At 42.3% G+C, this 541,961-nt stretch overlaps 10 protein-coding genes, 2 long non-coding RNA genes and 1 other non-coding gene across 52 annotated transcripts; 7 read left to right on the top strand and 6 right to left on the bottom strand.

Annotated features, from left to right (window-relative positions):
- The first annotated feature begins 2,845 nt into the window (after positions 1 to 2,845).
- Positions 2,846 to 7,056, top strand: LOC119877077. The gene is made up of 3 exons (XR_005371076.1): positions 2,846 to 2,938; positions 3,088 to 3,189; positions 6,836 to 7,056. It is a non-coding gene; the product is annotated as an uncharacterized LOC119877077 (long non-coding RNA).
- A 124,494-nt stretch (positions 7,057 to 131,550) lies between these two features.
- FGFR1 (fibroblast growth factor receptor 1) lies at positions 131,551 to 182,186 on the top strand. 10 transcript variants are annotated; one of them, XM_038560058.1, is made up of 18 exons: positions 131,551 to 131,639; positions 139,488 to 139,666; positions 164,097 to 164,363; positions 165,757 to 165,846; positions 166,118 to 166,290; positions 169,260 to 169,383; positions 170,099 to 170,289; positions 172,248 to 172,392; positions 174,336 to 174,538; positions 175,575 to 175,720; positions 175,912 to 176,033; positions 176,484 to 176,594; positions 177,116 to 177,306; positions 178,338 to 178,460; positions 178,676 to 178,746; positions 179,266 to 179,403; positions 179,539 to 179,644; positions 179,748 to 182,186. In XM_038560058.1, the coding sequence occupies exons 2-18, from the start codon at positions 139,576 to 139,578 to the stop codon at positions 179,922 to 179,924; spliced, it is 2,469 nt and encodes an 822-aa protein (XP_038415986.1). In that variant the 5' UTR covers positions 131,551 to 131,639; positions 139,488 to 139,575; the 3' UTR covers positions 179,925 to 182,186. The 10 variants fall into 10 exon arrangements, with proteins under 10 accessions (XP_038415986.1, XP_038415987.1, XP_038415984.1 ...); XM_038560059.1 differs by having other exon boundaries at positions 165,757 to 165,840; XM_038560056.1 differs by having other exon boundaries at positions 131,563 to 131,639; positions 174,336 to 174,532.
- Positions 182,187 to 184,884: 2,698 nt separating this feature from the next.
- On the bottom strand, positions 184,885 to 203,825 carry LETM2 (leucine zipper and EF-hand containing transmembrane protein 2). Of its 9 annotated transcripts, none has more exons than XM_038560065.1 (11): positions 203,327 to 203,825; positions 202,177 to 202,255; positions 200,423 to 200,876; positions 199,674 to 199,817; positions 194,155 to 194,292; positions 193,338 to 193,538; positions 192,129 to 192,248; positions 188,556 to 188,669; positions 186,313 to 186,405; positions 185,901 to 185,999; positions 184,885 to 185,155 (listed from the first exon to the last, which is right to left on the bottom strand). In XM_038560065.1, the coding sequence occupies exons 2-11, from the start codon at positions 202,227 to 202,229 to the stop codon at positions 185,093 to 185,095; spliced, it is 1,479 nt and encodes a 492-aa protein (XP_038415993.1). In that variant the 5' UTR covers positions 202,230 to 202,255; positions 203,327 to 203,825; the 3' UTR covers positions 184,885 to 185,092. The 9 variants fall into 9 exon arrangements, 8 of the variants coding, with proteins under 8 accessions (XP_038415993.1, XP_038415992.1, XP_038415994.1 ...); XM_038560064.1 differs by lacking the exon at positions 203,327 to 203,825 and adding an exon at positions 202,929 to 203,235; XM_038560066.1 differs by lacking the exon at positions 203,327 to 203,825 and adding an exon at positions 202,856 to 203,235 and having other exon boundaries at positions 184,885 to 185,146.
- On the bottom strand, positions 201,109 to 201,220 carry LOC119869663. The gene has a single exon (XR_005371755.1). It is a non-coding gene; the product is annotated as a U6 spliceosomal RNA (small nuclear RNA).
- Positions 203,526 to 327,498, top strand: NSD3 (nuclear receptor binding SET domain protein 3). 6 transcript variants are annotated; one of them, XM_038560049.1, is made up of 25 exons: positions 208,016 to 208,493; positions 253,112 to 253,830; positions 262,887 to 262,958; positions 263,833 to 263,995; positions 271,136 to 271,290; positions 272,827 to 273,342; positions 275,812 to 275,935; positions 279,494 to 279,594; positions 281,731 to 281,776; positions 284,679 to 284,809; positions 285,190 to 285,318; positions 286,919 to 287,045; positions 296,215 to 296,412; positions 296,900 to 297,073; positions 302,016 to 302,162; positions 305,541 to 305,697; positions 309,029 to 309,231; positions 309,929 to 310,041; positions 310,602 to 310,871; positions 317,234 to 317,350; positions 318,839 to 318,980; positions 320,251 to 320,357; positions 320,941 to 321,145; positions 321,566 to 321,814; positions 324,636 to 327,498. In XM_038560049.1, exons 2-24 carry the CDS (start codon positions 253,156 to 253,158, stop codon positions 321,805 to 321,807), a joined length of 4,314 nt encoding a protein of 1,437 aa, XP_038415977.1. In that variant the 5' UTR covers positions 208,016 to 208,493; positions 253,112 to 253,155; the 3' UTR covers positions 321,808 to 321,814; positions 324,636 to 327,498. The 6 variants fall into 6 exon arrangements, with proteins under 6 accessions (XP_038415976.1, XP_038415977.1, XP_038415975.1 ...); XM_038560048.1 differs by lacking the exon at positions 208,016 to 208,493 and adding an exon at positions 203,526 to 203,676 and having other exon boundaries at positions 321,566 to 327,498; XM_038560047.1 differs by having other exon boundaries at positions 321,566 to 327,498.
- A 532-nt stretch (positions 327,499 to 328,030) lies between these two features.
- PLPP5 (phospholipid phosphatase 5) lies at positions 328,031 to 334,012 on the top strand. Of its 4 annotated transcripts, none has more exons than XM_038560077.1 (8): positions 328,031 to 328,176; positions 328,315 to 328,519; positions 328,865 to 328,955; positions 329,293 to 329,356; positions 329,850 to 329,974; positions 330,835 to 331,005; positions 332,905 to 333,071; positions 333,741 to 334,012. In XM_038560077.1, exons 1-7 carry the CDS (start codon positions 328,109 to 328,111, stop codon positions 333,063 to 333,065), a joined length of 885 nt encoding a protein of 294 aa, XP_038416005.1. In that variant the 5' UTR covers positions 328,031 to 328,108; the 3' UTR covers positions 333,066 to 333,071; positions 333,741 to 334,012. The 4 variants fall into 4 exon arrangements, with proteins under 4 accessions (XP_038416005.1, XP_038416006.1, XP_038416004.1 ...); XM_038560078.1 differs by having other exon boundaries at positions 332,905 to 332,956; XM_038560076.1 differs by having other exon boundaries at positions 332,905 to 334,012.
- A 348-nt stretch (positions 334,013 to 334,360) lies between these two features.
- DDHD2 (DDHD domain containing 2) lies at positions 334,361 to 360,983 on the bottom strand. 6 transcript variants are annotated; one of them, XR_005371458.1, is made up of 19 exons: positions 360,724 to 360,982; positions 359,278 to 359,505; positions 358,370 to 358,560; positions 357,253 to 357,342; positions 356,400 to 356,520; positions 354,520 to 354,609; positions 353,241 to 353,376; positions 350,314 to 350,522; positions 349,971 to 350,038; positions 349,007 to 349,129; positions 347,548 to 347,643; positions 346,327 to 346,455; positions 346,060 to 346,215; positions 345,484 to 345,586; positions 344,965 to 345,135; positions 344,125 to 344,287; positions 338,298 to 338,419; positions 337,008 to 337,115; positions 334,361 to 336,579 (listed from the first exon to the last, which is right to left on the bottom strand). XR_005371458.1 is itself a non-coding variant. In XM_038560072.1 (19 exons), exons 3-18 carry the CDS (start codon positions 359,495 to 359,497, stop codon positions 337,034 to 337,036), a joined length of 2,148 nt encoding a protein of 715 aa, XP_038416000.1. In that variant the 5' UTR covers positions 359,498 to 359,505; positions 360,378 to 360,476; positions 360,724 to 360,980; the 3' UTR covers positions 334,361 to 336,579; positions 337,008 to 337,033. The 6 variants fall into 6 exon arrangements, 5 of the variants coding, with proteins under 5 accessions (XP_038416000.1, XP_038416001.1, XP_038415999.1 ...); XM_038560072.1 differs by lacking the exon at positions 338,298 to 338,419 and adding an exon at positions 360,378 to 360,476 and having other exon boundaries at positions 360,724 to 360,980; XM_038560073.1 differs by lacking the exon at positions 338,298 to 338,419 and having other exon boundaries at positions 359,278 to 359,527; positions 360,724 to 360,980.
- Positions 360,984 to 368,836: 7,853 nt separating this feature from the next.
- On the bottom strand, positions 368,837 to 406,891 carry BAG4 (BAG cochaperone 4). Of its 3 annotated transcripts, none has more exons than XM_038560080.1 (5): positions 405,439 to 406,891; positions 385,147 to 385,254; positions 377,948 to 378,202; positions 377,149 to 377,403; positions 368,837 to 376,243 (listed from the first exon to the last, which is right to left on the bottom strand). In XM_038560080.1, the coding sequence occupies exons 1-5, from the start codon at positions 405,706 to 405,708 to the stop codon at positions 375,758 to 375,760; spliced, it is 1,374 nt and encodes a 457-aa protein (XP_038416008.1). In that variant the 5' UTR covers positions 405,709 to 406,891; the 3' UTR covers positions 368,837 to 375,757. The 3 variants fall into 3 exon arrangements, with proteins under 3 accessions (XP_038416008.1, XP_038416010.1, XP_038416009.1); XM_038560082.1 differs by having other exon boundaries at positions 405,972 to 406,830; XM_038560081.1 differs by lacking the exon at positions 405,439 to 406,891 and adding an exon at positions 399,826 to 399,846.
- On the top strand, positions 405,884 to 417,333 carry LSM1 (LSM1 homolog, mRNA degradation associated). Its single transcript, XM_038560083.1, has 4 exons — positions 405,884 to 406,312; positions 411,363 to 411,431; positions 412,834 to 412,949; positions 416,824 to 417,333. Exons 1-4 carry the CDS (start codon positions 406,267 to 406,269, stop codon positions 416,992 to 416,994), a joined length of 402 nt encoding a protein of 133 aa, XP_038416011.1. The 5' UTR covers positions 405,884 to 406,266; the 3' UTR covers positions 416,995 to 417,333.
- An 11,130-nt stretch (positions 417,334 to 428,463) lies between these two features.
- STAR (steroidogenic acute regulatory protein) lies at positions 428,464 to 433,133 on the top strand. The gene is given in 7 exon segments (NM_001097542.1): positions 428,464 to 428,596; positions 429,682 to 429,795; positions 430,117 to 430,244; positions 431,325 to 431,483; positions 431,624 to 431,808; positions 432,418 to 432,511; positions 432,993 to 433,133. Coding segments are annotated over 7 exon segments (858 nt in total). The 5' UTR covers positions 428,464 to 428,532; the 3' UTR covers positions 433,107 to 433,133.
- Positions 433,134 to 436,526: 3,393 nt separating this feature from the next.
- Positions 436,527 to 468,781, bottom strand: ASH2L (ASH2 like, histone lysine methyltransferase complex subunit). Of its 8 annotated transcripts, none has more exons than XM_038560084.1 (17): positions 468,558 to 468,781; positions 467,830 to 467,896; positions 467,564 to 467,715; positions 463,577 to 463,665; positions 463,214 to 463,308; positions 459,199 to 459,294; positions 458,470 to 458,565; positions 456,418 to 456,493; positions 455,662 to 455,679; positions 454,121 to 454,214; positions 453,173 to 453,390; positions 443,738 to 443,905; positions 443,312 to 443,505; positions 439,674 to 439,766; positions 438,126 to 438,224; positions 437,354 to 437,413; positions 436,527 to 437,260 (listed from the first exon to the last, which is right to left on the bottom strand). In XM_038560084.1, the coding sequence occupies exons 1-17, from the start codon at positions 468,743 to 468,745 to the stop codon at positions 437,153 to 437,155; spliced, it is 1,911 nt and encodes a 636-aa protein (XP_038416012.1). In that variant the 5' UTR covers positions 468,746 to 468,781; the 3' UTR covers positions 436,527 to 437,152. The 8 variants fall into 8 exon arrangements, with proteins under 8 accessions (XP_038416012.1, XP_038416013.1, XP_038416017.1 ...); XM_038560085.1 differs by having other exon boundaries at positions 467,564 to 467,709; positions 468,558 to 468,780; XM_038560089.1 differs by lacking the exon at positions 468,558 to 468,781 and adding an exon at positions 468,330 to 468,460 and having other exon boundaries at positions 467,564 to 467,709.
- A 22,919-nt stretch (positions 468,782 to 491,700) lies between these two features.
- EIF4EBP1 (eukaryotic translation initiation factor 4E binding protein 1) lies at positions 491,701 to 512,014 on the bottom strand. Its single transcript, XM_038560092.1, has 3 exons — positions 511,821 to 512,014; positions 494,090 to 494,269; positions 491,701 to 492,166 (listed from the first exon to the last, which is right to left on the bottom strand). The coding sequence occupies exons 1-3, from the start codon at positions 511,963 to 511,965 to the stop codon at positions 492,135 to 492,137; spliced, it is 357 nt and encodes a 118-aa protein (XP_038416020.1). The 5' UTR covers positions 511,966 to 512,014; the 3' UTR covers positions 491,701 to 492,134.
- LOC119869511 lies at positions 505,599 to 509,284 on the top strand. Its single transcript, XR_005371459.1, has 3 exons — positions 505,599 to 508,088; positions 508,196 to 508,330; positions 508,432 to 509,284. It is a non-coding gene; the product is annotated as an uncharacterized LOC119869511 (long non-coding RNA).
- Positions 512,015 to 541,961: the final 29,947 nt, after the last annotated feature.

The following is a 541,961-nucleotide window of genomic DNA, read 5'->3' on the forward strand; positions in this document are numbered from 1 at the left end:
AATCCACATTGGGCTCCACACTCAGTATGGAGCCTTTTATTAAAAAAAAAAAAAAGATTAATTTCCTTATATTGACCTTATATCCTGAGATCTTGCTAAATTTATGTGTTAGTTCTAGTAGCTCTTCTGTAGAATCTTTGGGATTTTCCTCATATACAATTATGTTACCTTCAAAGAAAGACAGTTTCACTTCTTCTTGTCCAATATACATGCATTTTATTTCTTTTCATTGACATATTTTACACTGGCTACAACCTCTGGGACAATGCTGAATACTAGTGGTGAGAGAAGTTATCTTTGCCTTTAAGGGAGAAATCACCAAGCTTTCCACCTTGGAGTAAAATGTAGGTTTTAAAAGATCTCTTCAATTAGGTTGAAAAAGTTCCCTCCTATTCCTAATTTGCTGAATGTTTTGTGTGTGTGTGTGTGTTATTTATGGAAGGGTATCCAACTCGACAAAAGCTTTTCTGCATCTATTGAAATGATCATATTGTTTTCCTTCTTTATTCTGTTAATTTGTTGAGTTACACTGATTGATTTTGAAATGTTAAGCCCATCTTGCATTCCTGGAATAAATTCCACTTGGTCATGATGTATTACCTTTTTTTATATGTCACTGGTTTTATTTGCTAATATTTTATAAAGGATTTTTATGCTTCTATTCATGAGGGATGTTGGTCTATAGTTCTTTTTTTGTAATGTCTTTATCTGGTTTTGGAATCAGGGTTATACCAGCCTCATAAAATAAGTTGGGAAGTGTTCCCTCCTCCTCTATTTTCTTAAAGAATTTTTGTGGGCCTACTATGATTTTTTTTCTTTAAATGTTTCATAGAATTCACCAGTGAAGCCATCTGGACTTGAAGTTATCTTTGTAGATGAAGTTTTAACTATGAATTCAATTTCTGTATTTTATATAGGCCTATTAAAGTTTTCTGCTTCTTTCTAAATCACTTTTGGCAATTTTGGTCTTTCAAGGAATGTGTCCATTTCATCTAGGTAGTTACATCTACCGACTTAAAGTTGTCCTCAATATATCCTTATTATTCTTTTCATGACTACACAGTCTATAGTAATATTTTTTCTTTCATTCCTCATATTGTTAATTTGTATCTTATCTCTTTTTGTCTTGATCAGTCTGATGATAGTCCCACAGATTTTATTGATAATTTCAAAGAACCAGCTTTTTTATTTTTACTTTCTCATTGTTCATTTTCTATTTCACTGAGTTCTGGTCTTTATTATTTCCTTCCTTCTATTTACTTTGGGTTTAATTTCTCATTTGCTAACATCTAAAGTGATGAAGTTAGATAAGTAATTTTAGGGTATTTTTTTCCTGATATGAGCATTAGGCCTATAAATCTCCCTTTCCACATTGCTCTAGGTCCATCCCATAATTTTTTGAATAAATTACTAATTTTAGAATATTTTTAGACTTAAAGAAAAGTTGCAAACATAGTACAGAGTTTCCATATACCCCTCACCCTGTTGCCTCTACTATTTACATTTCACATTGCTATGGTAGATGTCACAACTAAGGTATCAACATGAGTGTATCACTATTAAGTGAATCAACACTTTCTTTGGATTTCACAAATTTTTCCCTAAGATCCTTTCATTTTCCAGAATCCCATCCAGGATATTCCATTATATTTAGTCATCCTCCTGACTTAGCTTCTCAGATTCTTTGCTTTTGATGACCTTGACTGTTTTGAGGAATACCAGTAAGATATATTGTAGACTGTCTCTCAGCTTGTCTTTTTCAGGCAAGAGTGGTTGTTATGGATTTTGAGGAGAAAGATCACAAAGGTAAAGTGCCATTCTCATCACGTCATATCAAGGGTTTTTATCAGCATGGCTTATCAATGACAATGTTAATCTTGATCAGTTATCTGGGGTTGTGATTGTCAGGTTTTTCCACTAAAGTTACACCCCATCTCCCTCTCTTCCAATCCCTTTCCATACTTTATTCGACAGCTCATACTCAAGAGGCTGGGAGTAGCATTCATATAATTTATCCGGAATTCTTCTGTACAGAAGACTTGTCTCTTCTCCCACATTTATTTATTCAGTCATTGATTTATATCAACACAGATTCATGGATATTTATTTTATATTTTGGGCCATAATCCAATACTGCATTACTGGTTTTGTAGCTCAGATTGTCCCAGCTTTGGACATGGGAGCTTTTTTAGTTTGTTCCTGTATCCCTTCCACCTGCCCCTATCCTGATTTTTGAGCATTTCCTTACTCTCTAGTGAAAGATGTTCTAGGTTCATCTTGTATATCCCCTGTTCCAGTCCTACAATCAGCACTGCTTTAGTAGCATCCCACAAATTTCAATGTGTTACATTTCCATTATCATTTAATTCAAAATGTCTTCTAATTTCTACTATGACTTCTCTAATTATTGGATTATTTAGAACTGTGGTACTCAATTGCCAAATATATGGAGTTTTCCTAATTATCTTGATGATTTTTTTAAAGATTTTATTTATTTGACAGAAAGAGAGAGAGAGAGAGAACAAGCAGGGGGAGCAGGAGAGGGAGAAAGAGAAGCAAGACCCTGGGATTGTGACCTGAGCCAAAGGCAGACACTTAACTGACTGAGCCACCTAGGCTCTATTGATTTCTAATTTAATTTCACCGTAATCAGAGAACATATTCTCTATGATGTTAATCTTTTTGTTGTTGTTGTTGTTGTTGTTGTTGTTGTTGTCAAATGATCCTTTATTGAAATATTTTCCTTTGTAGTTCTTAACTAACTGGGCATTCCACTGCACCACTACTGATGTCATCTGTGATGTCATGAGGACAGCAACCAACAACACTACAGCCCACAGCCTGGGCAGTCCTCAGAATGTTTTTAATGGTTCCAGAGAGTTCTCTGGCTAAAGATCAGTGCCACATCTGTCAGACAATGTTGACGATCTCATCAAAAGTGAGATTTCCACCGTGCTTAATGTTTTTCTGCTTCCTTCTGTCTTTTGGTGATTCCTTGAGGGCTTTATTAATCAGGGTGGAGACAGAAGGTACCACTTCAATCTGGGCCTATCTGTTCTTAATGGTCAGTTTCACTGTAATCCTCAGACCCTTCCAATGTCATCACCAAACTTTTGGATATAGACCCAAGGGACTTATCTTGGAGACCAGAGTAGACATGGCACTGACTTCCTCACCAGTGCACCTCAGGTATATGATTTTAATATGGTTGGTATTGAATTTAGGTGACATGGTGGAGGTGGCTGGTGTTAGATGAACCCAGACTTGGGAGCACTAAAGACAGTTGCACTTTCACCCCCTCCCAGCTGAAAGCCAAAAGGCTATGATGTCAACCTTTTTAAATTTAAAATTTGCTTTATGACCCAACTTATGATCTGTCCTGGCAAACACACCACGTACCCTTGAAAGGAATATATATTCTGTCATCATTCAGTGTAATATTCTATAAATATCAATGCAACCACAGTGATTGACATTGTTGTCCAAATCAGTTTTTTATTGATTTCTTGATCTCATTTTATCAATTGCTGGGGAGAGATGATAAAATTACCAATGACTGTGGAATTTTCTATTTCTCTCTTTAATTCCATCTATTTTGTTGCATCTATATTGAAGCTTTGTTATAGGCATATATATATTTGCAAGTAAAGTCATAGTGAAATGACCCTTCTTATCATTGTGAAATGTTTCCCTTTGGCTCTAGTAATACCCTTTGTCTCGAATTCTCCTTTTTCTGATATTAATGTAGCCACTTAAGCTTTCCATCTTAGTGTTCACATTGTATTTTTTTCATCCATTTACTTTCAACATATCTGTCTTTAGAGTGTGTGTCTCTTATAGACAACATATAATTGGATCCTATTTTCTTCAATATGATAATCTATATCTTTTAAATGGAGTATTTTAGTACATTAATATTTAATATAATTATTGGTAGGGTTGGATTTGGAGCTACCATTTAGATTGTTTTTTTATATTTTTCCTCTGGTTTTTGTTTTGTTTTCTTTTGTTCTACTGTTCCTCCAATCCTATTTTTTTATTTTTTCAACTTTTTTTAAGATTTAATTTTAATTTTCCTGTCACATTAGCTTTTATTCTTTGCATTACTTTTAGTGGTTGCCATAGGAATTATAATACACATCCCTAATTTTTTTACAAAATGGGTTAGCTTACAGTTAATATGGTTCTATTTCACACAAATTATTTAAACCTTGCAAGGGGCACCCGGGTGGCTCAGCCAATTAGGCAACCAACTCTTGGTTTCAGCTTAGGTCATGGTCCTGGGTTCTAGGGTCAGGCTTCAGACTTGGCATAGAGTCTGCTTGGGTTTATCTCCCTCTCCCTCTACACCCTCCGTGCTCATTACCTTGATAACCTGGCCAGCTTGATGGGCCACACACAGCTTGTGTCCATTATGGCTGCTTGGCAGCATTTGTTTGGAGAGCTAACTTTAATTCTTGTAGGATATTTTCACTGAAGTGAATTCTGTGTCAACAGTTTTCTTTCCTTCTCTACTTGAAAGATATTCTACTCTTCCAACTTCCATGTTTTTTAGTGGGAAATGAAACTTAAATGGAATTGTTCCCTTTATGCAATGTATCATTTTTCTTTTGCTGTCTTCAAGATTTACTTTTTATTTTTGACTTTCCACAATTTTGCTATAATGCATTTTTAAATTTGTTTATTTTTTTATTTATTTATGCCCTGTTCTTCACTTTGGATAATTTCAATTGCTCCATTTTCAAGTTCACTTACTATTTCCTTTGTTATCTCCACTGATGTTAAGTCCATTCATCCTTGATATTGTATTTTTCAGTACTAAAGTTTCCACTTAGATTTTTTTCTTTTGCTAACTACTTAGGTTTTTTATTTATTTATTTATTTATTTATTTATTTATTTATTTAAAGATTTATTTAAAGATTTATTTATTTATTTGTTCATGATAGACATATTGAGAGAGAGAGAGAGATGCAGAGACACAGGTAGAGGAAGAAGCTGGGAGCCCGACGCAGGACTCGATTCTGGGACTCCAGGATCGCGCCCTGGGCCAAAGGCAGGCGCCAAACCGCTGAGCCACCAAGGGATCCCCTACTTAGGTTTTTTAAAAAATCATTTTTCTTTCTCTGTTGAGACATCCTATCTTTTCATTCATCATGAGCATATTTTCTTTTACTTCATTGAGGATAGTTATAGTGCCATTTTAAAATCCTGTGTGCTAGTTCCAATATCTGGGTCATCTCAGGGTTGTTTTCAGATTTTCTTTTTTCTCAAGAATATGTTCCAAATTCCTGGCTTTTTGTATGTCAGATAAATTTGAGTTGTATACTGATCGTTGTAAATATTTATGGAAAGTTATGGAAATTTGTGATTCTGTGTTTTCTTCCCTCTGATAAGAACCACTAACTCTCTTTCTTGGGTAACAGTCCCTGTGTCCTGTGTCTGTTCAAGTATTTTTTTCTTTAACTGAATCACTGTCAGTCTATTTTGTAAATGTATGGTATGAGGGATCATTGAGAAATATGGGTAATCAGAATTTGGGATCCTCTTTGGCTCTTTCCCTCCCATGATTCCTCCACTCTCTTTAGCAGCCACAATTTCTCTGGCTTCAATTTCCTAGTTTCCTAGCCCAGAGAGACTCCCGTTTTTACACAAGCACTCTGCCATCTCCAGCATCATATCACTACACTTGTTTTCATGGGAAAAGCCACAAAAACGAGAACTTACTTTAGAAAAAAAAAAAAATCCCCTCCTCTGAGAGCATACTTCCATAAAAAGTCTATCTGTTCCTGTTGATTTTCTACTGCTTCGTGTATGCTTCGTGTAGCTGCACTTTTTTAACTACTTGTCCAGATTTTTAGTTGATTTTTACAGGCGAGACAGTCTGGTAAGACCTTTCTCTGTCATTACTAGGAGCAGAAACCACTGGATATTTTAAAGAACAAATATCATATCACTCCTATGCTGAAATCTCAGAAACATCTTATCATTGACCCTAGAACTAAGTCCAAAGTCCTTAGTGTGACCTTTAGTTAAGCTCCTGAGCAGAAAATAGGAGGCACCTTCAACTGGAATTTAAAGACAATTTAATAAAGAGACTATTTATAGAAGTTAAAGGAGCAAAAAGGGAGATTAAGGCACTTGGGACTAGGAAAAAGTAGGAAGTCATTGTGACTGCTAGGCTTTAATGAGCAGAATGAACAAAGGGTGTTACCAAAACCAATAAAACTAGGTCCATTGAAGTGGGGCCACTCAACAGGAAATGTTGTTATAAGATACAGTTATTGCCAGAACCTCAGCACCCAAGCAGGGTGAGAGTAGGAGAAGAAATGCCATGCCTTCTTTGCCCCATATTCTCTGATCTCCTACTCATGCTTCTGTTGCCCAGACCCAACTGGAAGTCAGAGGTCTATGTAGCCCAGGTGATGTAATTTTTAGTTTTGAGCCTCTGGGGGCTGCAGAGCATGGCAGAAAAGGACCTACTCTAGCTCATTCTTACCCCTATTGTTTCCTTCAACACAGCCATATGAGACATCTTGCAGTTCCTCAAATAACTCTTCTCCAGCCTCTGTCACATGATGTTCCCTCTATGAATGTTCTTCCCCACCTCTCTCTCCCTCTCTCTCTCTGCCAACTTCACTGCTATTCAGCTCCTGTTGTCAGCTTACACCTAAATTCCTCAGGGAGATCTTTTATGACTCCCTAGACTACATAATAACTCCTTTTTGTATATTCCTAAAGCTCCCTGTACTTCTCTGTTACAACACCATGCTCATTAGTGACTAATTAGTCTTGTGTTATAATTTAATTATTTCTCTAACATCTGCCTTCTTTAAGAAACTGTGGGCTCAAGGAGTGACTTCAGAAGGACAGGAGTGATTTCTGTTTTGCTCACCAATCTACCTGCAGTGCTAGCGCAAGATCTGGCACACATAGTGTTCAATCAGCATACGTGGATTGAGGAATCAACATGTCTATCTCTTGCTGGAATATGGGTGAGATGACTGTGTACTATTAATTTCTGAATCCCCATCTCTTAGCATGGTGCCTACCATAATATGTCCTCAAAAAATGTGATTGTATATATTCATAAACAAATAAATAAATAAAACCATTTATATTTTAAACCTATACCACACTTGAAAGTAATGAGTCCTATTAACTGAATACTCACTGTGAAAAGAAGCCCTGTCCTTCATTTGTCCTAAAATTGCCTCTTTCAAGCTTTAGAGGCTGTCCTTCTGCTCCCCAGTTTTCAGATTTTCAGATTAGTTTGTGTCTACCCCCAACCATGGTTTTGCAGGCTTTACTTCCCTTACCTTACACACGTTTGACTTTCCAGATTAAAAAAAAAAAGCCTCATCTCTATAGTCTCTTTACATTTGGTCAGACTTTAGCCCCGAGAATACTTTATTCCTTTCTTCTAGAATTTCTCAAACTCTGTCACATATTATTAATCAGGGAAGATCAGAAATGCCCATAGCACTGTGTTCAAATGCCAGGTTCTTGCATCAAAAAGGATAAGACTTTCTCTTTCTTTCCAGTCTTTGTCATGATAAGCAAGTCAATCAAATCCTTGGAGAGTTGGTTTCTTCATCTATGACATAGGAGCAATACTGTCTGTGTCAATTATACATTGTTGAGTAACAAACCACACAAAAGTTTAGTGGATTTAAACAACCATTTTATTTGCTCATGATTCTGTGAGTCCAGTATTGGGTTGGGTTCAGGTGACTGTTCCTCTACTGTTCTTCCTGGGGTCACTCACTTAGCTACAATCAGCTGGCAGATCAGCTGGAGGCTGGTTGGGGTAGGGCCTCAACTGAGACAACCTGTCACAGTGATAGGAAGTCCCTGTCCATAGACAGGTCCTGGCTTCTTCACCTGATAGCAAAAGAGTTCCCAACAACAAGAGTAGGCAAAAGCCCAATATATAAACACTTTAGTAGCCTATGTTTGCATCATATTTACTAATTTTCCATGGGCCAAAGCAAGTCATAAGGCTAAAGCCAGAACCATTGTCAAAAAAGCTACACAAATAGATATAGGAAGAATGGTTAATTGAGGACCATTACTATAACAATCTACCATACTTGTTTACCTCAGAGAACTAAGTAAGGATCAGATGAGATGGTACTGGCACACCACAATGTACAATGCAAATTATTATTTTATCAGTGAATGTAATTCAATCATTTTAATTTTATTTGTTTATCTAGGGGTCTTTCAATGACCCCAATGAAATTCAAGTCCTTTTGGAATGGCGTTAAGGGTTAAATTGTATTCCCCAAAAAAGATATGTTGAAATTCTAACCCCCCAGTACCTCAGAATGGGACCTTATTTGGAATTGGGTCACTGCAGATGTAATTAGTTAAGATAAGATCACATTGGAGTAAAGTAGGCTCTTATACAGTGTCTTATGACAAGATGGACATGTAAAGACACAGAAATAAATACACAAGGAGAGCACCAGGTAAAAACAAAGGTAGGGATTAGAGTTATGATGCCACAAGCCAAAGAACATCTTGGGCTACCAGAAACTGGAAGAGGCAGGGATGAACCCTCCCCCTAGAGGGTTCAGAGAGAGCATGGCCCCCTCAGCACCTTGATTTTGGACTTCTAGCCTCCAGAACCCCGAGACAAAAAAATTTCTATTGTTTTAAGCCACTCAGTTTGTGGTACTTTGTTACTGCTCCCCTGGGAAACTAATATAGATGGTAAATATCTTTAACCCCCATCAGCTTCATCTAAAGAAGAGTGAGCTAGAATGAACCAAGAGTATCTGATTGAGAGTCAGAAGTGCAGGCCACTCATCATCTACCAAACTTGAACAAGTGACTAAACCTCTCTGGGCCTTAGTTTCCATATGAATGTTCACAATGAATGTGCAGGAAGAGGGTTGCAGTCAATCCATGTTTGTAAAAGTATGGTGTGCATATACTATGGTAAGGTACTTGGGATAGTTTTACATGGGTACAAGGGGAAACATTTTTTTAAAGAAATCTGGGTTTTTATTAAGATTTATTTATTTATTTTAGAGACAGAGAGTGGGAGGGGAAATGGGCAACGGGAGGAGAGAGAGAATCCCAAGCAGACTGAGTGTGGAACCTGACACAGGGCTCAATCTCACGACCCTGAGATCATGATCTGAGCTGAAATCAAGAGTGAGTATTTAATTGACTGAGCCACCCAGGTGCCCTAAGGGGAAACATTTTTAAATTTTAATGATTAATGTTAATTATCGTTATCTTGAATACGCGCAAGCAAGGCTGGTTTTCCATTTATTCTGGTAATATAAAAACATGCAGCTTTTTAAAGTCTCAACTGAAATAAAGTTATGAGTAAATAATAGAACAGTTGGCATATGTATTTGTCAAAAACTGTGAAAGTGGTGTGTGAAAGACTGACATTTGGGGAAACACTGAATTATACATTCTCAAGGATCCTTCCAGATGGAATTATACATTCTCAAGGATCTTTCCAGATGGATTTTGTGCTTCCATAAAGATGTCCACTAGAGAAGAACACAGGTAAGACTCTAGAGGAAGACAGGTAGGCAGTTAATGGAGGGATGAGGGAGGCATAGACATTTCTGAAAGAACCCAAGAGGGGCAGCAGACCACTTGGTACTCTTGGGAAGCATCTTCTGATTCAGGAACTGTTTACTCCATATCCATCATATATCCTTCCCCAAAGCCACCATCTCACTAGGTGTCTTTGCCAGGCTATCTAACCCTTTTTAAGTTTCCATGACTGGAAGCCCCAGGCCCTGAGACACAAGCCACCTCCTCACTCAAGAGGTAAATAGTAACAACTATCAAGTCGGGAATCTGGAGAACCTTATAAGTTGGACTTGGCTCTGTGCTGTGTTCTGGTTTTCTACTCAGATATAATATGGGGTCACATTTGATTATACGTGGCTGTTGACAGTTGAAGAAAGGGCAAGGAGCATAAAGAGGCCTGAGTCAGAGCCTTGTAGGAGACTCTCAGTGCTGGAAGAAACCTTGGAAGTCATCTAGCCTCCTCTAGTGTATCCCCATCAGATGTCACCCAGCTCCTGCTGAACACAATCATTGTCACGATACCCCTTCCGTTGTCAAATGGCACTTAGCATTAGAAATATCTTTTTCTGTGACAGGGTGCAGTCTCCCTCCTCATAATTTAGATTTTTGAGTCTGAGGGACCCTCAAGCAATCATCTGTTTAGTCCCTGCCTTTTATCAGGGCAGGTGTTATTATCTACACTTTTTTGCAGGAGACAATGGAGACCCAGAGAGGTTAATGGCAGAGAGGAGGCTCCCCATTTCCTGTGCAGTGATGTCCCATTATGCCACAGTGTTTCATTTACCTTCTGACTGAGCTCTTACAGCTGACTAGACCAAAAAGCCATCGATTCTTCTTTTCTGTCAATGCAGACATCTCTTACTCAGCATATTTGATATCTGACAATTTTTATTATCTTCCCACCACCCACTGTGCTAGCTTTACCCTCCACCAATCCTAGGAGAAACTCTAAAGCCTACTTTTAAATATACCTGTCTCATTTCTATTCCATTTTTGGCACTGATTTGGTTTGGGGATTCTCACCTATTGGTCTTTGGTCTGCATTTCGTATCTCCACACAATAAGCCCTTCTTCCAGCCAGCAACTCTCCACATACTTGACATGATCCTACTCACAGTCATATAAATCTTTTCTTCTGTAGATTAAGTATGCTCAGTTCCCCAAGCTGTTCCCTGAGGACATAGCTCCCAAATCTCTGAATACCTTTGCTGGGTCTTCTAGAGTGCTCCAATATGTGGTGCTCAGAACTGAACACAATATTATAGCATAGCTGTAATGTCACCGCTATTATCTGGCCACTGCACTTCTGTTAATGCAGCAGTAACTTCTTGAGCAGCCACAGGATACTCAGGACTCTTGATGAACTTGCAGTCAACTAGATCCCTAAATTATGAATCACTGTTAAACTAGACTTTCCATACCTTTACTTGTAAAATGGATACTTTTTTTAAAAATTTTTTTTTTAATTTTTATTTATTTATGATAGTTACAGAGAGAGAGAGAGGCAGAGACACAGGCAGAGGGAGAAGCAGGCTCCACGCACCGGGAGCCCGACGTGGGATTCGATCCCGGGTCTCCAGAATCGCGCCCTGGGCCAAAGGCAGGCGCCAAACCGCTGCGCCACCCAGGGATCCCAAAATGGATACTTTTTAACCTAATTTTAGAAGTCTCAGGTATTCATGTGGATTACATGTTCAGGTCTTTAATTAAATATTATCTTCTTGGTGAGGTCTTCTGGACAAGCCCAAGGAGGTCAGGTGTCTGCCTAAACACACTTCTCTAGAATTCCCTCATCCACTTCTCTGCTTAGTTTTTCTCTATAGCATTTACCAACATTGACACACTATTTAATGCAGTTATTTATTCTTTTGTTAAATCTGTCTTCCTTCATTAGAATGTAAACTCCATGAAAAGAGGGCTTTTCATCGTTTTGTCCATTACTAACACCCTCATAGAGATAATATTTTGTGGCACACAGTAAGCATTCAATAAATCCTGATTGTATCAATAAGTGAATAAAATATAGGTGGATGAGTCCTAACAAATACCATAGGCCAGGTAACTTAAACAACAGACATTTATTTTTTCACAGTTCTGGAAGCTAAAAATCAAAGATCAAGGGCCAACAGCAGTCAACTTCTGGTAAGGGCTCTCCTCCTGCAGACAGCTGCCTTCTCACTATTTCCTCACACCGTGGCCTTTATTTGGGGTGTGTGTGTGTGTGTGTGTGTGTGTGTGTATAGATTTTTTTTTCTCTCTCTTTATAAGACTACCAATCCTATCAGAGTAGGACCTCATCGTTATGACCTCACTGAAACTTAATTACCTCCCAAAAACCCATCTCCAAAGACAGTCACATTGGGGGTTGGGGCTTCATCATGACTTTTGGGCGGACACAATTTAGTTCATGGCAGTAAGACATTGGAGATAACCTAATCAAACCATTTATACAGATAAGGAAACTGTGGCCTTAAAATGCTGGGCAAAAACATCTTGCCCACTCACCTCCTGATAAGCTCTCACATAAGGGCAGCCAGTACCACCCTGGAATCAAGCTGAGCTCCAACCAATAAGCATATATACATCTAGCAGCTCAATTCTTTCTGCTGGAGACTCATCTCTAAATTTCAAGACCAAGGACCCTTCTTCCATTTACTGTGTGGTCTGGTAGGCCCTGGAAAATGGCCACAGGGGCCATATATATTGAAAGAACTTGCCATCTTTCCAAGAACCCATCCATCAATTCTGTACTTACTGAGCCCATCTCAGGATACAACCGAGCTGTGCTCTCTAAGTGATGACAACAAGCTGGTAAGAGCTAATTTTCATGAAACTATTAGAGAAAAATTAAGTGCTAACAGTGCGTGTGGGACTAACTCCAGATGTCAAGAGTTCCCAGAAGTGAGGAATCAGGGAGTGGGAGAAGGCTTCATAGAAGTCATGGGACTCCGGTCAGGTCTAGAAGGATTCGTGGAATCTAGACAAGCAGAGGAGAGGAAGGACACACTGCCAGTGGCAGTAAGGGTAGGCAGTGACAGTGAGTTATGAACAAAGGACTGAATCCAGGTCAACCCCAGGGATGGGATTGGGAGGGTGATGAAGGGTTTAGCTTTGGTGCTGAGGATGGGTGAGAAAAGCACTAGGAGAGACCATCTCTTTTGCCAGGTTAAATTCTTTTGTTCTTTCCTCCCTCTCCCAAGTCCCCCATCAGCCTGGGCAAAAAGACACAGAGCTTCCCTAACAGGAGGCTTCCCAAGAATGTCTATCAACAGCAGACCTTTTATTTTTCCATTAGACCAGGCAGCTCCTCAGATTCCCTTACTATCCTTACCCAGGTTTTTCCTCTACCAGTAGCCAATTTGGGGGTGGGAGGAAGGAGCTCCAGCTTACTAACTTGAGCAGAGCCCAAGTTCTTGGGGTCTGAGGTGCAGTGGGGTAAAGGGTTTGGCCAGTAGGTCTTTCCTTCTTGGACTTGACAAGAAATGGGCAGGTCATAGGCAGCTGTGCTGAGTATTTATGTTACGCAAAAGGCCGAGTCAGCCCTCCTTCCTGCCAAGGTCAGCAAGTCACATTCCCCGTGGTTTGGGTGTGTGGGTGTCTTCTGGACCAGCAGGAAAGTCAGCCAGGAGCCCAGGCCCCAGCTTCATCGTCCCACAGAGGCTGAGAAGCTTCTGTTTCCCAAAGGCAGCACCAGGTACCCCTCAGATCTTTTCTTTCACCCCTGACCTTCCACCCTCCTTGCACCAAGCATTTGGTTCACCAGTGAACAAGACTCAGTGGAGGGCATGGAAATGGGGTCCCAGTCCTGAGCTCGGTTATAGGATGAGGGGCATCGTAAAGAGGACAGGAGGCCCTGGGAGGCAGACTGACGATAGTGATACATTTGCTGCCAGAACTGCATCAAAGCTCCGGGGGGATGTTGCCTCCCCACCCTCCTTCCATGGACTTCATCAGCCACGTGCACATTCTCATGTTATACCTCTGAAGTCAGACGAAAATGGACATCACTGAAACATGTAGTGACAGGACGATCCGATTGCTGAACATGGAAAAGGAAAAGAGTTGCTCTAGCTGTTCCCTTTAGGAATTAGCAGAATGGGGTAAGTTTGGGAATCAAGGGTTTCTAATTTGCAGATAAACCTCTCATTTTATTTAAAATGTGCAAGGCAGCTATTTCCTTGTGCCTTTGGGCTTCCTTTCTTTTTTTTTCAGGGGGGAGCTTCCTTTCTGCCTCCACAAATCCTACCAATCCCTCAGGATTCAGTTCCGAGTCCAGCTTCTCTGGCATCCATGCCTCATGAGCCAGGGGCCTTGGTGCTATGGTCTGCCTGGTACTCACTTGGGTTTCTTTAAATGAACCCTCCCCCCATTGGTTCCTTTGGAGAAGTCCAGATGGAGGGGATTCTACTACCCTGAATTTCCCTGGATCCCTGAATACCTCAAACCACCCAATTCATCATGAAGAAAAAAGATGGATGTAACAAATACAAAAGAGTGGCATGGATAGCAAGAAGAGTAGTAAGAGAAGGACCAGAATGATCCAAGAGGCCATCAAATGTTTTTCTCTAAAGATCTGTTAGAATCAAAGCTCAAGGCCTGCCCCAAAGATCAACTTGGCTCAGGTCCTCTGTGGCCCACTGCGAAGGCAAGCCAAGAATCCCTGAGCTGGGTGTCCCTGCAGGTGGTATTCAAAAGTGTGACCAGCCGGTAGGGCCTGAAAGGCAGAGTCTGGTGCTGAGCTTTTTGTAAGTGAGACTCAGAAGTCCCAGTTTAATTAGAATTCCTGCCTAGGATAAAGGCTGATGGCTGCAAGCCCAGGCCTTGAGCCATTGGTCATGGCCCATAAAGGCCACACACGAGTCATGGAGCCAGGGCAGAGCCTGCTTCCCTGGTGGGGGAGCTTTAGAAGTTTCCATGATCCCCACCTGCAACTCTGGACTCCCCAGGACTCCATCAAAAGGCTCTTCTCTGCAGACCACATGTGTAATGACACCTGATGAGGACCTGGACCTCTATCCTCCACTCAGTGGGGTCTCTGTTCTCTCCCCACATCTTTCAAGAGGCCATTCCTGTTGCCAGCATGCCCTCACCCCTGCCTTTGATCCCAGCTGCAGGGACTGCCATTCAAAGTCCCATGTGTTCCAGGACGGCTGCAGGGTGGGCATGAGGACCAAGCCAACCTGCTCCATGACGGTGAGTAGTTTGAGAAGACTGACATCAGACACACACTTTTAAAACTGTGAAATATGCTATAAACTTCATACCAGGTTTTCTAACAATGGAGTTGGTGGTGGCTGACAGCTGCTCTACTCTGCAGTGCTCCCCAGTGGCTCCCGCGGAGACCATGAACACAAGCCTTCAGCCAGGGCAGGGGCAAGACTGAGGCTCTGTGCAGCTCTAGCCTCTTGGTGGCTCTGCCCCCAAATGACAAAGCACTTACCTGCCCTCCAGTCTGCAAAGCGTGACCCTGAAGCCATCAAATACCCACCCATAGCAAACATTCCAAACGTTGCTTCAGATTCCATCTTGAAAGCTTCATCCTTTCATTTTGACATTCTAGATCTTACTAAAATGTTTCCCAGACAGGGGTAGTCCTTTAACAGATTCTCAGTCATTTACACTTTAGTGTGAATGAGGGATCTGGGACCAGATTAATTTAGGAAATTTGAAGGCAAGAGCCTAGGGTATCAGGGTTCTGAGGAGGAGGATAGTAGTGAACTGAGCCCAAAACACACTAAATCATTTTAAGTCAGGGCAGTTTCTACTTCCTCATCAATGGCACCATGGTTGGGGGCAAGTCATTGAGGCCAGTCTGCTGAGGTTTGATGCCTAGAATTGCCACTTACTAGCCACTAATGAGCTTTGGCAAGTCCCTTAACTACTGTGTGGCTCAGTTGCCTCAACTTTAAAAGAAGAAAACTCTTAGCACCATCCTCCCATGTTGTTACAAGGAATAAGTAAGTCAATGTATTTGTAAAGCATTTTGAGAACAGAGTCAGGCACAGAAACTGTAAGCAAGCAACATATAAGTGTTGTGATTATTATCTACAAAACAAGGGAGGAAGAAGGAAGGTCTTGGCATTCTGTTGGTAAAGTGCTTTGAGAATGGTCTCCTGCTTGGAAAGTGAGTACCTCTTTGCTCCCTCAACAAAGGCTTCTGGAGTGGGTGAGCAGGTTAAAGTTCAAAGAAATCCTCAGACAGGCAATCCCAGTGGCCCTGAACTCTCCATCCTTCTGCCTACAAAACCCCACTCTGGATTATTACGAACTTTCTGTCTTGCATGCAAATATGCTGCTGTGCTAATAAATCAATTTCCAACCATTAAGAGCCTATAATAATCCTTTTCACTCAACCTGTTCCAGCCTGTTTTACTCAGCACCTAATTAACTAATAGCCGAGATTTGGAGCTCTTTTTCTCCTGGGAACCTCCTCATTGAATCCCTTTCCCCAGAGTGCTTCCTTGTTGCTCTTGGTTGTCCTGTTGATAGAACCTGTGTCACAAGGTGGATTGGCCCAGCCAGGAGATGGTCAAGCGACTGGAATGTGGGACTATGGGACCACTATGTGAGGAGATGAGGGATAAATAAATACATTTAATTTAATTAATTAAACAATCAATCATGGCTCAAAACATAAGGTCCTCCCAGAAGGTCTGATTTTAATGTTCCTATTAAGAAAGGTCAATAAATTATAATGTTAATCTATAAGGGAGGCTCTCAGCTCACTTCCTCTCCTCACTTACATATTTTCAAGACTCATATTCCTCAAGACCCAGCCCTAACTCATTTGTTAATCATCTTTTCCATAAAATTGTTTACTGAACACCTACTGCATGCTGGGCCCTGATCTAGGCATGGGGGGCACAAATATGAACATAGAGCAGTGGTCTCCAAAAACAGTACACACTCCCTGGAGGGGACACCAGGTGAGTTAGGGGTCAGTACAAAAATATTACAAGTTCTATTTGTACTTAAATTTTAAGTTTCTTTCTGTTGATAAAAGTCTTTATGATGACTACATAATAACAGAAGTATAGGTGTACGATTTTGTTTGTTTGTTTTTTAAGATTTATTTATTTATTTATGATAGACATAGAGAAAGAGAGGCAGAGACACAGGAGGAGGGAGAAGCAGGCTCCACGCTGGGAGCCCGACGTGGACTCGATCCCAGGACTCCAGGATCGCACCCTGGGCCAAAGGCAGGCGCTAAACCGCTGAGCCACCCAGGGATTCCCTTCTTTTTTTTTTTTTTTTTAAGATTTATTTATTTATTTATTTATTTATTTATTTATGATAGACATAGAGAGAGAAAGAGAGGCAGAGACACAGGAGGAGGGAGAAGCAGGCTCCACGCTGGGAGCCCGATGACGATTTTGGAATAAATAGCCAAATGTCCAGGATACTACTTAAAATTTTTCATCCATGGCATGCCTGATCAAAAAAGTTTAGAGACGACAGTTTAGCTGAGTCGTCCTCAGGAAGATCCGAAGGGAGTGGGAAAAAGAAGCAGAATGCCCTGGAGAGAAGCTTTTCAAAAGACATTTCTCTATCTTCCTGTCTGGGACCATCACAATTTCAGGAGAAGATGAGCTGGAAACCTGTTATAATTTTTAAACCTCCGGGTATTTCTGATACTGATCCTACCCCCTCCCCGAGTCCCAGATGAGAAGGGCCCATTCTTTGGCTTCCTCCAGGAAGCTTTCTTTACCCCCCTTCCCCAGCCTACACTGCAATGTCCAGGGTGTCCAGGTCTCAGCATAGGCTTGGTGTCACACTCACCACTGCTGGTTCTTTCCTCCTGCTGCCTCTTTTCAGAAGGGTGGGACAAGGGGTTGGGGCACTGGAGCCAGGACAAAGAGAAGATGGGAGTGCTGGCTTCCACACGGCACTCCTGGTAGACTGCCGTGAGTTATTCACCTCCCGGGCATGAGTGGAAGGGGCATTCCAGGGACTTTGTTACCTTGAAAGTGCCTGTGGTCCCGCCTTTCCAGGCAGGACAAAAAGAGCGAGGTTGGTCACCACAGGGGCCTCACCACCCTTTCTGTAGAGCTTTCTCATCCTGTCCAGGACTCTCCTCCCACCACCACCCACTGTTCTCTCGTTGCCTCTCTTGTCCCCCAAGGAACTTAACACTGAGAAATTACAGCCTTAGCCTAACCAAAGGGCTGATTTAGGATGAGAAAGAGAAGTTAGGGAGATGATAGATAGATAGATGATAGATAGGTAGATGATAGATAGATGATAGATAGATAGATAGATAGATAGATAAATAGATGATAGCTATGAAATAAGTGCTTAAGTTAAATGTGTCATCTACAAGCTGCCCAGCCCGCCCTGGCCTATTAGCTGTGTCTGCGTGCCTCTCTCAGGGAGTGAAGCTCAGCTGCTCTTTGTCCAGGACTAGCCTATGATGGGACCAGAATTGGGCACCTGACCCCAGGGCATCCCACCCACAGGCTGGCTGGCAATTCCGGAGGCAGCCTGAAGTAAAGAATTTGGAATCAGGACAACTTCCTTCATATATGATGTAGACAAAAGGGGAAGGTTGGGAAGCTAGTCAGAGATGAGGCCCACCATGAAAAAGGAGCACACCAACAAAGGGAGACCATGCAGACCAGGCCGAGGAAACTCTGAGGGGAGGCACTTCCTAGAGCCACTGGGGCATCCCCAGCTCTCTGGTTCTAAGGAAGCAGGAGCCAGGTGCCAGGTGGCTCTCTAGGTGGTCCCTTGCAAACTATAAAGCCAACCAAAGCCAAACCTGAGCTTAACTGACTTCTTTCCAGATGGGCCTCCAGGTATGGAATGGGGGACAGATATGTGGACAAGGCCACCCCACATCCCATCACCTCAGAGTAGACAACTTGTCCTGCTCTGGCCCCCACAGGACATCAGTACCTCCATGGTCTTCAGGGAGACCCAGACAAGAGAAAAGCCCAAGGCTCAGCAAGCAATTAGTTCCACTCTGTGGAAAGCAGGCAGCCCCTCAAAGATGAATCTGGGGAAGGCATGGATAGAAAACTGATTCCACTGGTAACATTTCCTTTCCTCATCTGCTAGAACTAAGGCAAGGCTTGAGGCCTGGCTCTCCTCATCTCCACACCTGTCTCAGGCTTTACCCTGGATTGTGACCCCTTCTACTTTCAGTTCTGCCCTGAATAGTCATAGTAGTGGCATTTTCTCACTAAAAAAAAAGTATTGATCCAGGAGATTCTCATTTCCCCTCAGAGATGGTCTGAGACCCAGCTCTCCCGAAGGTCGCCTAGGGAAGCATCATTCTGTGGGAACCTAGATTCTAGGAACTTGTCTCCACCTTCACACACTTCCTTCTTAGAAAGACATCTGCTCTCTCACCCTAGAGAACTAGAAGCAGTCAGTCTCACATCCTAGCCTGCTTAGACTCCTTTGACAAAGCGTAAGGTCTGCTCTAAATAAATGAAAGAACAAGATACTGAATGGGGCTCTTCCAATTTTCCAGGATTACAGCCAGGACCCAACATGAGAGCAAGAAAGGCAAACTACAGTTAGGACCTCATATTCAATGTACAAGGAGACCAATCAGGTCACATAGGACAGGCTGAGAGGAGCCAAAACCAGCCTGCCTACCACCAAACTAGTCCATATAAGAAAGGTCCAAGGACAAGAAGCAGGGTCACTGGACTTCAGAGTCCTGCAGTCATAATGCATTCATTATGAATGTCCTGGCTGTGCCAAACAAGGAGTGAGGGAGACTCCAAGAAAACCACTCATAAAGGTTAGAGATGTCTGAAAGAAGGAAAGACTATCATCTAATCCCTCCTACTAGATAATGGCTGAGTGGCAGAGCCCATAGGATTGCAGAGTGATGAGAAACTCTTCAGAGAACACTCTGGAAGCCTAGCAGCATGATGCAATGGCATTTTGGTTCCCTTCCACCTACAGAGACCAAAAGAGGGTGCTTGGTATTCCTTTACATTTGGAAACACTTGTGAGCAAATACTCTGTTTCGTAGGTCTGCCATGACAAAGAACGAAGAGAGTGGCTTACAACAGCAGATATTTGTTGTCTTGCAGTTCTGGAGATCAGAAGCTCAGAATCAGGGTGTTGGCAGGGCCGTGCTGTCTCTGAAACCTGTAGGGGAGAATCATTCCTTGACTCTCCCTGTCTTCTGGTGGTTTGTCAGCACTCCTTGGTCTTCCTTGGCTTGTTGCTACTTGTAGCTCCTACAGTTTCTTCCTCTGTCACCTATGGCTCTCTCACTGTATTATGTGCCTTCAATCGGTTATCTTTAAGGACATAGGTCTCATTAGAGTAGGGGTCCACACTACTCGTTATGACTTCATTTTAACTAATTACAGCTGCAATGGCCCTATTTCCAAATAAGGTGGCATTCTGAGGTACTGGAGGTTAGGATTCAACATGGCCTTTTGGGGGATTGGATGAGGACACAATTCAACCCATAACAGATACTGTCATGTACTGTTTTTGGACCAGAGATTTCTGAAAGTAGGAAAGTAGGAGGCTCACTGGGCTGGGCAGTGTCAGCCTGACTTGAAGGGACTGTAACCTAGAGTGTCTAAAAGGAAGGTGGGTAACTCCCATCTATTCTAGTGCTATATGGCTTCCAGAGGATATGAAGGAAACCCAAGGATTCCTGTGGTTGTGCATGAAGGAACATGTGGTTAGTGGGGAGACAGGAACCAGGGGCTCCAAGGCAGCCACAGAGCTGAATAATAGGACATCGAAACCAGAAGTGGGGCATGCTTCACTGGAGTGCCCAGAGGGAAACCCTGCTGCTTTCCTGAAAAATATTCTTCACCTTGAAGGGGGCCACAGGCCTGAGACATGCCCCTCCCCATGTTGAAATGGGGCTGCTAAGGTAAGGAAACCTCCGCTTCCTCTACCCCTCCTTCCTGCTCCCTAATCTCTTCAAGCAGAAAGAAAAGAAGGAAAAGTCTCAAAAACAGACTACACACCCTCCCCTGCTCTCTAAGCAGCTGGGAGCCAACAGTCTGGCCAGCCCAGCAGCAGGGAGGAGATAAGCATTGCATTGTGCTTAAGATTGAAGTTTTGAAAAGTAAACAGGATTGAATCTTAAATACTGGAATCAGACTGCAAATGACTCAAAGTGACAGGAAAGACAGCACCTACCCAAGGAGTCGTTAAGGGATGTGCTAACCAGCAGGACATAAGGGCTACGCTGTATAAATAAGAGCAGTGATGGGGTAAAAACCGTGCTATTTCAAGACAACACTTCAGCAAACTGAGATTCCTCCATCTACCAGCTACAGTGAGTTTCTCTGAACCTGATTTGTAAAAGTGTCGCATACAGTCTGCTGCCCCCACCAGATAGACTGTGCCCTTCATTATGCACTTAGGACCTGAGTTCAAGCAGCCGCCTTCTCGCAACAGAGATGTGCCAAAATGAGAGCAGGCCCCAGCCCTCATCACTCCAAAGCCAGACACTGGAGTGTCTGTGACACTGGAGCAGCACAAGAGGTCTTTGTCAGCGTCCATCCTCAGAGGATCTCAATACTCCTTTCCTCAGATTGCAAGTGTCAGAAATCAAGAAACTTTATCCAAGGACGCATAGCTATGTAAGGCCTGCCGGGCTACCAAGGAGTCAGCTCCACCATGTATTCTGTAAAACCAAGCCTTTCTTTTTTTTTTCTTGTATTTTAGAGTAGGCTCCATGCCTAATGTGGGGCTCAAACTCAGGACCCTGAGATCAAGAGTTAATGCTCCACTGATTGAGCCAGCCAGGCACCCCCAGAACCAAGCTTTTTAGAATGACATGAATGACATAGACCAGGGAGGAAAAAATGCTCTGGGCAAATGACTTCTTCTTGAGCTTGTTACTCCAGGGCAGGTATGAAGAAGGCAGCATGATAGATGCTGCACTAAGGAAATATGTTGGGAGAAGGAGTAGGAGGAACTTGCTTACTGCCAACAGTCAGCAACAGCAAAATAAAAATTGAAGGAGTATGTGGTCAAATGATTCAATTAGAATCAGCTCATCAAATATTTCTCAAGAACCCAATGGTGTAAGGCATAATGTTTGGCACAGGTGAGAATACAAAGATGAGTAGAGCAGGGTCTTTGTTCTCAAGCTTGAAATCCAGAAGAAGAATCTAGAAAAAGTCTGTAAGTGACTAAAAAACAAGGCAGAGTATAATATGTGTCTAAAAGATAAAATAATGGAATGGAATTTTCAAGGGAAGGAGAAATCTGTTGGGAGAATCAGGAAATGCTTAAGGGAGGAGGTAGTATTTGAATGGGTAACAAGGTTTTTTTTTCATTCAAGATACATTTACTGAGTGCCTACTGTTAACAGATGCTGAGCTAAGCACTGGGCATTCAGAAATAAAACATGATTCTTGTTCTTGTAAAGAGCATTCTATTTTGAGATGTTTAAAACAATGATTCTTCAATTCCCATAAATCATTCTCATTTAATGGCTTTTCATTTTTGAAAGAAGTCAGAGATTTATTTTTTTAATTGATGATGCAGGCATTTTTTTTAATTCCAAAAGAATAATCTTTAATGGTGAGAAATTCTAAATTTTCCCTCTAAGATCAGGTAAAAGGCATGGATGTCCCCGTCACCACTCCTTTTCAACAGTGTAATGGAAGTTCTAGCTAATGCAATGAGGTAAGAAAAGGAAACAAAAGGTATATACATTGGGAAGGAAGAAATAAAATGGTCTTTGTTCACAGATAACATGATCGTCTATTAGAAAATCTGAAAGAGGGACGCCTGGGTGGCTCAGTGGTTGAGCGTCTGTCTTTGGTTCAGGGCATGATCCCAGGAGTTCCAGGATCGAACCTATATTGGGCTCCCTGTGAGGAGCCTGCTTCTCCCTCTGCCTATGTCTCTGCCTCTCTCTCTGTCTCTCATGAATAAATAAATAAAATCTTTTTTAAAAAAATACAGTATCAAGACAGTGTAGTGTCCAAAGGAGAATAGATAAATAAATCAAGGGAAAAGAATGGAGAGCTAAAAATAGACCCACATAAATATAGTCAACTGATCTTTGACAAAAGAGCAAAGGCAATACAATAGAGCAAGGATAGTCTTCCCAATAAATGGTGCTGGAACAACTGGACATTCACCTGTGGGGAAAAAAACAATCTAGACACACAGCCTCTACCCCTCACAAAATTAACTCAAAATAGATTGCAGACCTAAACATAAAACACAAAACTATAAAACATATAGAAAACAATATCAGAGGAAATCTAGATGACCTTGGGTGTGGAGGTGACTTTTTGAAACAACACTAAAGACACAATCCATAAAAGAAAAGTTAATAAGCTGGACTCATTAAAATTAAATTTTTCTGCTATGCAAAAGACACTGTCAAGAGCATGAGAAGACAAGACACAGACTGGGAGAAAATATTTGCAAAAGACACATCTAATAAAGGACTGTTATCTAAAATATCTGAAGAAACTAAAAAAAATAAAAATTAAAAAAATAAAAATAAATAAAAATTGAAAAATAAAAAAATTTCTGAAGAAACTTAATAAAAAAAACCCGCAAGAAAAAAAAAAAAAAAAAACCCGCAAGGAACCCAATTTAAAAAATTGAGCCAAAGACCTTAAGAGACACCTCCCCAAAGAAGACATACATATGGCAAACAAGCATTTGGTAAGATGCTCCACATTGTATATCATCAAGGAAATGCAAACTGAAAAGCAATGAGATCAACAACAGCAACAAGATACCACTACACGTCTAGTAGAAGGGCCAAAATCTGGAACGCTGACAAAGATGTGAAGCAATAGGAACTCTCAAACATTGTTGGTGGGAACGCAAAATGGTACAGCCACTTTGGAAGACAATTTGGCAGATTTTTACAAAACTAAACATACCCTTACCATACAATCCAGAAATCATACTCCTTGGTATTTCCCCAAAGGAGTTGAAAATTTATGTCCACACAAAAACTCACATATGGATGGGTGCTTATAGCATCTTTATTCATAATTTCCAGATCTTGGAAGCAACCAAGATGCCCCATATTAGGTAAGTGGATAAACTATGGTACATCCAGACAATGGAATAATATTCAACATAAAAAAAGAAATAAGGTGGAACCTTATTACTAACTGAAAGAGGCCAATCTGGAAAGTCTACATACTGTATCAGTCCAGCTATATAGAACATTCTGACATTCAGGAAAAGTTAAAACTATGGAAACAATTAAAAAATCAGTGGTTGCTAGTGATTGGGGGCAGGGGGATGAATGGGCAGAGCACAGAGGATTTGGGGGGCAGTGAAAATACTCGGGATGATACTATAAAGATGGACACATGTTATTATCCATCTGTTCAAACTCATAGAACATACAACACCAAGAGTGAACCATAAGGTAAACCATGGACACATGCATCCATGTAGTTTCATCAGTAGCAACAAAATGTTCTACTCTGGTGGGGGATGTTGATAATGGGGAGGCTATGAATGTATGGAGGCAGGAGGTATATAGAAACCTCTATACCTTCCCTTCAATTTTGCTGTGAATTTAAAACTGCTTGAAAAAAACTAAGTCTTTTTAAAATTCTGAAGAACAAAGGTCAAAGTGGAAAAGACAAAACTGTAGTGACTGAGAACAAAGCAGTGGTTACCAGAGGTTAGGGTTGGGAGTAGGATAGAAATGTAAAAGAATAGCACAAGGGAGTTTTGGGGGGATGCTGAAAATGTTCTATATTTTAATTACAGTGGTGGTTATACAAATTTTATATGTGTTAAAATGGGAATTATGAATACTATACACCAAAAAGAAAAAAGTAAATTTTATAGTATAATAATTTTGAAAATTAAAGAAAAAAATTTAATATGAAGGAGTACAGGTTGAACCGTAACTTCCTTCCACCCATGACCCCAACCTCCAAATTACCCTTGCTTGAGGGCACCACTTCTATATCCTTCCACAGATTTATGCATATTACAAACAAAACTGTGTATGTCCATTTTGAAATACTTACAAAAAATACTATACTATAAAGGCAGTTCTGCTTTTCTCATGTAACACTAAATCTTGAAGAACTTTTTATCTCAATATACACGGAGTTGCCTTATTCTTTTAAAAGACTGTATAGATTCCACTGTATGGCTGTTTCCTCGTTTTGTTTTGTTTTAACTAGACTCTATTTGATGGATATTTGTGTTTGTTTTAGATGCAAAATGGCTATAATTCTTTATTCCTCCCTACATCCATGCCCCTTGGCAATGTGATTTGAGTTCCTCAAATTAAGAGGTATCATCTTTACCCCACGTCTTAATTATGGGCTGACCATGTGGCTTGTTTTGGCCAGTGGACTACAGAAGAAATGACACTGTATAGTTTTAAGACTAGAACTCAAGAGGCCATACACATTTGTGCTTATTCTTTTGGAACCCTGCTATCATCATGTGAACAAAACTGGGCCAGCCTGTGAGGTGGTGAGAAATACATGCCTAGTCATCCTTGGCACCCCAGCAAGCAGCTCACCAATCCCCAAAAGCAGAGGTTCCTGATCTGTAGCTGACCATAGTTGTTCAAGAGAACCCAGGTGACACAAAAGAACTACCCACCTGATCCCTTGGCCTAAAAGCAATAATTAATGATTTTTAAAAGTCATTGAACTTGGAATGGTTTGTTACAAAGTGGTAGGTAATTAATACATTTCTTGTTTCATGTTTTGTCATTACAAACAATGCTGCAATTGATGTTCTTGCACGTATACCTTACCATGCATGAGCTAGTATCTTTATAGGATATGTTCGCAAGAAGAAATATTGCTGGATTGAAAAGTATGTACTATTTTGATAGATATTGTCAATTGTGTTCCATAGAGCTCATACCAATTTATACTCTCACCAACATTATATTAGAGTATCTACTCCTTTACACCTTTTCTAAAACCAAAAGTCAAACTTATGGATCTTTGCTAGTCTCACATGTGAGAAATAATATCTCAATGGACTTTGCATTTCTTTTACAAGTACCATTGAGTATTTTCTCATATGATTTAAAAAGCTACGTAAATGTCCTTTTCTGTGAATTTTCAGTGCATTTCCTTTACCTGTGTCCTGGTCTCTTGATTTGTAGAAGCTTCACATATATTGAGGAAACTAGCCCTTTGTCTGTTGTTTATGATGTAAATATCTTTGCCTGTTTGCCGGTTGCATTTTGACTTGATGGATGATAGTTTGGGCTGCTAGAAAGTGTTAGCCTGTATGTCATTGCATTTTTCAATCTTTTCTGTCTTCCAGACTTTGTATCATGCTTAGAATGGTCTTTCCCATTAGATGACTATTATAATTGACAGGTGAAGAAGGGGTAGGGAGAGTGGTCCGGGAAAAAGCACACAAAAAAACAAAGATGTGGAAGTAGGAAAGAATGAGGCACCATCGAGAATGGGAAGTAAACATAATGCATGTGAGGAAGTACAGCAGTTGGAAGGTGAGACTGGAAAGGTAAATTGAATTACACTATCAGAAGAAATAGGCTAATTAAAGACCTGACGTGCCCACATGTCTGTGGATGAAATTCATTCCATAAAAAAGGAATCTGCAATTTAAGTCAAAAGGACCATAGGGGTAGGACCCTGATTTGTAGCATCACAAAAGAGGAACACACACCTGTTCAAAAGAAATAGATCTTTTTGGTGTGTCTGGGTGGCTCCATCAGTTAACCGTTTGCCTTCCACTCAGGTCATGATCCTGGAGTTCTGGGATCCACCCCCGTGTTGGGCTCCCTGTTTGGTGGGGAGGCTGCTTCTCCCTCTGCCCCTATTCTTGCTGGTGCTCTCTCTCACTCACTCACTCTCTGTCTCTCCAATAAATAAATAAAATCTTTTTTAAAAAATAGATCTTTTTATAATACAAGAGCAGTTAACCATTTTTGCATCAAGAAAGGCTGTATCTATTTTGGAAATCCATGATTCTAGGATAAAAGCAAAGTGATAGAAGTGATAGTAACTAAAGAAACAACTGATAAGAGTATTAACAGCCCAGTGAGAAAATATATTCCAGGACTCTTTGTCAGGCAGTTAGGTGCCAGTGGAATACATAGTATGGAATTTGGAAGAATATATCTCAGAAATTGGATTTTCTCCTTGATAAGTTCCAACATCCATTCTGTCACTTGATTTCCACCGATGAGACTGGCTTCTCAGCCCTCCTGGAAGATATTCTTGACTTCCCTTACAACATCCTGATTTAGCTGGTCTCTTTCAGCTGGAAGGAACAGAAACTTAACTCTGACTACATCAAGTAATGAAGGGTTATAGAAAGTTTAGAGGAGTCATGTAAGGGAGATAAATTCTAAAAAAAAATCCAGCAAGAGTTCATGGATCTCCCCCTCAAGATCTGTGTCAATAATAAAATTCGATTACTCTTCACATGCTTATTTCTCCCTCAGTATACGTGATCTACCTCCTGATACTAGCTGATTTCCTCACCTCCTATACAAGTATTTACCAGTTTTTGGAAAGATTTTATGGGTGTTCAAAAAGAAAGTATTTTGTTGGGTGCAGGTCTCCATATATATGTCCAATAGATCGAGCTTTAAAATTGTATTACCTGGGGCAGCCTGGGTGGCTCAGCGGTTTAGCGCCACCTTCAGCCAAGGGTGTGGTCCTGGAGACCTGGGATAGAGTCCCACATGGGGCTCCCTGCATGGAGCCTGCTTCTCCCTCTGCATGTGTCTGTCTCTGCCTCTCTCTCTCTCTCTCTCTCTCCTTCTGTCTCTCTCTCTCTCTCTCTGTCTCTCTCATGAATAGATAAATAAAATTTTTTTAAAAATTATATTACCTAAATCTTCTATGCTGTTATTTTTTTGTCTAATTAATCTCTTATCAAGAGAGAAATGTAAAAAGCTACCACTGCCATTATAAAATTACCATTTTCTTACACCAGTCCATTTTCATTTATATATTTTGAGGCTAGATTATTGATGCATATATGTTCAGAATTGATGTTTTTCTAAGAATTTGTACCTTATTGTTATGTATCTTTACCTGATCTTTTTTTTTTGCCTTGAATCCTATTTTGTCAATTTTCAATAAGCTCCATCAGTTCTCCTTAGCTGATGTCCTTTACATTCAACTTTTCCTGTCGATTAATATTTTAGGTGTGTTTATTATGAGCATATCATTGGATTTGGGTTTTTTTTTCCCTTAAAACCATCTGTATTTTAATTTGCAAGTGAATTCAATTATAGTTAATATGATTATTGATGTATTTAGATTTATTTCTACCATGTAAAATATGCTTCTAGTTCACTGATTTTTTTTCTCCATACCAATTGAATGTTCTTCCTCTCTACTATTTTATTTTTTTTTTAATTTTTTTTAAACTTTTATTTATTTATGATAGGCACACAGTGAGAGAGAGAGAGAGGCAGAGACACAGGCAGAGGGAGAAGCAGGCTCCATGCACCGGGAGCCCGACGTGGGATTTGATCCCAGGTCTCCAGGACCGCGCCCTGGGCCAAAGGCAGGCGCCAAACCGCTGCGCCACCCAGGGATCCCATCTCTCTACTATTTTAGAAGTTATATTGTTTATTCCTACTTTTTGAGTGGTTCTCTAAAATTTTTAATGTGTCACAAGTTTGGGCTCTCCAGGAAATGCTGAGATGGAACTAGATGTACAACAGGATGTGGGAAATGTACCAGTGTGAAAGAGAAGAGGAAGAAGCAGAACTAAGCAAGGAGGAGACTTAGGATTGTAAAGCAGCTTTGACAAAGTCTTCACCAGTCCACCATGATGCTGGGGAGCCCCAGAACAGACAGAAATAGCCAGGCTCTTGTTCTAGTACCTTACCTACTTTCCCTTTGCTCAGTCATTGGCCAGAGGCTGCTCTGAGAATAGGATAACTCTGGTTTGACAGCTGAGGTGGATCCTAAGAGGGCTAGAACAAAAGCTATCAGATATTCTAGCAGCTGGGCAGCAAGTCTTTTTCTAGAAGGAAGTGTTAGGCTGTATATTTCCATGTCTGCCATGGCATATATATTTGCCTTCCTCAATATTTCTATCCCCTTCCTAAATAATATTAGGATTTTAGCATTCTAACACCAGTAATTTTTGCCCACCTTTTATGTAAGTGTCTAGTAATTATCCTTTTTTTCACTCTCCAAATGAATCATTATTATTGTTTTATACCATCAATGCTTCTTTAGACTTTTTATATACATTTAATATCATCTTTGTCCATCATTTTTTCTTCTTGCACCTTAATTCTTCTCTTTTTTATTTTACTTTCTGAAGTACATCTAAGTCTTTCAGTGAAAGTGTGTTATTGTCTCTCAGTCTTTGTCTAAAAAATGTTTTTATTTTGCCCTCATTCCTGAATGATAGGTTAGTCAGGTATAAACATTTTTACCAGCTTTCTGAAATTTCACTGCACAATTTGCAGGCTTCTGTTATAACTGTTGTGAAATCTGGTAATAGTCTAATTGTTCTTCTTTTGTGGATTGCTCTGGTGGCTTTTAATACTTCCTTTTAACCTCCATTTTTACTAGAATGTGTCTAGTTGTGGAGTTAGTTTAATTTATTCTGCCTGGAGCTCATGTGGTTTAAGAATCTATGATTCATATCTATCATCAACTCTGGAAAATTATCAGTCATTGCTCCATTACATATTGACTCTCCTTCATTCTTTTGGGTTTTTTTCCTGGAACTTTTGTTCAGTATACATTGAAATTTTTTAGTCTATCCTCCATGTCCCTCAACATCTTTTTGATATTTTATATCTCTTTCACACTTTGCAATGAATTCTGGACAAATTTTTTATCTGTAGCTTTCAATGTATTTATTCTTTTGTATAAATCTGCTGTTTCATATAATTACAAAGTTTTCATTTCAGTGCCTATATTTTTCTTTTCTTGAATTTTTTATTACTTTATTTATGTCTTTAGTCATTTTAAGCACACATTTTTAAGAATTTCTAATAGTTACTTTTTCCAACATTCTTAGTCATGTCCACTGACACACATTCATGATGGATTGTTTCCTTGTGAGTTTTTAATTTTGAGCCCACATTCAGAAGAACTCCATCTGTGGAAATCCTGTAAAGCTTGGGATTGAGGTGTGTCCTTCCAGTGGGATTTTATGTTTGCTTTTGCCAGTGTCCCCAGAGGTATCATCAGCCTTGGGCCACTTGAGTGTTAATGTCTTAACTTGAGGATTCCTGGACCACCCAGATAGGATAAATTAGAACCAAATTCAGTCAAGGTACAGGCTGTGACTACAAATTCACAAGGGCTACTTTTTCCCATCCAGACCCAAGCCAAGGCAGACAAGTGTCTTTACTGGCTCCTTCTGATAATGAGTGGACATCTTTTGGTTCATTATTTTGCTAAACATGTAGCCTGCAAATGATCCCAGCTTTGAGCACCAGCCCCACTTGCAAGCCCTGTGTGTGATACAGCCTCCAGGCTTCATCTCCTAAGAGATTCAGATCCAACCTGGCACCATTTCCAGGTTTGACAATAGGCCATCCTTCTCCCTGTGCTGCCATGGTACTTGATCATATACTTACCAGTCTGGTTTTCAGTTTGCTCTTCGGTCTTGGCTCTGTGGGTTTCTTCCACTTTTTTATAAGCTCAGTTATGTGCTTAAAAGGATGTTTTGTAGTAAAAGCATTCCCAAATCATTCTAGTCCACGATATTGACAAATTAAAGTCTAATCCTCCCTGTTGTTTGTTTATCCAGATACTTTATAACCTCTTTCAATACTTTTATTGTCTCTCTGGGCAATATGTCAGCTTCAGCTCCTCCTGCTAAATATCTGACCTCTCTACCGTTCTTTATTTAAACCCCAGAAATTGGTCCCTGACTGACCAGCTCACCCTGTGGAAGCAGAACTCTTCACTCCAAGACTCACACAGACCACGAGCAGCCCATGAATTGGTTGCTTCTGAGCCAGGTCCAATGGGACTCCACTGGAGGGGGAGTGGGGTTTCATGATATAAAATACTGTTGCCTTCTGCCTCAAGGAGGATAATTTCCTTGGAGGGGCCAGTAGAAACAGTGGGCACTGCCACGGATGTTTCTTTTTTTTTTTTTTTTTTTCCTTTAAGGATTTTATTTATTATTTATTTGAGAGAAAGAGAAAGAGAGTGAGAGAGAGAGATCACATGCATGGGGGAAAGGCAGAGGGAGAAGCACATTCCCTACTGTGCAGGAAGCCCAATGTGGGACTCGATCCCAGGACCCTGAAGGAAACACCTAACTGACTGAGCCACCCAGGAACCCATGCCGCAGATGTTTCTAACACACCTCCTTCCGGCACATCCAGAACAAGATACCATCATCACTGAATAGCTTTTTATCCATAAACAAATGAATAAATGGACAAATAGCTAGTTTCAGAGCTCATAATCAATTGTGATGGTTAATAGAGTTTCAGTTTGCAAGGCTGTGTCTAATGAGCTGCTGGTCAACATTTTTGTCAGCATTTTAGAAATACAGATCAAAGTCAGTTTATAAATTCAATGCATGACACAAAGTTGAAAGAGACAGATAACACATTCCAGAAACGATGTTCAAATGGTTTCAGCTGATTAGAATAAACAAGATTAGATTTAATAAGGATTAGGTAAAGCCCTGAAGTTAGGTCCAAAATACCAATTGTGAAGCACAGGATTGCTGTGCCCTGGCTTGGCAGCAATCCATGGACAAAGAACCTGGGGCTTTTAGTAACCGTAATTTCAACCTGACCCCAGCTGGTCCTGCTCAACTTCTACCCACACCCTCCTGGCTTTGAGAAGACACACAGAGGCCACAGAAAAAGAACTCCCCAGTGGTCTCCTAGCACCCATGGGCTCCATCCTAAATTACTTTGCCTCATTAGTCCCACATTTACTCTGATCTCTGTCCATTCTTTCCTATACTCCAAACTAATCCCTCTCGTTTTATGCACAGTTTGGTTGCCTGGTCCATCCCTTCACAGCTCTGCTCCTTAATCATTTTGCTTGTAGTCTTTTGGGTCTCCAAAAACTGCTTCATGCTAGGAACTTCAGAAGGAACAAAGGAAACATTTCAGGAAACGTTTCCTCCAGAAGAGACTATGGAAGCATAATAGGCTTGTCTAAAGGAAAGAGGGAGCCCCCATGTCCTCTGTAGCTCCAGGCAGCCATATTAGAACTAGAGCAGGAGCTTCTCGAGGATCAGATGTTGGTTCGATATAAAGCATCAGTGTTTCAATTCATATGTATTAACACTTATATGCAAGGGAATAGTTGCTTTGAGACATCCCAAAGAAAGACTTTCCAACAGATACAAATAATTCCATCCCATTGTAGTTTTGGAGGGGGATCCCCGACCTCTTATCCGGAATACAGCAGGGTTGATTCCTACACTGGGGAAAGGCACTGGACTCTGACCTATAAGGCCCTATCCGATGGCAAAGTTCTGGTTCTGTAATACTATGTTCAAAGCAGGCCAATTCTTCAGAAAAGCAAGACCTAATTCTCTGGAATGCAGAAAAGGGGACAGACCACAACTTATCCCTCCAAAGCCATCTGAATGACCCACAAGAACACCTGCAAAGCCTTCTCTACCTCCCTACTCCTCTTCTGGCCCTTTAATTTGGCCCACTCCATCCCCAGGCTGCACCTGCAGGAGATAAAGACCAGTTGGAAATAGCCATGGGTGTTCCCAGTCAGTTCCCAGAACCTCCATTCTCTGATTTGGCTCAGATTCCATCCTACCCTCCTCCAGTCTCTTGGCTCTGACTTCACCTCAGTTATTTGAACCTTGGCTTTACTGTTCCCAAAGACCAGAGAGGTTTTCAAATCTTTGCAAGCAGCAGAATTGCCAAAAGGACTTGTTAAAATGGATTGCTGGTCTCTATCCCCAGAATTTTGAATTAAATATTTCTGGGTGGTCTCCAAGGATTCGCATTTCTATCCAGTTCCACTGCTGCTGGCCCAGGGACCACACGCTGAGAACCACTGTTCTAAGCTGTGTCACAGCTCTCCCCTTTGCAAGAACTCCAGTCTAACTCAACCACATGAAATCCTAATTCTGTCTAAGCTACTTCAGGCCCAGCCAGCCCTCCAGACCATTGGCAGTATCCTCCTGATACTACAAGGGAGGGATGCCTAAAATTCCCTAGCATGGCATTACTGAACCCAGGCTTTCTTGATCTATTACAATGCAAATACCTCAGAAGGTATTTTGCCACAATTTTGTAGAGATAATTAATAAATAAATCCTGTGGGAATGGTGTTCTTTACTTGAGAGTGAGCATGATAAAAACAACAAGAGGCGCAGCCCAGGTGGCTCAGCGGTTTAGCGCCGCCTTCAGCCCAGGGCCTGATCCTGGAGATGAGGGATCAAGTCCCACATCGGGCTCCCTGCGTGGAGCCTGCTTCTCCCTCTGCCGGTGTCTCTGCCTCTCTCTCTCTCTCTCTCTCTCTCTCTCTCATGAATAAATAAAGAAAATCTTAAAAAAAAAAAAAAAAACTCCCACTTGATGGGATGAACACTGGGTGTTATACTTTAAGTTGGCAAATTGAATTTAAATAAAATATTTCAAAGACACACACACACACAAACTGAACTCCCCCAAATCTTCCTAAGTTGGGTGAAATCCAGCTGGTGGCCTAATACTGGAGTACCTGAGCAAATAGCTAAAAGTAAACAGTAGGGGCCAAATATTAATAACTAACATGATGCTTATCTTCTGCCAGGCTATGTCATAAGCATTTTGCATATATTTCTTATTTCTTTCCCTATAACAAACCTATAAGGAAGATATTATTATCCTCATTTCACTGATGAGAAAACTGAAGCATAGAAAGTTTAGGTAACCTACTTTAGGTCACAGAACTAGAATGTGACAGAGCCTGGCTCGACCCCTAGGGTGACTGAGTCTGACCCCTGGCTCCAGAGTCTGCACTCCCTACCACACTGTGTGGCGTGGGCTGACTTGCACAGACTCTGAATCAGTGTTCTTGGTTCAACCTCCTTTTATTACTGAAATTTTACTCCCAGTTGGGTGCCAATTTTCAGCTCTTCCACTTCCTCCTCACCACCTGCATTCACCTTGAGACTTGTTCCCTGGCCTAAGAACATAATCTCAGCCTTCAGAAGCACAGAGATTTCAGAGAACCAAGGGGGAGGACCCACGACCATTCCAGGCACACCCAGCTGACCATGACCTTGAATGTATACCTGACTTTGACTGGGACCTTGACTTCTTGACTATTTCTCAAGGACTTAGTTGAGGTGGGAAAGCTAGGAGCACAGGGTTCTCAAGGGCTGTCTCCTAGATGGTAGGCCTTTCTGGAAGGCAGGGTAGGTCTGGGCTGCTTTGAGGTTTTGAAGATATCTCAAAAGAGGAGCTTATCATAAATGTTGACATTAAGCAAACAAACACATTTTTTTAAAGAACTATATTTTTTAAGATTTTTATTTATTTATTCATGAGAAACACAGAGGGAGAGAGAGAGAGAGAGAGAGAGAGAGAAAGGCAGAGACACAGGCAGAGGGAGAAGCAGGCTCCACGCAGGGAGCCCGATGTGAGACTCGATCCCAGGTCTCCAGGATCACACCCTAGGCCGAAGGCAGATGCTCAACCGCTGAGCCACCCAGGCATCCCCAAATACATTTAATGCCCAAATAAAGATATACTTCAATATCATTGTGAAATTCACAAGATGATAGATTACAGGATTTATTTTTTTCTTTTTTTTTTTTTAAGGTTTATTTATTTATTTATTCAGAGAGAGCGAGAGAGAGGCAGAGACACAGGCAGAGGGAGAAGCAGGCTCCGTGCAGGGAGCCTGACGTGGGACTCAATCCCGGATCTCCAGGATCACACCCCAGGCTTCAGGCGGCACTAAACTGCTGCGCCACAGGGGCTGCCCAGATTACAGGATTTAATAAAACTCTGGTGAATTTAGTGTGCTCCAACTGAGTGGTGGGGTAATGGTCTGCCATCTAAGGGTTGAGGACCATGCCTGTCTGGTGGCTTGGTGCCTGTATATGAAACCTCATCTGTGGAGAACATCCATCAGTCCAATGCTGGGACTCTACCTCTGGCTCAAATGACCATCCCTCCTATCTGTGACAGTCCTTGGTGGAGGTCCCAGCTCCTTGGAGATGCTGACCAAGGCTCCAGATGCAGAGGGCTTCATCTCCAGTTTTTCCCATAGCCTGGGCCTCCTGCCCCAACACCTTCTGTCTGGCACCCATCTTCTCTAGACCTTCTCCCTTCTAATCCCCACTGTACTTCTCCCAGCCCCATTCACTGCTGCCCTAAAACCGAAAAGTCATAATGTTCTGGCCCAATGACCAATATTTTAACTGCCATCTAAAGGTTCTTTTATTTCTAAAGATCCCTCACCAGAGAAATCCAGGAATACATCTCTTAATCTCTACGGTATTTCTACCTCTAGTTGTGAAATTTGACCAAATAGACAGAGTCCTTGACCTGCCTCTTCTTTAGTAATAAAAGGGGCACTATTTTGTTTGAATTTTCTAACCGTTCAAAGGTGTTACACTTCCATGCAGACCCTGCTCTTACCTAGTCTCTGCATATAAGAAAACAATAATAGCAACATTTGGTTGCTTGGACTCCATTTGAATGCAGCCCAACAGCTCAACTTTTGCAGGAGAGGGTGCATCTCAACATACTGAGAGGGTTGGCAGATTGAAATACAGGATGCCCAGTTGAACTTGAACTTCACATAAACAATGAATACATTTTTAGTAATAAGTTTATCCCATGCAATATTGAAAACTTACTTATATTTTTAAAGTACTGATTGTTTATCTGAAACCCACATTTTTTTTTTTTAGGATTTTATTTACTTACTTGAGAGAGAGTGAGTAAGAGCGAGCACCGAGAGCACATGTGGGGGGAGGGGCAGAGGGAGAAACAGACTCCCCCACTGAGCCTGGCTCCCCCTGGGAGCCAGACAATGTGGGGCTCCATCCCAGGACCCTGGGATCATGACCTGAGCCCAAGGCAGACACTTAACCTATTGAACTACCCAGGCACCCCTGAAATTCACATGTTTTTGAATGTGTTGTATTTTTATTTACTAACCTTGGCAAAGCTAAGAAGATATCAAATAGTCCGGTTAAATAAGAGTTCTATGAAAATACTAAAATGTTACCCAGAAGTACAAGCATCTAGCTGACCTAGCAAAGCTCATGCACTTGCCCCTGGCTTAGGGTCAGGCAGGCATCTGATTAACCATTACAAGGGATCCAGCAGAGGAGAGCTTATTTTCCAAAAAGACATTGCAGTGCTACTCAAATTTTCAGAAAGAAAAAGATAAAATGGAAACTACTCCTAAGTGGACAGTTAACAAGTTCTACCAATTACCAAACATCTTAAGGATGGGATGGGGTGGGTGAGAACAATAATTTTGGAACAAGGAAGATGAGGTTGATAAAGATAAATCTCTCTTGCATCACAATTTTCCCAAAGGTACTTTCTTAAGAAAAGCCAGGGAGATTCTCTGCTCTGGGACTGACCCTGCACAACGTAGGCAAAGCCCACTACAGCGAACTCTACCCATCCTGAGCCTCGATTTCATCCCAGACACAAAACTCAAGTTTCTCCCAGATACAGAAATCATCTCAAGAAGGTCCTCTGCAGGAAAGGCGTGGGATATAGTCAACGTAGCATTCTGCCATTTAAATAAGCAGTGACGGTGAGGTAACTCTGCCCCCCCACCCCCCGGCAAAAGAAGAGGGTAGAAAATTGCCTCATTAGAAAACATCTTTTCAATTAAAAAAATGTTATCATGTTATCAGAAACATTCACAGAAGGATTTTAGTCAAATGACGCAATAATTTTAAGGCAATACTAACCATACTTTTGGGACCCAGTGCTGATTACCAGGTGTATTAAAAGTGGCCTTGGGGGAAATCTCTGTGCAAATATTTCTTTTTTAGTTTAATTCCAAAGACTACTTAAAAGGAAAAATGGAGGATGTCTGAAGTAGTAAAGTAGCAATCACTTGCACCTGGACAGCCTATGTTTCATCCCAGAATCTGGAGCATTCTGTGCCCAGATGAGAGAGCCTGTGTGTGCACAGGGAGCTCTGGGGGCTGGGAAGGGCATGGTAGGGAGAAAAGGTGCCTCTGCCAAGGTCACATGAAACACAGGTGGATTTGAGAATGCCGCTCCCACCTGATTATAATCATGCAGCCTCTCTGCTCTGAAGAGAGTCATGCCATGGGACGTCCCTTATAGCTTCCAGATCACATCCTCTGTGGCTAAAGATAAGCCAGTGAGGCTACGACTGAGTTTCCTGAGCCCCTGCTATGTGCACAGCACCATTAAGCATGGTCGAGGAGGAAGAGGGTAGATAGGACCCAGGTCCACCAACAAGCATGAGGCTAAGTCACAAGATTCTGCAAAGAGATGGCATCTGTCCGCAAGGGTATGAGGGAGTTTATCCTTCCCCTGGGTCTCCAAGGGTAAAAGGGATTTAGATCAAAAACACGGAGCATTTCATAATGTGTCTGGACACTTCATATTCTATCCAACTTCTTTCTTGATCTGAGAACTAGAGAATTCCTGCCTTTCCCCCACAAAACGCTAAGTAAGCTTACAACTTGCCTCTAAGCTGTTTGCTAAAAACCAGACACTCGCGGTCTCCTCCAAGAAGTTCAGAGAGATTTTGGTTAGTGTTTTCCCATTCTGTTTGTGTTTTGCTGGCTTCTCACCCCACCCAGCTCTTTTTCCAACCCCTCTTTTCTTTTTTTCCTTCCCACAGAAGAAAAACTTATGATTAGACACCAAGACAAGAGCAGAGAAGCTCCTGGATTCTCACGCATTTCACTGAACTCTTAGGGCAACAATGGCTCACATTAGGGCTGAGCTAGAGCCTGTTCAAGGAGGAGGATCTGACTGACCAGGGTAGGACTCCAGGCAGGCACCTCCCCAATCCTCTAGAGGCTTACTAAACAAAGGATCAGACAAAGGTCGGCTGGTGGCCATCACCAGGGGGACCTGTCATCACTCACTACCACCGTGACAGCCACCAGGCAGCCTGGATTTTCTAGGACAGTTCCAGGTGAAAATGTCATGGTGACCCCATAAAAAAATCCACAGCCTGGAAATTATAACATTTTCATGTCCAAACCTCAGTTTCTAAACTGCCTCCTCAAACTTGGAATTGGTACAAAGTGTTTATCAACCCAAATGTCCTGGCAGGGTTTCAGAAACTATGATCATTGGAGTTTAGAGGCTGATTGGAAAGAAGGGGTGGTTGGTCTTCATAATGTCCCCCTGCCCCTTTCCAGAAACTTGCTGCTGCTTGCTATCCACCCCACTCCGTCCTCTCTCTGCCCCAGTTAGGACCCAGCAAGCACTCCCAGAAGCTAAATGGCTGAAGAGGATGTCAGGCTATTTGCATTTTCACAAGAGGTAAAATCCTAATAAGGAATTGATGGGTTTAGCAAATTCTAAGAGAATATGGGGGAAAGGAGATAAGGGCTCTGTGGAGCCTCTTGGAGCCTAATGGCCACTACCTGCTGTATCTATTTGCCACACTAAGCCTCCTGCCTCTTAAAGGGGGCCGGGGCATGGCTGCAGTTGCCACAGTCAAAGGAAAGAATAGGGATCAAGTAGGTATGAGCATCTTTCAATAAGTGGCCAAAGTAAGACACTCTGCCTGGTGGCTGCATGCTACCTCGATGACCTGGCCCAAAGACTACCAGGCGCTGGCTACAAATCCAAAGGTGGGTCCTTCATGTTTTTTTGCACTTCTATGCGAGGGATAATATGAAGCCTGCCCTCCAGAAAACTGCACAATGGCTGATATCAGAGGAAGTACTCAGCCTACTGGGGCACCAAGCTACCTACTTTTTTTGAAGGTTTTTAAAATTTTGTTTATTCATGAGAGACACGAGAGAGAGAGAGAGAGAGAGAGAGAGAGAGATTCAGAGACATAGGCAGAGGGAGAAGCAGGCCCCCCATAGGGAGCCTGATGCAGAACTCAATCCCAGGACCCCAAGATCACACCCTGAGCCAAAGGCAGACACTCAACCACAAAGCCAACCAGGTGTCCCACCAAGCTACCTACTGGTAATGATCTCCAGGTCATAAGAGTCACAGCTTCTGGAGCCTTGGGTCACATCTCAGCCTGAAACTGTGGAAGCAGACATCTACTATGGCTCATCTGTAGAATGTGACTCCTGAACCCTGCCCAGACCATAGTCTCACCCCGCAGGTGAGTCTTGCTAGGACCCACTGACCCACAGGCATACTCTTCACTGCCCAGTGTTGGCAGTTGAATCATGAGCAGCCCACCTCCCCTTTGCTCACTTCTAACTCTGCTTGCTCACTGATGATAGTTGTCTCGCTTCTATACCTCCAACACCCAGCTAGGGCCCGGCTGGTGCCTTCCTAGTCTCATGTTTTGATTCCATTCTCTTGGCTTCCTTGATCCTTGCCTATTACCATGCTACTTCCATGGAGAGATCTAATGGTCAAGACCTGCACCTTTTGCAAGCCCTAGGATACCTTGTCCTTATGTAGAGTCCCCACAGGGAGGTGTGTGGGGTGAGCCAGAGGAGAAACAAACAAACAAACAAATATATATATATATACTTCTTTCCACCACAAAGCGGAATTCAACCTTTTCCAACTCATACACTGTACAAGAGAATGCATGACAATCTTTGAAGAAAATCACCACAGAAATCTGTCTTACCCTCAATTTTTTCTCTGGCTTCTCCTCCAATGCCTAAGATATGTCCACCATTAGAAATTAATTTGTTTGCCTTTTTCCTATTAAAATACTAAGAAGCAGGGAGAAGGTAACAGCAGTAATTTGTGTTTCAGAACAAGTGTACTTATTCTGAGAACACACTTTGATAGAGAAAGAATTGAAGAGAAATAATCCGAGAATAAGGAAGGTAGGAATAGTTAAGAGAAGCCTCAAAGAAGGAGAAACAATTGCAGAATAGAAAAATGGATGGGGGACCAAGCCACACTTCCCCTGTCCCAGAGTTTTGCACAAGCCAAGTGAATCTGAGCCAAGTCTCAAATCAGCAAAAGGGGAAAGGGGAGGGATATACTAGAGCAAGTCCAGGCCTTGAACTCAAAGGCCTCCTTGAGTCTACGGCCATACCACCCTGAACGCGCCCGATCTCATCAAAGGCCTCCTTGAGTCCACAGACTACGTAGGCACCAAGGATGCAAAGACCTGCCCGCCCCCCCGCCCCAAACCCCCACCCTCAAGGAGCTCACAGTCTAGTTGGGAGAAATGCAAGGATATCAGTGTTCATGATACAGGGCTTCACACAGAAGGGCATGGCGGGGTGGGGGAACCTGATGCAGCCTGGGGAAGGGGGAGGATTGGTCACATAGACTGATCATTTAAGAAACAAGTAAGGAGTCTAGCAGGACATGGAAAGGGAATAGCCTATGCTAAGGCTCATGAGAAAGCAAAGTTCTCCGTAGCTGGAGTATAGGGTCCTTAAGGTGATGTGTTGGGGGATGATTCTGGAAGGCACCTAGCAGTCAGAGCACCGAATATCATGCCAGGATGTTTAAGCTTTATTAAGAGAGCAACAAGGAGCTACTGGAGAATCTTAAGCCAGGAACTACATGTGTATCTGGATCCTTTGCTCTGAAGGCAGGCAGATGATGGAGCAGAGGTAATGAGGCCAGGGATGGGGAGGCCAGTGAGGAGGTGACAGTAATAGGTGAGAGATGAAGGGCTGACCCAAAGGAGGGGCAGAGGACACAGAGAAAGACTGGGAGGCATCCGTGAGACCTGAGGACCAATGTAGGGGCTGAGTGATTGTAAGAGGACGAAGACAATGCCTGGATTTCCTGCAGGGTCACTGGTGAATGATTAACTATCTACTAATAAAGAGAATGCAGGGAAGCCTTGCAGGGCTTAGGCTTCAAAATCTGGAGGTAAGTAGAATCTCATTGGGTCAACATTCTGTTTGAAAATCCCTTAGATGGCCCATAAAGTCCAGTTGCTTTGGTTGAACTAGAGGACGTTCCAGGGCTTTGTTATACATGATCTTTAAACCCCAGAACCGCCTGATGAGAATTGTCTTTTAAATGCAATACTTGGCCTGCCGGCTTCCTGCTAGTCCCATGCAATAACCGGCTGCCCCTGACCACACTTGTGTCCTGCGGTGACCTCAGTGACCTCCCAGGAGACAGCTCTCCCAGCTCCCTCCAGCATCAAGCACCCAGGGGCGGGGCAGTCCTGGCTGGAGCCTGGGCTGGGGGGAGGAAGGGGGTGCGGCAGTGACGGAGGTACTGAGGAGCCACCCCACCCTGCTCCCCAAGCCCTCTAGCCCTCGCACGCCCTTTCCACGCAATAAACAACAGCCTTGGCAGCCAGCCAGAACACACACACACATACACACAGAATCACACTCAGCATGGAGATCTGCTCATTGCATGAGAAACACAAGGAACCAAGCCCCCTGCAGGAATAGAAGAGTCCTGCCCTCCATCTCCTTGTCACTCCAGGGTGAAATTTCAGTTGGAGGTAGAAAAACGCCCGGGCCATTTAGGTTAGAGGTCCTCAGCCTAGCGTGGACGATGGAACCACCTGCGGGAGAGATAACAGATGCCTGGGTCCCACCCCCAGAGTTTTGGATTTAACCCTCTGCTGTGCAGCCTGTGCAACTGGATTACTCAAAGCTCCTCTGAGATGCCAAAGTGCAGACAAGGTCTTGAAACTCTGCTTTAAGTCTCTTTCCTTCCCAATGCATCACTTGAATTCCTATGAGTCAAAGAGTTCAGTTTGGGGCTCTGGGTGACTGTCGGAGGTTCAAGCGGAGACACCCTCTGCCCCCTGCTAATGATCCCTCCAGATCTTATAAATGTTTACCCCGGCAGCCCTAGGTCCTACAGTGCTCCTGATTGCTGGGTACACTGGCTGGGATGGGGAAGAGGCTCTTCCAGACAGTAGTTCCAGACAGCTTGGCTCTGAAACACAAACAAACAGAAAATAGTCACTCTGCCTCCCAACCTGTTCAGCACTGGGGAGGTGGCGGGGTGGGGGTCAGGGGAAGATTTCAAACAAGAGCAACATTTACTAGGCTTTTCCAACCTGTGCAAGAATAGTTATTACCGTAAATAGCCGTTTTGGCTGCTACGAGTCTGTAATTTCAACCTCTGAAGTAACATGTTCTCAGAGGTTCTGGTATCTTATTTTGTTGATGCAATGAGGAAAATCCAGGGACAGGACTTAGGCAAGTTCTCAGCCCACAGCTGCTGGTGCCCTAGTAATGACCAAGCTCTTAAGAATCAAGCTCCAAGATTTTATAAGGAGGATGCTTCAGAGCCCAAGTTAGGGCTTCATTATTCTTTTTCTTGGCATACTTGTGATCTGCACATCCTCCCTTTTCAGTGCTCATTGTTTCTCCGGGCACCTTCCTCAGAGCATCTTTGAAACTCAAACCTATTGAATCCTGACCCCTAAGAGGCAATGAAAACTGAATCAGTTTATCTATGAGTCCATAGGATGGCCTTCTAGCTTAGCAACCAGAACAGAAGGGCCACACTTGTCCAGAGTGGGGACCTCCAAGCACAGCAGTGACCCCATCCGCAGGTCCATTCTGTCCTGACCCCTTGGATATCAGTAGGGCCTCCTCCCCTGGGGGAAGTTAAGGTGCACACCAGTCTCAGCCTTTTGGGGGAAAAAGAGTATATACCAACCCCAGCCATATGTCCATTCAAATCCAATCAGTGTTCATCAAGCCGGGGTGGGGGTGGGGAACCAGACACACCAAAAACCCAAACTCCACCCCAAGGGGAGCCCCAGGGGTTGGCCCTGACTTCTTAGAGGCACAGCTTTTCCCATTATGATGGCAGCTCTTTTGTGGAAGCCTGGCCCAGCCAGCCTACCAGTGACCCAGGGCAGGAGCTCTCTCCTATCATGAGCAGGTCAGCCCCAGGCACACAGCCAGCTGGTTTCTGTGTTCCTTTGCTGCGTTGCTTGAGTAACCTCCACCCTACTGACAGCAGGTAACACTGAGACAAATATCTTCTAATTCAAGAATGAGGAGCAAGGATTCTCATCTTTATATTTTGGGTTCCCCAGATCTCCAATGACTTCTGTGGGTGGCTGTGAAACTCCCAAGACAAAAACAATTTGAATTAATTTTCATTTAAAAATATTAATGCAAATTATAGAATATTTGGGGGAAGTAAAATAAAGGGAAAATGTCACAGAATTGACAGTCATATAATTCATTCATTCAACAAACACCCAGGACACATGGGTGGCTCAGTGGTTGAGCATCTGTCTTTGGCTCAGATCCTGATCCCAGGGTCCTGGGACTGAGCCCTGCATTGGAAGGAAGTCTGCTTCTCCCTCTCCCTCTCTCCCTCACTGCCCCCATGCTCTCTCTCTCATTCTCTGAAATAAATAAATAAGATCTTTTAAAAATAATGAGTTAAAAACTAAAAATTAAAAAAAAAGAAAAAGAATGAACTCCCCACAGGCTGGGACTTCAACCTGCATGTCCAGCCAGGCAAACCACAGAATGCTTGTGCTGTGCCTGGTCCAGAACAAGGCCCCTTCCTGGCACTATCCTACTGAAGTCTCTTCTTCACGGCACAGTATGTCTGTGTGCATATGTCTGATAAATGTGGATCCAGTTTATGTGGCCTTCAAAGTCACATACGTCATCCTATGCAGACTGCTAAAAATAACTTACCCATCTGCCGCCTGCCATCTCACCTGCCCGGTCGGAAGTCAGCCAGGTGTGCCCTGTCAGAGCGCAGGAGCTGGCAGAGGAGGAGGCTGGCAGCTTTGTGGTTTGAGTAACCATCCACTGGTTTCCAAGCATAGCAGCAGGTGAGAGTTCTGCTACATAAAGACTCCGGCCTCAGAGCATCGTCAAAATGGGAGAAGAGTGAGTGCGTACACAGTGTCCACTCTCAGGCAGGCCATCGGTCACTTGCTTCACAAATGTTACTGTTAACTCCATTTGTTTGTTTTTAAGATTTTATTTATTTATTCATGAGAGACACACAGAGAGACAGAGACAGAGGCAGAGGGAGAAGCAGGCTCCATGCAGGGAGCCCAATGCGGGACTTGATCCCAGGACTCCAGGATCACACCCTGGGCCAAAGGGAGATGCTCAACCGCTGAGCCACCCAGGCGTCCCATGTTAACTCCATTTAAAAAGGAAACTGAGGGACACCTGGGTAGCTCAGCGGTTGAGCGTTTGCCTTCAGCTCAGGGCATGATCCCCAGGCCCAGAATTGAGTCCCACATCGGGCTCCCTGTGTGGAGCCTGCTTCTCCCTCCGCCTCTATCTCTCTGTGTCTCTTATGAATGAATAAATAAAATCTTAAAATAAAAAAATAAAATCTTAAATAAAAGGATAAATAAAATATTTTAAAAAAATAAAGAGGAAACTGAGGCTCACAGTCCCGCAGGCACTAAGCCGACATCAGCCCCGAGCCCACACAGGGCCTGCACCACCCGCCCTTCCTGCACCTCCCTGCAGACAGGCAGCCCCCCTCCAGCCGAACCAAGGGCTCAGCTGCTTCTCCCCAGTGGGTGTGGGGGGCCCTCCTTCCCGCACTGTGATCTTTCCCTTCCGCACAACAGCTCTGGCAGGGAGTTGTCAGCACCAGTACAGGCAGGCCAGTTTCGGAGCAGGTGTTTGCAAACTTCCTGAACACTCTTCCTTTAATGAAAATAATCTACGGATCCTTGAACAGGCAGCACATTTGTGTGTTGTCTTCCTAAAGAGGCTCCTTGCTCGCACGACATCAGAGAAAACGAATATGGGACAGAAGACACAGAAGAAAAAGGAAAAAGCCAGGTTTGGGAATGAAATCCTTACAAGTTTAAAAAGTGAAAATAATAAATGCCCACACGGTCTCTCCCTAGCCAAGGCAATAGGAAGCTCTTCAGACTGGTTCTCCAGGTTCGTGCCCCAATTCTCCTGAACCTTCCATCCCAGAGACGTCATTGTTCTCTGCTTTTGAGTCGCTGCTGCTCCTGAGTCACCTCTCCCTTCCCACTCCTCCTTCCCCAACTTCTCCTGACTCTTCTCTCTAGGCTTGGAATGATGCCCCATCAAGGACATTAGAGTTCAGTCTTGTCTCTCACGCATGTGAAGGAGGGGGAATGAGCCATGTGTGTGTGGTTCCATGCAGAGGGCAGAGGGGTAGGTGGGACAGCCAGGAGGGCTAGACGAGTCTGGGTGGGTGTAAGGAGGAGGCCGATATGGAGGGAAGAGCCTAAGCTTTTGGAGCTAGACCTCACTTTTCCCCCTAAGCTTCAACTTCCCCTTCTATAAATTGGGTATGATCATACACAATCGGAAAAGCTAGTAAAAAATCTAGCTTTATGCATAGTACTTGACTTATATGACCTCACATTATTATTCCTTTTTATCCCCTCACTAAGTGAAGAAATTTGAGTTTAAAGATTCAGTAACTTGGGCAGCCTGGGTGGCTCAGCGGTTTAGCGCTGCCTTCAGCCCAGTGCGTGATCCTGGAGACCTGGGATCGAGTCCACGTCGGGCTCCCTGCATGGAGCCTGCTTCTCCCTCTGCCTGTGTCTCTGCCTCTCTCTCTTTCTCTCTGTGCTCTCAGGAATAAATAAATAAAATCTTAAAAAAAATAAAAATAAAGATTAAGTAACTTGCTCAAAGCCACACAGTAACAGAAGAGCCAGCTTCCAAGAAACCCAAGTTGGTCCTGCTTTTGGTTAACCACCATACGGTGCTGCTCCCATCACTTTACCTCAGACATTCTCACTCTTAGGGGAACACATCTCACCTGAGAAATCACAGCTGCTGCCTCTCAGGCAGCCAGTATCCACATCCCAATCTTCAACATCTCCAGGATAGACATCCTCGCTCACAAGGCTCACCTTGATCCCTTAATGTACAGGTTGGTCAACAACCTGCTAGGTGAGATGCTCCTCTAATATTGCCAACTCTTGCTGATGCCCTCAAAGGGGGCAATTACAGGCTCTTTGAGGCAAGAACCCTTTTTTCTCTTCAGATCCAACTCCTCAGCTCATTGGGGCAGGTACTAAGGTCCCAATTAAATACTTACCTGTTGAATGATAAATGGTCAAGGCAAGAACTGGCAAAGGATGGAAGTAACCACATGTCTCATGAACCTCCTCAGTTCCCTGTGGAATCCTGCCCTCTTGAAATGTGTCACCAGCAGACAGGGCCACTGACCACCACCCAAGTCCCAGATCCCATTCAACCCCTACTTCACAAGGGCCCCTGGGAGCCTGAGGCTGACAGAGGGAGGAGTAACATATACCATCCTTGTAACATGCATGTGAATTTTAAGTATTTCGCTTTAATCATAACTTGTCAATTTGATAGAAATCATCTCTAAAAATAACTTACAGGGATGCCTGGGTGTGCTCAGGGGTTGAGCAACTGCCTTCGGCTCAGGGCGTGATCCAGGGGTCCTGGGATCGAGTCCTGCATCGGGCTCCCTTCGAGGAACATGCCTCTCCCTCTGCCTATGTCTTTGCCTCTCTCTGTGTGTCTCTCATGAATAAATAAATAAAATCTTAAAAAAAAAAAAAAAGTAACTTACAAGGCGCCTGGATGGCTCAGTCAGTTAAGCATCTGCCTTCAGCTCAGGTCATGATTCCGGGGTCCTGAGATTGAGCTCCACATCAGGCTTCCTGTTCAGCAGGGAGTCGGTTTCTGCTTCTCCCTGTCCTTCTGCCTGCTGCTTCCCCTGCTTGTGCTCTCTGTCTCTCTCTGTGTGTCAAATAAATAAATAAAATCTTTTTTAAAATAAATAAAAGTAACTTGCAGTGAACATATTTTTTTTATAATCGATTTGAATTCTGCCAACCCTTGAGACATCTCTTCTACTGCAGCTTGGTGACATTGTTTACTCTCAAATCAACTACTTCAAGACATTTACTAATTTTCTCCCCTTTCAAGCCCCTATAAAAGGCACAAATATTTTTTTTCTTCAAACCTGAATGTTTTTCTTATGACAAAAACGAATAATGGCTACAAATTCATATAATGTAGAAATATTACAGCAAACACCAAACATCTACTCATAATCCCTTTCCCAAAGATTATCACTATAATAGGTTGGTTTATAGCTTTCCTAAGTTTTAATGCATATATAAATACAAATATAATTTGTATAAACTTGATCATCCAAATATACTCTTCTGAAACCTGCTTTTTTCTTTAAGTTCTATCATAGATAGCTTTCAATAACCAAACACACTGATGAACAACATAATTTTTAATAACTGCTTAATATTCTACTGAAGAGATAACTCCCCAGTTTTATTAGCCAACAGCATGTTAATGGATATTTAAGCTGTTTTCATGTTTTTGCTATTCGAAACAAGACTATGACAGACATTCCTTGAGATAAATTCCCAGGAAGAGAAGAAATGTCGTACCAAAGGACTTGTGCATTTTATATTTTGATGTATATTCCCAAGTCACTTCCAGGAAGGAAGCTAATTATGAAGATCCTTTGTGAAGAAGCATTTTCCCTGTTTATGTATCAAGAGCCAGAGAAATGGCAAAGGGTTCCACTGGGCTGTCCAGTCACTTCCCACCAGGATACAAAATGGACCATCACATCGTTGCACATTTTCTTGTGTCTTAGTACAGGTGGAAACCAGGCAAATTCCTGAATAACTATTTTTTTAAATTCCAAGATTCCAAGGGCTTCTCCTTTCAATTTTTTTTTAAGATTTTATTTATTTATTTATTTATTTATTCATTCATTCATTCATTCATGAGAGACACAGAGAGAGAGAGGCAGAGACATAGGCAGAGGGATAAGCAGGCTCCATGCAGGAAGCCCAATGTGGGACTCGATCATGGATCCTGGGATCACGTCCTGAGCTGAAGCCACCCAGGAGTCCCCTTCCCCTTTCAATTTCTAGCAACCTCTTTGCTGATACAGTCCAAAGACTTTGTGGTTCTTTTCACATTTAGACAAAATTCAAAAGCCTGAAAACAATTGGAAGACAGGGTATAATACTCACAGAGAGAGCATGGCGTGCGAGTATCAATGTGAGATTGACCTGGTAGAGCCAACAAGAGCAAAAGGAATAACTCTCCAAGATTCTAAAAGGCCACTTACTTTTTTTGTTTTCTTCTACTCCAAGAAATGCTCGTTTTCTGAACCTGGCATTGAACACTCTACAGAATCTAGCTCCATCGTAAGATGTAAAGCCTTCTATCCCCTAAACAAACCCTTTTTGTCTCTCCTGAAACAGAAGTAGTTGCCTCTCTCACTCAAACATGTTGTGTTTTCCTGCTTTGTGTCTTCATAGTTAATATTATAAAGTTGTCAGGGCTCCTGAGTGGCTCAGTGGGCTGCCTTTGGCTCAGATCATAATCCCAGAGTCCTGCTCAGCCAGTCTTCTTGATGTCTACTTACCCTTCCCCACCTCCCCACCACTCATGCTCCCCCACCTGGCAGCTCATGTTCTCTCTCGCTCTCTCTCATTCTAATAACTAAATAAAATATAGTTTTTTTTTTAAGTTGCCACCATTTCTTAAGCTTCTATTATATGCCAAGCATCCTAAGTGTTTTTGGTGAGATATTTTGGACAATCCTTAAGCAGCAAAGTGGTGAGGTAGGTACTATTTCTGACCATCGTACATATGAAAGAACAAAGCTCAGAAAGGTGGGCTGAGCTTTAGGGAGGACTTGGTGGCCCTGGGGCAGAGGCGGAGCAAGAGCATCAGGGACAAATCTAAAGAGAACTGCATTTCAGTCAGTGTCTGTTAAGACTACAATTGCCACTTGGTGATGGTCCAAAATGTCTTCTGGTGACTCAGCAAATTTTTTAAAAAGAAAGGTTAAATGATTTACCCAAAGCCATATAGCTGTTCAAAGATGAGCCAGGATTGGAAATCATGTCATCCTAATTCCAGTGCTCCTGCTCTCGACCTCTGCCCTGTGTCTGACACCCCCACTCTCTCCAGCCCCCAACATTCTGAATCCATCCAGATACAGCTCCAGTCCCATATCTTCTGGCAGCTTCCCATCTTCAGGCAAGCAGAAGTCATCTTACATCATTCTGAATCCTTATTGTCTGAACTTTGGAGAGCTTATTGTCCTTGCTATAGTTGGCAGCCACTTTTCAATTTCATTCATTCATTCATTCATTCATTCAGCCTGCCTTTCTCCAGCACCTTCCACAGGCCAGGATCTGCCAGATGCCCAATCCCCAGCCCCAGTCCTCAAAGAGGGTACTCCAGTGTTGTGTCTCCAACTAGGCTGTGAACTTATTGGAGGCAGGAACATAATGAACACCTTTCTGGGGTTCCCCCAACCCCCAACCCCTCACTGTCAACCCAGGAGGCCTATAGCAAATATTTCTGGATTAACTGCTAAGTTGCATGGTTGACAGGGAGGGATGCTTTTCTCCCCCAGAATCAGTGCCACTGATTCTTTGCCTGTACCCTGTGACCCGCCTGTTCTGTAAATTCATCTTCCTGCTCTGAGGCATTTCTCTTCCCACCAGGAAGGCAGCCCTGCCAGGAAATTTATCTCTATGTCCTGTCTTCTTAGGAGAGGGACGTGCAGCACAGCAGGTGCCTGGTAACAAGCCCATTAAACCTCCATCTCTGCTCTCAGCACGAGCTCCCAGGCACTCTTCAGTGTTTGTCTTCCCTACCTAGCAGCTGCATGCATGACAAGGGTCCACACCCCAGCACAGGGAAAACAGGATGCTGTACCCGGAGCCCCAGGTCACCCTAACAACAGGGACTATACCTAGTGCCGTGACCCCCTCCCAAGGAACAGAGTTGGGCAAAGGTTCATAGAAAACCAAACCCCAATTCTATGCAGCCATTCCTTTGTCAGATTGCTCCCCTTTCTCCAACACACCCCCCAACACACCCACACCCCCTTACATATAGGTAACCCCCTCCTTCCCGGGTCCCCTGGCATGAAAACTCAGAACACAAGTGTAAGGAAAAACCAAAGAAATGGGTGGTGCCTGGTCCCTGTGGTGCAATTTGGGACTATGAGCAGGACCAGCTCCTCTGCCATCTGTCACCAGGGCCTGAGACTTCTCATTTAGAGTTGTTTTCTGAGATGACCCAAAAATCTCCCTTTGAGAAGCAAATATTGGACAGCCAGGACTGGAGTTTTGGCACTCACGAGGGCACCGCACCTGGTTTAATGCTCTGCTATTGCCATCTTGAGATTCTTCATAATTTTTTAATGAGAGGCCCTGTGTTTTCATCATGTGTTGGGCCCTGCAATGAGGTGGTCCTGGGGATCGTGACGAGCAAGCTTCTTCAGGGACAAGATGCAGGACAGGACAGGCCCTTGATGGGGTAGGGTCGCATGTGGCTCTAAGGGCTGACAGGGTTGTCCCTGAGAAAGGACTAGCTTCACAGGCCTCACTCAGGCTGTGGACCACAAGACACAGCAGCTCAGGGAAAGTTCTGGAGGCCACTAGCCTTTTCCAAGTCACCAAGGCTGGAGCACCGAGCTGAGTTTCTGAGTCTCATTATGTCCCTGGGAGGACGTCAGAGAGTGTCCCTCCCCAGCAGTGCTGGGTGGGCACAGGGAGTGCCCTAGAAGATCAGGCCTGAGTTAACATGATTCTGTCCATCCAGCAGGCCTGGGCTAGGCCCCCAGCTGCAGATCCTGTACACTCACCTGAGCCCTAATAAAACCAACACTAAGGAAACCGCTGCTGTTGGCTGGGTGCCTACAGCCACAGCAAACTCGGACTGGGACCCCAGTTTCCCAGCCCACCCCAGAGGGAACCCACATAAGGCTCCGTGTGATCCAGGGAAATGACTGCCAACCTCATTCCCAGCAGAAGCCTTGTTCTCCTCTGGGAACACCAGCCCTTTATTAAAGCAGGGAGTCTGGCGTGGAGTGAGAGCCAGGGCTTCTTAAAGGTAAGAGCCAGGTCTTAGACTGCTTTGCATCCCAATGTTAAGCTCGGGGCCCCTCCCAAAGTAAACCCTAAAAGGCAGGAGGGAGTGGGGGAGGAAGGAGAGAGACCCTCTTCTCTTTTCATCTCCTCCAAACAATCGGTCAGATTCCACCAATATTATTTCATTTCTAAAGAGCTCTAATAAAATCCAAAGATCCCTGGAAATGGTAATTCTGTGAGCTTTCTTCTGGGGAGATCAAGGGTGGTGCTTGGGGCCTGGTGAAGGCAGAAGGAAGGAGGAGGAGGGAGGCAGCAAAGTAGCCACAGTGGGGAGAGCCCCGTGGGGTCGCTGAAGCCGCGTCCTGTGGCTGCGGAGCAGATGGAGCTGCTGCAGGTGCGGCTTGCCCCGCTCTGCTTGTCTGCAACACCTTCCCGGGCCCTGAATCACCCCTCCCTGCCCGTGCAAAGAGCAGGGCCCCCGCTGAAGGAGCGGAGAAACCCAAATTCACAGTGGGTGGGCGGGGATAAAGGACAGTACTGGTGCAGAATGCCAGAGCCCAGCCCTGCAGCCTCTCCTCCCAGCACCCAGCCAGGCGGCTGTGCTGTCCTCCTACTGCAGAAGGGGGTGGGGGAGGGGGCACCTGCAGGGAGGGAGGGGCTCTCCAACTCTCACTGGAAATCCCAACCCACTGCACAGAATGAGACCTCATTAAGAGGACCTGCTGGAAAGAGGATTAAGCATCTCAGTGAGTTCCCATCATGTGGTTGTTATTCTCAGTGGTGTTCATCATAATTCAGAACTTGTAGTTCGGAACCAGTGCCCTCTTGCAGGCTGCAGCTGCCCTGGGATCAGCTGATCAGTGTCAGGCTGCCCCCCTACCCAACCCCCCACCCCGACCTATCTTCCCGCTTGGAGAATCTTGGAGCTTATAGATTCCAGTGCTCAGGACTCAGGACCTGCCTAAAGGAGCGATGGAGGGATGTCTGGGTGGCTCAGAGGCTGAGCATCTGCCTTTGGCTCAGGTCATGATCCTGGAGCCCCAGGATTGAGTCCCACATCAGGCTCCCTGCATGGAAACTGCTTCTCCCTCTGCCTGTGTCTCTGCCCCCTCTCTCTCTCTCTGTGTCTCTCATGAATAAATGAATAAAATATTAAAAAAAAATAAAGGAGGGATGGAGACTCCCCTCCCCCAGAAGGTGGGATCAGGTACTGGTGGTTCTGGAAGACCTCAAGAGGGAGGTGGCCAGAGCCAGGCCTGGTAAAATGAGGGCAGGGGCACTTGAATGAGGTGGGGGGGCAAAGCAGCAAAAGCAACCAGAGACTCTCTTACCCACCTCAAATATGTAACTCTCTGCTCCCCTGCCTGGTATTCCCCAGTAGCCTACAAGTTTCTCTGTATCTGCCTCAAAAGCAGCAAAAAGGACTTTCCTGGGACTTCTGGAGATCAAAGTGGTCTTAATTGCCCCTAGAATTCCCCCCTAGACCTGGGGGTGAGGCTAACGCATCTCCATTCCTCTTCACACCTGCTGCCACCTGTCAGATGGCTGACCTCCAGGGTCCTCCACCCTCTTCCTCCTATTCCAGCCTGGAATAGTCTCCAGTGATGACCTAAGCATGGGGGACAAATCAACCTCAGGGTGCCCCTCAGGAGGAGAGGCCACTGGAGAAGCTTATCTCAGAGCTGAATGGGACTGTTGTCCTCACAAATGAGGACAGCGCTGCTGTCGCTGCAGGCAAGGGGCTCCTTGGGCAAAGTTCCAAGGCCCAAGTCCCTAGCCCACTCACTCATTCACTGGTTCCTTTATTGACTTTCTGGACATCTACTGAGCCCTTACTAAAGGCCAAGTGCTTGCTGGCCTTTAGACACATCCATCTTCACTTTGCTCATGGCCAGAGGTGGGAGATAAAGAGCAGGCATTGGGACATAAGTAATCTGTTGTGTGTGAGGCACTGTAGAAAGGGCTGGGAGTCCATGTCCTAGACCTCAAGGAGCTTACAGCCCCAAAGCTGGCCAGCGTGACCAGGCTGGAAGAGGGGTCCCATGGAAGTTTCCTGGACACGGAAGCGAACAGGCAGAGGGACCTAAGCCTGAAGATCAGGAAAGGAGAGTGGGGAGGGTGAGAGCTAGACAGAGGAAGAGCCAGGGACAAAGGGCCAGGAGACCCAGAACCTTCCAGAAGATAGAAACATCTAGAACAGTGATGGTTCTGGAAGCTGGACCTTAGGTGGGAAAGGAGAAGACAGAGCACAGGCATGGTTGGGCTTACATTTTAGACAGTGGCCAGAGTTGGAGGACCCTGCCTGGGTCTAGAGAGAGGTGATGGACAGCTGGGGTACAGCCATGGAGGTGAGGATAGGATGGATGGGCCAGGCTGGTTGGACCTCAGGAGGGAGAATGGACAGGACGCTGTGACTGAGCAGATGTGAGGGTATGCGAGAAGGGAGATGATCCCTAGCTTCTGGCTTGGGCAGCAGGGAGATAGTTGAGCTGTTAACAAAGGTAAGAAAGGCAGATGAGGAACAGGATTGTGGGGAATGATGAAAAGCTCTGTGGTGAACCTGTTGAGTTTGAAATATTTGTGGGACAAGTAAGAAATTCTGGAACCTGTTAGATAGTCCTGCCAGGACTTCAGGTGTGAGAGGTTCGGAAGACAAGGGCAAAGGCAGTCATACCTGTAACTGAGGTCATCCAGTTTATAAAGGATAACAAGGATAAAATCCCCAGGAACAACATCATATAATAGGAAAAGGAAGAGAAGCCTAATTAAAATCAGGGGGAAAAGATGAATGTGTTATGACTTTTCTGAAGGCAACCAAAAAAGCCAATTCAAACTGGCCTAATAATAAAAGCAATTTAAAGGTACACATCGTGGCACCTGGGTGACCCAGTTGGTTGAGCATCAGACTCTTCGTTTCCACTCACGTTGTAATCTCAGGGCCATGAGATCAAGCCCTGTGTCAGGCTCCACACTCAGCATGGAGTCTGCTTGGGATTCTCTCTCCCTCTCCTTCTGTCCCTCCTGCTTGTGCTCACTCTCTCTCATCTAAAATAAATAAGTAAATCTTAAAAAAGAAAATGTACATGTATAGTGGCTTCAAGTTCCATTGTATTCAGCTGCTCAACAGACTTCAAGGATCCAGCGTCTTTCAGCCTGTGGGCTCTCTGCAAAATTAGCTCTCTTCCAATGCATGCTACCCAGACTCCTAGGTTTCATACTGTCCCTTCCAAGTCCAGGGCAAAGAGACCAACACACTCGAAGATCTCCCAAAGAGCAAGGAAACTTCTTACCCAGAAACAACCAACAAAATTTTCCCAAGTTCATTGATTATTGACTTGAATTTGGTCACATCCCCACTCCTGAACCAATTTCTGTGGCTCTGACCAGCTTATGCCAAAATCATTTTCCCCAGACTCAGAGCACAGGACAGACCTGATTTTCCACAAAACACCTAGACAGAAGAGTAGATTCCTTAAATAAAAAACTGAGTTGGGGCTCCTGGCTGGCTCAGTCAGTAGAGCATGTGATTCTTGATATCAGGGTTGTAAGTTCAAGCCCCACAATGGGTATAGAGATTACTTAAAAAAAAATTTTTTTAGGGACACCTGGGTGGCTCAGGGTTAAGTGCCTGCCTTCTGCTCAAGGCATGATCCTGGAGTCCCCAGATGGGGTCCCACATCGGGCTCCCTGCATGGAGCCTGCTTCTCCCTCTGCCTGTGTCTCTGCCTCTCTCTCTCTCTCTCTCTGTGTGTGTGTGTGTGTGTGTGTGTGTGTGTGTGTGTGTCTCATAGATAAATAAATAAAATCTTTTTAAAAAATAAATTAAATTTAAAAAAATATTTAAAAAAACAGGGTAATTACCGTATTACCAAAACGAGAAAGAATAGATGTTAGGGGGGCAATCACAATGGCAAGCATTACAGATGAGAGTTTCCAAGAAGGAAGAAGTGGCCAACAGCAGCAAAAAAATAAAATAGAATAAAATAAAATAAAATAAAATAAAATAAAATAAAATAAAATAAAATAAAATAACCCAGAGAGATCAAGGGACACCTAAACCAAATGGGTGTGTTTTGTATAAGGTGGGATGGTGGTGGCTAAGGGGCTGGGGGTCCATCTGGAGATCCTGAAAATTGTAGTCCCGTAAGGGAGGCAAACCATGCACAGGTGTTGGAGAGTATGTGTATGCACAAACGTGCGTGCATGTACATAGGCCATCACACGTTCACACAGCACACACGCTGGGAAGCAGGGGTCTGCCTGGTAGAGGGAGGGTCTCAGAAAGAGATCCAGAGGCAAGGCTCCAACGGGAAAAAGCAGGAAGCCAGTGAGTGGAGTGGAGGGGGCAAGAGATGGAGAGGTGTAGCTGAGGCCAAATCCTGGCAGAAAGGCGGCACTGAGCCACTTGGACATCATCATGAGGACCGTGGGAAGAACCCTTGGAGGCCTCCAAGCCCGGGTTTGCTGGGCCACACTGAAGTGTAGAAAACACACTCTGGCCTTGGCCTGGGATGGAGTGAAGGAGCAAGAGAGCAGTCTGCCAGAGCTGGGGCAAGGCTTTGCAGACATCAGGGGTGGGGGGGCCCCCCAGGCCAAGGGTGTGGTGGCAGGGGTGCAGAGATAAAAGGTGAGCAACACTCAAGAGGACAAGAGAGCAGCAGGACTGGGATGGATGGAGGTGGAGGGTGAGGAGGGGGGCATCCTGGATGCAAGGGCAGAGCTGGACAGCCCCGGCCACCACCTAGCACGAGGGCCCTGCCAGAACTCCCCTCCCCTGCCCTGCCCTGCCCATCCATCCTTTGCTGAGATGCCCATGATGTCAGCACGCACCGCCACCATCAGCATGACTGACTCTTTTTGGCCGAGAGGACATTGAACGTGCACATGTGGGAAATGCTTCAGGCTCCAGCTGGCCCTGCAGGTGTGGTGGGGAGGGCGGGAGGGTGAGAGCCAAGAGGAAGAGACGAAAGAAAAGAGATGTTCCCAATGCGATGGAGATTTTATATATATAAATGCAAGTGCAAGAGAATTTTGCCCCAAGGAGTAGCTGGTGCAGAACAGGATCCTGAGTCTTCATTCAGATGCAACTCCCTGCGTGGCTGGTCATTTTTCTTCTTGAAGGTGCGCTAGCAGTCCCTGCTCCAAGAGCTTGAACCCTACATTCTATTTCTTGTCGACCTTGGCTGTCGTCAAATGAGAGATGCTAAAATCACCTGCACCAGAGACCAGACCACGCTGCACTCTTGGCCTCACTTCCTTGGCCCTGGCCTCAGTTGAAGGCAGGGGGAGGACAGGGCCGTGGGACGGAGAACACACAGGAGGAATGGACAGCCCTTCCCAACAGCCCCTGGAAGGAGAGACAGGAAGGGGAGCCCTGGCAAAACACCCAATCCTCTGCCTCTGCTTTCCTGCTCAGCATCCTCAGGCCTGAGGTTCCCAGCCTCTCCGGACCGGAGGGGAAGAGGGAGAGTTAAGGAAGGAGCTCCAGATGGACCATGCTTCTGAGAGCATGGCCAAAACACAGGCCACCAAACTGGAAAACACAAGCCCCTGGCTGACCACAGCCACACCTGCCTCTGCCTACAGAGGATTGGTGACAACATTTGTCTCTCCGAGGTACTGTCCACGTTCAAGAGACAAAGAGTGGGGAGTTGGAGTTAGCCAGAGAATTGCAATGTCCAATGTTCTGGACTTCCTTCCGCCTCAAAGTAGCACTAGAGTCTGGAAAGAGTCAAACTAAAGATCTTGGTCACTATTTTCAGAAAATGCTCTAAGAAATCTCTTCTTCAATCTAAAAACCTCTCCACCCAATCACCAGGAAGGCCATGAGGTCAAAAGGGACCTTTTTGCTCATACCCCGCCCCTTCTTCCCCCTCACTGAGTACCAAGAATAATTTCCTGCTGGGGGGTGAGGATGAGTAAAAAAAGATTTAATTACAGTTTCTGTTTCTGACCTCGCTCCGCCACCCCCGAGGGCCACCAAGTTGCCCTGCCTGGCTGTGGTGTCAGTGAAAGGGCCCTGCGTGGCTGACACTACCACAGGCCAAGGTCCCACCTCAAGAGGCTTGGGGCTGCAGGGGGGGGCATCTGTACTGCGAGGCTTCCTCTTCCCCATAGCAACTCCCAGGCAATCTCTGGCAATACCAGAAAATTCAGTTTGAGGGTACCTTCTTAAGAATTCTAAGGCCAGGGATGCCTGGGTGACTCAGTGGTTGAGCATCTGCCTTTGGCTCAGGTCGCAATTCCGGGGTCCTGGGATGGAGTCCCACATCGAGGTCCCCGCAGGGAGCCTGCTTCTCCCTCTGCCTGTGTCTCTGCCTTTCTCTGTGTGTTTCTCATGAATAAATAAATAAAATATTAAAAAAAAAAAAAAGAATTCTAAGGCCCAATAGAAGAGGATTGTAAGTCTTTGGAAGAAAGGGTAATTTCAACCCCTGAAATCTCCAGACCAGCCTTATCCCCTCCTCCAAATTCCAAATCTCACCCTCTATCCCCACCCGCACCTGGTTCTTAATGCTCTGTGGCTGGCTATCCCCAGGATCGCTTCATGCTGAGTGCTGTCACTATACAGTTTTCATCAGCGTCAGATGGGCCTGCCCTTCACAGTTGATAAGCCTGGGGCACACAGCCTCTCTGGGCTCACCACCATTCTGACCCACCCACCCTCACTGCCATCTTCCAGAGGAAGATTTTTAAAAATCTAGTATTCAGGCACCTGGGTGGCTCAGTGGGTTAAGCATCTGCCTTTGGTTCAGGTCATGATCCTGGGGTCTGGGATTGAGCCCCCCATCTGGCTCCCTGCTCAGGGGGGAGCCTGCTTCTCCCTCTCCCTCCCCATCCCCCTGCTTGTGCTCTCTCTGGCTCACTCTCTCTCTCAAGTAAATAATAAAAATAAAATAAGTCCTGTATTCACCAAACAAACCTTCTGCAAGCCCATCTCTGCCCTCAGCCAGCCCTCACTTAATCTCTGATAAGTAGATGAGGAGGGCCCTTCTCCCCCACAAAGCCCCCTAAACTCCTCAGAGACGTCTTTTAATCTGGCCATCAGATGTTTCTAAAACCAGTGCTGAGCCAGGAGGGTCATCTATGGAGCTACATGGAAACTATTTTTCTGATTTGGGACCTCACCTACCGAGATTCCGTTAGCTGTCTTTGTTGTCCAAGAATTTGAGTTAGGAATCCCCCCAGGATGTAGGAGGGGTGATTAAAATGAAGAAGAGAATAAAAAGCTTTCAGACATGGTCCATCCATGCCAAGAACAGCTTGGGAGGCTTACAAGTGCTCACAGGACCATCAAAGGGAAGCCGGCGCCGATAACTCTGTTTGTTGACTCTGCGAAATACTTCATCTTGGGGTTATTGCCATTGAAAACATCTCCTCTATCTGGAATCTTTTCTGCACCAAGTGTACAATTGCTTCATTCATGTCTTCGAAGGGATCTGTCACCAAATCCATAAGCTGCCTCCTCCGCCAGCAGGCGGGGCAGGATACCAACTTGCCCAGCCTCCGCCCGCTTGGATGAGCCAAGGATGCGGTTCCTGTGCTAATAAAGCCCCAGATGGTCTCCTCCCCTGTGGGCAGCACCGTCCTCCCTCCCCCCAGCCTTATCCCAGCCCACCCTCACCCTCATGAAGAACCAAAGGAAGGAGACAGAGATGGACGCGGAAACTTCCATCTCAATCAATGTTCAGGGAGATTCACATAAACATAAAATGCGCTCCTGTGCCCGAGACAGGAAAACCAGCCTTATGATGTGTGCCTTCTATGCACCAGACAAATATTATGTCACACGTTCGATCTTTACAAAAACCCAGCAAGGCTGGTCTTTTATGGAAGAGAAAACAACCCAAGATCACAGTAGAAAGAGCAAGACATGAAAGCAAGTCCCTCAGCTGGTGACCAGATGTGGGCAAAGCACCAGGAACTTTGTATCACCTTTGTATCACCTGTCTCTGTCTTAGGAGTAGGAAGGGCACCTTCCCAAGCCACCTCCCAGGCCTGTGAAGGAAGCCAAATGCATCTGAGAGTCTAAATGCTTTGTAATCTGGAAATCAACACCCAAACATTAATGGGCTGTGACTTCCTCAAGGGCTCAAGGGCAGGGAGACCTTCTACTTTACCTCTGAGGTCCCAGCACCTAGATCAGGCCAAATGTAACCTGTGCTCTCTCAACGTTGGAGTAGAATAAAGCTGTACCCATACCATGTTCCCTGGAGAGCCGGGGGGCGGGGGGTTCCCTCTTGTCTGTGGGGTTGGGAGGAGTGGCAGGGAAGCCAGCACCATGTGGAAGACCACCCTGGCCAGAGAACCAGTACCCAGTTCTGGGAATGGGAAGGAGACAAGGAGATGCCCTCTTCCTCAACCAAAGCTAATCAGTTAGATCAGCCAAATCCATCGAAGTCTTGTAGGAAGACCCTCTCGCAAGATATGAGTTGAGTGAATGCCCACAGCACTCCTCACTTTACAGGCAGCACTGAGCCCACGTGTGTTGGGAGTAGGACAGGCAGGGGGTGATGCCTGTCTGGTGTCGGCCTTGAAGAAACCCCGAGGCTCCTGACAGAAGCCCAGACCCTGACACCTGGGTTTGACTAATCTAAGAATAAAAAGGAGCAGGTGTTCTGAGCAGGTTTTGGTTGGGGGTGGGGTTTAGAGAGAAAACAGGGAAGAAAGTTCTAGATCTGGAGTCCCTCAGGAAATCCCCACAGACCCACATCAGCCTTATAGGGAGGGAATCTCCTGGCCCAGGCGCAAACACAGCTGTCACCTCCCAGGGAAGCCTCCTCTGGCCCTAGCTGGGGACAGAGAGCTTTGAATCCCCAGAGCTCTTATCCAGAGCAGGTTTTGTGGCCCTAACTACATTCTGCTTTTTGTTGCAAGCACTTCTGTTCCTGTCTCATCTTCCTTAAGGCATTAAGAGTGGGGCATTATTGTTGTTGTTGTTGTTATTATTATTATTATTCTGTGTCCTCAGTAGCTACCACAGTGCTCAGTGCCTGGCAGAGAAATGAAGTCAGGTCCAAGCAAGGAAGAGGTAGAGGGGACAGAGGAAGGGCCTGCTGAGCCAACTGCCTCCTGCCTGGCCCACCCATGACAACCCCGAGACCCATCACGGTCCACTGGGGTACCGGACGCACTTGGGAGCTGGAGGTGGACAGTGTTTGGGGCAAGGCGGAGGCTCCCTCCCATCGAGGTCGGAGGTCCGAGGTCCGGCCTCCCCTGGCCCTCCCCGCCCAGGCAGGAAGCACTCCTGCCGGCACCGCATCTGCACAGCCATAATTGAGCCTCCCTCTCCAGAGTGATTTGTGTGTCAAAAATACGCCAGGGCTGTAAATCAGGTGGTAGGAAGCTCTGTCTCCCGTTTTCCTGCTCAACCAGGGGAGACGGAATATACCACCACAGGCTCCCAAATCTGGAAAACCGCCTCTGATTTAAGAGGAGATTTTTAACAGGCATTACCGTGGGCCAGTGCCCGGGGAGCAGAGCTCCCGACTCTCCCTCCTGCCCAGCTGGGGGCTCTGCTGGTGGAAGGCTCTGCTGAAAGCCAGGGGCCTACCAGGTCCTGGTCCTAGCCGCTACTTAGGGCTCTTCCTGGGAGGCTCCAGAGGGGGGGCTTTCTACTGCCGGGTTTGATTGAGCCCTGGCCTGCCGTGTGGCTGCCTTGACCACTCCGGTGGAGAGCAGGAGGGCGGGAGCCCACACAGAGGCCTCCATCCCATGGGGCTTCTCTGGCCTGGAGGTGTGTGTGTGGAGGGGGGGCAGCTTTTGTTTACTTTCATGGTGCCCCCTCACTATTCCCTGAGCCGGGGTCTGCCTCCAGGTGCCCCGGGTGGGGAGCAGGCCTCTGTTTAGGTAGGAGGAAGGGGATCAGGGCCCCAGTCGCAGAGAGCAGGACAGAAGCCAGCGAGCAAGCGAGTCGCCTCCCTGGGCTCTGTCCCTCTCTTTCTCAGGATGTCTGAGAGATGCCCAGTGTGGGTGAGTGCTCCCTCCCTCCTTCCCTGCCTCTGCTTCTCCTCCGCCTCCCTGAAACCAAACCACCATGCCCCCTACCAGCCCCACCAACCCTGAGTAGCTGATGCCCTGGGTTCTGTTTTCATTCCAGGCTGTGGATCCGGTCGTGGGAAGCAGGTAGGAAACCATGATTCTGGGGGTTAAATGAAGAATTATATTTAGTGCTCACAGAAAGCCAAATATTGGGTTAGCAGCCAGGAATGGAGAGGGAAAAAACCCAAAGCAAACAGCAGAGGAAAGAAATTCCTACCAAACAAGGTCCCTATTCATTCTTGCAATCCCAGGTGCAGGGGCCTACAGGGGTAAGACCCACTGAATATAAGCAGCCCGTCCTGTGTTCGTGGCTGCAGCGAATTGCGAGGACCCCAGACTTTGAAGAGATCTCAAACTCAGATCCTACACTGCCCGTCCCCATGGGACCAAGGAGCTCTCAGCCCTCCCCACAAAGGCTGTCAACATCTCTCCTGGCAAGAGCAAAGCCACCACAGAGCTCACTCTGTTGGCCCTAAAGCACTCTGGGAGCCAATAGTAGAGTGGGGAGGAGGGCAAAGTGAAATGTTCCTGGTTTGACCTTGAACAAATGATTTAACCTTCCTGAGCCTCGTGTATGCAGTGCAGGGGTTGGATTATGACTTCACAGTTCCTAACATCCTATGATTCTGTTTCTGTCAAAAATAAATGATGAGAATAAGAATGCGAGCAAGACTATGACAGCCCGATCCATCTGTTTCTATAAGAGCTCAGCGTGGGGCCTGGAGAGATAAAGGATGTGTTCCAGCTTATTCCCCACTCAGCCTTCTGGGCCGTAGCCCTCCACAGGGGAAACTTCCAGAGTCTCAGCTGACTCTGGGAGCTCCAGACTCCAGTGACGTGCTTCTGGAACAGGCTCAGACTGCTAGAAAGTCAGATAACAGTCTGGGCAGGGGGAGGACTGCCACACCCAGCCTGGCTAACGAAAAGGGAAAGCTGGAGAGGACTGGGAGTTCAGGGAGAGGCTGAGGGTAGGGAGAGACAGAGAAGGGGTAGGAGGGGGCGGCATTGTAGACCTCCCAAATGTCCTCTGCAGGGTCACGGAGGAGGCAAAAGTTGCCCTCCCAACTCCAAGACTCTTTTGTATCCAGCCACTGAATTATCCAATTATCCACCCCTCCTGAGGATCTCTCTGTGGGGGAGATCTACAGTGGGAGGCTGGATTCCAGGTAATAAAGAGGCTTTAAGAGCAAACGTTTCTAGTCAGAGGGTAAAGGACTAAATTCTGACTAACCAGAAGAAAGGAAAGACCGAAATTCCTTGCCCCTGGGTCTGTCTTTCTCTGTGTCTGTATTTATTTCTCATACACTTGACTGTCTTTGCTTCCCACCTCCTAGTTTTCTCAAAGGGGCCCAAGCTTTGGTAGGATCTAGGCATCCACACACCCTCCGAGCAGGAAACACTAACCTGTGGACTGGCATTCCCCAATCCCCAAAGAATGCCTGCTCTAAAGAGCAACCCCCCCCCCCGCCCCCCGCCCCCCCACCCCCAGGGCAGCACCATCTACTACTCATCCTTCTCTCCCCAGGCTCCAGCCTTTACCAGCAGGGACTCCAATACATTTATCTGTCAAGTGAACCATGGGCCAAAACCTTGGGATGGGACAAGCAGAGCCAGCCATCAACAAAATTGTGAAATGTTTCATTTTTTAAAATTTTATTTATTTAACAGATCAAGAGAGAGCATAAGCAGGGGGAGCGGCAGGCAGAGGGAGAGGGAGAAACAGACTTGCTGCTGAGCACAGAGCAGGCTACAGGGCTCCATCCCAGGACCCTGGGGTCATGACCTGAGCTGAAAGCAGATGCTTCACTAACTGAGCCACCCAGGCACCCCCAAAATTGTGAAATAAGGTGAATTTCTACAAACTTCTCCTTCCCTTGCATTCCATGAGCTCAACAAACTGCAAGACCTTCTGCCAATTCTCCAGAAACCGAAAGTCGTCTTTGACATCCATCCAATTGACCGTCTCCTATTTATCTACCAAATGTGTCTCTACAATCTCACCACCTTTGCCACCACTGCCTTCATGGGCTCTTGGGCATGTCTCACCCACATTACTGGAATTCCCTCTCACCTGGTAACCCTGGCTTTGTGTGGCTCTTCTTCATCCCATCTTCTCTAGTGTAGCCAGAGACGTATTTCTACACTGCATATGTATAAAATCACTTCACTTGCCTACATGTTGTTTTCCATCATCCATCCACTATTTAGATCACAAAGTCTGAGTTTTTGAGTGAACAGGCAAAGCTCTCCATCTGCTCAACCCAGTCTGTCTACTACCATTTCCCTGGTCCCCAGCCAGTACTGAGTCCCCTCAACAGGTCCTGTTGAACTTCAAATCAAAATGGAATGGTGAAATTGGCACAGCCACAGTGGAAAATGGTACAGGGTTCCCTTAAAAAATTCGAAATAGAGCTACCATACAATCAATCCCACAGCTCTACATCTGGGTACTTATCTGAAGGAAATGAAAGCGCTAACTGGAAAAGACATGCACCCCCATGATCATTATTCACAGTAGCCAAGACATGGAAGCAACTAAGTTTCATCAAAGAAGTCGTGCTACGTATTCAATGGAATATATTCAGCTATAACAAAGAAGGAATTCCTGCCATTTGTGACAACACGGACGGACCATGAGGGCAGTATGCTAAGTGAAGTAAATCACACAGAGAAATGCAAGTGCTATATGATCTCACTTACACGCAGATTCTGAAAAAAACCAAACTCATAGACGACAGACTGGCGGCTGCCAGAGGCAGGGGTGAAAGAAATGAGTGAAGGAAGTCCAAAGGTGCAGAATGCTGGTTATAAGACAAATAAGTCCTGGAGGTGTAATGTATGGCATGATGACTATAGTTCACAATACCGTGTTGTGTATGTGAAAGTTGCTAAGGGAATAAATCCTAAAAGTTCTCATCACAAGAAAAAAATATTTGTAACTACACATGGTGATGAATGTTAAGTAAACTTATCATGATCATTTCACAATATGTACTAATATTGAATCATTATGTTGCATGCCTGAAACTAATGTAATGTTAGTCAATTATATCTCGATTTTTTAAAAAATGGAGTGGTGAGTTCTCTGTTCCAGCCACAAAGCCATGATGAATAAAACATTTTTTAAAATAACCCAACACACATACACACAAAAATAACCCAACACACACAAAACTTGACTCAAACACAAGACAACTATTGCTGTGAAGCAGCACAAGGACAGAAGTCACTGGTGCTATGACAAGGGGCATTGCTGGGCTCTGGGTCCCAGTGGTAGCCACAAGCTAGTCTCCTCTGAGGTCCTGGAGACTAAAAGTTCTCTTTCATTCTTGTGAAACTCAGATGTGCGGTCACCTTTCTTCGAAAGGGTAGTGACTGGCAAGAGCACCAGAGGACTTCTGGAGGCTGGTAACATTCTCTTTCTTGATCTGGGTCCTTGTGATACAGGGACCTTCACTTGTGAAAATATATCCAGCTGCTCACTTGCGATTAGAGTGCCTTTCTGTACGTACATTACACTTCAATTAAAAAGTTTTAAAAAATGTTTTCCTGGGAGGCACCTGGGGAGCTCAGTCGTTTGAGCATCTGACTCTTGCTTTCTGCTCAGATCTTGATCTCAGGGTTGTGAGTTCAAGCCCCCCTGCACTGTGCTCCACATTGGGCAGGGGAGGAAAAAGATTTTTTAAATGTTTTCCTGGCACACAGGGAACCAGAGCAAGATTCATGGCTTGAAATCAAGGGCCTGATTGCGGCTTTTCTGTGTATGAAAAAAAGGCTGAATAAAGTGTGGAGCTGACGGTCAGCTAATGGGGCTTCTGCTTCCAGATGCTCTGGACCAAGGTAGGGTGAAGTATGAGGGTTGGAACAGAGAACAATCTTGCCATGAGGAACCAAACCAAACTGCCCACTAGCTCTGCATCTTCATTGGCATTGTTCTAGCACAGGGGCAGGAGCCATGAAAACAACATGTAAGATTTTGCCCTGAAAGTGGGGCTTAGGAGATTTGGTGGAGGCAACTACAAAACTATAAACTGCACACTCAGGATGAAGAGGGGGAAAAAAGACAAAAAACAAATCAAGAAGGGGGAAAGCTGGCATTCAAAATGGATCTGCAAATCAAAATTCCAAAACATATTTTTAAAAATGGAGATGGTAAATCAGTAAGTAACATGAATCAATTTCACTTGATATTCATTTATAGAGTAATATGGAAAGAGCTGTCAAGTGTTTTTACATTGCTCAAAGAAATCATGAAGGCATAATGTCTATTAAAAATAAGAAGTATTAGATGAAAACAGGTAGAAATGAAACAAGAACAAGTGGGTGTAGAAAAGAACCAATCTGGGGTGCCTGGGGTGGCTCATTCAGTTGAATGACCAACTCTTGATTTTGGTCAGGTCAGATCTCAGGGTCATGAGATCGAGCCCCACAAGGGCTAAGTCTGCTTGAGATGCCCTCCCTCTGCCTCTCTATCCGGCCCCTCTCTAAATTAAATAAATCTAAAAAGGAAGGAAGGAAGGAAGGAAGGAAGGAAGGAAGGAAGGAAGGAAGGAAGGAAGGAAAGAAAGAAAGAAAGAAAGAAAGAAAGAAAGAAAGAAAGAGAGAGAGAGAGAGAGAGAGAGAGAGAAAGAAAGAAAGAAAGAGAAAGAAAGAAAGAAAGGAAGAGAAAGAGAAAGTAAAAAAACCAATTGGGGGAGTGGGGAAACAACCAATTAGAAATCTTAGATAGAAAAACAATAGTCATTGTATTTTTTCAAAGCCTCAATATTCAGGTTAACTCAAGACTGAGTAGTATGGTCAGAGGGAAAAAATGTGAATTGGAGGATCAAAAAGAAAATCATCCAGGGATCCCTGGGTGGCGCAGCGGTTTGGCGCCTGCCTTTGGCCCAGGGCGCGATCCTGGAGACCCGGGATCGAATCCCACATCAGGCTCCCGGTGCATGGAGCCTGCTTCTCCCTCTGCCTATGTCTCTGCCTCTCTCTCTCTCTGTGACTATCATAAATAAATAAAAATTAAAAAAAAAAATTTAAAAAAAAAAAAAAAAAAAAAAAAAAAAAAAGAAAATCATCCAAAAATGCAGTATAAAGAGGCAAAGAGGGAAAAGTAATGAAAGACAAGTCAAGACATGAAGTATACTATAAGACTCTATCGAAGGGAGATCTACAAGAAATAGAATGGAAAAAAATGGTCATAAGGTTGTTTTTTTCAAGTAGGCTCCACTCCCAGCATTGAGCCAGCATGGGGCTTGAACTGACCATCCTAAGATCAAGACCTGAGCTGAGATCAACAGTCAGATGCTTAACTGACTGAGCCAGCCCCAGGGCTATTTTTGTTTGTTTTCTTTTCCTTTCTTTTTTTGTAAAAGATATGTATGTATGTATGTATGTATGTATGTATGTATGTATTTGAGAGGGAGAGCACACACGAGTGGGGTGCGGGGCAGAGGGAGAGGGACAAGCATAGCCCACCCCCCCAACCCCACCCCCTACCCCACACCCGCTGAGCAGGGAGCCTGACAGTGTCTCTGTCCCAGAATCCCAGGATCATGACCTGAGTGGAAGGCAGATGCTTAACCGACTGAGCCACCCAGGTATCCCAGGGCTATTATTGTTCATTTCTATCAGTATTCTTACTACCCTCTTCTAAACTCTTCTTGTACCAAACAAAGATTCAGAAGGCAGATTCAAGCCTGAAGTCATTTTCTTCCTCCAGCTAAGGCAGCAGGTGCCTGGGCTTGGTCAGACATAGTTTATGCAGAGTCTGGCTGGATGGACTCCATTCCCCTGCAATCATCACACTTGTCCCAGGGCTGCAGGACGAGAGTGATGTCAGCAGAGAGTTCTGTAGTTCCCTGACATCTGGATGGCAACAGCAATTTCTTTACTGTCGGGGCCACAGCTATGGTGGTGACTCCAAAAGCTAGGCACACTCTCTGATTTTCCCGCCAGAGCTTTCATCTGCACCCAATTCCCTACAGGAACACTTTTTACCTGTAGCACCCAGAGTGGTTTCCGTGTTTCTGACTGATAAAGGTCTATTGGCTATGTTTGGACATACACTACTTTTTCCCATAAAGTAGACCAAAAAGAATTAAAAAGTTATAAAATAGTAGAGAAAAATTGGAGAACTAGACAACAAGTCCAGAAAGTCCAACATTCAAATAATAGGAGTTCTAGAAACAGAACTCTGGGGAAACTGAAGGAAAGAAATCATTCTAGCAATGATTCTTGGAGCTGAAGAGTACAAGTTTGCAAACTGAAATAGACCACCTACTGCACCACACAGGGGATAAAAACAGACCCATAGCAAGGCACATCATAATAAAAATTTAAAACATTAGGTATAAAGAAAAACTCAGACAGGGGCACCTGGGTGGTTCAGTTGGTAAAGTGTCCAACTCTTGGTTTCTACTCAGGTCATGTTCTTGAGGTCCTGGGCTTGAGCCCTGCAGCAGGCTCCACGCTCAGCATGAAGTCTCCTCCCCATCCCTGCCTCTCCTCCTGTTCATGTGCTCTCTCTCTCTCTCTCTCTCTAAAATAAATAAATAGGGGATCCCTGGGTGGCACAGCGGTTTAGCGCCTGCCTTTGGCCCAGGGCGTGATCCTGGAGACCCGGGATCGAATCCCACGTCGGGCTCCCTGCATGGAGGCTGCTTCTCCCTCTGCCTATGTCTCTGCCTCTCTCTCTCTCTCTCTGTGACTATCATAAATAAAAAAATTAAAAAATTAAAAAAAATTAAAATAAATAAATAAAATCTTCAACCAACCAACCAACAAACAAACCTTCCACAAGCTTCCAGAGAGAGAGAGAATAAAACTAGTCACACACACAGCATCAAGAATCAGAATGAAGGGGATCCCTGGGTAGCTCAGCGGTTAAGCGTCTGCCTTCAGCCCAGGGCCTGATCCTGGAGACCCGGGATCGAGTCCCATGTCAGGCTCCCTGCATGGAGCCTGCTTCTCCCTCTGCCTGTGTCTCTGCCTCTCTCTCTCTCTCTCTCTCTCTCTGTCTCTCATGAATAAATAAATAAAATATATTTTAAAAAAAAAAGAATCAGAATGAATAAACTTCTCAAAAGCAAAAATGAAGGCGTGCCTCGGTGGGTCATTTAGTTTAATGGCCGCCTTGGGTTCAGGTCATAGTCTTGGGGTCCTGAGATCAAGCCCCGAATTGGGAGACTTGAGCAGGGAGTCTGCTTCTCCCTCCCCTTGCCCTTCCCACCTCCACCTCTGCTGGTGCTCTTTCTTTCAAATAAATAAATAAACAAACAAACAACTTACTTTTTTATTTTTTTTTATTTTTTATTTTTTTAGATTTTACTTATTCATGAGAGACAGAGATTGAGAGAGAGGGGCAGACATAGGCAGAAGGAGAAGCAGGCTCCATGCAGGGAGGCCGACGTGGGACTCGATCTGGGAACCCCAAGATCATGCCCTGAGCGGAAGGCAGACGCTCAACCGCTGAGCCACCCAGGTGTCCCACAACTTACTTTTTTAAAAAGCAAAAATGGAATCTAGAAGATAATGCAGCAATGCTCTCAAAATCCTAAAGAAAAGATGATTTCTACCATAAAACTCTACACTCAGCCAAAGTAACAATCAGGGGCACCTGGGTGGCTCAGTGGTTGAGTGTCTGCCTTTGGCTCAGGGTGTGATCTCAGGGTCCTCGGATCCAGTCCCACATCGAGCTTCCTGCATGGAGCCTCCTTCTCCCTCTGCCTCTGTCTCTGCCTCTCCCTCTCTTGTCTCTCATCAATAAATAAATTAAAATAGAATCTTTAAAAAAAAAAAAGATAAAACTAAAAAAAGAAGAGTAGAAATGAATGGAACAAAAAACAAACAACTAGTAAGGATCAATATATAATTCTTGTCCTTGGGGAGAAAATTATTAACCAGACAAATCTCCAGCCAGTCTGACCATTAAAAGAGGAAAGATCCACCAACAAATAAGAAGAAGAATAAAAAGAATGCAGTCTCTACTTACACAGAAAATTTTAAAATACTTCAAACAGCTTTATAATATTTGAAAACTCAGATAAAATGGATACTTTTCTAGATATAAATAAATTACCAAAATTGGTGCAAAAAATAACTAGAGAGTCTAAATAAACTGTTAAAAATTTTTGAATTGATAATCCAAGGCCTCTCACCGTAAAAGATATCTGGTCCAGATGATATTAGAAACTCATTTTCTGAGACTATGTAAGGGCGGGAGCCGGGCCGCCGGGCGCCAGCCTGTCCCCGCGGCGGAGCCTGCTCGGGGGCAGCCCAGACAATGAGCTCCTCTTCGGAAAACGACGCTGCTTTTGCGGGCGGCACCGCCAGGCCGTTTCTCTCCGTGCACGCGGTGGGCCCTCCGCGTACCCGAGTCCCTGGTACCAGAACCTCCCCGGTAATCCGTTCTGTGTTCGGGGGCAGGTTTCAGAAACGGAAGTCTGTATTTTCCGTATTCGGTGGTACTCAGTAGCTGTGAGAGGTGGAAAACCAAGGTACCTTACAAAGTTTCAAACAGATTCGAGGCAGATGCTGTAAAGTTTAGGAAATAGCAGGAAACAGATTGCTGCGTTCCGGGTATATAGAAGAGCTAAATAAGTGGTGCATCATCATGATGGTTTAGGTTCGAATTAAGAAAGCGATCATACCAACAAAAAGAAAACGTGACATTATAAAGCCTTTGGAATTAAGTAAAACAGCAAATAAACTTAAAAAAAAAAAAAGAAAGAAACTCATTTTCTTGAACATTAAAGGCACAAATAAACTCTTTTTTTATTAAAGTAGTTTCTATAGAAACACCTGAGTGGTGCAGCTGGTTAAGCATCTGATCCTTGGTTTTGGCTCAGGTTGTGATCTCAGGGTTGTGAGATCGAGCCCCATGTCAAGACCCCAACGGGCTCCGCCTAGAGTCTGCTTAGGATTGTCTCTCCTTCTCCCTCTGCACCGCCCCCCTTTCAGCTCTCATTCTCTCTCTCTCTCAAATAAATAAATAAATAAATCTTAAAAAAAAAAAAAGAAAGAAGAAAGAAAGAAAGAAAGAAAGAAAGAAAGAAAGAAAGAAAGAAAGGAGAAAGAAAGAAAGAAATCTTTATATCAAAAGTGGCACTCAAACTCACAACCCTGAGATCAAGAGTCACATGCTCTTCCAATTGAGCCAGCCAGGCACCCCACAAATAAAGTCTCTTAAACAAGTGTTTTCAGTTCCTGTGGCAGTTATCTCCTAAATCCTTTTTCTGATAAGACTTTTTGCAAGGCATAGGATTGCCCATCTATAGGCTACATTTCTCTATCTTTTTTTTAAAAAAAGATTTTATTTATTTACTCATGAGAGACACAGAAGAGGGGCAGAGACACAGGCAGAGGGAGAAGCTGACTCCATGCAAGGAGTCCCACGTGAGACTCAATCCCAGGTCTCTAGGATTAAGCCCACTAAACTGCTGAGCCACCGGGGCTGCCCTCTATCTATCTATTCTCACTTAGTTGTGAGTACAAGTGGTGTGCTATTTCTCCATCACTCACTGTATTAGTTCCCTAGGGCTGCTGTAACAAACTACTGCAAACTGTGTGGCTTGAAAAACAGAAATGTATTCTTTCACACTGGAAGGAGAATAGAAGTCCAAGATCAAGGTGTCATCAGGGTTGGTTCTTTCTGAAAGCTACATGAGAAAAATACCTGTTTTATCCCTCTCTCCTAGGTCCTATACTTAGCTGGAAATCTGCGGTATTCCACCACCAATCTTTGTCTTCACGTTCACCTGGCATTTTCCCTTTGGTGTGTCTGTGTCTAAATTTCCCCTTTTTATAAGGACCCTTGTTGTATTACATTAGAGGCCCCCTCTACTCTTGTATTACTTCATCTTAACTAATCTATTTCCAAATAAAGTCACATTCTGAAATATAGGGGTTAGGACTTCAACATATGAATTTGAGGGGGATAATACTCACTAAAAGGAAATAGTTTGCCCTCCACTTTATTTTTCCCTTGCCTTTCTATGGCTAGAACACAGACAATGCAGAGACACCTTTGGCCATGTAGATGAAGACAAGGACCTTGGGAGAAAACAGAGACATGAATTGAAATAACCTTGGGAATCCAAATGACTACATGGAGCAGAACTTCCCCACCAGCCTGGACCATTCGCTTCCAGACGATAATGAGAAATGTACTTTCATCTTATTAAACAACTGTATTTGAATGGTGTTTTGATTATAGGAACTTTGCTTTTACCCTAACAAATACAGCTTCCAACTCACTTTATAAGAATCTAAACTTTAATACTCAAACTCAATAAGCACAGAATAAACAAAAATATTATATAGTAATATCATATGTGACCATAGATGGAGAGCCTCTAAATAAAGCACTAGCAAATTAAATTCAGGGATATATATACATTTATATATACATATATACATATGAATTTTATTTATATATAGAAATTTATTTATTTATATATTTATTTATTATTTATACATATAAATAAGTATAAAAATAAATAAAGCATTGGGATCCCTGGGTGGCGCAGCAGTTTGGCGCCTGCCTTTGGCCCAGGGCGCAATCCTGGAGACCCAGGATCGAGTCCCACATCGGGCTCCCAGTGCACGGAGCCTGCTTCTCCCTCTGCCTGTGTCTCTGCCTCTCTCTCTCTCTCTCTCTCTGTGACTATCATAAATAAATAAAAATTTAAAAAAATAATAAATAAATAAAGCATAACCTAGTTATGTGTATCTTAGTAATTGAAGAATAGAATGATTCAACATAAGAAAATCAATGAAAGTACACTACTTTAACAGATTAAAGGAGAAAAACTTAACACAATAAATTCAGAAAAAAATATTTACTAAAATCCAATACTCATATAACTAGATATGTAAACATGGAGTATGCAATTAAAAATGTGAAGGAATTATTGTTAAATTTGTTTTATCATGGTACTATAGTCTTTTTTAAAGAACGATTATCTTTTAGGGATTCAGATTGAAATATTTACAGATAACATGATATAATGTCTAGCATTTGTTTTAAATGACACAGAATGGGGAAAAGGTAGCAAAGGCACTGATAAAATAAGACTGACCATTTGCTAGCAGTTATTGAGGCTGTGTAATGGTCAGACAAAAGTTTATTATACTAGTCTGACTACTTTTGTATGTGTTTTAATTTTCCTAATGAAGAGTTAAGGATATTCAAACCCATTCATGACTTTAAAAGAAAATAAGGACAGACGTCTATGTTTTTAACCTGACAAAATCATCTATCAATCTTAGTGTTCAAATTACTTCTGTAGTAAAACTTAAAAGCATTGCCATTAAAGTCAGGAATGAGATGAAGATGCCCATGCTTCTACTAAATACTGTCCTGAAGGTGCTAACCTATAAAATAAATAAGGGAAAAAAAGAAGAGGTATGGGAATAGAGGGTTGAAGAAACAAAACTCTGCTTATTTGCAGGTCAATATGGTACTATATAGAAAATCAAAAAAAGCCTGATAAACTATTATAATTAATAGTAAAGCTTGGCAAGGAAATCTAATAGAAAAAAACATATTATTGAGACACTCAGTTGGCTCAGTTGGTAGAGTACATGACTTTTGATCTCAGAGTTGTAAGTTAGAGCCCTGTGTTAGGTGTAGAGATTACTTAAAAATAAAATCTTAAAAAAAGGAAGGAAGGAAGGAAGGAAGGAAGGAAGGAAGGAAGGAAGGAAGGAAAGAGAAAAGAGAAAAGAGAAAAGAGAAGAGAAAAGAAAAGAGAAGAGAAAAGAAAAAAAGAAAAGAAAGAAAAGAAAAGGAAAGGAAAGGAAAGGAAAGGAAAGGAAAGGAAAGGAAAGGAAAGGAAAGGAAAGGAAAGGAAAGGAAAGGAAAAGAAAAGGTATACTATTTACAACAAAAATGACCCAATATCCAGGGATAAATTTAATGAAAGATCTGATTTCTGAAGAAAATTACAAAACATTATTAAAGGACCTTGGAAAAGACTTGAATAAATGGATATATATATACCATGTTTACAGACAGAAAGTTCAATCTTATAAAGGTATTAATTATACCAATATTAATACATTGATTCAATGCAATTTTAACTAAAATCCCAACTAGTTTTTTCCTTGTAATTTAACAAGCTCATCCCAAAATTCACATAAAAGATCACATGTCACTTTTTCTTTTTTAGATATTTGTTTATTTAATGATTTGTTTGTTTATATTCATTAGAGAGAGAGAGCACGAACATGATCCCAGAACTGTGGGATCATGACCTGAGCCAAAGGCCGACACTTAGCCATCTGAGCCACCCAGGTGCCCCTCATTTATTTAGAGCGAGAGAGAAAGATAGAGACAGCACATGCATGGGAGAGGGTGGGAGGAGGGACAGAGGGAGAGGAGAGAATCCCAAGTGGACTCCATACTGAGCACGCAGCCAGATGGAAGAGGGTGCTTAATCTCACAACCCTGAGATCATATCCCTAGCCGAAATCATGAGTTAGGCATTTAATCAACTGAGCCACCCAGGTGCCCTGGGTCAATACACTTTTGACAAGAGTGTCAAGACCATTTAATGGGGAAGAATAGTCTTCAACAAATGCTATGGAACAACTAGATAACCAGATGCTAAAAAATGAAATTGAGACTTTACATCATACCATATACAAAAATCAACTCAAAAGGATGAAAGATCGAAATATAAGACCTAAAATAATAAATCTCTTACAATAAAACATATGTGTAAATCTCTCTGATCTTAGCTATGATAATGGAGTCTTAAAGATTACACAAAAAAACATAAGCAACAAAATAAAAAATACCTAAATTAGATTTTATCAACATTCGAAATTTTGTACATTAAAGACACTATCAAGGGACATCTGGCTGGCTCAATCTGTAGAGCATGTGACTCTTAATCTCAAGGTCATGAATTCAAGCCCCATATTGGGTATAGAGCTTACCTATAAATAAATAAATAAATAAATAAATAAATAAATAAATAAATAAATTTTTTTTTTCCCAAAATAAAAGACACTGGGACACCTGGGCACCTGAGTCCATTAAACGTTTGCCTTCAGCTCAGATCATGATCCCAGGGTTCTGGGATCAAATCATATGTTGTGCTCCCTGCTCAGCAGGGAGCCTGCTTCTCTGTCTCTGCCACTCCCCTACTTGTGCTCACCTGTTCTCTCTCTCTCTGTCAAATACATAAAATATTTTAAATAAATAAATAAATAAATAAATAAATAAATAAATAACACTATCAACCAAATGAAAAGACAACCTGCAGAACAGGAGAAAATATTTATATATTATATAACTAGTATCTAAAACACAAAAAGAACTCTTACAACTCAACAAAAAAACAACCCAATTCAAAGTGGGTGAATGCTTTGAATAGATATTTTTCTTTTTTTTAAAGATTTTTATTTATTTATTCATGAGAGATACAGAGAGAGAGAGACAGGCAGAGACATAGGCAGAGGCAGAAGCAGGCTCCAACATGCAGGGAGTCCGATGTGGGACTTGATCCCAGCACCCTGGGATCACACCCTGAGCTGAAGGCTGTTGCTCAACTGCCTGAGCCATCCAGGGGTCCCTAAATAGATATTTCTCCAAAGAAGGTTTACAAGTGTCCAGAAAGCACATGAAAAGATGATCAATATCATTAGTTAGTAGGAAAATACATATTTTAAAAACCAATAAAATTCTGCTTCATACCCATTAGGATGACTAAAATAAAATAAAATAAACAGAAAATAACAAGTGTTGGTAAGGATGTGGAAGAATTGGAACCTCCTACATTGCTGATAGGAATGTAAAAAGGTGCAGCCACTGTGAAAAACAGTTTAGCAGTTCTTCAAAAAAGTTAAACATAGAATTACGCATGACCTAGCAATTGCATTCCTAGTTATATATCCAAGAGAATTGAAAACAGGTGTTCAAACAAAAACTTGTACATGAATGACATGAACATTCTTAGCATTATTCATGACAGCCCCAAAGTGAAAACAACCCAAATGTCTGTCAAGTGATGAATGGATAAACAAAATGTGATATATCCATACAATGGAACATTATTCAGTAATGGAAAAGAATGAAGTACTGATACACGGTACAATGTGGATAAACCTTCAAAACATAAGGCTAACTGAAGGAAGTCAAACATAAAAGGTCACATATTATATGATTCCATTTATATGAAATGTCCAGAATAGGCAAATCTACAGAGATAGAGAGCAGACTAGTGGTTGCCAAGGACTGAGGGGAGGAAGAAATGGGAGTAACTGCTTAACAGGTATGAAGTTTCTTTTGGGGGTGATGTAAATACTCTGCAATTAGATAGTAGTAATGGTTGCACATAATGAATGCATGAAAAGCCACTGAACTGTACACTTTAAAATGATTAAAAGGGAGGGACGCCTGGGTGGCTCAGCAGTTGAGCATCTGCCTTTGGCTCAGAGCATGATCCTGGAGTCCTGGGTTCGAGTTCCACATCAGGCTTCCTGCATAGAGCCTACTTCTCTCTCTGCCTATGTCTCTGCCTCTCTGTCTGTGTCTCTCATGAATAAATAAAATCTTAACAAAAATAAGATAAACAAGGTAATTTTAAAAATAAATGATTAAAATGGAGATTACATATTATATTAATTTAACCTTAATTTTAAAAAAGAATTCCATATCCAGTGAAAATATTCTTTAAAAATGAGTAAAATAAAGACATTCTAAAATAAAAGAAAACTAAGGGAACTTGTCATCAGCAGACTTGTTCTACAAAAATGCTAAAGAAAGTTTTTCAGATGGAAGAAAAATGATACCTAAAAGAAACTTAGGACATCAGGAATGAAGAAAGAGAAACAAAAATGATAAAAATATGGTTAAATATAATAGATTATTCTTAAGTTCTTTAAACTGTGCATGACAATTGAAAATGAAATGATAACAAGGTGCAATAAATTTTTGGTATATGTATATGTAATGCATATAACAACTGCAAGATGAAGGCGGTAGGGTAAAGGGACCTATATGATGGTAAGTTTTCTACATTCTACATGAAGTAATCAAATATTAATTTTTAGACTGTAAAATATTAACTATATTATAATCCCTGGAGCAACCACTGTGGGTTTTTTTTTTTTAAGATTTTATTTATTTATTTGAGAAAGAGAGAGAAAGAGCATGAGCAGGGAAGAGGGGCAAAGGAAAAGGGAGAAGAAATGAGTGGAGAGCTCAATGTGGGGCTTGATCCCAGAACTCCAGGATCATGGCTGGAGCAGAAGGCAGACATTTAACTCACTGAGCCACCCAGGCACACCACAACCACTGTGTTTTTTTAAAACTATGCAGAGATATAGTTTAAAACTCAATAGATAAATTAAAATGGGGTATATAGAGGGGGGTACTTGGCGGGATGAGCACTGGGTGTTATGCTAAAAGTTGGCAAATTGAACTCCAATTTAAAAAAAATTTTAATGGGGTATACAATTAAAAATATAGACCTAATTTTATTTTTTTTTAAGATTTTTTATTTATTTATTCATGATAGTCACAGAGAGAGAGAGAGAGAGAGAGGCAGAGACACAGGCAGAGGGAGAAGCAGGCTCCATGCACCGGGAGCCCGACGTGGGATTCGATCCCGGGTCTCCAGGATCGCGCCCTGGGCCAAAGGCAGGCGCCAAACCGCTGCGCCACCCAGGGATGCCTAGACCTAATTTTAAATGTATCAATATTTATATGAAATGAAAGTTGTCTAAAAGACAGGTATTGTCAGGTTAAAAAACAAACAACAAAATCCAACTATTCGCTATCTATAATTTTATAATATCAGTAGGTTAGAAGTAAAAGAATGGAAAAAGATATACCATGTAAACACTAATCAAAAGAAAGCTAAAGTGGCTATATTAATATTAAAGAAAAGAGACTGCATAGCACAGATAAGTTCCAGGAACAAACAGGGCAATATTTAATAACAAAAGTCAATTCACCAAGAAGACAATAATTTTAAATGTGCATGTTCCTAACAAAAGAGCTTTAAAATATATGCAGCAACACTGATAGAACTGAAAGAATTCGACAAATCTACAGTTATAATTGAAGATAGTTCAACACTCCTCCTTCAGCACTTGATAGACTAAGCCAACAGAAAATCAGTAAATATATAGAAGAACTGAACTATTCTATCTACCAACTGTATCAGATTGATATTTATACAACACTCCACACAACAGGAATAGAATATACATTCTTCTCTATGCACACAGAACATTCACTATGATAGATTTTATCCAGAGTCATAAAACAAACCTTAATAAATTTAATAGACTTGAAATCATACAAAGTATATTCTCTGACCATAATGGAATTAAACTAGCAATCAATAACAGAAAGATAATTGGAAAACCTCCAAATACTTGGGAATTAAACAACATGGGGTACCTGGGTGGCTCAGTGGTTGAGCATCATCTGCCTTTGGCTCAGGGCATTATCCCAGGATCCTGGGATTGAGTCCTACTTTGGGCTCTCTACAGGGAGCCTGCTTCTTCCTCTGCCTATGTCTCTGCCTCTCTATGTGTGTTCTCTCATGAATAAATAAATACAAATTTAAAAAAAAAAGAAAAAATAAATTAAACAACATAATGATCTGTAAGTCAAAGAGGAAGTCTTAAAGGAAATTAGAAAATAGTTGGAAATGAATAAAAATACAACATATCAGCATTTGTGGAATGCAGCTAAAGCAATGCTTTAGAGGGAAATGTATACTATTAAACGCTTATATTTGAAACAAAGAAAGACCTCAAGTCAATATTCTAAGCTCCTACCTTAAGAAATTAGAAAAAGAAAAGCAAACTCAAAACCACCAAAAAGAAGGAAAGAATAAAGACCAGAAAGAAAGTAATAAAATTAAAAACAAGAACAATAGAGAGCATCAATGATGAAACTAAAAGCGATTCTTTAAAAATTTCAATAAAATTGATAAATCTCCAGCTAGACTAACAAAAAACAGAGGAGGGTGGTGGGAGAGAGGACACAGATTACCAATATCTGGAAAAAAAGAAAGGTTCTCACTATAGACCCCACAGACATTGAAGGAATAAGAAGAGAATACAATGAACAACTCTACACAGAACAACTCTAAACAAACAAATTTGACAACTTAGATAGATTGAAAGCCAAAAATTCCTTGAAAGCCAATTCCTTGAAAGCAAAAAATTACCCAAGCTTACTGAAGAAAAGATAGATAACCCAAATAGTCCTATACATAACAAATAAATTAAATCATCATTTAAAATATTCTGATAATTTCTTGGGGTAATGAAACTGTTCTGTATCCCTATTGTTCTGATGGTTATAATCTATATATGTGTTAAAACTCAGAACTGCAAACCCTCTCCAAAAGGTCAATTTTACTCTGTCAATTCTTAAAATTAAAAAAAAAAAAATCAATTCAGAAAAAGCCAAATGAATAAATATCAAAGTAGATAAATGTAAATAGGAAATTCACAGAAGAAACAAACAAAAACTGAACTGATGTCCATTTTCCCTACTAGTCCAAGAATGAAATTAAAATAACCAAAAAAGTCATTTGTTTGACCATTTTTTATCATATTGGGAGGATGCAATAGACTCTCACCTACTGTAGGAATATAGCTGACCAATTTCTTTGGAGTGAAATTTCACAAGATGAAGCTAAAAATTGTCCGCCCCCCCCCCCCATGCTCCCATAAGACAAAAAAAAAAAAAGATATATCCAAGAAAGTTCATTGCAGCATTGTCTTAACAGTAAAATATTTTTAAATGCCAGAGAATTAATAATGATGTATTATTCATACAATGGAAATGGAATACTATACATTATTTTAAGTGGTATTTCATGATATGCTATTTAAAAATAAATGAACTTAGAACTAGTGGAATTGACATAGATAAAATATCAAAGATAGAATGAAGAATTCGGGGGACCCTGGCTGCTTCAGTCAGTAGAGTGTGCAATTCTTTTTTTTTTTTTAAGATTTTATGTATTTATTAATGAGAGATACAGAGAGAGGCAGAGACACAGGCAGAGGGAGAAGCAGGCTCCTCACAGGGAGCCCAAAGGGACTTGATCCCTGGGTCCAGCATCACACCCTAAGCTGAAGGCAGATGCTCAACTGCTGAGCCATTCAGGTGTCCCAGAGTGTGAATTCTTGATCTCAGCATTGTGAGTTCAAACCCCACACTGGGTGTAGAAATTACTTAAAAATAAAATCTTAAAAAAAAAAAAAAAAAAAGAATATGGGATGTAAAAGCCAGTTGTAAAATGACACCATTAATACAAAGTTTGAAAACATGCAAAACAATGTTTATGTATCGTTAACAGATATATACCATGTCTTAATAGCATGAAAAGCATGCCTGGGAAACAGAAACACAAATTCAAGATAGGTACTACCTAAGGGTTTGGAGAGGAATGTAGGAATGTGTCCAGGGTAGAGTACCCAAGGGGACTTCAACTGTATTTGTAATCTTTTCATTCTTTTTTTCAAATGAAAAACTAAGCAAGCAAGGCAAAATATTAGAATCCAATGGATATGGATGGTAGGTTCATGGGATTTCATTCTGTTATTCCTTGTGTTTTTCTAGATATTTGAAGTCCTTCATAAGCAAAATAATTACCACTGCACATATAATACCTCCTAGTGGTTAGGGCCCTTGCCAGGAGCACTGCCTGGGCTCTGATTTCAGTTCTGCTGCTCTCCAACTGTGAGACCTGAAGAAATTACTTAACTTCTACGAACCTCAGTCTCCTCACCTATAAAGTAAGGATGGTAGTAGGACTTTCCTTATAGCGTTTTTGTGAGGGTTACGTGAGTATAAAATGTGAGATGCTTAGTATAGTGTTGGGCACATAACAAATATATTGCTGTTAGATTGTTAAATTATTATTATTCCTCAACCTTTGAAACTCAACAGTCAGCTCTATGAAAGCTTCCCAACACCTTCCCTATGTCTAATCCATAAGCCTTGAGCCAAGGAGAATCAGGAACCCCACCCTGACTTTTCACTTTGCTTAGTTGTGTAACTTTACCATCTGTCTTCCTGACTATACCATTTTTTAAAAAAGATTTTATTTATTTATTCATGAGAGACACAAGGAGAGGCAGAGACAGAGGCAATGGGAGATGCAGTATCCCTGCGGGGGGACCTGATGCAGGACTGGATTCCAGGACCCCGGGTTCACACCCTGGGGTGTGAATCGAAGGCAGCTGCTCAACCACTAAGCCACCCAGGTGTCCCCTGACTATACTATATTCTTAATTATCTTTGTATCCTAAATGTCCACCAATAGTAGGACTATAAGAATCATTGTAGATGACTGAAAAAAACAGACAAATGAACAAGTGACTATCCCTCTGGTCTCTAATAAACTCACTTGTGTTTTCCCCCTTCTTCTTTCCCAAGGGCCGTGGACTTTCACAGACTGGTTTAATCGTGGAATAAATACTTAATGAAAAGTCATTTCTCTGAACAAACACTCTTCGTGGGTCATAGAAGAACCCAAGTGTAAAAGACAGCTTAAAACAAAGGGAAGAGTCTCTAAATAGTAGAATTTCAAACCCAAAGGCACAAGCATGCACTCTCTCTCTCTCTCTCTCTCTCTCTCTCTCTCTCTCTCACACACACACACACACACACACACACACACACACAGGCCATCTATCTCTGCCCAGAAAGGGACCACCTCAACAAAGTGAGAAATAGTGGGAGATAACATGGGCAACAGAGCTCTCAGAAAAAGTTGTGAGTGTTCTCTTGAAAAGTTGTGTGTGAGTCACAATGTTTTAAAGCACAAATCATACTCTTGGTGAATAGAAGAATGTTTTTAATTTACTGGAGAAGCTGGCTAGTTAAATCTTATTGTGAATTCTTTATTAAAGACTGAAGTCAGGAATTCTTTTGTTAAGTAAATATTCAGGCCTTTCCTTGCCAAAGAGCTTTTGAAACTTTGCTGTAATTATGCTGATGTTTTCTGTGTTTATATGTTAAATGCCTAGAGCTTAATTGTTAATGGGTAAATAAGAAAAGCCGCAGGGCCCTTGCCAAAAGAGGCCCTAGAGCTGAGGCTGGGAGAACAATGACTCCACAGGACTCCCCTGGAGCGGGTAGAAGGCAGTTAGGGAAAGAGCCCTGGCTTCTCTCTTCACTCTAGAAGTAGAGCCCGGGGGAAAAGACAGACACAGGCCTGAACACATGCGCCTGGCAGAGTTCTGGCCTACCTTCCATTCCTCCTCACTGCCAACAAGTCAAGAATTCCTGCTGCCCTCAAGAAAACCAGCCAGAGAATTATGACCCTCATAGTAGCTGTCAACCCACCAGTGGACCAAGAGTGAGGGTCACGGCTACTTTCCCAAGGCAGGTGGCTGGGTTGGAATTCCATGCCCACCACTCATGAGTTGTGCAGACTATGTAAGCTCTTTCCTAGGGTCCTTGTCAACAAAATGAGGATAAATGTACCTATCTTAAAAGGGTATTGCCAAAATTAAATAAATTAATATTGTAGAAAAGTGCTTAGAACTGTGCTGGGCACATAGTAAGTGCTACGTAAGTTAAATATTTAACTGAGAGTTCAATAAACATCATGTTAGGTTCCATATATCAAATTTATCTGGAAAAGAGATGCAAACAACATGTCATGCTGTGGATCATTTGCTGGGTTACAGGAAATTGGTCCTCCTTCACATCAATGCATATTTAAATATAGGGTAGTCTTTCTAGTGTCTGCAGTACATCCTCCAGAAGATTATACCCAAAGCATTAAGAATTTGTGAGGAAATTTTTAGATACTTCTATTGAAAATCCAACATGGCACATTGATCAATTCTGTCTTTGTCTTCATCTTAGAGCTTCTCCCCTTTAGGGTTTGGGGTCCTGGCAGAAGTAGACTGGGACCTGCTGAACCTGCCAGGGTATCTCCAAGATACTCTTAGCTCTTCTAGGCAAAGTAACTTTAAATCTAAAGTTACTTTAAATCAAAGTAACTTTAAATCTAAAGTCACCTGGGTGCTTGGGTGGCTCAGTTAATTGCCTGGGGCTCAGGTCATGATGCCCAGGATCACGTAGATATTAAAGGCTTGAATAAGTGCCTGAGCACCCTGATCCTGGCCTGTGCTGTTCACTAGACTCTGCTATACCCCCTCTCATTTTTGAAGGACCCACCAGGGAAAAGAGTACTCTACTCCTTCCGCAAGCCCCAGGACCTGTTCCCCTGTGCTCCTGTGGCCAGCAGCCACATTCAGGTAAAGGTGGGCCAGTGACAACTATGCACAGACCTTGGTGCTCAGCCAGCCCCTCTGTCCTCTGCAGTCTCTCCTCAGTCCTCGCTTGTGCCCAGTCTGGGGTAGGCACTTGGAAGAGCCAAGGCCTATAGTGCATTATCTGCTTTTGGATGTGCAGGATCTTCTTTTCTCTGTTCCTGCTTAACTCCTAGAGCTAGGTTCTCTGGACGTCCCAACACTTCCCTTTGCCTGGACTGCTGGGAAGGGAAAGCATGCTCTCAGAGATGCAAAGATCACACTCCAGAAGGTGCCGGCATGTTCTGTCATGTAACCACCCCTAGGTTCCCCTCATCTAGGAAAGGGGGCAGGCTCAAATGGCACAGATACTGGAGACCCTCCAAACAAGACTCTCTGAGGAAGCCAGGAAGAGATGCCCAGGTCATGGAGGGGAGGAGATCTCATGGGGAAAGGACTCCTCACTGCTCAGGAGTTATCAGAAACAAAGAGCCCCAGCCTTGGAAAAGACCTTTGGAGATTGTGGGGTTCAGTCCAGGGAACTGCCCTTGGATCGTTGGAACAAGACCCCCAAAGCGGACAAGTGGGGGGCAGAAGGGAAGGAAAGGGTTGAACCGTGAACAGTAAGACAAAGAATAGGCAGTTCCAAGGAGCCAAGAACATAAATCATTTGCAGACGCTGGTGTGATAGTCAACCCAGGCTCCTGTGGGAGTGACTGTCACTATGGCTCAGGCACATCCACACGTCACAGTGAGTGTGAGCCTGTGTGTGTAAACGTCCCTGATGAATCATCCCATGTGTGTAATGCTCCTGTCAGTTCATGAGTCACTGAGTGTGTGTCAGAGCTGGTGTGTGTGTGTGTGTGTGTGTGTGTGTGTGTGTGTTCCAGTGCACAAGCCCGCCTGCCAGGGCTGATCATGCCCAGAGTGACGCTGGAATGTGAATGAAAGCCAGACAGCGCAGCAGAGTGCAGAGCACTCCCAGGGTGAAGCTGTGTTTAAAGGGCACCACGCTTCATTCACACCGTACATCACACACCACATTTCTGAACCCATTCCAGAGAAACCCATCTGTCCCCCCTTCCTGCTGAAACCCCCCTATGGAGCGACAGTGTTAAATTCTTCAGGCTTTATGGGGTTGTTTCCAGAGTCAGAAATGGCCCAACCTTAGAATCCTACATTTCAAGCCCTTCATTTTAAAGAGAAAGGAACTGTGGCCAAGAAAGAAGCCACCAAGGTCTCAGAGTTACACAGTGAGCTTGTGGCAAAGCCAGGTGCTGAATAAGGTGCTGTGACCACCACCACCACCACCACCTCTCTCTGCCCAGGCCTCCAGTGCCCTCCACACACTGTGTGCTTTTTCCATTTTTCTTAGGGATGTGATGAGATCACTCCTTTTCACTAAAATGCACTTAGAGCCTCCTATGGAAAGAAACACCAATGTCCATCCTAAAGGCTGACATCCATGACCAACCTCAAAAGCAAAGCTGGGGCATGTCTAGCTAGATGGCCGTAGACTGAAAGTCATTTTATCTCTCCTCCTAGAGCCTGACTTTCACCTCACCCAGGTCAGAGCAGCCCCTGGGTGCTGGCATACCCAGGTCTCTGCATTCATCACTGACCAGGCCCTTTGGCAGACTTGACACTTTGTGATTCAGAAGTCACCTATGAGACATCTATGAATGTCTCACTCCAAACTCTGATTCTTTCTCCTTTCACATTCCTGATGGTCATTTCACTCACCTCACAAAAATGAAAACATAAATATAGGAAGGGATTTATTTTAGCAGTTCTCAGGAAAGGTGTAATAAGTAAAGAGCCTGAACATGTTAAGAGGAGCTATGGGATTATCTACGAGTTTCAGCTATCCATTCCGTTCATTCTTCTCAGATGGCTCAGAGTTGACCTGAACTTCAAAGGGATTACTTCCACCACCGGATTTATTGTTCTTATTGCATATTAATTAAGTACTTACTGTATATACAGCACCATGAAGGCATTCAGAAGGCACACATTCCACCCTGCACCCCTGGAGAGCAGAGATTGATTATCTCATTTATCTGGACTTCAAAGCCTTTTGACTCCAATAGTATTTTGTCACTGGCTGGAGGTGGCCAGGATGCTGAGGGCACAACAGTGCAGGGCAAAGGAAAGGAACAGAGAAATCACTGCTCCAGGTCATGTCTCAAGGAAGACTGGTCGTACATGGGAGTCCAGGTTCTGTACTAACAGAATGGTGTTTTTCAAATAGTGCTCTGCTAAGCACACTGCCTTGGGAAAGGGAGTAGAGGATATTGCCTTGTGTGGTGGACAGACGGACAAGCTGAGTAAATGTTGATACAGTAAGTCTCCCTCACTTGTATAGCACATGGGCCAAAGGTTCACAGCCAAATGTTTCTTTGAATACAAATAAATATATTTACAAAGGTATTTATTTCAGCATTATATATAATAGCAAAAAGTCAATAATCTGAAAAATCTATTAATAGATTAGTTAAGGGACGCCTGGGTGGCTCAGTGGTTGAGTATCTGCCTTTGGCTCAGGGTGTGATACTGGTCCAGGGATTGAGTTCCCACATTGGGCTCCCTATGGGGAGCCTGCTTCTCTCTCTGCCTAGGTTTCTTCCTCTCTCTGTGTCTCTCATGAATAAAAAAAAAATAGATCAGTTTAAAAAATCATAGTACATCCATACAGTAGAAAACAATGCAACCATACTATGGGTATTTACCCAAAGTAAAATGTAGTGATCCAAAGGGCACCTGTACCCCAGTGTTTATAGCAGTGATGTCCACAATAGCCAAACTGTGGAAAGAGCCCAGATGTCCATCAACAGATGAATGGATAAAGAAGATGTGATATATACACAATGGAATATTACTCAGCCATCAGAAAGGATGATATCTTACCATTTACATCGACATAGATAGAATTGGAGGGTATTATTCTAAGTGAAATAAGTCAATCAGAGAAAGACAATTATCATGTGATCTCACTCATATGTGAAATTTAAGAAACAAAACAGAGAGTCATAGGGGAAGGGAAGGAAAAATAAAACAGATGAAATCAGAGAGGGAGACAAACCATAAGAGACTCTTAATCATAGGAAACAAACTGAGGGTCAATGGAGGGGAGGAGAGTGGGGAGATGGGGTCACTGGGTGATGGGCATTAAGAAGGGCATGTGATGTAATGAGCACTGGGTGTTATATATAACTGATGGATCACGAATCTCTACCTCTGAAACTAATAATATGCTATTTGTTAATTAATTGAATTTAAATAAAACTGAGCCCAGGTGGCTCAGCAGTTTAGCGCCACCTTTGGCCCAGGGCGTGATCCTGGAGGCCCTGATCGAGTCCCATGTCGGGCTCCCTGCATGGAACCTGCTTCTCCCTCTGCCTGTGTCTCTGCCTCTCTCTCTCTATGTCTCTCATGAATAAATAAATAAAATCTTTTTTTAAAAAATAAAATAAATAAAAAGGAAAACAACACAATTGTGAGGAACCATGGGTTGTAGCTACATACATTGACTTGGAAAGAGATCTGTTATTATTAAGTTAAAAAAACAAGTTACAGAATATGATTTTACCCTGTACTTAAAAATTAAAAAGGGTAGCCTTTAAGTATATATATATATATATATGTTTATACATGTTTGTATACGTAGAAAACTGAGTATGGAAAATACATGGTAGGATACACATGAATCTGCATGCATTGTTTACTTCAGAAAATAGGGGTTAAGAGTACTTTTTTATGCACTCTATTGTTTGACTTGTAAGTACGAATTGCTTTATGACTTTAATAAAGAAAAATAAAATGTATTGTAAAAACTGAAGAGACTAAAAAACAGGCTCGGAGATGCTTACTGGCCATACTCAACACTGGAGCTCTCCCCCATGTGAAATGCCTCACCTATTATGACACTTGGAGAGCTGGCAGCCATCACTTGAGAAAACATGGCACATTTGGCCTCTGCTGCAGCATCACGGAACAAAACAAGGACTTCAGCTGTCAGCTCAAAAGAAAAACACTGATTTGCATAAACATATGTGACATAGATTTGGTCGATGACTTTGAGGTATCTCACTCTAAACAGATAAAATTAATTAAAACTAGTGCAACTTTCTGGCAACTGTGCTCCAACTCCCCATTATTTATCGAGGACATTGAAAATTGGAATACATCATAGATTCTTAAATCACATCCTGAATCTGGAGAAGGGATGGGAAAGGGAATGAGGGCTTGCGGTAAGTGCCAGGCACTGAGCTGGGCACTGCGCCAACATCATCCCATTTGATCCTTATGATAATCCAGCAAGGTAGGGGAGAAGGGGACATGCACACGCACACACACAAGCAGGTGCCAGAAACTCCAGAGCAAGGCAAGAGGAGAAGAAAAACAGAGTGAAAGCCTAAGCCTCAGGGAAGCAATACCCCTATAGCTTCACAGTGGGTACCAGGCAGGCTTCTCGTCCTGTCAGGAGAGTAGTGTTTCTGGGGTCCCTGGACCATGGCCAGGAGATGCTGCCTGGGTCCACTTCATCCCCTTGAGGGCCTGAAGCTCCGGGGATGGGGGTCTAAGCACGAAAGGAAACTCACTTTCATTTGTAATGTGACTGACACCTCACTGAAATCAGCTTAGGCAAAACACTGACTTATTTGGCTCTCAACTAAAAATATCTATGAGTAGACGGCTCGGCGGGATTGGGACTCAACTGATGTCAATCAGCACGCATTCTGTCCTGTATTTCTCAGCTCTGCTTTCCAATTCCCATGTCAGCTTCATTTTTCAGGCAGCTTCTTTTGACGAGGCAGCAAAGTTGGTCCCAGAAAGTCTACATTACTTCATTTTCTGCCACTACCTATTCCCATGGAAAGAAAGCCCTTGTTTCCCAATAGTTTTAGCCAAAGCGCCAGGAATGACTGTTGGGGGGCCCCAGCTGGGGTCACCAGCCCATTACATAATTACTTACCATGATGACCTGATCGGCTAGTCCCAGATCACATGGGCTAGGACTAGTCTCTCCCCACCAAAATTGTAGGGATAGTGCCAAAGGAAGAAGGCAGGGATGCTGGGCAAGCAGACCACAGATATCCAACACGTCACACAGAAACCTACCGGTAAGGTGTAGTTACTTGCTACTGTCATCTCTTGGCAACCATAAAGCCCTGGGAAACTGCTCAACAAGATGATGGGAGTTCTGCAGATAATAAGGACCCTCTTCTCCCATGGCCAAGGTTAAGCGTTTGGGGAAATGCCCAAGAAATCTCTGAGAACTCTCATCAGTGACCCTGGAGCCATCAGTTCCTGATGTCCTCCCTGCCCAGGCTGTGGGTAATTCCAGTGGCCTGAAGGGCTGTGATGACAGAAGGTCCTTGATAACAAAGAGACTGGAAATGTCCTGGGAAAAGCCCTGGAATAAGAACCAGATATGTAGGTTCCAGTTCAAGCTCTGCCTCTAACAAGCCATATGCCCTGGAACAAATACTCTAAGTTCTCTGAAGTCAAAGTTCTCATGTGTAAAATAAAGAGACCAAGGCAAAGCAAAATGACCTGGAAAGCTATCTTCAGTTCTAAATTTTTTATTTTAGGTCAGAAAAAAATAGCAAGTTTACAAGCTGGAAAAAGCTTATGGTTGTCTCTGTGAATAAATCAGTGAGATAGTAGGCTGAAGAACCATACCACACCCATTTGTCAAATCTGGGACAACCTGAACAACCAAATAAGTGATGATAGTAATGGAAAATAACCCATGACTGAAATAAGAATCCATGAATTCATATTAATGTCCATCCATCCATCCATCCATGAGAAGGAAAAAGAAAAGTTCTTCCTTACAGTAAAATGTCAGCTAGAAGGAATAATGAAGTTGGAAAACCATCAATGAATGCTAAAACTAGTGGGTGAAAGTTTGATGAGAAGCTGGATATTTACAAAGTCTCAAGATATCTCCCTGTAGATTACTTATTAATTGCAAAGGGGGAAAATAGCAACTTTATAGCAATGAAATTTGGAAGCCACCACCTTACCCAGTGATCAAAGGTGACATCACCTATATTGGCAGAAACCACCCTCATGTATTGAGGGATACATGCCCTTGTTTCCCAATAGTTTTAGCCAAAGCGCCAGGATACAGTGCACAAGATGGCCACAGCATCCTCTCTGCATCTTTCAGCCCAAAACGCATAACCTAAATCTAATTAGGAGAAAGTGTCAGAAAAACGATGAGATGAGCACTGGGGGTTATTCTATATGCTGGCAAATTGCATTTAAATTTTAAAAAAAGAAAGAAAGAAAAAGGAAAACCAAATTGAAAGAAATTTTATTCCACGATTGACCTATACTACTTAAAATGGGAAAGTCTAATTTGAACTCCTTTTTTTTTTTTAATTTTTTATTTATTTATGATAGTCACAGAGAGAGAGAGAGGCAGAGACACAGGCAGAGGGAGAAGCAGGCTCCATGCACCAGGAGCCCGACGTGGGATTCAATTCCAGGTCTCCAGGATCGCGACCTGGGCCAAAGGCAGGCGCTAAACTGCTACGCCACCCAGGGTTCCCTTGAACTCTTTAAAAAAAAAAAAAAAAAAGTCGACGTCAGAAAATACGAAGAAAGGCTAAGGTAATACCCAGTTTAAAAGAGACTAAAGAGGAGCACCTGGGTGGCTCAGGTCATGATCCTGGAATCAGCAGGCCAAGCCCCACCTGGAGTTCCCTGATCAGTGGCGAGGCTGCTTCTCCCTCTCCCATTCGCGCGCTCTCTCTTCTCTCTCTCAAATAAGTAAAAATCTTTTTAAAAACATAGTAACAGACTAGAGAGGAGATGCCAATGAAATGCAATTAAATGGGTGATCTTGGATCGGATTCTAAATGAGAAAAGAAATAGTCACAAAGGGCCTTATCGGGATAGTTGATGAAACTGAACACGGACGACGGTGCGCGCATGCACGGCAACCCGGCTGGAGCCCCCGGCGCGTGATCCAGGATGAGACGTCCAAGTGCCAGCCGAGGAGCCTCGGTCCGAGGCGCTGACCTCAGATGCTTCGGGGCCCCCAGGGTTTCTTCCGCGTCCTGCTCTCCCTCTTTTATTTTATTTTATTTATGATAGTCACAGAGAGAGAGAGAGAGAGAGAGAGAGAGAGAGAGAGAGAGAGAGAGGCAGAGACATAGGCAGAGGGAGAAGCAGGCTCCATGCACCGGGAGCCCGATGTGGGATTCGATCCCGGGTCTCCAGGATCGCGCCCTGGGCCAAAGGCAGGCGCCAAACCGCTGGGCCACCCAGGGATCCCTCCTGCTCTCCCTCTTGCAGCTCTCGGATTGGTTCCCTGGAACAGTCCGGGGCAGAAGCCCACCGGAACCTCCGGAAGGGTCCCCACAGTCCTGCGCCCTCACTTCTGTTGACTGCAGCCCCAGTTCTTGCAGTTTTCACAGAGGGGATCTGCCCTGGACCTGGAGGCCGGCACCTGACTCCCAGGGCCAGTTCCCTTCCCACCGGCGCCCAGGGGACCCTCAACTGCGGAATCACTTAGACACGAATAACCTCTGGAAGGCACCACCCCCCCCTCCAGCGCCCCCATCCCTGGCTCGGCGCCCCTCTAGCGGGGGTGTTCTCTCCTGATTGGACACACCAGCCCCCAGGACCGGGAGTGGAGAGCATCAGCCTCGCCCTCTCTGCACCCCACGTGGCGGGGCGCTTGAGAACCCAGCCGCAGCCTGGGCATCAGCCTGGGCATCGCCAGGGCAGCGAAGGCCCTCCGGGCCACCGGCCGGGTGAGAGCTCTCATTTTAACGATAACCAGTCACCCAGGAGCAGCAGTGTGCGGCGCCCCGCGCTGGAAGTCTCACACCTACACATTTTCCTTGGTCCTAACTCGGCCCGTGTTATCACCGAGGACACCGAGACGCAGAGGGATGGAGAGGCTTCTCCACACTTCATATTATGTTTAAAAGTCAAATCCAAGTGGATTAGCGATTTAAATGTATTTTTAAAATAAGAATTGTTGACTATTCTATAACCTCAGGACATTGGAGATTTGCCTAGGCCCACCTCTACTAGAAGACCTACGGGAAAGGGAGATTTAAGCGATGCCTGGCTCTCTCTGAAGAGCATGTGACTCTTGATCTTGGGATCTCCGAGCCCCATATTGGGAGTAGAGATTACTCAACTAAATAAAACTTAAAAAAAAAAAAAAAAAAAAAAAGTAGATTTGATTACATTAAAATTTACAATATGGTAAAAGATACCTTCAGTAAAATTAGAAGATAAAAGACTGAAAGAAAATAGTTAAACAGGGGCAGCCCAGGTGGCTCAGCAGTTTAGCGCTGCCTTCAGTCCAGGGCCTGATCCTGGAGACTCGGGATCCAGTCCCACATCAGGCTCCCTGCATGGAGCTTGCTTCTCCCTCTGCCTGTGTCTCTGCCTCTCTCTCTCTCTGCCTCTCATGAATAAATAAATAAAATCTTAAAAAAAATAGTTAAACACATAGAACACAAGAATTAATAGCCCTAATATACAAAGACTGCCCACCAATTGATTAGAAAAAAACAAAGGAGAAAGGATATAAAGGCAATCTGTCAAACAGGAAATGCAAGTGGATCCCTATTGTATGGAAACACAATTAACTTGCCCTGTTGACTGCCCTTTGAGAAATGCAAAATGCAATACAAAACAATGATGAGATATAATTATTTAACACATTAGATGAGCAACATAGCAAAAAGGTGGAGACTTTGCAGGTGCTGGTTAGGATGTGGGAGAAGAAGCCTTTATATACAAGACCAGTAGAAATGTGAAGTACTAAAACATTTTTGGAGTATTATCTGGAAAAATCTATTAAATTAAAGATATGCTGGGGCGCCTGGGTGGCTCAGTTGGTTGTGTCAGCCTTCAGCCCAGATCATGATCCTGGAGTCCTGGGATCCAGCTGTGAGTGGGGCTCTGCGCTCAGCAGGAAGCCTGCTTCTCCCTATCTCTCTGCCCTTCCCCCTGCTCCTGAACACTCTCTCTGTCTCTCTCTCTCATTGTCTCTCAAATAAATAAAAGTCTTTATAAAAATTAAATTAAATTAAGGATATACATACACATTGACTCAATAATCCAACTTTAAGGAATTTAAGTTATAGATATGAGTACCAGTGCATGATGAAATATGTAAAAATGCTTACTATAGCATGGGTTGCACTTTTGTTTTTTAAGTAGGTTCTAGACCCAGCATAGAGCCCAATGTGGGGCTTGAACTCATGACCCTGAGAGCAAGACCTGAGCTGAGATCAAGTGTCCAATGCATAACTGACTGAGCTACTCAGGCTCCCCTGCAGCATTGTTCGAAACAGCCAAAAAAAAAAAAAAAAATTTTTCAGTGTTCATAAACCGAGAAAAAATTGAATAAATTATGATACAACTACACTATGGAATATCATAAATCAGGATTTCCATGATATCTTCTTAACTTAAAAAAATGTATCGGGGCATCTGGGTGGCTTCAGTGATTGAGTGTCTGTCTTCAGCTCAGGTCATGATCCTGGGGTCCTATGATCAAGTCCTACATCAGGCTCTCTGCAGGGAGCCTGCTTCTCCCTCTGCCTTGGTCTCTGCCCCTCTCTCTCTGTGTCTATCATGAATAAATATATAAAATCTTTTAAAAAATGTATCAATAGTATGATTCCATTTTGTTAAAACACTTATTTAGGGCAGCCTAGGTGGCTCAGCGGTTTAGCGCCGCCTTCAGCCCAGTGCGTGATCCTGGAGACCCGGGATCGAGTCCCATGTCAGGCTCCCTGCATGGAGCCTGCTTCTCCCTCTGCCTCTCTCTCTCTCTCTGTGTCTCTCATGAATAAATAAAATATTTTAAATAAAAAAAAAAGATTTTATTTATTTATTCATGAGAGAGAGAGAGAGAGAGAGAGAGAGAGAGGCAGAGACACAGGCAGAGGGAGAAGCAAGCTCCATGCAGGGAGCCTGACGTAGGACTCGATCCCGGGTCTCCAGGATGAGGCCCTGGGCTGAAGGCGGCGCTAAACCGCTGGGCCACCCGGGCTGCCCAATAAATAAAATCTTTAAAAAAAAACACTTATTTAAAAGAAATGAACCATATATATATATATAGAGAGAGAGAGAGAGAGAGAGAGAGAGAGAGAGTGTGTCTGTGTGTATTTGCTTGTATTTCCCTTAGCATTCACAAAGTGCTGGAAATACGCAAGCAAACAACACTAGAGACTCAATAGTCAAAGGAAGAGAAGCAAAGAATAGAAGAGAGTGATTGTTCAACTTGTTCTTCTTTTATATGTTTAGTTTGTTATAAAAGAGCAATGTCACTTTTGTAACTTTACAAATAAAAAAGAATTAAGGAGCTTCCTCAAGTTCAAGGGGGCACTGTATACCCTTAAGCAGAATGAGCCCTGTACCAGGATCTGATAGCAGGGAGGTATTCACACTGCAGATATGAGGAGGTGAAGGGAAGGTGGAGACACTGCCCCCCAAGTCCTGAAGCTGCAGGAGAGAGTCCTCTCCTACTTAAAACCCACAGCCACACACTGGAACTTGCACACATTCCAAAGGGCATGCCCATACATCATGGGCACACTCTTATATGCATCACTGTGCCTGTTCCAGCCATACCTCAGGTGTCCCCTAAAGTTAAATCTCCTGCTGGCTCTCCAATCTTTGTCACCTGATCCATAACCATCCCTACCTTGAATGTGGTACAACTCCTTTACTTGTGGGAAGATGAGGGTGGATACAGAAGTATGGCTCCCAGGGGCATGCATGTCACTGGGGGTGTGGGGAAGGCAGGGAGCATGAGCAACTAAGGGTGTGGACATACATGTGTCCTTTGGACTGCTGAGGTAAGGAAAGCTCTCTGTAGGGCTGCCTTCTACACTTGCTCAAGCTATGCAGTAATATACCAAAGTCAACCAAATTTTACTTGAGGGCAGGGTACCTTTCTCTAATCTGCACAGAGATACCATACCGGCAAAGCAGAAGCCCTGCTACTAGGTGTCAGAGACAGAATGCAATCCAAGTCCCAAGCCATTACCAGCTATATGACTTTAAGGATAAAAATATGATCATGGGATGCCTGGGTGGCTCAGTGGTTGAGCATCTGCCTTTGGCTCAGGTCATGATCCTGAAGTCCCAGGATCCAGTCCTGCATCGGGGTCCCTGCAAGGAGCCTGCCTTTTCCTCTGCCTTTGCCTCTGCCTCTCTGTATGTCTCTCATGAATACATAAATAAAACCTTAAAAAAATATATGATTGTGGATGTTACAGCATGTTTTGAAAAGTCATAAATGAACAATTCTCCAGTTTTCTAGCCAACAGGGGGCTGGAGGTTATCTAATCTGTTCCCAGTCTCATGGCATATAAGAACACAGGCCACTGGGAAAGGATGACGTCTGTGGTTCCCCGAAAACAACACACCCACAGCAACCTCTCATTTTTCCATTTATGTTACATTTAGGGCTGTATTCTATATTTATATGTTAATGTGTTTTATTATGTTAATGATCTCTGAGTGGATGTGGGGAGTGTGTGTGTACTAGCAGGTATGTAGGTGTCCATCTTCAATAAGATTTGAAACTCCTAGAGGACAGACATTGTCTTTCTTTGCATCTCCCACAACCAACTGTTTTCCCTTGGTCACTGTGTTAAGACTTAAACAAATAAAAACACTTCTCATAAAGATGAAATTAAATAACATGTAAATGATGCCTACAGTACTTGGTCTGTGAAAGATGCTTATACCTATTTCTTTCCCCTGAGTCCTCTTCTGATACAGAAAGAATAAGAGCATTCATTCAATCATATTAATTTCAGGTCATTTGTTAAGTGCCAGGCATAGTGCTGGGTATTGGGGATACTATGACACATAAGAAATCATCTCTTCTCCTTAAGTTCTGTGGTCCATCTGGCTAGGAAAATATCCTTTTTTGTAATCTATCACATGTAATATGGAATTGTGAATGAGGCACTCTTGGATGGAAGACAATAGGAGGGTAATTTGATGGTCTTAATAATTTTGATAGTTGGAAGAGAAGCTGGAGATGCCACTTTAGAAGGTGATGTTTGAATAGGGTCTTGAAGGATGAGGAGGAGTTCACAGAGCCAAAAAAGGTATATATTTAAAAAGGCAGCAAAAGTGTTACACACAGAGGACACAGAATAAGAGAAGCCACTTTCAATATTAAAAGTTAGCTTGCAAACAGGGGCATCTGCGTGACTCGGTCAGTTGTGCATCTGCCTTTTGCTCAGGTCATGATCTCAGGGTCCTGGGATCCAGCCCCGCATTGGGCTCTCTGCTCAGTGGGGAGTGTGTTTCTCCCTCTCCCTCTGTGCACTCTCTCTCTCTCTCTCTCAAACAAATAAAATCTTTGAAAAAAAAAAGTTAGCTTGAAAACAATCACTTTCTTGAGCAGAACTATGATCCATTGCCAGGGAAAGGACCCCAAATCAAAAGCAGTTAATTGGAAGAAAGAACAGTGCTTCGGAGCTTGGGCACTTCATCAATCATCTCACACTTAGAGATCTCCAGGGCCCTGGCACTAGCCTTTACATACTTTTAGTTTAAGGATGTTTGGAGCTTTTTAAATTATGCATGTTGTTATTTTCCATTATCTAGAAAGGAACTGTTTTTAAAGCCAAAGACCAAAAGCTACAACCCCCAGGAATTTATTTTAAACCTGGGAATTTCCCTGAGGCCTGGAATTTAGTGTCTGGGTTCCAGATTTGGGGGTAATTGTTGGGCTCCCTTCTAGACCCCGCCTACATGTGTGTCTACTGCCTCCCCCACCCCACCCCCATCTGCACCATCTGTTCAGCAGGGCACAGCTTTCCAGAGCCCTGGGTCAGCCCTCTCCTGGTAACTCTACCTGGGGAAAAAAGCAGCTCTATGATCCACCAGATCAAAGATAAAGCCCAAAGTGTTTACAGTATCAACTTTCCTCCCCAGAGAGGACTGTATCTTTTTCTATGGCTGCAAAACCCAACTGTAGCTTTTTGAATGCCTGGCCCTGTTGGCACCTCCAGGCCTGGGAGCCCAGCTGCTGCCCTACCCCAGCTCAGGGAAGGAGGGAGGGAGGCTGCTGACAAGACACCCATCCTAAGAACAAAGCTATCAGCTTCATCTTTGCAGGGTACCAGTCTTGCCCTCACACCTGCCAGGCGGGGCCTTCTCTCTCTCTCTCTCTCTCTCTCTCTCTCTCTCGACTCTCTCGATAAACTTCTTTGTCCGCTTACTTGAGCACTGGGCACATGAGAGACTCTCAACTAGGGTTTGTGGTTTAATAGCAGCTGGCTTTGTGACAAGACCTCAAGATCTGGAATCCAGAGATGTAGGTTGATACTTCTCTTCCAACTGGACCAATATCCTGCCTGAGCCTTGGTTTCCGCATCTTTAAAATGGCAATAGTAGGGCACCACTGGATGGCTCAGTTGGTTAAGCGTCTGCCTTCAGCTCAGGTCATGATCTCAGGGTCCTAGGATCGAGCCCCACATCTGGCTCCCTGCTCAGTAGGGTGTCTGCTTCTCCTTCTCTCCCTCTGCCTCTCTCCCTGGCTTGTGTTCACTCTTGCTCTCTGTACATACTCTCTCTCTCAAATGAATACATAAGATCTTTTTAAAAATAGCAATAATAGGATCCCTGGGTGGTGCAGCGGTTTAGCGCCTGCCTTTGGCCCAGGGCGCGATCCTGGAGACCCGGGATCGAGTCCCACGTCGGGCTCCCGGTGCATGGAGCCTGCTTCTCCCTCTGCCTATGTCTCTGCCTCTCTCTGTGTGTGTGACTATCATAAATAAATTAAAAAAAAATAGCAATAATAATTATGCTTGATCTAGCTGTTTCTCCAGGTTGTATGCCCATTACAAGGATGACAACATAGAGTAGAAGAGGCAGTGTGGGGTAGAGTCCAAAGGCTCAGCTCCTGCATTATGCTGTCTGGATTTACATACTAGTCGATTTCCTAGTTATGTCTGTTATAACCCTGGGCAAGTTAAACTTCTCTGATGCCTCAGTCTTCCTTAGCCGCAAAGTGAGATTATAAAAGTTCATTAGGACTATGGCTTCATATGGTCATTGGGTACTTGGTGCTGTGGAAAGTGCTGGGGTTCTAGAGCTCAGTGACATAGAGCTCACAGTGTGATTAAGTGAAGCAAATCAGGTTGTTTACTCTTCCCGCACACCTCACTTCAAAAATCTCTTGTGTGTATGAATGTGTGTGTGTATGTGTGTTTGTGTGCATCCTCAGTGTATGGTGCGGCCCCTGGGAATCTCTCCAGTCCTCTATCTATTACCCTGCAGCCATGCCAAACTCCCTTCTAGTCCTCAAAACCGTCAAGCTCTTTCCTGCCTCAAGGCCTTTGCTGTCTGTCCCTTCTGCCTCCAGCAGTGATTCCTGGACTGGAAGCCACAGCATCTTCTGGGAACTTGCTGGAAAGGCACATTCTCCAGCCCTACCCCATCCTTCCTGAATCAGAACCTCTGGGGTGAGCCCAGGTATCTGCACACTAATACATACTAAAGTTTAAGAGCCACGGGCCCAGAACATTCTTCCCTCTGTTCTTCTTTGAGCTGGACCCTGCCCCAGGAAGCAATTCTCCCTTCCTTCTCCCAGAAGAGCACCTGCAGCCAAAAGTGGTGGTAAGGTGGCCTGTGTTTTCTCCATTGATTTATCATTTTGTCTAGGAGAAATTAGAAAGCTCTTTAAGAAGCTGCTTTGGAACCCCAGGGGAACAGTTCTGGATGGATGAAGTCACAGGAGCTAGGAGCAGGCATAGTGACACACATAGATTTCCTGCCCATGAGGCCATTTCAGAAAAAGGAAGAAGAAAGTGCAGAGGCCTGGAGCAGGTAAACTGGCTTACATGGAGAGAAACCCAGTCACAGGGGGCCATTTAGCACCTGGCATAAAAGCAGAAATGCTAAGGAGGTAATTAACACCCATATTCTAATCTCAGTAGCAGCAAAACACAGACTTAAAAATAAGCTTGGAAAAAAACCAAAATAGCCCCAGGAGGACAAAAGAAAATCTAGAAAGATTAACTAAAAATAGTTAAGTTAGTGATACCTGGAAATCGGGGTGGGGATGCCTGAGTGGCTCAGCATCTGCCTTAGGCTCAGAGTGTGATCCCGGGGTACTGGGATTCGGTCCTGCATTAGGTTCCCCGCAGGGAGTCTACTTCTCCTTCTGCCTATGTCTCATGGATAAGTAAATAAGATCTTTAAAAAAAAGAAAGGAAGAAAGATAGAAATTGGAGTGCCTTTTTTTTCTTTTAACATACAGTCTCATTGTAGTTTATCAAAAAATCCAAGTTCACCAATTTATGGCTGTTGTATAAATATCTGTAAATGCATAGATGAGGATATTCTTGGCACACCCTGGGTCTGCCTCACCCAAGGAGACACCCCCATACTCACCTGACAAATAGCAGCTTCCTCACAATGAAAGCAGAGAGAGAGAGAGAGAGAGAGCCTGGAAGGGACAGGAGAGGCTGCCCAAGGTGCCAGGTTAGCCCCAAGAATGAGCGAGGTCAGGGAGCAGGGGAGCTGCACAGGCTGGCGGCCCTGGAGGAGGGCCTGAGCTGCTGATGTGCATGAACAGACCTCCTCATCCGGTGACTTCTGAAGAAATAATGCAATTGTGAGGGGCCAGGGAAGCTACAAATAGAACAAAGAGAGGAAAGGAAAAATCAATAGGCAGTAAAGAGGAAGAAGGGAGCCAGGCCTGATGTCTGCATTGTGCTGGCCAGATAGGGAAAGCCACAGTGGTCCGGGGCGGTGCCCCTCTCGTGTCACTGGGCCTGGGCATGGACAGTGTTCCCAATCACTGATGGGACAGTCTGCACAAATCCCTTCTGGGACTGTCACTACTATTCACCTTCCACCTATGGGGGATGGAGTCAGGAAGATTACATAACTGGCTTCAATTCCCAGTATAATAAAAGCCCTGAGATTGGAACTGAGGGTCCCCACCCCTAGGCCCAAGATCTTTCTGGGCCACCACAGCTGTATGGTCCCTGAGGGCGCGTGCAGAATATAAACTGAAGGGGTCTGGAAGGGGAGAGGACTGCTTTACCTGTGTTTATGGAGTTGTCTTCCCAAGGCTGGTTCACCTGGGAAACAGCCTCTGGGGAAACTTGATTCCCTCTCCTCTCTCCCCTCCTACCCTGCACTGCCCACCGCGCCCCCCCCCCCCCCCACCAAACTGATGTGTATCTCTGAAAGCCCTCAGTGAGACCAGCAAGTGGCCTTCACCAGGGCCTCACAAGAGGCACGCTTTGCTCCTGGGGATTTGCTCATTTGCCCTCTTCCTGGAGGGCGTGCAAGAGAGAGATGGACACTCAGGGAAGCAGGACCTGGCAGTGCGGGGCTCCCCGACTCTGCACTCACCACTGGGGTCTGTCTCCCAGGAGGGAATCAGGGACTCCCCTTCATCCATGTACACCCTGAGCCACCGGAGACCCGACATCACCCCCTCCCTCCCTCCCACTCTGCAGCATTTTAGTTGGAGAGTAAGACAGAGCTCGCTAAATCAAAGTGGTTTCCCCAGCAACAGTGGGAGAAACGGGTTTACTTACGCCAGGTAAATAATGCATGAGCTTGGACTGAGAAATACGGCAACCAAGTTCATGTTACTAACGGGTTCACTGAACCTCGTGGCTTGGCTCCTGAGCCGGAGTCCCAGGGGATAAGGTTGCAATTCACCTCCTGCCCCTCCACTCCTAAGGAATCCTTTCTGTATTCAAGTTGTGTTTTTGGTTTTCTTTTTTCTTTTTTTTTTGTCCTGGCTATTTCGTACTCCCTAAAATCAAACGGCCTTCCTCTTCAAGAGCCAAGGGAATAGGAATCGGTCCTCCACGCGGCTTCCCGCATCTTTAAAAAGAGGGTTCTGGTTTCCCAGCTCTGCAAATTCGGACAAGGCAACACCGACCTGCACCACTCTAGCCAGTCTGCCAGAAGATGGTTTGTTTCCAAAATCCAGTCTGTATACCTGACAGGTCAGCCAGGCCAGGTCCCCAGGCTCCAAGGTGCAGACACGCTATGCCAAGAAGAAATGTAAGCAGAACCAAATTGTGAACGAACAGCTAGTGATAAAGACCGTGTGCTCCTCCTGCCCCCTGAGAATCACTGATACCCTATCTGCAGCTCTCTACCCTCCCAGAAGATGTGGTACTTCCTCTGATTTGTATTCTGAAAGTACTTCTTTTTTTTTTTAATTTCATAAATATGAAATTATAGAATAATGTAGAAAAGCTTTTTCAAATTACACAGTATCATTCCAATTGGATGCCCCTCCCCCCCACTCCAAAGAGATCACTCCTGTAGATGATGGAAAATTCAGTATAGGGAGAAATTTTAAACCATCAATCAAAATAAACTGGAAGCTTTTATTAGGGGGAAGATTTAGTCCCTTCACAAAAAGACTTGCAACTTTTTGGGGTCCCCTATGAGGGTACTTCAATCTCCAAAGTTGTGTAAGAGGGAGTGCTTACAACAGATGGGTACAGCATCCGACCTGTTTCTTGTCCATCTGCCCCAGCAGATGTGAAGAGAGTGGCTGGGCCTTTGTTTCCCTGGTACCCCTGGTACTTGGCACATTGCCATCATGCAGTAGATACCATCCAGATGAATAAAAAAGTAAAGCTGATGGAAGCTTCTAGTTCCCATGGAAAAACAAAACTAAGAACTTCCCTCAACACAAGCAATGAGATTTAGGCAATGATTGCCACTTGTGTGTCTGTTTGAACACATCCACGGTATTATAAAACAGTCTGACGCAGACATTGTATAGAACTTCACAGTGTTAATGAGTAACTATCTGTGGAAATGCTCCTATTGAAAGCCTCCCTATGTCTCAGGTGGAAAGGAAGTAATTCACACTGACAATAGATACTGCTCCATGATCACAAAATGAGGCAAGTCTTCAGTGAGTATCATAGCAACCTAGTTGGTCTGTGAAAATTATGGCAGTTTTGCATTAAAACCTAAAAGCCGAAAAGCCAAATCGGTTAGAAAAAAATTGTTTTTTTTTTTTTAAATTGGTTTTTAAGAAATATTTTATTTATTTATTCATGAGAGACACAGAGAGAAGCAGAGACACAGGCAGAGGGAGAAGCTGGCTCCCTGTGGGGAGCCTGATGCAGGACTCGATCTTAGGACCCCAAGATCACTCCCCGAGCCAGACGTTCAACCACTGAGCCACTTAGGTACCCCCCAAAATTGTTTTTTTAGAGAAGAAATTCTGACATATGATACAACATGGGTAAACCTTGAGGAGATCATGCCAAGTGAAATAAGCCAGCCACAAAAAAGACAAATACTATATGATTCCACTGACAGGAAGAACATAGAATCGTCAAAATCACAGAGACAAAAAAGTAGAATGGTGGTTGCCAGAGGCTAGGAACAGTTACATGAAGAGTCATTGTTTAATGGGTTTAGAGTTTCAGTCTTACTAGATGAAAAGAGTTCTGGACATGGATGGTGGTGACGGTTGCACAACATTACGAATGTTTTGTTTAAGATTTTATTTATTTATTCATGAGAGACAGAGAGAGAGAGAGGCAGAGACATAGGCGGAGGGAGAAGCAGGCTCCATGCAGGGAGCCCAATGTGAGACTCGATCCCAGGACTCCACGATCATGCCCTGAGCCGAAGGCAGATGCTTAACCGCTGAGCCACCCAGGCGTCCCCATTATAAATGTATTTAACACCATTGACTTGTATACTTAAAAATAGGTAAGATGGGGGCACCTGGGTGGCTCAGTGGTCGTGGTCCCAGGGCCTTGGGATGGAGTCCCACATTGGGCCCCCCGCAGGGAGCCTGCTTCTCCCTCTACCTGTGTCTCTGCCTCTCTCTGTGTGTCTCATGAATAAACAAATAAAATCTTTTAAAAAGTAGATAAGATGGTAAATTTTGGGTTATGTGTATTTTACCATGATAGAAAGATGAGGGTGGGGAGAAAACTCTGACAAATATAAACCAGACAACTAAAAAACCTTCAGATATCTATTGAAGTAGCTTAGGCAAAAATCATATGGTTTGAAGTGCCTGGATGGTGCAGTCAATTAAACGTCCCACTCTTGGTTTTGGCCCAGGTCATGATCCTGGGATGGAGCCCTGCCTCAGGCTCCCTGCTCAGCAGGGAGTCTGCTTGAGATTCTCTCTTCTCTCCCACTCGTGCTCTCTCTCTCTTTCTAAAACAAGTAAATAAATCTTTTTTAGGGATCCCTGGGTGGCGCAGCGGTTTGGCGCCTGCCTTTGGCCCAGGGCGCGATCTTGGAGTCCCGGGATCGAATCCCACGTCGGGCTCCCGGTGCATGGAGCCTGCTTCTCCCTCTGCCTGTGTCTCTGCCTCTCTCTCTCTCTCTGTGACTATCATAAACAAATAAAATTTAAAAAAAAATAAAAAATCTTAAATCTTTTTTAAAAAGTCATATGGAGGGCAGCCCGGGTGGCACAGCGGTTTAGCGCCGTCTGCAGCCCAGGGCGTGATCCTAGAGATCGGGGATCGAGTCCCACGTCAGGCTCCCTGCATGGAGCCTGCTTTTCCCTCTGCCTGTGTCTCTGCCTCTCTCTCTCCTGCTCTGTATCTCTCATGAGTAAATAAAATAAAATCTTAAAAAAAAAAAAAGTCATATGGAGGTGCACCTGGGTGGCTCAGTCGGTTAAGCATCTGCCTTCAGCTCAGGTCATGATCCTGGAGTCCTGGGATGGAGCTCCACATTGGGCTCCCTGCTTAACGGGGAGTCTGCTTCCCCCTCTCTCTCTGCCCCTCCCCCTCCTGCTTGTACACATTCTCTTGCTCACTCTCTCTCAAATAAATAAAATCTCTTTTTAAAAAAAGAGCATATGGATAAAGCAATATCTGACTTATGGCCAAAATAAAGCGAGGTGTTTTGTCTGGATTGAAAGTGTATTTAGTTGATTTGGGATTGTGCATTCACCACTAAACATTATGACAGGCACATAGGAATTGAGAACTTGCTCCATAACAACCAGCTGAGGAAATGATGGAAGGTATAATTGGAGGGCATGCGTCCTGTCTGCCACAGATCATGCAACAGGCATATAATGATTACACAGCGGCAGTCAGCCCTCAAATGTGGGCTGATAAATGGATAGTGCAATCCGATAGCACACACTGAAGAATGCTTTGGAAAATAACCACCACAAAATGTACTGGGATTGAGCTGTAACAGCACATCAACAAATCCTGTCCAACTGAGCAAACAGTCTGTCTGTTGGAGAAAATGAATAATTACTGTGGAAGTTATTGACAGAAGCACAAAAGTCTTGGTAGAAACATCACAAAACCTATTTAGAAGAATTAAACAATGTATGCCCCTGGCAGAATGGCTCTAGAGTAGCTATGGAACCTGAGAAACTTGTGTGGTAAAATCTGCTACCCTCTGGAAACTGGAGCAGTACCCAGACACTCATTGCCCATCATTCAGGTATCAGAGTCTAACATGTTTTGGCATCGGTTCAAAAAGCAGTACATCGAGACGATTGCCATATCAGTATGACATTCCTGTCCCAACAACAGATTATTTTCACGTTCTTGGCTAATACAGCAGAGACTGTTCTAATAAGTTATATAAACACAGTAATGTTATACTTGAACATTTTACAGCATATATAGTACTTTTAAAGCACTATTGGGCTTTTTTATCACATGTATAATTTTGTTTCTATACCTTTATTTCTATTTTGTTTTTCCCTTTTTACTCTCCCAAAAAAGCTATGAGGTAGCATTCTATAGGAGAGAAAACTGAAGCCCAGCTGGGCCTTCCAGGGCCTTCCAGGTCTGTCTTTGTGACCTGGTCTGTCACTGTAGCTATACTGGGACATTCATCCTTTCATGGACAGGTACCTATAGATCAGAGTATATTATCCAAATGATATCCTCCAACTCTTTGCATGCTTTCCCCTGAGTTACACAAATAATTGAGAAGAAGAAACAGGAATGTTTGGGACTCTAAGTTCCTAGACAATTGCCAAATCTCTGCCTCACTTGGTGTCTGAGAGAGAGATCTGTATGGGTCTGAGAGCTAATAGAATAGACATTTCCTACCCAGTGCCCTGCCTTGCCACATCACCAGTGGCACACACATCCCTCCAGGATGACCTTGCCCTGGGCTCTGACTCACCTAATCACAGCCCTCTGCCTCTCAGAGAACTACAGGGAGTAATTTAGGAGTTTGGGCCTATGGAGTGTCAATCAACCTGGCCACAGGGAGGGAAGGCCCCACAGAACTGCTGAGGCCTCAGGTCAGGGCAGCAGTGAGCTGCAGAGCAGAAGAGGAGAGGCCAGTGGCCAGCTAAGAAGAGAGCCAAGCTAGTATCTGGCAGTGGTCACAGAAAGGCTCTGTCCTAGAGCATAGGACCCTTGCCCACAGCACATGCCTGTCACAGTTAAGAACCAGGGGAGATCTCTTTGGAGGGTGGTGGAGATGGCCTGTATTCCAGGCCTCTGCTGTATTTTGAGGGGTCTGGGGAGTCCCCCAGGGACTGTCAGAAAGAATTAGCCACTCTGTCTATGGCCACAGAGCTTGGGCCTTCCTCTCCTGGGCCAGATTTCACCCCACCCACCTCCAAGCCTGGTTCCTGCCCCAGTTTTTCTGCTCTTAAAATATCAAGAACCCCAGCTTAACTTCACTGACCCCCTCATCTTCCCCCAAAGGAAAACCAAACTACATTCTCAGATTGAGCCCCCACCTTTTAGACACCAGTGCCTTGTGCCTAACGTGCCACCACCCCCACTCCCAGCCTTCAAAAGTTTGAGGGCTGATAGAAAGTGGAGGAATCAGGAAACGGATTTCTGGGCTCCAGGACCAGGATCTATATTCCACCTTCCCCTACCCTGCCCACACCAACACATAGGCTCACAGTAGCTCCACCTCCCGCCCCACAACAGGCAAGGCCCAGAGAGCACCCCTAGTACTGGGCACAGTAAAGTCGCAAGTGTGCTTGCCCACATTCACAAAAATCCTTCACAGCAGGTAACGTTATCTCTTCCACAAGCAAGGAAACTGAGGCTCAGTGGGGGGTAAGGGCTGCAGGTACAAAAGTGGTCGTTGGAGCAGTGAATGGAAGCGCCTATTCATAGGTCTGCAACTCACAGCTCCCTGCCACATCATCCCACCTCTCCCTGCTCCTCTCACCGCCCCTGCAGTGAGTACCCAACCCTTGCCAAGAGGACACTGCTCTTTTCAAGCCTCCTTTACCTCTTTGGAAACTGAGGCACATCTTATGTTCCTCCATATTCTTGAACTGCAATGGAACAGTGAGTCTAAATCACAGCAGTGCCAGGAAAACGGACTGTCTTTGGATCTCGTTTGTAAAGAACAGGTGGAGGAGATGCAGAAGAACATGGAGGAGATGCAGAAGAAGAAGAGCTGCCCCGAGTCAGGCGGGGGGACAGCACCCAGAGGCGTGTGGGAGAGCACAGCCCTCCCGTGATGTCAGGTTCTGCTGTGGTCACCATGTCCCCAGCAGGTCCTGCCTCTGCTGGTGCAGGCCCCCTCTGCTCTGCGTTCCTTCCCAAGGAGGGCTTGGGCTGCACTGCCAGGCCTCTGAGACTTTAGCGGCTAATAGGATGCAAATTGGAATGTGCTCCCATAAAGATGTATTATGCATGGACTTTCTATTAGATTTCACTTGGAAACTCATCATCAATCACCCCAGCGGGGCCTGTACAACCTCAGGCCTGTGTCAGCAGTTTCTTGTCATCTGGGGTCTGATGCCAAATTCATCTCCCTCACTGGGGGGCCCGGGGACTCTAGAGGTTTGGACCACGGCCTGGCTGGATGGGGAAGCCACCTCCTGGCATCCTATGAGGTTGTCCTGCTCCTGCTATAAGAGGGCAGGGCAGGCTGGGAAGGAAGGCACTGAGTGCACAGTGGGAACCAACCGTCTGCAATGGGGGCTGAACTGGCTCGGCCACTTTAAAGATGCCCCAGTGACCACTGAGGCACAGGTGATTCATGGAAAAGGCTTGTGCTGGGAAGGGAAGAAGTCAAGGCCCTGCCCAAGGGCCCAGACTTCAGTCAGGGATGTGCAGAGCCACACAGACTTTACCCCATGGGAGAAGTGATGTCCTGAGTCTTCTTTTTTTTTTTTTTTTTTAATTTTTTATTTATTTATGTTAGTCACAGAGAGAGAGAGAGAGGCAGAGACACAGGCAGAGGGAGAAGCAGGCTCCATGCACCGGGAGCCCGACGTGGGATTCGATCCTGGGTCTCCAGGATCGCGCCCTGGGCCAAAGGCAGGCGCTAAACCACTGTGCCACCCAGAGATCCCTGTCCTGAGTCTTCTAATAGGATTAGTCTGAAGGACTCTTCCTCCCTTACATACACCCCCACACATGCACATATACCCCATCTCGCTATATTGCCATCCCCACAAACCCCACACATGCACACATACAACACAGCCATACCCCCACACACAACACACTTGCACTCTCATCACTCACATACATACAATACACACACACAGCATACCATGCCTGTACGCATCCCTGATCACACATCCCCGTTTGCCCCTGCACGCTCACACCCCCACAAATACAAGCACACTGTAACACACACACAGACACCCTCACACATCCACACTCTCACAGTAGTACCTGCTTATATTCATCCCCATTTCCCGTTCCCACACTTGTAACACGCACACACACACCCTCACACACACTCATTCACACATAGTCACACACGTACACATATTCACATCCAGTATTACTTCCAAAGCCTCAGAAGAGAACTTTCCTTCGTTTATGGAGGGCTTGGGGATGCAACTTTACAGAGTCGCTAGGAAACAGACTCTGTGGGTGTTATTGAAGCACTGGTAGACAAGTTCCCAGGCTCCTTGGGAGCAATGATTGGAGAAATGGGAATCATGTTTCCTTCCATACTGTCTTCCCACCAGTGGAAGGGCAGAGGGTAATGAGGCACAAAAAACCAAACAGGAAGAATCAATTGGGCATTGGAAATACGATAAACTGCCAGGTGGGAAAGAGAAGTTTCAGCCCCCAAAGGCTGTGAAACCAATAAACCTGTCAGCCACTTTGACCAGGCCTCTGCTCTGTGCCAGGGCTAAGCTGGGGACCCCCAGGAGACCTGGAGTCTGCCTGCCGGGAGGAGACATTGAGCCAGTTCGAGGTCTACCCCACGGTGCAGGGCAGTGTGTGATCTGTTAAACATGGCTTTCAAACCAGAAGTGCTAGTGCTAGCCAAAGACAGGGAATTACTGTGGACCAAAGTGATCAGGGGAGGAGGGGGAAGAACATGGTGGGTGGAAAGGCTCTTGTGAGCTAAGATTTAAAGGTAGGACTATGGAAGATGTGGGGGAAGGAGCCAGCCTACAGGAACTGAGTGCTAGGGGCCCATGGGTTGCTTTTAGGTGGAGAGTCTTGCCTCATCTTAGGAAGGAGAAAGGCTTGTCTTCTAGCCGTGCTTCCAGGCTTACCACCTGAGATATAACCCTTCTCAGAGAGTAGGCATGTGTTGCCTACAAGATTTTAATTTCTTGTGGTCTCAGCTTTAGACCAATTCACTATGATAAGGGTTCAGAGGAGGAAGTGAGCATATCCAGATAGGACAGTCACAAAAGGCTTTATAGAAGAAGTGGTGTTCAAGGGCCAGTGGGATGAGTGATCTCCCCATTTGTCACACAAAATTTTGTTTTTGTCTCATGCTTCTTTGTCCCTATCATGCCTAGTGCAGAATGATGCATTCGTCAATGGGCATGTGCATTAGTTAGTTCTCAATAACTTTATTATCTTGTTCATTCATTCGACATCTACTTGCTTGCTTGCTTGCTCACTGGTGGAGGTTCCAGAATGCTTCCTCAAGCTCAGAGAAGTAGGAGCCACATCCAGCCTGCACCCAGCTACATGAAGGTGGGCCTTTCCATGGGAGTTTAGAATGCTGCCCTGGGCAGTCCTAAGGCTGCCACCTCTATTATGTAGGCCAGAGTGCAGTCATGGGGTGCAGTCTAGATCCTAGAACTAAGACCTCAGAGTTGTTCCATGTGTTCTTTTTGCAGCCAGAGACTAGAGATAGGAAGTGGCTATACAAAGTGCCAAAGGGGATTAGATTAGGTCAAAGGAAGACATATACATTAAAAACTGTGCTTTGAAGTAACTTGACAGCAGGGAGTCCTGACAAACACAGCGTCAGTCCGTAGAAAGCCATGCCGATAGGGTGTACCCTCGGTGGGATGTGCCAAAAATGGCACTTTCTTCTGTGGTCTTATTCCCCAAACTCTTAACTCCAATCTCATCATAAGACAAACATCAAACTGATGGAACATTCTACAAAATACCAGACCAATATTCCTCAAGCTGCCAAGGTCATCAGAAAACAAGGAAATTCTGAGAAAACTGCCTCGGCCAGGAAGAGGCTAAGGAGACATGAAAACCAAATGTAATGCAGAATCCTGGATGAGATCATGGTCCAGAAAAAGGACTATGGGGAAATCTGAATAAAGTCTGGATTTCGTTAATAATAACGTATCAACACTGGCTCATTAATTGTCACAAATACACCACACTAATGTAAGATGTTACTAATAGGAGAAACCCTGTGCAGGTATGTGGAAACTCTGCTCTATCTTTGCTTATTTTCTGTAAATCTAAGACTGTTCTAAAAGAAAATTATAAAAAAAAAATGTGCTTTGAAGCCATAAGAACACTCTGCCCATCTTAGATCTTATTAGCGTTAATAATAGGCTCCAGTCCAGTGAACATCCTGTCCTATCACGTGGCTACTGGACATATTCATATCTCCTTAAGCTGCTCCTGCTTGTGACAGTGGCTCAGACTTTCCTTCTTTTTTGATGACCTTGGCAGGTGTGAGGAGAGCTAGTTGGGGTTTCGTAGAAAGTCCCTCAATTGGGATTTATCTGATACTTTCCTCTCAACTTGATTTCAAGTCACTGAATCACAGTAGAACCCGTGGAGCTGAGACCACCTCTTTCTCTGGGCAGGTAAGAGGGGGAGGCGCCTCTACTTCCCTCCATAGTGAAGACTCAATGTAGAGAGTAACTGAGGAGCCAGAGAAGGCAAGTGAATCCATGCTCTGGGGAAGCACATGGACTGTTCAGAAACCAGCCCTGGCATCTTTGTCCCAGGAATGCTGGGACTGATGCTACTCCCAGCTTTGCCTCATGTGGAAGGTTCAGACTTCAGCCAGGATAGGTTCAAGGGGGAGAGAGTCTTGGCTTGGGACTGGATATCCCAGAGGACTAGCCTCTGTTCACATCTCCCTAGAGCCAATCTGGGGGACAGCCTTCTTCTCCACAGCCAGAATCAGTGGCCATGAGGATGGATGGGACTGTGGATACTGGGACCTGGGAAATGTTGCCTTGACAACCCATTCTCAGGTGAGAGAGAGAGAGAGAGAGAGAGAGTGCCTGTGTGAGCTCTGAAAAGGACAGAATTCTAGAATGGTGAGCTGCCTCTAAGGGTGCTGTCATCTTTATCCTCCCCTGGGCGCCTTCATTATACAATTTCTTAACCTCAGTCTTTGGTTCCAGCCACTCCTGCTGGGACTCAGCCCTGGTGAGGGGGAGGCAGCCACTGGGCACTGGACTCTGTGGGTTTGATAGAGCTGGCAGGCAAACTCAGCATGCTAAATCCAGTGGACCATTCGAGATGTCTAGACAGGAAGCCAGGCTGAGAGAAAAGTAAGGATACTCCCTCCCCTCATGCTGGAGTCCCAGGGCTGCCAGGCAGGCTGCTGCCACTGCTTCAGGAGCCCAAAGGATGGGTCCTCTGGGGTCTGAGTACCAGCTAAGGGCACATCCTTATGGAAGGAAAGGGTGAGCCCTCCACCAGCCAAGTGCATCAGGGCTGTGCCACATGAGGTAGACATACTGTCAGTGGTGGTACTCAGGTTTGAAAGAGGCCCAGCACAGGATGCCTGGGTGGCTCAGCGGTTGAGTGTCTGCCTTCAGCTCAGGCTGTAGTCCTGAGTTCCAGGATCGAGTCCTGCATCAGGCTCCTGCATGGACCCTGCTTCTCCTCCCTCTGCCTGTGTCTCTGCCTCTCTCTGTGTCTCTCTCATAAATAAAAAAATAAAATCTTAAAAAAAAAAAATGAAAGTGGCCCAGCAGGACCTTGACATTGAAGCTGGGAGGGTGAACCTGGTATCAGGGCTTCAGGCCCTGTTCCCAGCACCAGTATGGGGCATGCTCTGAACATCAGGTAACACTCCACGTAGGTGGAATAGAGGGAGTGAAGGGCCTCAAGGGGTCTAGCTCAGCTTAACCAATGCCAGAAGCATCTACCACTGGAACCTTGTAAAATGGGGCTAATTAGATACCTGCCCCACCTGCCTCATGGGTCATTGTGAGGTGCAGAGAAAATGATATATGGGAAGGCCCTGTGTCAAGTGCTTGGCAGGCATGACTATTACAAATGATGTTTACACTGTAAGCTTTGAGACTGTTGAGATATTCAGTTCTGCTGAACTGGGAAACTTGGCTTCTCCTGGCTGTCAGTTCCTAAGTTGCTTGGGTTGGGAAGAGTCTTACAGCTCATTTAGTCCAACACACCCTTCTTGTCCTTGAAAAAAGCCGGAGCGTGCAATTCTGCGACCTCACAGAGTTCCCGAACAAGTTGGTATCTGACTGGGACTACAGCCCAGGGCTCCTGACCCCCACCCAGGGCTCGTGCCTCCTGCCACATTGCTTGTTTCTACCGGGAGCCAATCGATCTGGTGCTTAACATCGACATCTCACCTCCAGCACCAAGAACTGGTCCCAACAGACCTCATTTGCATTTTAGTGCACACCCACTCTTGACAGCTTATCATATAACGAAACCCCAGGGCCAGATTCTGGGATCTTTAAGGAAATACAAAAGAGTGAAAGACACAACAGAAAGATGATAACCAAGTGTTCCTTTGGAGTTTGGCCAGTGTGGATCGGCAGTATGCCTGAAACTCCCTCCCTCAATCTGTTCACCAACCTGTTTCTCTTCTCATTCAAGCTGCTCCTGAAAGCATCTCCTCTGGGAAGTCTTCCCAGATCAACTAAGCTACTGGCAGCTTCCGTGGGTTGGCCCTGTCTGAACCTAGTACTTCTCTGGTGTTTCTCACCCACCTTCCACCTCGGTGGGCATTAAGCCTTGTCAGCCACTCCCAGCCACTGAGCCAAGCTTTTCCCTCCTCTCCTGGCTTCGGTGCAGGAACCTTTCCCATGCACCAGTCTGCCTTAATTTCAGTCATGCGCTTGACATATATATGATGTCAATACTTTATTGTCACTTGATGTATTTGCCTCCTGCTTTTACTTGGTCATGAGCCTGCCCTCTCCTTATTTCTTCACATCTGTGTTTGTCTGAGACACTTATAACCCAGGGGGTCTCATTAGCAAGAAGGGAGAATTGCTTGCCCCTGCCCTTCTGTTGATTCAATCAGGAGGTAACTGGACTCCATGCCCTGTGCTTTAAACAGGTCCAAATTCCATGCGTTGTCTAAAGGGAGCTTGCAGAAATATTACCATTGTATAAAAAGGAAGGGAGCACACACACACGTTTGCATGCATGTTTTGCTGTCAAAGGTAGATGACCTCTGAATGATGTAAATACAAATCATCTCTATATGTATCCACGATCTCTGAATCATGCACCAAAATCTGAAAATATTAGTTGCCTTGAAGAAAAGTTCTCATTATATACCTTTTTTCCAGCTTTTGAACTTGGAAAACATTTTTTATAGCAAATTATTTCACATATACAAAAAAATATCTGAAACGAATGTATCTATTGAGAGAGAATAATAAATAATTCTGCCCTGGGGATCCACCATCCATCATAGGAAATGCAAAGTTACAATATTGTTGAGAACTCTACACCTCCTCCCTGAGTCAATGGGAAGGAGCCACTATCCTCTTACCTCAGTCCTGTTGTCCTGTAGGTGCTATCCCACATGCATGTATCCCAAAGTAATACATTATTTCATTTTACTTGTTTTGAACTTTATAAAATAGGGTCACACTGTGTGTATTTTTCTGTGACTAGCTAATTTCCCTCACCATGATCAAAGTTCATCCGTGCTGATGCTTACAACATTAGTTCATTTTCATTGTTACTTAACATTCCATGGAGTGAATATATCCACCTTATTTATCCATTCTCCTGGCATGAGGCATCAGGTTATTTTCCATGTTTGCTGCTATGCACCATCTTAGGCCAGTCTCTTGGTGCACATGTGCAAGGTTCTCTTGGGTTTGATCCTTGGTATTCCTGGGCCAGTAGGGAGGTACGCCTTCTGTTTGATGACCATTTGCCAAATGGTTTCCAAAGTAGTTGTACCAATTTACATTCCCATCAGCTGCATGAGGGATTTTGTTTTTCTGCCTTTTCACCAACACTTGATATTAATAGACTGAATTTTGTTGCCAATGTAGTGGGTACAAAATGTTGTGACATTATGAGCTTAATCTACATTTCTTTCTTTCTTTCTTTCTTTCTTTCTTTCTTTCTTTCTTTCTTTCTTTCTTTCTTTCTTTCTTTCTTTTCTTTTTTCTTTTTTTTTTTTTTTTTTAAGATTCCACCCATTTATTCATGAGAGACACACACAGAAAGAAAGAAGCAGAGACGCAGGCAGAGGGAGAAGCAGGCTCCATGCAGGGAGCCCTATGTGGGAATCAATCCCAGGTCTCCAGGATCATGCCCCAGGCTGAAGGCGCCTCTAAACAGCTGAACCACCCAGGCTGCCCTTAATCTACATTTCTCTGGTTACAGGTGACATCAAGAACATTTTACTGTTTATCATCCATTTGTGTTTCTTCTCCTAGGACTTTTTGAATTTTAAACATGTGAATACACTACTTGTTCAAATATATATAGTTATTAAAATGGGCCTGCAGTATCTCATTTCTCATATGCAAAGGGTCCCACCACTTTCCCCCAAAGCACACAAATACAATCCCTGAATAGTGTCACAACAAATAAAATTGTTAACAATAGATCAGTGAGTGTCATGGGCTGAATTGTGTTCCCCCAAAACTCATAGGTTAAAGCCTTAGCTCCCAATACCTCAGAATGCAATCATATTGAGAGATAAGGTTTTTTTTTTTTTTTTTTTTTTTGAGATAAGGTCATTAGGTAATTTAGTTAAAATGAACTCTGTAAGGTGGGCTCTTATCCGACATGACTGGTGTCCTTTTTTTATTATTTTAAAGATTTTTATTTATTTATTCATGAGAGACACACAGAGAGAGGCAGAGACACAGGCAGAGGGAGAAGCAGGCTCCATGCAGGGAGCCCAACGTGGGACTCGATCCCTGGTCTCCAGGGTCAGGGCTGAAGGCGGCGCTAAACCTCTGAGCCACCAGGGCTGCCTGACTGGTGTCCTTATAAGAAGAGATTAGGACACAGACAACAGGGACCAACAGGTGACCATGTGAGGACATGGCAAGAAGACGGCCATCTGCAAGCCAAGGAGAGAGGCCTCAGAAGAAACCAGACCTGCCAACACCTTGACCTTGGAATTCCAGTCTCCAGAGTGTAAGCAAATTAATTTCTGTTGTTTAAGCCACCTAGTCTGTGATACTTTGTTATGGTAGCCCAAGCAGACTTGTACTATGAGCTCATTACTGTTTCACAGTGCTTCCCCATATTTATTTCATCTACTCATTCATCGCCAAATATTAACTGAGCACATCCTGAGTCTAAGGGCACAGTTCATTGCTAAATCCTCACTGCAAACTTTTTTTTTTTTTAATATTTTATTTATTTGGGACGCCTGGGTGGCTCAGCGGTTGAGTGTCTGCCTTTGGCTTAGGGCGTGATTCTGGATTCCCGGATAGAGTCCCACATTGCGCTCCTTGCATGGAGCCTGCTTCTCCTCCCTCTACCTGTGTCTCTGCCTCTCTTTCTGTGTCTCTCATGAATAATAAAAAACAAAACAAAACAAAAAAAAACCTTTTTTTAAAAAAAAAAAAGATTTTATTTATTTGAGAGAGGGGAGGTACACAGGGGGCCCATGGGAAGTAGTAGAGGGGGAGGGAGAGGGACAACCAGACTCCATGCTGAGTGCAGAGCCAGTCATGAGGCTCAATCTCTTGACCCTGAGATCAAGACCTACCCACCCTATCTACAGAGCTGAAAGAAAGCACGAGTCAGATGCTTAACCGTCTGAGCCACCCGGGCCCCTGTCACTGTTAACTTTTAAGTCAGGAGCAACTATCTCTGACTTGTTTCTTAAAAAAAGGTTTTATTTATTTCTTCATGAGAGACAGAGAGGCAGAGACACAGGAAGAGGGAGAAGCGGGCTCCATGCAGGGAGCACAACATGGGACTCAATCCCAGGACCCTGGGATCACGACCTGAGCTGAAGGCAGACGCCTAACCATTGAGCAACCCAGGCATCCCAACTATCTCTGACTTAAGGGAATTTGTATTTGGGGGAATTAACAGGAATGGCCAAGAAACCAAACACAGTATGTGGGGCCAGAGATGAGAAAATTCAGGTGGACATGATCATTATCTTAATATAAGAAGATTGGCATGGGGGAGAGGGAGTCACTGTTCCTTTATGGTCCTGGGGGATAAAACTATGATGAATAGGAAAAAACACCAAGAAGTCAAATTTCACTTGAACAGAGAGAAAAACATTGTGGGTTTTGTCAGTTTGTCACTGGAATTGTCTAAAGATATAGGTAGCTGGTTTGAGTGTTGTGAGTTGTCCGTGAGGAAGCCAGACAACCATTCCATGAGGGATGGTGTGGGGGGGAGGTTATAGGGAGTGAGGGTCAAGCTTCAGAGGTGTGGTGGAAGGAATGACCCTGAAGGGCCCTTCCTATCCAGAGAGTCAGTGATGTCCCTGAGACCACGTGACTAGTAAGCGGTAGGCCAGGAACAGAGCCTGTTTTCTGGATTCTGATTCTTTTTCCACAATGTCAAGCTACCTCTAAACAGATTAGTGGCTGGACAAATAAGTTCTAACAATGACAGCATCCACTCAGCTGCCTAGGGACAAGACACAGTGAAAGGGAGTATACAGCTTCTGAAATGAGAGAATTGACTACTTCTTTGAATGCCCCTTTTAGAAGTCTGATTATAACCAGGTAGATAGCAGAAAACAGGAAGGAACAAGCAATTTGAGAACCTACTAAGTGCCAGATATTTCACCTGCCTCCACATTATGCAATGCTCTGCATTAACTCCAGCTGTGATATTATTCTTCATCTCCACTCCGCAGATGTGGAAGCTGAATCTCAAAGAGGCCAGGCAACTGTCCAAGCTTACGAAGCTAAATTGCAGCAGTGACCTTGACCAAATTCCCTAACCTCAGTATCTGAGCCAAGGCCTGCCCCATTCCAAAACCCATCAGATCTTGTTACCTAATGGGTATTGGAATGTAAAAAATTTGGGTTTTTGGTTTTTATTTCTGTAAACCCAGACAACTGTCCTTTAGTACAAACCCAGGGTAAATAAGTTGTCCTGAATAGGACTTACAGGCCAGGAGGGGCACTTCTTTCATATTTAATTTGGACAATTGACACTTTCTGAGACTCAGGTAAAGTACCATCCTTCAAACCCAACCAGGTTGCCGCTCTTAAGCTCCTCCATAATGAAATTCTCCACTAATATAACTAACACTTCCTTCTGCGGTAAATGCTCTTCTCTCCTCCTTCTCTCTCTGAACACTTTTTATCCCAGAAGATAGTATGGCCCACTTCTAGCAGAATCTGTCAGCAGAGAAGGGCGGTACCCCTGGCTACAGGACAAAGGCCTGAATGGGCCCCATTTCAAGCTGAATGATCTATTCAGTCCTCATTGATCTGCAAACTGGGCTAAGAGCCCTTTAAGCTGGCCAGGGAAGGAGGCCTCTGAGTGGGGAGTGCTCTATGCTCTTCTTTTTTTACTTTTGTTTTTTTGCCCCAAGGCAAAATGTAACTTCTGTTTTAGTCTGAGCTCCACCCTCCTTTTGGTAAACACAAAGCTGGCCTTGGTTCCCCCAGACAGAATAATGCCAAGGGGGAGGAACGGGATCAGTTGTTTTTGCTTAGGAGCTGGAGGGTGGGATGAATTCACTCCCCAATTCAGTAGCCTGCCAGAGAGAAAGCTGGGCAGGTTCCAGAAGACGAAGGAGGCTGCCCCCCTCTCAACCAGCCTTTCTCTGACTTCTGGGGGCTTTAGACTCCCTACTGCACATTCACTAGGGTCAGAACGTAGGTCCTTTCCAATGCAACCCTGTCCTAGGACAGCACGCAGGGCCTCATTAAGCTCTGGGGGTTGCTCAGACTAAGGTTTCACCTTCAGCTTTGCTTCCAGCATCCCTCCCTCCACCATCCACTTCTCCCTGTTACAGTCTACCATATTCTTCAGTCCCTCTGCCCTTTATGGAAGTCAGGACAAAGTGTGTTGCATTGTTAGAGATAATAGGCCAAGGGGGTGGAGGGTTAGAACAAAGAAATGGTCCCCCCCGCAGGAAGTTTAATTTCAATCAGGTGAACACAAAGCTAAGCCGGATAAATACAGAATTTATGAGCCAGTGAGCATGGCACAAAGCACATCTAATGCAGGTCGGACCTGGGAGCATTGCCCAGTACGAGGTTCATTTCTCTTTTCTCAGGAGTGACTTTGTGGATAAGGCTAGCTCTCAGCAGTCACAAAGGGGAGGGCCAGGCTGCCGTCCTGTTTGTACAGGAGGCGAGGGCCACCATGCGAAGGAGAGCCAGAGCCGGTGGCAGCCAGTTAAGAGAGAAGTACTGGGCTCCTGTACCAGATCCAAAGAGAGAGTAGAGAATTGACAAAAGGAGGCCATGGCACTTCCAGGGACCACGCAGTGCTGTGCCACAGGCCCCACCACACATAATCCCTACAATGGGGAATGTGATAAAAACAGGAACAAGCAGGGCAGAGGCTGCTTACCTGCCACATGACCTTGGACCTTGGAGAAGTCCTTCAAAGCTTGTAGGACCTCAGTTTTCTTACTCACTTGAATGATTCCTAAACTTTGGACAAGAATTTACTGTTTCCTAAAAACTCCTTATATCAAAAAAAAAACAAAAAACAAAAAACAAAAACCTCCTTATATCGCCCAATGCGAATATTCTTTAAACAGCACCATCTATTCTCACCTTAAAAAGAAAGCACACTGCAAAGAGAGAAAGCAAGCAAGCAAGCACATTTCAGTACTAAAAAGGTGTAGAGACACAATCTGAGAATACAAAGGAGGGTCCTTTAAAGAAATATGGAAAAATCCACTACACAGTCTTACTGTTCTCATTTCACTGCAGACTATTGAAAGCCTCATCACTGAGGGAAACCAGTTCCAGAATTTGGAAGCTAATAGGTGACTCTAGAGGAGCTTCCTAGGTTCTAAAAGTCCACAATTGGAACCCCAAAGGGGCAAATTGCCTACCCTCCCTTTGATCCCTGTGGTCTCCACAGCCTGCAGCTTAATGATGTTTGGGAGTGATGCCTGCCACTCTCTGAGCAGGTGTCCCCCTCCCTGATGCATGGACTGCAAGTTCTCATTCTCCTTTAGCCATTAGTTCTAAGGCACCAAGGAAGTTTCCTTTGGAGGTTCTGTCACTGTGACGGGTCCTGGTGGGGTGCTGTAAGCAACAATCCGAGAGGTGACTCCTTTCCTCCCCTGGAGACAGTGACTCGGGGAGATTTGCATCTCACTCCTTGGACACCTTTGCAGCAAGTGTGCATAAAGTCTTTCCACTGGTAGGCACTGGGTTTACTTTTTGTATCCTGAGGTCCAGAGATTCTAAGGTCTACACAAAAGCAATCAGTTCTACATGCACAGTTTTAATAGGCACCCCCCACCCTAAGGAGGCTACAGGGACTGGAATTTAGTGTTCCATCAGCCAGGGGCTCTGGGGCTGTCATTTGGTAACTAAGGCAATTCGGGGAGCAGCTCCCCCACACAGCCCCAGGAGCCTGGGCCCAGCAGACGGACAGCTGCCCTGGTTGCACAGACCACACTGGGATTGTCTGGCGGAACTGTTGTCTGGAGACAATGCAGCCCATGTGACAGGCCCTAATGAGTCCCTTCTGGAATCCCACAATGACCAAGTGGCAGAGGCTCCCTGAATAGGTCTCCCTCTTCGGTGTCAGGGTGGCAACCTCCTCTCTCATTCTCCTCCTGCCTTTCTCGTCCCTCCCTTTCTTTCTTGTCATCTTTGTCTCTTAGCTACTTTAATTCTCCTATTCCCTTTTGCTTCCCTTTTGACCTCTTCTTTCTCCTCATCTCTCGGCACTCTGTCCTCTCTGTCACGCCTTCTTAGACACAAAACCACCCTTCCCTATGCCAGGTGGCTCCCCTACTCCTAGATCTCATAGCTAAACCAACAGTTATTCCTCTAGGCACACACCACCTCCCCCTTCCCTGCCACCCCAGCCCCAAGAAGACTGCTCCTTTAAAAAAAAAATTATTTATTTATTCATGAGAGACACAGAGAGAGAGAGAGGCAGAGACACAGGCAGAGAGAAGCAGGCTCCACGCAGGGAGCCCAACGTGGGACTTGATCCTGGGACTACAGGATCATGCCCTGGGCCAAAGGCGGTGCTAAACCGTTGAGCCACCCAGGCTGCCCCGGAGACTGCTCTTAAAGCATGCTTTCCTTACTGCTGGGAGTGTGCGGGGAGACAGCCAAGGTTTAGGGATTGATAACAAAAAGTATCTATCATGTAAGTTCATTATAAGTACTGCTGTTCCCCCAAGTTATTTTAAAGTTCTCAGGGGGCGCCTGGGTGGTTGAGCATCTATCTGTCTTCGTTCGGCTTGCAGGATCCTGGGATCAAGTCCTACATAGGGAGCCCGCTTCTCCGACTGCCCATGTCTCTGCCTTTCTCTCTCTGCATCTCTCACGAATAAATGAATAGAATTAAATAAATAAATAAATAAATAGAGTTCCCAGACACCAGGAACATGGCCTGTCTCTGCCATTAAGAATTGGAGAAGTCGGATCCCTGGGTGGCGCAGCGGTTTGGCGCCTGCCTTTGGCCCAGGGCGCGATCCTGGAGACCCGGGATCGAATCCCACATCAGGCTCCCGGTGCATGGAGCCTGCTTCTCCCTCTGCCTGTGTCTCTGCCTCTCTCTCTCTCTCTCTGTGACTATCATAAATAAATAAATTAAAAAAAAAATTTAAAAAAAAAAAAAAAAAAGAATTGGAGAAGTCTAAAAAAAAAAAAGAATTGGAGAAGTCTGATCCAGAAGCTGCACAGGGGGTACCTTCCTGCTCTCAGTCCCTCAATTTGCAGCAGTGGCTGACCCAACCATGGGCCTGAGGTCACATGTAGGGCATCTCCTAGGGGAAGGCACCTACCGCCCTGCTGACTGGCTGGGGGCTGCCAATGGGTCTGTAAGAAGCCCCACTGCTGGGAAGGGTCAGCCTCTGTCACCGCTGCCTCCTCTCCACCACTCACCCCTCTGCCTGCACTCCCCACCCCGACCCCACCGAGCTGTGGGGTGATTCAGGGTGAAATCAGCCCTGATGAATGGGAATTACCCGGCTCTGTGTTTTACAAAATGTGGTCAGGAAATACTGAGGGTCCTCCTTAGTTCACTGGTAGATTCCCTAGAGGAGGATAATGCAATTGAGGAGGGATTGAAAGGGGTCTTCTGAAAGAAGAAGAGCAGCAGGTTCTGGCCATGAGGAGAGAGGTGAGGCAGAGGACAGCAGCCAGGGGCAGGAGCATTGTGGACACTCCATTAATCTTTCTCTTTACATCATTCCTTTAAAACCTGGCTGTGAGGCACAAAAAGAACAATCTGAAGCCAGAGAGAGAGACAGAGAGAGAGTGTGTGTGTGTGTGAGAGAGAGAGAGAGAGAGACTGCCAAGGAGTTTATTGAGAAAAAGGAATTTGGGAATCACCAATCTGTTTCCCAACCTCTGATTTGCTCACCATTTTTTCTCTGTCTCAATGACTTTTTCTTTGATTCTTGTCTTTATAAGGCCTGGGTGCATGGGTGTATTTCAGGATGAAATACTGAGTGGGTATGGAGGCAGGTGAAGACCCCTGAGGGTGGCAACTGAGCAAAAGGAAGGTAAAGGAAGCAGGACCCACCCTCCACCCCACACCCGCTTCTTCAAACCAAAACTGGGATAAGTCTGTGTGATTGCCTTATTATTGCTCAGTGGGGTGGCAAGCCTGATATGCACCTCCCAAACGTCTAGGTTTTAAGCTAGAGCATACAGCCCCTCTTGCCCCTTGGTGACCCCTGGTACATGATACAGTAGCTCATGGTAAAGATTAGACCACTTCTTTTTTTTTTTTAAGAGATTTTTATTTATTTATTCATGAAAGACACAGAGAAAAACAGAGACACAGGCAGAGGGAGAAGCAGGCTCCATGCAGGGAGCCCGACGTGGGACTCAATCCAGGGTCTCCAGGATCACGGCCTGGGCCAAAGGCAGGTGCCAAACCACTGAGCCACCCAGGCTGCCCGGATTAGTTCACTTCTAATAAGTACCTACTCTGCATCAGGTGCCATATGCAGGGGTTTAAATGGATTGGGTTTTTTTGTTTTGTTTTGTTTTTTGTTTTACATCCTCACAACCTTATACATCCATTTTACAGTTCAGGAAGTTGAGGCCCAGAGGGGCTACTAAACTTGCCAAGGTGACAAAAGAAAAAATTCATCGGGCTAGACAGAGCAGTGCTTACCTAGCCCCAGAGTAACACTGGAAAGTCAGTGAAGCAAAAGGCTAAGGAGGTTTCCGGTTATTCTGTATTTTTGATCAAGCCTAGAGAAAGTCTCATTTAGATCCTCCAACAGGCTTTAGAGCTTAAATAAAAGGCCACCTGAACCAGAAACAGGAAAAGGAGGGCAGGAAGAGGGCATGACTGCTCTGCAGTCCCAGGACAAAGTGCCTTCGATCAGGACCAGGGTCAACACAACCCACCATCCAGACAAAGTTGGGCGTGCATTCATTGTCCCAGTGTGTTCCCAGCAATTCCTTACCCGTCATCAATCCTCTGTTTCTCGCTGCCACCAACACATGATAATCTGATCTGGAAGGCAAAAAGGGAGCGGAGTATCTGCAGAAACAAACACCATCAAATGTCCTGGCTCCCTTCCCAGAGCTTCAACATAAAAGCAGGAAGGAAGAAGTCACAGAACTGAGGACTGAGCCAGCAAGAGAGGACTGTGTGGCCTCAGTGCTGATCACCAGGCTGCTGTGGAGGGGTAGCCCTCCTGGTGGAGGGACCAGCTTCATGACAGTCAAGGACATGAAGTATGAGCTGAGCACTCGTCTCCCTGAATTATTTGCTTCCTTCCTCCTCCATACTCCACTAACATTCTCTCCAATTGTTTTAATCATGCTTACTGATTTTTTTTTTAAACAAGCAGGGCTTGAACTCAGGACCCTGAGATCAAGAGTTGGACCCCTTATGATGCTGAGCAAAATAAGTCAGAGAAAGACAATTATCAAGTGATCTCACTCATATGTGGAATTTAAGAAACAAAACAGAAGAGCATAAGGGAAAGAAGGGAAAAATAAAACCAGATGAAATCAGAGAGGAAGGCAAACCATAAGAGACACTTAATTCTAGGAAACAAACTGAGGGTCCCTGGAGGGGAGGTGGGGGGGATGGGGTAATTGGTTGATGGACATTAAGGAGAACACGTGACGTAATGAGCACTGGATCTTATATAAGTTGGATGAATCACTACCCTCTACCTCTGAAACCAATAATACACTATTTATTAATTAATTGAATTTAAATTTTAAAAAGTTTACAAAATAAAAAAAATAATTAAAAAAAAAACACTCAGACTCGTAGCTGACTGAGCCACCCACATGCCCCATGCTTACTTCATTTAAAACCTTGGGTTGGAGTCATCATATGACGCACAGCTTTCACTTGCACAACCAGAGACCAGAATTATACTCCCCGAAAGGTAGGAGGCAGCAGCAGGGGGCTGCTTCGGAGATCTTTTATAGAGGTGAGGGAACACTACAGTCAAATAAGTTTCTTGGTAAAGCTAAGCTGGCAGTTAAGTAAAAGATCAAACCAAGTCTCTCATCAGAATACTGCCCCTTGCTCCTCAAAACTTTGGAAGGCAGAAGAAGATGGAATTTTAAGTGGGCAGAGATACCGGGTATGGAAAAAAATGAAAATAAAAAATAAACTTGAAACATACCTAGCAGACTCTTTCAATTTGAAAGAGTCTTTCCATCTCAATTCTCTGTGGGCCTATTCATAACGGAGATATAGTTACTTAGAATACAGTCTCAGCACTGGCTGGTTGAGTCTCCTTAAAAATGCCTTCCACGTCTTTCACTAGCCCCTGCTCCAGCCTCAACTTCTAACTCCTGAACAACACCTCCACAGGACCAGTTGAACTTGAACAGAGTGATTCTGAAACCTAGTGACATCCCTAGGTGACATAGACATGATAACACAGACACCAGGATCAGATTGCAGCTCTTTTTTCCTACCACCCCTATACACACACACACACACACACACACACACACACACACAGTCACAACATCCTACAAGGCTGAACTGTTTTAGAAAAATGGCACCAGTATTGATTCAAGCAGATTAGTAACAAGTTCTCTTTAAAACACAGGCTTAAAAAAAATAAAAAATAATAAAAAATAAATAAAACACAGGCTTAAACGGTTACAATTCTGTTTGGTGCGGTTTAAAGATTTTTTTTTTTTTTTTTTTTTTTTTTTATGACAGTCACACACACACAGAGAGAGAGAGAGGCAGAGACACAGGCAGAGGGAGAAGCAGGCTCCATGCACCGGGAGCCCGACGTGGGATTTGATCCCGGGTCTCCAGGATTGCGCCCTGGGCCAAAGGCAGGCGCCAAACCGCTGTGCCACCCAGGGATCCCAAGATTTTTTTTTTAAATAAATGAAAAAAATTTTTTAAAAATTAAAAAAGATTTTTTTATGATTGAATTTTTAGAGGAAGAACTGTTTTAAATTCCCTTCTGGAGACAGTGTTAATCAAGAACAGCCTCTTCTCCTGAGGTGAAATGGCCAGTGACGAAGGCTCTGGAATCAGACTGTCTGGATTTGCAGCCTTGCTTCCTTACCTGATCACTTGTGGCTCTGTTTACTCTCTCTAGGCCTCAATTTGCTCACCTGTGAAATGGGACCTAACAGTGTATCTACCTCATTGTTGTGAGGCTTAAATGAGATGAGCTGTGTAAAAGCAAGGTGCCTGCTCCCAGCCAACATTCATTAAATATTAGCTATTGTAACCTCAAAACAAAACAGAAAAAAAGCCTCAAGCAAAGAGATCAAATCTAACACAGTTAATTGTATTTTCTATATGCTTCTTAGAAAATAAGCTCACATGTTTGGAAACCCATCAGAGTCAAACAAGTGGCTTTAGGAACACAACGGTGAATTATTAGCCTCTCTCTAGCCTAAGCAAGAAGCTTCCTGGAAGGACCCAAGCAATCCAGCACCCATTCAGATTGCTTTCTAGATAGGCATCAGGAATCCACCCCAAGTGGGGTGCCTGGCTAGGATGTGGAGCATGTGACTCGACATTGGGGTTGTGAGTTTGAGCCCCTGGTTGGATGAAGTTACTTAAAAATAAAACCTTAGGGACACCTGGGTGGCTCAGTAGGTTAAGTGTCTGCCTTCAGCTCAGGTCATGATCCCAGGGTCCTGGGATCAAGCCCCACATCAGGCTCCCTGCTCAGCAGGGAGTCTGCTTCTCCCCCTGCACCACCACTCCTACCTTGTGCTCTCTCTCTCTCTCTCTGTATGTGTCTCAATTAAATAAATAAAATCTTGAAAAAATAAAAAAATAAAACCTTAAAAAAAAAAGAAATCCCTCCACCTGACTTAGCAAGGAAATGCCTATGGACCACCCCCTTCAGCTGCTGTCCAAAACCACATATGGGCTGCAGGGCACTCTGGGAGAGGGTTGGGCTTCTGATGCAGGTAGGCCTCACACAGCTGTCTTGCACGGGCTCTGCACTGGCTGGCACGGAGTGAAGCAGCTTTCATAAAGACTAAATGGTCAGAGGAGTCGCCAGCCCTTCCTGAACTCAAAGCATTTGCCAATCGTCTGAGGTTTCCCGAGATCAGCTACCATGTTTCTCTCTCCTCAAATGAGGGACCATTCTGCAGGGTGGTTGGGCTTGTGGCCGCTATGAGTGAGAATTAGGAAATGTCTTTTTGTTGTTATTGTTAATGGCCTTCGCGATGCTTTGTTTATTTTTATTTTTTTAATTTAAATTCAATTTAATTAACATATAGTGTATTATTAGTTTCAGAGGTTGAATTTAGTGATTTATCAGTTGCTTATAACACCCAGTGCTCATTACATCACATGCCTTCCTGAATGCCCATTCCCCATTCCCCACTCTTGCCCTCCTCCCCAGCAGCAACCCTCAGTTTGTTTCCTAGAGTTAAGAATCTCTTATGGTTGGTCTCCCTCTCTGTCTTGTGAAGATCTGAGAGTGGCCATTTACATGTTGTCCAAATGGAGGGCACCTGACTGGCTCAGTCAGTGGAGCATGTGACTCTTGATCATGGGGTCATGAATTTGAGCCCTGCCTTGGGTGTAGAGATTACTTTTAGAAAAACAAAGAAAAAAGAAAATAATTTTTAAAAATATTTTATTTATTTATTTGAGAGAGAGAGCACAAGCAGGGGAAAGGGGCAGAGAGAAAGGGAGAGGGAGAAGCAGACTCCTCACCAAGCAGGGAGCCTGACACAGGGCTCCATCCCAGGGCTCTGAGATCATGACCTGAGCTGACGGCAGTTGCTTAACCAACCGAGCCACCCCGGTACCCCAAGAAAAATAATTTTAAAAAATGTCATCTATGGACACCTGGATGGTACAGTCAGTGAAGCATACAACTCTTGGTTTCTGCTCAGGTCGTGATCTCAGGCTCCTGAGATTGAGCCTCATATTGGGTTCTGTGCTCAGCACAGAGCCTGCTTGGGACCCTCTTTCCCTCTCTCTCTGCCCTTACCCCCAGTGCTCTCACTTATTCTCTTTCAAATAACTAAATAAATCTTTTTTTTTAAATGTTGTCCAAATGGACTTGCACCTAGTAGAGCAGTTCTCTATGATCCCTCTTCTTGGTCAAAGATAAGATTGTATCACTCACTGTATGTTTGCTTTTTCTAAATACGTCTCTGTTATTTTGCTGATCATAGAAGTAGTACGTGGTCAGGGCCAGGATGCCTTTCCTTTGGGCAAATTGGAGGAAGATGACACTTCTTTGGGCAGATGTAACTCCAAAGCAGCACACAGAATGGCAGCCCTAAAATACTCATACCCAAGACACAGCCTGCTCAGCTATACAAATAACCCTGTGAGCAGGCTACTTGTGAAAAATTCAAATGATACAAATGTCTGTAAAAACATAAAAGCCTGGGCAGCCCGGGTGGCTCAGTGGTTTAGAGCCGCATTTGGCCCAGGTTGTGGTCCTGGAGACCCGGGATCGAGTCCCACATCGGGCACCCTGCATGGAGTCTGCTTCTCCCTCTGCCTGTGTCTCTGCCTCTCTCTCAGGAATAAATAAATGAAATTAAAAAAAAAATATATATATATATAAGCCTCCTGTAATTACATGCAAAAGAAAACCACTATTAACAGTTTAGTGAATAAACCTTTGCTTTGTTTAAAACAGAATAAGAGGTGTGCCTGGGTGGCTCAGTCTGCCTGGGAAAGAGGGTCCCAGGTCTTCAGCTCAGGTCATGATCGGGTACTGGGATGGAGCCCCACATCTGGCTCCCTGCTCAGAGGAGAGCCTGCCTCTCCCTCTCCTGCTCCCCCTCAACCACCCGCTTATGCTCTCTCTATACATATCAAATAAATAAAATCTTTTTAAAAATTAAAAAAATAAAACAGAATAATGAAATTCAATTAGGCAGGAAAAGTATATGGACATAATGAAATTCTTAAATAGTGCCAAAGGGCTTAGTCTAAAAGTTCACTTCCTTTTTTTGTTTTTTTATAAATTTTTATTTATTTATCCATGAGAGACACAGAGAGAGAGAGGCAGAGACATAGGCAGAGGCAGAAGCAGGCTTCCCACAAGGAGCTCAATGCGGGACTCGATCCAAGACACCAGGATCAGGCCCTGAGCCCAAGGCAGACACTCAACCACTGAGCCACCCAGGCGTCCCTAAAAGTCCATTTCCTACCCCTTGAACTCCTAGTCATTCAATTCACCAGCTCTGTACGTGTGTTTCCTTTTAGGTATTCTACATATAGATAAGCATATATGGGTGTAAGTGTCTGCATATGTGAGTATATGTGTGTGTTCCTGTTTTTTTTTCTTTCCCAAGTGATCTCTTTTTTAAGAAACATATTTTATTTTTTAATTTTAAGTAGGCTCCACACTCAAAGTGGGCCTTGAACTCATAACTCTGAGATCAAGAGCTGCAAATGCAAGCTCTACCGACTGAGCCAGCTAGGTGCCCCATAAGTGATCTCTCATATACACAATACAGAGTGTCCTGCTCTTTCTCCACCATATTAATACATACAGATCCATCTTATTCCTTTTGGCACATGTGCATTTTTGCATTTATAGATGCACCATAATTTATTTCACCAAGTCCCTTATGGAACAGATGGTGGACATGTACATTGTTTTCAGTGTTTTGCAGCCACAAATAATACTGCGATGATTATCTTTGTATATAAGTCATATATACAATCTTTCTATACAGATTCAATGACATCTATCTATTCAATTCCCAAAAGAATTACCAAGTCAAAGAGTATGTAAAATGTATACCTATTAAAATGTTGATAAATGTTATCAAATGACCCCCAAAGAGGCTATCAATCAGGGCTCCAGCTCCTACCAATGATAGTTTTAAGTGCTCCGTTTCCCACACCCTCACAACACCTCTATCTTCAAGTCTTTTAAAATGCATATCTCTTTTTTAACCTGTCTGGGGGAACAGTGTCTATTTTTAAATTCTCTTCCTCTTTGACCCCACCCATTTCAATATCACCAAGAGTTCTTAACAACCCAGGAGAAGTCATCTGCAACTTTGTTAGCATATCCTTGGATGGAATCCACTTCAAAGTTGAATCCTCAAATATCCCCATCTAAACCTGCAACTTTGATCTTTGTTCCTAGGCAGGGCAGAAGCCTGAGGAACCCGGTCCTCTTACTCCAGGGGAGTCCTCAGAAATGCAAATTGCCACCGATCTGCTACTGCCTCCCCGTCACCTCTCCAGTCCCCCAGTGCAGAGCTTTAGATGAGGGGTTTGTAAGTTGGAGTTGGAAAGAGGGAAGAGTTTAGGGAGCTCAGAAGAAAAGCAGAGGACAAAAGGCCAACTGGTTTTCCATGAGCATTCTGAAAGGCATCTGAGGGCTAGACAAGAGACCATGACTCCTAGGATTGCTGAGATTTCTTAAGTTTTGTTAGCTTCAACATATGTGTTCTTGCTGTTATCTTCCTGTTTCACAGTAAAACCTACAGCAAAAGAGGCTACTTATCTTGTGAAGTCAACAAAGAAGGGGAAGATTAGTGGGGAAAATATTTCCTTTTTTGCAGTTGATCTTCGGGGGGACAGAGAATCTGAGGGTGGTGGTGATCAGATAATAAGGCCACAAAGATACCTGGAAAATGGGCTCCCAAAGACATGTCTTGAGTCACAGGAACATTCTGGGGCTAAACTATAGTCACAGTGGCTACCATATATTGAGCATTTACAATATGCCAGGCATTGGGCCAGTTGCATTACATGCATTACTATCTCATTTAATCCTTCCCACAGTTCTGTGAAGAGCTGGTCCGGTTGTTACCCTCATTACACCACTGAGGAAACAGAACAGAGGTGAGTAACTCATTTGCCCAAGAGCATACAGCCAGAAAGGAGTGACAAAATTGGTATCCAGACTCAGACCTGTTTGATCCGAGACCAAGTTCATCAGGGTGAGATAATGTAGAAGCTTCAACTGTATATATTTTCCAGTCTTGTCCCCCTCAATGATCCCAGACGAGTTGGTGTTTTCACATGCTCTTTCTCATCTTTTGAGATTCAGGCATCACGTCCCCTGCCTCGTGTCCTTTCCTTATCCCTCTATCCCAAACACCCTGTAGGTGCCATTGGTGTGGCATGGCTCGTGATGTTGGGCCACAAGACTGGGTGCTCCCTGAGACTGTGCCCTCATCTCTCATTTTGGGATGAACTGTGTGCCCAGCACAGCGCCTGATGCATGAGACATGACCCCCGCCCCACCCCAATGCTCAGTGAATAAATGTGGCATTAGGGCCAGACAAGCTGAGCTGCCACTTACTGCAGATTCCCTTTCCTACTCCCAGTTGGTAGGAGAGAGTGAAATGTTATTTACAAAAACATCAAGCCAAACAAGACCCTCCCTTCCCTGATATGCTGGAGCTGTGCTGAGAACAGCCAGGGGTCACCAAATGGCAGCCAGATGGTAACTGACTGCTGCTCCCTAACTCCAGGGGCCTGGGGCAAAAGGCTTGGCCGCCCACCTGCTCCCAGGAACCTGTGAACATCCACTCTGTAGGCAAAAAACCCAGACAGTTCGCTCCTGAATCCCATCCTGCATCCAGTCCCTGGGGGCTGAGCCGCTGCTGGCTCCCTCTGGTCTGAGCAGCAACCTGGCCCAGCTCTGACCCAGTACAGATGTTGCCTTCCCTCCACTAACTTGTTCTGCAGGGGGGAGGTGTTAACTCTGCAGGACCAGCACAGTGTAATCTGGGTACTCACCTCTCCTGGGAACAGCCAAGCCCCAGGAGAACTAAACTCACATGGAGCAGGGGAGTGCTGGGGAGAGAAGAGGAGTTCCCTTCTCCGTGGAAGAACTCTGAGGCCACAAGTAGCTGGAGGAAGAAGGAAGGGATTTTCTGCAGTGTTTCGAAACAAAGAGAACGGATGGGGCTTTGGGGAGAGCTCTGTTTCCCTCCATTTCATTCAGCACTGTTTCTCTCCTCCCACAGATCCAGGAGGCAACAGGCCCCCAACTGGTTATCAGGTCCTTGAGCATGAGAGCTTTTGTCTCCCCCTCAGACATCTAGCTGGCAGGGCAAGGGGCCTACAAATCCTCCCTGACCCTCCCAGCTCTTTGTTATCTCAGAGGGAAGATTACATTTCTGTGTGGGGAGGCAAGGTGCCAGGAGTCCTCAGAGCAGGACAGAGGCAGGCAGAGCTGCTGGCTGACCCCACTGGCTCCCCCCTTGCCTGGAACTGCTCAGGCCTGCCCTGGGGATGCTCTCCCTTCAATGGCCTGGGGCCTGTCCTGAAATGAAGGGTCTGCATTTCAGAAAGAGGGGGAGAAGCAGCATGGAAGGAGAGTTGGGCTGGAAGGGTAAAAGCAGCCAGCTCTCAATTATTCTGAAGCCATATCTATGGTTTGGATGGCCTATTCATTTTCTGGGTTTCTCACCTTCTCCATTCTGCTATCTTTGGCTGTTTCCTTGAGAACTGGAGGAAAGACAGCTATCAAGTTGGCCACTTGCTTTCATTTTGGTTTCTTGCTAAATCTACAGAGGAATTTGTTCAGCAGCAGAGAGACAGGCTTTTAGATCATTCTCTTTCTATTTAAACCAAGGACACTTCCTTCAGCCTCCTCTTTGGGTTCAAGATACTCTTCAAATGCTTCCAGATCAAAAGAATAAAAGGGCTGGATTGAGATCCCCTGTTTTAGAAGACTCACAGAGAGGAAGGGGGATATATTCCTATTCAGTAATAGAGTGGGAAAGATAGTGGTTGGATGTCAACATAAACACTGGATTCTCCACGGCTTGGCTTCCCAGCTCTGTTCCCTCCAATTGCATTTCTTCCTCTGGTAACCCAGGTTTGCTACTCTCATTAAGTCCACCACCAACAAATACATATGGAACATCTTCTGAGTAACATCCTGAGCTTGTCTGACACAGAGATGGGGTCCTTGCCCTGGTATAGTTTGGAAACTAGTTAGAGACAAAGAGTAAAAAAAAAAAAAAAAAAAAAAAAAAAAAGTGACTAACAAAGTTAAGTCTCAGATCAATGGGATAGACCAGATCAAGAGAGTTCCAGGGAAAAAAAAAGAGAGAGAGAGTTCCAGGGGCTGTCAGGGCTGGGAGTGGCAGGGAAGGCCTATCTAAGGGGGGAGAGCATGAGTTTGGCCTTCTAACACAGCTGGAATGAGCATTTAAAATGAGGAAGGCCTGGAGTGGTTGGTTAAGCATCAGACTCTTAATCTCAGCTCAGGTCTTAATCTCAGGGTTGTGAGTTCAAACCCCCTACTGGGCTCCACACTGGATGTGAAACCTACTAAAAAAAATGAGGAAGACCCAATGGGTGAGCAGCTTATAAGGGAGGTTTACACCTATCTTAATCAGGAGCTATAAGGTATAAGGATGAAAGGATAGGCTTGTAGGGGAATAACCCTTTAACCATGGCTAAAGTTCATTTATTCTGCAAATACATGACCTCCTGCTTTTTATTTGGTTGTTAATTTATTCAACCATTCAACAAATATATATTGAATATTTACTCTGGCTAGCCAATAAATAGCTATTGAACTCCTACTATGGGAATGACACTGTGATGGTTACTGTTCTTTCACTTGCTGGTCAAATAGAGAAATAACTTAGACTACTTCCTTAAATTTGGAAGGAGGTTAATCTCATTCAGTATTCCAGCTTCCATAAGATTGAGGGTTTTGTGGGGTAGCAATGAAGTATACGTCCTACCTTCACTTACATACTGACTTTTTAAAAAGATTTTTTAAATTTATTTGAGAGAGAGAGAATGCGCATGAGTGGGAGGGGGCAGAGGGAGTGGGAGAGAATCCCAAGTAGACTCCCCCCTGAGTGTGGGGCTCAATCCCAGACCCTGAGATCCTGACCCTGAGCCTCTGAGCCAGAAGTCAGATGCTTAATGGACTGAGCCACCAAGGCACACTGAGGTAGTAGTCAGGAGTGGGAGAGAATCCCAAGTAGACTCCCCCCTGAGTGTGGGGCTGGATCCCAGACCCTAAGATCCTGACCCTGAGCCCCTGAGCCAGAAGTCAGGTGCTTAACTGACTGAGCCACCAAGGCACACTGAGGTAGTGACTTCTATTTGTGTAATACTTTAGTGTGCTGACATCCATTATTTATTTTTAAGATTTTATTTATTTATTCATAGAGACACACAGAGAGAGAGAGAGAGAGGCAGAGGGAGAAGCAGGCTCCATGCAGACAGCCTGAGGTGGGACTCATCCAGAGTCTCCAGTTTCACGCCCTGGGCTGCATGCAGTTGGCGCTAAACCGCTGCACCACTTATTTTAGTTGATTATCGTGACAAACTTCTGAGAGAGTCTCAATGTAATAGTTAAATAAGTCTTGATTTTTTTTCACATGTATGACTTGTCCAAAATCAAACAGTTCATAAGTAGGGGACCAGAATAGAGGCATCTTTCATACCTAGTGTGACATACTTCTCACCCTACCAATGGCCCCACCCTGGCAACCTGGGAGCCTCAGAAAAAATACAGACTCTTGGCTCCTTTCTGGCACATCTTGATTCCTTAGGTCTGAGTAGGTCCAGGAATTTGTATTTTTTATAAATTTCCCCAGAGAATTTATGTGCATTTGGATTAGGGAGCCGCAAGATTATAGATTATAGTGGCATTTAGACACTCTTCCTCGGGTTCCACAGAACCTTTTCCTCAGGTACTCTGGATGGATTCTGATTAATTTCCAAACCAATAACATGCCCGATTCCCACCACTCACTCTTTGCTTCCTAAAATTCACTGCAGGTTGAAGACTTCTGGAGGCCCAGAATGGTGCTGCAGCATTCGTAGCCCGCACCCCCCCCCCCCCCCCCAACCTCCGCTTCCCGGTAAACCACAAAAACCTAAACTCTGTGGCTGGGAACCGTGAGATGGGAGGGAAGGGTCCGAAGGGGGCGTAGACCTTCTCACGGATAAAATACAGCTTGTATTTATTGACTGTTAACTATGTGGCAGGCCCTCTCTTCATCCTCAACTCTAATGAAAAGCGCTATTATCCCCCCTTTTAGATGAGATGAGAAAACTGAGATTCGGAGCGAGAAGAGTCATTTCCCCAAGGCACGCAGTCAGTGCGACTCCAAGGCCGGTGCTGGCAGGGACACCCTCGGGACCACGGCGTCGCCCCCCCTCCCCCCCCTCCCCCCTCCGCCCCCCGCTCCTGTGTCCGCCGCCTGGACCCCGGGCGCCCAGCGGGCGGGGCTCCGAGGCCAGGCCCGCGCGCCCCGGACTCAGACTGCGGGGAAGCTGCCGCCGAGCGCCGCGCCGCCGAGCCCGCTCCCCGCGGTCGGGGGCCGCGGCTGGAACTACAAGGCCCAGCAGGCAGCAGCAGGGGGAGGAGGCGGGGGTGGGACTAGCGCGGGTGGGAGTGAGCGCGAGCCCTCGCGCCTCGCCGGCGCACAGCGCTCGGAGCGCTCCTGCGGGCACTGGTGCGGCGGCCTGGGCGGCGGGCGGCGGGCGGCGGGCGGCGAGCGGGAGCCCGGAGTCCGGTCCGGCGCGCTGCGGCCGGGGAGCCCGGGCCGTGCCCGAAGCCGGGCGGCGGCGTCCCGACCCGACCCGACCCGACTCCGCTTAGCGCATTGCGGCGACCTCGCCTTCCCCGGCCGCGAGCGCGCGCCGCAGCTGGAAAAGCCGCGGAAACCCAGGACTTTCCGCCGGTGCGAGGGGCGCACAGTCCCAGGGCTGCAGTCGGGCGCGCCGCGGGGCCGGGGCCCCCGCCGGGCGATGGAGCCCGGGCTGCGAGAAGCGTGAGGCGCCGCCGCCCGGTTCTGGAGAGGGGGCCGCAGGGTCTGGAGACCCCGGGCGGCGGACGGGAGCCCTCCCCCCGCCCCGCCTCCGGGGCACCAGCCTCGGCTCCATTGTTCCCGCCCGGGCCGGAGGCGCTGAGCCTCGAGCGCCGGCCGCGGGGCTCTCGCGGCTCCGCCAGGACCCGAGCGGAGCCCGGGGGCGGCGGGCCGGAGCCGGGGCCGCGGGCGCCCGCCCGCCCGCCCGAGCCACGGCGGACTCTCCAGCGGCGGAACCGCAGCGCCGAGTGAGGTAAGAGCCGCGGCGCCCGCAGATCCGGGGCGGGCTTGGCGTCCGAGCGGCCCCCGGCGCTGGAGCCTCCCGGCTGCGTGCTTCCCCGCCGCAGCCCGGGCGAGTCCGGCGCCTCCCTCCGGTCGTTACCCGCTGCCTGCGCCTCCCGACCCCCTCCCCGGCGCTCCGCGCCCCCCTTTTGTCTCCCCTCCCGGCTCGCGTCGCCTCCTGCGCCCCCTCCCCGCGCTCGTCCCGCAGCTCCTCCTGCCGCCCAACTTTTCCGCCAACTCGCGCCGGGGAGCTGGCGAGGCGGCGGCGGCGGCGAGTCCTGGGAGCGACCCGGCCCGGGCGAGGGCGAGGGCGAGGGCGAGGGCGGCGGCGGCCCGCGGTGTCCTCGGACCGAGGTGGGGAGGGCGCGAGCGGGCAGCGGTGGGGGGACTGCGTGTGCGTGTGTGTGCTGCATTCCGGCCCATCTCCTTCTAGTCCGCCAGTGGGGACTCCCCCCAATCCAGCAGGTAGCTGTGCGTGGGACGCTAAAGCCCCGGGGTCTTTCTAAGTCTTCCTCCACCTCGAGGGAAGTCTGGGGTCGCGCTTGGGGGTGGGCGGAGAGGGCCGAGAAGGGGGAAGGAAGAGGAGGGGTAGGTTAGCTTCTCCTGGAATAGGTTTTAAGGAGGTGTCGTCACCAAATGGCTGAATCTGCTATTGCAGAGAGCGAGAAAGGAATTCCCTTTTCCAGAGGGGGTTATCTTCTACTGAGTGGATCTCAGAAAGGGTCGGAAGTTTGTGGAAGGGAGGGCGCCCAGCGGGTGATGTTAAGCCCCATTATGGGGTCGCGGGGGGGGAGGGGAACGTTCGGTTCCAAGCTGGTTCGAGGAGGTGGGGGAAGGGATGAGGGTTTGGCCGGTGCGGTGCACTCGGCCGCGCTGCATGTTGCTTCTCTGGCTCAGACCCTCTGCCCACCCCGCTCCCGCCTCCCGTTATGTGTGGGGTTGGGAACAGAGGAACCCTCGTTTGCAGAGAAATTTATTGACATTGCGGATGGATGGAGTTCGTTGAGCACATAACCTATGAAGGCAGCCAGACCCCCTCGGGCGGGGGTGGCGGGGGTGGTGGTGAAGCTTCCTTCTCCTTTCTGGGCCCAGAAAAAAAAAAAAAATTTCTGCGGTATCTTCCTCCCCTAACACTTTTTCCCCCCATTTTCCAGATGTAGCCGCCGCATCTGGTTTCGTTTCACCCCACACCGCAGCCCCATTAACATTTCCCTCCCTTCCCCCTCACCCACATTAAAACTGGGATCCTTCCACTTGTCCTTACCACCTCCCTCCCTCAACATTTTTTGAGACTGAAGTTGAGGCGTTGGGATTTGCGGAGAAAAGAAAGTTACCCTGGGTCCCAAGTTATTTAGGATCTGAGGGTGGCGGCGCTCTCTCGATAGTGCCGGAAGAAGGCATCGTAGGAGATGGGGCCGGGGGGGGAGGGGGGGGGCTCTAGGGGGGTTGGCACTTGGCGAACGGGGCATGTGCTGGAGGTGGCCTCGTGGGTTGTGATTTGACCCAGAACTGGCTCTGATGGAAGTTTCTGGAACCAGAGCATTGCTTTTTCCGCCCCTTGGGTTGTCGCTGTAGCCGCCGGAGCGTCTGGCCCGGCCCGGCCCGGAGTCGCCGTCGGGTCTCTGGCCACCCGCTGGTGGCCTCCTGCTCGCCTTTCCACCCTCCCCGAGCGAGCCGGGGCGCAGCTGCGGGGGACGCGCGAGGGGCGCGGATGCTCTTGCCGCCGGGGGCTCTCCCTGTGCGTTTGAAGGGAGTTAGTGGGCCGCGGCCCCTGGAAGCTAACGTGGGACAATCTGCTTCTTAACGGCTCCAGGTTTGAAAGCGGGCATTGCATCGTTGGGGGTTCTTGTGGGTTTGTTTTCGGTTTTTGTGTTTTGGTTATATCCTTTGAGGTAGGAAGGCACCTTATGGTCCAAGTTGCGCGAGGGCGGGGAGAGCCGGTCCCTCTCACCCTCTCTTTACCAGTCTCTTTCAAATTGAAAACACTTCTCTGGTTTCCTCCTTTGGGCGGTAGTTTTGGAGGCTGTAATGAAATCGCACTTTCTCTAGACATGGTAATTAAGGTGACTGTTTCCTCCGCAGATGTGCCCTGCCCTTTGCACCTCCGGACCAGAGCTTTTTTTGGAATACCGTCTAAACCGTAGAATCTTAGCCTTGAGACTGTTTAGCAGAAAGTGGCCATTTTTCCTGCTTGGCCCAGGTCCCCGGTTCCATCTCTGAGGCTTTAAAAACTAAGTAGCAGGGCCCCCGGGGGACGAGCCTCTGTCTAGCTAATTACCCCCAAGCCTGGGTCATCTCCCTTCCTTTCAGTGACCAAAGGGGAGACCCATTGCCTTTGGCCTGCCCTGCCCTGATGGCCTGCCTCTCTGATGACTTGTTTACATATTTCCCCCCAGTTGATGGGGAGAGGCTCCAGGGCTGCCACTGACCCCTGGAAGAACACAGGGTGTTTGGGGACTGGGAGGTTGCTGGGGCCTGGCTCCAGCTGGGATGGTTCTGTACTGCATTAGTGACGAGCTCCTTGAAATATCTGTTGCATTCAGTCTTAGTCATCACTAAGTGTCAGCTTTTTAATGAGGGCCATCCGGTGGAAGAGCTGCTTGGCCATGGGTGGCTTTGCTGCCTGCTTTTGACTATGCCTGTACAAATGCCCATTTTGTGGGCATCTTCACAAAATGGGATTTGGCCCAGAGTGGGCACCACTTATTTTGGTTCCAAAGTAGGCAGCCTTGGGTGTTTCTTTTCCTTTGGCCTCTGGCCACGGAGGTTGTTAGAAAGTTCCAATAGAATAGCAAGTGAAGCAAAAGCATAGGAAGAAGTAGAGGAGGAGCATTGCAGATACTGTTATTGTTCATCTGTCTTTAGGGAAATTAGAATACATCCAGGCATCCCTATGCGTGAGCTGGCTTTAGCCTTGTCGGACTCCAGACGGCAGGAAGAGCGCACTGAACATTGAGTAGACAGACTCCAGCCATGGAGACCCAGGGAAAAAGCCATGGGTTTTTGCTTTTAGTTGTGTGCTTTGTGCTTGGGCTGTTGTCCTGAAAAAAATAGACTCCTGAAATAGAAGATTTGCTCCTGTGAGCTTGGGCCGTTAACAGCCAGCTTCTACAGACGCACTCTTCTTGCCTCCATTTTTAAATCTCTTTCATCTAAATGTCTTTTAGGGAAGAGCTTCCTGGTAAAGTTTGCGCCTGTTGCTGCTAGAGGCAAGGGAGGTAGAATTGATTCAAATGTCTTGTTCTGAAAAAAGCCTCATCCCTTGAGATGAGTTTAATTTCCTCTTGGGAAATTTGTCTTGCGTTTGCCTTCCCAAGAGCTATGTCAGAGGTCTGAATGCACCAGAGACTGGTGGGAGTCCAGATGTGGAGCTTTAGAGAAGACTCTGCTGTTTCCAGAGAGGATTTTTTTTTTTTTTTTTTTTTCCAGAGAGGATTAAGTACCACACTTGGGCTAGGATATTCGCTTTTCCCCCTAAGGTTGCATCTACCTGAAGCAGACATTCTCTCCTCACTACCTCTCCAACTCGCAATTAAAGAAGATATATTTGGTCCTCCCCCCCCCCCTCCCCCCCACCAAGTAGATAGCTGTTACCTGAGTGAACAACTCCAAGGATATGATGGTGGTCCACCAGTCCATTTTGTCTTCAAATGCAAGGTTTCCCGGATTATGGTGGAGTAGGTAGTGTTTCACTTATTAATTTTTGGTATAGCTCATTCCCAAGGACATTTGGACACTTTTTTTTTTCAACAAATTAATAAGTCTTCAAAGAAATCAATGTTTTGGTGTTAACTTCCTTAAGTCTGAAGAATCAAAATGTATAGAAGATGTCTCATTTGCAAGAGTATCTGTAAGAGTTTCTTTTCAATTGGCCTTTCTTTCATTCACTTATTCACTTAACAAATCTGTCAGCATCTGCCGTGTACATCTTGGGAACTAAGTGTATTAGTGAAAGTTAGGCACAAACCCTACTTCTTAAGGAGCTTGTGAGCTTTGGAAATTCAGAAGAATGAGATCCTTAGCTAGAAGGCTCAAAGACTTATGGAAGAGATAACTTCCTTTTTTTTTTTTTTTTTTGAGGTGAGATTCAGAGAATAAGAAAGCGGCGCCCCATTAAAGATGGTGGACGAGCAAAGAAGAGGGCAGAGCATGGAGATTGCGTAGGGTCATGCTGGCCCATAGAGATAGAACACATGCCACATGTGGTCTTAGATTTTCTAGTAGCCACGTTTGAAATTAAATAGAAAGAGGTGGAGCTTGCTTCTATTAATTAATTGGTTGAGATTTTAATGATCTATTTGATTTAGCCCCATATATCCAAAATGCTATCATTTGAACATGTAACCAATGTAAAAAATTATTGATAAGATACTTTCCCTTCTTCTTTTTTTTTTTTTTCCACACCAAGGTTTTTTTTTTTGTTTTGTTTTGTTTTGTTTTTTAATGATAGTCACAGAGAGAGAGAGAGAGAGAGGCAGAGACACAGGCAGAGGGAGAAGCAGGCTCCATGCACCGGGAGCCCGACGTGGGATTCGATCCCGGGTCTCCAGGATCGCGCCCCGGGCCAAAGGCAGGCGCTAAACCGCTGCGCCACCCAGGGATCCCCACACCAAGTTTTTGATGCCTGAGGTGTCTGTCCTGTATCTAGCACATCCTGATTCACATTAGCCACATTCCAAGGGCTCAGTAGCCAACAAGTGGCTAGTGAGTGACCACTGCCTGGGACACCTTGGTCTAGAATATAGGGTTTGAAGATGAATAGCAAAAAATACCTTTGTAAAGATAGGAAGTTTGAGTCCTCCTACCATCAGTTACCAAAGTGTCCTGAGAGTGCTGTCAAGGAGTGACTCAAAGCACCATGGTTATATATATGTCCTGCCGAAGTGAGCACTAAGCACCATGTTTATACTTCTTACACGTATTAGTACTTAGGAGAGGACAGGCATTTTCACCCATGCTATCTACTTGATCCTCATAACCACCTGTGATGGAGGCTGGGCAAATAACCCCCTTCGGTAAGAAAGTGTGTTTTTGTCCTCCCTGACACCAGTCCTCAGTGAGGACCCCTGTGCCCAGGTGGAATGGGGCTTCAATTCCCCAGAGACCTGCCCAGGTATGGAGAGGCTGAGGGTAGGGCCAGCTGCAGAGGCTCTGAAGAAGCTCAAAGACACCTGCAAGGCTGTAGGTCACATCTGTCCAGCTGTGAAGGAAGGAGACTGTCCCTCAGGGATTTCAAGAATTCATTAATTAGTAGCAGGAGAAGAAGTTGTGGTGAAGGAGAAGGTGGCACTTCCAGTGTCCCAGACAGCATGTGGATTGGTGGTTTGGGTCACTTTTCTTCAGGTTTGTGCAGTTGGGCCTCTGCCCACTGACCTTCTCATTCCAGGAGCTGGTGCTGCAAGGCTGGGTTTCTTGGCAACCTTTGTTTTACAGATGTGGGCCTGTAGGCCCAAAGGAAAGAAGAAAAAGAGACTTTAGCACCTTCTGGAGGGAGTTTGAGCTGGAAAGAAGCAGCCAGATTAGTTTTGAAGTACGCTGATAGCAGAGCTGAGAGAGGACATTCTGTCTCCAGCCCACCCCTGTGAGGAAGTGGGAAGGTTTTTCGGGGACAGAGTGGCGGAGTGGTGGTGGGAGCTGCCCATCTGCTACATTGTAAAGCAAGCTCCTTCGCCTGAGGATGATACCACCTTTCCCCATCTGATACTGAAGATTCATTCATTACCCTGGTGGTTCCTGTGGCACTTGGGTTCTCAGCTGAGTGTACGTTTCTGGGTGACAGGCCTGTATCCTTGGTTTGGTGTATTTTGGGGACATAGTGAGATGTAGGATATGGTTTAAGGATGTCCTCTAGGAAGCATCGCTTCTGTCCCAGGCCTGTGTCCTAAATGGCACATCTGTGATCTGCTTCGAAGAATCTTCTCTCAACCAGAGGAGTTGAGGTGCTCCTATCTCTGAGTTACCTTGGATCTGTCCGTGTCTATGTGGTTTCTTTGTGGCACAGGGACATTCTTTGGAGAAAACGAGCTTGCACCAGATAGAGCCCGATTCGATCACCTCCATTTGCTTTGTTGTCTCCTGTCCTTTAGCATCGAAAACGGGCGATGAGAGTCCTGGTACTGACCAGCTGCATGTCCTTGAGCAAAGTACTTGACCTCTTGTGGTCTCAGGTTTTCCATTGCTTAAAGAGGAATAATAATTCCTACCCACCCCCGCAAGCTTATATAGCAAGGATGAAATGAAGTTTTATAGGTAGAAATTTTACACTAGAATATGCTTGACACATAGAAGGTATTCAGGAGATGGTCTGTTCTGTCCCCTCAAGTCCCTTCCCTAAGTTTAGAAACTTGAAAGATAAATGTTTGTTTCTCCTGTGATTTGAAATCATTAAAAAATATAAGTAAAGCTTTGGGAGGGAGCTAGCGGTAGTACATGTGTCCACCCGCTGGCAAGCATGTGTGAACGAAGCCAAGAATCTGGGGAGTTTTCTGCCAACCGGGACTGACTCACTTGCGGTGACCACCTCACGAGGGGCCCTGTCTGGCTCCAGGGAGGCAGGGCTGAGGCACCACATTAGGGCATGTTCCGGGGAAGTGGATTTTCTTGAGTAACTGGGATGGCTCCCTGGAGCATGTAGGACAGAAGCCACTTGGTGTATGGAGATGTCACCCCTACCTATCCCAAACAGGGCCCAGAAAGTCTTATCACTTGGTAAATGTTTAGGAGCAGGAGTCCTGTTCCTTAAGATCCTTGGGGGTTGTTTTCAATTTTTCCAGCCCCAATCTGAGAAGGATAAAGGCTGCTGCAGTCTGTGCTTTTTTTAAAAAAATATATTATTTATTTATTTATTTGTGAGAGATACACAGAGAGGCAGAGACATAGGCAGAGGGAGAAGCAGGCTTCATCGGGGAGCCCGATGCAAGACTCAATCCCAGGACCCTGGGATCACGACCTGAGCAGAAGGCAGATAGATGCTCAACCGCTGAGCTACCCATGTGCCCCAATCTGTGCTTTTGTGAATGGGCCCTGGCAACAACCTCTGATTCCTCAGTATGACCTTTGTGGGCCTACTTTCTGGGTTCGTTGCTGCTGGATGTTAGCTGTCACCTTTCAGCGTGGGGGAAGAATGCTGCATCTGTCTTCTGGCTCTGTGCTCTGAGGTCTTTTATAAGTTGGTAAGAGTTGTGTTCTTTCTATATAGGAGGTTAATAGGACCAGAGTTCCCTATGGTGCATGTAGTTTTAGAGATCAAAAGACAGAACCCAGGTGATCACTTATTTCAGCTTCCTGGCTCTGTAGGTCCAGAGAGGGTCAGCCTGGTCCTTGGCTCCAGTTTCCTAGTCCTTGGTTTGTTCCAGAATTCTTCACCTGGTTTGTCCTAGAGGAAGTGGGGTCTGTACTGAGTCACCAGCACACTCAGGCCTCCTGCAGCTCCACCAGGCTCTGGAGCCCTTGCCCATGAAGTGGCAGGACTCCTTGGGACTTTCACAAGCCTCTTCCTTTTCCTAGCACAAACGATCTTGGGGCTTATGCTTCTAAGGACTTTGTGACAATTTTCCCAGCAAGGCTTGCACGTAGCCCACTCTCAGGAAGTAGTTGTAGAGCTGAACCAAAGTGCTATTTTGTCTAATTAAGGTCTATAAGCTCGAATTCAGTATTGGGGCAGGACCACAGCTTTCTTCCTGCTTTCAGGAGTAAGTTGTTGCCTCAAGCACCCTTCTGGACAGGGTGACTCTGTGACATGCTTTAACTTCTTTTTCTCCTTGCCTTCCCACCTCCCAGGCAGGCCTTCCTAACTTTCTGGGTTTTTTTCTTTCCCTAGAGTCAGCTTGAAGAGGAAGATCAAGCTCAGGACGGAGTCCCCATGGAGGTGTGGAGCCTGGTCACCAACCTCTAACTGCAGAACTGGGATGTGGAGCTGGAAGTGCCTCCTCTTCTGGGCTGTGCTGGTCACAGCCACACTGTGCACTGCCAGGCCGGCCCCGACCTTGCCTGAACAAGGTAAGCCATAGGCTGAGGGGTCAGTCTGGACTCCTGGGCCTCAGAAACATAGCAGACTAGGACACCAGTGATGTGTTGACTGGGAAGGTTCTACCCAGGTGGAGCAAAGGGCTCCTTTTTGTGGCAGAGGCTTCCACAATACCTGGGCTGGTTTGGGTCTGGCTCAAGAAGTGACTTGACCTAAATACACCCTGCTTCGGCAGAAATTAGAAGTCACAAAGGCAAAAAAAAAAAAAAAAAAAAAAAAGAAGTCACAATGGCTAGTGACATCCATCTGCCAAAGGTGACATGCCTAGGGTGCGTTTGTGCTTTTCTCTTCCTGAAAAAAGAACAACTGATTGGGATCCAGGAGCTGGCTCCCTAAACTAGATGATCTATAAAATGGGGCCCAAGTGACATATGCGTTCGTTTGTTTGAAACTGGGATCAGGAGATGTTGAAGGATGTGGGAGCTTGATAAAGACCTCTGGCTTCTAAAAAATTATTCCAAAGACCCATCTTCTGTGAGGGCTGGTGTTCATGGCCACATGCCTGCCATTTTACCTTCCTTGACCATGTCAGACAGGCTCTGTTTGGAGGCCTGCTGAGAAGTTTGCTTTGGATATGCACCAGTGGGGGGATTTCAAAGAGAAGGAAAGCCAGGGAGCGTTATGGTGCCTGGGTGCTGGTGGACATCTGTGGCTTGTTGGAAATTCAGAGATTATGAGTAACGGGAGGGACTTGTTCATGGGATTTACTGGAGTTGTGAAAATACTTCATGGAGATTACAGGTACAACACACTTAGAAGGATCTGTGAGAATGTACTGCTGCCAAAGGGTAGTATGGCTTGTGACTCAGTGGCTGATCATATAAGTAGAGAGATTGGTGGGTGGTGGGTGAGAGACTCAGGTACATTTGACATGTGGCTGAGCTTAAGGGGGCACCTGTCTTAGCTGTCAGGACCTGTTTTGAGTGGTAAATCATGAGTGAGCATATTTGTCCCCTCACATGGTGATAGAGAAGGGCACACGAGACTTCACTGGAGCAGGCCGATTAATGTGGCATTCAGTAACAGAACAGAATGTTAGACTTGAGCTAGAACATGCCAGCGACCCAAAGTTGGAGAGATCATCTCTGCCCATTAGAGAATTTATTGTCAGGAAGAGACAAGTACAGAGGTAACTAAATACAGGTAGACCATGTTCAGATCACATGGTAGAGTCATAACAACACAGTGGGAATGCAGAGGAAGAAGAGAGCAGAGAGCATCTGACAGGGGTCTAGAGGTGTGGGTGGGAGTTTGTTTGGAAGAGGAGAATGAAGAGCATTCCAGGCAGAGTAGCAGGAGTAAGGTTACTTAGGCAGCATGTATAAGACATATACAGAACGAATATATGGTCTGGTGAGCAGGTGGTGGTAGGAAGTAACACCTAGAGAAACTGGGTTGAGTTAACATATGGAAGGCCTTAACACCCTGCTAAGGAAACTATACTTAAAGGGGTAGTTAGTGGGAATCTCAAAAAATTCTGAGCAGGTAGTGATGTGATCCAGCTTTCAGAAAATTAACCTGGCAGTTGAATTCGGGTGGATGGGAGGAAGACATCTATATTTGAATCCTGCTCAGCCCTTTAATGTCTGCATCACTTGCTTCAGCACATTACTCAGGCACACTAAGCCTTAGTTTGCTCATCTTTAAAATGAGGATGGTAATAAGCATTGAATGAGATAATTCAGATAAAGCACCTACAGTAAAGTTAGGACTGCTGCTACCACAGTTGCCAGATAGACGAATTAGATGTTTGTTTTAAGTGTCTAGCAAGGAGAAGAAAGCAGAATGTGAGGCATGAGATTGTAAAGGAAGGAAAAACTAGCAGACAATATAGAAATCGAATCTATGGGTTTCAGTAGGTTGGCTGTCTACTCTGGGTGACTAGAGATAGAGACAAAATGAAATGAGAGCAGAAGGAATTAGGACAGGAGGTTTATGAGGAGTAGAGATCTGGATCAGCCACAGTGTAGACGGCAGCAAGGGAGTCCAAAAAGCCAGGAGGGCTTGGATGAGGTTTGAGAATATGAATTCATCATGGGCGCTAAAGTATCTTTTTGTTGTTGTTTTTTTAACTTTCTCTAACAAACTCTTTTGTGCCTGAGAAATGGAGGGTGGAGAAAATGAATGGTATGGGTCTCAGGCCTGGACACTTGTACTCAGGAAGGGGATGTCCAAGGGTACAAGCCTTAGAACTTTAGGGTGAGGTGGGTGAGGTTCACTGAAGCCACTGGCCATGGATCCAAATGAGAAAGGAAGCCCAGGCAGTGATGGAGGGTGGAACGGGGTGGGGTGAGGGGGGTGGCGATGTCTTGAGGTAGAGGAAGCACAGGCCAGAAGCAGCAGGAGGAAACAGGGGAGGTAGAGGGGGTATGAGGAGGCTCTCTAGTGGTGAGGACTGAAGTTGGATCACCATTTTTAAAAGAATCAACTTAGCTGAGGTATAACTTACACTCTGGAAAATATACCAATTTTTAAGGGTACAGTTCAGTGTGTTTTGCTAAAAGTAACGTCCCATGTAACCACTACCCCAATCAAGAGAGGGAACGTTTTCATCACCTCTAGAACTTCTCTCTTGGCCCTCTGCATTCAGTGCCTGGTTTAGCACTGACCCCAGCAATCATGGATCTAGTTTTGGTTGTCATAGACCAGTTTTGCCTCTTGTAGAATTTCTGAAATGGCATTATGTGGCAAATGTGTAGCCATTCCCCTGTTGATGGCCATTTGGCTTAGCAGTATATTAAGATTTATTTATTTATTTATTTATTTATTTATTTATTTATTTATGAGAGAGCAGAATGAGCAAGCAAAAGAGCATGCACAGGGTGAGGGACAGAAGGAGAAGGAGACTCTCCGCTGAGCAGGGAGCCTGACATGGGACTCGATCCCAGGACCCTGGGATCATGACCTGAGCCAAAGGCAGATGCCTAACCTGGGTGGTGCCCAGTTTGGGTTATTATTAATAAAACTCCTGTGAACATCTGTGTATCAGTTCTTCTGTGGGCTTAAGCTTTGCTCAGTTGCCTTGGTTTTGATTTGGGCACCATTTCTTACTTTGACTCTTGGGAAAGTTTCTCTGTGTAGAACTTTTTTTTTTTTTTTTTAAAGATTTTATTTATTTATTCATGAGAGGCACACAGAGAGAGAGCGAGAGAGGCAGAGACACAGGCAGAGGGAGAAGCAGGCTCCATGCAGGGAGCCCAACGCGGGACTCGATCCCAGGTCTCCAAGGATCACGTCCTGGGCTGAAGGCAGCGCCAAACCGCTGAGCCACCCGGGCTGCCTATCTCTGTGTAGAACTTATAAAAATAAATAAATAAATAAATAAATAAAGATAATGAGTATCTGCTCCTGAGGTCCTTGTGACTGTCAAATAAGAGTGTATGCAAAGCTCTTATTAGTACAGGGCCTGGCACATGGTCCCTTAACAGTAAATAGCAGTTGTGGGTCCTTTTTCCTGGGACCCCACAGAAGACGCCACATGGTGAGGGGCTTGTTGTTTCCTGGGTGGCATAGAACACCTTAGGACACAGATGTGGAAATCCACTGGACTCAGAGGACACGCCCCCGTCTTGGTGCAGGGTTGCCCTTTCACAGAGCTTATCCCTCCTAAGTTTGTGATAGCAGAACACATGCCCCACAGTCTTCAGAGAACTGCTGGGAAATTGTAAGGGAAAATCTGTCTCTGTGCTTCGTAAACCATAAGGTACCTCACAAATATAAAGTATCATCGGATAGTCTTGGCCTTGCTGATTATTAAATAATAATGCTGCAATTGTCCTCAGAAAAGACTATAATCTGTGTATAAAGAGTTTGTCCAAGAGTTTAAACCCAAAACTCTGCTCCCACGGAGAGCTTTTCCCCTTTAGAAAGGCGTTCCTGTAATTGTGTGTGTGTGTGTGTGTGTGTGTGTTGGGAGCCCTTCCCCCAGTCTGCAAATGCTCCTAAGGGAGTGGGGAGGGCCTAGAGTTTCTGGCTGTCCTTGGAAAGTTGATTTAATAAGGGTTCCAGGAAAACCAACCTCCCTCCGTCCCTCCCTCTCCTTTCCTTTCTCTGGTTTGGGATCTTAAAGAAGCTAAGCTTGTTTCAGATCACGTCTTGAAGGAGGAGGCAGTGGTGTGGCTGGACCGAACCTGGGTTGTGGGCAGGCGGCAGAAGGCCCCTTTAGAAAGATAAGCACCAACTTGAAAGACATTTTGAACTTGGGGAGGGTTGTGTCTGTGTATTTTTCTCTCCTTTGGAATAAGACTTGGCGAAGCAAGTGGGTGAATCCAACACAGCTTGCGAGGCTGCTGCTTGCAGCTGGAGGTGGGAGTCCTTGAACGTGGGTGAAACACCCCAGACCCCTTGGCCCAGGGGACAGTATGAGGCTTGCAGTCTCCACAAATACTTGTCTACATACCCAGAAACCTGCAACTAATAAGCGATTTAATGGGCCCGGGTTTTACAGCTCCTCCCACCTACCCAGATTTGAAGGAGTCTGGTGGCCGGTTGAAGGGGGAGAGGTTACAGTTAATGGAAAAGCCGCACGTTTCCATTTCTGGCTGTAAGCCCCTCAATGCTGATGCCGGGAGTCACAAAGCAAGGCTTTGTCTTTGTGTTCCACAGAAACCTGCGCCCATGGGGGAGAAGCTACAAGCAGTGCCAGAAACATTGCCTCAGCTTCAGGTGGTAGGGCCCCCAAGGGGCATGGCCTTAGGGGGAGATGCAAATAGGTAGCACAGGGTATCCCACCACCAGCCTCAGGTAGGCTGCAGCCTATCGGTGTGGCCAGGGGACCCGTGGCTGGTGGCTGCCCTGGGACAGCATCCAGGATCCTTCCTCTGTCCAATCTGCCCCCAACATAATCTCTTCTTGTGAAAAGAACCTGTTTCCTTTGAATGCACACTGGATGTTCCAGTGGAGTTTCTTCACCCTCTGCCCAGAAGGCAAGTGAATTACATGGAGCAAAAGGAGACGTTGGGTGACCCACTTGAGGATAGGAGTGGAGGATTTAGGTGGTAGAAATCTGTAGAGTGCTCACCTACCAAGTTTCCCCAGAGGGTCCGCTCTGTCCCACACCCTCCTCCCCAGAGAGTGGAGGCTGGTGAGCCCTGGGAAGGGTGTGTTTGTGAGCGTTCCCAGAGCTGATCGGAGCAGGGTGGGGGTAGGGAGGACCCAGTGCCCGCTTGTGAGAGAACGTGAAGGAGGAGCACTCACGTGTCCCGCTTGACCACGCTGGGCAAGTGCAGCAAAGCCACTCCAGGGCTATGTTCTTGGCTCTGGCTTCTGCATTGCTACACTATTAGCTTCACTGATTTTCCACTCTGGCTCTGCCAGCCAGCTCCCCGAAGTTAGGGAGGAGGAATTTCTCAGGGAAGAACAAATGGCTGTCCAGAGCCCTTGCTGCGGGTGGGGGAGGGGAGGGAGCTCAAACAAAGAATCAGGCTGGGATTTTGTCACCTGGTTTCTTCGACTACCTGGAGTCTGGGGTGGGCAGGAACTGCAGAGAGAGTGCCAGGGATTCCTTTGGAGTCTGTGGCCCCAGCATGGAGGTTAGTTAGGTCAGCAGGGCTCAGCCCCGGTGCTTGCTCCTGGTCAGGCAGAAGCAGTGAGTGATGGCTTGTGTCTGGGACCGTGATGGATGGCCTTGGGAGAAGTGAGTTCTGGGGAGTCATTATCCAAGAGGGCGAGGTCCAGGGGTCAGAGAGCCTGACCAGCAGCTGCGCCCTGTTTTCACAGTGCCTGTTCCTCTGGGGCCACTGGGGGCTCCGGCTTACCCTGTAGACCCCACCTTTGCCTCTTCCTTCCTTTCCCGAAGCCTGGAAACGAGACAACTGTGTCCCTGCTGACCGGGGAAAGTCCAGCTGCTCTGGTGTTCCTGGTCTCCCGAGTTCAGCAGCCCTGTTCAGGCGTCCCCGTTCATTCTGGAAAGATGGCTCTTTTACAACCTACTGCAAACATTCTCTTCTCTCCGTCCACCCTGCCGCCATCTCAGGCCCCAAGGGGATTAGCCAAAAGCTAAGTGCTCTACCTGGGCCCTTGAGGGCCCAAACTGTTTCCTCTCAGGAGAAGCCCTCTGGAGTCTGGGCTTGCTCTCTGATTTCCAGCTGGCAGCAGCCAAGTAGAAGGAGACAAATTGCCTGAAGCCCCCCATGGTAGACTGTTGGCTTCCAAATGGTAGCTCCTGTCCTCAGAGTTCCCCTTCCTGGTTCTCACTTTGCTTGGACTCTCCCCTTTCCCCTTGCCAATCTAGGCACCCACCACCTTTATTTAAAGACTGTTCTGTGCACACTGGGCAGGGTAAGGGTAAGGCGTCTGTCCAGCTAGTGCCAAGCTCTGAAAAAGACTGGCTGTGTCAGAGCTTGATACTCAATGCTCCTTCCTCATCCCACATAGTGTTGTGTCCCTGAGCCTCCTGGGATGGGTTGTGTAAAAGAAGGTGAACGTTGGGGCAGCCGGCCCTGCCATTTGGGTGAACATGGCTGTGTCTCCCTGGCCCTGGATGCGTAGGCCCATGGAGCCTCTAGTGGGTGCCTCAGTGCTTCTGAGCTTAGGCAGGCAGAGAGGTTAAAATCCACCAACAATGAACTTCCAAATATGTAATCAACAAAGTTTAATTTAGAGCTTAGCCCTTCTGTGTTTCCTCTAGAATTAAAAACTAGTCTCTGGCTAATGGTCCCTTCAAGGTTCATTCACAGACTTCACAGATTTTACACTCTCCCTCTCTCCCTCCTTTCCTTCCTTTCTGCCTCTTTCTCTCTTCCATCCATCCATCCATCCATCCATCCATCCATCCATCCATCCGGCCAAACGAGACTCTTCTTTTCCTTTGTTTTATATGACATAATCATTTATACATAACTGTTGTTTATCTGGGCCCCTTAGCAGGAAATGTTCATCCCTATCTTTTTCTCCTTCCTACTCTTAGTTGAGGGTTTAGCTTGTGTTTAGCCTAAGGCCTCGCTTGAAAGCTACCTCTCCCTTGAAGCCTTCCTGCATCTCCAAGTTAATCACTCTTTTTTTTCCTCCTTTCTGTTGAACTTTCAGTCTAGTACTTGGCCTTACATTATATAGAGCTGTTTTGTTTTTTGTTTCTTTTTTAACATGGTTATTTCCTCCTTTAGAGAAAGAAAGAATGTTGTCATTGCCCTTTTAAAACATGGATATTCGGGGCTTCTGGGTAGTTCAGTCCGTTAAGTATCTGAGCATCTGCCTTCAGCTCAGGTCATGATCCCCAGGGTTTTGAGATCAAGTCCCATGAGCCCCACAGGTTCCCTGCTCAGCGGGAGATCTGCTTCTCCTTCTCCTGCTGCCCCTCCCTCCACTTGTGCACTCTTGCACTCTCTCAAATAAATAAAATATTTTAAAAAATGGATATTTGATATGTTGCTGAGGTTTATCATAGGAAGTTTAGAAAATATAGATGTGTGAAAAGAAAAAGAAAAACTTATATTACCAGCATCTAAAAATAATCATTGCTGGGGCATGTGGGTGGCTCTGTCAGGTAAGTGTCTGACTCTTGATTGGGCTTAGGTCATGATCTCAGGGTCGGTAGATCAAGCCCTGCTTGCTCTACACTCAGTAAGCGAGGAGTCTGCTTGGGATTCCAACCCCAACCCCACCCCCAACCCCTCATCCCGCCCTTCTCTGCAAGCATGCACCCATGTACTCTTTGTCTCTAAAAAAATAAACGAATCTATAAATAAATAAAAATAATCACTGTTTACTGTGAATCCATTTCTTTAGACTGTTTTTCTTGAATTTATACAAACATGACTTTCCAAAAATGGGATTTATATGGTATATACTGGTTTTTAACTTAATCATGTAGTATTTTTTTTTTTTAAGTAAGCTCTGTGCCCAACATGGGGCTTGATCTCATGACCCTGTGATCAAGAGCCACATGCTCTACTGACTAAGCCAGCTAGGTGCCCCAAGCATGTACTATTTATTGCCATGCAAAGAACATTTTTCATTGTGCTTTATAACTACATAGTATTCCATTGTATGAGTGTGCAAAATTTATATATTTACCCAGTCCTCCACTGTTGGACAATTAGATTATTTTCAATAGTTCGCACTTAAATGAGCATACTTTTACATCTAAACTTTGTCTATGTAGCCAAGGATATTCACATTCTTTGTTTTTTGTTTTTTTTTTTTTGTTTTGTTTTGTTTTGTTTTTTAAGATTTTATTTATTTGTAATAGAACACACGCACAGGAGAGAGCATGAGCGCTGGGGGCAAAAGGAGGGGGAAAGGTGGACTTGATCCCAGGATCATGTTGAACCAAAGGAAGACACTCAGCTGACTATACCACCCAGGGGCCCTGGATATTTACATTCTAAAAGTTTTGATTGCATACAGCCAGATTGCCCCAGAAAGATTATACCAGTAAAGGTCTTTTAAAATAATAATTGGTAAATATTATTTATTACACCTTCACACTCTGTATGCTTTGCATTTTTATGTCTTTACACCGATCTCATGCCATACGTTTTATTCCCGTAATCAGATGAGGAAACTGGGATCTAAGGAGTTAAGTAACTTGTCTGAGGTCATAGTTAGTGAGAGATGGAACTGGGATTCAGACTCAGTTAGATCTAACATTGGTATTTTTTTCCAGTGTATTACACTGTGTCCCTATGTCAAATTGGGTTTCTCCCCCAAACTTCAGGCTGACCAACATTTGAATTTGCCAGGTCAGCTCCTTTTTCTCTCACAGGAATCAGGGTCTCCCTTCCTTCCTTCCTTCCTTCCTTCCTTCCTTCCTTCCTTCCTTCCTTCCTTCCTTCCTTCCTTCCTTCCTTCCTTCCTTCCTTCCTTCCTTCCTTCCTTCCTTCCTTTGTGATTTTATTTATTTATTTGAGAGAGAGAAAGCATGAGCTAGGGGAGGAGCAGAGAGAGAGGGAGAAGCAGATTCCCCACTAAGCAGGTAGCCCAACAAGGGACTCTATTCCAGGACCCCAAGGTTGTCACAGCCTGAGCTTAAGGCAAACACTTAACTGATTGAGCCACCCAGATGCCCCTCCACCTCCCTTTCTGGGGTGGTATGAACATATGTGTGATTGGAGTAAGGGCAGCTGGAGATGCTTGCCTTATGCTGTTTCTTGTGTGACATTCTGCTCTCCACTCAGAGGTTATGCATGGGTCATAGGTCTGTGAGCTGCCCTAATGGAAGGGGTTCCCTAGCCTAGAATAATCAGTAAAACAAAAACCCCATTGAGGCCACATTTTCCACTGTAGCTAAGCTCTCCTCCTTGGAATAGGTCTAGGATCAGAGGTCCTCCAAGTGTCAGATGACACACTGGAGTTTTCTTTGTAGGTCACATTTATTCCAGAATGTAGTGGTGTCGCCCAGACACATAAACCACCTACATTGCCTTGCAAATGGTTGTGGTCCCAACAATGTCTGATGGGTGGAAATAAACCTGTCAGAAGGTTCAGTGTTGCAGAGCATTGCAATTGTTTTGAGGCTACCAGTATATATATTTTTAAGACACGAAGAAATACAAAAGAGAGGAGAGACAATCCTGAAAAGTTTGGTTATCTTAGTGTTTTTATATTCAACACATTAATGTTTTAAACAAAAATTTATAATGTAGATGAACTAGTCACAAAATAATTATAGGATTTTAAAAATATATATTATAGTATATTGTATGCAGTATACCCCAGGAATAGGGCACAGATTTATTAAAACGCTTTAGTAAATATTTTCTTCCAGTTCTGTTGATAACTACCCATGTAACCTTTTGGGGAAAAAAAATACCAAAAGTCTTGGAGGTCACTCTTGAATGGTAGGCCCAAGACAAATGCCTTCCCTACTCCTAGCCTCAATGTGGGTGAGGCCCAGCCCTGGCTAGTGTTATTCTTGTTTTTTTTATTTATTTATTTATTTATTTATTTATTTATTTATTTATTTATTTATTTATTTATTTATTTATTTTTAAGATTTTATTTTTTTATTTGAGAGAGAGCAGGAATGAAGGGGGTATGGGGGGAGGAGGCAGGCTCCCCACTGAGCAAGGACCTGGATGTGGGGCTCAAACTTAGGACCCTGAGATCATGGCCTGAGCCAAAGGCAGCTGCTTAACCAATTGAGCCACCCAGGCGCCCCCTGGCGAGTGTTATTCTTAGCAGACATATGCAGACAGTAAATGACTCATTTAAGAAATGTCATCAAGACTGCATCAAGTAAGGACATAAAACCCAGCTCATGAGGACATTTGAAACCATAGGACAGGAGCCCTTCCCTAAAGCACAGAGACAGATTCACCATCATTTGTGGGCTGTGACGTGTGTATGTGTGTGTGTGTGTGTGTGTGTGTGTGTGTACATACATCATGAAGGCAAAGGTTTTGTTTTGTGTTTTGTTCACTTCAGTACTTTCGAACATCAGATTACATATTAGGTGCTCAGTACTTTCTGAACAAATAAATATATCCATGGAACAATCCATTTTCTTTTTTTAAAAAAAGATACCGGGGATCCCTGGGTGGCGCAGCGGTTTGGCGCCTGCCTTTGGCCCGGGGCACGATCCTGGAGACCCGGGATCGAATCCCACGTCGGGCTCCCGGTGCATGGAGCCTGCTTCTCCCTCTGCCTGTGTCTCTGCCTCTCTCTCTCTCTCTGTGACTATCATAAATAAATAAAAATTAAAAAAAAAATTTTTAAAAAGATACCTAAAACTTGTAGTTTTTTTTTTTTTTTAAGAAAATGAGAAAATAAATATTTTTTTTATTCATGAGAGACACAGAGAGGCAGAGACACAGAGGGAGAGAAGCAGGCTCCCTGCGGGCCACCCAGGTGGCCAAATTTGTAGTTTTAAAAAAGGGACAGCAGGAATAAAATCCTTTCAACAGAAAGATAAGGAAAGTAATTGAGGGTTACTACTACCACATTTGGAGCACTTTATTTCAGCTAATGTAGTGATTCTTGGGTGTTTGAGGCACAGCAACACCTGGCTGGCTTGTTTAAACCCATTGCCTCACCATGCTTCCTTCCCAGAGCTCCCGATTCTGAAGCAGGGCCCGAACTTGGAGCTGGGTAGTTCTAACAGGTTTAGTTAGTTCGGGAACCACACTTTGAGCACATCTGATGTCAGTTAATTTTTCAAAAAAAGTCTATAAAGTAGATGTTGTTTCCATGTCACAGTTTAGGCAACTGACTCAGAGGTCAAACAAAATCTTGCAGAAATTCAGCAGCCAGTAGGGGGCGCCTGGATGGCTCATGCAGTTGTCATGCAAGTGTCTGCCCTTGGCTCCGGTCATGGTCATGATCCCGGGTCCTGGGATTGAGCCCCACATTGGGCTCCCTGCTCGAAGGGAAAACTGCTCTGTCTTCACTGTTGAGCGTTCTCATGCTTTCTCATGCTCTTTCTCAAATAAATAAATAAAATCTTAAAAAAAAAATAAACAGCCAGTAAGTGGCAGGCTTGAGACTTGAGTCTGGCTGGTATCAATGCTTACAGCCCTAATGCCTGTACTAGAAGGTGGAGTATCAGGGAGGCTGGAAAGACCAAGATTGGTAGGCAGACGGATGGAAGAAGTAGAAGCTGGCTAAGTCAGTTTGCCTGGGGGTGTTGGGGAGAGAGAAGCCGGTGGGGGTGGATAGGTTGGTGTTTGAAAGCTCTCCTCGGAAGGAAGGAGACTCTCTTCTCTTTCTCTGATGCATGGGGCTTTAAGTCAATTATCACCGCCTCTGGAATGCTGATCTGCTCTCCAGCCCTAGAAGAGTTCTTCTGCATTCAGCAATCTCTGCTCCTTTATTGTCAAACTTTAGCATTTACTTTGGGAATTAAGGTTTATTTTCCTTAGGTTTTAGGAATTAGCTCTTGAACCTTAGAAGAGTCGGATTCCTTAACTAACTCCTGAATGAAGTTCTTCCTGTGGCATTCAAAACTTTTATCGATGCTATTTGAGCAATCAGGGCTATAAAAATGCCTGAAGGATGCATTTGGCAGTAGCATTTATTTTATAATGTTATCTCTTCTCTACTACCCTCTGGCTCCCACTCCGTTTTTGAAAATTGATTTGCCCAGCTAGTTCTTATGGGATAATATGTCATAAATCAAAAAGGACAGTGAAATAAATCCTTCTAAAATACCTGGGCTTCCGGTTTTCTGCCAGTCACGACCTCTTGCCTTTTCTCCATCCTCTATTCTAAGGCTTCTCCTGATGAGAATGTGGGTCAGAGAGAAGGCATGAAGAGAAGCATTTATTGAAGGTGCTGGCTGGAGCTCCAGGACCAAACCAGAATCCCCCTCTTCTTAAGGCAAATTAATTTTAGATCTCTTGCCTTCCCTCACACCAGAGGGAGCTCTGTGCTGGCAGAGGCACGAGAAGGTGGTGGTGAGTGACGCTCACCTAAATTCCAGTTGAAAAATCAGAATGTTGGGAAGAGCCAGAGGGGCCCCAGAGCTCTTCAGGTCAGTCAGTTTTCCTGTGTCACAGGTGAGGAAACTGAGGGCCTGGGGGGGGGGTGGAGATAACTTGTGTTAGTGATAGGGAGGGCCAGTCCTCTAAGAGGTTTTTACTTAGATGTCCTTTCCACTGGACACAGCCAGTTGACGCCCATGGTTCATGTAGAGTTTGGGACTGAGTGGTTCTTATAAGAATTTCAGACTAGGGTCTCATCCTTAGGACATCGGGAAATGCGTGCATTGCCCCAGAATAGTTTCCTCTCCCCCAGGGTTATCATTGTTCGAGATCCCCCAGATTGCCTGAGCAAAGGATTTTTCAGTGTAGACATGGCTCTTACACGCCCAAGCCACTGGTCCTGTTTCTTCCATCTCCTCTCTACCTGACAGCCATACCATCTCAGGCAGAAGAATCCCTGAACCACGTTCTTTTAACTTTTTAAAACAAAGAGCACTAAATGCTCAACTTTCATGGTGTGTGTGAAGGAGAGAGAAGAAAGTGAATCCATAGTACGTCCATGGGTCCTCACTGTCCTGCAAATCTGGAACAGACCAGTGGTCCCCCAGTTTTAGATTTCATGGACGAGTACAATTTCCCCCCAGTGTTGGGGAACCTGCATAGGGTTAACAACTTGTTTTACCACGTAAGACCATTTAAAAAAACTAATACTGTTTACTACCATTATCATTTTTAAAAATATGCATAACATAAAATTGACTGTTCTCACATTTTGAGCATACAGTTCTGCGACATTAAGTACATTCACATTGCTGTGCCCCAATCACCACTGTATGTCTCTAGAACTTTTGCACCTTCTCCAATTGAAACTCTGTTCCCATTATTTTATTATTATTATTTTTAATAATTTATTTTTTATTGGTGTTCAATTTGTCAACATATTACAGAATAACACCCAGTGCTCATCCCGTCAAGTGCCCACCTCAGTGCCCACCACCCAGTCACCCCCACCCCCCCGCCCACCTCCCCTTCCATCACGCCTAGTTCGTTTCCCAGAGTTAGGAGTCTTTCATGTTCTGTCTCTGTTCCCATTAGACATGAACTCCCCATTCCCTCCTCCCCCAGCCCTGGCAACCACCTTTCTACACCATTTCATTTTATTTTATTTTTATTTTTTTTAAAGCTTATTCATTTATTCATGAGAGACACAGAGAGAGAGAGAGAGAGAGAGGCAGAGACACAGGCAGAGGGAGAAGCAGGCTCCATGCAGAAAGCCCGACGTGGGACTCGATCCTGGGACTCCAGGATCACAACCTGGGCTGAAGGCAGAGGCTCAACCGCTGAGCCATCCAGGCATCCCTCAAAGAGGCATTTCTTTCTTTAACATTGAGAAAAAGTAACCTTATGAAGAGCCCATCCTTTGCCCACTGCAGCAGGTGGTGACCCCTGTACACTGTGTAACCTGGACCACGATGCCATGATCTGGTCAGACAGGGAGGGAAGATGGCAGATACTTTGGGGTGCTTGAGAGCTTTGGTGAAGCATGCTCTCAAGCATCCACTGAGGTTTTAGGGGGTGAAAAGGCAAATTCTGGAACAGCTGAGTCCTCCACCAATTCCTCAGCAAGTTTAGGGAGCTGCAACTTTTCCTGCCCAGCTGCTGGTGCTTCCTTCCCCAAACAAGCTGTGCTGAGCGTGGGGGAGGGGAAGCCCTCTGAGGGGGCCTAGTAGGGGGTGGGGTGGGGGGAGGGCAGTACATTCTTTTCTTTAAGGAACCTGACCTGACTTTAAGGTCGGAGCCTAGTAGAGTGGGAGCTGCAGGGTTACCTCTTCCCTGTTGATTCATCCCATTCGCCTCCTCCCCCACCCTTAATGATCTTTCCATTACAGAGCCCAGACCAGGAAGTGCATGACAGGTCGCAGCTGCAGACACATGGCTGGGAGGCCTGGGCTCCGGGCCAGTGGTGGGAGGGTCTGAGCTCCCCTTCCAGCAGCGGGACTCTGTGCTTGTGCGTGCGCGTGCGCGCGCGCGTGCACACACACACACACAGACACACACACACCCACAAACACACACCAGCAAGTTCAGTGGAAGGTGTTCTGTGTTGTAACAGTTGGTGGCCGGTTGTACCTTTGCTTTGAATTCAGAATGTGATTTTTAGTAAAGGCAGGAGAAGACTTCTGCCTGAGTGTCCAGATCCCCTGAGCTTACAGGCCACACGAGTAGCCCTTACTGGGTTTGGGGTTCTTTGGGGGGTGGGGGGGTGTTCCATCATTGAGCAGAGTCTCTTTAGCTCCTCTTCCTGAAATAGGACCCATCTAACATGGCTTTAGAAGCTTCCCAGGTGTCCAGGGGACTTAACTGGGTATAGTACTGATACCTCCGAAATGATCCATTTTCCTCTATGATTCTGTCAAAATGCAAGGTTCAGAATCTCTTTTGGGAGGTCAGGTTGCAAGAGCTTGAGCTTTTGCAAACACATGGACCGGGGTTCGAATTTGTTTAACGAATAAACAGAGCCACCGTCATCTGACCATCTTCATGGGGGATGGCTCCTTCCACATACAAGTTTGCTCAGGAAATGTTAATTTACCCTAAACTGTGTCCTAGGGGGGCAGTTGTCATACAGAAGTTTCTGTCTCCACCGCCAGCTGTGTTGTTGGCTTTCTTCCCTGAATCTGCCAAGGCTGGATTCCTCTGGTGCCAAATGTGAAACGGTGACACAAACTTCTAGGAACTGCAAGCTTAGGCCGCCTTTCCCCATGGATGCAGGGCGTCTCCCTTTGCTCTTGGGTGAGTGGGCTCTCTGCTTCCTGCGTGTCTTAAGTGAATTTTCCTCTTCCCAGAGCAGCTTGCTCTTCCTGGTGAGGTAGGCGGGAGAGAAGCAGAGCGTACTGAGAATCGCTTGGGGAAATGGGTCTAGGAAGAGATTTCTCTTCGGCTCCATCAGTAACATGTCAGTAAACACTTGGCCTGAGAGCTTTAGCTGGGAGAGAGGAAGAAGGGAAATTTCTTTTAAAACAACTCTTGGGCTCATTCTTTGTTAATCACTTAATTACAGTCCTTTTCCTCAACAGTGGAGCACTCGAGGAGGGATGAGGGGGGAGGCTGGTGCTTGGGGGGGGGGGGCACCTTCCCCAGGAGGGAAAAAAACACAGGTACAAGGAGGCATCAGATAGAACCCTGCACACGAGCTCCAACCCTGGACTCCTTCGTGACACTGTTAGCCTCGCAACATCTATTTGACAGTTTTCATTGGGAGGCCTGGCTGGCTCAGTGGTTGAGTGTCTGCCTTCAGCTCAGGTCGTGATCCTGGGGCCTGGGCTCCAGTCTCATATTGGGCTCCCTCCAGGGAGCCTGCTTCTCCCTCTGCCTGTGTTTCTGTCTTTCTCTGTGTCTCATAAATGAATATATAAAATCTTTAAAAAAAGAAAAGTTTTTTGCATAGACCTCACTGGGCCCAGAGTGCTTTTAACTTGGGTCTCCCGAGTGGGGCTCTGTGTGCCTGGGCCTCCCCCAGCCTAGCTACTGGGAAGCTGGGTTTTGGGGGGGGTGTGTCTCGGGGCAGGCGCAGGTTCCTGGCCGAGGCTTTAGCCGGTGCAGGCGGCTCGGCACTAAATTACAGTGACGAGGTAAGACACACAAAAGCCTGAAATCTTTTTTTAATAAAAACAAAACAAAACTCCGGCCCCCAGCCCCTGGGCTGCTGAATGGCGATGGCTTCCTGTCAGGATTAGCCGGGCTGCCTGGGCCTGTGTGCCTGCCTTTCTCCTCAGGAAATACCTTTAGTAAGCCCCGGTGGGGTCCCCATGGCAACGCGCGCGGGGACCTGCTGACAGAGGCCATTCAGCCCGCCATTGTTCCCCGGCCCCTTTGTGGGGAGCTGTATTGCTGCCCCTCCAGCAAACACAGCAGTTTGCACCGTTTTGTCAGACTGAATGTGGAGTTTTTACATTTTAATGGGTTCTTCTGGCAGTGGCCCATTTGCATGCAAAATGTTCCCTCTTACTTCTTTCCCTTCTTCTATTAAAAAAAAAAAAAACACCCACAGCCCTACACTCCAAATCCCCTGAGTCTGGGGACTGGTGTGAATGCTGCTGGATTGGGGTGTCGGACCCTGCTAATTGATTCGGTGTTCTGTATCCCTTCTCACACATGCCTGTGCCCCCCATTTCCGTAGCTCTCCCTGGATGTTGGGAATGCTGTGAGTTCAATGAGTCCCACATTTTTAGGGCTCCCTCTTCACCCCAACCCTTGTGGGAGGAGAGTGGTTCCCTGGGATTTTGGTGAGATCCCCACTCAGGCCCAGGCGCTGCCAGGCTAAAGTAAGTTTTCAGTTCCATTTCAAAGCCAAAATAACGTAATAAAAAACCTCTGCAGAAGGCTCCCGGAGCCCTGCCGTGCTGTTCTGTGCTCCTTTTAAGTTGCCTTCAAAGCCACCCTGAGTTCCTCCCCCACCCACAATTGCCCTCTCATTTATCTCTGGGGAGTTTGTGCCAAGACTGTAAACATTCCCGGACCACCAATTCCCCCCACGGTACTGAAGAGAATGGCCGTTCTCCCCTCATTTTCTTAACCCAGAAATCCAAAATCAAAAGGATTTCGTAGGGATGACAGAAATCCAGACCCGAGACCACAGGTCCGGGCTTTGTTGGGGGCCCGTTATCCTTTGGAGGAGAGGATGTAGCTGACAGCACTCCTGACCACAGAGGGTAGAGAAGATGCATATTTATGGACGTACCCACAGCCAAGTGACATGAATAAGTGCAAATAAAGTCATGAAAATCTGTATGTCTTGGGGAGGCACATTAAGAATAGGATTGGACATGTCTCACAAGAGTGAGTTTTCATGTCTGGAAGTGATGGAGAGAGCAGAGGAAGGAGGCATTTTAGGAGAAAGCAAAGTAAGAGGAGCAGTGTAGGTGTTGGCTTGGCCTAAGAGGCCAGGAGACTGGACAGCTGAGGTTGGGCGGTGTGGTTGAGGGGCTCCAGATTCTGGAGGCAGAGGAGGAAATAAACCGAGGTCCTCAGGAGGGTGAGGGCATGGAATGCAGAGTGCCAGTGCAGAGAGGTCAGGGCTTGAGGGCTGGGACATTCAGATTTGTGATCCAGAGAGCCCTCCCAAGGGAAGGGCGAGCCCCTTTGCTTGATGTTCTTAATCTTCTCAGCCAGTCAGGCAGGGGTCGTTGGAGGTCATCAGCTCAGCTGTGAACTATGTATTCAGAGGTGAGGGTCTTGGGGCTGAGAGAAGGTGTCAGGTGTCTGATCCAGACTAGAGTCAGGGACACAGGGAGGGAAGGGTTGTGCTGTCTACCTGTGGCCAAAGCCACATGAAGTGCTTCAAGTGGGTCACCTGTCACTCTCCTGAGTGCTGAGTGAAAAGTGAGACCCTGTGGAGGGGCCCAGGCCCTGGCAGACCCAGCATCTAAACCTAATGCTGACTCCTGTTTTGTGACTTTGAGAGAAATTCCTCAATCTTCATTTATTTGTATTTCAGTGGCAATGAACATGAATAAACATGCTTTTGGAGGTCTCAAATGCCAATACTAAAATAGGGCATTATTCTTAGTCCCAGAGTCTACCACTATCATATAGTGTCGCCCTGCATCCCCCCACCCCACCCACCCCACCCATTTCTTCACCTGCCACAATCATACCTGCTTAGCTTTCAAGGGTAGGTGAGCAAGGATGGGCAAGTACATTTATAAATTAAAAAGCCCTAGAGTATAAGGTAGAGGTTGCAAGGTTGAGGGAATGAGAAGAGAGGGTAAGGTCAAAGCAACCAACTTCCAATCTCATGCATGGAGGTGGGAGACATGGGTGCTTCTGCCCAGGATCAGGGGGCCTAACGGAAAGCGTATCAGTCATTTTTTGGAAGTCAAGGATTACAAAGGCAAAGTGAAGGTAGAAGCTATGTTTCAAAGTAAACCTGGGCTCTGGATGTGTGTGGACTCTGGAGAGCCAGGCCACCTGCTTTGGAATCCCAACTTGGCCCGTTACTGACCCGGTGGGCCGTCTTGGACAAATACTGGACTTCTTTGTGCATCAGAGTCCCCTTTGTAAAATGAGGATAATAATAGTACAAACTTCACAGGATTGTGGTGTGGATTAAATGAGACCTTGGCTTGGCACATAGGAAGCTTCCACATCCATAGGGTAGAGATAATAACAGTTAATATCTACCTCCTAAGGGACTGAATGATAGTCTGTTAGAAGCTTTCACAGTATATGGGATATGGGAACCATGCTGTAAATATTGGCCAGTATTAGAACTGCCATCTTCAGCTTTGTGTAGGATCCCAAATACTCTGGGGGAAAGCATGTAGTAAATTGCAAAGTGCTATGCACATATATTGGGACTCTTCTCTGGGTTTGGGTTAAGTTTGTGGGGTTTGGGGATGGTAACTTCCAAACCAAGTTGGCTGCTACGGGACCATGGCTAGAGAAGTGGCATTTCAAAATAAATTTTAAGTGTATTTGTCCATGTGGGATGAAAGGTCTGCTTGCATAGCCTGCAGAGAAATTGTACCCCCTGGAACTTCTTGAGTGGTTCTGTTCTATCTATTCCTGTACCTCACAGGCTGAAATCAGTATTTTTTGCTGTCTTCTACCATGAACCTCCAGTCCCAAGCAGGACATCCTCTAGCCTCCCTTCCCACACTTCCTCATCCCCAGGTACAACCCTGCTTGTAAGCAACCCATCCTTTTCTGCTCCCCCCAAAGTTAACACTCCCCATCTAAATTCCTAATTGCTTCTTCCTCTTTTGCTACCATTACGTCCAACTTTTGCTGTCAACTCAACACTGCTGTATTAAAGTTCTGTAAGTTCAGAGCCTGTGTTGGATTGTACTGGGTTGTCCTGTTCTCCATTTGTCTTGTGTTACACTACAAAGTGCTTCATATAGGTCAAGGTGTTATATAAACCCCATGACCCAGGTTAGAGCATGGCACAGGTCTCCTGCTCCTTCGTTTAATCCATTTCTTCTCCTTGCATGGACCAGGACACACAGAAGTACCCAATGGTAGCTATTTTGAAGAAAGCTTCTTATCTTCTCCTTGGATTTTTGGGAACGAGGGTCTCATTTCTCATAAGAATGACAAGGCTCATGTGGATTTGGGCCTCCCCACAGGCTCCATTCCCCTGCCCTGCACCATGTCCCATGGCTGGCAGAAGCCTCAGAGATACAGAATCCAGCATTTGGATCTGATCCTGGTAGAGGACAGTGGGAGATTTCTGGCCAGTCCCGCCATAAGCCAAGTGCTACTTCTGATCGGCTTGTTGGGGATTACAAAGCGCTGGTATTGGAGGTGTATAGGAAGGGAAGAGAGACTCCATTCATATTGATCATGTTCCTGGACTTGAGAGCAGCCTGGGAAACACCCCCCCCCTTTCTAGCTGCTTCCCTGAGGATGACTAAAAAGTGTGGGTGCTTGATCTGCTCCTGGCTTTCCCTGGGGGATAAAGAGGCTCTGTTAGAGAAACAAGAGAGGATTGGTGATTGATGTGTGGATCCTTTTCACTCTCACTAATAGGGGTCCCTGGATCCAGCCTACTACACAGCCTTTACCAGCCACCTGCCCTGTCCCAGGAACCTGCCTCGGGACCAGAGGCCTCCTCAGTCTCAGATTCACGTACCCAAGCAGGAACCTTGGTTTACCTCTGTTTTCTGGAGAGTTGTCCAAGGTGTTGGCGGCCTTCATCTCTAGGGATCTTCAAGTCAAGCCCTAATCCTTCCTAACCTTAACCTTCCTGCTTCCAGTGATGAGAACAGCAACCCTGTGCATCAGAACACAACACACCTTGAACACATTGCGCCTCAAGCTTGTAAGAGCCAATGTTGTAATCTAGCTCAACGGCCAAATGCTTTCAGCCTGGGGTAGGGTCATCACAGAATCCAGATACCAAATGTCCTCAGTCTCCATTTCCCACCTCATCTGTCAGGAAACAAGACACACACAAAAAAGCGAGTGTTCTGGTTTGCCACTTTTCCTACAGCATCTCCATTCCAATTAATCAGGTTCTCTAAGATTGGAAGAACTGTGGTTTCAAATGGCCACACAATAAACTGGCTTTTTTTCATCCTTTATGGTCAGCCCAAGGAAGGTGTCTGCCTGATGCCTAACAACAGGTATAGCCCTGGCCCATTGGTCTTGACCAGAGAGAGGCCAGCTCAGAGGACCTGGAGCCACACATACAGGGGCCTTTCCCAGGGGGGACATAAATGGGGAACACTAGAAAGACCAAAGGAGAATGGAGGGTAGTGACTGAATTATTATAGGCTGCCTGTGAGCAGTGATGGACTTGGCATCAGCCTCCATACGTTGTACTCCCTCCGGGCCAGGACTGCTTTTCAGGACAACGATGTAGACAGGCAGGGCCCAGGAAACCAGCAAGTGCTTGCTTACCTTCACATCACCTCCTAGAAGAAAGTGGCATAGTCCCTGCTTTGTAAGTAGAAACATTGACATATATCCAAGAGCACTATTAGCCATGAAAAAAAAAGTCTACCATGACCCAAGGGCTGTGGGTTGATATTTGGTTTCTCTAAAAATTAGCCTTTCCCAGATGCTAAATTCAGTTCAAGACACATTGGGTGTTTTCTGTTCCTGACATGGTTAGGCACTGTGGAAAAAATTGAAACAGGCAGTTCTGCTCTGAGATGCTTGCTGCTTCTTAGAAGAGGAAGACATGGGTACTTGGGATACCCAGGTGTCCATCAGCCAATGAATGGGTACATAAAATATGGTATATCCATACAATGGAATATTATTTGTCCATTAAAAGGAATGAAGTAGGGACACCTGGGTGGCTCAGTGGTTGAACATATGCCTTTGGCTTAGGGTGTGATCCTGGGGCCCTGAGATTGAGTCCCACATCCAGCTTCTCCCTCTCCCTATGTCTCTGCCTCTCACTCTCTGTCATGGATAAATAAATAAAATCTTTTTTAAAAAGTAAAAATAAAAGAAATGAAGTACTGAGCCATACCACAGCATGGAAAAACCTCAAGCATTATGTTAAATGAAAGAAGGTGCATGCAAAATTGTATAGCATATGATTCCACTGATGAAATAATCCAGTATCAACAAATGTATAGACAGAGCAGCAGTGGCTGTCCAGACATGGGGAAGGGAAAGGGATGGCATGTCACTGCCTCTGGGTATGGGGTTTCTTGTGAGGGTGATAAAAAATGTTGTAAAGTTAGATTGTGGTGATGATTGCATAAGTCTGTGAATATACTAAAAAAACAAAACAAAACACTGATACACTCTAAGTGGATGAATTTTATGGTGTGTGAATATATCTCAATAAAGATGTTTTTAAAAGAAACAATACAAGATGGCATGTAATTGAGTGTGAGTTTGTGTGGTTCATACAGTAACTGTTACAGGTAGTTAGGGTAGGAACACTGGAGCCGACATTGACATCAAGCTTCTTGGCCAGCTTTGATGGTGCACTTTGGGCATTGTCACCAGCGCGGGACGTGGGGGAGAATAGAGCATCACAACTCTGACAATCTTGAGCAGAAGTGAAGTTTTGTTATGAGAAAAGAATGCACTTGGTCTGGAGAACAGCCAGCCTTGAAGGGAAAGGTAGAGAGAAGGCTATGTGTCTCCATGGGGAAGATTTCAAGGAACCTTGAATGTCAAGCAGATTTTATCCTACACATGGGGGGCAGTGTCTTGCTCAGGAGCAGGTGCGCCCCAAGGCTTGGAGCATCAAAGTAAATTTGAACTCCAGTGGCAGGGGAAAGCAAGCTGGTCCTTCAGGCTTTTATACATCCCGCAGAAGAGTTGTGTTTGCACATCCTCCTGCAAGGTGGGGGGAGCGGAATATTAGGGATCCACACCAGCATCAGCCAGAGCTAGGCTCTGCGGGGCCAGCGTCCCTTGGCTACTTTCTCTTGGGGAAATGCCTGTGTTCTCCTCACTACCTCTTTGTCCCTGTCAAAATAGGCTGTGATGCCAGAGGCTAAGAATTTGAATTTACCGAGTTTACTGTTTGACCAATGGCTCATACAGATCAGGAACTGCAAAATATTTAACCAGTGAGGTCATTGGAGGGAATGGAGATTTATTTGATCAGTAGGAGTGTTCCTTTTCCTTAAGGGTCAAATCTGAACTGCTTTTCTTCTCCCTTCTTTTAGCAAAACCACAAACCATTAAAAGTGGAAAGAATAACCATTTTTTTAAGACCCACAAAAGCTTATTTTTAATCACTTATGTGGTCTGCTCACCTTTGTGGTGTTCCTCTTGACCCAATTCACAAAAATATAAATGACTGTTAGCGTAGTGGCTTCCAGACCCTTTTGAAGCAGCACTCCCACTTTGGATGACTCATGTTGACCCGTATGTAAGACAGCCCTGGAGTGAAAAGGGTTGGAGCCTACAGCCTTTGGCCCCTCTGAGGCAAACAGCTGTTTGTCCTGTTGCCCAAGGCCTCATTCCTTCCTTCTTCGTAAGGTTTCCAGCAGCAACCTGCATCATTTGCAAAGTTGGTTCCAATGAGAGTGGAAAAGGAGAAAAGAAAGTTTAAAAAGGAAGACCATGAGGAAACAGTGCATATGTCCTTTTTGCCTTATTCAGTAGGTGTTTATTGGGTAACTCTTGTGTGCCAAGCACCATACAGGGTGCTGGGGGTTTAAGAGCAAAAATGACCCATCCCCACTCTCAGAACTCAGTCAAGAAGAGGGACTTTCCTTCAGTGTGGCAGGTGCCATGGGAGGGCATCTGACCTAGCCTGGGAGTGGGAAGAGGCTTTGAGGCCGAATCCCGAGCCAGGCAGAGAAGTGGAGGGTAGCTGAGAGCCAGCAGGACACAGTACCTGAAGGGTGGCAGGTGGGGAGGTGGAGACATCAGAGAGCATGTCTCCCTGAGGCTCCCAGGGCAGTGATGTGAGCTGAAACAAGCACACCTTTGCGGGGAGGGAGGAGGGTGGGGGATGGATGACATCTGGCAGAGGATGCTGGGAGGCACACATGGGAATGTCCCGAATGGAAATAGAAACTCCATTCCCCTGTGCTTGCAGGTACTCAGGAGCAGGGAAGCAGGTAACAGTCTGGGACAGTGGACTCTGGGTGTGCCTGGCTCCGGGCCTTCTTTGTTAGTGCGAGTGCCTGGTTGCTGATCAGGAAGGGGATGGGTGGGTGAACAGGTGGCATCAGACCTGTGAGCCATGGAGCACCCGAAACCAGGGATAGAGAGGTGAAGAGGAATGCATGTGTGTGTGATTGCACATTGGGAGAGGGGAACGGGAGCTTGAGGCGAGGAGCCCTGCAGTGGGATGAGGAGAAAGGAGCTTTGTGTGCAAGGGCTACTGTAGCCAGAGCAAGTGTGGGCTTGGTGGCAGCTGCAGGCCTCTGCTCCTAATAGGGTCAAAAGCTCCAAATCCTCTGGCCTGACACCTGTTAGCCAGAGGTTCCCCTGAGCTGACCTCTGCTTGGGCCGACTCTCGCACATATGCATCTTATACATCTGACTCACCGAGGCACCAGAAACCTCCCGGCTGAATCACTTGACCCCAGAGCCCCTGTTCTCTTGACTTAGGTAGGGGCTGCTGGATTTTTGAGGGACTAAGGTTTGCTCAGCTGTTACTAGCAAAAGCACTGAGGCTGGCCTGGCCCAAAGGAAATGGGGTGTTCTTCTGGGAAGTGGCCATTTTTGGCAAAGAAACAAGTGTGGGGGGAGGGACCATCTGGATAGAAAAAAGCCCTTGGGGAGGGCTGGCCTTCTCCTCCCGGTCCCGCCTTGGATGGAGAGAAATGAAATGCTTAATGCTGCTGTGGCTGCTTCCTGGCTTTGCCTCTTTCTTCTTTTGACCTTTGGGGGAGTGGAGTAGGGAAGAAGAAGTAGGGTTCCAGGTAGCTAGCAGTTTCCCACTGACACCTATTCTAGCTCCCTGCCTCCTGGCTCTGTAGCCCCTGGGGCATTGCAGCTCAGTGCGGCCAGCTAGCATAATTCCCTTTGTGTCTCTCCCTGTTTCCTTTCCCCCCTCTTCCTGTCTCATCCCTTGGTTCCTCTTCCCGGCCCCTCTGGGTGGCTGCAGCCCAGTCCTGGGGAGCCCCTGTGGAAGTGGAGTCCTTCCTGGTCCACCCTGGTGACCTGCTGCAGCTTCGCTGTCGGCTGCGGGACGATGTGCAGAGCATCAACTGGCTGCGGGACGGGGTGCAGCTGGTGGAGAGCAACCGTACCCGCATCACGGGGGAGGAGGTGGAGGTGCGGGATTCCGTGCCTGCTGACTCCGGCCTCTACGCTTGTGTGACCAGCAGTCCCTCGGGCAGTGACACCACCTACTTCTCCGTCAATGTCTCAGGTTGGTAGCAAAGCCTGCCCTGGCCCTCTCCCTGGATCCACCCCTCCAACCCTCTCTGCTGGTTTTGGGGGGAGGCGAACCTCCTCCCCTTCCACGATCTGCCCCCACTCTGCTTCAGAAACTGCTGCCCACTAACATCGCTCCCTGCCCGCCGCGTGGCTTAGCTCTCGGAGGGGTGGCCAGGTGGTGCAGGTCTCAGGTCGGAGATCTAGGCTTCCAGGATCTGCCTCAGAAGGGACTGCTGATATACTTGGGTCCGTAAGACACTGATTTTTCCACCATAGCTTGCCCAGATCTCCAGGTGCTTCCTGGGACTCAGCCAGCTTCCATTCTGTCATTCCCTTGCCATTTGGACTTGGTACTGTGCTTAGGGGTTAGAGCCCCAGAATAGGTGGTGAGGTAGGTCCCTCCTCTGATGGGAAAGGATCCGAGGGCACCGCCATACTCCCAGGCTTCATGGAAAACATCTGTCCTCCAGCTTCTAGAGCTGTATTAAGGACAGCCAGGGAACCCCAGAGCTCTGGGTGACTTTGGGAATCTGCCACTTTTAGAACACGACGTCTGCACAACTCTAGGGTGAAAGAAGAGCTGAAATTTTCTTTACATCCTAGGGTGAGGTGAGGGCTGGCCCTCTCCTCTCCTTTCCTTCAGGCATCATTTAGAACCTGCCCCTCAGTTGACAGGCTTGCGTCCTTTATTTCCCTCTAGACTCCCAAAAGCACTAGGAAGGACTGGAGAAAGATCTGGCATGAACGCTGTTTCGGTGGCCACGTGTATGTCAGACCTTTTAAAAAGGGGTGGATACTTGCAGAGAAGTGTTGGCACTTGCGGGCTCCCTATCTGCTCTGGTTGTGAGGGGCAGCTCCCAAACCTTAGCAGAGGCATGGTAGAAAAATTCCCACTATAAATTGTTCAGCCTGTGGCTTTAGAAATAGTTTCTGGCCATACTGTGCCTAGCTCTGTGTCTGGGTTTCTGAAGAAGGATACACAGATACCCTGGCTGCTAGTCCTGAGACCCAGCGCATCTGGGTGGTGCTGACTTGAGAGAACCTCTGAAAGCAAGGTGGAATTAAAGTTGAGAGGACCTGCTGTCCCTGATGGGACTGGCCAATATCAAGGCTTCTGGACCAAAAGGGGCACTGCATTGGGATGGGGAAGGCAGGGGACAGGCACAGAGTATGCAGTTCTTAAATAAACCATTTCAGTCCCACAGAGAGACTGTCACTAAGGGCAGAAGGGGACGGGGGGGTCCAGTATGGGGATGAGCATCTGCATTCATCTGTAACAGGACTGGCCTTATGCTTACGGCTGACTGTGGGTGTCGATGGCAATCTAGGAATAGGAAGCCCACTGCCCCGGAAGGGATCTCATTGCCCCCTTCTCCTTCCCATAGATGCTCTCCCCTCCTCAGAGGACGACGATGATGATGATGACTCCTCTTCAGAGGAGAAAGAGACAGATAACACCAAACCAAACCGTATGCGTGAGACACTGTTTCCTACCTTACTGCCCTTGGGGGCCTGGTGTTGGGTGTGAGTGGGAAGGGTGAGGCTCAGATGATTGTTTGGAGACAGGGAGGAGAGGGCACATGAGGTCATGATGCTTAGCCGTGGGATCGCTGGGGTGCCCTGAGTAGAGCAGGCATTGTTCACAGGTGTGGGGCAGGGAGGCGGGGCACCTCCAGGTCCTGGCCTGGCCCCTGCTCCTGAGCCTTACTGGTTCCCTGCCTGTCTCTCTTGGCTTTCCCTGGGCAGCCGTGGCTCCGTACTGGACATCCCCAGAAAAGATGGAAAAGAAATTGCACGCGGTGCCGGCTGCCAAGACCGTGAAGTTCAAATGCCCTTCCAGTGGGACTCCCAACCCCACGCTGCGCTGGTTGAAAAATGGCAAAGAATTCAAACCTGACCACAGGATTGGAGGCTATAAGGTATGTGTGTGTGTATGTATGTGAAAGTGAGTATAAGAGGAAGGGGAGAAGCTACTTAGAAATTCCTTATTATATGTTGTTAATTGTTTGAAGTAATACTTTCTAACTATAAAAGCAATGCGCTTTAGAGACGCCTGGCTGGCTCAGGGGTTGAGCATCTGCCTTTGGCTCAGGTTGTGATCCTGGGGTCTTGGGATGGAGTCCTATGTTGGGGTCCCTACGAGGAGCCTGCTTCTCCCTCTGCCTGTGTCTCTGCCTTTCTCTTTGTGTCTCTCATGATTAAATAAATAAAATCTTTAAAAAAAATAAAATTAAAAAACGCAGTGTGCTTTAGAAAAATTTCAAATACAAAAAAACTGCAAATAAAATATTCAGGTCTTTTCAGTCTTGGAGCACCTGGGTGGCTGTCAGTTGAGCGTCTAGCTCTTTCTGCTCAGGTCGTGAGATCAGGCCCCTCGTTGGGCTCTGCACTGGGCATGGAGCCTGCTTAACAATTCTCTCTTTCTCCCTCTGCCCTCCCACCTCACATGTTCATACATTCTCTCTTAAGAAAAAGAGTCTTTTTTTCTGTGTATGTGGTTCTTATGTAATCACATTAATGTATATAATTTATCACTTGTTAACATAACATGAGTCTTTTGCCATGTGCTTGAGATAATTTTTCATGACTATATAGTATTTCATTATTAAAATGTTTCGTTTAATGACCTGTTTTGTGATATTTGCCATTTTCTGGTTTTTGACTATTACTAATACTATTGTGGCAAATATCTTTTTTTTTTTTTTAAGATTTATTTATTTATTCATGAGAGACACAGACTGAGGGCGGGGGGTGGGCAGAGACACAGGCATAGGGAGAAGCAGGCTCCTCACAGGGAGCCCGATGTGGGACTCGATCCCGGATCCCAGAATCATGACCTGAGCTGAAGGCAGGCACCCAACCGCTAAGCCACCCACGCGTCCCTGTGGCGAATATCTTTGAACACAAATCTATGCTGGTGATTTTAAATGTTCTTCTCCCAGGACAGGTGGCTTGAAGCGAAGTTACTAGACCAAAGCATAAGCATTTTTTAAAGCACCTTCCCCTTTTTAAAGATTTTTCCTTTATTTCAGAGAGAGAGCAGAACGAGTGAGAACATGCATGGTGGGGGAGGGGAGAGGGAGAGAGAGGAGCACACTGCCCTCTGAGCCCCACGCTCAGCTCCATCCCAGGACCCCAGGATTATGACCTGAGCTGAAGGCAGATGCTTAATCAACAGAGCCACCCAGGCGCCCCTTTTTTTAGGCCCTTAATACATAGTTCCCGTTACCTTTCTCTCTCCTGGTAAGTAGGTAATTTTACTCATTCATTTATTTTTTTATTACATGAACCTTTTTTTTTTAAGATTTTATTTATTAATTCATGAGAGACACAGAGAGAGGCAGAGACACCAGCAAAGGAAGAAGCAGGCTCCACACAGGGAGCCTGGGTCTCCAGGATCAGGCCCTAGGCTGAAGGCAGTGCTAAACCGCTGAGCCACCGGGCTGGCCACATGAACATTTCTTGAACACGTCTTCCCAGAAAGCGTACTGGGCAGTAGAGTTCCAAGTACATCAGGAAGATGTAATATTTTTTGTGATACTTGCTTTGATGGAGGATGATGTAATGAGCTGGGGTGTGATTTTATTTTTTTAATTTTATTGTGGTAACAGTTCCTTTCCCAAAAAGAAAATTAATTCATCTTCCCATGGCTCGAGTATGAGGATGACAAGCTCACCATACCTGAGCCAACAACTCTCATAGATGACAGAAGTAACTCACTCTTCTCTTGTTCATTGTTCTACTTACTAACAGGTTTCAAATTTTCATGTTAATAAGCAACTTCTGTTTCCGGCCATGTGAATTGTCTGCGTCCTTTGCCCATCTGTGTTTCTAGCAAGAACTTCTTCATCCTAATCCTTTCTTTAAACTCTGATCATTCTGCTATCCCATCTCACCTAGCTGCTCTTTTCCCATTAATCTGGTATAAGGAAAGCAGAGATCAGGGCACATGGCTGGCTCAGCTGGTAGAGCGTGCAACTCTGTGGTCACAGGGCTCTGAGTTCAAGCCCCAGGTTGGGTGTAGAGCTTGCTTAAAAGAATAAAATCTTTAGAAAGAAAAGAAAAGCAGAGATCAGGAAAAATAGGGAAACATTATAAATTAACTGATCAAACACTTGCTGTATGCAAGGCACTGCCATGAGTGGTACAAAGCAGTGTTCTTTCCCACAAAGAACTTCCAGTCTAATAGGATGGCAGGCATCGTTGAACCTTGTCATAAAAAGCAGGCCTGGGTGGCTCAGTGGTTGAGTGTCTTGCCTTTGGCTCAGGCTGTGATCCTGGAGTCTCCGGATCGAGTCCCACATCGAGCTCCCTGCACATGGAGACTGCTTCTCCCTCTGCCTATGTCTGTGCCTCTCTCTCTCTCTGTGTCTCTCATCAATAAATAAATAAAATCTTAAAAAAAAAAAAAAAAGGCTGGCCATGATCTGTACATCAACAGGGGCACAGAGGGACAGTGAGAGCCATTCTGACCCAGGGTTGGGCCAGAGGAAATGGTTTTTAAAAGAAGAGGTCAGGGGTAGACAGAGCTGAAGTCTTCCCAGGGAGCTTTTGCAACTCAGGATGTGAACACGCAAATAGGGAGAAGCCCCGGTGTATTTGGGAGAATGGAGGAGTCACATAGGTCAGATCGCAGATGGCCCTCGCTGTGGCAGGCAGACCTCCAGAGTGCTTTATCCCCATCTGCCAGTCTGCCTGATGCGTTCTTGCAGTGAACATGGACCAGGGTGGCAGTCTCTGCCCAGTCCTGGCTCCCGTGCCATGCAGGCCATGTGCTCTGGGCTGGGATTGGAGGGTGAGTGCCACAGGGCACCCATGCTTCTGCATGGCTCTGGCTTCCATTTAACTTCAGACCCTCATTGGAGCTCTCTGGCATGTTTCCCCTCAGGTCCGTTACGCCACCTGGAGCATCATAATGGACTCCGTGGTGCCTTCTGATAAGGGCAACTACACCTGCATTGTGGAGAACGAATATGGCAGCATTAACCACACCTACCAGCTCGATGTCGTGGGTGAGAAGGCAGTGCAACAGGGTTAAAGGAGCTTAGAGCAAAGAGAGCAGGACTTAGAGCAAAGAAAACAGCCACAGGATCCAGGTTTCCTTAGGGGTCGAGTCAGGCTGGCAGGGGCATTTAATGGGACTGTCACCTGAAGCAGGTCTCGTGTCTGTTTTGTGCATTTAGTTAAGAGGATTGGACGCTATTAGGACTCATGAAATGTGAAAGGTGCTGTGCCAGTCTCCTGCAAGGGGTGACTGGAGAGGGCATCACATACAGCATCCTGGTGGCTACTGCTCTCTGGATGCCAGCAGCCTGCTGGGCACATTACACCCCTGCAGTTCTCATGGGCTCTGCAAAGCCAGCACTGTTCTTTCTACTCTGCAGAAGAGCGGACTAAGGCAATGACTCTGTGATTTTAGTTAGGGAGGTCTGGGGGGTGTGACTGAGGTTATAGGGGTCTCCATTAAGGCAGGAGAGACTTCTGGTGCCCATGAAAATGGATGCATTGCCTTGCGGAGGAAGTCCCTCAGAGCTTGGGACCTTTTCCCCTCCGCTCAGGGTCGAGGGGCCAGGGCTCAGCAGAGACTGGAAATGCTCTGCCCACTGGAAAAGCTGAGGGGGGAGCACTCTTCTCTTTGGTGGTCTTTGGTATGCCCTCTGTCAGCATCCCAGCCTGGAGCAGGTGATGACAGGGCCTGACAAGCCTCTCCTCTCTCTTCCTACACAGAGCGGTCCCCTCACCGGCCCATCCTGCAGGCGGGGCTGCCTGCCAACAAGACAGTGGCCCTGGGCAGCAATGTGGAGTTCATGTGTAAGGTGTACAGTGACCCACAGCCGCATATCCAGTGGCTCAAGCACATCGAGGTGAATGGGAGTAAGATTGGTCCCGACAACCTGCCTTATGTCCAGATCTTGAAGGTAATCTTGGCACCTGTCTCCATGGGCTGGGTGCTGGGAAGGAGACCTGAACCTCCCTGGGCCCAACTAGCTGTGGTCAGGCTCAGTGCCAGCAACTGGGACACATCCCTTACCCTTCAGACACCTGTTCATTTGAAATAGGGACCTAACCACATTCCCCAGAGCCAGTGACAGGCCACAGAGTGGGAGTGCAGTGGAAACAGAGGGCTGGGCGTGGGGTGGGCATTGCCAGTTTCTAAAGAGCTTTGAGGGGGACTTTGTTCAGGCTTTGGGGCCAGCTACTCGGGGAAGGCATTTGGACTCATGACTTTCCATCGCCCGGTTCCAAAGCCTTTCCAGCAAATGTTTCCCAGATTCTGCCCTATTTTCCCCAGTCATGTCCTTTCTGGCAGACAAGTGGATGAATGATAAGGGCACGACTCTTTAGGTAGAGTTGGAAAAGCAGATGCTGCAGGTAAATCCTAAACAGCGTCAGGAGTAATGGCCTCTTCTTCCTTTTTCCTCTCACTCCTAGACTTCCCTTGTCCCCTGAATGCCTCACTAATCCAGGGAAGGTAATTGCCTAATTCCCCAGGGACCTTGCAATAAGAAGTCAGCAGAGGCTGGGAACGTGTTTAACTCCTGGCCAAAGTTAGGCCACCCCCCACCCCCCCACCCCCCTGCTTGGCTGTCCCGGGGTTTTACTGGCCATCCCTTCTCTTCACTGTGGTGCTGAAACTGCTGTGTAGAAAATGAGGCCATGGCCTGGGCCCTTGCCACCGGCTCCCTTCAAAATCCTGGCCCTGGACCCAGAGGAGGGGGTCTGACACAGCGTTCAACTGGGAGCCGCGATTTTCCTGTTACATTCATTTTTCGATCAGATCACTTTGGGCCTTTGAAGGCCACTTGTTTGATCCTAGTAAAAAGGGAAAGATGACAGATCTCACAGGTGTTTCCCTTGCCTTAGCGCCCTGGGCCTGCCTTCACATCGCGTGGGAGCAAAGCATGGCCACGTGTGAGCATTTGCCCCCCTGACTGGCTTGTCGTTGGTTTATTCTAGCATTCGGGGATTAATAGCTCGGATGCGGAGGTGCTGACCTTATTCAATGTGACAGAGGCCCAGAGCGGGGAGTATGTGTGTAAGGTTTCCAATTATATTGGTGAAGCTAACCAGTCTGCGTGGCTCACTGTCACCAGACCTGTGGCAAAAGGTAATGGGGAGCTGGACGGGGCCCTGTGCTGGGAGTTCGATTCAAGCCCCACGCTGCTGGGGCAGATGGGGAAGCCAGCACCCACCTCTCCCTGTTACTCTGCTGTATTTTCTAGAGCCCAGAGCCATGGAAAAATACCCGGCCTGGGAGGCTGCTTTGGTTTGGTACCTTGTTGGTGTCTGCTCCCTCTGTGCCTCCCTTGTGTGTGCCCCTTGGCTGTGTGTGTACTCGTGGGGACCATCTGGCTGCGTGCTGAATGACACTGTGACACTGCAGGCCGAGGTTTGAATGGCAGGAGAGGAGAAGGGGCCAAGAGTCCCCTGGCAAACCCAGCAGGCCGTGTGCACACATGTGTGCATGTTTGTGCGTGTACGCGTGTCCACAACACCCTTCCACCCCTTCTGTGTGTGCCCTCTGACTTCGTCTACCTGAAACCAAACAGCCCCCCGCCGCCGGGCCCCATTTCTCCATGCTGCCCGCCGCCCGCCCGCATGCTTGGACGGGCCCGGGGCTGCCAGCATCTGGTGAAGGGTCGTAACCAGCCAGCAGCGTCTCAGGTCTGCAGAGCCCCCCCTCAGGGTCTCACTGTCTTTCCTCTAACAGGTCTCACTGCCTGGTGGTTTTTGTGTGTTCCTTGTTGCAAAGGAGACGCTGGGGAGCATTTCTTCCTCCGGTTTCTCCCCCTTCTCTTCCTCCCTCCGTCCCTCCGTGTCTTTTAGAGGTCTCACGTCCCGTGCTTGTCCATTTTGCTTCCGTTGTCTCTTCTAGACTGCCGGAGTTAATACCACCGACAAAGAGATGGAAGTGCTTCACTTAAGGAATGTCTCCTTTGAGGACGCGGGGGAGTATACGTGCTTGGCGGGTAACTCTATCGGACTCTCCCATCACTCTGCATGGTTGACCGTTTTGGAAGGTATACACTGCACTTCTCCTCTCGATGTCCTGCCCTCGCCATGGGCACGGGGGGAGCATGCATCGTGGGGCCGGGGGAAACACAGAGCCAGGACAGGTAGAGCAATGGGCTCCAGGGGCCTGTGGGTGGCCCTGGCAATTTGTCTGAGCTTGAGTGTCGAATCCTCTCAGCTCTCGCGGGAGCTGTCCTCATTCTGCAGGAGCACGGAGGCCTATCCCCTATGTACCTGCATCTGGATCTCCCCCTTAGCCCATGCGATGCATGCATGGAATCTGGGGTTAACCTGCAGCCGGGCTCTCCTGCAGGGCAGGCTCCTTCCCTCCTTGGGTCCAGCAGCCTTCCCTAACTTGTCTGATCCTTTTTTGTGGGTCCCAGAGATCTTGAGAGGCTGGACATGTTCTGTAGAGAGGGCACTTTTTGCTTGTAAGGAACAGTGCTAGCCCATCCTCTGATCTCAGAAGAGAGATTCACCCAGAAGAGTGAGCTGGAGTCTTATTCAAGTAAGGCCTGGCTTGGGAGGCCACATGGGACTCAGTGGTGCCCATTTATCATCTCTGGCTCCTAAGAGTGAAGGTCTATGAGTTGGGTCAGGAAGGAAGGAGCCTGCAGCCTGCTGAGGTGGTGGGTTGTTCATCATTGCTTGTGAGCGTCCTGCAATGGGTCTGGGCGCTGTGCTCCTCCTATTGCTGCTGATACACTGACCTCTTCCTCTCTCTTCCTCTGCCCTGCCTGACCCACGGGATCTGAGAACAACCCTGCTTGAGGCAGAGAAGCGTTCTGTTTTTACCCTGTCACTGTCTTTGTCCTGTGTGTGCTCCCACGTGGTTGTCTTCATGTGTCCCCACCAGAGAGAGAGAAAAACAGAAACACTTCCTCTTGTTATTAGCTCTGCTGTCTCCTTGTCAGGCTGGGGACTGCGTTGGGTTCCATCTTGGGCCACACCTTGCACCTCTCTCGGCAGGGGGGTGGGGTGTGGTCCCCTGGCTGGCTGGCTGGCTGGCTGGCTGGTGTCTTTGGGAGAAAGCCATGCAAGGAAGAGGGGCATTCACACTGGTGGGGATGGAGCCTTTGGGAAGCCTCCCAGCTTCTCATGAGCAAGGGATGGGTAGATTGAGTTGGATGGGCTTCTGTGGAACCAGGCTAGATTCCAAATGGAAGGTGGAGGACAAGGATAAGACAATGCCTCCTCCCCCAATTTCCTTAATCAGTTTTAGGAGTAAGGGCCTGAGTAGAATTCTCAAGTGCAACGGAGCTTTATGTTCTCATCTCAAGCAGTCCAGACATGATTGGAAATGAAGTTAGTTTTGCCTGTGGCGTAGCTAGGTGCAAATATTTACATGTCTGACCCGACCCACATGGCATAGGCAGGAAGTGAGATATCATCAGGATGCAGACTGGGTTCCCTCCCTCTCCTCCTTGTCTTCGTTATGTGTCACAATATGCCAGGCGCTGCAGCATGTGGAAATGAGCACGGTGCCAGTCTGGCCCTCAGGGGTGCTCACGGGCTGTCAAGGACCAAGGACTCATAAGTGGGTCATCTGTCCCATGTGATAGGTGAATACACTCAGTGCTGGGACTCTGTGGAGAAGGCCCAGGTTTCCATGAGGAGACTGAGCAAGCCCTGATGGGTACCTGATACCCATGGATCCCAGTAGGCCAGCTGGGAGGGCTCCTGAGTAAGGAGCCCTCCGCCTGAGCAAGGTGGGCTCCTGAATGAGTGAGCATGGACCCCAGGTAGTGGTATAGTTCTAGTCCATTCCTCTTGGTGGATTTGAGTCAGGATCAGGAAGACTCAAAGGTTTGGTGCCAGAGCTCGGTCCCAGCTGGGACCTAACTTGGTTCCTGTCTGCCCTGAAAATTCTCAGAGGACAGGAGATGGGGGTGGTTTTTCTTATAAAGCTGGGCCCCCAGAGCCTGCTAACACCCTGTCCACACTGACTCAGCCCTGGAAGAGAGGCCAGCAGCGATGACCTCGCCCCTATACCTGGAGATCATCATCTACTGCACAGGGGCCTTCCTCATCTCCTGCATGGTGGGCTCTGTCATCATCTACAAGATGAAGAGTGGCACCAAAAAGAGCGACTTCCACAGCCAAATGGCTGTGCACAAGCTGGCCAAGAGCATCCCTCTGCGCAGACAGGTAACAGAAAGTAGATAGGGGGTCTGCACACTCTGCACCACCTTCTCTCCCTGGGCCCCCAGGGCTCCTCCAGGACCATTGAATGCCCTGTCCTCTCCTCTGTGCCCAACCAGCTTGGCTTTCTAGCTTCTGGGCCAGGGGCGGTGGAATGTCCTAAGTGCTCCCAAGGTGGGTTCCAAGCTATGCTTGCCCATGAATTCAGTCTGCCCATCGTACCCCAACTGCAGGCCCCCTATTCACCTGGCACATGGATCAGGAGAAGGCCCTAGACAGGCCTGATGTGCAACTCATCCTGTACTTTTGAACAGTCCTCGAGGGCCAGTTAGAGGTACAAAGATGGAGAAGAGGACCTGAGTCAGGTGCCAGGAGGCCTCTCCCTCTTCAGGATGCCACCCTCCTCTCATCCAAGGAAATGGAACAGAGGGTGAAGGCGTGTGAAAGGAGGGGACATTCATTCAGAGCTGTGCTAATTCTGGAGGGTGCTTTGGGAGTTAGGAATCCATAATCCAGGGCGCCTGGGTGGTTCAGTAAGTTAAACCTCTGCCTTCACTTCAGGTCATGATCCCAGAGTCCTGGGATCAAGCCCCATGTCAGGCTCCCTGCTCAGCGAGGAGTACTGCTTCTCCCTCTGCCCCCCTGCTGGTGCTCTCATTTGCTCGCTCTCCCAAATAAATACAATCTTAAATAAAAGGGGGTGGGGGGATCCATAATCTGAGGCAGAGTTTTCACAAAGAATGGAAACAAGGATAGAGTTGTGATTGCGATGATAGGTTATATGTCGGTCTGGAAGAGCAAGATTTGGTCTGCTTGTGTTAAAGGTAAGTGAAAAGCTAGCTGATGGCAAAAATAAGTCAGCTTTAGAACTTAGGTCTTCAGACTTCTTGTGGTCTTCCTGCCACTCTGTACTGGAGAGAGAACATCAGATAACAGATGCATACCTCTGCCATTGGTGGAAAGCCCTGACTAGGAATGGCAGGACTCTGCTGCTGCTCAACCCCCAACCCCATCCTCGTTAGAAGGGTGACCCCACACTTCCCTGCAGGTGTCGGCCGATTCTAGTGCATCCATGAACTCTGGGGTTCTGCTGGTTCGGCCCTCACGTCTCTCCTCAAGTGGAACACCCATGCTGGCTGGGGTCTCTGAATATGAGCTTCCCGAAGACCCTCGCTGGGAACTGCCTCGAGACAGGTGATACTTTGTCAGCCTCTGAGGAAGTCTGTCCTCCCACCCCCCGAAGGTGTTACCAGATGCATTCAGAAATAACAATTGATGCTTTCTGCTCTCAATTGGATAGAATATGGAGGGGTGGAGATGGGATGTCCTCTTAAGGTTGAAACTGTATCAGCCCCAACTCACACCACCTTTTTTTTCCCCAAAAGGCTGGTTTTAGGCAAACCCCTGGGAGAGGGCTGCTTTGGGCAGGTGGTATTGGCAGAAGCCATTGGGCTGGACAAGGACAAACCCAACCGTGTGACCAAAGTGGCCGTGAAGATGTTGAAGTGTAAGTGATGTTTCTCCCTTGCAAAAACGATCCCTTCCTTTCCCAAGCAAACTCTGGGCCTTGGGCCATGTAGAACATTCTCTCCGGTGCCCTGGCACTGTCCACACCCGCTACATGGCTGGCTTAGCCTTGCCTGGGAAGGGCATTCTTACCCATCTCACTTTGTCCCTTGGCATCAATCTGGGCTGTGGTGCAGTCAGGTGTTTATTCCAGATCCCATCGTTAGCTGCTTTTTCTCATCCTGTCCTCCACCCTGCACATGAGCACCTATTGCCAGTAGCTCACATAAGGGGGAAGGGACTGTCGATTTGGGTGTGAAATGGGGAGGAGAGAAGCAAGTCCGGGAGAACAGGGCCTTCTCCAGCATACATGCCATCCCCTCCCCCTTTGCTTCCCTCCTTGGCCTCCCTTCCAAGTAAATGAGTCTTGTGTTCTGGTTTGTGTGTAAAGCGGATGCTACAGAGAAAGACCTGTCAGACCTGATCTCAGAAATGGAGATGATGAAGATGATCGGAAAGCACAAGAACATCATCAACCTGCTGGGGGCGTGCACGCAGGACGGTAGGCACCAAGCAAGGCCTGCTCTCCCACCCGGGCTGGCCTACAGTCTCAGCTGAGAACCTGGGCCTCCCACTCAGATAGCAGTGCCTGCCGGGGCAGTGTGATAAGCAGTGACCAGGCATCTCAGCTACGCTTAGGGAAGGAAGAAGGAAGGTAAGAGGAGAGGCCAGTTTAGCAGTAGTTAGCGTCTGAGCTGATGCCCATGGACGCCCATCGGAGAATACAAGTACATAGATTCATACAATGTAGGGGGGGAGAACCACGTGTGATCTAAATTAGGGTTCTTCCTCCTGCCCGCCCCCCCTCTCCCCCCCGAGCTTTTCTTGGGAATTTCCTGGAGTATTCTGGGAAGAATCATTTCCTTGGCTTTCTGGGGATGAACTACCCAGGCTCCCTAAAGGTGGTTAGGATTGGGGAACAAACACGTGGTGTATGGTTGGGGGTGGGACTTCCTCAGGGTAAGGCTGGCCCGGGGCACCTGCCCACCCGCCCTGATGGCCCTTCTTTCCTCACACTCCCAGGTCCCTTGTATGTCATCGTGGAGTATGCTTCCAAAGGCAACTTACGGGAGTACCTGCAGGCCCGGAGGCCTCCTGGGCTGGAGTACTGTTACAATCCCAGCCACAACCCAGAGGAGCAGCTCTCCTCCAAGGACCTGGTATCCTGCGCCTATCAGGTGGCCCGAGGCATGGAATATCTCGCCTCAAAGAAGGTATGGTACCTGAAGGTTCCCTTGGGTGAAGTTGGGGTGGGAATTGAGCCTTCCTTGTCCTCCAAGGTATGACTTTGAATCTGGGCTATAGACGTCTGTAGCACCACCTGCTTGTGCTGTCTTAGGTTTTCAGGGACATCAGTCAGGATAGCTGGTGTAGGTAGCCTTGTGGCCTTCGGATCCAACTGGTTAAGGTTTTTTGTTTGTTTGTTTTGTTTTGTTTTTTTTACACTGGATAAGATTCTAATCTGTGCATTGCCACTTTCTGTCTGTGCCTAGGCAGCTACTTACACATCTCTAAACTAAAGAATAGGGGCTCCTGGGTGGCTCAATTAACCATCTGCCTTCAGCCCAGGGGCATGATCCCGGGGTCCTGGGATCGAGCCCCTCTTTGGGCTCAGAGCTCAGTGGGGAACCTGTTTGTCTTTCTCCCTCTGCTCCTCCCCACTGCTTATGCTTGAGTTCTCTCTCTCTCAAATAAATAAATAAATAATAAATAAATAAATAAATAAATAAATAAATAAATAAATAAATAAATAAATAAAATCTTTAAGAGGAAGAAAGAATGACAAGTCCTGTGTTGTGGGTTGGTTATGGAGTGCAATGACATCGTGTGTGACGGCATCAAGTACGGTTTTGGTGCTCAGTAAACGGACGCTTTGCCTGCGCCCCAGCCCACTGTGGATGTACTGCAGCTGGGGAACTGGGGTATAAGAGCACACATTGCACAGACTGGACAGAAGCATCTGGGTTCAGCCTCCCTGGGTGCAGATCCAGAGCTTAGAGTTGGGAGGAGCGGCACAGGAGACCCAGGCTGAGGGTTTGCTAATGTGATTGAGGTGCCTGGAGCTGGAAGTGTTGGGATGGCTGGCTTTGAAGTGGAAGCGAGGGACCTCCTAGCCTCGACCTAGGTCGAGGGATAGTGGTGTGGGCAGGGGGAAGGCCCGATGGTGGGTGGCAGCATCAGTGCTGGGGCAGAGGCTGATAGAGTCTGGGCACCAGCACAGAGGGACAGCCTTCTCTCTCCACAGTGCATACACCGAGACCTGGCTGCCAGGAATGTGCTGGTGACGGAGGACAACGTGATGAAGATCGCAGACTTTGGCCTTGCAAGGGACATTCACCACATCGACTACTATAAAAAGACAACCAACGTAAGTGCTGAGGCCAGACCTGGGCGCGGGTCCTTCTCCTGGGACTCTGTCCATTAGGCACTCTCCCCTTTCAATCCCCAGGCTGAGACCCAGCTCAGGTGCCTTGCTTGATGGGATGAACTGAGCACGCGTTCTCCTCCCCACGTCCTGTCCTATGTGTGCCCCTGCTTGGTACCACATTGCACAGTCCCTCACCTCCCTCATGCCACTTGCAGGGCCGGCTGCCTGTGAAGTGGATGGCACCTGAGGCCTTGTTTGACCGGATCTACACCCACCAGAGTGACGTGTGAGTTTGAAAGAAGCAATGAGGGGTGCCTGGGTGGCTCAGTAGTTGAGCCTCTGCCTTTGGCTCAGGTCATGATCCCGGGGTCCTGGGATTGAGTCCTGCATCGGGCTCCCAATAGGGAGCCTATTTCTCCCTCTGCCTGTGTCTCTGCCTCTCTCTCTGTGTGTGTCTCTCATGAATAAATAAATAAAATCTTAAAAAAAAAAAAAAAAAAAGCAGCAGCAGCAGCAATGATCAGAGATCCTTGGTAAAGAGAATTCCAGCACAGTAGAGTCCTGCAGTCCCCTCTGGCTTGATATGGGGGTCTCCTTCCATCATGAGGAGAACAAAACATTGTTATGTGTCCATGTGCTTTGTTGGCTCAGTGGAGGCTGAAAGGGCAGTGTGTTCTCCAGCACTGGCTCTGGGGGAGGGGAAGGGAGGGGAGGGAGGGTGTGCTCAGGGAAAGATGGGAAGGATTCGAGGCTGGCCTAGTTCTGTGCCCATAAGACCCAGTGGCTCTGTGCTGCTCATCCACAGCTGGTCTTTTGGGGTGCTCCTTTGGGAAATCTTCACTCTGGGAGGCTCCCCGTATCCTGGTGTGCCTGTGGAGGAGCTTTTCAAGCTGCTGAAGGAGGGTCATCGAATGGACAAGCCCAGTAACTGCACCAATGAGCTGTAAGCATGGGCAGACCCCTGAGGTCCCGAGCCAGGCCCTGGGGGAGGAGTGGAGGCAGAAGGGGGCTTAGCTAGAGAAAGCAGCCCTTCCTAGTCGTTCCTCAGCACGAGCCCGTGTCTGTCCTCCTGTCCCAGGTACATGATGATGCGGGATTGCTGGCATGCAGTGCCCTCTCAGAGACCTACCTTCAAGCAGCTGGTGGAAGACCTGGATCGCATCGTGGCCTTGACCTCCAACCAGGTGAGGCTGTCCTATCCTAGGCCTTCAGTTAGGTGCAGCCCTGTGAGTGAGCACTGCCTCAGGGGGCAGGGTGCCGGATCTTGTGTCATCTCTCCTTGCACAGGAGTACCTGGACCTGTCAGTGCCCCTGGACCAATACTCTCCAAGCTTCCCTGACACCCGAAGCTCCACCTGCTCCTCGGGGGAGGATTCCGTCTTCTCTCATGAGCCGTTGCCTGAGGAGCCGTGTCTGCCCCGACACCCAGCCCAGCTTGCCAATGGCGGACTCAAACGACGCTGACTAGCACCCCCGTCCCTCCTGCCCAGACCCCCTCATCAGCTGTCACCCTCACCCCCCACCCCTCCCTCCCTGTGGGACTCACGGCCTTCCCCTCTGCCCCTTTCCTGCTGGCAGGAGCCAGCTACCTACCTGAGGCCTTCACCCCATGGAGTTCACCTCTCCGTCCTCCTCCTCTCAACCTGCTTGTGAGAGAGAAGAGCAGAGAGGCAGGTACTTGCTCATGGCCACTTCGTTCCCTCCCACGTGTTGGACCAAGACCCCTCCCGCCACCTGGCTCCGCCCAGAGGGCTAGGGAGTGGGAGCCAAGCCAAGCAGGCACTCAAGCGAGAGCTGAGCTTTCCTGCATTGGTTTTGTCTGCTTCCAGTAACCTGTAAGCCTGAGTTCTGATGGCAAGGGGCCTCGTCCTCAGGGCCAAAGCAGTAGCGAGGGGAGGCCAGTGCTTCCAGGCCTCGGCTGACGGGCCTCGGCTGAAGGCAACCTCTGCTCCAGATAGATGGTGCCAGTGGCTTATTAATTCCGATACTAATTTGCTTTGCTGACCAAATACCTGGTACCAGAGGGTGGGGAGGCAGAGGCAGGGAGCAGTGTCGTGGCCCTGGGGCCCAGCCCCAAATGGGGGGCATTGTACATAGCTATGAAGAAAACACAAAGTGTATAAATCTGAGTATATATTTACATGTCTTTTTAAAAGGGTCGTTACCAGAGATTTACCCCTTGGGTAAGATGCTCCTGGTGGCTGGGAGGCATCAGTTGCTATATATTAAAAACAAAGAAAAAAGAAAAAAAAAAGGAAAATGTTTTTAAAAAGGTCATATATTTTTTGCTACTTTTGCTGTTTTATTTTTTTAAATTATGTTCTAAACCTATTTTCAGTTTAGGTCCCTCAATAAAAATTGCTGCTGCTTCATTTTTATATGGGCTGTGTGACAAGGGAGAGGATGTCAGCTGAGAAGGAAAAAGCCCGGTGGTCCCCTGGAGCCGTTTCTGTCCAGAGGGCGCCCTGGCTCCCTGCAGTGCCCTCCTAACCTCTTCCCCTTAGGTCCTGACACCAAGACCTCCAGGACAAATCTCCTACCACTCTGATGCTTTTTTGGGAAGGTGGGAAAGGACGTCTGTGTAGGGGGCAGGAACCTCCTGTCAGTGCCCTGGAGGCACTGGGCCCAGAGCCAAGGCCCCAGGCCCTCAACCACAGAGTGTTTCCTCAGAGAAGACGGGTGGGTGTGGGTGGGGCTGGAGGGTCAGGAGGGGTGCTGGGGGCCTACCTGGGAATAGCCGAGGGGGGAGAGCTAAAGTGATTTAAGGGGAAATCTAAGGATCACGGGACCAAGGGCCTGAGGAAACTCAAATCCAGAGTTCCGTCTAGCCCTTTACGTGGGTGTGGTTTTGTCTGTGCTTCTGTGTGAGGAAAAACTTGTCACCTAAAAACTTGTCATCAGTTTGACATTCGTTCAGCTTCATGTTTCTCGGCTTACTCTGGTCACGATTCCCACAGCCACCCCCCACTTCACACACACACCCCCATTCTATCTGTATCTGTGACCAGACTTCATGTGTTGGAACTATCGCAGATCTTGGCTTCCTGTAGTCCTTCCTGTACAAACTCCACCCCATCCCCCAGGAAAAGGGGGAAAAATTCTCTGAATGTTTGCGTTTTGGCTGCTTGGAAATGTGCTTTCTCTGCCCCCTGCTGGTGATCCCTGCGCTCTGCACGAGGATCTCTGCTCCTCAGACCTCAGCGCGGACCCTGCTAGAACCCTGCCCCGCCCCTAGAGCTGACTCACTTCTGCGGGATTACGCTAAATACAAAAGAGCGTGATCCGCTTGCATTTCCTTTCTGAGCTAGCTAGCTATTTGGGGCAGCTGCAGTGTTGGCCACTGTTGTAAGTTCTCTTTTATCCTTGTGTCTCTCTGTAAATATGCGTCTGTCAACATATTACAGTTTGTGTTTAAAGAAGGCATAATTTGGTGAACAGAGCCAAGAACTGAATTTCTGCTCTTAAAATCATTTGCTTTGAGACCTTAGAGTGGTGTCTTTTCCTTGTAAAACCCTAATGATGATTTCTGCCTTGGCCCTCTCTTGAAGCGATGTCACGGGCATGGATGAAGGATCTTTAAAGGGCTTTAAGCGCCTGCGGGAAAGATGCCGGAGAAATACAAGGCACTGTTGTTATAACCGTGATGTCCTTGCTGTTACTACTCAAATCACCCACAAATTTCCCAAGAGACTGAGCTGGCTGTCAAATAAAAGATAGTAAAATTGACCTGAGAGAAAAATGAAATGGCCATTTTACTTAGATAACTAGATTGGGTCTCCTGAGGAAAGGAATCCAGTTTATCTAATGAAGACGTCATGCTGTCAAAGGCACTGAATCTGTCTGGTTTCCGGAGGGTTAAAAGATGAGGGTCTGGCATCATCACAGCATTAATCAATACCGCCTTTCTACCTTTTCTAATTGCCACAAACTGGGGATCCTCAGTCCCTTGGCACCACTAATGTACTGTATTGATCCTCAAGAAAGCCTGAGCCTCAGATGAAGCAAGGAATCTGTCTCGAGACAGTGGAGCCGCTGTGCCTGTCAGCCACCACCGGGAGGAGCCAGCAGGCCACAGTCCCTGTTACCGGCAGGGCAGGTGCCCATCTGCTTCCAGGCTCCATTAGTCTGACCTTCCTTACCTATGTGAGCTAACTGATGGTGACTGGCCAATCTTTAGCATTCTAGTGTATTATTTGATGTCACCAATGTGACTGGTACCATAAGGACCGAGGTACAGAATTGGGCATGGCACAAGCGCAGGTCTGTACAAGTGCCACCAGCACCTCTGCATTGTAGCAAAATTCTCTACATAGGAGATGTAGGCCAAATCTGACATCACTGAAGCTTGCTTCTAAAAGCCGTCTAAACTCATACCCAGTGAGATTATTAGCAGCTGACACAGCTAAGGTATGGGCATCTGCAGAGAAGAACAGCAGGAAAGGAGAAAGCTTTGTAGCAAGCTGGCATGGCCTTCCCCTCCACTCCCTCAGCTGAGGAGAGCCAGGGAGATGGAAGGTCAGCAAGAAGCCAGCTGTTCAGGAAGATCCCATCTGGGGCAAATTCTCTCCAGGGTGGCACCTGATAGCATTCAGGGTCAGGACCATGCATACTACATGGCCTCCCAAATGTTTGTGTTGGGAGCACAGAAGTGACACCTCTAATGAACATGCTGCCAACTATAGATTTGTCCCTTGTTCCTCAAGGAGAGCTGGGATCAGTGGTGGGCTGGGGCTTGTTCTGAAGCTGGTTGTGCACAACGTCTTCAGCAACCTCTTGCCAGCAGCTTGAAATCGAATGCTACAAATCCGGGCACCCCCTCTCCACCAAACGGTCTTGGTTAATCATTTACCAGGGATCCCTGGGTGGCGCAGGGATCGAATCCCACATCAGGCTCCCGGTGCATTGAGCCTGCTTCTCCCTCTGCCTGTGTCTCTGCCTCTCTCTCTCTCTCTTTCTCTGTGACTATCATAAATAAATAAAAATTTTTAAAAAATCATTTACCAGAACACCACTAGCTCAGTTTCAGCCACAGGGCTAGATTTAGCAATCCTACAGAGCCCAACAGCCAAGAGCTCTATGTGATGAGACCAGAGAAACCTTCTAAACTTCTCTGAGCCTCTATCCTAAGAACGGGAAGAGGGGCATATCTAGTGTCTCAGAGGCCAAGATGTAGGGAAAAAATGGGTGAGGACCGACGGAGGCCAGAACTGACCCCTTGCCCTAACCATTCTCACTCTGCCCTGTAGCCAGAAAGAACTGTAGAACAGCCCAACAGTACTTAAGAATCATTCAGCTAAAACAGGATTGAACAAGCTAAGTAGCTAATCCCTTTCCCACATTCAACACTTGAAATGTGAGCTAATTAAAACAAACAACCATCATTTTAAAAATGGGAAAATTTATTGTGAATCACCTTAATAACTAGGCCAATGGCAAAATCCACAGAATGCTGCATGTAAGGATTCATCATTCTCAAGGAACTGGAGTTCGTCAGCAGGCCATTTTGGGCTTTTCCTCTGGTGGAGAGGAGGCTTAAAAGGCACTGTAAAATACATCTCCTTGCTGGGAAGCACCGATGACAGTCCTCACTTAGGTGATCCCAGAGAGGGAGACTGGAGTTGTACTTGGTTTAAATGGCTCCCATCTAATTGCTTTCAATTTCACAGCGAGCTAAGAAAACTAATTTCATCACCCACATGCCAAAGTATCTATTCTTCCTAAGCACTCCCCAAGGGAAGAAAGCCGCTGGTCAGCTGCATGGCAATGTATTATGTTTTTTTAGGACTGATGATCCTGAAAACACCGAACATACGTATCTCTGAATATAACACTCGTTACTGGGTGCATGGGGATTATATCAGACTTTAACCAGCCCTATGACTAACAAATGGTCTTGTTTGTGAAAGACAGACCAGAAAAACACACCCAGCACAGACAAATGGTTAAGTCTTAAACCCTTCATTATGTTCCCTGGCAAAATGGTGGCTAATGAAAGCCACATGTGCTAGAGTAGTGGCAGCCTCCCAGATTCCTGCAGCCTCTGCAGGGCCCAGAGGGGGAGGCCTCCCAGCAGCCAGGCCTTTTTGATTGCCATTCTGTTTAACTCCCCATTTTCTTCTCCAAAAAGCTTTTTTCTTCTTTATATCCAGAAAGACCTTACCAGAGAGTACATACATTCCATCCCATAAGGTGCTTTGTTTCCAGGGCACTGTTCCTACTGATGGATCACTGGAAAAGTTAGGTGGCCTTAGTGGGGTTTCAGAGTTTCCAAGTTCTGAATTAAGGAATCTAAGGTGCCAAGCTGATTCCGTTATGCAAAAAATCTCCCTTAAAGGACATGCACACGAATATGAAACTGCTCAAACATAACATGGGGAGGGGGCTTTACACAGTTTGGTGGGATGACATAATGGTACAGAGGAAGTTGGCTTTGCAATTATATTTCTAAATGGTCTGAACTTGGTCTCACTGCTGACATCATCTGGAATGGTTACAAGGCCTCAAAGGACTGCCTCAAGGACAACATGGCTGATCCTCTGCTTCAACCAGACAGATGGTCTGGGCAGTCCTGTATGGAGGCCACCGCCGAGGGCAGGAAGCTGAGGACAGTGAGCTTCATCCTCCAGTAGTCCTTATGCTCCTTTTGAACTAGCCTTGCTGTTCTGCATTATCTTTTGTGATTTGGCCTGGAGTGTCTAGGTACAAAACATAAGTACTTTAGGCCCTGCTCACAGTGAGACTTGAAAGCTGTTTAGAAGTCCTTTTTGTATTAATCAAATAATGACAGACCACAAAATCAAATCCAAGTTCATAATTTACCTCGATAATAAAAATTAAAAAGACCTACAAGCAAGGACCCTGGTGTCTGTGTGTTGGCTGGCTCTCTTTGCTTTGACCTTCTTGGGCCAGTAAGCCAGTCAGTCTAACTCTCCCATGACCCCCTTGCCACTTACTTGTGTCATCCTTCTGCTCTGGCCCCAAATTCTTTCACCCAAACGGGAAAAGTGGATAGATAAGTAATTTCTTATTTACATACATTTCTCTTAAGATTTAAAATGCTTTCCTGCTCATATTTCCTGACATCTGAAGCCTGTGTGAAATACACAACATATGGGAACTATTTCCATCTGGCACAAAAGAAAATAAGAATCTGCCTATATTGTAATTAGCTTCTATACTTCACATGTTTAGGCCTCATCCACGACTGTACTGGGTGATAATGGTTTTTTTTGGGAGGTGTTTTTGTTTTTTGTTTTTTTTGCTTTTGGAGAATTGAGTTTTAAAAATGTAGTGGTTATAAAACAACTAAAGTTCAGCCTACAACTTCCTGTTTGGATGACAGGAAGAAGTGTGCTGTGTTTTGCAATAGTTACAACTCTAGATTGTCACTGCCCTTAAAAATAACTGGAGACTAAAGATGTTCTGTTTTCAGATACTTACAGCTTCTTTAGCGGAAGTGATGGGTCCTTTAGGTAACGAAATAGGTGTTGGTGTTATGGATGATGATGGAACTGGTGGCAGTTGTATAAATTTTTCATCCTAAACATCAGAACTAAGAGTTGGGTTACTGATTTAAAACAAAATGGCTATTTGATCTATAGTCACACTGCTGTGACCACCAGGAACTTGTGACAACCACATATTCTGGCACAGAATTCAAGAGGCTAAAACTGGAACCTAATTACATATAGCCAACTATTGACCTTTCTTAGAAACATCTAATAGTACAATAAATAGTCCTTATTAAAGAACACCATAGTGTTGAAATTCAGTTTCATTAAAAGAGTTAAAAATTGATAACTTATTTTCATTTTTAAACCTAATTAATCAAATGAAAAAGTAATAGCCTAACCTGAGTTCCCTTCAGTGGAGGTGCTAAATCCACCAGCGTCTCTTTAGATTCAGGAGAAGTAGGTGATTCCACAGGAGTATCTGTTATGGGAGACTAGGAAGAGAAATATTTTATACGAACATAAGCTTTCTGCTATTCTTGAAACTCAAAAGCACTTCTACAGTAGTCAATACTTTCTAGCACAATTTGCTTTTCACTCACTAAATCCCTAACTTTTTCCAACTATACCCTTTGTGAGAACATATGAAATATGTCCCTGAAGTAGCAACTTAGTATTTGAGTTTTCAGTGTCCTTTATGTAAAAGTTGTACTCTAATGAGATTCTAGTATTGAAAATCCCCAGTTGGGGAGCTTGGCTGGCTCAGTCAGTGGAGCATGCGACTCAGTTGTGAGTTCGAGCCCTATGTTGGGTGCAGAGATTATTTTAAAAATAAATTTTAAAAAAAGATTCAGTTATTAACAAGCTACTGATCTGCCAATACTCGTCCTGTTTTTAGTCTGAGGAAAAAATAGTTGCCTTTTCTCAATTGCTCATCAGCTTCTAATAGCACTGATATAACTTAGTCAAAATTGATATCTTTATCTTTTTTGGTGTCAAATAAATGATAAATTTGTCTCATTTATTAAAATGGTAGGTGCTGCTTAATAGAAGCTCCTGCAACATGAGGAAAATAGATATGTGATATGTTTTTAGAAAAGCCAGCTCACCTATCTTTAAGGATTATAATTACATTTGAAAATAAATATATCACTGCTCTTTGGAATTAAGTAATTTCTTTGTGTACTGTGGAGGGAAAAGAGCTACATATATTCTAAATTATAGTATATTTAACTTGATGTCTCTAAATTCTTTACAGATCCTAGCATGCTACTTATTCTCATCTTGTATATATAGAAAATATAAGTTTAAAAACATGGATTTTTTTAAAAAGCAACCAATAAAGTGCCTAGGAGCTTGTCATTTTGTTCTTAATTTCTAGGTCTTTGTCTCAAACATTCCAGAAAGCAACATCTGGATAAAGACTTTATGCCCTTCTAGAATAATTCAGCCCTGAGATATTTACTATTCCAAGATATCCTTGCTCCTGAGAGCAGTTGAAGAATGACAAATTTGGTCTGTCTGAAAAATCAAACATAGAATAAGAACAAGGTAGACTGCCTTTCAGAAGATGGTCTGGCTTCCAGAATTGCTCCCACTCTCCCTAGATTCCTTCCCAGGCAGAGCACAAATCTAATTAGTCTCTGGAAATATGGAAAGGCAAAACAAGAGGAGATTCCCTGATGTACATTTTTCATGCTGGACTTCTTATCATTTCCCTTGGCTTGTCCAAGGAATCACTAGCATAACTAAATTAAAAATGACTGGTCCCCACTCCAGAGAACTTAGTTTAATTTACTAAACCACATGTCCAGCATCTTCCACCATGGCCTCTCCTTTCTTGCTCATGCAGATCTTGACTTAGACATGAAGCCACAAAGTAGAGAAGTGAAAGGCCCTATCCAGAGCAAGATGCTCTGGTGATTGGGCCAATCCTCGAGTTTTTGGTAAAATATCAGGAGGCAAAAAAAAAGCTGCCGAATTAAAGGCAACAAAAAATGATCAAGGAAGTTAGTGGAAGGAAGACAAAAAGCTTACATTCTAAATTGGCCTTTCACTGCTTAAAAATTAATAGGAATCTAGACAAATGAAATAGACACAAAAGAATAGGAACCATTCAGTCTCAAAAGAGAGTGGTGAAAAAAAAAAAAAACACACCAGTCTGCTAATGAAGACTAGATAATTAAGGAGAAATAGTAAACTGGATTCCTAAATTGAGCTGAGATAAAGACAATAACCGCCCTATAGCTAGTTTTAACGATTTTTTTTTTTTTTTTTTTTTTTTTTTTAAGGAATTTCAAAAAGACTTTAAAGCCAAATGGGCCAGGGATGCCTGGGTGGCTCAGTGGCTGAGTGTCTGCCTTTGGCTCGGGGCATAATCCCGGAGTCCCAGGATTGAGTCCCTCATTGCGCTCCCTGCATGGAGTCAGCTTCTCCCTCTGCCTAGGTCTCTGTCTCTATGCCTCTCTCATGAATAAATAAATAAAATCTTAAAAAAGAAAAAATTCCAACCAAACAAACAAAACAGCCAATTGGGCCAAATGCCAAAAGACAGTCCAAAAGAAATGTCCACCCTAACTGCAAGAGGAAATAAGACATCTGTGGAGACACCCCCGTTATGGAAATCCAGATCCCAGGTACTCACCTCCCCACTTAGTGGTATCTCAATTGGCTTTGGCTTCACATCTATCAGGTAGAAGGTTCGTGACAGAAGCAACAGAGAAGGAGGGACATTCTCCTTCAGGTGGAGGTCCTGCCACTGGAGAGTGGGAGGAAAACAAAACACGGCAATCTCAGAATATTAGAACTAGACATGACCCACAATCATCTACTGCTTCCCTGGTTTTACAACTTTACATGCTGGTAACCAGCAGCAGGACAGGGTAAGAACACCAGTCCCCTGGCTACTGCATCAGTGGTTGTACTCTGCAACCCCCCTCAAGACAGCTGGATCCTCTGAGTTGGACAGGGAGTGTTCCATTAAGCTCTCAAACCGATTGTGGATCAAGGTAGTGAAATATCTTCTCTTAGACACAGAGCAGATAAGGGGAAAGAATAAGTAAGCCTCACTCATAACCAAAGAAATAAACATTAAAATGAGAATGATTTAATTTTCAAGTACCAAAATAACCAAGCTTTTCAAAAAACTGATAGATAATACATGCACAAGAGAAAAAATTCAAAAAGTAAATAAAATGTAATCAATAACAATAAACCCCACTTCTACTCCTACCCTGTTTCCCTTCCCAGAAGCAACCACTGATACCAATTCCTTATATAATCTTCAGAGATAACCTATGCATATATGAACACACCATTATATGTTTTTCATCTTTACGTAAGGGTGATATATACACACTGTTCTGTCCTTTGCTTTTTTTTCACTGAAATATCTTGGAGATTGATTAATATCAGTAGCTGTAGAGCTGCCTCCTTTTTAACCATCCTTAAAGGATTCCATTGTTGCACAGAAATGACATAATTTGATTATTCTCCTATTTATAAACTTTAGGCCGTTTCCAATCTTTTGCTATTATAAATGGTACTGCAATGGATAATCTTTTTTTTAAGATTTTATTTATTAAAAAAAAAGATTTTATTTATTCATGAGAGACACACAGAAAGAGGCAGAGACATAGGCAGAGGGAGAAGTAGGCTCCTGTGGGGAACTTGATGCAGGACTCAATCCCTGACCCTGGGATCACATCCTGAGCTAAAAGCAGCCGGTCAACCACTGAGTCACCCAGGCGTCCCTGCAATGGATAATCTTATAGATATATGCACAAGTGAAATTTCTAGGTCAAAGTAAATGTATTTTTAAATTTTGAAAGATTCCATGGAGATTTTTATCAGCAATGTGTGAATGTCTCTCTCCCCAACCCTCAACCACGTAGTGTTATCAAATTGATCTTTGCCAACATAATAGGTGAATGTGATATCTCAGTTTTAATTGATCTTATTATGAAGTTAAGATGTTTCATATGATTATCATTTTAGGTTTTCCTTTCTATGAAATGCCTGCCTGTATCCTAACACAGGAATTTCTGAATAATATATAGTGCTGAATATCATACTGTTGGATTATTTTTTTTTATACTGTTGGATTAGAATCCTCACTCCTTTGTGCTAAAAATGGCACACTCTTTCAAGAAATCTATCTGATAGTATGAACCCACTTAATACTCTATGTTCAAGAAATAAATGATTTCAAGAAACTTTCTCTACAATATGTTCATCTACCAGCCAGAGCAGGTCCCACACATAAAAAAGAAATTTGAATAGGAGTTACTCCTTTGAAATACATTGATGCTTTGAAGCATCTGTGGCTCAGTTGGTCAAGCATCCAACTCTTGGTTTGGGCTCAGGTCATAAATTCACGGGTTGTGGGATGGAGCCCTGCATTGAGGCTCCATGCTCAGCAGGGAGTCCACTTAAGATTCTCTCCCTCTGCCCCTCCCAACTCACAAAAGCATGTGTTCTCTCTGCCCAAAATAAATAATCTTAAAAAAAAAAAAAAAAAAAAACAGGGCCCCCCCAGATGGCTCAGCAGTTTGGCGCCGCCTTCAGCCCAGGGTGTGATCCTGGAGACCCAGGATCGAGTCCCACATCGGGCTCCCTGTATGGAGCCTGCTTCTCCCTCTGCCTGTGTCTCTGCCTTTCTTTCTCTCTGTGTCTCGAATGAATGAATGAATGAATGAATAAAATCTAAAAAAACCCCACAACATTGATGCTCTTAGTTAAAACATGTTGTCAGTAGGAAAATATTAAACATCTTTGCCAAAGCTAACACTTTACATTGGCTGGGGGTACAAACTTGGAAAGTAATCCCAGGAGAGCCACCAGGCAAGGTTTAGACCTCCAGATGGACTCACAAATGGTAGGCCTTGGATTCAAGATTTTAGCGGGGCCCTTAAAATACCTAGAGTATGCAGAATTATAAGGTGGTCCAAAATTCCTAGTCCCTAGTGTACCCACATCTTCTCTCCAGTTATTCAAACCCTAATCTAGGTGCTGCTGTGAGGGATTTTGCAGATATAATTAGGGTCTCAAGTCAGTAGACCTCAAAGTAGGAAGTCATTTGAGTAGGTCTTGCCTAATCACATGAGGCCTTTAAATCTGGAGCTAGAGGTCAAAAAGGGAGGGGGAGTCTGAGATGTGAAGCCTATGGTGGGGATGGGGGTTGATGTATGAGCAGCTCTTCATTGCTGGCTTTGCAGATGGACAGGGCCTAGAGGTAAGGAATGCAGGTCGCCTTCAGGGCTGAGTAGCTTGGGGCTGACAGCCAGTGAGGATATGGGACTTCAGTCCTACAGCTGCAAGAAATTAAATTCAGCCAACAAACTGAATGAACCTGGAAGTGGAGTCTTCCCCTGGAGCCTCCAAAGAAAACACAGCCTGTACTTCTGACCGAAAGAACTTGTAAGCTAATACGTGGGTGCTGTTCCCAGCCACTAAGCTTGTGGTAGGTTTTTATGCAGCAATGGATTCGAAGGGATACATGGACCCTGATGTTTGTAGCAGCATTATCAACAATAGCCAAATTATGGAAAGAGCCCAAATGTCCCCTGGCTGATAAGATAAAAAAGATGTATTATACACACACACACACAAACAAACACACACACACACTGGAATATTACTCAGCCATCAAAAAGAATGAAATCTTGCCATTTGCAATGACGAGGATGGAGCTAGAGGGTATAATGCCAAGCAAAGTAAGTCAGAGTAAGACAAATACCCTATGATTTCACTCATATGTGGAATTTAAGAAAGAAAACAGATGCACATATGGGAAGGGAAGAAAAAAGGAGAGAGGGAAACAAACCATAACAGACTCTTAAAGACAGAGAACAAACTGAGGGTTGATGGAGGGAAGGTTGGGGGGCAGGGGGGATGGCTAGATAGGGAACAGGTATTAGGAGGGCACTTACTATAATGAGCACTAGGTATTGTATGTAAGTGATGAATCACTGAATTCTACTCCAAAAACCAATATTGCACTGTATGTTAATTAAGTAAAATTTAAATTAAAAAAGAAAGAAAACTAATAGATACCCTGTCTCCATCAAAAACAAATCTAGCTTCTTCAGTGTCCCACATTTAAATGAGGCAAATTAGGTGGGATGGCTCGCCTGCAAAGTAGAAATCACAAAATGAGGTCTACACATTGCAGGGGACAGAGTTCTAGTGAAAAGGGCCCAGGAGAGCTGCAACTTGCCTCTGTGAGCTGCTGTCTCAGTTGCTCTTCTGTGAGACCCAGGGATCTCATCCCTCGAGCCCTGCAGGCAGCCTGCAGTTCTGACACGCTCAAAGCACTCACCCCTTCTCTCGCAATTACCTGAAAGCAAGGGAGGGAATGGTATTGGATCTTTTGGTTCCAATTCTACCAAATCCAAAATTCCGACAAATCAGAGGAAACACCAAATCTGATGCTTTCACATCAGACTGTCCTCTAATGGTTCAGCAGTTGAAATGAAGGGAATCCTACCGACAGGTATTAATAATATCAGAAATAGTCACAGAACTCCTCTGCAACACTTTGTCACCAAAGTAATCCTCTTCCCTCTTGATTTGCATTTCCCCTTCATGGCAGCTTTAGGATTCATTAGAAAATATTCTGCGCGAAAAGTTTTCAGTGTACCGTTTGTTGTGTGTCCCAGTATCCCCCTTCCCTTACCATCCCCCTACCTCCATCCAGGAATGGCCATAACTCTGGTCCACAAAACTTTCTCAATATAACAAAGTCTCTGCTTGGTGTGACCCAAAACTATGGTACTTCTGGGACCACTATTGTTTATTCCAAAATTCTGAAAGCAATAGCTGAAATCTAAATGAGGCCACAGGGATCAGGCTTTCTCAGTTCTGGGAATCTTGCTCCTTTAGGCAGAAAGCTTTAAAGCAGCTGATTCTGATTCAAGAACCATTCTTTCCATTTTTTAAGGAGTCTAATTAGTAGCTATAATGCCTTTCCTCTATAAGATATCTAGGCTCTGTTTTCCCTCCCTGCATTACATGCTGCCACCCCTTCTTATCGGGCTAACTTACCCAGCAGAATATTTACTTTGGCACCAGCTCTGAGGAAGGGGAGCTGAGATGTGGGGGTAGAGCACTGTCCTTAGCAAGGGAAGACTCAGGAACCTCTGGGGCTGCTGTTCCTTCCTAGTGGGTCCTAACTGATTTAGATTACTAAATCACTAACTGCTAATGAGGGCATTCTCCAGAAAATGCGTCAGAGAACAGCAAACAACTCCTAAAATGAGTAATCTGGGTTCAAGTTGTCATGGTAATGATTGTTTAAACTACTCAATGGTTTGCCAGAACCAGTCCATGAGTAGATCTAAGAGAAGATACTACATTTTATCACAAAGCTATCCTAAGGGATCTCCCATGCCTTGCTAATTCCCTACGGCTACAGTTCAGATCTTACTTCATCATCTGCTTTTATAGACTTTAGTTTCATCAGAAGTTGAAAGCGGAGCAAATTGTTGGTTCCAAAGGACTGCAATTCTAGCAGCTTGCAAAGGGCAACCAGCTGAGGTCGATCTAGGTGCTCCAGGGTTAGCTGATCCTCAAATAGTTTGGAAAAGCGAACTATCTCCTTTGTGCTGGGCTTGTGGCCTGTCTGGACCTAGGTAGTGAAACAAAGAGGTTAAGTAAAATGTATTTCATGGGGCATCTGGGTGGCTCAGGTCATGATTTTATGGGTCGTGAGATCAAGCCCCCCGCTGGGCTCCGCACTTAGAGGAGAATCTGCTTGACATTCTCTCCCTCCCTCTGTCCTTCATGCACACACACTCTCTCCCTTTCTAAAATAAAGAAATAAATCTTTTAAAAAATTATAGCATGTATTCTTAATTGAACCTTCCCTGTAGACTATTTGAAAGACACATCAAAGACACACGTTCATAGATTCTATATTATGTCTGGAAATGGGCCTCATGGTACCAAGAGACGTAAAGAAATCTGTCCAAGTCAGCCCAAGTCGACTGAAAAATCAGGAGTAGTTCAAAAGTTTCACTCAAAATCTACCATTCTTTCCAAGAAGTTATCAATGTCTTCAATAGATGACTGCTTTAAGGTAGGTTTTTCTGCAAACTACCATAAATGTTTGCAATGTTGTAGGCGTATAACTTAGACATTTGCAAGTCAGAGGCTGTGAACAATTTGGCAGATCCATGATGACGTGAATTGTTCATGGAACTGCCAGCCTAGAAGTTGTTTGGTGTTACACAAGAGACTGACACCTGTTTGACATAGGATGAGAACTGTATGGAGGCGTCTCCCAGCTTGGCCCTGTTCCTCCTTGCCATTTCTGTAATTGTTTCTTGAAGAAATTTTGCTAGTTCCAACTTTGCAGCCATTTTCTTTTTCTGTTTTTCCTCCTTAATAACAAAGAGGAGAAAGTTAATCAATCCTTTGTGATTACAACTTCATAAAGATGAGAGGAAAAGAACTGTCACCTTGTTATTGTTAATATTATTTTGCATGTTAATATTATTGCATGTTAATATCATTTTCAGACCTAGTTAAATAGGTTTTGTGAGAACCAGAACAAATAAAAAGTAGCCTCTAATTGCAATTTAACTTCTTAATCTTACCTTTTATTTATTACTAATACAATGACCATAAGTATTTGATAGATCCAAAATGTCCCCTCAATGGGAGGCTTTGTCATTACATAGAATGAGATACTATGGGGCTCCCTGGTGGCTCAGTGATTGAGCGTCTGCCTTTGGCTCAGGTCGTGATCCCAGGGTCTTGGGATGGAGTCCCACACTGGGCTCCCCATAGGGAGCCTGTTTCTCCTTCTGCCTGTATTGCTGCCTCTGTGTGTCTCTCATGAATAAATAAATAAAATCTTTTTATAAGAAAATGAGATACTATCTCTTAGCCTGGTATAAACATGTAGGCTGCTAGTTGAGCCAGCCCCCAGTCCTAGAGTGCCCCCAGATTTTGTGTGTGCCACAAAGAAAACTAGGAAATTAACTCTATGCTAGAGTAGCATACAGTTTTAGTACAAAACATACAATTAACACTGAGTTAAGTGTTATACCAGGAACAAAGCACTAAACAAAAGAAAAATAAATGTACATTCCATTTATTTATTTATTTATTTATTTATTTATTTATTTATTTATTTTTAAAGTAATCTCTACTCTTGAGGTAGGGCTTGAACTCATAGTCCCAAGATCAAGAGTTGCATGCTTTACTGAGAAGCAGTCAGGCACCCCTTAAACATATACACTTAAGACACATTGTTGACAAGTATTTCTAAATCCCCATTATCAGAAAGGTGGTGTGATAGCATTTTCAAAATAATCATGGTCAGGGACTCCTGCGTGGCACAGTCAGTTAAGCATTCATCTCTTGGTTTTGGCTTGGGTCATGATCCCATGGTCATGAGATTGAGCCCTGCATCAGGCTCTGTGTTCGGTGCAGAGTCTGCTTGGGATTCTCTCTCCTTCTCTCTCTGCCCCTCCCACTAGTTCTCTCTCTCTCTCTCTTTCTCTCTCAAATAAATAAATCTTGGGATGCCTGGATGGTTCGGTGGTTGAGCATCTGCCTTTGGCTCCCATGGGGAGCCTGCTTCTCCCTCTGCCTGTGTCTCTGCCTCTCTCTGTGTGTCCTTCATGAATAAATAAAATCTTTAATAAAGTAAAATAAATAAATCTTTAAAAAAAAATAACCATGGTCAGGACTCAGGGGAATGGAGAGGAATAGGATTCTCTGTATTTTTAAGTTGCCCAAGAGATTCCAATGATCAGCCAATCATAGCAATCATTAATTTTTAGAAAGATCTTAGAAAACTCAACCAAAAAAATCATTCAATGACAATGGCAATACCATCATTAGAACCCATTCAATCACTATATCCATTAATCACTATATCCATAACAACTATATTCATTCATCTATTCATTTATTTATTGAGCATCTACCTTGTACTAGGTGCTGGGGATAAAATGAACAAAAACAGGTAAGAATTCCTACCCTCATGGGACTTCTAGTCTAATAGGAAAGACAAACATTAGTGACTAATGATAATTCAGTAATTCCACAAATTAAAGTATAAGTACTATGAAAGAAAAATGTAGAGGTGCTCTGATCTGATGTAAATAGAAAGTTCTGCTTCCTCCTATCCCCTCTCCTATGACCTCCTTTCCTCCACAACCACCAGTGTCTCTCATTTTCTTTCTTTTTTTTTCAAAGATTTTATTTATTTATTCATAGACACACAGAGAGAGAGGCAGAGACACAGGCAGAGGGAGAAGCAGGCTCCACGCAGTGAGCCCGATGTCAGACTTGATCCCAAGTCTCCAGGATCACACCCCAGGCTGCAGGCGGTGCCAAACCACTGCGCCACCGGGGCTGCCCTCTCTCATTTTCTCATTTGCTTTAGTTCATGGAAAGAAAAAGAGAATGTATTTTCTAAAACTGTGGCCATGATGTGTGTGTATGTATGTTTGGGGAATGAGTGGTGCTGAAGAAAGAGGAATCTTTAGATAAATCACTTATTCTATTCCCTCAACTTCCTGCATTCATGAACACATTCCTTGGAATCCCATGGTATTAATTCTAGGTCCTGATTACTTTAAATGTAAGTAAACTAAACCACTGCCAGTTAAATATTGCAATATGATTCTATCCCTTACCTGTATCTCAGATGTATCTTCAAGTTTTTATTCCTAATGCCACTTTCATAATTTAATCCTCTCTCTCCTGTGCTACTGTAATAGCACACCAGCCGGTTGTCCTCCTTTGGCTCTGCCCTCTTCAATCCTTTTAGCCAGCAAAATCACTTTTTCTAAAATATGATCTAATCATGTTACCCACCCTCTGCTTAAATTTATCTTCCATTATTCACCATGGTCAAAGGCAAAGTCTAAATTCCTTAGAGTGGTAGACACTTTCCAACCTGACCCCAACACATCAATTTTGTCTCATCTTTCCACCATTGATCCCCTTGTATTCTCTGCTTCAACCACAAAGAAGCACTAAGTGCCTCAGATTATGTCACACTTTTTCACACAATTAAGCCATTTTAAGTGCTACTTGTTCTATCCAGAAAGCCTTTCAGATGCTGTGGCAAAACTCTACCATTCTTCTAGTCTCTGTTGCATAGTTACTTCTTCTATGAAACATTACCCAATCTGATATAAAAGCTATCCTGGTTGTCCTCTCATTATGTGTTTGTGCCTTCAGATCTCTGTCCAGTAGAGTGGCACAGAATGGAAAGAATGAAGGGGACCACCTTAGTTTTTCCAGCCCACCACCTTCACAGTGACCATCCAATGAAGACCCTGCTTCTCTAGGATACTCTTACGCATGAAAGGGTCTGGCTAAATCATGCCTACTACTCAGCTAGTCACTGCAATAACAGTTGATTTCTCTTTTCTTTATTTTTTAATGGTGAAAAACAAGTTAAAATTCATTGGAAAGGGAGTAGATTTTCAACAAATGATGCTAGAGAAACATGGTATCCATATGCAAAAAAGAAAAAAATTACTCTCGACTCTGATGTTCCACCTCTCACCAAAATTAACTCAAAATGGATAATAGACTTAAGTTTATTTTTTTAAGAAATATTTTAAAAAATTTTTTAAGATTACTTATTTATTTATTCACAGAGATGCAGAGAGAGAGAGAGAGAGAGAGAGAGAGGCAGAGACACAGGCAGAGGGAGAAGCAGACTCCATGCAGGGAGCCTGACGTGGGACTCAATACAGGGTCTCCAGGATCACGCCCCGGGCTGCAGGCGGCGCTAAACCGCTGCGCCACAGGGGCTGCCCTAATAGACTTAAGTTTAAAACTCAGAACTAGGGGATTCCTGGGTGGCTCAGCGGTTTAGCGCCTGCCTTTGGCGTGGGGCGTGATCCTGCAGTCCTGGGATCAAGTCCTGGGATCAAGTCCCGTGTTGGCTCCCAGCATGGAGCCTGCTTCTGTCTTCTGTCTCTGCCTCTCTCTCTCTCTCTCTGTGTGTCTCTCATGAATGAATAGATAAAATCTTAAAAAAAAAAAAAAAAAGCAAAAACTCAGAACTATAAAACTTCTAGAAGAAAATATAGGAGGGGTGCCTGGCTGGCTGACCATGTGAGTTCAAGCCCTACATGGAGTGTGAAACCTACTTAGAATTGAAAGAAAGAGAAGAAAGGAAAAAAAGGAAAGAAAAGAAAAAGTAGGAGAAAACCTAGGTGACCTTAGGTTGACAGTGAGTTTTTAGATACAACACCAAAAGCATGATCCAAAAAAACCCCCAAAAAACAAAAGCTGATAACTTGTATTTGATTAAAATCAAAAACAGTGGCTCTGTGAAAGACAGATAAGAGAACAGACAGGCCAAAGGCTGTGAGAAAATATTTACAAGATACATATCTGCTAAAGGGCTTGTATTCAAATATACCAAGAATTCCTAAAACTCAGCAATAAGAAAATGAACAACTCCATTAAAAAGTAGGCAAAAGGGCAGCCCTGGTGGCTCAGCGGTTTAGCGCCTTCAGCCCAGGGCCTGATCCTGGAGATCCAGGATCGAGTCCCACGTTGGGCTCCTTGCATGGAGCCTGCTTCTCCCTCTGCCAGTGTCTCTGCCTGTCTCTCTCTCTCAGTGCCATGAATGAATGAATAAAATCTTAAAAGAAAAAAAAAAAAGTAGGCAAAAGACAGATACATTCCCAAAGATATACAGATGGCAAACAAGCATATGAAAAAATGCTCAATATCATACATCATCAGAGACTTGTAAACTAAGATAACAATGAGATATCACTTTACACCTTCAGAATGGCTGATATTCAAAGCACTGACAATACTAAATGCCGATGAAGATATAGAGCTACAGGAACTCTCATTGCTGTGGGAATAAAAATGGTATAGCTACTTCGGAAGACAATTTATTTTTTTTACAAAACTAAACATATGGAACTCCTGAGTGGCTCAGTGGTTGAGCATCTGCCTTCAGCCCAGAGCATGATCCTGGAGTCCCGGGATCAAGTCCCATGTCAGGGTCCCTGCATGGAGCTTGTTTCTCCCTCTGCCTGTGTCTCTGCCTCTCTCCATGTCTTTCATGAATAAATAAATAAATAAATAAATAAATAAATAAATAAATAAATAAAATCTTAAAAAAAAAAAACTAAACATAGTCTTATCAGTTATTACTTTTCTATGTATTTAGCAATCCAAATAAAAAAAAAACCTGCACACAGATAGTTATAGCAGCTTTATTCATAATTGCCAAAAACTGGAATCAACCATGGTATCCTTCAACAGGTGAACAGATGAACAACCTGTGGTATATCCATTCAATAAAATATTAGACAGCGATAGAAATGAGCCATGAAAGGACTACACACTGTATGATTCCAACTATATGACATCCTGGAAAAGGCAAAACTATGGTGACAGTTAAAAGATCAGTGGCTGCCACTGGTTGGAGGAGGTAGAAGGAACAACAGATGACATATAGGGCATTTTTAGGGCAGTGAAACTATTCTGTATGATGGTGTGATGGTAGATACCATGACATTTTGCATTTTTCAAACCCAACACAGTGAAGCCTAATGTAAAATATGAGACTTAATTAATAGTATCTAGATATTGGTTCTTTAATTGTAACAAATAGATCACACAAATGCAAGATGTTAGTAATAGGGGAAATGTGGGGAGTTTCTGGGGACCCTCTATACTTTCTGCTCAATTTTTCTATAAACTTAAAAACTGAAGAATAAAGTCCATTATTTTTTTTTTAAGTTAAAAAAACCCTACATACCTTTTTGGATTCACTTTCAAAAGTTGATGGTAACATCTCTGGGAAGAATTTCAGAAATGCTGGTAATAAGAATTCCATGAAGGGTACAATTATGAACACCATAAATGGAACCAGGCGGAAAAAATCGGCACAAGTCCTCAAGAGCTAAAGAATTAAATGCATATGCAGTATTCATTATTTCAGGACATGACCAAACCAAAAATACGAAATCAAAAAAGCCTGCCTTGGTTGTTAAAGTGTTAAACCCTAGACAGATCTTCTGCAGCTGTTAATAAAATGGAAAGGTAGGGTCTTCCTCTTCACAATCGCCCTAAAGTAACACCTTTGGGATATCTTCAAGGAAATCTATGACAGTCAAAAAATATTGCTGGCATTATTTATTGTTAGCTTTCATCTATGTCAGGGGTCTGTACCTGAATAGCACAGTATCTGTTAAAAACTGATTTTTCAAATGTATATGCTTAACATATTAGCAGTAGTTTCTATTTCAGGTGCACAGGTCAAACCTGAAGCTTCTCAACTCTTTGGGGGAGATTAGAAAACACAATTATAACCATTTTATGGGTAAATATACACAAATCTTGAGAATCTTGCCTAAAGCTGTACAGTTCATCAGTTTCAGATAAACAAGAAACTCTGGTTCTCACCATCAGTTACTATTCCTACTTTGGGGTTTTAAGATGAGTTTAAAACTTGGTTCCCAAATAGTTCATTTTTAACTTTTTCTTTCTCAAATGATTCTCACCTACCCTTCGTCTTTCTCGTCTGGTCAGCACCTGTCCATGCAGCAGCCTCCAAACCATCCTGGCAGCAACTTTGGTGTCAATCCATAGCAAGTAGAATCCATTGTAATAATATTTCAGTTCATCCATAATTCTTTGTCTATAAGATCGCTTTTCTTCCTTAATCTTTGTGCCAGTTCCTTTTGAGGGCTGAGGGCTTGTCACCTGTGGCTTTTTTGGGGTTTGATCCAGCTGGGGTTTACCAGGGACTTCTTGTAACCAGCAAGTTGACGTGTGTAACTTTTGTATTATTCTAGTTCGTAAGTAAAGTACTTTATTGCCTGACTGATTAGGGTAGGAGTACTTCTTGCTTACATAGTTCTTCATATATGTTTTACTTAAATGAGAATCTGGCAAGTGAAGATATGCAAATGATGGGGAATAAGAAGAACTGGTAGGATGGACAAAATAGCTAGGGAATCTGGAATAAAGAGCAACATCCTCTGAGTTGAGCACATACTATTACAAAATTAAAAATGAAAGAAATAGATATTTTATCTAGTCAAAATAAACAATGGTTGTTAAGCCTGTATTTTAAAAGCAGAGGATATTCATTAATGAGTGAAATACAACTTTTTACCCCTGTTAAAGAACAGTGTGCTTTATGGTTGAATGATATACTCTATGAGAATTATTAAAAAGTTAATTACCAAAAATAATTGCTATGTTACAAGTTAGAAACTCTGCAACTATTCTTGCTCAAGGGCCATGCCAATCTTCTCTGCACTGTTCCAATTTTAGTGTATGTGCTGCTGACACGAGCACAAAACTCTGCAACTATATATTTAAAAATCTAAAAGCAAACATTTTCCCCCCATGGTTGTGTTTCAAAGTGTTCTCTTTATCTGCTATCATAAAACAGGTGGAACACTTGCATCTTTGGTTATTCTGCTAACAGGAATATTGCTTGAACAAAACACTTCATCGCCTCTGTGGGGATTAACCAACCACATATAATACCGCTTTGTCTGTGTAGTGCCCATGGACTCCCTCATATGAGAGGCATCTTTGGCAGAAATACCCTTCACCTATGATTCCTCAAGACTGTTAGGAATAAGGATTAAAATTGGGCACCCTAAGCCAGGGATCTCTATATTCTCGTTTTGCAACAGCTCACAATCTTCAGTTAAATTAGCACATCACATTGTTTGAAAATAAAAATAAGACCCATCTAGGCAAAGAAGTTCCTGGCAAAGACATTTCTTCTGGCAAAGAGATGGCTTTTCCATTCTTTCAGGCTGTTTTTGAAGCACGCCAAGATAAAACACTTTTTGAAGGGCCAAAAGAGAAAATGTACAATGTATCTGGAACATAGTAAGTTCTCAATAATATTCTTTGTAATAAATAAGTGATAACAGACCCTACTAGGATAGGTATGTGCCCTAGGACTGGCTTGTTTGCCAGCCATTTGACTCATTTTTATATCTAAAGGCTTCACACTACATTCATCAATTACAGAAGTGTCACTCTAAAACCATTACACCTTCTCTCTTTGCTGTGCCATACATCTACAAAATTACTCAGCCTGAGTTCTAAAGCACATAGAAAATTTGGGTTAAGTTTAAATACAATAAAATGTCAGCTTCCTAAAAATCAGTATAGTTAAAGCCAATAGAGATTTAATTTGTTGTGGAACAAGCCTATCCTTTTACATATATCTTTTTCATCTAGAAGAAAGTTCATAAAAATATTGCAGGGGAAGAGGGTATTCCATGGCTTACCTTGTTCGGGCAATAGATAAGATTGTTTTATAACTGTAGAAGGCCATACTCATATGTTTCAACTAGTCAACATAGGAACCTAGACAGAAGGATTAAGTAAGCAATTTAGTATTTTAAAAACACATCAATTATAAAGATACCAGGATTTCAGAGTTTACTATTGCAAGGTGGAAAATTTCCATATTCCATTCAAGGTGTAAAATTTCTCTCAAGTTCATTTCCAACAGTCCTGAATGTTTTCTCATCTTGGGTTTGAGAATGGTACTTTGAGATCCCAACAAATAGAAATGATCTCTAACATCATGGTCCCCATAATCATGATATGGTGTTCAAAGAACTTTTTATTTCTTGTCTATAATACCTAATAACCTACTTGAATGGTTTGCCAGGTATTTCACAAGCTAAGCAATGCACACTTAATAGTAGCCTAAAAATACAGGTAGAATAAAGTAAATAGTCTGGATCTGTCTCAGCATTTTCCCATATTTGGCCAAGTTGCCCCAAACTTTAAAGATTTAAAGTAGGTCTGCCTGGCTGGCTCAGTTGGTAGAGCATGCGCATGAAGCTCGATCTCAGCGGGATCATGAGTTCAAGCCCCATGCCAGGGGCAGAGCCTACTTTAGGAAAAAGTACTCACAAACCACGGTTATGTAGCAGTGAAGATAAACATGGTACCTACTAATAATTCAAACGGAGATAAATCAGTTTTCTGTGCTGGTGATTCTCCAAAGAGTCCACACTAAGCTTTATACCTTTCAACAAGCTTTATCAAAGCCTTTCTCCATCCTGTGGCCCTTTCCAGCCAAGGGCAGCCAGGTGTTTGGTAATATGTCTCAGCGTCAACTCTGCTTCCCTGCAGCTGGAAAAGGCGTCGACCAGGGAGCTCTCCTGCACGGTTTAAACCTCAGCCACAGAGCTGACATTTTGAACGGGAGTTCAAATAACACTGGGAACCTGGAAAGCCAGGCTAAGGGCGGGCGGTCTCCTGCTGGCGAGGGGCCGCCCCAACCCGGCGGTGGACCTGCTCTCCCGCCCCGGGCGCAGCCCCAAGCTGCAGGGACCCACCTCCGAGGCGGGGACGGCCGGGAGCCCCGCCCGAGCTGCCGCGCCGCCCACGCCCACACGCGGGGTCCCGGGCTCCCCGGGTTACCTTTGCTCCTGGCCCTTGACGACACAGGGGCCCAACGCGCCGTCGGCTTCCGCAGCCGAAGGCTTTGGTGCGCGTAGTGTGCCGGTGGATGGAGTTGTGGCGGCGGGGTCGGGTCGGGGTCGGGGTCGGGGTCGGGGTCGGGGGGTAGTTCTTTGTGTGTGGGTGCGGGGATGGTGCAGGCACCCGGACCACAACCTTGTGGGCGATCCAGGTTTATGGAAGGCAGACGAGGAGAAGCCGGGGGCGCAGGCTACGGAAGAGAAAGGAGGAAGCGAAGCACGGAAGGACGGGGGGATGGAGGTTGAGCTGCAAAGTTGCGGGATGGCAGGGGCACGAGGTCAAGGGCTGAGGTGAGTGCGGTGGGGAACTGGAAGCTGTCGGGAAAATGGGGCGCTGATGGGCGGAGGACTCCGGGGGAAAAAGGCAGGCCAGGTCCACCAAATAACAGCCTGAGGACTTGGCCCGCCCACCGCTACCCCCTCGGACCCGCTCCCAGAACGGCGGCCTCAGTCCTCCAGTCCCTTCCCAAGCCCCCTCCCCCAGCTCCCCAGCTAGAAGGGCCGCAGGCCCTCTCTATGGCTCCACCTCTTTCCTCACTCCTTACGTCACTCTGAGTGACGACACCGCCGACCAATGAGCTCTCAGATTGTGGAGCGGGAGGGCGTCCTTCGCCGTGCAGCCCTGCAGACTGCCAAGGGCCGGTTCCCACCCGCCAAATGACCTCTCTACTGGGTTTGGTTTCGGGAGAATCTGTGTTGCAGGGGAGGGCGAGACTGACGTTTTTCCGTCTGTCCACACTCTGTAGGCTGTGGGCTAACCTCCTCGAAAATCCTCGTTGAAGGCTAGATTAAAGAACCTCTTACCCTGATAGCGTAATATGCTTGATAGTCGCCATGGTAACCATCTTAAAGTCACGAATTACATCACTTTGATGTGCTCCCGCACCCCACCCTCGGCCCCTCCAAATCAACCGCTGGGGTTGGGGTGGCGCGGAGAGGTCTGCGGAGAGGAAGCTGCAGAACGGGCGGGAATGGTTAGGAAAACATCCTTTTCCTTTCTCCGGGGCCTAAGAGTGGAATGCTTTTGAAATCTTCATATGGAAATCTGGATTCCACTAGAGTAATTTGTTTTATAAGTGCTCTCTTTGGGATGCCTGCATGGTTAAGCTCTGCCTTAGGCTCAGGGCGGGATCCTGGAGTTGAGGGATCGAGTCCCACATCCGGCTCCCTAAGGGGAGCCTGCTTATCCCTCTCCCTTTGCCTATGTCTCTGCCTCTCTGTGTGTCTCTCATGAGTAAATAAATAAAATCTTCTTAAAAAATAAGTGCTCTCTTCACATATATTGTTTATGATCAGTAGTTTGCATAGAAATCTCAAATAACGTTTAAGATGTGTATTACAGTAACTGCGATTACGTAGGCACTGCAGGTTTGGGGCACTTCCGTTCCTAGGTTGGGTAACTGAGCCGTCTTGGAAAAGTGAAGGATACAGAAATGTTCTCACTCTCCTGTTATCTCTACCCATCCATTTCATCTGGCTCTAGAAGGAAAACATTTTTAGGGGCTCTGCTGGAACTAACACCAGGCAACAAGGAATCGCTTTCACAGGGAGAATACTTCTCTTACCATGTGAGCTGATTACAGACCTCACTCATCGGGGCTGCACATTTGTAAGAATAAATGATGGCGGGTGGTCAATTTCAGGTTTTTGGTTTTTTAAAAAATGTAGACTGCTTTTAATTCACAGCGTTTTTCAGCTAATAACCAAATTGATCAATGTTAAATAGGCAAAACTTTTCAGTTTGGCCACTAGAGGGCCGTTTGTGCACGTCGGATCCTGAGAGTTTCTACATAAAGCTTTCACTTCACGTTTTCTGTTTACTAGAATTAACAAAATCTACAAAGCTTTGGTCTTGCCTTTGCCTCCCTGAAAACTCCCGATGGCAAATTTTGAGCGCTAAAAGGCTAGTTATAATTTTTACATTAATTCCATAAATTAATCACTGTACTATCATAAACATGTACTTTTCTGGAAAAGATCATAAAGATGCAAAAATATTCCTTTCAGTTCCTGGGAGACATTTTATACCAGGAAATATTCTTATTCATGCATTGTATTCACTTACAAACAGGCATAGTAAAGTCATTAAGTATTCATAAACCAGGTGAATGATTCCAAGCTCAGTATTGGAAAGATGAGTTAGATTTTCTACTACAGTCATATGTCAGCAATCCTGTTCTAAAAGGGGAAGGGTAAGAACCTTCCTATTGAAATTCATTTTTTTAAAAGCAATGTTTGCATTCTGCTATCAGACCTGGCAATTTTTTTGATTTTCAGGATTAAGTTATTTATCATGTAAGTTTTTAGATATAATCTTCGGAGGGGAAACAAAAAATTATTTTCTCCTTAACTCTGGCCCTGGGTATTGTGTTGGATTGCTGCCTTGTTTGCTCATTTTGTTTTTTGTTTGTTTGTTTGTTTGTTTGTTTTTGTATTTTAAATATTTTATTTATTTATTCGTGAGAGACATACAGAGAGAGAGAGAGGCAGAGACACAGGCAGAGGGAGAAGCAGGCTCCATGCAGGGAGCCCGATGCGGGACTCGATCCCAGGACTCCAGGAACACACCCTGGGCTGCAGGTGGTGCTAAACCGTTGCACCGCTGGGGCTGCCCTGTTTGCTCATTTTGTATGGAGAACAGAAAGCATGATCTGAACGTCATTAGATGTTACATGCTAAAAATGTAATTTTAATGGTCATTTCCCTAAATATGGCTCAAGATCAAAATATCATTAACCGTATATTTTTAATGTTTTGCACTAAGAGATTATATATCTACTTCACGGAACTTTAAACTCTTGTCAGCCTAGAAGCAGATTAAAATAAAATCCCTGGGGACAATTAACCAGCTTTTCCTCAAGGGGAAAATCCAGATGTCAGGTTAAGGCAACAGTCTATCAACAAATCAAGGAGTATACAGGAAGGTGGAGAGGAAGGATGATGGTAGAAAGAAATCACAGGAAAAAAAAAAAAAACAATTTAACCTCTCTTTTGAGGAGACACAAACTAAAATAAACTCAGGGGGCCCCCTTTTAGAGGTCTGTGTTCTAAAAAAAGACCTTTAAAATAAACAGAAATGTGTTTTTATTTATTCCTTTATCTTTTGGTACTGCACAAAACAGGGACTACATAAGCATAGGTTTAGAAATAATGATTAATGAGAGTGCTTAATTCTCAATATCATCTGTAGTATAATTAACAGGGTTATGTTTTTAAAAACCTGAAACATGCAGCACCTGGGTGGCTCAGTGGTTAAGTGTCTGCATTTGGCTCAGGTCGGAAACTCGGGGTCCCGGAATCCAGTCCCTCATCGGGCTCCCCACAGAGAGTCATTCAAATAACTGATCTGTAGGAATCTTTTAATTTCTTGGTTAAGTGGTATTTAAGGGTAAAGATATCAAGAACTTAATGTGGCCATGCCAAACAGATCCAGAACTATCATGTCGGTGCAGAGTATAATATCTAGTTGTGACATGGCTTCATTATCCTCAGAACAGAGCACAGAGGTTTCCTCATCTGGTCGCTGCTGCCTGCGTTTTCTCTGTACATTCAAGTCTCTGCACTGCAACGTTCTAAGTCATCACCACCAGGCCCCAGGAAACATCACCAAATTTTGCAAGCTCCGACAAGATTACTTTCATGTGCCACACTTTCTATCGATTAGCATGCATTTCCTAGGAAGGGGAGGGCTTCGAGGGTTTCAGAGAATTTTGACTCCCCTTTTCCTGCTCTCATTCTTGTGCGAGCTCTGTCGAGGATAAGCGTCCTCCCATCCCTCGAAGCGAAGGTCTGGCAGCGAGCAGCAGAGGCCCGGGCACGTGACGGGAACGGAGCCCTCTGGGTCCCCGGGGGTCCGGGCTGCAGTTGGCGCTGACGTCCTCCTGGTTACCCACAAGCCTCCGGGCCCGCAGCGCGAGCAGGAAGAAGGCGTGCGGGGCCGGGTGGCTGCCGGGGAGCTCAGAGCTTCCTCGCAGCGACTGAGACGCCGCCAGGGCTCGCGACTGTGGGGCGAGACGGGGTTGGGGCGGCATCCGGGATTCACACTCGAGGCCAGAAAACACGGCTCGCGTCTGAAATTGCTGCTGCGGTTTCCAGACGCAGACCCCCGTGAAATAGAAAGCTCTGACTCTGACAGCTGCCGGACAGAAGGCGGCCAAGGGGGCACACGAACTGTTCTCTTAACCCGGCACTCGTTAGTAGGTTATTTCCAACACGCAGGAAGTGCGCGGCAGCGTCACTGGGGAGCAAGCACCATATGGACCTCAACGGGTGCTGTTATTTAACAAGTCTCGAAGAGCACGCACGAACCCAATTTTACCTCACAGGCCCAACCTTTCACCTATCTTCTGGTTTTGTTTTGTTTTTTTACTCTTCTTTGTAGCATTCCTTCCTGCCTCTGCCTTTATCGCCGGCGGTCTCACTCTCGTCTAGACTCTCTCGGGCCGCTCCTCTCCGCCCCGCCGACTATCCTCTTCCTCCTTTTGCCCCCCTTTGCCCCCAACCTGGGACTGCATTTCCCGGCAGGCGCCGCGGCCAGCGGCCAATCAGGGGCTGAGGATTTGGCGGCGGCGGCGGCGGCGGCGGCGGCGGCGGCGCTCGGAGAGCCGGGTGGGGGGACTTTGTGCGCGGCGGCGGCGGCGGCGGCGGCTGGAGCGGGCGGCGGCGGCGGCAGGACGGAGGCGGAGGCGGAGGCGGAAAGGGACCAGGCACTGATCGCTGCGGAGAGGCGTGCGAAGGCCAAGTCGAGCCCCGAGGACCCTGCTGCCCCGGCCCGGCCGCCAGCCACAGCCCTCTCCCTGGCAGCGGCGGCTGCGCGGCGACCCCCCATCCCTCCACCGCCCCTGCCCACCCCACCTCCCGCAGCCTTCCTCCTTTTCGCTTCACGCCCGGCCCGGCCCGGCCGCGGCCCTCCTCGGTGTCGGCAGCCATGGCAGAGGCGTCCGGCGCGGGGGAAATCTAGCCCGGGGATTTCATGCGGCCTAGCTTGGTTCCGTCTCCTCCCCCCGCAGCCCCGGCGGCTGCCCGCACCCTAGCCCCACTCCGGGCCTCCGTGTCTCTCCTGTGATCGTACTGACACGGCCGGGGGGTTAGAATGGAACAAACTGAAGGTAAAGTGAATGCGTATGTGTGCGTGTGTTGGAAGGAAGAGCTAAGGAGGGAATGACGAGGAGGGGGCGACCTAGGGATGGGACGCGCGGGTAGAGCGAGAGACCTGAGCAGGGATGGGAGGACGGGAGGGTGGCCGGCAGGGGTCCAAGGGGAGCCTAGAAGGTAAAGCAGAGGGCCAGGTGGGGGGTGTGGAGGGTAGAGGGAGGTGGGGCAGGGGAGGTAGGATGGGGAGAAGAGATGAAGTGGCGCTGAGCTGGGAATTGGGAGTAGAGGTGGGATGGGGGCGGGGATACAGATGGAACAGGGGAGGGACAGGGGAAGAGAAGTAGAGTTAGGTTTGGAGAAGATTAGAGACCTGGGTGGACTGATAAATAGGGAGGTTTGGGGGTGCATTGTGGAAACTAGAAGAGTCTGGGGGAAGGGGTGGAATTTGATGGAGAGATGGGGCATCAAGAGAGAAACGAGGGAATGAAAGTGGAGGAAAAGGTGGATTAGGAAAAGGGACAAGGAATTGTTGAGACAGGATGCATACAGAGGAAGATAGGAAATTGGAAGACCTAAGGTTGGTGTTGGGAAGGAAATTAACTGAATGCTGAAAAGGATGAGAACTATCGACCAAGCATCACAGAGTGGGAGGAAAAGAAGGGGAAGAGGGTTGTTAAAGGAAGAGAAAGCCTTTTGTTCCTGTATTTCTGTGTGTTCTGGGCCTTTTCTTTCAAGGCTAGAGAATATAGAAGCTAGTGGTTATGGTGTTGTGATTGTTGTGAAATGGGGAGGTGTGGGTTTTACTGTTTTGAGGGAGGAGGAGATATGTTAGTGTTATGGTAGCAAGACAGTAGAGACATGGCCATAATCTGATGGTTTTGCTGAGGGAGTGAAGACTGTTCAGATTTAAAGGGGGTAGGGGCAGCCATGTTTGCTGCCAGGCACTGCAGTGTAAATAAATTCCTTCTCTCCGACATCAGTATGAATCTGGAAGGGGCCAGTGCAGATTGTTAACCCCCTTTTTTTCTATTCGTGAACTCTTCCCATACATCTTGTGGTAATTTAATATTATTCAAAACCACCAAAGGAGGTAGTGATGTTTTCCATCTCGTATGTTTTGCTGCTCCCCCACCCCCTTTCCCTCTTCCTTCTGGTTGCAAACAAGGCATGCTAATGAACTGCAGTGTAGAATTAACCCTTTTTATAAAGTTGAAACTATATTTTTACTAGCTGAAGGAATCGTTATTGTCATATTTCAAATGCGATCATAAAAAGTCCTAAATATTGAAAATTTGTTTTAGAAGCCTCAGAAGCAGTCAACATGTTTTCTGAAATTCTTTAAGTAAACAAGGAAATTGCATTGGTTATTTTTCTTGGGCTTGTTTTCTTGGCAAAGCACTGTGTGGGGGTGAGAAGGGGTAGGAAGATCTGCTTGTGGTAGATTATCTGCTTGCTGTATTTTGAATGTTGGAAAATTAGAACTATATGTATTTTAAAATGGTATTTCTGGTAACTCATGCTTATAGGAGGTGATGGGTGTGTTAAATGTTTTCTTTTTTTTATGCACTCTCTCTCCTCCATCCCTTCCCTTTGCCTTCATATGTCCAGCTCATTACAATCTCCAAATGCCAGTTCAGCACAGTGCAATGATCTATGAAGTAGGCATGCAGTTCTTAGAGTCTCAATGAGCTGCCAGGTTTTTTTTTGTTTTGTTTTTTGTTTATTTTTTGTTTTTTGGTGGGAATTTAAGATTACTCTTAGGAAAGCTACAGTAACTCTTTAATGTATCAAAATGTAACTACTTGGGTACTTTGAAATTGTTACTGTTCTAAAGGTTTAAATCCTGACAAACTTAACATTAGATAAATTGCTAAAAGGGGCCTATTTGCTTTTCATATTGAAAAGGATTAAGAGTGTGTGTGTCCTTTTGTTTTATAATTGTAATTGGGGTAATCCAAACTTTAATCTATCATATTGATTTTGAAACTATTCTCTAATACCACAAAGGCCTGTTAAAACTGTGCTGTGATGGACTCAAACCAATTGTACTACATACTGATTTAACCTATTTTAATGCAACATCCTTTCAGTTGTTATAAAGAAGTTTAGGATGTGTTCTTGGTGTGTTGGAAAAATGAAGTTGAATATTGTTAGAGTAGTACTTTATGAGGGTATTTTTAGTTTAAAGGCCAGATTTACAACTTGGAGTATTTTGATTTGATAGTATTCAGTCTGAATTTTTAAAAATTCTTTGAGGAAAAGTTTCATTCAAAAAAAGCCATTCAATATGCTTTTTGGAATTCATGGATTTTTCATTTTTGTCTTCCAATCATTTGACATGTTATTTGTAATTAATTGGTAAGTTGTGCGCATGAACTACCAGTGCCATAAATTTTTAGGAAAATGAGAAATTGTTATATGTTAAGATAAGAAAACACTCATGTTGGAAGCTTGAATTACTTAAAAAAAAAAAAAAAAAGTGTATTCCTATGTATTCAGCAGTCAGGATCAGGGTCTCCTGCCTAGCTGTAATGATTATTCTGGCTCCTTGGATGCATATCCATATAATGAAGAAGGCTATTCTAGTTATATGATAATTAAAACCCTGACTTTCTTGTGATTACTGTGTCCATCAGCCCACCTGCTACCTGTGATACCTTAAAAAAAAACAAAAACAACAACAACAAAAAACCTTAAAATGCTCTTTCTTATACTAATCAGATTGACTGAATTTTGGGTAAAAGAAATTGGTTGCCTTTGAGATTGGTCATCCTCCAGTGAATTGTCAAATCTGATTCTAAAGATACTCTGTTTCTGGAGTTTATAATAATCATAGCAAAGCTGCTAATAGTTGTCTTCTTACAGTGTGCTATGCTGAGTGTCTCACATGTAAGATTTCCTTTTATCCTCCCAACAGTTGTCTGAAGTTAGTACTACTAACTCCATTTTACAGGTGGGGAAATTGAGGTTAAGTAACTTAATACCACATAGATGGTAACTAGCAAAGCCAATATTTGAATCCAGGTCTTTCTAATTATAGAACCTAGATCAGCAGATCTTTTAGTTTCTTTTAAAAATTTTATGAACATATGTTCATTATTTAAATTTTTTTCGAATATTATAAAAGGTAAAAGAGAAAAGTTAACACCCTATTTCTTCCTGATAACCATTTCAAAGTTTCTTCGGAGTCCTCCTAGAAAATATCTGTACAATCATAGGCATAAGTGTCTTCAAATACACACAAATTGGGTCATACTGTCTGCATTTTGCTTTTGTATTTTAATAGGTTACGTGGGACAAGCTTTTTTTTTTTTTTTTAAGATTTTATTTATTTGTTGGCAAGAGTGCAAGCACAATCAGGAGGAGCAGCAGGCTCCACACTGAGCAAGGAGTCCTGATGCGGGACTCCATCCCAGGACCCTGGGATCATGATTTGAGCCAAAGGCAGATGTTTAATTGACTGAGCCACCCAGGCATCCCTTGGACATCCTTTTAAATTAGCACATATTGATCTATGAATTTTTTTAAGGGTCATATAGTATTCTATTGTTTGGAATATTGATTAACGTTAGGATGTTAACAGGTCTTTGCTATTTTAAGCAATATAGAGGTCAGGTCTTGAATTAAGTCCCTAACAGCCTATTTAAATGGAGGGGATATATAGTCCAACTACTTTATGAGAGAGAAAACAGGCCTAAAGAAGTTAAATTCAAGGCTTTGGTGACAGACCTGTTATCTAGCTCTTTATGCCATACCACATTATTTCATTATTATGAAGGTATTTAAGCTTTCTGTAAAAGCTCAAAGTAAAGGGGAATATTCAAGGTTAGGCACATTTGGTACAAGGAGTGCGAGAGGATTAAGTTGAAGTGAGGCAAAAGACCTTGTTTCACTTTTTTCATACTTTGTTCACCATATTGTATATATAGCATATGCACAAAATATTTTTGCATGCGTAAATGAACCCTGCGCAAGTATCTTAAAGTTTGTGTTTTGGGTAGTGAAGTGATTTTGACAGAATTTTTTCTGTTTTTTTATAAAATTATCAATGAATTGCGATAGTAATGAAGTGAAAAAAAATAAGAGGTCTATCATGGTCCTGGAAAGGATCTTGGAAAGAAAGTTGAGGCACTGGTAAGTTTTTTAAAATGAGCTTAAAAATAGCTCATTGAAAACAAGTTTTAAAATATTTTAGCAGGCACCATTATTTTTAATTTTTTATGTCTATCAAGAAGAAAGTAAGTTACCATGGATACTTATTCACTGGGTTCTTTTGAAACAGTCTGCTGTAGACACTTAAAATCATTAAAGCCTTTAAAAGATTTAGAATTTATTTGTAAGATCTGTTTCTTGGCGTTTTACTTTTTAAAAAGAGTCTGTTATTTTTTGAAAGAGCAACTAAGATGATTTATTCTTTGCTAATAAACAACATGCCCAGCTTTTGAGTTTTTAAAATGAATGGTGAGCTTTTTTTCTGCAGGCTAATCTTTTTATAAATGTTAATAAAGGTAAATTTAAGAAATTGATTGTACTACAGCTACCTAACACATTTTTAAAAAGCTTACAGAGTTTTGGTTTTTATTGTTGACTTTACTAAGTACTTAATAAGTATTTTCAAACACTTCTGTATTATGTTGTGCCTGTACAGTGTGGCCTAAAATGAAGGTAAAAAAAGGTTTATAAAATTTTGTGAGTTTAGGGATCCCTGGGTGGCTCAGTGGTTTGGCACCTGCCTTCGGCCCAGGGCGTGATCCTGGAGACCCGGGATCAAGTCCCATGTCAGGCTCCCTGCATGGAGCCTGCTTCTCCCTCTGCCTGTGTCTCTGCCTCGCTCTCTCTCTCTCTCTCTCTCTGTGTCTCTCATGAATAAATAAATAAAATCTTTAAAAAATATAATAAAATAATAAAATTTTGTGAATTTAGAGAATGTTCAGTTTTTACTGGATGGGTATGTGTTGTTACTCCTAAAGTACATCTGCCCATTGATGACATTTTGAATTTGAAAATCTCTTTGAAAAATGATTCTTGACTTTAAAAATTTTTAAGATGTGGATCTTTGTCATCATTGACTGATCTACAATGATAATTCTTATTTCTTACTAGGTTCCTTTCTTTCCATGTAAATTTAGAGCTGTATTGAGAAAGTGCATAGGATAATGAAAAAATTTCATATCTTATAGTTTATATTTTAGCCATATAAATTATATGAGTTTATTATCTAGTAATACTTTGCACTTAGGACATCTTCAGAGATGTTTGAATTTCTACACAATAACTTGACTTTGTTTTATTTATTTTATTTATTTTTAAAAGATTTTATTTATTTATTCATGAGAGACACAGAGAGAGACAGAGACACAGGCAGAGGGAGAAGCAGGCTCCATGCAGGGAGCCTGATGTGGGACTTGATCCCAGGACCCAGGGATCACGCCCTGAGTGGAAGGCAGACGCTCAACCGCTGAGCTACCCAGGCATCCCACTTTGTTTTAAAATGTGAAGTTGGAAAGCACAAGAATTATTTAACCCAGATTTAAAGATGGGAAAATTAAGATATCAGGAAATCCTCAGGCCAAATAGATTGACATGTTAAGTAGAATAAAGTTTTCAGATTTCTGATTACTTAAGAATTTTTTCAAGGGTACTTGTCAGACTCAGTCATTAGAGCATGTGACTCTTCATCTTGGGGTCCTGAGTTCAAGCCCCGCATTAAGGGTGGAGCTTATTTAAAAAAAAAAAAAACTTTTTAAAAAGTGTGTTTCTTGATTTTTTCTTCATAGCCTGCATTATCCTCCTTTTAATATATAAACATTAAGTAACAATAAAGTATTTTTCTACCATAGAGCATGCTTTTTAAATTTTGTCATAACTTATGAACATATGTCTTGAAATATATAAGTAGATATTTTAAATTTAAGAAATGTATGTATTTCTGGGATTTTGTGCGTAAAACAAAATTTAGTTTATCAAATTGATTTGAGATTAGGAAGTCTTGTCTGGAGGCTTGCTTTTACCTAATGGCATTTTGGCTGTACCTAAGACAGTATTGTGTCTGTTGAGTCTTGCATTACTAGAATCTCTTAGCTATAGAATCTTAAGAAAACTGTACCTTTAAAAATATGCACACACACAAAATGCCTTGAAAAAAGAAACATTTTTAAACATATGAGTTGTGAAACATGACATATAAAGAAAAAAACATAAAACCTAAATATAATTAGAAAGTAAACATCATGTAGTCACCATCCAGGTAACAAAGCCTTTAAGAAAAGTTAGAGACAGCCTCATTCGTTTAGCTGGTATTGCCTGGGTAGTCGGGCTTTCGAGATAACAATGTGCTGAAAGTAACCTGAAAAATTGATAACCATAAGGGGTCAGGAAATGTAAAAACTGAATCACCAGTTTTTGTTATTATCAAAAGGGTTATCTAGACAATTTAAAAAAATGTTTCCTAGTAGTGTAGTCATTTAGTGATTTGAAATCTTAGTGCTATATTAACGAATGTGAAACAAAATAACACTAAATTCTATAAGAATCATGCCATTTTATACAAAGTCTTTTTCCAGAGTTATCTCTTGCAGTTTTTGGTAGAAATTAATGACTGTTGGGTTTAGATTAGTGTGCAGACTCTAGCAATGACTTTTGCTTAGAAAATATCAAATATGCCTGTATTAACATTCTAACTGAAGTATCTTATTTTCTAAAAGCTACTTTGACTCTCTCACTTTCATGTTAAGTAACCATTCAAGAAGGATTAACTTGAGAAGTAATCAGTAGTGATGGTCTGTTTTGACACTGCATCTTTGATGCCCCTTGATTCTTACCTTTTCTATATTTTGTTTAGATGAATCAAATTTTTTTGAAACTGGAGAAACTTACTTTATTTTTCTTCCCTATCTTACTGTTTTCTTGCATGTTTGGAAGGATTAAATGTTGGTTTTGAGGATTTTGATAGCAGAAAAGCTTGAATTTTTTTCCTTTTTCACAAATACAGCCTATTTGCTTAAAGTTCTGCAATGTGGGCTCTGAAAAAGACATTTTTACGACATATTTACATACATAAATCAAAGTATTTGGTTATTATTTTTGTCACTTTAAGCTGTTTGTTTCTTTTATGTATGATTCCTGCAGCATCCAAACATGTTAGAACATAGTATTTCATATTTGATTATGGGGAGAAACTTCTTGCTATGTTTTACCAAACCCTTAAATTCCTTTCTGTAATACAGTAGAAATGTTGTTCTTTTTTATTCTGGTTAATTCCCCCCCCCCCCCCAACAAAGCTGATAAATAATTACTTTAGATTTTTATTTTTAAGATTTTATTTATTTATTCATGAGAGACACACAGAGAGAGAGAGAGAGAGGCGCAGAGGGAGAAGCAGGCTCCTTGCAGGGAGCCCGATGTGGGACTTGATCCCAGGTCTCCAGGATCACGCCCCAGGCTGAAGGCGGCGCCAAACCGCTGAGCCACTCGGGCTGCCCTTAAAACTTTTTCTTTTTCTTTTTTAAGATTTTATTTTTAAGTAATCTCTATACCCAACATAGGGCTCAAACTCACAACCCTGAGACCCAGAGTCACACATTCTACCAACTGAGCCAGCCAGGCATCCTCTTACTTTAGATTTTGAAATGAACATACACGTTGAGTTATCCTAGATATGGAAGCAAACATTATTTAATATATTTTTTATTTGTTTTTATTTTTAAGATTTTATTTATTTATTCATGGACACAGAGAGAAAGAGGCAGAGACACAGGCAGAGGGAGAAGCAGGCTCCATGCAGGGAGCCTGATGTGGGACTCGATCCTGGGACCCCAGGATCACTCCCCAGGCTGCAGGCGGCGCCAAACCGCTGCGCCACCCGGGCTGCCCTAATATATTTTTTTAAACCCAGATTAAGTAATTTGGCTTTGTGTATGAAGTAGAGTTTGTTTTAAGACTTTATTTATTTGTTCATGGGAAACGCAGAGAGAGAGGCAGAGATACAGGCAGAGGGAAAAGCAGGCTCCCTGCGGGGAGCCTGATGTGGGACTCCATCGCAGGACCTCAGGATCACCTGAACCAAAGGCAGACGCTCAACCGCTGAGCCACCCAGGTACCCCTGAAGTAGAGTTAATATCCTTTTATCTAGCTCATGGTTTCTGTGTTTATCACCTGTAAAATTAAGCATGGGCCATTAGAATTTATTTTATTGGGGACAGAATTGAGGTTAATGCATTAAAGTATTGCACACATATACATATATGCACACATACACATAATACTCCTAAGAAATGCTAGTGGCCCTGTTAGTTTTTATTTTTTAATGGAAAATTTGTACTTTTCAAAGTGGCTACTAGTTTAAAAGTAACATTTATTGTGTTTAAGATATGAAATGATTGTTTATTATAGAGAAATTGAAAATTAGTAAGATATAAAGAAGACTAAGATCACTTGAAATCAAGCATGCCAACTGGAAATAACTATTAACCTTTTTATATCTTTCCCATGTTTTTCCTTAGGCACCTAAGTATTTTTTAACAAACTGTAATTATACATTAATAGTATTTTGTAACATCCTTTCTTGTGAAATTGACTTTTTTCAGAATGTGATTTTTTAAGTTGACATATAATTTCATTGTATGGGTGTGCCATATCTGTTTACCATTCTTCTGTTTTTTTTTTTTTTTCCAAAATTTTTATTTATTCATGACAGTCACACAGAGAGAGAGAGAGAGGCAGAGACACAGGCAGAGAGAGAAGCAGGCTCCATGCACCGGGAGCCCGACGTGGGACTCGATCCCGGGTCTCCAGAATCGCACCCTGGGCCAAAGGCAGGCGCCAAACCGCTGCGCCACCCAGGGATCCCATACCATTCTTCTGTTGATGGTATTTTAGGCAGTTTGCGATTTTTGAATATTATGATTTGATGAACATCCTTATATAAACATTAAAAAACAAAAAACCTATGTGACTGTGATTATTTCATTACAATAAATCCCTAGAAGTAGAATTACATAACAGATATGAACATTTCAAAGGTTTTTTTTAAAACCTTTTATTTATTTTCAGAGAGAGAGAAAGCATGCATGCATGAGAATGGGGGGAAGGGAATAGGGAGGAGAGACTCTCAAGCAGAGTCCGCCTGAGCCCAGAGCCCGCATGACTCCCTCTCAACCCTGAGATCGTGACCTGAGCTGAAACCAAAAGTCGGACACTTAACTAACTGAACCTCCCAGGCGCCCCATGTTTTGTTTGTTTGTTTTTTTAAATAAGTTTTGTTGAGGGCAGCCCCTGGTGGCTCAGCGGTTTAGCACCGGCTGCAGCCCAGGGCGTGATCCTGGAGACCCTGGATTGAGTCCCATGTCAGGCTCCCTGCATGGAACCTGCTTCTCCCTCTGCCTGTGTCTCTGCCTCTCTCTCTCTCTCTCTCTCTCTCATGAATAAATAAATAATAAAATCTTAAAAAAAAAAGTTTTGTTGAGAAATCACACATCGTAACAATTCACCCATTTAAAGTATACAATGCAGTGGTTTTTAGTGTATTTATAGAATTGTGCAGCCATCATCACAATTTAATTTAATTTTTTAAATATTTATTTATTTGAGGGGGGTGGGGGGAGAGAAAGAAAAGGAGAATGAGAGTAGAGGGGTGGGCAGAGGAAGAGAATTTCCAAGCAGACTCCTGCTGAGCACAGAGCCCAGTGCAGGGCTTGATCTCATGATCATGAGATCATGACCTGAGCCTAAACCAAGAGTCAGACACTCAGCAGACTAAGCCACCCAGGCACCCCTACCGCAGTTAATTTTAGAACATTTCCAGAAAATTTTGAGTCAATTTAAACTCCCAGCAATGGCAGAAAGACTTTGTTAAATTTGTGGTTTTTAAAGTGTAGTACAAATATACAGTAACACAGTTGCTTGTGTGATAGTTTTTCAAGTTTTATTAACAGCTTTCTTGAGATATAATTGACACATATTTTATATCCACTTGTGAGTTTAGAAAGTCATCGATGAAAAGAAGATGCTCATATATCCTGTGCTAACAAAACTTGACATACAGAGATTCTTTAGGTTTAATGGGGTACCTGGGTGGCTCAGTTGGTTAAGCGTCTGCCTTCTGCTTAGGTTTTGGGATTGAGCCCCTCAGGCTCCCTGCTCAGTTCTCTCTGCTTCTCCCTCTCCTTCTGCCCTTCCCCTGCTTGTGCTCTCTCTCTCTTAATTAAATAAAATCTTAAAAAAAAAAATTAAGAAACAGTGTATGTGGCAGATTTTTTAAAATTATAAAATCATTCTCCTGTCAAGATGCCTTTATTGAAAGAACATTGTATGTGGTTTAAAAAGGTTTCTTTTCATTGAAATATTATTATTAAATAAATAATATTATTATTATTTTTTATTGGAGTTTGATTTGCCACCATATCATATAACACCCAGTGTTCATCCCGTCAGGTGCCCCCCTCAGTGCCCGTCACCCAGTCACCCCAGCCCAACGCCTACCTTCCCTTCCACTACCCCTTGTTCGTTTCCCAGAGTTAGGAGTCTCTCATGTTTCGTCACCTCTCTGATTTTTCCCACTCATTTTCTCTTCTTTCCCCTATAATTCCTTTCACTGTTTTTTATATTCCCTGTATGAGTGAAATCATATAATGATTGTCCTTCTCCAATTGACTTACTTCACTCAGCATAATACCCTCCAGATCATTGAAATTTTATTGAGAAACATTTTATTTTAGAAAATATCTATAGAAAGTGTGCTATACCTTTATAACTAACGGTAACAAACTTGTTATCCTATAGAAAATATGTTGTTTTTTATTGAGAGATGTGCTTTCCTTTGACCTTCACCCTGAAAGTTGTTCTGTCATTCTGTTTGCTTTAAGCCATTTAACAAAAACATCCTTTTTTTTTTTTTTTCCAACTCAGTGGGCAGTGGAGTGTAGGGCAAGAGTCGAGGAGACCTGTTGCCACCTTAACAACAAAAACTCAGTGTTGTCATCTCTGGAGATGAAAATGACTACTTTTTGGAGCTATAGGGATCTATAACTCTACCAAAGTAGAATTGCTAGAGTGTACCTGGAACTGTACCAGGCATATAGCTGATAATTAATGACTGCTTTTTAATGTAAGAAAAGTAATATTTGCAAAGTGAACTAGCCTTTAGTCCCATTTTAATGGGTGAAGAAATGAACTCAGTTGGCCTAAATTTGTTTTCATAGAAGTTTAAAGTTGAATGGTAACTAATGCTTAAACAGATTCTTTGCATAGGTTATATTAGTGTTTCCCAGTTTTAAGAATTTATGTTGGTACAAGTTCGAACATGAAGTTAACTTTCCAGTCCAAATTACTCCCACTATTGTTATTACAACAGCATGATGGCTATAGCTTCACCAACACTTACTTACTGTTCTGATTAAGCAAATAGGTGATAGTGTAAAATTTGAGTGTATGTATGGTATGAAGTGCCTTATGTTCTAGCTTTTCTTGTTTATTTTCAAGGTGATATGTTAAATATAGTTGATCCAAAAATACTAAAGTAATAAACTTGATGAACCAAAAACAGGTCTTTAGAGGAAAGATAGTAAATTATGAATTTAGATATTACAGTAAATACTTCATATTTTAAAAACTACATATCATTTCTGCAATACCTTCTCTTTTTGCTGTGCTGTGGGAAACAGAATATAGTTTAAAATAAAGTCAAATTTGAATATTTGCACAATTTTAAGAACCAGTCTCAGGAACCACTGGACTATAACTTAAAAGTTTGTTGGTGAAAGAGAAAGGAAAATATGTGGATCAACTTGTTAGTTTACTAGATTTTATAGTGAATGGAACAAGGTGACTGATAGAAATTCCTTAGTTTGTAGTAATTTTCAGTGTGAGCCAGTACCCTTGATGTAAGGGACTGAAAAATAATTTAAATTTTCAAGTGGTAATACCATGTCTATTGTTGCTGGGTGTGGTCAAGAACGAAGTGAAGACAGTTGAGGTTAAACCAAATAGGTAAGGGAAATAGGATATATTACTAGTAAGTTTTGTATTGGTACAAGCAGTTCAGTAGTACTGTGGTTTTATCAGGAAAAAATAACTACAAAGCAGCCTAAAATATTGTGTAACAATGAAATCATAGTCAAATGAAATTTGTGTAATCATATTTAATGACACACTTTCTAGTTCAGTGAAATACAATATAGGGTCGTGTGGTTGTTTTTTGTTTTTTTTTTCGTATTTCATTAATTGTGTTTCATTTCATGCAGGTCACTTCCTAATACAGGATATTTTAATATCCTTAACTGTCATCCATTCCTGGGAAAAAAATTTTTAAGATTTTATTTATTTACTAGAGTAGAGAGCACAAGCAAGGGGAGAGGGAGAGGGAGAAGCAGGCTCCCCCCACTGAGGAGGGAGCCAAAAGCAGACACTTAACCAACTGAGCCACCTAGATGCCCCTTACTGAAAAATTTTAAGTGAAAATTTCAAAAAATATTTAGGGCAACAACACTAGAGTTAAACAGATTGTGGGGTAGTACAGTTATGCTTTTAAAAATAGTGTTGCTCTTTTATTAGTGTAGACTCAGAAAAATAAAAATTAGAAGAAAATGTACACTTCTCTAACACACCTTGATTAGAGATTTCTGTAGAAGGAAATCCAGTGGTTGTGCTGATCTTACCTTCTTCAATTTTATTTACGTAGATATTGGTTGTGAATTTCATATAATTGTTCTTTCTTTCAAATAACATCTAGGGGTGCCTGCCTCAGTTGGAAGAGCTTGTGACTCTTGATCTTGGTGTCATGAGTTTGAGCCCCACTTTGAGTGTAGAGATTACTTAAAGGTAAAATCTACTTTAAAAAAAAAAAAGGCAGGGGACACTGGGTGGCTCAGTCAGTTAAGCACCTGACTCTTGGTCTCAACTTAGGTCTTGATCTCAGGATCATGAGTTCAAGCCCTGTGTTGGACTGCATGCTGGTTGTGGAGTCTACTTAAAAAAGCAAACAACAACAACAACAAAAAACAAAGAACATCTTTATGTAATGTTAATATGGTAAGTAAGGCCTAAAGTTAATTTTTTAAAAACCACATATACTGTCAGAATGAAAATTCAAACCATACATCTATTTATTGATAACTAGGAGGAATCACAACCCAGTTTCCCATTGTTTGGGGTCATTTCAGTTATCTGGATCACCTAATACAACCTCCGTAGAAGCCTAAAGATGTATCTCTTCAGAATTCACGCAGCTAAGTTAGAGCCTATGTCTCTGTCCCTCTGTGTGTCTCTCATGAATAAATAAATAAAATCATTAAAAAAATATACAGCTTAAACTTTTCATATTACATGGAATACTTGACTAAACTATTATTTAAACCTTTTTACTATAGTCATATCTCAGAAGCCTCTGAAACAAAGAGAAATTGAAAGGAAATAAAAAGATATGCCTGATGATCACCTCTTTACTTGTCCTCTTCAGATCTTTATATACGATTAATTCCTGGTTTTGATCCTGTGAATCCTCTTTGTACCATCTAGCCCCCTTCAATCATTGTATCCTATTACCTATTACTATTTTATAGTAGCTTATCACTATCTGAAGTTTTCTTGCTTAATTAAGTTCCATGAGATCAGAATGTGATTTCCGAGGATTTTTTTTTAAGATTTTATTTACTTATTCATAGAGACACAGAGAGAGAGAGGGGCAGAGGAACAGGCAGAGGGAGAAGCAGGCTCCATGCAGGGAGCCCGATGTGGGACTCGATCCAGGGTCCCCAGGATCACACCCCAGGCTGCAGGCGGCGCTAAACTGCTGCGCCACCAGGGCTGCCCTGATTTCTGAGGATTTAGAATGGGTCTGGCTTATAGTTGCTGTTCAGTAATGAACCATGTCACAAGACAAAATCAAGGATTCTGTGAGGAGTAAGGTATATATCTGGAATAACATACCACTTGAAATTAGGAATGGGCAAGGTGAGACTCAGCTTTTGATTATCTTTTGATTTTGGTGTGGCTAATTGAAGGTGATTAGTGGTATAGAATGATTTTGTATATAAATGTTTCTTTGGGAACTCTTATTTTAAAAATAAACTTTTGTCTGGACATACTATATGTAGTAAATGAATCCCATCCACCTAAAACATCATAGAGTTGACAAAATGGAAAAGTGAGAAAATATTTCTATAGTCAGTTTTTGAGTATTTAGCCTCATGTCCTAACCTCTTAGAGATTAAGGAGTTTACTCAAAGTCATTTGTTATACCATTGGTTAGAATGGTAGGAGAACCATTCCACGAGAACTGCCTACTCCTGATTTTCCAATGTGTTGTTTTGACTTATGGTCTATGAATGAACATCGCTGTGTAGGGGACATAGGCACTTTAACTGATATAAGCAGTATTTGGCTGATAATGACTTATCTGCAAGTAATCGGATTGTCTGGGTGGCTCACCAGTTAAGCATCTGCCTTTGGTTCAGGTCATGATCCTGGGGTCCTGGGATTGAACCCCCACATCAGGCTCCTTGCTCATTGGGGAGTCTGCTTTTGCCATTCCCCCTGCTTGTGTGTTCTCTCTGCTTTTTCAAATAAATAAATAAAATACTTTTTAAAAAGTAGTGGGAAATCAAAGATTCTCTTACAGTAAATTAGGTGATTTAATTTCTGATTTTTAAATGCCAACATGGTAAGTGTGGAAAGGGTTTTTTTTTTTTTTTTTTTTTAAGATTTTATTTATCCATGAGAGACACAGAAATTGCGGCAGAGGGAGAAGCAGCTGTCCCCGATTGAGGCAGAGGGAGAAGCTGCCGCCCCCCCCACAGCCTTATGTGGCGGCTGGGGTGGCACTTGATCCCAGCACTCCAGGATCACACCCTGAGCCGAAGGCAGATGCTTAACCACTGAGCCACCCACGGTCCCAGTGTGGAAAGGATTTTATTTTTACTTATGTCTATACATATTCTTAAATAGGTAGTGTTTTAAGATGTGAATGAAAGCCTTTTTATTTAGGGAACTTATTGTTATTTACCTTTACAAAATGCATTTCCATCCAGAGGTTATTCATTAGAAAAGCACTGATGTGATATCGTTTTTTTGGAAGGCTATGCAAGGCTTTTCTTTTTTAACTGGCTATCCTATGTTTAAATTAATAGATTTTTTTAATGGCTTTTACCATAGTGCTATCTTTACTACTGCACATTTTCTCAACCATCCTCTACATATTTTGGTGAAAGTTGTTCGCAAAAGCCAGTATGGCTCAGTAATTTAAGTTGTCAGAAATTGAAAACTTAAAAACAGTACTTTAGGGGCCTAAAGCCGTATCAGTCAGTTAAGTGGCTCAGTCAGTTAAGTGTTTGCCTTTGGCTCAGGTCATGATCTCAGAGTCCTGGGATCAAGCCCTGCCTTGCTCCCTGCTCAGTGAGGAGTTTGCTTCTTCCCCTCCCTCTGCGCACCCCCCCCCCCCACACACACACACTTGTATGTGCTACTTGCAAGAGCACTCTCTCTTTCTCTCTCAAATAAATAACTTTTATTTTATTTATTTTTTAAAAGATTTTAGTTATTTATTCATGACACACACACACACACACACAGAGGCAGAGACACACAGGCAGAGGGAGAAGCAAGCTCCATGCAGGGAGCCCGATGTGGGACTTGACCCCGGGCTCCAGGATCATGCCCTGGTCCGAAGGCGGCGCTAAACCGCTGAGACACCCAGCCTGCCCTAAAATGATATTTCTGTTTGAGGTTCCCCAAATCTTAAGTTCATGAATCTATGGTAATTTCCCTTCTCCCTGTTATATGCTTTATAGGGATGGCAGTGGAACTAAGGACAACAAAACGAGTGTTTAGAAATGCTTTCAGTGAAGACTCTATTAGTTTCTTGTTGCCTCTGTAACAAATGATGTCAAACCTAGTGGCTTAAACACAACAAAATTTGAAACAACAGATCACTATCTCTCAGTTCTGGATGTCAGAAGTCTCATGGGGCTAACATCAAGATTTCAGTAAGGTGATTCCTTCTGGAGGCTCTAGGGAAGAATCTGTTTTCTTGACTTTTCCAGCTTCCAGAGGCTGCCTGCATTCTTTGGCTTATGATTCCCCTCCTGTGTTTTCAAAGCCAATGTAATGTCTTCCAATCTCCAACTCTGACTCTTCTCCCTTCCTTTTTCACTTACAAGGATCCTTGTGATTATATTGGCTCCATATAGATAATCCAAGATACTCTTTCCGTTGTAAGATCCTTAATTACATCTGCAGAGTCCCCTTTACCACATAAGGTAATAGGTTCTAGGGGTTAGAATATGGGCATGTGGTAGGGGGGCATTATTTTATCATAGCCTCTATGTTGAAGATGTTGGCTTTGGTTAATTACAGTAATAAATGATGTTTTTTTGAAGCAATAAACATTGCCTTTCTGAACTAATACAGACATGACAGAAAAGTGGATTAATGGTCAGTGACAGTATAACGTGGTAAACAGTGCAGGTAGTGAAGTAAGACTGTCTGGTTTTGTTTTTTTTTTTGTTTTTTTTTGTTTTTTTTTTTTTGACTGTCTGGTTTTGACTCCTGGCTCTATCACTTATGTGTGTGACCTTGGACAAGCCACTTAACCTGTTTTTCAGTTTCCACAACTGTAAAATGGAGATGCTAATATTCACTTTACAGAGTTTTTCTGATGGCTAAATGTTGTAATTGTAAAGCACTTGGAACAAGATGTCATAAGTGCTCAGTAAATGATGATGTTTTACTCAAAGCATCTTTAAAATATTTTTCATTTGAAATTTCAAGAGATTCCTATATAGATAAAATTGTGGGTCTATTCTGAGTTGCAGGTATTTTTTTTTAACATTTTGAATACTTCCATCCAAATGTTTCATATTTGGGAAAACATCTGTGACCATTAGTCATTAAAAAATTGGATACATTAATATAATATATAATATAATATCAATATTAATATTAATTAGTATAATTATAATTAGTAAATTGTATTTTTTCATTTGAAAAATGTATTAAAATTTTATATGCTAATTATAGAATCTATAAAAGTTGTAAAGTAAAAAAAGAAAACAACTCATCCGTAATTCCTTTCAGAGATAGTAAGCATTTACATTTTAGTTAACATCATTTTAGTGTAGTGGTTCTCAACCTGAGGTGATTTTGCCTTCCAAGGGGACATTTGCTGTTGTCTGGAGACATTTTTGATTATTAGTACTAGCAGGGGGTACTACTGTCATCTAGTGGGTAGAAGCTGGGATGCTACTACACATTTTTAGTGTGCATGACAGCCCCCCACAATAAATTATCTGGCCCAAAATGTTAGTAGTGCTGAAGGTGGAAAACCCTGTTTCGGAGTGTGAACTTAATGATAAGTGTGTTGCTTTCTTAGTCTAATTCTCAGTCATATATTTAAATTTTGTATTACTTCTTGATCAATGAGTTATATAAAGTCTAGATACAAAAGACCAAATTTGATTTGGTAAGTCATATTTGGCTTTTGGGAAATGTTAGTGATTTTAGAGATTAGCATAACACAACAGTTTGATGAGATTTCCAAAGAACATTACATATTTAAATTTTATCTGCCTAATTTTAGATTATGAAGTTGAAGTCCTGTTTACAGCAAACACTAATGCTGTAATTTTGGTCTGTGCTTTTGACTGTATTTTATTTTATTTATTATTTATTTATTATTTATTTATTTTTAAGAAGATTTATTTATTTATTTATTCAGAGAGAGAGAGAGAGAGGCAGAGACACAGGCAGAGGGAGAAGCAGGCTCCATGCAGGGAGCCCGACATGGGACTCGATCCTGGGTCTCCAGGATCACACCCCGGGCTGCAAGCGGCACCAAACCACTGTGCCACCGTGGCTGCCCTTGACTGTATTTTAATAGCCAAACGTTTTTCTCTAGCTTATTTTATTGAAAAAATACAATATGTAATACATGTAACACAACATATGTGTTAACTGTTTATGTTATCAGTAAGGTCAACAGTAGGTCATTAGTGGCATGCCTGGGTGGCTCCGCAGCTGAGCATCTACCTTCAGTTCAGGGGTGATCCCGGTCTGTGTATTGAATCCTGCTTTAGGCTCCTTGCAGGGAGTCTGCTTCTCCTTCTGTCTGTGTCTCTGCCTCTCTCTCTGTGCTCTGTATGTCTCATGAATAAATAAATCTTTTAAAAAATAGGCCATTAGTAATTAAATTTTTTTTTTTTTAATTTTTATTTATTTATGATAGTCACACAGAGAGAGGCAGAGACACAGGCAGAGGGAGAAGCAGGCTCCATGCACCCGGAGCCCGATGTGGGATTCGATCCTGGGTCTCCAGGGTTGTGCCCTGGGCCAAAGGCAGGCAGCCAAACCGCTGCGCCACCCAGGGATCCCAGTAATTAAATTTTTGATAAGTCAAAAGTTATATGCAGATTTTTGACTGCACTAGGAATTAGCCCCTAACCCCCATGTTGTTCAAGGGTCAGTTTACTTTGATTTTGATGGTTGGTTGGTTTTTCCATGATTAAAGATGGCACTGCTACTGTTTGCCTTGGAAATTAAAGATAAATATGAATTTCAGATATCTGAATACATTTGGCAGTTCTCTGAATGCTAACATTACTCAAAGACACCTCAAATATAGCTTGGTATTCTAATATAAATTGATTTTGTGTTTAGTACAAGTTTTATATTCATCTCTAAATGATTTGGAAAAAGGAAAGTCATTAGAGTTCTGGATTCTTATCATGTGTTATGCTCAATGATGGTAATATTGTAACAGTTTCTCTTGATATCATTCATAGTGATTGTAGGGTTTTTTTTAAAGATTTATTTATTTGGGCAGCCCTGGTGGTGCAGTGGTTTAGCGCCGCCTGCAGCCCAGGGCCTGATCCTGGAGGCCCAGGATCAAGTCCCACGTTGGGCTCCCTACATGGAGCCTGCTTCTCCCTCTGCCTGTGTCTCTGCCTCTCTCTCTCTCTCTCTCTCTGTGTCTCTATGAATAAATAAATAAAAAATCTTTAAAAAAAAAAAAGATTTATTTATTTTAGAAAGAGAACAAGGGGAGGGAGAGGCATAGGGAGAGAGAGAGAGAGAGAGAGAGAGAATCTCAAGCAGACTCTACACTGAGTGTGGTGCCCCACACGGAGCTCATGTCACCACTCTGAGGTCATGATCTGAGCTGAAACAAAGAGTTGGCTGACTCACCCAGGTGCCCCATGACTTCAGATTTTATACATTAAAAGACATTTATTTGATTATAACCTACTATTTTGAAAAATATGAACCCTAATATATTAATAATTTATATATGCTTGTAAAATTATTAGATTCATGGTAGTGAGTGTCATGTAAACATTTAGTTTCCTGGGAGAAAAATCTCTTTGTCAGTCAGTAATTCTGTGTATGATGTGTTTATACTCTGTATTTTCAGCACTTAATCAAGTATCTTCTACTCTGGAGACACCTGAGTGGCTTAGTTGGCTAAGCATCCTGCTCTTGATTTCAGCTCAGGTCATGATCTCAGAGTCATGGGACTGAGCCCCGTGTCAGGCTCCCTGCTCAGCATGGAGTCTGCTTTTTCCTCTCCCTCTCCCCTTTCTGTTTCTCAAAGAAAATCTTTTTTAAAAAGCATCTTCTGTTTCTGATGAAAAGATTACTTGATAAAATATAATAAGCTTACATAATAACTTTTGAAAAAGTTTATTTATTTATTTATTTTTATTTATGATAGTCACAGAGAGAGAGAGAGAGAGAGAGAGAGAGAGAGAGAGAGGCAGAGACACAGGCAGAGGGAGAAGCAGGCCCCATGCACCGGGAGCCCGACGTGGGATTCGATCCTGGGTCTCCAGGATCGTGCCCTGGACCAAAGGCAGGCGCTAAACCACTGCGCCACCCAGGGATCCCTAGAAAAAGTTTAAAAATAATTGGGGCAAATTTTGTTTTGTTGTGTTTCCCTCTTAGTGACCCAATTATCTGTTGCTAGTTTAGTTTTGTGTTGGATGTATAATTATAGTGCAGATACATTCCAGCTTTATTCATGACCTTTTTTAAGAAGGAAAAAACAAATCTATATAGTCAGTTCTAAATGCATTCTAACAAACAGCCTGTGGCATTTCAGTAAAACTAGCAAATGGTTAGAACTCATTAAAATATCTACCATTGTTAAGCCAATCCTATGGCCCCTTACTGTGATACTTCCTTTTGTTATACAATTGATTTGTTTATTGATAATGTGTCAGGCATGATTGTTGGTCTGGGGATTCAGAGATGAAGTAGTCCCACATCCTTAACATAGAGTTCTAGTCTTTTTATATTGTCCAGTGTCTGAATTGTTTTTATTTCCATGAATTATGTAGTGTGCTTTCATTAATGCTTGTAATTTAGTTTTGCAACATATCAAGAAAGATCCTTCTAATAATCTAGATATTTGGAACCTGTGATGCTAAGCCAAGAAAGTTTTTTTTTTCTTTTTTAAGATTTATTTATTTTAGAGGAAAAAAAATGTGTGCAGGAGGAGGGGCAGAGGGAGAGAAATCCTCAAGCAGACTCCTTGCTGAGCTCAGAGCCCAAAGCAGGAATTGATTGATTTCGGAACTCCAGGATCATGACCTGAGCCAAAGGCAGATGCTTCACCAATGGAGCCACCCACGTGCCCCTGAGCTGAGAGAGGAGGTGCTAGAATAGTGGAGGGCAAGGTGAGAAAGCTGCAGCAACAGGAGAGGAGGCTGGATAGTGGGCAAATCAAGAAGGGTCTTCTGCTCTTTGGATTTTATCCTAAGCCTGGAGAGCCATGGGAAGTTATTAAAGTTGAGTTTTTTTTGTTTTTTTTTAATTTTTATTTATCTATGATAGTCACACAGAGAGGGATAGAGAGAGAGGCAGAGACACAGGCAGAGGGAGAAGCAGGCTCCATGCACCGGGAGCTCAACGTGGGATTCGATCCCTGGTCTCCAGGATCGCACCCTGGGCCAAAGGCAGGCGCCAAACCACTGCGCCACCCAGGGATCCCAAAGTTGAGTTTTTTTGGTTTTGTTTTTAAATAGTGTCAGTGCTACAGAGAGCAGATTGAAGGTGGACACCTTGAGAAGCAGGAAGAACAGTTTGGAAGTTGATGCTCTAATCTAGAAGAAAAATGATAAGGCAGAGCCGGTGAACATTGCAAGAAATAGGTAGATTTGGAAGAAGGTTTGAAGGTAGAAAGCAGCTTTGTTTTATGCATTGCGTTTTATCTTCTCCCCATCTGGGGGCTTGTCTTTTCACTTGTGTTGTAACTTTGGCGCACAGTTTTTTGTTTGTTTGGTTTTTAAGTAAGATTGCTGATTTTATTAATCACTTTTATACTCGTTATCATTTGAGAAGTCTTTCCACTTTGAGTTCGTATAGATCTCCTATTCTGGGCAGCCCGGGTGGCTCAGTGGTTTAGCGCCGCCTTCAGCCCAGGGTGTGATCCTGGAGACCCGGGATCCAGTCCCACATCTGGCTCCTTGCATGGAGCCTGCTTCTCCCTCTGCCTATGTCTCTTCCTCTCTCTGTGTGTGTCTCTCATGAATGAATAAAAATCTTTAAAAAAAAAAAGAAAAAGAAAAGATCTCCTGTTCTATTTTTTGTTTTTTCTTTTTTTTAAAGATTGATTGATTGATTGATTGATTGATTTATGATAAGCACACAGAGAGCCAGAGAGGCAGAGACACAGGAGGAGGGAGAAGCAGGCTCCATGCCGGGAGCCTGACGTGGGCCTCGATCCCAGGACTCCGGGATTGCGCCCTGGGCCAAAGGCAGGGGCTAAACCGCTGAGCCACCCAGGGATCCCTGTTTTTTGTTTTTTCATAAAAGTTTTTAAGTTTTACCTTTTATATTTGATCTTTAACCCATCTGGAGTTAGTATCCTATATGGTGAGGATCTAATTTTTTTCCTACATGGATAAGCACTTATCCATCCCATTCTTTGAATCTTCTATCCTCACTAATGTGTAACTGCTTCTGTTACATGCCAAAATCCATACAGGCTTGGATCTGTGTCTAGGATCTTACGGTTTGGTTTTTGTTTAGATTTTTTTTTTAAAGATTTTATTTATTTATTCATGAGAGACACAGAGGCAGAGAGAGAAGCAGGCTCCATGCAGGGAGCCCGACATGGGACTCAATCCCAGGTCTCCAGGATCAGGCCCTGGGCTGAAGGCAGCATTAAACTGCTGAGCCACCCAGGCTGCCCTAGGATCTTACTGTTTGCCAGCATCTCACCTTTTAATTACTGTAGCTTAAGTATAAAGCTTTTTATTTTAAGCATATTTAATGTGTGTACAAACTAGTCATTCTTTTTTTTTAAGATTGTATTTATTTATTTATTCATCGATTCATTCATTCATTCATGAGAGACAGAGAGAGAGACAGAGAGGCAGAGACACAGGCAGAGGGAGAAGCAGGCTCCATGCAGGGAGACTAATGCAGGACCCGATCCCGGGATTCCAGGATCATGCCCAGAGCCGAAGGCAGACGCTCAGCTGCCAAGCTACCCAGGCGTCCCAAACCAGTCATCCTTTGAATGGATATTATAGACTTTATTGTTGGGAAACATGCACCAGTGCTTTCTTGATGCTTTTAGAGTTTTTTTTTTTTCAAGATAACATTCACATATCATACAATTCTACCTTTTAAAGTATACAATTCTGTGGTTTTTAGTATATCCACAAAGTTGTGCAACCGTCACCCTTAATTCTAGAACATTTTCATCACCTCAAGGAGAGATCCCATACCCATTAGCAGTCAGCCTCCATTTCTCCATCCTCCCAGTCCCTGGCAACCACTAATCTTCTGTTGCTATGAATTTGCCTATTCTGGACATGTCATACCAATGGAATCATACAATATGTAGCCTTTGATGATAGCATTCTTATTTAAATTGAGTAAAATTGATAGATTAGCGGGACATTCTCTAGGAATAATACTGTCTAAGAAAGTAGAAGAAAAATACTGTACCTTAGTGGGGGAGAAAGAAGAAAAAATCTTACTAGTATTTATTTGTTTTGTTTTTATAGTTTAAGCATCAAATTCACATTGTATTTCTCCATTATTGAAGAATGTGGCTAATCTTGCACTTTGCTTAGTTAGTAATGAGTAAATGTCATGTAGCAAATTCTACAAGGATTTTGTTCATCTGTTGATACATCTTGAGTTTATTAGACATAGATGGAGTGAGACTACTTTGATTTGGATGTTGTCTGTAATTGTATAAAAATGACAGAGTTTGCTTTATATCTTGGTGGATAAGTGAGTAAAATCACATGAAAATATAAAGAGAAAACATTCTCTCCTGAATTGTTTATTTTTTAATGCAAGCAGATTTTCCAGTTTAACTCAGAAATTAGTCAGCAGCTGAGAGTTCTTTTTAAAAGGCTGCCACGGGGATCCCTGGGTGGCGCAGCGGTTTGGCGCCTGCCTTTGGCCCAGGGCGCGATCCTGGAGACCCAGGATCGAATCCCACATCAGGCTCCCGGTGCATGGAGCCTGTTCCTCCCTCTGCCTGTGTCTCTGCCGCGCGCGCTCTCTCTCTCTGTGACTATCATAAATAAATAAAAAATTTAAAAAAAAAAAAAAAAAAAAAAAAAATAAAAGGCTGCCACGGAAAGTACCTTTAAGTCAAGATACCCAGATAAGGTTTACTAATATAGAACATTTATTTAACATACTAAAATGTTGTGAGGCTTTTGTGTCATTTGGAGAATTGATGCTTTATTAGTATAATGACTGAAACATAGTTCAGAAAAGTTGTTTTCCCCTAAGTCATAGCATTAAACTTTCAAAGAGTTAGTCTCAACCAGAATTGTAATAAATGTCTTTAAATGCTTCAGAAGTTTGACCAGCAGTCTTTTCAAACCTCATAATTTTGACATCCTCCAATTTTCATTAAAAATGTCAGAGGGAAACTAAAAATTTGTTAAGTACCAGAAGAGTTAGTATCATCTCAAAGTTTCAGAATTCCAAGCAAAAATCCATGGGAATTTAACAAATTGAGAGAAAATGCCCAAATTTCAGTCAGAAATAATGTGCTGCTATACCACTGTGGTTACAGCTGTGGTTAGCTGTGACTACCAACTACGTAACACTTAGATACTATTAAAAGTACTTTTGTTTGTGGATAAAAGAGTACATCTTATAATCTGATAAATTTTTTGTTCCCATAAAGGATAAGATCATGTAAAGACAAATGGAACAACTACTTCCATTTATAATTTTATTTGTTTCCTTGCTAAAAATTTTCAAGCAGGACCCTTTTTGTTTGAAAGATTGATATTGAGTTGTGTAGTCACTGTACCAGATTTGGTTATTGTCTTTCATCTATAACAGAGCTAGATTAGATATTATCAATTCTGGCTGCTTTTAGTGAATAAAAGGTAAACATTGTTATTCATTTCCTTTTTGGTTCTATAGAGGTGTGGTCAAGTTCTTAGAACCAAATGGTTGATTTTTTTTTCTTTTTTTTTTTTCTTGTAATCTCCACCCTCACCCTTGATTTTTATTTTTTGAAGTTAAAATGTAGGAAGGCTTGTGAAGGAAGAAAATTGATTTTTAGTGTAATTTATATCCTGTTTATGCTTATTGGTAGCAGTTTATGTTTGATGATTTTTTTAAAGGTGTGTGTTTGGTTTCCTTAAAAACATTTATTTCCTGCTTACTTCCAAAAAGGTCGAATGGCTTAGAGGTTGTTCTGTTTTGTTTTAAAATTTATTTGAAAGAGAGAGTGTGAGAGAGAGCATGAACCTGGGGAGGGACAAGGCCAGAGGGAGAGGGAGAAGCAGACTCCCTGCTGAACAAGGAGCCCACCCCCATGGGGTTTGATCCCAGGACCCTGAGATCATGACCTGAGTCAAAGGTAGATGCTTAACTGACTGAGATACCCAGGTCCTCTTGAATAGCTTGTAGTTTTATTTTTTTAATTTTTTAAAAAAGATTTTATTTATTCATGAGAGACACAGAGTCAGAGACATAGGCAGCGGGGAGAAGCAGGCTCCATGCAGGGAGCCCAATATGGGCTCGATCCCAGAATTCCAGGATCACGCCCTGAGCCAAAGGCAGATGGTCAACCACTGAGCCACCCAGGCATTCCTTGTAGTTTTAAAGCAGATATAATAAAACAAAAACAAACCTCTGTTCTTTTTTTAATAATACACCTTTGTTACTACATTATTAATAATTAAATGATTTTTAAATTATGAAAACCAAAATGGGCAGTACAGAATTTAATTTATAGTCAAAGGTTCATTCTGATCATATCATTAAATTAAAATCTGAATAGAACACAGAACCAAAAAGAATGAAGTCTCTTTTAAAACCCTGGCATTGGGCAGCCCAGTGGCTCAGCGGTTTAGCACCGCCTTCAGTCCAGGGCGTGATCCTGGAGACCCGGGATCAGGTCCCATGTCGGGCTCCCTGCATGGAGCCTGCTTCTCCCTCTGCCTGTGTCTCTGTGCCTCTCTCTCTCTCGTGTCTTTCATGAATAAATAAATAAAATCTTAAAAAAGAAAAATAAACCCCTGGCATTAATGGAGTTGGGCACCCTTCATATATATATATATATATTTAATCTTATTTATTTATTCATGAGAGACAGAGAGAGAGAGGCAGAGACACAGGCAGAGGGAGGAGCAGGCTCCATGCAGAGAGCCTGATGTGGGACTTGATCCTAGAGCTCCGGAATCATTCCCTGAGCCAAAGGCAGAAGCTCAGCCACTGAGCCACCGAGGCGTCCCAAGGCACCCTTCTTATAGATTAAGCATGTTTCCCAAATTTTAACCTTAAAGAATCTCAGGTTTCTTTTTTTTTTAAGATTATTTATTTATATATTCATGAGAGACCCAGAGAGAGAGAGAGAGAGAGGCAGAGATACAGGCAGAGGGAGAATCAGGCTACATGCTGGGAACCCCACATGGGACTCGATCCCAGGTCTCCAGGATCACACCTCCGGCTGAAGGTGGCGCTAAACCGCTGAGCCACCTGGGCTGCCTGAGTCTCAGGTTTCACCCAGGAAACCTATGTACTGAAAATAATGGACTATATTTGATTGATTGATTGATTGATTGATTGATTGATTGATTGATTGAAAGAGAGCTCTAGCAGGGGCTGGGGAGCGGGGGCCGAGGGAGAGGGAGAAAGAGAAGCAGGCTCCCAGCTGAGCAGAGATCCCATGTGGGGCTTGATTCCAGGACCCTGGGATCATGACCCAAGTGGAAGACAAACACTTAACCATGATTGACCCACCCAGGTGTGCCAATGAACCATATTTAAAAAAAAAATATTAATTCCCCTCTCTCATTTTCTTTTTGGTGTAAATTTGGAGGGTAAAAAGAATATGGTGAAAATCTCACCTGGGTGGCTCAGTCAGTTAAGTGTCTGTCTTTGGCTTAGGTCATGATCCTGGGGTCCTGGGTCCCTGCTCAGTAGGGAGCCTGCTTCTCCCTCTGTTCTCCCCAGGCCCCACTTGTGCTCTCTCTTGCATTTTCTCTCTCTCTCTCTCTCTCTTTCAAATAAATAAATAAATAAATAAATAAATAAATAAATAAATAAATAAATAAATAAAATTTTAGGAAAAAACCTCTCTTGATGCAGTCATCTAGAAATCTTCATATTCTGTCAATAAGTATGAGTTATAGTTGAGAGGTTTTTGGGGGGGTGATCAAGTATGTGTGTTTGTATTAAATTGATTTCAAATACAAGATCTAATTGTCAAACCTGAGTGATCATTTTGTTAGAAATCAGTATGTCAGTATATTTGGTAGCTTTCTCTTGTTATACCCCAAAGAGTATATACTTAAGCTTGCTTTTTTATGTACTACATTTCAAGTTTTTGCTCCAGGACAAAATTACCCTTAATTTTTAAACATTATAGGTTTAAAAAAATTTTTTAAATAACGTTTTGTTGCAGAAATTACCAAACAATAAAAATGCCAGGTTTTCAAGAACCAGCATTACTGGTTCATTACTATAGATTGTGTACTCCATTCCTGTTACTATAGAAACACATATAAACTGTGAGTTTATTATAAACCTTGAGAAATGTTCCTTGCAACACTTCACATAAAAAACATCTGGATCCCTTGTTTACCTGGGATAAAGGAAGACCATTCCCTTCCTCCGTGTTGTAGAAATTACATTCATTATATTCACCTATTGTTTTAGCCATAACATTTCTAATGTTTTATATCATGTAGCTTTGTGTTTTAGGATGGTTGGTAATTACTGGAATAAGTTCAGAAAATTAAGATTGGTATTCATGCCTATTCAACTAACTGTGACTGAAAATTGTTTTTTGAGACCTTCTACATTCTGAATTTCAGATCTATAGTTTTAATAACTCTAGGGTTTTAAGTAAATATGCTTATTTGAAGTTTTTTATATCTTTTGGTCTTTTGTTGGGTTAATAGACTCTGGAAATTGATTTGATTTCATTCCAGTCCCTTGGGGCTTTAAGCCTTTTGGGTAAGTTTAGCCCCGAACTACGGATAATCTGTAGTGGCTAGGTAAGCAGTTATCAGTCAAATTTTGTCAAGGATATTACCTGTGGAGACTATAACCGTGTTTATATTCTCTTATATTCTGCATGGAAAGATCCTCAACAATTGTGTAAAGCATTTTGTTTATGTGTAATAACTCCCTTGAGTTTATACATTTCAGTTTAAATACTCATTAAGCCCCACCTCTTAGCCTTCACTTCGGGCTCTTTAGAGACACATGGATAAATAAAATTACTTCCTACTTTTTTAAAAAAATCACATAAACATATTGTTTTCTGAGTTATTTTAAGATATATATATATATAGTATATCTTAGGAATATACATATATATATATGTGTATATATATATATATATATGTATATATATAGTGTATCTTAGGAACATAAAGGAAAGTTACTCAGACTAGCCTAGAGCTTAAGTGACTACTTATTGAAAATGGCTTTCCGAGCTCAGAAGATGGTTAAAAGTCAAGCAAAAAAAGGTATAAAAGGGGTATTAGGTATCAGATTACATTGGTAAAGGCACAGTGGTATGAAATCATCGTGTGTATACTAATTCCCAGTAGTCTAACATTACTAGTGTACAGAAGTGACTGGAGATTGGACACCTAGGTAGAGAGACCTTGCTTGGAGGGCTTTTGAGTGCTCTGCTGGCCAAAGTACCATTATTTAGTCTCCCACCAAACTTTTTTTATTTTATTTTATTTATTTATTCATGAGCAACACAGATAGATGCAGAGACACAGGCAGAGGGAGAAGCAAGCTCCATGCAGGGAGCCCGATGTGGGACCCGATCCCGGGACTCCAGGATCATACCCTGGGCCAAAGGCTGGCGCCAAACCGCTGAGCCACCCAGGGATCCCCTCTTCCACCAAACTTTAATTCTGGGGAGTGAGACTGGGGAAGTGTGAAGTGTAAAATGTATTTTTGCTGTTATTGTTGCTATTTATATACTTAGAGATTTTGAGAAATTAGTTTACTTGTTAAGAGCTATCGCTGTGGAACAGAGAGGCTTTGATTTATAGGATGTCTGTCTATGAGCAAGTTACTTAGTCATTCTGGTCTTTGTGTTTCATTTGTAAAATAAGCATCATTTACTCAAAAGGGAGTAAAAAGGAGTAAAAAATAAACGTGAAGCAGTGAGGATGGTTTGACATAATAAGCACTCAAATGTTAGCCTTCATTATTATTTTTATTTTAGTAATACAAAAAATTAAAACATACCATCTTTATTAGGGATTTATTAAGGATAAAGGTGTAAGGATTTTTGGGGCCTATACCGAGTGGTTTTAAAATTAGAGGGTGCAAAACGCCTAACCTCCAAATCCTACCTGTCTTTCATGGCCCGAATGCCTCCTTGCCTAGTGAACATTGTTCTTCTTAAATGTCAGTTTTAATTGTGATGGTTACACAATTTAATTCTTAGTCACCTTCTGATTCATGTTGTTCACATTATTTACTATTTTATGACTCTTGCCCATAAAATCTCATCTAGTATACTAAAGAGATTGTAAATGCCTTTAGGCCGGAGATCAGGTTTTTCACAAGTTCTGTGTACCCAACATCACACTGACTGATGATAATAGCCAACAAGTACTGAGCTCTAACTATACTCCAGGCACTGTCCAAAGTACTGCTCACAGATTAACTATTAATTCTTTCAACAGTTCTGTATAAAGTAGACAATTACAAATAAACAGTTTCTGGGTAAGGAAACAGATCTAGGGTGATTAAGTTGCCAAAGTCACGTAGCTAATAAGCCTTAGATTTGGGTTTTTTTTTTTTTTTTTTTTTTTTTTTTTTAGATTTGGGTTTTGAACCTGGCAGTTTGATTCTGAGCCTATATTTTCAACCACAGTGCTTGCTAGAGAGCCATTTAATTCGTTAAGGTCTTAACTATTTATTTATTTTTTTAAAATTTATTTATTTATTCTTGAGAGACACAAAGAGAGAGAGGCAGAGACATAGGTAGAGGGAGAAGCAGGATCCTCGCAAGGAAACCCGATGTGGGACTGGATCCCGGATCCCAGGATCACGCCATGCCCTGAGCCAAAGGCCCACGCTCAACCGCTGAGCCACCCAGGCGTCTCAAGGTCTTAACTATTTAGATCAATTGGTGTGTGTGCTGTTTGGAACCTAGCTGTCAGACTCCAGTGCACACAAAAATCACTATATAGGAGAATTTATAGTCCTAAAATGTCTTTCTTTTAAAAATTATCAAAACTTTTCTTGGTTGTATTATTGTATCATTTGGAGGTATAATATGAAAAAGCATGGCTCTATTCATGTTTTGACTTTCTAGAAAAGGTAACAATGTAGAACATTTGGCTTGGTTGGTCAGAATATGGTGTCAAGTGTTTTTTTGTTTTGTCTTGTTTTGATTTTAAATAATCTCTACGCCTAATGCAGGGCTTGAATTCACAACTCAGAGATCAAGAGTTGCATGCTCTACCAACTGAGCCAGCCAGGTGCCATGGTGCCAAGTTTTATTTATTTATTTATTTTTTATTTTTATTTTTTTGTTGTTGTTGGTGCCAAGTTTTAATGCAGGCTTTTACCACTTTAAGAAACTGAGCTTTTTCTTTTCAGAATTTCTTCCAAACCCTAACCAAGTTATTTTGTTTTTTTCCCAACTTTTTACTTTTATGGTTTAGGGAAGTTAAAAGAGTATTATGGTCAACACCTAGATTAGCCAATGGTTAACATTTTGCCTCTTTTTATATGTACTTTTTAAATCCCAAGACATTTGAAAGTTGTGCTCCCATGGCACTTGAAATATTTCAGTATGGCTCTCCTAAGAATAAGGACATTCTTTTTTCTTTTTTTTTAATTTTTAAAAAATTTTTATTTATTTATGATAGTCACAGAGAGAGAGAGAGAGGCAGAGACATAGGCAGAGGGAGAAGCAGGCTCCATGCACCGGGAGCCCGATGTGGGATTCGATCCTGGGTCTCCAGAATCGCGCCCTGGGCCAAAGGCAGGCGCCAAACCGCTGCGCCACCCAGGGATCCCAGGACATTCTTATATAAACTGAATACTATTATCATACCCTTGAGAATGAATAGCTCCATTTTTTAATGGCCAGTCCATAGAAATTCTAAGTTTTCTCCAAAATACATTTTTTTACCTGTGTATTTAAATTTGTGATTTCATCACAGTTCATGCATTACATTGGTTGTTAAATCTCTTAAAATCTAGAAGAATCTTTCCATCTTTTGTTCATTTATAACTTTAGCTTTTTTGAAGAGCCCAGACCAGTTGCCTGAGAGAATGTTCCATATTTTGTATTTGTCTGATTGTTTCCTCATTGTGAGATTTAGTTTAAGCATTGGGAAGAATACTTAGGAGATGACGATGTGTTAATGAATCACATGATGAGGCCCATAATGCCAGGTTGTCCCGCTTTTGGTAATGCCATGTTTAATCACTTGTTTAAAATAATGCCTGCCAGATCTATTGTATGTGTTTCTGTTTGCAATTAGTAAGTAATCTGTGGAATAACAAATATTTAAACTGTCATTCACTTGTCCCATTTTTGCCCAGAAACCCTTAGTGGATCTTTTCGTATTTCCTAGAATGTAAGAATAAAGGATGTTAATTGTAAGGTATGTGTTTTGCAAATATTTTCTCCCTGCCTAAAATGCACCTTTTCTTTTTTTTTTCTTTTTTTAAAATTGAAGTATAGTTGACATAAAATATTAGTTTAAGGTGTACAATGCAATGATATAACAATTATTTACATTATAAAATGCTCTTCACAGTAAGTATAGTTACCATACAAATTTATTACAATATCATTGACTATATTTCCTATGTTGTACTTTTCATCCTCATGACCTACTTATTTTACAACTGAAAGTTTGTACCTAATAATCCTCTTCATCTGTTTTGCCTATACTCCCACCCCCTGCCTCTCTGGGAACCAATAGTTTGTGTGTTTATAAGCAGTTTCTGGGTTTTTTGGTTGGGTTTGTGTTTTGTTTTTTTGTTTTTTGTTTTGCTCATATTTTGTGTTTTTTAGATACCACATATAAGTGGGATCATATAGTGTTTGTCTTTGACTTCACACTTATCATAATATCCTCTAGATCTATCCAAATGGCAAGATTTCATTATTTTTTATGGCTGATATTTTACTGGGTATATATATCACATCTTTATTCATGTGATCAAGCCCAATGTGGGGCTTGATCCTAGGACTCTGGGATTATGACCTGAGCCAAAGGCAGACACTTAACCAACTAAGCTACCCAGGCCTGTGTTTTTATTTTCTTTGGCCCAGAGTGATGTTACTGGATTGTATTGTATCTATTTTTAGTTTTTTGAACCTCTATACTGTTTTCTTTCTTTTTTTTTTTTTTTAAGATTTTATTTATTTATTCATGAGAGACAGAGAGAGAGAGAGACGGGCAGAGGGAGAAGCAAGCGCCATGCAGGGAGCCCAACACAGGACTCGATCCTGGGTCTCCAGGATCAGGCCCTGGGCTGAATGCTACGCTAAACTGCTGAGCCACCCAGGCTGCCCTCTATACTGTTTTCTTTTTTTTTTTTTTTTAACCAAATGTGTGTTTTTTTTTTTTGTTTTTTTTTTTTTTTTATTTATCTATGATAGTCACAGAGAGAGAGAGAGAGAGAGAGAGAGAGAGAGGCAGAGACATAGGCAGAGGGAGAAGCAGGCTCCATGCACCGGGAGCCCGACGTGGGATTCGATCCCGGGTCTCCAGGATCGCGCCCTGGTCCAAAGGCAGGCGCCAAACCGCTGCGCCACCCGGGGATCCCTCTATACTGTTTTCTATTGCAATTGTACCAGTTTACATTCTCACCAACAGTGCACAAATGTTTCTTTTTCTCCACATCATGACTAACACTATTTCTTGTTTTTACATTCTGACTGATGTGAGGTGATATCTTATTGTGATTTTGATTTGTATTTCCCAGATAATTAGAATGATGTTGAGCATCTTTTCATGTGTCTGTTGGCCATCTGTATGTCGTCTTTGGAAAAATGTCTCTTCAGGTCCTCTTGCCTATTTTAATCAGATTATTTGGGTTTTTTGTCATCAGCAAATAATGACAGTTTTACTTCTTCCTTGTTAGATGTCTTTTATTTCTTTTTCTTGTCCTAATTGCTATGGCTAGGACTTCAGAACTGCATTGAATAAAAGTGGCATGAGTAGACATCCTTGTCTTGTTCTTGATTTTAAAGGAAAAGTTTTTAGCTTTTCATAATTTAATATGTTGTTAGCTGCAGGTTTTTCACATATTCTCTTTATTATGTTGAGGTATGTGCTCTTGATACCCACTTTGTTGAGAGTTTTTATCATGAATGAATATCATATTCTTTTCTGCATCTGTTGAGATGTTCCTATGATTTTTATCCTTCATTTTAATGTGACGTATCGTGTTGACTGATTTGTACATAATGCACCACCCTTGCATCTCTGGAACAAATCTCACTTGATTGTAGTGAATGATTTTTTTTTTAAAGATTTTATTTTTATTTATTTATGAGAGACACAGGCAGAGAGAGAAGTAGGCTCCATGCAGGGAACCCGAAGCGGGACTTTGTCCTGGATTCTAGGTTCACGCCCCCGGCTGAAGGCAGACATGCCCAACCACCGATCCACTCAGGCGTCCCTGATCTTTTTAATGTATTGTTGAATTTTATTTGCTAACCTTTTGTTGAGGATTTTGCATCTGTGATCATCAGGGCTATTGGTCTGTCATTTTCTTCTTCTTTTTCTTCTGTAGTATCTTTGTCTAGGTTTGATCTCAGCCTAATGCTGGCCTCATAAAATGAATTTGTAAGCATTCCTTCCTCTTCTATTTCTTTGAAATAGTTTGAGAAGGATAGGTATTAAGTCTTCTTCAAATGTTTGGTAGAATTCACCTGTGAAGCCACCTGGTGGTTATGGACTTTTGTTTGTTGCAAGTTTTTATTTTTTTCTTATTTTATTTATTTATTTATTTTTAATTTTTATTTATTTATGATAGTCACAGAGAGAGAGAGAGAGAGAGAGAGAGAGAGGCAGAGACTCAGGCCGAGGGAGAAGCAGGCTCCATGCACCGGGAGCCCGACGTGGGATTCGACCCCGGGTCTCCAGGATCGCGCCCTGGGCCAAAGGCAGGCACCAAACCGCTGCGCCACCCAGGGATCCCTGTTGCAAGTTTTTAGATTACCATTTCAGTTTCATTACTCGTAATTGATCTGTTCAGATTTTCTTTTCTTCCTGATTCAGTCGTTGAAGATTGTATGTTCCTAGGAATCTATCCATTTCTTCTAAGTTATCCAGTTTGTTGCCATATAATTTTTATAGTAGTCTCTTATAATCCTTTGTTTTTTTTTTTTTTTAAGATTTTTTATTTTATTTATTCATGAGAGACACAGAGCGAGAGAGAGAGAGAGAGAGAGGCAGAGACACAGGCAGAGGAGAAGCAGGCTCCCTGCAGGGAGCCCGACATGGGACTCGATCCCGGGACTCCAGGATCACGCCCTGGGCTCCAGGTGGCGCTAAACCGCTGCACCACCAGGGCTGCCCCTCTTATAATCCTTTGTGTTTCTTCAGTGTTGGTTATAACTTTTCCTCTTTCATTTCTGATTTTATTTATTTGAGTTCTCTTCTTATTGAGTCTGGCTAAAAGTTTATCAATCTTGTTTATCTTTTCAAAGAGCCAGCTTTTAGTGTCACTGATCTTTTCTACTTTTTTTTTTTTTAGTTTTTATTTCATTTATTTCTGCCCTGTCGTTATTGTTTCTTTTTTTCTACTAACTTTTTTCCTTTTTCTTTTTCTTTTTCTAATTCCATTAGGTGTATGGTTAGACTATTTGAGATTTTTGTTTCTGCTGCTAAGCCTGTCTTGCTCTAACTTTCCCTCTATTGAACCATTATATTTCCATTTTAATTTGTCTTCAGGTGTTTTTTGATTTCCTCTTTGACTTCTTTCTTGACCTATTGGTTGTTTACTAGTAGTATGTTCTTTAGCTTCTTGTGTGTTTGTGTTTTTTGCAGTTGTTTTCTTGTAATTGATTTCTAGTTCTATACTGTTGTGGTCAGAAAAGATGCTTGATATTTCAGTCTTCTTAAATTTATTGAGACTGCTTTGTGGTCTAACATGTTGTCTATCCTAGAGAATGTTCTGTGTGCACTTGAAAAGATCTGGCTTGTTTGGGTATTCTGGTATTTTTTGGGTGGAATGTTCTGTATATATCTGTTAAGTCCATCTGGTTTATTGTATCACTCAAAGCCACTGTTTCCTTATTGATTTTTGTCTGGATGATCTGCCTATTAATGTACATGGGGGAATTAGAATCCCCTACTATTATTGTGTTACTGTCAAATTTCTCCTTTTATGTCTGTTAATATTTGTTTTATATATTTAGGTGCTTTATGTTTGGTACATTGAATATTTACAATTGTAATATTCTCTTTTTGGATTGATACCTTTATCATTATGTAATGCCCTTTTAACTGTTTATTACAGCCTTTATTTTGAGGTCTGTTTTGTCTGATAGAAATATTACTACTCCAGCTTTTCCTTTTTTCCATTTGTATGGAATATCTTTTTCCAGTTACTCATTTTCAGTCTGTATGTGTCTTTGAGTCTTAAGTGAGAGCCTCTTGTAGACAGTGTAGAGATAGGTTTTGTTTTTTATCCATTCGGTCACCCTGTGTCTTTTGGAGCAGTTAGTCCATTTACGTTTAAAGTAATTATTGATAAGTATGTACTTATTGCCATTTAGTTCATTTTTTCCACTTTTTTTGGTAGTTCTCTGTTCCTTTTTTCTCTTGCTCTTTTTCATCATGATTTGATGACTTTCTTAAGTGTTATGCTTGGATTTCTGTTTCTTTTTTGTGTATTGATTATAGTTTTTTGGTATGTGTTTACTGTGAGTTTCATAAATAACATCCTATGTGTATGGTTGCTTAAATTCAAACATATTCTAAGAGCGCTACATTTTTTACTCCCTCTTTCACATGTCATATATATATGACATCATATTTTACATCTTTTTTAATTTTTTGTACCCCTTAACTGATTTTTGTAGATATAGTTGACTTTACTACTTTCGTCTTTTTTAAAAAAATATTTTATTTATTTTATTCATGAGAGACACACAGAGGCAGAGACATAGGCACAGAGAGAAGGAGGCTCCCTGTGGGAAGCCTGATGTGGAACTTGATCCCAGGACCTGAGGCAAAGGCAGATGCTCAACAACTGAGCCACCCAGGTGCCTAGCTACTTTTGTCTTTTAATCTGCATACTAGCTTTATAAGTGATTTATTTACTACTTTTACTTATATTTGCTTTTACCAGTGAAATTTATTCCTTTTATAATTTTCTTCCTGTTAGTGCCTTTTTTTTTTCCTGCTTAAAGGAGTCCCTTTAACATTCCTCCCTACCACCCCTTTAATATTTCATGTAAGGGGATCCCTGGGTGGCCCAGCGGTTTAGCGCTTGCCTTCAGCCCAGGGCGTGATCCTGGAGTCCCGGGATTGAGTCCCATGTTGGGCTCCCTGTATGGAGCCTGCTTCTCCCTCTGGCTGTCTCTCTGCTTCTCTCTCTCTGTATCTCTCATGAATAAATAAATAAAATCTTAAAAAAAAAATTTCATGTAAGATCAGTTGAGTGGTGATGAATTCCATTAACTTTTATTTGTCAGTGAAACTCTTTCTTTCTTCTTCAATTCTGAGTGATAACCTTTCTGGAGAGAGTATTCTTGGATGTAGGTTTTTTTCCTTTCAGCACTTTAACTATATCATGCACTCTCTTCTGGCTTGTAAGGTTTCTGCTGAAAAATCAGTGGATAATGTTGTGGTGTTTCCTTGTAGATAACTATATGCTTTTCTCTTGCTGCTTTAAAGATTCTCTATTTTTAAAAAAAAAAATAAAATAAAAAAAAAATAAAGATTCTCTATTTTTAATTTTTGATATTTTAATAACGGTGTATCTTGGTGTGGATTTCTTTGGGTCCAGCTTGTTTGGGGGTGTCTTTGCTTTCTGGACCTGAGTGTCTATTTTCTCCAGGTTAGGGAAATTTTCAGCTGTTATTTCTTCAAATAAGTTCTTTGCCCCTTTTCTTCTTCTTCTTCTTCTGGGATTCTTATAATGTGAATGTTAGTGTGCTTGATATTGTTCTGTTGGTTCCTTAACCTTCCTAATTTTAAAAAAAGTTTTTATTTATTTATTTAAGTAATCTCTACACCCAACATGCGGCTTGAATTCACAATCTTGAGATCATGAGCCGCACATTCTTCCAGCTGAGCCAACCAGGTGCCCCAGCCTGTCCTCATTTAAAGAAATTCTTTTTGCTGTTCAGTTTGAGTGCTATCCACTGCCCTGTCTTACAGATCTCTGAACTGTTCTTTTGCTTCCTTTAATCTGTTATTGACTCCTCCTAGGATTTCTCGCACTCTCTCTCTTTTTAAGATTTTATTTATCTGAGAGAGAGAGAGAGAGAGAGACTGAGCTGGGGAGAGTGGCAGAGGGAAAGGGAGAAGCAGATCTCCCACCAAACAGGGAGCCTGACGGGGGGCTCAATCCCAGGACCCTGGGATCATGACCTGAGCTGAAGGCAGACTCTTAATTGATTGAGCACCCAGGTACCCCTCCCTCTAGGATTTTTCATTTCAGTTATTATATTCTTCAGATCTGATTGGCTCTTTTTTATATTTTCTGTCTCTTTGTTGAAGTTCTCACTGAGTTCATCCACTTTTCTCTCAAGTCTGGCTAGAATCTTTATGACCATTACTTTGAACTCTTTATCAGATAGATTTCTTATCTGTATTTTGTTTTATTCTTTTTTGGAGATTTTGTCTTAGTCTTCTATTTGGAACATATTCCTCTGTCTTCTGTTTTGTCTGACTCTCTGTGTTTGTTTCAGTGTATTTAGAGTATGTCAGTTATGTCTCCTGGTCTTAAAAGTAATTGCCTTATTTGGAAGACATTCTATAGTGAGTCGCCCTTTTCACCAGAACCAGGTGCTCCAGAGTTGTCCCCTGTTTGGGCTGCATATGTCCTCCTGTTGTGACTGGGCCCTCATTGCTATGGGTGTGCTGTTGGTGGGTGGGGTTGTCCCTAAGTCCAGCTGTCAGCAGTAACCAGCCACGACCATTGCAGATGCACTGGTGGACAGAGCTAACCCTCAACAGGGCTGTCCCTTAAGCTTTCTGGTTGTGGTGTAGTCATTCCCAGCACAGCTGACTGAGAAGTTTGACTGTAGGTGCTGAAGACATGCAGTGGGTTGAGCTGGCCCCCTGCAAAGCTGGCTGAGAGGCCTGACCACAACTGCTGTGGGCATGCTAGCGGGCAGAGCTGGCTCACCGCCTTCCCTGGGGCAGAAGTCACATTGAATGGGCACTGATCCTGGATCAGGGCTGCCTGCAGAGTGTGGTGGGGTAGTAGTCCTTTTGCGAGGTGTTGCTTGCTCCTGGTGGAAGCTGCCTGTGGGTTTGGTGGGGTAGGAGCTGCTCTGGAGGGGCCCCTGCTGGGATGAGTGGGTTGGATGGGGTAGGTCCACAGGGGAACTCCAGAGCCAGCCAGTGGTATCAGCAGGGTAGATGGAGAGCATCAGGCCTGGCTCATGCAGGTGTCCAGCCAACTAGGCTGAAGGAAGGCAAGAAAAATGGCTCACCAGCAGTTCCATTCCTGGAGAAAGCTGTCACAGATCCCTGTGTCTCCAGCATATGTCCAAAATCTCAATAAGTCTCCTTCACTATAACCTAGGCATTTTCAAACTGATGCTGCTATGCAGCATCAAACCAAGTGACCTAGTGCTGGCCCTTTAAGAACAAAGTCTTGATTTTCTGTAGCCCTCTGGATCTCTGAGAGTTAGCTCAGGATTTTCAAAGCCAGACATTATGGGAGTTTGTCTTCCTAGTGTACAACCCCAAGGCCAGGGGTCCCCAGTGTGGGGCTTGATCCCCTCCTCAGGTTGCACCTCTGTGCCTAGATATCCCTCCCACTTGTAGGTCCCTGCACCAGGGATTTGATTCCCGACCATGTGTCTGCCCCTCTGACCCTTCTCATTGTGGCCTTTTCTTTATGTCTTTAGCTGTGGATGATCTGTTCTGCTAGTCTTCAGGTTGTTTTCAGAGTGAGTTGCATGACATGTAGTTGTCCTGATGTGTCTGTGGCAGAACGGGAGCTCAGGATCTTCCTACTTTGCCATCTTTCCCTGTTCTCATGGCTATACTTTAAATTACCTTTTTTAAAAATTTTTTTTTTAACTGTGTCCTTTGAAAAGCAAAAGTTTTACATTTTGAAGTCCATTTTGTCGATTATTTTCTTTCATAGTGCATGATATTTAAGAAAATTTTTCCCTAACTCAGTGTTGTATTTTGTCCCTGTTTTTATTCTAGAAGTTTTATCATGTTGACTTTAGTATTAGTTTTATGAACTAATTTAGTTATTTTTGTGTATAATATAAGGGTTCTGTACCATTATCTAGTCAATTGTTCCAGCCCCATTTGTTGAAAATACTGTCCTCTCCCCTTGAATAACCACCTTTGTGGTAGATCAATTGGTCATGTAACTATGGGTATCAATATTGTAAATATTTATTTATTACTTTTTATAATGGGCATAACACATTTTTAACAAACAAGGAATTAGTGGGTGAGTAAAGTTATACTGTAGGGTAATATCCCCAGAAATGTGGCAGGTAAATGGAGGTATACTAGTTATAAGCCCTTAGAGGACAGGGACTGTTTCTTTCATTTATTAATTGAGCAATATTGAGTAAGGCATACATGGTCTCTCCCCATCTCTGCCTTTGTAGAGCATGTAATCGAGTAAGAGAGACAGACAATAAGAAGCTAAACACATATTTGTGTGACATATTATGGTAAATGCTATAAGGAGAAAAATTGGCTTAGTCAATAGAATGAGCATGGGATCTCAGAAGGCCTCTTGGAGGGATTATGTGTGTGTTCAGGTAGCTGGAGTAGCATATGTGAAAATCCTGTTTGCAAAGATGAAGTTGGCACATCTGAGAAACTAAAAAGAAGCCAATGTGGCTGGAATGTGGTGCTTGCAGCAGAGTATTGGTAAATAATTTTGGAAATGTAAAATGAGGTCTGACTATCCAGGAACTTGCTGGGCATGATAAATAGTCTGGATTTTATTTGAGTGCATTGGGAGAGCACTGAAGGTTTGTTCTTTGGTTTTTGCTTAAGACTATGTAACTACTATGTAGATCAATACATTAAATATAACCAGCAGCTCAGAAACCTCCCTTATGGTCTTATCCAGTGTTATAGCCTGCTCCCCCACCTCCAGTAAGTACTGTTCTGACAGATGTCTCCACAGTTTGTTTATTTGAGAGAGAGAGCACTTGCATAAGCAGAGGGAGGGGCACAGGGAGAGAGCAAATCCTCAAGCCAACTCCCTGCTGGGCAGAGCACCAGACTCATGGCTTGATCCCAGGACCCTGAGAGATCATGACCTAAGCCAAAGTCAGATGCTTAACTGACTGAGCCACCCAGGCATCCCTCCATAGAGTTAATTTTAACTTTATCCTGTTTTTTTGAACCTTATATAAATGAAATCACATTGTGTACTATATAAATGGAATCATTGTGTCTGGCTTCTTTCACTCAGAATGACACTTTGAGAACCCTCTATGTTGTTGAGTATAGCAATAATTCATTTTTCTTGCCATGTTTTGAGGAGTAGTCCAATGATTGGGTTAATTGTTAAAAAGTGACTGGTTGTTATATGGGCAAATAGATCATAGGCAAGAGAAGCATGAAGACTGAGAAGGTAACTATGGAATAGACTAAGTGAGGGGCTTGGACTAGTGGGAAGAAGAAAAGATATGGAATGAAATAGACAAATATGAGATGTATGCTTTGGAGATACTCTAGGAGTTTACTAATACACTGGGTAAGAGCAGGAATGAAGGTAAGGGATTTATCATAGTCCCAGGTTTTTGGCTTGGACAACTGATAGATGGAGATTTCTTTTTTTCCTTGTAGGAAGGGCTGGAGGAAGGACACATGTAAGTGAATAGGAACTAAATTCATTATTAGGTATTTCAAGATGTTTGTGAGATACAAGAGAAGCTGTCAGATGTGTATTTGAATTGCAGCTATGGAACATATTGGGAAAAAATGCAAAGCATAGATAATTTGCAGGTGAGGTGGCAGCTGCCATATAAATAGCACTGTATTGAGTTACAAGATCTGAATTTCACCATTTTATTCAACTTCTGTTGACTGTGTGGTTAAAGGCAGATCACTTGATCTTTTTGAGTGCCATTTCTTCACTTCTGTAACATGGGAATAATACTTTGCTCCTTAGGATTAAACAAAGTGTAATATGTTAGCAAGGCCACATCTTACAATTATTTGGACCAGTGGATGCTCAGAAAAGTTTATTTGTGCATATACAATTTGAGTTGGTAGGAAAGTCAGATTATGGAAGACTTTGAAAGGCTTAGAAGGGGCTTGGTATATAATATGGAGCTTTAAAGTTTCTTAGTATGGGAATAGATTCATCAAAGTTTGGCTTAAGGACACATCTTCCAACTGCTGTGCAGGAAGAAGTTAAAGATTAGAAATATCTAGAAAATCAGTTGTCATAGTTCAGGATTAAGGTGCTGAGGGCCTGGCCTGACATGGATCAAGAAGAAATCAGAGATTTCAATAAAAGAACGTACAAGATTTGTTCAGTGCTTCACTTTATGGCTTCACAGAGGGGTAAGAACCAGCCACCCAGGCAACATGAGGCTTCTAGCCTAGGAAGCTAGAAAAATGGTGGAAGCAATGACAAATCTGGGGTAGTCTGAAAGGAAAACTGAGTTAGGGAAAGGACAGTTCATTTAGTTTTGAACATATGACTCTCATAGTATGGTTGTCTTGGGGTAGCTGGATATTCTCTGGCAGTTAGATGTTGTAAAGAGGCAGGATTAGAAAGAAGGCAAGAGATTGATTCTTTTTCAGATTTAATCATTAATGGGCTTTATAGTCTTGGAAAATTTAGCATCTCAAATATTAAATCTAGTTATCTAAAAAATTAAGCTAACACTCTGTCAGCCTTACAGAATTGTTTTGAGGATCAAATAAGAATGCATTGAAAATATTCTATAATTGTAAGATGGTAGTGTTATTTCTTTTCTCAGTTCAAACTAAAATATTTGGTTCTAGGGCTAGAGAAGAAAAGGGGGGAAAATACCAGACTTCTTAAAAGTTTGTATTTGGAACTAAATCAGAAACATCAGAAGCCATAGTCTCTGAATACATATGCCTGAAAACCTCTGTAGACTATAATTTGGGAGACTAATCTGGAAGCTGATCTTGTATATGACAGTTTTAAGGCCCAAAAACACAGGTTGCATCTTGTCAAATGTCAGTATTTAACTTGCCTGAGTTGGAGGTTTGAAGAACTTTTGAATTCCACCTGTATAGTTGCCTGTGTTTGTTTACAGAGTTTTAGAACATCCAGTTCTCATGTCTGTGAGCTATGCATTTTTGCAAGGGTCAAATTAAGGTGATGTTTCAACTCTTCAGCCATGCATAAAGAAGTGGTTCCTAATATTTATCAGCATTATCAGTATGTTATGTTGGTTAGCATCACCAACTCTGAAACCAGACTAGATCAAATCCCAGCTCTGTTGATTAATGACTAGCCTTGTGCGCTTGAGTAAGTCATTTAACCTTGGTGTACTTCTATTTCCTGGTCTGTAATGGGAACTAATATTAACATCTACCTGAAGGTTGTTGGGAGGATTGAATGTAGTACCATATGTGAAGCACTTAGAATGGTTCCTGGTACATACTAAGCGCTATTTAGGTGTTAGTGGTGGTTATTATGGAATAGTTAAGTGTTATTTTGGCAGTCATCAGGAATAAGGTACATGAACAAAAGAACTGAATTCTCTCGGAAGTTATGGCTGAGTGAAGTGGAAGTGGTAATGTGAAAAAAATCACAGACTATAGAGTCAGACGTACTTAGATTCAAATAGTAATTCTGCCCCCTTTGCTATATGATTTAAGCAAGGCACCTAACCCCTCTGAAGCTCAGTTTCTTTTACCTATGAACCAGGAGTCACCATACCTATCCTGCGGAGTTGTTATAAGGATTAAATGAGATAATGTATAAAGTCCTTGGCCCAGAATAAATGCTAAAAAAATAAGAGTGCTAACACCCCTCTGTACCTCTTTCCACTATAGAGTGGTATGGACAGTTTGATTTCCTGTATGCTCTTGTACTCATTTGTTTGCAATTCTAGAACTTCTGAAATTCTTTCCATTTGCTAATAGTGTAAACAGCAGCTGTTTAATCGGATATACCTTTAAAACTGTATTGTCAGCAATCATTTCCTTCTTTGTTGTTTTGCGTTACATGCTTTATCATTATGGTAAATCCTACTGGAATCAAGATGGTAGACATTATTAATTGGTCATAGACTCGAACTGGACTGTAGTCTCACAGTCCTTCTTCACAGTATTTCAAGCAGCTAAACCCAGTTCATCAAACTCAGTCCAGTAGGGAAATATTTTCTGCCTTAGAGCCTTCTAGAAGAAATGTTTATGAGATTATCAAAATAATATCTGAATTGTCCATTAATCCTGTCTCAAGATGTGGGCTTGTCAAACTTTATAACAACATAGAGTGATCTTAGAATGTTTCCTAACAGAGGCTTATCTATATTCCAACATTGTTCCATAATGTGAGCATCTTTAGGCACCTTCTAGAGTAGGTCCAATAATCATAAGAGTATAAAGCAGTAACTACAATGCAAAGATTGTAATGCAATGACCCAACTAAGAGGGTGCATCAGAATCAGCTGGAATGTGGTCTTAAAATATTCATACTCTGGGCCTCACCCCAGATTTATTGAATGAGATTCATCAGTAGATAGACCTTGATTGACATGTATTTTGTAAAACTATCCCAGATGATTCTATTTATGCCCCTGGTTAAAAATAGCTAAATACTGACAAGGGTATAGAGAATCAGGCTTCCTCATGTGCTATTGGCATGAGGGTAAATTGATATAGTACCGCCTATAGAACAGTTTTGCTGTATCTATCAAAATTTCAAATCTGTCCAATAGGAATACATACATCCACAAAGATCTAGTTTCAAGAAAGTTTCTTATAGACCTATTTATAATTTCAAACAGTTGTGAGCAGCTGAATGATTGTCAGTATACAAATGGTTAAGTACATACACTGTGGTATAGATACCACAGTGGTTTACTGTGTAACTATTTAAATAATAAAGTATTTTTGAAAATTATACATGCGGATATAGAAATATATCTAGGATATATTTTTTAAAAATATTTTATTTATTTATTCACGAGAGACACAGAGAGAGAGATAGAGGCAGAGACACAGGCAGAGGGAGAAGCAGGCTCCATGCAGGGAGCCCGACGTGGGACTCGATCCCGGGTCTCCAGGATCATGCCCTGTGCTGAAGGTGGCGCTAAACCGCTGAGCCACCAGGGCTGCCCTCTAGGATATATTGTTAAATTGAATAAGCAAATTACAGAATAAACCCATTTTAAAAACTTTATATGTAAATATATATAAAGATTTGGAAGAATACTCATCAAAGTATTTACAGTGGTTATCCATGACAGAAGAATGGGAATGATGGAGGGGGAAGTATAGGCAGGCCTTTTTACTTTTATATTTTGAATATTTGCAATAAGATTTTGTTATTTTGTAATAACAAAGAGAAACACTGAACAAAACACTGAGTGATTTAAAGGAAACTTGTATGAAACCTAATTTATATGTGTCAGAATACTGCTTACTTTGTAAATACCAGTTTTAACCTGAGACTTATAATTTCTAACTTGTGAAACCAAAAGGAATGCAAAACTATTCTGAATGTTTACTAAGAGGATAAAGTTTTGTTACATTAAAATTTATGAAAGTAATTGAGAGTTTCAAATAGTATTTAAAGTAAAAAGCATTTACCTTGTATCAGAATTATATTAGCTACCTGTTTTAAAAATATTTAGTGTTTGTGGAAACACTGACTTTAAATATTTAAAATATTTAGTGTTTCACATCAGGATATGAAAATTGGGTACAGGATATTTTAGTGAATTCTTTTTCAATTGATAGGCCTCTAGCTTGTGAGGATATTAACACCTTTTAATCTCTCTCTCTCTTTTTTTTTTTTTTTTAAACTTTAGGCCCGATGAGAGAAAGGGAAAGTTAAGGATGCTGGAGCAGAACAATGGATTTCTCTTTCTCTTTCATGCAAGGGATCATGGGAAACACAATTCAGCAACCACCTCAACTCATTGACTCCGCCAACATCCGTCAGGAGGATGCCTTTGATAACAACAGTGACATTGTTGAAGATGGTGGCCAGACACCATATGAAGCTACCTTGCAGCAAGGCTTTCAATACCCACCTACAACGGAAGATCTTCCTCCACTCACAAATGGCTATCCACCATCAATCAGCATGTATGAAACTCAAACCAAATACCAGTCATATAATCAGTATCCCAATGGATCAGCCAATGGCTTTGGTGCAGTTAGAAACTTTAGCCCCACTGACTATTACCATTCAGAAATTCCAAACACAAGACCACATGAAATTCTGGAAAAACCTTCTCCTCCACAACTACCACCTCCTCCTTCGGTACCACAAACTGTGATTCCAAAGAAGACTGGCTCACCTGAAATTAAACTAAAAATAACCAAAACTATCCAGAATGGCAGGGAATTGTTTGAGTCTTCCCTTTGTGGAGACCTTTTAAATGAAGTACAAGCAAGTGAGCACACAAAATCAAAGCATGAAAGCAGAAAAGAAAAGAGGAAAAAAAGCAACAAGCATGACTCATGTAGATCTGAAGAGCGCAAGTCACACAAAATCCCCAAATTAGAGCCAGAGGAACAAAATGTAAGTTGAAATATCTTTTTTTTTTTTTTTAAAGATTTTATTTATTTATTCATAGAGACAGAGAGAGAGAGAGGGGGGCAGAGGCACAGGCAGAGGGAGAAGCAGGCTCCATGCAGGGAGCCTGATGTGGGACTCGATCCAGGGGCCCTAGGATCACACCTCAGGCTGCAGGCGGCGCTAAACTGCTGCGCCACCAGGGCTGCCCTGAAATATCTTTTTGAAAAGTTTTTTAATATTTCAGATTTACTGGAAGTCCAAGGTAAATTTTTCAATTTTTATCCCTTCAAATTTAAATATTTCTGATAACTTCTTTCTTCTAACCCCTAGTCAGGAGCTGAGGATGTTATAATGGGTGCTGAGTAAAATTTTTTGAATAAATGAATGGATGTCATTAGAGTGAAATATTTTTGAAAACATGGGACACTAAGGGACACCTGGGTGGTGCCTCAACGGTTGATCGTCTGCCTTTGGCTCAGGGCATGATCCTGGAGTTCTGGGCTCAAGTCCCACATTAGGCTCCCCACATGGAGCCAGCTTCTCCCTCTGCCTGTCTCTCTGGCCTCTCTGTCTTCTCTCTGTGTCTCTTGAATACATAAATAAAATCTTAAAAAAAAATATGGGACACTAAGAACCTTGCTGCTTATGTTTTTTTTTTTAATTTAATAGCTTCACTTATTTTTGTTTGCATATAATAAACTCCTTTTTTTTTAAGAGGAACAGGAAAAGCAAAGAGAAATGGTTAATAATATTAGTTTTCTTTCTTTTGACCAACTTTTTCCAGTGTTAATGACCTAACACTCATTACTAGTGTGTTTGCTACAAAATAATATGAAGTAATAGAAGAACTCTTTTTATTAAAATCAGAGTTAGTATTCATATATATTAAAACTTCAGGCAGAATTTTTATAAAAGTCATCCTTCATTGGTAACTTAAGATGCATGCTACTGAGTTTTTTTTTTTTTTAGTATACCTGAGGTTTCAGTATGAATTTTCTTAATAATAGGTATGTAACAAATCAATTCTACCTTGAATGTTTAGTTGGTATTCAAATACATGTATGAATTGAAGACATTTCTCAGACGTTGATTTGGGAAGAAATAAATATTTGTTTTACAACACTAGTCTGCTTTTATATCTGGTATGTCTGAATAAATTAATGTGTTATATTCTTTTTAAAGAAATGTTTACTTCATACCAGCTCACCTTTTCCTTGATAGTTGGGTTCCAAAAGAAGACAACATATGTACTTACATATGAACATACATATACAAGTTCAGATAGTGTTAAGTGCTAATGAAAATAAAACTGGGTAGTGAGATAAAGAGATTATTATTTTTTTATAAAGGTTTTTATTTATTCATGAGAGAGAGATTGAGGCAGAGACACAGGCAGAGGGAGAAGCAGGCTTCATGCAGGTTGCCCAATGTGGGACTCAATGTGGGACTCGGTCCCAGGTCTCCAGGCTCACACCCTGGGCAAAAGGTGGCGCTAAACCACTGAGCCACCCAGGCTGCCCCAAAAGAGATTATTTAAAGACACTTTAGCTATTCTGGTGTCTTAGTTCTGCATTTGTAAGATGAAGGCTTTGTAACTAAGTAGTTTCTAAAATGCCATTTGATTTATTAAATCATTTATTAAATGCCCCACCCCTGAACTTAGCTTATATTGTATCTTATACTGGCTGTTTCTTAAGTAAGAATACATGGAAGGAGAAAAGTTAACCTTTTGTACTTCAGATGCATTCACTGTAGCATTTTTTTAGACCTGCAGTAAAAAAGTATGTGATGCACTGTGACCCTTGGGAATCACAAAAATGCATAAAACCTGAATTTGGTTAAAACCAAAGCTAAAGGGATCCCTGGGTGGCGCAGCGGTTTAGCGCCTGCCTTTGGCCCAGGGCACGATCCTGGAGACCCGGGATCGAATCCCACGTCAGGCTCCCGGTGCATGGAGCCTGCTTCTCCCTCTGCCTGTGTCTCTGCCTCTCTCTCTCTCTCTCTCTGTGTGACTATCATAAATAAATAAAAATAAAACAAAAGAATTAAAAAAAAAAAAAAAAAACCAAAGCTAAAAACAAACAAACAAACAAAAAAAACCAAAGCTAAAGCTTAGTTCCCTGAGAACTGTTTTGTTGGCCCTTCTTGCTTTTTTGCTCTAGAGAATCTGGCAAATAGAATATCAATTTTACTTCCTGGGCTAGACTTTTTACTTCTATTGATAAAGTACATTCAAAAATATATTCCAAAATAGAAATAGGTCTAGAAGCAGTTAGAAGCAGGGTAAGACAATCTGCTCACTTTTTGTATTTCCGTTTTGTTTATTGGAATCTAGGAAAAAAATCAGTGCAATGATATTTCTAATAGTCACTTAAAAAATTTTTTTTAAAGATTTTATTCATGAGAGACAGGCAGAGACATAAGCAAAGGGAGAAGCAGGCTCCCTGTGGGGAGCCCCATGTGGGGCTCAATCCCCAGACCCTGGGATTACAACCTGAGCTTAAGGCACATGCTCAACCGCTGAGCCACCAAGACATCTGTAAAAAAAATTTTTTTAAGATTTTATTTATTTGACAGAGAGTGAACGAGCACAAGCTAGGGGAGGGGTAGAGGGAGAGAGAGAAGCAGACTCCCTACTGAGCAAGGAGCACAACTTGGGGGCTGTACCCTGGGATCATAACCCAAGCCAAAGGCCGATGCTTAAGTAAGCCACCCACACGCCCCTCTAATAAGTCACTTTGTAATGAGATTTTAAAGCCAGTTCTTTGTTGGATATCTGCTATGACTACTCTTTGTATCACTTAAACCTTCAGTTAATTGTTATATCCAGGGATTCAAATGATTACATATGATTTAAAAGTTTTAGTTCATTTTCTTTTTTGGTAAATCATGTGGGGCATAATTTAATATTTCATTATTTAAGATCTTGAGGTGTAAGAGATAAAGATGTAGAAAGTGATATTGATTGCACTAAATATTACCAAGACTGTTGCCTGAAAGTTGAGTTTTTGGTGAAAATCCAGGTTTTTTTGCTTTGTTTCTCTCCTTCCCCTTCCCATTCCCTGTCCTTTTCTCTCCTTGCCCTCTTTTCCCTCCCCCTATTCTTCTTTCCCTCTTTCTCTATGTTACTCTCTCTCCTTGCCCATCTTCCTTTTTTTTTTTTTCCCAAAGGGAAAAGAGAGTTCTTATTAGTTGATTTTGATTAATTAAAATGTATCACACATGGGGAATAGTTATAACCATAAGAGATGGGTGCCATAAAAGTTATACTCCATTCTGATAACAGAATGTTAAAGCTAGAGCTCTCAAGGCTCTTGCTTGTTATTAGTGTCATGCTTCAATAAACTGTACAGATGACCAGCAATGTTCACAAAATAATTGGTTTTGTAATCTTATGGGTTTTTTTTTTTTTTTAATTAGGTTTCCTTAACTTGAACATTTATTTTGTTTCCCTTAGGACAGTCTTTTGTAAGTGTTTCATTTCTGATACCCTTGTGCCTCCTAATTGTTACTAAGGGTCCAAGCCCTTGGTATTTAACATTGTAGAGGGCTTAGAAATGAAAAAGGAGCTCAAGTCAGAGTCTGCTGACGCCACTGGACAGCTCCCCTCCCCAGATGCTTTAGAGAAGTATAATGAGAATTGAGTGCTTGGAGAAAAAGTTTGAAATGATTGTCCTTAAGCTGGATTTGCTTTTATATATAATTTTGTTCTTTAAAAGTCCATTCATAGGGTGTTTTTTCTTTCTTTCCTTTTTTTTTTTTTTGAGCAAACAATCTCATTTGAAGTAATAGTTTGTGATTTCACTCACTGTCCCCCCCCCCCTTTTTTTTTTGCTTTTTTCTTGGTATTTGATCTACAAGTATTTCCTCCCAATTCTGAGCTGTTTGGCCTTCTAAATAGTGGCTGTTACTTGGAACAACTTAAGTATATCTTCTCAGCAATAAAATATGTCCAAATATCTAGGCAGCAGGAGACTTGAGATCACTACTGAAATTGTATATTTTGTAAAGCTGGCTTAGCTGTTTTTCCTCCTATCAAATTAGAAACATGTGGAAATGTTTCTGCATGTAGTCCTCCTTGGCAGGTGTCATGCCTCCTGGGTATGAGTGTAGGATCTATTCAAACATTGGTCTTCCACCAGCACTTCAGTGGGCTTATCCACTAAGACTAGTCTTTATTAACTCTTAGCTTGCCATTTTCACTTATAAAAAGCCAAATACTGGCTTCAGTTCCATTAGCACAAAGTTAGAGGTTACATTTGGTTCTCTAGCCTCAGAGTGTTATGTCTTAAAATTCTTAGAAACTGTTCACATGCAAAATGTTCTTTTTGTACAAGTGATTAAGATTATGAACTTAAGCAGTTATTCAGAAAGTTAAAAAAATGCACGAATAATTTATTGCCTTTGAACTTTTCTTCCACCTTAAATGTTAATATAAGTTTTGGGTTTTTAAAAAGAGTATGATTTTACTTAATGTTTTGAAAATTATTAGCGGTTAGGAATTCTGCCAGTTTTGATGCAGTTTGTTGTAATAAATCTCTTGAATTTTAATAAAAATACTAGGCCAAGTTTTTTAAAAGGAATATTTTGGATGATGTAATTTTAGTTGTTCTCAACATATTTTTTTCCTGTTTAAGAAACTTCTTGTTATTCTTTCCTGGAATATAGGTCTTTCTGTATGGAGTCAACTAAAAATGTAAAAGAGATATAAACTCATAAAATCAAAAGTTTAAAACTAAGGAGAGCTAACTCACTGTCATCTTTTTCTCTGAGGCTCTCTTCCTAAAGCAACACTATTAGTACCAGAAAAGGTATCTTTTGTCCTTACTTGATTTTAATCTCCTTTAAGCTTATCTATCTTTTGAACGACTAAAGGAAAATGGATGTTATACCCAGAAGTATTTTATCTGTTGGCATTTTCTGACTAATTTTTCTTGACCCCTAAGCATTTGACTTCCATTGACCACATTATGTTGTCTTAAAAACTTCTCCCCTTAACTGGTGTTTGTGATACTGTGCTATCTGTTGGTTTATCTCCTTAACCTTTCTTTTGGGCTCAAGTCATAGGCACCTCTAAATGGTACTGGATGTTTCTCCCATCCAAATACTAATCAGGCCCAGGATGCCTGGGCGGCTCAGTGGTTGAGCATCTGCCTTTGGCTCAGGACTGGCTCAGGACGTGATCCCGGAGTCCCAGGATCCAGTCCTGCTCAGGCTCCCTGCAGGAAGCCTGCCTCTCCCTCTGCCTTTGTCGCTACCTCTCTCTCTGTGTCTGTCTTTCATGAATAAGTAAATAAAATCTTTAAAAAGAATTAAATTAGGGGATCCCTGGGTGGCTCAGTGGTTTGGCGCCTGCCTTTGGCCCAGGGTGCAATCCTGGAGTCCCGGGATTGAGTCCCACGTCGGGCTCCTGGTATGGAGCCTGTTTCTCCCTCTGCCTGTGTCTCTCTCTGTCTCTCTATGTCTGTCATAAATGAATAAGTAAAAAATCTTTAAAAAAAAAAGGAATTAAATTAAAAATACTAACTAGGCCCAACTCTGCTTAGCTTCTGAGATCAGATAAGATTGGGCGCATTTCAGGGTGGTATGGCTGTAGACTAAATGCCTATTCGATATTTCTATTTTGCTCATGCATTAGCATACTTTACAATGTATGTTATATTTGCTTTCTATCATCACAGCATCCTTATTCAACTTCCTTTTACTTGTGTAGTCTTAAAAGCTTAGAATAATAAATCTTAGGCTTTTTTCTCTCCCTTGCCATTGTTTTCCTTTTAAGATGACTGTGTAAACAACTTCAGTTCTGTGAAAGTGATTTTAACAGTATTTCATACTAGCCTGAAGGAAAAGCGAACATTCTGGAACAAACCAAAAAAAGATAAGACATTTGAATAATAAAAAGTTTTGAAGGAAATCCTGTCTTTAATCCAGAAAGGGAAAAATGTTAATGGACTTCAGACCATTCTTACAATAATAGTAGAATTCTCTTGTTTGGTAAAGATGAGTCACTCCTTATCTATCTGCCCTCAAAAGGAGTTACAGAGATCCCTTACCACCCAGACATCATGAAGATTGAATGTGTGGAGGAGGATGACTCTGATGTGTATTTGCCTCAAGTGGCCTTGTCTTCCTGTGGTAGCTTGAGAATGAGAAGTTGAGGTGATTGAAGTGAAGCTACCCAAAAGGCCTATGCAAATGGGGACAGGATTTGCAGACTGCTTAATTATCATACTAGCGATCTGGAAAACAGTTTTCATTTGAACATAGATTTTTCCTTCCTTGCTCAATGAGTGTGTCCTATTAGATTGCATAATCATGGTACTACCACATGACACATCTGACAGGAAATTTTGTGCCCATCAACAAGTTACTACTACCAAGTTTTTCACCTGGGCTATTTTCAGTATTTTCACCCACCTAATTAAACATTCTGTTTTCCCTCCTGCTCCTTTCCAAAATAATTCTCCATGTAATAGCTAACATGAAAAAAAAAAATAGCTAACATGATCTTTTTGAAACATAAATCATTGTCTGTTATTTCTCTCATCCTCTTTGGTGGCGTTTTAGTACCCTTAATATAAAAGACTTGAATATACTTACAGAGCCCTTGGAATGTAACCTGCCTCCCCACTTTCATCTTGTAACCTCTGTCTTCTCTGGGCAGTTAAGTTAGTTGTAATGGCCTTCCTGAAATTTCCACTTTTTAAGCCCCAGGAACTTCACACATGCCATGCCTTTTTTCTGGAATGTTCTCCTGTCCACATTTTACTAGACTAATTATTCTTCCTTTGATGCTCAGATTATATTTTCTTAGAGAGGCCTTTCCTGGCCTTCATATTTAGAGATACACACCCCTCTATTATTTGTCTTTCATACATTTAGATTGTATATGTTTTTGTTTGTTTAATGTCTGTCTATCCTACCCAACCATAAGCTTTTTGAGGTGAGGGATCAAATCTATGTGTTTCATTATTGCATAGTCACCTAGAGCAGTGCCTGGAAAGTCATAGGCACTGTTGAATAAATGATTGAGACTTGGGTTTTGGATATTAGTCTGGCTCATCATTTCCTAATAGTTATGGGCCTTTCTACAACTTTTTTATTTAATAAAACTTTGTTTTTACTGTTTTTACAACAGTGTCTTGAATTAATTGAGAATTTTAAGTAACTTTTAGAATTACTCATATTTTTAAATTGGAATTAAGATTTAACTTGATGGATAAAGCTCTCTATACCACCTAGATTGAGTTCTGTTTTTTTTTTTTTTTTAATGTTTTATTTATTTATTCATGAGAGACACAGGCAGAGGGAGAAGCAGACTCTATGCAGGGAGCCCGACGTGGGACTCGATCCTGGGTCTCCAGGATCAGGCCCTGGGCTGAAGGCAGATGCCAAACCGCTGAGCCACCCGGGGATCCCTGAATTCTGTTCTTTGAAAAGTTTTATGTTTTAAGTTTTTTTTAAGATTTTATTTATTAGAGTGCACACATGCACATAAGCAGCAGGGAAGGGCTGGGAGAGAGGGACAAGCAGACTCCCCGCTGAGCAGGGAACCCAACATGGGGGTCAATTCCAGGACCCTGAGATCATGACCTGAGCCACCCAGGTGCCCTGACAAGTGAGAAGTTTTAAAAAGTCTTTTAAATTATAAACATAATCTGCATTTTACAGAAAATACAAATAACACAAAAATGTCGATCTTCCTTCACTATTTCCTTAATTTCATTCCCCAAAGATAGCTATTCTTCTTAATCTGGTGTAAAATGTATTGAATACTTTTCAAAGCATATATAGGCTTTTTTAAAATAAAAAATTGAAAAAAAAATAAAAAATTGAAGGTGTTGATAGACATAGATTACTGACATGAAATAATGCTATACTTACCATCGTCTGCTTAGATTTTCTCTTTTTTTTTTTTTTTTTAAAGATTTCATTTATTTATTCATGAGAGACACACAGAAAGAGAGAGAGAGAGAGAGGCAGAGAGAGAAGCAGGCTCCCTACAGGGAACCTGATGTGGGACTTGATCCCAGGACACTGGGATCACGCCCTGGGCTGAAGGCAGGAGCCAAACCGCTGAGCCACCCAGGGACCCCCAATTTTCTCATTTTGTTTTCTGTAGATAGTTTTCTTAAAATATAATTGCCTGAATGAAGAGTGACATATTTTGAATTTTGACAGATACTTCTAAATAGCCTTCCCAAAGGGTTGTAGAAATTAATTTTTAAGTAATGTATTTGTGGGTTTTATGATTAGAAAAGTAATGTTTATCATAGACAATTTGAAAATTCAGAAAACCACCAAAAAAATCACTTTTTCCATAACCTGGTGGTATTCTTCTAATTTTTCTTTCTATGCATATAAAAAATATATATATTTTCCCGAGATCACAATCATACTATACAAACTGCTTTGCAATTTGCTCTTTTTAAACAACGTTATATTATTATTTTCCCATGGCATTTTTTTTTCAGAAGATTTTATTTTTAAGTAATCTCTGCACCCAGTGTGGGGCTTGAATGCACAAACCTGAGATCAAGAGCCACATGCTCTACCAGCTGAGCTAGCCAGGCACCCTTTCCATGTGATTTTAAAATTTATTTATGTTACTTCACTATCTAGTCATACTGTAACTTACTATACTAATTTAAATTACTGGACATCTAGATTGTTTTCTAATATTTGCTCCTATAAATAGGACTAGTGTGCATATCTTTGTGTGTGTGTGTATATATTTATACCTCTCAATTCCAAATTATGTCTTAGTAGCAATCTCAGAGTGCTCGTTTTTCTGCACCCTATTAGTTTAAAAAACAACAACAGTCAACAAATTAAATTTTAAAAGTAAAAGAAATGAGAGATACAGCTATGGAGTGGAATGGAACATGAGTTTAAGACATAGCATCATGTACTGCATTAGTTGTATTCTTACAATCTACATTATTAAGTTAATAAATGTCCTTTATTCTCTTTGCTATTTAGTTTTGGTTCTTTTTGTATATGTTACTATTCTTTGGTTGGCTCCATTTTGTTCTTTTTATCTATACATTTTCACCTAGAGACCAAATGAGAGGGTTGACACTGTGTCAGAAAAACCAAGAGAAGAGCCAGTACCTAAAGAGGAACCCCCGGTGAGTTGCTGTATTGAATACTGTCTAACCAGGTATGGATGGCATAAGGAGGTATAAGCAGGGTAATTAAATTATAACACATTTCATATATACTATTACAGTTCTATATTTCTGGATTTCAGAAATTATACTGAAATAAATCTTGGTGCTTGTTTTACTCAGCCATTAGAAATGACAAATACCCACCATTTGCTTCGACGTGGATGGAACTGGAGGGTATTATGCGGATTGAAATAAGTCAATCGGAGAAGGACAAACATTATATGGTCTCATTCATTTGGGGAATATAAAAAATAGTGAAAGGGAATAAAGGGGAAAGGAGAAAAAAATGAGTGGGAAATATCAGAGAGGGAGACAGAACATGAGAGACTCCTAACTCTGGGAAACGAACAAGGGGTGGTGGAAAGGGAGGTGGGCGGGGGGTGGGGGTGACTGGGTGACGGGCACTGAGGGGGGCACTTGATGGGATGAGCACTGGGTGTTAGGCTATATATTGGCAAATTGAACTACAGTAAAAAAAAAAAGAAAAGAAAAAAGGTAGATACTTCCAGTGAATTATTTTTCTTTTCAAAACTGTGACCACTTTTTCTTATTGAAGTATGACTGACATATATAAATGACCACTTTATGATGGATTATGTGCGTTCTCAAGATGCCTTATCAATAATAATAAGACATCAGTCCTATTTTCAATATTTGGAGTGGGGCTTATTATTTTCCTTCTCTTCCTTTTGTCTAGTTATGGTTAGATATCAGGGAAGGTATAATTGAAGATAAATTTTACATGGTTAGCATGTTTAATGTACTTTGTTCATAGTTTCTTTTTCTTTTTTTTACTTTCTTTGCTGATGAAGTTTTGTGACCTTTCTTATAGGTTCAGCCAATATTATCTTCTGTTCCAACAACAGAAGTGTCTGCTGGTGTTAAGTTCCAGGTTGGCGATCTTGTTTGGTCTAAGGTGGGAACCTATCCTTGGTGGCCTTGCATGGTTTCAAGTGATCCCCAGCTCGAGGTTCATACCAAAATTAATACAAGAGGTAATTATAAAGGCATAAATAGATATTAAAGAAAAGGCTGGGGAAAAATGGAATCTTAATTGTTGTATACAATTATAAGGATATGCACATAAGGGGCACCTGGGGGCTCAATTGGTTAAGCATATGACTCTTGATTTCAGCTCATAGTCTCATGGATCATGGGATCGAGTCCTGCATCAGGCTCCACACTCAGCAGGGAGTCTGCTTGAGGGTTCTCTCCATCTGCCCCTCCCCCCACTCATGCTCTCTTTCTCTCTCTCTAAGGTAAATAAATAACTTTTTTTTTAAAAAGAGAAAGAATGGGATCCCTGGGTGGCGCAGCGGTTTGGCGCCTGCCTTTGGCCCAGGGCACGATCCTGGAGACCCAGGATCGAATCCCATGTCGGGCTCCCGGTGCATGGAGCCTGCTTCTCCCTCTGCCTGTGTCTCTGCCTCTCTCTCTCTGTGTGACTATCATAAATAAATAAAAATTTATAAAAAAAAAAAAAAAAAAAGAGAAAGAATATGCACATGATATATAATCTGACACAAAAATACCAATTTTTAATAACCAGTGATAGAATTAGGGTCATCCTAATAGGCAGTAAGCCTCTACAACTGAGATAGTCCTTGTTTCCCCTTATAACACCCTACATTTATTTTATAATTTCTTCTTTACTTCTTTAAAAACCATTATCTGACTGACATCTCATATGAATTCCAAAAGAAAGCAGTTGGGTAAGTAATAAGATGTCTTACGTGAGTTTAGTGGGCATTTGGGTCACATTTCCATTGTACACTTTATTTCATCATTGACTCCTATGAGTAGTAATTTTTTACCGACACAAGTGCTTTTCATCCTGATAAAATTTTCAGGGTGTTTTTCCCTCCACTCTGTTTTTGAATATGTAAATTTTTCTGGCATATCCGTATAAATTCAGTGCAACATGGACCTACAGCTTGAATCTAGCATTTAGCATAGAATTTTACCTTAGGAAAAAAAAAAAGAATTTTACCTTAGGAATATTAATAAATGTTAAGAAAAGATGTTTTCTAATTTTTTTCCGTGGGTTTGTCTGAAACATGTGGATTAGATTTCTGAGATTCTAACACTTGGAATGGACTTGCTTAGTTAGCCAGGGGAAGTTTTGAGCTTGGAATTTATTTCTGGATATTTGCTTTGTGAACTCTTGTTACGTGTTGAGTTCCTTATTGTTTGTGACAACTTTGCTCCTATTTCTTTTTCTTATTTTAAACTTTCTATCTTGCTCCCTGTTCACTATTATGAAGAGAAGAAATGTCTACATAAGTCATGCAAGTCAGATTTGTGACAAGATCAGCCAGATCTGTAACTTTTTATACTACATAGTCAATAATCTGTGCTGATACAGAAGGCAATTATCTGTCATTATAACCTGCTAATTAAAGATTGGGTAACTGGAAGCATCAATGGGGCATAAGGAAAAAAAAAACCCAGCATTGTTGAATGTCTACCTTCACGTAAGGCACTGTGTTAAGCAATTCTCTTGAATGTTTTATGCATTCCACATAGCAGCAACACTATGAAGTAGACACTGTTATTATCCTTGTGTTTTGAATAAGTAAATAGAGTTGCAGAGGGACCTTATTCCATAACCTCCATACTTTAACATACTATATATTAAAAAGAAAATAATTGAATTCACCTAGTCATAATAAGGTTGGGGAAGGCAGTCCTAGTTCTTTCATTTATTATTCCTTACTGAAGATGTTGGACTAATAATCTCTGAAATACCTTGCAGGTTTAATAATCTATGATTCTGTGGATGGGAGAAGAAAGGGACAAGTATTTCCCAAAGGATCAAGCCTTTTTTTTTTTTAAGTTTTTATTTTGGTTCCAGGTAACAAACAGTGTTATATTAGTTTCAGGTGTACAGTATAGTGACTCAGCACTTACATACATCATCCTGTGCTCATGACAAGTGCCCTCCTTAATCCCTATCACCTATTTAACCGATCCCCACCCACCTCCTCTCTGATAACCATCAGATTGTTCTCTATAATTGAGTCTGTTTCTTGATTTGTCTCTCTCATTTTTCCCCTTTGTTTGTTAAATTCCACATCTGAGTGAAATCATATGGTATCTGACTTTTTTCACTTAGCATTATACTCTCTAGCTTCATCCATGTTGTTGCAAATGGTAAGACTCCATTCTTTTTATGGATGAGTAATATTCCATTGTATATACATACTGCATCTTCTTTATCCATTCATTCATCAATTGGTGGACACTTCAGCTGCTTCTATATCTTAGATATTAGAAATAATTTGGCTGTAACATAAGGGTGCATGTATCCCTTTGAGTTAGAATTTTTCTGTTCTTTGGGTACATACCCAGTAGTGCAGTGGCTGGATCATAAGGTAGTTCTGTTTTTAACTTTTTGAGGAACCTCCTTACTGTTTTCCACAGTGGCTGCACCAGTTGCATTTTCACCAACAGTGCAGGATGGTTCCCCTTTCTCCACATCCTTGTCAACAACTGTTGTTTCTTATGCTGTTGATTTTAGTCATTCTGACAGGTGTGAGGTGATATCTCATTGTAGTTTCAGTTTGCATTTCCCTGATGATCAGTAATGAGCATCTTTTCATGTTTCTGTTAGGACCAAGCCTTCTTAAATAAAATAATCCACATACTTACCTACATCTCTTCAGCGCTCTAAGGTATTATATCATGTAAGAGTTGTGGCTCTTCATTGCTCTCCTTAGAAAAGCATGCTTTTGAGATTATATAAAGAGTTTCACTTTTTTTTTTATTTATTCATGAGAGACCCAGAGAGAGAGAGAGAGAGAGAGAGGCAGAGACACAGGCAGAGGGAGAAGCAGGCTCCATGCAGGGAGCCTGATGTGGGACTTGATCCTGGGTCTCCAGGATCACGCCCTGGACTGAAGGTGGCGCTTAAACGGCTGAGCCACCGGGGCTGCCCACTTTTTTTTTTTTTTTTAAAGATTTTTATTTATTCATGAGAATACACAGAGAGGAGAGAGAGAGGCAGAGATGCAGGCAGAAGGAGGAGCAGGCTCCATGCAGGGTGCCTGATGTGGAACTCGATCTCGGGTCCCCAGGATCAAGCCCTGGGCTGAAGGCGGTGCTAAACCGCTGAGCCACCTGGGCTGCCCAAGAGTTTCACTTTCTTTTTTTCTTTTTCTTTTCTTTTCTTTTATTTTTTTAAGAGTTTCACATTTAATGACTTTATGAAAACCTTTTTATGGGATATAAGTGAAACCACAATTTATGCTGCATCTGTATTTCAAAGGAAGTACTTAAATTTAGTTTTAGGAATTAATCTCATTTGGTCTGGAATTTCCTAGGCAGTCTCCTACTTTTTTCCAGTCTGGATCTGCTTTTTACCCTTCTCTTTTGGCCTATCTGAATCGTCTTGGATTCCTCCACGACCAGTTATACATTACTCTATTAGCCTGAGATTTTTTTTGTAGAAAAAAGAAAAGTGTTTTTCAAACTATGGTAAAGGATCTATTTTTGTTCTATTTTTAAAAATTTCCAATCCACCATGGACCAATATTTATATAAACTACAATAGAAGTAACTATTAGAGGGGATCCCTGGGTGGCTCAGCAGTTTGGTGCCTGCCTTTGGCCCAGGGCGCGATCCTGGAGTCCTGGGATCGAGTCCCACACCGGGCTCCCGGCATGGAGCCTGCTTCTCCCTCCTCCTGTGTCTCTGCCTCTTTATCTCTCTCTCTCTCTGTGTCTATCATAAATAAAAATAAATACATAAATAAATCTTAAAAAAAAAAAAGAAGAAGTAACTATTAGAAAAATGAAAGGCCTCTCCCTGGGGCTTAAAAAAAAAAAAACATGGTACAAGATCCCTGATCGTTTGCCTGGATGTCATGGCAATGTCAAATTATCATAATTTCTAAATGCTTACTGTGCTTATTTTGTCATAAACTGGCTTCTTTTGGGAACCACACTTAGAGAGTAGCACTGTTCTAGAGCAGCAGTTCTCAGATATTTGTTCCCAGAACCCTTTTAACTCTTACTATTTGAAGACTCTAAAAAGCTTTTGTTTACATGGGTTATATCTATTACTATTTATTTTAATTTGGAAATTAAAACTAAGAGAATTTTAAAATATTTACTGATTAATATAAAAATAATCCATTATGTTTTTTTATAAAAAATAACTATTTTCTCAAACAAAAATATTAATGAGGGATCCCTGGGTGGCGCAGCGGTTTGGCGCCTGCCTTTGGCCCAGGGCACGATCCTGGAGACCTGGGATCGAATCCCACATCGGGCTCCCGATGCATGGAGCCTGCTTCTCCCTCTGCCTGTGTCTCTGCCTCTCTCTCTCTCTCTCTCTCTGTGACTATCATAAAATAAATAAACATTTTTAAAAAAATTAATGAGAAGAACAGTATCATTTACCTCATTGAAGATCTCTTTAATGTCTGGCTTAAGTGAAGTTACTAGATTCTTATATCTGCTTCTATATTCGATCTGTTATGATTTGGGGTTTTTTGGTTTAATTATTTGAAGATAATCTGGCTTCAGGCAGATGTGTAGTTGAAAAGGGATAGTGTATTTTAATAGCCTTTTGAGGTAATTGTGGATATATTTCTTTGATATTACACTAAAACTCAACAAGTGGTAGGTTAGTTGCAATACAGAATATGAAATCATATCCATAAACTTTTTGTACTTTGTTACATTGGAATCCATTGGTTCTGTCTTGCAGTTTGAGTGAATCTTTTACCTTTCATGATTTTGTAATTTTGTATATTGGCCATTTAAAAAATACTGGTTTGGGGGTGCCTGGGTGGCTCAGTCAAGCATCTGGCTTCAGCATAGGTCATGAACTCAGGATCCTGGGATTGAGCCCCGCCCCTGTGGGGCTCCACACTAAGCCACTAAGCACAGACTATGCTTATATTCTCCCCTCAACCCCTTGGAGGCACACTTTCTCTCTCTCAAATAAATCTTAAAAAAATAAAAATTGGTTTTATGAAGTGAGACTTATATTCCAAATGTGGACACGTTCCTCTAGTTTTTTTGTTTTGTTTTTGTTTTTGTCTTTAGATCAAGAGTACACTGGGGGGTGGAGTAGAGGGGGCACAGGGAGAGAGAATCTCAAGCAGGCTCCACACCCAGTTGTTTTGACTGACCACACAGGGGCCCCATCCTCTATACATATTTTAAAAATCACATTAGTTTATATGACCAGTTATTTCATCAGAAAATCTTTGATTATTGAGAAGTTGGAAGACTCATAGGGGTAGATACTAGTTTTCCAAAATTCTAATTTTAGCTTGAAAGATCAAATTTTATCTTTGACAACAAATACTGTCAGTTGATTTGCTTGAAATAGCAAACTTGCTAAGTTTGTTTTTAAGGAAATACCTGCCAGATGGTCAAGTTCAAATAATCATAGTTTTTCTTTCAGTCATTCTTTTTTTTTTCCTTTAAGATTTTATTTACTTATTCATGTGAGAGAGAGAGGCAGTAACCCAGGTAGAGGGAGAAGCAGGCTCCATGCAGGGAGCCCGATGTGGGACTTGATCCGGGGACTCCAGGATCATGCCCTGGGCTGAAGGCAGGGGCTAAACTGCTGAGCCACCCAGGGATCCTCGTCAGTCATTCTTTCAAATAAAAATGATGTTTTATGAAAAAGTGGCTAGTGATTTTGCAACTTAAACAATCATACAAGTACTTTTTCTCAAGATAACTGTTATACTTCAGTGTGTAAAAGTGCTTTATGCATACTTCTCATTTCATCATGTAGAATATTAAAAGACAGTGTCCAAAGGTTGAAAGTTAATGAAATTAATCATTCTTACCACTTCAACAAGGACATTAAATAAAACTGGCTTTTGTTTTATTTTAGCTGCCAGTGTATGACTGTGAAGAATGTGATACTAGTATAGTTTGGTGTCAATCACTTTTTATTTGTGCTAACATGCCAGCAGTCTTATCCACCATTGTTCTTGCAGTATGAAGTGCAAATGCCAACACAGTGAAAAGACAATAGCATCTTGGTATTATTATGAAGATAGTTTTGACCTCACAGGACCCCTGAGAGAGTCAGTGACCTCTTCTCCACCCCAAATCTGTATAGCTCACTTTCATATAGACAGAAAAGCAATTCAACTAATACTTTTAAAGTCCAAGAATAGGGGATCCCTGGGTGGCTCAGCAGTTTAGCGCCTGCCTTTGGCCCGGGGCACGATCCTGGAATCCCGGGATCAAGTCCCATGTCGGGCTCCCGGCATGGAGCCTGCTTCTCCCTCCTGTGTCTCTGCCCCTCTCTCTCTCTTTCTATGTCTATCATTAAAAAAATTTTTTTAATTAATTAAAAAAAATAAAGTCCAAGAATATATGTCATACATTTTAAAAGATTTTATTTAGGGATCCCTGGGTGGCGCAGCGGTTTGGTGCCTGCCTTTGGCCCAGGGTGCGATCCTGGAGACCCGGGATTGAATCCCACATCGGGCTCCCGGTGCATGGAGCCTGCTTCTCCCTCTGCCTGTGTCTCTGCCTCTCTCTCTCTCTCTCTCTATCATAAATAAATAAATTTTAAAAAATTAAAAAAAAGAAAAGATTTATTTATTTATTTATTTATTTATTTATTTATTTATTTATTTATTTAAAAGAGAGTGCTTGCATATGAGTAGGGGGAGGAGCAAAGGGAGAGGAAGAAGCAGGCTCCCTTTGAGCAGGGAGCCTGATGTGGGGCTCTATCCTAGGACCTTGGGGGGGACCATGACCTGAACCAAAAGCAGATGCTCAACTGACTGAGCTACCCAGTGCCCCTGTTACACACTTTTTTTTAAAGGAAAAACTATTTACCTCTTCCTAGACTTGTTTGCAAAAATGTTTGAGACAAGTAAAAATAAGTTGTGTAACCTGGGTAACAAATCTGATAATTAGCAGAATTTCTGATTTTCTTTTTCTTAAAAATTGTGGAACTAATTTTAATCATTTGGGAGTGATATTTTACAGTAACTATTATGTAATTGGCAGTGTATTCTATCTTTGGACAGTCCAAAGTGTACAAATTTTAATAGGAGTAATGCTAGGGAACTTGGCTTGGATTCATGTCTTTGGCAGTGTATATGTGAATGCTTATTTTCTGAAATGGTTAATAAGAACTTTTGCTTACAGGTGCCCGGGAATATCACGTCCAGTTTTTTAGCAACCAGCCAGAGAGGGCATGGGTTCATGAAAAGCGAGTACGAGAGTATAAAGGTCATAAACAGTATGAAGAATTATTGGCTGAAGCAACCAAACAAGCCAGCAATCACTCTGAGAAACAAAAGGTATCTGACAACATATTAACATTACCAATCGAACATGGTTTTTATAGGACTTAATAATTTAGTAGAAGTTTTCATACTTGAATTTAGACAGCTGTTAGGATGATTTATTATTTTAACCTAAGTTCAGTTTTAATAATTTATTGTAAGTATGTCAATAAGTTTTATATTTCATATAAACAACATTAGAATACTGTTAAAAACTTGAACTCTGCTTAATGCAACATTGGATTCTATTTTTGAATTGAATTAATGTATGTAAGACTAGTACATGCTAGTAAAATGTGGATTTTGCCAGGGAGTTTAATTCATTTTCCTATTTCAGTATCTTTCCATAATATCCTTTATTCTTACTTGGTAAAATTGTTTTGTAGAAGTAAAGTTTCTAAGATATTTAGTGAACACCTACTGTGAGACAGGTGTATTTTAAGCATTTTAGGTATATTAATTCATTTAATCTTCATAACAACTTAAGTGGTGTAGATATTATTATTCCTATTTCTACAGATGAAGAAATTAAGACACAGACAGGTTAAGTAACTGGTTTAGCCAAGGTTACACTTAGTGATGGAACCAAGAGATATCTTTGTGGTAGTGGATATTTTAGAATTATGACATCAACTCCTGATAATCTTTCTGGTTGACATTTTTAAACTCAACTAATTTTAGGATGAGTCTCTTGTGATTCAGAAATTTGTCATATTTTTACACTTTAAAAGCCAAATTTTATCACAGACTATTTTAATTAATTTTATCAGATACCATTTGACAGACTTATACATCAGTGTTTTACATATACTGCCCCTTCTCATAGTTTCATAGCTAATTTTGGGCTGCTTCTGTCCAAGCTTCTGGATAATTCCTGATGGCTTTGGTCATCTCACATACTTTCATTCAAAGTCTTCTTATCTGTCTTACCAACTTGCCAGATTGTCTTACTTGTCAAAAGTCTTCTGATCAACAATGTTAGAGACCTATGGAAACTGATTCAGGTTTAATTTTCTCTCATACATTTTTTCTTTCCTATGTCTTGTCAACTTTCATTTGTTCCTCCAGGCTCTCTCCTTCCTCTTCATCCTGCCTCCATTTACATTATGGTACAAACTACCAGCACCACTTTAAATGCTGACTGTGCCATTTGGTTTGGTTGTGATCTCTGCAGCACCTCTGAGCTTTAGGGTATCATTTTTAATGTGAGTGTTTTATTAGCCACTGAGAATAATGGTTCTGTAATCTCTCTTCCCTTTGCCCTCATTATTGCTGTTTTTTTTATGAACATTATGCGAGAGGGATGGCTCCCTCTTTGAGGGACTTGTCCAGCAGAGTGGTCAACAAAAAAGGATATATAAGAGAGAGTAGACCTGCATATCATCAGATAGTAATATCAACTATCAGAGTTGGGGAGTTAGAACATTTCAGGTATTTGACTAAAGATATTTATGCCACGTGCAAAGGTGACAGGATCAATGGGAAGTCATAGTGGTTTAAATGTACAAATTAGGTTAAAGGGTATCTGATAGTGCTTATGTATTTTTTTAGATTCGGAAACCCCGACCTCAGAGAGAACGTGCTCAGTGGGATATTGGCATTGCCCATGCAGAGAAGGCATTGAAAATGACCCGAGAAGAAAGAATAGAACAGTATACTTTTATCTATATTGATAAACAGCCTGAGGAGGCTTTGTCCCAAGGGAAAAAGAATGTTGCTTCCAAAGCCGAAGTTAAGAAAACCCGAAGACCAAGGTCAGTGCTGAATACCCAGCTGGAACAGACCAATGCAGGTGAGGTGGCCTCCTCGCTCTCAAGTACTGAAATTCGGAGACAGAGCCAAAGGCGGCACACAAGTGTGGAAGAGGAAGAACCACCTCCTGTTAAAATAGCCTGGAAAACGGCCGCCGCAAGGAAATCTTTACCAGCTTCTATTACAATGCACAAAGGGAGCCTGGATTTGCAGAAGTGTAACATGTCTCCAGTCGTGAAGATTGAACAAGTGTTTGCTCTTCAGAATGCTACAGGAGATGGGAAATTTATTGATCAGTTTGTTTATTCTACGAAGGTACCTCCTTTTTTCATGGGTGTTTTGGGGGAACAGTATTTAATAAGTAGGCAACCTTGGCACTTAAAACCCACAAACAGCACAAAGTCATAATTTAAATATCTTTTTATCTGCTGCACGGGAAATGTTCAGTTTTCTGTTTAAGAGGGGGTAAAACAGGCAAAAAGGCTATGTTTTCCTTTTTTTTCCCTCTTTTGTAATATCCCCATCTGTAATAGATTATCTTGAGCTGTGCAGCCAAAATTGAGCTTAGCTCCTTAAAGCTGTGGAAAAAAACTCGGCAATTTGCCTGTTTCTAGTTTGTATAGTTAGTTTTTCTTAGCTGCAAAGTGTGCTTCCTTATTAAATTATTTTTGTCAGTTATTTGAATTAACCACCGTAATAATTATACTTGCTGATCTATTTGGTTGCACCAGCAATTTTGTTAGGTTCATTTTGGCTTGGGGTAGCTGATGCATTTTAGGGAAATTCCGGAACTGTGTTTGTTCTATAACAATTAACTGTGGTGATAGCATGGGTAATGGGGTGGAAATACCTTTTCAAATTGCATACCTCCACCAGCCAGCCCGGAGCCTCCATTTAGGGCACTTATATTTTAGCTTTTAGACTTTAAAACTGTGTCATAACATTTATAATGTTTATTCCACATACCTTTTCACTCTCCTCCCAACCCTTATCACAGTTATGGGTTTGTGAATTCAATTTATGGCACCTCATGAGTATGTGCTTTTAAAGAATTCTGCTTAATTTTCTAACATTGTCATATGCATGTGAAAATACTTAAATATAGGTATGCATCATTAGTGACATATCTTTCCAAGTTTTTATTTAAATTCCAGGTAGTTGGGCAGCCCAGGTGGCTCAGCGATTTAGCGCCTACCTTCAGCCCAGGGCATGATTCTGGAGTCCTGAGACTGAGTCCCTCATTGGGCTCCCTGCATGGAGCCTGCTCCTTCCTCTGCCTGTGTGTCTGCCTCTCTCTCTCTCTGTCTCTCAAGAATAAATAAAATCTTAAAAAAAAAAAAATCCAGGTAGTTAACATACAGTGTAATATTAGTTTCAGATGTAGAAACTGAATGAAGATGTTAGTGATTGAACACTTACATACAGCACCCAGTGCTTGAATGATAATATTTTACTAGAGAGAAATATGATGGTTCTTTATTCATCTGTTTGTGACTGTAGGTTCAACTGAGTTCAATAAGACTAAGCTACTTGGAAAAACTTAAGTTACAGTCTCCACTTAGCTCTACTGACAGCTTTGCATAGCAAATGAATACGCTGCAATTTTTTTTTTTTTTTTTTTACTGCTAATTGGCTTCATTCTTGGAGCTAGTTTTTATCTGCATTTGGATAGACAAATCAGTTTGTCACCACACTCCAAAGAGTGCTATTTAAATGAAATTTGAGATGATACTGATCTTTTTATTTATTTATTTAAAAAAAATTTTTAAGCTGTGTTTATTTATTAGAGTGTGCCCCACACATGAGGGGGACGGACAGGAAGGGGCAGAGGGAGAGGGAGAAAGAAAATCTCAAACAGATTCCCTGCTGAGCATGGGGGAGGGGTGCTCAATCTCACGACCCTAAGATCATGACCTGAGCCAAAATCAAGAGTTGATGCTTAACCAACTGAGCCAACCAGGTGTTGTCCTAAAACTGATCTTTTTAAAATGAAGACCTTAAAAATACATATATTTACAAATCACTCGTTTATTTTATTGTGTTAAAACACCTAAGATGAGATAGAACTATAATTGTACCTCCCTTCTGTCTGCTCCAAACTGCTTTGGGTACACATTTTGGTCACCATGAATATCAAATTTCTGTATCTAAGGATATCCTTTTAAGACATGTTGACATTTTTATATGTATAGTAGGGTACTTAACCAAATGAAAATGACTCGAGGGCAGCCTGGGTGGCTCAGCAGTTTAACACTGCCTTCAGCCCAGGGTGTGATCCTGGAGACCTGGGATCCCACGTCAGGCTCCCTGCATGGAGCCTGCTTCTCCCTCTGCCTGTGTCTCTGCCCCTCTCTCTCTCTGTGTGTGCCTCTCATGAATAAATAAATAAATAAATAATTTTTTTAAAAAGGTTGACACATTTAAAAAAAAAAAGAAAATGACTCGAGTTCTTTTCCTGTGATGATTTAAAGGGAGAGATTGTTCAGACCAGAAGACATTTTATTTTTGACAGAAAGCTAGGTGATACAGGTTCATTTTTTAGTGATATGCCTCATGTGGAGTTGTGTCGGTTTCTTTTTTTTTAAACATAATGTCATTGTACATTTTAGAATACATCCTGATGATTTAATAAAATTGCTCTGGTAATGGCAAAGATGATAAATCAACTGCAATCAAAGACCGTGTAAAATTCAAGCAAATGATGATCATCTTAAGCTGTCTTTGTAAGCCGATGATGCCATTTGCCTAGTAATCAGCTATTTTTTATTTTGTCTTATTTTGAAGGGAATTGGTAACAAAACAGAAATAAGTGTCAGGGGACAGGACAGACTTATAATTTCTACACCAAACCAGAGAAATGAAAAGGCAACTCAGAATATATCATCTGAAGCAACATCTGGTCCTACAGGTGGGTAATGAATGAAAGTATGTAGATCCATTTTGAGAGGTCATAGTTCTTTTCTGCTAATAACATGGTAGCTATATTTCTAAGAAAATTTTACTTATCAAAATCAAATTATATTTTTAAAAATTAAGTGGTAAAAGCAATTACGTCAATAGAAAAGAATGGCTTAAGGGACTAGGAAGCTTTATTCATTGTTATTTTTCCTACAAGAGTTTTAGTAATAAGAGAACTGTGTAATTAAACAAGGATAGTTCTGAAATCTGTACATAACTGAGTAAATGCACCATTTGTTTAGCTCTCTTTGAATGAAAATGACAGCTTTACTTTTCTAGCACCATTAACACATTCTTACCATTTCCTCCTTCATCTCTTATTAGAAACTAATTGACAGATGCCGTGCTCCTTTTATTATTCTTAGGTATCCTAACAGTTAGTAAGTAGGGAATTAGGGCCTAACTCTCCTATTATAATCTGTTCTCTGATTAACAGATACTATTCTGATTAACAGATTTCTTGTTTAAAAGAGAAATGCATATATTCAGTAAAGTTGTGCCTGTGAATGGTCAAAGTAACTTTTTTTTTTTTAATAACTTTTGTTAAGGGACTGACATACTAAGGATCTTATAGTTTAATTGAGTGTCTGGTGGGGTTTATATAACTGTATTATTGCTTTATTATAGCCATCAAGAAAAGAGATTGTCAACTGGCTGATCATTTGGAATCTTAGTTTAGGAGAAAGGGGTTTGTTTCACCTTGTTCTTTAAAAAATTTTTTGGAATCAAATCAGAGAAGGGACCAAGCAATTTTCTAGAAGGATTAAGCTCTTGAGAACTTAGGTAGTAACTCTGAATCAGTAATAACTCAGGCAGAACTGTGGTTGAGTGGCACAAAGGGGCAAATATTTTTGTAAGGGAAATTTTAAGATTCTTCTTATTAAAAAGAGCAAAAATAAAAGCAGTCATTGTTCAGGAAAGAACTTGGGCTAGCTTCCTTTAAAAAAAATTGGGGGGGGGGGGGTTTACAGGACAGAAAGAAGAGGTGGCAGGGAAAATGGGGCATACTTTGGATGGGGCATACAAAACATTATGCCTTTATCCAAAATTGAGTTGGGAAGGGAATGCTTTAAAGTAGGGAGAGAGTAGCAAAGTCCAGAACCAGATTTGCAATTTGTTTCATTTCAAAATACTGCATAAAAAAAGGAAAGAATGATGTTAAAGAAATGAATAAGTGGACTTAAAAGATTTTGCATTAATTAGTTATAACTGAAAACATTTGTTCCCTACTTTGAAGATTAAAAGAATCTTTTGGCCTTAGCTCTTTATAGTCAGGTATTTTGACTATACCTGACTATACCTGACAATTTTGTTATCTTTCTTTACACTAAACTGTTGGTAATTTGTCTGAATTTAAGTGTGATACCTAGCCTAGGTGAATCTTTATTTAAATAAATCTCCTAATTAGGGAGGAAGTAAACTTCATTTTAGACTCATCTTAAATATTATACTTTTATTTAATAGGACTTATGTTTTTCCTTCCCCTCGGCTACTGAGCATTTTATTTTCATGTAGTCTTTTCACTGTAGATTTAAGTTTTGCTATGAATTTTTTTCTTTTTTAAGTGAAAGGTACAATGGAAGGTTCTATTCTTTAGATCTGGAAAAAGCTCAATTCCTTCTTTAGGCAGGCACTATATTTAGGTTGTAAATTAATGAGTGCTCTAAAGCTTTGATTTTGGTTTAAATTTGGTTACCAGCTGTGGTTGATGAGCATATTTTGCTTTTTTAAATGACCATTTTGTTTCTTGTGGAAATAATTTTAGTAGAAAAGTGAGAGAAGAGACTTGATCTCCCTTGAGAAGCCAGTTATATCATCATCTCAGTTGTTGTTAATTACTTAGGGAGAATTCTTGAGCCTTTTCCAAGTGAATTTAAGGGGTGCATAGAGGGTATAGCACTGCTAATTTCTGTGATTTGAAGAATTGTATTTGCCTTTATACTAGATTTTTAAGCTATTTTCCACTTCCAGAGATGCTCACCTCCTCTCTCTTAGGACATAAATGCAGTACTTTTTGGGGTTTTAAACGTAGTAGAATTTTTTTTATTAAAGATTTTATTTATTTATTCATAGACAAAGAGAGAGAGAGTCAGAGACACAGGCAGAGGGAGAAGCAGGCTCCACGCAGGGAGCCTGATGTGGGACTCGATCCTAGCTCTCTAGGATCACACCCTGGGCTGCAGGCGGCGCCAAACCACTGTGCCACCGGGGCTGCCCTAAACGTAGTAGAATTTATGTGTTCTTCAGATAGCTTTCAGAACAATTTTAAGAAATTACATTGCCTTATTTCGTATAAGATAGTAGATCAAATACTGTCTGTACTTACTGGAACAGTTATGTTGTCATCCTCAAAGCAAGTAAAGCTACTTTGTTTTAGGCAGTTTTATTTTCATTTTCCTCTTCCCGGATAGCTACTTGAATATTAATAATTTTACTAAAGTCTGGATTTCTGGAATACTCAGGTGTCTGTGAGGGTAGGTTATTTGTTGTCTTAGTGAACATTTTTAACAATGGAAGAAGCAGAGTGAGCCTGAAGGAAGGAGCCAACATCTTCATTTGTGACTTTTCTGCTAGAAGTCAACACTTTTCTGCTAGAAGTCTTCTGCTAGAAGAAACTCTGCTAGAGTTTCTGCTAGAAGCTCAGGAACCATAAATTAGTTTCAGACTACTTCCTCCCTCCTGAAAACAGATATAGTGGGATCCTTCTTTGTTTTGACTTTGAACTAAGGTGAAGGAAACCATTTACACATAGACAAGAACAATGAAATCATGAAATATAAAGATAATGTGGAAGGCTTTATTGAAGTAGCTTCTGCCTGCTTTGAGGAGCTTTCTCCTGTGGCAAGGTGTGGAAGGGTGATTATTATGTAGGAAGGACCATGTAGGAGTCCAAGCCCTGAGAAGATGGAGAACATGCTGCCGGCATCCTTTCTTCTCAGGATCACAGAATGAATCACTCCTGACTTAGTGTTCTTTCAAGATGTGGTCTTTAGTCTAAGTTTTATCCTGTCCAAAATGGGGTCCATGTGAGTTTTCTTTCTGTTTACTTCCAAAGAATTTTACTGTTTAAAAATATGAATAGTTTCTGTTTCACTATTTAACATGAAAAACCTTGCTAATTTGTTTCCAAGAGTTTTTCATGACTCGTTATTTCTAAGACATAACCAGTCCCTTGACATCCAAATTAATGATTTGCTTTTGGCCATATCTTTGTGCCTTTTTCCCCCTTTGTTCATAATATAACAGTAACCAAAACTCATATGGGTACACCAAGCACCATTAAACATTTTACATATATAATTAGTTTAATTCATTTGTTAAAATGCAAAATATGTAGGACTGATTGAATTTTTAGTGATTTATAATTAAAAGACCAAAAGTAAAAAAACAAAACAAACAAAAAAAAGTAATGAGTAAGAAAAGCATGGAATTGGGTCAAATCTTAATTACATAATTGTCAAGTCATCCTTAAATGAGTGTTTGTTTGTTCCTTTAAATCATCTCTTAGGCTCAGTAGAAAAGAAGCAACAGAGAAGATCGATTAGAACTCGTTCTGAATCAGAGAAATCCACTGAGGTTGTGCCAAAGAAGAAGATCAAAAAGGAGCAGGTTGGCTTCCTACATGTAGAGAGTTAAAACATTGTATTTGTAAATGTTGTGGCTTTTATGGTATCTTAAAAGAAAGAGAAACTTTCCCTAAGCTGAGTTCCTCTTTCTGGACTATTTTATGCTTCTGTGTTGGTGAGTTCCAGTGCCCAATTCTAACACAGCCATCCCTGTGATTCTGCTTCAAGCATTTTCACAAAAAACAGTCAGGCTTCAGGAGATGGGAAGCCAGTACAAGACTCTTAAAGAATTCCTCACATTTATTTTGAAATTTCTGTTATGAGCAAAATGATTTCATGTTTTCATGATTTTTATTTGGAACCATCATTAAGTCCCCCCTGCCTTTTTAAATTTTGATTTTTTTGTTTAAGCCGCTGGTATGTATTGTTTTTATTTTTTTAAACAAATCAAATTAATTTAACAATGAGAGTTATATTTAAGACACAAATAATCATATATGATCTGGTTTTTCTGTCAGTATCACAGATTTTTTGGAATGTTACTTTCCCAGTGGAATGGCACTCACCTATGATTGGGTGATCAGAAACACCATTGAAGTAAAAACAAAAAAGGGGAGGGACATTTGACTGAAGGGTATTAAACCAGTGTAATCAACGTAGTAATGTGCATATAAAATTACCTGTTCAAAGAAATTTTTAGAAACCATTACTCCTTTAAATTAAACTCACAATAAGAATTTTTCTTGATTTTTTTTTAAAGTGGAAAAATATCCATTTTTTATAGCTCAGAAAGCTACAGTTAAACAAAAAGAATTCTGAATAGTATTAGTTCCAATAAGCTTTATATTTTTAAGACCACTTGATATGGAAGTGCAGACTTTTCTATTCAGATTATTTCCTTCATAATTTTAAACTTCCAAACTTACAAGGTGTGATTTTGTGGGTGCTCTGTGGTATCTCCAAGCGTGTAAAACAATTTTCCCAGAAACATTTAACCAAAATTTAAATAATATACTAATTTGTCATTCATTTACCATAATTAACTTTCATACTTAGGAAATTATATTCCAAAAAATCTTTCTAAGCTCTTGCAAATCTATAGCATTCATTACCAAAACAAAGTTGTGATTTTTCCAGCTGGTTCCCAAATTCAGTCTGTGACTAGTCAGTTTAAAATTAATAAGCAGAATGAGTATAAAAAGTGGGACAAATTGTTAATGCCACTGTGTTATAGTTAGTAGTAGAACAATACCCGTGATTGTTTAGAAGATTTTATATTTGTATTACTAATTGTATCTTATAAAAGCGCTTCTGTTGTATGTTTTTTTACTTGTTGTAAAAAAAATAAAAATTTTTTAAAAAGCTTAGAACAATCCTTAAATATTTACAAAATGTGTTTCAACATGCATATTTCACTACATCTTAAAGAAACATAAAATTCAATTCATAGCTAAAACAGGAACTCCTCCAAACAGCATCCTTTCTTTAATTCCAATGGTTCAATCCTCAGATTACCACGTGTTTTACATAGACATTGGCAGAATAACTTCTGATCTCGCTCTCCTGATGTAGGATCAAGACACTGTTCATAAGACACTCAAGAAAGTGCTTTTGCAATATCACAAACTTATTTTCTTAAGTTTGTACTAGCAGCAAAAGTATTGAGCTTCCAGCTGTATGGAGCCCTGTAGCACTCTCTACAGAGAGGGTCCTGATTCCCAGCAACTTAGCTGTGAGTGCAGGCGCGGAAGGGTCTTAAAGTGGCGTGAGTTACATTAACCTGAGTATCATAGTAAGTAAAAATTTATCCTAACGTCTTTGGGGCGGGAGGGGTTTATAGCAACATCCGGGCTGGTTGCAGAAACAACCCCTCTCCTGCCTCCCAGACACTGAGGAAAGGATTCTTGTTCTCGTCATTTACCAAGGGATTGGTGGGAAAAGTCTTTGCTAGAGAGCATGTGGCTGTGTGTTGTCACTTGGAATTCAGCATAGGCAGCTAGGATTTAAACCCTCCCTGACCTTGAGACAGAACTTTACCCAGAAGATGGGATGGAGTTCAGATTTCAGATACATTAATCACTCATCATTACTTAGATTGATGGAAGTATTATTTTTTTCCCTCTGTTAATTAAAAGTGAAATAAAATCCTCGTTAATGGTATATTTTTCTGTCCAAACAGGTTGAAACAGTTCCTCAGGCTACAGTGAAGACTGGATTACAGAAAGGTGAGTTATTATAATGTTGCCTTGCATTTACTTGATTAAAACCAGATTTTAAGAATTACTTATTTGTACTTCATGTATTTTTGTGTGTCTCTGTAAATCACTGTTGTTGCTCTTCAGTCAAAAAAATTTGTGTGAAATTGAAGTATTTGTGTGTGTGTGTGTGTGTGTGTGTGTATGTGTATATTTTAGAGTTGATCTTATTCTGTACCTCCATGTGTGAAGTCTTACTTGTTTTGGTAAATTGGAGAACACCATGTAGACTTGATACTGTTTCCGGCTTTTCTCCATAAGATTCTGGGGTTTCACTGGTTTATAAACTAGGGATGTGACGAATCCACTTTTTTTGGTATTCGACTGAATACCGAATAGTAGCTATTAATGTTTGTCAAACATGGACTATGACAAATCAGACAAGACAACCTGATTACAAAAAATCTTACCACGTTTATTTTGACAGTGCTGTAAAATCTTTTTTTTTAATTAAAAATGATTCGTAGCATATTTATGGCCATTATTAGATGACCTTATGCAAATCTATTTGAGATATGCACAAAGTTTAAGAAACCTTAAACTTATATCCGTATTTTCTGTGTGCAATTTGACTACAGTACAAACTCCATAGCATGATTCGTGCGTTTTTGGTGAAATCATTCAAACTGTATTTAATACCCGTAGTTTACTCTGGGCAAATTGCATTATTTAAAAAAAAAAAAAAAAAAAAAACACCAGCCTCTCTGCATTCTCGGGGAGAAGTCTGCAGCGATGGTCTCCGTGGAGATCCTCAGCAGAACTGAACAGCCTCTCGGAGGGAACACTGCTTGGCGGAGCTCCAAGAAAAGACATCGCGATCGCTGCGAGATTAGGAGGCCTGATTGCGTTGTGTTTCCACCATTCCACAGGGTCGGCGGACCGGGGAGTGCAGGGCTCTGTCAGATTCAGTGACAGCTCCGTCTCCGCAGCGATTGAGGAAACTGTGGACTGAGATTCCTGTACAATTTCATCCCAGAAACTCCAGACTTGGAGTCTCCATGCAAGATTTCTTTGTCGGCGGCTCGATAAACAGTTTCTTTGTTTTCAATTTTGATTTCGCCAATCATCATTATTGGCATTTTCCTGCCTGGTTTCTTCTTCAAGACTCTGAACAATTGCTTTAACATTCAGATGATTTTTTTTGGTCTGAGCTGGATGGGTACAGCTTAAATCATGGGTCCAGCCTAAAAACCACCGTTTAACTTACACTGATCAATTTCAACATGGACTGTTTTTGTTTTTTTGGTTTTTGTTTTTAAATAAAGCATCATTAATGCACATCTGCAGGGTTTTGCCAAACAGCCCAAACTGTATACATTACAATCATTAAAAGCTCTTATTTTTTTTAATATTAGTGCCGTTATCATGGAGAACAGCATGGCAGCTGTCTTTGGCAGTCTGTCATTTTTCTAGCATTTTCAGAAACTCATCGGAAATGGCGGTACCTGTGTTTTCCCTTCGAAAGCCTCTCAGTACAGCACTCCTGTTCCTCTGTTAAAACTCCTTGTTAATCCAGTGATCTTTTAGGCCAAGGAAATACTTTGTGGTGGTGTTCTGGGTCCACACACCAGCAATGAAGGAGATAGATTTGTGTACTTGTGTTTTTTAATCAGCGTTAACATGGGCAGGCACCCTCATTTATAGATGTAAGGAAACATTCAGTGAAAAAACTTGTAGAATGGGATATGATAACAAGGTTCCGGTAATCTGAGCAGTCTAAAGAGGCCCACATCCTCCACCACAGAACATGGCTATATACCAAGTGCTACTCTCACTCAGCCTGTTGCGGATCTTCATGGCCTCAGGAGACTTGTTTCTCCATGGTCTCTTCTGGACTGCACACTTCCACCATAGCTTGCTGGGCTGATCTAGATGTCTGTTTGTTGTATGGAAAGTGTGGGGGAAAAAATCCAAAACACAAACTGTGGGTTGAAATATTAACCGTCTCCTTGGTTCCCTGGTATTCACCGTGCCTGATCTGCACATTTCATCGTGGCTGTTTCTGTATAGCCTATACTGCATTAGCCCAAGAGATTGTTGCTTTGTAACTTTTTGCACTATTGTTTTGGCTGGATTTGTATTACACACAGTTTTAAAAAAAATTCCACACTATTCTCTGCCTTTTTTTTTTTTCATATTTATTCCTTCCCGCACAAATTCCACATAGAGGCCTCTCATCCAGCTCTTCGTGATTTGGCTGCATTTGAACATTGATTGTCCGTTACAACCCTCAGCAATGTGCCTCCTAAATGGCATGACATATGTAGATGTGCTGCAGCACTTGTTAATGGTCACAATAAATGCCACTTCACCAAGGAAGTCTCAGATGAACAATTATGAACATCCAAAATTTACGCGGGGGGCAATAATCAACTGAATTGCAAAATTCGGGGGAAAATGGCACTATCCGTGTACGAATCGAATACAAATCAAAGATTTGTCACATCCCTAATAAAAACAAGATGGAGGTGTCTCTGCGACCATATTTGTAAGCTACACAGTGTGTTGGGTTTTATGTCTTCCCCCTCCAAATTGAATGGTTCTTTGGATTGCTCCAAATCAATCAGCTATCCTATAGTTTTGATAGAATTGGTTTTTAGCTTGGAACTTGGGCTCTGTTGACTGAAAATAGCTTTAGAGCAGAAGCACTGAATTAAATGTTTTAATAGAGCGGTTGTAAATTAAATCACTCACTATCAGGAAGGTCAGAAGCTTACGAAGTTTTGATTCGTGACTTCAGTGTTACAAAGAGAGCTGTGCTTTTTTTCACACTACAGATGAGTTTGGGGAAAGAAATAATCTCCCACAAAAAAAATTAAAACAACAAACCTTAAGCACTATTTTAGGATTAATTTCAGTGTGTTGTATTAAGGTGCCAGCGAGATTTCAGATTCCTGTAAACCACTAAAGAAAAGGAGTCGCGCCTCAACTGATGTAGAAATGACTAGCTCAGCATACAGAGACACATCTGACTCCGATTCTAGAGGACTGAGTGACCTGCAGGTAAATATGTTCAAGTCTCGGGGCACATTACTCTCTTTTGCTTTGCAAAATGAAGTAACAATGCTTTGCCTGATTTGTTTGGGGAGCGGGGAATTTTTTAAATACTCAGAGAACAAATCATTTTGGTTATTTTGTAACTTACAAATGTCTTCATTTTGCTGATTTCTTATGTAACAGAAGCATGGTTTCTGTCTTTTTAAATTTTAACTACAGTTTCTCTCAAAACACCAGGCATATAGCATCCAGGGGTTTTAGAAAGAAAAAGAAAAAAAAGAGGTATTAGGTTTATTTGAGCAAATCTTGCTAGGATTTTCATAGCACTTCACTTTGAGGAAATTTTTGTTTTATTTTTCTTAAAAAGTACTATGTTTTCCATGTAGGTAGGCTTTGGAAAGCAAGTAGATAGCCCTTCCGCTACTGCAGATGCAGATGTTTCTGACGTGCAGTCCGTGGATTCAAGTTTGTCAAGAAGAGGCATTGGAGTCAGTAAGAAGGACACTGTGTGTCAGGTAGGCAAACAACGGATAGCTTGAAATAACTGCTGTAGTATTTTGCCAATAACATACTTACCTCCTGCTGGAGAGAGTAGTATCTTTCTAAATTATATTATTTTAAAGCCGTAATATCTAAAAGCCATTTCTGGCTTTTCACATTACAAGTGCCAATATTCATTGTGATACTCAAGTTATTAATTAGAAGTAAATGGGAGGTGCCTGGCTGGCTCAGTCAGTAAAGCATGCAGCTCTCGATCCTTGGGGTTGTGAGTTCAAGTCCCATGTTGGGCCTAAAGCTTATTTAAAAGTAAATGACAGGGCAGCCCTGGTGGCTCAGCAGTTTAGCACCGCCTTCAGTCCAGGGCCTGATCCTGGAGACCCAGGATTGAGTGCCACATCAGACTCCTGGCATGGAGCCTGCTTCTCCCTCTGCCTGTGTCTCTGCCTCTGTGTGTGTGTGTGTGTGTGTCTCTCATGAATAAATAAATAAAATCTTTAAAAAAAAAAAAAAAAGGAAATGACAGATGATTTATTTCAAAAATTTTCTTTAAATTCAGTTAATTAACATATAGTGTATTATTAGTTTCAGAGATAAGAGTCAGTGATTCATCAGTCTTACATAATACCCAGTGCTCATTACATCATGTACCCTTCTTTTTTTTTTTTTTTTTTAAAGATTTTATTTATTTATTCATGATAGTCACAGAGAGAGAGAGAGAGAGAGAGAGAGAGGCAGAGACACAGGCAGAGGGAGAAGCAGGCTCCATGCACCGGGAGCCCGACGTGGGACTCGATCCCGGGCCTCCAGGATCGCGCCCTGGGCCAAAGGCAGGCACCAAACCGCTGTGCCACCCAGGGATCCCCTCATGTACCCTTCTTAATGTCCATCACCCAGTTACCCTGTCCCCCTACCCACCTCCGCTCCAGTGACCATCAGTTTTTTCCCTGTAAGAATCACTTATAGTTTGTCTCCCTTTCTGATTTTGTCTTGTTTTATTTTTTTCTCCTCTTCCCCTATGATCCTCCACTTTGTTACCTTTTTTAATGTATAAATATACATTAAAATGTAATAATGTATAAATACTCAGTACCCTTTTTGAAAAATAGTTTTACTCTGTGAAGAAAAAGTATTGTAGATTCCAAAGAAGAAATCTTGAAAGATCAAGTATGACTTTAAACTTTATACCATTTTGGGTCTGGAAATAGTTATCTAATTCAGTATTTGTTTTTTTTTAATGTATTAAATATACAGGTCTTCCTATATTCTTACTATTTTTGTCATGATGAATACTGCGTGATATATGTAGAATTGTTGAATCACTATATTGTACACCTGAAACTAATATAATACTGTGTTAACTAACTGGAATTAAAAACTTTTTTAAAATTTTAAAAAAATAACTTACCTCAGTAGTTCTTAAAGTGAGGGCTAAGGATCAGCAGCATCAGCATTGTCAGGATACCTGTTAGAAATGCAAATTCATGAGCCTCACTGTAGACCTGCTGAATCAGAAACTGTGGGAGAGGGACCCAGTAATCTGTGTCTTAACAGGCCCTCCAAGTGATTCTGATACCTGCTGAAGTTTAAGAACTCCTGCTTTTTGCCCTATTACAGATCTGTGAAAGCTCTGGTGACTCTCTGATTCCTTGTGAGGGAGAGTGCTGCAAACACTTTCACCTGGAGTGCCTGGGATTGGCATCAGTCCCTGATGGAAAGTTCATCTGCATAGAATGTAAAACTGGTAAGTTTATTTAGTTTGATAGATACAAAAAGACAGGTAGAAAGGAATGTGCCATGGCAGCATCCACCATGACATCTAACTACTTTTATGTAGCTCTCATCCTCCACTCCCATAGATATTTCAACAAATTAAGACCATCCAGTGATTGGGATTCCCAAGATCAAAGGAGTAGTTAGCAATATTATTGTCAAATTTTCTTCTACCGATCCTTTTGCCATAAAATCTATCAAATCATTAAGATGGATTTATGTTTTATCTAAACAGCTATGCAAAATATGTAGACTGAGATATTTTTGAGATGGGTTTGAGAGTTTTGTGTTAAATAATAAATAAATAAATATATAAATAAATAGTTAAAGAACCCTTGACTTGGGGTGCCTTGTTGGCTCAATCAGTTAAGTATCTGCCATCACCTCAGGTTGTGGTCTCAGGGTCCTGGGATCAAGGTCCTCATCAGACTTTATCACTCTGATAGAGAGCAGGGAGCCTGCTTCTCCCTCTGTCTCTCTCTCTCTGTCTCTCATGAATAAATAAATAAAATCATTAAAAAAAAAAAAAGAAAGAAAAAAAATCCCTTGACTTTAATGGACTGGAATAAGCATCAATCACAAAGTATGACCGTGATGAATATATTTTTATTGGAAAGATGGAAATTGTTTTTTAGACATTGCAGGTTTTCGATTTACCTTTTTTTTTCTTATCCCTCCAGCTCATATAAACTACTACCAATCAAAACAATTTATAGAGAAAGAAAATTTAACACCTTACCCAAAGTCAAAAGACAACATATGATGAAACAGGGATTTAAACCCAGGAAATAGCTTAACCCCTGATTCCTTACTGTTTACTGTTGCCTTCTACCACCTTGACTAAGTAGGGTGAAGATTATATTTCATATGTCATATGTCCTAACACAGACACACACATACACATGTGAAAATTAAGCTTATTATAAAAGCTGTTTTGAACATATAACTTATATTTTTCCCTATATAAAATATTACTTATCACATTTAGACTCTGCAGTAAAACCTTTGAACAGTTTGCCAGCTGGCAACCTCAGGGTCAGATTATCTGCACATTGTTTTATTTGGCTCTCAAAATATGCTTTGAACGTGTGAATATGGGTCAGGTACATATTTCTGGTTCCCCACATTGTCTACCATTCCCTTTTCTAAAACCCTATCACTCCAGTCATTTATGTAATCTGCCTGGCCCCTTTAAGCACTTAAATTGTAATCTCTGATCTAAACTAGTGATATGAAGGACTATGTTTTGGTAGTATTAGAATACTCTGAGGGCTTTTCTCCTGACTCTAGAACTCAGCAGAGCAGAATTCTACCAACAAAGGCTAGATAAAATCTAATTTGGCACACATCTTTTAGAAAAGTTAAAAGAGAAATTTGCTTTAAAAATAAGTAGAGGGACTTTGGGTGGCTCAGTGATTGAGCATTTTCCTTTGGCTCAGGGCATGATTCTGGAGTCCTGGGATTGAGTTCCACATTGGGCTTCCTGCATGGAGCCTGCTTCTTCCTCTGCCTATGTCTCTGCCTCTCTCTCTCTCTCTCTCTGTGTCTCTTGTGAATAAATAAATAATCTTTTAAAAAAATAATAAGTAGAGCAAAGTTGGAAGATTTAATTCCTGATTTAAAAATTTGCTACAAAGCAAAGATAAAAAATAAACAATTTTTTAATCTAAAAAATAAAAATTGGGGATCCCTGGGTGGCGCAGCGGTTTAGCGCCTGCCTTTGGCCCAGGGCACGATCCTGGAGACCCGGAATCAAATCCCACGTCGGGCTCCCGGTGCATGGAGCCTGCTTCTCCCTCAACTATGTCTCTGCCTCTCTCTCTCTCTCACTGTGTGCCTATCATAAGTAAAATAAAATTAAAATAAAATAAAATAAAATAAAATAAAATAAAATAAAATAAAATAAAATAAAATAAAATAAAATAAAATAAAATAAAATAAAATAAAATAAAAATAAAAATTTACTACAAAGCTACAGCAATTAAAACAGTGTGATACTGGCATGAAGACAGAAATATAAAGCAGTGGAATAGAATAGGGCACCCAGATCTCGGGCTCCCTGCATGGATCCTGCTTCTTTCTCTGCCTGTTTTTCTGCCTGTTTATTTATTCTTATGAATAAATAAATAAAATCTTAAAAAAAAAAAAAAAAGAATAGGGCACCCAGAAACAAATATTCACACATTTGGTCAAATGGTTTTTTTGACAAGGATGCAAAACCATTCAGTGGGAAAGGACCAGTCTTTTCAACAAACGGTGCTAGGAAAATTGGATATCCACATGCAAAAGAATGAAGTTAGACCTTTACCTAACAACAGCATACAAAATTAATTCAAATGGATCAAAGACCAAAATTAAGAGCTAAAACTATAAAAATCCTAGAAGGAAACATAGGGGAAAAGCTTTATGATAATAGATTTGACACTGATCTCCTAGATGTAACACCAAAGGCATAGCCAACAAAAGAAAAAATAAACAAATTGGGCTTTATCAAAATTAAAAACTTTGTATACCATTAACAGACTAAAAAAGCAACCCACAAAATGGGAGAAAGTTTTGGCAAGTTCCATGTCTGATAAGAGACTAATATCCAGATTATATAAAGAACTACAACTCAACAAAAAAACAAACACCCCAATTGGGCAAAGGACTTGAATAGACATTTCTCCAAAGAAAATCAACAAATGGGTTAGTAAGCACATGAAAAAATATTCAAAATCATTAGTAATCAGGGAAATGCAAATTAAAATCACATGAGATGCCACTTCATACTTACTAAAATGGCTATTATAAAATTTTTAAAAGTGGAAGTGTTGGTCAGGATACGGAGAAATTGGAAGCTTTATTCACCTTTGGCAGGAATGTAACATGGTACAACCTCTATGGAAAATAGTACGGCAGTTCCTCAAAAAATTAAACATAGACTTACTGTATGATCTAGCAATTCCACTTTTGGATAAATACCCAAAAGAACTGAAAGCAGAAACTCAAACAGATAATTGTATATACACCCATGTTCACTGCAGCATTATTCACAATAGCAAAATGTGGAAATGACCCAAGTGTCCACTGATGAATGAATGGATGAATAAAATGTGGTGTGTATATGCAATAGAATGTTTTTTTAAATGAAAAAAAATGAGATAAAAAATGAAATTCTAATACATAATGGATGAAATACACTAGTCACAAAGGACAAACATTATTTGATTCCACTTATATGAGTTACATAGTCAAATTTATTTAGAGACAGAAAGAACAGTTTTTACCAAGTTTGTTTGTTTATTTATTTATTTATTTATTCATTTATTTATTTTTACTAGTTTTTAGCAGGAATGGGGAGTTATCATTTAAATGGGTACAGAATTTCAGGATGGGATGATGAAAAAATCCTGGAGATGGTGGTGATAGTTGCAAAATGATGAGTACTTAATTCACTACTTTCACAAATGGTTAAAATGGTAAATTTTATGTTACATACTTTTAACCACAGCTTAAAATCAATTATTTTTTAATTTTTAAAAAGTTGCTTTTGAGGGCACCTGGGTGTCTGGGTGTCCCACTGTTGGTTTTGGCTCAGAACATGACCTTGGGGTCATGGTATCAGACCCTGTCAGGCTCCACACTCAGCATGAATCTGCCTGAGACTCTTTTCCCCTCCCTCCCGTCTGCCCCTCCCCCTGCTCACACACATACTCTCTAAAGTAAATTAATTAAAGTTTTTTAATTGCTTTTGATTTATTTATATCACATGAAAAATTAGTTTGAAACTAATTTGTTACCCTCCAACATGTTAGTAATAAAAACTTCATTTATGTTTAAGGTCATTTAGAAAGGTGTTTTTTTTTTTTTTTTTTATCAAAAGATAGATACTTTGCATATAAAAATATTATAGGATACATGCCCAATAAATTCTTATACTATCACTTTTTATTGTTTAAGACAAATGTGATTTCTGGAGAGAAGGCACTTTAATTTGACCTTGTGAATAAAATATGTAATAATCAGGGTAACTTACTAATTATTATAAACAAAAACCATGTACTACTAAGAAGGGAGGGAATTAGAAACACTCATATCCTACGGCTCTAACCTTAAGTCTTAAAGGAGTTTGATAGTTTGGCTAATAGTATAAGTGTCACTGGTTATAACAATTTTCATTTATATTAGACCTATTTTGATCATTATGTAAGTGAAAGCCTTTCTTTTTTTCATAAGACAATTTATGGATTTAGGCAAAGCTGTAAAGTCAAACCTCTTAACCTTTAAAATAATTTATTTTAATTTTTTAATTTCTAAAAATTATTTTTAAAACAATACTATTGCTTTCCTATCTACATGCATGTTAAAATATAATTTGAAATTAAATACAGCAAAACAACAACAACAAACCTTGCTGTACTTTTACAACAATGCCAGTTTAAAAAAAAATCACACACTTTTGAACATCATGGTTTTAAGTACTAATTTTAAGGCATTTTTATAATTCAGCCCATTTGCAAAGTTTAGGTACTTCCAAAATCAAATCTGTCTGTAAAAAGTCAAAACAAAAAACTATTCCATTTAAAAAAGTTATTCCATTTTTTTCTTTCAGATTTTCTATATTATAAGAAAAATGGGCAAAAGACTTGAACACTTTCCAAAAGATGATATCCCAGTAGTCACTTAAGATTCTGTATGTAAAATGAACACACAATGAACTCATATCCTAATAAAAGAGGCAGAAAATTACCCACAGAAAAGACAATTACCTTCAAAGAATAACAAAACAACAAAATTATTATAATTTGCAGTTCTGTGTTTACAACTGAACATCTTTTTCTGTATGTATCTCTGTTGACTCTCTTGTGAATGATACATTCTTGTTTTGTCCATTTGTATATTGTGGTAAAGGTGTTCTTAGCATTTAATATTTTAAAGGTATTTCTAATTACACAAATGGAATATAAGTATAATTCTATGAAAATATTGTAATTATAGGTCAACCATGTGTGTGTGCACATACATGTGTATGTAACATTTTTTTGTGTATTGTAACAAAAATGTATTAATTGTTCTGCAGCTTCCTTTTTTCACTATCTTGGAGCTCTTTTTTTTTTTTGTTTAATTCTTTTTTTAATTTTTTATTTATTTATGATAGTCACACAGAGAGAGAGAGAGAGAGAGGCAGAGACATGGGCAGAGGGAGAAGCAGGCTCCATGCACTGGGAGCCCGATGTGGGATTCGATCCCGGGTATCCAGGATCGCGCCCTGGGCCAAAGACAGGCGCTAAACCGCTGCGCCACCCAGGGATCCCTGGAGCTCTTTTTATGTCAATTCTATTTAATTACTGCATAGTGTTCCATAGCATATATTATAGTTTAACGATTCTGTTGAAGGATGTTTGAATTGCTTTCAGTTTTTTGCAGTTACAAACAGTGCTTCAGCCAATATCCTTTTAAATGTACAAGTCTTCCCTAATGCAGACAGCAAATGCAGAATTTCTAGGTCACAGAAAGTGAATGTGCGATTATTGGATACTGCCATGTAGCCTTCTAAGGTAGTTTCTTCCAACCTAACTCCTACACAGTATGTAAGAGTACCTGTTTCCTATACCCCATCAACAGTTTATATCATCAAACTCTTTTTCTTATTTGATGAATTTTTAAATATTACTTGGGTTTAATTAGCATTTATCTGAGTATTAGTTGAGAAGTTGACAGTTCTTTTTTATATGCTTATTGGCTGTTTGCCTTTCTGCTTTCTGTAAGTCGCCTCTTCATATTCTGTCCACTTTATTTATTCATTCATTCAATCAGTCATTTTTAAGTAAGCCCTTTGCTCAATGTGGGGCTTAACCTTACCACTCCAAGATCAAGAGTAACAAACTCTACTGTCCAAGCCAGGAGATGCTCCTGCCAACTTTTATATCAGGCTGTTCTGCTTCTATATTTCTATATTGATTTGTAGTTTTTTTTTGTTTTGTTTTGTTTTTTTTTTTAAGATTTTACTTATTTATTCATGAGAGATACAGAGAGAGGCAGAGACATACGCAGAGGGAGAAGCAGGTTCCATGCAGGGAGCTTGATGTGGGACTCGATCCTGGGACTCCAGGATCATGCTCTGGGCCAAAGGCAGGCACCAAACTGCTGAGCCACCCAGGCGCCCCTGATTTGTAGTTCTGTATATATCTTGTTCATATTGCATGTATTTTCTCCACATGTGAACTCTTTTTGTAACAAAACATAATCCTTTGTTCATCTTTGTTGCATATATTTTTCCACATCTGCCTTGTTCCTTCTTTTTATCCTTTTCTATAATTATTATTTCTAACTTTAAATGTTTGACAGATTGACCAGTGGAGGCCCTCTAAGCTTAAAGTTTTCTTTGTAGGGAGGTTTTTAATTATAGTTTCAATTTTTTTAATGCTTCATAGAATTATTCATATTTTCTGCTTATTTTTGTGTGTTGGTAATTATGCATTTCTAAGAATCTGTTCATGTCAATTTTCAAATTTATTAGCAAAAATATACTCAAATAGTTATAAGATTTATAGTGATGTACACTAGTTCTCATATTGTTAATATTGTTGCTTTTTCTTTTTTTGTCATTCTTGTCAGAGATACCAGTTTTATTAATCTTTTTCAAAAAAAAGAACTTTTGGGTTTTTTAATCCTCCCAATGTATATTAATTTCACTTCATTCTTAAAGAGTGCTTTCACTGGATATTGAATGGTGGCTTAGTAACAGTTTTCTTTCAGCCCTTTGAAAATAATATCCCACTGTGTCCTGGCTCCCATTTGTCCCTTGCTGTCAGCTCACAGTCTTATTGTTGCTTCTTTGGAGGTCATTGTCTTTTCTGTGGTTAATATTAATATTTTCTCTTTGTTCTTGGTTTACTACAGTTTGAATATGTAGCTGTAATTTTCTGTGTTTTGTATTCGGATTATGAGTTTTCATTGTGTGTCTGTTTTACATATGGAAATTGTTAAGTGACTAATGGAATCTGTCTTGTCTTTGGTAATTTATTTATTCTTGGTTGGGAAGACCTTCCCACTCTCCAGTGTGTTGAAAAATTCTGTTCTGGGTTTTTTTATGGATTAATTTTATTATAGAATGAGAAGTGAAGATCTAAATTGTTTTTCCTGCCTTATCTCTAAACTGATGTTCAGTTATTCTAGCAAATCAATAATTCTAGCCAAATTTATTAAATAACCTTTTAAGCATTCCATGCTTGTGGGTTGGAAGAACATTGTTAAAATTTCTGTACTATACAAATCAGTCTACACATTTAATGCAAATCCCTATCAAAATACCATCAGCATTTTTCACAGAGCTAGAATAAACAATCCTAAAATTTGTATGGAATCACAAAAGACCCCAAATAGCCAAAGCAATGTTGGAAAAGAAAAACAAAACTGGAAGCATCACGATTCCAGATTTCAAGCTATATTACAAAGCTATAGTTATCAAGACAGTATGGTACTGGCACAAAAACAGAACACAGATCAGTGGAGCAGAATAGAGAACCCAGAAATGGACCCACAACTATATGGTCAACTAATCTTTGACAAAGTAGGAAAGAATATCCAAAAAAAGACCGTCTCTTCAACAAATGTTGTTGGGAAACCTGGACAGCCACATGCAGAAGAATGAAACTGGACCGCTTTCTTACACCATACACAAAAATGAATGCAAAATGGATGAAAGACCTGAATGTGAAACAGGAAGCCGTCAAAATCCTAGAGGAGAACATAGGCAGAAACCTCTTTGACCATAGCCATAGCAACTTCTTATTGGACACATTGCCAGAGGCAAGGAAAACAAAAGCAAAAATGAGCTATTGGGACTTCATCAAGGTAAAAAACTTCTGCACAGACAAGGAAACAACAAAACTAAAAGGCAATCTACAGAATGGGAGAAGGTATTTGCAAATGACATATCTGATAGAGAATTAGTATCCAAAATCTATAAAGAACTTCTCAAACTCAAAACCCAAAACAGTCCAGTTAATAAATGGGCATAAGACATGAATAGAAACTTTTCCAAAGAAGATATCCAGATGGCTAACAGACACATGAAAAGATGCTCAACATCATTCATCATCAGGGAAATGCAAATCAAAACCATGATGAGAAACCATGTCACATCTGTCAGAATGACTGAAATTAGCAACACAAGAAACAACGGGTGTTGGCAAGGACGCAGAGAAAGGGGAACCTTCTGGTAGGATGCAAACTGGTGCAGCCACTCTGGAGAACAGTTTGGAGGCTCCTTCAAAAGTTAAAAATAGAGCTACCCTACAGTCCAGCAATTGCACTACTAGGTATTTACCCAAAGGATAAAACAATACTGATTTGAAAGGATACATGCACCCCCGATGTTTATAGCAGCATTATCAACAATAGCCAAACTATGGAGAGAGCCCAAATGTCCATCAACTGATGAATGGATAAAGAAGATATGGGAAGGGTGTGTATGTGTGTATGTATTTATATATATAATATTTCTACTATATATACATATATATGTATAATAGAATATTATTCAGCCATCAAAAGAAATGAAACCTTGCCGTTTCCAATGAGGTGGATGAAACTAGAGTGTATTATGCTAAGTGAAATAAGTCAGAAAGATAAGAATGATATCTCACTCATGTGGAATTTAAGAAAACAGATGAACATATGGGAAGAGGAAAAGGAAAGAAAAAGGAGAGAGGGAAACAAGCCGTAAGTGACTCTTAACTATAGAGAACAAACTGAAGGATGATGGAGAGAGGTGGGTGGGAGATGGGCTAGATGAGTGGTGAGTATTAAAGAGGGCACTTGTGATGAGCACCAGGTGTCATATGTAAGTGATGAATCACTAAATTCCACTCCAGGAACCAGTATTGCACTGTATGTTAACTAAAATTCAAAATAAAAAATAAATTTAAACAAATAAATAACTTTTTAATTTAGCCATTTATTTTCAGTGCCTTTTTTTGCATGTGAAATTCTTATGTGTAATAGTAGAGTCTCTTTGGTGTCATTAGCTGCTTCTATTTAAAAAGAATATGCTTTAAAAAATAAAAAGAAAAAGAATATGTTTTAAAAAAATAAAAAAAGAATATGCTTTAATCAGATTTTATTTAATCTGTGTTCTTCAATCAATTTTTCAGGACAGCACCCATGTTTTTCATGTAAAGTGTCTGGTACAGATGTGAAGCGTTGCTCTGTTGGTGCTTGTGGGAAATTTTATCATGAAGCCTGTGTCCGCAAATTCCCCACTGCCATCTTTGAATCAAAAGGATTCCGTTGTCCCCAGCACTGTTGCTCTGCCTGTTCCATGGAAAAAGATATCTACAAAGCAAGTAAAGGTAAAACAGAACAAAAAAAAAGGGGGGGGGGACTAAGGTTTTGGTTTTTTTTTTTTCAGTGCAGTAGCAAATAATAAGCACATTATTTTAAAGAATATTTGGTATTATACCTCCATGTATCTGTAGATATAACTGCACAGCCACAATTAATAGCATGATAAGTAGAGAATTGGTTCTAATTTAGATCATGAGAAGAAAATTCCATATATTCAAAATTACCCTTGAAAATTTGTTTCACGGGTGACATTGAGATCACCATCTCTCCGTCACTGGAGCAAACAAGTTTTTCTTTGAGTGATCTCTCGATGGGCACTGCATTAAGGATCCTGCACAGGAATGACAGAACCAAACATTGTGGAGAAAAATATTATCTTCAAATAACCACATCACATGAAACCCAAAAGAGCCCAGCTTCAAAAAACTTGTTTTATATCCAACTGATGTCTACTTATGTAGATTTTGTTTCTTCTGATTTGTCTTTAAACAGGTCGCATGATGCGATGTTTGAGATGTCCAGTAGCCTATCACTCTGGAGATGCTTGCATTGCTGCTGGCAGCATATTTATATCCTCCTACAATCTCATCTGTAGTAATCATTCCAAACGGAAAAGCAGTTCTTCCTCTGCCATAAATGTAGGCTTTTGTTTCGTTTGTGCAAGAGGTGAGTGTCAGTACTTTCTCTTTATGTCTTTGAGTTCATTGGCATATTTCCCCATCAAATAAGAGTTTCAGTAATATCCCTGAGAGATTGACATTTTCAGTAGTCCCTTTTATAATAGTAAACAGATTATTAGCATATTACTTCTCTAAATTAAGCTAATATCTGCATTTCTTTTAATAACTGAGAATTACTGACAAGTTCTTATTGTTCCTGTATGGAGCATCTAAAGATTCATCTGTTCTCTTCTGCAAACAGTTCTCATATTCAAAGTAAACTCTTCCCATGTCATATTCTTTAATCCAGAGTTTTCAACTAATTTGAGATATCACTTGGAAGACAAGATGAGCACATTTATGTTTTATTTTTTATTTTATTTTTTTTAAGATTTTATTTATTTATTCATAGACAGAGGCAGAGACACAGGCAGAGGGAGAAGCAGGCATCATACAGAGAGCCTGACGTGGGACTCTATCCAGGGTCTCCAGGATCACGCCCTGGGCTGCAGGCGGCACTAAACCGCTGCGCCATCGGGGCTGCCCACATTTATGTTTTAATTGTTTATGTTGTATTTTATCATGTTTTGGTCTGGCACTGAAGAAGGGCTGATGCGATACAGCCAAGGCAACATATGTGGTGATGGTAGCTAAGAGCCAGCAATACAAGCTTTCTTACTTGCCAGCTGTTGATATTTAAGTATGCCAAGAGATTGATCAAGTAAAAACATTATTGTGTCCCTGAGGGGTCAGTGAACTTCAGTTTGTGATAAATATGAAACAGAATTTCTTTAGTTGAATATACAGAGTATTCAGTTTTACAGCTGTATTATAATAAATAATAAAACAATTTTTAGTATTTGTTAAACATTTTAGAAATTAATATTCCCTAATTTGTTTTTTTTTAAATACAAGGGCTAAGTTTTCTGAACTTACCTTAGTATGAAATATTTGGAAGGACTCCATGGTGTATCAGGCCTATTAAATTATATTTAGACTACACTGAAGATAAGGTGTTTGGTTTGGTTTTGGTTTTATTTGGTTTTTGCTTTAGAAGATAGTTCTTTTAATTTGGTGAAAGTACTCAAGTATCTTTAAGCAGAATTTAGGTAATGTGACAGATCTTGAGTTGTTTTGGTTTTGTGTCTTTTGTTTTTAAAAAAATAACCAGAGGAGGTTGGCAGTAAAAAATTTAAGTAAATGGCAATCCTTCTTCTGGCAGCCAGCTGAGTCCTTGTATGTATAGCTTTCAGTTTGCCAGAGTTTGTGGTAAGCACTTGGGGCTCTCTGCCATTAGAGGAGAAGCATTGTGTCTTTCTTTACTAGAGCAATTACAACTGTATTCTGCTCTGAAACCTGGCCAGTACATGGAGGAATAGATCTGTAATGTTTTGTGCCACGTTATAACAAGTGGCAGAAAGGATTAAAATAGTCAAATAAAAAGTCACCCCTGGTGACATATTTGTGAAATGAAAATGAATAAAGACCTCATGATAAAAATATCTTGATTTTCATCACTATAATTGAGCATTATTGTCTTTTCCATCTCCCCACCTGCAAGGAAGTAATGATAGTATGGAAATAAATTATCAAATGAATGGCTAGCTTTAGATACTTTAAAGAGATGAGTGTCAGTGATAAGATGAAGTCTCTCTCGCTTTGTTAAATATTTTATTCTACCTTGTTAGGCGCTTAATGTTACTCGCTTTTACTAAGAGGGGTGTGTGTGTGTGTGTGTGCGTGCACTAGAGTGTGTAAACTGAGCCAACTTTTTTTTTTTTTTTAAGATTTTATTTACTTATTTGATAGTGAGTGCTCACGCGCAAGTCGGGGGAAGGGGCAGAGGGAGAGGGAGAAGCAGACTCCCTGCTAAACAAGGAGCCTGACATAGGGCTGGATCTCAGGGCCCTGAGATCATGACCTGAGCCGAAGGCAGACTCTTAACTGACTGAGCCACCCACGCGCCCCTGAGCCAACATTTTAAATGTCAAGTTAATAACTATCATGTTGGCTTACATGGAGTACATTCTGAATCAAGTACCATCAGTATATTAACCACTACTTTCTTTTCATTCAGCAATTGGAAAACTTCTAAAATAGGTATTTTCAATGTAAGATAAGCAGAAAATGACCCATTATCAAGGAATCCAGTTTTATAGAGACTTTAACCATTTTAAGTTTAACTTAGATGCCTTGATTAAAAGATTGAAATAATGGAAATGAGGGAAAACTCATGTTTTACAGGATCTGTATTTGTATCTTACCAATTTGACAGATATCTGAAAGATAGACTGTATTTAAATACCTGTGTAATCAAGATTATTTAATTCCCAAATATTTTAACTCAAACTTTATGCAGTAAACACTTTCATTTTCCTTTTCAACATTTTACAGAAATTTATTCTAACTAGATCAGAAATTGGGATTTAAGCCTTAAGTCAATAGTTTACACAAGTAAATATTATGCGTTCTCTCATCAGTTTTTACAGAGGTCTCCTTTTTTTTTTAAGAGACCTTAAAAAAAGGTATAATTTATTTATTATAATAAATCCACGCATAAAAAAGGAGGCTTAGATTGAGTATGTTTTAGTATTAGAAAACTTTGTTTTGCTTTTGTTTCTTGCCTAATATGGGCCTTACAAAGGATTTTTCTCTTAGTTCCTGGTTATTGGTTATTTAAAATTATTCAGCTCATTCTTAAGGACTGAATATCTAGAAATGTTTTTAGAAATGTTTCAAGATTTAGAGGAACATTGGTCCTCCCCTGATCCTTGTGATGCCACAGAAAATGTTCAGTCATATTTCAGTGTAGTATATATTATATAGGGTTTCCTTCCATCTGGGTGGGTGGGGGTAGAAGGGAGGGAGGAGGTATTGTAAAATAAAAGTTACTTAACATTCTCTGCCTTTCTTTGTAATGGTAATTTATAATGGAGAGGATAGATTAGGGCTTTTTTAAAAATTTTAATAATAGCAAATTTTTTGTGTGTCTGTAAATCAAACTCTACTTAGATACACTATCTGAGTGAATTGTCAACAGTTGCCTTAAGGAGTTATTTTCCCCATTTTATATGGTTGGGAACACTGAAGCACAGATTATATCATTTACCTGAAGGTCACAAAAGTTGTTAAATAGATGGACTAACCTTTGTACCTAATCTTTCTCATTTCAAACCCCCTGTTTTTTACACTACACTGCTTCTTTCTATTAAATGTATGAAATTCATTTGACATTATATAACTTTTGTTAGATTTTTATGCTATTACAAATTAGCAATTTTAAGTTCCATTCTCTCCAGGTCGGAGATGTTTCTTGAATCTTTCTCAGTGTAGGGTAGCACCAAATGAAGATAACACCTATGGCAAAAAGTAAATGGTAACCCTTTTAAAAACAAAAGTCTTGCCTCTTCTCAAAATGATCTCTATGTAACTGCTGTCATGACCCCCTTTTTTTTTTTTTTTTTTAGTTTTTAGTTTTTTATTTATTTATGATAGTCACACAGAGAGAGAGAGAGAGAGGCAGAGACACAGGCAGAGGGAGAAGCAGGCTTCATGCACCAGGAGCCCGACGTGGGATTCGATCCCGGGTCTCCAGGATCGCGCCCTGGGCCAAAGGCAGGCGCTAAACCACTGCACCACCCAGGGATCCTTGTCATGATCCTTATTGTAAAGTACAGATCATTGTAAACTATCTAGTAGATGTCTAGAAATGTTCCCTGGCCTCACACTTCCCTAGGTTTAGGAGTAGCCTATAGTGAACTCAGCAAAGAGGGAATGAGATGGGAGGGAGAAGAGAAGTGGCTGTCACAAGTGGGTTAGAGCAGATCTTCTATTTCCCTCCAAACAGGATAACTGGATTGGTAGGTCAGAAGAACTGTCTTTATAAACCCTTAGGTTAGTAATCACTTTATATCATGGCAGGGAAAAAATGTAAATGGTTTGCATTACCTTAGTGAAGTTTAACAAATTATGGCTCCTTCAAAGCCACATATTTAGGGCAGCCCCGGTGGCGCAGCGGTTTAGCACCGCCTGCAGCCCAGGGCATGATCCTGGGGACCCTGGATCGAGTCCCACGTCGGGCTCTCTTTATGATGCCTGCTTCTCCCTCTGCCTCTCTCTCTCTCTGTCTCTATGAATAAATAAATAAATCTTTAAAAAAAAAAGCCATATATATATATTTTTTTAATTAAAGATTTCTATTTATTCATGAGAGACACACAGAGAGAGAGGCAGAGACATAGGCAGAGGAGAAGTAGGCTCTCCATGGGGAGCCAGATGTAGGACTCAATCCTAGGACCCCGGGGTCATGACTTGAGGCAAACGCAGACCTTCAACCACTGAGCCACCCAGGTGTCCTAAAACCATGTATTATATTGATAAAGAATAGCTTCATTGTCTGGCAGAGAAAGCTAGAATTTGTGTATAGCTCAAGATATGACTAGAGAAGAGGAGAGACTCAGTTCTGCCTTCTGGTACTACTTGATACATTGAAGGTAGATCAGTGTCTCTACCATGTCATATAAATAATTCTTATTTACTCTTAAGTGACATGTAATTTTGTTCTTTGGATTGTGATCTTAGTACTTCTAAATATTAGGGAATATAGCTTTGTCTTTCAAATGGGGTTTTAAGTATAACATCAAATGCCGTTTACATCTCCAAATTAACTTGCAGTTTTCTTCTGGGTGTGTCGGTTTTTATGGGATAAGGCACCGAGTAGTACAAACTCTCTTTAATAACTCTGGCAAGAAAAAAAAATAAATAAAAAATAAAGATAAAAAAATAACTCTGGCAAGAGTTTTCTGTCAGGTTTTTATTTTTCTTCATATTCTCTCCCCCACATGCAATTTATAGCACAGCTACATAATAGGTGTTGATTTATTTTTTTTCCCTCATGGAATCATGGGTAGTTTCATTGCAGCTCATCTCTTTCTGTTTGTTTCGTATAGGGCTGATAGTTCAGGACCATTCAGACCCCATGTTCAGTTCATATGCCTATAAGTCCCACTACCTACTGAATGAATCAAATCGTGCAGAGTTGATGAAATTACCTATGATTCCTTCTTCGTCAGCTTCCAAAAAGAAATGTGAGAAAGGTAATAATCAAAATAGTTTATCTCTTGCTTTTATTTTTGCATTTCCTTTTCTTTTTTTTTTTTTCTCTTTAAATGAAGGGGGGAAATGTATGCCTGTCAAGCACCATCTGTTACTTTTGGTAAATTCTACCTTGGTGGTTGTCACTGTGTCTTCATATGGCTGCAACATTATTAAAAAGGGCTTAAAATAATTCCATTATTGCAAATTTTTATACTTTTCTCTTTAAGTAAATTCTCACACATTCCGTATATCTGTGGATTATTAAAATTGCAAGCTAGGATTTTGCTTAATATAGAAAGATACTCTAAAGGCTCTTTCTTTTCTGCCTGACATAGAACTACCATTCACATCAGAAAAGAATAGACATGATATCAATCGTTATGAACTTTCAACTAAAAAACCAGGGTAGGTTATTAAAAGAGGGAAACAAAGATGTTGATACTTAAAATTTCGATTTTAAGATACATGTTATCCTTTTGTTTCTTAAATGTTTCTGTTAAGATGCTATGAAAATTAGTTGCCCTTCTCTTAGGAGACAGTAGGCAGCTGGGAAGATTAACCCAAATATTGGATATTGAAAGGCACAGACCAGCTCAGCTGAAAAATTGCTTATGGATAATTTATTCACAGAGAACCAAGAGCTAAGTGTATATTTATATTCTCCCAATTAATTTAATCTATAGAAGAAAACCATACGTTGTATTTAGCTTTACATAGCCTACTTGTAATAAACAGAAAAAAGTAATTTAACAGTACTATATTATTTGGGGAGTTATTGTCCCAGAAGATAAAATGAATAACCTGGAAGGTAAAGGCCCTTCCCTGTATACATTCCCATTATGATCTGGGGGCCAGGTTCAGAATGTTTAAAGGAAAACTAATCCATACTTAATATACTGGGCATATTTGAAATAAGGTATTTTTCCAATTTTTTTTTGTTGCCTGCTTAATATGTTTTTGCTCCTTGTCAAACATCTGAAGTGGCAACTCATGACTTAAAGAAAATACAACTAACTAAGCAGGGTGACTAGAACCTCTGGAGAAGTAAGTTGGAGAGAGTATTGGCTTGTTTGTTGGCTTGCTTGCTTGTTTGTTTTCAACTGAAGTCAGATGATGTCACCTGACTGGTGTAATACCACCTACTTTGAAAACAAAGATGGACAGAGGCGCCTGACTGACTCCATAATGCAGTAAAATGAGACTACCCGAGGTATTCATTTTAGGAAATGCCTTATTTCCTACTGGCACCTTTATAAAATTAGATTAATTCAATTGTTTCTTACTTTGTTTTCAGTACTCAGTATTGACCTTGACATGAATTGAAATTATTTTGAGCCCTCTGTTTGCTTAGCTTGAACCATATCTTACCTCTTCTTGCATCCTAAGGCAGTTTTCTTGTATAGCACCAAGGTGGATTGTTCATATTTTCATTTTTCTATTTTTCTTGTGTATTTTTTGTCAAAAAATTGTGATTATTTTCACTGACGATTCTGGGTCTGTATTTCCTCTGAAATAAGACTTAAAATTAAGGAGTATTCCATTACATTAAAAATGGCCAGGCTGACTTTTCCACATTGGCTCTAATAGTCACATGTCCTCTACAGTTGTTTGCAAAGACTGCTCCCCCTGCCAGTCATTCCTTTCTGATGGAGAAGTCAGTTATCTCATTTTACTTGAAACTTACAGAATTCCCTACATAGGCTAAGAGCACTCAGGCAGCTAATCTGCAGATTGGAGAATTGGAACAATGAATCCATACTGAGATCTGCAAAGGCAAAAATCTTACTGATTAAAGCAAAAGCTTTTAAGCAGAGGAAATATAGTAATTTATTTCATCACTGATTGTATATAGATTTTGTTTTTGTTTTTATGTTAATCAGTTAGAAATTTTAAAGTCTACAGGAAGAAAAGATTTTCTGGAACATTGATAGCAAACCTCAAAAGGTTGGAGCTGTGATTTCATAAAGTTGTGTAGAGGCTCTTAACCTTTTGCTTATGAGATTTTAAATATCAGTACATTCGTGGATTATAGACCTGATTTTCCAATAGAATTCATTTTTGCTTGCAATAAATGTCTTTATTATATTTCATCTTTAGTAATTAACATCCTTCTTTATGACGTATTGAAATACCTATTAGAAATACCTAATCTCCCCCCCCAAATCTCTTTTATTTCTTTGCATTTAAAAATATTCTTTTGTTTTGTTTGCTGCACTTGTTTTGGTCTTAATCCAGAGATCATTTTGTGTATTCCAAAGGAGAGGATTTTCCTAGGGAACTTGGAGAGGGATCTCCTTGTGTGTGGTACTTCATTCTACAGTGACATTTACTTAGTTTTATGCTATAAAGCAGTGGTTCTCTCAATATGAAGTCAGAAAAACTTATGTAAACAATTTTTGAACTATGTGTAATATTTCAGAAAATCTAACAGAATCACACACACATTTGCACAAAATAAGGCTGCATACATTTCTTTGTATTTGGCTATGATTTGAACAACTTAATATAAGACTAGTTTCATTATTGGGACCAGAAGCTCAATTGGCAGTCATATATTTCTCTGGTTAATAAAAACAGTATAAATTGTTACCTTTAACAGGGGTTTTGATTCTGTTTTTTGTTTTGTTTTGTTTTGGGTTTTTTTTGGTTTGAGGAGGGTTTTTTTTGGATAAAATATTCAAAAACATGGTTCCCCGAGGAAGGGAAAGGGGATCCTTGGTGATGAAAAAGTTGCAAACCACTGCTGTATAGCCTGTTTGACTTTCTTTATCTTTACTGGAAAGGGAAATGATAATGTAGTCACCAATTTGAGAAAGTAAAATCCTTTGCTTTTTTTTTTTTTTTTTTTTTTTTGCATTCTTTTATGGAAAGAAAAAAGTACTGGTCAACCTATTGGCTATTTTCATTCTTGCTAATTTTATTATAAAGGGATTTAGTTAACTGTGGCATTGGATTAAAATACAAAGATGACCATTGCTTTCTTTCTTAGCTCTCAAGGAGAAAAGAAAGTAAGTTGCTACATATTTCTTTGAAAATCTGTTTTCAAATCTACTCAGTCTAAAGATTTTATGCATCTGTTTTGTTATCTGTTAAGAGTTTTAGCTGCCTGCTAAACATTTTAGAGGGGTAAAGACTACAGAAATGTTTTTCATAGTACTCAAAAGCTTCGAGTCTCTGGCCACTGCAGCCCTGGAAAGGGACTGAAGTAACTAAATTGTTCATTTGCTTTCTATTTTAATCCATCACTATAAACCTGACTCAGTCCCTTTACTTTCCCCAATTTGAATCAAAGTTAATGCACTTAAAAAATAACTTTCTCTTTTCTCTTTTTCTCTTTCCTCTTTTCTTAGTTATTAAGACTGTTTATTTGTTTCAAGGTGGAAGATTGCTCTGCTGTGAATCGTGCCCAGCTTCATTCCACCCGGAATGCCTAAGCATAGAAATGCCAGAAGGCTGCTGGAATTGTAATGACTGTAAAGCTGGCAAGAAACTACATTACAAGCAGATTGTTTGGGTCAAATTGGGAAATTACAGGCAAGTTTTTCCAAGGACAATGTTCAGACACAGGTTCATAATCTGTATACAAACTGGCTAGGAGATAGGTAGAACAGCACAGAGCTGCTATTTCCTTAAAAAAAGAAAGAGAAAAGAAACCTATTTTGAATTGGTTTTTAGAGGATTGGGAAGGTTAGTTGTTGGAATTATTTTTTGGATTGGTTGGTTGGCTTGTTTCTATGTTTTGAAAATTATACTAATGAACTATGTACTACTCGATTTTGGAATAAAAAGTCTTAATGTAGGTAGTAGGGAAGATGTTTTCTTTGTGTCCTAATACATTTATATTGATTTCTAATGAAATCAAGATTTTATATCCTGGCCGGAATAGTTCTCTTTGCCCATTTTAGTTCCTTGTTTGAAGCTTTAAACCGATTGCAAGGAGAGAGCTCTTTAGGATTTAAAGAGAAATTATTTCATTAAAAGGTTTTAGAGGCACCTGGGTGGGTTAGCAGATAAGCGCCTGCCTTCAGCCCAGGGCGTGATCCTGGAATCCGTAGATCAAGTCCCACATCGGTCTCCCTGCATGGAGCCTGCTTCTCTCTCTGTGTCTCTGCCTCTATGTGTGTCTTTCATGAATAAATATATAAAATCTTTGTTTAAAAAAAGAAAAAAGCTTTTAGATCTTAATAGAATAGTGTAAGAAGTATGTGTGATTACCATTATTTTCCTAAAACTTTCTCCTTCTAAGAAGCCTGTCCTTAACAAACCTTTACTGAGCAAGGTTAGTGATATTTTTTAAAAACTGTACATTTTACAGGCATATATGTTTATCATTTTACTAAGAAAACAGATACTATTTAAGAGAGCACAATAGGGTCTGCTTTTCAATTAGAATACCGAGTTAAATATATTTCTATAGAATTTCAAACATACTGTAATTTTTTAGCAATACCTATGTCATTTGTTTTAAATATGCTGCTTGCTTACCTATTTAACTTGAAAAATTTTGTTTTTAGCTGAAATAAGGGGCCTTGAGGTTGAGAAGCAGTCCCCCACACATACTATTTTTTTTAACATATGATAGAAAACCTTGAAGTCCCTCCCCCACCCCAAAATTTGGCAGTTAAATACATAAACAATTTTATATTATCTGGCAAAAGATACAAAGTTTTAAAAGGCAAATGTCAAACCAAACTAAAGTGTTTGCACTTCTAACAATAAAAGACAAATACCTTACCTAGAACAGTAGTAAAGGAGAGAGAGCCAGTTTGCTGAAGAATAGCAAATAGACAATAAACTCATAAAAAATGCTGAGCCTCACTAAAAATAACTGTATGTTAAAAAAGAAGAGTTTTTTTTTGTTTTTTTTCAATCAACAGATTGGCAAAGATATAAGACAATTTTTTGGCTAGAGAAGGCATACGGAAAGGAGTGCCCTCCCCCCCATAGAGCAGTCTGGCATTGCATATTAAGACTGTCTACCCTTTGACTTAGCACTTCCTCTTCGAGGAATTTAAGGAAAAAAAATTGGACAGGTAGGCAAAAGTATATTTATAAAGGTTTTCATTGCAGTATTATTTTTAATTGCAAAAATTTGAAATAACCCAAATGCCCAGTCAGTGAGGGATTTGTCAAATAAATAACAGTATATCCATATCCATAAGAGGATAATGCTGATCTCTGTAGTATATGAGATGATATTCACGGTATATAGTTGAGTTTAGAAGGCATGTTAGATAGCATATGCATTATCTTTCCATGTGTCTAAACAGTTTTAAAAAAATTATAGATCTAGATATGTTTTTCATACCCAGAAAGAAATATATCTAATGTTAATGTATGAGGCATAAGATGAAAAGGGAGGCATTTTCTATTTTTCTCTTATACATTTCTGCATTGTTTAATTTTTAAAAGAAACACACTGCTTTTTGTAATTAACAATCTATCTTTCTATCCCCCTCTTGCCTATGTTTTTAATTAATTTTTAAGATATACTGTAGAGTACCTTTGAGATGAAACATGTTCAAGTTCTGTACTATAAATCTGAAGTGTAATCATGCCTTGTTTATCTTTTGAATAATATAATTATTCACTAAGTAAATGGTTTTATCAGGCATCTGTAAAAGACTGAAAAAACTTAAGTTTTTGTATATTTACTCTTCATAGTGATTCTTTTATAAACTACCAAAAACTTAACCTTTCAATGTCTAACTTGCCCAGTTGTTGAAAACTATCAGATGTACCACACTGATTATTTAATGTAGTGATTCAGTCTGTGCACGAAACAATTATGTTTTCATTCCACCCCACATCCCACATTATTATGATGTAAGATGAATTAGATTCTGAAATACATACTAACATAAACCTAGTACATTTGACCAAAAGTACTTACGCTGGTTGATTAGAGAGAAGATGATGTGTATTTGAATGGAAGTGGTCGTTCTTCACAATAACATCGGTTTATTCTCAAAGGATTCCCTTGACTACTAGAAATAAGCTTTTATACCTTGAAAGACAATTTTAGTATTGAGAATGTCAAATTTGGGGGATCCCTGGGTGGCGCAGCGGTTTAGCGCCTGCCTTTGGCCTAGGGCGCGATCCTGGAGACCCGGGATCGAATCCCACGTCAGGCTCCCAGTGCATGGAGCCTGCTTCTCCCTCTGCCTCTCTCTCTCTCTCTCTCTCTCTCACTGTGTGCCTATCATAAATAAAAATGTTAAAAAATTTTTTAAAAAAAAGAATGTCAAATTTGGAGGAACACAGAACTTTTCTAGGATTGACATTATGTTTGGAATTGTACTGGTAAATTGTTAATTCTTTTTCTTTTTGTAAATTCTAATTCTTAAATTGGGTAGCAAGTTCATTGTTATTTTGTTATGCTTTATAACTTGTATGCTTGTGATATATATTCCTTTATATCAAATATTAATTTTTTGAAAGATTTTATTTATTTATTAATGAGAGACAGAGAGAGGCAGAGACACAAGCAGAGGGAGAAGCAGGCTCCCTCAGGGAACCTGATGTGGACCCCAGGATCACGCCCCCAGCCCAAGGCAGGCGCTAAATCACTGAGCCACCCGGGCTGCCCTCAAGTATTAATTTTTAAAGAAAAAACTAGATTGGGTGCTTCGAGTATAGTTTGCTTAGTCTGTATTCACTGTCTCATTAATTCACTAATCAGTATGTTTTTAAATGATGTGTGATTTGAGCAGGATTAAAGATAAACAAGGTATTTTGTATCCTTAGAATCTGAAAGAAAATTGCAAAGGACAAAACCTTTTTCTCCCACCCTGCCTCCTGCTAGCCATGGTAAGAACAGTATGATTTGTCCATTCTCTTGATCTAAAATCACTTCTGTTTTCAGATGGTGGCCAGCAGAGATCTGCAATCCCAGGTCTGTGCCACTGAACATCCAGGGCCTTAAACATGACTTGGGGGATTTCCCAGTGTTCTTCTTTGGTTCTCATGACTACTACTGGGTACACCAGGGCAGAGTGTTCCCTTATGTTGAAGGAGACAAAAGCTTTGCTGAGGGACAGACTAGTATTAACAAGACCTTCAAAAAAGGTAAGTGGTATGATGTTTACAGTGGCTCAAAACTAAGAGTTCTGACTTACGTATGACATGGTTCTGGTATTAGAGAACTTTCACCGGGTGTTATGATCCAGCATCCATAAGTATCCAGTCACGTTAGAGCCACATTTTATCCAGTTAGAAAAGTACATTTGAGTATGGTAGACTCTGCCATCTGTTGAAAGGAGTTTCTTCATTGATCTTTCTACAAACATAGAGATTATTTTGGAAATAGCCTTCTTAAGCGAAGCCCCTTTGCCACAGAAGAGTAGTAAAAGCTTCTCAAGAAGAGATTTAACTGTTTTTACAAAAAGTTTCCAGGAAGTTTGGCTTTCTGGGTAAGAGTATAATGAATTTAAATCTAGTACAACGTAAAAAGGTGGGGTGGGGTGGTTGGTTGGTGTGTTATTTTGGTTTTTTGTTTTTGCTTTACTTGGAAGCGTCTCATTATTGAAGTAGGGCCTCTTCAGCAGCTTGCACAGAGTACAGCACTGAGCCAGAAATGAGTTATGTCCTATTTGAGTTACCCTGTCCTGGTGAAAAACAGTCATTTCCAGAATAATTTCAAAATTTCAAAGAAAAAAAGCTCAGGCCAGATTTAGGGCATTGGGAAGGCAATGTAAAACTGTTCTCCTAACAGTTTTTGTTTGTTTTTTCGGTATTTATGTACTTTGTTTGGTCTTATTGGCAGCACTGGAAGAAGCTGCAAAGCGTTTCCAGGAATTGAAAGCACAAAGAGAAAGCAGAGAAGCGCTAGAGATTGAAAAAAACTCAAGAAAACCTCCTCCTTACAAACACATCAAAGTGAGTTTCTGCCCATGAAAACATTAGTATTTAACAGGCAAGAGGAAATGCATCACTCTTAAGTCATTAGAAGGCACTTTTTGACTTAGGAAAACTTTTGCCAGATATCACCTAGTCTTCTATAGAACAAACTGAGAGCTTTTGTTGGAAGCATAAAATGAGTGCCATGGCCGCTGTGCTATGGGATCTTTGATAAGCCCTCTCGTACCTAGGAGCAACATGTTCCGTGTGAAATCCTGGTCTTCCCTACCAGGCTGTGCAGCCAAATGAGACTATAAGTGTTTGGCTCCCCTTCTTCCAGAAAGCCCTCAGTTGTATTCGTTATGAAATTCCCATCAACTAGTAGAAGAAATACACAGGATAAATAAGGGAGAAATTTCATCAGACTTCGATATTTCTGTCCACTAAGGAGAGACGATTTTATTCTTAGTTTATTCATGGGGAAATGGAAGTCAAGATATAAAGAGCCTTTCTCAGAGTCGTACCACAATGCAGTAGCAGAGCCAGAAATTACATGGATATGTCTAATGTTCCTCTTATTTTGTGGCTTTGTTTTATAGGCTAACAAAGTAATAGGAAAGGTACAGATCCATGTTGCAGACCTGTCAGAGATTCCCCGCTGCAACTGCAAGCCAGCTGATGAAAACCCCTGTGGCTTGGAGTCAGAGTGCCTGAATAGAATGTTGCAGTATGAGTGCCACCCGCAGGTGTGCCCTGCTGGAGAGCGTTGCCAGAACCAGTGCTTTACAAAGAGGCTCTACCCTGATGCAGAAATCATCAAAACAGAGCGAAGAGGCTGGGGCCTCAGGACCAAAAGGAGCATTAAGAAGGTAGCATGGGGTGAGGGCCTGGGAGGTGGTGAGACAGACCAGGGCCTGTGCCTCTTAGCAGATGCTTCATCTTCTCTTAGGGATAAAATACATAGGAATTCAAGGCAAAATTTTGAAACTTCTCAAGGTGAAAGTTTGGCACTTCTCGAGCAAAGCAGAAGTGGTAGGAAAAGGCAGTAATAAAATATACATAGTCTTTGGGTGTCCTGTGATCAGTCAGAAAAAGGAGAAAGGACATTGGTCATTTTCTATTTGAAATATTTTTTACCCTTTAAGCAAAAGAGCATAAAAGGTTTAGCAGAGTCAAAAGAGTGCAAAGGTCAGAATGTACTGGGATGGGAACTAGCAAAAAACTGCAGGACTTCATGCCCACATCACAGTTCTTTGACCGAGTCACTAACAACCCAAGCCTCAGTTTCATCTGCGCTCTTGAGCACACATGGTAATCCCTCTTCTACATATTTAAAAGGATTGCTGCCAGTCTCAAATTATATTATATATGCAAAAGCAACTGGCAAAAGTTGAAGTCTTTGACACTTATAAATTATCTGCATTCTTATACTTTGTTTTTTTTTTTTTTTTTAATTTTTATTTATTTATGATAGTCACAGAGAGAGAAAGAGAGAGAGGCAGAGACACAGGCAGAGGGAGAAGCAGGCTCAATGCACCGGGAGCCCGATGTGGGATTCGATCCTGGGTCTCCAGGATCGCGCCCTGGGCCAAAGGCAGGCGCCAAACCGCTGCGCCACCCAGGGATCCCCATTCTTATACTTTGAAGCAGTTTCTCCAAGCAGTCTCTTTGTAGAAAAAATTTTTAATGCGAATACCTCAAAGAAAAATGAAAATCCTACTGTTTAAACAGTGGCCCTCAAACTTCAGAGATCCTGGGAATCTCCTGGGATCCTTACCAAAAACAGTGTCTTAGTGAAATATGTGGGACAGGCCTGAACAGTGTGCATTTTAAAACCAGGTCCCCAGCCCACGCGCACTCCCACCCTTCCCCCTGGTTACCTAGTGCCCACAGAGAGGCTTTCACTGAGGGAAGGTAGGTCTGGTGGGCATTTAAAGCTATTCTTGACATTTTTGCACCTGTAAAAAAAAATAAAATAAAATAAAAATCACCTTTGCAATTAAAAAGTACCATATAATGTAGGAAAGAGAATCAAACAATACAAAAAAAGATAATAAAGAGTAAAATTCCTCATTTCTTCAGTCCGGGGTCTCCTCACCAAGGATGACCATTGTTAAGAGGGTATCATGTAGCCTTTCATAGCTTTTTCTACACAGTTATAAATGTAAATGTGTATTTAAATACATATTCTGAAATTCAATACTTATAGGGTTTTTAAAAACATAAATATGATACATATTATTTTGTCCCACTTCATATATCATAAATACACCTTCATGACAATACATAGATTCCTCCTCATTCTTTGTAACAGTCCTATTGTATCCTATAGTAAAATGTACCATAACTTATTTCACCTATTTTCTAATAAATTTACATATATATTTAATTCTGTAATGAACATTCTTGGTCATCTATCTTCATGCATGCATTTTTTTTTTTTTTAAATTTCATTTATTTGAGAAAGAGAGAACAGGAGCAGGACAAGAGGCAGGAGAGGGAGAAGCAGACTCCATGCTGAGCAGGGAGCCCCGTGCAGCCCATCCCAGGACCCTGAGATCATGACCTGAGCCAAAGGCAGATGCTTAACTGACTGAGCCAGCTGGGCTCCCCTCCAGGCATCCATTTCTTCTTCTTTTTTTTTTTTAATTTTTATTTATTTATGATAGTCACACAGAGAGAGAGACAGAGAGGCAGAGACATAGGCAGAGGGAGAAGTAGGCTCCATGCACCGGGAGCCCGATGTGGGATTCGATCCTGGGTCTCCAGGATCGTGCCTTGGGCCAAAGGCAGGCGCTAAACCGCTGCGCCACCCAGGGATCCCCCAGGCATCCATTTCTATAGGTTAGATTGCTTAAGGTAAAACTCAGTCTTTAAGCACGTGTTTGTGAAGTTGCCTTTGTGTGCCAGGTACTACTCTGGGCATTTGGAAAAACAGTGTTAAACAAGACACCTTTGTGAGTCTGCTAGAGACAGACAATAAACAGGTATATAATGTTGAATACCACTAAAATGGTGCAAAGAACAATAATGTGATCAAAGGGGACGGCTGGTGACAGGGATTGTTATTTTAAACTGCTTGGTTGAGGAGGGCTGAAGAGTTGCCATTTGACATGAACATGAGGGAGAAAACCATGCAGGTATGTAAGGGAGCATAACATTTCAGACTGAAGAGGAAGCAAGGACAGAGCTTTAGCATGCTCCAGGAAAGGAGGAGAGCCAGGACACCTGGAGGAGGAGGAGGAGACAGAGATGGTGGGTAGGTAGGAGAGGGAAGGGGTGGGGGCTAGATCTCATGCAGCCTTAGAGGCCACAGGAGTGAGGCTTCTGGAAGATTTTAGTGGGAAGTGACTTGACCTGACCTGGTGTGCTCATTTTCTGTTGCTGCTTAACAATAATACTACAAATTTAGGAACTTAAAATGTGACACACATTTTATTTTCTCACAATTTCTGGGGGTCAGGAGACAGGCACTGCATGGCTGAGCCCTCTACTTAGGGTCTCACAAGGTTTCAGTTGAGATGTTGCCCAGGGCTAGATTCTCATTCTTGTGCCTTAAGTGGAGAAGGATGATCCACTTTCCAGATTACATGGCTGTTGGCAGAATTCTACTCTTTGCACTTGTAGGTCTGAGAGCTTCAGGTGTTTTTTGTTTCGTGGGGCTCAAACTCATGATCCCGAGATCACTTCCAACTGAGCCAGCCAGGTGCCCCTAGAGTGTAACATTTTTGATGTTATTTTAATGCCATGCATATCACGTATACAAATTTTTGCCTCTGACTTCATGGGAGTTTTAGGGACTATCCTGAAATCTATCCAGCTTAATATCATGTTAACATCTTTTAATAGTAATTGCATTTATTTTAAAATGTATTCTAAAAATAAAAATAAAAAAATAAAAATAAAATGTATTCTAATTTATTAATTGATACAATCAAGAGAAAAGAAAGTATAGCCAGGATGTTCTGCCCATTAGCTCTTAAGAAATTGCTAATGTAAAACAGTTGGTCTCTTACAAAATAGTTTTAAGTATATATTCCTGAAATGCAAAATCATAAAGACTTAGTAGCAACATGGAAAAGATTTTTGGTACATTGAGGGGACAGGAGCCAAATATGAAATTGATTGTCCACAGCCAGTTCTCTTCTTTTCACACGTAACAGATTCCTGAAAATGTGTGCCAGAACCAAAAAAGAAACTTATAAAAAATTTTTAAAATATATATTAAATGCTGAATTACACCCTCCTTTTTTTGCTGTAGTCCTTAAGGACAGATTTCTAGCATTTTAAAACGTTTTTCTTGGTTATTTTTGTTGACAATTGAATTCACAGTTAATTGGTATTTTTGTTTTTATTTTTTGGGGGGGTTTTATTTGAAGATTTTATTTTTTTAAGTGATCTCTCCACCCAGTGTGGGGCTCAAACTCTCAACCCCGAAATCAAAAGTCCCATGCTCTACTGACTGAGCCAGCCAGGCACCCCACAGTTAATGGCTTTAAGTCCAGTTAGCAACTCTTTGAAGCTGAAGTTTGTCACCTTTAGGACATATGAAATATTTCTTTTACAAAATAGCTAGGAATATTTATTTACCATGGTATCAAATGTATGAGACTTGCACTCTTCTGTTTGATATCAGCACTTTAACTTTCCTGTATTGGCTCATTTTCATAGAACAGTAAATATAAGCCATAAGACATGATACTCAGGCTTTTACAGACACAGAACCATTTCTTCAAGTGAAATCTTACCTTGAATCCCAGGATGTGGAAAAGATGACATACAGCCTATTTGGTTGCAGTTCTGCTCTATGGATTTAACCTGGTGTTAAATAAGTATAGTAACACCGGGGCGGGGCCGGGGGGGCGGCGAGGAAGTCTACCAGTGAAGGTGATGGTCCCACATGATGGTGCGAGTTGTTCATCAGCTATGTCCCAGCTGATGGAGGAAAGGCCTGGGAAGGTGACAGTGCATGGCACACCAGTGTGCAGACCATCCTCTGTCATTCGTGAGACAGAACTGGAAGGAAAAAGCAGAGAAAATAAACTGTTCTGTTATAGTATTGCAGTTACCAATGAAACCCATTTTTTTCTTTTATTTGTGTATTTCTTTTTCTAACCTAATTCTTTGTCATAGCTTGTATGGTCAGTAAAATAGGAGGGAGTAAAAGCCAGAGGTGAACTTCTGGGGCGACCATTCCCCAGTGGAAACAAGTGTGTAGCTCCTTGCGGCTGACTCAGAGCCCACTGACCTCACTAACAGCCAAGGGAAGGGGGTTAGTCCCGGGGTTGCCCGGGAACGTTAGGTGGGTTCCTTCCAATGTGGCCCCGTAACTTTTTTCTTATTTTCAGAAATGACAGTCTTTTGTTTTTATCAATAGAAAAAGATTAAGTATTCATAAGAGCGTTGGCCTATGTTCTTAATGATTTGCCCAAATCAGAATATACGGTACTTCTCTTTAGATTACTGGTATTTACTATCAGTTCTGTGATTCGAAGAACCATGTGGAGGGCTAGTAAAAATTTGTGTGGTGGAGGAGGTCAGGTGGGAGGAAGAACAGGTCTGGTGAAACAATAAACAAATTTTTGTTGCCCAAGACATTTCTTTTCCTAGAAGACTGAAAAATTCTATAGATAATGCTCTTGTCCTAGATTGAGTCAGCCATGTTTTCAAGGTAAAAGGGTTAATGGACTCTGCATTTATAAATACCAGATATTAAGATGTTGAATATAGAGTATTTACCCTCATTTTAAAAGAAGCTATTTATGGGGCGCCCCAGTGGTGCTGTCGGTTAAGATCCTGATCTGGACATTTTGAGATTTGAGCCCCGTGTTGGGCTCCATGCTCCACAGGGAGTCTTGCTTGGGATTCTCTCTCTCTCTCTCCTTCTACCCCCCACCCCTGCATGTGCACTCTTTTTTTCTCTCTTTCAAATCTTTAAGAAATAAATAAATAGAAGAAGCTAATCACCACACACCTATGAGAACAGCAGTATGAAAACTAGTTGGCAATACCAGCTACTGGCAAGAATGTGGAGAAACTGGGTCTCTCCTACAGTGGGAAAGTATGGTGGGGATGCAAAATGGTGCATATACTCTGGAAAATAGTTTCTTAAAAAATTAACTCAAACTCACCATTTGACCCAACAAATTGTACTCCTGGCCATTTATCCCACAAAAATGAAAACCTATGTCTGCATAAAAACTTTTACCGGAATGTTCACAACAGCTTCATTTGTAATAGCCAAAATATGAAAACAATTCAGACATTCCTCAGTAGGGTGAAAGGCTAAACCACAGTACATCCATAGTGTGAACAAGTACTCAGCAGGAAAAAACAGATTTAACTATTGACACATAACAAATCAGACAGATCTCAAGAGAATTAAGAGAATTTGCCAACCTCAAAAGATTACATACTGTATACTTTCATTTATAGAACATCCTCAAGATGACAAAATAATGCCGATGGAGAACAAGTTAGTGATGGGATGGGTTAAGGGAGAGAAGAAGGATGGGTGTGATTATAAAGAACTGTACAAGGGGTCTGTGTGGTGCTGGAATGCTTCTGTATCTCAACTGTAGTGGTGGTTACACAGTTGATTCTACAACTGACCAAATTCCATAGAACTAACACACACACACAACGTTGATGCAATCTGAATAAGATCTGTAGACTGTACCAGTGTCAGCTCTCTAGTTTTAATATAGTACTATAGCTCTCTAGCATGTTGCCATCGGGGATTAGTAGGTGATGAATACACAGATCCTCTCTGTACTATTTTTGCAACCTCCTGTGAATATGTAGAATTACTCTAGAATAAATTTTTTTTTAATGAATTCATTTGTTTCAGATTGAGCTCTTTAATAGGCATCAACTCCACAGCTGCAAACTTAGTAAAAGTCTGTTGTAAGACAGCCTCAAAGACTTGAGTTAGCCATCTCTCCAGCTCCTATAATTATGTCACTTGGACTATAAAATCATATTGTCAAAAAAAAAAAAAAAAAACATATTGTCAGCAAGAAAAGACCAGTTATCACCTTGTGAGACACTGCTAGCAGAAAACTCGCTACCTGAATGCCAGTGAATGGCAACTACTATTTGTTTCTAGTGTTAAAGTTAGATTTCCAGGATTCTTTTTGGTTACTTCTCTTGGATTACATACATAGTGTTAAAGAATGCTTTCAAAGAGAGTACATTGTCTTATATTTACATATTGCATGCTTCTCTGCAGGGCGAATTTGTAAATGAATATGTTGGTGAATTAATTGATGAAGAAGAATGCAGATTGCGAATCAAGCGAGCCCACGAGAACAGTGTAACTAATTTTTATATGTTAACTGTTACCAAGGTAAAATTGATTTTATTTTGTAAGAAAAAAGGATTTTTGGTTTTTGTGTCATGGTCTTAAATGCAGTTTCCTCTAATTTGATTGTTTTTTTCAGGAGAATGAGAACACTTTGCAGTAGCCAGTATGATAGTTCTTATAATGTGGTGATTATTGCACAGTACACAAAGGCTAATTATTGAAACCTTGCACATGGCATATGAGACAGCGCTGTGAGTGGACAGATGGCCAGGAACAGGGCAGACACACGGGGCTTTCCGTCTCAGCTCTTCTTAGTCACTGAAAGACCTGGCCCTCGGTTTCTCAAGTTAGAAAGCACCACAAAATTATGGTTTAGCCAAAATTCTAACTGAATTTTTCTGTGTACTGGAACTTTGTGTCTGAGTTAGGACAAATGGATGTAGTCCTAAGCAGAATGACAGTAAAACTACTCAATTCATTGTGTATGCTCCTAAGTCCCATTTGCTACACGTCTGATGTATCTGTTACCTTGTGTCATTTCTTTAGCAGTCCTCTGACTTGCAGAGGACAAGAGACTGAGGTCCAGCCCTGACAAGCAGTCTGTTGGATAGCTTGTCACAGTCTGGTGAAGGCCAGGACTAGTAGCCATGTCTCGTGGTCCAGGCTCTCCCCGAAACTGAGAGAATATCATTATAAGTAAGAACTAGAAATCACTTACAAGAAGTTTATTTGAACTGATATGCATTGTTTAACAGTTTTATAACTTTCATGAACATCAATTTAATAAACAGAAAATGCCATTTATTTCTGATAGCTGAATAGCCCTTTAGATCTACTCCTCACTGTCAGGGGCCCCTCCAGCCATCTTGATGACATTTGGGAGGCTCTGTCTTCCAGGGCTCATTGAGATGACCGGAACTTGCATTCAGGGGCCGCCAAAATGGTGAACCTTTTACTGTGTCCTGAACATCAGTATAAGTAAAATGGAAGGAACAGGTGACTTCCTGGAGAGTATGTTCTACGCTAGAGCCCTTCCATCAATCAAAGGTCCAAATCTTCACCCAGAGGAAAGCCGTACATATTTCCTTGTCTCTCTTTATGGCCTACGCTCTTTTCCATTTACTCCCATACTAGTTTCGCTGCTTGTACAGAGCAGGAAAGGAGGGCTGATGGCAGAGCACCGTGGTTCCCAGCCCAAGTGCCTGGCTGAACTCCACGCTCTGGCATCACCTGTGATCAGTTCATCTTCTAAGTAGTAGTATTCTGTGGGCTATGTGTAGAGACAAACTTAAAAAAAAAAAAAAAAAAAAAACACCTAAATTGCATTTTATCTCAGTTGCTTTGACTTGAAGCTCATCAAATAAGATAGAGAACTCAATCACCAGCCCGGAGAGCAGAGCATGCATTGTGGGAGTTGTGTAGCGAAACACTGTTTGTTGCTTGTGGCCCTCAACAGAGTTGGATGTATCTGAGATAAGCTCTTACTTAGTTTCATGTCAAGGGTACCTTTCATTTCTTTTTTTTCTGAAGGACCGTATAATTGATGCTGGCCCCAAAGGAAATTACTCTCGCTTCATGAACCACAGTTGTAATCCAAACTGTGAAACACAAAAGTGGACAGTGAATGGAGATATTCGAGTTGGACTGTTTGCCCTTTGTGATATTCCTGCAGGTAAAAAAGCTACTTGCTCCCCCCTCCCCTGCACAGGATATTCTTCAAGGTTCCATGCTCAAGTATTTATTCAAATAAGATAGGATTATATTTGGAATTGTTACCTGCCATTAAAAAGTGAAAATCCATGTCCTGCAAAAGGGAGTTTTGTAAGAGCCTTTGTTTCGGGGAGGATGTTCCAGAATCCTGTATGTCCGGGACCCTCCTGAAGGACCTCTCCAAATTATTGCTGTCTGCACAATATAACCAGATGTTTAAGCTTTTGTTTTCTACTTAAAGTATTAACATACTGTGTTAACATCAGCTGGTTTCTTGGTTTGTTTGTGGGGATTTCTGTTTGTTTGGGTTTTTTTTAGTTGAAAGATCTGTTTCAAATTAGGCACAAAAAGCTTCCGAAGCCAGTTATTGCTTCCATGTTTCCTCAGCCATCCAGCATCTTACCAGTGGCACTTAGTTTCTTCTCTGCCAGGTTGGTAGGGAAATGGGTAAAAAGGGAAGAGATGTAGCTCAGTGAGGTTCAACTGCAGTCCTGGAACTTGTTGCAGGCTGTTCAGGATCAGCCAGAAGCAAGCTTGGGCCTCCCAGTTCGAATCCTTGGGTCTTCAGTGTAAACAGTGAATCTGCGCTGTGAACTCTCTGCAGAGCGTACTCTAAATCATGAATTACTGGAGCTGCACAGTCACCATGATTCCGTGGGCCTACTGTTGGTTCAGAAATTCGTATAAATTAGGGCAACCCCAGTGGCGCAGCGGTTTAGCGCCGCCTGCAGCCCAGGGCGTGATCCTGGAGATCCTGGATCGAGTCCCACGTCAGGCTCCCTGGATGGGGCCTGCTTCTCCCTCTGCCTGTGTCTCTGCCTCTCTCTCTCTCTCTCTCTCTCTCTCTCTCTCTGTCTCTATGAATAAATAAATAAAATCTTTAAAAAAATTCGTGTAAATTAGCTTTAGAAAAGCAAGCTAGACCAGAACCCATTTTTTTTTGTTTTGTTTTTTGTTTTGTTTTGTTTTTTAGCACAGATTTCAGATTCTTAGTCTCCATTACATAATTTTTGACCACTTCAGTAAGAAGGCTGTGACAACTTTTACAGAGTGTTTTGGCCGTAATTCTTGGTGGCTGGGGATTTTTTCCTCTGTTGTTTCCCCTGGCCCACCTCAGTTTGCAGCAAGGCCTTCAGGTCAGAATTAGGTCTCTTTTGCCAGTAGGAGAGTGTGTCTGACAGCATTTTTCTTCCCTGGGACTTGAGTATGAATAATTTTGTCTCCCATTGTAGGGATGGAGTTAACATTTAATTATAACCTGGATTGTCTGGGCAACGGCCGAACAGAGTGCCACTGTGGAGCAGAAAACTGTAGCGGCTTTCTGGGGGTGCGGCCAAAGGTCAGTTGGTGGGCAGGGAGCACCCCAGGCTGGTGGGGAGTCAGGAGTGGGGCTGTTGGAAGTGTGGGACCATCTCAGGAAAAGGCCGGTGAACAAATGGGGCCCTGGTTCACTTCATGGGACGGCTGTCATGTTAACCAGAGTGTAGATGCTCTGACTTTCCAATGAAGCAAATCTTAAGTAAGATCTGTCAGGTTCGGAAGATGTGTTTGTATTTCTGATTGAATCTGAAGTGATCAACATCTGTTCAGAATCTTCTTTAAAATTCACACTATACCAAAAACCACTGAATCAGCCACTTGAAAATGGTGAGTTGTATGGTATGTGAATTATATCTCAGTATCCTTGCAATTGAAAAAACAAAGCACCTGATTCAAAAGTCAGTGAAAAAAAAAAGGAAAAAAAAAAGTCAGTGAAAATGTAGCCTTATTTTTAGCACAATACTGTCATGGGATAAGTCGTCCTGATGGATTTAGGTAATTGAACAACAGAGTTGAAGAGAACTTAAGTGATTGTGTCAGGTTCTGGGAGCTCACTTTCCACGTAGAGTCTCACACATTGTGTTCATCCTTCTTCCTGCCAGTCAACATGTGTGTCAACGACCGAAGAAAAGGCCAAAAATGCTAAGTTAAAGCAGAAGAGGCGAAAAATCAAAGCAGAACCAAAGCAGATGCATGAAGATTACTGTTTTCAATGTGGAGATGGTGGGGAGCTGGTCATGTGTGACAAAAAAGACTGTCCCAAAGCGTACCACCTCTTATGCCTTAACCTGACTCAGCCACCATATGGTAAGCCAGCCTCTCGGGGCCCCTTCTTTGATGTGGGTCTTTGCTGACAGCGCTGTGTAACCTAGCATGTACTTCCCTCTCCTTCGTGGAGCCATGGAACGGATAACGTGGAGTAGAACCACCAACACTAGCAGACAAAAAGTATGCTGGTGAAGAATCTGTCTGCAGTTAGGGGTTAGGTGCGGGCCAGTAAGCATTGGCTTTTGTGGGTGAGCAGGGGCCCCTATGGCGTGGAGTTTGGGGTGCTTGTGCACCTCCAGACTCAGTAGTAGGCTCAGACGTAAGTTTGGCTGAAATTTGGTGTTTGATCAAATTCGGTCTCCAATCAGAGCAGACGGTGGGAACTTGGGTTTCTCGTGAGTAGTCAAGACGGACACTAACGGGGCTGTTTTACCTGTCCTACCCCAACCCCCCCACCAGGAAAGTGGGAATGCCCGTGGCATCAGTGCGAGGAGTGCAGCAGTGCTGCGGTCTCCTTCTGTGAGTTCTGCCCTCACTCGTTTTGTAAAGATCACGAGGAGGGTGCCCTGGTTCCCTCTGCTCTGGAAGGCCGTCTCTGCTGCTCGGAGCACGACCCTGCATGTCCTGTGTCTGCAGAGTACTGGAGCAAGATCAAATGCAAATTGGAATCACAAGATCATGGAGAAGAACTGAAAGAATAAATGGGCGGTGATTTCTTTTTTTTTGCTTTTTATTGAGATAAAAAAAAGGAAAAGGAGCAAGGGACTCGATGGCACGTTAGTGGGAGAGGAGCTGCTGCAGTGCGCACAGCCTTCACCCCCGCCCCGCCTTATTGACGCGCCGACGGGGAGCCAGTGGGTGCAAGCAGAAGCAGTGGGTGGTATCTGTTTTTCTGTTTTCTTGGGTTGGGGATTCTTTTATGGTGGGCCAAATTCCCTTGGTCTTCTCTTGCCTTTTATTACACTTCCATGCCTTTGCAGCTGGAAAAAGAGATGTCTTCGCTTTTAAAATAAGAACAAAGAGAAAAGAAATTTTGTTAATGAGATTAATTTAAAGCCTAGGATGTGTTCCTTGGGTGTAAAAAGCAAAAGTAGCCCTCATTCCTTTATTTATTTTCATTTTTTAAAAATTTGGAGAAGTGTAGTTCAGATAGTCTATTCAGTGTACGTGTGTGTGTGCGTTTTAAGTAGCAGTTGGAGCAAGCCCTCTAGAAAAGGCTATGATGATCTTTATATACCTCTTTGCTGAGCAGTAGGTAGGCTAACTTCTCTTTCCCTTCCAAATGTTTTTCATAATCCTAGAGAAGGGCTCTGTGGGAGTACTGAATCTGGCCTCTTGAAAACAAAATGCCTCAGTGGATTTTACCTCTGTGGTCTTAACCTAGGTGGGCTTTATGATGTGATAATTTTACCTACAAAGGTATATGATGTGGTTTTCGGTTTTGGAGAAAAACAGAAATGGGTGCACTAACTGAGTTTGAAATGTTTTCCATTGACTGAACATTTTTGATGAAGCGTGTTTATGTGGATGTGAATGCAGTTAGAATGGTCATCCCTGTTGCCCTGACACATGGACAAAGGCAGCTAGAGGGAGACAAAGGCCCAGACCCAAAGTTAGATCATAACGACTGCCATCCCCCATGCAGTGTAATGGAGCCCCTTGTCCAACCTCGGGGGCTGTCCTGTCTCTGTTCCCCTCTCCTAATCAAACATTCCCATTGCCAGCTGGCTGCCCATTCAGCCAGGTTTCCTGGTGAAAATGACACAAGCAAATTGAAGTTGTATCTGAGTCAGTCTTTTTGGTTTAGTTCCTCATTTGGGGGGTGGAAGGGGTAGGGGCATCCCTTGGTCATATGTAAACAATTTCTATTTAGTATTATCTACTAACTAAAACTGCCCCCAGGAGGGAGGGGAAGCACTTCTACAGAGTATATTAGAGCCACACAAACACACTTCATCTGAGGAAGCACTTAGGGGAGTTCCCAAGGAAGCAGTGTTAGCAAAAATGGTTGGTTGTGATGCTTGGATATCATAGATGCAAGTGTGCCAAGATGTCTGCCCACAAAATTCACTTGCATTTAATGCTTAAGAATATGTATTTTCCAGTATTCCTTGTATGAGTAATTAGTAACTTCAGGCTTTGTTGTGGCACTGTACTAAGTAGAAGTCTGGGGCTAGCTTGAATGGATGTTAACTTTCTCTGTGAATTTTGACTGCTTACAATTGCTGGTACCTGGTGGCATTTATTTTCCCTTAAGAAGTACCGAGGAACCTTATGAAGGTAGAGAGGGTAGATGCTCGGCCACATTCCTTCCGTTGTGTTGTGTGTGTTCCTTTTTCCTTATTAATTTAGAGTTCTTCTCTAGAAAAAGGAAGAAAAAAAGTTGTGCCTCTCCTTTTTTAATGTAAATGTGCAATTGTACTGGATTTTCTCTTGTAAAAAAAAAAAAAAAAAACATAAAACAAAACAACAACAAAAAAGCACCACACTACAGTTCCTTTACTTAAGCTCCTAAACTGCCATTTGCCTGATTCCAGCAATTAATTCTGAGGTAACTTACTGGGCCTCCAGGAATTATCTTGATTAAATATGATCCCAGGAGAAAGAGCAAAATGGAAAACGCTATGCATGTTACCAAATCGAACATGCAGCACAGCTCACCAAAACACTAGACTTTGCTCTTGAGCAATTATATAGTTTGATAGCCTTTTAAAAAATAATTTAAGAAAATCTAGGTTTTATCATACTAAGACTTTATTTTATATATGTGTGTGTGTGTATATATATATATGAGATAAATGTTTGCTTTTTTAAAAACTAACATGAAGGATTTCCTTTAACATTTGAAATGTAACTCTTGTTGAAACCGTACCCACATGAAATCTTATCTCCTTGTTTTGGACTGAATAATCTTTACTATCCGATGACTTTTCTATGGTAAGCCAGGGTACATCCTCTATACTTAAAAATATCTTAGGTTTCAATATTTTTATGCAGCTTCTTCATCATGTCACATTTTGTTTGTGTATCTAGAGCAGCTCTGCTGAGATTTTTTTTAATCTTTTTTGGGGGGTTGGGGGGCACCCGATAGGATCATTCTGCCATTTCAGAAATCAGATTAGAAACCAAAACAGCTAACCACAGCTCTGGAGTCTTCGTCCCTGAGTGCTCTGCAATGGTTCGAACAGCGGTTTTCGCCCTGCCGGAGCCCAGGAACTCTCCTCACACCTCCACGGTGTCACCACCTACCTAGTTTATGTATTTTCAAGTCACAGGCTATGGAGGCAGCGAGGGAGGGGGAAAGTTGTGCTGTCTGTGTGCATAGCATATATGCCCTGTGCCCGGCTGCCCTTCAGCGAAATCATCCAGAAGACGTGTTACTCTCTCATAGTCCATAGTTGGTATTTGTTAACTTTTAAATCTGTATGTGGTCAGAGCATAAATAGTTGGTTTTGATTCTTGTCCAAAAATGAAATGACTTAAAGCAGCATGGGATAATGGTGGTGTTTTGTTTCATATTTTTTTTTAGCCTCGTGTTAATTCTTTGGAAGAAGTGAATGTAAAGTTTTGGATAATCAGCATAAAACTTCAGAAATCAGATCGGTAACAACTACAGAGGAAATCCTGGGCAGCCTTCCAGGCATGTGTGGTGCATGAAGGGGCTGGCCCACGGCTGGCACTGCAAGGAGGAGGGCTGCCCAGAGCCAGCTCTAGGGGGGTGGCCCGCCCTTCCTCCCTGGAAGGCCCAAGCAGCTGGAGGAAGTGATTCACTTCTTTAATATCTAATCAAGGCTAGAGTCAGGAGGGAAGTGGGTTTTATTTTCATTTTTAACAAGTTCTTACTCTACCTTAATTCTCAAAACTGATCTGGCCTAAGGTGTAGAATAGGCTTTTAGAATCACTGAACCTTGGAGCTATCAGTGTGTTCAAGTCAGGAACATACGTAAAAACTAAACTAAAAATAATAATAATGGGAGGGGTGGCTCCAGCTCCCTTCTGCCATTTCCACATAATCTTTGGAAACATGATTATAAATCATGTTTTGAAATTCTGAGAGAATCATGGAAAGGACTCTCAGAGACGGCAGGCTGTTAGGCAGGTTTCTTTCCTGCCTCATGAAGTTGGGTTTTGTTGTGGCCTCATTATACGGTCTGTGCTTCCGTCAGGGTCAGAGCTGCAGTGTGGACGGCAGGGAGCAGCCCTGCGGAACGAACCCTCTGGGCACTCCGGCTTCGGGCCAGGCCGGGCCTCCCATTCATTCTTAAGTGCAAAGCTCTTCCTCTAGTGTTGACCTTGAAGGGGAGGTGCTGCTGCAGGTCCCACCAGGAGGAGTGGACAGGTGGGCTTGGGGAGCCTACATTCCCTGCACTTCGGTCAGGGGAGGTATGATGACTCTGCCAGGGCTGATGTGTCCAGCCACCTGGGCTTCGAGCTGCCGCAGACGCAAAGTGACCGTTTGGAACGATTTCCGTCAGCCTAGGGCCACCTACAGTCGGTCCCCGGTCGTCTGTAAACCAAGAGTAGGACTCGCTTGCATTTTCAGGCAAGCAGGGAACAGATAAAATTAGACGGCTTTGCCGTGTGTGCGTGAATATTGAAAAGTTGGAGATTTGTATATAGTGAAACCCACCAACTCTCCCCGGGGCGGGCAGCGGGAGCAGGGACGTTGGCACAGGGCGAGGGAGGGGGATGTTCACCGCAGGTACGAAGTAGTCACTTTAACACTGAGACCTCTGCCTCATCGAATTCAGGTTTTTTAAGTACTTGAAACTCTTCAGATTCCCCTTATTTTACAGTTCTTAAGTTTGTGAAGTAGAGAGCATTGTTTGTATACCATTTTTGAAAACAGCCTCGTCTCTTGTCCTCTTTCACTTGGGTTGAGGGCAGGGCTCTGCCCACGGGAGGGAGCGCCCGGCACGTAGCTCAGATTTCCTGGACGCATCTGAGGAGGAGACTTGCATGAACTGCCAGCAGCTTGTTCATGAGTATTTCCTTTGTGCGTTCTCTACTTTGTCATTTTGTCAGCCCTGTCCCCACACACCTCCTCTTCCCCTGTAATATATATGCCTGTGTAGGGAAAAAAAACAAAAATTTGCACTTAACGTTACGCTCCTTGAACCGCGGGGTGTAATCTGTGTGTTGCAGAAACCATTTCCTTTCTTTTCTCCGTCAGTCCATTGCTTAAGTGACAAGGTCAGGTGCTTGTGGCACCTACGTGTGAGGGGGCTGGTGGGGGGAGTGCGACCTGCCCTTCAGTGGCCTGTGAGAGTCAGTTACGTGTAAGAGAAAGGGAAAAGATGAACAGTTGCCAAAGTCGTGTATTCAGTCCTCAGTTTTCTTCCGTGACCTTCTCCATCTGCTCATTGGCAAGAAAGCCCTCCAGGTGCCAGTGCTCCCCTCTCCTGCCTGCCACAGACCTCGACGTGTGCACATGGCCCACGGCGTCCACCAGACCACCGAGACGAGGTATGTATGAGGTATTCTTGTCAGGTTAGGAGTCGACTGGATAAAATTTACTTTTTTACTCTGTTGTCATTAATATTGCTCTTTATCTCATTTGTGCTATCACATACCCTCTGTTAAAAAAAGAAAATCACATTGTCTCCCATGACCAAGATGCTAAATAATGATTACAACTGGCTAAGAAGATCCTTTTTTCTATACAAGGGTGTGTGCATAATTGGAATTGATACAAGAAATTCATTTGTAACCACTTGTGATATTGCACAACAAACACAGATACCTACAGATTGTTTTCTTTTTCTTGTGATCTTTATCTATAATGACCTTTGTAGATTGGTTATTTCTGTACTTTGTTTATCTGTAATAAACTTTGTAGATCCTGTGAAATGTTTTTTTGCCTAAATCACTTGAGACTTGAGTCTTTAATAACAAAGCATCAATATTCACTAAAGTCAATCTCTTTTGAGTTTCTGTGACTTGACTAGAAGCTCTTTGACACTAAGGGATTAGTGTTCATTTTCCCTGGGGGGCGTTCCACTAGGGCATTACTGTATAATGACTTGATGTTGCCACATAGACTTCAAGATATATGATATTTTGGGGATTTGTTGATTGGCCTATGTTTTACTGCATAGTGTGAAACGTGTAAAGCTTGGTTAACCTGTATATAGATAGCTTTATTGTTGACTAGTTACAGCGTATTTAGGATTGCCTGTAATTACTACTGTGTGTGCTGGTAGGAACATACATTTTTGTATATTATATTTACTGAGATACTGCCTTTTTTTATTTTACAAATACTTTGAAATCCAGATGTGTTTTTTGCTTCCGTGAGGATTAATTTGGAAAGCTTCTTAATGACATTCCACTGACTTCAGATTTTGCTTGAGATTGACTTCAATAAATTGTCCTGTATGTTCCAAATTAAACTGTGGGCTTGTTCATTGCCTGTAGTTAGTTGCTTGCCACAACTCCTGGACAAGAGGTCATGATGGGAGGGAGGGCGTCGGTTGCAGGGCTGGATGACCCAGACGTACACACACACACACACACACACCCGGCTGGTGGGGCCTGCAGCACAGAGAGGTCCTTCAAAATGCTGCAGGCTGCAAGTAAACTTGGTGCCCAATGCGTGCGGTTTGGTTGTGTTTGCCGGGCGGGGGGGGGGGGGGGGGGCGGGCCTCGGAGAAGGGGCGACGGGGCGACGGGCGGCGAGGAGGGACGCGGGTCACCTGCATCTCGTTCTTCCGTCAGGCTCCACGTGCGCTGCTGCCCGGCTGGACCGCGGGAGGCGGCTCGCCGTCTGGGTGCTCCGGACGGGGCGGGGGCGGGGGCGGCGGCGGGGGCGGCGGCGGGGCAGGGGCGGCGGCGGCCCCGCCTTCCTCGGGTGCAGTTCCCGCGGCGGCCGCCAGCCGGCGCTCAGAGCAGAGGCCCGGCCCCCCGGCTCGGCCCTCCCGGGGACCGCCTCGGGTCCCGCCGCGGCTCCGCGGCTGCCACGTCAGCGCAGCGTCCGTCGGTCCGTCCGCAGCGAGCGGCAGGATGGGGAAGGTGGCGGCGGCCCTCGGCGCCGAGCTGGGCGTGCGGCTCGCCCTGTTCGCGGCCTTCCTGTAAGCGCCCCTCGCTCGGGCCCGGGTCCCGGGGCGCCGCCGCAGCCCGGCCGAGGCCTGGGGCCAGCGGGGGAGCCCCCCGAGCCGCCGCGGGCCCAGGAAGCAAGCCGACGCGCCCTGCACGTGTCTCCCCTCCAGGGTAACGGAGCTCCTCCCGCCTTTCCAGAGGCGGATCCAGCCGGAGGAGATGTGGCTTTACCGGAATCCGTTTGTGGAAGCGGAGTATTTCCCCACCAAGCCCCTGTTTGTGCGTGGAGAGCGAGCCTTCCTCGGCCCCTTGATCCCTAGTGCTGAGCTTGCGGCTCGAGAACGCCCGCGGGGGTTCCGACTGCTCCCTCGGACGGTGTGCTCAGCGCTTTAAGGTCCAAATTTAGAGCAAGATGTCCATTTTGGCTCCAGAGACCCGTTTCGTGAGCTCCGCCCCGCAGGGTGGCCTGAGGTGCCCGGTCACTTAGAACATCCTGGCCGGTGGCGCTGCCGTGCCCAGTGCGCCCAGTTCACGCGCAGACGCCGCCGCCGCTCGTAGGCACCGGGGGTCGGGGGGTCGGGGGCGTCCTTAGGTCTGCCGCGAGCCTCCTGCGGTCCCGTCCCCGCTGCTGCCCTGTGGGAGCTGCTGTAACCGCGAACCCCGCGGCTTTATTGCGGGGGTTGGTTTGGCTCTGTTAACCTCTGCCCTTTTCCGGTTCAGGTCATTGCATTTCTCTCCCCGCTGTCTCTGATCCTCCTGGCCAGATGTCTCAGGAAGGCAGGCCCCACAGACAGCAGGCAGGCCTGCCTGGGTAAGCGGCCCTCTCCGGGCTTGTGTTCCTCGGGTGGGCCCGGCCACGGGCGTGCGACCGCGCGGAGGCCGCTGAGTTGTGTCCCTCGGGTCCTCCTCTCTTCCCTGTCCCCACGCTGTCCCCACGCTGTCCCCACGAGAGAGAAGCCTGCCCTGGGACCAGAGTTCACACGGGTGTGTCTGCAGGCACTGGATACTCTGGACCGAAGTTCCCGGTGCTCCAGCGCGCGGGGGGCCTGCCCATCCCTGTCTGGGAAAGTCCAAGCCGCTCTCTTAAGGCGGCGAGCGCAAGTCCCCATAGGCTGAAACCACCCTCAGCACGTTTCTTTGCTTTCCAGCTGCCAGCCTCGCCCTGGCCCTGAGCGGGGTCTTTACCAACACAGTAAAACTGATCGTGGGCAGGTAAGTGACCAGTGCCCGCCTCGGCCCTCAGGTCCGTCTGCCGGCGGCTAATGGCCCGCATCGCGCCCCTTCCTCCGCTCCCCTCCTGCAGTCTAACCTTGCTCCTCTCGCTTGCTTCCCGTTGCCTCCCTCCCCTGTGGCTGGCCTGCGGGTGCCGGGTGACGCCTGGCTCTCTGCGGCCCCGCCCCGAGCGGCATTCCTCCCTGCTCCCGGACCAGCACAGCAGCACCCCCCGCCCCCAACACCCCGGGGCTGCAGCGTGACTTGCTCTGTGCCCTTGGAAGTACTCTGTGCTGCACCGCCCCCCTCCGTTTCAGCGTGGGCCCTGGCAATGCCGCCCTTCCCACCGTGCCTATCCAATCCGGTTTCATTATTTTGCCTGCGACGCTGTTTGACCAACCGTGAACAGGTTTACGGTGTCTGAGACAACCAGAAACTAATTTCCGGAGTTTTAAAGTGATCTGTGTGGAGACCATGTTGGGTTTTTTTTCAGGCCACGCCCAGACTTCTTCTACCGCTGCTTCCCTGATGGGCAAGCCCATTCTGACTTGACGTGCACCGGGGAGAAGGACGTGGTGAACGAGGGGCGCAAGAGCTTCCCCAGTGGACATTCCTCCTGTATGAACGCCACATGCACTCAGCATCTCTGCTTTTTTGGGATCACTGAATTTAACCCAGGACGCTTATGAGAATGGGGACATCTCACTACTCTTATCCTTGTATCTAGAAACAATCCCCCCTTCTTTAATAACCCCAAGATTTTACAAGCCTGCGCCTCAAATATTAGGGTAGATATTCAAGGACAGAGGAAGGAGTTTGCTTTCATGAGATTTGAACATTTTATGATTCTTGTATCATTTGCCTAGATCCTGTAATCTGGAATTAGTTAGAAAAATATGAACTAAACTTTATTGAAGGTGCTTTGAAAAGCATTTTTGATTCTTCTCATTTGATACCATAATAGCCCAAAGAGGTGGATACTATTAGTTTTATGATTCCCATTTATACATGAGGAAGCCAAGGCATCAAGAAGAAGTTACCTGCCCAAAGTCCTATTGCTAGTATCCAAACACTATTCCCAGGGCAAATATTAACTTTGGGACACACAGTGAAGTCCATTTTTCCTTTTGTTTCCCCCTCCCTCATTGATGATCTACACCAGAAGCATTACCAAAAGAGGATAAAACATGTTCATGGGGATCCCTGGGTGGCTCAGCGGTTTAGCGCTTGCCTTTGGCCCAGGGCGTGATCCTGGAGTCCCGGGATCGAGTCCCACATCAGGCTCCCTGCATGGAGCCTGCTTCATTCACCCCCTGCCTGTGTCTCTGCCTCTCTCTCTCTCTCTATCATGAATAAATAAAAAATTTTTAAAGAATCTTTAAAAAAAAAAACATATTCGTGCCCCCAGCCACTTATCTGCGGATGAATGAGGGAGGTTCCTTTATAAGATAGATACTTACAGATTTTCCCTCTTCTAGTTGCATTTGCTGGTCTGGCCTTCGCTTCCTTCTACCTGGCTGGCAAGTTACATTGCTTTACCCCACAAGGCCGTGGCAAGTCTTGGAGGCTCTGTGCTGTTCTGTTGCCTCTCCTCCTTGCATCTGTGATTGCGCTGTCCCGCACCTGTGACTATAAGCATCACTGGCAAGGTAAGCAAGGTATTCCTGCCATGGAAGTCTGCATGTGTCTCCTGCCATCTCATCCCTAGCGTTCGGCAAAGAGGAGACGTGGACTGTATCTGTTAAATGATTAAACAAATGAGTATGGGATGGTCTGGGTTTCTGAACCAAGAGTATGTATAGCTATGTGGAAGATGAGAAAACACAGTTTCCTTTTAAATCCCTAAGGAGAAATGTCCCAATTTTTCCATTATCCTGAAGCAGTGTAAGTTCAGAATTAACTCCTTAAGGTTTTTTCTCTCAGAAATTTTTTACAACAAACCTCAGAGGTCAGTTTACTTACTGTCTTAAAATAAAAATCAAGTCCATAAAAAAATCAAGTTCACTTCATGAGATTTTTGTTAGAAACTAAAGTGAAATTCAAGAAATCATAAAATTATAAACCAAAGAAATTTTAAGTTGAATGATATATAGTAAAACATTCAAATAACAGTATCTTTATGGAAAACCTATAATTCAAAAAAAGCTGACAGTATTGGCCCAGAAGTCCCTAGGAGCCCTGTTTTAAAGAATAAGCTAATTTTTTGCAAAGAGGGGCGGGCAACTCCTTAAGAGTTTATTGCTTCCTCTAGAACTCTTAAAATGTGAAAAAGGGGTTAATATGGCATTAAATGAAACTTTATTATTCTGAGGTTTTTAAAAATTCAGCCTAGTGGGAGGTGGGTGGGGATGGGGTAACTTGGTGATGGGCATTAAGGGGGACACGTGATGTGATGAGCACTGGGTGTTATACATGCAACTGATGAAAAACTGAACTCTAAATCTGAAACTAATGATGTACTATATGTTGGCTAGTTGAATTTTTAAAAATTCAGTCTCGGTGCCTGGGTGGCTCTGTCGGTTTAGCATCTGCCGTTGGCTCAGGTCATGATCCCAAGTACCTGGGATCGAGCCTCATGTAGGGCTCCTTGCTCGGCAGGGTATTCACCGCTCCCTCTTCCCCCTGCTCACGATCTCTCTCTCAAATAAATAAAATCGTTTAAAAAAAAATTCAATCTTGCGTAAACTTGGAAAAAGGCTTATTATAGTTATTTAACTAAAGATGTGTTTTAACTTGGTGTTTAGGAAGGAAAGAACCTGATGATAATCCTGTTAACTATATGATAAAATTGAGAAAGCCTAAAAAGGAATCCCTGGGTGGCGCAGTGGTTTAGCGCCTGCCTTTGGCCCAGGGCGCAATCCTGGAGACCCGGGATCAAATCCCACGTCGGGCTGCCGGTGCATGGAGCCTGCTTCTCCCTCTGCCTGTCTCTGCCCCCCTCTCTCTCTCACTGTGTGCCTATCATTCATAAATAAATAAATAAGAGAAAGCCTAAAAAAAAACACTGAAATTGAGGTTTTCTGCACCCAAACAAGTAGAGTAACCTGGACGCCCAGGTTCTCAATACAGATGTCCCCCATCATCCTGCACTGAACAGAGAGCTGTCTCTCTCACCAATGGAAGGTTGTGGCAAACCTGTACTGAGCAGGCTGGCACTGTATTTCCAATAGCATTAGCTCACCTTGTGTTTGTGCATCACATTTTGGTAACTCTTGCAATGTTTCAAACTTCTTCATTATATTTGTTACGGTGACTTGTGATTAGGACTTGCTGAAAGCTCAGGTGATAGCATTTTTTAGCAATAAAGTATATACTTTTTTTTTTTTAGACAGTGCTGTTGCACTTAACAGACACAAGATAGTGTTAGCATAACTTTTATATGCACTGGGCAACAAAAAAATTGATCTGACTTGCTTTATTGAGAATACTTGCTTTATTGCAGTGATCTAGAATCCTACCAAGTATCAGAATGCCAGTAGTGTGTGGTATTTTAACATGATTTAAGAGTCTAATATGATTAAGTGAAGACTTTATCTCCTCTCTTTTAGATGTACTAGTCGGATCCATGATTGGCCTGACATTTGCCTACGTCTGCTACAGGCAATATTATCCTCCTCTGACGGATGCAGAATGCCATAAACCATTTCAGGACACACTTGTACTTCCCACTATACAGAAGCCTGCTGATCCGCATCATTTTAGTATTTAGAAATTGGTACTACCTCAATTGAGATTACGTGAATCAGCCCCTCTTAACTGCCCAAGAAGAATGTCTGACCTTTTTACTCTGAAGAGATACAAGCAAGGACATAAGCACTTCATCTGTCTCCATATATTAATGCAGTTTTGCTCACATGCATTTATCATGAGTCAAGGTTCAAGGTTCTTTTTCATGACTCTCTGCCTCACATTCTGATAAAAAGATCTTCTGTAGAGTCCATTGGATTGGTATTCTAATATCTACAGTGTTTTACACTTAAATGCCATTCTTGGAAGGGTCTTTGTTCACAAAGAAGCCTTTACATATCCTAGGACCTAGAGTTAAATTTCCATTTTCCATAGTTCAAAATCTTAAAACCCAGGACATGACCAACTCAATTATTTTGGCTCTGTTTACTTTCTCTGGTGATAATTCCATGAAAACTTAAATAGGAAAATGTCCAGTTCTGGCTTTTTTTTTTTTTTTTTTTTTTTTACCACTTTACACATGTATCTTATATTGCTGTCCATTTTGAATACTGTGGGCATAGATTATTTATTGAATTACTAAATAATTTATTTTTTTATTTTTTTAAATTTCTTTAAATGGTAAAACAAACACCAGTTGCTAGTATTGAAACCACACTCCTGACCTGTGTTCACAAGCTTCTTTCCCTCCATGCAGGACTGAAGATCTGCCCAAATGCATCAACTCTGAGAATTGGCATTATAGATGTCACTACCCGGAAGACAAATGAACTTTTCCTGTCCCTTCTTCCTAATGGGATATAAGGGACAATTACAGGACGTTATCAGAACCGATGCTATAGGACCTACAACTGCCCTTCTCTTTGTGATTATGCTTTAAATATGACCTTGTCTTACATGCTTCTTTCTATATTTTCAGTGTATCTTTTTCCTTCAGAAAATGTGACAAAGAAAATGTGACAAAGAAAATGGTGAATGTGGGTGTTTTTGGTATGTAAAGTACCATGCGAGAGCTGGAACATTTCCAAAGTAAAACACTGGATTTCCCATCTGACCATCCGACATAAGTGATAGAACAGCCAGAGCAGAGACTGATATCTGTAAATACCGAAGAACAGTCTCAGTATTGACTTGTAACTGCCATGCCTTAAATTCTGAACTATATCTGCCTGTGATAATGAAAACACCAGTCAAGGGAAAAGAACTTAAATATTAGGTCTTTTGCCCCAAACTTGTATTTTTAAATTTGCTTTAATAATATAAGGGAGAAAAAAAATGGTTATGGTATTAATTTTCAGTATAATGGATCCAATCAGGTAAAAGGCAACTGGTCAATAAGGTTTTATTTCAGTATTTCATAAACTTTTAAATATAATCATGTAAAAAACAAACATTTCAAAAAGTGCAAAATATTAGAAAGCTAATCAGTGCTATTAACCTTTCCATGCAGACAATCTCTTGTTGAGATAAGCAATACAAATTCCGTAGCAGGAAATATGTATAAAATGATACTCTATTGAGTTTAAAATTAGGCTTGGTCAAGAGATTGCATGTAATACAACTGAAGTAGTGCAAACAATATACAACTAAATAAAGAATTTAAATCAAGCTTATTATTCTGTGTAATATACAACCATGATGATACCACAGGTAGAGAGACAAGATAAAAGCTCTTTTACAGTTGCCTGCCCCTCACCAAAAAACATTTCTTAGTACCAACACAGTGGTTTATCTAGCTATCCACAGTTATGCTGTTGAGCTGTTCATCTTTGGTTACAGGGACTCATTCTTGCTTTTCCTTTGGTTTACTCTTAAATACTATCTATTCTGCTAATATGAAGAATAAATGTAAATTGACAAGTTGACAAAAGCTTCCCCTTTAAAATATAATTGAACACTACTTAATTCTCAGTAATCCTTACTTCAAATTCAGTTCATATGGTAAAGAAAAGTATTCCATATACCTGACACTTCTTAGTGGCTCAGCATTAGTCTATAAGCAGATGGACAAGTAAAGGCCAGCCACGGATCTTGCACCCAGCCTCACCTCTGTCATCTCCAAGGTGACGGTGATTAAAGGGATGGAGACCACTGCTGTTGAAGGGATGGCTTAAGTGAATGTTATATACCAATACACTAGACACCATGATATATTTACAAAAAAACATTGTTTATAAAGAAACGCAGCTTACCTGCCTGTACCACGCTATAAAACAGAGAGGCCTATGGAAGTTGGAGAGGAGGGTAAAGGACTATCACAAAGAAAAGTGCAAAAACAATGACAAATAACCAATGAGATAGGAAATATAGCCCTGTGGTGAGCAGATGCCCTCGGGAAAAAAAAAAAATTGGTCACTATTCAAGGTACACTTCACTTTGAATGTTCTGATGTATACTCTGCACAGGCTGTTCCTTGACTCCTACAGGCATAAGTTTTTCTTTCAGAATAAGAAACATTTCCCTTAGCCAAAGCCTCCTGCCCAGCCAACAATGCCTGTGCCATGAGGCTTTTAAATAAGCTCCTGGATCATGGGTACCTAAGCAAGCAATGGTGTTTATAAAGGGTTTTCAAAGAGGACACACAACACTGCCCTCACCCAAGTGGATACAATGGTTGACTCGCACAAATTCTAGTTCACCTTAAATGTACTACTGAGAGATTTTATTCATAACCAGAGAGCCTGTTAAGGCTGCGTGATTTCAGGTTTGCCAGCCTTTATAACTTTGCCCTCAAAAAGAGAAGTTACTATCAAATAACTAAGATTTCAGAGTCTCCCCATTTGAAATATGGTATAAAAGGACAGGTCTAGGATATATAACATCTTTGCTTTATAAAATGCACCTAATGGGAACTAAACTATCTGCTGCAGACTCTGAGAGCAGCTCAAACAGCTGTGAAAACAATAAACAGCATCAGTGATTCCTTGCAATCAAAGGTCAGTCAGCTATAGAGAGTAAACAATACTCTGTAAGCTACATTTTAGTCCTTCACACAGTACTTGTAGGAAAGAAATGCCGGCTCAAAAGAAGTTGCCTAGAAGTCTTTTCCTTTAACTACTTAGCCTTCAAATACAGAGAATACCAATGAGAGATGAGTGTACCCAAAATGCCTTCTGAATCACCGGAGCCGTGCTCGCTTCAGCAGCACATATACTAAGATTTAATCTCCAGAGCCTGCTTCCAAACTAGAACATTTTCTAAAGAGAAACAATAATTTCCTAGAAAAAATTTCTACTCAAACCAAAATAAACTCAAAACAGACTTTATACTATCTCAAATAATAAGCAATGAAGGGTGGCATCTATCATCCAAGTATTAGAGCTGCAAATAACCCCTGCTATGAAGAGTGGCAAATGCTTCTATGAAGCCAGTGGTCTTCCCTTTGTTCTTCCACTCACTTCCAAGATAACAAGTCCTCCAAAGATCCCAGTAGTAAGTAAGTGGCAGGCAACATGCAGGAAATGACGCAGCTGAGGAGAGGGAAACTGCAGCAACAAGCAGGTGGCTTTTCTGGGGGAGGATCCTGCAGTGTCCGTCTAGGGAAGAGTGGAACAGAGGTCATGAGGCAGTCAGAACTGGAAGCAAACAGAACACCGGAGTCCAATGCATGAACTTTCTAGTTACACATCTAAAAGGCAGAGTAACTTTATCTCAGGATGGACTGTTGCCATGGTAACTCTTAGATGATCAGAACTATTTAGATTCTGAGTTTAGATCCTAAAAAATAACAGGTGTTACGGGACCAAGTCACTTGCAAAAACACATGGACATTAACTTTCTCTAAGTGAGCTATTGCACTTTTTCCTCAGAAATTTTAACCAGAGTCCCTCTAAAAGTGAATCATAACCTAGATCTTGGTGACAGGTAACAGAAAAGCACATTTATAAAGAGTTCAAGGCTACCCTGTTCCTCATAACATGTTAATATAGGAACTATGCTACATACATGACATTTAAAAACTTACATTAAGCAGCCATACATGGTTCATTTTTATTGTAAAGGCTGATCAAGGAAGATGCCCTGGGTTTGGTAGATTTCTTTGAGGACCAACAATACTGTATCTTCAGACTCCCTGTAAAGAGAAAAACTTAAGTTGTAAAAAGAAGAACCTAACAGTTATACTGGATGTTTTACATATATTATCTCATGTAATCTACAAAACCACTGTACAAGTTCATTTTGTACAAACGTTCATTTTATGGTGGAATATTACTCAGCCATAAAGAATAATGAAATCTTGCCATTTGCAATAACATGGATGGACCTAGAGGATATTAAGTGATATAAGAGACAAATACCATAGGATTTCACTTATATGTGGAATCTAAAAACCAAATGAACAGGGACACCTGGGTAGCTGAATGGTTGACTGCCTTCAGCTCAGGGCATGATCCCAGGGTCCTGGGATCGAGTCCCACATCTGGCTCCCCACAGGGAGCCTGCTTCTCCCTTTGCCTATGTCTTTGCCTCTCTCTATTTCTCTCATGAACAAATAAATAAAATCTTTTTAAAAAATTAATTTTAAAAAATGAATAAAACCAGCGTCTCATATATACGGAGAACAAACATGGTTGCCAGAAGGCAGATAGGTGGGAGGATGGGTGAAATAGGTGAAGGGGATTAAGAGATACAAACTTCCAGTTATAAAGTAAGTAAGTCATGGAGATAAAAGTACAGCACAGGGAATATAGTCGATAATACTGTAATAAGGGCAGCCGGTGGCTCAGCGGATTAGCGCTGCCTTCAGCCCAGGTTGTGATCCTGGAGACCTGGGATCGAGTCCCACATCAGACTCCCTGCATGGAGTCTCCCTCTCCCTCTCCCTCTGCCTCTCCCTCCCTCTCTCGCTCTGTGTCTCTCATGAATAAATAAATTAAATCTTTAAAAAAAATACTGTAATAATGTATGATGGCTACACTTATCATGGTGAGCACTGAGTAATATACAGAACTATCAATTCACAAAAAAAGAATTATCAATTCACGATGCAGTGATTCACCTGAAACTAATATTGTATGTCAACTACAATTAAAAAAAAAAAAAAGTCTAGCATTACATCTGGTAATACAAAAAGACTAGTAATAAATGACCAACCAAGAACCTTTCCACAGAGTTCATTCTCAGAACACAGAAAGCCATCTAATTGGTCACCTTAAATTTTTTTAATGTTATTTATCTTTTTAAAAAGAGAATACAATCTTAAGATTCAAAATTTAAGATACAAAAGGGTATAATAATGAAGTTTCCTTTCTACCTCTGTTTCTTAACATTGATTGTCAGAGGATGGGAACTAGTGGTTATCAACTTCTCGTGCATCTTCCAGATATTATTCTGTGTGTGCTTAGGCAATTACTTACATCCAGTTCATAAAGACACCTGATTATAAAAAAATAACATCATGAAGGACTGCCTTAAGGATGTATAGCTCAAATATTTCTCTAGTTTCATGGTTCAACATTTTTTGAATCATGTATCTACTTTGAATCATGTATCTACTTGAGAATCTAATGAAACCAATGGATTTCTCCCCTAAAAAGATCACATATACATATATACCCAAAATTATAGATAAAATTTCATTGGATTCATATACTTTTTCTATCCCCCAGAAACCCTATACACAGGTTAAGAAATTCCTCCTATGCCAGTGAGGGGGCATTAGCTAAACTAAATATTAAAATGGTATGATCCTGGTGCATAAATGAGTAGATCAAAAGAAAAGAAGTTCAGAAACAGTCCTAAATCTATATAGGAATTTAATAAAGTGAGACCAAAAAAAAAAAAAAAAAAGTGAGACAAACTAGCAGTATTGTGACAAATGGATAGCCATCTGAAAAATGACCTGAATCAATCTATAACTATTATGAGAATAAATCCAAAATGAATCAAACATCCACATGTAAAAATGAAACCATAAAATATCAAAATAAACTACAGTAAGGAATTCTTCAGAGGATAAGGAAGATCTAAGAAACCAGATATTCCAGAAACCAGAAAGGAAAAATCATCAAATATGACCACATAAAAATCAATCTTCTCTACTTAGCAAAACCAATGTTTGCAATGCCAAAGACAAACTGGGGAAAAGTAATTTGCAACTCATCACAGACTAATCAACTAAAACAACAAAGACAAATATTTCAATATAAAAGAGAATAGGGCAGCCCTGGTGGCTCAGTGGTTTAGCGCTGCCTTCAGCCCAGGGCCTGATCCTGGAGACCCAGGATCAAGTCCCACGTCGGGCTCCCTGCATGGAGCCTGCTTCTCCCTCTGCCTGTGTCTCTGCCTCTCTCTCTGTGTGTGTCTCTCATGAATAAATAAATAAAATCTTTAAAAAAATAAATAAATAAAAGAGAATAAAGAATATAAATAACTCCTAAAAAAGGAAATAAAAATGCTCCTGAAATGTATGTCAAAATGCTCAATCTTATTCATAACAGGAGGAATGTAAATTTTTAAAAGGCAAAAGATCGGGATCCCTGGGTGGTGCAGCGGTTTGGCGCCTGCCTTTGGCCCAGGGCGCGATCCTGGAGACCCGGGATCGAATCCCACGTTGACCTCCCGGTGCATGGAGCCTGCTTCTCCCTCTGCCTGTGTCTCTGCCTCTCTCTCTCTCTCTCTCTGTGACTATCATAAATAAATTTTTTAAAAAAATTTTTAAAAAAAAGGCAAAAGATCTATCTGTTCTGAAGAGAAAGAGGAGCATATGAGTAATAAAATTTAAAAACTACAGTGTAAAAAAAAATACAGTATGCTAAACATACTTTGAAAACTACAAAACACTGCTGAGGGAAATTAAAGACCAAAATACACTGAGAGATACTGTGTTTGTGGATCAGAAGACTCGGTATTATTCAGATGTCAATTCTCTCCAAATTGATCTGTAGATAAAACATTTGCAATCACAATGAAAATCTCATAAAAAGCTTTTTGGCTGACATTAACAAGCTCAATCTAAAACACGTGGAAATGCAAAGAACCTACAATAGCTAAAATAACTTTAAAGAAAAAAGTTGGATGACTTACAGTACTTGATTTCAAGACTTATTCTGAAGCTACAGTAATCAAGACTGTTTTACTGGCATAAAGACAGACAAATTGATCAATGGAACAAAATAGAGCCAAGACAATTCAGTGGTTTCTGTCTGAATACTTTTTTTTTTTTCTTTTTTAGATTTTGTTTATTTATTTGACAGAGAGAACACAAGCAGGGGGAACAGTAGGCTCCCTGCTGAGCAAGGAGCCCAATGCAGTCTCTATCTCCCAGGATCATGACCTGAGCCAAAGGCAGATGCTTAACCAACTGAACCACCTAGGCGCTCCCTGAATAAACTTTTCAACAAATGTTGCTACAACCACTGGACAGCTACATGCAAACCAATTAACTTCAATCCTTATCTCACATCATATTTTTAAAAGTAGCCAAAATGGATCACAGACCTTAATACAAAAGGTAAAAAAAAATGATACAACTTCTAGAACACAGGTAATTTTTTAATGGCTTTGGATTTGGCAAAGATATCTTAAATATCTTAAAAGGCACAAATATCAATAGATTGGACATCAGAATAAAAAACTTTTGGACATCAAAATACTGGGCTGGAAAAATGAAAAAAAAAAAAAAAAACAAAACACCCCATTCTGAGGAAAAAAGCACGTATCTGAAAAGGACTTGTAACTATGACATAGAACTCCTGCAACTTAATAATCTTTTTTAATGGGCAAAAGATGTGAATAGACAGTTCACCAAAGATATATGATGCCAAGGTACGTGGGTGGCTCAGTCAGTTAAGTGTCCCACTCTTGGTTTTGGCTCAGGTCTTGATCTCAGGATCATGAGATTGAGCTCCACATTGGGCTCTGAGCTCAAAGAGTCTACCTGAGATTCTGTTTCTCTCCCTCAGCCCCTCCCCCTGCTTACATGCACTCTAAATAAGTTGAATAAATAAATAAAATCTTAAACATACAGGGGCGCCTGGGTGGCTCAAGTCAGTTAACTGACTGTCAGTTTTGGCTCAGATCAGCTCATGGTCGTAAGATTGAACCCAATGTCAGGCTCAGTAGGTAGTCTGCTTGAGATTCTCTTCCTCTCTGCCCCACCCCTGCTCTCTCTCTCAAATAAATAAGTCTTTTTTTAAAAAAGGGTTTATTTATTTATTCATGAGAGACACAGAGAGAGAGAGGCAGAGACACAGGTAGAGGGAGAAGCAGGCTCCATGCAGGTGCCTGATGCGGAACTCGATCCCAGGACTCCAGGACCATGCCTGGACCATGCCACTGGGCCGAAGGCAGGCACTAAACCGCTGAGCCATCCAGGGATCCCCTCATATAAATAAGTCTTAAAACAAAAAATAACAACAACAACAAAGCCCTCTATAAATAAAATCTAAAAAAAAAAACTGAATAAATGGCAAACACATGAAAATACACTCAACATCATTACTCATTAGGAAAAGGCAAATTAAAACCATAATAAGGTACTATTACAACTCTGAGAAAGACTAAGATTAAATAAATAAATACATACATACATACAAATTAATTAATTAAAAAAAAAAAGACTAAGATACAAACCACAAACATACCAAGTGAATTTGAGGATATGGAGCAACTGAAACTCTCAAACACTGCTGATGGGAACAGAAGATGCTGGCAGGAAAATAGCTTGGAGGTTTCTTTTAAAAATACTTTTACCATACTAAGCCTAGCCATTATTCCACTCGTAGGTATTTACCCATAAAAAACTAAGAATACTGGGCATGCCCAGTGGTTTAGCATCACCTTCAGCCCAGGGTGTGATCCTGGAGACCTGGGATCGAGTCCCATGTCAGGCTCCCTGCATGGAGCCTGCTTCTCCCTCTGCCCCCCTCTCTTTCTCTCTCATGAATCAATAAAATCTTAAAAAAAAAAAAACTAAGAATATGTCCATACAAGGTCTCATACACAAATGTTCACAGCAGTTTTATTTGTAATAGCCAAAAACTGGAAACAACTCCAATGTCCATCAGCAGGGAAATGGATAAACAATTGTGGTAAACTCATACAACAGAATATTAGTTGGCAATAAAAAGCAGAGAAACTACTGAAACACAAAACATAGAGGATGGAGGAAGTCATACAAACGAGAGTATATATGATTCCATTGATATAAAGGTAAACTCGGGCTGCCCCAGACTAGGTTTCTTATCTACTTTTGCCCTTGCAACAAACCAAGGGAGCAAACTTGGACTTTCAAAAAATAAAAGTATCATCTGTTACTATAACACCTACCATGTGGTTCAATTAAATAATTTACCTTTGGTGGTGAGTTACATGGCCAGGAATAATGCCAGTACAGGACTAATTATCAGCCTAGAAAAGGAACTTGCTCCATTATTTGAAAAATTGAGACAAATTATGGAAGTTTCTTAATCTGGAAGTGGTTTTAATGTACACCTTATTTTCATTATAACAGACACATTATCAATCCAGCAATATTTAGACCACGTAAATACCTGTATCCACATATTCCAGAAAGGGCCCCTTTTCCCATCTTACACCAAAGAAAGAGCCTATAAAAAGACTTTATGGACAGGCTGTTATCTTTTCTTGTGTAGGGTCTTTTCTTATTTAGTGAGATCTGGGGATATCACAGAAATGGTTCAATACATCACAGCTTCTGTGGAGTTAGTCCAGTCACCAAATATGCATGAGATTCCACTGGTGGGACAGAATCAAAATGGTACTTTGATCCACTTGAGCCATTAAGTGCTCCCTATTATATAACATGCCCAGCCCTGCAGAATGAAGCAGACCCTTTTTTTATTGTGAAGAATAATGAGAACAAACTGATGGTTACCAAAGGGGAGGTGGGTAGAAGGATGGGTTCAATTGGTGATAGGGATTATGGAGGGTACTTGTGATCAGCACCAGGTGTTGTGTGGATGTGCTGAATCACCATACTGTACACCAGAAACCAATATTACGCTGTATGTTAACTAACTGGAAGTTAAATAAAAACTTAAAAAATAATAAAAAACCATAATTTAAAAAGAAAGAAATGCCTTTTTCAGATTTCTATCAAGCCATATCAACAGAGATCATTCTTAAAAGGATTATTTTGGCTTCTTACAGGATTGTTTTTATTGTACTTTGATTATGTCATGGCCCCTACTGTATTTATTATATAGATATGAGACTGATCACATCAAATAATAATCCCTTTATCAGGATTCAATAAAAATTCCTCTCAAGACCTAAAAGCATGCATTTTTTAATCTGTATCCCCTACTCATCTTATTTTCCTAGTTCTATTTTCCTTTAGTTTCAATTTCTTTGGTGATTAAGTTCTTTTCTGTTACAATATATGAATTTCAATAAACATTATTAATCCATTCTACAATCCATCAGATAATTATATTTAATAAAGATTAATTCTTTTGAATAAATTCTGGGGATCTAATGTACAGTACTATAGTTAATAATATTTTATCACATACTTGGAAGTTGTTAAGAGAATAAATCTTAAATGTGCTCATCACACACACACACACACACGAGGTAATTATGTGTGGTGTTAACTAGTTCTGTGTTGATCATTTCACTATATATGTATCAAATCATGTTGTACATCTTATACAATTTGTCATTTATATCTCAATAAATCTGGAAAAATATTTAAACATTAAAACAAAACAAAAAGAATAAGTTTGATCTAGCTACTAAAATACTTTCAAATGAGTTTAAAATACTTTTAGCAGTAGTAATGTATTTGTTTCAGTTTATTCTTATGTACCCATCCTGTCCCCCACCAGTGACCAAAGAACACCATTTTTAAAACTAAGCTGACATCATCAGTCCATGCTCTACCCAACTGCAAAATTTAAAAATGTGTTTAAATCAGATTTCTTTAAATGACATGTTGTGTTATTTTGTAACTATCTAAATGAGAAATCACTCTAATCCCAAATGTACACCAGCCTATCATTCTCCCTTTTCTAAATATATCAAGTATCTGTGAAACAATTAGACCAAAAAACAAAACAAAACAAAAAATCAAAAACAAAAAACCCACCACAGAAACAAAAACAAACACCACTCACCAGTAGCATAGATGGCTTTGTAAAGCAAATAAATATTCATTAAAACTTTCAATGGGCTTCTCTTGTAGCACATAGTCAATGCGCTGGCCTCCATTTAGCATTCCCACATTGATGGGTGGGACTTCTTCTTTAACTGCCACAGAGGTCTCTTCTGTGTTAACATCTGGGCGTAGAAGAACCATAATAACAATCTAAAAACTTCTAGCCCTCCAAGATTGTCCTTACTTCTTCTCAGACTGCCAAGTTTACAGTAGGCTGAGCTACTTTCTGTTCAGAAACCTTTCTGCACTTTCCTCCTCTTGAGCTCCTTAAAGCTTCTCCTCAAGTCACACTGATTTTGTTCATTTTTTTTCTTTCCTGGATCTCTAATAATGAATTCATTTGCCCCTGGTTTATAAACTAAATGTAAGTAGGGATAGAAATCTTTAGGCAGTCAAAAATTAAAGCAAAAAGAATGCAACTTTAACTGTGAAATTAAGAGGAGAGTATACTAGTTTGTGTCCAGCCAGGAAAATAAAACTGACCAATAATTATGCAGACATTCCCCTATAAAAGAAAGGTGGTTCACAGAGAAGGCTCCTAACACAACCCCCACAATTCCCAAGTGAGAGATGTCTTTTAAAACCTCTTTACCAGATGTTCTGCTTCTCTTGACATCTTTCCTCACAAATAATGTTTTTCCATAATTTGTAGCTATTAGATAATAGAAAAGACTAGCAGAGCTGAAGGTGTGTAGGACTCATAGTACTGACTGGTCCTATGCAGAGTTAAGAATGACACACCATGGAGTTACTCTTATCTGACCTGATGCAGGAAATCACAGTGCGCAGGGTTACTAACCACTCAGTTTCTCTGGACTTGATTCACATTCTGCTTCAGTTTCTTCTGTAGTTTCTGAAGCTTGTAAGGCAGGGTATGGAGCTCTAGTGAAAGACTTCCATGCCATCCGCAACGAACCTAGCAAGTTGTTCTTAAGGTCCATACTCATCCTGGTCAAGCCCTCTCTCAATTCTGAAACATATACGAATGAAGAACATCAGAGACACCTGGACAGCTCAGTGGTTGAACATCTGCCTTCGGCTGAGGGTGTAATCCTGGGGTCCTGGGATTGAGTCCCATATCGGGCTCCCCGCAGGGAGCCTACTTCTCCCTCTCCCTGTGTCTCTGCCTCTCTGTCTCTCATGAATAAATAAATAAAATCTTTAAAAAAAAAAAAAAAAAAGGATCACATGGTTTATAAACAGTTTAGGGAAAAAAAAAAACAGTTTAGGGTCCAAAAAATTAAACAAAGTGAATGAGGTCCAGTCCGTTTGCACTGACCAGATGGTCTAGAATTACAAGTTCTGTACTCACACTTACCTAAGTGCATCCGCTTCCTGCCTTTATGATGTGGGATCAACATTGGCTCAAATTCCACTCCTGGGACCACCATCGGTTCAATCCTATAGGCCACAGGATCAAACTACATAGGAAAAATAGTAGCTACAGATACCTTTGCTGAAGAAAGACAGTCTTAGGAACTGTGTATTAGGCCAAGAATAATTATAAGCTCATTAAAACAAACAAACAGGGATCCCTGGGTGGCGCAGCGGTTTGGCGCCTGCCTTTGGCCCAGGGCGCGATCCTGGAGACCCGGGATCGAATCCCACGTCGGGCTCCCGGTGCATGGAGCCTGCTTCTCCCTCTGCCTATGTCTCTGCCTCTCTCTCTCTCTCTCTCTCTCTGTGAGACTATCATAAATAAAAAAACAAACAAACAAACAAACAAAAAAAACGGTTGTGTTGCCCCATCACTTTCTGATTCACAGTACTACTATAAGTTGTCTCATTACCTCAAATAGCACAGAAAAAAGCAAATCATCAAAACAAAATTTTATGTTCTTTACTAATAAGTCTTAATACTCAGGTGAGAACACAGGAGCTATCCAGTGCTTACAGGGTGATAGATATTGAAGAAGCCTTTGCACGTCGGAAATTTATAGTTGGGATCAATTCTTTTTAGTCCTCGGACAGTAAGGAACATTCCAATAGGAGATCCGAAGGCAAAGAATATTTCTGGTTTGTAGATGAGCCGGGGATATTTTACAGACACCTGGAAAGAGGATATAAAAGTATCTCTCATGGATAACAAATGTAATATCTGTTCCTACCATACCAGTGGCAGGCAATAAAATGACTAAAGAGAATTAATTAGTATTGTTACCTGCCCAATGCCAACATGTAGATAGTCACCATTCCCAGTAGCATCAGTTTTACTGCAGACACCTGATTCTTTGGGGATGTTAGATACAGTCACGCCTGAAGCTGGCTGCAGGGTTGGTCTATTAATATCCTAAAGAATAAAATAATTTTGTGGAGCTGCTATGTTATAAAAATATCCAAAGAATTATATAGTTTTTACTGGTTTGAAAGTATACTTAGAAAAGTTGTGTGAAAAAAAAAAAAGAAAAAAAAAAAAGTTGTGTGAATAATTATAGGAAGAGTCTTCAGCAAACAAGATAAAGCTGATGAAAACAAAAGTTGTCTTAAGTGATAAACTGACATCCCTACATGCTCTAAAACGATGAAAGCTATAATAGCTATTTGGGCAGCACTTGAAACTTCAGGCAACTATTATGAGAGAAACAATAGCAGAGTATGATGAAGAGCAATGCCACAGGCCACTAAGAGTTCAATGAAGCGCAATGCCCTTTTAAGAAGTAGAATGTCTATATGGGTATGGAAAATGATACAGATACCAGGCCAAACAAAAACTGAGCCTTAAATTAGAACTAAGCAACCTGCTACAAAGTTGAAAAATAACTACTAAGATATGGAAAGGAATTCAGGGGCTGAAAAAACTGAATGTACAAGTATTATTACAACATAGCCAAACCTCCAATTTATTATTCTAAAGTAAAAGAAGCCAGTCACAAAAAGTCATATATTGTATGATTCCATTTATATGAAATGTCCAGAACAAAATCCATAACGACAGAAAGTAGACCAATGGCTCATAGGAGGAAGGAACGAGGATTGACTGCTAATGTGTATGGGGTTTCTTTTTAGGGTGATGTAAATGTTCTCAAATTAGACAGTGGTAATTGTGACACAACTCTGAATATACTAACAATGACTGAATTGTATACTTTAAACCGGTGAATTTTATGGTTTGTGATGTGAATTACATTTCAATAAAGCAGTTATGAAACAAAAACAAAAAAAAAAAGGGAAAATAATGCAACGGTGGGAAGACTCCAGGGGAGACAAGACTTCTGAAGCTAGTAAGATTTTTAAGAATATCAATTAAGAAGAAAACGTGTTTAATTTCTAAACAGTACCAAAGATCAGTTAACGAAATTGGTCAGCTGCCTAAACACCTCACAAAGCAAAAGGATACAAGGATGACAAAAATCATTTAATCCAAGCTATTTTAAGCACATACCATTAAATTTTTTCTGGTCCTAAAGTGGTTTAATATCTTCTTTCTTGGTCCTAGGGGAATTCCCATTTCCTGAAGATCTTTGTCAGTACATAAAGCCTAGTCATAGAAAATCAAATATCCTTCTTATTTCTAAACAAAATAAAATGAATTAAATGTCTTATTCTCTGAGAGGAATAAGACCGTGCACTATTGTTCTTTGCTTTATATTAACAGGGCTCTCTAGTAGTACAACATCAGTAATAATTTCAAGAAGGAATAATACTTTATTCACAAAAGCCTGAAAAGAAAAAAGCCTGAAGAATTATCAGTACTATACAGTATCAATGCTATAGTAATACAAATGACATGTTATTATTTTACATACACACACACACACACACACAATCAACCTACAGAAGTGGTTATCTACCTGCGTAACACAAAAACACTCCTTGATTTCCATGCTGACTTAGATGTCACACTTCTGAGAAAGATTATATCCCTACTCATGGACACAAGCAGTAAGAACATACAACACAGAGCATGAAACAGACTAACAATCAAGATCTCAGCTTAAGTTCTACTCACCTGATTAGGTTAAGGCTTCCTTCTCCCTCCCAGACTACGTTAGTCCTATTATACATTTTTTTTAAAGATTTTATTTATTTATTCATGATAGACACAGAGAGAGCAAGAGAGAGAGAGAGAGAGGCAGAGACACAGGCAGAGTGAGAAGCAAGCTCCATGACGGGAGCCCGACACGGGACTTGATCCTGGGACTCCAGGACCACGCCCTGGACCAAAGGCAGGCGCCAAACTGCTGAGCCATCCAGGGATCCCCCCTATTATACATTCTTAATACTACTGTGTACTTTTCCTACTTAGAACTTATCACAATTGTAATTAATTATTTAATGTGTCTTCCCTACTAAACCATAAGCATCATGATGTTTATGTTTACATGTTTATGGCTTACATAATATCTGTCTTACTGACCACTCTATCTCTAGTACTTGGTATAGTACACCTGATCATATTAAACATTCACTAAATACCTGTTGAATGAATGAATGTATTGCAAGCCTGACAAAAAGCAAAAAAAAAATAAAATAAAAGGGGGGGGTAAAAAAAAAAAAGCAAATAAATAAGCAAATATCAACAGTAGAGCTCTTGGAAATGTAACAGAAAATAAGAGGTGGGACAATTAGTGGCCATTTATTCTCACTCTGTTTCCTGAGCTATGTTGTTTTGCAGTCTTTGTTCTATCACTGTGTTTGTCAATATGCCTCCTCTGAACTTTGCTCTCCCACAAAGCAAAAATCACTTTATAAGATAAAACACACATAAATAATGCTACAGGACATTACTAATGATAACAGAGTATTTACGACTAAAGGGCAGCTCTTAGTCAGCAGTAAGATGAAGATAAGCATAAAAATGCTAAAAACGGCATAACTTAGTTTTAAAAGATTGTTTTTACCAGAGCTTCCTTATCTACTTTCTCCTTCTCAAAGACACTAAAGAATTCCGAGAGTTGCAGTTTCTTCAAATCTTCCTCTAGTGTCAGTGTGTCTCCCTGATCCATGACAATATTTGGTGCATCCTAAAAATTAAATTGTAAAGCTCATATTCTCTAAATTCATTTAGATTGTCTTTTATTATTACTATTGGCAACAAAAAAAGTACTATAGGAGAGTTCTACATAAAGATAGACTTAATTTTAAGTAAACTGTAATTTGTAAAAAATATAAATTAAGTTAATCTCTTAAGTTTGCAATTTTAGTTGAAGCAACATTTTTAAATAAATGAATGCATGAATGATTATCAAAGTATTCTTCACCTTCACTAACAAAACATTTATTGAGCTCTTATTAAAGAAAAAGTGTTTAAGACATAAAACAACCCAAGATAAAGTCCTTGTCCTGGAAGAACTCACAGTCCAACAATAGAAACAACACTTCTCTAAAAAGAGAAAATATACAAGATAGTATATGATAAGTACTAATTCAAACCTTTAAAGTGTTCACAGGACTTTTATAAAAGATTTTAAACATCAAGTCCTCCCACTACTTTCAAATGACTTTCTATAAATTATACCACTTTGCATCCAATTCATTCTTCATTTCCTCATCATATGAAAACTCCATTTCAGCTCAATGATTCTATAATTCTAATAACAGATGAGAAGTGCATAATTATAATGGAAAATAAAATACCAACAGTTATTTTAGAATGTGGCAAATGTTTGTGGAAGCATATTACTATCTTGCTTCTATCAGCCAAGAATGACAGAGATAATTATAAGTCTGTTAAAATTAAGATAATCATAAAATTAATATTATGGTATGAGACTAAACTAAGCAAACGACAAAATATAGGTCTAGGATCTAAAAATCTGTACAAAGAAATAGTACCAAAAGAAGCTATCTGTACATCTAACTTACCTTTTCATTATCCATATCCCCCAAAGAATCTTTCTGATTTGTTAGGATATCAAACAATATAAGCGAACCTAAAATAGAAGAAAGAAGGGATAATTTCTAAGCACTGGCACTACACAGTTTTATACAAAAAGTATTAAGCCAATTACCCATGTAGTAAAATCTATAAAGCAGGAAGTCTTTCTTTCCAATCCACCACCACCACCCTTCCAACTCCTTCCAAATGCTTCATCACAGACCAGTTCTAGACCTCTGAATCTGATACTGATAAAAGACACTGTATTTAAAAAACAGGTGTCCTTAATATGTGATAGTCTTCTCTGGTCACAGAGAATTCATTTGTTACCTAAACTATGACCAGCAATGGATACACCCCCTTTGAAATCAGGGTTCCTCTGCAGAAAAAGTGTATATATTCGGTTCATTTCCGAAGCAACTGTGTCCACAATAGTCTGACAATAGGTGGGGCTATTGTAGAAGAAGACGTCTAGAATTGTGTCATTGGTGAAATGCCTTAGGCGGTTAATGCTGGGCAGAGTTATTCGCTGCAGATCTCTGAAAAAAAAAGAAAAAAAAAACATATTTTAAACAGAAAATCTAATACATTCCATAACCTCCTCTAAGTTATTACTCAGCTTAGCCTTCAAGCTTAGACTTATTTAAATTCACAAGAGAGGGATCCCTGGGTGGCGCAGTGGTTTAGCGCCTGCCTTTGGCCCAGGGCGCGATCCTGGAGACCCGGGATCGAATCCCACGTCGGGCTCCCGGTGCATGGAGCCTGCTTCTCCCTCTGCCTGTGTCTCTGCCTCTCTCTCTCTCTGTGACTATCATAAATAAATAAAAAAAAATAAAAAATAAAAAAAAAATAAATTCACAAGAGACAACAATCAACTTATAGGAAATAACAAAGGACTCAGAGACATATTTAAGCCAAAAAGATGTGATCGGCAAAAGCCAATGAGAATCTCTACAAGACAAATAACCCAGTTTCTTCAATACATAAATTCCAAGGAAATGGAAAGGTGATCAAGAGATTAAAGAGAGACTTAAAGACATATCAATGAACTCCAATTTATGAACCTTACTTGGATCCCAGTTTAAAATGTGTGTGCATATATGATCACAACTGTATTAGACAATTGGAAATTTGAACACTGTATATTTGCCAATATTAAGAATTTTTTTAGAGGCACCTGGATAACTCCCTGCTCTGTGGGGAGTCTGCTTATCTCCCTCTCCCTCTGCTCCCCGCCACTCATGTGCACACTCGCATTCTCTCTAAATAAATACATAAATCATTTTTTAAAAAAGAATTTTTTTTAGGTGTGACAATGGTGCTATAGTTAATTTTTTAAGACTTTATTCATTTATTCATAAGAGACAGAGAGACAGGCAGAGGGAGCCTGATGCAGAACTTGATCCCAGGATCCCAGGATCACGCCCTGAGCCAAAGGCAGACAGACGCTCAACCCACTGAGCCACTCAGGCACCCCTAGTTAATATATTTTTAAAAGTCCTTTCAGATATACAAACATTAATAGATAAAATCATATAATACTTTAAGATTTGGTTCAAAAATAATATGGTAGAGGGATGGGCAGTAGACAGGGGTTGGAAGATAATGGATAGAACAGAACTGGCCATGTTGTTGAGGCTATCTGGGGCTGGGTAATCATAATCTGTACATGAAGATTCATTATACAAGCTACTTGTGTGTACAAAATTCTCTATAATAAAGGTTTTTTTTAAAGACAGAAAATACAAGATTTTTCTAGAATTCTCAGCATTTTTTTAACCACAAATCAAATGATAAATGGATCTTTTTCTCGATACAGAATTTCTAAAACCCTCGAAAGAACAGGAAACTGTCAAACGCCAAAGCCAAGAGAACTCATATCTTGCAAAGGAAACCATGCTGACATTATCCAAATCAACTTCCAGTTAAAGCTTTCTCAAAACAGGGCAGCCCTGGTGGTGCAGCGGTTTGGCGCCGCCTGCAGCCTGAGGTGTGATCCTGGAGACTGGGGATGGAGTCCCATATCGGGCTCCCTGCATGGAGCCTGCTTCTCCCTCTCCCTCTGCCTGTGTCTCTGCCTCTCTCTCTCTATGAATAAATAAATAAAATCTTTAAAAAAAATAAAAATAAAAATAAAAATAAAGCTTTCTCAAAATACTGAGAAGGATTCCTCAAAGATTCAACAGCTTCTGTAGTTTAGAGAGGGCAATTTGCCCTTAGGAATCTCTTAGTATCATCTCAAATATGACAAATGTAAACTCCATACCTAGTAAAAGCAACACCACAATCTGGCATGTGGAATATGCTCAAATCATATAGTACTAAGAACTGAGAGACACAGAATCAGAAAAGCCATTTTTCCAAGACTAACACCAAAATAATACCAACTACTTTATCTTCTAGAGAAAAATCTGCCATTCTATCCTAAAACTATATTATGAGTACACTTGTTTCTGGAGAGAAAGAAGTGTTTTGCCCTTAATATAAGGCAACCTTCTCTGACATTACTATAAAATCTACAAACAAAACTACTGAGGTTTTTAACTTAAAACAGCCATCACTTAAAAATTATATGAATTATTCAAGTTTAAATGCTAATAACTTAATGTTTGGGGGATTTCTTTTTCCAAATGTGGACAAATATTACCTAAATATGACCACCAAAGGAACAACAAAACACTTTGTACATCTTGAGGTAAGCTGGCTTGACATCTGAAAATAGAAATGCTTATACACCATGGGAAGAAAGCAACGTTTAGTTTTAATGCTAAAGAAATAATATACCTGTAATAGTAAATAGTAACGAGCTAGTAAGACACACTGCAAGAAGATACACACAGCTCATTACTCTTAACCAGTTTAGTTAAACCAAGGAACTGGTCAGTATTTAATAATGTATCTCTAAAAAAAGACATAGAAATACAAAAAACTTCTTGTTGAACAAATTTTTTTTAAAAGATTTTATTATTTATTCATGAAAGACACAGAGAGAGAGAGAAAGAGAGAGAGACAGCCAGAGACACAGGCAGAGGAAGAAGCAGGCTCCATGCAGAAGCCCAACGTGGGACTCGATCCCAGGACTCCAGGATCACACCCTGGGCCGAAGGCAGGGGCTAAACCACTGAGCCACCTAGGGAGGGATCCCCAACAAATTTTTATATAATCAGCTATTGCTGATTATAACTTCATCCATATCACTGATCAGAAAACGTATTACAATCTTAGTTAACAACTCAAAGATATAAGGTATTACTCACACATCCACACCAGTAGAATGCAAAGGACTGTGCCAGTTGACTGGAAGAAATTCTACCCTCCCAATCTGCTGATTTTCTTGGGCTTTCTTAAAATGTGTTTGTAGCAGGTTCAAGGAAACACTGCGAAAATCATTAACTGGAAAAGAAATTGACTTATGTATCACCAGGGAAGCAATGAATTCACAGAATTAGGATGCAACAGATCATGTAATTATACTCTTTTATCTCCATTTGCCTAGAACACATATTTACTTGAGTCAAAGACAGCAAAGTGGTATTCAGGAAATATTATCAGTGCACATAGGAAAAGCTGTTCCTTTAAGACAAAACTTTATTTTACTATACAAAACATTTTACCCAAAGAAAAGCTAACTTTAAAACTTCTGTGTCATGGGGGCAGCCAGGGTGGCTCAGTGGTTTAGTGCCGCCTTCAGCCCAGGGTGTGATCCTGGAGTCCCGGGATCGAGTCCCATGTCGGGCTCCCTTTAACAAACTGTCACTCTATTTATTTCATTGTAAACTATTTATCAATAAAGGCTTTTTTTCCCCACAAAAAAAAAAACTTCTGTGTCATGGGAACTATTTCAATGTTTTTTAAAAAGGGGCGGGGGGGAATCACGTGACTGTGTCAACTGGCCTTGAAGTTAGATTCCTATTCTAACTTTCTGGTTCTTATAAAAAACCCTTATCCAATATTTTACATTAAAAAAAAAAACAAAACACTGCTTCTTGTAATTCATTCTACAATCTTAACCTTCCAGAAGGTTAATGTTTAGAAGCATTAGCCAGTAGAAGAAGATTCCCAAGTTGGAACAGACTCTGAATATGTACTATTAAGTTTTAGAGGACACTACCTTTCAAAATCAAGTTATACTAATAGCCTAAATACTCCAAATAGAATATCAAGAGCTTTATCACACTACGAATTACAAAAATGACTGAAGGTTCTATTATTCATTTAAACTATATCATCTTTTTGGTTCACTTTAAGTTTGGAATGGTTAGAAAGACAGCCATCACATTCATAATACAATTTTCTACGGATTAAGGGCTTGTTCACTCAAGAATTATTAGTTAAGAGCATAAACTATTAGCCTAAGGAATTTACTAGTACTTTAGGTCTAGGTTAAGAAGCTTTACCACCTTGCCACCTGTCTTTAGCTCTCCAAATCTTATTATGCAGATAAGACAAAAGACTAAAAACAACACTTTATCTCAGCTCACAGGAGCTCTAATAAAACCCTTAAATGATTTAATCTTACATGCTTTGCAAACATACCACACTGTACAATGCTTCGAAAGCGGAGATCACAAGCTGGTCCAATCCCATGGACTACAAAAACCAAGTGATCTATTTGCAAAGGCTCTCCTATAAATGAAATATAAAAGAGTAATTATTTCATATAACTAGTCTTATATTCTAAAGTCAATCATTCACAATGAATAGGTTAATAAGATTGCAAATTAAAATATAAGATCATTTTTTAAAGTATTTATTTATTTATTTATTTATAGAAAGGAAGGAAGGAAGGAAGGAAGGTAGGTAGGTAGTTGAGGAGCAGAGGGAGAGGGACAAGCAGACTCTGCACTCAGCATATGCTGGGTCCCTCAGCCCCAAGATAAGGACCTAAACAGAAATCAAGACTTGGTACCTTAACTGACTGAGCCACTCAGGTGCCCCAAAATAGATTACTTAAAGAACACAAAATAGTTCCATATTTTACTGTAAATATAATGATTTTATTGTGTTTATTTACTTTGACATAAATCTGTAAAAAGACATTTTCAGGTTTTAAACTTATTTTGAAATAACTGAGATCTTACAGAAAACATGAAAGCATAGTATAGACACTCCCGTGTACTTTTTACAGATTCAAAACTTTAACATTTACATTTGCTTTATATTATTCTCTACATGTATGTGTTTACACACACATTTATTTTTCTGAAAACCATTTGGAAGCAGGTTGCATATATCATCAGATTGCACACATCATACATCTTTAACTCTTTGAATTCTATAATATGTATTCACTAAGAATATTTTCCTAAATAATCACAGTACAGTTACCGAATTCAGGCAACATAATATTGGTAGGATACTTTTATTTAATATTCCATTTCTATCAATTATACCAATAATATCTGGTGTGTATATAAAACCTAAATTTTTAAACTCATCTTTTTTATTTTATTTTTTTTATTTAAGTAATCTCTACACCCAACGTGGGGCTCGAACTCACAATCCTGAGATCAACAGTCACATACTCCTCTGAATGAGCCAGCCAGGTACCCCTAAATGTATCTTTTTAAATTTTATAATCCAGCTAAGTATATTATAAAACCAACCATAAATGGCTTTATCTGGATAGCAATGGATAACCATCCAGGTTCTACTGAAAAAGTTTTCTTTAGTTCAAAATCTTCAAGGACAGGAGTTACCAAAAATAAATTTTTAACCAAACAGGTGAAATCATACTTCTTAAAATTAGGACTAAATCAGTTCATTTGTACCAAATGACCTCTTGATTAATATTGCCAAATTTTACCTATCCCACAATATATACTTAGTAACTTTAAAATAGATTTTTAGGGACACCTGGATGGCTCAGTGGTTAAGCTCTGCTTTCACACTTGGGGTACGATCCTGGGGTTCAGGAACTGAGTCCCACATTGGGCTCCTTGAGGGGAGCCTGCTTCTCCTTCTGCCTATGTCTCTGCCTCTCTCTCTGTCTCTCATGAATAAATAAAATCTTTTAAAAAATAATAAAATAGATTTTTATATCTATTAAGATTTTTAGTGGGTCATGTGGGTGACACAGTCAGTTAAGCATCCGACTCAGTTCTGGCTCAGGTTGTAAACTCAGGTTGTGAGAAGAAGCCCTGCCTCCTGCTCTGCACTCAGCTCAGAGTCTGCTTGTGATTCTCTCTCCCTCTCCCTCTGCCCCTCCCGCTTGTGTGCGCATGCGCACTCTCTCTCTAAAATAAATAAATAAATCTTAAATAAAAGATATTCAGTAAAGTGATGCTAATCTTAACTCAAAATAAGCACATATGACTAAATCATTTTTAAGCCTTGAGATAATCCAAATCCATAGAAAAAGGTCATAATTTAAGTCATAAATAAGCCCATCATGAAAAATAAATGATTAACATTACCACAATGAATGTCAACAGAGATGTTCTCAACTCCTCTCTTCACTGTTCTTGGTCGACCCTGTTCAGTGGGTGTTGAACCCCATTCATCAGACCCTGCAACTGGCTGGTAATGCACCATAAGCTTAAATAAAAAAGGTAAAAGAAATCTCAGAGAGAAAAGATCTACATTATAGACGTCTCTATTTATACATTCTGAGAGATAGGAATATGTCTTTCAAAACAATCTCAGCTGGAGTTTTGATATGCAACTCTAATGGTTTCAAATTAGAACCCTGAAAATACAGTAGGCCAATGTTGTACATATTAAATACCTTATGATTTTGTCAATTATACCTCAATAAAGCCAAAAAAGAAAAAAAACATCAGGCTAAGGAATCTCTCAATAATACCCTATACATGTAAAATATGCCCACATAACGTACCAGTGATATTCTTTACATTCTTATATTCTACAGTAGTGTAATCTTTCCTAAGAAAATACTTTTGTGGGCAGCCCTGGTGGCGCAGCAGTTTAGTGCCGCCTGCAGCCCGGGGTGTGATCCTGGAGACCCGGGATCGAGTCCCATGTCAGGCTCCCTGCATGGAGCCTGCTTCTCCCTCAGCCTGTGTGTCTGCCTCTCTCTCTCTCTGAATAAATAAATAAATAAAGCTTTAAAAAAAATTATTTTGTATAAGGTGAATGAAGTAAAAAATGGTGGCAGTGGATACAAGCTTCATAATTGTAAATGCACTGTAAAAATTTCCAAAGGTTTTCCTAAATAGAATCCCTATGAAAAAGAAACCAATTAAAGAGCTCCTTAGTAATGCAATTAACCTTTAATCCCACATGAAAGAAAGGCTTAATTCCCTTTACCTTTGGATTGTGTAATATAATAATTTCTCTGTTGGGAGATTCCAGTTTCTTTTTCCACTCATCCAGAGTTACAGCAAGCATGTACGTTTCCTTAAAAGAAAACACATTTCATTAGACTTCCCTAATAGCCTTTCTATTAAAACTGACCTTTTTTGTTTACAAGAATACTGCTAGATAAACAATTTCATAAGAATATCAGACTCTGTTTATCAAATTATTTGAAAGCTCTTTTAAAATTACAACAGATAATAGTATAGAACAAAAAAAATCACTCCTACTTTTATCAAGTAGACTAGATAAAATCATTGTTCACATTTTGATATACTTTCAGTAATATTAATGTCTACTCCAATTTAAAGAAAGAAAATTTCAGACTGTTTTCAGAGCCAGAAAAATAAAAGGCTTAAAAAGACCAATCTGGGCAGCCCTGATGGCTCAGAGGTTTGGCGCCACCTTTGGCCCAGGGTGTGATCCTGGAGACCTGGGATCCAGTCCCACGTCGGGCTCTCTGCATCGAGCCTGCTTCTCCCTCTTCCTGTGTCTCTGCCTCTCTCTCTCTCTCTCTCTGTCATGAATAAATAAATAAATAAATAATCTTTTAAATAAATAAACAGATCAATCCTGTGATCATAATTTAAATATTATTAACAATGATCACCACTAGAGAAAAAATTTTAACTTAAAGGCATAACACTTTCCATGGTATTTTATTTTATTTTTAAATTTTACTTACTTGAGAGAAGGGAAAATGAGCATTGAGAGAGAGAGCACGAACAGAGGGAGGGGTACAGGGAGAAGTAGACTCCCCACTAAGCAAGGAGCCTGATGTGAGACTGGATCCAGGACCCTGGGATCATGAGCTGAAGGCAGACACTTAACTGACTGAACTGAGCTGAAGGCAGACACTTAACTGACTGAACCACCCAGGTACCCTCCATAGGATTTTAAAATCTGAAAATAAAACCACTTTATCTTGAAACTAACCTGAAAAAAAAGAAATGCTATAGATATGATTCAGATAGAACCAAATTCCTTCTAGAAATTTCACAAAAATAAGTCACAAGATTATTAAATAAAAGAAAAAAATGAAAATACATGAAAAGGGATCAAGGTGTACCTCTAATACTTGGCTGAAGCTCTCTGAGTAGGGAACATACTTATTATCTTTGTCTCCCTTGTAAAACCAGGTACATCGTCTCACTTCTGATGCTAGCTCATCCCAGTATACAGCATACCGCATCCTCTCCCCCAAATGCACATCATATCTGCCCCCATCAGTGGGGACAACTCTCCCATCACAATTTTTTCCTATCACAGATTGAAAAGGGGAAAAGAAGTACATTTATCAAAATAAATCTCCTAAAATACAATTCTGAGTATACTCTAAATAATGTTTATGAGACATAAGAATGAACATTTTCTTCTTGGCTAAACAAACAAAATGGAATTGATATTTTTTTCCACTACTTTACAAACCATCAAAACCATTCTTGGTTTTAATGATACATGAAAAAAAAATAATACCCAAACAATGTTTTGTTTTTTTTTTGAGAAGAGACAGTAATGTCCCATTAAACAAACAAACAAACAAGTATATAAGGCTTTTCTGAGCTTCTGCTTGAGGAGCCAAAGGTAAATTAACAACCGTGACCATCATGATGATAAAATAGTTAATAGCATCATTCTTGTTTCATAAAAGAAGAAAAAACAAGTGATAAATGAAGAATTCATTCTTTGCAATGTGACATGCCCCCACTCTTTATAAACAAAAACGGAAACATATGCTGGAACATAAGACATTATTAGATAACTGTGAAGAAATTACAGTAAGTACTGTTTTCAAATACAGACCAAATTCTTAAATATTATAAACCGACTGGTTAGTAATGCAAAATACGAGAGATAACTACAAAAATGCTATAGAGAAAACTAGAAAAAAAACTAATATTTTTAATGGCACTCAATATAGTAACTATTATATTAGACTGAAATAGTCTTTATTAAAAGTCATCATTTTCATCCTACCAGAACCATATGCCTCTTCCAGCTGCTGTGAATCCTCGGAGTTGAAAGGAATCCAAGTCTCTTTAGAATCTATTATTTTACAATAAAACCAATGAGGAGAAACTGGTTCATACAAACTGCCAGCATCCATGTCTAGTAGCTCAAAGGAACTACATGAGTTTGGTGACGGGGATGGATCTGACTGGGACAATTGTTCCTGCTGTGATTCCGCTGATGACATTTCGCTCTCTAAAAGACAAGATAAAAGAAACTATCGGGGAAAAAAACTTTCCAGTGAAATTGCTCTCTCATACACACACACACACACACACACACACACACCTGGTCATTTTAAGGAGCCATTTCTGAAAGAAAGACTAATCTCAAGGGGGCCACACAACTGAATTTAGAAATAACCTATAAATTAACAGCTGGATTTGAGGGGGAACTTTAAAAAAAATGCTTCTTATAGTCAAACCACCTTACATGGATTTCCCAACTCTCGGGAAACTGCATGGCTTTAGTCAGACAATAAATTATAAGACAAACCCAGAATCCCAAGAAACACATGGTCAAAAACTTGACTGCAACAAAGCGTCTCATCCCAAATCCAATCTATCACCAAAGGCAAAAAATTTACTCCAACTGTCTTAATTAACACCTATATTTTAGGCTCCAGGCCTCGATCACTGCACACTTACATACTGGATTATTGGGATCTTACAATACTGAAAGTTAAACTCTTCACTTAAGAACCTGTCACCTTTGATCGATTCTTGAAGTGTACTCGGGCACGAATTCTGAGAACCTGAACCTGGTCGGAAGCCCCGTACGCAAGCGCGCACCCACTGCCACGGCGCCAGGCTCAGGTGAAAAGGAAAGAGTGACCTCAACAGCCTCTTTCCCTCAAAGACGACTCTGCCCTAGGTGGTCCCACCCCTTCACCACTCGGACCCCTCAGCAGGGACACTGCATACATCGAGGTGCGTCCCCCCTGAGGGAAGTGAGCCGCCTGCTACCTCGGCACCGGGCGCAGAGGGATGGCAAACACCTGCCCTCCCCCGAGCCGACGCTCCTCAGGCTTCCGGCCACTGCATCTTTCTTCCCTAGCACCGATTTACCTCACAGCCACCCTGGCGTGCCCCTGCTCCCCACGACCCCGGGCCTCCTCCTGCAGCCCGGACCAGAGGTCGGAGACCTGCCTCCGCCCGCGTCCAGCCCTGCAGAAAGGAGCGGAGCGGATGGAAACACAGTAATCTCCCGGGGCCTCAGAGCGCAGGCGGCACACACGGAACCCTGGCCGCTCCCCGCGGATCGAGGTCACCCACCCCCGGGTCGGTCCTCCGGGCACCTCCCCTCTCGGCCTTGGGCATCCCGTCCTCCTCCGCCCCCGGCATCCCCACCCCGCAGCCCAGCTGGGCCTCCCTGGGCCCAGCCGCCCACCCTGGCCCGCCGCCGCTGGCTCACCTGACAGCCCCGCGGCCTTTCACACGCTCCTGCCCTCGCTGAGGGGGGCACGACACGTCCCCGCGGCAGCCTTTCCCGGGAGCCCAGGCGGGGCGGGGCGCAGCAGGGCGGAGCCTGCGGCCCCGCCAGGCTCGTGCCCAGCACTGGGCTCCACTGCGCTCCCAGCGGGCGAACAGAGGGCCGGGGACCGAGAGCAAAGGTGATGCGGCTGGGACCGCGGCGTGGAAGCGATGGGTGGGGCCCTCAGCGCGGCCCGAGACTGACAGGAAGTGTCGCGAGAGGTGGGAGGAATCGCGCGAGATGCGGCTCCTTCCTGCGGGCAGGGAAGCGAAGCGCCGGGCGTGTGGGCGGTGCGTGGGGCGTGCCCTTCGCTGGGAGTCGGCGCGCGGAAGCTCAGCGGGAGGTCGGGGGACTTGGAAAGGCGGGGGTGGGGGATGAGGTCTTCCAGGAGTAAGGGAGCGTTTTGAGTTGGACTGGAAGCGAGCTTCTTGGGGATCAGCCAGCCTCGCCTCCTCACTCGGCAGACTAGAGGAAAGAGGCGCGCCGAGCCCGGTACTACCCTGGCTGACCACACTGAAGGGCCGGGAAAGATGACCGGGTCGCAGGTGCCGCGTCCCTGGGGAGCAGTAGGACGGTAGGGCGCCGGCAGAGGCTTCCCTTCCTGCCTGCAGGGGAAAGTGGACACCCCTGGCATTTGCAAAGAAAAAAGTTATCCCTGCGTCTTCCCCCCCTCCCGCTTCCATTTATTAGGATTTCAAGGCTGCCCAAAAAGATGAGTCTAAAAAATGTAGAGGTGAGCGTCACCGCATTTAAAAGCTGCACCAGAGGTTGGAAACGAGTTAATTTTGTCCAAACAAGATGACGTAATTGAGGTGAAAAGCTTAAATGAATTTCCCACAGTCATGAAGCTCATGGCCCTGCCCTGCTCTCCTGAGTATTTAGTTTTCTGGAAGAGCTCAGATCCTTTGAGTGTTCATTAAGATACTTGCCTATTTTCTAACTAGATTAAAGGGCAAGGGTTCAGAAAATGCCTTTCAGTTTTGTTACTGCTTCAGAAATCGAGGAAAACGAATTTTGGTAACACATTCTCTTAACAGGTTCACAGCCACAGACAGCCACAAGTTTACTTTTAACACCTAGAAAGCTTATGCTCTCCAGGGAGAGGATAAAGAATGCCAGAGCTAGGGGATCCCTGGGTGGCGCAGCGGTTTAGTGCCTGCCTTTGGCCCAGGGCACAATCCTGGAGACCCGGGATCGAATCCCACGTCGGGCTCCCGGTGCATGGAGCCTGCTTCTCCCTCTGCCTGTGTCTCTGCCCCTCTCTCTCTCTCCCTATGACTATCATAAATAAATAAATAAATAAATAAATCTTTAAAAAAAAAGAATGCCAGAGCTGTCCCATTCTCTAGGACCTTGTCAGATGACGAGCTAGTATCATAGACCCATAACAGGAGCCATCATTTATACTGAGCTCTTACTATGTTTCAGGTAGGGTTGCAAGCTTTCTACAAGTGTGACCCCATTTAGTCCTCGCCACAACTTGATGAAGTACAGACTCTAGTTATCCCTATTTATAGAGGTAAAATGGCTTACCCAAAGTCTTAACTATCAGCAAGTGATGGAGCCAGAAAAATAGTGTCTCCAGAGCCTGCAGGTAAGGGACTTACCTAAAATTAGTTAAGTGACAAAACCAGACCTTGAATTTAGGTCCTCTGTCTCCAAATCTCTATATCCTCTATACCAGCTGTCCTCAATTTTTTGGTCTCAAGAACTCTTTACACTGTAATTATTGAGGACCCTAAAGAAGTATTGTTTATGTAGGTTATATCTATATTTACTAGAAATTAAAACAGAAATTTAAATATTTACTAATTCATTTAAAATAACATTAAAAACTCATTTCTTGTAAATAAAATTTTTCATGGAAAAATAACTATTTCCCAAAATGAAAAAAATCGGGAAAGAATGGCATTTTACATTTTTATAAATTTCTTTAATGTCTAGTTTAATAGGGGCAGCCCGGGTGGCTCAGCGGTTTAGCGCTGCGTTCAGCCCAGGGCCTGATCCTGGAGACTCGGGATCGAGTCCCATGTCAGGCTCCCTGCATGGAGCCTGCTTCTCCCTCTGTGTCTCTGCCTCTGTCTGTCTCTGCCTCTCTCTCTCTGTCTCTCTCTGTTTCTCAAGGAAATAAATAAAGAAAATCTTTTATTAAAAAAAATGTCTAGTTTAATAGAAAACTGTTGGATACCCCACTTTTTTATAAAAAAAAAAAAAGAAAACTGTGGGATTCTCATATTTGCTTCTGCATTCAAACTGTTACTTAGTTTTGGTTGAAGTATATGAAGAAAACCCAGCTTCCCTCAACTATGTAGTTGGAGAAGGAATCAGTATTTTAATAGCCTCTTCAGATAATTGTGACTATTTTTTTAAAGATTTTATTTATTCATGAGAGACAGAGAGAGAGAAACAGAGACACAGGCAGAGGGAGAAGCAGGCTTCATGCAAGGAGCCCGACATGGGACTCGATCCCGGGACTCCAAGATCACATCCTGGGCCAAAGGCAGGCGCTAAACCACTGAGCCCCCCAGGGATTTCCAATTGTGACTATTTTTAATACTACACTAAAATTCAACAAAAGGTGGCTTCTTAAAGGTTAGTTGCAATAGGGAATCTAAAAACCTATCAGTGAATATTTTGTACTTTGATACATTAAAATCCATCAGTCTATCTTGCACTTTGAATGGATCTTTTACCTTTACATGATTTATGACATCAAGCATTAGTGATTTGGAAAATATCAGCTCACTGTACTATTCGGTCTTCCAAATGTTAACACATTTCATTATACTATATATATATATATTTTTTTTTTAATTGTCACTGATCTCATTAGAAGAGCCTTTAAGCTGTCAAGCTCTTAGCAAATAAAAGTTCTCTAAAGTCTGCTTTTTTCTTGAAAAGTCACATTTTATCATTGGCAATACTGTCAGTTGTTTTCCTTGAATGACAAGCTCACTTTGTTTTCAAGAGAAGCTCTGTCAAATAGGTAAATCTGACTAGCCCTAGTTTCTCTGTTGTACTTTTAAATAAAAATGATGTCCCATGAAAAAAAAGTAGGCAGTTCAGTTAGCGATTCAAATAATCTATCAAGTGCTTTTTCCTCAACAGACCAGAGTGCGTGGGTATGCAGGACTGTTTTATGCATGCTATTTTGTCACACAGAATATGAAAAAGGCGTGAACATGAGGGTTAATATTTAATAAAATTAATAATTTTTACTTCAAGAACAGTATTCTTGTGAAGTGGGCACCATTTTTATTATGAATGCATGGCAGTGCATAATACAATGACTGACAATACAATTTATTTCCACTCCTTAATTCCTGCTAAAGCGCCAGTAGTTTCACCCACCATTGCTTTTGCATCAACAGTGCAAATGTCAAAAGCAGCAAAAAAAGCAAATCATGTCGCAGTATTAATAGTTTTGATCTTGTGATCCAGCATGCGTGGACTACAGCAATTAAATGTGCCCACCTTGGCATGAAATACAAAAGTAACGAATAACAGTACCTACCCTGAACGAGTTCACAGTCTTAAGAGGCAAGCAGGTAAACAAATATATCTCAAGTGTCGTAACAGAGGCAGGAACCAAATACATTGATAGTTACAAAAGGAGTTACCAAATGTCTAGGTATACCTCCAGAAATGGTCTTTTTGTAGGTCTTTGGTAGGATTCAGGAATCTGCATTTTAAACAAGCACTTCAGATGATTTAGAGGCAGATAGTATGGTATCTACACTTTGAGATCACTGCCTTAAGCAGTATAAATTTTAGGTTCCCAAGAAGGCTCAGTTAGTAGGTAGGTTCAGAAAAAGAGAATATTTATGGTATATCACTCAAAACCCACTTAATTTCACTAGCTGTTGTTTGCAGTTGTATGTATGAGAAAAAACTTAAAAGGCAAAATCTGACACAAGCTCTACATCTTTACTTTGAATTCTCTAGTGCAGGAGGCAGCAAACTTTTTGCTGTAAACGGCCAGATAAATATCTCAGGCTCTGTGGGACATAAGGTTTCTGTCACAACTAATTAGGTCTCCTGTTGTAACACAAAAGCAGCTAGAGACATTAGGTAAACAGATGAGTGTGGCTGTGTCCCAACAAAACTTGTTTACAAAAGCAGGCAGTGGGTTACATTTGGCCTCTGGTGCTAGGCAGTTGCTGACTCCATGCTATAATACAAAAGGTAATGCTAATTGCCAGTAAGTTGCCTAAAGAGCAAAAGCAGGAGTTTAAGGGTCATGAGACAACTAGATTTCATATCCAAAGCTGAAAAAATTGTTAGGCATTGATTCTGAATTCCCATTTCTTTCCAAAATAAACCGTATTTCAGTATTCACAATGTACTTGTTGAATGCCTATGAAGGCATTTGGTATGAAGATACATAGTTTTTGGGGGCAAGAGTCCTCAATCCCTGGTGGACAGCTAGGTACCCCAAATTGAGAACACTCCACAGTTGTCTTGGATGCTCTTACTATAAAATAATAAGAACAGGGCTTCAGGCTGTGAGGGTGATTCTCAAACTTGAATGAATGGAAGAATATGCTAAGTAGATTCTTTAAAATGTAGATTTTTAGGGAACCCTGGGTGGCGCAGCGGTTTGGCGCCTGCCTTTGGCCCAGGGCACGATCCCGGACTCCCGGGATCGAATCCCACATCGGGTTCCCGGTGCATGGAGCCTGCTTCTCCCTCTGCCTGTGTCTCTGCCTCTCTCTCTCTCTCTGTGTGTGACTATCATAAATAAATAAAAATTAAGAAAAAAAAAATTTTTTAAAAATGTAGATTTTTAAATCCAACACCCAGAGATTCTGATTAACTAGAAGAGTTTCATCAGGGGCATGTGGGTGGCTCAGTCGGTTAAGTGTCTGCCTGCCTGCCTGCCTGCCTGCCACTTAAGTCATGATCATGGGTTCCTGGGATTGGGCTCCCTGCTTAGCCGAGAGTCTGCTTCTCCTTCTCATTACTCCCTGTGCTCACTTGTTCACTCTCAAATAAAAATCTTTATTTTTTTTAAAAGTTTAATCAGAGAGGTCATGAATCTACATTTTAATCAAGAACATACCGGCTGCTGCTATGAGGCAAGGTACTTAAATCAAGAAAGAGAAGACCTGAGTTACAATTTTGGCTGTACCACTTTGTTTATAAAACAAGAGTGTTAGAGAACTAGAAGAAACCTTAATGATCCCCAGTGTGATGTTCTCTCCAACCCAAAGTTGGTGATTTTTAAGTCCATAAATCATTGATGAAAATCCATTGTATTACTTTATAGCCACAACTGAATAGTTCCTCTCCTCAGTTTTAATAATCGTACAATGTTTTTACTTTGAAGAAAATGATTTTTACTTCCCTTAGGATATATCTGTCTTCCTGCAATGAGGGCTGTTCTGGAGGCTGATAACCTGAGAACTTCAGTTTAAGCTGTGGGGCAAGCTGTCTCTCCATTAGCTCTTGGAGGTTTCCATCAAGCCAAGACTTCCTGTTGGCTAGGGTTGTCAGACTGAGCTGTAGGGGCCAAAGGCAGGCGGCCCTATGATAGGCCACATTGGCATATTGAATATTTAAAATAAAAGTTACTTAATGAGGTGGCTCAGTTGGTTGAGCATCTGCCTTTGGCTCAGTAATGATCCCAGAGTCCTGGGACTGAGCCCCAATTCAGGCTCCTGCTCAGCAGTGAATCTATTTCTCCCTCTCCCTCACCCCCTCTGCCTACTTCTGCCCACTCTCTCTCTCAAATAAATAAAATCTTTAAAATAAAAATTACTTAAGAGACAGGCTATGCAAGGAGACTTAGACCCTCCTCTGTCCCCTGAAAGCAGGAAATAAGACTCCCATGTGAAAGGTAGCCTCCCTGTACCAGGAGGTAAAAGAGACATTCTTATCATCTGAAGATGGGAAATTTAGAGCCAAGAAGGCTGTGTAAAAAACCCTTGTTACTCTTTACTAATTGACTACCACAGCCCAAATTCTGCTTAGAATTCCTAATTGAACCTCCCAAAGTTGTTTTCTTTCTCCTGTCAATTCTTCACAAAATTGTCTGTCTAAAAAGTATAAATACTGCCTGCCTTGGTCACTTCTTGAGGTCTCTATTTCATTATTGGGCCTCCATGTGCACATAATAAAACATGTTTTTTTCTCTCATATTAATCTGTCCCATGTAAATATAATTCTGAGTTCAGCTGGAAGACCTTGAGAGTAGAGGAAGAATTTTTTCCTGCCCTTCAGAGCCAATGTAAATGTAGCAAACCACAAATGTTAAATATAACACTTTTAGAAAATAGGAGAAATTCTTCAGGAATTGGGGTTAAAGCAGAAGTTCTTAGAGACTTGACACCAAAAGTCCAATCCGTAAAAGGAAAAAAATGATAAATAGGATTTCTTCAAAATTAAAAACTTTTGCTCTGGGAAGACTCTCTTAAAAGGATGAAGAGACAACCTGCAGACTGGGATAAAATAAATGTAAACCACACATCTGACAAGGGACTTGTATCTAGAAAAAGAACTCTCAAAATTCAGCAGTGAAGACAGTGGAGCCCAAGTTTGGTTTCAATACCATTTTTCAGTAGCAGGAAACAGGGCTTCTTGGAGAAGTAACTGATTCTAAAACTAGAACAGGAAATATCCAAGATAAGCCTGGAGATTCTTCTAATGCCAGAAAGTAAAGGGAGGGGGTTTAAAAAAAGCCACACACAATGATGCGGGTAAGCCTAAAGGACACAACTTAGAGAGCTCCCAATGGCCAAAGCAGAAAATCTGAGTAACAAAATACGGTAATCTTAGATCATAACACAAAGTATAAAATAAATATCTATGAATCCATACTGATATAAATTGATTAGACAAATAAATGGGAGAACAAACAAATATTCCTTGCAGAAATTCCAAGGAATTTATATAGACAAACACCTTCAAGGAGGTGGAGGAAAACTCCCTATTCCTAAGCGTGACACTGTATATAATGACTTCCTTCCACAGAGTAGTCTGGAAAAGGGGGGAAAAAGTAATCTTATGGTAGGGAAACCTAACAAACTCTGCCTCAGCCAGGTGATTAAAGTTAACATCAATAGTATAAGTTATTTGATATATGATGAGAAAGACACCTCTGGAAAAACATCAGACAAATCCCAGGCAGTCTACAAAATATCTGGCCAGTACTCCTCAAGAAGGTCATGGTCATCGGAAACTGTCACAGCCAGGAGGCTCCTAAGAAGATATGATGGCTAAATGTGATGTGGTATTCTGAATGGGATCCTGGAAGAGGAAAAGGATGTTAGGTAAAAACTAAGGAAATCTGAAGAAAGTATGCATTTTAATGAGAATCTATCATTATTGGTCCATTAATTGTGTCAAATGTACAATAGTAATTTAAAGTGTTAATAGAGGGATCCCTGGGTGGCGCAGCAGTTTAGCGCCTGCCTTTGGCCCAGGGCGTGATCCTGGAGACCTGGGATCGAATCCCACGTTGGGCTCCCGGTGCATGGAGCCTGCTTCTCCCTCTGCCTGTGTCTCTGCCTCTCTCTCTCTCTCTCTGTGTGACTATCATAAATAAATAAAAATTTAAAGGGCCAGGGAACCTTTAAAAAAAAATAAAAAATAAAGTGTTAATAGAGTGTGGAGTATAAAGGAACTCTGTAGCATTGTAAGTTTTCTATAAATCTAAACTATTCTAAAATAGGAAGCTTATTAAAATAAGTCCCCCTAAAATGAGCAAAAAACCCACACAGACATTTCACGGGAGGATATACAGGTGGCAAATAAGCACATGCAGAGATGTTCAACATCATTAACTACTAAGGAAATGCAAATTAAACCACAATGAGGTATCGATACATATCTATCAGAACACTTAAAATAAAAAATAGTGACATCATCAAATACTGGCAAGGATGTGAAGAAAATCATCCATGCTGGAAGGAATGTAAAATGGTGCAACCACTCTAGAAAAGTTTGGTAATTTCCTACAAAATTAAGCATGCAACTACACTATGACCCAGAGCTGCATTCCTGGGCATTTTTCCAAAGAAATTAAAACCATGTCCACACAAAAACCTGTACATGAATCTACATAACAGCTTTATTCATAATAGCCCCAAATTGGAAATTTGTATGTCTTTAATAGGTAAGTGGTTGAACTGTGGTATCCACATCATAGACTTAGCAATAAAAAAGAACTACTGATACAGGAAACAATTCACATGAATCTCAAAGGAATTACACTGAGTGAAAGAGAGCCAATCTCTAATGGTTACAAAACTGTATAATTCTACTTATATAACATTCTTGAAATGGGAAACTGATTGCCATGGGTTTAGTATGGTGGGAAAGGATAAGTAGGTGTCAATAGAAAGAATAAATGTGGTGGTGGAATCGTTCCGTATATTGACTATATCAGTGTCAATATGCTAGTTGTGACACTGCAGTAAGTTTTGCAAAACATTACCATTGCAGGAAACTGGGTAAAAGGTACATGAAAGCTGTGCATTATTTAAAACAGCATGTGAGGGAATCCCTGGGTGGCTCAGCGGTTTAGCGCCTGCCTTTGGCCCAGGGCGTGATCCTGGAGTCCCAGGATGGAGTTCCACATCAGGCTCCCTGCATGGAGCCTGCTTCTCCCTCTGCCTGTGTCTCTGCCTCTTTCTCTCTCTCTCTCATGAATAAATAAATAGAATCTTAAAAAAATAATTAAACAGCAGGTGAATCTACAAGTATCCAAAATAAGAACTTTAAAAAATACAGTACCCCCAGTAAATCTAAATTTCAGGAAAACAGGCATTTTTAGTTATTAGATGTCCCATATACTATTTGGAATGTATTTGTTTTTAAAAGTGATTGTTATTTATCTGAAACCCAAATGTAACTAGGAGTCCTATAATTTATTAGACAATACTATTCTTAACATTAGCCTATGAAGACAAAGTATATATTGCAAAATATAAAGACATTTAAGAGTTGACTGGCAGAAAATGTGTGCTGATCTCAGAAACCCCTAAATCCTCACTCTCTGAGCTGGTACCTCCTCTCCCTCACATTTAATTACAACAAATGTGCCCACTACTCCTGATGAGAAAGCCACATTGAATATAAAATCTCCCATTTACACACAGCAATGTAAATTATTCAGACAGAGATGCCTGAGTGGCTCAGCGGTGGAGTGTCTGCCTTTGCTCAGGTTGTGATCCCAGGGTCCTGGGATCAAGTCCTGCATCAGGCTCCCAGTAGGGAGCCTGCTTCGCCCTCTGTCTCTGCTTCTGTGTCTCTCATGAATAAATAATCTTAAGAAAAAAAAAATTATTCAGACAATCCTCCCTTCCTAATTTCAGATGTAAAAGAGCTATTCCCAACAGAGATTTTGAAAAAAATAAAAGCAAAATAGGAAGCATTTTCTAGAAATAATTTTAGGTCTCCAGTATAACACAGTCAAGAACTAACAGACATCGGAGAAAATATCTCTAGCATGATTAAGATAGAGATCAAAAAAGAAAGGAAAAAGCAATTTTGGAGGAAATCCATTATTTAGTAAAAAGGAAACCTTGAGAAATTATCACTGATCATCCTCAGAACATACTACAACTGCAAACAAAATCAGAATTCCATAAAGGAATATAGAGAACAAAAAAATTCTTAAAATTTAAAAATATACAGAAATGTAAAATTCAGTGATTTAGAAGATAAAGGCAAGTAAAGCTCCCACAAAGTACAGGAGAAAGGCAAAAAGTAAAAAAAAAAAAAAAGTGAATCAAAGAACCACTCTAGGGGTGCCTGGGTGGCTCATTGGGTTAAGCATCTAACTCTTGATTTTCGCTCAGGTCATGATCTCAGGATTGAGATCAAGGCCTGCATCAGGTTCTGTGTTGGGCATGGAGTCTGCTTAAGATTCTCCTGTCCTCCCCTCCCCGACTCTGTCCCTCTCTCTCTTAAAAAAAACCAAACCAGTCTAAGAGGTCTATAACAGAAATTCTAGAAAGAGTTAACAGAGATGAGGGTGATGGAGGGGGAAAATAAACACACAAAATCAAGACAATGTCTTAGGACTTAGGGTATGAGTTTCCAGAGTAAAATGTGCCCAGTAAAATGCACAAAACCCACACCAAAGCTATACTGCTAGAAAATTTCAGAACATGAGACAAAAATATCATACAAGCTTCCAGAGAGAAGGGTTTTATACAAAGGATCATAAAAATACATTTTCAAATATGCAAGATGTAAAAAAACGATTTCTCAGGCAACCTTTTGCAGGAAGCTACCAGAGAATATGCTCTACCTAACTGACAGAATAAATTAAGAAAAAGACAAACTACAGAAAACAGAAAACCAGCAGGAGAAGCAAAGAGAATCCCCAGGGTAAGTAGATCCCAGAATGATAATATGCACTCAGAACCTACCAGTTCTCTAGTCAGAAGGCTCCAGGGTAGACTACTTCAGGAGTTTGAAATTGATAAAATACATATCTGAACATCTTTTTTTTTTTTTTTTAAGATTTTATTTATTCATGAAAGACCCAGAGAGAGGGAGAGGCAGAGACACAGGCAGAGGTAGAAGCAGGCTCCATGCAGGGAGCCCGACATGGGACTCGATCCTGGGTCTCCAGGACTGCACCCCGGGCTGCAGGCAGTGCTAAACCACTGGACCACCAGGTCTGCCCAATCTGAACATCTTAAAAGAAGATTTACACAAATGATGGAGGGTTTGACATCAAAATTAGCTATAAGTATGTGGGCAAATGATTAACTGCAGGGAAAAAAGGGAGTTGTTCAGGAAAGGTAGAGTAATCACAGTTTACAACATGACAGCTCTGGTTAGCATTTACATGGTCATAATAATGTACAACAAAATCATCATATAACTAGATTGGGGGGAGTAGCTTTTGAGTTTCGGAGGATGAGGACTGAGATGTGTGTATGGTAAGAGCAGAGAGATAAACCTAAACCTTCAGCCTCTATAGAGTAGAGGCTTCTGGTAAATCAAAAGAAGCACAATTATGTTCACTAAAAAATATGGAGAGGTGCCTGGCTAGCTTAGTCCGTGGACTGTGCAACTCTTGATCTTAGGTTATTATAAATTCAAGCCCCACACTGGGTGTAGAGATTACTTAAAAAAATAAAACCTTTAAAAAAATAAATAAAAAATTAAAATATGGAGATAACACCCAAAGAAGCCAGAAAAACAATAACAAAACTCAAAAGTAGGAGAAGGAAGGAAATAATAAAGATTAGAAGTAAAAGATAATAGTAACTAAAAAAACAATAGAACAACAAAAATATGGAGATAATTTGTTAAAGACTCAGTTGAAAGTACTTGCTTTTGTAGAAGAGAACAAGGTACTGGGAGCAGGAGCATGGTCCTTGTCACAGAACTGACTCTTTATAACTTACATAGAATTATAATTCCAGTCATCAATTATCCATTTCCCAAAAATCTTTTTTGTAAATGCCAATGTAATCTATAGTCTTCAACTTTATTTTAAATCTGCCTACCTTTAATAGTATTACATTAACCAGTAAAGAACTGGGGCGCCTGGGTGGCTCAGTCAGTTAAATACCTGCCTTCAGCTCAGGTCATGACCCCAGAGTCCTAGGATGGAGCCCTGAGTCAGGCTTCATGCTCAACAGAGTCTCCGATTCTCCTTCTCCCTCTGTTTCTCCCCCTGCTTGTACTCTCTCTCTCTCCCTAACAAATAGGTAAAATCTTAAAAAACAAAACACTAAAGAACTGTTTTCAAAATCTATTTTGAAAGCATTTAGGGACACCTGGGTGCCTCAGCAGTTGAGCATCTGCCTTTGGCTCAGGGCATGATCCCAAGGTCTGGGGATCGAGTCCCACCATCAGGCTTCCTGTGAGAAGCCTGGTTCTTCCTCTGCCTATGTCTCTGCCTCCTCTCTGTGTGTGTGGGTCTCTCATGAATGGAGAAATAAATCTTTTAAAAAAAAAAAGGCAGGCATTTAGAAGATCTCCAACAATGTAGACACTAGCATAACCCATCATCCAGAAACTTCATTAGGGCATATTTGTCTAAATACTAAATATATATGGCATTTATATATGAAACAATAGTGGCATATTATAAAGAAGACATAGCTGTGTTTAACATGCCAGGTCTGGGTAACTTTATTCAAGACTTTGACAAAAACTATCCCCAAAGTAATATAAATTAAGATACTTTTAGAAAGTCCATATGTGAAACTCTGAGAATATTTTAAATTCAATCTGAAGTCAATACTAGGTCAAATATTGAACCAAACCCACAGATCATAAATACCATTTTCCTTCTTAAGTTCATTATATTTTCTGAAACAGATTACCAATTTAGCTTTCCTTTCTTTGATATTTGTTTTTGTTATCATTTTAAATGGTTTACATCTTTAAATTCTAAGTTTGTACTTAATCCTGACTTATCCAAATGCGATAACCTTTCCTTACAGAAGAATTCCAATTAATAAATGTAGAAGATTGAGAAAAACAGAGAATCACCATTAGAACACCACAGTAGTAGTAACTGACACAAGCAAGATCTGGCAATGGATGTGAAAATGAGTGGGCAATAGTTTAAGCAGAAACAGGATATTTGCATAATCTCAAAGTATCTCCAGCAAATATTTAGTCATTACAAAGAAAAATGTAATTTTACAGTAGAGAATCCTAGCAAATGCCACCTTAGAGATTAAGGTTAACAACACCAGAAACACATTGTGACATCAGGTGTTATCATACACTGTCACAGATTGGGAGGACACTACAGAGACATGACAACTAAATGCAAGGTAGGATTCTGCATGGGATCTTGGAACAACAGAAGGACATCAGTGAAAAAAACAAGAAAATCTCTACTTTTTTAAATCTCTACTTTAGTTAACAATATTGTATCAAGACTAATTTCTTAATTTGACAATTGTTCTATGGTTATGTAAGATATTATTTAACATAAGGGGAAGTTCAGTGAAGAGTATACAGAAACTACTAATTTTACAACTCCTTAGGTTTAAAATTATCTCAAAATTAAAAAAAAAAACTGCTAAAAAACATACACACATATATATGTGCATAATGTGTGTGTATGTGTGTGTCTGTGTGTGTATAAACATCGAGACTTTGTGGAAATTGGTATCTTGGGTCTTCAGTTAAATAGCAGTGTTCTCTCCTGAATTAGTCACTGTCTCACTAAGTCAGCTTTAAGGTTCTCCCCTTTCTAAATTTTTAGTTTCAAGTACATTTTTCTAATTTTCATAGGAAGCCTTTTTTTTTTTTTTTTTAACATTCCTGTATTAGGCCAAAAAAGAAAATCCTAGAATAAAATTGTCACCATATTATCTTATAAAATCACTCATCCCATCCGTAAGACCCAGCCAGTATTTTTACTCCATTTCTTCTCATCATGTGTTTGGTTTTGTTTAAAAGGAGAGGAGATGGAGGTGCCTGGCTCAGTCAGTTGGATGGCCAACTCTTGATCTCAGGGTTGGGAGTTAAAGCCCCACACAGGGCTTCCACATTGGGCATGGAGCCCACTTTTAAAAAAAAAAAAAAGGAGAGGAGATGGCTGACAGATTTATCATTATTTATAGGCCTCATAGTCTAGAAAAAAGTTATCATTTAGATATCTTATTAAGAAACAGCTGTTTTTCCAATAACAGATACTGTATACCAGAACTCACTTCCAATAGAAAAAGTAAGTCATTTACCATTTACCTAAGTCTCTTCTACACCATAGCATAGAGCTACCCAAGCAAGCCCAACTAAGACCATTTCAATATCCCTTTCTTAAATCTGGCTCTGAAATGACCATTATTAATGGTAACCAACATCTTTTTTTAATAAAACAATTTGTCATAGGGAAATAAAGGTAAATATCAAATCTACCTTTAAAAGAAAATTTTCCACTCTTACTATGGCTGATTCATTCCCTGAGCATGAATTCTGTTTACCCTCATTGTTTTTTATTATAAACTGAGCTGAAATCTGCTCATAGGGATCCCCATGATGAAACTAATTATTTTAGATAGAGAAGTACATTTCCAAGTGGTCACATTACTTTTGCAGTTATTTCTACTAACTGTGGCATTTAATTTTTTTATCTGTATCTATCATAATGCTCTACATGGAAGCAACAGTAGTGAAAAGATAATTAAGGGATAGGGAAGGGCAATTTTAAGGTGGATCTTTATCCAAATACAATAAAAAAGCAAAAAAGAAAATGGCCACAAACATTTATTCCTGTGCCTTTGCCATCTCCCAATTCGCCTTCTAGTATTAACATTAAAACTAGAAGTGGTAAAACTCTACCTTAATGATCTATACAAAAAAGGGGCCAATGTACCTCAAGAACTCAGTACACATTGCAATATGTTCAAGTGGTGAAAAGATATAAATTCATTCAGAACTGCCATACTATCTGGCTGTCAATATAGTCTCATGAATAATTATATTAAACATATTACTACAAAACGTACCAAGAAGTAGAGAATAATACTATATTTATGAACTGCAAATAACAAAACAAAACAGAGGTCCAAGAGGGCTAAAGTCCAAGCTGTAATTTACACATGAAGTGTATGTTGAAAGCAGTCACAATGTACAAAAATGTGACAAGTAATCCAGATGGTTAAAAAAACAGAGCCTGTTTGCCTCAGATTATATCCAGTCTCATCTGGTCGATTTTTGATAAGCCTGTTACATAAAGCGTGTTTCCCTCCTGCTGATAAGAAGCAGCTTGTAGATATCCACAAATTTCTTAAGGAGTGAGTCTACTTGGCAATAACGGTAACTCCACAGTTTCCTATTACATTCATTGGTCTGAAAACTGAAAACAACTCATAACTAAAATGTTCTTTCAAGTCCTTTACCAGTTTTTCAAGTTTTAATCAAAGGAAAGTTGGAATGTATTGCTTCTCGTCACCAACAAGCATTTCAAAAAGAGGGCTAATTAACCAAAATCAAGAGTTCTTTGGTCAAGTTAGTAACAGGCTTCCCCTTTGTTCTAAATCCTTCATAATCCTTTTTTTTCCAACTTTTCCAGTATGGCCTGGATTTTACAAACAGCCTCTTTCCTGGCCTGTCGGACAGAGTCCTGGCCCCCAGTTTCAACTGAATCCAGTTCCAAAAGCTCCTTGGTTAGCATTTCTTCCAGAAGCCAGTACGCTTTGTCTGTCTTTTTCCCTACGAACTCTTCTACTTCTTGCTCGAGATACTGGACCTTCTCCAGCACATGTATGATTTTTTTAATACTTGGGGGAGTACCTTCATCTGAAGATAAACACTCTTCAGGAAGATTATCATTCTGATCTTGACTGCTTGGGTGTTCGTTGGTAGCATTACCATACAGCTGAGGCTCTGCACTATATTGGACTTGGGAATCCAAAAGATCTGAATGATCACTGTTCACTGTTCCCGAGGACTCGTACTGATGGACATTGCAAGGGAAGTTGTGCCGGTTCATTCCTTGGTCAGACTGGCTATAGGGGTATGAGGAGTCCTGGGGGTGGGAGAGCAAAGAGAGGAAAAGAGCTGTTTTAATGGGAATCCATCAATACCAGATCTGTTAGCCTACATTTTTCACCTGACCACGAACGTACTAACAAAACTGGACGTCCGTCCTTAATCATTTGAGAAAAACAAAGCCCTAAAAAAGATAAAAGAAGTGCTCTGTCAAGTAAAAGGCAGAGAATGCCTGAGTATAATGGTTGGAATCTACCCTGAAGTGCTCATCATCATGAACACCTCATAATCTATCTTCCCACCTCACATTCCACAGTGACTTAATAAATAAACAGGAATTAGATAGTTTTTCCCCTAAAGAGTTAAAACCTTTTTAAGATGAAAAAGGAACCCACCCACAGGCAAATGATGTTCAAATCTAGGGTTTAGGGCAGCCCTGGTGGCTCAGCAGTTTAGTGCCGCCTTCAGCCCAGGGCGTGATCCTGGAGACCCAGGGTCGAGTCCCATGTCAGGCTTCCTGTGTGGAGCCTGCTTCTCCCTCTGCCTGTGTTCTGCCTCTCTCTGTCTCTGTGTCTCTCATGAGTAAATAAATTAAAAAAAAAAATCTAGGGTTTATACAATTTCACACTGGTATCATCTTTGGTCTACAGATGGAGGTAATAAAATATAATCTTTGATTTTGTTTAACATTCAGATAGTAGTACAACAAACAGTAAATGAACATTTCTCTGTCTTTTCCAAAAAAGATGTGAATCTAAAACTGCTCTAAAAAATAAAGTTTATTCAAAGAAAAAAGAAACCTGGTTAGGTAAAGCTATAGGCAGTAATCACCAACTTTTTGCAATTAGTCCCCATTTAACACACACTAATGCAGAAAATTTCCATGTTGTGCTCTCTCAATTACCCAAACATTGTAAGAACAATGTTTAGAAGGTCTCCTACCTTGGGCTGCTGGGGTGCTGGTGAAGGAGGTGACTGAGAGGAGGAGCTGCTGGCCCATGACGAAGTACTGTCATTCATGTAGAGATTCCCAGGTGGTGCTGAGGGTGCAGCTGAAGGCCAGGGGTAACGGGTTCCCATTCCATAAGCACCAGGAGAAGCCCATGAGTCCTCTTGTGGTCGTACAGTTGGTCCTGGTTGTGGAACACTACGATTACCATCCCCATAAGGATAATGAGGCAGGGCCATTCCAGGGTTCTAGATTGAGAGGAAGGAAATATGCTGGTCACTGCTAAAAAAAAAAAAAACCCTTAAAGTAACAAAAATACTCTAATATAAACAGACTGAGATGCTTCCTTTCTGCTTAACAGAGTATACATTAGAGGCTACTGGGCTAAGCCGTAGCATCTCTAATTAGCCATAGTTATTTCTCCAAGCCTTATAAAAAGCTTGGTTCCAAAGATATGAGGGGCAGATTCAGTGACAAACTCAGAGGGAAAAAGCTTAAAATTCAATGGCAAAAGCATAGCATGTCTGTCCCATGATATTATAAATGAGTGGATCCTTATGCTATAATGAAACACAAATATACATGATTAGAACTCCCTTTGAAGTGGACAGAAAAATAAACATGGTATCACTTGCAGAATTTTTTTTAAGTTCAGTGAAAGGCTTGAACTCATGACCCTGAAATCAAGACCTGAGCTGATATCAAGAGCCAGATGCTTAACCGACTGAACCACCCAGGCACCCCTCACTCATAGAATATTAAAATACAAAAACCCACCAGAAAACCGCTCACCTGTGAAGCAGGATATCCTGAGACCTGCCCCCTAAGAGGGGCTGCTTCAGTCTGACAATCCTGCTGAGGATACAGCCAACGGGAGACTGGGGCTGGGCTGTTGCCAGGTGAACGGTAAGTGCTTGGAACCTCTGGGGAGTAATTGCTCTGAGTATATCCAGGTGTGTAATAAGCCCCAGAGTATGAGGCAGTATTTGCCCCAGGGCCAGTGGGGTATGGTGGGCCATATGCTCCATTTGTATAAGAATTCAAACTCTGTAAAAAAGCAAAGTTGAGAGAAAAAAAAAAAAAGATGACTGAATAGAAGAACTGAAATGCCCTGGCTTAGTACTAAACTTTAAAAACTTTGGTAAGGAAAAAGATCAGTAACTAATGAAAATATGAACTCCCTAAGCAATCTCTGAAGCATTCTTTCTCTCACATATTATGACCACATATTAAATGCAGATTATCACTGTAGAGTCTGTGTTGTAACAATGAGAGTATGCTGTAAAGCATGATGAAGTGATGACCTCAGAGCAGTGCTTCTCAAACACTTCCATAAGTATACCTAACAATTCTACCTAACAGCAGAGAACTTGTGCCCACTCCCTGGGAGGGGTTCTAGGAAACTGGTGGGAAGGGCTAGACAAAGAATAAATATGATACAACTGAGAGAAGAGAAGACTAAAGAGACAGACCTAGCTCTGTCTTTGACCTCTCTGAGCTTTAGTTTCTCCAATAAAATTGGAAATCATAAACTTACCTTGTAGGATTACCATGAAAATTAAATGAGATGATATATATATATATATATATATCTCCATAGCATAGTGTCTGGCCCTAGTATGTTCAATAAATGATAATTATTTATAATATCACTGTTGTCATTATTATGGCAAGATCAAGAAGTGAAACCAGATCTGACCCCAAAGCCCACGTTCTTTTTTTTAAGATTTTATTTATTTATTTATTTATTTATTTATTTGAGAGAAAGAGAGAGAGAGAGAGAGAGAGAGAGAGAGAGAGGCGCAAAGACACAGGCTGAGGGAGAAGCAGGCTCCATGCAGGGAGCCTGATGTGGGACTCGATCCCGGGTCTCTAGGATCATGCCCTGGGCTGAAGGTGGCACTAAACCACTGAGCCCCCCGGGCTGCCCTGACCACAGTTCTTAATAGGCTATATTTTACAACCCAATTCCTCTTCAAATTGAATGAAAAAGTGTTACAGGTTCTAACCAATGTCTTTTTGTATCATGGTTTCTCAATTCAGAATGCTATCAAAGGACTTCAGTTTTCTTAGAATCTTGCCAGTTCTTCAAACTGTTAAACACAGCAGAGCTACCATATGACCAGCATCTCCACTCCTACATATATAATCAAGAGAACTGAAAAAACATATGTCCACATAAAAATAAGCACACAAATGTTTATAATAGCATTATTCATAACAGCCAAAAAGTGAAAAAAACCTATTTCTATCAACCGATGAATGGATAAAATGTGTTATATCCATAGAATGGACAGTATTTGGCCACAGAAAGAAACAAAGTAGCAGTACATTGCCACAACATGGATCAACATTATGCTAAAAGAAAGAAGCCAGTCACAAGATATCAAATATATGATTCTGTTAATATGACATGTCTGGAATAGGCAAATCCATAGAAATAACAAATATATTAAAGTTTGCCAGGGGCTAAGGGGAGAGAAGAATGGGGTGATAGGTACATTGTTTTTAACTGGGATGATGAAAATGTTTGGGATGATGGAAATGTCTGGAATAGACAATGAGGACAGATGCAGAACCTTGTGAATAAAATAAAAACAGATTAATTGTGTACATTTCAGGGTGAATTTTATGAAATATGGCTAAATTATATGCATATCACATTAAGCAATAACAATGCCTGCTTCTCAATTTCAGTCATAGGAATGCAGATGACACAAATACAATGTTTTTTTTTATTTTGTATCCCACAGTCTCCTATCAACCTTATCCTAAAGTTCATGTACACATAATCATTAAGAAAAATCAACTGCGGGAACCCTGGGTGGCGCAGCGGTTTAGTGCCTGCCTTTGGCCCAGGGCACGATCCTGGAGACCCAGGATCGAATCCCATGTCAGGCTCCCAGGGAATGGAGCCTGCTTCTCCCTCTGCCTATGTCTCTGCCTCTCTCTCTCTCTCTCTGTGTGACTATCATAAATAAAAAAAAAAAAAAATTAAAAAAAAAATCAATTGCTTTTATGTTTTTTTAAGTACATAAATCTTGCTCTAAACTTTAATAGGGGGACGCCTGGGTGGCTCAGCAGTTGAGCATCTGCCTTTGACTCAGGGCATGATCCCGGAGACCTGGGATTGAGTCCTGTGTTGGGCTCCTGGCATGGAGCCTGTTTCTCCTCCCTCTGCCTGTGTCTCTGCCCCACCCCCCCATGAATAAATAAATAAAATCTTAAAAAAAAAAACAACACTTTAATAGGCTCTTCTAGCTCAAAATCAATCTTAAGGGACACCTGAGTGGCTCAGTGGTTGAGCGTCTGCCTTCAGCTCTGGTTTTCATTCCAGAGTTCTGGGATCAAGTCCCACATCAGGCTCCCTGAGAGAAGCCTGCTTTGCCCTCTGCCTATGTCTCTGCCTCTCTGTGTCTCTCATGAATAAATAAAATCTTTTTTAAAAAATTAAAAAAAAAAAAAAACTACAAGCTATTCAAGAGGGCCTGGGTGGCTCTCTGTGTCTCTCATGAATAAATAAATAAAATCTTAAAAAAAAAAATCAATCTTAAAGGCATGTATCACCAAATTAATGAGAAAAAAGGGAAATGATTTTTTGGTAATGAACTAATTATTCAGCCCCATAAAGAAACTTATTTTTAGGGATCCCTGGGTGGCTCAGCGGTTTAGCACCTGCCTTTGGCCCAGGGCGCGATCCTGGAGACCCGGGATTGAATCCCACCCACATCGGGCTCCCGGTGCACGGAGCCTGCTTCTCCCTCTGCCTATGTCTCTGCCTCTCTCTCTCTCTCGCTCTCTATGTGACTATCATACATAAATAAAATTTTAAAAATACTTAAAAAAAAACTTATTTTTATTATTTCAGCCCCCACACCAACAGAAAATTAGAACAGAATTGAACATAGTATTTGACATTTGAAAACTATCAGGAGAATTACATTAGTATGCTTTATGGTGATCTGAAAATTTAATTCTGCAGAGAACATCAGTTTACAGAAAATTCTGACCTGGGTCTAAAATTCAAATTCTTTGAAAGCTGCTTAAATGCAGCTGCTTTAAAACTGTATATACTGGGCAGCCTGGGTGGCTCAGTGGTTTAAGCTCCTGTCTTCAGCCTAGGGCTTGATCCTGGAGTCCCAGGATCGAGTCCCATGTCAGACTCCCTGCATGGAGCCTGCTCCTCCCTCTCCCTCTGCCTGTGTCTCTATCATGAATAAATAAATAAAATATTAAATAAACAAACAAACAAACTGTATATACTACAGAAGCACGTGGCTGGCTCAGTAGGTAGAGTGTATGACTCTTGATCTTGGGGTTATAAGTTCGAGCCTCACATTGAGTGTAGAGATTACTTTTAAAAAATTGTATATACTACATCATGTTTTTAAAAATTATTTTCAAAGGGCACCTTGGTGGCTCAGCAGTTGAGCGTCTGCCTTTGGCTAGGTCATGGACCTAGGATGGAGTCCCACATTGGGCTCCTACTCAGCGGCAAGCCTGCTTCTCCCTCTGCCTATGTCTCTGCCTCTCTCTCTGTGTCTGTCATGAATAAAAAAATAAAATCTTTTCTTAAAAAGTTTATTTTCAGTGGCGCCTAGCTGGCTCAGTTGAAAGACTGTGCAATTCTTGATCTTGGGGTTTGGAGTTTGAGCCCCACATTGGGTGGAGAGATTACTTAAAAATAAAATCTTTTTAAAAATTTAAAAATAAAAATTACTTGCATTTAGAAATATGGTATATAGACAGGAAAAAAAGTGGAAGGAAATATAAAAATGTGACAATTATTGCTTTACTAAGGTGGCCAGATGATGGAAGACTAACTATAAACATTTCCTCATTTCCATGATGATACAACCACTGTGACAAGTAATTTGGCTATACTTAATAAGCATACACACCAAAACCTCAAAATACCAAACCCTAGAGAAGTTCTTGCCTCAAATGTGTACAACAAAAAAAAAAACAAAAAAAAAAACAAAACAAAAAAAAATGTGTACAACAAAAAAGTGAAAACAATGTCAAGTAAAAAAGAAAGCTGCAGGAGAATGCTAATATGGAACTATTCACATCAAGTTTAAAAACATGGTAAATAATACTATGTAAACGCACATATTAGTAATACAGCATAAAAACACATATGAGATAATAAATATAACCTCAGGAAATAGAAAGAAGTATTTTATGTGACTTCAACTCTATTTGTTTTACTTCTTTTTAAAAATCTGAAACAAAGGCAGTCCGGATGGCTTAGCAGTTTAGCGCCGCCTTCAGTCCAGGGTGTGATTCTGGAGACCTGGGATCGAGTCTCACGTTAGGCACCCTGCATGGAGCCTGCTCCTCCCTCTGCCTGTGTCTCTGCCTCTCTCTCTCTTCCTCTCTCTCTCTGTCTCTCATGAATAAATAAATAAAAAATCTTAAAAAAAATCTGAAATTCTTTTTCCAAATGCGGCAAACTGCTGGACAAAAAGATGTACACATTTTCTGTTCTTTTTCAGTATGCTTGAAATATTTAAAATTAAATATTTGTCCTAAGAGTACAATTTTTTGACACCAAAAGAAAAAGTAACAAAAGTAAAAATAACAAGTAGGAACTACATCAAACTAAAAAAGCTTCTGCACAGCAAAGGAAACCACCAACAGAATGAAAAGGCAATGTACTAAATAGAAGAAAATATTTTCAAATCAGATATTTGATAAGAAGTTAATATCTAAAATATATAAAGAACTCATAAAACTCAATACCAAAAAAGCAAACAATCCTATTAGAATAGGCAGATGACCTAAACACTTTTCCAAAGAAGACCTCCAGATGGCCAACAGGCACCTGAAAAGGTGCTTCAACATCACTCATCATCAGGGAAATGCAAACCAAACCACAATGAGATATCACCCCACACTCGTTAAAATGGTTACTATTAAAAAGAAAAGAAATAACAAGTGTTGGTGAGGATGTGGAGAAAAGGGAACCCTTGAGCATTGCCGGTTGGAATGTAATTTGGTACAGCCACTATGGAAAGAAAAAAGTTTGGAGGTTCCTCAAAAAGTTAAAAATAGGGCAGGCCCAGTGGCCCAGCGGTTTAGCACTGCCTTCAGCCCAGGGTCTGATCCTGGAGACCTGGGATCAAATCCCACGTTGAGCTCCCTGCATGGGGCCTGCTTCTCCCTCTGCCTGTGTCTTTGCCCCTCTCTCTCTGTGTCTCTCATGAATAAATAAAATCTTAAAAAAAAAAAAAAAAAGTTAACGATAGAATGATCCAGCAAAGCTACTACTTATAACATATCCAAAGGAAACAAAAACACTAACTTGAAAAGATACCTGCATCCCCATGTTCATTGCAGCATTATTTTTTAAGATTTTATTTATTCGAGAGAGAGAGAGAGAGAGAGAGAGAGAGGGCAGAGACAGGCAGGAGGAAAAGCAGACCCCATCCAGGGAGCCTGATGTGGGACTCAATCCCAGGACTCCAGGACCATGCCCCGGGCTGAAGGCAGGCACTAAACCGCTAAGCCACCCAGGGATCCCCAATTGCAGCATTATTTATAACAGCAACCTAAGTATCTATTGATGGATGAATAAAGAAACTGTGTATATATAAACAATTTACTATTATTTGGCTATAAAAAAGGAAATCTTAAAAAAAAAAAAAAAAAGGAAATCTTGCCTCTTCCAACAACAAGGATCAAAATAAGTCAGAGAAAGACAAATATCAGGGCACCCGGGTGGCTCAGTCAGTTGTGCATCTGCCTTCGGTTCAGGTCATGATCCTTAGGTCCTAGCGAGAAGTGAGGAATCTGCTTTTCCCTCTCCCTCTGCTACTCCCCCTACGTATGTGCTCTCTTTCTTTCAAACAAAGTAATTAAAATCTTTAAAAAAGAAAGAAAAAGACAAATATCCCATGATTTCACTCATATGTGGAATCTTAGGAAAAAAAAATCTTACATTCAGAGAACAGACTGATGATTACTAGAAGTGGGACCAGAGGTACAAATGGGTGAATGGAGGGTCAAAGGTACAAACTTCCAACTGTAAGTCATGAGGATGTTATACACAGCATGATGACTATAGTTAATACCGTACTGCATACTTGAAAGTTGCTAACAGAATAAATTGTAAAAGTTCTCATCAGAAGAAAAAATTGTAATTATATGTGGTGACAGACATTAACTAGACCTAATTGTGGTGATCATTTCACAACATACACAAATAGCAAATCATTACATTATATACCTGAAACTAATATAATGTTACATGTCAATTATATTTCAAAAAAAAAAAAGTCAAACTTAAAAAACTAAGTACATGGGATGCCTGCGTGGCTCAGTGGTTGAGCTCCTGCCTTGGGCCCAGGGCGTGATCCTGAAGTCCTGGGATCAAGTCCCGCATCGGGCTCCCCGCATGGAGCCTGCTTCTCCCTCTGCCTGTGTCTCTGCCTCTCTCTCTGTGTCTCTCATGAATGAATTAAAAAAAAAAAATCTTTAAAAATAAAAATAAAAATAAAACACTAAGTCATTTTATATTTTTTGTTTCCAGGTCCTAAGAAGTAATATATTATGCCTTAAGGTATCTTGTATAGATATTTGCCTAGATATTTCTTTACTTCTGAGTCAAAAAGGAGTCAAAGGATAATTCTATCAGACTTTATTATTCTATCCTTTATTAGGATAGAATCCGATAAATAACAAAACGCCACACACTGACATCTCCGCGGGTTTTGAAAATAAACCAATACATTAAGAAAAAAAAACCTAGGTCACTTGTTGGTGGAACATCCAACTCTTGGTTTTGGCTCAGGTCATAATCTCAGGATCCTGAGATCAGCCCCCAGGTCAGGCTCTGAGCTCAGCCTGTAATCTGCTTGAGATTCTTTCTCCCTCCTTCTCCCTCTGTTTCTCCCCCCACGTGACACACCTCTCTCTCTCTCTCTTTAAAATAAATAAATAAAATCTTTTTAAAAAATTTCAGGAAGTCTGTCAATTTTAGTTCATACCTGGCCTTGCATTTCCGGTCTTACAGGATATGTACTTGGGTATGGAGCTCTATGTCGTGCAGGAGAATTCCAATAATTAGAATTATAGTTAGAATAAGGTGGCTGGTCCTAAGGGGGAAAAAAAGTCACTTTTAATAATATTCTCATATCATATTGAAAAGTTGATAGAGGTAAGTATAATTATCAAAAAAAGAGCAAGAGACAAAAAGCAATAGAATCCTACTATAAAATCACTCATTAAATTATTCTCATATCATATTGAAAAGTTGATAGAGGTAAGTATAATTATCAAAAAAAGAGCAAGAGACAAAAAGCAATAGAATCCTACTATAAAATCACTCATTATTAAATTCTCATCAAATTGATGCAGAAATATTATATGGTAAATCACATATCCTATAACAAAGCAATTATTGACTATCTATTATAGCCTGTTCTTATGCATTATGATACCAAATGATATATAACAGAATTCTACTATGCCAACATGAATAGCAAAACCAGAGACCTAAATTCTTTTATCCTCTCCAATCATCAACCCCATATCAAATTCATTCATTCATTCATTCAAGATTCTATTATTTATTTAAGATTTTTTTGAAAATTTTATTTATTCCTGAGAGACAGAGAGAGAGAGAGAGAGAGAGAGAGAGAGAGAGGGGCGCACACAGGCAGAGGGAGAAGCAGGCTCCATGCAAGGAGCACAATGTGGGACTTGGTCCCAGGACCCAGGGATCACGCCTTGAGCCAAAGGCAGACACTCAACCGCTGAGCCACCCAGGCATCCCCATCACTATAATTTAATTCGCACAAGATTATAGTTTCTTCCAATGTTAGAAGCAATATTTGCCTATCTTAAAAACTTTGGAGCTTGAAAATATTACTTCTAAACTTTACTTCAAAAACATACATCTGCAATACTCCTTTGCCTGCCACATTAGGTTTTTCCTTTACTTTCTGATATGGCTACATTTCGGCTGGCAGCCTACAACTAACTCAAGTATCAGGAATTGATAAAGACCAATTACCACTCCAAGAAGAAAGTCTAGGGCAGCCCCTAGAAAGTCTAGGGCAGAGGTTTAGCGTTGCTTCAGCCCAGGGTGTGATCCTGGAGACCTGGGATCGAGTCCCACGTCAGGCTTCTGGCATGGAGCCTGCTTCTCCCTCTGCCTGTGTCTCTGCCTCTCTCTCTCTCTCTCTCTCTCTCTCTCTCTCTCTGTCTCATGAATAAATAAAATCTTAAAAAAAAAAAAAGAAAAGAAAGTCTAGCTATGACATTAGTCTCTACAGCTTTGCACTCCCACTGAAGAGTTAATACAATGATTTGCAATAAGCCCATAAAAACTTTTTTTTTTTTAAAGATTTTATTCATTTATTTATGAGAGACACAAAGAGAGAGAGGGAGAGGCAGAGACACAGGCAGAGGGAGAAGCAGGCTCCATGCAGGGAGCCCGACGTGGGACTCGATCCCAGGTCTCCAGGATCACGCTCTGGGCTGAAGGCAGGCGCTAAACCGCTGAGCCACCCGGGCTGCCCCCATAAAAACTTTTTAAGGGGGATCCCTGGGTGGCTCCACAGTTTAGCGCCTGCCTTCAGCCCAAGGCATAATTCTGGAGTCCCGGATCGAGTCCCACGTCGGGCTCCCTGCATGGAGCCTGCTTCTCTCTCTGCCTGTTTCTCTGCCTCTCTCTCTCTCTCTTTTTCTCTGCCTCTCATGAATAAATTTGCTTTGAACTTTATAGTTCTAGTTTTAAGCTTAAACAAAATCTTCAGATTGTTTAATAAATTCACTGGCAGTTGTAATCACAGAGAGTTTAATTATCACCATCTTGGCTTAACTGCACTACTTATCAGTTTCTTTTTTTTTTTTTTTAACATTTTATTTATATATTCATGAGAGATACAGAGAGAGAAGCAGATATACAGGCAGCAGGAGAAGCAGGCTCCCCGGGCCCGGGGAGCCCAATGCAGGGCTCGATCCCAGTGAGCCAAAGGCAGAAGCTCAACCACTGAGCCACCCAGGTGCTCCTACTTAACAGTTTCATAATGCTTTGTTTTCAAAGCACATAAGTATTCCATATGACGTTATACAAACTAGCCAAGTAGCATCTCCTTTACATAATACAGAAATATAGCAAGATTAAAAAAATTTTATGGGCAAACTTCAGATCATACCTACTAAATTTCTCAAGCAGGCAGATGCCCCTAATTAATGCCCTCCCTTCCTTTTCCTGGTTAAAGGGTAAGCATTTGGCTAATTGTTCTCTCCACCAAGAATTTGAATCTTAGTAGTAGAGACGAAAAAACAAGATTTGAAGCTGACTCACCCCAGCAGTGGTGAACTAATATCTAAATCTCCAGAACTGGGATCCCTGGGTGGCGCAGCGGTTTGGCGCCTGCCTTTGGCCCAGGGCGCGATCCTGGAGACCCGGGATCGGATCCCACGTCGGGCTCCCGGTGCATGGAGCCTGCTTCTCCTTCTGCCTATGTCTCTGCCTCTCTCTCTCTCTCTCTCTCTGTGTGACTATCATAAATAAATTAAAAAAAAAAAAATTCTCCAGAACTGCCCTGGTTTCTGTTCTCTCTTACCAACTCTCTTTGGTCCCCCACATTTTCACTACTTCTCCACTCTTCTATCCCTCACCCCACACACGTCCTCACTTCCTTCCTTACTCACCTTCCCAGTCCTTTGCCTCTGCTTCCCTCAGATATACTTGCCCTGCAAAAACCCAACCCAGTTTATTTTTTTTTTTAAGATTTTATTTATTCATTCATGAGACACACAGAGAGATAGAGGCAGAGACACAGGCAGAAGGAGAAGCAGGCTCCATGCAGGGAGCCTGATGAGGGACTCGATTCCTGGGCCAAAGGCAGGCGCTAAACTGCTAAACTACCCATAGATCCCCAAACCCAACCCAGTTTAAACCCAACTGTTCACTAACTTCACATCTGCACTTCCTCTAAATACTGGTGGAGAGGGGCAACTGGGTGGCTCAGTGGTTGAGCATCTGCCTTTGGCTCAGGTCGTGATCCCAAGGTCCTGGGATCAAGTCCTGCATCAGGCTCCCCACAGGGAGCCTGCTTTTCCCTCTGCCTATGTCTCTGCCTCTCTCTCTGTGTCTCTCATAAATAAATAAAATCTTATAAATACATACATACATACATACATACTGGTGGAGAGAAACACTATAAGCTCTTTGGTTTCTCTCTCAATTAGAGACCACAAATCTCAAGTAGACAGGACTGCCTACCAACCATACCACACTTCCTTAGGATGTTCATCTCACTCTCCATAACAATTATTTTACTCTTCTTGCCCCCTCAAATCTCCAATATCCTTTTAGCCCACCCCTCATTTTTTAACTGACAACTTTATCTCATATTCCACCTAAAAAAAAAAAAAAAAAAGGAAGAAGCAATCAGAGAGAAACACCATCTTCCTACTTATAAATCAAATGCACCCTATCTACCACTGTCTTCCCAGAAAGTGTGATGTGCCTCTGGCTCTATTAAAGGCCAATCCTGGGGCAGCCCGGGTGGCTCAGCGGGGTGAGTCCAGGGTGTGATCCTGGAGACCGGGGATCGAGTCCCACGTTGAGCTCCCCACATGGAGCCTGCTTCTCCCTCTGCCTGTGTCTCATGAATAAATAAAATCTTAAAAAAAAACAAAACAAAACATGAAGGCCAATCCTTTCCCCATAGGTGTGTGGCCCACATAACCTCTTTCCGTCTAAAGAATTTCATTCCTGTAGTTAGTCTATCTTTCCTCAACTCTTCCTGGTTGAGCAGATCATCCCCATTACAACACAAACCTGCCCTTAAGAGTATCCTAAGCAAATATTTAAATATATATTTAAACTACCATAACAGTGCAGCAAGTGAGTGGCATACCAATCAGTAAGATTAACAATAACCTACCCAATAATTGCTAAAAATGAATGATAGGGAATCCCTGGGTGGCTCAGCGGTTTAGCGCCTGCCTAAAGAGGTATTCCTCTTTTGTATGCCTGTCCTCTACCATGAGGCCAGCATTTGCCATATAGAAGCTGTGATTTCAGTGTGAGTCCCAGAATGAGAAGACACACAGGCAAACCAACCTAGAACCTGGAGTCACTACAGCAAACTCACAGAACACGAGCAAGAAATAAACACTTACTGTTGCAAGCCACAACTCTTAGTTGTTTTTTACTACAGGAAAAATCAGAGAATCCAATAACTAAATATCAAGTTGGTAATATAACCATGCAGGAAAAAAGAATTATTTCAAATGACTTTTAAATTATAGTACTTTTACTGTACATCTTCAGTGGAATATACTCTCAGGATAAGCTGAACTGCAAAGAAACCTAAACCTGGGGGCGCCTGGGTGGCTCAGCAGTTTAATCAGCTGACTCTTGGTTTAGGCTAAAGTCATGAACTCAGGGTCTTGGAATCAAACCTAGCACTGGGCTCCCCACTCAGTGGGAGTGTGGTCAGCGAGAGCCTGCTTGAGATTCTCTCTTGTCTGCCTCTGCTCCTCCCCACTCCACTCCTTTTCTCTCTCAAATAAATAAATCTTAAAAAAAAAAATAAATTTAGAAATTTAAACCTGTACTCATTAGTTAAGCTAGTCAACATAGCAGCATTATTTTTATTAACATCTTTACTGAGATAATACACAATTTGACCATTTAGATTGTATAATTTAACAGTTTCTAGTATATTCACAGATAAGTACATTATCAGTTTTGGAACATTTTCAAAACCTCAAAAGGATACACTGTTACCCTTTAGCTATATCCTCCTATCTCCCCATTCCCCCTGCTCTATGCTACTACTAATCTACTTCCTAACACTATAGATTTGGTTATTCTGGATATTTCATATAAATGGAATCACATATAATATCTTGTGACTGGCTTCTTTCACTTAGCACAATGTTTTTGAGGTTCAACTATGTTGTACCATGTATCACTATTTCATTCTTTTTTGTGGCCAAATAGTATTCCATTGTACACAAAATCACATTTTGTTTACCTATTCATCAGTTGATAGACATCTGTATTGTTGCCACCTTTTGACCACTATGGCTAATGCTGCTATAAACATTCATGAATGATTTTTTTTATGTGAATATACGTTATCTTGGATACTGGAATTGATAGGTCATATGACAACTGTGTTTAACAATTTGAGGAACTGGAAGCTGTTTTCTAAAGCAGCTACACCAATTTACTTTCCCATTAGCAATGAATGTGTTGAGTTCTGATTTCTCCACATCCTCATCCATACTTGTTTTTCTATAGTTTTGTTTTTTGATAGCCATCCTAGTGGGTGTGGAATGGTATCTCACTGTGGTTTTGATTTATGGTTCCTTCATGACTAATGCTGTTGAGCATTTTTTTCATGTGCTCATTGCCCATTTTATGCCTTCATTAGAGAATTATCTATTCAGACGTTTTGCCAATTTTTAAAGTGGGTCATTGATATTTTTATTGTTTAGTTTTAAGAGTTCTTTATAGGATGAACTCAGCGGTTTAGCGTCGCCTTCAGCCCAGGGCGTGATCCTGGAGACCGGGGATCAAGTCCCACATTGGGCTCCCTGCATGGAGCCTGCTTCTCCCTCTGCTTGTGTCTCTGCCTCTATCTCTCATGAATAAATAAACAAAATATTTAAAAAATAAGTTCTTTATACATCCTAAATATATTTAGTCCCTTTTCAAATATATGATTTGTAAACATTTTATACCTTTTCACTTTCTTGATAATGTCCTTTGAATTACAGAAGTTCTTCATTTTAATGAAGTCAGATTTATCTGAATTTTTCTCTTCTTGGTTGTACTTTTGGGGTCTTATCTTAGAAAACTGTTAGGCAGGAAGCTAGGCATGAGCAACAGAGAAGGATGGACCTCAGACATCTGACAGAGAGTCCCAACCGAGGACTCCCCAGGGAAAACCACATTCCACCCATCTAGCATCAACTTGGAGTTACTACATCCTGGAAGAGGAGGAGTTCATTTTGCTGTGCTTGTCCTTATTCAACCTGTCTCTAGAATAGAAATAATGTTGCCATTTCCTACCCTATTCAGCCATTTCCACTATGTCTTGGGAAAGGACATGTGTAGTTCATTATATTATGTAATGCAGGTCTGTCACTCAAATATTGCGACCTAGGACCCACCCAAAAGAAAAAATTGATACAAGTCCACACCCCAGAAGGAGTTTCCAGGGCCATTGTCTCTCTTTTGACTGGCCTGCTGCTCCCCTGCAGTGTGCTTTAATAAAACTTTGTTCTGCTTTCCTTTTACTTTGCCGTACTGTAATTCCTTACTGAGGCAGCAAAAAGAACTAAGGCTTCTTTCTTTCCCTTTACATCTAACTCTTGGTGACATAACCACAGCCAAATCCAAAGTAGTGAAGATTTACTCTTTATTCCTTCTAAGAGTTTTATAGTTTTAGATCTTACACTTACGTCTATGATCCATTTTGAGCTTTTATATATGAGTCCAACTTTATTTTTTTAAAGATTTTATGTATTTATTCATGAGAGTCACATGAAGGAACAGACATAGGCAGAGAGAGAAGCAGGTTCCACGCAGGGAGCCTGACGTGGGACTTGATCCCGGGTCTCCAGGATCACACCTGGGCTGAAGGCGGCGCTAAACTGCTGAGCCACCAGGGCTGCCTGAGAGTCCAACTTTATTGATTAGATATGGCTATCCAGTTGTCATGGTATTGTTATGTTGTGCCACAGACTATTCTGTCCCTCTATTAAATGGTCCTGGCATCTTCTCAAAAATCACTTGACCACAGACACATGAATTTATTTCTGGATTCTCAATTCTATTCCATATAGATGTATAGGTTACACATGTCTTTTTCTTTCTTCTTCTTGCCTAATTGCCCTAGCCAGAACTTCCAGGATAGTGTTGAGTAGTAGTGGCAAGGGAAGATATCCTCATCTTGTTCTGATCTTAGGAAAAAGCATCTAGTCTTACATCAATAAATATGCAGTTGGCTATGGATGTTTTATAGATGCCCTTTATCAGATTGGAGAAATTTCCTTGTATTCCTGGAGTCATTTTATCAAGAAAGAGTTTTGGATTTTGTCAAATGCTTTTTCTACACCTATTGAAATAATTGTAGAGGTTTTATTTTTTTGATTAATATGGTATATTGCATTGATTTTCAGATGTTAAACCAACTTTGCAGTCCTGGAATAAACCCGACTTGGCCATGGTATATAATTCTTTTTATGTGTTGCTGGATTTGTTGTTTATTTGTTAGGATTTCTGCATCCGTATTCCTAAGATACACTGGCCCATTTTCTCTTCTTGTGATGTCTGTCTGGTTTTGGTATCAGGGTAATAATGGCTACACAGAATGAGTTTAGCAGTGTTCTCTCCCATTTCTCAGAAGTATCTGTGAAGAATTGGTGTAACAGTTCTTTAAATGTTTGGTAGAATTCAGTAGCTTACCTGGGCTTATACTTTCTTTGGGGTAGTTTGTTTTGTTTTCTTACCAATTTAATTTCTTTACTTGTTATAGGTCTATTCAGATTTTCTATTTCTTCTTGAGCTAGTTTGGGTAGTTTGTATCTTTCCAGAAATTTGTCCATTTCCCCTAAGTCACCTAATTTATTGATATACAAGTATCCACAATATTCCATTATAATCTTTTTTATTTCTGTAAGATCAGTAGTAATGTTCCATCTTTCATTTCTTTTTTTTTTTTTTTTTTTTAAATTTTTATTTATTTGTGATAGTCACAGAGAGAGAGAGAATGAGGCAGAGACACAGGCAGAGGGAGAAGCAGGCTCCATGCACCGGGAGCCCGACGTGGGATTCGATCCGGGTCTCCAGGATCGCGCCCTGGGCCAAAGGCAGGCGCCAAACCGCTGCGCCACCCAGGGATCCCCCATCTTTCATTTCTGATTCTAGTAATACAAGTCTCTCTTTTCCTGTGTGAATCTAGCTAACGATTCATCAGTTGGGTTGATCTCTTCAAATAACCAGCCTTTGGTTGCACTGATTTCCTTTACTATTTTTCTATTCTCTCTTAGATTAATTTCCACTCTTCAAGATCAAGAGTTGCACACTCTACCAACCAAGCAGCAAGATGCTCTGCCACTCTTATTATTTCCTTCCTTGTGCTTGCTTTAGGTTTAGTTTGCTCTTCTTTTTCCAGTGTCAAGATGGAAGAGTACAGTACTGATTTGAAATCATTATTCTTTCTTTTTTTTTTTAAAAATTTATTTATGTGAAGGGGGGAGGAGCAGAAGGATAAGGATAGCAGACTCCACACTGAGCCCCAAGTGGGGCTTGGTCTCACTACCCTGAGATCATGACCTGAGTCAAAACCAAGAGTCACATGCTTAACCAACTGAGCCACTCAGGAACCCTGAAATCATTATTCTTTCTTAATATAGGCATTTATACCTATAAATTTCCTTCTCAGCAGTACTACTTTACCTTCATCTTAGGAGTTTTAGTATACTGTGTCTTCATTTTCATTTATCTCAAAGTATTTTTTAATTTCCCTTTTGATTTCTTCTTCAATCTGCTAGTTATTTAGGAGTGTTTTATTTAAGGGACGCCTGACTGGCTGAGTCAGTAAAGCATGAGACCCTTGATCTCAGGGTTGTAAGTTTGAGCCCCATGTTGGGTGTAGAGATTACTTAAAAATAAAATCTTAAAAAATATATTAAGGAGTGTTATATTGAATTTCCCAAGGTCTTTCCTACTACTATCTAATGTTTTTACATTATGGCCAATTGTATTATTTCTATCCTTGTATATTACGATTTGTTTTATGGCTAGCATATGGTTTATCTTGAGAATGTTCCATGTATACTAGAGAAGAATGTATATTCTGTTGTTGGGTGGAGGGTCCTATAGATGTCTGTTAGGTCTAATTGGTTTACATGGTTGTTCACATCTTCTATTTCCTCATTAATCTTATATCCAGTTATTCTATCCATTATTGGAAGTAGAGTACTGAAGTCTCTATTGGATTGTCCATTTTCCCCCTTTGTTTTTGTAAGATTTTGCTTCATGTATTTTGGGTATTTTGTTATTAGATACATATATTTTTATAGTTATTTTATCTTCCTGATAGATTACCCTTTTTATCATGTCCCACTTTATCCCTAGAAACATTTTTTGTTTTAAAGTTTACTTATCTGATACTGTATCGCTACTAGTTTTCTTCTAGTCACTGTTTGCATATTTCTTTTTCCTCTTTTTTTTAAAAAAGATTTTATTTATTTATTCATGAGACACACACAGAGAGAGAGAGAGAGAGAGAGAGAGAGGGAGAAGCAGGCTCCATGCAGGGAGCCTGATGCGGGACTTGATCCCTGGTCTCCAGGATCACACCCTGGGCCAAAGGCAAGCACTAAACCACTGAGCCACCCAGGGATCCCCCTTTTTCCTCTTTTTACATTTAAAATATTTGTATCTTTAAATCTGAACTGTGTCTCCCACAGAGCTAAGAAGGAAAAACCTACTACTCCTGTTTTTCCTTTACTCTTTTGCTATTACCACATTCACAACACTTCTGATATCAGATGTGAGATTTTTTCCCCCATGCTAAGTAATTCTGCAACAGCAGCTGGCTGTCCTACAATTAAACTATCTACCTGTAAATAGCATCAGATCTCACACGTTAGGGGCTCAGTTCCATGGTAGTGCCCCCTACCACTTCAGATGCCAATCTGAAGCAACAGGTACCCAGGTCTCCAGGTTACCTACAATTTATGTCTCACGAAGCTACAAAGTGGAGGTTCCCATGACCTCTACCCCCTCGAATTTGATTATTTGCCAATACATCTCACCCAATTCAGGGAAATACTTACGATTACCAGTTTGTTAAAAGGATATGACAAGGGCAGCCCGGGTGGCTCATCGGTTTAGCGCCGCCTTCAGCCTAGGGTGTGATCCTGGAGACCCGGGATCAAGTCCCATGTCAGCTCCCTCCATGGAGCCTGCTTTCTCCCTCTGCCTGTATCTGTGCCTCTGTGTGTGTGTCTCATGAATAAATAAATAAAATCTTAAAAAGAAAAAAGGATATGAAAAGATACAAATGAACAGCAGATGAAGAGATACACAGGGCAGGCAAGCTCTGGGAAGACCCCAAGTGCAGAAGCTTCTGTCCCCATAGAGTCAAAGTGTATCACCCTCCCAGTACGTGGATATGTTCATCAAACTGGAAGCTCTCTGAACCCCAGTGTGTTTGGATTTTTATGGAGGTTCCCTTACATAGGCATGATTGATTATTAACTTCATTTCCAGCCACTCTCCCTTCTCTGGAAAATGAGGACCAGAGCTGAAAACTCTAAATATCTAATCTTATGGGTTGGCCTTTCTGGTGACCAGCCCCAGGAGACCACCCAGAAACATGTTATTAGAACAAAAAATAGTTTTATCATCCAAAAAATTCCAAGTGGTTTAGAGCCCTGTGTCAGGTACTGGGGTCCCAGACGAAATATTAGAACAAAAGTACTCCTAGTGTTCTTTTCATTTAGGAATTTACAAGAGTTTCAGGAGCTCTGTGTCAGGAACCCAGGACAGAGAACAATATACATGTTTTTTTCTATTATCTCACAATAGCATATAGTTGGATTTTTTTAATCTTCTATATCTCATATCTGTTTTTGTTCCTCTATTTTTCTTTAACTGCTTTCTTTTGCCTTAAGTAATTATTTTCTAATGTAACATTTTAATTTCTTTAATGAGTGTGTGTATTTCTTTCCCTGATCACACCTAGCTGTTAAAGCTCCACACCCTGGGATATAAATTGTTCCACAAATTGATCCAACCAAACTTGGGCTTCTTGGAAGAGACATGTCTCAAAGTTAGTGTTTAAGATTTGTTCTAACCCCAAAAGGCTTCTCCCAGCTACGTCTTTTCCCTGGTTCCCTCTAGCAAAGTAGGTGGTCTACAGTTTAGACTATATGCCCAATGAATCTGCCAATCTCCTCAGTTGCCTTTCACAACAACCTCCACAGTTTTCAAGAACATCTTTAAGCTTCAGCTTCTCCACACCACACTCTGTTGCAAATAAAGTCAGTTCCTTTGGGAAAAAGATTCGGAGCTACCTGTTTTATAGCCTGCTTCTGCCTCCAGATAAAATATCTGAGCCATATTCTGCAGCTGGGTTGGGGACAATAGTGTGCTTCTCTGGGACACACTGCTTTAAAGAGCTGAGCACCTGTGGAGGAAAGGGCAGTAGCCTCAGGGATTCTCAGCTTGCCTTACAAGCCTTACAAGCCAGGGTAAGGGTGATCAGAGCCCTAGTATTCTCTGCAGTGCCTTACCCAAAGTAAAGCTTCCATCCTCAAGTAGGGACTGGCAGAGGAGGGAACCAGATTACTTAACCACACTTGCCGGAAACTTGGCCTCAACAACAATAGCTGGGGGCAGGATAAGAAATGTTGATGTGCTGCCCCTCCCAGGATAATCCTCTGACTAGGAGCTAGAGGAAGAGGGAGCCCTGTTTTCTTGGCTGTACTAGTCTGGAATAGAGTTTGTCTCACTGCTCTGAGAGAGGGGAGAAATGGAGCAGGTCCTGGATCAAACAGCACAGATTCTCACTGTTCTCCCTGAGTTTGAGCGAATTTTCCAGAATAAATGCTTATTCATTTGCTCTATATCCTAAGACCATTTACAGAGAATTTAACTGTTTTTTTTTTTTTTTAAATAACTTGCAACAGTTTCACTGGGGGAGAGGGTCCACAGAGCTCCTCACACTGTTATGTCAGAACTAGAATCAGGCATTATTTGGGGTTCATCTTATATATTATTGTAGGGTTGTTCAAATATTTGTAATTATCCTAACATTGTTAGTAACCAAAAAAACTTAATACAAGGGAAAAATAATAAAGACAAAGAAGCAAAAATAATGTTAAGTTTGAATTAATATAAATATGAACTCATTTACTTTTCTATCTTAAAAAAAAAAAAAAAACCTAATTCCAGGGGACCTGGCTAGCTCACTTGGTAGAGCATGTGACTCTTGATCTTTGAGTTCAAGCCCCACGTTGGCTATAGACATTACTTAAAAATAAAATCTTTTGGGGGCAGCTCGGGTGGCTCAGCAATTTAGCGCCACCTTCAGCCCAGGTCATGATCCTGGAGACCCGGAATCGAGTCCCACATCGGGCTCCCTGCATGGAGCCTGTTTCTCTGCCTGTGTCTCTGCCCCTCTCTCTCTCTCTCTCTGCTTCTCGTGAATAAATAGAATCTTTAAAAAAAAAAATCTTTTAAAAAATTTAAAAATTAAAAAAACCTATTTCATTAACTGTCCACGGAAAGGGTCTAAAAATAGGGATAATATAATCGCAATTGATATACCTCGCATCCAAATTTAATTTCTGTAGCAGTTATGAAGCTATGGTCCCACAACTCCAAACACAGGCTTTTATAATTGGCTCCATGATGCAGAGGATTAGGAGTCCAAACATTTCTCTTTTGCTGCTTACTATTTGGTTCTGTCAATAGGAGGCACTAGGTAGAGGAGAGAAGGGACTTACATGCTCCTTCCAGTATGCTTTTTTGTTGTTTCTGTCATTGTCAGCCTTAGCTACATCCTTAACCCTGGAGGGACAGTTAGTAGCAATCTCCAGATTCTTCTAGTTTTTCAGAGCTCCCTTGGAGAGATCAACACCAGCGAGGCAGTGTCTTCTCCTGGGTTCCAAGTCCACCAGGCCATTCTTCTAAATTTGCAGGTTATAATAACCCAACCTCTTCTCTTTATTCCCCAGCCCTAGGAACTGTAGCTGTTTCCAACAGTTACCATCTTCCATGTTACCTCCACTTTCCTTTTGCCTTTTAGATCTCCAATACCCACTTCACTAATTTCCTAAAACAAATTATTTTATTCACTTTTTAAAAATTTATTTATTTGAGAGCAAGAGCAAGAGAGAGAGAAGCAGACTCCCTGCTGAGCACAGAGCCTGATGCAGGGCTCAATCATAGGACCCTGAGATCATGACCTGGACTGAAATCAAGAGTCAAACAAACAATCAACTGAGCCCCCCAGGTGCCCCTAAATTCTCTCTTTTAAGAGAACTAGTGTAGGTTCTGTTTTCCTGCCTGGATCCTGACATATATGCTTCTAAATATAATCCTCCATTTAAAAAAAAACAAAAACAAAAATCAAGGTTTCTTAAAAGAATAGTTGATTATATGTCTGGACAGAATATACACAAAATAAGTCTAGCACATCTTGTACCAGAAATCAAGGAAGCTGTCAAAAATCAATGAGCCATGTCAAAAGGACTCAGAAGCCAAGAAGGGACTCCCATTCGCATGATATGAAATCATTTAAGCAATAAAAATAATGACTGTAACTGACTGAAACACATTCAAAATACAGAATATATTTTATTCATGTATACATACATATATACACACAATACAAATGAGATGATACCTAACAAAGGAGAAAGTTAATTTTCTGTAATTTTAATAGGGTTTATGAATGAATTAAAATTAAATCTTCCATCTTATCCTAGGAATCTTTTTTTTTTTTTTTAAAAGACAGGTCACAGGCAGCCCTGGTGGCGCAGCGGTTTAGCACCGCCTGCAGCCCAGGGCGTGATCCTGGAGACCCTGGATTGAGTCCCACATCAGGCTCTCTGCACGGAGCCTGCTTCTCCCTCTGCCTGTGTCTCTGCTACTCTCTCTCAATCTGCATCTCTATGAATAAATAAAATCTTTAAAAAAAATGTTAAAAATAAATAAAGACAGGTCACTACCTATATGATCATGGCAGTGCTTACATGACTGCATTTATCAAAACTCACAGAACTATAGGTACAATTTACAGAATGTAAATGTATCCTAATGTTTAAAATGAAAAATAGATTGCTGTCCCTGGCCACACCACCCTGAACATGCCTGATCTCGTCTGATCTCGGAAGCTAAGCTGGGTCAGGCCTGGCTAGCTTTTGGATGGGAGAATGTCTTCAATGAAGTGGTAAGAATTACTAATTTTATTAAGTCTTAATAAAAAGATTGTCTTTGCTTCTTTTTTTCCTCCCCTTTGGACAAAATGGAGCAAATCTAAAAATATCCCCAGTAACAATGAAAGTCTGCAGCTCAAGGCCCTCCTAACATGACATAATTCTATGAAATAGCATTTGATTTCACAGGAAGCTGGCTGAAGCTGATCTCTGTTTTATAAAACCACTAGCCAATGTTATCATGTGCTTAACTCTTTCCAAACTTTTATCTGTTGTCTGATGGTGATGTAAACTAGACAAAGATGAGAAAACGTTTTCACAACAGGTAGTAATTAATGTGACTTAAAGTTCTTGTGGAACTGGAAGTTTGATCAAAATTATGCAAGAAGAGGGGCACCTGGGTGGCTCAGTCAGTTAAGCATTTGCCTTCAGCTCAGGTCATGATTCCAGGGTCCTGGGATTGAGCCCCTCATCTAGCTCCTTGCTCAGCAGGGGAGTTTGCTTCTCCCTCTTCTTCTGCCCCTGCTCCTTTGCTCTCTTTTCTCTCGCTCACTCCCTGTCTCAAATAAATAAAATCTTTTAAAAAAATTATGCAAGAAGATAATAAGTTCATTTACCTGTCTTTTGAGAAGAAATAGCTAAATCTCAGATGAAGGCTGAAGTCAACTCCTTTCATATTTATCCTAGAATTAGTTTTGTAGTACATGCATGATTAAATTTACAAAGTGACTTACCAACATGCCTCCAAAATTAACCCCACCCCAAACAAATCTAACAGAAGAATCTGGGATCCCTGGGTGGCGCAGCGGTTTGGCGCCTGCCTTTGGCCCAGAGCGCGATCCCGGAGACCCGGGATCGAGTCCCACGTCGGGCTCCCGATGCATGGAGCCTGCTTCTCCCTCTGCCTGTGTCTCTGCCTCTCTCTCTCTGTGTGACTATCATAAATAAATAAAAATTTAAAAATATATATATTAAAAAAATACTTAAAAAGAAAATAACAGAAGAATCTGACTAGTGCTGCTACTAAGTTCCATTTACAAATTTGTTTATCTTGCTTATAAGAATTAGACAAAAATTATTCAAAATATACATTAAAAATTATTTTTGGCTATACATGCCTAAATCACTACAAAAGCATTTTATGTACCTATGTTCACCATTATCCCAAATTTTGATTTTCAATCTCATTTGGATCTTTTCCATGGTTCTTTATAATTTCCCCACTTTCCTGTGGCACCTGGGTGGCTCTGTTGGTTAAGTACCTGCTTTCATGACTTGGGTCATGATCCCAGGGTCCTAGGATCCAGTCCCATATCAAGCTCCCTGCTCCTCAGAGAGGCTACTTCTCCCTCTCCCTCTGTCTGCAGCTCCCCCTGCTTGTGCTCTCTCTAATAAATAAATAAAATCTTAAAAAAATAAATTTCCCACTTTCTCCCAGCACCTGTTTCAAATATTTATCATACCAAGTTCTCAGCTTATCCCATTCCACTTCCTCTCTTCTGTGATGACCTAGCCTCCTACTCCACCAAGGATACCAAGAGCTACAAACTCCTTTGATGTCCCTCCCCTCTACCTCCAAAGTGATATATCCCCCGCTCTAGCTTGGAAGAGGTTTTCCAGCTCTTCTTCATGTCTTCACATCCCTCTCTCCACAAGCCATATTCCATTGTTTTGTGCCCATCTTCCTTCTTACTCTCCTCTACTTACAAACATATTCAAACTACTTAATCCTAAAAATTCTTCTCTCAGTCCTGGTTCACAGTCAACTATCCACTTTTCCATTTACTGACTTCTGGAAGTATGGTTTATACCAGTTGTCGTGGCATCCAAACCTCCCACTATTTTAAACTCCCACCACTAAAATCAACAAAACCCTTTTAATTGCCAATCCAATAGCATCTTTTCAGTTCTCCTATCACTTACATGCAAAATAATTGTGTCCTTGCTTGGTTTGCATTACATGACTTTCCTGATTTCCTTCCAAGCATCCGTTCTTTGTCATCTATTCTAGACTCTCAAAGATCTACCATTACCCAGTTTGGTAATTCAAATATGTTTATATTTGATGACGCTCAAATCACTATCTCCATCCCCATCACCCACCTGACCCCACATCTATTGTTTTGTTCCTACTGACAACTCCTAGATGCCACAGACTCTAAAATTTGGCATCAAAAAACAAAAATAAAAATAGAAAAATCACAAACTTCTCTCTAATCAATCACATACAATCCAACCAGATCTTAGCACACAGTAACCACAGTGAATAACTGGCTTGCAACAGAAATGAAATAAATGCAGTACATAAACCCTTGCTAAGCCTTTTTTTTTTTTTTTTAAGCTCCTCTATTAACCAATCATTAGTTCTTCTGGTACTAAACTAAACTATATCTTCCCATAAAAACCTGTTCCTCTTCCTGTTTTTTTTTTTTTTAGTACTATGAAACATTTATTCCTAGGAAATACTAAAACCTCAGAATCACTTTCTGTTCCTCTGGCTTCCCTCACTTTTAATTGATATATACCTTTAAAAATGTCTTTTTTTTTTTTTTTTTTTTTTTTTTTTAGGATTTTTATTCATTTATTCATGAGAGAGACAGAGAGAGAGGCAGAGACACAGGCAAAGGGAGAACCAGGCTCCATGCAGGGAGCCCAATGCGGGACTTGATCTGGAGACCCTGGGATCACACCCTGAGCCAAAGGCAGATGCTCAACTGCTAAGTCACCCAGGCATCCCTAAAATGGCTTTCAAACCTATGCAACTTGTTTGGAAATGCATTCAAAAAGTAGGATAGAGGCACCTGGCTGGTTTAGTCAGAGGAGCATGTGACTCTTGATCTTGGGGTTCTGAGTTTGAGCCCCATATTGGGTGTACAGATTACTGAAAAAATTTACTTAAAAAAGTAAGATAGATGTGATGAAACAGGGATCCCTGGGTGGCGCAGCGGTTTGGCGCCTGCCTTTGGCCCAGGGCGCGATCCTGGAGACCCAGGATCGAATCCCATGTCGGGCTCCCTGCATGGAGCCTGCTTCTCCCTCTGCCTGTGTCTCTGCCCATCTCTCTCTCTCTGTGACTATCATAAATAAAAAAAAAAAAAAAAAAAAAAGATGTGATGAAACAAATATAATAAATGCTAATTACAGAGTCTAAGTAGTGGCTCTATAGGTATTTACTGTGTAGTTCTTTCAACTATTCTGTATGTTTGAAAAGTTTTGTAATAAGATGTCGAAAAAAACCTGTGTACATTCATATTGTTCCAATGCTTGCTTTTTTCTTTTTTTTACCTCTCTTCTGAACTACTCTAAGAGCATAACTAAGCTGTTTCCCCAGTCTTTCCCATTGTAATCACCCTCCAAGATGGCTCCCAATGATCCCTGCCTGCAGGTATTTGCACCTTTGTGGAGATGGCTCCATATTATACTGGAATTGGTCTCTATGGTCAATAGCATACAGCAGAAGTGATGGGCTATCACTTCTGAGATTAGGTTGAGAGACCGCAGCTTCTGGATTCCAGATCAGTACTCTCTGATAATTCATTCTAGAGTAACATGTAGATCACCTAAAGATCCTGTTAAAATCTGATTCTGGAGGGTAGTTAGGGGCAGGGCCTGAGATACACCCTTTCCAACAGGCTCCTAAGTGATGCCGATGCTGCTAATTCAGGGACCAAACTACTGTGCTCTAAATATAGCTACCAAGGAAAGGAAAGAAAACAGGCACGGTTAGATTTCCATTTTCTTCCCCTGCCACATTTAAACATGTAAATATAGAGTCAAGTCTTTGTAGTGGTTCAGTGCAACATCAGCTCAGTACATTCAATACCACAGAGCAGTGCTTCTCAAACATGAATAGGCATACGAATCCCTGGGGAATCTTACTAAACTGCAGCATTAAGTCTGGAGCAGACGAGATCCTGCATTTCAAACAACTTCCAGGAGACAATGAAGTTTCTGGTCCATAGACCACACTTTTTGAGTAACAAGGTTTTAAAAGTTTTAAGAATACTGTCCTTGATTTAAGAATACTGCAAGTCCAAGTATAAGTCATCGGTTTATTGGTCTTCTCCTCTGTGGTCTAGTTTGTCTCCTTATAGGCCAAACATTTTATCACTCTAATCTACCGTGGGTTTCCTCAGCCTACTTATTCCAGATTTTTACACACACACACACACACACACACAAATATAACCCTTCTCCACAATTAATCTCTCACTACATGTTTCTCACATAATTTTTTAAAGATATGACTATGATAGCATAAACCCACCCTTTTTTAAAAAGAGATTTTTATTAATTTATTTGAAAGGGTGGGGGGAGCAGAGGAAGGGGGACAGGAAGACTCCACACTAAGCACAGAGTCTGATGCAGCTGGACCCCAGGACCCTGAGATCATGACCTGAGCCAAATCAAGAGTCGGACACCCCGGTGCCCTGAAACCCACCCCTTTAAAGTACACAATTCAATTTTAGTATATTAAAACTCGTACAATCATCATCACTATCTAATTCCAGAATATTATCATCACCTCAAAACAAACCCAGTATCCTTTACCATCACCTCAAAGTCCCCAGTTCCTCAACCCCTGGCAACTACTAATCTTCCTGTCCCTATAGATTTGCCTATTCTGGACATTTCATATAAATGAACTCATACAGTACATGGTCTTCATGTAGCCTGATGTTTACAAGGTTCATCCATGTCGTAGAATGTATCAGTACTTATTTCCTTTCTATGGCTAAATAATTTCCTCTCAAATGAAATTTATCATATTTTATCTATTCATCAGCTGATGGCCATTTGGGTTATTTCCACTTTTTGGCTATTCTGAATAATGTTGCCATGAGCATGCTTGATGTTCTTAAAAACATGCAAGTCTTTATGTAGACATGTTTTCAGTTCTCCTGGGTACATATCTAAAAGCAAACTTGCTGAGTAATATACTAACTCTATGCTTAACGTTCTGAGGAACTGCCAAGCTACTTTCCAAAGCAATGAACCATTTTATATCCCTACCAGCAATATATGGGCATTTCACTACTACATTTTCAACCCATGAAGATGTTCTAATTACTGAATGGAAAGAGAGGTGTGCTCCCCTCAACCACATAATAATTCACTGCTAAAAATACTTAATTAACAAAAGAGAAGTATATTTCCCACAGGAACACAAGGAGTAAAATGTTATAAGTCCGACTGTAGAGGTTTCCCCTGCTATCTGAAAATAGAACATTCCTATGAAATCTTCTGTAAAGCCAAAATGGCATAAAGGGGGGGGGGGAAGCAATTACCATTAATTTTTATGAAAAATGTTTCAGCATTCCCAGGCTCCTCAAATAACCTTTCTTAGGCTTTTCTGATACCTTAGGACATATCTTGCCAACAAACGCACAAAATAAATGGAGATAAAGCCCAGAGGCTCATAGACACAGTTCAGAGTAATGGCAGTGTGATGCTGAGAAGCTGAGTGTAGTTCCCAGGGAAGGAGATTGGCGGTGCCACTCTTACTGCCCAGTTGCGCACTGCCTCTACTACTGCTTGCTGCAAAACAAACACTGAAGCTATTCTCACTTTTCAGCTTCTTTCCTAAAAGCCAAACTCCTCTCCAGATTCCTTGCAGTTAGTAAAAACAGGCACTAATGTAGGTCCTTCCTAAAAAACCAAGTGGCAATAAAGTGAACCTTCAAAAACCCAGGGAGACCTCTACTGCCCAAGTGAGTTAACCTCTCAGGGGCCAACTATTAAATCATAAAAGAGAGAGGTTGTAATGGCATTTACGTCGCAACCGCAACGTAACTTAACAATCCAAGTAAAGGTGCTTTCCAACATTGATTACTGGTGAGTTAACCCCGGACAAAGCGTTAGGGGCAAAGGGCTAAATGCCCGATCCCTCCTCCTCCTGCATGCAGGGTTCTTTCCCGTCGGGAGGGGTTGCTGAGTGGCAGCGGGGGCTGCAGCCACCTCCCTTCTCGGGAAGAGCCGGCCATATGAGCCACGCAGGATAAATTGTTAGAGCTCCAAAAGCTTTCCAGCCCAACGTCAACCCAAGGCGAGAGATTCCGCACCTTGCTACTCGGCTTATCAAGTCAGCGGAGGATCTTTCTTCTTCTTCTTTTTTTTTTTTAATGGTAGCAGACACATTTATTATGGTCGAAGAAGGAGACGCAGAGAACACAAGCATATCCCTCCAGCCACAAACCCCGTCTGTCTCTCCAACGCACCCCCCATAAGCAAAATAAACATGAAACCCAATCCATTACGAACTCCAGAGGCTTATCAACCCCGGCGGCCCTCACCCTCCAAAGACTCCCCTTATCGAACCCCCCTGGGACAGATGGCCCGAAGCTTACCTGGTGGCTTCCTCCAGCTCGACCGCTCTCTGACCAGGCGCCTGCAGAGGCGTAGTAGCCATCCCCTCCTCCGCCTTCTCCCGGCCAGGTGGTCTCAGCAGGGCCGCCCCCGCGCACCCGCCAGGAAATGGGAGGCTGGGGAGGTTCAGGGCGAGGAGGATACGAGGGCGGAGGCGGGTGCATGGGCACGTCTCCCCCGCCCGGCCCGTAGTAGCGGCCATACGAAGGACCGTCGCTGGGGCCGTAGCCCGAGCGCCTCAAGGCCGACATGGGCTCTAATGCCCCGCAGCGCTTCCCGCCCCCCACGGCCAGCCCATGGCGCAAGCGCCCGCCGACGAGAGGAACTGGAGAGCAGGGAGAGGGGTCGGCCGACAGCAGCCAATCCTGGCTCGGGCCCGCCCCTTCGGCGGCGAGTCCCGAGAGTCGTGGGACGGAGGTCCGTGCCTCGGGGGAGGCGGGGGGCGGCTGTCTGGGAAGCTGGAGGACGAGCTGCAGCCCTGCGTTTCTTAAAAGGGAGACTACGTTTTCCCTACCATCTAGTCAATCTAGCTTCCTCTTCCCCTTTTACCGGGGGCGGGGAATGGGTGTCCCGGGACCGCGCCAGTCCCGCCTCTTCCGGAGGACGGGCACGTGATACCGGAAGTGGGTGGGAATAATATGGAGGCGTTTCCGGCAGGCCCCGGCTTCTGAAAGCCGGGGCGGACGTGCTGCTCCTGGTCCGGGTTCCTGTCCCGGTCCCGCCGAGGCGGCGACTGCGGTCAGAAAGAAGGAGGTGTTGGACGCACTGGCCCGCCGCCGCTATACTCTGCAGCCTTATCTCAGCTCAAAATGAACTATATGCCCGGTACCGCCAGCCTCATAGAGGACATCGACAGTGAGTAGCTCATCTCCTCTGCGTGAAGTCGGGTGAGATCCTTCCTCCCGGGCGGACACCTCTTCAGGGGGAGCTCGTAGAAGGAGTCTGGGGCGGGGGGAGTGTTTTTAGCACGCTTCTGGCTGTTCGGCGTTGACATGCTCCACGTGAGTGAAGAGCCTCAGGCACTCCATTTGTCCACCTCCTAGCCGCCTGCCTCTCTCCTGCGTCTCGCAGCCTCCACCAGCCCGTGGGCCGATAAGCCACAAGCTGTAGAATTCACTCCTGCTTTGGAGGGACGCGGCTGCCAAGACCCAGACGCCAGAGTTGCCCCTCCCCACGTCCACTCTTTCCCACCTGCAATATATATCGAAGTACCAGCTTGTTACTGGTAGACGAATGAGAGTAGAGAAAGGATTCGTTAAGAAACGAACGTTTTAAAAGATAGCAGCGGTTGGACTTAATTGGCAGTAAACGCAGGTTTTATGCTGTGTAGCCATTTGCAATATCCTTTTACCGTCAGGTTCTTCAGCACTTTCAGACAAAGGTATTGACTTTTCTGGAAAGGCTGAATCACTTCAAACTTATTTTTCTGTTCGACGGTTTTCTCTTACTTGTACTAAAAAGACCTCCCTTTTCTCCCCATCGTTGTTCTAAAGAAGAGTTCGGTCCTGCGCAAAAGAAAGACTCCTCTCTGTCCCTTTCTAAGCTCTCTTCTGTGAATTACTCCTCAAGCAACATTTTCTAATCCTTTAAAATCCTGTGGTCTGTCTCATTAACTTATAATTGCTGCAAAAGTGGTTTACACAGTTCCAAACAAGTTACAACAATCACGGTTATTATGTATGCAAATTTAAGAAGTGAGTCCCTGGGGCGCCTGCCTGCCTCTGTCAGTAGAGCAGGTGACTCTTGGTCTCAGAGTTGTGAGGTCAGCCCCACTTTGGGTTACTTAGAGAGTACTTCAAAATACAATTTTTAAAAAAATAATAAAATGTGAGTCTGTGATCATACTCTCTTCGTTGTCTGAAATCATTCTTTAAGTCCAAATTAGTGGGGCGCCTGGATGGCTCAATCCGTTAGGTGTTTGCCTTTGGCTCAGGTCATGATCCCAGAGTTCTGGGATCCAGCCCCACATGGGGCTCTCTGCTCAGCGGAGCCTGCTGCTCCTCTCCCTCTGCCTGCTGTTCCCCCCTGCTTGTGCTCTCTTTCTCAGTTAAATAAATAAATAAAATCTTTAAAAACAAATCAGTAAATAAATCCAAATTAGTGATTTTGCTATTGAAAGAAAATGTAGTGTGAATTGGACTGTATTTGTATATAAATAACAATTGCACAAATCCACCTGTAATATGTAATGAAAAATTCAATTTTAGTTGTCTGTGGATGCCCTTTTGCCCCCACCTCTCATTTTATTTTATTTCATTTTATTTTATTTTATTTTATTTTATTTTATTTTATTTATTTTTTTAAAGATTTTATTTATTTATTCATAGAAACACAGAGAGAGAATGAGAGGCAGAGACACAGGCAGAGGGAGAAGCAGGCTCCATGCAGAGAGCCTGACGTGGGACTTGAGGCCTGACGTGGGACTCCAGGATCACGCCCTGGGCTGCAGGCGGCCCTAAACCGCTGTGCCACCGGGGCTGCCCACCTCTCATTTTATGTATCTGAATTATATGAAGCCCCTAATAAATCCTGCTGTTCTACTAAAAATAATTTTTGTTCTCAAACCCTCTAACGCCTTCTTTGTAGACTCCAAGCCCCCTCCTTTACTGAAAAGTTTGAAACCATTCCTTATGTACCCTTCGCTGTCCCCCCAATGACACACAATTTCCTCCTTTCTCCTCAGTCTTTCTGCATATGCACCCATCCTCTCATCTGAGTAGGAGGTATTCCTTTTCAGTCTGTGGTCTTTTATTATTCTTTCTTCCCCTATTTCTTCCATTAATGCCCTTTTTCTCTCGTATCTTCTCTCTCTCCCTGGATCCTTCCATTCATGTATATTCTTATTCTTGTCTGTCCATCTCATACTTTTTTTTTTCCACTTATGTCTCCTCATCAAACTCCCATCCCTTTTTCATATCTTTACCCCTTAACATTTTTTTAAACATTTTATTTAAAATTTTTTTAATTTATTCATGAGAGACACAGGCAGAGGGAGAAGCAGGCTCCATGCAGGGAGCCTTACATGGGACTCGATCCCGGGACCCCACGATCACACCCTGGGCCTAAGGCAGGTGCTAAACCGCTGAGCCACCCAGGGATCCCCCTACCCCTTAACATTTTGAATCCTCTCCATTTTGATTCTACTTCCTGACCACCTGCAGTAGACCACCTCCATTATACCTGCAATCTGATTTTTGTTATCATCACACTGAAGCTGCATTCTTAAAAGGCCAAAATCTGATGCATTCTTCTGGGTTCTTCCCTCTCCTCTGTAATATTGTGATACTAATACCACTGGGTTCTTAATTCTTTTTGTTTGTTTGTTTGTTTGTTTGTTTGTTTTCTCCAGCACTGGTACTTGCTAATTTTCTCACTCCTCCAACTCTTAACTGTTCCCTAAAATAGGTGGCCCCTTAGGTTCTATCTTTGGTCTGCCTTTTTTTTTGTTTTTTTGTTTGTTTGTTTTTGTTTTTTAAGATTTGTTTACTTATTTTAGGGGGTGGGAAGAGGGAGAGAGAAGCCCAAGCAGACTCCCCTCTGAGCATGAAACTCAGTCCCAGGAACCTGAGATCATGACCTGAGCTGAATTCAAGAGCCAGCTGCTCAACCAACTGAACCACCCAGGTGCCCCGTGCTTTTTTCTTTAAAATTCTAGGAGAGCTCCTGGACTTTTATAATTGTATCACCTCTTTGTAGACCTATCAGAAATTCCTCTAATTCTGACCTCTTTGACGTTCTAGCCTTATATTTCCAACTCCCTGTTGACATTTCTATGTAGATGCCCTGATTAGCACTTTAGAATCACTAATAACAGTCTTTCACTTTAATCTTTTACTGCCAACTTTTGATAAATGATCTGTTCTGTCATGACTCAAAATTCCTACATCTTGTGGCGCCTAGATGTCACAGTCAGTTAAGCATCTTACTTGGTTTCAACTCAGGTCGTGATCTCAGGATCAAGAGGTGGAGCCCCACCGAGCTTTGGGGTCTCCTTAGAGTCTGCTTAGAGTTTCTCTCTCCCTCTGCCCCTCCCTCCCACATTCGTGCACTTGAGTGCTCTCTCTTCCTCCCTCCCTCCCTGTCTCTCAAATAAATAAATCTTTTAAAAAATTCCTGCATCTTCTTAACTCATTTCTTCAGCACCCCCACATACAATCATACTCTACCTTTACAAATTCCCATCACTTAAAACTAAACAGTCTTGGGGTGTGTGGGTGGCTCAGTCAGTTAAACCAAGACTCTTGGTTTCAATTCAGGTCATGATCTCAGTGTCCTGGGATCAAGCCTCACATTGGGCTCTGCATTCAGTATGGAGTCTGATCGAGTATTCTCTCTCCTCCTCTGCTCCTTCCCTCTGTGAGCACTTACATGCATGCACTCTCTCTCAAAGATACGTAAATATTTAAAAAACAAAAACAGGGCAGCCCAGGTGGCTCAGCGGTTTAGCACCGCCTTAACCCCGGGATGTGATCCTGGAGACCTGGGATCGAGTCCCACGTTGGGCTCCTTGCATGGAGCCTGCTTCTCCTTCTGCCTGTGTCTCTGCCTCTCTCTCTCATGAATAAATAAATGAAAAATCTTTAAAAAACAAAACAAAACAGAACTACACAGTCTTAGTTCTGTTGCCTTTTCCTTCTCATTGGCCTTGGTATAGGTTTTTTCTTCATGTCTCACATTCTGCTTTCCCTTTTCTGTCAGTTCATACTTCAATGTTTTCTTGTGAAGTATAAACCAAACTGAACCTGCTTCTGGTACTTTTTGGACTTTATATCCTTTGACTTCCCTTTATATCCCACATTTTTAGCCAAACGTATGGATACATACAGGCCTTTTCCCCCCTGCTTCCTAAATTGCAGATTCTCCTTTCTCTCTCTTTCCCTGTCATTCATCGCAGAGGCCAAAAGTGATCTTTCAAGGCTCAATTCAGATACCTCCTCTAGCTAGCTAGTTTCTCTCAATCTCATATAATTAAGATTTGCTTTCTTATGGAACTTAATTATAACCCAAAGAAGACTACAAATTCCTTCAGGGAAGAATCACTGTCTTATTTCTCTGTTATGCTTCTAGAAAGTACTTTATGCACATCATTAAAGAAAAAAGATGCAGTTAACTGCATCATTAAAGATGATCGATGAATGAATTTGGCCATTCTAGCAACTTGTCGTTCCTCAGTGCAGCTCAAAGTCTCTCTTAGAAGTTTTCCCTAGCCACTCTCTTTTCTGTAGCTACTTCCCCTCTCTCTTCATCATACTATCCTGCTATCCTGTGTATTATTCCATTGTATTAATCACAGTGGGTCCTTTTTTTTTTTTTTTTTTACTTGTTTGTCTTCCTTTACCAGGAATATATGTTGATAAGGTTGGTGACTTTGAGTCGTCTTCTCTACGGTATATCTAAGCCCCAGACCAGTGGTTGGCTCTCAAAAAATATTACTGAATTTTTGCTCATGCTCATTTTACCTGTCTGAGGCATTGTTTTTATTCAAAACCTTCCCTGATCCCAAAATGTGATATAGAGGCTCTTCTAAGTTGAGAGGAAAATAATTCTAGTATTAAGACCATAAAGGTTATCTAGACCTCCTCAATCCTTGGATATAGAAACTGACATGACACTGGGAGGATTTAACTGCCAACATTAACATCTAGACCTGGGAGGCTGGCTTCCAGTCAACTCACCCAGTCCTTTGCCCACTCTGCCACATGACTCTGATCCTTTTCACCAGGAATCTTGTCATCTAAACCCCAGGATCCCTTGGTCCTTCCACTAATTTCCCAATTAATTTTGCCTTAAATACATTGGGAGAAGTGGTAGAGCTTAAACTATTAACTTTTTTTTTATTATTAATCCTGTAAACTCGCTGAAGCTAACAGTTCTCATTTTTAAAGATCTTTTTTCCTCTCCCTAGAAAAGCACTTGGTCCTGCTTCGAGATGGAAGGACGCTTATAGGTTTTTTAAGAAGCATTGATCAATTTGGTATGTACTAGTTATAGACTTATACTCTGAATAATAAGAGCTGCTTTTGTATGTTTGTGTTACTAAATGTTGACATTAATCCTGCAACTTTTTCAAGTGTCTGGCATAATGGAATACTGTTTTTGAGTCATTATGTCCTTTTTTTCTAAATTACGATCAGGTGATTCAAAAGTTAGTATTTACAAGCTAACAAGTATTTCTTTTTTGTTTTTTGTTTTTTGTTTTTGTTTTTGTTTTTAGCTTGTATTTCTAAAACTGGTTTTCACTAGAACATAGGATTACAATGTTTTGGACTGTTTTTTATTTTCCCCAGTAGAGGGAGCCAAACGATAGAAATAAACTCAGGCCACTGAAAAAGCTGCTCATTTGTACATTGCTTGGGTGCGACTATTCTTCAGAGCAGTTCCTGCACTGAAGGTAATCCCCCTTGTCCAATGAAAATTGTATAGAAAGCATTTCCTGAACTTTTTGGGGGTCCCAACTTTAAGCTCAAGATTTTACACTTGAGAGATACAGCAGACCCAAAAGAGTCTCAGTCTTTGTTTTGCATCTTGCATTTTTCTAAAGAGATCTATATTTGCTTCTGTTTCAAGGAACTTCTCAGTTCATATCAACATTCGTTGGACATTTCCTAATGGATTTGGGCATAAGGAAAAGCAACATAATTGAAACACTTAGAGGAATTACAGAAGATAGAGATATTTGCTTTTCTTCAAATGAGACAAATAATATCAATTTAAAAATAATAATAATTATTAACAACAGACTGGGGTTCTGAATCTTTTGTCAAATTCATCAAAATACCTTGGGGGAAAAGTAGCAAATACTGACTTTATTCTCACATTACCAGGTACAGTTATCTCACAAAGTGAAAAGAGGTTTTTGTGTATCATAATCCATGGATACCTGCACTGGGTTAAATGAATCCTAAGTACTGAAACAAAGTTAAATCTTTGGTAAATCATCATATACACAAACCTACACAACAGAGGAAAACTTGTTTTTTTGTCTAAAAACGAATTTTGACCTCTCCAGTTGTTTAGGCTTTAGATTCTTCCAAGTATCCCGACTATTTATATTTTCTTATAATCACATCGATAGTCACAATCTCACTGATGTAAAGGAATTTAATTCTTGTAACTGGTCCCCACCATCATTCATGTTAATGCAACATAATACCCAATACTCTATCAGTTTCCATCTGTTTAGGAGTCTCCTAAGTGGTGTGTCTTAATGAAACAGAAGAAGACTATTCAAAATTTTAGCTTTTCCCGGAATTAGAAAGTTTGGAGATCATGTTTAGTGAAATCTTTTCTACTCAAAATAACTGATTATTGGAGTAACAGACCTTTACCCAATAATTTAAACTAAATATCTTTATTTCTTCCCTATACACTTATAGCTAATTTAGTGCTACATCAGACTGTGGAGCGTATTCATGTGGGCAAAAAATACGGTGATATTCCTCGAGGGATTTTTGTGGTCAGAGGAGAAAATGTGGTCCTACTAGGAGAAATAGTAAGTGAAAATTGTTAAGCTGCTGTGGGTCTTCATAATTATGCTAGCTAGGTTTCTTTTTCTTTTCAAGAAGGAAAAAGTATATTTTCCACATTGCATCCAGCTTCTAGCAGAAACTAGCACATTAGTTCAGGAGAGCTACAGACGTAAAAGGAAAACTAGAGAGAATAATTAACTTTGTTTCAGTGCCACTTGGCATTTTAAAGATTTTGATCCCATTAGCAACAAAGTATTGTTGATTTTACCTGATATAAAAATGCCATACTGTAAAAACATGTTCATTAATATGTTATTTCTGCTATCTCTAACAGCAGAAAATTAAAAAACTTAATACCTAACAAGAGGTGAATAATTAATAAAGTGTGATTTATGTGCATTGGAATTTTTTTTTAAGATTTTATTTATTTACTCATGAGAGAGACAGAGAGAGAGAGAGGCAGAGACAGAGGGAGAAGCAGGCTCCCTGTAGGGAGCCGGCCAGGAATCATGCCCTGGGCCAAAGGCAGATGCTCAATTGGAATATTTTGCAGTCTTTTAAACAATTGGTTACAAGTAGATTTTCATGACCTAGAGCTACTGAGCAATGCTTGAGGGAAAGACATTGCATATACATTGTGATGTTCCTGTCTTTTAAGGGGGGGAAGGGGAAAGAAAGAAGAGGCCTATAGGAAAAGCCTCTCTGTTAACTCCTGAGAATGGAGCTCAGCCTCCATTGGATCATAGCTCACAACCAAAGAGGATACCTCTATACCTATGCCAGGAAGACCAGTTGGCAGGTGAAAAGTTAAGTCTTCTAAAATGTTGTTACTGTAGTAGGTCTGTGTGTGTGTATGTGTATGTACATGTACATAACCATACATATGCACATGTCTATATGTAGGCATATATAAATACATACAAAACTATTAGAAAACTTATATAGCTAATAGATGTACTCAGACTTGGTGGGGTTTTTTGGCTTTTTAAGTTTTTATTTTAATTCCAATTAACATACAGTAGTTTTTTTATTTTTTTTTATAAAGATTTTATTTTTAAGTAATTTCTATACCCAATATGGGGCTTGAACTCACAACCCCAAGATCAAGAGGTACATGCTCCTCCAAATGAGTCACCCAGGTGCCCCAGCATACAGTATTATATTAGTTTCAGATGTCCAATACGGTGGTTCTCAGACATTTTTAAAAGAAGATAAAATTTTATTATCATATTTTACATAAAATATTTACTCAAAAAAAAAAAAAAAAACAAGAAAAATCCCTAGTTTAAAACCTTTGGTTTTGCTTTGATTATTGGGTTTGCCAGGAAAATTAAACTAAAAAACTTTGGCATTTAACATTTTCAGTAGTTTCTCAATACCTAACCACATCTTATATCTGGTTTATGGAATTCTTTGAAGTGAAGTGGTTTGGTCTGTAGTGATTTTTAACAATAAGCTGTTTGGAAAAGTAAGGAGATAATCTATGCCAGGGTCAGGTTGGCTCAGAGACTTCAAGTTGAAACAGTTAGCTAGAGATGACTAATCAATAGTCTTAATAGCAATATTGTTAAGTCCTGCTATGAAATGTAGAAAATATTTTTTTCTAATTTTGAAAGTGTTTTTGTGATTGATAATTTTGGTTCAGTAGATCATTTTTCGCATGTTTCAGCTGTAGGAATTGTCATCTCGTTGTAACATGTAGAGATTGAAATACAGCACCGTGAGGTGTGGGGAGTGGCAGTAGTAAAGGACTACAAAGTAAAGTGCTCTTCTGCCAGTATATAAAGAAGGGCTAACCCATCTCTGGACAGTAGGAGTATGCGTGATTTTTTTTTCTTTTGTTTATACTTTTCTCAATTTAATTTTTAAAGAGGAAACATGACTTGCTATCAGGAAAAAATGATTTAAGTTAAAATATTTACACATACTCTGCTTCAGTTTTTTTTTAGTTGTAGACACCACAAATGATTGTGTGCCAGTTGCATTGGCACAAATGTGCCCCTGTGTAGATGTATATGTATGTGAGGAAAGGGAGGGAACTTGAATTTGTTCGTGAAGATTCGTTGTTTCCTGGGAGTTCTTTTGTGGAGAAAGTACTCTTGAATGGTAATGGTTTGGATGCTGCGGAATTTTACAGTGGTACGGCTATAAGCCTTGTGGTTCAGAATGGTTACACAGCTGTAGGAACCAATCAATAGTCAGTGTGAAGAAATTAAGTACCCACCCAAGAGAAACTCATACCCAGAAACCATTTAGAGTCTGTAAACATCTGTTGTTTAGGAAGTCCCTAGATTCTGCCTCAAGGATGATGATGCACACAGCCTTAAGTAATAAAACTGATTGTTGGAAATTGGCATCATCATAACCACATGAACAACTCAATGAATAACTTACTGAGAAGTCCAAGAGGCAGTATACCATGCCAAGAACATTGTCTTCCCTTCAGCTGCTACACATGGGTTGTTAGGGCTGGTTATACTTGATAAGATACATTTTGCCCAGGGCAGCTAACATTCGAGCCAAGGCAGGACTTGCTTATATAATTTGTGTGGCTTTCATTCTAATCTCTCTGGTGAAGATCTTCCACCTGATGTCACTGCCTGTGGGTTCTGAGGCCTTGGCAACACATGTGGTGTTAGTACCCAGCAGTAGGGTGGAGTGTCCTGAGGGTTTGTGTGTTGATGCCTTCCCAGAATTTTAAGATTGAAAATCATAGAAAAAAGATAAGAAATAAGAATATCCCATATATATAGTCTTTCCATGTTACAGAAACACAGAATAATACCTGTATGTTCATTTTAAGGAGAATAAGTTGAATCTATGGATAGTGAGATGCTTTTATAGCAAGGTTCTGCAGCATAAGATTAGTTACCAAATACTTGTATGGTGTTCAAACATAAAAATATTAAGCATAGGAGCACCTGGGTGGCTTAGTTGGTTGAACATCCAACTCTTGATCTCAGCTCAGGTCTTGATATCAGCCCCATGCTGGGCTCTGTGCCGGATGTGGAGCCTACTTTAAAAAAAAATTAAGTGTCTTATGCCAGAGTAAGTGAAAAAATTACAATTAATTGCTTTGTGGGGTTTCAAGTCAATATATACATGGAAAAATTAGAAAGCTATTCACCAAAATATTGTTTCATACTAGAATTATGGGTAATTTTTCTGCTCGTCCGTTTTCTAAATTTCATACAGTACACGTGTGTTTTTAAAATAACAGAAAAAATGACTTTTTTAAAAACAAAAATACTGTAATTAAAACAGTGGAGAAATATATTGGATTGAAACTAGTTTAGTGACCTAACCGGTCTATTAAGGTTTTCTGTAGATTTGTTGCCATAGAGGGGGAAAGAATCTTGCTTTATGATTTAAAGCCTCCTGGTTAATGGAACAGAGGGGCAGTTTATTCTCTTTGGGTGAGGGGTGCTTCTTTGAATCACCGTTCTCTACCTTCTTAGTGAGCCAAAACCCCCAGGAATTAAGCTGACTTTGATCATGTAAAAATACAAAACTTACTTAAAGCCATCTGGCCCTCAGTAACTTCTCTTTTGGATCCTTTGGGTTGGGGAGACAGCTCTTCATGCATATATATGAATATGTAATTTTTTTTAAGAAAAGCAGTCTTTGAGTATTGTAGGACTGCAGGTAACTTAAAGCTCTGTGATACACACTGATAGCGATCCCTACCACCACATTCATATAAGTATGTATTTTGTAGTAGTGTGGCCATCCATTTCTCTAGGAAGCTTCTCTGTCCCCAGGAAAAGGGTATTTCAGCCATGTAACAATTATGATAAATAACCCAAGCCTGACATAGGAATCCATTTGCCTAATGGTCTGTAATGTTTTCTATTCTTGGTTATCAGTTGAAGTTTTTCAACCCTGCTTATTTTGTAGGACTTGGAAAAGGAGAGTGACACACCCCTCCAGCAAGTGTCTATTGAAGAAATCCTAGAAGAACAAAGGGTAGAACAGCAGACCAAGCTGGAAGCTGAGAAGCTGAAAGTTCAAGCTCTGAAGGATCGGGGTCTCTCCATTCCTCGGGCAGATACCCTTGACGAGTATTAATCATTTGCTCAGAGGCTGTTGCTTTTGGGGAGCAAGGCTGTCACTGAATGAAAGTGACATCCTGATCACTTCACTCATTTGACTAGAGACTGTAGAGTATTGAAAAGTCCTTTTTGAGTTCTTTCACATGAACAACATGAAATCACTTTCCCCCCCTTTTTAATGACAAAAATCATTGTTAAAAAAAAAAAAAAAAAAACAGAGGCAAGGATCTTTTGACACATCATTTTGATCACTGTGGAGCTGGCAACCCTGCTTTATGTTGCCTTTCTTGTCTCAAATTAGTGTTCACAGGAGACATTCTCCGTTTACTTGTAAATAAAATAATCTGAAAACTCATGCTATTTCCTAAGTTTGAGTTGCCTCCAATGAATAGATAAAATTAAGTTTCTGCTCTCAAAGGTATAAGCTGTCCACACTGGGATTTCTCCCTTCAGCGACAATTCCAATTTGCTAGTGGCTTATGAAGGAATATTTTCACCCTAAATATCTTGCAGGTCTTCCCCTCTCCCCTTTTCATATTTTTGTCTAATAAGAAAAACACCTTTTCTTGAAGTGTGGAGGAGCTCAAGGGCTTGAGGAGGCTTGAGGAAGGAGCTTTCAGTGAAGTTTTACAGTTAACTGATGGTATCAGAAGCCTCGGTTTTGAGAAACAGCATTACAACCATACCTGCTGTTACTGCTTCACCAACAGCCAGTCCAAACTGCGTTCCCATGAGACCCAGCACTTTACTAAGGTGACTTTTTCTCCAAATCTTCTGTTAATTTGGTTAGATTTTCTGGTTCTTGGGATTGTGTCTTGAGCCTCTTGTGCTGTCATCATAAAGGAGCAGAAACTAAGTGGTGTTTCAGGGACTGATAATCTAGGTTATTCTTGGCTGATGACCTGGGGAGATGGTATGATGTTGACTGCCCGGATGTATAATATTCCGATTTCAAGAGTGCAGGGTAGTGTTGGGCAGTGTACCAAACGAGGAGTTCAGACACGTCAGGAGAGACACTGTTCTCTCTCAGTTCCCCTCTCTGACTCTTGGGTTTTGTTGTGTTGTGTTGTGTTTTTTTTGTTTTTTGTTTTTTTAAGATTTTATTTAACAGAGGGATCCCTGGGTGGCTCAGTGGTTTGGCGCCTGCCTTTGGCCCAGGGCACGATCCTGGAGTCCCAGGATCGAGTCCCGCGTCAGGCTCCCGGCATGGAGCCTGCTTCTCCCTCTGCCTGTGTCTCTAACCCTCTCTCTCTCTCTCTCTCTCTCTCTCTCTCTCTCTATATATATATATATATATATATATATATATATATCATGAACAAATAAAATCTTTTTTTTTTTTTAAGATTTATTTAAGAGAGAGAAAGAAATAACGAATGGCGGGGAAAAAGCAGAGGCAGAGAGAGCAAGGAGCCTGATGGGGGGCTTGATCCCAGGACCTGGAGATCATGACCCAAACCAAAGACAGATATTTAGCCGACTGAGCCACCCAAGCACCTCTCTCAGTTTTTTTAACTGTAGAATTACAGTTAATTCAGTTACAATTAATTCATTTAATTGAATTGAATTCAATTACAGTTAATTCAGAATTACAGTTAAAGAATAATTTTCTTTTTATGGCATGTTGACCAAAGACATCCTTTTCCTTTTCATAAGATACTTAAATCCACTTCTTCCACTCCTGTGTCTGAATTACTGATAGTATTAAGTATACTTAATGTTTTGTCAGGTGTTTTTAAAATTACCCCCAAATGCCTATCAACCATTTGACTGCTGAGCTATTCATCATTGGGTTGGTTTTAAATTAGATAATTTGTGAAGAAACTGTTGCATGTAATGATGCATCTAGTTCTTGCCTCTAATCTTAAAGTTTAATACCCAGAATTTGTTATTAACACACCAGAAAGGGACAAGGCCCAGCACCAACCTTTGACAAACATGTGTCACTTTAACTACGAGAAGATACTGAGAGTCCAATAGAAGTACATTTTTTTTTCCCAAGCACCACTGTTTCAGAACCTCTGACACCTTTAAGAAATCTGGATTCACTATAGTTATCTTATTTTCAACCTCCTTCAAACGATTTCAAAAGCAGTAACGAGAGTTATGGCTTATGAGCAAAAGGGACATTATATCCTCAATAGAATTTCTTGGCCTTAGCAGGTTTTGATCATTGCTTCCTGACCTTAGTCACACAGGCAACAGCTAAGAATTATACTGAAAGGATGAAACTGGACTACCTGCTTCCTTCCTCAGTCTCCAGGCTGCTCAGTACAATGGTTGCCCTCTGCTCTGCCTGGCCCAACCTTTTTTGCAGATACTGAAAGCTGGTGCTTTTTCTCCTGGACCATTGCTGGCACACTCTTCTGTTAGATTTCAGACTCCACCTCAGTTCATACTTCATTATCTTTTTTTTTTTTTTAATTTTTTATTTATTTATGATAGTCACACAGAGACAGAGAGAGAGAGGCAGAGACACAGGCAGAGGGAGAAGCAGGCTCCATGCACCGGGAGCCCGACGTGGGATTCGATCCCGGGTCTCCAGGATCACGCCCTGGGCCAAAGGCAGGCGCCAAACCGCTGCGCCACCCAGGGATCCCCATACTTCATTATCTTTAATAGTTTCTTCAGGGGCACCTGGGTGGTTCAGCTGGTTAAGCATCTGCCTTCAGCTTGGGTGATGATACCCAAGTCCAGGGATTGAGCCCCACATGGGGCTCTCTGCTCAGCAAGGAGAGTCTACTTTTCCCTCTCCTCTGCAGCTCCCCCTGCTAGTGACCTCTCTCTTTATCTTTCTGCCTCTCTGTCAAATAAGTAAAATCTTAAAAACAAAGTTTCTTCCAATAGGGTTTCCCATGACACTGCTTTTTTGGGAAACCAATAAGGATGATCTACCAAAGCTCCTTTCCTGTCCATCTTTAATCTGATAAAATTGAGTTCAAAGCATATCTCTCTCCCTCTTAGCTGTTCTTTTTCCCTTTCCTTGGCTCTTGATCTTATGTTACATGCTCTTAGCTTGTTTAAACCACAGCCTTGAGGCACCTGGGTGGCTCAGTCAGTTGAGCATCTGCCTAGAGTCTTGGGATCCCACATTAGGCTCCCTGCTTAGCAGGGAGTCTGCTTCTCCCTCTGCCCCCCCACCCCGCTCCTCCCTCTCTCTCTCTCTCTCTCTCTCCCTCTCCACCCCCCAAATAAATAAATAAATAAATAAATAAAATCTTTAAAAAATTAAATAAAATCACCATCTTCCCCCAGCTCTGATAAGCTAACAGGCCCTGGCCCTGGATACTTAGTAGAGCCAAATAGTCTCACACTGTCCAGTGTACAGGGTTTTTCAGGGAAGCCATATCAGGGTGAATCCCAGAGGTATTGCATAGAGTTGAAGGTGGCTGGAAAGTGGTCTCGTTTTGCTCCCAAAAGTAGAGGCTGGCAGGCTCAGGCAGACGCACTGGGCAACCTGTAGTCTCGGAGCCATACAGGAGATTCATGGCAGCACAGCTCCAGAGCCAATCCCAGGAATTGTACTGGGCAAGAAAATACTAGAAGGGAGATAGTTAACAAACAGTTCCATACCCCTATTCTCCTCCCAAGCAAGTTATACATACATACCTATCTGGGTTATCTGTCACCTTTCAAAAGGCATGCTACAAGATGAGCTCTATCCCACTTTTCCTATTAGGAGCCAGGATTCCCTGTGAGGTACAAAGAAGGCATCCTGGTGGTAGATGTTGCAGGCTGATGCTCCAATGCTGAAACAATCCTCCAGCTTTAAGCTAAAACCAACCCTGCCAGTTAATCAAGGAAAGAGTAGCAGGAGAGTTGTCTGAGCTGTCACTGGGGTTAATGTGAGCTGAGCAGGAAATATCAGCTGTGATAAAAGCTCACATGCACACATGCTCTACCAATGCAGTTGATTCCTAAAGGTGACCCTTAAACAATACAGGGGTTAGGAACACACCCTCCTGTACACAGTCAAAAATCCCCATGTAACTCCTGACTCCCCAAAAACTTAACTACTAAGAGCCTACTGTTGACTGGAGGCCTTATGAATAACAAACACTTGATTAACATTTTTTTAAGATTTTATTTATTTATGATAGACATAGAGGCAGGGACACAGAGGGAGAGGCAGGCTCCATGCCGGGAGACCGATGTGGGACTCGATCCCGGGACTCCAGGATTGCCCCTTGGGCCAAAGGCAGGCGCTAAACCGCTGAGCCACCCAGGGATCCCCTGATTAACATATTTTGTATATTATATGTATTATATACTGTATTCTTGCAATAAAGTAGGCTAGAGAAAATGTTAGTAAAAAATCACACAAGGGGGTGCCTGGGTGACTCAGCCAGTTAAGTGGCTGGCTCTTGGTTTTGACTCAGGTCATGATCTCAGGTCCTGCCATCTAACCCCATGCTGGGACTGAGCGCTGTGTTGGGTGCCCGAGCTCAGAAAGGAATCTGTTTGAGGATTCTTTCTCCCTTTCCCTCCCCTCTCCCTCTTTCTGAAATAAAAAAGTCATAAGAGAAAATACATTTACAGTACTATATTAGATTTATCAAAATAACCACTTATAAGTGTACCTGCGTAATTCAAACATGTTGTTCAAGAGTCAACTGTACAAAAAACAAAAAGTCAACTGTAAATTAAATTCAAGAGATGCCAGGTTTTTGCCAGTGAGACTGAACATGACAACTGGACCCACCAAGCAGCCAACAGGAGTAATTAGTAGAGATCCTTATGCTTTTTTGTTTGTTTGTAAAATTTATTTATTCATGAGAGGGGCAGAGACACAGGCAGAGGGAGAAGCAGGCTCCATGCAGGGAGCCCTACCTGGGACTCCATCCCAGGTCTCCAGGATCACACCCTGGACTGAAGGTGGCGCTAAACCACTGAGCCACTGGGGCTGCCCAAGATCCTTATGCTGAATGTGGAGACAGGCTCTTACTGTGGGGCAGCCTTCACTGCAGACCACAGCCCTTCAGGTGTAAGGAATGGAGATACATGGTGTAAAAAAATGTGTGGAAGAGCATCCCAGAGAAACATGGACTTTGGGAGTAGGGGAGGACTTGTCAAGGTTGTTGGAAGGAAAGAATATACTCTTCAACTTGTTTTCCTTTCAACAGCAGCACCCTACTCCCATCTTGCAGATCACCCTCCAGTGCCCCCTGGATCATCCTTCTGCGCCTCCCCTCCCCCCCCACCATGGAGAGCAAGAGACTTCATAGCTGCCACTTGGCTGGACCCAGCGGTAGGAAACGGCCTCAGATGCTGCTGCTCTGGGCAGCCAGCTAGCCTGTAGCAAGGACAAAAAGAACAAGGGCTCAGTGTATCTCAAGGTTAAATATCCAGATGGCCTGAGAATTTATCTCTAAGATTTTACTTTCAGTAAAATCCCCTCTTTCAGTACACAGCTCTATGAGTTAATTACATATAGTTAGGTGCCCATGACCCTGCCCCATTGAATTTAACTTCTCCCTCCTTCCCACTCCCTGGCAACCACTGATCTGTTTCCTGTCACTTTAGTGTATGTTGGCAATGAATTAAAACTTTTCTTATAATAGTGTACAGGTCAAAAGAGGCAAAATGAAAAAAAACCTGGGTTAAATTCAGCCCACCTGGGACGTCTGGGTGGCTCAGCGGTTGAGCATCTGCCTTTGGCTCAGGGAGTGATCCCGGGGTCCTGGGATCGAGTCCTGCAATCAGGCTCCCTGCATGGAGCCTGTTTCTCCCTCTGCCTATGTTTCTGCCTCTCTCTCTCTGTCTCTGTCTCTCATGAATAAATAAAATCTTAAAAAGAAAAATTCAGCCTACCCGCCTTCAGTTTGCTCTTCTGGTTTAGGCTATTCCAAAAGGCAGAAAGTTTGGTGTTCCCTGCCCAAATCTCTGGGCAAGGAGACCCAAAGCCTGGCTCACCTGTGGGAGATGGAGAGTGAAGGGAGAGCAAGGGACCAAATATAATTTGAATAAATCATTCATTGCTCCAAGTTTGTTGAATGACTACTATATCCCAGGTATGATAGCTTATGAGAGGCAACTCTTGGCCCTGGTTTCCAGAGACAAACACGAGATTTTTTTTAAAGATTCATTTACCTATTTTAGAGAGTGCATGCATGCAAGAGCAGGAGGGGCAGAGGGACAGGGAGAGAAAATCTCAAGCAGACTCCCCACTGAGTATGGAGCCCAACTTGGGGCTCGATCTCAAGACCCTGAGATCATGACCAGAGCCAAAATCAAGAGTTGGGCACTCTATTGACTGCAGCACCGAGGTGCCTCCAGAAACACGAAATTTTTAAAGGTTAAGTTATGTAACCAAAAGCACAGACTAGACTGCCTGGCTTCTTCATAGCTGTCTGAGTTTGGTCAAGCTGCTTAGCACAATGCCTCTAATTCCTCATCTGTAAAATCGGCACAACAATAGCACCAACTCCTTGGTTGGTGGCTATAAAGATAAAGTGAGCTAATATGCATAAAGAGCTTAGAATCATGCCTGGCCCAGAAGGAGTGTCCAGCTGTCAGCTACTATCATCTGAATCCCTGACATGTGCCAGACTCTTGGCATCGACTTCATTCCCTTGATGAACTGACACTTAACAGTCTCCTTTGTACAAATAAGGATACCTTCTGAAATAATGTTGGCTAACTCGGATTAAAAATTAAGATCCTGGGACACCTGTGTGGCTCAGCGGTTGAGCATCTGCCTTTGGCTCAGGGCGTGATCCTGGAGTCCCAGGATTGAGTCCCATGTCGGGTTCCCTGCATGGAGCCTACTTCTCTCTGCCTGTGTCTCTGCCTCTCTCTGTGTCTCTCATGAATAAATAAAATAATTTTTTATTATAAATTTATTTTTTATTGGTGTTCAATTTGCCAACATATAGAATAACACCCAGTGCTCATCCCCTCAAGTGCCCCCCTCAGTGCCCGTCACCCAGTCACCCCCACCCCCCGCCCACCTCTCCAATAAATAAAATCTTTAAAAAAAATTAAGATACTGACGACATAAAACGTATTCTAAAGGGAGGTAATCCATAATTACCTCAAGGCCAATGAGTCAAACTTCCCTGACTTTCTGCTGCCGCCTCACAATGGTGCCTTGGGAGGGAAATACCACATTCTTTTGATCCTAAATAAGCATATACCCTATAAGCAGCCCAGGACCTGCCCTTACTTCCAGGTTGACCACCATTAAGAGATGGAAGAAAATCAGTACTTACTGAGAATCTACAAGGTACCAGGTTCTATGTTTCCAATCATCCATTAAACATTGACTCAGTATCAATTAACTACCACTGTGCTAAGCGCTGGGGATTTGAGAATTTGCAAAGGATCCAAGTTCTAGTGGAGTTTACAGGTCTTTATCGAGCTTACAGACGTGTAAAAGAGGGGGACTTGCCTGTGTGGGGGCAGGGGGTGTATAAAAAATCTCTACCTTCTTCTCAGTTTTGCTGGGAACCTAAAACTGCTCTAAAATAATAGTCTTGGGGCACCACTGACTGAGTGAGCCACTGGTTGGCTCAGTGGTTGAGCGTCTGCCTTTGGCTCAGGACCTGATCCCAGGGTCCTGGGATTGAGTCCTGCAACAGGCTCCCTGCGGGGAACCTGCTTCTCCCTCTGCCTGTGTCTCTGTCTCTTTGTGTCTCTCATGAATAAATAAAATATTTAAAATAAAATAAAATAAAAGTATTTTCAGGGGTGCCTGGCCAGCCCCCTTGCTCAATAGGGAGTCTCCTTCTCCCTCTGCCCCTCCCCCTCATTCTCTCTCTCTCTCTCTCTCTAATAAAATAAAATAAAATAAAAATAAAATAAAATAAAATAATAAAATAAAATAAAATAAAATAAAATAAAATAAAATAAAATAAAACGAGGTGTGTGGGAGGGAGGGGCAGATCGGGCAGCAGTCTTACTGATACTGTGATACACATTTATCAAGGTGGCCCAAAGGGAAAAGTATTGAATTCTAGTTAAAGAAGCAGAGTGAAGGGGATCCCTGGGTGGCGCAGCGGTTTGGCGCCTGCCTTTGGCCCAGGGCGCGATCCTGGAGACCCGGGATCGAATCCCACATCGGGCTCCCGGCGCATGGAGCCTGCTTCTCCCTCTGCCTGTGTCTCTGCCTCTCTCTCTCTCTCTGTAACTATCATAAATAAATAAAAATTTAAAAAAATTATAAAAAAAAAAAAAAAAAAAAAAAGAAGCAGAGTGAAGGACTCCTGGGTGGCTCAGCGGTTCAGCGTCTGCCTTGGGCTCGGGTCGTGGTCCCCGAGGCCCGGGATGGAGTCCCCCATCCCAGTCCCTGCGAGGAGCCTGCTTCTCCCTCTGCCTATGTCTCTGCCTTCTCTCCGTGTCTCTCATGAACAAATAAATAAAATCTTTAAAAAGAAGAAACAAAGAAAAAGAAAAGGAAACAAAGAAGCAGAGTGAGGTGGGAGGAAGGGAGGCCTTGAGGGCAGGTGATGCTGTGAGCGAGCTGCACGTGGACCTGGGCACTGGAGAAGACAGCCAGGGTGTGAGCCACTGGCGGGCCCAGACGTGGGGCTAAGAGGTCTGGACTTCCTCTCGTGGGCTCCTGATGTATGGTCACCTGTTCGCAGCCTTATAACCACCCCTCGGGAGGGCCATACAAGGGAAAAGGAAAGGAGAACATACCCCCATTTCACAGATCAGGGATTTCAGAAGGAAGAAGGGAGCGGCTGGCAATCACGAAGCAAGAGGCAGCCGGGGGTGGGGTGGGTGGGGGCATAGGCCGGAGCCCGTCGCTACGTGACACCCGGTGTGACACCTGCGAGCTCTGTGCTGCCTGCCCCTGCCGTCCGGCGCCCCCGCCCCGCCTGCCCAGGCCCGGGGAGCCCGCCTCCTGCCCTGCCGAGGAATCTTCGGGCGCCCGCCCTGGGACTCCGCGGTCCCGCACCCGCCGCCGCTCCTCCCCGCCTGCGACCGGTGCCTCCTTCCTGGGGCTGCTGGCCCCGCGCTCTCCCCGGAACACCCCGCACCCCACCCGCCTTCTCAAACCCAGCAACTCCTACCCACACTTTCCACACTCAGCTCGAACGTCCCTTCCTCCCCGGAGCGCCGGGAGGTGTCGCATCCTGGTCCCTGCAGACTCCACACGGTTGGCGGCCCCCGCACGCAGAGCCGCAGCGACCCGGCGCGCCCAGCCCTGCCTCGCCCCGCGCCCCGGCCTCCCGCCCGCCCCCGCACCGCCTGCGCACCGTCTCCTCCCCGGGCCTGCCCTCCTCGGGAAGCCAAGCCAGATACAGATACAGAGGACTTCCGGGGCCCCGGCAGATGACAGTCCCGTCTCCTGCACCTCACTGCTCAGAGGGACAGTGAGGGTTAACCGGTCACCGGTCCTGGAAACCGTGAGGAAGGAAGACGAGGGCCCGGCCTTGGGGGAGGTCACCAGCACCCCTCCTGCAGTCAGTGGCCGCCTCTGACATCAGCAACAGCTGTGCGCTTTGGCCCTGCGACCTCCCCAGCCCGGCTGCCCCTGGCTCCCGGCCCTCACCGCCCCCCTCCCCCGCAGGATGGCAGCAGCCGGGCCTTGAGCATTATCGCGCGGCCTGCCCGGGAATAACCCGCGGCCGGTTCCGCTTCGCCGCCGCGGAGGCGCATGTGCGGGAGGGCGCACGTGTACACGCCGGGAGGAGCGGGGGTGCTGGTCCCCGGCCTCCCAGTCCGCCCTCCGCACCTTCCCCTCCAGCCCTGAACGTCAAGCCTCCACCCCCACCACCGCAACCTTCACGCGGGCTGGAGACCTGGAGGCCAAGGCCTCTCCCCTTCCCTGCCACTCTGCAAGGGCTCAAAGCCTGCAGGCATGTTTCCTAAGCCAAAGACCTCTCGGCCCCGCCCCTGCACCCCACCACCCCGTCACCCAACAGAGGAGCGAGAGCCTGCTCTGTGCCCTCCCAGCCTGGAGCTGAGTGCGGGCCGGGGTGCAGGTGTTGAGGAGAAGCGGGCAAGGCACCCGCTTCGGGGAGAAACAGTCCAATGGAAGAGACAAGCAAACACACAAACCATTATACAAGTCGGGCCGACGTGATGCACCCATCTGGTGGTGTGACAAGTGAGGGTGTGTGTCAGAGGAATAAGCCATTCCAGAAGGTTGGGATGGTGGAGGAAGGCTTCCTTCCCAGAGGAAGAGGGCCCACAGTGGGCCTCGAGAAATGAGCTGGAGGGCCTCCAGGCAGCCACTGCTCAGACAGGAGCCCAGGACAAGAGCCTCTGGATTTCTGGACCCTCCTCCCTACTCCTCATGGGGCCTGATGGGCCGATGAGGGTGTGGGACTCACTCTTCTGCATGGGCTCTGGGCACCGGCTCTGCTCTGAGCAGGTCCTGTCCCTTCCATCCTTTCTGCGGTGAGGGAGGCAGCAAGAGCCAGTGGGGACCTGTTACTGCTCCCTGCTCTTTAGGCCTGCCCTCCCTACCCCTGGGGCAGCAGTGATAGGACCCAGAACGCTCTCCCAAGGATCACTAGTGTGATCCTCTGGACTCCTGATACTCTTGTCCGGTGAATCCAGCTTAAACGCAACCTCAAGTTCAATCTTAAAAGGAAAAGATTTCATCAGAGACCAGGACAATGTTTCTCAAAGAGTAGCATGCAATTCACATGGCAACCACCTGGAATTTTTTTTTTTTTTTTTTGAAAACTTTTTTTAATACGAGTTTTAAAGCCTCAATTCTAGACCTGTTAAATCTAGAGTTTCTAAGGCTGGGGGGCCAGAAATCTGCATTTTATTATTTATTTATTTATTTATTTATTTTTAATAAAGATTTTATTTATTTATTTATGACAGACACAGAGAGAAAGGCAGAGGGAGAAGCAGGCTCCATGCAGGGTGCCTGATGTGGGGCTCAATCCCTGGGTCTCGAGGATCATGCCTTGGCCTGAAGGTGGCGCTAAACCACTGAGCCACTGGGGCTGCCCTATTTATTTATTTTAAAGATTTTATTTATTTATGTGACACAGAGAGAGAACAAGCAGGGGTAGTGGCAGGCAGAGGGAGGGGGAGAAAGCGGCCCCCTAATCCCATATAGGGCTCAATCTAAGGACCCTGGGATCATAACCTGAGCCAGGGCAGATGCTTAACCCACAGAATCACCCAGACACCTCTCAGAAATTTGCATATTAAACAGCACCCCCACATGAGATTTGAAAAGCACAGTTGCATGGTGTAGGCTTTGTTCCAAACTGCCTTGGCCTCAGCAGCTTCCCCCCCTCCATCCACTGGAGTCTGGCACCAATCTCCCAGCTCCCTTCTGTGCACCGGCCTCCCCCAGGCAACCCGCACATGGCCAGAGCCACACTGTGAGGCAATCCCTCTATCCTTGACCCCTTCCTCTGCAGAGCCAGTGATGACTTTATCTCCGGATGATAAAGCACAGCCTTCAGCCGGGGAGCATTTAAGACAGGAACACGGGCTGGTCCCAGCCACAGCTGCAGGACCCAGAGGCAGACCCTGCTGGGCTCGGGCCAGGAGGGAAGAAGCCACCTGGAGAGCAGAGGCAAGAGCCCCAGTGGCCACAGCACCGCTCCCCTGCCTGTCCCCACTGCCTTAAACCATGCTTCTAGCCACGTTTAAGCTGTGTGCAGGGAGCTCCTACAGACACGTGCGCAACATGAAGGGTGAGGTCCCTGGACTGGGGGAGGGGCTGCGGGTGCTCAGGCCGCGTGGTTGTGCGGGACTGGGGAGCAGGCCCCTCAGGCGCTGATCCCATGTGCAACTGCACCAGTCGCTTCCCTTCTGGAGCTCCCCATGTGAACAGCTGGGCTGGATGCTTAGATACCTGTGTCCCTTCAGGATCCTGTCACTGCTGCCCTCCTCTCTGGGGCCCCACCTTTTCTTGAGCTCGTCCTGACTTTGCCTAGATTGGCACGGAGGCTACCAGGAAAGTCTCAGCCTCGGTGCATGCAGTGGGCGTGAGCCTTGACTTCCAGCGGGCCGTGTGGGCAAGCCTGAGACATGCGCAGGGACGGGGTGGGGAGAAAAAGACGGGAGAGGGAACCCAGAGAAGAGCAGAGGAAAGAGAGAAAGTGGGTGCAGCTGGAAGTCTTATTATTGTACCATGGGGAGGCAGAACCAGTTACCGAAGCCTGATTTTGTGGTGCTCATCAAGATTCCAGGTCATCAGAGTCAATCCCCTGTGGTCACTGAATGGCACACAAACCAATCTCGAGTGCTTTCCAGTTACACTGGATTGAACTGGCTTCCATTCAGATGGAAGCCATGCTTGGAAGACTTGTACCAGCAGTGGGCCTGTTGTCACCAGATCAATAAGACCAGCTCGCTCTGACCCAGCGGCACACAAAGCAATTACTCATGCAAAGACCCCCGGCTGCTGACAAATACACAGACTACAGGGGATGGGGGTCTTCAATTCTCCTTCGGCAGCAGATTTTTTCTGGTTGAACAAAGCTTCTCTTTCAAGAAGGAAACTTCCCTGGGCTCTGGTACAGCTCCTGCCTCCAGGCAGGACCAGGCCTGGCCCACCCAGATGGAAGGTAGACTCTGGGCCCAGGAGGCAGCCTGGCACAGAGTAACAGCCCTGGACTGGGAGATGGCCTGGCTCTGGTTCCAGTCCCCACTAGGGATCTGTGTTCCTGAGCAAGTCACCTCCCTCTCCTCATCTGTGGCAAGGTGAAGCGGTGGATTGGTCGCCCTCTAGGGGTATTTTGCTATCCTAAGCAACCATTTCCTCTGCTCTCCACAGGGCTGAGGCACCAGGCTATGCTGGCCATCGGCCAGGAGCTGAACCGGAGGGCGCTGGGGGGCCCAACCCCAGGTGCGTGGATTAACCAGGTTCAGCGTCGGAGCTCTCTGCTTGGTAAGCCCAGGCTTCTGGACTTGTGCCAGTGGTGTGAGCTCGAGCTCGTGCGTGCTGCTCTGGTTCCCTCCCACCACCCCTGCCTCCCCCTAACCCTAAGCTGGCCTCACTCACTTACTTTGAGAAGATGGGACTGGAGTTCCTGAAGGCCAGACCCCTGTCAGCTGCAGCTGTGTGTCTAACTTTGCCTGTGAGCCTGACCCCATGGCTTTCGTCTTGGCTCTTCAAGGGAAAGAGCAGACCCAGATTCCAAGGGATGGAAGTCGGAGGGAGGCCAGGGAAACAGAGGCAAACTTGGGCTCTCCTTGGCTGTGTATCTAGGTTCTCGGCTGGAAGAAACCCTCTACAGCGACCAGGAGCTGGCCTATATCCGGCAGGGAGAGGAAGCCATGCAGAAGGCCCTGGGCATCCTCAGCAATCAGGAAGGCTGGAAGAAGGAGAGCCAGCAGGTAAGGGTGGGCCTGGAGGAACCCACGTTCCTCACTGTTCCTCTGCTGTCCTCAAGGCCTCAGAATTCCTGCCTCATTTGCCAAGTGCTAGTTTTAATTTGAAAATTCTCCTTTTCCAAGAATACATCCTCAGATACTCCTTTTGCCCATCACAGACATCCTGGAGACTGGTGTTCTAGAAACACTGTCACCTGGATCCTCAGTTACCCTCCAAACACATTGTACACCTAGTTTGCCAGGGACCACACAGTGACGGTCCTGCATGCATTGGAGGCCTCACCACGCTGGTCAGAAGAGCCAGTACCAAGGCCCAGTGCTGCTGCTGTTCAGCCGTCCTCACAGCTGAGCTTGCAGGGCTGATCTGAGCTCAGCCACAACAGGGCTGGACCCCGAGGCCTTCTGAGTTTCCTGGCTCCTGAGCACCGCATCCTGAATCGGAACCAGTAACAGGCACATGTTCAAGGCCACTGGCTCCATTGAGTCTCTTGTGGCTGTACTTCACCCAAAAGCTTCCATGCTGCCTGTTGCCTAAAGTTTAGGTAAACCCTCCCTTTCTCCAAGTTCTGAGTTAGCAGACCACTGGTTTGGGGTCAGGAAATCTGGGGTGTAGGTCCAGCAATGCCCTTAGGCTAAGGGTCTCTGGGCCTACATCCTTCTGCTGTAAGGCAAGGTACTGGACTGAACATGTCTTTAAGATCCCACCTGGCATGCTGTGTATGTAATTAGGCGGTGGTGGAGCAGACTTTCCCACTCCCAGGTTTGTCTCGTTCAGAACTTTGGCTTCTGAGGTCGAGTAGGGGCCTCTACAGTTGGACTTACCCACACCCAACAGCATTTACCACCAAGAAAAAAGGGTCCAGGAGCAGGCAGGTTGCTTGTTAAAGCTCCGGCAGATGCACGAGGCTTGTGGCAGGAAAGATTAGCAACTGTTTTCATCAGAAGTAATGCTAGGCTTCTTAGGGCTTAGCTTGGAGCTGTGTGTGCCACTTCCCTACCTGTTGCCTGCCTTGCCTGTGTGCCTTAAGCTAGGAATACTTTTTTCTAACCTTTATCCTGAGGTTAATTTTTTCTCCCTGATAGGCAAATGGGGACAAAGTACTCAGTAAGGTGGTCCCAGATGTGGGCAAGGTATTCCGTTTGGAGGTGGTGGTGGACCAGCCCATGGAGAGGCTTTATGAAGAGCTTGTGGAACGCATGGAAACAATGGGAGAGTGGAACCCGAATGTCAAGGAGGTCAAGGTAAGGAGAGTCTGGGTGTGAGTGGCAGAAAGCCACAGGAACTCAGTCTGCAAGGTGTGCCACAGAGGCCGCAAGCTGTGGGTAGTGCCTTAGACCCAGCACTGGCTGAGTAGTGATTCTGGCTCCCTGTGGCTTGGTAGGTCCTGCAGAAGATTGGAAAAGATACAGTCATCACCCATGAGCTGGCTGCAGAATCAGCAGGAAACCTGGTGGGGCCCCGGGACTTTGTGAGTGTGCGCTGTGCCAAGCGCCGAGGCTCCACCTGTGTGTTGGCTGGCATGGCCACACATTTCGGGGAGATGCCTGAGCAGAAAGGTGTCATCAGGTAATACTGGCCGTCCCTCAAAACCTCTCTTCCCTAACACAGGCTTGTGGGCATGCACCCATCAGGTGTGTGATGAATCCTCAGCTCCAAGAAACCAGTCCTTGGTCTCTTCCTTCAGCTTGCTTTTACACAGAAGTATTCTTTTTCCATAGTAGGGAAGGAAGACAAGTTTGGCCCTACTTACATAGCCAGTTTGTCCTGACCTTCCAAGAGAGCTTAAACACCTTAGTAATTTTCTAAAACATGAGGCAAGGCTGAGGTTTAGCTGGTATGCTCAGGTATGACCGAACATACTGTCGATTAAAATGTAATCCATACCACTTAGAACACAGCTGTTGCCTCAGTTTCCCAGGGCCCCAGCCACTACCCTGGACCCTTTCTCTGGTGTTCAGCAACTAAAAGGCACCACAGGAGGCCTCCAGGCTCCAGCTCCATTTGGCATTTGTTCTGATGAGCTGGTAACCACGCCAACTGTTAAATATCACCCTTGGCAAATAATATTTCTGAGACTTAGAAAAGACAAGGTAATAGAGAAGCATAGCTAATATTAAGTTGGCAGCATAAGAATTCTGCATGGTTCTCCTGACTTGATTTCTCTTCACTTGCCAGAGGTGAGCATGGTCCCACGTGCATGGTGCTCCATCCCCTGGCTCAAAGTCCCTCAAAGACCAAACTCACTTGGCTGCTCAGCATTGACCTCAAGGTGAGGAGCACAGGGTGGCTCAGTGGGTGGGTGGTGGGGAGAAAAACTGGCTTTGGCCCTCCTACATTGTCCCACAAGGAAGAGGGAAAATCCTCTTGCATTCAAAATGCAGATTGTCGGAGGGAAGAGGCTCGAGTTATGGCCTACTGTTCCATCACCTCAAAAGCCTACAATAGCTCCATTTTACCTCTATTAAATTTCAACTCTTCAGTTATCAATGTGGAAAGAAGGAAACTTAGGCCCCAAAAGATATGGTTGCTAGCTCAGAGTCACACACCTGGGAAGAGAGTAGTTCTGTGCTTCTTACACTGTCAGGACAGCAGGGTAGGGATGCAGTCCTCCTGGTCAACTCTAAGGTCGCATCTATAAACAGAGCTGAAGACCAAGCCCTAAGTAACCCATGTTTGTGATAGGGCACAGAGGTTTCTACAGCCGAACATCACCCACAAGATGGCCAAATTCTTCTAATTTTCTACTCTAGGGATGGCTGCCAAAGACCATCATCAACCAGGTCTTATCACAGACTCAGGTGGATTTTGCCAACCACCTGCGCAAGCACCTGGAGTCCAGCCCTGCTCCTGAAGCCAGATGTTAAGGACCAGCCTGCTGCTCCCAACTGTTCCTAGCTACACTGGCTTGCATGCTTGTCAGGAAGATCCCTGCTAGAAGCCTACAAGTCTGTTTAAGATCTTCATCTGGGGACTGAGAAATGAGGTGGGAGTGTATTTATAGAGTATGATACTGGGACTCCGATTGGTAAAATTTTAGGACCAAGAAAATGAGGGCAAGGCTTTTAAGAGCTTTATAGCTTCAATGATTAGCTGTGAAATGAAGGTCAAGGGCCCCAGCATATTTTTAAAGTTTCTTTCTGGCCCTTACATGTCTATTTAAGAGCATCTTTAAAATGCTACTAGCTGATACAGGGTGCAGAGGGCACTAAATACAGGGATTGGGACCTCATACTTTATGGGCTCATGAACTCCTCTTCCCTGCAGGCAGTGTTTGTGGACACAGCTGGGTTTTATAAAAGGTACTCTAGCAACCCTCTGCTCCTCTACCAGATAGGTAGTGAGCTGCACCAAAGACCAAGCAACTCCCCACAGCAGCAGGTGACTTCTAGAAATGTAGTCTACGTTTTCCTGATTGAAAATAAATAAATAAATAAAACTAATTAAACTAGTTCTCCTACTTCTGCCATGAGCACCAGTCAGAATAAAGAATTATAACTAACACAAAAACTTCAGTCTGTACCTGTTGAAAAATTATCTTAAAAAAAAAATCATTCTAATAAATTGCAACTTCATGCTAAAGGAGTCCTTCTAGGACTAGCTCATTAGAAGGAAAAACTACTGGGCACATAAGTTACTCAATTATTTAGAATGTTACCAGAATCTTTCATAAAGGTTTAATTTCCATGATAAGCACAAGCCAAAATTAATTCTTAAAAGAACTCTAGAACTGGTAGCTGATTGATGAGCACTGGAAAAGGGTCATGACTGAGGATTTTTATTTACCTAAATAAAAGATAAGACAAATATGAGAATGAATGATAATGTTGAACAGAAACAAATTTAATTGTTTTTCCTTGAGTGAACACTGAAACCCAAAAAGGGGAGTCTTTAATTCAGAGCTGCTTACATCAGCTTCTAGCCTGGCTCAGGGTGGCCACTTTCTCTCCTTTAACAGGTCAGTGTTTTACAATTTCAAGAGATGGTTGAAAGAGGTGATATATAGTGATAGCAAAGCACCCAAGATTCAGAGAATTTATGCTTTAAAAATATAAACTGGGGCGGGATTACTTTGTTAATGTGTATAAGCACGATGAAAACCCAGCCATCACCACTTGAAGCTTTTCTATTCTGGTTTCAATGGCATTGATGATTTAAAGCATTTGGAAACAGAGCTCCAGCTTATTTGTTAAACAGCTCAGCAAGAGTGGGAATGCTGGTATTTATTGAGCTACTGAAACTTTACATCTGAGAAAAGTATTTATTATTTATTCTGTTTCTTAGAGTGATCTCTTTTTAGCATAGATCAAATTATTGTTATCTACCTGGGGGCACTTCAGAGTGAGAGAGGATGATAGTTGTAGAAGTATTTCTAGAATTAGAAATATCTAAATACAGAATTATCATCCATTCTCAGATCAGAGAAAATGATTACTTGTTTAAAGTTGTGTGAAGCTACACTCTGGTTTTAAAAAAGAACATGCTGAAAGCAAAGAAATGGGACTTCACCACACATCATAGTTGTGATCTTGATTTTAAATTGCCTTCTTCAAACCATGCAACTGTGTCTTTGAGGGGACTGGGAGTTATTTTTCCACTTGTTTAATTTTATGTTGGAATAAAGTAAGTTGTTAGTGACAACCTGCTTGCCGAGACCATTTTATGGAAGTCTATGTGAAGAGTGGGTATTCTGTGAGCCCTTCAAATGAACTTTCTCAAAACACACAAGCACTTTGAATATGAATTATAAACAGGTAAAATCATTACTTCTGTAACTTAATTTATGAAAATATAATGTACAAAATTTTATCATTTAAATGGAGAGTGGGTGTACAAATAACATGTGGTAAATTATATTACGAAGAATTTACCTCCAGGGGCGCCTGGCTGGCTCAGTCCGTTAAACATCTGCCTTCTGTTCAGGTCATGATCCCGGGGTCCTGGGGTTGAGTCCTGCTTTGGGCTCCTTGCTCAGTGAGGAGTCTACTTCTTCTTCTCCCTCTGTGCCTCCCCTCCACTCGTGCTTGTTCTATCTTGCTCTCTCAAATAAATAAATAAAATCTTAAAAAAAAAAAATTACCTCCAGCTTCCTCTAAAGGATACTACCCTCCCTCATTTCTCTTTTAAGAGTTCTTCAAACTCTGGTCATCCAGCTTTATAACCAAGTCTGCCCTTTAAGACCAGCCATGAATGAATAGGTGTCTTTAGCCTACGATCATACTAACTCTGTTAGGTCTTCTGTGAAGAGATGTGGAATGGCCAAAACAAACAGCCAGGCTGGTTTGTTAGGAGACAAATATATTAGTCAAAGCTACTGTGTTAAGGATACCAATAGTCACTAGAGATTTGAGAGACTTCTTCAACACGCAGGAAATATGGCAACACATTCCCCACCTTGCGGTGAACCCCTCTATTTACCTAGATGGAAGGCTAGAGGCAGGGAAGTCTCTGGAGTAATCCTGGGAGGCTGACGTATTAAAAACGGGGACAGGGAAGCCATAAAAGGATCTCAAGGGAGGGCTCATTCGTTTTTTGTTTTTTCTTTAAGATTTTATTTATTTACTCATGAGAGACAGAGAGAGAAGCAAACACATAGGCAGAGGGAGAAGCAGGCTCCATGCTGGGAGCCTGATAGCGGGACTCGATCCTGGGTCTCCAGGATCATGCCCTGGGCTGAAGGTGGCGCTAAACCGCTGAGCCACTGGGGCTGGGCTGCCTGGCAGGGAGGGGGAGGGGGCCCTCATTCTTACATTCCAGCTTGTAGTATTCTGAACACTGCCCTTTTATTATCACCTATTCTGAAAACAATCTCTACATATTAACATACATGTTCAATGGGAAGAGTTGGAGGGAGACCATTAACCCTTATTGTTTATTTTCTTAAAGATTTATTTATTATTTGAGAGAGAGAGTGGGCACACTCAAGCAGTGGGGGACAGAGGGATGGCAGAGGGAGGAAAGGAGAGAATCCCCAAGCAGACTCCCTGCTGAGCCCAGAGCCTGATGGAGGGCTCTATTCCAGGACCCTGAGATCATGAGCTAAAATCAAGGGTCAGCTGCTTAACTGACTGAGCCACCCAGGTGACCCCATTAAACTTTTTAAGCTCTTGTTCACCTCAGGAGTCTGATTTCAAGGATAAAGAGAGTGGGTGGAAAGAATGGAAGCAAGAGGGTTTGGGATAGAGTCAGCAATGTGCCTGTCTCCCCCAATTCTAGCCTCAAACTGCCCACATTCCCTACCACTGTCACAAGAGGAACCCAATGTGAAAGGGAAGCAAAGTGCCACACACACTTGAAGACAAGTTTTATTTGGGAAGAGTTTCTAATTGTTAAAGCTGCAAGCAAGTTCTTTTTACAATTATAGTTCTAGAGACCTAGTAGTTTCAGAGACCCCAGTGTTCAAAAATATTTCAAAATGAATAAAAACCCACACCAAAAGGAAAGACCTTTTAGGTCTGGAATGTACAGTCACTGAAATCAGCTGTTCTCAGAAACAGACCATTTCCTTGGAAATCAGATGGGATGAAGTCAATGCCACTAAAGGAAATGCCTTTTTAAATAAGTTAGCTACTTGAACAAGATTATTCACTCCTTAGAAAATACAGTAAGATAACAAGTCCCAGGTGGTGGGATACATGGTACAGCACCAGTTTCACAGGGAGTGTATGGGATCCTAGGGTCAGCAGTTGTTGGCATATGGCACACAACATAGAAGCAGTCACCGGAAGTGGAGAGAGTGCTGAAGGGCAGGCAGTCTTTCCCAGTCTCACCCACACTTTTAACTTGCTAACAGCAGAGGCTGTGTTCCGTAGTATCTTTGGGAGAACGTTTGCAACAGTTAAAAAAACAAAAACAGGCCCCCTCCCCAATTTATTCCCCAGAAAGTCCACGTCTGCAAAGAAGAGGGATCTGGTCAGGGTTCCCATGGTGGACTCCGTCTCCCATCCACCTCTGTTTCCACATGATACAAGACATCAGCCAGAGTATGTTCTACCACAGCGCCCCAGCCCATGTCACTCATCTGTGGGGGGAACAAGAAACAGAAATGAGGCGATGAGAATAGCTACAACAAGAAGAAACAGAGATAGGAGGATGTATCGTGAATGTTACTCACGGGGCGGTAAGTGAGATCCTTTGGAGGATACTTGAAACATGGTCCAAAGTTAATGGAAACCTGGGGGAGTTCAATTCGAGCAGACATGAAAGCACAGAAGAAAACAGTGAACAAGTTGAACGTGACATGGGAACTTTTTAAATGTAGCTATGACATTCGGGGCACAAGCGGAACGAATGACATAGATTCACACTGCTAAAAGTGGTCAACATCCTGATGTTCGTCAAAAATTAGGTAAATAGACTTGATGATTTCTGTTTACAACCTAAAGATTTCCTTATTCTATTTAAATGGTGGTTACTGACAGACTAAAAATACATGGAAACTTCCAGACATTACCCTTTTAAACCATTTAAAACAACAACAAAAACCTAACAGGATCTGATGAGAGTCCCTTTCATACTGGATCATATTAAAAAAACAAAAAACACAACACAGTATAAGCAACAGTTACTAACCAACGGTAGTGGATTATCATGACTTATAACACCAGTTGACTTCTGTACCTCCTCTGTTTTACATGGAACAATAATATTTACCACATAGTACATTCAAAGGAAAAGTATGGGACACACTAACCGCACAATCTTTTATCTATCCAAGCAAATACTTCCTAAAACACCCAACTATTTTTGGAACAAAGAGTAACAGTAGGAACACATTCTCCTTTCACTCTTAGGCTATTCTAGAACTCACATCAATAGCTCTTCCAACACAACCATTCACCTATTTCCCTCAAGTCCTGTTCACAGGATGAACAGATGATACATACCGTGCAACTCTTATACAGTGAGATGGCTGGAAAATAAACCCCCTCAAAAATATCTTTGTAGGCCACACCTTGATTGACACCGTTTTTATAAAATATTATCTGAAACAAAAACCATGGTTTTACTTCAGAATTTAACCACAGAACTGAAAAACAACTCACTTGGAGAACCCTTTAGAAGTGCTCACCATGCTGGTAGTAAGGTCTTCCAAGACCAGCATATAGCTTGTGCACCAACATCTTTATACAGGACTTTAGATTTTTCAGAGCATATTCACATGCACTATTCTAGTCAGTCCTCAGGTTTTTTTGCTTTCTGAATTCTTATGTTACTTATATCAATCTGTTTTCCTATTATTCATCACATATTTCTAGAGAGTAATTTGGTCTTCGAGGGGATCCCCGGGTGGCTCAGTGGTTTAGCGCCCTGCCTTCGGCCCAGGGCGTGATCCTTGAGTCCTGGGATCGAGTCCCACACCAGGCTCCCTGCATGGAGCCTGCTTCTCCCTCTCCTCTGCCTGTGTCTCTGCCTCTCTTTCTCTGTGTCTCTCATGAATAAATACAATCTTAAAAAAAAAAATAATTTGGTCTTCCACCAATTCCCTGGAACCATACCCTTTTAAGCTTATTTGTCCCCTTCCCTTACATCAGATTCTCACTTCTGTATTTCTCCTTTGAAAATCTCTTCAGATCTTCTAAATCTCTGAATCCTCATTTTTTGTCCTTTCCCTTTTGAAATTATTCCGAATATTTTCTCTCATCCACTATCTATGGACTTCAGAAAAGGCTCTTCTTTCTGAAGCAACCTTCTCTGCCTGTTCCTCCCAGCATGAGTGATCTTCTCCCAGGCTGGATTATCCTTAGATCTATTAGTTGTTTTCCTTTATTATTTTCTCCCTAGAAACAACTGGAAAAACAAAACAAAACAAAACAAAAAAAAACTACTGGAACCCTACTTTATTTTCTCCTACATTTGCTTCTATTACTGTCCCAGGCAGCTTCACAAGATTTTTATGGAAAAATGTTTCCAGCTTAAAATTTTCTTCCACCCCTTCTCCTTCTAATTTCAGCCCTTGCGGCTGGGTCCAGTCGTGCCAGCCTTTATTTATGCTAGGACTTTGGGCAGATGTGTTTCCATCAACCTTGGAACAGGAAGTAGGGAAAGTTCTAGAGGACACTGAATGAACCATGACAGCTCCTGCTGCCTTTGGGTCACAGCAAGATCCTCTCCTATTCCAGTGTTCCTTCCTTTGAACCTGACCCTTCCTCTGAGAAGAAGAAATATCTCTGACTTGCTTCCTCAATCTCTTGCAGATTTCCCCAGTAGGCTGCTGTTTTTACCTTTTTCTCTATAGACTGGCCCTAAAGAGCCCTGATGATCCCTTTTATAGTAACAGCATGGTACCACAGGAAGAGCACAAACACAGTAGGCAGGAGTGGGAGCTTGCTCTGATGCCCCTTCAGGCTTCATTTTCCTCACTTTTATAATTAGGAGATTGGTCCCAATCTTCAAAGTCTTCTAGTTCTGACATTTTTATGACCATGACTCACCTCACTATGGGGAGTCTGCTTTAGGCTCTTCTCTGCTTTATCCACAAAGTCTTTTTCCTCAAAATACAAATAACTCTTGAACTTTATCAAAGCCTTGAAAATCAAGAAAGAAAAGAAAAAAGGAACATTGAAGCATGAGCTACATCATCATGAAATTAAAAAAAAAAAAAAAAAAAAGAAAAAAAGAAAAAGCCAGATTCACACAAATAGCATGCATCCCTTGGGCTTTGCAACAAAAATTAAAAATCTATGTGGGGTTTAGCTTTGCTAGATTTTAAACAACTACATGCATCTTAAAAACTACTGGATGGCACATACTTGTTAAACATTTTCAAAAAAGACCTTTATTTACTAAGATTTGTGAAAAAACACATACATACACATATATACTTTCACCACAACAAAAATACCCATTAAACTAAAATTAATTCATAGTTCTTTTTTCCCTCGATAATCTCAGTGAAATAACAAGTTTACTGAGCCTACAATCTCCTATTCTATAAAAACATTTTTGAGAGCCACTTCCTTTAATCCTAGTTCTGATTCTCCTATAGGTTTCCAGTTCACCCCTTCCTTGCTGGTTCCCAAGAGCCTAATTAATACTTATTCCCAGGAAAATGTATGAAATTATTATTATTTTTTATTTTGAATTTCTTAGCACATAAACACAGTAAAAAAAAAAAAAAATCAAGAGATTTTACAAGAACATAAAATGAAGAGTCTCGGGATCTCTGGGTGGTGCAGCGGTTTGGCGCCTGCCTTTGGCCCAGGGCGCAATACTGGAGATCCGGGATCGAATCCCACATCGGGCTCCCGGTGCATGGAGCCTGCTTCTCCCTCTGCCTATGTCTCTGTCTCTCTTTCTCTCTCTCTGTGACTATCATAAATAAAAAAAAAAAAAGAAGAGTCTCTCTCCCTCTCACCATGTCACTCAACACGCAAGTTTTGCTTTCCCAAAAACAACCTCTTTTCCAGTGTTCTTGTATCCTTCTAGAAAGTCTAGGCATATATTAGTATTTCAAAATTAAAATACATACACACACACAAACCCACACCAGACAAAAATAAGGAAGCAAAAAGGACCGATACTACATAATTTGAAGACTTACTCTAAAACTACAATAATCAAGACAGTGTGGTACTGGCATAAAGGTCAACAAATAGATCAATGGGATAGAGAGCTCAAGAACAAACTCTACTTTCCACTTGTAAAATCATCTGATTTTCACAAAGGGCAACAAAGAAATAAGCATAAAAGTTTTCAAAAAATGGGGTTAGGATAATTGGATATCCATGCATATGGAAGAAAAAATTAACTTTGATCCCTACACTTCATACCATACACAAAGAGTAATTCAAGGTGGATCAGAGACCTAAATGTAAAAGCTAAAACCATGTTTTCAAAGGAAAACATGGAAGAATACCTTCATGAGTGGAAAGTAGGCAAAGAATTATTAACTCATAGAAAGCAATTTAAATGTAAAAGAAAAATTTGATAGATTTCTTTTTTTTTCTTTTTTCTTTTTTAAATTTTATTTATGATAGTCACACAGAGAGAGAGAGAGAGAGGCAGAGACACAGGCAGAAGGAGAAGCAGGCTCCATGCACCGGGAGCCTGATGTGGGATTCGATCCTGAGTCTCCAGGATCGTGCCCTGGGCCAAAGGCAGGCGCCAAACCGCTGCGCACCCAGGGATCCCGATAGATTTCTTAAATTAAAAACTTCCATTTCATCAGAAGACACCATTAAGACATAAATAAGTCACAGACTAGGAGCCACCAAAATGGCTAAAATTAAGTTGATAGACAACAAATGCTGAGAACGATATGAAGCAACTACAATTACCACACATTGTAGCTGGGAGTGGAAAGAGTCTGGTAACTGCTTCTAAAACTAAATAGGGATCCCTGGGTGGCGCAGCGGTTTGGCGCCTGCCTTTGGCCCAGGGCGCGATCCTGGAGACCCGGGATCGAATCCCACGTCGGGCTCCCGGCATGGAGCCTGCTTCTCCCTCTGCCTGTGTCTCTGCCCCTCTCTCTCTCTCTCTCTCTCTCTCTCTCTCTCTCTGTGTGACTATCATAAATAAAGAAAAAAAAATTAAAAAAAAAAAAAAACTAAATACATTAACTACCTTACGGCCCAGTAATTGCATTTCTAGCTGCTGACCCAAAAGAAACAAAAACATGTTTACAAAAACATCTGTATAAGAAAGTTCTAGTCACTTTTATTCCTAACACCCGCAAACCTGAAATAGCCCAAGTGTCTATCCACAGGAAAATGGAGTTATCTTATCTAGTAATTCCATTACTGGGTATTTACCCAAAGAACAAAAAATACTAATTCAAAAAGATATATGCATCTCTATCTTTATTGAGCATTATTTACAACAGCCAAATTATGGGAGCAACCCAATTACTTACCTATAGAGGAATGGATAAAGATGTGGTGTATACAAAATAGGATATTACTCAGCCATAAAAAAAGAACAAAATCTTGCTACTATTTGTAACAACATAGATGGAGCTAGACAGTATAATGCTAAGTGAAATAAGTCAGAGAAAGACAAATATCATATGATTTCATTCATATGTGGAATTTAAGAAACACAACAAACAAAAAAACCCAGACTCAACAAGACAGAACAAATTGGTGGTTACTAGAGGGAGGTAGGTGGGGGGGATGCGTGAAATAAGTGAAGGGGATTAAAAGTACACTTATCATGATAAGCACTAATACACAGAATTGTTGAATCACTACATCGTGCACTTGAAACAAATACTGTATGTTATTTATATTGGAATCTTAAAATTTTTTAAAAATAGGAAAATGGATAGTTGTATATCAGTTATATCTCAATAAAGCTGGAAAAAATAGGAAAATGGATAAATCCACTGCGTGTATTCATACAATGCAACACTACTCCACAACAGAAGGAAACAAGCGACAGATACATGCAAAAACATAAGTGAATCTCCAAAGCATTATGTCAAACAATAAAAGCCAGATACAAAGCCTACATAGTACATGGCTCAATTCACTTAAGTTTAAGAACAATTAAAACGTATAGGATTATGATAGGGGAAAAAAATTTCTAGATGGTGGTTGGCTCTCTAAGGGATGGGAGTTAGGACTGACTGGGAAAGAGCATGAGGGAACTTCTTGGGGTGATAAGATTCTAATGTCTTCTTAGGGATTTGGGCCAAACTCAAAACTCAGTGAATTTATACTTAAAATCTGTACATTTCATTTTAGGTAAGTTTTATATCAAAAGAAAAAGCTAAATCAAGGTTGCACTCTAGCTATTGACATGTATCCTGAAGTACGTGGGCAGGAGTGAGGTATATTGATGGCTATACCTCTCTGAAGTATATTAAAACAAGATGGACGGACAGATGGGTGGGTAGGTGGAGGAATGAGCAAATAATAGGCTCATGGTAGAATCTAGGTGATGGGTATTCGGACAATGACTTTAAAATTCTTTCAACTTTGTTGTATCTAAAAACTTTCATAGCGAAATGTCAGAAAAACGTGAATGGTAGGTCAGCATTACAAGAGAACACCCAGGCCGCAATTGCAGGCATTTGTTAGCTGCCACAGATCTTCAAACCCTGAGAAATCTCTGAGGAGGACAAACTCACCTTATCTTTGTAAGTATCGGGCAGTGACTTGGCTGTCTCTGTGTCTTCAGGAAGATTGATATAGAATCCCAGCACGTCTCCCTGTCCATAGCCAGAAGAGTAGTGTTTGCCAATCGACTGGTGGAACTTGGTTCCTTTTTTGCTTCGCCATGAATAGCTAAATTTATCATAACCTAAGGGAGCTTGAAGGTTACCTGTTCCGATTAAGAAATTTACAGGAAGTCAAAAGACTGCAAATCAAATCTGGTTTGCTGACAAAAAAATTCTCCTTTCATTATATTTTTTGGTCAGTTTTACAAAATTGCAAACCACCCAATCCTTCAGGAAGTGAATTTTCTGCCCAATAAGCTGAAAAGTCATGAAGCTCAGCCAGATGGTCTATACCTCTCCGCCAGCTGCGATGGCCGCACAACAGCTTCCACTCACCTAACGGCTGGGACCAACCCAGTCTGGCAGCGGTGTCTGGCGGCATCTCATCCACTGTGATTTCAAAGTACCAGGAGCCTTTCCGTACTCCATGAGAAGCCCGGACCATGGAATAGCCCTTCTCTCCAACTACAGTGAGCCGGTCATCGGAGATCTTTAGCTGGGGAGCTGCAGTGTGAAGATGAAAACAATGGCCCGCAACTTACTGGAGGCACTTGGAGACAACTGCCCCCCAAGCCAGAGTCTCCAGGAAAATGGAGTAAGAAATCAGAATATTAGGTCAGGAATCTGCAGTATTAGTTCAGGAGTTTCAAAATCTCAACAGAAGACATGGCTGAAGGTGAGAGGAAAAAAAAAGGAATAAAGTAGTCAGGTAATCTAGTTTCTACTAAAAGTGATATTAAATTAACAGGTTAAAATTAATGATGCTAGTCCCTAAAATGTAACAAACTAATTATAATGTGCTTGGGTCTTTTTTTTTTTAATATTTTATTTATTTATTCATGAGAGAGAGAGACACAGGCAGAGGGAGAAGCAGGCTCCATGCAGGGAGCCCGACGTGGGACTCGATCCTGGGTCTCCAGGATCAGGCCCTGGGCTGAAGGCGGCGCTAAACTGCTGAGCCACCCGGGCTGCCCCTGTGCTTGGGTCTTGATTTGTATAAACCATTCCCCCCCTCCTTTTTTTTTTAAGTAAGTTTTATACTGAATGTGGGGTTTGAACTCACAACCCTGGAATCAAGTTGCATGCTCTACCTACTGAGCCAGCCAGGTGCCCCTGTATAAACCATCCTTTAATAGACCCAATATTTTATTTTGAAATAATTTTAGACTTTCAAAAATAGTACACATTCCCCATATGTCCCTCACCTGGCTTCCCCAAATGTTAACACCATCTGTGGCCACAACACAATTATCAAAACCAGAAAATTAGTATTAATAATACAATGCTATTAACTAATCTATAGATCATCTTCAAATCAAGCCAATTGGCCAAATAATATCCTTCTTCTGTTCCAGGATCTAATCCAACATCCCACATTTCACTTAGTTGTCATGTGTCCTTAGTTTCTTCCAATCTGAGACAGTTTAAGTCTTTCATGACCATGACATTTTGAAGAGTACTGGTCACTTTCATTTATAGAATGTCCCTCAATTAGGTTTTTCTGATGTTTTCTCCAATTTAAGTACAGGTAATGCTTTTTGTGACTGGAACATCACTGAAGTAAATAATGCTGTGCTGCTCAGTATATCTTATGAGGAAACACATGATATCAAAATGTCCATGTTATACTTTGAGCACTTGACTATCACGGTGCCTTACAGGTTTCTCCACTATAAAGCTACTATTTTCTAAAACAAGACAAAATCAGAAAGGGAGAAAAACCATAAGAGACTTTTTTTTTTAAAGATTATTATTATTATTTTTAAGATTTTATTTATTTGTTCATGAGAGACACACAGAGCGAGAGAGGCAGAGACACAGGCAGAGTGAGAAGCAGGCTCCATGCATGGAGCCTGACGTGGGACTCGATTCCCGGTCTCCAGGATCACGCCCTGGGCTGAAGGAGGCGCTAAACCGCTGAGCCACCCGGGCTGCCCAAGAGACTCTTAATCATAGGAAACAAACTGAGGGTTGATGGAGGGTAGTAGGGGATGTGGTAACTGAGTGATGGGCATTAAGGAGGACATGTGATGGAATGAGCACTGGGTATTACATAAGACTGATGAGTCACTGACCTCTACCTCTGAAACTAATTAATACATTATATGTCAATTAACTGAAATAAAATTTAAAAAATTAAAAAAATAAAGTTACTATTTTCCCTTTGTAATTGGTAAGAATTTTGTGGGGGAGATAAAAAGATATTTGACACAATCAAGGAAATCTGATTATGGACTGAAGTTAGATGATAGCAAGGAATGATCTATTTTGTTAAGAGTGAGCATTGTGGTTATTAAGAGAAAACAACCCCATCTTTTAGAAATGCATATTTTTTAGAGGTATGTAGGGTGAGATTTGTCTTAAAAATTCAGGAAAAAGGGATCCCTGGGTGGCGCAGCGGTTTGGCGCCTGCCTTTGGCCCAGGGCGCGATCCTGGAGAACCGGGATCGAATCCCACATCGGGCTCCCGGTGCATGGAGCCTGCTTCTCCCTCTGCCTGTGTCTCTGCCTCTCTCTCTCTCTGTGACTATCCTAAATAAAAAAAAAAAAATTTTTTTTAAATTCAGGAAAAAAAAGAGAGGCAAAAAACCCAGATAAAATAAATATGGCAAAAACTTGACAATTGTTAAATCTAGGTGAAAAGTATATGAAGGTTCACTGTATTCATCTTTCTACCTTTGTGTATGTTTGAAACTTTACTATGAGGAAATTATGCAAGATAAGGGGACAATCTAAACAAACTGGAGGGGATATTGCGACTTGGAAGTGAAGAAAAGCAATGACAAGATAGGAGAGCATTTCCAGGTGATTTTTATCAACATGGAAACAACCACAAATCCAGTTAAGGCCAGTGAGAAAAAGAAGTTGAAATATTGTTTGTAACACTCAAAGTTGTCTGACTTCTACAGGAGGAAGCAAAAAATTGAGATTAGCTATAGCTTTTATTTTTTATTTTATTTTTTTAAGATTTATTTATTTATGATAGACATAGAGAGAGAGAGAGGGGGGCAGAGACCCAGGAGGAGGGAGAAGCATGCTCCATGCCAGGAGCCCAATGTGGTTCTAGATCCCGGGACTCCAGGATTGCACCCTGGGCCAAAGGCAGGCGCTAAATCGCTGAGCCACCCAGGGATCCCCAGCTATAGCTTTTATAAAGGCCTTTACGACTTACAAAGTACTTTCACAGGTAGATAGGTAGGTAGACAGACCCTGACTCTCTCAACTACCATTTCTACAGTGCAGATGGAGCAGCAGATGATGTGGCTGTTCAAGAGCGCACTGCAGGTCAGTGTGGCATGGCTGACTAAAAAGCCCTGCCCCTGCGCTCTGTTACACAGAGCCACAATGGCTCATGTACTAGGCAGATACAATGATAACTTCCTTAAATTAAATGCATGTTGCTTAGCACAACTTTCTTAGGCATTTCGCAAATTCTAACTTCTCAAATACAAATATTTCTTCCCTTACCCCTTCCTGGGCAATTCACCCCTAAAGCCACTAGGTGGGGGGTGAGCAAGGCAAGTGTCCAGGATGGAATAGGACACTAAAGGGTGTACCTCCTCCTAAAGTACTAATTACATAGGGGAAAAAAGTAACTTTTCAGAGGATAACCTGGCAGATACCACCTTAGCCAAATGATCAAAGTGGACATCATCAGTAATGGGACAAATTAAAATCATGTACCACATGACAGGATACAACATGAAGAACATAGATAGCATTGATTTAATGCTATTTCTGTCAAAGATGCAGAACTGAATCAAATCCTAAGGAGTCAACCAGACAAACTCAAATTGCAAGATATTCTATAAAACAAGTGCACTCTCATTTTCAAAAGCTTCAAGGTCCTCAAAATCTAGGAAATAGAAAAACTGTTCCAGATTGAAGAAGACTTAAAAGACATGACATCTATGGACACTTGGGTGGCTCAGTGGTTGAGCATCTGCCTTCCACTCAGGGCATGGTCCCGGGGTCCTGGGATCAAGTCCCACATTGGGCTCCCTGTGGGGAGCCTGCTTCTCCCTCTGCCTGTGTCTCTGCTCCTATCTCTCATGAATAAATAAAATCTTAAAAAAAAAGACATGACATCTAAAAGCAGCAAATGATTCTCAATGGGATCCTTTGCTATAATGACATTACTGTGTCAACTGAAGAAACTTGAGTAGGATCTGAGGGTCATCAGATGGTAGCAATCAGTGTTAATTTCCTGTCTTTGATGGTTATATACTGGTTCTGTAAGAATGTGACAGTTAAAAAAAATATCCACTAACTCTTTGATACTCTTCATTTGAAGAGGTAGAGCCTAATTTCCCTCCACCTGAGTGTGGGCTGAACATAGGGACTCACTTCTAACAAAACAAAGTTGAAGCAACTAACCAGCTTCAAAGACAGGTCACAGAAGACACTCAAACTCTACTGCTCTCCTGGATCACTTGCACTGGGAGGAGTTAACATCCATGGATAAGGATAATTAGTCTATGGAGAGGCCCACATGGTGAGGCTCTGAGAGAATCCTGTCAAAGTGACATGAGTGAGCCATCTTGGAAATAAGTCTTCCAGCCTGTCGAGTCCTCAGAGACGATAGGCCCCGCTAAGAGCTTGACTGCAACCACATGAATGCTACTGAAACATGCCACACAGCTAAGCTGCTCCCAGATTCCCAACCTTAAAAACTGTGGGAGATAATGAACATTTATAGTTTTAGACTGCTAAGTTTTATGGTACTTTGTTAAGCAGCATTAAATAACACAAGGGGAACATCCTTACTTGTAAGAATTACATCATCAAGTTCAAAAAATGAGAGGGGGTCATGGCAACTTACTCTCGAATGGTTCAGAAAAAAAAGTTCAGTACTGTTCTTACAACTTTTTTATACATCTGAGATTATTTCAAAATAAAAACTTTAAAAGATACCATACAAATTTATCATTAATTTTTCAAAGGCTCAGCATAAATAGCATAAACAGCAAGCAGCCACTGCTATCCTATATTAAGTTTTAAAAAAATAGGATCCCTGGGTGGCACAGCAGTTTGGCGCCTGCCTTTGGCCCAGGGCGCGATCCTGGAGACCCGGGATCGAATCCCACGTTGGGCTCCCGGTGCATGGAGCCTGCTTCTCCCTCTGCCTGTGTCTCTGCCTCTCTCTCTCTCTCTCTGTGTGTGACTATCATAAATAAAACAAAATAAAAAATAAAAAATAAAAAATAAAAAATAAATAAATAATTAACTATTAAGGGCCAGTATTCTTTTTTTTTCCTTCTTCCAGGATTATAGCTATTATGTATAATGAAATAAGTCTCACTTCTTACACCCTGAAGTCACTTATATGGCTCTTCCCTACTATCAAAGTATGCTTGCCACTACCAGAAGTCAAACAATCCATATATAATGGACATGACACCATAGGATTCCTGCCCTTCCAAATGACCAGCATCAATGTGTTAGTTTTTTTTATAAATTTAATTTTAATTTTATTTTTTAAAAGTAATCTCTACACCCAGCATGGGACTCCTACTCACAACTCCAAGATCAAGAGTCACACACTCCACTGACTGAGCCAGGCAGGCACTCCTACAAGTCTTAGTTTTTAGCATTAAATCAAGAAATAATGGGTTTTCAAATGCAATAAGTATGTATGTGACCTGTTTAGAACTAATTCAAAGAAACAACTGAAAGGCATATTTTAAACCATGGAAATGTGAATATGTGAATTCACATATGTGAATATGTGATTATTAGATCATTAAGGAATTATTATTCATTTTGGTTAGGGATAATAATGGTATAATAGTTATATTTTAAAGAAACCTTGTTTGACATACATACAGAGTGAAATAATATGCTATTTGGAATTTTCATTAATACTCTAGAAAACAACAAAAATTCATAAGGTACACTCGTCTAAAAGTAGTGAGTTTAGGGCAGCCCCAGTGGCTCGGCGGTTTGGCGCTGCCTTCATTCTGGGATGTGAATTTGGAGACCTGGGATCGAGTCCCACGTCGGGCTCCTTGCATGGAGCCTGCTTCTCCCTCTGCCTCTCTCTCTCCGTGTCTCTCATGAATAAATAAATAAAAAAAATATATAAAAAAATGTGATTTTATTTAAATTCATTTTTACATTCTAAGGGATGTAAGTGACTTAAGGGATAATGAAGGCTATTTTGAGTAAATTATGTTATTAAAAGAGCTATTATACATTAAAGAGTTTTTTAGGACAAAAAAAAGTTATAAAGTCAAAAGACAACTGACAAACTGGGAGAAAATATTCACAACACATACCACAAACAAGAGGCCAATATTCCAGTATATAAAGGGACAGATAATTCAAAACGACTTTTTTTTTTTAAAGATTTTATTAATTTATTCATGAGAGATACAGAGAGAGAGGCAGAGACATTTGGCAGAGGGAGAAGCAGGCTCCTTGTGGGGAGCCCAGTGCGGAACTCAGTCCCAGGACCTCAGAATCACAACCTGAGCCAAAGGCAGACAGATGCTCAACCACTAAACCACCCCAGGTGCCCCCATAATGACTCTTAAACATGAAAAAGTGTTCAAACTCAAACACAAAACAGCTCTAAGGTATCATTTCTCACCAATGAGACTGCCCAGTTAAAATATAGGACAATTGCACATTCTGTTTGTGAGGCTATGGGGAAAATAAACACTCTACACTGCTGGTGGGAATGCAAATTGGCACAACTTTCCTATGGGCAATTTGGCAATGCTAACAAAACTACATATATATCTGCTTATCTTTTCCTCCAGCAAATTCTACTTCTAGAATTCTACCCTGAAAGTATACCAACAACAATACAAAACACACATGGTCATGGTTATTCAGTATCTTTTTGTAATTGCAGAATACTAGACACAAAGTGCCCAAAGAGTGGTTGAATAAGCTATATATCTCCAAATAGAGTATTAAGAAGCTAAAAAAATAGGAAAAAACGAAGATGATCTCTTTGAAGTGCTGCGGAGTAAATGCATGAAGGAAAATGCAAAAGAGTATCTGTAGTGTGCTGCCCTTCATGTATGAAAAAAGGAGATAAAAGGAAGTACACATATCTGTTTATTTGTGCAGAAGAAACATAGCAAGGATAAATTAGAAAACTAACAAGATTGGTTACCTATAAAGGGTAAGTGAGGGGAGAAAAGAATGAGAATGGGGTGGCAGGGATGACGAGTGAGTGATACTTTGAGTTAACCTTTTTATACAACTTTAACTCCTGGAACCACAGTCATGTTTCACATACCCTTCACCGACTCTCCTGAATAACACACACACACACACACACACACACACACACACACACACTTTTCTCTCTCTCTGTCTCTCTCCCCCGCCAGCCCCCCAGGAGGTGGGAGAACCTAAAAAATATAGCATACAGACACTAACAAATAAACCTAACTATTATAAATGAGACATACAATCACCCTGAATGAGGTAGGGAGAAAGAGAACGAAGCTAAGTTAACAGTAACCTGATGGAATACTGCAAGATTAAAAGACAAAGAGCTGGACAGAACTACTGTAAGCTAGCTATTGAGTGTTTCTCACAGAGGTTAGCAATTCTGAAACTACGTTATGTGCATATTACAAATAAACAATAAAGGACTACACTGTAGACAAATTAGCCAGGTTTCTCACTGTTGGAGAAAGAAATGACAAATAAGGAAAGGCGGAGGGCTGGAACTACCCTGTCATGTTTCACTGGAATCCAAGCTATCAGTGCAAATGCAGTATAGCCCTGTATATATACGTGTTAGCTGATATACATACAACTCCTATTTCTGTCCATTGAAAGAGTCTAGAAGCGACATCTGGGGAGCATAACACTTAAGTCTTTATTTCTAAATCTCATTCTCCAATCAAAGGAACCAGGGCTCTTCAGAGAAGTAGCTGATACTTGGCCTGGGATGTAGAAATTACTAGATAAGCCAGAAATATTTTGTGATGCCAGAAAGTAAAGAAGTACTTAAAAAGAAAAAAAAAGATGAGGCTTATCAAAAACAATAATGGAACTAAGTTCATTATGGGGGCACTAGAGTGGCTCAGTTGGTTGAGTGTCTGCCTTTGGCTCAGGTTGTGATCCCAGGGTCCTGGGATGAAGTTCCACATCAGGCTCCCTACGAGGAACCTGCTTCTCCCTCTGCTTATGTCTTGCCTCTCAGTGTCTCTCATGAATGAATAAATAACATCTTTAAAAAAAACTCACAAAAACCCCTCCCCATGGCCAAAACAAGAATAATTTGAGCAACTAGAGTTCACACTGATATAATCAATTAAATAATAAGTGGAGACAGGAAGAAAGACATCAAAAACCATCAGGCAAACATTACATTAATAACTGCTGCAGGGGCGCCCGAGTGGCTCAGTCAGCTGGGCATCTGCCTCTGGTTCGGGTCATGATCTCTGGGTCCTGGGATTGAGCCCTGTGGGCTCCCTGCTCAGGAGGAAGTCTGCTTCTCCCTCTCCCTCTGCCCCTCCCCCTGCTCATGTTCTCTCTCCCAAATAAATAGAATCTTAAAAAAAATGTTGCAGAGAAGATCCACTGAAGGGTAAAATTGAGCAAAACTTTATAAACAGGATATCTGCAAAGCCTTAAAGCATCTTTCCTCAAGGTATTTATTAACTACAAAGGGAAAGACAAAGAAAGCCACAGAAACCACCTTAACCAGATGACCAAGTCAACATGATCAATAATTAGACATATCCACATCATGATCACCATGAGATGATGCAATGAGGACTCATTTCTGTGGTATTCTTCCAAAGTATGCATAACCTTGGTCTAATCATGAGGTAAAGTTAGACACTTACTGAGCAATATTCGACAGAATCCCTGATTAATATGATCATGAAAGATATACAAGGACTGAGAAACTGTTAAAGGCTTCAAGAGACTATGGAGAAATAATGAAATGCAATGTAAGATCCTCAAGAATAGGCATTAGTAAAAAAAAAAAAAAAAAAAAAAAAAGGAATAGGCATTAGTGAGGAAACTGGTGAAATGTACATGAAATCTTGTTTCGTTAATTGCATATTCCAATGTTAACTTCCTGCTTTTGATAACTGGATTATCAATCGTGTAAGATGATAAATAAATAAAAAATCTTACAAAAAAAAAAAAGGGCACCTGGGTGGCTTAGTGGTTGAGCACCTGTCTTTGGCTCAGGTCATGATCCTGGGATCCTGGGATCAAGTCCTGCATTGGGCGTCCCACAGGGAGCCTGCTTCTCCCTCTGCCTATGTTACTGCCTTTTGTGTCTCTCATAATAAAAAAAAAATAAAAAATCTTCTAAAAAAAAGTTCGTGTAAGATGTTACCATTAGAAGCTTGGGGAGGGATATATTAAAACTATTTTTATAACTTTATTCTAAGTTTAAAATTAGTTCAAAATAGGAGTGCCTGGCTGGCTCAGTTGGCAGAGCATGCAACTTCTGATCTTAGGGTTGTAAGTTTGAGCCCCACGCTGGGTATGGAGATTACTTAAAAATAAAATTAGTTCAAAATAGGAAGTTTTAAAAACACACACACACACACGTATGCATTTATATAAATGGCTAGAGTTTATAGGAAGAGACAAACAAGGAGATTCTTTTTTTTTTTTTAAAGGAAGGAGATTCTTTCTTGCATGTTCTAGCTGAGTCCAGCTAGAACTACAGGTGGGGGTAATAGACTGACATTTTTCTCTCATTCTAGACTGAACAAAGCTGAGGACAGTTTTCAAAGTACCATCTGCATCCAACATGAACATTAATACCTTACATACCTCGATCGTGTAGGGCTAATAAAACCCGTTCATACAAGCACGCTCTGTAGAGGTCTCCAGGAATAGGCTTTCCCGCCCAGCAGTCAAGTTCAAGCTTCTCAGGGTCAGGGGCATGGGGATCGGGCTCAGCTAGAATATACCGATAGCCGTCTTTGTTAAACGGGTGTTCCAAGGGGTAGCCATGAGGGGGAAGGCGCTGAGCAGAAAACAAAGGGTCACTGCAGAAAGGAAAAAATAAAATCAAGAAACTAAAACTCCCTCTAGCTCAAATGCCTTCAAATCTGTAAGAAGGACATCTGATTTGTTAGATTTCAAGAGGAACACATGCAAGGTCACAAATGTTTTCCATTGCTCAAATAGATGATCCTGCCCTCTGCAGGCAAACCAGGAAAAGATTTGCTTTTAAATTTAATGAAGTGGTTTTGGTCAAATTACTCTCTAGTCTGTAGGAATATCTTTGAAACAGAGCCAGTACTTCATAAGGGAGAGAAAGGGAGAAGGAAACAATGACAATTTCCTTTAGTATATTAATTACTATTAACTAATGACATGAAACTCAGAGATATGAGCACTTACTACCTTGCCAACCTAAATAAGACCAGGATTTATTGTACAAAGCAAAGGGAAGAGGCACAGCAAAGATGAAGTAAAAGAGCTCAAGTTCAATATTGGGTCTGCTCTCCCTCTCCCCAACCTACCCTTTCTCGAGATGTCCTACAGAACTTAACTCCACAGGATGCTGCCCCAGGGCTGATTTTAACAAATCTGTAAATCAGGATTCCTAGCCTGGGATTATTTTACCCCTCAAAGTGCTCAAGATTTGAGAAAAATGGACAGGCTTTTTAATCTCAGACACCTGAGCTAGTGAAGAGTACAGTTCTTTTCCCTCTGATGGACTGTGCCAGCACCAAAGAATGGTGTAACAGTGGGAGCGGGTGTTCTGCCCACCTCCGGGCCTTCTTGGTGGTCCCTGTGGTCCCTCCATCCTGCTGCTTGCGCTTAGCTCCTCTTCCTTTTCCACTGCTTCCTGCTGCAATTCCCCCTTTGAAGAGAAGGCAGATCACTTTCAATGAGTTGTGACAGAAGCTTCCCAGGATATGGAAATTCCATGGAGACTAACACTCCCGACGTGCATTTGTGTAACACCACACACAGGAGGATTTCCTTCCTGAAAGCATAGTGGGTTTCACCTTGGTTCTGAAAGAGTCTGCTGAGCTTCTCACAGCTCAGAACACTGGGCTCTGGTGGTAAGCTCAAAGGAACGTAGCACTGATAACACCGGTATTACATTTTCAACCTTCCTTTCTTAATAAACTATAACTACAAGTACACTTTCTGAGGATGTGACACAAATGCATTTTCATTCATCCAGATTCCAAATACCCACATCTAAAAACAATTGCAAGAGTAATATTTTTTTCCCACCCAAATCAATACAAACATTCACAAAGAATATCCTCAGTATAAGGAGATGTTCACTCGTTTGAACTGTGCATGATATATTCCATAAACGTAATAAAGGCACAATATCTGCTAAAGCACTTAACTAGAATATCCAACAAGACAAAGGTACATAAAACATAGAAAACAGAAACGGAAATACTAAAAAGGTGTTTCTCTCCAGTGCTACTAGGTATCCACTCCAGTTGCGCATGACACAAGTAGAAAGGCTTTAAATTTAGCAGGCAACTTTTACAATTACTGTGCCAATGTATAAAATTCAAGTTAGATTAACCTAGCTTGTGGAATTAAGAGCAAATATCAGTAGACAATTTACATATGTCATACAAAAAATAATTTAGCTACATACTCAGGCCACAAGGACTCCTACCTAGTGATTTCTGAAATAGGTACTTTGAAATCCTTGTCCAGTTCTGTCTTTCCTCTCAGTTTGTTTTTCCATCTGCCAGAAAATGTCCCTGAACTGCAGGAAAACACCTTTATGGAAACAACTACATAGAGTACTGTATCTTAATTTGGGGCAAGCTTGGAAATTATCAGCAGTTCTGCTGCAATGAAAAAGATCAAGACATTGAGAGCAAGTCATATTCTGCACATACAGGACCAGATTCACACAGAACTTCCTTTTATGAACATATCAGGTATTATTCCTATTTTTCATAACAAGGTTTAATGTTAAACTGTTGCAACATCCATTATCTCTAGTTTGAGTTACCTTAAAAAACTATTAATTTTTAACTGTTACTTGTATTTTGATTAATTTAAGAGAGAAGTTTTATATCTACCTGAAATAAAACTACTAAGGGGACTGCTGGCCATGTTAGGCAGAATATGACAATGTATAAGCTTTTAATTACTAACATTCAACTGGAACTATGGTTTCATATCAAGTGCTATTGCCACCATTTTCACGATGCTTTAAAATTTCAACTTAGTTTTAGCTTCTACCACAACTCAGCAAAAAGCATTTTCCAAACCACATAATACTTAAGTCTGAGAGGCTGAAAGAAGACAGAGGAGGAATTCACCTCCAAAAGAGGCTCCACCTGTAAGAACAGAAGTGGCACCATGTATTTGTCAGATTTTAAACAATTAAAAGGGGAAAAATGGTGTAAAAAGATAAACAATATGCTTAGCTATTTCCAACCCATCTTAGAATATTAGTAACAGTGGAAATGATTACAGATTTAAGATGCTATTGCTCCAAAGGACAAGTTAATGACACCATGTGTTAGCTGAATAGCTAGCTACCTCCCAGCTACCCCAACTTTCATTAGATTACCATTAATCCTGAAGGCCATTCCTGTCATTAGGTGGATTACTGATAGAAAAGCATCTATAGTGAGTGATCAGTACAGAAATGCTGTCATGGGAATAAACTAAAGTTTCAGGGCAAGAAAAATGAGAAGATGGGCAAAGGAGTTCTGTTAAATAGAAGCTGAATTAGGAGTAAGAGCAGACAGCAACTGAATCTACATTAGATGTTAGTGATGAGGATACAGACATACAGATAGGGAGTCTAAAATAAACACAGTAAATCTAACCTTAAACCTGTATGTTGTCTTATGCTAAATCTGTTTCACTTAAGACCAAACTATGGTGTAAAGGGACAAAAAGATCTCCACTACCATCTAATCTTTAGCTAGCTTCCAAAAACTGAGTTCGGGACTGTAAAGCCTCTGTAAATATCCAGTTAAGAGTCAACCCAAAGGATGCCCAATGCTAGGCATATTTGGATTCAACAGCTTACAAGTATTTCATCAAGGAGACATTTAAACACTTACCATTTAGATTCCCACTTGTAGACACAGCACTGCTTTGCTTTTGGTTGTCATAAGCAGGACCAATGTTACTAAGATCCTAGAGGGAAAAACATATTCAATTATAAAGGCTATATAATCAAACCACTGTGGCAATGCTCAAAAAACCAGGAAATTCTAATAGAATGTGAATCAAAACTGACAACACTAAGAATGTGAATCAAAACTGACAAACCTGAAATTTGCAGGGTCCCAAACCTGGATGCTTCAGAGATCAACAAGTAACGAGTGTGAAGTGGGCCAAATGTAAGGATCACAGTGGTTAAGAATGTATTGGGGGTGGAATGGTGGAGGGGGGCAGTGGCAAACAGCAGTGCCTAAGCCTCATTTTCTCAGTTCCCTGTGGGAATTCAGGCCCATTGTAATCAGATCTTTTAGAAAAAAAAGACAGAAATCTGAATTTCTAAAATTGGCACATTAACAAATGCTGGACTCATCTACTCTAAGAAAACTGACTGATTTATGAGCCTGTTTTGCAGAAGCTGACTGATCAAGGATAAGGCTAGCTAAGACTGGAGCAAACAGGGAATTCCTCCAAATGCACAGAAAGGACAAAGAGCAAACAAAAGTAACCTCTAGGAGGACATACCCCCAGGTGCCCTCTACCTCATCATCCTGCGCTGCTATTTTTGGAGCAAATGACCCATAAACAGGCTTGATTCCTGAATGCACATGCCCAGAAAGGAGGACACCTCCTTTTGTCCCTATATCAGTTAGCATATTCCATTCAACCTACACACCACTCCCTGACATCCTGACTCCTTATGGTTAAATACACCCAACCCCTATCCTTCGAGAAAGCAGATCTGAGAAATTTTCTCCCATCTCCTTGCTTGAAACCCTGCAATAAAACCTCTTTTCTCTGCTACAAAACTGGTGTCAGGTTTTGGCTTACTGTACATCATCGGGCAATGGACCTGTATACAGTAACATTTCCGTGTGAAACCCTGAATTTTCGGGACGCCTGGGTGGCTCAGTGGTTGAACACCTGCCTTTGGCCCAGGGTGTGATCCTGGAGTCCCGGAATTGAGTCCCACATTGGGCTCCCTGCATGGAGCCTGCTTCTCTCTCTGCCTATGTCTCTGCCTCTCTCTGTGTGTCTCTCATGAATAATAAAAAAAAAAGAAAGAAACCTTGAATTTTCAATGCTGACTGATCAAACATTTTTTTTTAATAAAGATTTTATTTATTTATTCATGAGAGACAGAGAGAGGGAGAGAGAGAGAGAGGCAGAGACACAGGCAGAGGGAGAAGCAGGCTCCATGTAAGGAGCCCGACATGGGACTCGATCCCGGGACTCCAGGATCACACGCTGGGCGGAAGGTAGGCGCCAAACCGCTGAGCCACCCAGGGATCCCTGATCAAACATTTTAAGGCACAGCTGAAAGATGTGGCTTTCTGCCACACCAAATGTGACCTCTGCCATTGTACAGAGTGGAAATTTTCTTTTTCTTCATTATGCTAGATACACAACACAAATTCTTTTTTTTTTTAAGATTTTATTTATTTATTCATAGAGATGTAGAGAGAGAGAGGCAGAGGCAGAGACACAGGCAGAAGGAGAAGCTCCATGCAGAGAGCCCGATGTGGGACCCGATCCAGGGTCTCCAGATCACGCCCTGGGCTGCAGGTGGCGCTAAACCGCTGCGCCACAGGGGCTGCCCCACAACACAAATTCTAATTCACGACAAATTTTTCTTGCTAATATAAAAGTTTTTAAGAGTAAACTTTGAGACGGAAAGAAAATAAGAAGTAACTCAGCACAGCTTATTTGTGATACAAGTGAGGAAAGTTAAAAAAGATAAAAAGGATATGCATAAAGCCATAACATTAAGGGGAAGAGCCAGAACTAAAATGCTAGTCTCCTGGTTTAAGGCAAGGGCTCCCTCTTCCCACATATAGCAGAAACCCTCCCTTGGAGCCCACAATGTGAGAGGCCTCTAGTGGCAGTGGCAAACAGTAAAATGTTAATAAAGCCGAAATCTCAGTCTCCAAATCAAGAGGAGTACACAGTACCTGATCCAAAAGTCCAAATTTGGGGTAATCTTCTTCTGGGTCCTTACTCCCGGGATCAGGATGTTCCTTTACTAAGAATACATCTCTTTCTTTACTCTAAAAGGAAGCAGTATTTTAGCATTATTGGAGATTTTATACTTCAAAGTGGTGCTGAATGGATGATCAACCAGCAACTCCAATTCCTAAGTGTAATCTCCCAAAATGATACTACTGCTTTCCCCTCTGATTAGAAAATTAACACAAGACCATCCAAAAATTCAAACAGAGAAACTTGAAAAAATGAGAGCCAAAGTCCTTCAGAATCCTCACCTATCCCTCCACCTCACAGAGATAAGCACTGTTAACAGCTTGCTGTTGGCTTCTCCCCAGGTGCTCTCTTTAATTCTAAGGACAATAATGTTTAAAACAGTGTTATTTGTTTTTGTTTTTAAAGCAAAGGAAAAATAGTCTGCAATGTCAATATAAAATTATACTTGCAAAAGTACAGTAGAAAAGGTTTCAGTGTCGTGTATAAAACAACCAGGGTGATATTCACTTTAGACACAACTTTGTGACTGTGTGAAACCTATTAAAATTTACAATTAGCGATACCTCACTCTCCAAGAATTAGAACTAAGTTTTCTCATTTTCTTAGTCATCACATTATTTCAGTGAGACTTAAACAAATTTAATTCTTACAAAGAACACTGACATCCAAAATGTCGAGTCTAATCATTTTAGTCTACTCACCATTGTTTTAACAATGTTATTTGGCCAAGTCATTTTCCCAGGTCTCTGTCTGGTCGTCATGCACTCCCAGTATTTATCAATAAATGGTATGATATCCTAATTTTTAAAACAAAATATATTAAGATTTCTACAGTTGCTTTCAGTTATACTCACAAAAAAGGAAAGAAAACTGCAGCATTTTCAAAGACCTTGTCAGAACTGAGAGAAAAATCCACATTTAGTCTTTTCATGATTAAACAAACACACAATTGCATGCAAACAACATATAGATTGTGAGGAATTTCAAATAAGTATATACATATCTTAGCTACATAGGGCTTACAATCTAGTTGGGAGGGAAAGATCTTCCTCTACCCCATTCTCTTAGGTGCCATTTGGACAACTCCCAAATCATTCTCTCCTGAGTTCTTGTTTCTGCTTCTGACATCTCTATATGGATACCCCCCAGGCACCTCAAACTTCTTATAAGAAAGCTATAAACTTTGGAGGGTGCCTGGGGAGCTCAGTTGGTTAAGCGTAGGATTCTTGGTTTTGGTTCAGGTCATGATCTGAGTCATGAGATGGAGCCCCAAGTCCAGCTCCCGTGCATGGAGCCTGCTTAAGATTCTCTCTCTCCCTCCTCCTCTGCACTTTGCCCCCACCCTCTAAAAAAAGAAAGAAAGAGAAAACTAAACTTTGTATCCTACTTCACAAATCTGCTCTGCTGATTTTTATTCTTGTTCTTAATGCTCAGAATCACCTATTACCTAGAATCACAAGCTAGAAACCATGGGTCATCTTTGATTCTTCTCTTGTGTACAACTTTTACATCTAAACTAACACCAAATTAATTCTTAAGACTTCAGAAATTCTCACCAATTTAGCCTCCTTTCTATCCCCACTGCTTTGATTGTAGTCCTCACCAGTTCTTGCTGGCGTGACTAAAATAATATCTGAGCTTGATCTGACATTGGCCTTCCCCCATTCTCACCATTCTTCCAAAGTCCACCAGAGTCAGAGTCAACCACTAATACCTTCTACCAATTAGTTCCATGAAAACCAAATTTTTACCAAAAGGAACCAGGGTTGGGGCACCTGGCTGGCTCAGTTGGTGGAGCATGTGGCTCTTGATCTCGGGATTGTAAATTCGAGCCCCATGTTGGGTGTAAAGATTACTTAAAAATAGTATCTTTAAAATAAATAAATAAACAATAAAATAAAAGGAACCAAGGTTGAACCAGGGAAAGTAGAAAGGAAGTCTGGAATATTCTGCTGTTACAGAAAGAAGAGTTCAAAAACTGATAGAGACATATCAAAAAGTGTAAGGAGTCAGCAGTCTGACACTGGTCAAATCCAAGCACCAGAATCAGAAATCCAATAATGGACTATAAATCTGGGGCACCTGGGTAGCTCAGTCGGTTAAGTGTCCATCTTCAGGTCATGGTCCCAGGGTCCTGGGATTGAGCCCCAGGTTGTTGGCTCCCTGCTCAGTGGGGAGTTTGTGTCTTCCTCTGCCCCTCTCCCACCCCATCTGAAATAAGTAAAATCTTAAAAAAAAAAAAAAAAAAAACACAAATCCGCAGTCATACTTAAAAAGAAAAAAAAAAGGATGGACAGAAAGGAAAATTCTTCTTTACAGAAGAATTGCAAGCAATAAATATATTCTTTTTCACAGCGACCATTCTATTAACTGATTCAGGCTAGGATAATCAGTGGTTGCTAAAATCACTGCTCGAAAGGGTTCAAACAATACATTCACACAATCCCAAGGCATCACCACACAGATTGCTTAATAATTACAAAGAGAAAAGGTCCCTTTACAATGGAGAAATCTGGCAGAGACCTACCTCCTCTTTACCAAAGTAATCAAATTTAGAACCACTAATGATAAAACAAACCAATATTTTATGTCTCTTGATGTGACACAAGGAAAAATGTACACTATGTACATAATATTCTTGCCAAAAATGTTTAACCTGAGAGGATCAGTCGGTTAAGCATTTGACTCTTGATTTTGGCTCAGGTCATGATTTCAGGGTTGTGAGATCGAGCCCTGTATCAAGTTCCGTACTGGGCGTGGAGCCTGTTTGAGATTCTCTCTCTCCCTCTCCCTTTCTTTGTTCCTCTGCCCCACTTCCCTCTCTAAAAAAAAAAAAAAAAAGTTTAACCTGAATTCACTCATGAGAAAACAATCAGATATAAATGCAAATTGAGGAACATCATGCCAAACAATTAAGATCCTCAAAATTTTTGTCACAGCAGACTTGGGTGCCTGGTTGGCTCAGTTGGAGGAGCATGAGACACTTAATCTCGGGGTTGTGAGATGGAGCCCCACAGTGGGATTAGATATTACTTAAATAAACTTTGCAAATAAATAAATAAATGTATGTCATAGCAGACTGAAAAAACAAAGTAAAATAAATTCAGGAACTATTTTAAAGACAAAAAAGACATTATAGGGATGCCTAGCTGGCTCAATGAGTAGAGCATGTGATTCTTGATCTCAGGGTTATGAGTTCTAGCCCTATGTTGGGTGTGGAGCCTACTTTAAAAGAGAGAGAGAGAGAGAAAAGGAGAGAAAGAGAGAGACATTACAACTAAATGTAATGTGTGATCCTTGCCCGGATCCTGGATGGAGGAAAAAGCTATGAAAGATATTAAGACAATAATAACAGTAAGAAAATATAACTATATATTTTATATAAAAAATAAAAACTTTATATAAGTAGACAATAATATTACATTAACACTAAATTTTCTGAGTATGATCACTGTATTATCATTATGAGAGAATACCGGATATAATGTTCAATTTAGTCTCACGTAGCTTAGAGAAAAATATAGACAGGATGATAAAGTAAATGCAATAAAATATTAACAACTGGTAAATCTAGGTGAAGAATAAACAGATGTTCACTGTACTACCTGAATTTTTCTATACATTTGAAAAATTCAAAATAATTTGGGAGGAAAAAATAAGAAAAAAAAAAAAAAAACAAATCTAATCACAACACATCTTTAATGCAGGAATTAAAAGAAGGTGAGCAGGCTGTCTATAGGACTAGATCCTAATTTCTATTCAGTAGAAAATCCCTGATCCCAACTACACTGGTCTCACCAGACACCCTATACAAGTGTCTTTCAAACTGTAGATCGCATCAATTAGTAAGTTATAAAATCAATTTTGCAGATCAAATCTAGCCCTGCCTAGAACAGGAAATAACAGAGTACAGAGGGAAAAGATCAGAGGATAAGCACTGTTTGGTGAAATTTTTGTTTTTTGTTTTTTTTTTTTTAAGATTTTTTATTTATTTATTCATAGAGACAGAGAGAGAGAGGCAGAGACACAGGCAGAGGGAGAAGCAGGCATCATACAGAGGGAGACCCTGATGTGGGACTCGATCCAGGGTCTCCAGGATCACGCCCTGGGCTGCAGGCGGCACTAAACCGCTGCGCCACCGGGGCTGCCCTTTTGTTTCAGTTTTAAATGAAAAGTAGGAAGGTATAAAAGTATACTAGGTACAATGTAAACTCCACATTCTAAAATTTATTTAATTTTATTTTGTTACCATGAATCACAGTATAGGAAAGACTCATGGATGGGTTAATCATCTAATTTTGACTCCTGACTTTCATTGTGTGGTGCTGCAGTTTAATAATAGGATAACTCATTTAAATAAACTCATCCTCTTCCTTCTGACAAAATCTGTAATAACAATCTATACAAATAGCTAAACTGAGCTGAGAAGGTTCCCCTCAAGATCTGATTATTACTTGCAGGATAGACAGTTGTTACTTCTATAATGCCAACCAAAACTATTTAACAATTCACCCAACTAATAACTAAGCCAAATGACATAATTTGCACATACTAAGAAGTTAGTAAATCACATGAAATAAGTAACATGTAACTACTGAATCTACAGTCGTATATTCACAAAAATTGGGGGGAAAGTACTTATTGTTAAAAAGTATATTTAGAAGTTCCACCTAATTCTTTGGCATAACTGTGCAATTACATTAATTTCTTCTCTACCTTATCTTTGGAGAACATGGTTTTCGGATGTTCATCCTGTGTTCGGGACTGCCATGTTAGGTTGGCCAGAGCACTAAGGCACATTTCCTTCAAATCTATCAAAAACAAAATGGAAGAAAAAGTTATCTATAGTATTATCTATTACCAAAAGAATATTAACCTAGGTGGTCCACAAATTAGCAATTACAGCAGCTAAAAATAGAGTCATCATTAATCTGAAATGGACAACAGCCATTACTCAGAGCTAAACCTGAACTTCTACCAGCTACCAGGCAGGGGTTTCTGATTCTGCTACGTCCAAATCCCTTTTGTTTTGCAGCTAACCAGAGAACAATTTTGCAGCACTCCATAGTTTGTTCTTACTTGCTTGCTTCCGGAGGAAATAGGTATTCCCACTATGATGGCACACATTGCAGTGAAAACTATAGTTGGTCATGAAAGGTAGACAGGATCTGCAGAACAGCCAGATTAAACAGATTAGCACATTTCTTTATGAGAAGTAAATCAACAGAATCAACAAGAATCCCTTTCTCACAATGAAATTAAGGGAATAATATAAATATATTAATATACAATTACAACTTAAAAAGGTCATCAAAACCAAAATAAGGCTTGTATTTTTACAAATAGATGGATTTTTGTGTTACAAAAATTTAATAAGACATTATCTACCATAGTGGATAATTCATCACCAGGAAGGTTCTCACTGGGATCTTGTCCAAGCTAGTTTGTTATAGTATTTGAGCACCTAAAAAGATTATCCTAGGCCAGTTGTGGAAGACAAAGCAGGCTCTTTAAATACCTTTATATATAAATATTTGTATGTAAATGATATGTAAATATAAACAGCTATATAAATGTATATAAATTTTATTTAAATACTTAAATATTTATTTAAAGTGCTAGTAACACTGTTGGAAAGGGCAGAGAGAAACTATGACAAGATTAATTAAAAATGTAAATAATTGTGGTGCCTGGGTGGCTCAGAAGATTGGGCATTTGACTCTTGATTTTGGCTCAGGTTGTGATGGCAGGGTTGGGAGACCGAGCCCTGCATTGGACTCTGTGCAGAGCGTGGAGTTGGCTTGAGATTCTCTCTCTCTCTCTGTCTCCCTCTGTTCCTCCCCCTGCTCTCTCTCTAAAATAAATAAAATCTTTTTTAAAAATGTAATTATTCAAGAAAACAACACATAGTCACAAAATATTACTTATCTCATTATCAAAGGAATCCTACAGATGGTAATTAGTCTATTAGAGTTTTAAGCATCCAAGTAGTAACTTCAGATTTAAGAGAAAAGATTTCTGGAGGACATAAGTTATGAACTGGATTTGGGAAGATGATTTGGTTTTCATTTCTCTAGGTGTGAACTATGTATAGAGATGAGAAAGGGCCAACTAGGGGGCAGAGAGGCAAACTGCTGTTAAATAAATTTGTCTCAGAGAGGGGATTTGTCAGGGATATGGTTAAAAAAAAGAAAAGTAAAAAGTAAGGCTTGATAGGTAGGAAGTGCAAGGAACCAGGTATAGTTGGATATTTTCTGTGGGTAATAGGAATTCCTTGAAGGCGAAGTGACATGGTTAAAATTCCAAGTTGCATGACAGGATGGGTCTGAAGAAAGAGATTACAAAAAGCAAATGTATGTAAGATGCTTTTTTGGAAGCTCCAACAGAAGGTAAAGAAGGCCTCACTTAGGGTGAAATTAATAAAAACAGAAAGACAAGCCCCTACATAAGAAGAGAAAAAAGTTGGTAAAGCTTGGTGACTAATGGAGGGGTACAGGAGGTGAAAATTCTACCTACTAAGGGTGCTTATATCACGAAGATGAAACCTCCTAAGAGGGAAGTTTGGGGCAAGAGAAGACTTGTCTGTTTAAAGGCAGACAGAAAGATGCCAGAGAAAGGGAGAGATTTAAAAAAATGATGGATACTGAGGATATAACTGAGGAAACCAATGCATTAGAGAAAGAGGTGTGGTAGGGACTGCACCCAATGACTGGAAAAGTAGAGTACAGGGAGACCTTAGTCTTAAAAAGGAGAAAAGTAGGGCAGCCCAGGTAGCTCAGTTTAGTGCTGCCTTCAGCCCAGGGCCTGATCCTGGAGACCCAGGATTGAGTCCTGCATCGGGCTCCCTGCATGGAGTCTGCTTCTCCCTCTGCCTGTATCTCTGCCTCTCTCTCTGTCTCTCATAAATAAATAATAAAAAAAAAAAAAAAAAGGAGAAGGGTAACAGAAAAATAGGAGACTGGTTTAAGTTGTAAGAGAAGAAATCAAAATAAAAGCAGGATAATCTTGGATTCAGCTGAAACTTGCTTGAGATATCCTCAAAGAGCAGCTTCCTGAGTGTGTGTCTACTGTCACCATTCAAGAAATAAACATTTCTGTGAATGTTTAGATTGAGTTCACTTGCCTTTACATTGCTCTCAAACCCTTTCTGTTCAACAGCCACTGTGACAAAATCATCTCAGAAAGTAAAGCCTCAGGGTGCCTGGGTGGTTCAGTTGAGAATCTGCCGTTGGCTTAGGGTTGTGACCCAGGGGTCCTGGGATCGAGTCCCACATTGGGGTCCCCACAAGGACCCTGCTTCTCCCTTTGCCTATGTCTCTGCCCCTCTCGGTTTCATGAATCAATAAATAAAGTTGAAGAAAGAAAAGAAAGAAAAGAAAGAAAAGAAAGAAAAGAAAGAAAAGAAAGAAAAGAAAGAAAAGAAAGAAAGAAAGAAAGAAAGAAAGAAAGAAATAGGGATGCCTGGGTGGCTCTGCAGTTGAGGGTCTGCCTTTGGCTCAGGGTGTGACCCAGGGGTCCTAAGATCAGAGTCCCACATCGGGCTCCCTGCATGGAGTCTGCTTCTCCTCCCTCTGCCTCTCTTTGTGTCTCTTGTGGATAAATAAATAAAATCTTTTTTTTTTTAATAAATAAAATCTTAATAAAAAAAGATAAAGCGAAGCCTCAAACTACAGATATGTAGATAGTTGTTATTTAATTGAAATATAACATGTTTACAGCAGCCTTTTTCCTACCCTGCTGGCTCACTTCCTCCATCTCAGCTGTGAAGGGTAATCTGTCCCACCTAGGTGGGCTTTAGGTGTAACTTCTCAAATTCAGGTACAAACTGGTTTTTACCAAAACTCCAAACTGTGCTTTGATTCTTCCCTAGATCTCCCTAAATTATCCCTCTGGTAAATTTCCTTTCCTAGGCTCTACTTATCCAAATAAACTCTCCTTGGCCAAAGCGGCCCAATTTTAGGTCTTGTCTGTCTAGGTGACCAGCTTTGCTTATCTTGTATATTCTCCCTACAGAGCCTTCTAACAAGATCAATTCTTTCTTCCAGATCCTTCAGTATTTTTTTTTTTAACATTCTATCTTAAGGTCATCAATCACATGTGAATTAGAACATTAGCATTTCTCAGTGGTTGGGTGTCTGCCTTTGGCTCAGATCATTATCCGGGGTCCTGGAAATAAGTCACATTGGGCTCCCTGCCCGGAGCCTGCTTCTCCCTCTGCCTATGTCTCTGCCTCTCTGTCTCTCATGAATAAATAAAATCTTAAAAAACAAAAAAAAGAACATTAGCATTTCTAAAACCCATTATAACTTTTTAACTAGAAAGCATACAATAAACTATAAAGGAAGATATTTCTTCACAAATCCACCCAATGAGGAAGAATTTCATAATAGTCTTATTTTGAGACAATCTAAATTTACTTGCATAATATGGACCATAAGGAACACCACGGAGAGCTAGCAGAATTATTTCCATAGACAGTGGATCAACATCAAGCACTTGCTAGCTGTTTACTGAATCCCTACAATAAAGCAACAGCCTTTTATTCTCAATCATAAAATGATTTTAATTCATTAGAAGAGGTAAAAGATTGGAAATATGTTGAGGAGTAAACACAGGATACTTAAAGGGAGTGAGTTAAAGGAAAGAAAAAATGGCTCAAGCATGAATAGGCACAGGTCATCTCAGATTTTTGACAACAGGCTTTGTCTGTCATACGCACCAACCCTTTCCCCCAAATCCATTAACACTAAAACAACATTTAAATGATACTGTCCCATATTTGTTTATATACTGCTTCACAACTGCACAGCTTTGTCTCCCAACCAAGTAAGCTCAAAGCAAGGATAATACTTAACGTTGCACCTATTTGGTCTGGGCCCTCAATAGGTAGGAAACAAGCCCAGGTTATTAAAACAATTCCTGATTCAAATCCTACTATTCACTGAACAGGGGTTAGAAGACATAGGAAATATGCTTTTATGTTTGCCTACAAACTATCATTCAGCTGTTGAACATGTTGACATTTTTTTCATAAAGCGATTCTCAGAGGCCACAAAAAATACTCACGAGGTATCTATGCCAAAGGTGTCTGCTGTGAACCATTTCGTACATATCCCACATTGCAGCTCTACCTCTCCCAACTGCCGGCCATTCTCTTCATCCACCGAGCCAGCCTGAGTATCCATCACCTCTGAAGTATCCCCAGCACCTTCCTGTGTCCACAGAGCAATTAGAAAATCAAGGTAGTTGACCCAACTGTATTTCTGAGTCACTTAAAAACTTAAAAAACAAAACCTATTTCGCCTTGCATACATCCAAAAAGAAGTACTTACTAGTGTATCTTTTCCATTAGAGGATTCGGTCTCCAAACCACCACCTACATCAACTGAATTTGCATCCCTACAAGATAATGAAAGCACTCAAGTAAGAATTTTCAAGAGAAACAAACCTCAAAGTGCCTATTTCCAAAGATAACGATCAAAGTACAGCTGAACTTCACGCTCCTACAGCTTTTTCCAACTAAGCCTGTTCTCAGCCTGGATGCCCAGGGTTAGGAAGAATATGGCCTAGACAGACGCAGCCCCATAGGGCACAGGGAAGCCTAATCTGCCCTTACCAACAAATCTACACTGGATGGAATTGGTCCTCGGGGAGGTTCGCAGAGATGCAGCTCTCCCACTCTGCTTACAGAGGAACCGTTACTTCTTCCAGTCCGGCAATCCAAAGTGGTTTCTTCTCTGGGATATCTGAGGGGTTCCTGCTCTAACAGTAAGCTACGAGCCCCGTGCTAGGGTGCCAGAGCAGGGGAGAGAACAAGAACCTGGACTCTCACAGAGAAAGATGTGAGAAGGGGCGTAGTTTCAGACACAGTTCAGAGGGGAGGGCCAAGGGGACGGGCCAAGCGGCGGGCGGGACTACACTCCTCGAGGGGGCAGGGCGAGCCGTTAGCTGCAAGACCTAGGTTCGGAGGGGGCGGGCAAGAGGGTTCCCGGGAGCCGCGGAATTCTAAGAGGGGTGGGCCTCCCTCCCTCCATCCTCCTCGGGCCACAGGACGTCTCACCCGCTTTCTGCCTCTCCAGAACTAGGTTCCGCAGTTGGAGCAACAGATGCCCCCTCTCCAGCCGGGGCAGTTGCCACTGCTACCACCGGTTTTATCTCCCCTTCTTCCGCCGTTGTTGCATTTGCGGCCGCTGCTGGGCCGGGTCCTGCATCTACTCCGGGTCCGGGTCCGGTTCCCGCCGCCGCCATCACTGCCGCCTCCCAGGGTTCTCGCGAGAATCCTATCTCGGTCTCGCGTGAGTTGCCGACTGGCTTTGTAATCTTCAAACAGTAAAGGTTCTTGGTGGGTCCACCGCTTGCCTGAGGAATAGGCGCTCCCGGACCACTTTAAGGGCGGGCGGGCGGGCCGAGGTGGGCGGGGTTTCGGGGTGTGGCCTGCTACGGACCCAGCAGGGTGAAGGCGTCGGAAGCAAGAATACTAGTTGACTTTATTCTAGGACTTTCTTGGCCAGATACTGTACCTTTTCGTGGCCAGCGCTGGAAGTCACCGCGCAGATGAGGCGCCTTGAGAGCTCGAGGTGCCCAAGGACTGCGAAGGTTGTGGTGTGCACTCCAAACGTTCCTCCCCGTGAAATGTGGAAATGTCTTCTACAAACACCGACCAGGACTCGCTGCCCCGCCGCAGAAGCTGTTCGCCGCCCTGCCCTCGAGGTCTGCCACCTTGTGCACGCCTAGCCTCGACCGTGTGAATCTAGAGCCCCAGCTGCACGGGCGCGGACCGGAGAGGGGATGTGGAGGGAGCATCCAGACGGAAGAGGTGCGCGGCAGTGCGTGTTGGGGAAGCTGAAGCCCGAGTTAGGAAGTCAGATGCTAGAGGACGCAGCGGTTGAAAGAAGATTGGCCTTGGAGAAGGGAACAGGTGTCCAGCAACGGTAAGAACCCCAGGAATGGGGCGCCTGGGTGGCTCAGTGGTTGAGCGTCTCCTTTTGGGGGTCCTGGGATGGACTCCTGCATCGGGCTCCCTGCGAGGAGCCTGCTTCTCCCTCTGCCTATGTCTCTGCTTCTGTCTCTGTGTCTTTCATGAATCAATAAATATTTTAAAAAAGAAAGGAACTTGAATCAATGGCAGTATTGATAGGTGAAATCACTGGAGTAGTCTCTCATGAATAAATAAAGTCTTTAAAAAAAAAACAGTACTTTCACAGACTCAAAGTATGCCCCCAAAAATATTTATTTATTTTTTAGAAAAGATTTTATTTATTTATTCATGAGAGACAGAGAGAGAGAGAGAGAGGCAGAGACACAGGCAGAGGGAGAGACAGGCTCCATGCGGGAAGCCTGATGCAGGACTGGATCCCAGGACCCCGGGATCATGACCTGAGCCCAATGCAGATGCTCAACCACTGAGTCACCCAGGTGCCCCTCCCCCCAAATATTTATTACCTATAGTGGTGGTTTTAATACAGGGCCAAAAAACTTTGGTACTGCTTCCTCTAGGAGATAGAGCTTGAATCCCTCCTCTTGAGTGTGTGGGCTGGACTTACTTGCTAACGAACAGTAGAATGTGGAAAAGGAAAATAGTAATTTTTACCATGGAGAAACTGGCAGGCACGACCTTAACCAGTGCTCAAGTTTAACACCATCAGTAATAAATCAGATTAATTTCATTTGCTCCTTGATATGATGCAGTGTGAAGGACGGACTTCATCTCTGGGATTCTTCCCCAAAATCCCTAACTCTGGTCTAATCAAGAGAAAACAGCCAAATCGAAATTGAGACATTCTAGAAAATACCTGATCAGTATGCTTCAAAACTGTCAACATCATGAAAGAGAAGGAAAGACTGAGAAACTCTGGAGGAGACAAGGAGATGACTACTAAATGCAGTATAGTATCCTGGATGAGGTTCTGAAAGAGAAAAGGGACATTAGTGGAAAACTGGTGAAATCAATAATGTCTGTGGTTAATAATATTACAGCAATGTTAATTTTTTAAAAAGGTTTTATTTATTTATTCACGAGAGACACAGAGAGAGGCAGAGACACAGGCAGAGGGAGAAGCAGGCTCCTCACAGGGAGCCCAATGCGGTACTTGATCCCCAGACTCCAGGATCATGCCCTGAGCCAAAGACAGATGCTCAACCACTGAGCCACCCAGGCGTCCCACAGTGATGTTGATTTTTTTTATTTCTGATCAATGTACTATGCTTTAAGATGTTAACATTAGGGGAAGCTGGATCAAGGCTATATGAAGGAACTCTTTGAACTATCTTTGTGATTCTTGTGTAAATCTAAAAGTAATTGAAGATATAAATTTAAAAAACTGATGTTAGGTCACAATGTGATTTGGCATAGAACTTTGAAGGAGTTCAAAGAATTGAACAGATTCAATAAATCTGTAGCAGATTCAATAAATCCTAGATGGGAATCTGCTTGTTTATGTAAACAAAGATTGTCAGCTCTTGCATATATAAAAAATTGAAAAATAGAATAGTATTGATGCTAAACTGTCTTATTCTAGCAGTGGTGATACTCATCTATGGATGTAAATCAAAGAAATAAATAATCAGTCTCATTAAGAGTTTTATCTCCAGGGATCCCTGGGTGGCTGAGCAGTTTAGCACTGCCTTTGGCCCAGGACCTGATCCTGGAGACCTGGGATCGAGTCCCACATCAGGCTCCCTGCATGGAGCCTGCTTCTCCTTCTGCCTGTGTCTCTGCCTCTCTCTGTGTCTCTCGTGAATAAATAAAATCTTTAAAAAAAACTTATATCGCCAATAAAATTTTAATTTATGTTTATCAAAACTTGTACACTTATTTGATTAATTGAATTTTATGCAATCAAGGAGAAAGATTTTGACAGTAGAGCCTTAAGGTTACAGGAAGTTTTTAAAATTGTAATTTCAACTTTCATATATATATTTTTTAAGACTTTATTTTATTTTTTTAAAGATTTGAGAGAGAGAGAACAGGGGGAGGGGAGAGGGAAAGGGAAAAGGAGAGAAGCAGACTCCCACTGAGCCAGAGCTGATGCAGGGGCTGGATTTCATGACCCTGAGCTGAAATCAAGAGTCTGGAGGCTTAACCAACTGAGCCATCCAGGTACCCCTTAAAATACTTTATTTTTAAGTAATCTCCACACTCAACATGGGGCTCAAATTCACAACCGCAAGACCAAGAGTTGTATGCTCTACCAACTGAGCCAGCTAGGTGCCCCATTAACTTTTTTTTTTTTTTTTTAAGAATTTACTTATTTATTCATGAGACACACAGAGAGAGGCAGAGACTGAGGCAGAGGGAGAATCAGGCTCCCTGTGGGGAACGTGATGCGGGACTGGATCCCAGGACCCCAGGATCCTGCCCTGAGCCAAAGGCAGATGCTCAGCCATGGAGCCACCCAGGTGCCCCACCTCATCAATTTTTATATTTATTTCAGAGAAGTATTATAGACTTTCTAGTATAAAAATAAATGTTTGCACAAATGTATTATCTGTGTATTGCGTATCTATATGTGTATTGTGTTTTATGAGGGAAGAAGAACAATTCTGACTTTTTTTTTTTTAAGATTTTATTTATTTATTCACAAGAGACACACAGAGAGAGGCAGAGACACAGGCAGAGGGAGAAGCAGGCTCCATGCAGGGAGCCCAACGTGGGACTCAATCCTGGGTCTCCAGGATCACGCCACCGGGGCTGCCCACAATTCTGACTTTATTTTATTTTTTTTTAATTTTTATTTTTAATTGTTTTAAATTTATTTATGATAGTCACAGAGAGAGAGAGAGAGAGAGAGGCAGAGACACAGGCAGAGGGAGAAGCAGGCTGCATGCACCGGGAGCCTGATGTGGGATTCGATCCCCGGTCTCCAGGATTGTGCCCTGGGCCAAAGGCAGGCGCCAAACCGCTGCGCCACCCAGGGATCCCCAATTCTGACTTTAAAGAGAAAATTAGATAATGTAAAATTTCTATTTTTTAGTGTAATATTAAAAGTCGTTCATGTATTTTTTGTATGGATAATGGCAGATATCCAATCAGTACAGTGGAACTTTCTTTTTAGTTTTATTTAACAATGCTGATGTTTGCAATTCACCTGAAATTCTCTACAGGTAATTAAATTTACAGTGATATATTCAGGCAAACAAAATTTTGAAGACCGCTAATTTAGAACAATGTCTTTCAACGTTTGACCACATCTCACATAATACATTTTGCAATGTGACCCACTATACATGTTATATTATTTACAATTAAAAGATTCATGAAACATTCTGTACTCTATATATCCTTTTTTTTAAAAAAAAATTATTTATTCATGAGACACAGAGAGAGAGAGAGAGAGGCAGAGACACAGGCAGAGGGAGAAGCAGGCTCCATGCAGGGAGTCTGACGTGGGACTCGATCCTGGGTCTCCAGGATCACGCCCTGGGCTGAAGGCAGGCACTAAACCACTGAGCCACCCAGGAATCCCTTTTCTTTTTTTTTTTTTAATGTCAGTAGTGACACATTAGATTGATTTGACAACCTCAGCAATTTGGAAAACACTGATACAGCATTGTTTTCAAAGTGCTGTGCCTGGGGGTTGTGATCTGGGCAGCAACTGCATTTTATTTTATTTTTTCATTTGTTTTTATTTAAGTTTGATTTTGCAACATATAGCACCCAGTGCTCATCCCATCAAGTGCCCTCCTCAAAGCCCGTAACTCAGTTACCCCAACCCCCTGCCCACCTCCCTTTCCACAACCCTTTGTTTCCCAGAGTTAGGAGTCTCTCATGGTTTGTCTCCCTCTAATTTTTCTCAGTTCCCCTCCTTTCCTTTAAAATCCCTTTCACTTATTTCTTACATTACCTGTATGAGTGAAATTATATGATGATTGTCCTTCTCCGATTGACTTACTTCACTCAGCATAATACCCTCCAGTTCTATCCATGTCGAAGCAAATCGTGGGTATTCATCCTTTCTGATGGCTGAGTAATATTCTAAAAAAAATATATATATATACACACACACACACACACACACACACCACAACTTCTTTATCCATTCATGTGTCGAGGGACATTGTGGCTCCTTCCACAGTTTGGCTATTGTGGACATTGCTGCTATGAACATTGGGGTGCAGGTGTCCTGGCGTTTCACTACATCTGTATCTTTGGGGTAAATACCCAGTAATACAATTGCTGGGTCGTAGGGTAGATCTATTTTTAACTTTTTTTTTTAAGATTTTATTTATTTATTCATGAGAGAGAGAGAGAGAGAGAGAGAGAGGCAGAGACCTAGGTGGAGAGAGAAGCAGGCTCCATGTAGGAAGCCTGATGTGGGACTTAATCCCGGGATTCCAGGATCATGCCCTAAGCCAAAGGCAGATGCTCAACCACTCAGCCACCCAGGCGTCCCTATTTTTAACTTCTTGAGGAATCTCCACACTGTTTTCCAGAGTGGCTGTACCAGTTTACATTCCCACTAGCAGTGCAAGAGGGTTCCCCCTTCTCCACATCCTCTCCAACTTCTGTTGTTTCCTGTCTTGTTAATTTTCACTATTTTCACTGGTGTGAGGGGTGGTATCTCACTGTGGTTTTGATTTGTATTTCCCTGATGGCAAGTGATGTGGAGCATTTTCTCATGTGCTTGTTGGCCATGTCTGTGTCGTCTTTGGTGAAATATCTGTTCATATCTTCTCATTTGGATTGGATTTGTTTCTTGGGTGTTGAGTTTAATAAGTTCTTTATAGATCTTGGATACTAGCCCTTTATTTGATATGTCATTTGCAAATAGCTTCTCCCATTCTGTAGGTTGTCTTTTAGTTTTGTTGACTGTTTCTTTTGCTGTGCAGAAGCTTTTTATCCTGATTAAGTCCCAATAGTTCATTTTTGCTTTTGTTTCCCTTGCCTTCATAGATGTATCTTGCAAGAAGTTACTGTGGCCAAGTTCAAAAGGGTTGTTGCCTGTGTTCTCCTCTAGGATTTTGATAGATTCCTGTCTCATATTTAGATCTTTCAACCATTTTGAGTTTATCTTTGTGTATGATATAAGAGAACGGTCTGGTTTCATTCTTATGCATGTGGCTGTCCAATCTTCCCAACACCACTTATTGGAGAGACTGTCCTTTTTCTAGTAGATATTCTTTCCTACTTGTCGAATATTAGTTGACCATAGAGTTGATTGCCCATTTCTGGGTTCTCTATTCTGTTCCATTTTTCTATGTGTCTGTTTTTGTGCTAGTACCATATTGTCTTGATGATCACAGCTTTGTAATATAGCTTGAAATCCAGCCTTGTGATGCCCGCGGCATTGGTTTTCTTTTTCAATATTCCTCTGGCTATTTGGGGTCTTTTCTGATTCCATAAAAATCTTAAGATTATTTGTTCCAACTCTGTGGATAAAGTCCATGGTATTTTGATAGGGATTGCATTGAATGTGTAAATTGCCCTAGCATTGACATTTTTGCAATATTTATTCTTCCAATCCATGAGCATGGGATGTTTTTCCGTCTCTTTGCATCTTCCTCAATTTCGTTCAGTAGTGTTCTGTAGTTTTTAGGGTATAGATCCTTTACCTCTTTGGTTAGGTTTCTTCCTAGGTATCTTATGCTTTTGGGTGCAATTGTAAATGGGATTGATGCCTTGATCTCTCTTTCTTCAGTCTTATTGTTAGTGTATAGAAATGCCACTGATTTCTGGGCATTGATTTTGCATCCTGCCACACTGCCAAATTGCTGTATGAGTTCTGGCAATCTTGGGGTGGAGTCTCTTGGGTTTTCCGTGTACATATCATGTCATCTCTGAAGAGGGAGATTTTGACTTTTTCTTTACCAATTTGAATGCCTTTTATTTATTTTTGTTGTCTGATTGCTGAAGCTAAGACTTCTAGTACTATGTTGAATAACAGTGGTGAGAGTGGACATCCCTGTCGTGTTCCTGATCTTAGGGGAAAGGCTTTCAGTTTTTCCCCATTGAGAATGATATTTGCTGTGGGCTTTTCATAAATAGCTTTTAAGATATTGAGGAATATTCTCTCTATCCATACACTTTTTTTTTGTTTGTTTGTTTGTTTTTTTCATACACTTTGATGTATGGTTTTTCTCTTGTTGATGTGATCTATCATGTTGATTGTTTTATGAGTGTTGAACCAACCTTGCATCTCAGGGATAAACCCCAGTTGGTCGTGGTGAATAATCCTCTTAATGTATTGTTGGATCCTATTGGCTAGTATCTTGGTGAGAATTTTTACATCCATGTTCATCAGGGATATTGATCTATAATCCTCCTTTTTGTTGGGGTCTTTGCTGGTTTTGGAATCATGGTGATTCTGGCCTCATAAAACAAGTTTGGGTATATTCCATCCCTTTCTATCTTTCAAAACAGCTTTAGTAGAATAGGTATTACTTCTTTAAGCATTTGATAGAATTCCCCTGGGAAGCCATCTGGCACTGGACTTTTGTGTCTTGGGAGGTTTTTGATGAGTGCTTCAATTTCCTTGCTGGTTATTGGCCTGTTCAGGTTTTCTATTTCTTCCTGTTCCAGTTTTGGTAGTTTGTGGTTTTCCAGAAATGCGTCCATTTCTTCTAGATTGCCTAATTTATTGGTGTATAGCTGCTCATAATATGTTTTAAAAATCGTTTATATTTCCTTGGTATTGGTTGTGGTCTCTCCTCTTTCATTCATGATTTTATTAATTTGAGTCTTTTCTCTTTTGTTTTTAATAAGGCTGGCTAATGGTTTATGTATCTTATTAATTCTTTCAAAGAACCAACTCCTGGTTTTGTTGATCTGTTCTACAGTTCTTCTGGTCTCGATTTCATTGAGTTCTGCTCTAGTCTTTATTTCTTTTCTTCTGCTTGGTGTAGGCTTTACTTGCTATTCTTTCTCCAGTTCCTTTAGGTGTGAGGTTAGCTTGTGTATTTTTTTCCCAATTTTTTGAGGGAGGCTTGTATTGCGATGTATTTCCCTTTTAGGACTGCTTTTGCTGTATCCCAAAGATTTTGAATGATTGTATCTTCATTTTCATTAGTTTCCATGAATCTTTTTAATTCTTCTCTAATTTTTGGTTGACCCATTTATCTTTTAGTAGGATGCTCTTTAACCTCCATGTGTTTGAGTTTCTCCCCAATTTCTTCTTGTGATTGAGTTCTAGTTTCAAAGCATTGTGGTCTGAAAATATGCAGGGGATTTCCCCAATCTTTTGGAATCAGTTGAGATGTGATTTGTGACCCAGTATGTAGTCTATTCTGGAGAAAGTTCCATGTGTACTTGAAAAGAATGTGTATTCAGTTGCATTCAGATGGAAAGTTCTGTATATATCTGTGAAATCTATTTGGTCCAGTGTATTATTTAAGGCCCTGGTTTCTTTCTTTTTTTTTTTTTTTTTTTTTTTTTTTTAAGGCCCTGGTTTCTTTGGTGATGTTCTGCTTACTTCTGTCATTTGCTGAAAGTGGGGTATTGAACTCTCCTGCTATTAGTGTATTATTATCTAAGTATTTCTTTACTTTGGTTATTAATTGCTTAATATACTTGGCAGCTCCCACATTAGGGGCATAAATATTCATGATTGTTAAGTCTTCTTGTTGGATAGACCCTTTAAGTATGATACAGCATCCCTCTTCGTCTTTTACTACAGTCTTTGGTATAAACTTTAATTTATCTGATATGAGGATTGCTACCCTAGCTTTCTTTTGAGGACCATTTGAATGGTAAATGATTCTCCATCCCTTCATTTTCAGGCTGGAGGTGTTCTTAGGTCTAAGATGAGTCTCTTGTAGACACATATAGATGGGTCTTGCTTTTTTATCCAGTCCGATACTTTGCGTCTTCTGATGGGATTATTTAGCCCATTCCTGTTCAGAGTAACTATTGAAAGATATGAATGTAGTGTCATTGTAATACCTATTCAGTCCCTGTTTTGTGGATTATTTCTTTGGGCTTCCTCTTTCTTTTTACTCTTTCAATTTACAGTAAATAAATTTCTTGCAGAGGTAGTTTGGTGGTCACATATTTTTTCAGTTTCTGCCTACCTTGGAAGTTCTTTATCTCTCCTATTCTGAATGACAGCCTTGCTGGATAAAGTATTCTTGGCTGCATGTTATTCTCATTTAGTACCCTGTATATATCATACCAGCCCTTTCTGGCCTGCCAGGTCTCTGTGGAGAGCTCTGCTGTTAATCTGATATTCCTCCCCATATACGTTAAGAATCTCTTGTCTCACACTGCTTTAAGAATTTTCTCTTTATCTTTGAAATTTGCAAGTTTCACTATTAAATGTCGAGGTGTTGAATGGTTTTTATTGATTTGGGGAGGGGGCGTCTCTACCTGAATGCCTATTTCCTTCCCCAGATTTGAGAAGTTCTCAGTTAATGATTTGTTCAAATATACTTTGTGGTCACCCCTCTCTCTCAGCCTCTTCTGGAATCCCAATTAGATGCATATTCTTCCTTCTCAAGCTATCATTTATTTCCCTAAGCTTTTCCTCATGGTTTCTTAATTGTTTTTCTCTTTTTTTCCCAGCTTCCTTGCCATCAACTTGTCTTCTATGTGACTCACTCTCTCTTCTACTTCATTAACCCTAGAAGTTAGAACATCCAGATTGGATTGCATCTCATTTCATCTGTTTTTAATTTCGGCCTGATTAGATCTCAATTCTGTAGTAATGAAGTATCTAGAGTCCTTTATGCTTTTTTCCAGTAACTTTATAATTGTACTTCTGAATTGAATTTCTGACATCATATTTAAATCTAAATTCTGTAACTGTGGCAGAGTATTGTTTCTGGTTCTTTGTTTTATGGTGAATTCTCCCTTCTAGTCATTTTGTCCAGTGCAGAGTGGCTGTATGAGTGGGCTGAGTCAAAAATATCAACCATGACCAAGTAAAATACACCCTAGATGATTCTGAAGACGTCAGAGACCAGAAAATTAAAAAAACAAAACAAAACAAAAAAAACAAAATAAAAGGACCACTAAAGTGAAAAACACATTCTTAAAGCAGTAAAAATAAAAAGCCAAAACCAAAAACAATGAAGAAGAACAAAGAAAAAGAAAAAAGTAAAGAGGAAAAAGAAAAAAAGGAGGGGATGGTGGTGGTGAGGAAGTGGTAGTGGAGAGAGAATGTCTATCTGAGGGGTCCTAGAGGGTGATCATCTTGGTTCTGAGTATTTTTTGTTCTCTGTGTTAGAAGGTGCTCAATCCTAAATTTATATAAACCAGCAAAAGTTATGTAAAGCCCCAACATTGACCACAAAAACACAAACAAGATAAAAGAGGGGGGCGGAATGAGGAGGAAGAGGGAATAGAATCTCACAGAATGAACGAACATGGTATTCTACTTGGTTCTGGGTATATGTTGGTCGTGTTTTAGAAGGTACTAACACCCACCATCGTAAAACAAAATGAGGCAGAAAAAACAACACAAAACAAAAACCCATATCTTGTATATCTACCAAAATTAAATTGAATACGTTGAAGGGAATCCAGAAGTAAAAAATATGTCTAAGACATGTAATTTTAGAAATATGAAAGTCAAAAAGGAAAAAACTTAAAAATGAAGAGCTGGTAAAATATTGTAGTTAAGGTGGGAAAAGAAAAAATATTGGAAATTTTTAGTCTGATATAAAAACGAGTAGTAATGGAAAAAAAAAAAAAAAAAGACCTTCTTGTTCTATGTACTATTTTCCCTCAGTCCTAGAGAATCAGCATAGGCAGCTTTCCAGTGCTGCTTGGTCAATAAACTTGCTCTTCCCTTGTTCTTCCAGCTGGTCTCTTCTGGGGTAAGGGTCTGCTGTCCTGATTCTCAGGTGTCTGGGCCTGGGTGGAGATACCCCATCCCTCACCAGGTGCCAGGCTCAGAGTGAGTTGATGATCCCGTGAGGTCTTTGTTTCCTAGAGGCCCCGCCTCTCCTAGGCACAAGGTGAAACAGAGGAAAAACAAAAATGGTAGCGGCCAGATTTCCAGCTCTGGAGTCTAGCTCCCTGTGAGTAACTAACCACAGCTCCCAGTACACACTGGCCTAGATGCTCCTGGGGGCAGGCGCCGGTGCACTGATCTGCACAGCTTGCTGGGTACCTAGTAGCAGTTGAGTTCTCACTGTCCTGTGCCCTCCCCGCTTCTGCCTGTCCCAGAAGGAACACCCGCTTTGCTTTGGCGCCCTGGGATTCGGGGCCCTGTGCCTCTGGACTCGCGCTCCTGGGGACTGCCTGTCCCGAAGGAAATGGGGTACAGCCACCTCCGCCCAGAGCCAGCTCACCTAACCAACTGGCTTTTCCCAAATGCACCAGAGGATTGTGGCGCTCCACCCCTTTACCGATAGTGGACCGTGGTTTGTGGTGCACTTTCCCCCAGGTGCCCCTCCTCTTATAGTGACTCTGGGAATCTTGAGGCTTCCCTGCCCCTCCTGCGATTTCCTGGCTAAGCACTTTTCTGTCAGGGAAAACTCTGGTGCAGATTTTTAAAGTTCCCACTTTTCCAGGGCTGAGCTTTCCTGCCCCAGGAGGCTTTCACTGCTCCACTTTAGCCCTGCTGGTTGCAGTTCCTCTCCCTTACTTAATTCTTTTTTGTTTTTTTGTCTTCCTACCTTGTTAGAAGCGAAAACTTTTCTCTCTGTAGCATTCCAGCTATTTTCTCTTTAAATCTCAGGTCGAATTTGTAGGTGTTCAGGATGTTTTGAAAGTTATCTAGGTAAGTTTGTGGGGCCTGGTGAGTTAAGGCCCCAACTCTTCTGCCATCTTGCCAGCGACTACATTTTAAATGAAGACCATGAATGATTCCAGTAGAGTGGTAAGGGGCAGAACCCACATTATAGTGGATTGAAAAGGGAGAGGAAGACAGGTCTTTCCAGGTTTTTCTTGAGGCATTTTATTTCCTCCAAGAAAAAACTTGAGTCCATGTGGTAAAAAATGTTGACATTTGTTAAATCCTTGTTTGTTACATGCTTCTCTGCACTGTTTCAGTGTGTTTGAAGTAGTCCCTAAGCATATGTCTGGCTCTGAAGGTCAGAGGACAATTGAATGATAGCTAGAAGGAAATGCAGGGTTGGGGAGCTGGCTAATGACACTCATTCATCAGTAGGGAGCCAAAGGTTGAAAATACAAGAGAAGTGGTGGTTGATGGGGTAGCTTTGTAAAGAAACTGATGGGGTCAAGGAGGTGAGGCAACTGGCCGGTGGAGAAGTTTGGCTTGATGGCAAGGAGAGAATCCATTCGTCTGAGACAGGAAGAAATCGGGAGGATGGAATAAAGACGTGGTTTCTAATACAAACAGGAGACCTTGAGTCAGTAGCTGGCTGACAGGGCTTCACTGAGCTCCGAGCCTGCGCAGCTTTGGTGGCCCCAGTTTATATCTTCCAATTCCCGCAACAGCACTAGGCTATATGACAGCAAAAATGAATGGCAACTGTGTGAGTTTTCAGTTTTGCCAGGCAGGTAAAAGGGCTAGGAGAAAAGGCAATCAAAGATGATAGCAAGAAAGCAGTTCAGATGATTGAACCATGGCACTGGAGAAAGCAGGAAGACAGGGGAAAATGGGGGAATTCAGCATCCAGAAGTCTGGATGAGAAGGCAGGAACTGGAATGGGGAGAGGCTGAAGTCAGAATATTTGAGTTTCAAGATTTTAGTAGAATTCCTGAACAGCTGGCTCATGTGTGAGTAAAAAAATGTGTGAGGCTAAGATGAAACTAAATCTAATTTCTAGGAGTAGAAAGCAAGGCATCCCCCACCCAGGGCAGCTGCTCAAGAAAAAGGTTAACCAAAATCACTAATGGCATCGGGTTAGAAGTTGAGGATGGATACAATGGGAGAAACTTCACATGTTTTAGAAGCTCTCCCCATCTGCCGTAGGGAACTCCTCCAGCTTGCCAGGAAGCTGACTGTCTGCAACTGCCCGCTGGAAGGTCTATTGTTCGCCTGGTGAAAATAGGGAGCCCATTCTCTCATCCTCAGACACAGTATTCAGGATGCTCACAATTGTAATTCTTCAGCAGTGGGTTGATAAAGACTGCCTCTTCTGTTTTCCAAGTGCTTGACTGTGTGCAAGTGTTGCTCAAATCAGAAGTAAATAAAGGCTTTAAAAAAAAAAAAAGAAAGACTTGTCTCCTTCCTCACTTCTCTCCAGATTAGTCTGGGGATTTGAACCTCCAGCCTATTTTGTTTTTTTTTTTTGTTTGTTTTTTTTTTAACCTCACTAGGATGACCACACCTGAAGCTTCCTGGTTCAGGCTTTCCTACTCTGATTCAGCCCCGCCAGTCATTTGACATCTCTGCAGCTCTGCATCTTTCCTTAGCAAGCTACTTACTGCCTTTCAGAGAAAACAGACCCAGTTCCATGTTCAAGAGTGTCCAGCAAATAAGCCCCAGTCCTGTTGGAACCCACCATTCTCAGGATACCCCACCCCATCCTCAGATCTCTAGGTTTGGTCCTCCTTCCTTCCATCTGGATTGCCCCCCACCCCCTTCTAGCATCCATGTGTATTACATCAAGACCCTTATCTAAAGTTATTTCCCCCTTGGAAAACTTGCTTCATGCAGTCTCTATGTAAGTGTATATGATTCAATAGTCCTCAGTTGCAAATTAGAACATTTTATTGTAGTCCCAGTGTCCATAATCCTGTTTGGCTCACCCGTATGAGGTGAAACACAGGCGATCATTTCATTTGTAACAAACTACGATGTCTTATGAATAATTGACTTCTCTAACATGTTCAAAAGCCAGCGCCTGGGTGGCTTAGTTAAGTATCTGCCTTCGGCTCAGGTCGTGACCTTAGAGTCCTGGGATCGAGTTCCACAAATAGGGCTCCCTGCTCAGCGGCCAAGAGTCTTCTTCTCCCTCTCCCTTTGCCCCTCCCCCCTGCTTGTGTGCTTTCTTTCACTCTGTTTCAAATAAAATCTTTTTTAAAAAATAAAATGTTCGGGGATCCCTGGGTGGCTCAGCAGTTCGGCGCCTGCCTTTGGCCCAGGGCGTGATCCTGGAGTCCCGGGATCGAGTCCCGCGTTGGGCTCTGGGCATGGAGCCTGCTTCTCCCTCTGCCTGTCTCTCTCTCTCTCTCTCTCTATCATGAATAAATAAAATCTTAAAAAAAAATAAAATGTTCAAAAGCAATCAGTATCCCACTCTGCACTCAGTTCACTTTTGTTTCCTTTTCCTTGCTTGAGCTGTTCCCTCTGGCTTGAATGGCAAATGTTAAAAGCCAAGTTTCAAAACAATATTGTTTCTTTCCGTAGGATTTAATGATTTTGGATAAAGTTAATTAGGTGCCTGGCTGGCTCAGCTGGTAGAACATGAAACTCTTGATCTCGGGGTCGTAAGTTTGAGTCCCATGTTGGGTAGAGAAATTACTTAAAGATAGAATCTTAAAAAAATAAATATAAGAAGCAATTGTTTTGATTGATGGATCATCTGGATTCAAGAATAAAAAGAGTGTAAAGGAAAAAACAATTTTGGGGCTCCTGGCTGGCTCAGAAGAACGTGAGACTCTTTTTTATTTTTTAAGCTTTTATTTATATGTTCGTGAGAGACACACAGAGAGAGAGGCAGAGACCCAGGCAGAGGGAGGAGCAGGCTCCCTGCAAGGAGCCTGTTGTGGGACTTGATCCCAGCACTCCGGGATCATGCCCTGAACTAAAGGCAGATGCTCAACCGCTGAGCCACACAGGCATCCCAGAGTGTGAGACTCTTGATCTCAGGGTTGTGAGTTCAAGTACCACGTTGGGTGTAGAGATTACTTAAATAAATAAATGAACCTTAAACCTATTATGTTGTGTTCCTACTTTTGTATATTTGTTAGTATACACAAAAAAAGAAATCTGGATTGTAGCTATATCAGTGGTTATCTCTAGGGGAATAGAGGTGAATACAGAGACTTTCTGTAATATATTTCTGTAATATCTTAGATTTTTCTATCAATTGGATTTGTAATCAGAAAAGGTGAACACATTTTTTAAAAATTTTACACATATATGAACTAAACCAAGTAATTTCCCCTAGTATAAATGTTAAAGTGAACTAACCTACTTCTATCATCTTTTTTTTCTATCATCTTTTAAACTGAAAAAAGATATTCCAGACCCTTAAGGAACTGAGAATTTTCTTCTCACTTAAAAACAAAACCAAGACATAATATGAGCTGGATTCTAATTGTTGCTAGATTACTTCTCCCTCCAGAAACTTCCCCAAGCTGTGTCCATTTTGTCTCTCCACCAAGCAGCCACACTGACTTCTTGCATGACTATTTTCTTGCTGTTCTGAGAATGAAGCTTTCCAGAAAGCTTTACAACTTAAAAACCTGTTCCAGACCTTCCTCCTCCCAAGAGTATGCTTTAACAAAAGAGCAGTGTCAAGCAGTACTTTGCAGATGCTGAAGGGGGGGGGGGGGCGGGGGCGTGTGGGCGCGGCTGAGATGCTTGCATTTCTAACAAGCTCCCTGCTGGTGGCAAGGATGCTAGTCTGAGGATCACACTTTGAGTGGCTGGGAGTAGAGTATTTCTAACTCTATTTCACCTCCCCACTAGCTTCTCTCATATGATCCCTTGCAACAGAGCTTGGTGTACAGCTGGTAATAACTAATCCTGCTTAGCTACTAGCTAACGTAGAATAATAATTCCAAACAGTAATGGATTGCACCTGAGGAGCTTTACAAAAAACAGGCAGTGCTCCTTGGCCAATATAATTTGACCCTATAAAGGCGGGATCCAGGTAATGATAGCTTAAAAAAAAAAAAAAAGCTTTCTGGGGCACCTGGGTGGCTCAGTTGGTCAGTTGGTTGAGTGTCTGCCTTTGGCTCTGGTCATGATCTTAGAGTCCTGGGATCAAGCCCCCCATGGGGCTCCCTGCTCAGCAGGGAATCTGCTTCTCCCTCTCCCTCTGTTGCTTCCCTCACTCATGCACACACATTCTCACTCTTGCTCGTACTCTCACAAATAAATAAAATCTTTACTTAAAAAAAAACTTCCTATGTGGTTTTTTTTTTTTTCAGATTTTATTTATTTGAGAGAGAGGACTTCAGCAGGAGGGAGAGGAGGAGGGAAGGGCAGAGGGAGAGGGAGAAGCAGACTCCCCACTGAGACAGGGCCCTGTGCTTCACTGACTAAAGGAGAGATAGGGCAAGATGAAACAAATAGTTGGTCATCTACGTCCCTTAGAGGTACAGAAAGGACTCATAACTAAGATACTTGAGGTACATACTTCTACCCCCACGTAGATTTCTTAGAAGATGAGAAAGGGACGTGTCATGACTGTGGGTAAGTCTAGATAGACTGGGACTGAGCCTTGCAGAGATTTCGGTGCCCTTGTGCGGCACAGGGGAGACAAGATGCCTCCCACATCCTCTCACCTGGCCCATACCTGAACAGCAGATGGGGCAAAGGAAGGCTCAGTGGATGCCGTGGGGGTTAGGCTTAGAACAGAAGCCTACCCCCAATAGAACAGAGTTCTCCTGAACTTTGCTGGATCACAAAAAATATATATATATATAAAGAGAATATAAAGAAAAATCATGTTGGATTATACAGTCCCATTCCTTGCTAATTGAGTTGTAGACCAAGATTCACATCTGTAACACTAGCAAAGATTCTAGTGTTGGCCCTTCAGAAGCACCGTATTTGTTCTTGACCACCAGAGGGCCTCCAGTCCCCAAGGGAGAGAACTTAGTGGGGAAAAAGCAGTCCCATCCCTGTAGCAGCCTTTGCCAGAAGTTTCTGGGCCCTTTTGGAAAAAAAAGAGCAGCGGGTCAGATGTCCAGTGCTCTGCTCCCCGCTCCCCCCATACCTGCATATTTTTTTTTATCGTCTCTAAAGCCAAAAAGACCAAAACCAAAACCAAAAAACATGTTTGTTATAATTATCAAAAGATGAAAATAATTATTATAGTGGTTTATCTCAATGGAGCTCTTATTTGGTCTCTGCCTGAGCCCTTGGACCTTAATCTCTAGTGTATGTACACAGAGTTAACTAAACACTCTTGATTACTTCCAGCAACCAGGTATCGGAGTCCTAGAAACAGTAAAAAGGGTTTTATTCTTCCTTTCATTAGAAAAAGGTAAGTTCCATGTGGGTGGAGGATTTTCGTGTTTTGCTCACTGATGTATCCCACACACCTAGAACAGTGCTCCCCACAAAGAAGATACTCAGGAAATATTTGTTAAATATATAGAACTGCATCTCTCTCCTGTGAAGGCTGGTCCCACTGTGAGGCCAAAGGTACCAGCAGCCCCACTGGGGAAAGTGTCCCAGAGCGTTCAGCAAAGGGGTCCTCTGGAGTCTGAGGAGTTTGGAAACAAGTTGCCTTTGTCTAGTCAAGGACATCCTCAGATTATGTAGCTCAGTGGTTCTCAAAGTGTAGTCCCAGGACTAGCAGTGTGAGAATCAGCTGGGAATTTAGTAGAAGTGTGAATTTTCAAGTTCTGCTCCAGACCCACTGAATCAGAAACCCTGGGGATCCAGCCTAGCAATGTGTCGTAACAAGCTCTCCAAGTCATTCCAATGCTCTCTAAAGTTTTTTTTTTCTCTCTCTAAAGTTTGAGCATCACTGATGTAGTGGGATAAAGGGCAGAAGGATGAGCAAGAAGAGGAACAAGTGCTGAAAATTCAGAGCCTATTTTGAGTCCTGGGGGTGGTGGTGTGTGCATTCAAGCAAAAAGATGCTTCCTGTCCTGCAGTTCCTCAGGGAGCTAGTGATGAAGACTGTTTAGAATGCACAGGGTAGGGGAGTCTGGGTGGCTCAGCCACTTAGGCATCTGCCTTCAGCTCAGGTCATGATCCCATGTGGGATCAGGCCCTACACCAGGCTCTCTGCTCCGTGGGGAACCGCCTTCTCCCTCTTCCTTTGTCTGCAGCTCTCTGTGCTTGTGCTCTCTCTCTTGCACTCTCTCTGTCAAATAAATGAAATCTTAACACACACACACACACACACACACACACACACACACACACGGTAGATGAGTTTCTCTGATGAGAGTCCCTGTGGGATATTGGAGGCCAAAAAAGGTAGGCAGAGAAAGAATATAAAGTTAAAATTTCCACTTCTTCTAGACATAGTAAGTTCTGATCAAGATGTGGTAAATGGTTGTTCTGTTGGAATTGCAGAGGATAAGGCATAGTCAGGAGCTCAGAACATAAATGAAGCTGTATAGTACATAAAGTACTATACAGATTATCTGGAAAGATCAAGAGGACAGCGGTTATCAGAGGAGAACTAAAGTAGGGGCAGTGAAAATGAGCTTGCCTCATTCAGGAGTCCATGAAGTCTCTGGAGGAGAGACAAAATTCTGACCTCCTTTCTCTCCTTTCCTTGACACAAGAAAGGTTCTGACTGAACTGTAAACTTTAATGCAGTTACTCATTCAGGGATTTAAGTTTTCATGATGCAGGCCCAAGAGTTGGGGCTCTCTGCTACCCACCCCTCACTGGATCTAAGTACATGTATACTTTGTGTAGCATATATGAGAATAGATAGCAGACCAGCTCTTTGACAGGTCAGGATCATAATGTCTTCCTCTTGGTGATGGCTTGTCTTCAACCCTAGAGGAACATGAAGGGAGCTGTCAAGTCTGAGATAAGAAAGAATTGGAGTCTCCAGGAGGGAAAAAAGAATCAGTGGTTGAAAATTCGTTCTGGTTGGAGGTGCCAAATCCTGTCAATAGAGGGACTATCCACTGATGGCTGAGTAGCATTTCCAATTACATCTTGAGTATAGCACAAACAAACAAACAAATAAGGTGCCATCTTCTTCCTTTGTGGTTTGAGATCTCCCAAACCCAGGGCTGAATGGGTGGAGTTGATGAACCACATTGCACACATACTACAAGGTGCCCACATGAACATTCTCTTTTGCCTCTGGGCCCCTTGCACTGAAAAAAGCTGATCTGGTTTAGATGCCATCCATAGAGGAAGTCATGTTACTTTCCCCCCAGATCAGTACCCCTAGCATAATTTGTCAGTGAACTGAGTAAAGGGTGGCAAGGTTCACCAGGCTTACAGACTGAGTTCAGTGCCACTGTTTAGGACACCTCTTGTTAAGAAGCTCAGCTCAGGAGCCAGGAAACACAGCTCTGGATGGGCTTCTTGGTGGTCCTTGAAGGGCTCAGGGGCTGAAAGTGTCCCAGGAGTTGGGGGATTACCTGAGTGACAACTATCTTTATATATCCACAATGCTAGTGCAAATCTGAAGCTATCCTGGTAGAGTCTAAGGAAAGCGTTCTTTTTTAAAAGATTTTATTTATTCATGAGAGACACACAGAGAGAGGCAGAGATATAGGAAGAGGGAGAAGAGGCTCCCCGAGGGGAGCCCGATATGGGACTTGATCCTGGGACCCCAGGATCACGACCTGAGCTGAAGGCAGATGCTCAACCACTGAGCCACCCAGGCGTCCCATGGAAAGCATTTTTAACAGTTCAGAGTCTTGTCCTTTTGGAAGGCAGTCTTGTTTCTCCCGTGTTAGGGTGGAGTGACTGGGAAAAGGTTTAAAAGCAACCTAATGGCAAAAGCTCAGGTTGAGGAGCCATGCAAGGAGTAAACTTTGTTCCTAGGTGGGTAGAGCCTAAGTGGATGGAGCCTAGGTGGACAGAGTGGTGAGTTGACGTCAGAAGGCACCACGACTGGCCACATGCTTGGCTGTTTGGCTGGAGGGTGGATGTCAGGGTTGTCACTAGCTTGTCCCAAACCAGGTCTGAGCAGTGCAGAAGTGTTTTACGCTACCCCTGGTTCTGCCCTCAATACACAATACACTTCTGGTCACACTGGAAAATTTGTCACTCGGTATTCTTTTCAGAGAATGAGTGGCCAATATCATAACCTTGAGATAATGTGAAGAAATGTGCTCAGGTCTACAATACCTGCGTTGCCCCTCACTTCCTCATCTAACTGAAATGAACAGTAAGCTTCCTTCCTTGTTTTAACAGACTCTTCCAGCAGGAGGCAGCACGAACTTGAGTATTACAGCTGGAAACTAAAAAAAAAACAAAAAACAAAACCTTTCCTATAGAGAATCTGAGAATAAGGAACAAATGGCACTCAAAAGTCTGCCTTTAAAAACCAGTGTCCTGTGCTATAGCCTCTGAACAGCTGGGGGAAGGAGGAGTTCACTTTCACTCTGGCCAGGGGGGTCCCCTCTCCCTCTGCAGAACACTCAACTCGTATCCTTTGGAAAATATACATTCAAGGAAACCTAATCTTCATGGGTTGTACTTTCCCCTGATTAATCTGTCATTTCCTCACCTTCTCTTGATTTAACCTGCTGCAGATGAGGAGGGAGGCTTTCTTCTAGTTATTTCCAGAAACTGAGGGGTCTACTGCCTGGCACTGGGAAGCTGGCTCTTCTTTGCAAGATTCATCGTCCCACAGCAAGGGGAGTGTGTCCTCTGCTTAGGATGGCAGGGAGGGGTGGCTATGCTAAATTCTGAACCTTAGGGGTTACCTGAGTGACTCAGTGGTTGAGCATCTGACTTTGGCTCAGGTCCTGATCCTGGGGCCCTGGGATCAAGTCCCACATCAGGCTCCCCGCAGGGAGCCTGCTTTTCCCTTTGCCTATGTCTCTGCCTCTGTGTGTCTCTCTCATGAAAAAATAAAACTTTTTAAAAAAAATTCTGAGACTTGGGGATCCCTGGGTGGCTCAGCGGTTTAGCGCCTGCCTTCGGCCCAGGGCATGATCCTGGAGTCTCAGGATCGAGTCCTGCATTGGGCTCCCTGCATGGAGCCTGCTTCTCCCTCTGTCTCTCTATCATGAATAAATAAATAAAAAAACTTTAAAAAAATTCTGAGACTTATCTCAAGGAGGCCAGGATTATGATTTCAGCAATGAATATGCATGACAAGAATCACATGCAGTCTCAATCCTTAAGTGTATGTTACCTCTCCAAGAACGCCAGTTCCTGGAAAGCAAGGTTTGTCATGCTCACTGCTCTGTTTCCAGTGCCTGAGAGTGCCTGCACACAGGCACACAGTAGGCACTCGATAAATAGCCCTTGCGTAAATGAGAAAGGCTACCAATCTAATTTCACTCCTTGGTTTTCACCCCCAATCCCTCTAATTCTAAGCAATCACTGAACATCTATCTGGCTCTAGTTATCTTCACCTGATTCACCTCAACACTAGCCTGTCACTGCCTTATTCTAATACCTCCAACCGACATCCTAGTTGCCTATGGCTCAGAATCTATAGAGCCCGGACCTCAGTTCCAACTAGTGTGGTATAAAGGACATGCATGGGTTTTGGAGCTGGACAGATAGAAGCTGGAATCCTAATTCTGACACACAGCCACCACAGACGTAAGTAAAATGGGAATAAAAACATCTACCTTAAAAAAAAAATCTAGGGACGCCTGAGTGGCTCAGCGGTTGGATGTCTGCCTTTGGCTCAGGGCATGATCCCCGAAGTCCAGGATTGAGCCCCACATTGGGCTTCCTGCATGGAGCCTGCTTCTCCTTCTGCCTGTGTCTCTGCCTCTCTCTCCCTGTCTCTCATGAATAAATAAATAAAATCTTTAAAAAAAAATCTACCTTATGTTACTGGGACCACGAATAAGATTGTAGTAAAGCTCCAGGTATACAAAAAGCATTCAACCAATGGCCTTTTCCCCCCAATAATGTAATCTTATGCTATCTAAATTTACCGTGTGCTACCCAACACATTGGAGCCTCACATGATACTCCTATGCACACTGTATCCATTCCAGACACCAGATCTCTGCACATGCAGATTCGCCGCAGCCCACCAATCCTTCACAGTCTTCAGCTGCACCTGTCCCACTCTCACTCCTCTTATTTGCTCTTCATCATGCCTCCTCCAACTTTGTCCTTGAGTGGTGGTCTTGAAATTCTCCTGCATTGCCTCAAGGTCTAGCACTCTGCTGGGTATGGATTAGAGGCTTAGCAAAGTCTTATTAAATCAGAAGGAGGTTGGGTTTAGCTGAAAAAGACCACTTGCTGGTCTATTAATGAACCCTGCCCCTTCCTGAAGTACTGGTTTTCAGACCAAGGAATCCCTCAGTGTCCTTGGGCTCTTCCTTGGGTCGTTTCCATGGTAAATGTCTCATGATGGGGTGCTAGTAGACAGATGACCTCGTCTGGCTTCCTGGGAGTCGGAGGGATGCCCACAGCTGTGCCAACAGTAGGATGGAGGTTGGAAAATCACTGGCGGTTCAGGCCACTCCTCCACTTGTGCTCCCTGGAAACACGCCACTATGGATGGGCCCTTCCACGTGCCCTTAGCAGGCACATGGATTCCAGCTGCCTTCATAGCCCCTGTGAGGGGGACTCCAATACAGCTGTAGAAAAGGCCAGGCAGAGGACTTTACCACCCAAGGCCTGCTAGCAGCTCCCCAAATGGCAGATTGACAAGTGCTATGAGTCCAGAACTGTAAGGTCCAGGTCAGCCATTGCCACTTGGCCAAATGCCATCCACCCCCAGCATATCCTATAATGAGAAACACCTGCTGTTTCTCAACAATCTCTCTGCCTGACATTCAAGGATTTAGAAATCTGACCCTTTTATACTCATTTATAAAAATTGTCCCCACCCACACAAATTGCTGGCTCTGGTTATTGATGTCTTGTCCTTGTATGCCCTGGTTCCTCAAGGCCTCTTGACCTTGGCAATATTGGGCCCCTGCCGCTGCCCAGCCCACTCCTTCTCAGGACCCCAGCTGGAGCATCAGCTCCATGAAGCCTCTACTTGCATTGACCATTCTCTGGTAACCAATCCTATACAATCTCTCTTAGACTACCTTTCCTTATGGCAAATCTTACGTTTCAATGAAATCCTCAAGGCAGAGTACTTGTTTCCTGTTGGTGTCTCCCATGACAGCTCATACAAAGGGATCATGGACCAATATGAGGGGTGTGTGGATCAAAGACGCTCCGTATCATCCAAGTCTTGGGTTCTTCCCTTTGACTCTTGCAGGGACTGGGTCACAGAACGAAGGTGATGGGGTCAATTAACAGGCTTGGCGGACAAAGCCCAGAAAAGAAATTGCACCCACTGCTGAACAAGAGATGGAGAGCAACACACAGATCAAAGCCAGTCCCATGTGTCATTTACTGGTTGTGTTTTAACTTCTCTGAGCCAGTCTTCTGAGCTGTACAATGAGGATAACACTTAGTCTACTTACCTTATAAGTTTATGTGAGAATCAAATGAGATAATGTATGGGAAAGTGCTTAGAAGCACCCCACATACAAATAATAGCTGGTGTTAGCTACCCATATGGAGTTGAAAAGAGCTCAGACAGGGGCCAACTCTTGGCCCTAGTGCGAAGGTGGCTTTTATTTCCTCTCTTGGGGAAGAAGGGGGAGGAGAGTTTTCCCATGCACACCAACCTAAGGAAGGGGTGGGTGTGCCCCCAGAGGATGGGGCTAGAAGAGCCAGATAATCATTCAGAAGAGCTCCTCCGAGTCCAATCCTGGCCCTGGGCTGCAGGGTGTGCTCATCATAGTCACTCCCTTTAAGGTGGAAGCACCTGCATGAATGGAGGCACATGGAGGTATCCGCTGGTATCCGTTCATGAAGAGGAAGGGGGAGCAGGTGCCCTGAGTGAGGGAGCAGAGGGCCAGGATGGCCGACCCTATACTCAATGCCTGCACAGGATTATGACTTGCAAAAGGCCTGGCTGGTACGACTCTTCTCCCGAGAAGGGTCAGGGGGCCCAGAGGCATTATTCAATGGCTGGTCCTTTAAATGTCCATCTCAAACTGTGACTCTTCACCTGGGGAGAGAAGGGATAGATGGCCAGGTAAACAATCGGTAAAGTAGGGCTCACCTTTTAGAGGCCAGGGAGAGGCATTATTTTTCATTTTGTTGTTCCTACAAGAGTAGGGGCCAAAGAGAATGGAGGGAGAGTAGGACTCCACTAGGAATTCCTGGAAACAGGCCTGAAGTTTCCCTGTCCAGCTGTGTTCTTTTCCCCAATCTTAAAGGAAGAGCAGAAAGTGAGTTTCCCCACAGGAGAAATGACAATCCTGAATTTTGTACAATTTTTATTATTTTTAAAAAGAGTGAATGGTTACTTAGCTTTGATATAAATACAGCCTCACAGAAGAACATTCCTTAAACATGAAACTTTTCTGAGTGTGTGTCCCAACCGTAGTTTAGAAGATGGTAACACAACCTACTAGGCCCATGTCCAACTGCCCACAGAATAGCCTGACTCTGCAATAAAGGAGTTATTTTGGTAATTCAGCTACTCATTACCCTCATCCTAACTCTTTACACAAAAATATCCAAGTAACTCAAGCTGCAGGAGGTTGTTTTCTTAAATGGAGCTGCCTTGTTCATGATCTTCTGGGGTAAGGCTGCTTTGAGATTCTATATACCAAGATGCCCTGGCCCCCACAGGGAAACTGGCCACTTCTTCTGGTTTTATTTACACAAATATATGGTCCCAGGCTAGGAACTTTGGCTAATGTCCTGTTAACGCAAAATGAAAAATTAGGTCCATCCCTCACCATCACAGTGGAAATCTTAGGCCATTATTGTGGGTTAAGGGTTGTCAGCCTGGGGCACCTCTGAGCCAGCCCTGCATTTGCTATGGCTGAGTGCAGCTCCAGAAACTGTGAAGGGTTTGGCATAGCTGTCAAGTAGTGACGATTCCACATTGTCAGGTATGACTACCTTCATCCTCAACTTCCAGTCTTTGGTTTGAGGCAAAAGGGGGTAACTGACCACATGAATCCATCCATCCTTTTCTGTGTGTGCTCAAGCACACCTCTCTCCCTCCTTCCCACTGTTCTCCAAGTATAAAAGGCCAGGCAAGCGCTGCCTGTCATGGAGTTCCCAGGGTAAGTATGAATCACATCCTGCAGGCCCTGGATAGATGGACTCTGCGCCTGTCAGCAGGGCCAGCCCAGCCTGAGGTCTCAGCTGCGTCCTGTCTGGCCTTGGTCCACCGCCTTCCGGGTGAAGGGTTAGCGGGTTCCAATCTGACTCAAGTTGTCTGCCAGTGCTCACACTTCACTCTCCCACAGTAGGACGCTGAGATGCTCTGGTGAGCTAGTCATGATGCCACAAGAATGCATCACACACACCTTTCCCCGGGTGGTTGCTCTGTTTATTTAGGGGGAAGGCAGGGTGAGATACCAAGAAGGACCTAGCCGCCCCATGTCAAACCTGCAAAAATAACAATTGAGTACTCATCTTCAAGAATCTACTAGCAGACCAATACAGGAGGCATCCTGGATGTCTTTCTGATCCTATAGACCTGTAATTTCCTAGAGGGTACATATATCATATCTTTGAGAAGTCATCTCCTGCCCATGCACATATCCCATGCTTGGGATATGTCCCAAGCATGGCAGACATGGGAAAATGCTTCAGGGACAATTATACCAAGAGTCATGCTTATGAAAGTGGCTGTGTGGAGCCCTCCCCTCCATTTCAAACAAACTCCCCACCAATTAAATTACCTGATGGGGCCAAATCCCCTCTCTTGGAGTTCTCAGACTCTTTTCATGTGGAAAGTTGGTACCACTGAAAGTTCTACCCCCCAATCCACATCTGGTCTCTAAGTTGTTCCACAGAGGGTAGGGCAGTGGCCATCATTCCCTTCCCTGAAATTTCCTCTTTGAAAGGGATCTATCAGCTGCCTATGTTCCCTCCCTAAGGAAGGGCCTGACCAAGCCCTGTCACTCACCACCGGCCGGCTTATCTTCCGGGCTGTTGCGCAGGTGGTTCTGGCTGGGCTCTGTCGGGGGCTCCTCACTGGCAGGGCTGGTAACCCCGGGAATGGTGGGCAGGTCCCGCGGGGGTGTTTTGGTCACAGGTGAGTTCCGACACTCCATCAAGAACTTCCGGTCATAGATGATCCTGGTACCTAGAGGGGGGCAGGGATGTTGAAAAAGCCATCTCAAACCTCCTGCCTGCTTGTTTTCCACTTCTTTGAGGCATGATTATTAGAGGCAGCAGGTTTATCTGCAAAAGCTGGATCAAGGAGGAGTGAGGCTGGGGTGCCTGCTGGTTCAGCTGACAGAGCATGGGACTCAAGTTGTCTGCCAGTGATTTGGGGGTTGTGGATTTGAACCCCACCACAGGGGTAGAGTTTACTGAAAATAAATGCCAAAAAAAAAAAAAAAAAAAGGAGGAGTGAGGCAGATTCAGGGGTCTGGTTGCAGTCCTGCTCTGTTGCCTCCGAACCACCAATCTCATCATGTGCACACTCTGATGGAAAAAGAAGCCTGGCAGCCCGCCACACTGCACCTTCTCCTCTCAGATCAGTGCATCCTGGACTCTCCCCTTAAAGTTGTCCAACTCACTAATTAGTGTTCAGTGTTATTACTCAGGACAATCATATCCAATACTAGAGAAGATACATGTTTTTTTTTAAGATTTTATTTATTTATTTATTTATTTATTTATTTATTTATTTATTTATCAATCACACACACACACACACACACACACACACACACACACACACAGAGGCAGAGATACAGGCAGAGGGAGAAGCAGGCTCCATGCAGGAAGCCCGACATGGGACTCGATCCTGGGTCTCCAGGGTCACTCCCTGGGCCGAAGGCAGCGCTAAGCCGCTGAGCCACCCAGGCTGCCCAAAGATTTTATTTATTTATTTGAAAGAGGGAGAAAGCATGAGCGGAGAGGAGGGGATGTGCGAGAGGGAGAAGCAGGCTCCCCTCTGAGCAGGGAGCCCCATGCGAGGTTCGATCCCAGGACCCCATGACTTGAACTGAGGGCAAACACTTAACCAACTAAACCACCTGGGCACCCTGAGAGGGTACATTTTTATTTATTTTTCAATTCAGTCCTTATAGGACCTTCATGGGATATCCAGAATATGTAACTCCATTTTACAGATGAGTAAAAAGAACAATTTTTAAAAAAAAAAGGTTTTATTTATTTATTCATGGTAAACACACACACACACAGAGGCAGAGATATGGGCAGGGGGAGAAGCAGGCTCCTCGATGTGGGACTCGATCCCAGGACCCTGGGATCATGACCTGAGCCAAAGGCAGATGCTCAACTACTGAGCCACCCAGGTGTCCCAAGCAAACAGAAAATTAAGTGATTCCCCCAAATCAGTAAAAATGAGAACTCCTGCCTGAGCTTCGTGGACAGAAGTGATGCATGGGCTCTACATTCCCACTAAAGGCTCTCCTGCTAAGCCCGTCTCCCTTGTGACAGCTGCTCTGATGTGTTACCGCACTTCAGGGCTTGCCCATGATCTATGTTCTATCCACTCCCTCTTCATTCTCCTTTCCTGAGCATCACCCTAGGGTGAGGACCAAGTCTCATGGAGTTACTCACTATCCTTAAACCACACCCAGGACCTAGCCTGTGAGGGTGGTTGCCTGAGTGATATCTTAAAAAGGAACATTTTCTAAAGTCCAAGACTCAATTGGTTTCATCAAAGAACAATGACTAGGGAGAGGTGATTCATGTTGGTTCCTTGTTTACTCAGAATTACCTCTAAACACAAGGAAGGTAGTAATTAGTAACATACCTTAAACACCTCCCTCACACTCCTGATTCAGCCTTTTCAACAAAGGGCAGGCCTCAGGCTCAAATCCTTCAGCAGGCAATGGAATCCAGCTAGAATTTAAAACTGCCTTGGTGTCATTATATTTCTTTTTATAGTTACCTTCTATTTATGGCAAGTGAATCTGGTTTTCCATATATAGTTGTGATATCAAGTTTCCTTTTCATATACAATATAATTGATATTATAACAGTATATATGTTATAAATAATGCACATAAGATAAAATAACAAAAACTAAGTTAAAAAGGTAAAGGATACAAAGACAAATACTAAAATATACATACAAATAGAAGGCAAGGTACAATATAAACTGCAGATGGAATGCGAGTGCTGGAGTTTAGAAGCAAGGATCAAAGACTTCAGGAGTGCCCTTCCTTATCAATAGACCTGAAGAATTTTCCCTACTTGAGGGCTAAGATGAGTGACATTCCGAAAGTGGGGATCCATGTCACGATGTTGAGCAGGGGCTCTGTGAGCAGCACCCAGGAGAGGAACCTGTTTGCACCCCAGAGATCTGAGCAGGAGTGCATGGGGTGGAGGTCATTCTGCTGAGGGCTGGAATGCTGAGAAGCACAGAAATGGTTAAGAGATACCAGAAGGTGCACTTGGCCTACTTGCATGTCCCCATCTGACTGCAGCCCTGCCTGGGCAGTTACCCAGTCTTGATCTCCCTGCCTGAGAGGCAGTAATGCCCAAGCCTTGTCCACCAACACCATGTGAACTACGGTTCACACTCACATTTCTTAGGGGGAGGGTGAAAAGCAAAGAACACAGAACCCAGGCTGTGCTGTAGGCTCTGCTACCAACCAGCCGTGTGACCCTACTGCCCACCACCCTCCACTCCTCCTCCATCTGGGCCTCAGTTTCCTCATCTGTAACATGAAGGGCTGAGAGGAGTGCCTATGAGCCCAAGGGGCTCTAAATGAAGACTTAAATGGAGCAGTGCCTTCTTGAGGGTAAATGCCCTGGCTTCAGAGACAGACCACTCTTCTTTGTTTCTTAATCCTCAAGGCTTGGCAAGATTCTCCCCTGTCCTTGCCTCCCTCCAGCCTTGCTATTTTGTTGCTTTGTTCACCACAGAATGGGGAACTGACCACATCAGAGTGGAACCTAAGACTTGGAGATTCAAGGATCTCAAAAAGAATCAGGGTAGAGGGGAGTGCCTGGGTGGTTCAGCTGGTTAAGTGTCTGACCCTTTGGGTTTTTTTTTTTTTTTTTTTTTTTAAGATTTTATGTATTTATTTGAGGAGGGGGGAGAGAGAGAGAGAGAAAGAGAGAAAACACGTGCATGCATGAGCCAAGGGGAAGGGCAGAGGGAAAGAATCTCAAGCAGATTCCCAGCTGAGCGCAGAGCCTGACTTGGGACTTGATTCCACTACCCAAGATCATGACCTGAGCTGGAACCAAGAGTCAGATGCTCAACTGATTGAGCCACACAGGTACCCCTGAGCATCTGATTCTTTTTTTGTTTGTTTGTTTGTTTTCTTTTTTTTTTTTTAACTTTTATTTATTTATGATAGGCACACAGTGAGAGAGAGAGAGAGAGAGGCAGAGACACAGGCAGAGGGAGAAGCAGGCTCCATGCACCGGGAGCCTGACGTGGGATTCGATCCCAGATATCCAGGACCGCGCCCTGGGCCAAAGGCAGGCGCCAAACCGCTGCGCCACCCAGGGATCCCTGAGCATCTGATTCTTGATTTCGGTTCAGGTCATGATCTCAGGGTTGTGAGATCAAGCCCCATATCGGGGTCTGACCTGGGTGTGGAGTTTGCTTAAAATTCTCTCTCCCTCTCCCTCTGCACCTCCTCCACTTCTCTTCTTTTCTAAAAAAACAAAAAACAAAACAAAACTGGAGATCCCTGGGTGGCTCAGCAGTTTAGCGCCTGCCTTCGGCCCAGGGCGTGATCCTGGAGACTTGGGATTGAGTCCCGCATCAGGCTCCCTGCATGGATCCTGCCTATGTCTCTGCCTTTCTCTCTGGGTCTCTCATAAATAAATAAATAAAATCTTAAAAAAAAAAAAAAAAAAAAAAAAAAAACAGAACCAGGGAGTCAGCAGCTCCTGGAGAAGCTCTTTAGAGATTATTACCCTCCACAGATTTTATTGACATTGTGGTCAAATACAAGTAACATAAAATTTACCACCGCAAGCATTCCTAAGTGTACAGTTCAGTAGTGTTAAGTACAGTCATGGTGTTGTGCAACCAATCTCCAAAACACTTTCATCTTGCAAAACTGAAACTCTATACCTATGAAATAGCAACTCCCATTTCCCTTCCCCCTAACTCTTGGAAACCACTATTCTATTTTCTGTCTCTATGAACTGGACTGCTCTACGTACCTCACAGGAGTGGAATCATACAGTATTTGTCTTTCTGTGACTAGCTTATTTCACTTAGGCTAATGTCCTTGAGGTTCATCTATACTATTGACTATGTGTCAGAATTTCCTTCCTTTTTAAGGCTGAATAATATTCCATTGTATAGATATACCACATTTTGTTTATCCACAGACACGTAGGTTCCTTCCACATTTTGGCTATTGTGAATAATACTGCTGTGAACACGGGTGTGCAAATGTCTCTCCGAGACAATACTTTCAGTTCTTTGGGGGTATATATTAGGAAGTGGCACCAGGCAATTTTTAAATCATTAATTATCCTTAAAAAAGAAAAAGAAAGAGCCTCTGTGCCTTTGTCCTACACCTATGGCAGTTGTTTAAAAATAAGAATCCTGGGATCCCTGGGTGGCGCAGCGGTTTGGCGCCTGCCTTTGGCCCAGGGCGTGATCCTGGAGACCCGGGATTGAATCCCACATCGGGCTCCTGGTGCGTGGAGCCTGCTTCTCCCTCTGCCTGTGTCTCTGCCTCTCTCTCTCTCTCTGTGTGACTATCATAAATAAATAAAAATTAAAAAAAAAATAAGAATCCTCATTTAAATGAATAAAACCCAGAAACTAGATAACAGCAGAGGTGACACCCAAGACACCCACCGTCAGAGTATTTTAGTTGGGGAGGAGGCTACAGAGGCAGGGGATGGTAGCATTCAGAAAGTCAGCTGACAAGGCACCAAGCCTCGGAGGGGACCACTGACTCATCTGGCATCAGTGAGGGAGTATGAGATGGAGACCAAGGTAGTGGAAATGTTTCCTATGGAAGAAGCGTTAGCTTTTTAATCCTTTCTTCTTCCATCCCTTTATGGGATCCACCACCACACAGCTTCAGCCAACAGTGATCTTCTGGAAATTCCCTCCGTCTTCCACAGATGAGACAAACAACAAAACATACAGTCTCATATTGTCAAAAATAGGCACCCTTGGCTGAAATGCAGTTTTCTGGAGCTGGGGACTTGGCCTGCATACAGGGACAGGAAATGGAAACCGGGTGGGTTGGGGGGCTATACTAAGGTCCCAGCAAGGCGCTAAACAGTAGCAGCTGGAGGGTGCTGGTCAGATGTGGGCCTCTGGGCTATGTGGGTATTACACCTGGCTGTCTCCACATAATACTCTACAGGGCCTACTTTCTCTATATATATTAGGGAAAATGACCCAACTCCAGTAGGCCTCTACAAGCAAGAGCATGAAGAGCTTTTGAGGATCTATGTGGCTTCAAGATACCAGAGCCAAGACATGTTTTTTCCCTGCTTCTTCTCTCAAAAATCAAGCAGACACCAAGAAATAAAACAAGAAATAGAAGCACATACTCATGTTGGAAGCAAGTGAGGCTCAGGTTGGTACCCCAAATCACAATATATGAAGACAGAGAGTGAATGGAGGAGTTGTTCTAACAGAGAGGATGAGGGTGGCATCTAAATGCAGGGAGGTGGGGTTGGACGTTACAATAGGAAGTGAGGTTCCAGAAACCTCAGGAAGGTTCAGGAATTAGAGGCATCATGGAAAATGGGAATGGGACTAACACCAGGAAGAGATCCACTCTGCCCCTTACCCCAAAAGGGGAGGAGACAGGGAAATTAAGTTTAAGTTGACCTCCTCAATGGAGACCTCAAATCCCTTTACATGCCCTTCTTCAGGATAAAGAGCAAAGATAAGGATCAACTGAAGCTGATTTTGGAAAGGGGGTTCCAGATGAAAAGTATCAGCTAGCCACCCACCAGCCTCTAACCTCAGAAAGGTCTTCCAGTTAGCTCTGGAAGTGCCTCACTCTTAAATATAACCAGCTCAATGTCTCCACACATTTCTGAAAAAAGCTTATAGCATCTAAGGAGAGACCCAAACACACCCACAGAGGGAAAGAGTAAAGGGACTTCACTGTTTTTTAAACTTTTCAACTTTTTGAAGACTTTAAAGACAGGAAGAGAAAAAAATAACAGGCAAAAAGAGAACAAACTGGAAATCTAGTATCAGATAACAGGAAGTCAAGAAAGAGAGATAACAACAAAAAAAAAGAGAAAAATTTCCTGAATTGAAAGAGATTAGTCTTGAAATGCCTCTTGGGTATCCTGTATAATGAATTAAAAATACCAACTTTCATTGTGAAATTTCACAATAGTTTGGATAAAAAGATCCCTAAAATCTTCCAGAAGGGGAAAAATCCAACAAGTGCAAACAAGGATTGAGAATAAGAATGGCATGAATGTTTTCAATGGCAATGCTGGAAGCCTGGAGATGGTGAGCCAATGCCTTCACAATCCCAAGGGAGAATTCATTTTAGTTTAGTTTTATACCCAGCCAAAAACCAATCAGTTGGGATGCCTGGGTGGCTAGTTGTTCAGTGTCTGCCTTTGGCTCAGATCATGATCCCTGGGTCCTTCGATAGAGTCCTGAATTGGGCCTCCTGAGAGGAGCCTGCTTCTCCCTCTGCCTGTGTCTCTGCCTCTGTGTCTCTCATGAATAAATAAATAAAATTAAAAAAAAAAACAATCAAGTAAAAGTAAAATAGAGACATTTTCAGAAAGCTACAGGAATATTCTACCAAAATTCTACCAAGTGGAAGGGCATCAGAGATCTCCTATCAGCAGCTACATGGCAGGTCCAGAGCCTCCAAATCCTGTCAGTTCCCCATAAAAGGATAAAAATGGGCTGATAAATCCAAAAGTTGGACTTTGCATGTCAAACTGTATTTTGTTTAGCATTTTACAAGTGCCAGAGGGTGTGGGATACTTGAATGAAAACTAAGCACATTATTTTTTAAAGTAATCTCTAGGGCAGCCCTGGTGGCGCAGAGGTTTAGCGCTGCCTTGCAGCCCAGGGCGTGATCCTGGAGACCCTGGATTGAGTCCCATGTCAGGCTCTCTGCATGGAGCCTGCTTCTCCCTTTGCCTGTGTCTCTGCCTCTCTCTCTCTCTCTGTGTCTCTATGAATAAATAAAATCTTAAAAAAAATAATCTCTATACTCAATGTGGAGCTGGAAATCACAACCAAGATCAAGAATCCCATGGTCTAGGGACTGAGCTTGCCAGGTGCACCAAAACTAATGGCATTTTAAAGATTTGGGGTGCCTCAGTTGGTAAGCCTTCAGCTCATGTCATGATCTCAGGGCCCTCTGATCGAGCCTCACATGGGGGCTCCCTGCTTGGTGGGGAGTCTGCTTCTCCCTTTTCCTTAGCTCCTTTCCCCTGCCTGTTCTCTTTCTCTCTTTCTCAAATAAGTAAAATCTAAAAAAAAAAAAAAAAAAAAAAAGATGTATTCATTTATTTGAGAGAAAGAGCATGCCCACTTGAGTCAGGGGAGGGGCAGAGGGAGAGAATCTTCAGACTCCTCGCTGAGCACAGAGCCGGAGGCTGGCTCAGTCTCAGGACCCCATAAGATTATGACCTGAGCAGAAACCAAGAATCAGATGTTCAACCAACTGATGAGTGGTTGAACCCAGGCACATCAAAACTAACCACATTTTGAAAATGAAGCAATTGTTAACTATTTTTGTAAAATGGTGTATAATAGGGATCCCTGGGTGGCGCAGTGGTTTGGCGCCTGCCTTTGGCCCAGGGCGCGATCCTGGAGACCCGGGATCGAATCCCACATCGGGCTCCCGGTGCATGGAGCCTGCTTCTCCCTCTGCCTGTGTCTCTGCCTCTCTCTCTCTCTCTCTCTCTCTCTCTCTGTGACTATCATAAATAAATAAAAATTTTAAAAAATGGTGTATAATAATTAACTACCTGGCTGATCAAGAGGCATAGTAATAAAAACTGTGATATAATTATACTGGGGAATAGGAAGAGAAGATGAGGGTATACAAATGATAATAAGTCCTCATCTATCAATAGATAAAGTCCAGAAAAAGCTAGAAATATGGTGGTAAATCCCCAAAAAGAGAAAATGTTAGTTGCTTCTAAAGAGTGAGGGGGGTGGAGAGGCAAGGGATTACTGCTTTATTAGGAGCCTTTAATCATTTTGAGATGTAACTATTTACACATAAAAACAACTTACAAAAAAAAAAAACTTACATGTAAGTTTGACATACTTTTATTATGGAAAAAATCAAGGAATACAAGAGGACAGAATACTATAATTGTACACATATACATATATGTAAAACTTATTTTTTTATATTAAGGGATAGGTTAAATTATTGATCAGATCTACAATTTGATGCTGTCCAGTTATTATTTTTTTAAAGATTTTATTTATTTATTCACGAGAGACACAGAGACAGAGAGGCAGAGACATAAGCAGAGGGAGAAGCAGGTTCTTCGCAGGGAGCCTGATGTGGACTCAATCCCAGGACCCGGGATCAAGCCCTGAGTCAAAGGCAGACGCTCAATCACTTAGCCACCCAGGCATCCCCATATTTTGTTTTTAATACAAAACTCTAATACATAGGGTATTAAGCAAACAAATAAGGATAGAGGTGAGAATCTCCTTTTCTAGGAAGCCAAGTTAAAATGGCCTTGGCTAGGACTAGGGTCGACCTAGTGGACCCTTCCCATACACTCTCCCTAGAAAGCCTAGGGGGCTCTCTGCTGGCTGGCCAGGATAAGTGGAGCCTTGAGCCTGCCCTGCCAGCATTTCTCTTGGCAGCTGTGTGCTAGGACCTGTCCATGTTAGACTTTAACTCCCAACTTCATAAAATAATGGTGTGGATTAGAACAGTAGCTGACACAAGGTAAGACCTATGTGAACAAATCCTAGCTATTATGACTGGCATGGCTTCAGGTGACATATTTTAGGGACCAATTATCCAGTCAGAGTTGGAACAAATCAGAGAGGAGGTAAGCTGCTCTGAAAAGAGACCAGGGTGTGGAGGATGCGGGAGGGTAAGGGGACCCTCTATCCTTTTTTTGGCCCACAGAAACATGCTTTAAGAATTAACATGAGCTTTGGCATGTTTGGCAACCAGTGTTCATTCAGGATTATAAAAACTTTACATGTGCCCCAAATACAAGAATGGTAATTTTTCTTAAGGCATGCTTGTGATGATGACAGTTTACTTGAATGTACAAAGAATGCAGACATTCCGGGGCACCTGGATGGCTCAGTCTGTTAAGTGTCTGCCTCCAACCCAGGTTGTGATCTGGGAGTGTTGGGATCGAGGCCCGTGTTGGGCTCCCTGCTTGGAGGGAGTCTGCTTGTCCTTGTCCCTCTGCTTCTTCCCTACCTCATGCTCTCTCTCTCTCTCAAATAAATAAATAAAATATTAAAATAAAAAGAATGCAGACAGTCCCCTTGGGTCTGTTTTCCTCACTTGTAAACAAGGGTGGTGTACTAGGCTCATTCAAGCTATTTTTAAAGCACCAACCATGTGCCAGGCTTTATAGATAATCTTTGGGGTCTGTTCCAGCTCTGATACACTACCACTTATTTTGGCTGTTGGCAAGTGTTCAGTGTGGTGCAAACAACACAGTGCTTGGAGGGATAAGTGCTGAGCTCGAATCTGAGTTTGCTGTGCCAGCCCCTCAACTCTTAATTCCTCAGCAATAAGAGGCGGGGACTAACAAAATCCATACCTGGGACACCTGGGTGCCTCAGTGGTTGAGCATCTGCCTTTGGCTCAGGGCATGATCCCGGTCCAGGAATCGAGTCCTACATCGGGCTCCCTGAAAGGAACCTGCTTCTCCCCCTACCTATGTCTTTGCTTCTCTCTCTGTGTCTCTCGTGAATAAATAAATAAAAATCTTTAAAAAAATTCCACACCTCACAGGCGTACTGTGAAGATGAAAGCACTGTCTGTCTGTGGGCCAAACACTGTGCTCATGGCCTGATATGCCAGATCTCAGTACCCCCATCTCCCAACTCCCCACAAAGGAGACAGTGTCCTCCACTCACAGACAGGAAACTGAGGCTCAGAAAGGCTCTCCCCATGGGGGCAGACCTAGCCTGTATTGCCTCCAATCCTAAACATCAGCCTCTGTTTAAAACTAGCAAAGCAGACCCAGGCTGCCATGCCTCAGCCAGCATGGGCAACTGGGAACATTCCAGGGGTCTTGTGACTTTCCCCTATTCTTCTGAGTATCTGGCCAGAACAGGATGTTCCCTGGGAGAGGCCTGCCTTGATTTCTTCTCCACCTTCCCACAGTACCCACACTCAGGTTCAGCATGGGGCTGGCCACAGCTTCTGTAAATTGAGCTCAGCCTGTCCCTTGCTTTCCCCTGCACCTCCCCTGGTGGAAACATTCTTCCCTGAGTGGGGGACGTGAGGCCTAGCAAGAGTCCAAGGACAGAATTCCTAGAACTGCTGTTCCCATTCCAGGGAAAGGGAGAGTGTTTCACAACATGCTCGGCGGGAGGCTCAAATGCCTATGCTCAGATGCAAGCCAGCAGCCTGTGAACTAAATACTCCGGATAATTTTACATTCAGCTCTCGCCAGCAGCCCTGTGCCAACCTGGAGGCAAACACAGAGTTTACCAGGGGTCTCCCACCCCATCCACCACACAGCAGGAACTGCATGTGTCAGGGTAGCTTGTCTTGCTGGGCAGTCTGTTTAGCAAGCTGAGCCACCTTGTCAGGGAGGAAATATTGGGTAGAGAACCAGACGTGGTCGGTCCGAGACTCTTCTTCACTATTAGCCCTGTCAGCTCTGCAATGAGAACCAATATCTGAATGTTTCTCAGGAGCTGGCAATGTTAGGAAGCTCCTCAAATACCAAATGAAGGCAATCAATGAGTGACAAAGGGCCCTCTCACCTTTGAGGCCCTGACATGGGAGGCAATAGTCCATTTTATTTGAAAATTAAGAAGCAGGGACAAGGCTTTTGCCGAAACATGCCGAACAAAATAGCTGAAATAATTATTCTAAGAGTTGGCCAAGTTCCTTCTTCCCTCACTTCCCTCCAAATACTTCAAAATGACCCTGTGCAGAAGAGGGTAAGGTTACCCCTGAAATTCATCACCAACGGGGAGCACCCATCTGAAATGCCTCTCGTTATATAGCAACAAAAGCTGTGGCTGGAAGAGGAAGGGGCCTTGTTTTCTGTGTGAACTGCCTCCACACCACATCCAAATTCATTTGCTGAAGTTCCAACCTCCTACCTCAATGAAACTGTATTTGGAGATAAGGTCTTTAAAGAGGTCAGTAAGGGGAACCCTGGGTGGCGCAGCGGTTTACCGCCTGCCTTTGGCCTAGGGCGCGATCCTGGAGACCCGGGATCTAGTCCCACGCCGGGTTCCCGGTGCGTGGAGCCTGCTTCTCCCTCTGCCTGTGTCTCTGCCTCTCTCTCTCTCTCTCTCTCTCTCTCTCTGTGTGACTATCATGAATAAATAAAAAATTAAAAAAAATAAAAAAAATAAAGAGGCCAGTAAGTTAAAAAGAAGCTGTTAGGGTGGGGCGCTGATGCAGTATACTGGTGTCCTAAGTGGGGCGGCAGGGCGGGGTGTGTGGCTGGGTAGCTCAGTTAGGCATACAATTCTTGGTTTAGGCTCCACTCAGGTCATGATCTGGGAGTTATGGGATAGACCCCTCCCCTCCGGCAACAGCTCCGTTATCACTGGGGAGTCTGTGTGTGCAGTCTCACATAAATAAAAATATAAAATCTTTATTTTTTAAAAATATTTTATTGATTTATTCATGAGAGACACAGAGAGAAAAAGGAGAGAGAAAGGGAGATGCCACATAAAGAGACAGCAAGAGGACAGCCATCTGCAAGCCAAGGGGAAGGGACTTGAGAGAAACCAACCCTGTCAGTACTTTGATCTTGGATTTCTAGCCTCCAGAACTGTGAGAAAATAAACTTCTGTTGTTTAAGCCACCCAGTCTGTGGTATTTTGTTAAGGCAGCCCTCGCAAATTAATATAGGCCAGCTCTCCCCTTTTACTCCAAAAAGCAGGAGAGAGAAATCAATTTATACACATGCACTCTCTTTAAGGCAACAGACCTGGTTAGCCTGAATGTGGTTCATGTCACCAGAAAACCAAAGGGAGTTCTGGACCTACCTGCACCTCCTGGCATTCTCACTCCTACACATTTTCAGAAGGCTGCTGGGCTCAGAACTTGACTCTATCCTACTGTCGGCATTCCAGAAAATCAAGGGTGTTCAAATGGGGGTACTAGGAAGGGCAGGCAAGGGCGGGCTCCCCTGAAAGGTGCTCCCAAAGCCTGGCTGTTTGAGGAGTGAAGAGGAGGCAGGCAAGATAGCAGTCAGCAAGGGGAAGCATGACACAAAGTGGAAGGTATTGCTTGCGGGTGTGGCATCATGGCCACCTGTACAGTTTGCTTTGTGGAACTGAACGTAGGGCCTTGAACACAGGGTGCAGGATCTGTGACTCCGTGTTTTCAGGAAGGTGTCCCAGTTCTTAACCTAAGAGTTAATTCACAGGCTTGTGATTCTGGTCTGCTTCTATACCCAGCCTTGGCTTGTGTACTTGGCCACAGAGTAGGATGGGTGGTTAAGTTCCCTCAAAAGACCATCCTTTGAGGCTCAGTCCTGGTGGAAGACTGCCTGAAAATAGCTGAAAGTAGCCCTATAACTCCTCCCCTTCTTTCCCTACAGGAGGCTTCTCTCATTCCAAGGCAGTCATTTCCCCTCTCTTGGAATCTGAGATAGCCCTGTGGCTTGCTCTGACTGATAAAATACTGTGTGTGTGATGTTATGTGACTTCTGAGCCTGGGTCTTAAGACATGAAAACTGTCATGTCAATGACTCAGGTTAGACTGCTGAATGGCCTGGGACCAAGGCGACAGAGAACGCCCAGCCTTCTAGGTGTCCCCAGAAATGCCCCTGCAATGTGGGAAAGTCCAGATTGGACTTTCAAGCCCAAGACAATCTAGCTGCCAACTGTATGCAACCAGGTGAGTGACCTCAGGAAGACCATCAAAGAATGCCCAGCCAGCCCAAAGAATGGAGAGAAATAATAAATTGTTGTTGCTGAAGTTACTAAGTTTTGTGAAACTCTGGGCTGAGTATCTGAGCTCTCTCAGTAAACTTTTGGGGGCAAGGACACTGGCTTACAAGACATCTTGTGCTGCTTGTATCCTTGATCATCCAAATGCCATGAGCAGATGTGACTTATCCCTGCCTAGTCAGTGATGCAGGAGGCAAACAAATAAACAAGGAGCATCAATCCCAGTGTCTGAGACCCTGGCCCCACCAATGACATGTTCAGCATAAAGGCCACTTCATTCTACTTTCTGCTTAATAACTGGGAAAAGGAGGATTAGTAATACTGTTATCTGTGATACTGGGATAAACGAGAAAGTTCAAGGAAAGGAGTTCTGTCCCTGGGACATTCCAAGATAAAGATTATATATACCCTGCAACTCAAAGGGCAGAAAAGAAAAATTTGAATGTTATCATTAAGCCAGCTCAGACCCAGGCCTGGTGGCAAAGGAGCTAGGTTACCCTGAGAATACTGTCATTCTAGGATTCTTTTCAAGGCTTCACCTCCTGAACACCCGACTCAGCACTCAAAGGCCAGGATAGGAAGATGAGTAACATTGCTGGGAAAGAACTTCCCTCCTACCGCAGGGAACAAACATGTAAACAAATACACGTGACTCATTTATCATGAATCATAACGGAGGAAGAACATGCGCGGGGCTCTGAGTCCCAAAAGGGACAGGTTTTTTGTTTGTTTGAACATGAAAAATCTCCGTGTACAAATGAACATTCTTTGTTAAAAACTTTCCCCCTGGGAAGCAATCTCTTTTCCATACTGCTGTCCCATTCTCACTCCTCCTCTGTATGGATATCAAATAAAGACCCATACAAGAAAATGCCTCACTGCTTTATACCAACAGAAAGACACGGTATGCCACCCTGCCTGTCCTTTTACCAAATTTGGTAATGAAGGACCTTTTTGTTCTTTCAGAAAAAATTATGTAGGTTAAAAAATCAAACTCCTCTTTCAAATCAGGCCCTGCCAGCAGCCTCTGAAGATGTTGGAAGACAACAAGAAGAACAAAATGGAAGTCTTGGAAGGCAATTACAATCTCATGGCTACGTGTGCGTTGTTAGCACAGAAGGCCTAGTGGCTGACAACTTGGATCAAGTAAGAATCATACAAGTTCTACTGGTTATGGAGGGTGGGGGGTGTCTACCTAATTGTTTGATTCTATGGCTACAACTCTGATACTTCTAATTCTATTTCAGGTGTGTCTGCTTCTTCCTAAGCAGCAAGCCAAGCCCCTAGGGTAGGACTGTTTTCTGGTTCTGGATGCAGTGAAAGCCTTAGAACCAGGCAGGCTGATGGGCATCAGAGGGACTTAGGGGTGCTCTATACCAGGGTCCCCTGGTCAAAGTCTTTAGTGAAGGACACAATGTGAAATGTTCCAAATGCTTTAAAGATTATGTTGGCTAATTGAATTTATTTATTTATTTATTTATTTTCTAATTGAATTTAAGTAAAAAAAAAAAAAAAAAAGCTTTAAAAGAAAGCTTAGATCAGTGTGAGAAGAGGGCCCATTATATTTCCCTCATTGCCTTAATGTCCAAGTTCTTTTAATGAGACCCTAGTCCTTAATAGGATCCTTAATAATGAGACCCTAGTCTTATTAGAGTTACTATAGACCCTGGGCAATCAGGAGACATAATCTTCCCCTGGATGACTGAGGCCTCAGGACACTGGCTGTGCTCTAGCTTCAGTGCCCAGTCTGCCTCCTCCTCTTCCCAGCACTATCTGTTCTATAGCCAAAGACTTGGGAGCTGCTCCAAGGTAAGCTTCCTGGGCACAGACTTTGTTTGTCTAAACCAGGGTGCCATGAACACCTGTACCTCTGATTAACCTTATCCAGGTACAGGGTTTAGGTATAATTACCAGCCAAGCAACCCTGGAGGCTTTGGGGTCAAACATCCAACATGGAATGGGGGATATGGAGGTTGATGGGAGTGGAAGGTTTCTGACCCATTGAAAGATTCTGCTGGACTTGGTGGGATGAGCGCTGGGTGTTATGCTATATGTTGGCAAATTGAACTCCAATAAAACAAAACAAAACAAAAACAAAAACAACGATTCTGCTGGTCTATTGTGTCATTGATCATTTTTAAGACTCCACAGGCTCAAATATTCATATACAACACTCCTTTTAACAAATTTATCTAAAGTTCTCCAGACTTCTAACCAGATCAGTGGATTAGCTTGTGAAAGATTAATGACCAAGAGAAGTAAACTGGCGTCTTACGAATCAAATCAACTGCTGTTTCTGTTCCTCTGGGGATGAACACCACAGTGCCATTCTCAGCAAAAGTGACCTGTGGACACTCTGATAGCTCCTGGCACTTGCAAATAAGCTACTATTGGCACCTGCACAGACTCTTTCTGGACCCTGGTCTGAAGGCTGATGCCAACCCAACCTCAAGAGTTTACCTGGTTAGAAGCATCACTTTTTGCCAGACCCCAGAGGTCTGAAAAGGTGAGGGAAGTCATAGTCCTGAGTATTCAGTGTGGTACTTAGATCAATCACTGGGAGCTGGTTAGAAATGTAGAATCTCAGGCCCAAACCCAGAACCTACAGAACCAAAGGCTGTATTTAAATGAGGTCCCCAGGTAATTCATATGTCCATTGAGGAATGAGAAAATAACATCTAGACCAGAACAAAAGGGTGCCAGAAATGACCTTAGGTTAAGCTTCTTTGAGGGTAGAGTAAAGTTGGGCTTTGGAGGAAGACTGCAAGCCTTGGCTCACTGAGGCAGACCAGACTTACTGACATTAGCAAGAAGTGTTTTTCCAAGTTATGGACTGTGAGCTGTGCCTGTCCTGCTGAACACCCCAGAGAAGAAAGCTGCCTTTAGGCTCCTGGCACTGCTAGCTCCCTTCCAGTTGGCCTCAGAAACAAAGTTATGCTCTGACCCAGGAGACCCTTTCCAACTAAAGACCTTCCAAGGGAGATTTGTTGTTGTTTACCAAAACAAAAACAAACAAAACAAAACAACCCTCCATTTCCCAGTCCAGCATGAGAAGTGGATCAGAGTTCCCTGTAAACAGTAACACTGGCCATGGCTTCCAACTGACCTGTCCCCATGCAGCAACGAAGAGTGCAAAAAAGAGCACCTGAGCCTTCAGGCCTGCCTCAGTGCCCACTCTGGACAGATCAAGTGGAGATTCACACCCTCACTTAACAGAAATCCAAAATCATCCAGGACAGATCCTGGTAGGCACAACATGACAGAGAACGCCCACCAAAGGGGTCACAAAAGACGTTTCGCAGGGATGGAGAATTTGAGTCAAGAGTGGAGCAAAGGCTCACTGAGAACTTTCCCTTTGATCATTTTTAATAAAAGAGAGAGCATTTACCCCTTTATGCTTGGATACTATTTCCTGTTCAACCTGATAAACCATGTGACGTTGGATAAGGGACATGTGTTTTCAAGTTTGGAGCCTCTGTGAAACAAGTACATCCATAATCCCTGACAGTTCTAACCTTGTATGTTTTGGATCAACCGGCGGGAGACCTCGGATCTGTCAGTGTTTGCTGGTGGTGGGACTGCTGCCTGAGAAAATAAGCATGTGGCTCCCAGACGCTGGCAAGGGACGAGGCTGCCGCCCCGCCTGCGACCACTTGCACCCGTGTCTCTCAACGGAGCGCCACTCTGCGGCGGCGTTTTGGTGCAGTCTGGGCCGGAGCGGTGGAGGAGGGTGGAGGGGAGAAGGACACAGCGGGTGAGGGCAGAGGGACGAGGATCACAGGGAAGTGGTGAGCCACGAGGATTTCATCATGCAAACGGGCGGGCAGGTTTCATCAGCGCCTGTGCGCCGGAGCTCCCGGGCTGGGAGGGAATGCCTGGCTCCCGAGGGCAGCCCAAGGCTGGCCCCCACCCGTGCCAGCTCAGCTTCCTCTTCCTCATACACTCTTAGGGAGGTCACACGGTTCCCCCTCCCCCCCGGACCGAAGAACGTGTTTTTCTGCACAGCCCTGCCCGCGGCTCCGGGTCCCTCTGCGGAGATAGCACACGCGTACGCCGGCAACCTGGCTCAGGTGCAGGTGAGGCGCAGCTGGAGCAGACGGGCGCCGTCAGCCCAAATCCCCCGTCAGAGGGTGCTGGCCCAGTGGAAAACTGGGGGTGCCCCGGGAAGGAAAAAGGATTCTTCAAGAGTCGTTTACCCCGACAGAGAACGCCCGTCCCCATCCCCTAAAAGCCCCAGGCCAGGCCTCCCCTTGCTCTCAGGCCACTCTGACCCCACGCTCTTCTGCCTCAGAACGCCCCCAAACCCACAAGGGGCAGCACACCCTGGCATGTGGTCGTTCTGCAAGCGTGCGGATGTTTCCGTAGGGGTACTCGGTTGTCTCTCCCAGGAGGAGGAAACTCATGGAGCAGTTTGCAGTCCGGGCTCGGGGGGACGCACCCAGAGGGTAGGCAATGGGCAGCGACCATCTGCTCGCTCCTGGTGGCCACCTCCGCGACCCTCGCTGCCTCCCTGATGCGCCTTATTGCAGTCACCGCGCCCCTTAGCTCGGTCGCCCCGTCCAACTGGCGGCTCCCGACCCCTCCCGCTCCGCTCAGTCAGCCCCCCGCACCGCCCGCTCTCGGAGCCCGCGCCTACCTCCCGGGGTGGTGCTGAAGAGCGTGCCGCCGGGGGTGGTGCTGTAGTCCCCGGGCGGCAGCTGCACGCCGTCGCCGAGGACCACCCGGCGAGTGGCGGGGATGGCCCGGCTCGGGGTCTGGCTGCAGCTGCTGCCTCCGGACATGGTCTCCCGCGCGCCGCGCCCGCAGCCCGAGCCTGGCCCGACGGCCGCCCCGGCCCCGCCCACCTCGCCCCGCCCCTTCCGCCCCCGCGGCGCGGCGCCCCCCGGGATTTGTAGTCCCAGCGGCGCCGCGGCGGCCGGGCTGCCGGTTCGTGCGTTCTTCCGCACCCCGGCCCTGAGGCACCCTCTCGCGGTCTGCGGTCTCCTCCGCGCGGCTGCGGGCGCCGCCCCCCGACGGCCCGCCGCTCCTGCTCGGGAGTCCGTCCGGTCCGGCTGGCGGCGGCGATGGAGCCGGGGGCTTGTGTGGGTTAACGGCTCGCGGCCGGGTGCTGTCAGAGCTGTGCGGGGACCCTTGCATACAGGAGGGTCCTGTATGGGCAGGACGGTCTCCTTCAGCGCTCCGTGTTCCGCGCTTCGGTTCCTGCCGTGAGAACGTGGGGGTTGAGTGCTCCTTCACCCCTCAGGGCTTTTTTTTTTTTTTTTGAGCCTTCGCGGGGCGCAGAAGTAACGCAGAGGGGGCGTTCCTTGGCGTGGGGGAGGGTGTGGGAGGAGCGCGGACGGGCCGCCCAGCTCGTTTGCAGGCTACAGCTCCAGCCCACCCGGGCGCTGGGAGGGGCTGGACGCCGGGGGGGGGGGGGGGGGGGGGGGGGGGGGGCGGGGAAGAGTGGGCCAGGGAGGTTCCTTGCGGCCCTGGGAGCTGGGAACCGGGGCCAACAGGCCGCCTGACACTTAGTAGGGCACTCATCGAACCGGCCAATGAATGAGGCTTCAAGGAGCTCTCCAAGTGGAGACTGAAAAATACCAGGAAGGCAGAGAAGCCCGTGGGGTGAGAGACCAGGTCTGTCATTGCAGCTACTTGATACAAGGGGAGAGGAGACAGGAGGACAGTTTATTTATTTATTTATTTTTAGATTTTATTTATTTATTTATGAGAGACACACAGAGAGAAGCAGGCTCTCCCTCTACAACAACCCAATTTGGGACTCAGCCCAGGACCTGAGCCTAAGGCAAAGGCTCAACCATGGAGCCTCCCAGGTGCCCCACGAAGAACAGTTTAAAGGATAAATTGGGGTCTGATTGTGAAGGTTTTTTTTGTTTTGTTTTGTTTTTTGTGAAGGGTCTTTTAAATCATGCCAAAGTGTTCAGACTTTGTCCTAGGAGGGTAGGAGATATCAGAGATCTCTTAAGTTGGGGAGTGACATGATTAGGGTTTTGTTGGTGGTATTTGTTTGTTTGTTTCCCCAGAAAGATAACTGGAGGCTCTGGAGTTTGAGAATGGACCCCAGACGGGGTCAGAAACACAGATAGGAAGACTGGCTGGGTTTGGGCATTCCTGAGCTAATCGCTAGGCCTCCACTGCCTTCTATTGACGCTGGCCTCCTGTGCCTCTGAAGCAATTGAAATACAGCTAGTCCATATTACAAGTGTAAAATACATAGATTTCAAAGATGTGGCATGAAAAAATGTAAAATATCTCAGTGTCTGTTAATGACATGTTGAAATGATATTTTGAATATATTGGATTAAGTAAAATATTAAGATTAATGATTCCTGTTTCTTTTTACCTTTTTGGGTGGAATTATAAGAAATTATATGTATATAATGTGTGTGTATATATATAGAGAGAGGGAGAGAGAGAGCCCGCGCTCATAATATATTCCTATTGGATAGTACTGCTCTAGAATGAGGCAATAATGAAAGCAATCCTGAAGTTCTTGGAAACTTCCTTCCAGAAAACTATGCAATCATCAAATTTTGGCTTTGGCCATGTACACCATAGGTCATCCAGAACAGCATTCACCACCATTTAATTAATTAATTAATTAATTAATTAATATTTATGAGGAAAACACTAGTAATTAAGGAAGGAAAACTTTTCATTGGCACTAAGGTCAAAAAGAAATTCCAAAATAATTCAATACTTCTTATATAATTTTAAGCTCAGTTTTCTTAAAAGTCTCCTGGCCAAAGATTCAAAACTAAAATTATCTGGAGTAAGTGTAATATATCTTTCATATGAGCCTACATATGTATTTTCTTCAGTTGGGGTTTTTACAAATTAAGCTAAAATATACTAACATATGGCAAAATCATATAGTTCTAATATCCAGAGCTTTCCACATCTTTTTTTAAATTCACCACTGTCTTATTTAAAAAACAAAACCCAGAGTCTTAGAGAGGGTCACACAGCTATGAAAGACCTGAGGCAAAGCTAGGTGACCCAGTCTCCCCTTCTTTCCAGGCCTGCCCTTTTGTTGCCACACTAGAAAACAAAGTGGTCCATCCTCCTGCTTTAGGAGGAACTGGTTTGAAAGGGGGTTTGTTCAGATGCCTTACTGGATGTGCATATTTGGTTAGAGCTGAGCTTCCAAGGATGGCACCAGCTTAGATCAACATTTGCAATGATCTGCGCACACACAGGTTGGAGAAGCTCCCACCCATATTGCTCTACCTGACCTATAGGCAGAGAGGGATGAGGGACTGATTTTATCATTTTAAATAAGTGGAATTCCTCTGAGTAGCCAACCAGGTGTAGTCCTGAAGCAGTTACTGTGTTTTTCTCTCCAGTGTTTTTCTCAACACATCTCTACTGAGCTGGACCAATTGGGCACCACAAGAGTGAGAAGTGCCTTCAGATTCTCTACATCACACTACAATAGAGGCTGTTTTAGGAAGCCCCTCAGGTTAGGGAGGAGCTTGGCAGTGGGAGAAAAGTGACCTGTGTGTTAGTGTTAATCCATTCCTAACAGTTATTTGATACTGAAAATGTTCCCCCTTCACTGCTGGAAGTCCTTCACCTTAGCTAGAGCAACCTGTCACCATGGCCCCAATTGCCTCTGGAGGCTACGGTATTTTCTTGTATAATAAGGGCTTCCTATACTTTGCCCCAGATCAAAATTGAGCCATTTAAAAAAGACATATTCAAAACGACCCCCTCCAAAAAAACGCTCATAGATAGAGAAAACAGATTGGTGGTTGCCAGAAGCAGAGCGGGGATGGGGAGGAATGGGTGTCGGAGGTCAAAAGGTAAACAAACAAACAAACAAAAAACAAGCCCTGTTAAAGAAAACAGGCAGATTCTCCACTGATAAGAGGATAAACAGATTACCATTGAAAAGAAACATATCTTACTGTGATAAATAGCTTTGCCATTTGTTATAGGAGGCAAAGCAGAAGTGAGAGTCATGGTGTTATGGCCGATGAGCACCAAGGGGCTGAATTTGGGGGGGGGGGGCGGCGAAGACACTGTGGAGGTCACATGAGCTAACTTTTTTTTTTTTAATGTTTTATTTATTTATTCATGACAGAGAGAGAGAGAGAGGCAGAGACACAGGCAGAGGGAGAAGCAGGCTCCATGCAGGGAGCCCAACGTGGGACTTGATCCCCGGTCTCCAGGATCACACACCCGGCTGAAGGCGGCACTGAACCGCTGGGCCACTGGGGCTGCCCTGAGCAAACGTTTTTAACAGGAGTCTGTTTAAAAACAAAATTCTGCCGAGTGAATTTGAAGATCTAATTGACTTTATTAAGTGATTTGCAAATTGGGCAGCACCTAGCAAGCAGAAGGATGCTCCTAGGAGTTATATAAAATGGAGGGTTTTTATAGGAAAGAGGGTAGGGCAAGGACATTATTAGCAAAGGAAAAGATTGTTACATCTTTTTGAGGGGGAAGGGACAGCAGGCTTCTTATAATGTGGATTACCCTACTAGAGCTGATCGGTAAATTTTAGATTGACTGTTAAAAGGTCAATTCTTGGGGGAGGTTCAAACTGCAATTAGGTCTTGGTTGGCTGTGGTTGGGGACAACGACTTCATTTTGGGCTGCTAGTTTCTCTTTTAACAATTACCAATGGTGAATTTAACATTTTAATATGGTTTCAAGGCTCAAGAGTTTACCAAAAATTCTTGTGGCTCAGAGCAAGGTCTGCGGTCTTTAAAAGAACCTCAAGAGAAGGTTCTCAGGCTTAAAATCATCTTCTTCCCATGTGGGAAAAACACCCTGGTGCTGGCAAGTGCTGGGGGTGACCACCTGGAATTTGCTTGACATTGCTCTCCTGTGGGTGGCTCTGGGCGTGTCCACCTGAGGTTTTGTGTGCTGGCTGGGAGAGTAAAACAGCAGAGAGCCTCTGGTGGCAATTGAAGAGCAGTAGTACCATGGTCTCCATGGATCAGTGGGAAACCAGCTACTGGGACCTAACCAGCCCTTGGCTATATCAATTAGGGTCACTCAAATTGGGTAATCTGAAGAGAATTTGATAAAAGTAAAAATTTAAAAAAAGTAAAAATTTGATGATTTACAAAGATGTAGGATGGAGGTAGGGAAACCATAAGGTAAACTGTAGTATTTGGGGCAGAAGATATGGGTACTGAAATCAAGAGACAAAGAGAGAACACTCGAGAGTGTGCACTTTCGAGCATAAGCACAGGCTCACTGTATGGAGTGGCCACACCAGAGCTGTCACCTTCAGTCCTGGCCAGACACAAGGACGGAGCTAGGAAGCAGAAACACCTCTCTGATCTCCAGCCCTCCACTTTTCTGCCTGACTCCCTACTGGCCTAATCCATCTGGAAGACAAAGGACAGGGAGAGCCCAACCTCCTGGGGCATAGAACAGGACAGAAAAGAATGGAGATTGGATCTATAGGAACAACAGAAGATTCCAGCACAGTGGAATAGAGAAAAAATCAGGAGCCAAGTGCTGTGTGGAGCAATCCAGAGCCAATCCTGATCCTGAGCAGATGTGTGTGTGCATGTGCGGAAAGTGTACTGAGCCTCACAACACACTCTTCTTGTTTTGGGGTGATGGCAATGACCCATGTCCACAATTGTCTTGTGGACAAGGTGAAACACCAAGGTCCTTGGTCCCCAAATGTTCCTCCCTACCACCACATATCTTCTCCACTCAGGGGTTTGTGCTTGAAATTCTTCCATTTTAGCTTTTTCCTTTGAACTAAAGTTTCTGCTAAATGTAAACTGTCCTTGGCATTCATGACTGCAAGTAAGGAAAAAAGGAAGCGAATGTTTCCTGACTTCCTACTCTGTGCCTACACCCAACGCAAGAGGTGTGACATTGATGAAATCAATAAATCACACCACAACCTCATCAGGCAAGTATTATCCACATATACATGAGGAAAATGAGCCACGGGGTGAGGGATTAGCCGACCCATGCTCAAAATCCACTTTTAGTTATTTTTATAAATTGCTTAGTCCAAAGCCCATGCACTTAACCACCACCCCAATGATTCCCAAACTTTGGGGATCATCAGATTAGCTTCAGAGCTTGTGAAATAGGTGGGATCTTTATTTGAGAGGAAGATTTAATGTGAAGAGAAGAGAAAGCTACCCCAGAGAAAAGGAAATGGTACAGTGGAAGCAATGATAGTGTCTTAGTCTGCTTGGGTTGCCTAAACAACAGATACTGATTTCTTGCAGTTTTGAGGGCTGGGATGTCCAAGGTCAAAGTGCTGGCAGATTTTGTTCTGGTGAGGGCTCTCATCCTGGCTTTGGCATGCCTGCTTTCTTCTTCTTCTTTCTTCTTACTTCTTTCTTCTTCTTCATTATATTTATTTATTTGATAGAGACAGCATACAAGTAGGCAGAGCAGCAGGCAGAGGGAGAGGGAGAAGCTGACTCCCCATTGAGCAGGGAACCCAATGTGGGGCTTGATCCCAGGACCCAGGGATTATGATCAGAGCGCAAGGTAACAGATACTTAACTGACTGAGTCATCCAGGTGTCCCAGCAGGGCCACCTTCTTGCTATATCCTCCCGAGGTGGAGAGAGAGAGCTCTGGTGTCTCCCTTCTTTTTTTTTTTTTTTTTTTTTATTTATTTATTTATGATAGTCACAGAGAGAGAGAGAGAGAGGCAGAGACACAGGCAGAGGGAGAAGCAGGCTCCATGCACTGGGAGCCTGATGTGGGATTCGATCCCGGGTCTCCAGGATCGCGCCCTGGGCCAAAGGCAGGCGCCAAACCGCTGCGCCACCCAGGGATCCCTGGTGTCTCCCTTCTTATAAGGACACCAATCTCATCAAGGGAGCCCTACCCTCATGACCTCATCCAAACCTGATTACCTTCCAAAGGTCCCACCTCCAGATACCATCCCATTGGGGCTTACTATCACTTGTGAATTTGGGGGCCAATGTGAACATTTGGTCCTTAAACAGAAATCTTGAAGAACTTTGCCTAGGGTAGATGTACCCTGCTCTTCTGGGTGGTGACAGTGCCCTTGCCCAACACCCCTAGGAAGGGCTCTGATTAAAAAAAAAAAAAAAAAAAAAAAAAAAAGGAAGGGCTCTGATGTACTGTCTTCTCTTTTCCCTTCCTTCACTCCACGTGAAAACCCAATTTTAGTCTTCTAGCTTCATTGGATGTCATAGAAAGCAATACCCTCAGTAGTGCCATGTTTGACCTTGAAACTGATGCTATGGCGTTAACTCCATGGGTTTTATGGGCAAAGCACCTGCAGTTCAAAATCCACTTATAATCTATGTGACCTTTGCCAATCACTCTGAAATTCAATGTTCTCATTTGTAAAATGGAGATAACACTACCTATTATGCAAAACTGACAGCACAATGTTTGGGACCATGTTGGACTTATAGTGAATAGAGTTGTCCAGAAACCTACCTCCTGGGACACCTGGGTGGCTCTACCTTTGGCTCAGGTCGTGATCCCTGAGTCCTGGGATCAAATCTCACGTCTGGCTCCCCTCCCTGTGTCTCCCTCTGCCTATGTTTCTGCCTCTGTCTGTCTCTCATGAATAAACAAAATCTTAAAAAAAAAAAAAAGAAAGAAAAAGAAACCCACCTCCTGATTTCCAGGCTTCTGCCTCTGCCTCTCATTTCCTCTATTTGAAGCGCAAATAAATGTGACATTTATTAAGTGTTCCAGTATGCTGGAGGCCTTGCACTGCCCACAGATAGCCGGTGATCCTGACATCTGCGTCAGAGGGTTCTTTGGTACACATGAGAAAATAAACAGATGAATAAAAAAGAAAGACATGAGAGTGTGATGGGAAGGTGGGGCTGGTGGCTGGGATTTACTCTTTTACAGCCACTGGTAGGGTGTGGGAAGTGCTAGGGAAACCCAAGAATTCTCCCAAGGGGGAGAATGATTTACCCCCACCGCTGGTCACCAGTCTGTGAGCTCCTGGGCTGGGAGCGCCCTCAGCTGGCCATTCTGCTGAGCCTAGAGGTTTTGCTTTGTAATTTTTTCTTCTTTTTCTTAATCCAGTTCCTTTGACAGTCTGCCCCTCCTTTCATTCACTCAACAAATTTTACGGAGAATGTTTCTCGCTAAGGGATAGTCTAGGCACTGAGGATATAGCGGTGAACAAAGTCAACCAATATTCTTTCTCTAAACTAACTTGATATAGGCTTAGTAACTTCCATTTGGATCCCTGAAGCCAAATTTTTTAAATATTTTATTTATTTATTTGAGAAAGAGAGAGATAGAGCATGAGTGGGGGGCGCAGGGCAGAGAGAAAGAAGGAGAAGCAGACTACCTGCTGAACAGGGAGCCAGAAGTGGGGCTTCATTCTAGGACCCTGGAATCGTTACTTGAGCTGAAGGCAGATGCTTAACCAGTTGAGTCACCCAGGCACCCCTGGATCCCTGAAGCCTATTATTTACTCCTTCTTTTATATTGCCAAAAGTGATTTTTTTTTTTTTTTTGCCAAAAGTGATTTAAAAAAAAAAAAAACTAGCACACATACAGCTTAAATGAGGTGAAACCAGAGCACCGTGTAATATTGATGCAAATTTGAGGAGTGAGGCTATGGGCTCAATTCTTTTTTTTTTTTTTTTTATGGGCTCAATTCTAAGTGACTTGCCAAAATATCGTAGTACTCCCTTCTCTTATTATAGATTATGCTTTTGTTTCCATGTGCTTTTCAGGTTTGTTCATGAGTGCATTTCCAGGGGTTTCTCTAGGTCTGTATTGTCCAATACAGTAGCCATTAATCACATATGATAAAGATTAAATTCATTAAGTAAGATTAAAAATTTAGTTTTTTTAGTTGCATTATTCACATTTCCAGTGCTAATTACCCATATATGGCAAGTGGCCATCTCATCCGACAGGGCAGATATATAGAATTTCTATTGAAGAAGTTTCTACTGGATGAAATTGTAAGCAGTGATGGGGATCCATCTATGGGAGTGTCATGTTATGTTAATGTTCAGGTATAATTTATCCTCTCCTTTCTTCCACCTTCTTACCTACAGTTTGCAAAGTGGCCTCTGGCTGGTACCATAAGGAAAACAGAAGGTGTGTGAGCCAGCCAGAAGACTTAACTTCCTACCGTTCACTGACCCTGCCAGGAGAGATGCCCATGGTCTCTGTTCCTCCTTGGCCCAGTCTCTCATCCAACTGTACCTCAGACTAACAGAGAGGGCTGGTTCCCAGGCTGATCAGCCCTGTGGTTGTTCTTCTTCCTTGGAGATTTGGTTGCCTCTCCACCTGCTCCCTTGGTCATGGGTAGCCAGTTCTGCTCTTGACTGCTACCATTTCTGGTTCTAACTTTGGGCCTGAAGGAGGTTGGGGGATCTTTTTGAGTGAGGGCTTAGACACAAGGAAGTAATTGTACTCCTCTTATGAGACTGGGAGTGGGCAGTGATTGGGCGGGTGTCTGAAAAGTTGAAAATCTTCATTTTTTTAAAAAGAATTTGTTATTTTAATTTTTAAAAATATTTTAAAAGAGATTTTATATATTTATTTGACAGAGAGAGAGAGAGAGAGAGAGAACACAAGCAGGGGGAGCAGGAGAGGGAGAAGCAGGCTCCCTACTGAGCAGGGAACCAATGCAGGGGCTGGATCCCAGGACTCTGGGATCATGACCTGAGGCAAAGGCAGATACCTAACTGACTGAGCCACCCAGGCGCCCCGAAAGTCTTCACTCTTAAGCTACTTCCATTTACTTAGCAGCAAAGAAAGTTGGGCTGAATACCCTGAACCACAGGCTCTTCTCATTTCTGCTACTAACTAGCTCTGTGACTTTGGGCAAGTGGTGAGGGATGTGGGTGATGATTTCCAAGATTTTCTGCAACTCTATATTCTAAAACTTGGCCAAAGCCTTTGTAACTCTGGTAGACAAAGATGCTATGATCTAGATAAAACAGATTCCCTTCTCAAAGAGAAATCTCCAGGCTCAGATGGTTTCAGTGGAGAATTCTTTCAGATACCTAAAGAAGAATAAACACTAATTTTCCACAACCTCTTCCAGAAAACAAAGGAGAGAACACTTCTCAACTCATTTCATGAGGTCAAAATAGTACTGCAAAAAAAAAAAAAAAAAAAAAGGAAAAAGAAAACTATTAGCCAATATCTGTCATGAACTTAGAAAAAACTATGGACCACTATCTCTTAAGAACTCAGACCAATATCTCTCTCAAAATCATCAATGAAACATTAGCAAATTGAATCCGTTATAAAACAATTATAAATACAAAAAATTACATACCATGACCAAGTAGGATTTATTCCACATATACAGCCTGATTCAATTTTCAAAAGTCGATCACATCAAGTGATCAGTAAAACTGGATTAACAAAAAATGTCTACCATATCAACAGGCTAAAGAGAAAGAAAGAAAAGGCTAAAGAACAAAAATCATATAATCTTATCAATTGATGTGGGAAAAGCATTTGACGAAATCCAACAATCATTCATGGTAAATATTCTCAACTTAATAAAGAACATCTATGAAAAGCTTACAGCTAGCATCACAGTTGATGGTGAGTGACTAAATGCTTTTCCACTAAGACTGAGAACAAGGCAAGGATGTCTACTCTCATCATTCTTATTCAACATAGTATTACTAGCCACTGCAATAAGGAAGAAAAAGAATAAAAGACATACAGAGTGGAAAGGAAGAAATAAAACTGCCCCTATTTGCAAATGATATGATTGCCTTAAAAAAAAAATCCCTAAAAATCTGCTAAAAAAAAAAAATCCTGTAACTGCTGTATGAATTCTACAAGTTTGCAGGATAATAATCAATATACAAAAATCAAATAGTAAAAGATGTCAATTTTCCCCAAATTCATCTATAGGTTTAATGTAACTCCTATCAAAATCCTAGCAAGGAAGTGAAATCAATCAGAGAAAGACAATTACCATATGATTTCACTCATATGTAGAATTTAAGAAACAAAACAATTAAAGAAAAAGAGACAAAAAAGACCCCTCCCAACCCAGACTCTTAACTATAAAGAACACATTGATGGTTACCAGAGGGAAGGTGAGGGATGAGTGAAATAGGTGAAGGGAATTAAGAGGACACTTATCCTGATGGGCACTGAGTAATGCACAGAGTTGTTGAATCACTATATTGTACACATGAACCTAATATAATATTGTATGTTAATTATACTGGAATTAAAAAAATCCTAGCAAGGTATTTTGTAGACATAGATAAGCTTGTTTTAACATTTAGATAGTAAAGCATAGGCTGTAGAATAACCAAAACAACCTTGAAAAAAAAAAAGGAATAAACAGAGAGGCACTTCTCTATGCCATGAAAGATAAAACATACTGTAGAGGCTGGAAATGAAAGGGAAGGAGGATCAAACCCTGGCCAGCCCTTCCCTGGAAGAGCAGAGATTGGAATCTCTGAAGGCTAGGTATCGATGATCACAGGGGCCCTGGAGGCCTCAGGGGACAAAGAAAGTCCCATTTCCCAGAGAAAATCCGCATCCTTTTGGAGCTCCTTCATGAATGAATGCTGCTGTTCCTTGAGGGTGTCTCATGGGGGTATCATATGTTCTCCTTTATCCCCCAGGTACACCCATAATATATATATTTTAAAGATTTTATTTATTTTTTCATAAGACACACACACACACACACACACACACACACACACACAGAGGCAGAGACATAGGCAGAGGGGGAAGCAAGCTCCTTGCAGGGAACCTGATGCAGAACTCGATCCCAGGACACTGGGAGCCACCCAAAAAGTGAGCTACCCAGGAGCCCCTGTACACCCATAATCTGAAGGTAGACTGGTATCTTTTTGTTCCTGGTTAATAATTGTGTGCTAAACATGATTCTGAATAGATCATTTGCTCTTTGCCTTCGATGAACTCTAACAGGAGAGGTGTAGAGTCCATTTAAAATTTAGGTTAAGAGACAGGATGGAAATTGGGGCTACTTAAAACAAGTCACACACAAAGGTGAAATCAGGAGTTTCAGTGATTGTGATTGTTAATTCTAGTTTTCTGTTTGATTATTTTCCAAATCTCTATTTCTTCCTTCCTTTCTTTCTTTCTTTCTTTCTTTCTTTCTTTCTTTCTTTCTTTCTTTCTTTCTTTCTTTTTCTTTCTTTCTCTTTCTTTCTTTCTTCCTTTCTTTTTCTTTCATATTTCATTTATTTATTCATAAGAGACTCAGAGAGATAGGCAGAGACATAGGCAGAGGGAGAAGCAGGCTCCCCGTGGGAAGCCTGATGCAGGATTCAATCCCAGGACCCTGGGATCACGACCTGAGCCAAAGGCAGACACTCAACCACTGAATCACCCAGGTGCCTCTGTCTGTCTTTTCTTAAAATGTCCTATTTTCATCATTATGGGCTATGTTCTGTTATCTCCTTAATAACTTTAAACTCTCTTGTTTTATAGTGACTTTTAGATTATTCTATTATTTCTAGTTCTTGGGATGCTGCTTCTCTTATTACCTGTGTCTACTTAATCCTCAGGTAGTTTACTTCTTGTGGTTTCTAAGTTGTTATCATGTACTCCTCTCTTCAGCCAGAACTATTTTACTTTCAGTGAGAATGTTCTAGAACTGAGCTGTTTTGCATTTCCTTTTCCTGGGACCCTGGAGTTAAACAGCCTGGATGAACTTTTATGTTAATTTCTTGGGCTTGAATTCTCATCACCAGTCAAGTAGTGCAAATCTAGATCCACAGGACATAGATTTGGGTTGCTCATTTCTTCTAGGAGCATTCTACCACCACCACCACCACCCCGCAGCCCCCTTTATCTTGAGCTCTAAGACACAGCAGTCTTGCTTTCTGCTTCTTTGGCGTGGTGTGAAGAAATCTTCAAGTCTCATTGGGCAGCTTTTTTTTTTAAGATTTTATTTATTTATTCATGAGAGACAGAGAGAGAGAGAGGCAGAGGGAGAAGCAGAGGGAGAAGCAGGCTGCACGCAGGAAGCCTGATGTGGACTCGACCCCGGGACTCCAGGATCATAACCTGGGCCAAAGGCAGGCGCTAAGCCACTGAGCCACCCAGGGATTCCCGTGGGCAGCTTTACACAAAGGTCTCAGTTTCAGCCGGCAGCCAGCCCAGCCCCAGGCTCATGTGACAGCTCTCTTTAGCTGTGAGTTTTGGAACGTGGGGATTTCCTTTCCTTTTTTGGACCTTGGTTATATATATTGTGTGTGCATGGGTGTGTGCACATGCGCATGTTTCTGTGTGTGTGTGTGTGTGTTATGGTTTATCCAGCACATTTATATTGTTTACATATTTGTTGGGTCAGGGGACCTGTTTCCTTAACCCACTCCTACATGTTATAGGAACTTCCCCTCTTCTGAGGAATTTATTTAACAAAATAACTTCCAGGGCATCCACAATATATCTTCGTGTAAATGTAAAATCATCTCAGAATTCTTAATAAGCATATTATACTTAGTAGAGTAATAAAGAATTTTTAAACATGCATTGTTATAAAAGAAAAGACTTTTGATTAACTAGAACATTCTATTCCACCAACACGCTGATTAATTATGGTCAGTCTTTCAAAACCACGATGAGATACCACCTCACACCAATGAGAATGCTGAAAATTAACAAGACAAGAAACAAATGGTGGAGAGGATGTGGAGAAGGGGAAACCCTCTTGCACTGTTGGTGGGAATGTGAACTGGTGCAGTCACTCTGGAAAGTGCGGAAGTTCCTCAAAGAGTTAAAAATAGAACTACCCTAGGACCCAGAAATTGCACTGCTGGGGACTTACCCCAAAGGTACAGATGCAGTGAAAGGCCAGGACACCTGCACCCCGATGTTTATAGCAGCAATGTCCACAATAGCCACACGGTGGAAGGAGCCTTGGTGTCCATCGACAGATGAATGGATAAAGAAGATGTGGTCTATGTATACAATGGAATATTCCTCAGCCATTAGGAATGATGAATACTCACCACTTGCTCCGATGTGGATGGAACTGGAGGGTATTATGCTGAGTGAAGTAAGTCAATCGGAGAAGGACAATCATCATATGATTTCACTCATACGGGGAATATAAGAAATAGTGAAAGGGATTATAAGGGAAGGAGGGGAACTGAATGGGAAAAATCAGAGAGGGTGACAGAACATGAGAGACTCCTAACTCTGGGAAATGAACAAACGGTAGTGGAAGGGAGGTGGGCGGGGGGTTGGGGTGACTGGGTGACGGGCACTGAGGGGGGCACTTGACGGAATGAGCACTGGGTGTTATACTATATGTTGGCAAATCGAATTCCAATAAAAAATATGCAAAAAAAATTATAGTCAGTTTTCCATCACCTCAACCTTGATGTTTCTTGCTGCAAAAAGGGTATCTCTGGTTTTAAGATTTTTCACTTGTGTTCTTCTTTCTCTAGGTAAAACCCTTTCTCTCTGCAGGAATATAGCATATTTCTTCTTTTTTTTAGCATATTACTTCTAATAATCAACTTCATATATATATATACACCTTTGCCCTCTCATCCAAGAGGAAACAATTCAAAATTCAAAACTCACCTACCTCCCCAAATCTCCTTCATTAGCTCCTATACTCCTTAATTTGTCCCTGCTTATACTCTACTTGAATTGCATCAAATGATTTCGCCTTTGTTAATATGAGGGTCAGTGCGTATCCCTACTTTTTAGATGTGTATTCAATCATCTACAATAACATTGGACTTGGTGAGGGCATTATGGCATCTTCTACTTATTTGCATATGTCACCAGGCCCAGGAAGGTGTTCTGTACCCAGTGAGTATTTGGTTATTTAATGACAGAATAGTCTGAGATGAATACTCTCACCCTACTCTTCTCAGGGCCTCTTGGTTCAGCATCCTCTCCCCAGAAGGCACCGGCAACCCAAGGTCTCAGCTTGAGGCCTCAGAGGCTTCATCTCTTCCCTGTGCCAGCTGCTGAGCCCATTAGCCAAAACTGGGCAGAAAGAACCTCTTGTATAACAATGATATCATGACAGCTGTCTTTCCCCAGCCAAGCTCTACTTTGGAGCCAGTGAGGTGACCAGGCCCCCCATTCTGCTGGAATTTCCTCTTCTGGTACTCAATGGCTCATTAAGGGGTGATGAGATTGGGTGGGAGCCAGGAGAAATGGGAACAGTGGCCAGTGACCCTTTGGTCTCTGGCAGCATTTCATTTTTATATTGTGGATGTGGAAGAGGTCATGCAGGATTGCACTGGAGGGACCTCCTTTCTGCAGCCTATAGAGAGGATTCTGACAATAGAAGTGGCTAATAAGATAATTCCCTAGCCCATGGAGTATGGGGTTCCCCTTCCATGGGCCCCACTGTGTTTCCCTGGTGATTACAGAGGGTGTCTAAGTGCCCTTCCTGCTCCCTGCAAGCCCAGGAATTCAGGACTCCCACCACACTGTCCTGGAATGCCTTTCTCTCTCCTGGGGCTGCTGCCTCTAGTCCCAAATGGCATTACAACACTGCCATCACTTTCTAATCTGGGGCAGATGTGAGCTCAGGAATGTGAGTGGAACATAAGGTAAACCAATCCAAGCAAAGAAGCCCGAGTAAGAAATGAGCCCTAAATGATACTTAATTGGTCAAGCAAGACCTGGGCAGATTTGGGTGCTGCTATCACCAGGTGCAACACGGGGCTGAGCACACCACCTCATCAGGTGCTTCCCTCAGCCTGTGTTTTTCATGACTCCTGCTCCCCGTTTCACCCAGAGAAGGCTCCTAATCAATGTCCAGAGCAATAGTTGGCGTTGGAAGCCACTGTCCTTCCCCTTGGACTTGTCAGTTTTCTCCTAGCTCGCTCCAGAAAAGGGTGGGGCCAGCTCACACCCCATGCCACCCCCTTTCCACTCTCAGGACTCCTCCTTCACAGCTTCAAGGAAGCTGAGGGGACAGAGGAAGGATGGTCCCTGGAGCAGACCTCCCCAGTAGGGCAGAGGTTAGAGACAGTTGTCTGCCAGCATGAAATTTGGGAAGCAGTGGAGAAAGGCAGTAGGGCTTCAGGAGGGAAGTTTCTGGTTCTTGCCACTTTCTTTTTAAATGTACTTAGGGCATGGGGAGAAATGTGGGGGTAGGGTGCAGACAGGAAGGAGGGGTTTTGGAAGCAAACCAAAACCCAGCAACTATCCATCTGACTTACTGGATTCCTAAGGCTAGATTCATTCTAGTCTGCTCTCAATAGCAAATGACACGTGCAGGGCATTGCTGGCTGCTTCAAAGATTACAGATGGACTGTTCAGACCTGGGACTCCCAGAGGCTCTAGTTGCAGTGGCCCCCAAGGAACTTGGGCAAACTGCCTCATTACACAAACCCAGAAACTTCCCAAGAAACCTCCACTTGACTTAGATTTCCTGGGAGGGCTGGTCAACTCCAAACAGGTGCCCCACTGGTCTACAATGAGTTTGGTTTATAAACACCAATATAGCTATAAAAGGTGCAGTATTCTGTAGACACCCGTGAATTAGCAAGTTATTCTGGTAACTCAGATCAGTCTTGGGAACCTCCAAGCCTTAGAAGGCTGTTTGGTGGCAAGCTTTCCCTTGGCCTCCAGTGCTGTGGCATAAACCCCAGAGCACGAGTATGGTTGTGTTTCAACCAGACTTTATGTAGGGACACTTAAATTGGATTTCATATAATTTTCATGTATCACAAAAATATACTTTTGACTTTTTTATTGTGTTAAGAACACTTAACATGAAATCTACCCTTTTAACAAATTTTGAGTGTGTAATATATTGTTGTTGACTATAGGTCTTTTTTTTTTTTTTTTTTTTTTTTTGACTATAGATCTTTTGAATCCTTTTCAACTCTTAAAAAATTTGAAAACTGCCTTAGCCCTCAGGTCATACAAAAATGGATGGTGGGCCAGAATTGGTTCATGAGCTGAAGTTTGCCAGCCTCTGGTCTAGAAAACATGGGCAAAAGCAGCCAACTTCGAAGATTCTGTTTCAGCATTAGTTACCAAAAAGCTAGGACAGCAAAATCTGTGTTTTGTGAACCTGAAGGCCACTAGAGAAGAATCCCTAATCATTTCTGTTTCTTCTCTCTCTGTCAATAAACCTCAATTTTTTTTAGTTTCACATTTAAAGAGTCAATGGAGTTTCACTTGTTTTGTATAAGAAAACAGTATAAGGGTACCAGCAATTTTATTATAGGCAGAGCAGCACCAAAACAGGAGCCATGGAACCCATAGCCTTGGAAGTGTTCAAGGATAAGGTTGAGGTCCTCCTACTTTGCTGAATGAGATTTTTCAATCTGTCATGGTGCTCACTGAGGCAGGCAGATGAGTCCTCATTCAGAAAGAGGATGTGCATCTTGGTCTCCATGCCTCTGCCAGGCCTTAGGAAGTAACAGAATTGGAAGAGTACTCTTGTATATTCAATCCCATCACATCTACCACCTGCAGACACTGGTGGTTTCCAACATGGCACCATGAACCTTGAGCTCCTTTTTGGTACACGTGTTTCCTGACTTCAGTCTCTTGATTCCTTTTCTTTTTTCTTCAAGGAGATCAATGCATGTGTGGCTATCAGAGAAGCAGATCTGAAATGGAAATCTCTGTTTATCTTTTCTACCATGATCCAATGGCTCTTCATTTCTCCCTGGTTTCAGAGGGCTGGAATCCTCAAAATAGACCAACTAAACTGGTCAGTGCCTTGAGCAGATTTGCATTCCTAGATTCAGCTCCATATTAAGGATATTAGTAGAAGTCTCTACTGATGGGCCCATGAAGAGAATCCTCACTGGTAGTAAGGTGGGATTAAGTCGGTGAGTGTCAGGGGCTGGAACTCCCGGCAACCCTCTTGGATGTTCTTCAATGTTGAAGGACAGGTATTCTTCTGGGGAGGAACTTCACATCTCAGTTCAGTTTGTTTCCTTAAGAGTTTTCCAGGCAAGCCCAGAAGGGCTATAACACAGCCACCCATCCTCCAAACAAAACAAAACAAAAAACCACAAACAAAAACCTAAAAAAAAAAAAAAAAAGACCCCAAACTTTTTTTTTTAAAGATTTTATTTATTTATTTGACAGAAAGAGAGAGAGAGAGCGCGCACACACACGAGCAGAGGGAGCAGCAGCAGTGGGAGAGGGAGAAGCAGGCTCTCTGCCGAGTAGGGAGCCCGATGTGGGGCTAGATCCCAGGACTCTGGAATCATGACCTGAGCAGAAAGCAGACGCTCAACCAGCTGAGCCACCCAGGCACCCCAAGACCCCAAACTCTTAAGACTCTCTTCACCGTCTCTATATTCAGCAATACTGAACAAATAGCTCTCTGAATCCACTAACTGCTTTATGCCTCTGGATCTCAGCTCATGCTCTTCCAGACTATTCCCTCTGCCTAGAATGCCCTACTTCCTTTTATCTGGCTAACAGCATCTCTTCGCAAAGAAAGTCTTCCCTTACTCTTGCCTCCCCTCACACCAGAGCTAAATGTCCTTCCCCTTTGTTTCCTTTACATATCTGAATTTGCACATTTCTGCACAAGCCCTTCATCAGCTACATTACAAGGTAAAAAACCCCACCATACTCTGACTTGAATCTGGGCCAAAAAAAAAAAAAAAAAAAAAAGCAACAATAATTAAGAAGAGTACTTGAAATAGGTTTCACACCCTTTAAACTTAATGATGAACTTCTCTGTAGGTGTACGGCAGAACTTAAAAAAGTAAGTACAAATAGTTTGAGGCCACAGTGGTTAGTTTGGCGTTTGAAACCTTAGCTTCTGGAACATTTTAGTTATAACATCTTGTTAGCAGATACAAAAATAACTTTTGAATTGCTGACAGATAAATAAAATCTTAAAATATTTATATTTATCTCATTTAAAAAAGATTTTATTTGAGAGAGAGAGAGAGAGAATAAGCAGGGAGGACAGGCAGGGGGAAAGGGAGAAGCAGACTCCCTGCTGAGCGGGGAGCGCGATGTGGGGGGCTCTATCTCAGAACCCCAGGATCATAACCTGAGTCAAAGGCAGTTGTTTAACCAACTGAGCTACTCAGGTGTCCCTATCTATCTCATTTTTATAAGATATCAGTTTTTGTGCCTTTGTTTAATGTAGTAATACATGTAGAGCACTTAGAACAATGCATAGCATATTATAAGCAGTCGATAAATGCTGTCAAAAATAAGTTAGCAGTCTTAAAATACACATACATTAAATTCATTTTTAAAAAATTTTTTTAAATTTTTTTATTTATTTATGATAGTCACACACACAAAGAGAGAGGCAGAGACACAGGCAGAGGGAGAAGCAGGCTCCATGCACCGGGAGCCCGACGTGGGATTCGATCCCGGGTCTCCAGGATCACGCCCTGGGCCAAAGGCAGGCGCTAAACCACTGCGGCACCCAGGGATCCCTAAATTCATTTTTTACACACACACACACACACACACACACACACACACACACACACAGAGGATCCATAGACAACTTTTTTTTTTTAACTGAGGAATGGACATTAAAAACATTTTTGGGGGCAACTGGTTGGCTTAGTCGGTATAGCATGCAGCTCTTGATCTTGGGGGGGGGGGTTCTGAGTTTGAGCCCTACAGTTAAAAATAAAATCTTTTTTAGAAACCCACTTTTTATGTTCTGTACTGTAAACTCTTGGAAGGGCAGCAAGGACATCTGAACTACTTTTTAATTTTCCTAAGTATATAGCAAAGCGTCTGCCGTATAGAAGACTTTGAAAACATACTAAGCTGAAAGTTATCTGAGCTCCCCACCTGTGGGTAAACCCACCTTGAAAGTTTTTATGGAAGGTGAATGTAGGTCACAATAAACAGAGGACATCTTTAGAAGTGAAAAAGAGTAAAACAAGCAGACTTGTGTAATCCATCCTGTGCGGGAAGAGGAAGAGGAGCTAGGTGAGTGTGCTTTCTGTCACACAGCGACCCCCTGGCACGAAGCTGGCATTTCCACCCATGCTTCTGAGTCCTGCCCCTTTTTATGTTTCTCCAGGGATTATGCTATCTGCCCAGGCTGGATGAGCTTGGCATTTCTCCTGCAACACCTGCATCTTAGCATTCCTATATAAAGTTTTTGAGCCATAAATAAAAATCTTTTCTGCTTTATGTAACCACATAATGACTAGGGGTTTTATCACTTTTTATTATGGAATATTTCAAATACACACAAAAGTACAGAGGATAGTATTTCCCCTCCCATATACCCATCACCCAGCTTCCAGAATGGTCAATACATGTCAGACTTGTTTCATCTGTATACTCACTGGATCATTTTGAAGGGAAGCTCAGTGATCCTATCATTTCATTTATAATTATATAGTATTGATAAAAGAGAAGGGCTTTTTATTAAAGAAATATAACCACAGTAACATCATCACACCTAAAAAAATCAGTAACTCTTAATATCATCAAACAACCCTTTCAGGGTTCAAACTTCTTGGATTCTCTCATATTTTTATTAAAATTTTTTAGATGTTTAAAATTGTAGTAAAGCATATTTGACATAAAATTTGACATTTTAACCACTGTTAGATATACAGCTCAGTGGCGTGGGTTACATTCACAGTGTTGTGTAATCATTACCACTATTTTTAATTTTTTCGTAACCCCAAACAAATTCTGTACCTATTACACACTAACTTCCCTCTCCCTGTACCCTGAGCCCCTAGTAATTTCTAATCTACTTTTTGTCTCTATGACTTTACCTATTCTAGATGTTTAATATAAGTGCAATCGTGGCATGTTTATCCTTTTGTGTCTGGCTCTTTTGTGTCTGGTTTATTTTGCTTAGTACAATGTTTTCAAGTTTCATCCATGTGTCTCAGTATGTGTCAGAACTTTATTCCTTTTTTTTAAAAAGATTTTATTTATTCATGAGAAAACACACACACAGAGAGAGAGAGAGAGAGAGGGAGAGAGGCAGAGACAGGCAGAGGGAGAGAAGCAGGCTCCACGCAGGGAGCCCAATGCAGGACTCGATCCCAGGACTCTAGAATCATGCCCCAGGCTGAAGGCAGGTGCTAAACCACTGGGCCACCCAGGGATCCCCAACTGTATTCCTTTTTAAGGCTGAATAATATTCTATTGCATGTATATATGTATATACTGCATTTTGTTATCCATTCATCTGTAGATGGACACTTGGGTTGTTTACATACACCTTTTGGCTATTGTGAATAATGCTGCTATGAACATTGGTGTACAAGTACTTGTTTGAGTCCATGCCTTCAATCCTTTTGGGTTCACACCTAGGAGTGGAATTGCTAGGTCATGTGATAACTTTGTGTTTAACTTTTTGAGAAATGGCCAGTGTTTTTAACAGTGGCTATACCATTTTACATTCCTACCAGCAAGACAGAGTGTTCCAATTTCTCCACATCCTCTTTAACACTTGTTATTTTCCATTTTCAAAAATTACAGCTATTTTAGTGGGTATAAAATTCTGTCTCATTGTGGTTTTTGATATGCATTTCCCCAATGACTTATGATATTGAGCATCTTTTCATGTGCTTATTGACTATTTATATGTCTTCTTTGGACAAAGAAGTCTTATCTATTCAAGTCCTTTGCCCATTTTAAATTGGATTATTTGTGGGACACCTGGGTGGCTCAGCAGTTGAGCATCTGCCTTCGGCTCAGGGTGTGATCCTGGAATCCAGAATCTGGGATCAGGTCCCACATCAGGTTTCCTACCATGAGCCTGCTTCTACTTTTTAAAAAATTTTTTAATTTTTTTATTGGAGTTCAATTTGCCAACATATAGCATATCGCCCAGTGCTCATCCCATCAAGTGCCCCCCTCAGTGCCCATCATCCAGTCACCCCAACCCACCACCCACCTCCCTTTCCACTACCCCTTATTCATTGCCAGAGTTAGGAGTCTCTCACTGTCATCCTCACTGATATTTTCACTCCTTTCCCCTTTATTCCCTTTCACTATTTTTTATATCCCCCAAATGAATGAGACCATATAATGTTTGTCCTTCTCTGATTGACTTATTTCACTCAGCATAGTACCCTCCAGTTCCATCCACGTCGAAGCAAATGGTGGGTATTTGTCATTTCTAATGGCTGAGTAATATTCCATTGTATACATATACCACAGCTTCTTTATCCAGTCATCTTTTGATGGACACTGAGGCTCCTTCCACAGTTTGGCTATTGTGGACATTGCTGCTATAAACATTGGGGTGCAGGTGTTCCAGGAACCTGCTTCTTTCTCTGCCTGTGTCTCTGCCTCTCTCTCTGTGTGTCCTTCATGAATAAATAAATAAATCTTTTTTAAAAAACTGGATTGTTTGTCTTTTTGTTGTTGAGTTGCAGGAGCTCTTTATATATTCTGGATATTAAACCTTTATGAGATATATGATTTACAAATATTTTCTCCTACACTGAAGATTGTTATTTCACTCTCTTGATAGTGTTCTTTGATGCACAAAAGAATCGAATTCTAATGAAGTGCGATTTATCTATTTTTCCTGTTGATGCTTGTGCTCTTGGTGTTATATTTAAGAAACTATTGTCAAATCTAAAGTCACGAAGATTTGCCCCTAGTGTTCCTTTAGAGTTTTGTAGTTTTACTTCTTAAATTTATGTCTTTGATTCATTTTTAGTTAATTTTTGTATGTGGCATGTCAAAAGTTTAGGAACAGTAGAAGTAAAACCAACGAATCACCAAAGTAGTAATTAGTAGAAGTTTATTGTGCACACACTAAAAGGGTAGATCGTGAATGGGGAGCATCCAAACCAAACATGCTTTGAGGTTCAGAGGTATATTGTTATAAAGTAGTTTATATAGTGACGAGGTGGTGACTGCTTATTCTTTGCAGTGATTGGTTATAATGTTAGAAAGTTTTTAAGTGATAGGGAATTAGCAATTCTGGGGAAGAACTTTAAGTTTTGCTTATGATTTTCAGAGGCAGAAGCAAGAAGTGACCCAGGTCAAGTTAGTCTCTCTTCTCTTGCAAAATAAGCTAAATTAAGCTTTGCTTGTATGACTTAACTGGTTTTGTCTGCTCAGGGAATTTTCAAGTCTGGCCTTTATTTGTATTTGATTCTAACTGTTGTAAAGTTCCAAATTCATGTGATATTTGTTGAAGAGACTGTTCTTTCTTTATTGAATGGTTGTGCTCCCTTCTTAACCATCAGTTGACCATGTAAGGGTCCATTTCTGGGCTCTCAATTCTATTCCATTGATCTGCATATTTATCTTTATGCCAGTACCACACTGTTTTGATTACTGTTGCTTCATAGTAAGTTTTGAAATCAAGAAGTATGAATCCTCCACTTTGTTCTTCTTTTTCAAGTTTGTTTTGGCTATTTGTGGTTTCTTGAGATTTCATATGAATTTTATTTAAAATGTTTATTTTTATTTATTTTTAAAAAGATTTTATTATTTATTTATTTATTCACGAGAGACACAGAGAGAGCGAGAGAGAGGCAGAGACACAGGCAGAGGGAGGAGTAGGCTCCATGCAGGGAGCCCGATGTAGGACTCAATCCCAGGACTCGATCCCAGGTCTCCAGAATCACACCTTGGGCTTCAGGCAGCGCTAAACTGCTGAGCCACCCAGGCTGCCCATAAATTTTTATTTAAATTTTTATGGGGAGGAGGGCAAAGGGAGAGGGAGAGAATCTCAAGCAGGGTCCTTGCTCAGTGCAGAGCCTGACACAGGGCTTCATCTTACAACTCCAAGATCATGACGTGAGCTGAAATCAAGAGTCAGATACACAACTGACTAAGCCACCCTGGTTTCCCTCACATGAATTTTAAGATGGGTCTCTGAAAAAAGCATCATTGGGATTTTTTTTTAGGTTTATTTATTTAGTAATCTCTACACCCAACGTGGGGCTCAAACTCATGGCCCTAAGATCAAGAGTTACATGCTCTTCCACTGAACTAGCCAGGCACCTCTGCATTGGGATTTTGATATGGAATGCACTGAATCTTTAGATTACTTTGGATATAATTGTCATTTTAGCAATAGTAAGTCTTCTAATCCAAGAACATGGGATTTTTTTCCATTTATTTAAGGCTTTCTTAATGTCAGCAATGTTTTATAGTTTTCAGTGTACAAGTGTTTTGTTTCCTTGGTTAATTTTATTCCTACATATTTCATTCTTTCTGATGGTATTGTAAATGGAATTATTTTCTTGATTTTCCTTTTGAATTATTCAGTGATTGTGTATAGAAATACAACTAATTTTTGTGTGCTGATTTAGTCTTCTACAACTTGTTGAATTTACATATTAGCACTAATTTTTTTTTGGTGTGGGTTCTTTAGTATTTTCTACATATAAGATCATGCTATTTGTGAATAGAGATAGTTTACCTTTTCACTCTGGATGTTTTTTATTTCTTTCTCTTGCCTAATTGATCTAGCTAGAACTTTTAGGAATATGCTGAATAGAAATGGCAACGTGGGTATCCTTATCCTGTTTCTGATCTTAGGGGAAAAGCTTTCAATCTTTTATCATGTTGAAGAAATTCTCTTCTATCTTTAATTTATTGAGTATTTGTATTATGAAAAAGTGTTGGGTTTTGCCAACATCAAACTTTTTCTGCATCAGTTGAGATGACCATGTGTTTTTTTTCCTTCATTCTATTAATATCACATATTACATTGATTTCACATGTTGCATTCCTGGGATAAATCTTACTTGGTTATGGTGTATAATCCTTTTAATATGCTACTAAATTTGGTTTTATTGGTATTTTGTTAGGGATTTTTGCATCCATATTCATAAGGGACATTGTTCTACAGATTTCATTTCTTGTAGTATCTTAGTCTGGCTTTGGTATCAGGGTAGTGCTGGCCTCATAAGATGAGTTAGGAAGTTTTCCCTCCACTACAAATTTTTAGAAGAATTTGAGAAGCATTAGGATTAATTCCACTTTAAATGTTTGATAGAATTCACTAGTGAAGATTCTTTTTCTTTCTTGGGGAGGTTTTTTTCTTTCATGAAGTTGTTTTTTTAAAGATTTATTTATTTATGATAGACATAGAGAGAGAGGCAGAGACACAGGAGGAGGGAGAAGCAGGCCCATGCCGGGAGCCTGATGTGGGACTCGATCCTGGGACCCCAGGATCGCACCCTGGGCCAAAGGCAGACGCTAAACCACGGAGCCACCCGGGGATCCCCTCTTTCATTAAGTTTTTATTTAAATTCTAGTTTGTTAATATACAGTGTAGTATTAGTTTCAGGTGTAGAACTTTTTGGGTGTAGAATTTAGTGATTAATTGCTTCCATACAACACCCAGTGTTCATCACAAGTGCCCTCCTTAATCCCCATCGCCTATTTAACCCATCCCTCCACCCTGTTGGGAAGTTTTGATTACTATTTCAGTCTCTTTGTTATAGATTTATCTGAATTTTCTATTTCTTCTTGAGTCAGTTTTTGTAGAGATTTGTGTTTCATCTAGATTGTCCATTTTGTTGGCATACAGTTGTTCATATTATTTGTTTATAACCCTTTTTATTTTTGTAAAGTTGATAGTAATGTCCCTTCTTTTATTTCTGATTTTAGTAACATAAATCTTCTACATTTTTTTCCTTAGTCAAGGTGCCATGCACTTTTATTGCATTACATTGGGAAGAATGTAAAATCTGGCTTTCTTTTGGTAATTAAAATCTATTAGTTAGGATTGCATATTGTCAACCTGATTGGCTCATTATAAAACTCTCTTTCAGTTCTCACCTAATGATCGTATCAGTTTTTTTTTTTTAAGATTTATTTATTTATGATAGACACACAGAGAGAGAGGCAGAGACACAGGCAGAGGGAGAAGCAGGTTCCATGCCGGAAGCCCGACGCAGACTCGATCCTGGGACTCCAGGATCACGCCCTGGGCCAAAGGCAGGCACTAAACCGCTGAGCCACCCAGGGATCCCCATTGTATCAGTTTTTGACAATTGTTGCCTACATCCATTATTTCATTGGGGAATGCTGTTTTAAAGAAGAACATTTTATTGAGTTCAAATATGCCAAAACAAGATGAAATGTATTTTCAAAGTCCAGCTTTCTGGTTCTGAAAATCAGTACGGTAGAAAGGAAAGTCATCCAAGAAAGAAGAATCTGGGGACCAGCAACATGCTGTAAGATCTTAGATAAATCACTTGCCTCTTTAAGCTTCTATCAGCAAAACTAGGGCACTGAACAAGACGACCTGTTAAAGCATCTCACAACTTTGACTCTCCAGAGGTCTATTATTTTAATTTTACATGTAATCACAGTTATGACCCGTTAGCCTAATGTTCAGGACACTAAGCCCTTAGTTCCTCCCCCTCATTTTACACACACACACACACACACACACATATATATATATATATATATATATATATATATTTTTTTTTTTTTTTTTTTTTTTTAAAGTAGGCTCCAGGGACGCCCGAGTGGCTCAGCAGTTGAGAGTCTGCCTTCCTCCCAGGGTGTGCTGTTTGGGTCCCAGGATCAAGTCTCACATCGGTCTCCCTGCATGGAGCTTGCTTCTCTCTCTGCCTGTGTCTCTGCCTCCCTCTCTCTCTGTGTGTGTCTCTCATGAATGAATAAATAAAATCTTAAAAAAAAAAATGAAGTAGTCTCCACGTCCAACATGAGGCTTGAACTCACCACCCTGAGTTCAAGAGTGGCATGCTCTGCTGAGTGAGGCAACCAGGTGTCCCTCCAAGAATGTTTCTTGTTTCAAAATTTCATTTACAAAAAAAATAAAAAACAAAAACAAAAACAAAGTTTCATTTACGATTATGGTTCAATCTATTGTACTTCCATGGTTATGCTTATCACATGAGACATCACCCTACACAAGCTGCTCAAATGGGAAAGACCATCCCATCCCTTTATCAAAGTACCCAATTCCCCCAGACTTAGCCCATGCAGCCCAAACTTGGGCCATGCAGAAAATTTCTCCCATTCTTCCCAAGAATGTCAGATGTCTTCACATCTTCTACCCCTTGGGCAAACTCTTGTCAGAAGAGTATTTTGTAAAGTCATTCACCCCAAGGTATAAGTGACTAAGAGACTTTCCCTTTCAGAGGTCTTTTCATTTTAATACAAACTTCAGTAAGAAGCATGCATTTATAGGGATCCCTGGGTGGCGCAGTTTGGCGCCTGCCTTTGGCCCAGGGCACGATCCTGGAGACCTGAGATCAAATCCCATGTCGGGCTCCTGGTGCATGGAGCCTGCTTTTCCCTCTGCCTGCCTCTCTCTCTCTCTCTCTCTCTCTCTCTCTCTGTGACTATCATGAATAATTAAAAAAAAAAAAAGAAGCATGCGTTTATAATGATGGAATTTTAAGAAGAATTTTTTTTTTTCCTTGGAGGAAGGCAACTTTCTATCTCCCTGAAATCACATGCTATGTCATCCTTAAAAGAGCAGGTCTGACGATCGGTCTAACAACATTTCTTTTTTAAAAATTAAAAACTTTTAAAGTTTATTTATTTAAGTAATCCCTATACCCAACATGGAGCTAGAACTCACGACCTTAAGATCAAGAGCCACAGACTCCTCTGACTGAGCCAGACAAACACCCCATCTAACAACATTTCTTGATCTATTGTTCTTCCCGGTGTGCTACTGTATCTCGGAAGCTGTGCCCAGGAAAGATCCCCCTTGGGAACATCTCCAGAGGAGGTTCCTCACCATCCTTTTAAGCCAGTAAATCAGGCAAGAAAGCTACACTTGGAGGAGATGATAGTGGATGAGGGCCCTAGGGGCAGGTCAATCAGGGAAAGAGTGTTCAAGAAAACCTGTGGTGGGATATCTAGCCTTGGGAGTGAGGAAATCTTTCAGTAGGAAGGTATTACCTTTTGCCAGATTCAAAATTGAGAAGGGAGAACCAAAACCAGTGTGTATCATATCTGTAAGTTTGAATGTAACTAGGAATGAATGGATAAAGTTAAGTCATCTAGGATAGAGGCTCAGAATGATGAATAAATGTCAGCAAGTCCCCTTCCAATGTGCCTGACATATTAAACAAGGTAGGCAAGGCAGCTTAAAGAAGCGATGACAATCAGGAGCTTCTACACTTTTGCTTATACCAGTCCTACCATCCGGGATGCCATTTTTCCTTTTTTATGCCTTCTCCATCTTAATCATTTGCTAAACACTCAAATCCAATTCCCATCTTCGTGAAGTTTTTTCCTGACCACCCCCATCTGGAAGTAATTCCTACTTCCTCAGAATCTGGCTATCACTGATGCCCACTTCCCTCTTTCTGCCCTTGCCATGTTGCAGTTATTCTCTCGTGTGTAAGTCTCACCTTCTAGAATGGAATCTGTTTGAAGGGAACTCTCATGTCTCATACCTCTTGGTATCTCTCAGAAGCTAGCCTGGTGCCCAGAGCATGGTTGTGTGCAGTAAGAGCTGACTGATGAATGGATAATCAATGCAATGGGGCAGGCATTCTTTCTCAGCTGTTTTCTTCCAAAAAAAGGACTTGCCTGTGGAATTTCCCTGGGACAGATGACAATGAAACGTGGAGAGCTGGCTAGCCAGTGACTTATTCCCTTTGAGCAAGCAGGGCTGGTGCTGGGTTTAATTTAGACTGCTCTGTCCTTCATGCTTTAAAAGGATTTTCCCACGACAGACTCGGGACCTGCAGTTCTGTGCCATTAGCACCACTACTGAGAGATGAGTGGTGAGAGATGCAGCCAAGTGTGCCGGCCTCTGACCTGGTTCCGCTTCTGCGCTGGGGTTGGAGCTTTTTGCAGCCATGTGGGTTTGTGGTTTCATTCCCAGCTCAACAGATGGAGCATGCCCATGTGGATTACAAACTCTGGGCTTTGGTGTAGGGGTGTGGGCTTGCATCTATGAGTGGGTGGACTTTGGTTGGGTGTACATGAGTATGTATACAAATGTGATGACTCTCTTTGGGGGTACATCTCCATATCTGAGTTTCTGCAGATTGTGCGTACATATCTTGGTGTGTGTGCTTTTGAAGGTGGGGTGTACTTATCTGCATGTATGCGTGTGTGTTGTGTGCATGTTACACTTGTACCCATCCAAAGTGAATGTAAGCAGCTTTCCAACTGGTTTTCAAGAAAAATGGCTCCTTTTTGTCCTCAGACCCTAACCATGGTACCACATGAAATGGATTCCAATTGGTCTACTGGCTCTTCCTTCTTCCTAAGAGAGGAATGAAACAATGGAGGCAGCCTACCCTGCCCCTAGCAAGGACTCCTTTCCTTCATAATGCCATTTCTTCTTGGTACTCTGTGGTTCTGATCGGGAACTGGGACCCACAGGAGCTGTGGGTTTTGAGTGTCCATGGCATCATTTGGAATATTTTAATGGGGTCCAGATACCAAAAAGGGAAGACCCCTTATAGAAGTCCAGGGCTGTCTTCCACTGCCCCCACCTCCTGGGAGAGTGGACATTCTTAGCTCTGGTTACATTCTTACATTCTTTTCCTCCTTGCCTCTCTGTTCCCCACCCCTTCCAGGATGGCCTCACTTTGGGCTTGCAGATAAACTGTGCCCCTATAAACAAAGCCCTCCTTCGGCTCCAGAGGAGCCCAGCCCCACCCTGACTGCCACAGCTCAGAATCCCACCCTTCCTTCACCGATTCTTCTTTTACCCCCTCCTTCACCACTGCATTAACTCCTTCATCTCCTTCAGGGGATCGGCGGGGTGGGGTGGGGGGGAGTGGGGGGGGTGGGGGGGTTGGGGGGTGGGGAGGGGAGCGGGGGCGGGGAGGCAATTCAGATTCCAGGAAGCAGAGGAGGTCAATGTTAATGACCTTGCTTCCAGTCTCTAGCCCTCCCTGCACCTCCACTCACCTACCCTAAACCCAGTCTGCTCTCCAGTAGAGAAGGTAGAACAAGCTGCCAGCCAAGGCCAGAGGCTGGAGATGCAGGACAACTGACTTCTTTTCCCAGCTTCATCATGCCATTTCCTTTGTGACCCTGAACAGTGTCCTTCCTTCATCTGAATAGCATCATTTGTAAAAGATACATGATCATCCTAGCCTCCTCCCACTGCTTGTATCTTGTGTAGTGTCCATGAAGCAGCATTTTCACAGGAGTCCAGAACTGCTGGGGACAAGCTCAGGCATGTGAGAGCAAGTGTGACCCAGAATTGAGGATGGAGGGTTAAACTATGACTATCAGTATAATAGTTTCCTACCAGTAGTAGGAAAGGGCCTGTCTGCTCACTGGGGGACTGGGTAGAAGGTACAGCAGGTTCTCCTCTAAGATGTCACCTTGAGGTCCCCAAGACATGCCCTCCTTGCTTTTGTTTTTTTCTCTATCTTGAGAAAAAGCCATCCTATTTGATGTCTTTGCCCAAAGCTGCCTACCACAGCACTGACCAGACTGACCGCTTTGTGGGGACAAAGTGAAACACAACTCTCTTTGGGGCTTGGAGCTTTCTACTCAGCAGGTAGGGGATGGATCCTAGTCACCTGTCACTGGGGATGGGCGCAAGACAAATTGTGCGGCGCTGTGACAGCCAGGCTGGAAATTCCAGGCTGCCACGCCTCCATCAGCAAGGTCCAATCTGATGACTACAGCTGCATGGTGAGCCTCAGGATATTTCCTCCTCCTCCTGTTATCCATTTATCATGAGAGGGGAAGACAGTGCCCTCCTGCCTAGAAGCAAAATGTTTTGCCTTCTCTTGGGATTAAAAAAAAAAAAAGTGGCATTTTCCCCATCCCTGACTTCTTCAAAAACAGGAAACACTTTCCTCTTCCTTCTGCCACAGCCTCTCCCTTGACATCTGGATCTTGACTACCCCCAGATTTGATTCTTCTCTGATGGGCTTTTGGCCATCCAAAAGGGTTTCTGGGGCTTGGCTTCCTTCCTCTTTCTAGCCAGGATAACTCCTTGTTCCCAGTTC

The sequence above is a fragment of the Canis lupus genome, chromosome 16 (assembly GCF_011100685.1).
Source record: "Canis lupus familiaris isolate Mischka breed German Shepherd chromosome 16, alternate assembly UU_Cfam_GSD_1.0, whole genome shotgun sequence".
Classification (NCBI taxonomy): domain Eukaryota; kingdom Metazoa; phylum Chordata; class Mammalia; order Carnivora; family Canidae; genus Canis; species Canis lupus.

Excerpts from the sequence above, each read along its gene's own strand:
- FGFR1 (XM_038560058.1), top strand. The coding sequence starts at position 139,576 with ATGTGGAGCTGGAAGTGCCTCCTCTTCTGGGCTGTGCTGGTCACAGCC. Across the intron at positions 164,364-165,756 it reads CTTCTCCGTCAATGTCTCAG|ATGCTCTCCCCTCCTCAGAG; the intron begins GTTGGTAGCAAA and ends TCCTTCCCATAG. Across the intron at positions 178,461-178,675 it reads ACTATAAAAAGACAACCAAC|GGCCGGCTGCCTGTGAAGTG; the intron begins GTAAGTGCTGAG and ends TGCCACTTGCAG.
- LETM2 (XM_038560065.1), bottom strand. The coding sequence starts at position 202,229 with ATGAGTATGGCCTTCTACAGTTATAAAACAATCTTATCTATTGCCCGA. Across the intron at positions 194,293-199,673 it reads TTGAAAGTGAATCCAAAAAG|GAGGAAAAACAGAAAAAGAA; the intron begins GTATGTAGGGTT and ends TTTGTTATTAAG. Across the intron at positions 188,670-192,128 it reads TGAGACAGCAGCTCACAGAG|TGGCAGGACCTCCACCTGAA; the intron begins GCAAGTTGCAGC and ends CCCACTCTCCAG.
- NSD3 (XM_038560048.1), top strand. The coding sequence starts at position 253,156 with ATGGATTTCTCTTTCTCTTTCATGCAAGGGATCATGGGAAACACAATT. Across the intron at positions 253,831-262,886 it reads TAGAGCCAGAGGAACAAAAT|AGACCAAATGAGAGGGTTGA; the intron begins GTAAGTTGAAAT and ends ATTTTCACCTAG. Across the intron at positions 296,413-296,899 it reads TATCTACAAAGCAAGTAAAG|GTCGCATGATGCGATGTTTG; the intron begins GTAAAACAGAAC and ends GTCTTTAAACAG.
- PLPP5 (XM_038560076.1), top strand. The coding sequence starts at position 328,109 with ATGGGGAAGGTGGCGGCGGCCCTCGGCGCCGAGCTGGGCGTGCGGCTC. Across the intron at positions 328,520-328,864 it reads TCCGACTGCTCCCTCGGACG|GTCATTGCATTTCTCTCCCC; the intron begins GTGTGCTCAGCG and ends TTTCCGGTTCAG. Across the intron at positions 328,956-329,292 it reads CAGCAGGCAGGCCTGCCTGG|CTGCCAGCCTCGCCCTGGCC; the intron begins GTAAGCGGCCCT and ends TTTGCTTTCCAG.
- DDHD2 (XM_038560073.1), bottom strand. The coding sequence starts at position 359,497 with ATGTCATCAGCGGAATCACAGCAGGAACAATTGTCCCAGTCAGATCCA. Across the intron at positions 356,521-357,252 it reads TTATATTACACAATCCAAAG|CTTATGGTGCATTACCAGCC; the intron begins GTAAAGGGAATT and ends TTTTTATTTAAG. Across the intron at positions 350,523-353,240 it reads CATTCTACTGGTGTGGATGT|AGATCTGCAGCGAATAACTC; the intron begins GTGAGTAATACC and ends TTTTTTTTTCAG.
- BAG4 (XM_038560080.1), bottom strand. The coding sequence starts at position 405,708 with ATGTCGGCCTTGAGGCGCTCGGGCTACGGCCCCAGCGACGGTCCTTCG. Across the intron at positions 385,255-405,438 it reads GAGCTGGAGGAAGCCACCAG|GACCAGCCACCTTATTCTAA; the intron begins GTAAGCTTCGGG and ends TTTCCCCCTTAG. Across the intron at positions 377,404-377,947 it reads CAGGATATCCTGCTTCACAG|AACCCTGGAATGGCCCTGCC; the intron begins GTGAGCGGTTTT and ends CTCTCAATCTAG.
- LSM1 (XM_038560083.1), top strand. The coding sequence starts at position 406,267 with ATGAACTATATGCCCGGTACCGCCAGCCTCATAGAGGACATCGACA. Across the intron at positions 406,313-411,362 it reads CCTCATAGAGGACATCGACA|AAAAGCACTTGGTCCTGCTT; the intron begins GTGAGTAGCTCA and ends TCCTCTCCCTAG. Across the intron at positions 411,432-412,833 it reads AAGAAGCATTGATCAATTTG|CTAATTTAGTGCTACATCAG; the intron begins GTATGTACTAGT and ends ATACACTTATAG.
- ASH2L (XM_038560084.1), bottom strand. The coding sequence starts at position 468,745 with ATGGCGGCGGCGGGAACCGGACCCGGACCCGGAGTAGATGCAGGACCC. Across the intron at positions 456,494-458,469 it reads AATTTGGACTTTTGGATCAG|GATCTTAGTAACATTGGTCC; the intron begins GTACTGTGTACT and ends TTTTCCCTCTAG. Across the intron at positions 438,225-439,673 it reads AGCAGACTCCCCATAGTGAG|ATAATATTTTATAAAAACGG; the intron begins GTGAGTCATGGT and ends TTTTTGTTTCAG.
- EIF4EBP1 (XM_038560092.1), bottom strand. The coding sequence starts at position 511,965 with ATGTCCGGAGGCAGCAGCTGCAGCCAGACCCCGAGCCGGGCCATCCCC. Across the intron at positions 494,270-511,820 it reads CTTCAGCACCACCCCGGGAG|GTACCAGGATCATCTATGAC; the intron begins GTAGGCGCGGGC and ends GCCCCCCTCTAG. Across the intron at positions 492,167-494,089 it reads GGAAGATAAGCCGGCCGGTG|GTGAAGAGTCACAGTTTGAG; the intron begins GTGAGTGACAGG and ends TTCTCTCCCCAG.